Source organism: Emys orbicularis, chromosome 3, assembly GCF_028017835.1.
Source record: "Emys orbicularis isolate rEmyOrb1 chromosome 3, rEmyOrb1.hap1, whole genome shotgun sequence".
Taxonomy (NCBI): domain Eukaryota; kingdom Metazoa; phylum Chordata; order Testudines; family Emydidae; genus Emys; species Emys orbicularis.
The window spans coordinates 28,527,383-29,104,098 of NC_088685.1; the positions used below are offsets into that span (position 1 = coordinate 28,527,383).

At 41.3% G+C, this 576,716-nt stretch overlaps 2 protein-coding genes across 3 annotated transcripts; one reads left to right on the forward strand and one right to left on the reverse strand.

The window, feature by feature from the left end:
• Positions 1 to 12,005: 12,005 nt before the first annotated feature.
• DDX1 (DEAD-box helicase 1) lies at positions 12,006 to 45,887 on the reverse strand. Its single transcript, XM_065402213.1, has 26 exons — positions 45,821 to 45,887; positions 42,383 to 42,434; positions 41,631 to 41,694; positions 39,885 to 39,914; positions 38,886 to 38,982; positions 37,969 to 38,016; positions 34,912 to 34,995; positions 34,503 to 34,586; positions 33,950 to 34,026; positions 32,636 to 32,708; positions 32,458 to 32,534; positions 31,365 to 31,479; positions 30,559 to 30,697; positions 27,984 to 28,044; positions 25,089 to 25,187; positions 23,672 to 23,761; positions 22,258 to 22,446; positions 19,403 to 19,454; positions 18,131 to 18,277; positions 17,438 to 17,529; positions 16,642 to 16,714; positions 15,969 to 16,041; positions 15,828 to 15,870; positions 15,479 to 15,574; positions 13,036 to 13,156; positions 12,006 to 12,365 (listed from the first exon to the last, which is right to left on the reverse strand). Exons 1-26 carry the CDS (start codon positions 45,834 to 45,836, stop codon positions 12,235 to 12,237), a joined length of 2,223 nt encoding a protein of 740 aa, XP_065258285.1. The 5' UTR covers positions 45,837 to 45,887; the 3' UTR covers positions 12,006 to 12,234.
• Positions 45,888 to 50,416: 4,529 nt separating this feature from the next.
• Positions 50,417 to 459,687, forward strand: NBAS (NBAS subunit of NRZ tethering complex). 2 transcript variants are annotated; one of them, XM_065400709.1, is made up of 53 exons: positions 50,417 to 50,477; positions 50,508 to 50,591; positions 58,359 to 58,413; positions 60,393 to 60,429; positions 61,424 to 61,501; positions 62,825 to 62,872; positions 64,053 to 64,096; positions 65,529 to 65,662; positions 67,091 to 67,224; positions 67,325 to 67,423; positions 90,539 to 90,677; positions 91,627 to 91,692; positions 100,245 to 100,373; positions 111,010 to 111,073; positions 113,281 to 113,474; positions 115,209 to 115,463; positions 118,968 to 119,093; positions 120,309 to 120,460; positions 121,943 to 122,080; positions 122,410 to 122,488; positions 123,959 to 124,063; positions 124,451 to 124,587; positions 153,376 to 153,459; positions 153,977 to 154,130; positions 158,042 to 158,227; positions 164,700 to 164,873; positions 169,298 to 169,431; positions 170,486 to 170,548; positions 172,177 to 172,299; positions 173,612 to 173,714; positions 185,178 to 185,407; positions 198,536 to 198,648; positions 203,864 to 203,977; positions 227,284 to 227,397; positions 230,337 to 230,494; positions 234,160 to 234,261; positions 249,166 to 249,333; positions 251,091 to 251,204; positions 252,426 to 252,549; positions 265,878 to 265,954; positions 266,531 to 266,668; positions 309,960 to 310,189; positions 316,503 to 316,613; positions 322,088 to 322,338; positions 331,928 to 332,262; positions 349,052 to 349,270; positions 350,261 to 350,463; positions 365,706 to 365,795; positions 380,305 to 380,500; positions 421,260 to 421,399; positions 436,969 to 437,113; positions 446,602 to 446,730; positions 459,412 to 459,687. In XM_065400709.1, exons 1-53 carry the CDS (start codon positions 50,439 to 50,441, stop codon positions 459,685 to 459,687), a joined length of 7,134 nt encoding a protein of 2,377 aa, XP_065256781.1. In that variant the 5' UTR covers positions 50,417 to 50,438. The 2 variants fall into 2 exon arrangements, with proteins under 2 accessions (XP_065256781.1, XP_065256780.1); XM_065400708.1 differs by having other exon boundaries at positions 50,417 to 50,591.
• The last annotated feature ends 117,029 nt before the right edge of the window (positions 459,688 to 576,716 follow it).

Sequence of the window (576,716 nt, forward strand, 5' to 3'; positions counted from 1 at the left end):
GACTGCTGCGGAGTGTGAAAAGCATCAATAAGTGACAGGGATAGGTTTACCAGAATGCTAATGCCATCAAGAGCATGAATCAGAGTGATCGGGTTTCTCAGCTACAGTTTGCAGTACAGTTGCCTGTGACTTTGTTGTTTTGAACTCTGCTTCAGCCCTTGAGCTGAGACTCATTTCAGTTCAGGGCTAAATGTGCTGTAATTGACGGATTAAATAAAAGATACTTTAAAATTATTGTCTTCAGAATCTATTCTTGAAAATAACGATTGTGTTTCTTCCCTTGAAATCTATGAATTAATCTGCCTTTCCTAACAAAGACAGGGCATGTACATTTAAAAAATAATAAAACAACCCCCAAAACCTCACTCCACTACACACATAATTCTCCCAATTTGGAGAGAATGAGAGAACAAATGATCCACATGTGACCTGATGTTAGTCACACCATTTCATGTACCTCAGGAAGGTGCTCAGACACTATAGTAATGAGGACAATACAAGGACCTATTCTTATGAGATGGGTGAAACCTGGTTATGGATTGAGTTAAAACTCCTTTGAGATTGATAGGTGTGAAGTCACCGTTAAATTAATATAACTGTAAGCATAAATCCCCACCTAAGACAAAAGGGGTGTGTGAAGCCACCCAGGACTTTTTGGGTTAGTATTGTTTTGAGTAGGTGTGTTAGGGGTGGAGAGGGGAAAGACAGCACACAGAAACTGAGGACAGACAAGAACAGAGGCAGATGCAAAAAAGCAAGAAAGCCAAGCAGCAGCCTGTGAGCACAGTGACACCCTGGAAAACCTAGAGAGAGAGAGCTTTTATGTCTGGCGTTGGCTAAAGGGGTTTAGAACTGCTTTCTGTTCTTGATTCCTCCTGCATTTGGAGGAGCAGGACTTTTACGTTGGAAACAAACACAATTGCATCAAAGAAAAAGACCAGAATCCATCAATTCTACATCCAACTAGAATATTGCCTGAGCCCCAAAATTTTACTTGCCGTTCAGGTCAAAAAGGGACAACACTATAAAAAACAGAATTGGCTCCCTGATTCTGACTGCCCACCCCAGCTCCAAGGTGACTTAGAGCAGCCCAGCAGCTATTTTAAATCATACACCTGGCACTGGGTTCTCATTGTGTCCTGCACCAGTGAGGATTAATATAGTAGAGTGCTGCTGTGCCACACCTTCTCTCCGTAGGGTTGCCGAGTATCCGGTTTTTGACTATAAAGTCCTGTCAAAAAGGGGACCTGGCAGTGTCTGGTCAGATGTACTGAGTAGACACTAAAAGTCTGGTTACTGCGGGTGGGGGTGAGGGGGAAAGCGCTGGGTCATCAACCCGCGCCCACCCCTGCTCAGCTGGGGCTGCCTCCTACCGGCATCTCATGGTCAGGCAGGCAGCAGGCTCTGCATTGGGCTGCAGCTCCCATCCCAGCCCTGGAGCAGAGGAAGCCCAGCTTGGGAGGAGGGAAGTGGAAAGCAGCAAGTAATGGCGGGGAGGGGAGGAGAATTGAAGTGAGTGGGAGGTAGGCCTCGGGAGAAGAGGCATAGCAGGGGCAGAGCCTTGTGGGAAGAGGCGGGGCAGGGGGTCCAGTCCTCATAAATTTGGAAGTTGGCCACCCTATCTCTTCACCTCTGCTGTGCTTCCTCCTACCCTCTCTACCATGAAAGGGAGGTAGCAGTGGCACAGTACCAAGCAGCAATACAGCTGAATCAACGGGGGACTGTCCCCTTCGTTGGGGGCAGATTGCAACCCCTTGAGTACACACATTAGAAAAACTTGTCTTAAGAAAAGCATGAAGTAGGTAGGGTCTTTATCTGTGGTGGAATTCAACGGGACAACCATCTGAGCATGGCATACTTGTATGAATAGGACTGAGACCTGAATTTCTCCTTCAGAGCTCAATGCAATGTGTGATTATTTCAGATCACGTTGTTAGACACAATAAGGAACTTTTTCATTCTTGAAACTGAAGCAAAATCTTAATATTGGTTTCATAACTAGTAAGTCTAGATTTTACTTTGTTATACAATGTACTTGTAAAATAAAAGCTTTTTGCAACTGGGTTGCAAACTAACAGCCATTATAAACATTCATGCTGCTACAACAGGAATTTCAAAATAAACCAAAATTAAAAAGGATGGCTCTAAGAAAAGCCATATAATGAGCCCTTGTGATCCTTGAAGTGGTTTCTCACATCAGCAGCACCTCACTAAATGAACTCATTCTTTTCTTCTTAAATGCTCTCTACTAAGCATCGGTTGGAGAGCTGCAGATTCCTCTCTCTGGAGATGTAGCGGCCCTTGCACTCAGGTTAATTAGCTTAATGTAGGACACAGACTAGTGAAGTTTGGGGTTTCTTTTTTAAATAATTAAGATGGAAGTTCTAGATATAGTAAAAATTCTCTGGGAAGATGTGCCACGGCAAAATATCCAATAGGTACAACAGTAATACAAAGCACAGGGCCATCATTCTAAAGAATTGGCACAGGATGAGGGAGAGAACACAACTTTTTGCCACTGTAGGTAGAATGGGTTGATCAGTATCCTATAAACATACGTAACATAGCCCAGTGGGCTAGTTTGCCTTTATTATATTCACTGCTTTGCATTTAATATTTAATTATATTCAACAGTAATGCAAGGACCTACAGGCCTGTATCCTGTAAGACATTAGCTTCAGCAAGTTAGCATAAGGCTTGAGGCCTATGGACTTTGAACAGATAAATGGCCCAGTGGAAAACTCCAAGTATTTGGGGAACTGCAAATAGAGTTAGAGGGGAAGTTCTGACCACAGGTACATGAGTCAACCACAGAATCATCCTGGCAACGAACGGACATACAGAACAGGTACATGAGATATATCTAAGGCTAGCCTGCTTGCTTGCCTCTATATCTTTTCTTATGGGTTTGATTACACTGCTCTACAGCCAAAATGCTTCTGAAATAAATGTAGTCAAACTTTACTAATTCTGGGTCACTGAGAACGAAAATGATGCTTAAAATTGTTGATTGGCTCTAGTTTTCAAGATATGCTATTGGGTCAGTATATACGACCCTTGACTTGGGAATGGCGGAGGATAAGTGAGTTATAAAGGGAAGGGATCTCAATTTAAACCAGAAATGACTAAAATACATCTTTGACTGGATCTATGAATAAATCTATGACTGGGTTTGGACAGTACTTGCTTTTTAGGCAAAACAATGAATGATGCAATCTGAAGCTGGTATTGCGTCATACATTATATGAATTGCATCATGTTATTCCTAGAAGTCATGGATGATGCAATCATAACGAAGCTTACATCACTCTGCTGAACAAATTGCCCTATATCAGCTCTAGAAATCATACAGTGTCGTGCTCTCTTATTTTGTTTTATTAGAATAGGTTTATATTAGAGTATATTTTGGCTGTAACACAAGGGATCTGGAGGCCACATCCTGTATGTTGAACTACGACAAGGTTAGCATACATATGTTTGGGATCTTTCACCTAGATAGATAGTGATGAGCTAAAGCAGAAGGTTCATATATGGTTGCAACCTTTAACATAGAGGATGCATTAAAGCAGGTTGGCATAGGGGCTTTCCTAAGTTCATCTCTTTTTAAACTTAACAGGTACACCGCAACTTGGAAAGAACCAAAATAACCGGTTTGGACAAAATTAACAAATGTGATACCTTCTCACAAAAGGGCCATGGTAACGAATTGATGTATATGATAATAAGTTGGGATCATTGATATAGTAACCTATAGGAAAAAGACACTCCAACATTAGTAAGGTGAGGAAATACAAATAAGGAAAAGTGGAAAAATCTCCTACTGAATATGCATCAAATACAACGGCATCAGCGTAACATATTACAAAAGTGGCATCCCAGCCTAGGGGCAGTAGGAGAGAGAGAGAGAGAGTCCGTCCTTGGGAGGTGCCAGAATGATGGCCACTGGTAATGATGGGGAAGGTGATGGTGATGAGGAAGACGATGGCTAACACTTCAGGTTGTTCTACAAGGGATGGTGTGAGTATATGGGTGTGTAGATGTACATTCTGTAGTATCTCTATCTTACTAAGTTGGGGTGTTTGTGACGGATATATTTACAACTATAGTTTATTAATACATTTAAGAGTTGCTATAGTGTGAGTATTGCAACTGTGCACATCAGGGTTCCCAACTATATAATAATTTGAATAATACTGGGCCTGATCTTGGGGCAAGAACCTGTCAACCCTCAAAATGATAACAGAGGATTCTTAAGTAATCAATATAATTAATACATAATTAATGATCAGGCAACAACAAAAATACAAAATTAGTACTGCCCCATTTGATGTCTCCTATATGAATAGTTGAAGCATGGTGAGGTTCACCGCTGACTTAGGCTCAATGCAGCTTTTGAAAGTTTGGGAAGGCATTTCTCTTAATGCATAAACTATGAAATATGTTTAAAGCCAGATTACAACTAAATCTGGGACTTCAGAATGCTAGACGGTAGGGAGCTTATGTAACTTTTCACTCTGTTTCAGGAAGACAGGCTACCTTTAATATGCAATGTTTAAAGTATGATTCTGCTCTGAAGAGCGACTATAAAAAGATGGCATGTGAGTGGAGGAGAGAGTTCTCTCAGTAGCTAAGATTTTCAAACGTGATTAGTGATTTTAAGACTCCTTGGAAAGGGGCCTGATTTTCAGAGGGTGGGGGCTCAGCATTTTCTGAAAATCAGGACCCTTTAAAAGTATCTTCAGTTGCACACCTAAAATTGAAACACCCGACGCACTGGTCACTTTTGAAAACTTTTACCAATGAGCAGTGTTTACAAGATGTATTGTTTTCTAACTGGCAGCCATGCAAACTGAGCATGGGCTCTGCAAGTTTTTTTTTCAAGTTCCCCTTCTCACACTCATGACAAGTTTTGCAGGCCAAATTAGGCTTTCAATGACCCCTGTGCAAACCCCATGGTCTTAACTGGTTAACAACAGATGTAAACTAACTGGAACCATGCAAACAAATGTGTGGCGAATTAACAATATACAGTTTGCTCTCTTCAGCATGCAGGCTTAACAGGAGTAAAAGGCAACTAACTTGTTTACTTTAGTGACAAAAAGCAGGTATGATTCTGGACACATGCAGTCTGAGTAGGAAAACGGTTTTACAGGGTCTCTCCTCAAAATAAAATAACTTTTTTTAAAAAGGGGGGAATTGCAAAGGCAAGATGAAATTGGAGGATGTGTTCTGATTGCAAACCCATATCCCTGACTGTTTGGGTTATCTTATGTTTAACTTGACAGGTCCTGGGCATTTCTTGCTGTATTCAATAAATTGCAGAACGGTGCATGCTGGGACACCTCTCTGAGTATAGATTGCATGCAAGATCACACACTAAATAAAATGGGTCTAGAATACCCCTTGCAGCCTAGGTAGACGGGGCACCATGGGTCAACCTGGCTTTAACTTATTTTTCATTTTTGGTCAATCATTCAGCTTTACAAAACATATTTACACTTTAAAGTTCATTTGCCAAATGAAAAATAGGAGGTAAAAAATTTATGTTGTGAGATGCAAAGATTGTGTCGTTTAAAGCAGTTAAGGAAGGTTGAAAGCACACGTTTTGTGGGTTTTTTTGTTTAATTTTTTAAACTCAGTAGGATGCTAAGGAGAAAAGTGTGGCTGCTGTATATTTCAAGGTACTATGTGCTTTAGAAAATTGGATTAAATAAAGACACTAGTGAAAAAGTAGCATATTGCACATCAAGCTGTCACAGCAAGATTTTTATGTAATTTGGACTGTTGTCAGAGAACTTTAAGTGGCTTCTGCTCATTTTAAAGCTTTTAGAGACTCTTTTCCTTGAATTTGGAAAAAAGTGTTCTATTCGTTAGTTTGGCACACTAAAAGTACTGGTAGCAGCACTGTAGGTATGGATGAGCTGACAGTTATTGTAAACCCAATTATGAAGGTCTAATATTCTATTTCAAATTGCATTGGGCTGTAACTTACGATACAAGAGGACAATGTGGATACAATTTTTTCTTTTTAATTACAAAAAAAGAACAAAAAACCTAGCCTAGAAGTTTAAATAGCACCAACAAAAACAAAAACAAACCACACACACACGGTCCTATTACCCAGAATTGGGACACACACACACACAGTAAAACTGTAACCTACCATTAAAGAACCTAATGTACACAAATGGCTTAGAATTTTGAAGCAGCTGATTTAAAATATGGCTACTGAGCTGCAGCTAAATTTCATAACCACCGTTTTACAATAATTATTCATTCACTTTCGTAAAGCATGTTTGTCCTTCACAACCATCTCTCAACAAATTTATGAAGACCATGCTGCAGACGCTGCATATATAATATATAGCAGCTGCTAATCGGTCAGCTACTCAAGTATGTAAGTGAGAGTATCTTGGATGTAGTTTACATAATAAGATGAAGCTTCATTAGAAGGTGCTGGTGCTCAAAAGAAGTAGAAAGATAGCTTGTGGGGAGAACAGGTGTTTATAATGGGATTTTACTGATCATTTTGGCCTGTGTTCAGGGTGTGGCTTTTAGCATCAAATGGAGATAATTAGTTTTGTTTCAAGTTAGATGTGATGCTGCTACCTGTTGTGCTTGGACTATCTGCTGGGTTTTCGCCCAGAGCAGACGAGAGTTAATAAAAATCAGGAGGCAAAGGCTGGTGGGCCAGGGTACTTTTATTAGCTTATACATTCTAACGGGTGGGATATTTGCATACATGCCAAATCTGATTGACTTGTTGAACATACACTGTTTCCTCGCTTTAGTTTGCTGCATCACATTAATTTTTCTATAACTGTAGGCAAAATAAGTCTTCAGCCAACTAGAAACAGTATGGCTCACCCGTCTAATGCCCTCTTGGCAGGGCCGGCTCCAGGCACCAGCCCACCAAGCTTGTGCTTGGGGCTGCACCTAGAGGGGGGTGGTGCTCTGGCTCCGGCCGCCGGGGAGAGCGGAGCCCCGGCCGGGCTCACCGCCCTCCCCACGGGGCTCCGGCCGGTCGGGGAGAGCAGCCCGCGGCCAGGCTCGGCACCCTCCCCGCCGCGCTCCGGGGTGGGGTGGGGGGCGGCAAAAAAGCCAGAGCTGGCCCTGCCTCTTGGGTATTGCAGTATAACACCCCAGTTCAGCATAAGTACATACATGTTCTATTAATTAACTCAGTCATAATATAGCACTTTTAATACCTTGCTTTATAATGGTATATCAGCTATGAGCAACAATATTCAAGACTTCAGCAACTAGATATCTTTAATGGGTCATTACAAAGATTACTTTCTTTGGCCCATATGGATAAAATACTTTAGGTAGCACAGTGTGTATCTTTCAAGCATTACTAGGACAAATTCTTGGTAAGATCATCATGTTTAGAGAGGGAGTATGATATACAGGCTTGAGCAGAGGTCTATGAAATCAGGAGACCTAGTCCCTATTCGGTCTCAAGTCTGACTCTTTCTGGCCTTATACTAGCAGACAGTACAGTGGACTCAGGAGATCAGTGTTTTATTCCTGGCTCCGCCACTGGCCTGCTGGGTGATCTTGGGCAAGTCACTTTGCATCTCTGCCTTCATTTCCACATCTGTAAGATGGGAATAATGATACTGACCTTTTTCGTAAAGGGCTTTAAAAATTTTTAGATAAAAGCACTATATGTTGATGAAAAGCACTATACATAAAGAGCTAGGACAGAAATCACACTCATCCACCTTATGAAGCTCTCAGCAAGGTTATGGGAGGAGATCATTCAGCATTATGATTATAAGGAAATACTTTCAAACAGTTATAAAACTTGTCTATAAAGTTAGTGCTGAAATGTCTGGTGAATACAATATATTGAGAACAAACTTTAATTGTCAAGGGGATCCCCTACAATAGGTGCTAATAAGGTCTCTTCCAGGTTTAACTTCCATAATTCATGGTTATTCTTGGTCCACAGGTGACTAGAGGTAGAACTGTGACTGGCTAAGGATTAAAAATCAAAACTAAACAACCCAAACAGCTACCCACCTCACGTCCTTATTTCTCTCCCCTCCCCCCCCCCAACACACACCAAAAATAAAAATCTTAATTTTAAAACATTGCATAATGTATGCATGCAATCCCCAATCAAGAATATAAACTTGTAGCTCTCAGCTCATTTTGTTTCATCCCCAAGTTTGTGTTAGCACTATGTGCCCTAAGCTATTTTGATGACTGATTTAAGTATGAGGGGAAATAAGTTAGATACATAGCATTATATGGATATTCACATATGGAAGTTACCACAGACCAATTACATCTTCAAGTAGACTAGGCACATTTATTTGCATGTGTGGTTCCATAAACATGAGAACATTGAAGCAAAACACAGTATTGCCAGAAGCAATTTTGTCTGCCCTCACAGTAGCAAAATAGAACCATACTTAAAGTGTAAGAGACCACTGAACTCCTGCCTTTGGAGTACACTAAAAAGGGGCCCCAACTAAGCAGTTTGGACAGAGTGGCAAACACCATCTGTATCCTTTTCCCTTCCATAAAAGGAACCTTTATAGTGTAGAAAAGGAAAACAAAGAAAGATTACTACCAGTAGTTATAAATACTCCAATAGTTAATCATCCAATAAGAGCATGAATTCTCATGAGACGTAATAATTCAACAGCTTTGTATTTCTGACTGTTTTATTTCTGACTATACAAAAGTGCCCAATAAGTGGAACTGTGATACACAGTTCCACATTTTACTCCTCCCAATTACACCCATTTTAAGAATATTTTTTCTAAAACAAGAAGTTCAGGAAAAGTGAAAGCTAGTATTCTTTGCTAAATTTTACTATAGTTTTAAAATCCAATATAACAACTCACTTTTGGCCAGGAACAATTAATGTGTACGTGTACTGATTTGCTGGCCAACATTACCACCTCTTCATTCATAGCTCTGAAATTTAAAGACATTTATTAACAGAGCTACTCATACAGGGTTGTACATTTATTATTCCATGCTGATTATTAGAGTTACTGAGAACAGCAATGAACATAAACAGTTTTGACATGTACAGGTGATCTGTTTACAGCAGGAATTCATATTGTACCCAAAACAAGGTACAGACTGTTTAAATAGTTAGTGGTGGATAAAAATATTGACAGTTTAAATTGCATGTTTAATCCTGTTGTAGCAACAAGTCAGCTAATGAAGCAAAGTTTCTTCATTGTGAACACTAAGTTTAGCTCCATACATGAAGATCCAATATTTGATTAAAAAAAAATTTAGCTTGAAGCAATTTCACCATAAAAAAAGGGAAGAAAAAAAACTACATTGACGCCAAGTGGCAGTAACAGACTAGTTTAGATTTTGTGCCCCTTAGGCATCAATGAAACATTAGCACCACCATGAGGCAGTCAACAGATTTTGTTTTTAGCAATGAACTTAAAACAAACACATAAAACAAACTCCCAACCCCAAGACATTCTGACCTCATTTGCACTGATGTGACTACACTTAAAACGAACAGAACTGCTCCAGATTTAGACTGGTGGCAAAAACCCATCTTTATCATCTCTCAGCCATGGATGCAAAAGCAAATCAACACTGCCTGATTCAGAAAGAATCCCTGTTTGAAAAGGGCACTTAATTGGGGCCGTGGCTAGGTAGCTTGCCTATACAGCATCAGTCTTTGCCTATTCCCAAAGACTCCTAACCTACAACCAACATCAAGCACCTGCTCTTATTTGTCAATAGAGCAAGCTAATTTGATTAAAAAAACCCTAAACATCTGAGTTGATTTCAGCTTTCTCAGCTTTATGGACTCACTAGAAAGGTGGTCTTATTTATCTTCTGAGATAGATGATCAGTAAAAAAGTTATAGTAACATTATAAACTACCACTGATGTAGCCGGCAGCCTGATTTAATATAAGCAATACAGTTTAATTCCTTGTAACAGGGAGCACAAACGCCTTGCCAATGTACCACCTCAACAAAACACACAACTGCCCCCAGCAACGATCTACATAAATGCCTACTAAGAAAGCTGTACACCTTGCACTACGTTCTGTTTAGCATAGCCAGGTTCTGAAAGATTACCACAGGGAATAAACTCCATAGTCAGGAATCCTTCACTAAGTCATGTTGCAGTCTTCGAGAGTACATACTTAGAGACTACCAGAAAAAAGCCTCTTAAATATAAGGGAGAGGCTGACACTGGAAAAAGAAAGCCAATGTTTTCCAAACCCGAGTGCCTAAAACCTATGTACTTAAAGCTTTATTTAGCCATCTTCAGTCTTAGGATTGGACTTCAGAATTGTGAATATTTAATGCCTCTCCATTTTTATTTTGGTGCCTAAACAAGGCTCTTGCTTGAGACATCTGGTCTTTTTGCTTGTTCTGTTCAGAAATTTTTTATGCGCTTTACACTTGGATGAATGTTTAGGGAACAACTTTACTGACAAAAAAATCTCCACCCACTGAATGATTCTGATGCTTGTGTGTTTGTATGAAGTGATTTTAGTGTTGCAAAATGAAAATTTCACTTACACCTACAATTTTTGAACTACTTAAGGCACACTGTTCAGTTAAGTGCACCTGCTTTGTGTAGGTCATATTGAGGATGAGGAAGGGGAACCATTATTACCTTTACTGATGTGAAGTCACATGGTGGGCTTCCATTGCCACATGGAAACGCACACTGGTGAGAGCCTGCCTGACTTGTGGCACCTTTGCTTGTATCAAGTACAAGAATACTAGAAAGATTTTCAGAGATAAAAAGAGAACTCATAGGCCATTGCCCAATTCAGTTATGGTATCGAGTTCTAATGAATCTGTAATCAATTTTGCAAGTCAGTTTTAAGTTACTGACAAAATAACTAAGTTCTCTTCCCTCTCCCGGTCCCACTCTCACAACATAGCCTCTATGTTGAAATACTTCATATTTCTCTGTGGGACAACTTGACAAAATCTAGGCTGCTGGGTTCTCATCCCAGTGCACACTGGGCCATTTCCTCCATTCTGGGAAGCAGGCACACTACTCCAATTCTGGAAATTGGTTTTCTGCTCACAAGAATGGAGAAGATATTCAGGGGAACAGGACAATACCACCACTCACACATGCCCCCACACATAAAAATAGCCAAAGCTACAGGAAGTGTCTGATATTGTAAGTGTCAAAGCAGCAATTGCTTTGTTAAGCCGCTGAAAATAATTTTAAAGTAACATTAAGGTTTTTACCTGAAGCCACAAAATTGAAGAAATCCAAACTTTTAAATGGAATGCTATTAGACAGATTTTACCTGAATGTGCGCGCATGCAATTTATAACTACTATAAAAAAAAAGGAGGATATCCACAGGGATATCAGAGGGCTATTGAAAAGCCTCCCTACTAGCCCTTTCAACTATTACCATTTATAAGGTCTGCAGGATGAAGACGGTCACTTTTAATGCTTATGAATGCTGCAGGCTCCTGGTCCCAGGGACTTCCGTTTAGCCAAGTGAATTCAGCGTTCATTTACTTGCCCCAATAAACTGGATTACATATGCTAAATTGCAGAAGACTCAATGTTCTGCAATACTCAAGCAAAGCAGGATGCTTTAAGAGGACCAAAGTTCCATGGTTTTGTAGATAAAAGTCAGAACCTCTAATTTCTAAGATACTTAAAAGAAACTTGATGGATTTTTCCCCACAATATTTATTTTAAAACAATGTACTTTGTGAAAAGTCAAAGTTGTTTGTTATAACATGCATTAAAAATACCTGTATTTTTTTAAAAGAACTAGAACACAAGTGAACAAAAGTTTTAGTCAAGGTTGACTGTGATTGAAAACTGAATTTAATCTGACAAAATAGTACCAGGACAAATCATTTTATATTTACTACAAAGATACTTAACATTCTCACTCAACTGGGTAAATTACATTTGCATTTTTAGTAAATGAAAACGCTACATAACTAGTGATTCTGGAAACTCACTCAAGGGTGAGGGGGAAAAAAAAAAAAAAAAAAAAAAAAGTAAAAAAAAAACCCCACAAGTTTAGATTAGTTCTCTTTTATTAGGCCAACATTTATGACAGCTAAAACATGAGAGTCTACATTCTTGAACAGGGTTGCTTGACATGCAAGAACAGTGTCTTGTTTTTAAGAGTTATTGTAAATACTACTGCCGAGAGGCAGCACAAGATTATAGTATTTTCAATGTGAAGCTTATTTTATTCTTCTTCTTCAAGTCTTGCCTAAAGTGTGGCACATTCAAAACATTCTGAACAGCTGGTTAGGAAGGTAGCCAAGATGTAAGAAAGATGTCTGAGCCTCCTTTTCAAGGGCAGCCAACTCTTGTACTGTAGGTGCCAAAATATCCACATGGCCTTTATAGGTTCCACCTGCCAAAAAAAGAACCACACTCTAAAGGACATGCTTGAAATAACTTGTCAGCAGTACTTATGTTCAGTTGCAATTGTTCAGAAAGTTAGCTATTCCAACCTTACTAACTTGCTACTGGCAAACTTGCAGCCCTCACCACACACAGTAAATCCTATCTGTTGCAACTAAGCTAGAAACAAATGTTAATTATCGAGACAAAAACCAATAAAAATACCTTTAATAAAATCAGAGTTTAGAAGGTCAGTTTATTTAACTAAATTTACGTGATGGTTAAACACATGCTCCCAGCCATAGATAGATACATATCCGCGCTTGCAACTTACTGAAAAGAACCCACGTCCTTATGTGGGAGCAGCCACATTTTTATATAAATTTCTACTTTGAAAAAACAGGATCCGGTATTACCACACAGGGGGACATTACATTTGATGGCCTGCCATGTATCACAGTCAGATAGATATTGGAGGCGGAGTGAAAATAATCATGGATGCTTTGTTTAGCGACATGGGCTCTTCCAAAAGGTTACATAGAGAGTGGTTACATAAAATTACAAGGCTTAGGATAGGGACCATTTTGTCAATTTATTACTGTTATTAAGTCACTCTTTCAAATGTTTCCGCTAATAGACCGAAACTTAACTAGACTACCGAACACTAATTAGTTGCTTACCGCCTGTAGCCCTTCTTTGTCCATATGTAACTTTCCCATCGAAGTCATCCACCGGTACTTTTATATCTGGCTCAACTTGGGAAATAGTACAGTTCAGGTGCTCTTCAATCTCACCCAGCAACTAAGAAAGAAAAAAACAATTCAGTCTTAAAGATTCTTCCATTTCTGAAACAAAAGATATTATATTGTTCTAAACCAGTGATTATGTTCAGTGGTTCCAACAGGAGTGGCATACACCCAAGAACGGAGTTTGCCCTGAAAGGAATAAAGGCCCAGAAGTGTATCCATACTAGCTTGGACTAGATGACCTCTTGAGTTCCCTTCGAGCCCTTCACTTCTGTGATTTTATCTCCTCTTCCGGCAGGATTAAGTCTCTCTCTAGACAATCCCTGACAGCTGTTTGTGTCTAACCTATTCTTAAAAGCCTCCAGTGGCAAAAATTCTACAACCTTTCCAGGTAACTTGTTCTATTGCTTAACAATCTCCCTCCCCCCCCCCCACACACTTTTTAATATCCAACCTAAATTTCCCTTGTTACAAACTAAGCTGATTAGTTCTTGTTCTACTCTCAGTGGACAGAGAACAACTGATCACTGTTCTCTTTAGAGCCAACTTTTACATTATTTGAAGACTTCTGTCCCCCCGCCCCAAAGTCGTGTTTTCTAAACATGGCCTATTCTTTCAACCATTGCTCACAGGTCTGGTTTTCTAAACCTCTTATTTTTGCTGCTCTCTGAACTCTCTCCAGTTTGTCTACATCTTTCTTAAAGGGTGGTGCCCAAAAAGTGGACCCAGTACTCCAGCTGAGGCCCCACCAATGGTGAGGAAAGGGCAATTACTACCACTTGTGTCTTACATATAACACTCCTTTTAATACATCCCAGAATAACCATAACGGTTATAAATCAAGGCACCTTTGAGACTACAAGTAACTCTCTATGGGAAGACCCCTACATCCATACGGTGCCCCTACTGCAGTGGTTTTCAAACATTTTATATTGGTGAGCCCTTTCACACAGCAAGCCTCTGATTGGGACTCCCCCTTATAAATTAAAATGGGGAGGGGAGGTAATTTAATTGGAGCTCGGGGCTATCAGCCCCATGCAGCTGACAGCTTGCAACCCCAAGGGATCATGATGCCCTGTTTGAGAACCCCTTCCCTACTGACTTTAATGGGGCCAACCCACACAGAATAACTTGTAGGCTAAACCTAACTGCTTATTTTATTACATACAAGGTATTTAATTATATTTCACAAGTGCAAGTTGCCATGAATTTCCAGCTATTTCATATTGGATGTATCCCATTCAAAAATCTGTACTTGTATAAAAGTGATATTCTCAGGTTAAGAGGAATGACAGATAAGTAGTCTTAAGAGAGAGTTCATCTTAGTAAATGAAATGAATTGAATGATATCAGATTTTTAATCCCATTTTATAACAGTTCACAGCATGTGGTTAGGAAGGTGATAAAATCCATATCCAGAATAACATGCAGATTCTGAATGCAAGATGAGAATAAAAGATTCTCCTATCAGTCTGTGCAATAGCAGCATAATCAGCTGCACTTTAAGTTATCAAAATCTGATTGGGAATTATTGTATGAAGCGATATTACATTCTTGAAATGGACATGCAAACTAATCGTCACCAATTTATTTGACAAGACCATAAAAGTGAGACATTCTGCTTTCTACTATGTATTAATCATTTTTAAAAAGGACAGTTAAGATGTAATTAAACATTCACTAGCAATATCCTAGCACAATAAAATAACTCTGGTGATTCCATCTGTGAAGACACTGGATGTAAGTCAGTGCCAAAACTAAGAGAATAGAAGAAGGGGAAAAAAAAAAAGTTCTTGGATATCATCATCATCATCATCATCAACAGGATAATATAATAATCAAAATGAATTTCAGAATTTTTAGATTAAAATGAAATACATATTCCCAACCACCACAATTTTCACTTTAAATAAAACTATCTTTAAAGGGTACGTCTATACCCAGCCACTAGTTCGGCGGCTGGCAATCGAACTTCTGGGTTCGACTTATCGCGTCTTGTCTGGACGCGATAAGTCGAACCCGGAAGTGCTCGCCGTCGACTGCGGTACTCCTGCTCGGCGAGAGGAGTACCGTGGAGTCGACGGGGGAGCCTGCCTGCCGCGTCTGGACCGAGGTAAGATCGAACTAAGGTACTTCGAACTTCAGCTATGTTATTCACGTAGCTGAAGTTGCGTACCTTAGTTCGATTTGGGGGGTTAGTGTAGACCAAGCCAAAGTCTTCATCCATGGGATTTTGAAACTAACATGATTTATGCTTCAATTAAACAAGACAAACTATAATGTACATTCCTCTCAATCCTTGAGAAACTAATATCAGCTATTTTTCCTTTTAAATAAAAAGGTGATATTTTTGAATAAAAAACAAACGAAAGATTACCTGCATCTCATTGTACCATATAGTGCAACCTCCATCTTCCTTCAGCCTGGTATTATAGCAACCCTTTCCACGGCTACTACAAACATGATACCACACCTAGACAAGAAGTGAAAAATATGCCACACAAAAAACAATTTAATCACATATATTAATGCATTATTATTTTCATTAAATCCAGTGTAAGAACTACAATACTCAGTTAAAGATGCAGATGCACTAAACCAAAGTTTAGTATACAAACCAACCAGTGTTTTCCAAAGCAAGAGATTAAGTTAGATATCAGCCACAATAAACTTCACCCAAACAACTTTTGTTCTGCCCAGTGCCTCTGCTTTCGGATTAGAATTACCTTCTCTTTTTCTGTTGCCACGAGGGAAATCGCCAGACCCATTCTGAAATGTTTGAAAAAAAAAGTACTTAAATAAATATTTCTAAAGTGCATTTGAAGCATTAAACAAACCCCATAAGACTGATGAAGGTTCCAACATACCTTTCAGCTCTGCCTACTCTCCCAATTCGATGAACGTAGTTTTGCTTTTCATCAGGAAGCGTGACATTGATAACTGCATTTTAAAAAAAAAAAGGTGTGGACGTTATCACATACAGGAGTATGACAATTCATAGCAGGAGCACACAACCCAGGTTGTACTAATTACTTATAGTAATCATACATACTGTTAACTTATTCTGCCTCAACTCTGCTGGAATCCCTTTTTCATGCATATGCAACACACAGTTTTACAGAGTAACAAAACAGTTGACAGGACAAGTTACCTTTAATAAAAAAGATAATTTTTAAAGTATTTTTTTCTTGTTTCAAACCCCTGCCCCCCAAAATTGTAGCCAGCTCAGGTAGCAACACTTATAGTTAAGGTTGCTCAACACTTCACAGTATAAGACTGTTTTCTGGGTCCCCCCCCAGAAAAATATAAGTGATTTCATAGTTAAAGACTGCAACATCACACATACATATACAAGATGGCCAAATTAAGATTGCCTATGCACTTCCTAATATTCAAGTGCTTCATTTTGTAACCTTAAAGTTCTCTTAGTGTAGTTATTATATATTCGGTTTAAATAGTTTGCATATTCACATACTTAAGCAAATCCTTACAGAGTTCCATAGCTAAAATTCATGTGTTAATCATATTTAGACTTCTTACCATAAGGAACACCACGGATATCAATTCCTCTAGCAGCTACATCGGTGCATATCAAGAATCTGACATCTCCTTTCTAAGGAAAAATTGAATTCATAGTTAAATCCACTACAGTTTTTAAAAACAAAAATCCTCCCCTCCCACCTCACAGTCACTGCAATGGCCTTTAAATAGAGTATGCTTTGAGAGTTGGGTTACTTCTTTAGCCTAATGTTAGGTTCCTTAAAAAACAAAACAAAAAAAAAATTGGTCCTAGTCTTTAGAAGCTATACACAATCAATTACACTAACAACATGTCACAAGGGTTTAGACAATAGTGAACAATTACATCCTGGGCCTCTGGCTTGATGAGCCATTTTAATGTGGCTGCTCCTAAAATTGGAGGACTGGCCATACACCTTAAAGCATGGCTTATGTTATTAATAAGACACCACATATGACATTACGAGCCCTATCCCATGGCCCCAAGAGCAAACTATTTCCTTATAACTTCAGGTAAGTAGGCAGGCTACTAAAAGTAGTAATCTTTCCACATTCCATACTGCATTGTGAAGGACTTGTTCACCCCTCTATGAACTCTGAGTAGCATGAAACGGAGAAGTAGTTGGGCAAAATGGCAGGTACACTTCTCATACTGTTCTCTCAATCCAGATATTACAAGGCCCTTTGGCATCAGACATCCTCATATGAAATAAAACACCCTTATTGCAGTCATCTGGGAGTATTGCAGTTCCACATCAAGTCATCCTGGTTCAGATTTTTTGGGGACTAAGAAGCACCGTAACATAGCCTGGTTTACCTTAAATCTTTCCAAGTTTTGTTTTCTTTCATGAGGTTTTCTGTCACCATGCAGACAGACACATGAGAACTGATGTCCTTTCCTATCTGGGCCTGAAAAAAGTTAGATTATTAATATTCTATTAAACAGAGAATAAAATATACAAACCATTCAATAATCACACTGACAGCATACTACAAATGTATAGAAGTTTAAGTCCAAAAGTTATGGGTGACAGTATTCAGATGTTGTACAAACAAAGATGACCTCTATGAGAAGAGGTTTTAAATGTCAGGCAGAAGATACAGTTCAGACATATCACAGTAACATACTATTTTGTTACAGGGCAGTCATTTTAAGCCTTTTTTTGGCAGGTATAAGTGACACAGCAAGTAAGTTTTATCACCATCTAAATACGTTTTACAGTACATGGATCTCAGGTGCCAAGAGGCCAAGAAAAGTTTGGTGATCACAGTATGCCATCAACACAGGTGAGCAACTAGTGGTTAACTGTAATGTTAAAGCTTTCAGAAAATTTTATAATTAAGATCTGAAACACTCTGAAAGAAGAACAAAAAACCATTTGATATAAACATCTTCAAGTGTTAGTATTTCTTTAAAGAAAGCAAAAGTGAAAGACTATTTCAAGCCTAAACAGTCAATTTTGAGACATCAATAAAATGGATTAAATAAGTTTAAGATGAGAAATATTACCTCCTCCTTGTTGCATAAAGTATTGCTCCATGTTATCACAGTCTATTTTAGTTCTGCAGAAAATAATTGCTTGATCCATCTTGTGTTCCTTAATTGCTCGAACAGCATACTCTCCCTTTAGTATTTTAATAGCTTCAGACCACATTTCTGAGTATAACAAGAGAGGTTTCTCACTCAAACCATTTATAAAAATGCTATTTTCCAAGTTTGTTACTATACAGTTTTCTGAAGGCTGCTTTGAACACTTATCACGGAAACCAGGTATATTAGTATGGATGGGTGTAATAGGCCAAGTCTGCAGCACTCACATTCTCCTGCCCCAAAGAAAAAGGGCAAAGAATTCTCTTCCCCCAGCAAGAGTTAAATACCTCTCATGGGGAAGTTAACCTGAGTGGCTGAGAGAAGGTGTCTGCAGACTCAGGCAGACATCCCTGCCTCAGTTATATTCAGATTTCGTTTTCAAGCTTTTCTTTGCAAACTTGAGGACTAGAAACTCAAGCTTTTTTTCCATTTGATTATGACCTAATCACTTGACTCCAGGAGCTGAGATATGCTATACCTTTTTGTAGGGCCTCTCTCTCTCAATGCAGCCCAACTCTGCCTCATGATATCTTCTAAAGCAGGGGTGGGCAAACTTTTTGGCCCAAGGGCCACATCTGGGTAGAGAAATTGTATGTAGGACCATGAATTTAGGGCTGGGGCAGGGGGTTGGGTGCAGGGTACGGCCTGGCGCCGCTTACACTGAGTGGCTCTGGGGTAGCAGCAGCAGCGCGCAATGGGACTAAGGCAGGCTCCATGCCTGCCCTTGCCCCTCACCACTCCCGGAAGTGGCCAACATGTCTGGCAATGGCTCTTGGGGGTGGGGTGGGGCGGGGCGGGGCAGGCAGCTCCGCTGCACGGTGCCCTTGCCTGCAGGTATCATCCCTGAAGCTCTCATTGGCGGTTCCCCATTCCTGGCCAATTGGAACTGCAGGGGACGGTGCCTGCAGGCGAGGGCAACGCACAGAGCCCTCTGCTCCCCCTCCCCCAGTGGCTGCAGAGATGTGGTGCCAAGCGCATCGGGGAGCAGCGCGGGGCCAGGGCAGGTAGGGAGCCTGCCTTAGCCCCTCTGCGCCATGGGGCTGGCAATCCCACAGGCTGGATTGAAAGCCCTAACCGGCTGGATTCAGCCCATGGGTCATAGTTTGCCCTCCCCTGTTCTAAAGAATACTATTTCAAAAGCCATTGCTTGGATACCAAATGTTGTTAAGACCTCAGGGTAAGTTCAATTACCTGAACTGTTAACACCAGGCCTTGTATTATCTTTTGCATGTACCTCATCAGTCTAGAAAGGGGAAAAAAAAAAAAAAAAAAAAAAAGTTAATTATAGCAGTGCCTTCATAACTACGATAGTATACACAAGTAGCATCAATCTCATCAATAGTTTGCTATTTGCATTTAATTTATTAAGCACCAACAATCTACTTGGTGTTCTATGACACAATAAGACAGCCACTGCTCCAAAGGCCTTGTCTAACATTAGCAAGCACCAAAGGTGAAGTTCTCGTCCCAATAGAATCAATGGGAGTATTGCTATTAGACTTGCAAAGCCTCCAGGATTGTGCTGGAATCTCCAGAAATTAAAGATCAATCTTTCATTAAAGATTAGGTCATGTGATGAAACCTCCAGGAATATGCTCAACCAAAATTGGCAACACTAATTGCTATCAACTTAATCTGAAGTGAAATTTTTGCAGAGTTTTCAGATCAATTTTCCTATCTCTAGGCCAAAAGTAGTTTTAATTTGAGGACATTAGTGTTTGTTTTTTTAAGTGTGTAATGCACACAATTACAGAATTTTTCATTCCAAGTTCTCAAAGTCAATGTTTATTTTATAGATATTGCTTTACCTCTATGTTTCAGTTTACCTAGTCCAAAAACATAGAGCAAATCAATTGCATGGCAGGAATTAAAATTCTCATGTTCTTGACTTTCAGTCTCATGCTCCTTTCTCTAACTTAAATTGCTTCTCTGTGACTGCTGAAAGGGAAACTACAGTATTTTGAGGAAGAGAGTTACAAATTTAGCTGATTCAGGATTTAAAGATACACTTTTCTTTGAAGTACTTAAATACAAAAAAGAGTAAAATTCAAAGTCAACAAAAAACACAAGAAAGCTAATGGTCAAAAACAGCTTTGTTTATTTTTAAACCAGAACAAAGCCCATCAGGAGAAAATACTCAACTAGAGAAGTCAGTAATAAGTAGTGAGGTAAGCTAGTCCACATTGGTTACTAAAGCAACTCTCCTGAAAGCTGAATACTGAGAGAGTCACATTAATTCTAGCCAAGGCAGAAAAAAAAAAAAAAAAACCACACCCCATCTCCACCATGACCAGCTACATGAGAGCAACAGGAAAGTTTATATTACCATTGCCAAGTATTTATTTTTACGGAGTGTTAGGCTATAGATATTCAGGCCTGTCTGCAAAGGCCTACACTTTAAGAATTTAGGTGTATTCTTATCACTTAGCTAATTATAGAGGTACAAAACAAGAATCAAAATCACAGTCTGCCTGTTTATAGGCCTTCTCTCACTAGGATAGTCTAAAGCCTTGTTCTTAGGCTAAGGCTTTTGGCTAAACGGCAGGGGCAGCCATAAGCTGGGAAGCGAACGATCACATCCTCACCAGTCACAGTGAAATAAGGCAGTTTTGGGCTGTTAAAAAGGTGATTCGATCTATTGCCTCCAGATAAAGGGAAGAGCCTAGAAGATGTAAAAGGAAGTTTAGTTTGATAAGTGAGTTCTTACCAAACAGAAAACTATCAATAGACACAGCTGGGAAACCCTTATGTCTTTATAGATGTAGTTGTGAAATCCTCACTTCTGTATTGTTTTATTATTATAGTTTCCACTTTGCTATTATTTGCATGGTCTCGGTCTGATTCTGTGATTGTTTCTGTCTGCTGTATAATTAATTTTGTTGGGTGTAAACCAATTAAGGTGGTGGGATATAATTGGTTAGATAATCATGTTACAATATGTTAGGATTGGTTAGTTAAATTTCAGTAAAATGATTGGTTAAGGTATAGCTAAGCAGAACTCAAGTTTGACAGCACACTATATAGTAAATCAGGAAGTGGGGGGTAGGAAATTGGAATCATGTTTTGCTAAGGGGGGGGGAGAATAGGAACAGGGACTGGGAACAGGGACACAGGCAAAGCTCTGTGGTGTCAGAGCTGGGAAGGAGGACACTGAGGAAGGAAACTGGAATCATGCTTGCTGGAAGTTCACCCAAATAAACATTGAATTGTTTGCATCTTTGGATATTGTTGCTCTCTGTTCATGCAAGAAGGACCAGGGAAGTGAGAGGGTGAAGGAATAAGCCCTCTAACATGGAGTTTGTAGAAACCTATTCAAAAAAGTATACAAGTATGCTAGTTATGGAGAAGTGTGTAGGCAAAAGGGAAAATCCTTGTTTTCTAAAAGCATTTTTTTCTGAAAAGAGCCAAACAAGAAGTTGAGGGGAAAAAACCAAAACAAAACAAACAAAAAACCACATACTATGTAAATTTAGGGAATGACCTTTAAAAGCAAGTTTCAGCTACATTGACAAACACATGGCAGTTGCCAATCTCCATCTGTAAAGCCCATTAGGGTAGTTGGACTCAATAAGGGCATGGACCACCACAGCAAGGTCTACATTAGAAAGGCTTATTTACAGACTTCTGACCAGTCACAGATGAAAGATAATATAGGCCACATGTCTGGGGCTATGGAACACACTAGCAAAAAATCAGGTATAATGCTGTCCTCTGCAACTCAAACTCATTAAAGTTTACTGGCAATCAGGTGTCTCATCCAGATTTCTATTTGAGTCAAGCACTGCGATTGCAAGTCTTGCAGAATTGGAGTTTTATTAGATCTACAATATTATGTAGACAACATGGACTTCACACTACAATCAATATGCCAAATTCTATATTCAGATACATGCAGCCATTTCAACAGGCTATAGTGGCAGTTGGTCCCATATGGTTAAGTTCAGGTTCTAGCAGTCACTGTGTAACCTGAAAGCAAGAGTGTTTTTTTTTTTTTTTAAATTAAGTTTCGTCTACTGTGGTCGAATAGGTAATTACAAACCACTTACCCTGATATGATTCTTGCCAAGCCTTTCCCATTGTTTGTCACTTTTGGGATTCACAGGAACAACAACGTGGTGCACAGTTTCTGGGACAGAATCCTCTCCTTTTAAGTCAACCCAAGTGGGGAAATGCATGATCTTCTCAGACAGTTTCTTCACATCAAAAGAATGTAGAGTTGCAGAACACACAATAACCTTAAGAAAAATACAGACACTTTAGGGCAAGAAGTTTTACCAAAGCCACAAACACCATAGCAGGTGACTCTTACTGGTCAAGAGTTTAGGTGGAGAGAATAAAATCCAGAAGGGTCTTGTGGGTTGGTGACAGTAGTGTGGTGTCATGCAGAGAACTTTTTGCCTCCCTACTTCTGACACTACAGAGACCGATGGAAACCAGCCATATGAAGATCTTTCTGGCCAAGTCAAATAATTACTCCATTTTTCTCTAAAAATCAACTGCCCAGTCATTCCTGGTCAAGGAAAGCAGCATTATTTGCAGCTGAAGAAGAGGCAACACAGAGCAGAAATGAAATATAACAATTCCTCAGATCTATACATCACACGGGTACTTTACAATTTTACAGATTTCTGAATGTGGACTTCAGGGTTGTCATGTATCTGTTCCAAGTATAATTTTCATATCAAAATGTCTACAGTAATACTGCAGATTATGAAAGTTGTTTTATCACACTCCTAATTTGAGTTACACCTAGAACCAAGTAGCAGACTATAGTTCTAGTGGGGGGGGGGAGGGAGGGAGGAGGAAGAAGAGAAAAGGGAAAAAGTCATGCTCTTTTTTCATAATGAGGAAGTACACAACTCTTGATGGCATTGTAGGTAGTTTCTAGCCTACAAATGTTTTCTTTTCAAATCGAAAGAAAGCTGTCCTTTAGTAAGAGTATATTAAAAATAAAAATATATGTTTCGCTTTACATTTTTTAGTTCAGTTCAAAACTAGCATCTTAAAATTACTCAAGATAACCAACCATTTCAGCCCATCAATGAAAGCCATGAAGGACCAGCAGATTAAACCCCAGAGGATCTTCTGTAAACACTAAGAAGGAGAAATAGTAATTGCTGACTTTCTAAATAAAATCCCATGTTATACCTTTAATTAGCAGACAGTCATCTATAAAAAAAATGTTAGAAAAATATAAAAGTAGGTAACCACTTATGGTGGAAGGTAGTAGATTCAGAGAGTTGTATGCCAGTATATCACAGGCTATTAAGCAGTACCCAGTTACCCCTGTGTTGAGCCCAACAACTTGCGAACAAACCTTAAACAAATAAAAGAGAAAGTGAACAGAAAAGTATTAACTACCCCATAAAAGAAAAAAGTGCATCACACTGAAACTGTTATATTCAACAGCTTGTAACATGTTAAAAATGATTGCTGATTACAATAGAGAGAGCATTATACCTGCAGTCTTTTTCCATCTGAAGTTATCTGAGGAATCTGACCATGGATTCTGTTTATGAAGTCTGAATAACCTTGGAGAAGGAGGCCATCCTACATTGGGAATCAAAAAGAGAAGCTACAACACCTTTTGCTAATCTACTCAATTAGACAAACAAATATTAGGATATAGACTTTGATGCTCTTTTTAAAACTCTCTTGACTGGCTAGGACAGCATTACCAAAAGGGAAGAATCCTAAAACTCAAATTTATTTAAAGTGGATCTTGACTAAAATGAAAGTGGGTGGACACAAACAAACCCTCCAGACCAGCTGCTGCACTTTAAAGTTTACTCTACTTAAATAAAGTGAACTAGGAAACCTGAAATAGCACCATTGTAGCTTTTTGAGTAGATCAGAAGTTCAGAATAGCCCACACAATTCCAAGAGCTGATAAAAATCAGGTTTTGGGGAAAAACAAAACAAAAAACAAAAAAGAAGCCAATTAGGAAAAACTAGTTTATTTTAATCAATACCTAAAACCCACTTCCAAAAAAAAAAAAAATTTCCTTCAAACCACCCAAATTAGTGTCAAAGCTAGATTTAGAAGATGAACTAAAGTCAGACGTGCGACGCTTGTGACTGAAGTTGTATAAACTCAGCCTAGGTAGTATTTTCAAAGTTAGTAAATTAGGTATTTTTCCATAGTACTTTTTTGGAATTTGGCATTAAATCGTATTACCACATCAAATGTTGTGATACCAGCTTCTACCCAAGGGCTTTGTACGTTCACAAAGCTGCCTTTGAGGCTGCTACTTCCATGCAAGATTCCTCTGTTACAAGGTGAAATGACTTTTTTTTTTTTTTTTTTTTTGGAGGGAGAGTAGCCATTTAAGTTTTTCTGAAGGTGAAGCTTTTTGAAAGCCTTGTGACCACTCATGGTCTCCCCATTTCAGGTAGATGACTAGCTCAGTCCACGCCTTGGATGCAATGCAAGTGCAGGCATTGAGCATGCTGCATTTACAAAACACTAACCAGGATAACTAACCCTGAAACCACAAGGATGTTGAACTGTCACTAATGTATTTAAATACATAATTGCTTTAACTCTAGGGCAACTCTGGCATGCAGCTCGCCGCGGCCAGCACATCCCTCGCCCATGCCGCTTCCCGCCGCCCCCATTGGCCCGGGACGGCGAACCGCAGCCAGTGGGGGCCGCGATCGGCCGAACCTGCCGCGTCAGCAGGTAAATAAACTGGCCCGGCCCGCCAGGGTACTTACCCTGGCAAGCCGCGTGCCAAATGTTGCCGACCCCTGCTCTAGGGCAATGAAAACCTTCATCTAACTTTTAACAGTAAATCAAATTGCCACAGATAAGTTTTGTGCTTACAAACAATACCACAATGTATAAAGCTAAATATTAGTTATTTTCTTTACTTACAGCTTCATCAAGAACCAGGAATCTAACTTGAGATAAGTTAAGCTTTCCAGTTGACACCAAGTCATCCAATCTTCCAGGGGTTCCCACAACTATGTCCACCTATAAAATATAAAAGGGTTTTTAAGTACATTTAGCAAGTCAAAATTTAACATGAATACTAAATTTAGGAAGTTCCATGCAGAGCCAAGTGTAGTGATTAATTAAGGTAGCACAACCCTTCCCACTGAAGGGCCCGGTTTTCAGTTGCTTATAACTTTGCCAAGCTTTAATCATATCAGCTGAAATTTGCCATTCCCACTATCTGGTTCACACGGAATATCTTTGGAAAATTTCAGCTACAATGGTTCAGACAACAAGGTTGATGAACTTAAGAGGTATTGCCCCCCCCCCCCCCACTTTTTTTTTTTTTTTTAAACCACAACTTCCAGTCATTTAACTGAGAAGCTCCAAGTCCTCTATGCATTGATTGGATATTTTACAAGGGGGAGAATCACCTTTGTGATCAGCGACATGATTTTTGCCATTCCTCTAACAATATATCTAAAATTTGGCCAAGCCAAAAAACCACAAAAACACACACAAAAACCAAACCAAACACCCCCCCCCCCAATAAAAACAAAAGCCCCTTAAACAGGGCTTTGGAGCTGTGCTCTGGCTCTGCTCCAGCTCCAGGCAAAAACCTGCAGCTCCACTGCTCCGCGCTCCAGCTCCGGGCTCCGCTCCAAACCCACCTCAGTTAACACATGCTTTGTAGAGACCTGTTAGAGGTTGGCAGCTAACTTCACTGAAGATTCATCTACACACCAAAAAGCTCCTATATACACCAGCCAGACATACTGTATCCATGCTATCCACTAAAGAATGGCTGAACATACTTCATCCAAGCAGGACTTTCCTTACAGTTGCTCCTTGCATCAGCTGGGGCTATTTGGGGCCCTGGGCACAGGAACTGAAAGCAGGGAAACCATCTCTATTGTGCTCTCAATGCTAGTGCACAGGCAGCAAGGAAAAGGAGGTGAAAGCACCTGTTTGAATGCTGATGGGAGAGTAATATGGGGGTGGGGCTTGGATAGGAGTTGAGGGGGATGTGGGGCCAGATGATAGCACTTGGGCAGAATGCTCTATTGGCTATAGAGCACACTCTCCTACAGAGCCAGAATTTGAACCCAAGCATGTTCAGTCTCTACACTCCGTCAGCAAATACCTGTGAAACCCATTCATAAACTGTACATGGCACCCCCCCCAGGGGCTGATCCACTTCTGCTATCAGTTCCTCTGTTTGCTTAAGTGGAGAAGGTCTGCTGTGGCCTAAGGGTTCAAACACTGTTTATAACCTACACAATAGAAATTCCATTTTTTCAGTTTTTTTTATTAATATAAAGATTGCAAAGTCAAGTACCCAAATGCCAGGAAAAGCCAGCATTAAGGGTGCCTGTGCAACCTTATTTGGCCCCCTGGTATGTATGCATTATACAATATAGTATTTAAATTACATGACCACACACTATTTTTTCCCCACAGGATCCTAGCCTTTAGTGAGCAGGATGGATGGTGTTCAGGGAATGAACCAGGGTGGAGTAATGAATGAGGCTGTTCTCTCTATGCACAAAGCCAAATGTATTCCAATGCATTTTACAGATACATATGGGATTTGTTTCCCCCCATCAAGAATTGTAGTCAGTTCTGGGGTCAAACAGTAGCAGGTTAGCACAGACACACAACAAAAGCTTAAGACTGAAAATGAATAATAGACTGCAGGGAACATTTAGGCAAACAAAATGTTAGATACTGTATCTATTAGTATGCACCAGAAAGAGGATTCTAATTTGTAAGTCTCTTGTGTTTGAAGAGGTGGAAACTGTCCTTTTCACTACATCTATAAAGCAGGTAGAGCATAGTAAAAGTTAGAATAGCTTTAGGACACTAATAACGACAGTGCTATAGGACTGTTAATTACTGTATGTGCTTAGGACCTTGGTTTTTACAACTCATCTGAAAGATGGTATTTTCAGCAGCACAATGTTTAACATCATGCTGGGGCTCAGGTTCTGATTCAATTCAGAAAAAAAAAAAAAAAAAATCATCATTTCCTTCAGAACCTGTATTTTCCCTAAGTGTATCCCCGACAAGAATGATGCCACTTAGCTTAGGAGACCTGACAGGATTATGGCTGGAGGCGATACAATTCTGTCTTGGTCTATGAATTACCTTACTCATCAATGCACCAGCTTTTCTTACAGAACGTAAGGTTTGTATTTCCCCCCCACCCGCCAGGTTTAATTCTGCTAGTTTCCAGGCACCCAATTAAGGCTCTAAGTTTTCAGGCCCATGTGTCAATGCCCAAAGCAAAAAACTATTTATTTAGTGTTACAGTAAGCCAGCGTTACCATGGCCTACATGGGTATTACAACAACAGCATTATAGCAAAGCTTATCTAATGAAACCCTTCCTCACATCTCCTCCAAAACAGGGGAAATAGGGAGGAGGAAATGACAAATTGTGATCCTTTTTTGGTGAAAAACCAATAGATGCAGTTTCCAAACTAATCTAGAGACAGAACACAATTCCTGAAAAGCAGTACACATTTAGATATCGGGTACACAGCTACAACTATGAATTTTTAGGTTTTTGGAGAAAAACCTTTTTTCAGAACTGAATGACCAAAGTTAACAGGCTTAATACAAATTAAAAACTATTTGCCTTACCTGGCTTAATTTGATCAATTTCTCTGTCTGAAGGGAAATAAACACTAGAATACCACAGTAGTTGGGCAACATACCACTCATTTCATTTGATCAGATTTACAGAAGCAATATGGAGTGCAACACTGTCAGGGAATTTGGGCTGTGGAACACCACAACTATAAACTAAGTTAGTGATAAGCACACAACTTACACCGTTTTCCAGAACGGAAAGCTGATCTCTTGCAGCAACACCACCAATAATTAGGAGCTCCCTAAACAGAGCAGAACAGAAAATAGGAAACTTAATTTTTTGAAACTTTTATATTTGTATGTTATAGACATCTTATTCTCCAGACTGTAGACCTTTGCATATCCAACAGAGTAACTAACCAGCTGGCTTGGTAGTCTGTACACCATTATCTAGATGTACCTCACGCTAGAGAACTGTGTTTAAAGAGATTATACAGAGCTCTTCTTCACCTCTGTGTGAGCTTGAAAGCTTGTCTCTCTCGCCAAGAGAAGTTGGTCCAATAAAAGATATTGCCTTTCCTACCTTGCCCCTCTAATATCCTGGGACCAAGACAGCTATAACACTGCATACGTTTAAAGAAACTGTTTTTTTTCTTGATGCTTAGTTTAAAACAATTAATAGCACTGGACAAAACTGTGGCCTACAATACATATGCACATATTTAAAGACCAGAATGTGATTCATTTTGTTGAATTCCAGGAGCATGAATGTCAAACAGTAGCAAAAATGTTTCAAAAAAAAAAAAGTGAAATTACAAGAGTGACAAATGCATTAAATATTCCTATCCTTTCAAAAGAGATGTACAAGATAAAACATACACTATATAACTTTTTATAGCATGTTAAATTATGTTCTCAGAAGTTAGGAAACAAATGCATCATTATGAATGCAGTGAGCTATACATACACTAATCATATCTTATAGCTCTACAATTCAGTTCCCTCTTTTTAAATGTAATCTTCAGATTTCTAATGTTTCTTCATTTGATCAAAATATTTTGTAGGTTTAAAAAAAATACAAAAAAAAACAAAAAAAAAAAAACAAACAACTTAAAACCACACCACCACCACCATGAGCATCCACATACAAACCAAGAGACTTTGCTCTGATTGCATTAGAGCAAAAGAAACATAGGTCTATTGTACTAGTTCATTAATAATGGTGCTATAATAACTTGAGAAAGCAAAACAAGGAGAATAATTGATAACATTAAGGCGGCTGAGGTACTTAATGCCTATTTTGCTTTAGTCTTCAGTGAGAAGAAGTATGGTGGCTAGTTACTCTATATAATTAATATTAACAAGGGGGAAGGAACACATGTAAAAATAGGGAAAGGAAAGGTCAAAAGAACATTTAGGTTAATTATATCTACATTTAAGGAGACAGAACCTGATGAAATTCATCCTGTGATACTTAAGGAACTAGCTGAAACAGAGAACTAGAAAAGGGCAAACACAGATAGGTGCTATAAGAAGGGGAACAAAGAGGATCCAAAGAATTATAGACCAGTCAGCCTAACTTCAATACCTGGAAACATACCAAAACAAATTATTAAACATTTTGTAAGCACCTAGATGATAATGGGTTATGAGGAATAATCAGCATGGATTTACTGGAAACAAATCATGCCAACCCAACCTAATTTCCTTCTCTGACAAGGTTACTGGCCTAGTGGATTTATGTTTTGGCTAATGGAGTGGAGAGTCAGCTTATAAAATATGCTTATGACATCAAGCTGGGAGGGGTTGCAAGCACTTTGCAGGACAGGATTAGAATTCAAAACAACCTTGATAACTGGGGAATTGGTCTGAATTCAACAAGTACAAACTACTATACTTGGTGGGGGACGGAAATCAAAAGCACAACTACTACCTGGGGAATAACTGGCTAGGTGGTGGTACTTTAGGAAAGGATCTGGAGGCTAGAGTGGATAAACTGAATGAGTCAACAATGTGATGCAGTTGTGAAAAAAATCTCTTATTCTGGGCTGTATTCATGCAGGAGTGTCATATGTGAGAGGTAGTTGTCCTGCTCTACTTGGCACTAGTGAGGCCTCAGCTGGAGCACTGTGTCCAATTCGGAGCATCACCCCTTAGGAGAGGTGGGGACAAACTGAAGGGAGTCCAGAAGAGATCAACAACTATTAATTGTCAGGGTCCACTGATATTAGGAAAAATAAATAAATGGGCTTAATCTGCAACATCAGAGATTTAGGCTAGGTACTAGGAAAAGTTTCTAAACTATACGGGTAATTAAGTATTGGAACAGGTTATCTAAAAGGTTGTGGAATTCTTATAATTGGGGTTTTTAAAAACAGGCTGAAAACACGCCTCTCAGCGATTGTCTCTAGGTATACTTGGTCCTGCCTCAGAGCAGGAAGTTGGACTTGACCGCGAGGTCCTTTCTAGCCCTACACTTCTATGATACTGTAATTACTTGTTTTCTTTCTTCCATTTTTCAAACTTAAGGGAGCATTAGACATACCTGAGGTTGTCAAATGTAAACCCCCAAAACACACACCACATCAGACAGAGATGGCCTAAACAAATATCAACTGTTTGATGATCTAGCCTTGATGCTGCAACTATCCCCCAAATTTCCTCTACAATCTGTCCGTGTCTCCATCTGCTTCATCTTGGAGGCACAGGAATCTTAAGGCTGACCCTGAAATTATACAACCTATGACATCATCCATACAGACCAAAAGTAACTGGAATGTTACCTGGATTGCAGATAAAATTAGAAGAGCTGTTACCTTAATTTAGGATTATCAACGTTTTTTTTGAATTGTTTTACGTTGTTCAAAGTTTGTTCTGCTAACTCTCTGGATGGTTCCACAATTAATGCTTTTGGAGCATTAGGAAGGTTCTTTGTTTGAGCCACTTGTGCATTTCCTAGAGAAGACGACGACATTTGCAGTTGAGAGAAAAGTTAAATTTCACATCTTTAAATTCATTGTTAGAAATAATTTTCCAGACTTCCCAGTTTTAAAAAAAAAAAAAAAAAAAAAAAAAATCTTGAGAATGCAACTTTTAAAGGCGTTATTTACTACATTAAAAAAAAAACAAAACCATTGCTATGGCCAACAACTTTACTCATTTGCAGCTAGTAGATTTCACCTCCAGATGTACATTTGGAACTGAAAAAAGTGTAATTCCCCACTCAAAAACTAATCAGACCAAGACAAATGTTCATATTACCGATACAGCATGAACCATTCACTGGTCATCCTTTAATGGAAAATTGCTAATTCTTGAAGTGGGTGTCTTTTTATAATTAAGCTGAATTCCCATAAGTTAGGAGTTGGATATGCATAGACTAAATAGCTAAAACATGGCAACTTCACATTAAGTATTAGACTATATATAGAGTTAAGACTTAGGATGAGATTTGCAAGAGTGCTCCATGTTAACCTAATTCTGCTCCAACTGAAGTCAATGATCAAGCATCAAGTGTCTTTAATAGGCACAATTAGGCCAATTCAAAGCCCTTCTGAAAAATCCCACTTAGTCTCCAGACTATCCGTGAGGAATTCTAATATTAATTCCTGCAAAAACATACCTGTGTGCTGCGATTTCAGAACATTTCCATCAGGAGCTTTGCAAAGAGCAATAAATCCATCCTTTGGTGGAAACTTAAAGTCTTCTTCACCAAAATTAAATTTCAATTCAGCATTCTGAAATAAATAAATAAGTTTCACAAAACATTTCAGACATTGATTCTAGATATATATTGTCTTTATCAACACTTCCATAAAAAAATTTCGGTGGGAATCAGCCATAAGCTTATAGTAACACAGTAAAGCTTTTTCATCTTTTAAAAACACATCTCCCCAAAAGTGAGTTGTAAACAAAGTTGAACATAAAATTGTCTGATGGAGAGTTTGGATTCATTTGTTTACTTCCTGCTCTTACTTGTGGGGTGTTTAAGATATTGGTTTTCTGAATCAATGTCTCCAATTTTAACTATGATTTAGGCCCCTTGTGAACTTCAATATTTTAACCATGCCCGACTCATTGAGTAGTACTGCCTTTTAAACTGCATCAATAGATTTAAAGATATGATTCAGTCTTTGGCTGTCCTGAAAGTTCCACTGAAGGGACTTCATACATTAGACAGGCATCATATAAATGCTTTCAATTATTATAACATTTAATAAATCAGTGGAGAATGCTACACTAATGCACTGTTGTAACATTAGGGTTGAAAATTTAAATTGAAAAGTTAAGGTTCTTAAAGTTTTCTCACCATTACACACTAGCATTTCTGGCTATTCTTTTAACTGTTAAGTTACTGAACTGTGTTATAGAGTAGGTGGACAAGACAGTAGTGCTGAGACAATTAAATGTTTAACTTTAACATTGTAAAATGCAAACTTACACTAATTTGTTTACTGAATCTGATAAAAGTTAAAACCCTAACCCTTCTACACAGTACTTCATTTCTGTGAGAGAACAACTTCATCAGCAGATTGCTGATAGAAAAGATGCAAGGGGCAGGGTGGCCAATGAGGTGGAGATAGTAACTGAGGCAAGAATGCACAAGATTTTATATAAAGAGTCATTATGGAATATGATCAATATTTGATATTTAAAACTGGATTGGAACAATTCTCACATGTGATATATATATTTGTGACAGATTCATAAGTTACCTTCAGAACACAGGCTGCAAAGAGTGCTTGGCTCTTTATATGTGGTGGGATTTCAAATGCAACGCCAAGGTCTTTCCCTGGGAACATAATACATTTAAACACAATTAGGGTGAAATGTTCAGTTAGATTGTCAAAAGGAGAAAATAAATAAAATAAATAAATAAAAATCTGAATTTACCATTTTTGGAGAACTTGATTTGCCCTTTGTCTATATCCAGATAGCATCCAACTGTATCATGCATAGTGAATTCCTACAACGGAAGACAGATTGAGAACAGAACAAACTGATTTAGAGTAGTTACATTGTTTAAAATAAATAAATAAATAAAAATAAAAGTGTGCTCAGATTCTATTAATCTTCATAGTTTATCTGACCCAAACAGCTTCAAAAGCAGATACAATTTTAAATTTGAACAAACAAAGCCTCTTCTCTGAAGAGCACACACTTGTCCTGAAAATAAGTGTGTTAGAACAGACAAAATTGACATCTTAACATACTTAACATTACAAGAAAGTTTGATTTTACATAATTAGTTTGTTCATAAAACCAAAAATATATTTTGGATTAGATTCAAGTCTGAGTGGAAGTGCACTAAATATGGATTTATTAGACAAGCAATCTCAGTTTATGCCAAAAATGCAAGCCTATGTTCATGCCAATTTATACAGGTACAAACAAGAGATTGCACTGAACATCTTTCAAAAATATTTTATGTAGCATCACCCTTGGGTTATTATAAAGTACTTCAATGTTAGTAATCAGAAAGTATATATTTTTTTTAAACTGCAAAAGCTGCAATGCATAAGCTTTGGACAGTTCACCAATAATATTAAGGAACTATTAAAATTGGGTTTCTGCTGAACTACTTGGCTTCATATAAATTGTGTCAGAGGAATTCAGATAGGCATGTAAGCTTCTGAAGTTAACTACAATTTCAAGAAGGCTAGAACAGAGACAGGAAAGAGGAAAGACCAGTTTTAAGGGGAAACAAAAATCCAATTCTCAACCGAACAGCTAAGATGTAAAAGGTTTAGGTCTGACTGACTTCATTGTATTGGTATAGTGTGACAAAAAGAGTGCAGTAAGTGAAGCAATAAGGTAATGTGAAACAAATTCCTTAATTACTGCTCAATGCAATACAAGGTCCTCATTGTGGTGGTGGTGAATACCCATAAGTAGGTCAGTTGCATAGAGACCAATGATGACAATGGAAAGAAAAGCCCCAGAAATAAGTCCAGAAGATGAGACTATTTCTTCACTCTATACATAGCTGTAAGTTTTAAGATGTGGGCGTGTTGGGTCAGTATGTTTGTGTAAATAACAAACATAAAAATTCCAGATTTGTGCTAATTCAATGCTTGGTTTTTAAAGCAGCAATCTATATTATACACATGGTACAGTATGTGTATAACACAAATATTTTAATTTCTAAAACAGCTGCTGTTATTTACTAGAAATAACATTTCTAGCCACTTAATGATTGAAACTTACCTCACCATAACTGTCAAACTGTTTGTTGTGCGACTTCTTTCCAGTTCCACCATAGCCAAAGCCAAATTTGTCAGTGCCTAAACTCAAATTAAACAATATCACTGTTACTGTTCAGGTTGCAGATCACAGATCCTTTTTCACTACCATCTCAAACCATGTCAGACTCAACTGTTTGGATTGCCATCATGCAAGGGAACAACACTTGCTCTTAAACAATTTTCATTGCCTTGGTGCACTCTCGAACACCATCTCTAAGATAGCATGCTGACTTTTTCAGTCTCTACTCATCTACATTTTAATAAACTATGAAAATAGAAACAGAAAATTAGAGTGTATCCCCTCTACAGGTAGATCTCTTCCTGCATGCTTAGCAGTGTTTGGATGAAAAGAGCTGCACATCCATGGGCTTGCTCTCCCTCCAATGCAATCCCCACAGATGTCCCCTCTACTTGTTCTCTGGAAGACTGGAGCAGGAGATTATATGCCCTCTGTGACACGAACCCCTGTAGACCAGCTGAACTTCAGAATTTTCTATTTTATGAAGAAAACTCACCCAAATCCAGTGAAGCCTGCATAGTGGACCACCCAATTCTGCACAAGCCCTGGTCATGACAGGATACTTCATAATAGTATTTTCCTAAAACAAAACAAAACCACCACATACAACATTTAAATTTCAGTTTAATCAAAGCAGTTCAGCTTCATTACTTCAAGAGGAAGACTGAAGGATTTTTTTGGTAAGATATTAGTAAAACTGAACTTAAATATGCAAAAGTACATTTCTTCTTAAGGTCTTCAATCTGTGTAAGACTATGAGCCAGTGTACAGCCAGATCCATAGTGACTATTCTGAATGCAACCAACTTAAACGGAGGATAGTCGACAAGGTAGAAAATCAAAGATATTCATGTTTCAGAAACTCAAATTGTTTTCAAAATGCATACTTAATCATTTTATAGCTACCTTTAGTCACTCCTTTAGTTGCTCTGCATCCGTGCCATTCCTTTACCTCTCTGCTTTGGCAACACAGACCATCTGATCCAATTGCTGAACAAGACAAAACGAAGAGAACTTAAACATTTTAGAGTAGCTTTCATAAATGCTTCTTCTCTACAGGCGAGACCATAGATCTGAAAAGCAATTATGCCCCAACTTGAATCTAATTTATTCTTTATTCCTTCCCAAAGAAAAAAAAAAACCCACTATATTTTGATCAGCTTCCTATCCTTTGGAAGACAATCATAGTTCAATGATACTTTGTATTAACTGGCATTTAACCAGCAGACACAGACAGGTTTCAGGTGTGAATAGGTACAGCAAATGTGCACACAACTCCAAGTATGTGGTACAAGAACTGTTAGTGGTTGGACAGTTTTAGCATATCCTCTATTACAATTGTTAAGAAAACAGACAAATTCATCACAACTCATATGATGTTTGTTAACATGGTTCTATCTGCAAGAATTCTCTCGTGCCAGTGTTATTTATGGCTACACGGACAATGCAATCCTTAGCACACAGTACAACAATTATATATTCACTTCACAAAGACACGAATGTTTGCCCTGCAACAAGCATAGCATGAAACTCCACTCCATTTCAACCTAGGTCAAGTTGACATTTGACAACGTCAGTATGGAAGGCAAGTGTCAGACTGTGAAAAGTTTGTATCCTACTTTAATGCTGCTTTATAAAAATACATAGTGCTTAAAAATTGTTCAAACACTGCAGTTTCTTCACATTGCTAATCCACTATTAAAATGGACAGAAACTTGATTCAGCCTTTTACAACGAACTCATGTGGAGAAATGCTATGGCCAGGATTGTATCTGAACATTGCTTTGACACTTCAATTTTCAACAAGAGTAATTTATAGATGGTGCATTCTGCTGTTACAATTATGATCACCTAGTCTGACCTCTGGCATAACAGGCCAGAGAACTTCAGACAGTAATCTCCACATTAAGCCCATAATATGCCATAGTTCAAACAGAAGTTACCTAGAAAGATATCCACGGTATGTCTACTACACTTAAAATGCTACAGAAGCACTGCAGCAGCACAGCTGTGCTGCAGCATAGAGACTACCTATGCCAACAGGAGGGATTTGATTGTTGGTGTAAGTAATCTACCGCCCTCAGAGGTGGAAGTTAGGAAGAATTCTTCCATCCACCTTGTGCTGTTTACACTTGGATTAGGTCAGTCTAGCTATGCTGCTCAGGAGTGGGGATTTTTCACACCCCTGAATGACGCAGTTAAGCCAACTTAAATTTTCTAGTGTAGACCAGGCCCTAATCTTGGCTAAGAGGATTCAAATGCTGGAGAATCCACCATACTCCTAGGCAAGTTGTATCAATGGTTAGTTACTCTTGCTGTTAAAATTTTTCACCTTATTTCTAGTCTGAATGTGTCTAGATTAATCTTCCAAGTACTGCAAGTCATTATGCTGTGCCTTTGTTTTTTTGCCAGATTAAACGGAGAAATATACTATCAGAAATCAGGTACTTATAAACCTTATTGACTAATCACATCTCCTCTTAACCTTCTCTCGGATAAAACTATTTAAAAAAAAAAAAAAAAGTTTCTCACCACAGGCATGATTCCAAACCCTAATAATTCTCATCTCTCTTTGCTGAACCCTTGCCAGCTTTTCCCAACATCATTTTTTGAACTGTGAAAATCAGAACGGGACACAGTATTCCAGTAATGATATCCCTAATGCCATATTCAGAGAAGATATCATCTCCCTATTTTTATGGGACATCCACCTGCTTATGCATCCAAGGATCACGTTCACTACTTATAACTCATCCGTTGGAACTGCCATATGGTAGATCCAATGTGGGCAACCATTCTACTCACATTTCGTAAGCACCATCTGCCTTAAAGCCCTTTGTGCTAAACTCCGCCTCCTTGGTCTTGATAATGAACTTACTACCTTATTAAAAATTAGTTCTCAGCCATCACTATATAAAATTGATATACTGAAGGGATCTACATCATCCTGATTTCAGAGGAAGATTTAACATCTTCCTTAATCATGGAAAAAGTCACCCTCTCAAGGACAGGCAGCCTGAACTTTTAAAAGGTTTTTTTATTTTATTAGTAATACCCCATGACTAGAAAGATAATATTGTTTGTGAAATGTGGACCAACAATACTATCGTATCTTCATTAGTTTCCCCTTAATATACATGGCCAATACAGCAATATTAACTGTTTCTTTTTTGAGAGTCTAAAAATGAAGCACTTCAGATTGAATTATAATTTTGAATGTTTCCTATGGACCATATCCAACCTGCTCTTTCTGTAAATCTGTTTTTGAGAATAAGGAGTCTATATTAAAAGTCAAATTAACGTGTAACATTTAGAGTAACAATAAAATAAATAAATAACTCATACAATACTCAGAAACATGCCACACTCCATCCCAAAACCAAGTCCTGCAGCTGATACCAAACAGCAGTTACAGATTTTAGTCAGAACCCTGGAGCCCTTAAGCAGTCCACTGAAATCAGTAAACTACTTACTCTAGGTTACCTAGGGAGGTGGTGGAATCTCCTTCCTTAGAGGTTTTTAAGGTCAGGCTTGACAAAGCCCTGGCTGGGATGATTTAGTTGGGAATTTCCTGCTTTGAGCAGGGGGTTAGACTAGATGACCTCCTGAGGTCCCTTCCAACCCTGATATTCTATGATTCTAGTGAAAGATGCAGGCCTAGGTCTTTTATTTCCAGTTACATTCAAAATCAGCTTATACTTCTATTTACAGACTGCATTTTACAACTTAATAATACACCGCTACCTCGATATAACGCGACCCGATATAACACGAATTCGGATACAACGCGGTAAAGCAGTGCTCCGGGGGGCGGGACCGCACACTCCGGTGGATCAAAGCAAGTTCAATATAACGCGGTTTCACCTATAATGCGGTAAGATTTTTTGGCTCCCGAGGACAGCATTATATCGAGGTAGAGGTGTATTTGTTACTCACTCTTACAGCATTGAGAAGACAACTTACCAAAAGCTGATCCTCTATCATATGGGTTCATCTGCCATTTGTTGAGCACTAGTTAAAATAAATAAATAAAATAAAATAAAATTAAAAAAACCACCACACCCCACACCAATAAGGTCAGTCAGTACAGTTAGCATTAAAATCTACAAGGTGTAAATATGTAAGTCAATGGTATTTTGGTACATGGTCTTACTGCATTTGAGTTCAGAGAATAAGTTCTTGAACTGTTAGGCCTAGATCTTACAAACCTCCTGGCTTTTTGTCATGGTTTTGGTCATACAGAAAATATTCTAAAAACATAAGAAGGAATTTTGAATGCTGTTGCTGTATATGCGGAGTATTCACTTTTCAGGTATCTTGTATTGGCTAAAGTAAATATTCCAATCAGTGTCATTTTATTTATATTCTAGTGTATCTTTCAGAGACACAGCTGTAACAAGTCAAGTTTCTGATTTCATTCTGCAAACACACAAAGCTATTTGTGAAGAGTTCGTGCACATACTACAATAAAAAGGGGATCTTGTATTTTGCAGGTTTAAGTTGGCCATTAAAAAAAAAGTTTAAAAACAAAATTCCATGGCAATTAGGTCTACAAGTCCTTTCCACATGCATTAAAGTGGTTTGGTTCTCAAGTAGGACCATTCCCCTCCCCCACCGCCCCAAACGCACTTGAACTGTCCCAAGTGCACCTGGGGCTCAAATCGTAATTGGAGATTGAAAACTGTTGCAACATAAACACATTGTGACAGCTCCAAAGTAATCCCTACATTTTGTAGAACATACTATACATAGGACTTAGTTAAATAAAGGCCCAAATTCTTTTTTTATTAAAAAAGAGCTGTACTTTAACTAAAACATGACTTAAGAAATAGAATATTTCAAATGCCACAAGAATTATGTAGTTAAGTGAACGGACTTACCTGCCCCACCAGTTTTGATAGTAGTTTTCCCCTTTTTGCCTTCTTGCTGGTCCTTAAGTGTTTCATAAACAATCTGGATAACTGGGATGCTGAAAGCCTAAAAATACAGAGATCATTTGATGTATTTCTTCAGTATCAAAAGTTAAGCCACAAAAAATAAATTATGCACAAAAGACAAATGTTATCTTCCAATCCTTGTGTTTAAAAATCAAAGCTGTCTAGTCTAGTTGTAAACCATTTTATTTGTTAATAGAAATGTTTAATTCTTAAGTAAACAAACACTGCAACACACCAAAACACACCTCTCACGTCTGAATTGTATTAGTCTACATTAGGGTTGCCACCTTTCTAGTTGCACAAAACCGAACACCCTACCCTCACCCATTCCCCGAGGCCCCGCCCACTACATTCCCCCTCCCTCGGTGGCTCGCTCTCCCCCACCCTCACTCACTTTCACTGGGCTGGGGCAGGGGTTGGAGTGCAGGAGGGGGTGAGGGCTCTACTGGGGGTGCAGGCTCCAGGATGGGGCCAGAAATGAGAGGTTCAGAGTATGGGAGGGGGCTCCAGGCTGGGGCCGAGGGATTTGGAGTGTGGGAGGGGGCTGCGGGTTGAGGCAGGGGGTTGGGGTGCAGGAGGGGGGTGGTGAAGGCTTGGGGTGGGGCTGGGGATGAGGGGTTCAGGGGCACAGAGGGGGGAGGGGGCAGGAGGCTCCACGCACTGCTCTTGCCCGCAGGCACTGTTCCTGGGATTGCAGAGCCAGTGCTCAGGGCGGGGTGGCAGCTTGCAGAGCCCCATGGGCCCCCCCGCCTAGGAGCCAGACCTGCTGGCTGCTTTCGGGGCAAAGTGCGGTGCCAGCCAGGACAGGTAGGGACTAGCCTGCCTTGGTGCTGCAGCACTGCCGACTGGACTTTTAGCGGCCCAGTTGGCGGTGCTGACCGGAGCAGCCAGGGTGCCTTTTCATTTCTCATCTACATACTCAAATTAAGCCTGTTTACTTACACCAGTCTTTCCACTCCCAGTTTCTGCAGCCTGTGTGAGGGGGGGGGGGGGGGGAGGGAGAGAGAAGAGGAGGGGAAAGAAAAAAAAAAAAACCAAGGTTTTCAGAAGCTACATTAAATATTGCTCCATAATACAACTATACCAATTTTTTAAAATTGATAGCACATCCACTTAAAATAAATTGTGAAGGCATAAGTTTAAAGTTTTCTGTAGTACACATCAGTATAGGTTAATGCTTTCCATGTAAGGCAGAGCAAGACAGTAACATTTCCAGCAGACTTTCTGCTCTTCCGTGATTATAGGTGCTACAGACTAGTTTGTTTGTTTGTTTTTAACATAATTTAACTCATTTTTAATGTACTGATCGGGTTATGAGGAAAGGCCCTTCTTTTTGAGAACACTTCCAACACATGATAAATAAGTACTCCATAAGAAGAGATTCCCTCAACTGCAGGTGTTTACGTGCTCCTCTTTCCACTGTAATGTACTATTTTTCAGCTTGTCTGACATTCACTACTCAAGGTGTTGGTTTTTCCAATATTGTTGTACTGCATGCATGTAGTTTGTGAAGTGCTCTGGTGTCCTTTACAATGAAAGCCACTGCATGTGTGTAATGTAACATTACTAAAGGTACCCAAGAGGGACTGCGTAGATGAGCGGGACGAACAACACTACTTGTGAGATAGTCTCATTTAGTTATCCAGAAATTGATTACTAAAGCACTCTGAATTCTTTAGAGATGCATGAATTTAAGCAACATCTTCAAAGCTTGATTTTAATCAATTACAAAAAAATTAAGAGCCCAAGAAAAAAATACCCAAAATAGTGGTGTATTAAAAGAGGACACATTTTAAGTTTTATAATTTTTTATTTCTCTTTAGATTTCTAAAATATAAGGACAAATCCTATATTCTTCGTGCTCCTTTGACAATACAAAATACGATAAAGGATGACTCCATTATTATTGCTTTTGTTTCACCATTTCAGAGCAAGAGCTCTGAAAACATTAGTAAACTAATGCATCATTATGTCTAACATAAATAAGAAGTGGGCAGCAGCATCTCACAAACGTAGACAAACTTGTTTGTCTTAGCTATTGGCTTCTTGAAGTAAGACTGAGTGGACTCGTAGGCTCTAAAGTTTTACATTAAGGTTATGTAAAAAAAATAATTGTACATTTGTAAGTTGCACTTTCACAATAAAGAGATTGCACTACAGTACTTATATGAGGTGAATTAAAAATACAATTTCATCTTTCACAGTGCAAATATTTGTAATGAAAAATATAAAATGAGCACTGAACACTTTGTATTCCATGTTGTAATTTAAATCAATATATTTGAAAATGTAGAAAAACATCCAAGTAAATTAATTTAAATTGATATTCTATTATTAACAGTGTGATTAAAACTCATTAATGCAAAAAATTAACTAGATTAAAAATCATGATCACTTGAGTTAACTGAAATTAATTGACAGCCCTAAATTAAATGCAATTTTACATAAGTGTGTTGCAATACAATCCACAGAACATAAAAAAAGTGAATTTTTGAGTAAATGGACTGTTTGATTATACCTTCTGATAAAGATTAATTGCATACTGTAACTAAGCTTTCACAAAATATGCTCCAAATTCATTTGTCAGTGCTTACTTACCAGATTTAAATAATCCCTCTACGGTACATTTTAGAACTGTAAAACCATTAATTTTATTTCTATGCAAACTGAACAGTTTAACATACATACCATAAGCACATCACCACCTCCTAGAATCAACGGGATAGACTCAGCTTGAATATCTGTGGGAAGACTGCAAAACCCTCAGCGTAAAACACAAGAGCTGACATAGTAAAGTGTCAGTCCTTTTGCATATCAGGTTACTGGAAGATTATAATTGCAAAAGGAGGTCAAATTAACCAATTCAGTCAATGTCATGAAGCGTTCAACCTGCAATGTATGAATTTTGGCCATACAAGCGGAAATGTATTCAAAGAAAACTGAACTAGAAGCTAGAAACAGGGAGAAGCCACAATTATGCAACCATCCAACTTCATTGGCAGCAGAATGAGACAAGCTAGCAAATAAGCTGCCTAACACCTGAAACCCCAGTTTGAAAACCACTAACTTCAGTGATTAAGATATACTAGTTATCTGGTTCAGTAAGCTCACCATAATTACAATGAAAGTAAGGTGAGAAAAAAAGGCTTTTTGCAGAGAAAAAGGCATCATAACATTGGCTGCAATCAATACCTTACTGCTGACTTCCTCAACCTGGCTAACATCAGCTCTGCAATTACATTTATCAGATTTTTCAGTCATTCATGATAAAAGGAATACAAGAGATGCAACTGAAGATACGGATAAAAAGGAAAACATGCATCTTTGCTGTTAAGTGAATAGAGAGACTGGATATTTCAGAAATTAAATTACACATCACTGAGAGACCAAATTTTGATGGAGTTCTCCTGCTTATTAGATATCTAAGCACTCATACTTACAGCCAGTCCATCTCCTCCACAGCTTGAGCTATCTCTGGCATAACACCCATCTCTATCAGAAAACAAACAAACAAAAGCATTAGATCTCTCATCATAAGTCTGATGATCTCTCATCATAAGTCTGATGGCATTATTTTCAAATGCCAACCCTTCATGCAGTTCAAAAAGAAAAAAGGTGTTTATATTTTTGTCAACACAGTACTGTCTCTTCTTTAGCACCAAAATGTTTTGCATGAAAGATGTTACTTGTCCATTTCCTCTGTTATGGCTGACAAGGTAAAGTGAAGATGGCAGGACTCCGAGTTCTTTAGCCCCGCCTTTTTTAGTGCCCAATTTTATCCTTGATGTGCAAGTGTATCTCCACCTTGACATCAATATGAACTACATGTGCATATCAGAGGGTAGAATTTTTCTATGCTCCAAAATCTCAACTCTGACCATGACAGAGATGCAAGTTATTTTCTGACGAGCAAAGCTACCAATATTATATAGGGATTCAGGTTTTTAAGACTTCAGACCTTTACTCTTCCTATAGCAAGCACTAAAAGTGCCAAAACGGAAGAGGCCAGGAGTACTGCCACTGAAGGGAGCTCAGCCATAAAATAGGAAACACCATATATCACATCACTCTACAGTGGCTTTGTCCAACTAAATGTAAACTAACATCAGAGGCTCCATTTAAGTATTTTTACAGTAACACTGCCAAAATGAAAAAAAACATTTCTGCAACACAATGCTTGGTCTGTTTCCTTTCACGTCCCAAACTCATTACTCCAGCATGAAGACAGGAACAGAATTGCAGTGAGTTTAACAATGCTGATAGGTCAGAGTGAAATAAATTCTTTATTAAAAGTTTTTGCCCACATCCAATTCTGCTACAGACGATTTTTAAAAGAAAACTATCAGAATATACACCAACTTCTGTGTCTGGTGGTTATGAATTATGCACAAGCAAACAGGGCAAACTCATACATTGATGGATGGACTCCATTACCTTCCCTCATGCAGTTCAATAAGGTGAATGAGATGCAAAGATCTAACCAAGCCAGTTGATTGCATCATGTTGTCAACCTGATTCTTCAGCTGCTGGCCCACCTCTCTGCGTGCAAGTGCTCTGCGCTTAATTCTATATCTATCTAATCATGGAATGTGCCCAAACTTTCCAAGGCTAAGAACCAGAGGCATAAACAGTCATCTGAAGGGAGGGGCCTGGCTAATTGGGGATTCACAGTAGGCCAGTCTTGACCCATGACATTTAAGCAGCCAAAAAACCTCCCTCCCCTCAACACCAAGTTTTAAAACTATTCTAATCACTGTTGCATCTCAGCACCACTGATATTTGAGTAAGCCACTTTCGTATTTTAGTTCTATGTTTAAGTTGCTAGTGTCCTTTTAAACCAAGGTACTTCTATTTAAGAAAAAACAAATAGAAATATTCTACATTTCTTTTTGAAAAATAAAAGGAATGACCCTAATTTCCTGAACAGTTAAATAAAATGCACTCAATTTGAAATTCTAACTATATTTTCAAGTTGCCTGCTCATAAACTTCTGACTGTTAGTTGCTTCAACACAAAACTTGATGCGAAATTTAAAGAATTCTGAGGCAAACTACAAGACTCAAGAAAGATGTGCAAACTCCTTGCAAGGAATGGCGATGCTTAGCTGTACCAAAGCACTAGAATGATTGTGTCTAGTTCTAGGGGGAGGGATAGCTCAGTGGTTTGAGCACTGGCCTGCTAAACCCAGGGTTGTGACAAGTTCAATCCTTGAGGGGGCCACTTAGGAATCTGGGGCAAAAATCAGTACTTGGTCCTGCTAGTGAAGGCAGGGGGCTGGACTCAATGACCTTTCAGGGTCCCTTCCAGCTCTATGAGATCGTTATATAATAAAAATTAATATATGGAGATATACCTAATCTGAAATTTATAATTGAAGACCACATAAACAACGTGACAGTCTCAAGTAATGAGGTTTCACAACAGCAACGGTAGGTTCCCCCCCCCAAAATAGAAATGATTTTTCAAACTAAACTCTCATCATAAAGTACATTATAGAGCAGGGCTGCCCAGAGGACTCAGGGGGACTGGGGTCTTCGGCGGCAGCAGTCCCCGCCGCCGAATTGCCACCGAAGACCCGGAGTGGAAGAAGCTCCGGGGGCCCGGGCCCCGCGAGAGTTTTCCGGGGCCCCCAGAGCGAGTGAAGGGCCCCAAAAAACTCTCATGGGGGCCCCTGCGAGGCCCGGGGCAAATTGTCCCACTTGCCCCCCCTCTGGGCAGCCCTGTCATAGAGCCATGAAATTTTAGCTTCGTCTTTGTATCATTATGTCTAATTCCTGGATTAAAGTTATGAAAACTTCATGATATGGAGAAGAATTTCTGATTTATTCCATGGTGTCCAAAAATACAGTTAGCATTACAGGAGAGCCCTGAAGGAGTCTATAGTAAATCTCTGCAGTGAAGTAGAGCTAAAGTACTAAATATCAAAAGTCTTCTTGTGAATATGATTTTGTTTATCTTGATAATTTTCATCTGTCAATATAAACACATTTTAAGATTCCATGAAATTATGTATTTTAATTTATTGGAAGGGTGCTCAGACCAGGAGTTGACACCTAATAGTATAAAATAAAAAAATAGCTACAGTCCACTGTAGTGTGGAATTCAGCTATCATGAAACACAGTTTACAGAACATTGAAGTGGGGAAGGGGGGGGGGGGAAGAGAGAGAGGAGGGATATCTGACAAATATTTACATGGTATAACCTTATAGTCAGCACATACTTGAAAAACTCACAGCCCTTCTATGCTATGTGAAAAGCTACCCCCCTAATTTAATTAACACTAATTTGTAACAAGTCAAATTATATAAGGAATATCACACCCAACTGCAGCCAGCCTGGCCTAGGCCCTTAGGACTCCTGTGAGTGAAGAAAACTCGCCATCCTCAACCCAAGGGCAAGGGGCCGCTGTAGCGTAACGCGCAGTGAGGGGCAGCAATTTCCTACACGTAGCTATTACTGCCATCGACTTTTACTGTTTTTCTTACTTCATCACAAGCTGTTACCCCCATAAGTCCCCCTCCCCTCCTCGGAGGTAGCAGCCTGTGAGCTGCACCAGCCCCCCGCGCTAAGAGCGGCGAGGAAGGCGGGCTGCCCTAGGCCCCTGCGCGACGGGCCTGAGCCACAGCAGATCCTGCTTCCTCGGGGGACAGCGACACCTAGGCCCGGCTCCCTTGGGGACCATGTAACAAGGGAGTCTGCGGCTCCTTATCGGCCCCCTCCCCGGCGCGGGCTCTTGCCTTGGCCTCCTGGCTGGGCCCTTGGCTCCGGCTCGCGTTCGGTGAGCCCGCCTCCCCCCGGCCCACTCCCCAAGCAGTAGCCCCTGCCGCACCCGCTGCCTGGGAAACCCCTGGCCGCCCCCTGCCCCGGTGCCACATACCGGAGAAAGCCGCCATCTCGGCGCCACGCAGACTGCTGCGTGAGCGGCCTGCTGCCTAGAGCGTGGAGAGCCGGTCCCCACGCTTTATCCCTCCGGGCTGCTCCGCGGCCAGACCGCACCGGTTCCGGCTGCGGAAATCACCCGGGCCGAGTGAGTCCGACCTGAGTCCCCAAACAACCTGACTGAGTCTGTCCTGAACCGTGACCTGGGGCTCCAGCCGTGACCCAAACCCCGAGCCTAATCCGAGCCGCTCCCTGAGCGAGCCCGTGGCTTGAGTTGTAACCCGGATCGCTGGCTACCGACCAACCCCCAAGCTGAGTTCCTGGTCCGGATCCTCACCCAGTACCCTGTCCTGTCTGACTCTATCCCTCACCCGGACTGGGGCTGGACATGACCCCCCCTGACCAGTCCAAACTATGAACCCTCACCCTGACTAGCCCAGACTGACCCTGATCATGAACCCTGTACCTAATCCAAAACCAAGACCATGACATGGATTTTAAATCGGCTGGTAAGCCTGAGACCATAAACCAAACTGAGCCCAAGTTCTGAACCCTCAGTCAGACTCAGGGTTGCCCACACCAAGAGTTCAAAACTGAAGAGTCAGACTCCCAATCTGAAATTATTAATTTGAAAAACTGGTTCTTTTTGCCACAACTTCAGGGTAACTGCACTCTGTGTTCCAAGTCATCATCTCTCTTGGGCAGAGACTGGTGTCTTGCTCCCTCCTAACAGGGATTTTAAGGCAGTACACATGCTGTACATTGTGATATCTGCTACAAAACAGACTGCCTAAAAAGGGAAGTGCCTGCACTTCACTTTCTTGATAAGGGCTATGGCCTGTAGTTTTCAGTTACCACACAGATTCTTCTAAGCAAGCACATTTATTCTTAAAATAAAAATTTTACAGAGAAAACACATTAAAACAATAATAAAATCTATCTACATGCATGCTATAAAGCTTACTAGTAGTCACCCCTAACTCGAACCTAGGGCTCTGGTAAGTTTTAGTCCTTCAAAACTCACAACTGGGTTTCCCTCTTAGTTATGAGTTCATTAGTCTATGGACTTGTCTACACTGGCACGTTACAGCGCTGCAACTTTCTCGCCCAGGGGTGTGAAAAAACACCCCCCTGAGCGCAGGGGTTAGGGCTCGGGGTTGGGGCGTGGCCTTACCTCGAGTGGCTCCCGGTCAGCAGCACAGTGGGGCTAGGCAGGCTGCCTGCCTGTCCTGGCTCCATGCTGTGCCCTGAAGTGGCCAGCAGGTCTGGCTCCTTGGCAGCGGGGGAAGGAGGCTCTGTGGCACGCGCTGCTCTCACCTGCAGGCACCGCCCCTACCCCCGGGCAATGGGAGTGCGGAGCCGGTACTCGGGCAGTGCATGGAGCCCTGTTTCCTCTCCCGCCTAGGAGCCGGACTGGCTGGCTGCTTCCAGGGCGCAGCGTGGTGCCCCAGGACAGGTATGGGACTAGCATCTGCAGTGCTGACCAGAGCTGCCAGGGTTCCTTTTTGACCGGGTATTCTGGTAAAAAAACGGACACCTGGTCACCCTACTTGTCTGGCATATTTTAAATATAGTCTTTTGAACTCCCAGGTCTCACATCTGTCACATCTCACCTCTGGAGGGGTTACATACAATCGCAGCCCAAAATAATACATAAACCATACATAAAATAATATGGTCTTCCAAAGATATTGCAGGAAGTTGTATTATCTGTCACACTTTTTATTTGCTCTTTGTTTTTTATCTTTTAGTATATATTCATATCAAATTTTCAAACTTTTTTCCATAACCATGAGAGCTAGAATCACACTTTTATCACTCAAATTAAAGCTGAGATTCTCACATAATCACAGGATTCTGGGAGCTAGGGTTTTAAGAAAAAATACCAAATATAATGAGAATTGCAATAAAATTTAGAGAATTAGTAACACTGCTCATCTAACCCAAATCTGAAACTGAACTCTTTACCTGAACCTAAACCCAAACTATCTGTTTACAATGAGTATTTTGTCTTTAAATTATGCAATTATTGTCACCTCTAGACAACTGGACTGGTGTAGTCTGGTTTCATAGTTATTTAATCTTCTATAACAGCATGTTTGTTTGAAAGTATCTTTACTTACACATATGGAATTCTAACATGTTTTTAGTAACATATTACTGAAGAAGTCCTTACTCAACTTTTACACAAATGTACTCAGTTTCTACTCAGTCATTATTCAAGCAAACTCCTGTTGACAAGAGTGAAAACCTCTGGATTTGGCACTGTAAGTATAAGATTAATGCCAGACTGGGAACAAAATAAGTGTAACTCCACTTCACCAGTTTACATTAGTGGTGAATTTGGCCCATTATAAGTTAGTTTATGGAAGAGAGAGTATAGCATCATGGTAATTCCCTACTGTTGTTAAACTGATACACAGAATGTTTAACTTCCATTGGGACTGTCCTCAGAGAGAGGAAAAAGGCACTTTGGTTTAGATCTCATCCGAAGGACAGCACCTGTAACTATGCAGCATCTCCTACTACTGCATTGTATCATGAATGGTGGCTAAACTAATTCCTGTCATGGGAACTGAGTTCAGAGCCTTCTGTCCAAGTGTGTTACCATTTGGGGCATACTGACTATTACTGGCTTATGCTGATGACATACGAGATAGGAAGTATTATATTAGAAATAATGCAATAAGTATATTAGTACCTTAATACCAGATTTCATTTGTGTCATCAATGGTATTATTTTGGGTCCTTTTTGGGAGTTGTCTTTTAATAGTAACCAAAGGCCATGGAATCTAGGTTCAAAGGGGCATCAGTTTCATCTCTGCTATATTTTTGCAGTTATATTCAGATCAGATCAGTTTAATATAGTTCGTTTGTATGATGTTAATTATCTTCTGGTTTCTCTTATTTTAAACATATACATTACAGTGGTTAGTTCATTTTCTATCTAATCTATCTTCTTCATCATCAATATCATGTTCTGCCTTGCTTTTGGATTATAAGATATGATACTAATGCAATTATTTGTTTAAAAGATGCAGTGCCTATGTGAAGCCCTTGCAGAGCTCCTTGACAGATTGGAGCCTATAGCTCTGAAGGAGAAATTTACTGTGAACTTCATATAGTTCCTGTAAACTATGAACATTGGACTGATACACTGCTGATGTTACCATTTTACCTTGCTAAACATAATTCAACTAAAAAATATTCAGCAAAATAAACAATGATTAATCAGTAGTAATTTCTTCTCAAATGGAACTATTTCCTTAATGTTTAACACAAGCTATCTAACAGCACAGAATGCTAGGTCTTGTAATTTCACACTTTTGTCAGTATCTAAAACTAGACCACACAGATAACTAGAAATTAAAAAAAGAGGTTATTAAAATCATGCTAAAATAGAAAATAAGATTAGCAGTGAGGTGTGAGCTCATTTTCGTTCTGTCCTAAGAAGTCTTCATTATCGAAAAATACTATATACACAATTGTTTTTTTAAATTGCCATTTAATTTATTAACTTCTTTGTGTTTTGCTCCTAAATTAATGCTACCTGTCCCAATGATTTTGCATTCTAGGGTGCTGATCCTGTAACATGACCATGGGGGTGGTAGACCTAGGGTTACCATATTTTGAGTGTCCAAAAAGAGGACACTCCACGGGGCCCCCGCCCCCAGCCCCGCCCCAACTCCACCCCTTCCCCAAAGTCCCCGCCCCAACTCCGCCCCCTCCCCTGCTTCCCGCGAACATTTGATTCGCGGGAAGCCTGATGCAGGCAGCAGGCAAGCGGGGGGGGGGGGGGGGGGGAGGAGGCGCGGCCCAGTCTGGCCCCCCCAACCGAGTGGCTCCCTCCGGCGGCCGGCCCTGGCCCCAGCGTCTCCAGCCTGGCTCGGCTCGGGCCCTGGGGTGCTGGCCCCGGGCCAGCCCCCGGCCGAGCACCCACAGGCCAGCACTGCCGGCCCCCGGCCCAGCACCCCCGGCCCCGGCCCGGGCCCCGGCCCAGCACCCCCGGCCCCGGCCCGGGCCCCGGCCCAGCACTGCCGGCCCCGGCCCAGCACCCCCGACCCCGCACCGCCGGCCCCGGGCCAGCCCCCAGCTGAGCACCCCCGGCCCAGCACCGCCGGCCCCGGCCCGGCCCCCGGCCCAGCACCCAGCAGCGCCGGCCCCTCCCTATTTTCCCGGACATGTTCGGCTTTTTGGGATTTCCCCCCGGACGGGGATTTGAGGCCCAAAAAGCCGGACATGTCCAGGAAAATCTGGGCGTATGGTAACCCTAGGTAGACCTCTGTGCCTAAGCAAAGCCCTGCTGATACACTGGGGCCTGAGGCCAAGCTCCTGAAAGGTATTCAGACCCCTAACTCCCAATGCAATTGGAGGTAGGGGCCTAAATACTCAAATAAATATGCTCTCTCTTCCATAAACATGCTGGGACCTTTGCAAAGCATTTTGGCCCCATCTCCTTACAGAGCAAAAGGCTTTTGGGCGAGCCCAACTTGTTCTACGCAGACAGCAGCAGACCGGAAAGGGTTAAACACCTCTCTCTTCCTCCCCCCGCCCGCCGGTTTGTCCGCTGCCGGGCGCCGTAGCGGCTGTAGCAGCGATCCGGGTCCGGGCTGAGCATGGCCGCTGCCTGGGGGAGCTGGGAGGAGGAGGTGGAGGTGGAGGTGGAGGCGGAGGCGGAGGCGGAGGCCGATGTCAGTGGGGAAGAGGAGGAGAACATCCTCTACGACCTGCTCATCAACACCGAGTGGCCGCCGGAGACCGAGGTGCAGGTCAGTCCCGCCGTCCCCCCACGCCGGGTGGGAATGACCGCAGGTGGGGGCGGATGGCCACGTAGAGCCCTGCCAGGCGGGGGGAAGGGAAAAGGGGCGTGTGGATGGCGGGGTCTCCCCACCCCAGCGGTGAGAGGGGGGGGCTCGGGATCACGTTGAGGCATCTTGCACGGATGAAATTTGCAGGCACGCAGCAAAACCTTTCAGCCGGACAAAATGAGACCAAGCCCTAACATTAATCCTGAGTGAGGGGATTCCTTATCTCCAAGCTGCTGAGGCCACCCTTATATGCAGCGGATCATAAATCCATAACGAGCAGCTAGGGCACGTCGGACAAAACACCTGTACCGTACCACTGAATGCTGCTTCCAGTGAGAGGGAGAAGTGAGTTCCCTCCAGTTTGTCATCTCACTTTGGCACGTGTGCTGTTTCAGTCCCAGGTGCAGGAACAAATGTTTATAGTGTGGGTGCTGAAAGCAGTTGAATGCAACTGTAAACCCTGTATATCATAGAATATCAGGGTTGGAAGGGACCTCAGGAGGTCATCCAGTCCAACCTGTTGCTCAAAGCAGGACTAATCCCCAACTAAATTCCCAAATAGTCCCTTCAAGGATTGAACTCACAACCCTGGGTTTAGCAGGCCAATGCTCAAACCACTGAGCTATCCCTCATGGAAACCACTTCAAGCCAGGGGGTGCTACTTCCCCCCAGCACCCTTAGTACTAGCACCTATGGTTTTAGGTATTTTTTAAAAATCTCCTGTCCTTTTTATACCATTAACAAATATTGATTAGGTTTTTACTTCTTAACAAAGTTGTCAGGGAGAAGTATTCATTGTGTAATTTACTTTGGGCATGATCTCCAGAAATATTAAGTGCTCACAGCACCAAAGGACTCAGTGGGAGTTCTTATGAAAACCAGGCCCTCTGTCAAGTAAACAGTGTAAGATGCAAATGAAATTATTTTGTATTAAAGCTCTGGCAGGGTTTGATACATCTGCAATGTGTACTGAGTGGGGAGGGCATAAAATACTTGGTGTGTTTACAGAGCTTGTCATGAGTAGATATCACAGCACAAAGTTTGGCTAAGCATTATTTCAAATTCACAAATTAGAAAATTGTTATGGTTGAAGTTCTGTTTGTTCTGCATGGACCACTAGAGAAACCTTGGCCCTTTTCTATGGTCAGCGAATAGTGGTTTGCTCTTGTATCCTTGGGGACAAATTTTCCATCTCTTCTTTTTCTGTTCTTTCCCTCACTTTGTGCTGTCAGTTGTCCATCTGTCTGTCTTCCATCACAGAGGTTGCACTTCAGCTCTGAAGTTATTTCTTGTATTTATGTTGTGCTTTCAAATCCTGTGTGTGTAAAATTATACATACACACACGTATAAAATCATGCCAATTATTGTAATTCCTTTGCCCCCTGCTTAAAACTGACAACTTGTTGAAAATATTTTCAGCTCAACATAGAATACAGGTAAAACACTTAGTGATTTACTGATACTTCTTGGAAACTTTTTATTTGGGAAATAATTGAGCAAACAGCGGTCTAATTTCTGCTTCTTGGGTCATGGATACTAAGAACATTCCCATGAAAACTGTATTTTTATTTACTAAGAGTTCATTTCCATCTACTGCTTCTTTCAAGACGTCTGTTAAATGAACAGTCACTGGGAATTGTGATATTGCCAATTAAGGACTCAGAGTTCAGGTGGGCAACATGCTGTTGGTGAAGATGAACAGTCAATCACATGCAATGTTAAATTAAAACATCAATAATTAGGGAGGGAAAGAGAAAACAGTACAGATGCTAACTGAGTAACTTCATGCCTAAAAAGCAACAAGTCTGGGGAGGACCTAGATATAATGGCAAATCAGGACCCCAATATAATGGCAAATCAGGATCCCGATCCATTGATTGCCTATGCTTATACAGGGATCCCCACAAATAGAGTTTATTGCAGAATTGGGGCCTAAATGAGCTAATAGTGCAATGTTATTTTTAGGGCTGTCAATTAATCGCAGTTAACTCACACAATTAACTAAAAAAAATAATTGCGATTAATTGCAGTTTTAATCGCACTGTTAAACAATAGAATACCAATTGAAATTTATTAAATATTTTTGGATATTTTTCTACATTTTCAAATATATTGATTTCAATTACAATACAGAATACAAGGTGTACAGTCTTCACTTTATATTACTTGTATTACAAATATTTGCACTGTAATATGATAAATAAAATAAATAATATTTTTCAATTCACCTCACACAAGTAAAGCAATGTCTTTATTGGGAAAGTGCAACTTACAAATGTAGATTTTTATTTTGTTACATAAACAAAAACAAAATAATGCAAAACTTTAAAGTCTACAATTCCACTCAGTCCTACTTCTTGTTCAGCCAATCGCTAAGACAAACAAATTTGTTTACATTTACAGGAGATAATGCTGCTGGTTTCTTATTTATAATGTCACCTGAAAGTGAGAACAGGTGTTCGCATGGCACTTTTGTAGCCGGCATTGCAAGGTATTTATGTGCCAGATATGTTAAACATTTATATGCCCCTTCATCTTTGGCCACCATTCCAGAGGACATGCTTCCATGCTGATGACGCTCGTTAAAAAAATAATGTGTTAATTACATTTTGGACTGAACTCCTTCGGGGAGAATAGTATGTCTCCTGCTCTGTTTTTCCCACATTCTGCCATATATTTCATGTTATGGAGTCTCGGATGATGACCCAGCACATGTTGTTTGTTTTAAGAACACTTTCAGTGCAGATTTGACAAAATGCAAAGAAGGTACCAATGTGAGATTTCCATAGCTACACCACTCAACCCAAGGTTTAAGAATCTGAAGTGCCTTCCAAAATCTGAAAGGGATGAGGTTTGGAACATGCTTTCAGAAATCTTAAAAGAGCAATGCTCCGATGTGGAAACTACAGAACGCTAACCACCAAAAAAGAAAATCAGCCTTCTGCTGGTGGCATCTATCTTAGATGATGAAAATGAACATGTTGGTCCACGCTGCTTTGGCTTGTTATCAAGCAGAACTTGTCATCAGCATGGATGCATGTCCTCTGGAATGGTGGTTGAAGCATGAAGGGATATATGAATCTTTAGCGCATCTGGCATGTAAATATCTTGCGACGCTGGCTACAACCGTGCCATGCAAGCTCCTGTTTTCACTTTCAGGTGACGTAAACAAGATACGGGCAGCGTTATTTCCTGCAAATGCAAACAAACTTGTTTGTCTGAGCGATTGGCTGAACAAGTAGGACTGAGTGGACTTGTAGGCTCTAAAGTTTTACATTGTTTTATTTTTGAATGCAGTTTTTTTGTACATTTGTAAGTTCAACTTTCATGATAAAAAGATTGCATTACAATACTTGTATGAGATGAATTGAAAAATACTATTTCTTTTGTTTTTTACAGCACAAATATTTGTAATCAAAAATAAAGTGCGCACTTTGTGTTCTGTGTTGTAATTGAAATCAATATATTTGAAAATGTAGAAAACATCCAAAAACATTTAAATAAAAGGTATTCTATTATTGTTTAACAGTGTGATTAATTGCACTATTAATTGTGATTAATTTTTTTAATCGCGCAATTAATCAAGCTTCATTTTTTTCATCGCTTGATAGCCCTAGTTATTTTTCATAGCTTCTGACATACAGGGGAAATGCATTAATCGTTAGAAAACATGAATAAAAATCTACCCTGACTGTTGAAATTCATAAAATGTAGTGTTCCTTTGGTCCTTGAGGCTGGGCTATGTTTTTAGATGCAGGATGAGATACAATATATTTTGAGCCAATTAACCTTTATATTTCACCTCTAATTTTGTTAAATTCTTTCTTTGCTTGAAAGTCCAATGGTAAACTGAAACATTTTTATTGATTAGAATTCCTTTTGCAGGTCAGTAAGCATAATTTCTAATCAAATCGGAAAACATTTTTCAAGGTGCACTCCACTTTATTAAAGATTCTAGAAGCAATTGAGGGAAAGGCAATAACTGATCTCAGTGGTCCAGCAAACATTTACACATGGGAATGGTCCCATTTACTTACTGTGAAAGTTTTCAAGATTGGGTCATAAGGACGTCCATAGTGGGTCAGACCAAAGGTCCATCTAGCCCAGTATCTTGTCTTCCGGCAATGGCCATTGTGCAATGTAAAAATGGGAGGCTTTTTGAAAATTTAATTTTTGCAATTTATTTCTTTGGAATTATTTTAGGTCATCTTAAAAAGGGTGTGGAGACTTTCAGGGAAGATAACATGTGGTGCTAGAAATGTGTCCCCAACTTTTAAGGTCTTAGGAGAGACCTTATGTATACTGATTGTTTCTCTGTAAATATTTTCTCAGGGTGATTCTGTTTCTGCCTTAAGATACTTAGACTATCTTTAATTAGATGATCACGTTATTTTTCCCCCACAGGACTCCTGCCTCATTCAGTGCACAGTGGGAATGAATCAGAGTTGTGCCATGAAGAGACTGTTGTCTGTAGGGGACCCCTACTTTATTATTTTTTTTTTGCAAGAGTTGGAAGGTGTATAGTGAAAAAGGCAAGAGGAGAAAGGATGGTCATGTGGTAAAGACAGTGAATGCTGCCCTGGATAATTGGATTCTAGCCTTGCCTTTGCCACAGATGCTGTGCAAGTAATTGAAACAAAACTTCCTAGGTGGCTGCTGTATATTCCAAATTTTTTCGCTGCCTAACTTTAAACATCTGCCATCTGACTTGCAGAGGTGTTGACTGTTCACAATACAATTAAAGTTAATAGGAGCTGTGCTCTGAATGTAGTAAAAACTACAAAATGCTAAGAATTCTGAAAAATTAGGTGTAGGTTTCTCAAAGTGGAAACCAAAAATTAGATGACGTTTTTGGCTTTAATCTCTGTACTTCGCTTCTCCATGTATAAAATGGTGACGATAATAAAAGCACCTCACCTCACAGGGGTGTTGTGAAGATAAACTTATTAGTGTTTGTAAATAACCAAGATACTGTGATGAGAGCTCCACAGAAAAGCCCATGAGAGCTTTCTGTATTCAATGCAGGGTTTGGATAGTGTGTAATAATGCATGAGGCCATACATACGAGGATAAAACAAGAAATATTGAATAGTTAACCATTCACTGAACACTGTTCATTCTGTGCACTGAATGAAGCAGGGGTCCTGTGGGGGGAAAAATGTATTTGATCATGTAATTTAAAGACTGCATGATAATGCTTAAGCATAAGGAGACTGAATTTTATGGTTGCCCAGGTAACCTTAATTCTGGCATTTCCTAACTTTTGAGTGCTTGACTTTTCAACTTTTGTGTTCTTTTAAGGTAATTTTTATGAATGCGTGTTAGGCAGCCAACAAACATCAATGCTAAATGGATATATTGTCACTGCAAAAGTAGATACGACTCATGTATAGATTTGCTCGAACAGAATAAAATTTGAAGCTTGTCCATCAAATATGAATGAATCAGAAAGGAGGTTTCTTAATAGGTTGGAAGATGGGTTTCTCTGTAACTATATGGTGTATGTAATTCCCAGTGGAGCTACGTTAAAGTGAGAGTAAATTCTAGTGTTCCTAATATGAGAGTAAGTTACTTACTTTTAGGAATTAAACAGTTGAAGAACAAGAGTGCATAGTTTAAGTTCAGAAGTGGATGCTGTAAACCTTCAAAAAAGTACTCTAAAAGTAATGGGGGGGGAGACTTTCAAAAGTGCCTGTGGGATTTAGGAACTTTTCATGACTCCTCAGAATTTTCAGTGGGACTTATGCTCTTAAATCCCTTGGGCACACTGGGAAATTTGATGAATAAAAGAAACGAACAAAACTTTGTCACTTATTGTTACTGTAATGCTATGTAGTAGAAGTGGCTACACTTACTGACCCTCCGAGCCGCATACAGTAATCTTCAGAAGTTCGAGAGCTGCAAGACACACACACAGCCTACCCCGTGGGGCGACGCCTGCCAGGGTGCGGGGCTTCTCCCCCGATACCCCCACGCTTGGCTAAAGCCCTTAGCCCCCCCCTTCCTGCTGGGCAGAGCCCCATGTCCTACCACCCCACCGCAGGGCAGAAGCCCCAAGTTCCTTCCTGCCCAGTCTTGTAGGTGGAGGCGGGAGCCCGTGCGGGGGCTCCGGGAGCTGCACTTTAACTGTAAAAGAGCTACATGCGGCTCATGAGCCACAGTTTGACCACCCATGCTATATAGAAACTGCGGCCACATTGCTGCCTGGCTGATCAACCTTTACTGAGCAAATTGTGTATTGGGGCAGCTATGTGTACTCCTCCCTTCAGCTCACCCACACTGAGGCACAACAAACAGGCATTCTAAAGAGTTGTTGACACTGTGAAAGGTATTTCTTTAAAAAGCTTTGCAAACTTTAAATAAAAAGAAACTATATCTTAGGCCAAGATTTTCAAATCGGGAGCCTAGAACTTAGGTGTCTGAATATGGATGCATTTAGACACGTAACAAGTGGCCTGATTTGTCAGAAGTGCTGAATATCCCACAGTTCCCATTGACTTCAAAATATGGACTCGGAAACCTAACTTTGGGCATTCATTTTTGAAAATCATAGCCTTAGGAATTTTTTTTTTTTAAAAATATTCCCACCTTTGTCACTGGCATGATTGTCGTAAAACCATCTGCTCCATTAACCTAATAGCTGACCTAAGAGTAGTTGTACTTCCTTCCTTCACTCTCCTTCAATTTGTGGTGCTGTGAGATTTTGACTAGCGAACGACAACCATATGTGAATGGATATTTATTGACTTTAAGCCAGTGGCTTTCAACCTCTTTTTAATTTGCAGACCCCTAAAAAACTTTAAATGGAGGTGTGGGTCCCTTTGAAATCTTAGACATAATATGCAGATTCCCAGGGGTCTGTGGGACACAGGTTGAAAACCACTGCTTTAAGCTCTGATTGTGATGTCTTCCTTTCCTCTTAATCTGTGTTGTCCCTCTGTTCTCTTACTCCTTTTCATTTCTGGTTTAAATCTCTTCCTCCTTCCTTTTCTTTTTCTTTGAGAAGTAGTCTCATCCTCTTTTTATATGCAAGAGCACTTATCCCAAATTGTGTTATCTCTCCCCTCTCTTTGGATCTCCCTTTTGGTTGTGTGTACTTTTTCCTTTCTTGGTTCTCTCCTGTAATGCTTTCCCTTTTGTCCTGGCTGGTTATATTGCTTCCTCCTCTTGCTATGTAGCTTTCCTGCACTACTCCTTTCTGCATGAGATAGAAACCATGAGTTCTCTGTGTGCCATGCAGTGGATGCAAAATGGGGTGTAGTGGCATTGCTACAGAAGTAGAGTATTAGTGAGATTATGTGAGAGAAGGAAAGGTGGAAGAAGGGAAGTGGGGAGAGAAAATGGTCTCTAAATAGGTGTTTTACTTGGCAGAAATACATATAGAAAGGGACCTGTTGCTATAAAAGTTCTTGCTCTTTCACATAATAAGAATTTTGAGCCAGAGACTTTTTCTCATGCACAATCAGAATGTAGTGCACCAATAATAGCACATTGAACAATTGTATCCTATGATAATGTTCTGTTTTTATTACAATTTGGCACATACTGAATGTTCAGTTATACAGTCTTTTAGCTTATGCAATTTCATATGGAATTGGGAATACTCAAAATTAAATGAGAAGTTTTTAGAGGAGCAGAGGGTTTATCAAGTGCATTATTCACTGAGTATGTACATGAATATTGGATTGTTCAGATGTTGCATGATGAATGTATTGTTGTAATTACAGCCAAGAGGCAACAAAAAACATGGTGCATCCTTTATCATCACTAGAGCAATTACAGGTAAATATGACTTATTTTCATTGAAGGATTGTTGACTGGTTTTATATTTATGGCTTAAATGATTTGTGTGTGGGTTCTGCTTACAGGTTTTGCTATGCCTGGTATTGTGATGGGGCTAGTACAGGGGTTCTCAAAGCGGGGATCGGTACCCCTTAGGGGGTCACGAGTTTATTACATGGGGGGTTGCGAGCTGTCAGCCTCCACCCCAAGCCCCGCTTTGCCTCCAGCATTTATAATGGTGTTAAATATATTTAAAAAGTGGTTTTCATTTATAAGGGGTGTGTGTGTCACATTCAGAGGCTTGCTATGTGAAAGGAGTCACCAGTACAAAAGTTTGAGAACCACTAGGCTAGTATAATGGAACGTATACTATGTATCAATCTGGGAACAGCTTTTTATCATTTTCCCCTTTTTATCTTCTTAGTTGTGAGTTTGTTCTGGCTAGCTCAGGGGTTCTCAGACTTTTGTACTGGTGACCCCTTTCACACAGCAAGCCTCTGAGTGCAACCCCCCCTTATAAATTAAAAACACTTTTTTTGTATATTTAACACCATTATAAATGCTGGAGGCAAAGCACGGTTTGCGGGTGGATGCTGACAGCTCAGCTCGGTAATAACCTCATGACTCCCTGAGGGGTCCCGAACCCCACTTTGAGAACCCCCGGGCTAGATAGTACCCCATTGGGGCACACTAATAAAACATGCATGTGACAAGCATCTGTATTACTGCAGAATGATCTTGAGCTTTTGGCATGTGCCTTTGTCAGACCTAATGTTTTTAGTTAGGATTTCTGGACACTTCTACAGAATGGTTTTTAAAATCATGGCATGCTGCTATTACTATGATTGATGTATGCATGTTAGTAATTTTCACCCCCCAGATACTTTTCATTGAGTTTTCAAAAGTTCATGGGGTTTGAACTCTGTATTTACTTATTTCATAAAATTTGAGTTTCAGTGGTCAAGTAGAAATACGAAGAATATTCATTTTTATGCCAAAAATACTTTTTCTGAGAGTTCCCAGTGTCACAATTCAGGGCAACTGCACCTGTATTCCCCTTCTATAATCAAGCAAGTGCATCCATCCAGGCTTCTGACTCCTCGGCTGTTGCCTCTCTCCCTTCTGACCGGGGTAGTTCCAGGCTGAACAGTTCCCTGCCTAAACTGTGACCGCCCCATCAAAAGACAGGCTGCTTAAGTAGGCTTTTTCGCCTTTTCTTGAGAGAGATGTGTTTACCACAGTTAATCTACTACACAGATCTTCTTAAGCAAGCACATTTTACTCTTAAGGCAAAAGCAATACAGAGAAAACAAGTTACAAACAATAAAAGAACCTACACATGTGCTAATAAATTTACCAGAGATCACCCCAACTCCAACATGGGTTCTGGCTGATGAGCAGTCCGTCATACCCCACACAGGGCTCTTCCTATGGTTTCAAGTTTGTAACACCCTTTTGCTCAGAACAAAAACACAGTCTTAGGGAGTCTCAGTAGGCCAAAGTTCTTCCAACCCCTCCCTAAGGATTGAGGCCTTCGTGGACCAGAGATCCTGTCCATTTACTGAATCAGGAAGAATGCCATGAGTCAGTTTATTTGTCCAAAAATCCTTTCATTGTCTGTTGATCCCTGGATAATCCAGTTTGGATTAGTTTATGTGAATCTTTCCAGGCAATGGTAACTGGAGATATTACAACCGGAGTGACTTTGACTGATCACCGTCCTCTGTTCTCACTTCCTGGAGGTGCTGTATTTTTACCTTTTCCATGGAAATACATACAATCCCTCAATAACCCATTAACAATTGCATTTTTAATAAATGGACCCCAATGGTATTAAACATAATTCAGTAAGGTTTATCCAGGATATTGCAGGAGATTGCCCAATTTGTCACACCCAGTTCTTTTTATTTTCCGCTGTAATTTGAGGACTGATTTTTTTGAAGCAACTGTCTCAATTTATTGCTTTTCTCTTTTCATAGGTCCTGCATTATTTTTGCTTCAGTATATCTGGTACAGGTAGGTTTGTTGAAATTGGAAACAAGAATATTAATTTTTTGCCAAATATTATTCCTCATTATAACATTTTGCTGTAGAAGGTTTTTTTTTTTTTTTTTTTTTTTTTTTTTTTTTGCCATGCCAGTAAAGACACCCCTCCCTCCTCAATCCTGCTTCTCTTGAGAATTACTGTTCCACTGAACCCAGTTTATGGCCACATTGTGCTTGTTAAAGCTGCCAACAGGTATTGGAGGTCAGAATTTGGCCACTAAAGTGAGTTTCTGCACTAAAAAGTGACTCTAAACAACCAAATGGCATTGTAGGGTTCCATGTTTATCTCTGTGACTCCATATCATAGTGCTGAGTCATAATAAACAGTATATGTAGATTTATATTATTGGCCGTGGGGCTCTCTTTCTTGTGTTGACACTGTGCTGAATACACTGGTGCTTATAAAATAAGTAAATGATCAGACAAAACCAGTTCCCCAACTCCTTAAAATGAGACGTACCATTCCTGCTGTGACCCCAAATATAAGGAATTGGAAGGGAAAGTGGATGATCATCTCATTCTTATTGCTAGCAAGTGCAAGATTCTATATAAAGGGGTCCTGTGATCAGAAGCCTAACTATGAATGGCTGCTGCACCCCTGACCCCATGGAATGATAGACTTTTATACTTACTAGTCCCTTGAGACAATTGGGATGAACCTGCTAATCCACCAGATAAGTGACACTGTCAAACATGCTAGTCGTTCTGAGATTTATCAGGACATAGTTTTCATGGATGTGGGAATTTCTGTTTGTCTGGTTTGAACTGTCACATCATTGCTAATCTTAATTTGCAAATCAGTATAATGTGTTTAAAATCAAATGTTCTAGAAAGGTCTCTAGCAGGATATAGCATATGTAAATGACAGTCTTAGACTGTAAGTTTCATTATTTAGATTCAATTCAATATTTAGTCTGTCATTTAGTCAGATTCTAAGTTTTTGATTTTTTACTTGTAATTTCAGTCCTGCAAAGTTTTCCCTCCCTGCTGGGCTTGTTCGTCTGGTTAGTAAGCAGATCAACTGGCATCTAGTGCTTTCAAGGTAAGAGGAGTATCATTTTTCTTTCTGTGTTCTTTGTTAACACACACATTGTTTTATATACATTTATGGGAGGAAAAAAGGCAAGCTCACTCTTTCTAGTAATTTTTGTAATAACAGTTAAGTTGGTTGAGCAAGCATATAAAAAATTCTATTTAGACAGCAATAATTTAGCATTATCAGAGAGACATGGGCTGAAGAAGGAGAAAATAAACTATGGGTCCAGATTTGGTCATGGGTTTAACTTTGGTGGCCTCCCTGTCCCTGAAGCTAGTGGTTTGGCAGTGTTGTCTGAACCAGCTCATTTAGTTTTACCCATCATATCTGCTGTGTATGGAACTGCTTTCAAGCTTCCATCCTCCTCCTCCTGCTCACCCCTGAATGCGAGCTCAATCTGCAAGTAACGATGGTGAGTAGGATAAATCTTTGGCTGAGAATCTACTGGATGACTTGTCAGGGCTTGCTTTACTAAAGTCCTAGAACCTGCAAGGTGCTATGTCATCAAGTTCCATTAAAGTTAGTGGGAGGTGAGTATAATGTAGTTTCCAGGAGTTGCTCAGCACTTTCTAAGTCTGGCCTTTAATGTGTGGAAAAATTCTGGGACTGAAAATAGCTGTTTTGCAATAGTTAAATAAAATAAATGATTTTTTTCTAAAAAATGGAAAATGTATACATAGGAGGATTGCATGACCTGATATTAGTTTGTAATAGCTTTACTCAGAGTGTTTTACTGTGGCTCTCAAACATCGTATGTGTCATATTGGGTTTGAACAAAGATCCAGCAAGTCTGGTATCTGACTGAAGGCAATGGTCTTATGCCTGATGCTTCAGAAGAAGGGAGGACCCCTTCCCTCAATTGTGCAATGCTGTATATTTTGAGGCAGGATGGGAATTTCCTTCCTCGCCCCAGTAGTGATCAGCTGACACCCTGAAACATGATATTTGATTAACTCTTGTCTTAGCAGGCATAATTACAAATATTTCTGGCTTTAAAATTATCCTTCAGCAGTGTTTGACTCTGACCTCCTTTGGATCAACCATTTTAGATTTTTTTAATAGTGCTAATAAAAAGTGAGATATTAATAGTACTGAGTTATATGATGCAGCCAGTGACATATAGAATCTATTAACTGTGCTAATTTTACATAATGGGGACCGGTATCTTCTAATAATTATCATCACCCAATTATTTTCACTTGGAATGTAAGACAGAATTTAAATCTGAGTTTGTAAAGTGATACCTAATTGTGTGACCCATGTTTCACAAAAGCAACTTTTTATTGTAATTTAATTTTAACATGAAATGCTTTTTTTCCCTCCTTTCAGTAATGGTAAACTGTTGGCAGTTGTTCAGGACCAATGTGTAGAAATCAGGTAACTCAGTATTATCTATCATTTCACTACCAATTTCATGGAGTATCTTGAGAAAATGGAGTTAGGGATTTATAAGCTATATTTTTAAAGGTAAAGTTAAATTTTTGTATTTTAAGGCATAATTTGTGAAATGGTCTTAAAACCTATTAACTTTAAAAGCAGCAGCTTTACACCCTTTGCTTTATTCCTGACACTGCCCATAAACACAAAAACTACATTTTAAAAAATGAAGACACATAGAGGCATGAACAAGATGGATGAGCTTCACTAAGCACGTTTCATGATCTTTCATTGCTTTTGTCCTCCTTTGCGTCTCCCTGTCTCCTTTGTATTTCATTTCTTGCTCTGTTAAGTAATCTCTGGCTTTTACCTTCTGAGGTGCTGAGTGCCCTCATCTCCCACTGAAGTCACATTGGGGAAGGAAGAGGAGGTGGTTGGAATCTCACTGGATTGTGGCAAGGAGCTGTCATTTTACTTAGCTGTAAAGTGCCTTGAACACTTATGGTGCTGTACAAATAATACTGATTTGAGTAAAATGATGTAGAGAATTTTACTTTCCTCTCCCCCACAATTGACAACTGACCCACTTTCATTTGCAAGTTCAAAAGCAACCACCACACACTTATCTGCAGAACAAGTCTTGACTGAGTGTATTTGCTTGCTTCACAAAAATCCATTTGCTGGAAGATCAAACCTGCTATTTATATGTAAAAGAAGAAAATGTATGAAAACTGTTTTGATGAAAATAGACAAAAACATCACAAATGTCAAACTTCTAGAATGTAAGGTTGAAGTTTGCATTTTTACTGTGTGGCTGTAACTGGCAGAATTTTTACATTGTTTCTGAAAATACTAGCCTTAAAGGATACTGAGTTTGTGTAGATCCCACATTTACCTGGCTAGTTTGTCAGGTGCTAATATAATCTGGTGGAATGGATGCCTCTGACTCTTTTGAGCAGTTTTGTCCATGGATTGGAAAGAGAGAGATCCTAAATTATGTTTTAAACCACCTTGGCTGTCTGAGGATGGAATCAAATGTCTTAATAGAAATCAAAATTAACTTCGTGCTAATTCTCAAATTATGCATTTTCAGTATTTTCTAATTATTTTATAAATGCTGCAGTAATTGTCAGTTTTCTTCATCAAAATTCAGTTAATTACATGTGTTCATGATTTACAGGTCTGCAAAAGATGACTTTGGATCCATTGTTGGAAAATGTCAAGGTATGCAAAACTTTTTTTATGTCAAGGAGGTTTCTTAAGCAGTATTATTGCTTATTGGGTTTAAAAGATTATTCATATGCTCTTTTAAGGAAATACCTTTTAATAACATTGATACAGTTTGACAGACTGTGTTTTCTCCACTTTTTCCTTTCCTCCACCCTAACTAGGATACTGAGCCTGAATCTCTGATGTGGAGAGGGTAGAGTTAAGGGGGGCATTTTGAGGCAGAAGTAGAGTATTGAATATCAAAAAAGTAGACGGGCTACAAGCATTAATGTGTACAAAAGTATTTTTGTTATGGTGTGACTGCACAGTGGTTCAGCTGTCCTCCACCAAAGCTCAGTTAAAGATCAAATAAATGTTTGTAATAGGAGCTGAAGGGAGTACTTCATTTTTTTTTTTTTTTTAAAGGTACCGTAACTCTAGTACAGAGTCCTTTGCCTTCTCTATCCTATTAATCTGGCAACCTTCTGCCATGCTTGGGGAAAATTTCAAAAGCACTTACGGGCCATAAATCTCATTGACTTTCAGTGAGACTTAGGCTCCTAAATCATTTTGAAACTGAGATTAAGGTGCTTTTGGAAAGGTTACCCATTGTGTTTAAATGACTCCTTCAAATGTGACATCTTTTATGTCTGAGGAAGGGAGCTCTTCCTTTAAAACAGCCATATCAAAGCAGTATGATGGTAGGACAGATGCAATAGTGGTCGTAAAGTAGAATTACAGTAAGCTTCCAAAAAACTTATTACAATAATTTTCAATAGGGTAATACTATAATGCTGGAAATGAAAGGGGCTATATTTGGCTTATACTGTATGTACCAAACAAGTCAGTCTCTCTTTTTCCTTCTGCTATTCTTAATTTTCTGTCTGTTAGATAATGGGATAGGCTGCCTGGAATAGGCTGTCATCTTCTCTTTGCTCATTGATCCCAGTGGATGCTTATTTTCAGGTGGTAAGATGATCAGTTATTGTTGCTGGACAATAATAAGTGCACAGTGCGATGATTGAACTCTTTATGGTCTTTAGAGAATACACTTTACGTAGCACCTATCTACAAAATTATTATGTGTCTGTGTAATAAGGAAATTTGAGGCAGAGTTTCTGTTATATCTCTTCCATTTTTTTACACCACTCTATTTTTAAGCTGTTAAAAAGATTCCCACATATGCAAGCAGTACATTGATGCGTGTTAAGAATGACATTTTTATAGTACAAAAGTTAGGAAATTAAGACTCCTAGTCTCAAGGTTTTCCACTACTGTGAATGAGTTACAGTAAGATTCATTTACGTGATCCAACAAAACTCTGTATTATCCTAATTAAGACTCAGAAAGTTGATAGATGAAAACAGTTGAGTACAGTTTTATAATGTAACCATTGAAACCATGGCCATATTATTTTTATGTCATCTTATGTCTTCCTTCTCTGTAGTGCCGAGGGATCCTAACACACAGTGGAGACGAGTGGCATGGAGTCATGACTGCACACTGCTTGCCTATGCTGAAAGCACTGGAACTGTGAGAGTATTTGACCTGATGGGCAGTGAGCTCTTTGTCATTTCTCCGGTATTTACCCTCTTTATTAAATAAAGTTTCATACAGTGGAACCCTGTGTAACTTGTATGCACACAAATGACTGCTTCTACTCACTCCTCTGTAGAAGTTTAATAACAGTATATTCTAGTGCAAGGACTTACACTACAAAGACTGTTACTTTTACAAATGTGCTATTAGTGTTTAGTAGTATAGTATGAAGTATTTATCATGACTAAATACAATTGAGCTATAAGTGTTAAATGAACAAGTACATTTTCTGCTCACTATTCTCGCTGAAAGTACCAATGGATCTTCAAAGAACACAGTTGACGGGAACTTTATCTTGACTCTCGTCCAAAAATATGGCAGATCCAACAGCTTTTGGTGGCCTCTAACACTTTACTGGGGCATCAGTCTCTGAGGCAATGATACTCAGACTGAGCTCGTGAGCCGCAAGTGCTCTCTAATGTCTCTCCTGCAGCTCTTTGCAGCACGTGATATTAAAACACTGTGTGATTTAATTATTAACCAATCTAAGTTACTAACCAATCATTTTGCTGTGAGAATAATATGTGTGTGTGTGTGTATTATTTGTATACATGCATATAAACGAAGCAATGAATTCACACTGCTGTGGCTCTTTTGGGTAATGTTGATCACTAATTTGGCTCCTGAACCACTGAGGTCTGAGTATCACTGCTCTAAGGGCTGGTCTACTCTAGGGGGGGGATCGATCTAAGATACGCAACTTCAGCTACGAGAATAGCATAGCTGAAGTCGATGTATCTTAGATCGACTTACCTCACGTCCTCATGGCGCGGGATCGATGGCCACGGCTCCCCCGTCGACTCCGCTTCCGCCTCTCGCCCTGGTGGAGTTCTGGAGTCGTCTAGACGAGACGCGATAAATCGATCCCCGATAGATCGATTGCTACCCGCCGATCCGGCGGGTAGTGAAGACGTACCCTCAGGGAACACTGCCAGCACCACTAACCACAATAGCATCTGAACTTCCTTTTTTTTTTTTTTCCTCATGAAAGTACTGATCAGGTCTGAAACTGTGCAGCTTATATTCTGATTTGATCACAATCCAAAGTTGGCATTGCTGCTACAGGGATCTCAACAAAGTAATCTTTTATTTGAGGAAACATAATGCTGTTTGCAGCAAGCTAATAACAATTTCAGAATCAAAATCAATAAATCTTTCATAGCCTGAAGGACAAGTTATTATGAGCTAACATTTTTGGGTATCTTTTAATCACTTTCCCTCAATATATTGTCTAAGCATCTTATGTTCTGTGTTATCATGACTGCTTTTTCCTTAGTATTGTGAAGGGCAAACTAATTTTTCTCTGGAACTAATGCAATATATAAATTATTTCTGTTAGTTCAGCTTAGCCGCTTTCTTGTGTTTTACCTATTCTAAATGTCTGTCTTTTTTTGGGTTGTTTGGTAAAAGGCAACCAGTTTTCCAGGAGATTTGAGCTACGCAATTGCTGGATTGATCTTTCTAGAATATAAAGCAAGTGCCCAATGGTCAGCTGAACTGCTAGTCATCAGTTATCGTGGAGAACTGAAAAGTTACCTTGTAAGGTAAAAATAAACTCGGATGCTTGTGGTACATTTCAGAACAAACTTAAAGAACCTTTTTTTCCCTATAAAATGTAAACTGTATTCATTTTTCCTGGTCTAGTGTTGGAACAAACCAAAGCTTCCAAGAGAGTCATAGTTTCAACTTCAGCAGCCATTATGCCCATGGAATAACTACAGTGGTTTATCATCTTGGGCACAGGTAAGCTTTTGATCAGACTAAATAAAATGTGAATAATGATTGTAGTGATAAATACCTAAGAGTACTGCATATAGTTACACACATTCATGCAGTGGTTCTTAGGAATACCTGTTGCTAATTAGCTGTCTCTAACTGTGAATGGTCTCTGGGTGGATGGTGTCATTTTACTGATAGTTCAGGCTCATGACGTAGAACACAACTGCAAGAATGCAGTTCTCTTTGGAATGTATGGGAAAGTTAGGGGAACTTTATGGTCATTGTGGCTTCCATCGTGCAAACTGGTGAACTCAGTGGAACAGTTTGCATACATATGTGCAGGATCAGGACCTAAATTTGTAATTCTGCTTTATTCGGGCATGATCTAACGCCCATTAAAGTCAACAAGAGTCTTCTCATTAGGATCAGGCTCTTAGATGTCATATTAACTTTTTATTAAAATGGAATTTACTATACAAAGCTATAATTTCCTGCTTTCCCATGCATATAAATTGGATCTACTTTCTCTCCATTCTTCTGTACCTGCAACTGATGATATCTTCTTCCTATGGGATGGTTATTTATTAAGAAATTAAGTATTCAGTGTTACTTCTTTATGTTGTGATTAGAGTATTTTTCACATTATGTTAGAATTTGGCTTCTAAAATATTGTTGCCTCTTTTGACCTGAGTGGCTAGTCAAAGTTTGGGGCCCTGCCAATTGTTAGACCTGGAATTTGAAATTGATGGAGTCTGGTATTTTCTGTGATGCAATCTTGTTTATTTACAAGGAATGTACAAAGTCTTTGGCGTTACTTAATACTTTCAAACCAGTATTGGTTAAATACTCTGTCAGAGAACAGAAACTACAGGCAGGCACCACTCCCACAGACTTATATGAGAAATGTCTTTTTTACTTCAGAATGCTTTAAAGTCACATAGTAGTTGTGAAATGTGTAACTACTTAACTTGACTGATGAAATCCTCCATTATTACATCAAATATCCCTAAATACACAGGTTAGTTATTTACGGTACTGTAACTTTTTTGTTGGTCCTTACCACAGGAATGAAGTAATATGTGTTCGGCTACATAGAGAAACTCACGTTATAGATGTTGAGGAATAGTGAGTCTTATTCTCTTGCTTACACTGGTGTAAATGAGGAATAATCCATAGAAGTCAATGGGGTTACTCCAACATAAAACATCATGGTGTATGATCAGAATTGGGCCTAATAATCCAGCAGTGCCAGTTGTTGTTAATTTTTTGTGATACGTTCTCTGTGTTTAAAAATGACACTCTCTGTGTGTGGTCAGTGATACTGGAGTTTAGTGGCAGTGAAAATGTTAACTCCTTTAACAGTTATCCAGAGTAGTCTTTTTTTGGCTAATCCAGGATGCCAGTCTCTGTTTTGAGAGAGTTTTGTTCATGGGAGGAGATGTAGGGACACTTGCTGATATGACAAACCTGCTTTTCCACAAAATGGAACAATATTATCCCAAATGCCAAAAATGTTCAGAGGAATTTTCTTAAATTCCTTATGTGGCTCTCAATTATCAAATAAAGCACCAGACCTTAGAATGGGGAGATCATGCTGTATCCTTCATTGTTTGAGTAACATCAGATTCATGCAAAATGTACAGAATGTACAGTTTTGAATCACATTTTTTTATTTTCATGCATAGTTTTTCTTTGCATTCGAATTTTTTCAACTACATGAATAGAACTGTCAGGCTTTGATATTCAAAGCTTTTCTATGTTGATTTTTTTGTAATGTGTCAGGCACAGATAGTGGACTTGAAAGATTGGCTAATTGGCTGCTCTTCATTTGGATTTAGATGAGGTTAGGAAGTGGCTTCCATTCCTTTTTTTCCTGATTTTTTTTTTTTCAAAGTGATGTTTAATTATTTAATACACTTGTGTCTCTAAAACAAATATTTCTTTCATGTATTAATCCATTTTTAAAAACCTCACTCTCTTTTCAGTTTTTCTTCAATGGCAGTACGTAAGAGCAAGAGTCTAAACTTTGGTCTTGGAAGGTAGAATTTCTCCTATGAGAACTGATATTGTTGCTGTTTGAGACTGAAAATTGGTGCTATAATTTTCAGAGATGAAGCTAGGCATGTCTTCCGTTGCACCAGCCAAGTTGAAAAAAGTTAAAGGCAACATCACTGTGTTGAGGCGTGGGGAACTTCTGCTCTGATTATGCATACCTAATGAGATAGCCATGCTTACAACTCAACAAACAGTTTTTTCCTTAGCAAGGAGAGCATCAGTCCTGCTTTGCAGTCCTTTTAAGTAGGAGACTTGCATCTTGGAGTTAACTGATTTAGTGGGTTAATCCTGGCTTTGGTCAGAAGTGAAGGAATTTGGTCATCTTCTCCCTCATTTGTTCATATCACGTAACATGGCATAATTCAAATTCAGTACAAGTGACAGCCTCCTCCAGCGTTCCAGGGTATTCTAGGTCAGAGTTAAAATGTTTTGGCAGAGCTGTATGGAGAAACTTATACAGCACCTGGCTGCACTGGGCCTCATTCAGGCCAAGCCTATTAGCTCTTGACATTTACTGTGTTTGCGCCGAGATCTTAAAAACAAGCCATCTTTCCTGCTGCCAGATTTGTGATCAAGACTTGATTAAACCTTCAGAATGAATTTTACTGTACTGTGAAGAATATTGGCTAATACATTACCTCATAGTACATGTGTGTGACTGATCCAGACATTACTTGGATGTTCTTGGCTGTTTCATTCTCTTTGTGGAAAAATTACATCATTATGTGTTTGGGTTTTTTTTCATACTAGGTATATTAGCTGCTATGGAATTTCTAAAAATGGAAAATAAATCAATTGATGTATTTGACAGTTGAGTAATAGAAGCTCTGAATATCATGCAGTTACTTGCACACAAAGCAATCTTGTCAAAACTATTTATGCATGGAAAACTTTGAGATAAATAAAATATTTATTGCATAAAAAGTGTTTCTTATCCCAGTGGATTTGGTCAAAGTCTTTCGTTTGATTGATATTAGTAAGTAAAGTAAACAAAAGCAGCAGACAGTGTTATCAGGTGCCTTTTGTTGTTAGAAATGTTCAGTAGCCAGAGGATTAGCAATTATGGCTGATTTAATAGGAAGCATACAGTTGATAAAAGTTGTTTCCTCATATTTTATGTAAATACCGTCTGTTCTATGAGGATAAGTAACATTCTGGCACGAAAAGAAAGATGTACTGTACCTAGTGCTGGAGGATGGCTTCCATCAAAGCTATCAGCATTCAGATATGGTCCTAGATTCATAATAGTATCATATTAAATCTTGAACAGTTGGAAGAACTTATGTTCAGTAGTGTTTAAAAATCAGTATTCAAAAGATTTTTTTTAATTCTGTGGATGAAGAGAATGAAACAGATGATACTTTGACCCTGTGAGTGGGCAAATCCTCTGTTCCTCTTGATTTTTGCATTCATTTTGCATACAATTCTTGACTTCTGACACCAGAGAGCTCAAGATTCATAAGCAAAGCCTTTTCTTGGAGTTATTCTTATTGTCCAGAAAGTGAGAGAATTTAAAAGGAGACAGCTAGATTAAAAATTGCCTGATTGTGGACCTATGTGAATGCTTTATTGAAATGGTAAGAACTTCAACTGTCTAATTTACATGCCACTGTTTTACTTACTATTTGTTTGCTTTCTCCTTTTCATTTAGCATGTTTGTGTGTGTGTGTGTGTGTGTGTGAGAGAAAAACCAGACTGGTTCATTCATTAGCGTATGTATAATATAATCATGTAGCCCTGTAAAATTGCTACATAACTGAAGTTCACTTTTAAAGTGCCACAGAGTTGTGGTTAAGAGTCTGTGCTTTCATTTTAAAACAATTTTAAGACTCAAGATGCAATAATTGCAAAGTAAATAAATATAAATGATGCAATGCTGTTCAGTTGAGTCTGCAGACAACTTGAAACAATAGCTGTGTGAAAAGTGTAAACTTTAAAGTTTCACTGCTGATAATACTAACAGACATGTTAAACTTGTCTGATGTTGTTTGATATGATGTCAGGATTAGGAGCTGAGTACAGTTATGCATCCTGTTGCCAAAATGGGTTGGAGTACAAGATGAGAAATTTAAATCCATCTCTCAAATTTGAAAGCTACCTCATCAACTTCCCATAGTGGGACGGGACAGAGGAAGTTCAAAAAACCTCAAGTGCTTCTTGGACAGCAAAACCAAAGCCTCCACCTGTGCCTTCCTAGATGTGAGTAATCCTAATTGTCCCCTTTCTCAAAGATTGCCTGAAGCTTCAGGATAGCGATTGGTCAATACCTCCATTCCTCAGTCATAATCGCTGCAAGCGTGAAGCTAGTCTTTGCAGAAGACAGAGCTTTTCTCAGGGGCCAGTGCAAGGCTGCAGAGCCAACTTCCACAGGAGCAGACCTCACCACTTCCCATTCCAAGTGCAAGGCACTGCTTTGATCTTGCTGTCAATAATAAAAGCACATAGTGGGGCTGACATAAAAGAAATCAATAAAACCCTCACAGAATTTTCCTAGAAAATGACAAGTGCTGGTCTCTTTCCGTAATGCACTTTTGGGAGGTGCTCGGACACTACGGTTATGAAGGTGGTATAAGAACGGGTGCCCTGCCAGGGTTCGCCTGCCAGCAAGATAAGCCAGCAGAAAATCCATTCGCCCTTTGCAACCCTTAGCTTTAGATCTGGATGTTCCACTGGTGATCAGATATATTTTTTTTTTTTGGTCAAATCTTGGAGAGAGAGCCAGTGCTTAATTTGTAATGAAAGAGCTGCTGGGGCTCAAGCAATTATTTTACATTCACAATTGATGCAGCAAGCCTAGAGGTGCTGGGGCTATGAGCTGCCAAGCCTAGAGGTGCCGGGACTCAGCCCTGGCACAAATTAAGCACTGGAGACACAGTTCATCGACCCCATACTCATGGCCTAAAGTTGTTCTATATGGCAGAGTGCATAGAGAGAGAGAGAGAGAGACCATGGACGTACAGGGAGACAGTGGTAAAATATGATATATAAAACCATCCAGACAAAACCCCCACAGGCTCAAATGACAGCTCAGAACAGACATGGATGGAATCTGCTCATACCTCGGCCCTACCCCACCTTGGCATTTGATGATGATGGGGAAACTTATACAGTGCAGGTACGAGTTAATGTAAAAATCTTAGCTTACTGAAAATATTTGTTTGTTTAAATAAAACACTACTATTTTTATATTACAATGAATGTCCTACTGAGTGGAGTGGAGGTCAGTGAGGAGAGAGCTTGGGGGAATGTTGCCACTATTTTAGTTCTAATGTGTCACATAGAATATAGGATTTTGTTTTCACGTCTTAGTTTGGTGCACTGACACAGTCCTGTGTTGTTTTGAACTACTAGTTCTACAGAGAGAATATTTAAATAAGTATAGTGAGAGGTTATTGTGACTTATGGAGTCACAATTATGACTTAATGATACTGTGCTTATTATTCTCTCAGCTTTAGAATAAAAAAAAATTGACTACAAATGCAAGCGTAATACAGTCTCTTCTCTTTTCCCTTCCCTTCCTTTGTTCAAAGAGTGGCTTGGTTTGGTTTAATGAATGGGTGTACTCTGAGAACTGTGGTTTGGAATTTGAAGTCCTCACATTTTTAACAGTGAGGGTAATTAACTGTTGAAACATATTAGCAATTCACTGTCACATGGCATCCAGTCTTGATTTAAAGATATGTGCTAATGTCTAGTTCAACCACAAGCTGTTGGGCTAGATGCAGGGATCATTGAGTAAAATTGTATGGCCTTGGGTCATTCCAGTCAAAATAGACCTCTGTCTCTTCTGAATTTATAAACTTTGTTTAGCATGGATTGTATTTGTAGTTGTTTTCGATGAGAGGAGTCTCCAATCCAATTCATGTTGAAAGAATGGGGAAGGAATGGTGGAGTCTGCAATTTGTGTTGGGAGGATAGGAGAGAGAGATTTGGGCACTCTGATTTCTAATGGCATGACGGATGAGGGACTGTTTGTAGAGTGAGAAGAGAAGTCATGCTGGACATTAATCAATGCTCTGGTCTGTATGTGAGGTATATGGGCAAGAAATTACTGGATATGTCTTGTAGCAAGTTGATAGCACTTCTGGCTCTGTGAAGCATGTATGATGGATGGGTGTTTGGTTCGTTGGGTTTGTAGCTCATATTGGAAATGCAGAAATGGAAATGGAGAATGGATGTGAAACGGCTTCTTATCTGAAGGTTAAGTATCAGGGGGTAGCCGTGTTAGTCTGTATCTACAAAAACAACAAGGAGTCTGGTGGCACCTTAAAGACTAACAGATTTATTTGGGCATAAGCTTTCGTGGGTAAAAGTCTGAAGAAGTGAGGTTTTTACCCACGAAAGCTTATGCCCAAATAAATCTGTTAGTCTTTAAGGTGCCACCAGACTCCTTGTTGTTTTTATCTGACGGTTGAGTCTGTGTGAGGATTTGTCTCCAACACTGGGCTTTATTTTTGCAATATCTTACCAGTTTGCTGAATAAATAATGTTTTTGAATCTTACAACCTTACCTCTTTTTCTCTTTGGTCTGGGAAACCATATGCATTTACCTACTGTAGAATTGTGTGTGTCTTCAATACTATATTGGCAGGGAGACTGCTTTGGCGATCCCCAACAGATAATGTGAGAGTGGTGGTGGTGATAAGGGGAATGCAAAACATGCATCTGTAATCTTTTCGTTGACATAGTCTTGGTTTATTCAAATTATGTAAAACTGAGAGAGACAAGATGAGAGGGGAAATAACTTTTATTGAACCAACTTCTGTTGCTGAGACAGACAAGCTTTTGAGCTTACACAGAACTTTGCCTCAGATCACCTGAAGTAGGTAAAAGCATACTTCAGGTGACCTGAAAAAGAGCTCTGTGTAAGCTCAAAAGCTTGTCTGTCTCACCAACAGAAGTTGTTCCGATAAAAGTTATTTCCTCATTCACATTTTCTCTAATATCCTGGGACCAACACGGCTACAACAGCACTGCATCTATAAAGCTAAGCACTTTTGACTCCAAGGATCTGATTGTTGGCAGCCTCAGGCACCTGTCAAGTTTTTTTTTTATTATTTTGAGTCTCCTGTCCAGCTCTGGAAAATAATTAATAATTTGTAAACGGATCTAGGCCTTTTCTGTGGCTCTCGGAAGAGCTTTAAGGTTCTTTTGATAGCAGTGGCTCTATTCATCTTAATAGATTCTGCTCCTGCTGTTGCATTTTGCTGTCTCTATGAAGAGCTTTTTAAAATTTTAAGTATGTGCTGCCATGATGAATTCTTCTTCAGTCCTGGGAGAGAAGGTCTTTTGTCTTGGGAGAAGGTTCTTTGTCTAACTTGATGTGGCAGCTTCATTCCAGCTGTCACTGAATTTAATCTATCCTGAGAAGAGACTTTTAAATTATAAATGTATTGCACTGTATGTGATGATTTTTCCAAAATCCCAGGGAAAAGACTTATTTGGATGGAGTTTTTAAAAGCTAGTTCGGGCAGAGTTGGAGCTTCTGTTGCTGCCACCATTATTGACAACTTTTCCCTTGATCTTCATGCCACTGTTGGGCTATTACTCACCTCTGACAACAGAGTGTAGTCAGTTGTAATCAAATTTCAGGACTCTGACACCATTGAGATGTTTATAGTTTAATTTAGTCTTTTTTTTTTTTTTGGCTTGGTAAATGAGAGCTGATATAAAACTTGTGAAGTGCCTATGGACTGAGTAAATTATATATGGCTGTAAATAGTTTAATCTTGTGTATGTTTGACCCCTATCTTGTGATTATTAGCAAATGACATCTGTGCAGTAGGTCTTTCATGACTTGCTGGCTTCTTTGTGCTGATACATTTCCACTGTTTTATTGCCTGCCTTATGCATTTTGTTGTGGCGCTATCTGAATTTACACTTAGCACCACTTTTTATCACGCAACAGATGGGTACTTGTGTATAACCTACGTGTGAATCTGGCTCTTCAAAATGGGGGAGGGAGGGAAGAAATAAACCACTTACATTTTTGGAGGGCAGTAAAATAACAGTATGCTTACTGTTGATCTTTCAGGCAGTTCTCTGTGTTTGGTACTGAAGCTAGGTCTTCAGTCCTTACATTTATTGAACTCCCATAATAATACCAATATTTTCACAGTCCTTTATATGTTTGTGTCAGGGTGGACTAGGTCTTGAGCCCTCTGCTGGAGGCCTCATGGACCTGCCACACCACGACCCAGAAAAGGGCAGTGGAGAGGGCCTCCAGGCTGCCTAGAGTGGCTCTGTGGGACCCAACCAATCAGGGCCCAGCAGGCTAGTATAAAATGAGCTGCAGGGCTAGCTGCCAGAGTGAGTTCAGTTCCTTGCTGGAGTTGGAGGAGCATAGATGGTGTGCCTGGCTGGCTGAGGGAGCTACAGGACCTTGGACAGAGCAGTGCTGGCCGAGTCAACCAGGACTAGGCCCTGAGGAAAGGGTAAGAATGTGCTTGGGGCTGCAGGGAAGTGGCCCAGAGAATTGTAGCAGCAACACAGTTTATTTAAAGGTATGTGGTGGGCAGCTGCGATCTATAGGGTTTTTGGGCTGGAATCTGGAGCAGTGGATGGTCTGGATTCCTCCACCCCCATATTAGTCACTGGGGAAGAGGCCTGGACTTTGAGGCACCCCTGGAAGGGGAACTGAACTGTAGTGGCCCAGCTGGAGACCTGGGGCCAAAAAGACCCAGAGAGGGCAAAGATATTGCCTCTAGGGAGGGAGTGTTGGGGCACTGCTTTATACCAGAACAGGGACAATTTGAGAGAGTTCAGAAGGGACTGAGAGACAGTTTGAACAAGGGTACTGCTATAGGCCCTGCTGGACTGATTGAGGAGCGAGCCCAAGGATAGGCTGCAGATAGAGACGTTATAGAGGGCACTGAGAGAGGCCCCTGCTGGACTTGTACCCCAGAAGGGGTTTGCTTTTTAATTCACATACAGACTGAGAGAGACTCGACCGGACAGCTGAGTTACTGAAGACTCACTGCAAAGCAGAGAAAAAGTGCAGGCACACACACTCTGCCAAGGCGGCACTCAAGAGAGGTGAATGCTATCCCATAACAATGTTCAATGCATGTACAGACCTTTAATTAATCCTCTCCACAGCCCCTGTGAGGTAGGTGGATAAGCATTGTTATACCTATTTTACAACCGGGGAAACTCAGACATGAATGTGTAAGAGCTGGTCCAAAGTCCACTGTGAGTTAGGGTCAGCACTGGGATTAGAATTTCAGACTTCCTGAGTTCTCAGCCCTGTGTTTGTTCATCCAGATCAGTGCCATTACAATGAATTAGAGATTTGCATGTCGAACATACTGCAGAATCAGATTGTCATGCTTGTTTCTAGTCCAGTTTCTCAGATGATAGAAAAATTATAATTTGTTATTCTAAGAGGGAAATGGTAGTGACCGCTATATTTAGGTTGCCCAACATTTTGTTATAAGTTTATTGAGAACTTTTTTAGACGCTCGAACGCTTCCCTTGTTTGCAGCAGGCCTTTGAAAGTTGACTGGAAACCTGCTTTATGCATGTTCTATGAAATTCCGTTCATGTTTTGCTGAGCTATAAACTTTTGAAAATCACCATTTGCCTTCTCTTGCTTGACTTCCTCCAGGTAGTTTTTTTAGTATGTTTAAAATGAACAAACAAACAAAAAACCCATCCTAAATGTGAGCTTTTTAAGGAGGCGAGCCCCCATCCTCCTGGCTGCAGAAGCACATGCTACATGGGAAACACCTTGTAGCAGCGGGGAAGAGAAAGCAGGATTGCACTTTACTCCATGACCACGGCTTCTTGAGATGCAGCTTTCTCTCTTTCTTTCCAGCTGAATTCATATTCTTTTAAAGTTTTTATATCCTTTATTTATATAATTTCCAGAATTGTGGTAGGTATTTTACATGTGTGAGAAAACAAGTCCAGTTACTATGCCTTGCCCCCATCCTCTTTCTCATCTAACTGATCACTCCCATGTCTGTCCTTCACAGTGCAACTCCCCATCTTTCCTTCAGTGACCTCTCTAGACTTCTTTCCTAATAATCGTTTCCTTCATGAATCAACAGCATCTCACACAAGTAATGTTGGCTGATGTCAGAGGTCAGAGGGAAAGCCATGCTGCTCTGTGCCTTTTAGGGGACCGCTTGCTGGGTAGACTCCTGATCCAAATTGCTCTTTGGGAGGGTGGGTCCATATAGAAGGACTTTGCAAATGCCGTGAAGCAGCTTCAAGACAAAAATGGGGAGTGGGGTGGGGGCACCCTGCCTGGACTGTCCTCTTTCTTCTCCCCCTTTCCCAACCATGCTGCTGCTCTGCCCCATTGACTCCTGAGACTCTGGCTCCTGGAGTCTGGGCCAGCCCTGGCCCGGGGGCTGGAAGAACTGCTGCCTAATATAGATCGTGGGCGTGGGAATTCTGCTTCCATTAGCTGTTGTATTTTTAACTTCCCCTTGAATGTGATGCTGCAAACCATGTTTTTAAACAGTGAGTTCCATTAGGAAAAAGTCCCAATGCTGGCTCTCTTTGCTTGAATATCTTTTGAAGGAGACTTGCTCAGCTTGACTAGAACAAAGTGTGTGTGTGTGTGTGTGTGTGTGTGAATCCCAATGAATTATTGGTGTCAAATTAAAAACAAAATAGTTTAAACTGATTTTAAATTGAGATATTCTATTTCCTATATGTAATCACTGGATAAATGGCTTGTTTCAAGCAGTCTTTGCACATTGCTAGCATCTTATTTGGTGATGGAACCTGCAACCCAAATGTTGTTTGGTATTTATGAACATTGCACAACCATCCTGGATCTATGTGAGGGAATGTTGATCAATAATCTGACAATTCACTGATGAAAATCCCTTCATGTAATTCACTGCAGAATGAAAAGTATTACTTATTTATAGAAAAATCTGTTTCCCAGCACCATTAAAGTAGCAGAGTTTTGCTTAGGCACTGGATTTCATATTAGCTTTGATCCAAGCTTTAGATATTTGTAGTAAGGTAAATTCACAAATGTCATAAGTGTCTTAAAAGGAAAGCAGATGCATTTTTGGAGTCTTGTCAAAATTCTTTTTCTGTTATACTTTTTATACTTTAAGTATTGCACAGCAGATGCTTCTGCTCCATTAAAGAGGCCACTAGGGAGCTACAGTTGGAGCAGAATATGGCTGCTCACTTTCCTGGATGTAGTACCCAGAGATTCACAGATTCTATGGCCATAAGGGACTGTTATGACCATCTAATCCAGGGATCGGCAACCTTTGGCACGCGGTTCACCAGGGTAAGCACCCTGGTGGGCTGGGCAGGTTTGTTTACCTGCCGCGTAGGCAGGTTCGGGCGATCGCGGCTCCCACTGGCCGCAGTTCACTGCTCCAGGCCAATGGGGTCTGCGGGAAGCAGTGCGGGATGAGGGATGTGCTGGCCACCCTTCCTGCAGCCCGCATTGGCCTGGAGCGGCGAACCGCTGTCAGTGGGAGCCGCGATTGGCTAAACCTGCGGATGCGGCAGGTAAACAAACTGGCCCGGCCAGCCAGGGTGCTTACCCTGGTGAACCGCGTGCCAAAGGTTGCCGATCCCTGATCTAATCTGACTTCCGGTATAGCACAGGCCATAGAACTTCCCCAAATTAATTGTTAGGCCATACCTTGATTTAAAAATGGTCAGTGGTGGAGAACCCACCATGACCCTTGGTAAATTGTTCCAATTATTAATTATTATCACCATTAAAAATGTATACCTTATTTCCAGTCTGAATTTGTCTAGCTTCAGTTTCCAGCCATTGGCTTGTGCTATACGTTAATGCCCCTCTGCTATGTACATTGGCCAAACTGCACAGTCACTATGTAAAAGGATAAATGGACACAAGTCAGATATCAGGAATGGCAATATACAAAAACCTGTAGGAGAACACTTCAACCTCCCTGGCCACACAATAGCAGATGTAAAGGTAGCCATCTTACAGCAAAAAAACTTCAGGACCAGACTCCAAAGAGAAACTGCTGAGCTTCAGTTCATTTGCAAATTTGACACCATCAGATCAGGATTAAACAAAGACTGTGAATGGCTAGCCAACTACAGAAGCAGTTTCTCCTCCCTTGGTGTTCACACTTCAACTGCTAGCAGAGGACCTCACCCTCCCTGATTGAACTAACCTCGTTATCTCCAGACTGATTCTTGCCAGCGTATTTATACCTGCCCCTGGAAATTTCCATTACATGCATCCGATGAAGTGGGCATTCACCCACGAAAGCTTATGCTCCAATACATCTGTTAGTCTTAAAGGTGCCACAGGACTCTCTGTTGCTTTTTACAGATCCAGACTAACACGGCTACCCCTCTGATGCTAGATTGAAGAGTCTATTATTAAATATAGACTGTAATCAGGTCATCCTTAACTTTCTCTTTTTGAGACTCAAAGAGCTCAAACTATCTATTTTATCATCATAAGGCATGTTTTCTAATCCTTTAATCATTCTCACGACTCTTTTCTGAGCCCTCTCCAATGTGTCAACATCCTTCTTGAATTGTGGACACACGAGCTGGACACTGTTCCAGCAGCGGTTGCACCAGGGCCAAATGCAGAGGTAAAATAGCCTCCCTGTGCTTACTTGCATTCCAGGATTGCATTAGTTCTTTTGGACACAGTGTCTATCTGGGAGCTCATGTTTAGCTGATTATCCCCCAAATCTTTTTCAGAGTCACTGCTTCCCAGGATAGATCCCCCATCCCATAAGAATGGCTACATCCTTTGTTCCCACATTTACATTTAGCCCAGTGGTACTCAGACCTCTGGTTTAGGAGCCAAATTAGCAGCCACAGTAGTGTGACTTCATTGTTTCATTTACTATAGTACTATATATTCATATTTAAACAGTATGATGGGAAATATTAATTTATATATGATTTTAACAGCAAAATGACTGACCAAGTATTATTATTTTATCAACTACATTTGGTTAATCACATAGTAAAAGTATCCTGATTGGTTAATAACTTAGACTGGTTAATAATTAAATCTCACAGTATTTTAATATCATGTGCTACGAAGAGCCGCAGGAGACCCAGTAAAGAGCCACTTGCAGATCACAAGCCTCAGTCTGAGTATCACTGGTTTAGCCATATTAAAATTCATGTTCTTTACTTATGCCCAGTTTACCAAACAAGCTAGATCACTTTGAATCCGTGACCTGTCCTTTTCATTATTTACTACTCCCCCAATTTTTGTCTCATCTGCAAACCTTATTGGTGAGGATTTTGTTTTCTTCTAGGTCACCAATAAATATATTAAATGGTGTAGGGCATAGGGCTATAAGAGTTTAACCAGTTAACTGATAAGCTTGATGCAGGACTCTGGGCGTGCTGGGCGCTGCAGCAATGGAGCCCTGGGGCCAGCAGCTGGGACCCTGGGTACGCTGGGATGCTGGTGTGGGCGGCAGCAGAGTCCTGGGTGCCGGGGCAGCAGCAGGGATCCCCAGGCAGGGGAGCAGCAGCAGAGCCCCACGTAAAACGTGGGGGTGGTGCAGCACCCATAGTTCCCTGGGTAATCGTTGAACCGTGTAACCAATAGAATTTTAATCGATTACACGGTTATTGTTTTTACACGTTATTTACGTCCTTGGGCATAAGAACGTAAGAATGGCCATAGTGGGTCAGACCAACGGTCCATCCATATTACCACATCTGAGGTAGAAGCCATACTCAACAGCTTAATGGGACTAAATCAGGGGGCCCAGATAATCTTCATCCAAGAATATTAAAGGAACTGGCACATGAAATTGAAAGCCCATTAGCAAGAATTTTAAATGAATCTGTAAACTCAGGGGTTGTCACCGTATGACTGGAGAATTGCTAACATAGTTCTTACTTTTAAGAAAGGAAAAAAACGTGATCCGGGTAACTACAGGCCTGTCAGTTTCACATCCGTAGTATGCAAGGTCTTGGAAAAATTTTTGAAGGAGAAAGTAGTTAAGGACATTGAGGTCAATGGTAATTGGTACAAAATACAAGATGGTTTTACAAAAGGTAAATCATACCAAACCAACCTAATCTCCTTCTTTGAGACAGTAACAGATTTTTTAGATAAAGGAAACGCAGTGGATCTAATTTACCTCAATTTCAGTAAGGCATTTGATTCAGTTCCACATGGGGAATTAATAGTTAAATTGGAAAAGATGGGGATCAATATGAAAATTGAAAGGTGGATAAGGAACTGGTTAAAGGGGAGACTTCATACTGAAATGTGAACTGTCAGGCTGGAGGGAGGTTACTAGTGGAGTTTCTCAGGGATCGGTTTTGGGATCAATCTTAATTAATTTTTTTATTACTGACCTTGGTACTGAAGTTAGGCTTATCAGCCTGTAATTGCCGAGTTCGCCTCTGGAGTCTTTTTAAAAAATTGGTGTCAAATTAGCTATCCTCCTGTCATCTGGTACAGAAACAGATTTAAATGATAGTTTACATAGCAGAGGGCCAAGAATTGATCTCTGCAGGATCCCACTGGAAGCAGACCCTCTCAATGATGATTCCCTGTTTACAGTTACATTTTGATACCCATCAGTTAGCCAATTTTTAATCCACTTAATGTGTGCCATGTAATTTTACATTGTTTTAGTTTTTAATCAAAATGTGGTGCAGCACCAATTCAGACACTTTGCAGAAATCTATTACATCAGCACTATTACCTTTATCAAACTTGTAATCTCATTTTAAACAAAAATCAAGTTTCACAAGATCCATTTTCCATCAACCCATGTTGATTTGCATTAATTACATTACCTTCCTTAGTTCATTATTAATCAAGTCCTGTATCGGCTGCTTCATCATTTTGCCTGTGATTAATGTCAGACTGACAGGCCTTATAATTACCCAGGTTATCCTGTTTACCCTTTTAAAATATTGGAATATTATCTTTCTTCCAGTCTTCTGGAGCTTCCCCGGTGCACCAAGACTTATTGAAAATTAACATTAGTGGTCCAGCAAGCTCCTCAGCCAGCTCTTTTAAAACTCTTGGATGAAAGTTATCTGGACCTGCAGATTTAAAAATGTCTAGCTTTAGTATTCTATTTAACGTCCTCCAGAGATAAAGTGGAATGGAAAGAGTGTTACACCCTATGACAAGACTGCATAATTTATTTTTCCCTAAATACAGAACAGAAATATTTATTGAACACTGCTGCCTTTTTCTGCATCATTATTGATAATTCTACCATTTCCATCTAGTAATGGACCAATACCACTGTCAGAATTCTGTTTGTTCCTAATATATTTTAAAAACTCTTTTTTTATTGTCCTTAACTCTGTTGGCCATAGTTTTCTCCTTGTGTCCCTTTGTTTCCTACATGAATTTTCTACAGTTCTTAACTTCTGATTTATATTCATTCATTTATATTTATATTTACTACTATTACATTACTATTCAACGTCTCTTTTCTTCCATTTGCTATATATATTTTATAGCTGCCTTCATTTGCTCTCTAAATCAAGTTTGTTTTTTAACCAGCACATCTTTCTTCCTTAGTTGTGGGATTGTGGCATTTTGGGCATCTAGTAATAGGGTTTTAAATGATTCCCAATTATCATTCACATTTTTCTGATTAAATTCTTCCTCCCACATGATTTGGCTTATAAGCTTTGTGAAATTGGCCGTGTTAAAGCACCAAGTATGTATCTTACTGGTATGGACTTTATTCTGCTTGCACCGTATAAATGTCATCAAGTCATGACCACTTGTACCTAAGCTACCATCATTTTTAGTTTTGTGATCAGTTCCTCTTTATCTGTGAAGACAATGTCTAATATAGAATTCCCCCATATTGGCTTCAACACTCTTTTGAGTTAGAAAATTGTCCTCTGTAATATTTAGAAATTTCAACTATGTTTTCGTACTGGCAGCATGGGACCTAGCATATCCCACTCAAACTGAATTCCTCCATGATTACGTAGCTTTTTTCCTCTACACATTATAGATAGGGGCATAAGGAGGCGTTCATCCTACTCCCTCGTGATTTGGTGGTCTGTGTAACAGATAGATAAAACATAAGGTGGGATATTAGTTACTGTTAGGACATTGATCCATAAACATTGCACATCATTATCTGTAACTAGAAACAGATAATGCCATTTTTGATGTAGAGTGCTACTCCCATTCCCCTTTTGCTCACCTGATTCTTCCTAAATAGGTTATAACCATAGATTTTTAAAAAGCGAGAAAGAGTCCTGTGGCATATAGACTTGTAGACTAACAGACGTATCGGAGCATAAGCTTTTGTGGGTGAATACCCACTTCGTCAGACGCATGAAATTTCCAGGGGCAGGTATAAATATGCAGGCAAGAATCAGTCTAGAGATAACGAGGTTAGTTCAATCAGGGAGGATGAGGCCCTCTTTTAGCAGTTGAGGTGTGAACACCAAGGGAGGAGAAACTGCTTTTTTGTTTTGTTTAATATTCCAATTTTGCGAGACATCCCACCATGTTTCAGTAGTACCAACTAGATCAAATTTATGCTCATAAATGAGCAGGTCGAATTCCTCTTGTTTGCTACCTAGACTCTTAGCATTAGTGGTATAGGGAAATCAAGAGGTTTTTTTTTTCTCTTCATATCCTTTTCTTCCTTGATTAATTTTGTTCTCAACATCTCGATGTTATGCTGAGTGCTCATATCTTGCCTCTTCTTACTTTTCCCTTGTGCTATTAGTTTAACCTCCCCCTGACTGCTCTAGCTAGCCTGCCTCCAAGGAGATTGGGCCTCCTTCTACTGAGGTGGAGGACATCCAAACTATGTAGCCCCCCACCCCCCGAAGGCCAACCAATGTTGCACAAAACCAAAGTCCTACATCATTTACCTAGCCAGTAATTCACTTCCAGAATCTTCTGCATTCTGTCTTCCTTACTCGTGGGACAGGACGGATCTTTGAGAAGATCAGTTGGACATTCTTCTTCAGCATGCTTCTGAGTTCTTTGAAGTCATCTACTATCTGTGAGATATCCTGCGATACAGTGTCATTAATGCTGACATGAACCATGACCGGTGGATCCTTGCCTGTAGAGTTCTGAAGCCTATCTAATCTTAGAGTGATGTCTCATGTCTTAACTCTGGGAAGGCAGCACACTGTCCTGTTGTCCACCTGTCTCTGTCAGAATGTTCTTTCTATTCTTCTGAGTATTGAATCTTCTGCAAGGATCATCTGTCTTCCTGGGATGGTTGGAGAACTTAGTGTGTAAGCTTGGTTTTCTTACAGGTTGGATCAAGCCACCATCCAGACACGTCCCGAAAATCTCACCGTTCCTTTGGACATGCTGGATCTTGAGAGGTATCTCCCATTCTGTCCATGTTGAGGACCTTGTATCAATTTGAAACTTGTAGCTGTATGGAATTCCTCCTGTTTTTTTTTTTTTTTTTTTTTTTTCTCATTCTGCTGGCCACACTCTGCCTATCCTCACCTATCCCCAACAGCGTAGAATGCTGCTCTGACCTATTGATTAGTAATTATGATCTTCCTGGCCTCCTCTCTGACTGCCTCTCTAACTGATTCCTTTATGGCCAGCTCCATTCTTCCTGAGGCACTGGTGTTTCCCGAATCTGGTTGTCTATGAACTCCTCAGCTTCTCTGATTTTTTAGTAGCATCTCAATTTGTCCCTCCAGTCCAAAAATCTTTTACTCTCGAATAGCCACCTTCTTGCACTTCTTGCACAAGAAATCCTTTCTGTCTTCAGACAGGAAAAAGAACATGGCACATCCGTTGCAGGTCACCACCATTGTTCCATTGCTTATCATCTTGATATCAGTAGTGCTGATTCTGGAAGGAAAGTGTCTCACACTCCCTCGCCAAACCCCTCCCTTGTTCTGTTAGCTGCCTCTGTTCGTGGTTCTCGAGTTCATCTAGCAAGTGACATTTTATACCAAATCTCCCCTGATTAGCTGAGCTCAGCTTTGCCCCTCACCAACAGGGAGTGATTAGCCACTCAGACTTCAAACAGCTGGGCTGATCAAACCTCCCAAGGCTGGAGTCTTGCAGCTTTTAGCAAACCACTGATCAAAGCTCCAAGGGCTTACTCAGGGACCCACAGCCCATCTACACACCCTGTATATAGAGACCAAACAGTCAGACAACCCACAGATGAACCGAATACACCACTCTCCAAGTCTTGTTGCCTCCAAGCACTGAGTCTAGTTGGAGATATTCTCTCTGAAACTCCCCCGTTAGCTAACTCTGTTCACGATTCTGCTCATGATCCATGATGGGGAAGATCATTGCAGTAGTACACAATAGAATTTGTGTTTACATTTTTCCTTAAAGAAACTAGGATATTGCATTCAACCTCCTCCCCAAAGCCCTCAACAGCACCAAAAATAACCCTATCCAAATCTTAAAAAACAAAAAACAAAACAAAAACTACAACAACCCTGTTATAAGAACATTGTACACTAGCAAACTTCTGTGGGATTTCCTTTTTCTTTCTCTTCTGACTCGTTTTTGTGGATGTAGTAGTCCGAGATAATGTAGTTATCCAGGAGCTTCATTTGATTCCAAGTGCTATTCAGGGTGTTGATTTTTTTTATTTAAAATGGCTTGATCAAAATCCTATGGAATTCAAAGGAAGATTTTGCAATGGGTTATTTGGAGGTGGAGAGGGCCCTACATTATTACATGTGACTTGGTGTTGGCTTTCTGAAAAACTGTGTTTCACCCCATGAGCTGCTGCAGCAATGGAGGTCATTTGAACTGCTCAAGCTAACAGGCTCTGTGTGTAAAAGTTAAAGCGATTGTGGCAGGGCATCCTCAAATGAGGGTTAATGACTCTGTAGCATGCTTTCCCCATTGGTCTGACACAGCGAGAAGCTGACTTCAGGGCACAGTGCAAGGTCCTTCTGTTTCCTTCACCATTTTAACCAGTGCTTGTGTTGGTGGGGAGAAGAATGTACCTTCTAGTTGCTTCTTGGAAAGAGGCAAAAATGGTTAAATATTATGTTTCTGTTGCGTGTTGTATAAAAGCCCTATGACATACTGGCGCTCATTTTACAAATAAAAATACTTCATGTTCAAAGTGTTTTTTTTACTTGCATTTATATTAAATTTTTATTTAGGCAGTAAACTCCTAAAATACACCTCTACTCTGATATAACGCTACCCAATATAACATGAATTCGGATATAACGCGGTAAAGCAGCGCTCCGGGGGGGGGGGGGGGGGGGAAGGGGCGCGCTCTGGCGGATCAAAGCAAGTTCGATATAAGGCGGTTTCACTTATAACGCAGTAAGATTTTTTGGCTCCCGAGGACAGCGTTATATTGGGGTAGAGGTGTATGTACAACTATAGACAAAATGTTTGAATAATTTCACTGTTAGCCCAACTATTGAAGCCTCTCAAAGCACAGCAAGGTAGAAAAGAAAGTATATAATGTAAGGAAGAGAATTACCCCTTCAGTGATGAGATTTCAGATTCATGAAGGGTGACTTGTATTAAGACCTGAATTCTTAGACTCTTTTGGGAAATGTGTATAAGTTGGGGCTTCCCATTCTCAACGGTATGTGTTCCTCTCAGTACACATGCACACATTCACATACTCACAGGTCCAAGCAAAGGTCCACTTCAAGTGCCCCATTCTGTTTTTAATGAGGCAGCTCTCATTTCTTTAGTTCCATAATTGACATGACTATTGGCAAAAACAGAAGCAGCACAATACAGCAATAAACAAATAGTCAACATTAAAAATTACTACTACATGCATATTTTTGCAATATAAAATATGTCTGTATTTATTCCAGGCTCCTCACAGTAGGAAAGGAGGGACAGGGCATCCATTGTACTTAGATTCTTGCTGTAATAGCGTGTGAAACAGAAGTATGGTTTATCCATGAAATGAATGGGTCTATAATTAGATATGAATATATATTTAAAAAAAAAGAAGTTTAACGTCCTGAGCAGCCACTAGGTCACATTCCATTTCAGTGCTGTAGGGGATTATCAGTGGTGCTGAATCAGTGAGAGATTTCAGTTAGGCTAGTAGATAGTAATAAAAGTGAAAAGATACTCTTTCTTTTCTGTAATCAAATATTACTCAGTTTATGCTGATTAGCCCAAATTAAATGAGATAATATTTTTAAGTTTTTACAATTAATAAGAATATCCCTTGGACCACATTCAATTTAAGCAGAACATTTCACTTTTAAATATTATTTTGAACTATCCAAGCAAAGTTGAGCATTACCCAGGGTGGTTCCATGTTGCTAGATGCAACCCTGATTTTTAGTTTTTCTATTTTAGTAAATCACCTATCTGGGAATGCATTTTAACCATGAACAAGCTTTATATACATCTCAACCACTAGGTGGCAGAATCTTTCAACAGTAACACATCTTGAACATTGAGGATACACAATTGTTACCCAGCTTGTTAATTTCTTTACTCATTTCTTTCCCAGATTGTTTGTTCCTTCTGTACAAATATTTTTACTTTGACAGCTTGTTTTTCAAAAGTCATATGCACAATACAAAAGACTAGCATAGGGCTATGTTCTAAACATTTTTTTCAAAGTAATTACTAGTTTCTAAAAAACTGAAAGTGCTTGTTTAACAGTAATCATAGGGTCTTAAAGGAAAAAGTGTTGATTTTTTTTCTTTTAGTAGTAATCAGCACTAGTTGTATGTTTTTATAGTTTTTTAAAATGGTGTTTTTCATATCTCGTCATGTTTTCTACTGTGTGTAATTAACAATATTACTAACTGATATACATGCAGTGATGTGTAGGTTATACCGCTATATACTAAGATGCAATTTTATCTATGCTTAGTATAGGTAGTTGTTGATAGAATAAGCTGTTTTGTCCTTCTGTTTTGTGTTTTATATTTTTATTTATAAATAAGCAACTAAATGTTAAAATAGTAGGATGATGTAAACTCTTTTTGCTGACGTTTGTTCCAGCAACATATTTTGAGTATATTTTTGTTCTTGTTAAAGAATCTCAAGTCGTTGAATGTGTTTGGTTTTTTTTAACTTTTTGGGGAAAAATATAATTTACCTATATATTAGCATATCTTATTTGGAACGCAGAGATGGGAAAAATGTAAGTAACTCATACATTGGGCCCAGTTCATCTTTGGTGGGCTTGATTGACCTCATTTGAGATATATCAAGGATGAAGTTGATTTAGCACAGAGAGGAAAAGATGGTTTTGTGGATGTAAGTTGGGCTGAGAGTTGGGACATGTGGTGGCAATGCCCAACTCTGCAGCATATTTTCTGAGATGTAGAAGAAATCAACTAGGTCCTGTTCCTGCAAAGACTTCCTTGAATTAAATGAGAATAATCATAACTTAAAGTTAAGCACATGCTTAAGACAAAATCTGTCTTTCCATTTCCTTTCTGTAAAATGTGGATAATATAGTAATACTTCCTTTTTCTGAATCTGTCTGTTTTGTCTATTTAGATTGCAAACTCTTTGGGAAAATGACCATTTCTTCCTGATTCTAGGTACAGCACCAAACGCAGTGGGATTGCAGTCTTAGGCTATGTCTACACTGCACAGATAACCTCAGTGATTGGCACCTGGGTTTACTTAGCCTGGGTGTGAGTGTCCCAGCTGTATAGCCTTACCTGTTATTGCATTCTCATGGTTTCTGCACTTGCCTGTGTGCCTGGTGTTACCCGCTCAGTTTAGGGCACCCCGCCTATACCCTACCGAGGGCTCAAGGCGTGACCCAATCAATTTAGGCACCCCCCACCCTGTCCTTTCCAAGGGCTCAGGGTGTAAGGCACCTATCCTTATCCACAGGGCTCCAGAAGAAACGTGGTCAGTTTAAGTACCCGCCCTTTCCCTTGGGGCTCAGGGCTTTACAGGTCTGCAGAACCTTTTCCCAGTGCTCTAAACAGCTATGTATTAGCAACACACACAGAATACATATACCAAGCAAATCTCTTATGCTCACCACTCCCAATATACAGACAGATTTCACCCAGGGCCAGTCAGGATTCATTCATCTGGGGGTTCCTGGCGATGCTGCTGCACGTCACGGTCATGCAAAGGGGTCAGAATTCCATCAGCTTGATGTTGAACTGCAGTCCGGAAATGATTCCCAAAGAGTATTGTTTTTCATTTACATTATATAGGTAAAACTAGCTACCTCCTTCAAATTTACTAAACCTATCACATTATCCCACACTCGAAAATAACAAAATTTTAACCAGTTAGGCACTGGCACCTGTGTGTCCTCCTTCCTGCCCAAGTTCTTTACTTTTTATCTTCCATACCCAAATTGTAACTTAATTGTGACCTTCTCTATTTGTACAGATGGTCAGCATTAAATGCTGGTCAGAGCATTTACCATTTGTTGAGTCTCTTTCTGTATCCTCCCTAATTTCCCAGCGTCTTTACAACCTTGGTGGTTATAACTCTCGTTAGGGACATTCCTGACGGTGGGTGCTTTATCAACAGCAGAATGTTCCTTTTTTCAATTTTAGTGGTGAACTCCCTGAGTTTCACCCAAGGCTGGTTTAATATGGGAGGAGGAAGGGGGTTGATGAGGTCTCAGGCCTACACTGGGTCCATATCCCATGGTTCTTTGTGATGAGATGCTTTAGATTTTTTTCCCTATCAATCGAGGGAGAACTTGTCTGTCCTTTGGGGGGAATTGGGGGGCGGGCACTTGAATTAGGGAATTGGGGGTAGGAGGGCTACCAGCACTTGAGTGATTTCGCTTGGGTCCTCACTTCACTCATGTGATTTAGCTTGTGTCATTACTGCAAAATGAGCGGGTTCCAGCCAGAGTTAAAGTGAAACCTAGATTCTAACCCTTACCCCCAGCCAAGTAAGCTGGCCCTGTTTTAAAGTGCCTCCAAACTCAAGTCCGACTTTGGTTTTTTGTGTGCGTGATAGGGGAAGGTTAAGGCTAAAACCTGGGTAAAAGATCCCAGGTTAACTGTGTAGTGTAGGGTTATCCTTAGTTGGGGCTTTTCGATGCTATTTTAATGCATGGTTTTATTCATTTCACGTAAAGCTATTATGCTCCTGTTTAATGGAATTACGAAATATATATTTGGACTCCTGCAGTAGGCAAACCAAAACCAAAACCTGCATTCAATAATAAAAGTATTTGTGTTTATAGGCTTTTGCTTGTGGGTGGCTGTGAAACAGATGAAGGAGGAGTATCTAAAGCAACTAGTCGTGGAATATCTGCTTGGAGAGTTCTTTCCGGATTCCCCCATTATAAACAAGTCACTAGTTATGAAGATGATACTGGGACAGTAAGTAGCTTTGGAGTCCTCGTTTTGCTGTTGGAAGAATATTATAGTTACACTGGTTACATAAAGAGAAACTTTATGTAGTTTGCTCTCTTTTCCCGAACCATAGCATTTTTCCGTATTTGAGATACTGTTGTGCCAGTATTCAATCAGGATGAGTTGGGCAACTGTAGGCTGGTCAGCCTGAAATCAATCCCAAGCAAATAATGGAAAAGCTGACACAGGATTCAGTTGATAAAGAATTAAAAGGCAGGAATATAATTAATGTCAACATGGTTTTATAAAGAATAGTCTCATCAAAGCTTTCACTTGTTGTCTTAAAAGTATTTATTACTGGTATTGCAGAGCAGTTAGGAGCCCAGTCATGGATCAGGTTATTTTTCACCTGTATATTTTGAAAATATTTTAGCCTTTTATAGCCCAGTTTGAAATAAGCCTAATTGTAACCCTCTTTTTAGGGCTGCAGCATACACAAAACTTGCACTGGCATAATAAAACTCTCTGTAGTTATATTGATGTACTCTACATGGGTACACTGAAATTAATTTCTTAATTAGCTTGTAGCAATTTAGCTTAATACAGTAAACCAATTTACATTTTAGCATATGAAAAGTTCTGTGTATACTTGGCAATATGTATTAAATGTTCTAGCATGGAATAATTTAGTGGCAAGCTGGTGGTGCTTTTTCATGGAAACATTCATACATAGTCCAAGTAATTATTAAGCAAATTTAACCTGTTGCTACATTTACATGAAGTGATATTTTAATACATGAATATTAAAATAATTCTTATGAATATTTTAAAGTTTTCATAAAGCTGAGAGAATGTTGCAAAATAATGTATTCTTTCTTGATTGTTTCATTACTCACTGGATTTGACTTAATTTTTACTGCATAAATCAAAGACTGTCTTTAATCTTAAAGTGTGTGATACACTCCTGTTTTAACAGGCAAAGAGAAGCGGATTATTAAGGATTATGAATTTCAGATTTTACAGCAAACAAAGAACAGAACAGGTAATACGTTCCTCCTTAACACTAGATTCACTTGGGTTTATATGAACGAGGAATCTAATTGACTTGAAGTAACTTAATTTAGATAGATTAAAAATTAACCTGTTTAGAATTCTTTGCTGCAAACACTCTCTAATGCAATAGTAGGATTTGGCTTTAAATCAGTTAACTGGCATGAGTTATCAAATTGCTTTCTTGGGGACTTTGTTTTGTTGGCAGACTGTTGCTCTGTCACTGATTTGGTTTCACTTCACTTTATTTACTCATTTCATATATTACCTGGCGTCATCAGTCCTGCTCATAGAGACCTGATGACTTTCAGTATATTTTATGACTGAAACAGATCCAGTGATTTACTGCTTTATCCTAAGTGTAACTTGTTACCCAAGGTGGCAGGTGCAGAAAGTCTTTGCTAATATGTGCAATGTGTAAGTCCCAAGCAGACTGCGAAGAGCTACAAAAGGATCTCACAAAACTGGGTGATTGGGCAACAAAATGGCAGATGAAATTCAGTGTTGATAAATGCAAAGTAATGCACATTGGAAAACATAGTCCCAACTATACATATAAAATAATGAGGTCTAAATTAGCTGTTAACACTCAAGAAAGAGATCTTGGAGTCATTGTGGATAGTTCTCTGGAAACATCCACTCAATGTGCAGCGGCAGTAGAAAAGTTAACAGAATGTTGGGAATCATTAAGAAAGGGAAACATAACACTGCTCTACAGCCAAAATGCTTCTGAAATAAATGTAGTCAAACTTGACTAATTCTGGGTCACTGAGAACGAAAATGACGCTTAAAATTGTTGATTGGCTCTAGTTTTCAAGATATGCTATTGGGTCAGTATATACGACCCTTGACTTGGGAATGGCGGAGGATAAGTGAGTTATAAAGGGAAGGGATCTCAATTTAAACCAGAAATGACTAAAATACATCTTTGACTGGATCTATGAATAAATCTATGACTGGGTTTGGACAGTACTTGCTTTTTAGGCAAAACAATGAATGATGCAATCTGAAGCTGGTATTGCGTCATACATCATATGAATTGCATCATGTTATTCCTAGAAGTCATGGATGATGCAATCATAACGAAGCTTACATCACTCTGCTGAACAAATTGCCCTATATCAGCTCTAGAAATCATACAGTGTCGTGCTCTCTTATTTGTCAGTGTTTGATTTTGCAAAGGGACACATTTCTGTTTAGCCAAAGTGAGCAGAGATGCCTCGTACTTGTGTGAACAGTGCAGATAACTTCTGCTATGTTTGTGGTGAAGTGACTTTTTTGCATCAGAAAAGCACAGTATAACCACTATGGTTAAGAAAGCCTATCACCTTTATTTTGGCTGCAAAACTGGAGATCAGGACAAGAGGTGGGCCCCACACATATGCTGCAACACTTGTGCAACAAATCTTGGCCAGTGGTTGAACAGGAAAAGGAAATCTATGCCTTTTGCAGTGCCAATGATTTGGAGAGAGCCAACAGATCATACCAGCAATTGTTACTTCTGCATGGTGCCTCCAGTTGGGAAAGGTGTGTCAAAGAAGAAAAAGTGGACTGTGCATTATCCAAACATTCCATCAGCTATACGCCCAGTACCCCACGGAGAAGGACTGCCGGTTCCTGATGCACCAGAATCATTCTCACTTGAGTCAGATGAGGAAGAGGAAGAGGATGAAACTTCTGGTCCTGAACCATCAATGCCACAGGACCCACATTTTCTCCCATCCTCCTCCTCTGAACCACACCTCATAAGACAAGGTGAACTGAATGACCTTGTCAGGGATTTGGAACTACCCAAGAGTAAGGCAGAGCTGTTGGGCTCCAGACTACAGCAGTGGAATCTCCTGGCAGGTGATGTTAGGGTTTCCATGTTCCGTGACTGTCAAAAGGATCTTGTCCCATTCTTCTTCATGGAAGGCGATCTTGTAGCCTGCAACAACATCGATGGTGTGATGGCAGCCCTCAACATCATTCACGATCCAGATGAGTGGAGACTGTTGATTGATTCATCGAAGACGAGTCTTAAAGCTGTTTTACTGCATAATGGCCATCAATTCCAGTTGGATTATGCAGTCCATATGAAGGAAAGCTATGACAACATGAAACAACTTTTGAGGTGCATAAACTATGACCAACATCAGTGGCAGCTTTGTGGCGATTTGAAGGTTGTTGCTCTCTTGCTTGGTCTGCAGACTGGATACACAAAGTACTGCTGTTTTCTCTGCGAATGGGATAGTCGTGCAAGAGATTCCCACTACATCAAGAAAGATTGGCCACTCCGACAGTCATTGGAGCCTGGGAGGAAAAGTGTTCAGCATCCACCACTTGTTGAATCAAGGAAGATTTTGTTACCACCCTTACACATCAAGCTGGGTCTGATGAAGAACTTTGACAAAACACAAGCAGCTTTCAAGTACCTCAGTGGAAAATTTCCAAGGTTAAGTGAAGCTAAGATAAAGGAAGGTGTCTTTGTTGGTCCTCAGATTCGTGAACTTCTTCGAGATGATGCATTTGATCATGCACTGCGTGGCAAGGAAAAGAAGGCATGGAAAGCCTTCCAGTTAGTGGCAATAAATTTTCTCGGAAACAACAAGGCAGACAACTACAGGTTGTTGGTGGAAAACCTCCTCAAGGCATACAAAAGCCTTGGTTGCAACATGTCACTAAAGATACATTTTTTGCACTCTCATCTCGATTTTTTTCCACCGAACTGCGGAGCAGTGAGCGACGAGCACGGCGAGCGATTTCACCAGGACATTGCAACAATGGAGAAACGCTATCAGGGCAAATGGAGCCTATCAATGCTTGCAGACTATTGCTGGACAGTGACAAGAGATGCTCCATTTAATGAATACAAGAGACAAGCCAAGAAGCGCCGAGTAGACACTGAATAGGACTAAACTATGTACAGAATCATTTTTTGCCTTTTGTTTCATAATAAATTTTATTTATATAACCCTTTGGCTGATTTTTAAAGTGTTACATAAACAGGACAGGTGAAATATCATGTAAAGCAACCATAAACACATGAAAAGACCTAGGTTTACAATTTATTATTAAAACTCTACTATCTATACAATATACATAGACATAAAATGTAAAAACTTAAATATCTTAGAAACAGTAGCCAATCAGTTGTTTTAATTGTCATATTTGAATTCAGCACATCAAAATACATAATAAATAGCACATTTTATCTCTGAAGCAGACGACTTCTCAAAAATTGTAGACCAGTGTAATAAGACCGAAAATATCATATTGCCTCTATATAAATCCATGGTATGCCCACATCTTGAATACTGCATGCAGATGTGGTCTCCCCATCTCAAAAAACATATATTGGAATTGGAAAAAGTTCAGAACAGGGCAACAAAAATGATTAGGGGTATGGAACGGAATGATTAATAAGACTGGGACTTCTCAGCTTGCAAAAGAGACAACTAAGAGGGGATGTGATTGTAGCCCCTAGGGCTAGCCTGCTTACTCGCTTATATATCTTTTCTTATGGGTTTGATTGTTTGTTTTATTATAATAGATTTATAGATTTGTACTGGAGTATTTTTGGCTGTAACGCAAGGAACCTACAGTCCACATCCTGTATGTTGAACTGTACCGCCTGGGAGTCACCTACAATAGAGATGTGTTGCTAATGTCCATTCCATGACCCACCCTCCTTCCCCACTGTCGGAGTTTCTGGCAAGAAGGAACTGGGGGTGAGGGGAGCCGGCAGCTCCCCTTATACTCTGGCATACACATGCCACTCCAGAGGGTGCCAGGGCCGGTTCCCTACGGATACCACTGAGGGCACCGGTGCATGTGGCGAGCACACACACACCTACAATGGAATGGATATGAGCAACACATCTCTAAGAACACGAGTTACGAAAAAAGGTAACTGTCTTTTCCAGTACTTACACTTTCTAACTATAAAGGACAGTTATCCTGATATCAAACCTAAATCTCCCTTGCTGCAGATTAAGCCAATTACTTCTTGTCCTACCCTCAGTGGACATGGAGAACATTCAGTTTCTGTCCTTTTTATAACAACCCTTAAAATATTGCAATACTACTTTTCTCTAGACTAAATATGCCCTTTTTTCCCTCACAGGTCATGTTTTTCAAATTGCATGCCTTTTTTGTTCCTTTTCTCTGGACTCTTTCCAATTTGTCCACATTTTTCTTAAATGTGGTGCCTAAACTGGGCACAGTACTTCACCTGAGGCCTCACCAGTGCCGAGTAGAGTGAAACAATTACTTTATCTGTCTTACATCCAGCACCCCTGTTAACATATTCCATAATAACATTTGCCTTTTTAGCAACTATCACACTGACTCATATTCAATTTATGATCCCCTATAACTCCGAGATCCTTTTCAGCAGTACTGCTGCCTAATCAGTTATTCTGCATTTTTTATTTATGCATTCAATTGTTTTCTTCCTAAGTGTAGTAGTTTTCATTTGTCTTTATTATATTTCGTCTTGTTGATTTCAAACATTCTCTAATTTATCAAGATCATTTCAAATTCTAATCCTGTCCTTCAAAGTTCTTGTAACCTCTCCAACTGGGTCATATGATATTTAGGGGCAGGCCTCTCTGTCTATAAATACATACTCTTTCTGGCCTAATGAAGATTTAAGAGTGACTCCATATCCCAGTGATGCTCACTAGGGTGGTTGGAGACTCAAGTCCCTTCTCCACATCAGGCGGAGAAGGGATTTGAACCCTCCACATCCTTTTTTGTGTGAAAAAACACTAACCTGCCTTAGGCACCTCCTGTAGAGGGTTTATGGCTGTGAATCCTGAGTATAGAAAGGTGCTTTCTTTTGGCCTGGACTTAAGTGCCTAAGTCCCTTTGAAGGGCAGGATTTAGGCTATTCCCTCCTTGGCATCTCTTATTGGCTAGCTTAGGTGGCTCTCTGCCTAGCATGGTGGCTTTTGTGAATACCATTCTTAAGTGCCTAACTGTCCCCATATCTGGGCACCTTACTCAGGGGTTATGAATTCCATTACATGGTAGGGCACCGAAAAGGTAGACATTATGACATTCTAGTCCACCTTATTAATTTCTCCCCTATTGATTGTTATCAATTTAAGATGGTCCTATATTTACATTCATCTTAAGCTTCCGCCCCCCCATCTTTTAATGCTTCTTCATGGAATTTTCTCTGGCCAACACCTGAAGCTTAGCTGGTCAGTCATTGTCACAGTCAGATTGGCTGAAAGAGCTTGCAAGAGGATGGAAAGGTGTTTGTCTGCCCTGAGGAAAGAAATGCTTGGCTGCTTCCTAGCACTTTCCCCTTGTCTGGGAGTTGGCAAGTTAATACTGACCCCCTGAATAGCAGCATTTCCTGGGCTGGTATTTCAGACTTTAAATTAAGGAATGGAAAATATGAAACAGAAGTAGATTTTATATATATGTAAAAGAAGCTCAAGTAAGATTTTATTGAAAGGCTAGTATTGAATTGAACTAAACTTTAATTTTACTGCTCTTGCCAGCACTAAATTTTAAAAGAGTAAAGGTTACAATTGTTGTTCAGTCATCTTCAAAAGTGTTAATACCATTTCAGGGATTGTATCTTAAATACCTGAGGTATAATTTTATCGTGATTTATGGGGGATAGAAAAAGCTATTTAATACTGTTGCCAAGGCTCAGCGAGGACTTGCCTGTGGAGCCAGCTGTTCTCAACTTAGATGACAAATCTTAAATGTGGTATGCCAGCCTACTGGAGCTTTCTATATTTTGTTCTGAAGTTGCCCTAAGAGTAGTGAAATGTTTACTGGGGCAGCAGAACCTGCTTTGCCTAAGGATACATTAATCTTTTGAGAGGCTAGATTTGGAGGTGTGTGATGTGTATGATGGCCATCCAAAGGAGCAGCAGTTGCACTGATTGCTGAGTTATGTATTGACTTTCAGAGAGGCCTCTCTTAACGTTCGGTCATGATGACATACAAGAAAGGCTTTCAGCCTAGCGGGTAGGGTTTTTTATTTTACAGTTCCATGCAGTTTCATAACCATCTTTCTCTTCTGTGAACAAATCTTGATTTATAAACTAAAAAGGAGAGTGCAATTCATAGCTTTGCAACTTTCAGCAAAGGGAAATAGAAAGCACCAGGCAGTAATATTACTGCTCTCATGCCAATTGTTTCGTAAGAGTGGAAATCTACTATTTAACCAGACACCATCAGGTAGTTTAGGTACAAAATATTTGGTGGTTGTTGTTTGTTATAACTTTTAACAAAAGCTTGCTATCATTTTAGGTTTAAAGAATCCTATTCAATATTTGTAAGCCAAACACATAATGTATAAGAATGGAAAGTAAAACTGATAAGCCAGTTTTCATTGTCTAAGTGAACAAAATGTAAATTTTAAATAGTTTGAGATAAGATGGAAGCTAGTCTAAAATGAAAGGAAACTTTTTTGCATATGAAATTTCAAAATTATAGCTTCTTGACCATCTTTAGAAACTAGACTTAAAATTTCGATCGTATGTAGCCAGTCATGTCCATAGTTTAAGGTTATGAAAGACAATTTCTGCCGTAAGCATGATTTTAAGAATGGCCTTACTTGGTCACACCAATGGTCCTTGTAGCCCACAGTGGCTGGTGCCAGATTCTGCAGATGAAGAGAACAGAACGGCATTTTATCGAGTGATCCATCCCCTGACATTCACTCCCAGCTTCTGGCAGTCAGAGGCTTAGGGACACCCGGACCATAGAGTTGTGTCCCTGGCTAATAGTCATTGATGGACCTCCATGACTTTATCTAATTCTTTTGTGAACCCAGTTACAGTTTTGGCCTTCACAAAATGCCTGGCAATGAGTTTCACAAGTTGACTGTGTGTTGTGTGAAGAAGTACTTCCTTATGTTTGTTTCAAACCTTCCCTGCTACTGGCAGAGTCTGGATGCAGACTGGAACTTCATGGTACCCATGCACTTCTTTCCTTTGGGGCTGCAGACCCAGATCTCCTAAGATCTCCAAGATGCTCCTCAAACTGATCCCCAGATCTCTTCATATCCCAATCACATCTCTTTCAAGCTGTTCCAGTTTATTCTTCCACTATTCAATACACCTACATTTAACACAGTGAATGCAGCTGGAGTGCCTGCAGATAATTCCCAGTGACCATTGCCAGCTTCAGGGTTGTGTTACCTTAACTCTGTATTTTCTGGTTTTGAAAAGTTTGAGTTTTGCTGACCTTGACATTCTGGAAGGGCATGAGCTATAACTGGGCAATCTTAATGAAGTTTTCTGCCGTTTAATCTATACACATTTATTTAAGCAATTATATGGCTTAACATATATTCACATTCTTAATTTTTACAGTTTCATGTTCGAAAATGGTGAATGACACATTACTTATTTACAGGATGATTAACATTAATTTTTTAGTCGTGACTAGTCAAGCTGCATTTGGATGGAAATCAAGTAAAAATGCCCCAAAACAGCATTTTAATTTTTTTAGTTAAAAACACCTAAGTGTGCAGGATATATAAGGAAAAAAAAGTTTATCAAAATGTGTTTTGTATTTAAAATTAACTGATTTATTAAACAAATGGAGTGTTCTCTGTTGTAGTTAGTGAATTGAATTGATGATTTCTGGTAACAATGTCTTTCAAGATTTTAAAACTGGAAGATCACATTCTCTCATACTTCATTTTTATTCATAACTTGGAAGAGAAAAACAAGCTTTCCTCTTTTTCAACTCCTAATTGGTTCTCAGTTTTGAATTAACTTGTCCTTGAACTGAACTAGTTGAATAAACTGAAATGAAGAGAATATTCTCTCTGTACCTGCAGAAAAAGCTACTGCTGTCAAGAGCTGGTTTAGCACTTCAACAAACTCTCTAGTTCAGGGTGCTTAGCCAGCGATTTCCCACTATTTCAGTGGTTTAACTTTGCTCTAACTTCGCCAGCAAACATGTACTGCTTGAATATTATTATTTTTATGTAATTTAAATGATTTTAATAGATTATAGTAGATTTTTAGGTTTTAGCATAGGCTGTCATAATTTCAAATTTAATTTTGAAAAAGTTTTTTTAAAAAGAAAAGTGTATTTAATTTAAATTAAAAAATCTGATAAAATAAGATTATTTTGATTGGGAAAAAAAAGAGTTTTTTATCTACCCTATCCTAGCTCTAATCCACCAAACACCAATCAAAGAACTGTCTGTTCCCCCTCTTGCATGCTCACTGTAGTCAAAAGACTACAATATTTTGACATCTTATTTATTGTATCTTAAGGACCATTTTGGTCCTGAAATTAACAAACGAAGGTGTCCAGTAATACAGGTAGGTAGAATACTTTCTACCTGTATTACTAAACTTTTTATATTCTTTTACTTACATTTAAAAAATGAAATATAGTATATATTTCAATTTTACCGTATGCTAGATATTTGTAATTTAAAACACCCACACAAATAAAAAATTGTGGCCCTAAAATAAAGGGAAAAGTTACTCTGTATTGCTGAACTGAATTTAGCCTATTCTTACTGAGAGTCTTACTTTTCTTTTTACACTCTTTATTAAATTGCTTGGGCAGGATGGAGTTTTCAAGATGAGCCTTTCTCCTGATGGAACTCTTCTGGCAGCTATTCACTTCTCAGGAAAACTGACCATCTGGGGAATCCCATCTCTCAAACAACAAGGAGAATGGGATCAAAGCGACCAGGTACATGAACATTTAAATATAATCAATATTTTAATCATGAGTTTAGCTTTACTAGGGATTGAGAGATGTTCTGGATATCTGTCATTTTAGCTACCAATATTTCTGTCTATTCATCTGTTTGTTTACAAGGTGCCCTGTTTTACTAATGCTCTAATTTTAGTGCCTTCTGGAACTTTGAAGGGGCCTTTCAGATGAAAAACACTGGTGATATTGGAATGAGTTAAAATTTGAAAGTGTTGAAAATAATATGTAGTTGACAAAGCCCTAAGTGTGAAGAGAGTAAAAGAAACAGGTGCAGGTAAATTGAAACATTGTTTCAAAACACAAATCAGTTGAGTATGTAGCCTTTCAAGTTATAGTTCTGGAGGACTATGTGGTGCAGTAGGCTAATGCATTAGTCTTTTACCCTTGTAAAGTGGTACTTCTCTCCTGAACAATGACACTCCAGAAGGACTTGCTTTTCAAATGATGACATCAAAAAGCTATGCTCTACCTAATACAATTTATCTTAGTTTTGTAAGCATTAAATTCAGTGCAATAAAGACAACCATGGTCTTAGCTAATCTTTAAATAAACTCCTTTATTACTTCAACCATACAGTGTGCTGGAGTTGTCAGTTAATGATGAAAAGGCATCTGCTTACCGTTTGAAAAGTGGCAGATCTGGAATCATGAACACTAAGAACTCTGCAACAGAGAGTCCTGTGGCACCTTTAAGACTAACAGATGTATTGGAGCATAAGCTTTCGTGGGTGAATGCCCACTTCGTCGGATGCATGTGGGCATTCTAAGAATTCTGACTTCTCTTGCCTGATTTTGGAAACCATTTCTTAAATATTAGATATTGACATAAGCTTTGTCTCTCTTACTACATGTGGTCTGTAGTGTTCAGTTAATGTCTTTAAAAATCAGGCATGATCCATTTTATAGGATAGAGTGCACTGTCTGTCCATCCAGTACCTGCTTTTGAAAACCAGAGTTCATATCTGAGTCTGCTCTTAATTCTGCCTACTTTCAGGTGCAAGCCTAGGTGGTGGACTTTTTTGGTTAATGGCATGTAGTTGATGCACTGATCTGATTTCATACTGTGTATCTAGGAGGGAAGATTTCATGTTTTAGGCCAGTTTGAAAAAGTACTTTGATATTTTAGCCATGCAAGGGTCTACTTGCATCGACCAGGCTGTGGGACTGAAAACAGATTTTGTAACCAGACAGGATGTTCGGTGTCCAAACGTGTGTTAGAAGAATTATCCTTGCCGTTTTCTACCTACATTTGTATCCATAGAATTTGTTTATATATGTTGTGTATAAATGTCGTTCTTATTTGTTTTAGGGTTGATCAATTCACAGACTCACTGTTCTTTCTTAGTCTACAAAGTCCATATGTTGATGAATGAATTCCCAACCTATGCTGTTACGTAATATCTTCAATTACTGGTTGTTCACTGCGATTTACTGTCACCCAATATCTTTCTGCACAATATACTAGCTACTTTAGGGCTCATGATATAAAATATTTTCTACCATTTACGATCATTTTTGTGAGATGATTTAAATACCTCAGCTTCTCTTTGTTTATATGAAATACATCCAGCTGTTCCCACAATCTGTTGAACTCTTCTGCAGTCCATGAGTTGCACAGCAGACACCACAAGCTCCAACATAGAGCTTTTGTTTTTTTTTAATGATCTGTAGATACAGATTTTCATTGATTTTTTTTTTTAACTGTTTTCATGATTATTTCCATATCTGGGCATTATGAGGAGCATTTGCAATTAAGTCTTCCAGAAAGATAAGTGACCGGAACGCTTACTGGGACTCATTTCATAAGGCGTACTAATATGTGAAGAGGATTGCGGTTCATAAAATATTCTAAAAGATGACACTACACTCCAAATATAGCCTATGGCCATAGCAAGCCAAAAGTTTGGATGTCCACTGTCATCCTGTTGTGTGTGAAATATCTTGGTTCAAGCCTAGGAGACAGCCATGACCAGATCCAGTCTTTGTTTATATTATTGACATTAAGCAGTCATGTCTGGTAACGACATTTAGGCTCCAAGATATAGTTCTAATTTACACAGAGAACAGCACTTCAAAGAATCTGTTGAAATTTTGGGAAAAGAAATGATGTAATTTTTATATTCTTTGCGCTTACAAGATCTACATCTGCATTGAGGTTTTGCCCCAGGATATTTACTACCTATTACTCATTTGCCGGTGAAGCCGTTTTCATTATTTTATGCATTTTCCAGTAGAAGGTGATATAAGAATGTATTGATTAACCTGACTTGCCTAGTGCAGAGCCTGTTTTAAAACTGGTTATATAATCAGTTGGTGTTGAATTATAATGGATATTTCTTCTTCGAGTGCTTGCTCATGTCCATTCCATGTTAGGTGTGTGCGTGCCGCGTGCACAGTCACTGGAGATTTTTCCCTCAGTGGTATCCATCAGGCTGGCTCTAGTGCCCTCTGGTGCCATGTGCTCATGTATTGGTATAAGGGGCTTGGGCAGCCCCGCACCCTCTCAGTTCCTTCTTACTGCCTGTGATGGTCGCTGGAACAACTCTTCTTGCTTTGGCAAGGTGTTCATCTAGTGGTTCTGTTATTTCCTCTTTTCTTTGCTAGTTTAGTTAGTTTCAGTTTATTTTTTTCGTAGTAGTGTATATTGTTAGACCCCCTCCCCCCAGTTGTTTTGAGGAGCATGCTCTTGGCTTCGAACTCTTTGCCTTCTGTGGCAAGCTCATTCTGGTGAGCGACCCGCACTCCAGCTGTCCGAAGTGTCTGGGGGAGGCTCATATGTGAGAGTGTTGCCAGATCTGCTGCTAGTTCAAATGTCATACGAAAAAGAACAGGGAGGCTAGGCTAAGGTCCATCCTGATGGAAGCTGCACTCAGATGGGCTTTGGAGCAAAGCTGGTCAGATTCGGCACTGAATACTACTCTGGCAGCATGGGTTTCTTGGCACCTTTCCCTTTCATTGGTGCCAAGGAAGAAGCACAAAAAGCAACAGTCTGAGAAGGGGCACTTCCCAGAGCCGAGGAAGGATAAACACGGGGAGTGCAGTGGAGTGCAACCTATGTTGGGCCACTCTTCTACCCCCGCTCCACAAGTGGCACCGTTGACTCCGCCTTGCTTGCAGGTGCCATTGAGTCCAGTGTAAGGCCATCCACTGACACCCGGGAGGACATCGTAGCGCCAGTGGGGTTGTGGTGTCATCCACCCTGAAGGCATTTGCAGCGGTCAGGGACTTGATTGCTGTCCCAGTACTGGCAGGGCAAGTTCTGGCACCGGTGAGATCATTGAGCAGAAGGGAGCATGTTGCCCTGAGCTCGTGTCTGACACCGAACCCTCTGGTACCAACTAGAGGGAAACTGACTCTGCTGATGTCAGCAAAGACTTCCCCGCTGTGGCACTGTTCCCCAGACCATCAGCACTGGCCAGCAGAAGCAAGGGGTACCGGTCCCACCCAAACTGACTCGTCCTCAGAGTCGGAGGTGGAGTCGTATACCCAACCAAGGTGCCGTTACCAGTACCCGATCTATGTCCCGTCGGATCCTGGTGCGGGTGCCCTCCCAGGCACCTGGCTAGGTGGTCTGTGCAGGTCCAATGGCCTTTTTGGAATCCCTGGAGTTCCAGCTGTTCATACTTGGGGGGTGTCCAAGAGAAGGGGCCCTCCGCTGCACCATCCGGCACCCGACCTGGACTCTGGTATCGAGCCGGGTACTGATACTCAGGACTTGGAGCTGTGTGATGTGGTTGGTGCAGTAGGGGAGGAGGAAGGCCCCCTGCCAGTGCAGGCCACTGCCATCGCCGCCTCCTCCTCCCCAGACGAAGCTGTGTCGGGGCTGAGCAGCTCGGTGCTGTAGGATGACTTTAGAGCTCACCAGGAGCTATTGAAAAGTGTGACTTCTAACCTAGTGCTGGAAGTGCAGGTGCTTGAAGAGTCCTCACGCAGCTTGAGCAACATCTTGCTCTCAGCAGCCCCATCAAAGGTGGTCCTATCCCCTCAACAAGGCCCTTATGGGTCCAGTCAGGTCCCTGTGGCAGACCATATCTTCTCTGGCCCCCACTTCAAAAAGAGCAGAGAAAAAGTGTGATGTTCCCACCAAGGGGTATAAATACTTCTATTCCCATCCCCTTCCCGGGTCCCTTGTGGTTGGAGCGGCCAACAAAAGAGACAGGCAAGGGCTGCAAGGTGCGTCCCCCAAGCCAAAGGACTCAAAGAAGCTGAATCTGTTTGGTAAAAAGATTTATTCTCCTGGTGGGTTGCAGCCCCGCATCTCCAACCAGCAGGCCTTGCTTGGGAGGCATGACTATAACATCTGGGACTCCATGTCAGAATTCAAGAACTCGCTGCCCCAGGAGTCCAGACAGGAATTCTCTGCTCTGGTGGAGGAAAGAAAGACCATAGCCAGGGCCTCCCTCTAGGCTGCCCTAGATGCCCTGACAAAAGGTTGGCATCAGCGGTGGTCATGAGAAGATACTCCTGGCTCCAATCCTTGAGACTGCCTCTGGAGGTTAAGCAGGTCAATCAGGACCTTCCGTTTGAGGGAATTTCCCTCTTGTCCTACTAGATGGATGCAAAACTACATGGACTGAAAGATTACAGGGCCACCCTCAGGTCCCTGGACCTCTATCAGCTTAACTTCAGTACCCAGAAAGATAATGGAGCAAATAATTAAGCTATCAGTTTGCAAACACCTAGAAGATAATAAAGTGATAAGTAACAGTCATCATGGATTAGTCAGCAACAAATTGTGTCAAACCAACCTAGCAGCTTTCGTTGACAGGGTAACAAGCCTTGTGGATAGAGAGGAAGCAGTAGATGTGGTATATCTTGACTTTAGTAAGGCTTTTAATATTGTCTCGAATGACCGTCTTATAAACAAACTAGGGAAATACAGCCTAGATGGAGCTACTATAAGATGGGTGCGTAACTGATTGAAAAACCATTCCCAGAGAAGGGCATATCAAGTGGGGTCCTGCAGGGATCAGTCCTGCATCCAGCTCTATTCAATGTCTTCATCAATGATTTAGATAATGGCATAGACAGTACATTATAAAGTTTGTGGATGATACCAAGCTGGGAGGGGTTGCAAGTGCTTTGGAGGATAGCATTAAAATTCAAAATCATCTGGAGAAACTGGAGAAATGGTCTGAAGTAAATAGGATGAAATTCAATAAGGACAAATGCAAAATACTCCACTTAGGAAGGAACAATCAGTTCCCATCATACAAAATGGGAAATGACTGCCTAGGAAGGAGTACTGCAGAAAGGAATCTGGGGGCCATAGTGGATCACAAGTTAAATATGAGTCAACAGTGTAACACTGTTGAGAAAACAAACAAACATCATTCTGGGATGTATTAACAGGAGTATTTGTAAGCAAGACACAAGAAGTAATTCTTCTGCTCTACTCCATGTCGATTAAGCCTCAACTGGAGTATTGTGTCCTGTTCTGGGTGCACATTTCAGGAAAGATGTAGACAAATTGGAGAAAGTCCAGAGAAGAGCAAAATAAAAAAAAAAAAATAAAAAAAAAATGAAAGGTCAGGAAACCATGACTTATGAGGGAAGATTGAAAAAATTGCGTTTGTTTAGTCAGAAGAAGACAAGACTGAGAGGGGACATATCAGTTTTCAAGTAAATAAAAGGTTGTTACAAGGAGGATGGAAAAAATTGTTCTCCTTAACCTCTGAGCATAGGACAAGAAGCAATGGGCTTAAATTGCAGCAAGGGCGGTTTAGGTTGGACATTAGGAAAAACTTCCTAACTGTCGGGGGCGGGGGGGGGGGGTAAACACTGGAATAAATTGCCCGGGGAGATTGTGGAATCTCCATCATTGGAGATTTTTACACACCTGTCAGGGATGGTCTAGATAATACTTAGTCCTGCATGAGTGAAGGGGACTGGACTAGATAACCTCTCAAGGTCCCTTCCATTCCTTTGACTCTATGATACCCTCGGACCTTCAAGGAAGCATTTCAGGCCTCAGCAAACTGTCATCTTTTCGTCTCCATCACCATGCCAACACCTGTTTAAGAAATGCAGCAGGGATTATAAGCACAGGCAACCGCCCCCTTCCACCTCAGCCTCATTACTGGGCTTGCACAGATATCTGGCAGGCCCCAAGCAGAACTTTTGAAGGGGCACCTGAGGACATTATATCAGTTTCCAATACTGGATTCTGCCCCCCTTTTTGTTTTCTCAGACCGTCTTTCCTACTTTAGCCTGGCATGGTCCCTCATCACCTCGGACTGTTGGGTGCCGAGTATGGTGGAGGAAAGTTATTCCCTTTAGTTTTCTTCCACCCTTCTCTGCCACCCCCTCCCCGTCCCTCTTCAGTGACCCTTCTCATGAGCAACTTCTAGCCCTGGAGGTGTAAGCCCTCCTTCGGGTAGGGGCTGTGGGGCAGGTGCCTCAGAACTTGAGAGGGATAGGGTTTTACTCCTGCTGATATTTCCTGGTCCCGAAGGCCAAGGGGGATCTTTGACCCATCCTAGACCTGCATCACCTCCACAGTTATCTCAAGAAACTGAGGTTCTGCATGGTCTCCCTGGCCTCCATTATTCCCTCCCTGGATCCAGGAGACGGGTATACTGCCCTCGACTTGAAAGACACCTGTTTCCACATCTCCATTTTCCAGGGCCACAGAAGGTTTCTCGGATCCATTGTAAACCAGACCCACTACCAATTTACTGTCCTCCTGTTTGGCCTGTTGGCAGTGTTTTTACAATATGTATGGCGGTGGCGGCGGCCTTACTCAGAAGGCAAGGTGTTTGAGTCTACCCTTACCTCAATGACTGTCTAATCAAGGGCCAGTCCAAGCCCCAGGTGAGAGCTAGCATTTATCTGGTCCAAGCTACCTTCTGAGCCCTGGTCCTATTGATAAATTAGCAAAAGTCGACTCTCGTTGCTGTGCTTGGTTCTACCTGGGCCAGAGCCTTCCTCCCAGAGGCTCACTTCCTGACAATGTCGGCTGTGATATCGAAGGTCAAGGCCCACATGTCATGACAGTCTGTTTCTGCCTCAAACTTTTAGGTCACATGGCCACATGCACTTATGTGATACAACATGCAAAATTATACCTCGGACCCCTTCAAGGTTGGCTGGCCTTAGTGTACTCACCAAGCCGCCATCACTTGGACTTGGTGCTTACAGTTCCCACCCCGATCCTCATTTCCCTCGACTGATGGAGGCATCCCCGATCGGTGAGGGAGGATATTCCCTTTGTCACACCTCAGCAATCAGTATCCCTAATCTTGGATGCGTTCAGTCTAGTTGGGAGGCTCACCGTGAACACTTCAGGACTCAGGGCCTGTGGTCCTAGGACGAGCTCTCATTGCATATAAAAGTCAATTGCTCAGAGCAGTCCGCCTAGCGTGCAGGTGTTTCTACCCCAGATTGCGGGCAAAGTAGTGCAAGTGCTCATGGACAACGCAGCAGCCATGTTTTACATCAACAGGCAGGGAGGGGCATGCTTGTTCACCCAATGTCAAGAGGCCTGTGGGACTTCTGCACGAAGCACTCCATCCACCTCGAAGCATCTCACCTTCTTGGAACCCAGAACACTCTGGCAGATCATCTCAGCAAGTCTTTCTTCTCTCACCATGAGTGGTCCCTTCACCCTGATGTAGCTAGGTTCATCCTCAAGAGACGGGGTTTCCTCTTGTAGATCTGTTCGGAGTCCAGCAGAACAGGAAATGTCAGCAGTTTTGCTCCCTGCATGGTCACACACCAGGCTCACTTATAGATGCCTTCTTACTTCCATGGACAGAGCTCTTGTTCTATGCATTTCCTTCTGTTCCTTTGATACAAAGGTCCTTCTGAAAGTCAAGTGAGACAAAGCAAGGGTTATTCTTCTAGCTCCTGCTTGGCTGCACCAACACTGGTTTGGCATGCTACTGGATCTGTTAGTAGCAGCCCCGTTGCTGCTCCCTCCCCTCACGGACCTGATATTTGCAAGATCACAACTGTTTGCTCCACCTGAACCTCAAGGCCCTCCACCTGACCACGTGGAAGCTCCATGGTTGAATCTGGCGGATCTGACCTGTTCAGAAGAAGTCTGCCTGGTCTTGCTAGGTAGTATGAAACCATCTACTAGAGTGACTTACCTTGCCAAAGGGAAGTGTTTCTTGGTTTGATCATCCCAACGAGGCCTCTTACCAACTCGGTCACCCCTCCAGTCCGTGCTGGAGTAACTGCTCCATCTGAAATCATAGGGCCTAGCCATTTCATCGTTCAAGGTGCATCTAGCGGCAATCTCAGCCTTCCACCCTCTGATGGACAGTAGGTCAGTCTTCTCATGCAAAATGTCCATTTGCTTCTTCAAGGGATTAGAGAGATTTTACATTGAAATTTGTGAACTCATTCCACTGGGGGCCCTAAACCTGGTCTTGTCAAGACTCGTGGGCCCTCGCTTTGTGTTGCTAGAATCAGGCTCTCTGACATCTGTCTCCTGGAAGGTTGCCTTCCTGGTAATGATTACCTCAGCCAGGAGGGTCTCAGAAATCTTGGCCCTTATTTCAGAATCCCCATATACAGTGTTAAGGAGAAGGCTCAACTGCGCCTCTACCCAGCGTTCCTGCCAAAGGTGGTCTCGCAGTTTCATAGTAATCAGGCTATTTTCCTGCCTGTTTTCTTCCCCAAACTGCACAAAAATACAGAGGAGTGGCATCTCCATACATTGGGTGTTAGATGTGCCCTGGCCTTCTACGTTGAAAGAACCAAGCCATTCTGTAAATCCACACAGCTCTTTGTGGCAGTAGCAGGCAGGATGAAATGCCTACCAGGTTCGGCTTGGAGAATCTCATTCTGGATTGCTTCCTGCATTTGTACGTACTATGAGCAGGGGTGTTCCCCCTCCTGCCATCTTGACAGCCCATTTGACGAGAGCTCAGGCTCCATCTATCCCAGTTCCTGATCCAAAACATCTGCAGAGAAGTGACCTGGTAGTCGGTACATACTGTCTCCTCCCACTATGCCATTACCCAGCAGGCTAGGGATAATGCCAAGTTTGGTAGAACAGTGTTGCAATCTGTATGTCCATGAACTCCGAGCCCACTTCCTTGCGCACCATTTGAAAGTCCTCTAACGTGGAATGGGCTTGAGCAAGCACTTGAAGAAGAAAAAACGGTTACTAACCTTTCCATAGCTGCTGTTCTTTGAGATGTGATGCTCATTTCCATTCCACAACCCATTCTCCTGTCCATCTCTTGGAGTTAGCTGGCAAGCAGGAACTCAGAGGGTGCGGGGCTGGCTGGGGCTCTTATATCAGCGCATGAGTTCTTGGCACCAGAGGGTGCTAGAGCCAGCCTGATGGATACCACTGAGGGAAAAATCTCCGGTGACTGCATGCAGCGTGCGCACACCTAACGTGGAATGGACATGAGCAACACATCACGAAGAACAACAGTTACAGAAAGGTTAGTAACTGTTTTTTATAGGACAAAACATTTCAGAAATATGCAACTTCTACCTGTTTTGCACAGAAACATTTTGGTTTCATAAAATGTGGGGTGAGAACTGGCATGGCAAAAAACAAACAAACAAAAAAAACCAGGTGATACCAGTGTGCTTTTGTTCTCCTTTAAAAAAACCAAACCAAAACAAATCCCAAACTTTCCACTGCACTGAAACTGGACCCAGTCTGGTGTTTCAAGTGTCGAGAGGTGTCCTTTTGGTGTTGTAAATTGCTTGGGGCACGGCCATTATATCCTCTATCTTCACAGTGTCCTGCATCCTGACTGTACTCAGTAAATAATAAAAGCTGTTTTTCTTTCACATACTGTGTGACTTGTGATACCGCACTGTGTGAGATTCAGCATCACTCTCCTACTGTACATCTTTGTATGCTCTTTCCAAGATGAAGAAAAATCTATTCCAGGACTCAAAGGAAGGAGCTGCAGGTGCAGAGGTCACTAAATACTGCTGATTCCTCTGCTACACTAGTCCTACAAGGGAAATGTTACAGAGATAACTGACTATAACACATGCTCCTGGGTTCCTAAGACGCAGGGGAATTTAAGAGTGACACTTGCGTTCTATGATTTATAACAAGTAATTGTTCTCTTAAAACACTTCAGGTTAAACAAATCACATATAGTTTGGGAAAGTGGGCAGCTTAATTGGATATCCTGTATTTGAGAAATTCATGGGCAACCATTGCCATAGAACGCTGACCAGATCAGTGAGTCATTGGGTTATCCTGGTTTCTTATGTAGGACATGGTGCTAGGCAGGATACTGTATTAGATGAAAACAACAAGGAGTCTGGTGGCACCTTAAAGACTAACAGTTTTTGTAGATACAGACTAACACGGCTACCCCTTGATACTTGTATTAGATAGACTATGGGTCTGATCCATTGTGCAGTTCCTATATTTCTAAATTCTGTATTTAAAGAAAGGGTCCAACTTGTACATCTGACCTAGGGAAGGAAGCTTGAATTTCATTCCAATGAGGATTGCATTTACATGGATGTAGTCTCAGTGATAACAGAGCAGTTTAATGGAAAATTGAAGGTGTTACCTTTCGTGAGAAGTAGTTAAATATAAAGGGGGCAAAATGTTTGCTTTTTAAAGATGATTGCTTACTAATATAGTTAATGTAACATTGCAACTTAATTTTTTTTAGCCAGGTTATGATGAGATCAATCCAGATTGGAGGCTTTCTACTGAAAAAAGGAAGAAAATAAAAGGTGGGTGATGTAGTCAAATTATTATGCTAAACATTGATGTTCTGAAAAAAAAATTACATTGATTAAAGAACATAATGGTTTTAATTAAAATCTTGCCTAGGATAGTTGCCAAAATGGTGCATCTTTCTTGAATTTTCAGTTCATCCTAGCTTAATGAGTGTCACAATGCAAACGTTTTAAAATCCGCTGTTAGGCATACTTTGCAGCTGAAATATCCTTTTATTTATGGTTACACATAATATAGGGCTTTTTCATTCATGATAAATCAGAAGGTTGTGGATCCTGGCTCCATGGAATGCTTAACGCTCAGCAAAAATATCTGTCTGTCTTGGAAATACATGAAACAATAAATTGTATGTTGCAGAAATTTGCAGAGTCCACCAGGAGGCCTCTTGGGATATATTGGAGCCTGAGAGCGGGTCCACAGAGCTTGGTTTCTAAAGCCTAGGGAGGTGGGTGGGTGGGCTTTAGAGCCCAAGCTCCAGCCCGAACTGCAACCTCAAAGTGCTGTCTACATAGCTATTTTTAGAGTGGCGTGAGCCCCGCTAGCGAAGATTTGCTCCCGTGGGGTCCAAAATGCTGTGTAGGCATACCTTTGTAGTCCACAATGATAAATACACTTTTCGTATTTAATTCAGTCCTTCCCCTCCACACCAGCATGATGAATTTTAAAAGGCTAGGAACAAGTTAGAATACTACAGGAGGTTGGTCTGCCTGCTTGTCTTCAGTTAATATTTTAGCTGAGAGCATGTTTTAATGTACTTCCATTTATATATGCAGTGTTAATGCCATGCTTGTACATCAGTATATGAACAATGTTTATATAGCCAGTACACACGCTCCCCGACTTACGCAAGTGTTTCATTCCGGAACGCCTTGCGTAAGTTGAATTTTGCGTAAGTCGGGGACGTATACCCAATAATTATGGGGGGGGGAAACGCTTACGAAACTTAGGGAACTTTTTCCGTAAGTGCGGGTTTGTGTAAGTTGGGTTTGCATAACCCGGGGAGCGTCTGTAGTTTCACGGCAAAGAAGCTAATAGCTTCCTGGTTCCACTGATACTTCTTGTTGTTACTTTCTTTGTATTGCTGTAGTACCTCTGGGTCTCAATCACAGATCAGGGCCGCATTTTCCTAAGGTACTTGTGGTGCCAGCCCCTAAGAGTTTACAGTCTAAGTGACCTGGCATGCACAATCAGAGTAAAGATTTGTCTAGGAGAGAAATGGAAAAGTCCAGTTACAAAAAAGTAAAGTTATTGTTGCCCAATTACATGACTTGATTTAAAACAAACAAAACCCTCTTTGACACCATGCCTGCCTGAGATCAGTGAGTGGAAATCTTCTAAGGATCCATACAGGTGGTGTTTCATTATAGTCCCTTTTACCTGCTTAAGTGACTGATTAACTTGATCAGAATAATTGGCAGTAGAAATAACAGCATCTACCTTGTTTTGAGAAGATGGGTTTGGCTAATACAGTTAGTGAGAGGCCAGCATTCTGAACCAGAGAAGAGCCAAAGGAAAATGTGTTGATAAAATATGACTGCAATTTAAAAGCTGCTGTTCAGACACTTCTACAATTTCTGATATATACCCTGGTATTATCTATGTAACAAAATTCAAACAACGATCATTCAAAGTGAAAAGAATGAACTGAATTGAAAGGAGAGAGTGCTGTAATAGTTAGAAAATAAGGTGATGTCTGTCTTCTCTTAAGGGTGATATCTAACTGCATAAGCAAATTGCCCACAAAATGTAAAATTCTAGATTGTAACTATTTTTAAAATGTCATCTTAATAACTATGTTTTCTCCCTGGATGGTCCTCTAAGAGTTCTGTTTTCAGTTGTGATATGTCCTCCAGCTGGCTGCAATTTCTTCTGGATCCCATCCGTAATTCTCTATGCATTTGCTAAAGAAATTCACTCTCAGCTGTCCTGAGGAGTGATGTACCAAATCTTTATTAAATGCTCAAAACCTATCATACTCAGTGCAAGTAAATCAGCTTGCCGTAGATTAGCTTTTTCAAGCAATATTTGAAAAGTAATGCAGTTAAGTCAAAATCTATAATGGTTCAGTTTTACTTTTGTTAATACAGAGTTGAGTGTAATTAAAAATACCATTGCTGTAAAATAGAAACTTAGTGAAGCGAGGCTGTGTGTGATGCTGATGAATATGTTTGTTAGAAATGCTTTTTGTTTTCTCCTTTAGATAAAGAATCATATTACTCACTAATGGATGTAAATTGGTGGGCAGAAAATGCTGTGATCTTGGCTCGCTGCTCTGGAGCTTTGACTGTGTCATCTGTGAAAACATTAAAAAACTTACTGGGGAAATCATGTGAATGGTTTGAAAATTCCCCTCAGGTCACTTCTACTCATGATGGAGGATTTCTAAGCCTGGAGGTAATAAACATATACTAACAATACTAAGAAACCCCCCCCTGTAGTATAATAAAACCTCACTTTTTTTATTTTGCTAATGTGCACAACCCAAAATGTTTATATAAAAGATGGACATCTCTCCCACCCTAATAGTAGATGCTGTAATGAAATCTTGTCTTACTGTGTTTTCATTGCATTTACAAATTGTTTTATCATATGTACTCTGAAGGATTATCCTAAATCATGAAAACAAATGAACAAAATAGTTTGAAATTTTGGCTTTTTCAGTTGCCTTCTTTCTGGCTAATGTTCAGAATTCACTAACTTGCAATATATTTTCTGGTCATAAGTATAAATAAACAAGGCCCCACTCTATTGAGACATTTGCTTAGTTTCAGTATAGATTCTTTGATTTATTTAATTTTGTGCTACTTGGAAAAAATGGGTTTTCTTCAAACTATTTTAATTAGAAGGAAAAATATCTTGTCCACATGTGTGTAATTTTTTTTCATTCTATGATATATACAGTAACCAAGAAAATTTGTATCTACAAATTTGTACAGCAAGAATGGCAATTTGTGTGTATGTTAAAATATATATTTATATCTATATATAATTGTATGAAAAATCCTGCAACCTGAGTCATCCTTCCTCAAGTAAAACTCGCATTGGCTTGAAGTCTCATGGATACTGGGTATGTTTGATTGAAGTGGGGAATACAGTATTTGTCCCTATCCCTTCTTCAGAGAAGAAATGCTATTAAAAACAAACTATGTAAAATGTGTTTTTGTAAATTTTTTCATTTATTTAAATTATGCCAAAAAAGCCTGTTGCCCTCCATAATAATGTATACCTGCAATTTTATTTCAATCCAAGCAATTAAATCTTTGATTTTCCCTGTGAAATTGTTATGACCTGTTGGTCTTACAACATAAGAACAGCCATACTGGATGAGACCAAAGGTCCATCTAGCCCAGTATCCTGGCTTCCCACAGTGACCAATGCCAAGTGCTTCAGCGGGAATGAACAGAACAGGTAAATCATCAAGTGATCCATCCCCTGTTCCCCTTTCCCAGTCAAGACAGATTAAAAACAAAACAAATGAGCACCAAACACCTTTATATCACAGTTGTTGCTAATACTTGTTTCAGAACAGCATGATTGCAATATAAATAAGTTTGTTCATATGTCTATTAAAAGATGCATTACTATGGAAATGACGTTAACTGAAAGACCTGAAAAGCTTCCTATCAGTGGCTTCTTGTTCTTCCTTCAGAATGTTAACATTGACCTAATCAGAGAGAAGCTTAGTACATTGATATAGAATTCCAAATAATTGATTAAATATGTGACTTTTTAGTTTGCATACTGTTTAACTCATGTGTTAGCTAAGTTTTCTGATAACAGAACTGATATGGATTTCCTCTTAGTTCCCCACCCTGTATGGCTTCCTGCCTCTGTTAGAGGACACAGAGTCTGACTGGTAGCCCATTGAGATTTATGGAAGTCTTTCTGTTAACTTCAGTGGGCTTTGGATCAGGTCTGTAGTCCAGGATGGAGAGCCAAGAAGCATCCCTGAAGTACAAATTACAGGTTATGAGCTAATGTTTTAATGTGCGGGAGTGGGAGGAGGCGGGGTTCTTGATCCTGAAGTTGATGTGAATTGTGGATGCTCAGCATTTTCCAGAATCAGGCAGCTTGGGAGCAAACTAACAACAACATATTGCACTGTTTAAGAATTGCCTTTCTGTGTAGTGCGAGATAAAACTGGCTCCAAAGAGATTACGCTTGGAGAGCAGGCCTGGTGAAGAAGATGAAGGAGAAGACTCTGACTCAGATGATGTAACTTCTGCCAAGGCCAGATATTTCAGTTACCTAAAGCAAGGCCTGTATTTTGTGACAGAAATGGAGCGATTTGCTCCTCCACGGAAACGTTCACGCACTATTACAAAGAATTACCGCCTTGTGAGTTTAAGATCTACAACCCCAGAGGAGCTTTACCAGAGAAAGGTGAGATTGAGATCCATACAGCATGAGACTAGGACAACAATAAAGATTAACATAAAATAACTGTTTTTCATTGTTTTAGAAAGATCAGCTTTGATATCTTCCTGTTTTAATTTTTTTTCTTTTTAATACAAGGGTCTAGCCACGTATTTCTAAGGGGTGTATGTGAGTGAGAGAGAAAGAGAGAGAGAGATCAACAATACGCAGTGTGTCCATCAGCTGGAAGGCACATGATTAAAATAGAGAACCTGCATTAGTGTACTTCAAATGACAAGTTATTTAAGGATCATTTGAGCAGAAAGTATAAGATTCATTAGACTGTGGATGGTGGGCTAAGCTACATCACATTAGACATTTAAAATTAGACTAGAGAAAGCCCTGGTAAATATATTCAGTGAAACAATCCTGTATTGGCCAGGGGACAGAATTAATATGCTATTTTATTTCTTTGATTCTGTGGTAATGTCCACTGACATAGATGGTATCATGGTTACAGGGCTAGCTGCACCTCTGTCCCCTCTAGTTTCTCTGAATGCAACCTCCCCTCCCCCCAGATATTTTTATCAAGATTTTCATAATATCTTACCTAATCTCCCTTGCTACAGATTAAGCCATTATTTCTTGTACTACCTTGAGTGGATGCAGAGAACAAGTGACAGAACAAAGATTAATGGTCTCAAGCTGCAGTGGGGGAGATTTAGGTTGGATATTAGGAAAAACTTTTTCACTAGGAGGGTGGTGAAGCACTGGAATGGGTTACCTAGGGAGGTGGTGGAATCTCCAAAGCCCTGGCTGGGATGATTTAGTTGAGAATTGGTCCTGCTTTGAGCAGGGGGTTGCACTAGATGACCTCCTGAGGTCCCTTCCAACCCTGATATTTTATGATTCTATGATCCCTGTCCTCTTTATAACAGCTCTTAATGAATTTGACAACTATCAGGTCCTTGCCCCCCGTCGTCTTTTCTCAAGACTAAACATGCCCAATTTTTAAAACTTTTCCATATAGTTCAGGGTTTAAAATATTTTATCACTTTTGTTGCTCTCTTCTAATCTCTTTCCACGTTTCCCACATCTTTTCTAAAGTGTAGTGCCCAAAGATAGAAACAGTATGCTAGCTGAGGCCTCGTCAGTGCAGAATAGAGCAGGACAATTACCTCCCATGTCTTACCTATGACACTCCTGTTAATACACCCTAGAATGACATTAGCCTTTTATACAATGCATCATGTTCACTCATATTCAATTTATGATTCACTCTAACCCCCAGATCCTTTTCAGCAGTATTAACACCTAGCCATTCCATTTTGTTGTTGTTCATTTGATTTTTTGACTTCCTAAGTGTAGTACTTTGCCCTTAATCTTAATTGCATTTCATCTTATTGATTTCAGACCAGTTCTCCATTTGTCTAGATTATTTTGAATTCTAAGTCTATCCTTCAAAGTGCTTGCAACCCCACCCAGCTTGGTGTCATCTGCAAATTTTGCAAGCATGCTCTCCACCCCATTACCCAAGTCCAAGAAAATATTGAATAGTACCGAACCCAGGACTGATGCCTGTGTGACCCCTCCTAGATACACCCTCCCAGTTTAACAGTGAACCATTGATAACTACTCTGAGTTCGGTCTTCCAACCAGTTGTGCACCCACCTTATTGTAAATTCATGTAGGCCACATTTCCCTATTTTTCTTATGAGTATGTCATGTAGGACTGTATCAAAAGCCTTACTAAAATCAAGAAGTAGAATGTTTACTGGTGCCCCCTCCCCACCCCAATCCACTAGGCCAGTAACCCTGTCAAAAAAGGAAATTAGATTGGTTTGGCATGATTCGTTTTTAACAAATCCATACTGGCTATTCCTTCTAATCCTATTATCTTCTAGGTGCTTATAAATTAATTGTTTAATAGTTTCTTCCAGTATCTTTCCGGGTATTAAAGTTGGTCTGACCAGTGTATAATTTGCTGGCTCCTCTTAGTTCTCTCTTTTAAAGGTAGCTACTATGTTTGCTCTTCTCCAGTCCCCTGGGACTGCACCTATCCTCGGTGTGATCTCAAAGATAAGGCTATTGGGTCTGAGATTGCTTCAGCTAGTTCCTTAAGTACCCTAGAACGAATTTCATCAGGTTCTGCCAATTTGAATACATTTAATGTATCTAAATATTCTTTAACCTGTTCTTTCCTTATTTTGGCTTGCATTCCTTCCCCTTTCTTGTTATAGTAATTGTGTTGAGTATCTCATCACCATTAATCTTTTTTCTGAAGACGGAAGCAAAATAGGCATTAAACCCATCCGCCTTATTGATGTCATCAGTTTTTAAGTCCCCTTTCCCACTAAGTAAAGAACTTACACTTTCCTTTGTTTTTCTCTTGCTCATAATGTATTTAAGGAACCTCTTTTTATTGCCTTTTATGTCCCGTGTTAGGTGTAACTCATTTTGTGCCTTAGCCTTTCTAACGTTATACCTATCTGCTTATGCTATTCTTTTGTATTCCTCTTACAAATTGTCCGTGTTTCCTATTTTTGTAGGATTCCTTTTTGATTTTCAGGTCATTAAAGAGCTCCTGATGGAGTCGTGATGGCCTCTTACTGTCCTTCCTATCTTCCCTTCTCATTGAGGTAGTTTGCAGTTATTCCTTTAATGTTGTCTCCTTGAGAAATTGCCAGCTCTCCTGAACTCATTTTTCCCTTGTTTTTTTTTTTCCCATGGGACCTTACCTCTCAGTTTGTTGAGTCGGTTAAAATCTGCTTTTTTGAAGTTCATTGTCCTTATTCGGCTGCTCTTACTCCTTCCTTTTTTTAGAATCATGACCTCATTTCATGGTCACTTTCACTCAAATTGTCTTCCACCCTCAGGTTTGCTCCTAGGGTGGAATTGCACAGTTCTCCCAATCTTAGACCAAGTCCTGAGCTACAGTACCTTGTGTATCAACTGTGCTTACCATCAGGCCCAGTTCAATTTTGGCAGAGAAGACTGTGACCAGTAGTGAATATAGTGGCCAGATACTACTTTAAACCTAAATATTGGGTGTTTTTTAAAAAAAGGACCAAAACATATACAGAAAAAGGGTTTTAAAATAACACACAGTTGACACACGTCTAAGGCTTCTTGATGGTAACTTATGCTGGTTTAACTTCTTCAGACCCTCCAGTTGGGTGCGAATGTGTCAGACTGTTTCCCCTGAATAACTCCCTCTTCTCTTGAGAAAGGGTTCCTTTTTAAACCTGTCACAGTTCTTAGCTCTCCAGTATGCATGTGCCTTTACCTGTTCTGGGATTGTCTCTTAACAGCCCCGAGTGTTTGTGGAGAATTTGATATCTTGAGACATTATTTTTCTTTCCTGCTTGTTTTTTCCTTTGGGATCCCTATATTTAATTAGACTATTATATTCACTATATATGTGTGTTTGTGTGTGTGTATAGATATAGATAAACACACACAGTATTCACAAATAATTACAGAGCAACTCCATTCTATCAAAGATGTTTACGTTCATGTACTTTGTTTTAGATTGATAATGAAGAATATGGTGAAGCTTTATCTTTGGCTCAAGCATATGGTCTAGATTCTGATCTTGTATATCAAAGACAGTGGAGGAAATCAACTGTTAACATTGCTTCTATTCAAGACTACCTGGTATGTTTTTTAAGTTGAAAGAAATTTCTTAATATCCTCGTAGAAACTGAAATCATGTTCTAATTTATGTAACAAATGTTGGTACCAATTTGAAGAGTTGTCCTTCATGAATTTCACCTAATGCAGAAGGGACTGACCTTGTTAAATTCGCTAGCGGCCGGATCTAAAGCCCATTGAAGTAAATGGAAAGACTCCCATTTTGTTCAGTTGGCTTGGGAAGAAAATAATGCATCAAGCTGGTGTCTTCAGGTTGTCTTAATTATTTAGTTGAAGGTATTGTTGATTTATGAGCCTCGGATAATTTAAAGTTGAAGTTCTGTTGCTAAATTAGCATTATCTCTAAGCCAAATGCTAATTGAAAAAGTGCCCATAGTAATATTGTACTAGCAATTGTTCTCCATATGTTATCTAGAACATGCACTGGAACACCTCATAGTGTAATTTTTCACTTCTAGATCACATAAGCAGCCCTTGCTGAAGGAGATGATGCTGAAAATAGCCATATAGTACACTGAGATGGGAGTAATTGTATGCTGTGATCTGACTGCAGAATTTTCAGTCAGCACAGAGTTGCCATACTGACTAGGGAGAAGAGTTAGAGCCCTGAGATCCAGGATAACTAGGTTCTATTTTTAGTTCTGTGTTTGAGTTGCTGGGTGACCTTTGTCAAGTCACTTGACATCTGTACCTTAGTTTTCTCCTCTATAAATTGGGAAAAACATCTTTTGTACAGTGCTTTGTGATCCTTAAATGGAAGGAGAACAGTATTACTTTATTATTTATTGGTTTCAGGTGTAGTCTATCTTGCTATCAAAAGCAATGATTAGAGATTTAGGAACTCCGAAATTTAAACAAACAGCTTCTGTCCGCTAGTCAGCAAAGATTTATTAGAGTGCTGTAGTGAGGTCTCATTCTACTAATTCATTAATGCTAACCAATACACTGCAGTTCATTTACTGATAGATTAGGAAATGCTATAAATAAAACTAGGCTGTAGTTTTCAAAACAAAATATTTTGATGCATTTTCCTTGCTTTTTTTACTGGTTGATTCTTTTGTTTAATTCACATTGAGTCTCCCAGTCACCAGACTAAATTGACAAGGTTCTAAATGGAAGAGAGGCAGACTGAAAAAATGGAAGACACTGATCTCAGTACTTTGGTTGGCTATAACATATTCCACTATGCTTACTTCTCACTCTTTGTCATTTGATTAGAGTAAAATTAAGAAGCGGTCCTGGGTTCTTCATGAATGCCTAGAAAGAGTTCCTGAGAACGTGGATGCTGCCAAAGAGTTGCTGCAGTATGGTTTAAAGGGCACAGACTTGGAGGCTCTCATAGCTATTGGAAAAGGAGAAGATGGTGGCAGGTTTGTTGGAATAATTTTTGTGTATCCTGTTTCTGTGCTTTGGAATTATGCAGTGAATTTGTCAGTTAACTACAAACTGAAATCTTAACAGATTTTGCAGGACATGGTTTTTAAAATATGTTCCCATAAGAATAGCTGTAACCAATACTAAAGATAGCAGTCAAGTTCTCTCATGAATGAAAATAAATAAAATTGTGACCTCAGAAGTTGATGCAATAGAGAGGAAATGAATATATAGACAATAATATGGAAGTCAGCGCAAAATATTTCCAAAATTCGGCTTCTACTTGGAATAGATTCCTGTGTTGATGTTCTTAGACTAGTTTGAACCACAGTGTTTACTCCTGGGGGAATTCTGCATAAAAAAATTAAAAATTCTGCACTAAAATATTAAAAATTATGTGCACAATATTTTAAAATTCTGTATATTTTATTTGTTAAAATAACACAATATAATCATGCCAGTTTCAATTATTTTGGTAATTTATTTTAAAATACCAGTCAGCAAGTATGCCTGTAACAATACAGACAACAAAAAAGATTCAGGAAATGTTTTTGACAAATAGATTACTTACTATGCATATTAATACAGAATTCTGAGTAATAATTCAGTTAAACTACAATACAGAAATGTATTTTCCACACCCACAGCAGCTTTCTGTGTCCCACACTGTCTGTCCCCTCTGTATCCCATGCCTCCTAACCTGGCCCCACAGGCAGGGCCCTGTGAGGAAGGTGGCCTCTGCTCTCTTCCTATCCGCAGTTGGGACTGTCCCGGGAATGGCTGCTCTCTGTTCTGGTGCCACAGTGGCCCCTGGTGGACGAAAGGCATAACTGCATCACTTTTCTGGCAGGATGTATTTTCTGTGGTGTGTGTGTGTGGGAATTCTGAGTGGCACATGAATTCTCTGTGTGTGCAGTGGCCCAGAATTCCCCCAAGAGTAAGTGCTGAATTAGCCTTTTTTAATAGCTGCTTTTGCCTTAATTCTTAAGCTATGTAGCTAAAATAAAAAAAAAAATGCATCAGGGAAACAAAACATGGTCTGGTTCTGTCTTTTGTACAGAAGGTTGGAGAAAAAACAAATGCAGGTCATTCTGTAACAACTCAATACAGTAGTGATATATAATTGCTTCTTGGGTGTATATGTAATAACTACCACATATAGTAGTATGTGCTGTGGAAATAGTATCAGGAACTCTGTTGCTTGTAGAATTTGTAAACTTTTAACAGATGAAAACCTTGTGTATTTTGTGAAGAAAATGTGAAGAATGCCCTCCCTATAATTACAGATACTGAGAATACATCACTTAAGCTCACAATACCAAAATTGTTTTTCAGATAATTAATTTGTTGTCACCAGTTTCAGTAAAAATCAATTCAGATACAAAAGATACAGATGGAAAGTTGTATAAAATCTGTTGACTGAATAACCAGCTCTTCATATCTTTTTATCAACATTGATTTTTGTTTCTTTCTGCCAGATTTATCTTACCAGGAGAGGTGGACATTGATGAAGTCCCCTATGAAGAATTTTTGTCACCTGGTGAAGAAGCAGAAAATAGAAAGGAAAGGGAGGCTAGGAAGCATCAAGAACTGCTTCTATCAGTGAACTTCTCAAAGTAAATTATATGTCAGGTCTAGTTTTGCTTAAATTCATAGGTTTATAAATACATAATCCCATGGTCATAATTATCTTAATACATTGTATTTCTTCTTTGGACAATGGTTAAAATTTCAATCAGCACTCTATTATGAAAGTTTTCAGTTTATTGAATTTCTTGTTGTGCTTCCAATATATAGATCTGGTAAAACATTTTTTGTCTTGTTGCCTTCGAATAAATCTTTTTTTTTTTTTAAATAGAAGTCTATTTTTGAAAGTTTAGATACTATGCTAATGTACTGAAGCAATCTTGAAAATGTAGTGGTCTCTTTCTCTCTTTCAAAACAGACTAACACTGGAACAAAAGGAACTTTGTCGAAGCAGGCTGAAATTATTAAGTTATTTAGATAGACTTGCAACTTATGAGGTGAGGCGATGGGGTTAAGTCCTTAGATCCTGTCTTGTGAATAGCTTATGTTGTTTCTCTGACTTATTTTGTTCTATTTTCAATCTTCTCTATTAGATACCATTGTTTCATCCTGTATTTGTTTGCAGTAATTAAAAAAAATACCTGTTGTGCTTAGAAACATTGAATGGGTATAATATTACTGAGATCTTTGATTATGAAAATGGGAAACTTAATGTGTCTCTGGGGAAACATAGCTTATGAAGAAAATGGGTTACCACGTATCCCTTGCATCAGTGTTACAGACAACGTAATAGTTAATGTAGAGCCATTCAGATGTACCACTCTACCATGAAAATCTGCTCTAAGCATTTTTCATGAAACACTGTCTGAAATGTCTGAGCCCTGTCTATACTAGCAACTTACAGCAAAAGCCAAGCCACAGTGGCGGAAATACCAATTTACCTTTTCAAATACAGACACGCACGTAGCGGCTATGTTAGATTCTATTAGAAGCAAAACACTTGAAATTTACAGTAAACTTATATGGTAGTAATTTAAGCTTAAAAGTGTTGAGTTGCTACATTCATTTGAGGTTTGAAACTAAACATTCAGTGGATTGTTTTTCCCCCCAATATATGAAATTTCACTTAGTTTGAACAAAGCTAGTGGATTATATGGAATCCAAATTGACTCACAAATTTTAAATTCCCAACTCTCTCTCTCTCTCTCTCTCTCATAAATTTAAATAGTCATTAATGATTTTGTTTACTCTACTTAAACGGACACCATCCACTTGAAATCTAGAGAATAAAAAAAAAAAAAAAATCAGTAAAAAGCTTCAGATAGGACAACTGCTCCTATCATCTTGTTGATTTTGTGTGTGTGTGTGTGTGTGTGTGTGTGTGGTTTTACAGTCACAATAGCTAACTGTTTTTCAATTTTTTTTCTTTCCTTCGTTGCTGTGTGGAAGACCCACAGAAATGGCAGGGAGGGGTAATGACTATTGTGGGGGAACAGAGCAACTGGTTATATACAGAGTACTATGAAATGTACAGAGTAAACTGATGAAACAAAATTTAAGATGACTCTTAACAATTGTAAGCAAAAAAACAAACAAAAAAAAAGTGTCCGTTCTGAAGTTGATAACGTCTCTTTAAAGTTAAGTGTGTGCATATTATATGTCCAGGTATTTATTCCAAAAATATTTAGACTTAAACCTTAATTGCTTATCCAACTACTAAGACTTCAAAGATGAGTGTTGCTGTTAGAATACTTGTATGTACAGCATGACAGTGAAAATGATAGAAATCTACATTAATCATAAATTGCTTCTATAGATAATCATTTTTAGAATAACATACTGAGCTATATTAGTTTTTGGCTAGTGTAAGTGTCCACTCCTTAGGTAATCTAAGATGCAAGAATTTTAATTTGACTTTTATCACATACTTAAATAATTTCTTTATTGAACATTTTTTTTTTTTAAAGGAAATCCTTGGAGGGCCTCATGCAGCTGAGCAGAGATATGATGCTGAATTCTTCAAGAAGTTCCGAAATCAGAATATTGTACTTTCAGCAAGAACTTATGCTCGGGTATCAGTATTTCCCCCCCCCCCCAAACATTTAAATTGCTGTTTTTGTTAACACTAACTAATTCCCCATCACCACATACTGAAATGCATCCAATTTTTTTTTCTGTTTTGAAGCTATGAGTGATTTTAAAAATCGGAATAATATATCTTGAATGTTGTATTTGATTATCTTTGTCTGACTGTAAAATGGGACAAGATTCCTCTGCTCTGTCAAGCTTCCAGATTATGAAAACTTTTAAATGAAATAAATGTTTTAGTCACTCATAGTCTTTAAAAATGCATGATTTTATCAGAATTGTAGTGTTTGCTGAGCAGTAATTGGTAAGCAGAATCATTCTTAAACTGTTTTCATAGTGTAAAACAGAATATTTTATATTTTCTGGTGTAGGAAAGCAATGTGAGAGCCCTAGAGATCTTGTTTACGTACCATGGTTCAGACCTGCTTCCACACCGGCTGGCAGTTCTCTCTAATTTTCCAGAGACCACTTCACCACATGAGTATTCCTTTTTGCTGCCTGAAGCTTGGTAAGAAAGCATTTTCTCAATATCAGTTACTGGACTGCATTTTCTTTTTAGAACATGTTGAGAGATTTTATTCTAAAAGTGTGGCTGTAAACTTAAAAACAATTTGAAAATGAAGTGTGGGTTTGTGTCTGTATATAGCTGTTGACCAGCATCAAAAGAGCACTTTCTACTTAATATAGTTTTCACTTTGTCTTATCAAGTCACTCAGTGTAAATAGATAAGAATCAGTGGCTTTCTACCTCTTGCTTGCAGAGATTTTTCAGGATATATGGTAAATCTTTAGGTGTTGAGATCATTTAAATGTACTTACCTCCTTTTCACATAATAGACCCTGTCAGGGGAAGTGTCCACTCTGACTTCCCTTAAGAAGGCCTGTCTAGCACTCTGTACAGTTTATCAAATGCTGTGCTTCAGTGGGTGCATGTGAGTCTTTCCATAATTTGTTTGTAACTGCATTGAGGTCCTCGGGTGTAAGGCAAAGTAGAAATACAAATTATTATTATACATTCTTTAAATTAAGAAATAACTGAAGTGTGGAAATTTTACCTGTTGCTACTGACTTAAAGTGACTCAAGAAACTTGGCAGACTACCTCAGAGGAAGAGAGAGCATGAGGTCAAAAATCTAAAATTCAGGTTTCACATACAAAATGGTTTTTAAATTAGGTTTTAATTCCTTCATCTTCTGTTTTATGAGAGATCTCCCAGATCCAACATCAGAAATCTTGAAGCTTCTTCAGAATTCCCTAAATGTCCCGTTTCCATCTCTATTGACATCTATAGACGCTGCAGGATGCTGTTACATGTTTTCTCAGTCTGTCATTGATTGTGAAGCTATTACCACAATCTATGAAGATGTGGGGAAATGTACTGATAGGTTCTCTACGACTCCTTGTCTCCCAGGAAAAAGTTCAAGACCACTGATTTCCCTATATAAAAGCTTATGAACAAGGCTATTCTCTTTTCCTGGATTAAATACAGCCAAATACAATATCTCAGTTTCTGAGAAAAGAATGGAAAACCTAATTTCTCTGGTATTATAACAACAGTGTTTTCTAATCATAAAGAAACAATTTTCAACAGACTCCTTCTGAGTGTCTGACTAAAACATATATTTTGCTTTCATGAGTATTTACTGTCCCCTCCCCCCCCCTTTGGAAATTGCCATTATATATACAACATACATAAGGAATAGGTTCTCTAGCATAACTGATCTCAAACCATCAAAGCATTTTGGGCTACACACTGTTTCTACAGGTAACTACTTCAAGATATTTCATACTGTATCTATATGAAACAGAGAAGTCAAATGAGATTTTCTTTGTAACTTTAAGCTTTCAGAACAAAAACAAGAGCAGAAAGCCCTTATGTATAACAATCAATGCTACTGCATCTCAGCTTCTATGGCTATCATCATAGTGGCCTTTGTTAATATTTCCAGATCTCTCAATCTTTTCTGTCAGTGTATGTTGACTTGAAGCATTTATTTCTCACTTGGGAAGAAATTGATTGACTTTTGAAAACTGTGAAATGGGATTTAAGTCTATTTATCCTTCAGTATCCACTGTATTTAAGCAGTTATTAAGAAAAAATGATTATTTAGACAGCAGCATAATACAAATAAAAGAACTAAAAGATATCTGTATAATTGTCTAACTTAGGTCCTTAAAGACCCTTGTAATCTCAATAGCTGAGTGCCCCCAAAATCTTTAATGTATTATCCTCATAACACCCTTGTGAGGAAGGGAAATATTATTAATCCTTTTTTACGGATAAGGAATTAATGCACAGAGTGACTGTGACAGTCCTAAGTCACACAGGGTGTCTGCTTTGAGTCCCAGGCTACCACCCTAATCACTGGACCTCGTTGTTCCTGTCCTGCAACATATTGACAGATTCTGAATTCTAGTTTTGCTGACAGTGTTAAATCATTCCATTTTTAGATGAATTGTTCTACCACTTGCTGTTTAAAACTTGGAACTTTTTAATTTCCAAAACTTTATAGGATACTTTTCATTTAATGGGAAAAATAGTAATATGAATACATTTAAGGTAATACAGAAACAAGCTTTATAATACACAACAAATCTGAGATCAAAAGGGCTTCACTTATCTCTCTGAAATGCATGTGTGTAAGGACTGCATGCCTTGGAATACAAAATATACAAGTCTTAATAATTACACTGAGATTACTGCAGGCTTTACTTGCACACATTTACAGAAATAGCAGTTATAGTATAAAATGGAGGAAAATTTTTGATGTACAGTTTTTGATGTAACAAATGTTACTGATTACACTGGTCTACAATTTTTGAGAAGTCGTCTGCTTCAGAGATAAAATGTGCTATTTATTATGTATTTTGATGTGCTGAATTCAAATATGACAATTAAAACAACTGATTGGCTACTGTTTCTAAGATATTTAAGTTTTTACATTTTATGCCTATGTATATTGTGTAGATAGTAGAGTTTTAATCATAAATTGTAAACCTAGGTCTTTTCATGTGTTTATGGTTGCTTTACATGATAATATTTCACCTGTCCTGTTTATGTAACACTTTAAAAATCAGCAAAAGGGTTATATAAATAAAATTTATTATGAAACAAAAGGCAAAAAACTATTATGTACATAGTTTAGTCCTATTCAGTGTCTACTCGGCGCTTCTTGGCTTGTCTCTTGTATTCATTAAATGGAGCATCTCAATAGTCTGCAAGCATTGATAGGCTCCATTTGCCCTGATAGCGTTTCTCCATTGTTGCAATGTCCTGGTGAAATCGCTCGCCGTGCTCGTCGCTCACTGCTCCGCAGTTCGGTGGAAAAAAATCGAGATGAGAGTGCAAAAAATGTATCTTTAGTGACATGTTGCAACCAAGGCTTTCTTGATGTAGTGGGAATCTCTTGCACGACTATCCCATTCGCAGAGAAAACAGCAGTACTTTGTGTATCCAGTCTGCAGACCAAGCAAGAGAGCAACAACCTTCAAATCGCCACACAGCTGCTACTGATGTTGGTCATAGTTTATGCACCTCAAAAGTTGTTTCATGTTGTCATAGGTTTCCTTCATATGGACTGCATGACCAACTGGAATTGATGGCAAAACATTGCCATTATGCAGTAAAACAGCTTTAAGACTCGTCTTCGATGAATCAATGAACAGTCTCCACTCATCTGGATCGTGAACGATGTTGAGGGCTGCCATCACACCATCGATGTTGTTGCAGGCTACAAGATCACCTTCCATGAAGAAGAATGGGACAAGATCCTTTTGACGGTCACGGAACATGGAAACCCTAACATCACCTGCCAGGAGATTCCACTGCTGTAGTCTGGAGCCCAACAGCTCTGCCTTACTCTTGGGTAGTTCCAAATCCCTGACAAGGTCATTTAGTTCACCTTGTCTTATGAGGTGTGGTTCAGAGGAGGAGGATGGGAGAAAATGTGGGTCCTGTGACATTGATTCAGGACCAGAAGTTTCATCCTCTTCCTCGTCTGACTCAAGTGAGAATGATTCTGGTGCGTCAGGAACCGGCAGTCCTTCTCCGTGGGGTACTGGGCGTATAGCTGATGGAATGTTTGGATAATGCACAGTCCACTTTTTCTTCTTTGACACACCTTTCCCAACTGGAGGCACCATGCAGAAGTAACAATTGCTGGTATGATCTGTTGGCTCTCTCCAAATCATTGGCACTGCAAAAGGCATAGATTTCCTTTTCCTGTTCAACCACTGGCGAAGATTTGTTGCACAAGTGTTGCAGCATATGTGTGGGGCCCACCTCTTGTCCTGATCTCCAATTTTGCAGCCAAAATAAAGGTGATAGGCTTTCTTAACCATAGTGGTTATACTGCGCTTTTGTGATGCAAAAGTCACTTCACCACAAACATAGCAGAAGTTATCTGCACTCTTCACACAAGTACGAGGCATCTCTGCTCACTTTGGCTAAACAGAAATGTGTCCCTTTGCAAAATCAAACACTGATAAATAAGAGAGCACGACACTGTATGATTTCTAGAGCTGATATAGGGCAATTTGTTCAGCAGAGTGATGTAAGCTTCGTTATGATTGCATCATCCATGACTTCTAGGAATAACATGATGCAATTCATATCCTGTATGACGCAATACCAGCTTCAGATTGCATCATTCATTGTTTTGCCTAAAAAGCAAGTACTGTCCAAACCCAGTCATAGATTTATTCATAGATCCAGTCAAAGATGTATTTTAGTCATTTCTGGTTTAAATTGAGATCCCTTCCCTTTATAACTCACTTATCCTCCGCCATTCCCAAGTCAAGGGTCGTATATACTGACCCAATAGCATATCTTGAAAACTAGAGCCAATCAACAATTTTAAGCATCATTTTTGTTCTCAGTGACCCAGAATTAGTAAAGTTTGACTACATTTATTTCAGAAGCATTTTGGCTGTAGAGCAGTATTATCACCTTCTGAATATTGAAACCATCTTGATGGTTTAATTTTCCTTGGAACTTAGTTTTATCAAAGGTTTGAAAATGGATGAAAACACACATTCCAATAAATGTTTACTCAGTTTCATGCTATAAATTTTAGGTTTAAGACTCTTGAATATATTTTATGTATTGATTATCATTTGATTTACACGATGAACCTATATCAGTCATTTGCAGTTTCTACTTTTTGTTGTGTTTTGAACCTTTCTGACTTGAATAAGGGTCTCTGAGGAAAACTTGTAAGGTAGAGGTAACAGAATGGAGCTATGCCTATTAAACCAAAGAACACTTAGGAAGGAAAAATCACTTTCCTTCACTTAGGAAGGAAAAATCAGTTTCACACATACAGAATGGGAAGAGACTGTCTAGGAAGGAGTATGGCAGAAAGGGATCTAGGGGTTATAGTGGACCACAAGCTAAATATGAGTCAACAGTGTGATGCTGTTGCAAAAAAAGCAAACGTGATTCTGGGATGTAGTAACAGGTGTGTTGTGAGCAAGACACGAGAAGTCATTCTTCCGCTCTACTCTGCTTTGGTTAGGCCTCAATTGGAGTATTGTGTCCAGTTCTGGGCACCGCATTTCAAGAAAGATGTGGAGAAATTGGAGAGGGTCCAGAGAAGAGCAACAAGAATGATTAAAGGTCTTCAGAACATGACCTATGAAGGAAGGCTGAAAGAATTGGGTTTTTTTAGTTTGGAAAAGAGAAGACTGAGAGGGGACATGATAGCAGTTTTCAGGTATCTAAAAGGGTGTCATGAGGAGGAGGGAGAAAACTTGTTCACCTTAGCCTCTAAGGATAGAACAAGAAGCAGTGGGCTTAAACTGCAGCAAGGGAGGTTTAGGTTGGACATTAGGAAAAAGTTCCTAACTGCCAGGGTGGTTAAACACTGGAATAAACTGCCTAGGGAGGTTGTGGAATCTCCATCTCTGGAGATATTTAAGAGTAGGTTAGATAAATGTCTATCAGGGATGGTCTAGACAGTATTTGGTCCTGCCATGCGGGCAGGGGACTGGACTCGATGACCTCTCGAGGTCCCTTCCAGTCCTAGAATCTATGAATCTATAAACATATCTTCATGAGATTTTTTGCCTTTGTGTGGGTGACTGAATTTTAATATGATTGCAAAGTAATGACATCATTTTTGTGTGACAAATTCTGTAACTAAATATGAAAACAGCCACTTGGATTTCTTCAGATCTATGCCCTTACACTTTGTGGCACACTTTTCAGATGTGGTTTAGAGACTGGTGTAACTCTGAGAAATATTTAGGTGGCTATGACTAAAAGAACAGTGTGCACTAGAAAGTGAATGAAAGAAAGAACAACTTAGAATGCCACTTCTAGAACTCTTGAATACTGTAGAGTTTCCATAAACTAGAGTAAAATAAATAAAGAGTAATAACTGATATTTGCTGACATATGGGCCATCTAAATGTGTAGCTAGCTAAGCTGCTAATTTATTGAGCCCTCTCCTGAATTGTAACTAAAGGCAGAGGTACAGCTGGTTGAAATTGCAAAGCATGATACTGCTAACTCACTAAATTATTAAAATATGTACCATAGAGCAGGAGTTCTCAAACTGTTTTAGAGTGTGAACCACATCTTAATCTAGAGATCGTTTTATGGACATTTCCACGTCGATTATTAGCAAGCAGACCACCTTCTTCCAAATTGAGGTCCCCTAACATCCCTGTAAAAAATAAAAATAAAAATGCAGCAATAGATTACATTAAAAAAATTAGGGAACTATTTAATGGTGTCTTTCAAGGCAGTTTAGCAGCTAGAAACAAGGAGTCCCAGCACCATGTGAGCAGCTAGCTCCGCAAAGGCCCCTTTTTAAAAACCTTTTCCTCAAATAAGAGTCTGTTACTAAAGATATTCCTGAGCTTTTATCACAATGAAAACAGTACGTTTAAAAGAATAAATGAATTACAAAGGGTAAAATTTTCAAAGGCAGCTAATTCCCATTTTCAGGAGTCAGTCATATGGAAAGTCAATTTGACTAGGCTCCTAAATGCCTAAGTCTTTCTTGAAAATGGGACTTAGGCTCCTAAGTTTAGGTAAAATTGTCAAAAGTGCCTGATAGTTCTGCTGGTGTTTAAGATTGTAGAAAAAAAAGTATAAGATTGTGTCTGAGAAATAGCATTTGATCTTGTAATTAACAATTGTTTTATAATGCACACAAAAGAGCAGAGTTCAGGTTTGTAATTACTGACTTATGGATGCTTAAGAATGCAGTCTTAACGTTTCTTCACACAGTTTTTAAATGGAATATTACAATATATGAGAAGTAAAGTGTGCAAAATGCATATTGCAGTATCTTTGGTACTGCCATGTTAAAAAAAAAAAAAAAGAATGATTCTGCATTTTAGAAAAATAAAAATTTATCGGTGATCCAAAAGATGTATAGAGATCCTGGGAACATATAGAGAATCTGTTTTTCATCCTGAAAATACAGTAGAACCTTAGGGTTACGAATACCTTGGGAATGGAGGTTGTTCATAACTCTGAAATGTTCGAAACTCCGAATAAAACATTCTGGTGGTTGTTTCAAAAGTTTACAACTGAACATTAATTTAATACAGCTTTGAAACTTTACTATGCAGAAGAAAAATGCTGCTTTCCCTTTTTTTTTTTTTTTTTTAAATAGTTTACATTTAACCCAGTACTGTACTGTATTTGCCTTTTTTTGGTCTCTGCTGCTGCCAGATTGTGTACTTCCAGTTCCAAATGAGGTGTGTGGTTAACTGGTCAGTTTGTAACTCTGGTATTCGTAACTGAAGTTCTACTGTAAACTTTTCTGAAAGTTATTTCCTGGATTTGACTCTTTTTACTGTTAAGTTTATGTAGAGTGGATGAGCTTACATGCTTTCACAGTAGATCATCCTTACTTTAAAATCATTACTCTGTCATAATTAGAAGATTTTTTTGCTTTAAATTGTTTCATACTAGTGTTTCAATTATAAAAATAGATTTGAAGTGTAGAGCTCAGAGCTCATAAATCAGAATCGAGTAGACTTCATTATCTAGTAGTTGCAAGGAACATTTTTGAAGTCTTATCTCAGAAAGACAAGTTTCAGAATATCTAATAGAGCCTTTATTTTTCCAGCACTGCAGGTTAAGCTTTTTCTTATGTCAAAGCATACTTTTCCAGGTGGCTTGTTTCCTGCATTGAAGAGGCTTATTAATAAATCAAGCTTTTTTCCCTTTCCCCACTCACAATATTCTTCACCAAAAAAAAAAAAAAAAACCGGGGAGAACTGCTTCTTGAGTAGAAATTGGCCAAGTACTTACTATATCTGATATTTGCAGAATGTCCCCTTTGGCCAACTAGCAAATGTTAAGACATCACTGATTTTTGATGTCTAAATCAATTGTTCTTTCCCATCTATTAAGACAGCAATTAGGACCATAAAAAGAGAGAGGAAAAATGAACAGGGTGTTTAATTGCTAACCATTAACTAATTGCTTTGGTAATTGTATTGTGACAACCTGAGGCAGGAGCAAGAGGAAGGAAAGGTGGTTACCTTTGAAAAGCCTGTTTCTCTTTTTGTTTTGTGTGCACATGTAGTTGTTTCCAGCCTACACTGTTGACTCCCGTATTCCAAAAATGTTCCTTTCCCTGATTAGTAAGTCGGTTTCCCAAGCACTTTTGCTGCCCTATGTATATGATAAAGTACTTAATCTTTGGCCTTAGCAGCAGCTGTGAAGAGTTGTGCAATCATGGGTCAAGATAGTCCTTTTCCTCTACTCATGTTTAAATTTGTGTTAAATTTATGGCCACTCTTCATAGTCCTGGGGTGGATTTGCAGACTCTCTAGCCTGACTGATATATATGGTGATCTTAGCACTAGAAGGTGTGTCCTGGGGAATACTACATATACACATTTTTCCTCCTTAAAGGCTTCCTTTTGGTGCACTCTCTGTAAACTGCGAAGAGGCTGAACGATGCAACTTGGTAACAGATAACTGTCATTGCTTGGACAACTGCAAAATGGAGATGGGATGGGAGGTACTGGGTGTAAATCAATCCCATTCTCAGTACCTTTTACAAAGACATACTTTATATATATATATATATAATATAAAAAAAAAAAAAAACATTCCCTGCTGAGAAGCTAAGGCTCTACACAAATAATTAAAATAGGTTCATAATAGATAACTAGTAATTTGAATTGGAACTCTTCATCTGTAGTACACTAGATCAGATTTGGCCCAGTTCTATATTAACAAAGTTACTACCTCATGCCTGTTCCTCAATCTACTTGTATTTGAGATAGGATGATCGTCTTTGAGTTCCTTGTAGACCTATACTCCAGGTGGACATGGTACCAAATTACCACCAAAAGTAACACCCTTGTTGTTAGTTGTAGCAGAAATCCCAAGGGTGGAATGGGCATGCAGACTGAATTACCTCTTTTTCTGGGGAAACATGCATTGCCACTGGACATGCTATATCCATTCCTAGGGCAAATTACATGACTTTGTTCTTTAACTGGTATCAGTACAGCACATTTCACGAGCTCTACATTCACGTGTACACAAAAATTAAATGTCAATATGATAATTAAAACATCACAAAATATGCATTCTAAGCCCAACAAAATATATTCCATACCAACATTCCCAACAAAAGTGAGCACTCATGCTCTCTCTCTCTCTCTCTCTCTCTCGTGTTAAAATTATTTAGTGCCCTGTGCAACTTTCAGGCCGTGGTTGAATGTATGTAAAAATAACGTATGACCAATTATTCATAGGTAGTTTTTCAAAAATTGGAATTTCATTACTTGTACACTTCATACTCTAAGAGAAACAGATGACCCTATTTATGAGCTACCATTTCTGCTGAAACCAAAGGAGTTCCTCTTTCAAAACCCCATTTCCCCCACAGAAGCACCATCCTATGCTCCCACCAAGAATTTGTAATGTAGCAGATTTTTTTTTTTGTAATGTAACCTCCTTGAAAAAATAGTAATTGCCTATTAAATTAGAATGATATATATATATTTTTTGTTTTGGTTTAGTAAATTTTATACAGCCTATTTCAGTTCATGAATTTTTCTCACCACTTTTGACTCCTGGAAGAACTTTAAAGCAAGGTCCTTTTTTTCCAGCATAACTTTATTTTTGTAATGAAATATTGCCATATATGGAATAGCTAGTGTATTGTAGTGGCTATGGAAACAAGATTAGAGCAGTACATCCCTCTTTGTTATTCTCAGGAGAAGCATAATGAGATTTCATTTTTTCCTATAAAAATGAAAAGCTGATTAGACAACCTAATCAAAATGAAATTAATGAATGTGTGATTCAGTCTTACATTGCTTTTAGGTAGCGAATATTGAACATAAAAGTACTTGGCTTTGTACTTTTGAAATAGGTTTTGTTCTTTTCATTAATAAACTGCTGTGAGAAGGCATCTGCAACATTCATAAAATTTGAAAGCCTCTTTACTGACTCTTACATTGTTGTAACAGTAACTGCTGTGGTCTTGTGGTTGGAGGAGGATGGAGTGTTAAATTATGTTTCTGAACTTGCTATTTACTAGCTGTGGACAACTCATCTGAGGCCTGTGGTGATCAGTAGATTAGGCAATTAGTTTGTTTATCTGTTCCTTAGTGTTACCTCATCTGTAAATAGAGTAATATTTCTCTACCTCACAGAACTGTTTAAGCTTCCATAATATTTGTAATGTGCTGTCCAAGTGCAAATAATCTTTTCTGTGATCTTATTTTGTACTACCATAGCTCCCAAAAGCTCCAGTTGTGGTGAGGGCCTTGTGCTGTATACTCTACCTAGTAGACTGTAAACTCTTCAAGAAGGGACTATTTTTGGTAAAATTAAAACAATGGGGCATTGGCCTCTAGATGCTATCATAATACAAATAATAAATAACATATAGCAAGACTCAGTCACTGCTCTGAAGCATTTACAATCTAATTCTAGCTGTAACAAACGGAGAGGTGGGAGAGAGGGGACATGAAGTATTTTGTTTTTTTGTTTTGTATTCTGGCTAGTAGGCCTGTTTAGTTGGTGCTTTGGATAAATTTTGCAAGTCAAACGTCTGTCTCGGAGAAGTAACGAGGCAGACAGAGGGAAGATAGCTCTTTTCTAATGTCTATTTTAATGGATACAATTAGAGTCCTTAGCTTATTGTTAAAACTATTGCCACTGGGATTTAAGAGATAATCTCAGTGGAAAATAATGCCCTTCCCTGCATTATAAATACATAACCAGAGCTTTTTTTCCTTTACTCTTAATTTCCTTTTCCTTTTTACTGCATTAAACTACCATGTTGCAACATTATAGCTGACACTTTAAACTCACAAAAGTCAGGGAATTCAAATGTATTGTTCCCCCAACAGCCATAATTCAGTTATATTGCACATTATACTGGTAGTAAAAATCTACACTTTAAGATGGTAACTTTTATGTATATTCCTCTGTTTTCGCTCTCAACTTTCCCAAATACTACTACTGGGCTGAAATTGTCCCTACTTGTTTTCAGCTTCAAGATGAATGTTTATTGGATCTTTGAATGAAATCCATTCAGCTGCTTGAGGTGGGGACAGGAATACTTTCTTAATAATTCAAACAACTAAACTTTAAAACTTAAAAATTCCAATGTGGCAAGTTATCAGTGATGGGTAGGTAAATGGTAGGCTTAAATTAAAATAATGTTATAGACAATTACATTTGCCTGTTCAGAATGAAACCATTCTACTTAACCAGTTTTTCAGTTATCACCTGCAGCACTGTAGAGTTTCAAAGCTCTCCTTGCCACGCCATCGTTGTTTTGGTTTTGTGTGTGTGTGTATAATTGGTGCGATTTAAAGCATATAGAGTTTTGCAAAAGGGTTCAGAGTGCCAGAGCTCAGGTTTTTTCTCTTCTTTGTCTCTGTTTCGTCTACTATTTTTTAATAATAAAAAAAGGAAGGAAAAGTGAATGTGTTAAAGTCTTCTCTAGAGATAATATCTTGACATGGTAGAGCTGCTTGAGTGGTCCCATGACGCAGAGAGCTTAGCCAGCAGGGATTTTATTCTCCTGGTAAGGTCACCCAAGCCAGACAGATAGAAGGGTAGAGACCAGACAAAAATCAGTCTCCTGGTCCTCCAACCCATTGGGAGTTGGGCATGATGTTGACAGCCTAATTCCATAGAACAGTTTTATTATGGGAACAGAAGAACAAATAAGACACCAAATACTGATCCTTAACCTCAAATGGACAGCATGATGGATATCGGCCAAACTCTTCTGACAGGATGATGTTATCCTGAAGATCTCACTGCTGCAGGCTCATTCCAAACTTCAGGTTAGTTTTTGAAATGTGAGGACTGTTACAGATTGGGAAGTCAGCCCAAGAAATGGAAAATTACAATTTAGACATCCTTCGTATGAGTGAAGGTGGCAGGTGGCCAGGTGCAGATAAAATGAAAATGAAAAACAGAAATAAATCTGATTCACTCTTGGACACCAGATAGAAGAATAGAAGAAGTTGCATTGATTTTGAAATCTACCACACAAAGAACCATTTTAGACTGGGAACTGGTTAATGGCAGTAATATACAAGATTTCAAACACACTATATACACGTGATAGTTATTCAATGGTATGCCCCAACGAATGTATGTGATGAGGAAGATGAAGATACTTTCAGTAACATTCTTCAGGATCTCATCAACAAAGGCCCACAACATGATTTTTATTGTAGGGTGATACGAATTCTGTAGTTGGAATAGTCAGTCATGGCATGATGGACACAATGAGCACACATGGCTCATTTAACAACATTGGCGAGCATATTCTTGAATTATGTCACTTGACCATTTTGTTGTTGGAGAAACACACTTTTCTCAGAACAAAATTTAAAAAAAAACCATTGATTTTGAGTAATGCAGTCAGGCGATATCTAATAGATCATTTTGGTGTACAAAGATATTTTTAATAGTCACTTCAAGACATCTGCAGATACAGAAGGGCATATGTAGGAAGTGATTATCAATGCATTGCCATCATGAAGTGAAATTTGGGAAATTGCCTCTAAAGATGATCATAAGAAAGATGAATATCTTTAAACCTGAGGATGAACAAATAAGGAATGATTTAGAATTTTACTTTTAAAGAAAGCTGTCAAATGTGGCAGAAGTAGTCTTTGATATAGAAAAAGCATGTAAGCCATTAGTAAACCTTAAATCCACGGACAGTCTCTGCTCTCTTAATATAACAAAGTTAGGAAAGAAGAATGGATTTGCAATGCCATGTGGGACACTATTGCTGTGACGTTATTGACATAAGCTATGACCGTTTAGATCATTGTTGCAACCACTGTTAGATATTTGCAGCAAATATTGTATAAAGGTTGTCGTGTGAGGTGTCTATGGAAAGGTTATGATTTGCTGATTATGATTATGCTATTTGTATGGGTGTATCATTTTGGTAGTGGAAGTTATAAATATTGGCTATGTACTTGTATCTCAGTGTATTTGATTCCAAGTAGTCTCAGTGAAGCATTTGGTCAGCTTCTTGAGAGGGGACTATTCTCAGTAAGTGCCCAATCGAGAAACATTTAACGGACAATGGGCTTTGGAAGACGCCAATCCACCTCTGAGCTTTCCTGGGAACGTTCAAACTAACATGTAAACAATGGTGTCGGCATGTAAAGAATTGAGTCATGCATGGACATGTGGCTTGCTCATGTGACTCCAGGCTCCATCTTGCTGCTGTGATCTTCCAGAGGGCAGAGATTATAAAAGGCTGCAGCATCTCCTACATTTTGTCTTCAATCTTGCTTCTTGCCTCTGTAGGGACTTTGCTACAAACTGAAGCTCTGAACAAAGGACTGGCTGACCCATCCCAGCTATGGAGGTACTCCAGAGGCTGGATTTGAACTTACAGTTTATCCCATCGCTGCCACCATGTCAGGGTTCACCCCCACTCTGAACTCTGGGGTACAGATGTGGAGACCCGCATGAAAGACTTCCTAAGCTTATATTCTACCACCTTAGGTTAAAACTTCCCCAAGGCACAAATTCCTTTCCTTGTCCTTGGACGGTATTGCTGCCACCACCAAGTGATTTACACAAAAATTCAGGGAAGGGTCACTTGGGGGGATACTTTGGGAGGATAGGGATTCCAAGTCCCTTCACCCCCTTTCCTGGGGAGGCTTGAGCATAACTGTCTTGGGGAAGTTTTAACCTAAGCAGGTAGAATATAAGCTCAGGAAGTCTTTCATGTGAGTCCCCACATCTGTACCCCAGAGTTCAGAGTGTGGGGGGCGGGGAACCCTGACAGTTACAGAAAGAAAAACAGGTTAAATCTACTTAATGTCTTAGGAACAGAAGAGGGTAAACAACAAAAGGAGGAATATAGGGATAAAGATAAACCAATAAAAAAAGATCAGCCAGGGAGGATAAAAGAGCATTTATTGATAGGCATTTGGTAACAGGAATGGCAGCAATGAAAGGTTTTTAATCAAACCACTAAATGACTTGTTGGAGATTTTAGCCATAGTAGAGAAGTTCCAGTAAAAGATAAACAAGGGAAAACCCTTTACTACCTTAGAGGAACAAAACAAAAGATGGATAGAGCATTTCCATGATATCCTTAACAGGCCTCCACCAGAGATAGCATTCAGCTTTGATAACGTAGAGAAGATGGCAGAGCTTGATGTTTGCTGTGAAGAAATTACCCTGGATGAATTGAAAGCAGACATTGATGGATTAAGTAACAATAAATCACCAGGTGAAGATCAAATCATAGCAGAACTGCTTAAGGCAAGTGGAGAGGACAACATGAAAATCCTATTATCCCTGATATGGGAGAAGGGACATGGCCCGGAAGAGTGGAAAAGAGGGATTATAATCAGCTCTCAAAAAGGTAGATTTCAGTGATTGTAATAACTAGTGTGGTATTGTGGTGTTTTCAGTCCCAGGGAAGGTCTTCTGTGTAAGCACCCTAAATAGACTTAGAGATGCCATAGGTAGCAGACTTAAAACAACAAGCTGATTTTCATTCCAATCGATATTGTGTGGATCAGGTATTCATCTTCCATAATATCGTGAAAAAAAACAATGAATGGCAAGTGCCAATACTTCTGAATGTTGTTGTTTTTCACAGGACATTAGTGTAGATGGAGAATCTTTGTAGCAGATGATACAAATCTGTGGTATCCCCAACAAAATCATTCAATAAACAGTCAATAAACCAGGAGGTAATGAACTGGTTAATGTTACCAGTCACTAGTAACTTGCATTGGTGTCAGGCAGAGTTGTGTCTTGTCCCCTATATTGTTTGGAGTCACTGTTGACTTTATGTGACAGACTATCAGTAGGTAAAGGGGTATTGTGGGAGTAGTAGGCGAGCTTTGGAGACTTATGTTCTGCAGACAACATCTGTCTTATAAGTAAATCAGTTGAAGATATGCAGAGAAACACAGCTGTTCTTGCAAATTCTCTCAAGCAAATAGGTCTTGTTATCAATAAATCAGACGGAAGTTATGAAAATTTACCTACCAATAACTTTCCTTACGTAGAAGGTGAAGCCTTGAAAACAGTTAATAAATGTACGTATCTGAGTAGTATGATTCATGATACCAGTGCTTACATATTTGATATAAAGTCCAGAATAGGTGAAGCAAGTGCTGTATTTTGAAAACTCAATACAGCATGGAAGTCCAGTGTGATCAGCAAAACCACCAAACTTAAGATCTTTAGAAGCAACATCCCAAGTGTCTGCTTATAGGGATAGAATTTTAGAAAATAAATCCATCCAATGGCAATTGAAAAATTTACAATACATGTACATGGATAAAATATGTAAAATGGACTGATATGATAAATAATTAAGAGGCCTAGAATGGGCACAACTGCCTACAACAAAACAAGCAAGTATGAAAAGATGGATGTATTTGTGATATCTTTTAATAATGTCTTATAGTAGGCTTCCTAAATGAGCATTGCTTAGTGAACCCAGAGAAAAAGGCAGAGAGGCTGACATAGAGGCACACTCCTAGCTGAAGTGGCATTATTACATGTGAATATAAAAGACTTGAAAAAATTAGCTTAGGATCGGGATGGTTGGTGCCATCCGACTTCTGCTTTATGCACCTGATGGTGTGGGAAGGATGATAATGATACATTATAAGAAGTTTTTTCCACTAATACATTTGTCTCCGCTCAGTGATGTCGCAGTCCATTGTCTATGGATTGTGACTCTACTGAGTAGAAAGGGCAGAGCTTTTATTTACACTCAACTTGTTTTCACAATGAAAGGAAAAACAAAGTAGGCAAGTTAAAGGAGTATGTGGAGAGGGGCAGGAGAGGGGGGTGTTCAGAGGAGCTAAATGTAATTAAAAGCATATGTTAAAACACTATTAAGGTTGTAAAAATGAACACATCCAGGAAATGCGAAAGATAAACATCTGATGGGAATGTTAATTTGTCTATATTGCATGTGTAGTCACATTTTCGTTTGCTGGCTAGGCGGTTGTACGTGTAGTCTTTAATATATATGGTGTGCAATATAGTCAGGTTACTTTTCCTATTGCTATCATTATATGGTTGAACTGATGAGAGGATGCAGGGCAAGAGCTATTTGTTTTACGTTTTCTGTGTTCATGTTGTCAGATTTAATACTGCAGTAACACAAGTTGTATGTGTTCGTGTATGTTAATGAAAAAAGCTGAAATCTTACATATACTCGAGGACAAAATTGAAGTTGTTGTGGGAACTGTCACTCTTGAATTTCTTAATTCTTATGCTTTAATATTAACATTGTGAAATTAACACTTTTTCTGTGTGGTAGGGGTGTTGTTATAATGAATCTTCTGGAATGTGTCCTTGCTGTTTTTACATTGTTGCCATTGTGCCTGGATTCCTGCTGTGTCCGTATTGACCAAGCACCACTTCCTCCTCCGTACGCTTAAAATTTGCTACTTAATCAATCCCTCAATTCTTCTCATCAATAATACTGACATTCTCTCCATTTTGAATTGTTGATCTGTCTTATTTGTTTGTCCTTTTTAGACTTCATCCTGTCTGGAACAGAGCAAACGCCTTATATACGTTTATAAAGTACCATATATATGTATGACTGTATATAGATGTTTGATATAGATTTTAAAAATAATTTGAGTGATAGGTACTGGAAAAATACTTTGGATTTTTGTTTTTGTTTTACGTTCAGCGCTGTTTAAACTAGTTTGTGTTAACTCTTAAATTCTTTTAAAATGTTTTTCCTCCTAATTCAGCTTTGCATGCCTATATGGAAAGCATAGGGTCAAAATAATATTGGCTGCTGCTTTTTCTTCCTGATGATTTAGAACCTAACTATAGATTCTTTTATTTTGGTTCCGGTTTGGATGAAAAGATCTTTCTATTTTCTTGTTTAGAGTTATATTAAAGCTTTAAAATCCTCAGTGCTTGAATCCTACAATTAAAAATGCCTTTCTTCTTAAATGCCACATCTGACTTAGTGAGACAAGTGGTGAGGTATTATCTTTTATTGGACCGACTCCTGTGGGTCTAATAAAGAGACAAGTTTTTGAGCTATTCAGAGCTCTTCTTCAGGTCTGGGAAAGGTATTCAGAGTATCACAGCTAAATACAAGGTGGAACAGATTGTCAAGCATAAGTAAGGCTACAAGTTTGTCACAGAGGTCACCGATTCTGTGTTTGTTGTTGTTGTGACCTCTGTGACTTCAGGGCTCGGGCTGCCAGCCCCGGGTGGCGGCGCTTGGGTTGCCGTGAATTCTTGTTTATTGCCTGCTACCTGCCTTTGACTTTTACTAAAAATAACAGTGACAAAATCTTAACCTTAAACATAAGCTGTAAAACTTACTGCGAGAGCAGAGTTATTTTCAAAGAGGCTGTCATTAGTTTCCACAGCAGAAATTTTGAAGCAGCAGTTACACTGAAAGCTGCAAGCAGCTGAGATGCTTTTATTTTCAATGTTGATTATTTTCATTTGGGTTAATCATCCCAAAATGTTTCTTTTTGAGTAGGGTAGTTTAAAGAAGTGGCACTGGCTGTGCTTTAGGATAGTAAGGCACTGGAATGTATTGCCTCCTCTCTCTCTCTCTCTCGCTCTCCCTCTCTAGAAAATTGTGAGTATTGAACACACCACTCTCTTATCTCCTCTCTGGCAACCTTTTTTTTCCCTGTCAGAGTTTATCAAATAAGCTGAAAGTTTATAATGGATGTAGTTACAGTCACACAAAGTGCCTGGCTGTGTCTGTTACTCTTAAAGAAAACCAGATTGCCAGTTATAACTACTGCAAAGCTGGCTGAGGGGAGCTTTTTCCTGAATTAAAAATAAAGCACAAACAACATATACAAATATGATAAATATACACCATGAATTTCTAAAAGACCATTCTTTCCTTATTATGTCCTCTTCTTTGGGAAAAGAAGACCTCACACATAATGAAGCTGTGCTTAGGGCCTAATCCTGAGAACCTGCAAGTGGCACTGACATTGCATCCTGTCCTTTCATTTCATTCTATGGCAGTTACAAGTGCTCAGTATCTTTCTCAGGATTTGATCATAAAAGCAGACATGGAATAATGTAGTTTTGTAATAAAGATAAAAATAATGCCTGACTTAATATTATAGGGTCAGTAAATTGTTTCATCTAGTCTATGATATTTATAATTTATTAGTATTCAAAGAAAAGCATGTGATGAAACAGTAGGAAAATATAGATGTAATACTATATTTTAGATTTGATAACTTTCAGACATTTTAAAATGTAAGACATGGGTATGCATTAAATGTATGTGATTGCAGCAGAACAAATGACTCTCTAAGTACTTCCATTGCAAGTTTTTATATTCTGTCCTCAGTATATGGAATCTTTTCCAAATTACATGCAAGTAAGATGAGAGTCGGAATTCTCACATTAATAGCTTTTTGATGGTATATGGATGGAAGATTTTGTGAGAACTGTACCATATTTTTGCATTCAACATCTTCCATAAATAGCTTTCTCATCTCTAGCATATGGATACCTTGCATTTTTAATCTGTGTTTATTATATCGGATATTCAGAATCAATACTTAGCACAGCAAACCTTCCAGATACAAAAAGCTTTGAAGCAAAACAGTGTTTCAGATGGGTAAGAGGGACTCCGATTAAAAAAAATAAAAAGACAGTGAATATGTGAAAATGACATTGAGAAGTTCCTTGTTTTTTGTGTCTCAGTGTTTCCAGATCAGATGTGCAGAGTTTACAGGGAGAAGGTAGTATTTCCTAACTGTCAGCTCTACAAACTCAACCTGACATTTGTGAGTCATATAGAAACACACACTGCACTTTTTCCCTCAAGTACTGTGTACAGAGTATAAAGTCACCATAGGAAAAAAGAAAGAATTGAACTCTGTCCTTAAAACTGAATAATACCTTACCTTTTAGAAAACATGTCCATGAGAAAAATAAACCCATGGCTTGAATACCTGCAATAAGTAGGTTATGGCACTTACAATAAAACAGGCAGTCTTTTATCAAAGCAGAGAATTATAAGACCAGTTGAACTAGGGTAAACAAAAGAGTGAAAAGGGCTATATTGAGAAAAGTGAAACCCTTTAGAAGAAAAAGATCAGGAGTTGAGTGCCTTCCTAGTCAGTCAATTGATTGGACTCCAGTTGAATTTGGAGTGTATTGAAGGAAGTAGGAGCTTCAATAACATACCAAGGGGAAAAACATCAAAAAGTGTGTTTTGGCTCTTTGGAAGGAGCAGTTTAATTGGTAAGAAGAATATATAAAGTGTTGCAAACAAATTTCAGTGTGTAATAGGTAATGCTTAGCATTTGTATGATTTTAATCTGTAGATTTCATTGTAGGTATTGGGTATACAGTACCACCATTAAGATTTTTCCTTTGTGAGTCAACCTGGCACTATTCCATTGGGACTATTAATGTCTGGTTGCTCCTGGCAGTTGATGATGGCCAAAGAAGAGTACTGATGTGTGCATGATTCTTTTGAAAGCAGAACTTCCTTGTTCTCTGCCAATCTTGACTGCTAAGTTCATTTGGCAGGAGGAGATGGAAGACTTTGTTTAGGTCTTTGGTGTCTGGGTAAAATACGGTCTATATAATTGATTTTCCTTTATAAAAATCTTGGAGACATTTTTTAAAGGGCATTATTTTTCTAAAATGTGTTGGAGCTACACCTCTACCCTTATATAACGTGACCCGATATAACACGAATTTGGATATAATGCGGTAAAGCAGCGCTCTGGGGGGGCGGGGCTGCGCACTCTGGCGGATCAAAGCAAGTTCAATATAACGCGGTTTCACCTATAATGCGGTAAGATTTTTTGGCTCCTGAGGACAGCATTATATCGGGGTAGAGGTGTATTTAATAAAATGACCTCCTTGAGTTTTTTGAGAAGTGTGCTAGTGTTCATAACAATTAAATCCTTACATGTTCCAAATTCAGAATTCTGGACTCTATATCTGTGTTTCGAAACAGCTAGTTGTACTTAATTCACATGTTATTTTTGCATCTCATTTGTTCGTATGGTACCATATGTGTGCATGGTGCTTTACACATAAGACAGGTCCTTTTCTGAGAAACTTGTCTTCTGAATTATACATGGTATAGCCAGGGATAAAAGTAAAAATAGATTCATCCCTGAAATAAATGTTAAAAGAGTGAGGTAAAGTAAAAAGGGAAACTATCCCACTGTTGTCTGGATAAGATTTACCTTCACTGTATCAGAAAGGTCACATATACAGAACTGAAGTACAGGATGTCATGAATGAATTTCCCACTACTAATAGGTATGTACATATCGAGACAGTTAGTTGTGCTGTCCCTCGTTTTTCCAGGTCTCAGTCATAAACTCCTATGATAAAACCAAATACAGAAAATTTTCTGAAGTGGCTCAGTAGGATTACTCTGAGCTGCTTTTAAGGGCACATAAAAATAAAATGGTGCATGCTGTGCAAACTGCATGGGAGTTGCTGTGAATCAATAAGTAGATGGTTTCTGGACTAATATCTCCTTGACGTATTGTAAAAATACAAGTTACTCATTGGGGAAATGGGCCACATCACTGTTCAGAAACTATGGTAAATGACGATATTATTGACTTATTTTTAATATGAAAGCACCCACAGGCCACAATCTTGACTGGGCCCCATTGGTCCTAGGTGCTGTGCAAACAAAGTTCCTTTCCCAAAGACATTACAAACTAAGTTAAAGAAGAGGCAGCACATGGGTGCAATGAGCAGTGGGAAGGGATGGGGGAGAGAATACAAGGGTGATGGGAAAGAGAACATGTATTATGTAGTTCAACTGTGTGCAATGTTTGCAGATTATAGGTATTTTGATATGTCAAACTATTTTGTGAGATTAAAGAGCTAGTTGCTGGAAAAAAAGCAGGCTTTTCTTGTTTTTGGCATCATTATAGATGGAAGTATTGATATGGGAACTCAAAGCTTAGTACTTGGGGTTTTCTGATTGACATTTGTACTTCGTTATATATCTAATATTCAGATTACAACTGACTGGTTAAGCAATAATTTCAGTTTTTCTGTCCATTAAAAGAAATAGGTCAAAAATTATGGCCCTTGGAAGTGATGGAAGTAAAAATAATGACCAGTCTGTGGGATGAGTGCTCCTTGTACATCTTCTGAAGTTTAATGCCATGCTAATGTATTACCTCTGCATTACCCATAGGTTCGCACTTGTGAGCTCTCATGCTGATTCTGTTCCATATCTGGAAGGATATCACATCACTTTGACAGGTCTTTTCTATTACTTCAAATCTATTCCTTAGCATTTTGATTAAAATGAAAGAGGGTTTATTAGATGAGCCGTCGTTAAACCGTAAGGAAATTCATGGGAAGCTCCAGCTGGCAGCATATAGAGCAAAATAAATTGTATTCAGTGCTCTGGACTATAAAATAAGTTATTTTAATAAGCTGTCTGACTCCAAAATCAGTATCACCTCTTTCCCCCAACAGACTTTTTAGGGATGAAATATGTTCTTATAGATGTTTTGATGTTTGTTAGAACTGTGCCATATATTACAATACATGGATGTTGCAATTGCTAATTGCTGTTGGTGGTCTGTGAAGAAAACTAAAATGGCCTGTTTGGATGAGGGCTGCCACACTTGTGCAGAGGGATTGAAGGTTGACCCAGAAACTGATGAAATGTGGACAGAACTCTGCTTTTCAGTGTTAACCATTTCATATAGGGGAAGAAAATTAAGATCTGTAAAACAGATTTTAAATATAGTTAAAATGGAAGCTTAAAACAGATTATCAGAGATTGAAAGTAATGTACTGTGTGCGCATAAGTGTTTGGCGTATAGTCTTGCATCTGGCTCCTATATTGGATTTTTATGGGAACCTGCCACAGTTCTGCAAGTTTCTGAAATTGACTAGGTTCTGATAAATAACATGTTGAGGACAACATAGCAGTAATAAAATATAGTGGCTTTTTTTTTTTTTTTTTTCATTTTTGACCACTGTCTAAATTCTTAGAGACAACCATATGTTGATTACATTTGTGCCTATTATAAGAAAATGTCAACCATTTTCCTTTTCTGATTTAATACTAGCTGGATGTCAGTTTATTTTTATTGTCTAAATATTAAAGGGAATAACTATTACACATGTTAGTGCTGAGTTGGCAGCTCCCTCACCCGTGTCTTAGAACCTCTCACTTCCTGGCTGATCCTAATGTGTGAGCCAAGTTCCTGTCAGCAGATTCTGCTCTCTACTAGCAGCCTATTGCTGTGTGAGGGAGTGGTCACCACAGAGACATCATGGGAGTGGGGGAGGTCAAAACTTAATGGGGCCTTATGAATGTGTGTCTTCTATGTGGTTTTATCCAGGGTGTGTGATACTATGTAATCTAAGCCAGGGTAAAGCACACAAAATATGGAGAAAGGCCCATAAGTGTGTGTTATTCATAGATGGCCTGATTCAGTGCACATTGAAGTCAGTGGGAGTATCTCCATTAACTTCCGTGGACGTTGGATCAGGCCTACAGAGAAAGGTTTGTATAATAAAGATGAATTGGTGAGAGAGGACCATTTCAATATCATGCATTCCTCTGTTAACATCCAACTCATTAGTAAGAACATAATAAAACATTTGAAAAAATGGATTATAGAGAAGTGTACAGAGATTCTACTGCATTTGTCCCATGGTCATTACAACTATGCCAGTTAAAACTTGATACATTGTTGTGATGCTCCATTTGGGCCATTTTGAAAAGCTCTGATAATGCATACAGTAAAAAGTCTGGTTTATCCTTTTTTGGTGTGCAGGTGAAGGCTAGAGAGCTGGTGAGGTGATTGAATTAAGGGAAAGGGTTTCTTTCTGTCTTTAAACATATGTATTTTTGTGTGTGAGTGAGAGATTCTTAAAGTGCTCCTGGCAAGAAAATTCCAGGTTGAGGCTGAAATGCCATATTTACTTATATAACCCAGGCTAGATATTTTTGTGGATACCACCTCTTCTATTTCTATTCCTTTTTGTGGTGGAATTTTCAAACGTGCCAGTCGCCCAACTTCCTTTGACTTTCAATGGGTGTTGGACACCTAGCTCCCATTAGCAATTCTGGAAATCCTCCACCCCCTTAGACCCACTCATCTCTCTAGTAAATGTGTGCTTTCAGAATTGCAAAACAAGTCAGTCAAAACAGAAATTGCAAGGTTTTTGGTATTCATTTTATAGTTTATTCACAAACATACCGTAAAGATATCTCTTTATTTTCTGCTATGGGAAAGGAAAAAGAGAGAAGGGGGAAGGTGGCCCTTTGGGACTTTGGCTACTCCAAATGGCACTGGGGTGGTGTTTCTTTAGCAAGAATGAAGATTCTTTTTTGTAGGCTACGGTGTTCCATACAGAGATGCAATGATTTAATATGAAAAAGGGCTTTTGTCTGTTTTTACCAGGCTCATAATATTACTTAGATGTCAGCTTGTAAGTATGAACAATTGCAGCTGTCATTTCTGCATCATGTGCTAAACTTCTTCACGGGGGCAATGCTGCTTTTCTATTCTTTGTAGAATTAAAGGGGAAAAAAACTGGTTCTCAACCAAGGAAAGAAAAGTCTGGCAAATCTGAATAGAGTGAAATACAGTTTGTCAGTGATCCCCTGAACTGTTCTTATTACAGTTGAAATTACAGGCCATAGTGTGATGTTGGACAAGCTATTCCACATGGGCTCCCTATCTGCACATTTCTTTTCAAGTGCCTATAAATCAGAAAGTGTTGCGTTGCATGGCACATTAGTTTTTAAAAACTTGATGTATACCTAAGGGGGAAAAATGAATTAATGAAGAAAATTCCTGTACATGATGCAATTGTTCAGTATTTAACAGAGCACACAGTGCTTTAAAATGCCCTGAGTACCTTCCCTGTTCCTCTTGTCAGCACTTTAAATTGTCCTACTTAATTTAGACAGCATACATTTCTCCTTTCTTGGAGCAGTGTCAGTATGAATTCCTTGGTGCTGGAAGCAGCAAGATCTCAAGATCAAATCAAATACACTCTAATTTTTAAAGGGAGGGGAAGGAAATATTTATATATTTTTTTCAGCTGGAGAAGCCATGTGGTTTATAAGAGAGGAAAAGTATGGGTCTTGGATGTGTTGATATCAGTCTTCTGAAAGGAAATGCGGAGTACAATAATTCATTGTCTTAGATTGGGTGTGTGCTTGCATGTCCTTGTTAAAATAGAAGAGAATTTTAACAGCTTTTTCCAGTGTATGTTGGGAACCTAAACAGTATTGAAAGTACTTGGAAGAAGGAGGCACATCATTCATGTAGACTCAATAATATGATTGACATTCTGATTAATTAAGAAGAAATTAGCGCAAGTTTTGAGCTATTAATTGCAAACCACTAATACTAATGAAACATTCAAGTTGAGAAACCAAGCACTCAAGACAGAAAATTCCAAAAGTTAAGGTTTGCTTTGCTTTATGTTAGCCATGTTTCATGGCAAATAGACTTTATACCAGTATTTGTTAATAACAAACAATCCATCAAAGTTAACATTTGATAATGCCGACTTTAGATTGTTAGATCCCTCAACCTTAATGCTATGTTAAGAGCAGTATTTTTGTATCCTTTCATTTATTTAACAGACTAAAAGACAATTTCTAAGCTGTTCTACTTCCAGAATGTCTCTCAGTTCCTCCCCACTCTGAGTCCTATAAGCACAGACTGTTCAGAACTGAAGTCGCCATGTTACAGAGATGCATCCTTGCTGGCTTTTAATGACCAATTTTAAATGATCCTAACATATTAAAATGGCAAACAATTTAATACAATGAGATCATCAAAGCAAACCACTTTTGAGGATTCAGCCACATTTCAATTACAGGGGGGGGGGGGGGGGAGAGTGCATCTGTCATCCTATTTACCCACAAACAAAAATGTTCATAGCTCAGACAGCTAAACAAACTTTCCCAAAAGTTCCCACTTGAGCTGAGACCATATGTGGAAAACTTATGAAGCAACTGAAGGTGGACGATTAGAATGTAGTTAAGTTTCAAACTTGGGACTGTAGTAAGAGCAATCTGCTCTAGTCTCATTACTTAATGTAGGTTGTCTATTTGGTGTTTAAATTGACGGTTACACAAAAAAACAAAAGTTATACCTGCCCAATCAAAAAATGATGGTGAAAGGCTTCTGGCAGCATATCCATTGTTTGTCATGAGAGAGAGAGAAATGCTGTCTCCTTAATATAGATTTTTCCATACTGGAACTAATGTTCATGGAGTCTGCAACATCCTCTCATGTTGAATGTTTGCTTAGCATGCTCAGTGTCTGCTTGACATGCTCTGTTCAGTTTCACTATGAAATACCATTTTAAGAAGTTCAGCTCTATTAACAACTAATCTTGGCCTGTGATGAAGAATACAAGTTTTTCAAATTGATGAATAGAAACAAAATTTTAACTGGTAAAATTTTTTTGAGTTGATGTGGTCCAGTATGATATTAAACTCCTAATTGAAAAGGCTTTTATCTTAAACCATAACACAAGTTATTACAGTAAAAATGAGAAGTTTGTTTAGCAGCATTAGAATTCTTGGAGACATCGAGTTAAAACACCGTGTAATTGTTAATGTACTGGGAAAGAAAACAGTCTCCCCACCTCTAATTCTTAAAAAAGCAAAGTGGATTTGTTATGGTCCAGCAATCTTACAGAAATGTTAGACAAGCACTTAACATATCCTCTCAGCCTAATGTTCTAGAAAACACCTCTTGCTTATGTCTCTTAAACACAGGTGGGGTTGAGTAAAACTTGCATTAAGAGGGTGGCCAAAATGAGTGTGGCAACATTTTTGCAGAAATGTATTAAAACAACTCACTAAACATTAAAGGATGCGAAAAGTCCCCAGAGTGGCCAGGGTATATATGTGGGTATGATAGGTTGGTCCAGTATGACTGACAGAAGTATGGGGCAGTCATGGGGCAAAAATCCCAGTGACTTTCATAAGGACAGGATTACACCAAAGGAGTCAGATAGGGCTTAAAAGAAAGGGTAATGACATTGGACTATATTTCTGGTTGATGGAGTGAGATTCTGAAGCCCTTTTCTCATTGTCCCCACCTTTGTTTTTGTTTTTTCTGTTCGGGTGGTATAGGGAAAAGGGAGTGTTTTAATAGTTAATATTTAATATTAAATAGGCAGCAGATTTAATTAATAGGCAGCAGATTTAAAACAAAGGAAGTATTTTTTCACACAACACACAGTCAACCTGTGGAACTCCTTGCCAGTGGATGTTGTGAAGGCCAAGACTATAACAGGGTTCAAAAAAGAACTAGATAAGTTCATGGAGGATAAGTCCATCAATGGCTATTAGCCAGGTGTTCCTAGCCTCCGTTTGCCAGAAGCTGGGAGTGGGTGAGGGGATGGATCACTTGATGATTACCTGTTCTTTCCATTCCCTCTGAGGCACCTGGCATTGGCCACTGTCGGAATACAGGATACTGGGCTAGATGGACCTTTGTTCTGACCCAGTATGGCTGTTCTTATGTTCTTATTCAACCTCTACTACAACTTCCTGGCTGAGTTCTGAAACAAAATGTTTTCCCCCTTTTGGTATAGTTCCTTTCTCCTATACTAACCAGCAACAGCTGTTATGGCTAGCTTTATCCCTCCACCAGTCAAGGAGGAGACAAATTTCGGTCAGTCAGCTAGGCTAGAAATTTGAGCACTGAAGTGAAGGAGAAGGAGCAGCCTTGTTTGGCATCATCATGGAGACTACTGTGTTTTTTTTTTTTTTTAAAGATACATAATATCAGGATTTGATGTTTTAATCTAGGTGGAAGGTGATGCTCATTTTAAAGGTGGGGGAAATGGAAACATAAGGAAGTTGAGACGTACCTAAAGTTGTGCAGACTGGTATAGAACATAGGTCTTACTCCACTTGCTGTGCTCTAATCATTAGAGCTGGTGCTTCCTCCTATATTTTCTTCCTCTTGACCTTTATGACCTGCAGATACTTCCCCAGGGCCGGTGCTACCATTAAGGCAAACTAGGCAGTTGCCTAGGGCGCCAAGATTTGGGGGTGCCAAAAAGCGGTGCCCCCAATTTTTTTTTACAGCGTTCTTACGCCCCCTCCCCGAGCGTGCTGTCGCTGCTCCACTTCTCCTGCCTCCCAGGCTTGCGGCGCCAATCAGCTGTTTGGCGCCACAAGCCTGGGAGGGGAGGAAACTTAGAGCGGGGGCGGCGTGCTCGGGGAGGAGGCGGAGCAGAGGTGAGCTTAGGTGGGGAGCTGGCTGCCGTGGGGGGGAGGCTCTTCAGGGCGGGGGGGGGGGAGCTGCTGCGGGGGGGGGGAGCGCTTCAGGGCGGGGGGGAGCTGCTGCGGGGGGGGAGCGCTTCAGGGCGGGGGGGAGCTGCTGCGGGGGGGGGGAGCGCTTCAGGGCGGGGGGGGGGCGCCTCAGGGTGGGGGGGGGGAGCTGCCGCAGGGCTTGGGCGGGGGGCAAGGTGGAAGTTTCGCCTAGGGCGCGAAACTTCCTTGCACCGGCCCTGTACTTCCCTGACACTTTGTTGCTGATTTTTCCAATGAAGGATATAATTTTGGGTAGTTGTGATTGTCCTTGGTGCCACCAACAGTGTTAGAAGCATCACAGTGGGGAAGGAGGGACATATGGCCTTTCTGGAGAAATGTGCCTGGGTGGTGAAAGTGGGTGAGGGTGCTCCACTTAGATAACATATGTAGTGCCTATTGCTAAACGTGATAGTTAATTAAATTTTCAGATCACCTTTCATCAGTTTATTTGCATTATGCTTTTACAATTGATTTGTGCATCAGAACATATCATATTGCTTTTTAAGCTACTGAGGGCATATCCATTGCTACCGGTTACACTGTTGCTGTCCTCGAAGGGATGAGAAATTTATATTAGCCTTTAATTTGCAATAAAGAGGTCATGCCTGTAAGGCTTGCATCAGTGTTATGGTATTGAATTATCAGGATCATGTTAAAATGAGTAAGGCTTAGTACACTTTATTGCTCCAATTTGTTGAAAATTTAAAACTATGCCTGTGTGCACAGTTTTTCTCGTCTCCTGTGCTTTGATTTCTGTTCGGCATGGCTTAACAAGATTTTCCAGCTTTTTTTGATGTTTAAACCAATACTAGGAAGATGAAGGATAAAAACCATAGTGAATTGTTTTTAGTAATAACGTTTGTTCTTAATCTATATTGTATACAGGAAATGCAAATTCCATTTTTAGATGATTCTCACTAGATCATTTAGTAAATATTCACTATGGATGTTTGTAGGCAGAAACCCATGTCTAACTTAATTGAGAAAATCAATACAGCAGGGTATATTTTATCTCTGTTCAGTACAAGGATTTGTCTACAAGTTTGTAAAGAATCCTATTCTTTTTTTAAGCTAAAGATCCTGTCCCATTCTTTTACTATTCATTTCAAGCTTCTGTGATAGAAATATTCTTGTTAAATATCCTTACTGTGAAAGCAAAGGAAGCCCAGACCTATAGTTTTGCTATTTTTTGACAAATTAGAAAATTCTAAGATATTAAATTGTCAAAAATAACATGAGTAAAATCTATTGTCCATGAAATAGCTCTCAAATATCCTGTAAGTAGCATACAGACTTTCCAAGCTAGGTATGCAAAATTATTCTCATGCCTCTGTATGCCCAATTTATGCAACAGATACCTGTTAGGAATTGATCCTGCCAATTGAATGGTAGCCCATAATATAGACTGAATCCAAATACTTTGCTGTACTATCTATTCAGTTAACAGAATGTTTTTGCCAGTCCGTACTTTTTCAAAATGTTTGTATAAAATTTCCATTGTGTTTTGTAATAGTTGTAGGCAGGATGTGTTGATGATTCTTCCCTGGAATGAACAGAAGCATCGGGAAGAGGACTGGTGTGAAAACCCACAGTGCAAGTAGGTATAGAGAGAGAGCGAGAGAGAGAGAGAGAGAGAGAGTGTGTGTGTGTGTGTGTGTGTGTGTGTGTTAAAAAGAACACTCTGAGAGGTTGCCAAAATAAGGTTGATGGAATGCATGACTAAAATATTTGTCTTTACTATTTATGCCTAAGTTGGTAGACAATTAAAAGCTCATGTAACAAAAATATATTCAAAATAACAGCGCTATGCTAATGCAGTGTTTAAACCTGAAATTTTAATTACATAAAAGTAGAGAAACTATGAGTTCAGGTATCAGAGGGGTAGCCGTGTTTGTTTGGATCTGTAAAAAGCAACAAAGAATCCTGTGGCACCTTATAGGCTAACAGACGTATTGGAGCATAAGTTTTCGTGGGTGAATTTCAGGGACTCATAACAATATTAACTCTTCATCTTTGTGCACATGGATTTTTAAGTAACTTTAATGGTATGTGTCACAGCCTCAGTCTTAGTCCATCTGTATATACCTTTGTAACTTTTTGTCTGCTCTTCTCAGAATGATATTTGAACCAGTTCTTCAAGATGAAGATGAATTCTTGTATGAAGCACAACCTGAGTTATTAAAGTACAGAACTACTAAGCTTTCGATAGACCTGGTTTCTGACTGGTATTGGAATAGGGCACAGGAGATTGAGAACTATGCTATGCAGGTAAGAACAGCAGCACAGAAATAGTCATTGTTGGCATAGATGCAAGCAGTTTATTGCTTTTCGAAGCTAATTAAGCTGTGTCAAAAGTAGGCGATAGCAAACTGTCTGAACTGAGTATTGGTAGTGATTGCAGACAGTGATGTAAAATGCTGGCCTATTGAGGTCATTGGGGCGCTTGCCATGGAATTAAGTATGGGTTCACAGATTTTTATTTTTCATATCTGCACGTAGAGGGAAAGAAAACTATTTTGCTGCCAAATAATAATTTTAGATGACCCCAAATTATTCTCTCAATTTAGAGATTGTTTTAGAGTGTGTTTCCTGAATTCAATCCTGTTTAAGGTTTACTCAGCTGAATTGTGATCAATTCATAGGTGTGAATGGAGGAATCTAGTAAATTTCCTTCGGCCTATCTGTACCTGGGCTCTAGAAAATAGCAAAACTTTCCCAGCTGTGAAGTGCATTTTCCCTTCTGCTACATATTTTATGTTCATGTTATCTAAAGGAAGAAGTGTTGAATAGTGAGTGGCTTAATCAGGGAACTCAGCTGTGATGTCAGGCCAACTTGCTGTGTGAATTTGGGCAAGTCATGCAGCCTGTCTGTGCCCTAGTTTCCCCACCTCTTTAAAATGTGTAAAGCACTTTGAGATCCTTGGATGAATGGTGCCATGAGAATGGAAAGTGTTACTATTAATGTTATGACATGCTCTATCCCTGACTGTAGTTTTGAGAATCCTCTGTGGAATGTCACAGATAATTGCAGTTCACTTATGGTTTAACAACATAGAGATGTTTAAAATACTCCTGTGTCTATTAATTAGTAATTTTAAGTACTTCATTTTACAGATCAACCTGAGCTCTTATTTCTTTATATTCCTGAGTTAATTGATCCTCCTAGTTTCATAGATGTTTCATAAAATGCTTAATCTTTCCAGATACCCTCATTGTAGACCCTTTCTTTTAATGACTAAAATAACAGTAAAAGATAACGTTTCTAGTTGCCTACAGAATTAAAATCCTTAACTAATAAAAAGATTCATCTCCCCTTGCATTTTAAGAAAGATAAAAAATATAGGGAATATTTTTTCTTAGTGCCCAGAAATGCCTTTGGAAATCATTTACATTGGCCTCGAAAGATGTTATGATGGTTAGTTGTATCCAATGAGGTTTTCCTGTAATGTACAGCTCTTTGTGTTACACTGGAGCACAGTTTTTAATTTAATGTGTCAGTAATTTAATTGATTTTTGGAAGTTTGTTTTTAGTTCAGTAAGAATTTGCAAAGGCGACAGATTCACAGATGATACTAGAAAAGACACAGATTAGAATTAATGTTCAGAAAATGTGGGTGTACTATTAAAAACAAAATGCAGCATTATTACTGTTTGTCAAGTTTTTGTCTGATTTTTTTCTGTACTCAACTTCTGTACTTTAACTCATTTACTTGCAGTCATCTGCCATTTAGTAACATTTCATCTGCCTCTGTATCCATCACATTTTGATATCATATGTAGAGTATCAGAGGGGTAGCCGTGTTAGTCTGGATCTGTAAAAAACGACAAAGAGTCCTGTGGCACCTTATAGACTAACAGACATATTGGAGCATAAGCTTTCGTGGGTGAATACCCACTTCGTCAGACGCATCTGTAGAGTGTTTGTACTAATAAATCTCCCGCATCTTTTAATCTCACACCCTCATTTCCAAACACCTCCTTTCAGTATTCGAAAGTTAGTTGACTGTACTTTTTTATTGGCCTTTTCACCATTCTTATCTAAAATATTTACTAGCTGCTGTGCTTATGAGGAATAAGCTAGTTAGCAGAGATGAAGAGCAAATATTTTGTTTCTATGTCATGATCTCTCCACTAGTTGCGCGTGCTGGTTGTCGTCCTTTTGCTAATCCATGTCAGGCAGCTGAAGTCTTGCTGCCATGTAACTCTGTCCACTCAGCAGGAGATGGCTTCTGCAAGACTTGGGGGGAAATTATGGTAGTTTGGTTTGTAGCTTGTTTGGGAATCCTGTAGTTCTTCCATTTCATTTCCCTGCCTTCCACTTTCCCCCTTCTCCTCCCCCCCACCCCCAAATAAAGAAAAATAAAACAAACGACCAGCAATATACGTGCAGTCTCAAACAGTAGCAAAGCCAGGAAATGTGCATCCTATTAAGGACAAAAAGGTGCTCCTTTATGAAGCTTCTCTTCCAGCTTCTGCAGACTGTGTAACCTGCTCACAGCCTACTGAACAATGACTGACTGAAAGGGATTCATTCTCTCAGGCTGGATTGAGCCTCCCACTGTTCCAGGACTCCAGTCCTCTCCCAAGAGCACTGCTATGCTATGCAGATACTTGTCAAAGCAGACAACTGTCAGTTGCAAATGAAATCACTCCCTATTCAAGAATTTCTCTGGGGCCAGCGCAAAAGGGCAAGATCTAGGAAAAGTGCGAGTGTTTCTTTTAATGTGTTTAAACGGGTTGTCATTAACTTGGGGAAACACCCGGTATTCTTTCTGCCTTGCAGGAGGAGTCACTTCCGTTTAGTGGGCATCACTTTTATGGTTGATCCCTACCCCCCAACTTCTCTCAGGTGTGGATTAAAAGCTAGCCTCTCCTATCCTAACTCTTCAAAGACAGAGCAGACCCTTACTCAGATGGGTCAATGGCTCCCTTTAAAAGGTGTGTGTTGGGGATGAGGTGAGAGTGAAATCATTGCTAGCAGTCATCCATCTCCTAAGTTCCTCTTCGATAAGGAGGGAGAATTGTCTGAGTTAGATCGCGAGGAAAAAACCAGAACCTGACCTTTAGGAAATGTATTTTCCACTTTGATCGGATGTGCAGGGCAGTAATCACAATTTAGGTCATGAAACCTATACCAAAGGAAAAGGAAAGGGAAGTATGTACCACCAAAAGGTTAATCGGAAGCTGCTGTATTACTGCCCACATAATTTTAAGATTTTGTGAGGTCCATGCCAGAGCTGGCTGACTAAAATTCAAGAAGCTAAACAAACAGCTTTTTTTAGTTCTGTAAGATTAATGATCTCCAACACTTCCCTAGCTCAAATATCTAATGTGGATGCAGTTGTGGCCTCCCTACCCAAGGATTTCTTTTTTAATATGGAGATATACCTATCTCATAGAGCTGGAAGGGACCTTGAAAGGTCATTGAGTCCAGTCCCCTGCCTTCACTAGCTGGACCAAGTACTGTCCCTGACAGATTTTTGCCCTAGATCCCTACATGGCCCGCTCAAGGATTGAACTCACAACGCTGGGTTTAGCAGGCCAATGCTCAAACCACTGAGCTATCCCTCCCCCCTAAGGATAGGGTAGTTCCCTCGGAGTATTGTCTCCCAAAAGATTATAGGACGGGAAGATACGAGGTACCCACCACAAGGATTCTGAAGCATTAGCAGTAGCCGTGAAAGCTTCTTTAACAACCACATGATTTGTCCAGGTAGCAATGTCCTGATGCAGTGACCTAAAGAATACAGACCAATTAAACAGGGAATATTTTTTCTCTATTTTAAAGAAAATATTCCTAGTTGTACCTTTTATGTCTGATTCCTGTAGTCTCTGAACTTTCTAGTAAGAGCAATGACACGTAATTCAGTGACCATGACACTACTCTGGCTCAGACCCTGGATTGCTGAGACTAATCAAGTCCTTTGTAAGTATGTGTGGGAAAGGACAGGGAACTCTCACTTCCAAACCCTTCAGTAACACAAAAGAGATTTCAAACAACAAAGACAAAGATGATACCATTGTTTTTAAAACCTCATCTGGCTCTTTAGTGACTACTCCTACCTGGAAAAAAATATTGGAAAAACAATATCTGAGGGACCAGTTAGGACTAGTTCAAGTATTGATTACCCAAAAGAAACAATCAAGTAACAACATAAATTTTTTTTTCTTATTTTCAGGTGGACTGTGCTCTGTCCCTGGTTCGACTTGGCATGGAGAGGAACATTCCTGGTCTGCAGGTGCTTTGTGATAACTTGGTTACTCTGGAGATGCTGATTTATGAGACTGGATGTGATCTAACCCTAACCTTGAAAGATCTGCAGGAGATGAAAGATAGTGAAAAACTAAGACTGTTAATGATGAATGTACGTATTTTTGAAAATGCATTACTTAGATTGTTGAGCCTAAATAATTTCCATGCTTATATAGTCTCCTTGCATGTGTAACATAACAGTGCTCTTCAGCCAGAGGTGTTTCCCTGTCACATTTCCATTTATTATCCATCCATATCCCAAACAGCATTGGCACTAGATTTGTTTATTTTTTAATAATGTGGAAATGGTATTTTTGGAAAACCGCGGAACCATTTTGGCTCATTTTAAAAATAAAATGAAAACAACCCCTACCTCTCTTCCCCCCCCCCCCCCCGAGACTAAGTCTGAATAATTTCAGACTGCAAGCCATGATTGACTGAAAACGGGAATAGGATAGAAATGCCTTAAGTATCACTATTGCTACTGCTCAAGTTATAAGAGCACTTTTTTTAGATGGTTTTTGATGTTTATAACTATTAGCAGCTAAATCTCAGCTCATTTCTGTGCAGCAGATAAACTCATCCGAAATCTTCTCTGGTTCTTCAGTCTTCTTTTTCTTGTGCAACATCCATCTTTTTTTATACAATTTATATTGTAGGAGGAAACTGATAGTGAACCCAATATGTAGTTTGCCTAACATTTGCCATTACAAAAAGATTCTTGTGATTTTTTTTTTTTTTTATTATTATTATTTTGAAACACTTCCAATGTGTGCAGCACGCCTTTGAAATTCAGCAGGGGGAATGTCCTTAGGCGAGAGAAGTACCTTTTCTTTGTCCCATGAAATTCTTTTCAAGTTCTGCTGAGACATAGATTCATAGATTCATACACTCTAGGACTGGAAGGGACCTCGAGAGGTCTCATAGACTCATAGACTTTAAGGTCAGAAGGGACCAATATGGTCATCTAGTCTGACCTCCCGCATGATGCAGGCCACAAAAGCTGACCCACCCACAACAGAATTTTCCAGCCTGCGACCCCTGCCCTATGCTGCGGAGGAAGGCGAAAAACCTCCAGGGCCTCTGCCAATCTACCCTGGAGGAAAATTCCTTCCCGACCCCAAATATGGCGATCAGCAGAACCCCGAGCATACAGGCAAGATTCTACAGCCGGACCCTCATTTTACCCGCGATGGCACGTTAATGCCTAATTGACTAAAATCACGTTATCCCTTCAAACCATTCCCTCCATAAACTTATCAAGCCTAATCTTGAAGCCAGAAAGGTCTTTCGCCCCCACCGTTTCCCTCGGAAGGCTGTTCCAAAATTTCACCCCTCTGACGGTTAGAAACCTTCTTCTAATTTCAAGCCTAAACTTCCCCACGGCCAGTTTATATCCATTCGTTCTCGTGTCCACATTACTACTGAGCTGAAATAATTCCTCTCCCTCCTTGGTATTAATCCCTTTGATATATTTAAAGAGAGCAATCATATCCCCCCTCAGCCTTCTTTTGGTTAGGCTAAACAAACCGAGCTCCTCGAGTCTCCTTTCATAGGAAAGGTTTTCCATTCCTCGGATCATCCTAGTGGCCCTTCTCTGTACCCGTTCCAGTTTGAGTTCATCCTTTTTAAACATAGGAGACCAGAACTGCACACAGTACTCCAAATGAGGTCTCACCAGCGCCTTGTATAACGGAAGCAGCACCTCCCTGTCCCTACTAGAAATACCTCGCCTAACGCATCCCAAAATCGCATTAGCTTTTTTCACAGCCACGTCACATTGCCGACTCATAGTCATCCTGCGATCAACCAGGACTCCGAGGTCCTTCTCCTCCTCCGTCACTTCCAACCTATGCGTCCCTAACTTATAACTAAAATTTTTATTAGTCATCCCTAAATGCATCACCTTACACTTCTCACTATTAAATCTCATCCTATTATTGTTACTCCAATTTACAAGGTCATCCAAGTCTCCCTGCAGAATATCCCGATCCTTCTCCGAATTGGCAATATCTCCCAACTTTGTGTCATCCGCAAACTTTATCAGCCCACTCCTACATTCGGTTCCGAGGTCAGTAACGAATAGATTGAATAAAATCGGACCCAAAACCGAACCTTGAGGAACCCCACTGGTGACCTCCGTCCAACCCGACAGTTCACCTTTCAGTACTACCCGCTGCAGTCTCCCCTTTAACCAGTTCTTTATCCACCTCTGGAATTTCATATCGATCCCCATCTTTTCCAATTTAACCAATAATTCCTCGTGCGGCACAGTATCAAACGCTTTACTAAAATCGAGGTAAATTAGATCCACCGCATTTCCTTTATCTAGAAGGTCCGTTACTTTCTCAAAGAAGGAGATCAAGTTGGTTTGGCACGATCTGCCTTTCGTAAACCCATGTTGTAATTTGTCCCAATTGCCATTCACCTCAAGGTCCTTAACTACTTTTTCCTTCAAAAAATTTTCCAAGACCTTGCATACTATAGAAGTTAAACTAACAGGCCTGTAGTTACCCGGGTCACTTTTTTTCCCCTTCTTAAAAATAGGAACCACATTAGCTATTTTCCAGTCCATCGGTACCACCCCCGAGTTTACAGATTTATTAAAAATTATCGCCAAGGGGCTTGCAATTTCTCGCGCCAGCTCCTTCAATATTCTAGGATGGAGATCATCCGGTCCGCCCGATTTAGTCCCATTTAGCTGGTCAAGTTTGGCTTCCACCTCTGATACTGTAATTGCAATCGCCCCTCCTTTATTCCCCTCTGTCCCGCTCCCTCTATTCCTAAGCCCTTCATTAGCCTTATTAAACACCGACGCAAAATATTCATTTAGATATTGTGCCATGCCTAGATTATCCTTAATCTCCACTCCATTTACATGCTTCACCGGTCCCACTTCCTCTTTCTTTGTTTTCTTCCTATTTATATGGCTATAAAACCTCTTACTATTGGATTTAATTTCCCTCGCGAGGTCCAACTCTACACGGCTTTTGGCCTTTCTCACCGCATCCCTACATGCTCTGACCTCAATAAGGTAGGTTTCCTTGCCGATCTGTCCCCTCTTCCATTCTTTGTACGCTTTCTGTTTTTTCTTAATCGCCCCTTTGAGACGCCCGCTCATCCAGCTAGGTCTAATTCTCCTGCCTACTAATCGTTTCCCCTTTCTCGGGATCCAGGCCTCGGACAGCTCGTGCAACTTCAGCTTGAAATAATCCCAGGCCTCATCTGCCTTTAGCTCTCTAAGTATGTTAGCCCAATCCACTTCCCTAAGTAGTTGCCTTAATTTATTAAAGTTGGCCTTTTTGAAATCGTAAACCTTAGTCACAGTTTTATTTCTGTTAATCCTTCCATTTAGTTTAAACCGAATTAGCTCATGGTCACTCGAGCCAAGGTTGTCCCCTACTACCATTTCCTCAACTAGGTCCTCACTACTCACCAGCACCAAATCTAAAATGGCATCCCCCCTCGTCGGTTCAGCTACTACTTGATGAAGGAATTCATCTGCTAGCACGTCTAGGAACATCTGAGCCCTATTATTGTTACTAGCATTTGTTCCCCAATCTATGTCTGGGAAGTTAAAGTCCCCCATGATCACACAGCTCTTATTAGTTTTTACTTCCTTAAAAACATTAAATAGTTCTCTGTCCGCATCCAGGCTAGATCCTGGCGGTCTATAGCACACCCCAAGCAGTATCTCAGGGGAGGCTCTAGTAGTTCTTTTACCCAGTGTAATCATTGCCCAGACAGACTCTGTCTTATCCATTCCATCACTTATTATTTCTTTACATTTTAGCTCATTATTCACATACAGTGCCACACCCCCACCTTTACCTTTTTTCCGGTCATTCCTAAACAGCACATACCCTTCGATACCTGTACTCCAGTCATGACTACAGTTCCACCATGATTCGGTTATTCCTATGATATCAGGTTTCATTTCTTGGACCAGGAGCTCCAATTCCTCCATTTTGTTACCTAGGCTTCTCGCATTGGTGTATAAACATCTTACCGTATGCTGTCTATCCTTTCTCCCATTAGTTATGCACTTTGGTACGGACCCCGTAGTGTCCATCCGCCCCCTCCTTCTAATGTCCAATTCCCTACCCCTATCTATATCTGTGCTTATCTCTTTGCCCTCTTTTTCAGTGTTGGAATCTGGCGTGGAGATTAACTGGACATCTCCCAACCGTCTCCCCCAAGTTCCTAGTTTAAAGCCCTTTTGATGAGATGAGCCAGCCTCCCTCCCAGAAGTCTATTTCCTTCCCTAATCAGGTGAAGTCCATCCCGCGAGAACAGCTGTCTGTCCCCGAAAGCCTCCCAGTGGCCATACATCCCAAAGCCCTCCTTATAGCACCACTCCCTCAGCCAGCTATTTATCCTCACAATTCTGTCTGCCCTTTGCTGTCCTTCTCTAGGAACAGGCAGAATCCCACTGAAGATAATCTGAGCCTCAACTTCCTTTAGCGTCTTCCCCAGCCTGGCATAATCTCCCTTGATTCTCTCTAGCGAGAACCTAGCCGTGTCATTCGTTCCTACGTGAAGGACGATCAAGGGGTTCTTACCTGCTCCTTTTAGGATCCTTTTCAACCGCAGGTCCACATCCCGTATCTTAGCGCCCGGCAGACAGCACACCCTTCTGTTTTCTGGGTCCGCCCTGGTCACAGGCCTATCTAACCTCCTCAGTAAGGAGTCCCCAATCACATAAACCTGCCTTTGCCTAGGGGCAGCGCAATCTACCAATCTATCCCCTGTTCCCTGCGGCTGTAACTCCTGTCTGTCTCCATTTTCCCTTATAGTCCCCCTATTGCCATCCTGTATCCTCCCGGGGCCGAGTATTGATGCCGTCTCCATCAACTCCTCCCCCCTGTCTATTGGACTAGCTGCCCTTCTTTTCTTCCTCTGCCTCCCACCATCAGTTACCACCTGCTGCGTCCCCTCCTCGTTAGCCAAACACCCAAACCTGTTCCTGAGTTCTATTTCCCCCTCACTAGCCCTCCTTTTCCTTGGCCTGCTTCTCACGGTCACATGCTTCCACTGCTCTTGTTCTCCCCCCGACATTCCCCCCTCACAGACCATAGCCCCCGCTTCCACCTGCACCCCCGAGCATTCCCCTACAGTCACCCCTTGCCTTTGCTCCATTAGCTGCTCAAAGCCCCTTCTAAACTCTACCAGGGTCTCTACCTGCATCTCCAACCCCCGAACCTTTTCCTCTAACAGGGCAAGTAGGCGGCATTTCATACAGACATACCTCTGATCAGGTGCACCTGCTAGGACTATATACATACCGCAGCTGCTACATGCTTTCATTTGCATTGTGTCCCCTGCTGCCTGGCTCATGGTTGCCATGGTCTCTGCCTGCAGCCTCTGAGGGAACAAAGCACACCGACCACCGCGCCCTCCTGCCTCCCCTTCCACCTCCCCCTGTAAACTCCCACTTAAACTCCCCTGTTAGCCGCCCTGTTTGCCGACCGCTGCTCGCTGCTTGGCTGGGAGGCCTCTTTTATAGGTCCCCTAATCAGCCAAGCTCCGCCCCCTAATCAGGGCTCGGGGCTCAGCACACTGCCCCTACAGGTCATCAAGTCCAGTCCCCTGCCCTCATGGCAGGACCAAATATTGTCTCGATCATCCCTGATAGACATTTATCTAACCTACTCTTAAATATCTCCAGAGATGGAGATTCCACAACCTCCCTAGGCAGTTTATTCCAATGTTTAACCACCCAGACAGTTAGGAACTTTTTCCTAATGTCCAACCTAAACCTCCCTTGCTGCAGTTTAAGCCCATTGCTTCTTGTTCTATCCTTAGAGGCTAAGATGAACAAGTTTTCTCCCACTTCCTTATGACACCCTTTTAGATACCTGAAAACTGCTATCACGTCCTCTCTGTCTTCTCTTTTCCAAACTAAACAAACCCAATTCTTTCCGCCTTTCTTCATAGGTCATGTTCTCAAGACCTTTAATCATTCTTGTTGCTCTTCTCTGGACCCTCTCCAATTTCTCCACATCTATCTTGAAATGCGATGCCCAGAACTGGACACAATACTCCAGCTGAGGCCTAACCAGCGCAGAGTAGAGTGGAAGAATGACTTCTCGTGACATACACTATTGAAAATCACTATTTATTTTCTCTTGCTTGCATTCCTTGGGAAACTTTTGGCAGCCTGCCAAAATAATTTAATATGAATATGGTAAGGCTGGGCTCATGCCACCACCAAAGCAGCAGTGGGATGGGATGTTGCACTGGGAATGCCTGGTATGACCAGGTCAGCTGTAGTTAAGGGGGCTGAGGAATGAGAAAACTGAGCTTTTCTATAAGACTCCCTTAGACTCAATAGCCTGTCCCTCCCATCTTGGATGACAGTCTTCTCCTGCTGCCAGTTAATTTAATTAATTCTGTAGTTTAAGTGGTAGGAGTCTGTGCTGCAAGCTCAGGGTTCAAACGGTGCTGATGCTGCATGATGAGGGCAGTTTATTACTGTTACACATAATAAAATTTGTTTTTACCTTTTTTCATTTTTAAAAAAAAGGAACTGGTTTTTATCATTCTGTTTTCATTTGTTTTGTTTAACTTCTTACACTTTCTAGTCTTCTGATGAAAGATACGTGAAGAACGTTTATCAGTGGATGGTCCCATTTCTACATCGCTGTGAAAATCAGTCCCCTGGTCTTGCAAACACACTTTTTAGGGAGTATTTAGTAAGCTTAGCAAAGGAAGACCTGAAATTCCCTCTGAAGATCTTTCAAAATTCAAAACCAGATGTAAGTACAGATTCATAGTTGTTTTATTTATTGTCTTATTTGAAAACTATAATTTATCATGCAGAACTGGATTCATAAGTAAGGTTTGTTTGTTTCCCGATCAGTTTTAGAGGTTGACTCTGTCCTTTTTCACTGAACATTTGTCATGCAGATATGAAAATATGTTCCCTCAACAAGGTTAAAACAGAATTTCTAATGTATGGTTAAACCATAGTTCTTGATCAGTATGTCAAAAGATATGTTAATCATTAATCACTAGCAGAAATACCCAGTGGAGTAGAAATTAGTAGGGATTCTTCTGAATGTCATTTTTTGGTAATGCATTGAACTTCATTTTCTGAATATGGCTAAATAGTTTGTTTGTTTGTTTGTTTGAAGCCTCTTAAAATATTTTTCTGAGTACTTCTGTCTGGTGCCTTTCCCTGAAGAATTTTACCAGCTTTCATTTTTCCCCCACTAAAAGTGTTGGTAAGAAGTATTTCTTTGCCTCATTAATGAGGGGAAAAAAGCAGTGATATTGATCACTGTAGATAAAAATGCTGAAATTCATATCTCAGTAAGTTGCTACTATTCTCATAAGAAAGTAGAAGGACCACAATAGAACTTTAATAAAATAAGCTGTATCCCTTTCCATTCATCTTTGCATCCATTATTTAAACTACCTTTTTCCAGTAGCTAGATCGAAATGTGTGTCGTTAGATATTTTAAATTTACATTCACGCACAGCCCTCGTCAGTTCATATAAAGTTCATTTATTTGTGTAATTATTTATTTAGATTTCTAAAACATACATAGCAGAAAGGTGCAGCTTAAATCCTGATATTCCCGTCCTGTGTTTTAAGTGCACAATCAATAACCACACCAGCACACCCACTTCCTGCATAGTCACACTCTGGCTGCCAAGGTAAGTTCTACCTCCTCTACCTCTCCTCGTAGGGTAGAGAAGGACACCTCTACTGCTTCAGAAAATAGAGGACTCTCCCAGCTTCTTTTGGAAGGGGAGAAGACCCCCTGCTGCCCCTATTTGAAATGGATGTTGGGGCATAGGTCCACAGGGGGTAAAACCATGGGAGTCCAATGTCACGCTGTGCCTCAGGGCCTACGTTGCCTTAATCAGGACCTGATTCAAAGTAAACTAATGGAACAAATATTTAGATCAAATAAATCATTAAATATCTAGAGGGCAACAGAACTATGCATAATAAACAGCAAGGTTTTATAAATCTTGTTAGACAAACATGCCTGATAGCTTTTCCACCACAGTAATAGATTTGGACTCTAGTAAAATACTAAATACTGTATTTCATGAAACCTTAATTGGAACCTTGACATTGCCTTGGATGTTTGTGTGTGGATTGACCTTTGTCTAAAAATGGAAAGCAAGAGACAGTGAAAGATAGCAGTGTGCCAAGTTCGAATTGGAAGCCACCAATATTGTTTCTTGGATCAGTGGTATGTGACATCTTCATTAATGATCTAGAAGATGGAAGAAACAGCAAATTAATATAATTGCTATGATAACAAAACATCAATACAGCTAATTCTCACTTCAGATACAGATTTTAAGTTGCTTCTGATGGCTGTAGTCCAGGAGTCGGCACCCTTTCAGAAGGGGTGTGCCGAGTCTTCATTTATTCACTCTAATTTAAGGTTTCGCGTGCCGGTAATACATTTTAACATTTTAGAAGGTCTCTTTCTATCAGTCTGTAATATATAACTAAACTATTGTTGTATGTAAAATAAAGAAGGTTTTTAAAATGTTTAAGAAGCTTCATTTAAAATTAAATTAAAATGAAGAGCCCCCCGGACCAGTGGCCAGGACCCCAGCAGTGTGAGTGCCACTGAAAATCAGCTCGCGTGCCGTGTTCGGCACGCGTGCCATTGGTTGCCTACCCCTGCTGTAGTCCCATATGGATGAGATCAATATTTGAGTTACTTTAAATCTGATCCAAAAACTTGGTACTCTGGTGATTCAATTTATAGTTTATAATGTAATCTTTCAAAAGATGGAATTGCAGCAAAGTTCATGTCCCAGTCCTGAACTGTTATATCAGGGATCGGCAACCTTTGGCACGCGGCTCATCAGGGAAATCCGCTGGCGGGCCGGGACGGTTTGTTTCCCTGCAGCGTCCGCAGGTTGGCTGATTGCAAATCCCACTGGTCGCGGTTCGCCGTTCCAGGCCAATGAGGGCTGCGGGAAGTGGCAGCCAGCACATCCCTCAGCCCACGCCACTTCCCACAGCCCGCATTGGCCTGGAACGGCGAACCGCGACCAGTGGGATTTGCAATCAGCCAACCTGCGGACGCTGCTGGGAAACAAACCATCCCGGCCCGCCAGCGGAGTTCCCTGACGGGCCTCATGCCAAAGCTTGCCGATCCCTGTGTTATATGATTGGTGTTTCATTTGCAGAGCAATAATCTCTTTGCTCAAAAGAGGGTGTCAACAGTCACTTCTTACATCTCACAAAAATGATATTTAGAGAATAGTTCTGCAGATGAATTAACTGCGCATTTAGGAGCCAATCAAAATTGCAAGTGAAATTGTATTTCATATGCTGGCCTAATAAACACAAGTTTTGGCCCTCTCTCCCCCAACTGATCGTTTATCTAACTACCTACTTTTGAAGTGTGGTTCTACTCTGGAAACGTGTTGCTAAAAATGATGACTTCTTACTCAGCAGGTCTGCTCCTTGTGTGTCTTCAGGCATATCTTATTGTTTAACAGACCCAACTAACTTTTTACCGCTTGTCAGTGTCTGCTCTGCAGAGTTAGAAGTGAGAGAGCTAGATGATGTTCCTCCTTGTGCATCATCAATGGAATTGTTTACTCATTTCCACTTGCTTACTCCCACACAGCCTCACTGGAGACATTGGGTTTGCACAGTTCAAGTGAGAGCAGAATTTGGCCTGCAGGAACTTTTGTTATTGGTGGTGGTACATGAGAGAGAAAGAACCAAGAGATATGGGACTTTGAAAATCTTTTTCAGTGTTGGCTGACTCTACTCCTATGGAAGTCAGTGGTAGTTTTACCATTGACTTCAATAGGAGCAGGGTTAGGCTGACACTGAGTATTTTTGAAAATTTCACCCTAAATGCTTAATATTTTATCTATTGTGATGGAAGCACATTCAGTACAATTGTCACCTCTGCCAAGTTATGACTATTCCGATAAAATGATATCAAGAATTTCTCACTACTACATAGTCATCCACTGTGACAGGCTTATGAGCCGTCACTTTCAGAGTAACCTTTCCCCACTATCTCTCTCCTTCCTCATAGTCAAGTAGAAGGACTTAAATACCCACATATGTTGTCCTATATAGATAGGTCCAGGGAATCAATGGGTAACGGGAAGTAGAAGAACTGCGTGGCTTGTACACCTTTTTTTGTGTGTTGTCTGTGCTGAAAACTTTCTCAAATTCTCCTATCACTGCTCTACTAAAAAACGGAGCTGTACCACTGATAGTTTGTAAGTAATTACATCCTTACTGAAAGACACACTATTGCAAAAAAACTTATTTTTCCCATAATACACCCTTGTATCACTCTTCTCCATATCACATCCTGCATATACAGTAGTGTGAGATCTTGTGTAGATTGGCATCCACTGTTACTGATCCAAGCAGCACAAGTTGATATGATGGTAAAAACACTGGCAGTTGATCTACATTGAAGGTACCTACATTGAAGGTACCCGATACAGAGAAAAATAACACAACATTGTTAGTGTGGGAGGGGAGTGCTTTTGCAACAGTGAATAACAGGTCTTTCTACAAGCATGGAAACTTTTAAATGGTTCTTCAGTAAAATATAAAATACTCTGGCAATGTAAGGCTGTACTTCAGCTATTGTATTTGGAGCTATATGAATTATTGTAGTATGTCTATACAGTTTCAAATACAGTTTGAGATTCATGAATCATAAATTGACATAATTGTTAGAAGCACCTCATTTTTCTGCTGCATTCAGTAATGGGTTGTGTGGTGGATGGGCTGTACACAATAACTGCAGCATTTTACAGTATTGATGCTGTTAATGTGCAAATGAAGTAAATTCCTTTGATGTCTGTAAATAATGGTTTCAAGCATCTAACATTTTTTTTAATAATTTGCCTGTTTAAAATATTTGCTTTTTCAAAATTAAATAGGATTCAGTTGCAAGTATCTTGCTCTTTCAGACAGGTTCAGTACACAGAGGATACAGATTAGCTTTTGTTGCATTTTCTGTAATTACAAAAGATATTTCACAGAGAATTATTAAAGATCCAGAGAGCCTCTAATTAAAAAGAAATCACTAAATTGGTTTTATAGTTGTACTTGCACTAGTTAAGATTGTATTTACAGTAACACTGGAATATGGAAAAACTGACTGTAAATGGAAAAAAATGTTTCAACATACAGCAAAATATATTCTGTTTTTGATAGTGTCAGCAAAAAATAATTCCTGATCAGGACCAGCTGATGAGTATGGCACTGGAATGTATCTATAGTTGCGACCGAGATGACCAGCTCTCCCTTTGTTATGATATTTTGGAATGCCTTCCACAAAGAGGATATGGGTGAGCATACATATGTGGTTATATGTAGATGTTTTTAGAACGCATTAAATATAGTTCTGAATTATCTAAAATCTTTCCCTGAGATGACATTCATTTCTCCTGGGGAAATAATTAAAATAAACTAAAAGCTAAAGTATGTAATGTAATTGGTGTAGTACCTATCTTAATTGAACTGTTTGAGCCTATGCTTCATATATGTTAAAAAAAAATGTTTAACAAATTATCTAAATCAAAAGGTCAAAATCAGACGGTCCAGACCACGGCCACTCCGCAGGCCTTTTTGTCAGGCAGAGGTGGGAGGGTCCCTGAGCTCGACATTTGGGCTTGGGCTGCAGCTCTACACTGCTGTTAAACAGCCTCTTAGCTGAAGCCACGCAAGCTCAAGTCAGCTGGCACAGGCCAGCCATGGGTGTCTAATTGTAGTGTAGACATACCCTTGAAGTACATTTCCCAGACCTGAAGAAGAGCTATGTGTAAGCTCGAAAGCTTGTCTCTTTCATCAACAGAAGTTGGTCCAATAAAAGATATTACCTCGCCCATCTTGTCTCTCTAATATATACAGCATTGATGCTCATAAGCATTCATGCCAGCATGAGACAGGCCCTCCTACAGAAAAACTGCACTATGACAAACAACATTTCTGGAGAAAATGGATGAAAGACTGACTATCAGGAGAAGCCCTAGGCTACCTGGTATTCTTCTGGGTCCATTGCCAATCTCCACACTTGGGAAGGTCATGCTTGGAAAAGTGGAGGTGGATGGATGGGAGGGAGTTCAAGGGGAAGGTGTCAGGTAAGAAGCGAGCTGGTATTTCTAGGGGTGGGTTCAATGTTGTCTAGTATTACCCACAAGTTCTTGGCCTTCCTTCTACCAGAAGCCAACAGTTTTAATCCTTTCTGTGCAAGCTGCAGCATCATCTGGGTTTTGAAAGGTTCCAGAATGAATATTCAACTTTTTGGTGTTTATTTCCATGTCGATAATGTGTTATACCAGCAATAACTGGATCATGCATTCAACAGTATTTTTTTTTTTTTTTTAATTAAAACCTTCACAGCCCGGAAACAGACATAACTAAAACTCTTCATGACAAAGTAGATGAACTGGAACAAATTCTCAGGTAAAAACCATTTACCATATCAACAGTTCATTTTGTTTTATTGGAGGAATAGTACAGGAATGTACAGGTTACCATGGCATAGGGTCATAGGTCATATCCAAACCCTTCACTACAAATCTAGAGGAAAAATACTTTCTGAATGTTGAGTTCTTCTACAATATGAGGGTTGTAACTTTCTTCCTACAAAAAATATTTCAACCACTACTGCCCCAAATCAAATATCAAAGCTAGGATTGCAAGGGATGAGAATGGAGTGCTGAACCGCTCCCGTATTTCTGGAACGGCAGTCAGAGTATCTGTAGTGTGTACAAAAGGGTTTAGGCCAAATCTGAGCCTCTAAGCCAGTGGTCCCCAAACTTTTTACCTCGCGCCCCCCATTACTCCTGACCGAGCTGCCCACACCCCTGGGAGCTAGGGCCAGGAGGGGGAGATACAGACAGGGGTAAGGGGGCTGAGGCTGGGGCCATAACTGGGGAAGGAGTGGAGCCTCGGCCGGGAGTGGGATCCCTGGGCGCGGGATCGGTAGCCACCGCTGGAAGTGGAGCCCCGGGCGCGGGGCTGGCGGCTGGGGCCAAGAGTGGAGTGGAGTGGTGCTCCCTTTCTGCCCTCTGTGGGGGCTGGCCCAGGCCCCAGCCGTCCCCCCCCGAATGTTCTAGGGGGCGTGCCCCACTGATTGAGGACCTCTCCTCTAAGCCAAGTTTCAAATGCCTTGAGTATTTATAGGAAGAGAAACATAAAAATGACTAGGAGAGGTTAATCTAAGAAAGGAAGTAATGAGGATGAGGAGGGTTTTTTCTGGTTTCCAATGGTATTGTCGTAATGTCAGCTCCCTGTAGCTTAGGAAAAGTTTGTATGTTCTGATCATCAGAACTTTCAAATTTTATAATGCTTATAGGTTATATAAAATTCAAGAAATGTGAGATGGTTTACAACATTCTTCCTTGAAATAATATTAGACTCTTTGGTTGGTTGGTTTATCATTAAAACAGCTGGTGGTTGGAGAATAACGTTTCTTCCTGAATATGTATAGATTATTTGAATAGTTTGAAATTGAAAATAGAGTTTGTTCATTTCAGAAGGAACTTGATGAAAATATTGCTGTTAGCTGCCAGTGTGGTATATTTACTGAAAGTATTCTTTGTTTGAAGGAGGGACAATACTCAGGTAGTTATGGCACTAGTTTGGGATTTGGGAGATGAGAGTTCAATTTCTGGCTCTGCCACAGACTTTATTTATGACTTTGGCAAAGTCACTTACTCTCTCAACCTCAGTTCAGCTCCTCATCTGTAAGGTCCCTACTAATATTACCTTTCTCCCACCTTCTGTCTAACTTGTCTGTTGAGGTTGTAAGCTCTTTGGGGGAGAGACTCTCATTGTATGTGTATGTGCAGTGCTTTGCACAATGGAACCCTGATCTTGTGTGAAGCCTCTAGGCCATTGTTTCTCAACGACTGGTCCATGGACTGGTGCCGGTCCCTGAGATCTCCCTGACAGTTTAGAAAGCCCTGGTCCCAGGTATCAAAAAGGTTGAGAAACACTACTTTAGGCAATATTATGATACAAATAATGATGATCTAATGCAGGACAAAATGGCAAGATGCTGAATGATTTATACTGTATATTTGTAGTGTATCAGAAATTTTGGAGAAGCATGGACTTCAGAAACCTGTATCATTTGTAAAAGATACGCAGAACAGCCCAGAGCAAGCAGAGAAGCTTATGATTAGGCTGACCAGGCACACAGGACGCAAGTGAGTATTGACAGTGTTGGTCAGCTTAGAATGTTCGTGTTCAGAGAATGTGCGTTTTCACCTTTATACACCAATGTGATGGTACTTTTTTCTCTCAACCTTAACACAATAACCATAAAACAAACTTGTTAACGTGAAATTGAACATTGACTATAAGTGCTTCACTGCTTTTTGTTGTTGTTAAAAATACTACCTCTTGCTAGAATGGTTGCAGACTGATTTCAGTATGGTTGTGTTCTGTTCAGTTAAGCAAGCTTAAAAGGCATATTGGCAGAGAAAATACTTCCAGTCATGTATGTACTTTAAAAATGAACAATAAAACAAATGTACTGGAAATAAAGTCCTTTAAAACTAATTCTGTTTTACTGAAAGCGCAGAATTTATGAAATAGCATCTTTTAGAATTTTTTTTTTTGGCTTCACATGATTTTCTTATGAGCTTTTGTATCAGTAGTTTTAATTCAGGTATTTAGCAATAATTGAATCTGCCATTTCTTCTTTTATTGATTTTTTTATTTGGAAAATACTCTTATTTTTCATGTTCCATCTTGCTGTAGCTGAGTTATTGTACACCCTTCATTGAGAACAGAGAAATCAGATTGCTGAAGTCTTGAGAAAAAGCAGCATTTTGTGTGTGTTGTAATTACTGCTTCTCTTACTAAGAAAAGCTCCATCAGCTTTGATGGGTAGTATATAGCTGGAGCATGCTGAAAGCCCTCTTAAGAGTTTTTAAATAGCTTGGAAAGATCAAATGAGTGTCTCTCCTAAAGTAAGAAGGTGCTGTAGAAGAAAAGTACCTCTCATCTGTATAGATCCTTGGCTCTTGGACCCTCATGTCTTACTACTTTACCTAATAGCGTCAGATGCTCAGTTAAATACTTTAATATCAAGAATATAGAGAAAATGCTAACATAAATGTCAATTCACAATCAAAAAGCAGTCCGGGAGATAGTGACCCAATAGACAGCTTAGTAGAATCCTTTCTAAACTCCTCCCACCAAATTAAAATAAAATTTAAATAAAAACAATAATGTTGTCTCCCCGGGTTGCAGACTTTTTGTATATCAGGCTTTTTGATAACTTGCATTAAATTTACTGCAATAATCCAGAGTTGATGTCTCAAAATTATGATTATCCAACTCTTTTTGGGTGCTGTTAAAAATAGCTCAACAAATAGCTCATCACTGGAGGATTTTGGGAATGCTTACTTTAAAAAAAACCAAAATTGTGGTATGTCAGGTCACAGGTGGAACTCTAGCATCATCTCCCATTAAGGGGGACAATAAATATTGATTTTTTTTCTATTTATTTAGGCAGCCACCAGTCAGTGAGATGCACTGGAAAGGGTTACTGCAGGATATGTTGGATATGCAGCAGAATGTCTACACGTGCTTAGAGCCAGACACTTGCTACGAGGTGATTTCTACCCACTCCTCTATTTTTATTCTACAAACCAATATCAGAATAAATTGTCTCAGTTTGTACTGCTGTTCTCATTTGTGTCACTGAGATTGACACGAGTAAATCTTCTCACGCTGTACTGAAATATTACCCCTTGGCTGTCTGTGAACTCTACCATTGAAACCAGTGTAGTAGAAGTTTCTGTCAGGGGGTTCCTTTGATGCATTTCATCAACAGTCCATGTAGTCTCCTGTCAGTCCCTCAGCATGAGGTTCTATTTATTTAAATCAAAAGACTGAACTACTTGAGGAATATAAGAGTTCTAAGATCTATAGTTTTTGATTCATAGATATCTTAATAAATAGAAGTTTAGGCAAGTGATTACTAATAAAAGTAATTTAAAGATAAATTATATTTTTGTTAAATGTTACGTTTTAATTAAACATGAACTTTGTATTCAGCCAAGCGTTTTAATGTCACCCACAGTACATACAGGACTGTGTGTAGATATTTTCCTCTTTGATTTAAAGTGAAATGTGAAATCCAATTTCGGCAGAAAATAATCTGCATATGTATAAACCCAAGACATGCTGGTCATTAGAGTTTGTGAAGGACTGTTATTATGCTGAAGTGGAATTTATTTTGATATGTGCTGTTTATTTGCATATTCACTTTAATACATTACAGTTCAGCATTTAGATTACACTGTGCATAGGCTTACTTATCTTGAAATCTTGACATCTTTTGAAAGTTTAATATTTGTGTCAGTTTTTTTTTCATTACAGTTTACAGAATTAATTGCATGTAGCTGCCAGTCTCTCCTGCTCTGGGAGAAGTCCTGAAAGCAAATTTGAACAGTTTTGAAGGAATTAAAGAAAAAAAAAGCATATGGGACTTAAAGTAGAAATTGAAATATGTCACTTTTTTCTACAGTTATACATTTTTAAGCCATGTCAAGAAAAACGCTGTATGTCAGAAGACATTCCTCATTTCATAAAATAATGGACTAGATAATTAAAACAGTTGGACTATTAATTTGTCTGATAAGTATGCATATTTTGTTGCAACTAGAACATACAGCAGAACCTCAGAGTTATGAACACCTCGGGAATGGAGGTTGTTTGCAACTCTGAAATGTTCGTAACTCTGAACAAAATGTTATGGTTCTTTCAAAAGTTTTACAACTGAACATTGGCTTAATACAGCTTTGAAACTTTACTGTGCAAAAGAAAAAGGCTGCTTTTCCTTTTTTTTTTTTTTTTGGTAGTTTATGTTTAACACAGTACTGTACTGTATTTGTTTTTTTTTGTTTTTTGGTCTCTGGTGCTGCCTGATTATGTACTTCTGGTCCAAATGAGGTGTGTGGTTGACTGTTCAGTTCATAACTCAAGTGTTTGTAACTCTGAGGTTCTACTGTATTTCTATCTTCCATTAGCACTCAGAACTGGTAAATTAATATCTTTTGTTTGAAAATCATGCATGGCATTAGAAAAAGAATAGGCCTGTAAGGTGGCTTCTGCATCAACATTGGGACGTGTGTTGGGACTCTGTTGTGAAGTGTGTTGTGTTATTTGATTGAAACAAAACCTCCGGGAATCCTTTTGGAGAATGGGACCCGTATCCAACAATCTTCATTTATTTTTCATTTAATTTCAAAAAGGGGAACTATGCAAAAATGAGGGGGTTAGTTAAACAGAAATTAAAAGGTACAGTGACTAAAGTGAAATCCCTGCAAGCTGCATGGACGCTTTTTAAAGACACCATAATAGAGGCCCAACTTAAATGTATTCCCCAAATTAAGAAACACAGTAAAAGAACTAAAAAAGAGCCACCGTGGCTTAACAACCATGTAAAAGAAGCAGTGAGAGATAAAAAGGCATCTTTTTAAAAGTGGAAGTCAAATCCTAGGGTATGTCTACACTACAGGATTAATTCGAATTTATATAATTCGAATTTAGGAAACCGATTTTATAAATTCGAATGTATTCGGCCACACTAGGCACCATTAATTCGGTGGTTTGCGTCCAAGCTACCATAGTAGCATCGATTTCCAGAGCGTTGCATTGTGGGTAGCTTTTACATAGGTATCCCATAGTTCCCGCAGTCTCCACCCCCCTTGGAATTCTGGGTTGAGACCCCAGTGCATGATGGGGCAAAAAACATTGTCGCAGGTAGTTCTGGGTACAGCCTCCCCCTCCCTCCCTGAAAGCAACGGCAGACAACCATTTCGCGCCTTTTTTCCTGAGTGAACTCTGCAGACTCCATTCTGCATCAAGCATGGATCCCGTTGTGCTCCAGAACGCAGTCTCGAACATTATAAACACCTCGCGCTTTCTCGTGGAGTTTATGCTTACACAGGACCAGAAAAAAGAGGCGAGGAGGAGGAGGAGGCGGCGATTGCAGCGCAGCGACCAGCGTGATGAGGACATGGACACGGACACAGAATTCTCTGAGACCGCGGGCCCCGGTGCTTTGGAGATTATGATGTTAATGGGCCAGGTTATAGGCTTTGAACGCCGATTCTGGGCCCGGGAAACAAGCACAGACTGGTGGGACCGCATAGTGTTGCAGGTGTGGGACGATTCCCAGTGGCTGAGAAACTTTCGCATGCGTAAGGGCACTTTCATGGAACTTTGTGACTTGCTTTCCCCTGCCCTGAAGCGCCAGAATACCAAGATGAGAGCAGCCCTCACAGTTGAGAAGCGAGTGGCGATAGCCCTGTGGAAGCTTGCAACGCCAGACAGCTACCGGTCAGTCGGGAATCAATTTGGAGTGGGCAAATCTACTGTGGGGGCTGCTGTGATGCAAGTAGCCAAAGCAATCACGGAGGTGCTGCTACGAAAGGTAGTGACTCTGGGAAATGTGCAGGTCATAGTGGATGGCTTTGCTGCAATGGGATTCCCTAACTGTGGTGGGGCAATAGATGGAACCCATATTCCTATCTTGGCACCGGAGCACCAGGGTACCCAGTACATAAACCGCAAGGGGTACTTCTCAATGGTGCTGCAAGCACTTGTGGATCACAAGGGACGTTTCACCAACATCCATGTGGGCTGGCCGGGAAGGGTTCATGACGCTCGCGTCTTCAGGAACACCAATCTGTTTAAACGGCTGCAGCAAGGGACTTACTTTCCGGACCAGAAAATAACCGTGGGGGATGTTGAAATGCCAATTGTTATTCTTGGGGACCCAGCCTACCCCTTAATGCCATGGCTCATGAAGCCATACACAGGCAGCCTGGACAGGAGTCAGGAGTTGTTCAACTACAGGCTGAGCAAGTGCAGAATGGTGGTAGAATGTGCATTTGGCCGTTTAAAAGGTCGCTGGCGATCCTTATTGACTCGCTCAGACCTCAGCCAAACCAATATCCCCATTGTTATTACTGCTTGCTGTGTGCTTCACAATCTCTGTGAGAGCAAGGGGGAGACCTTTATGGCAGGGTGGGAGGCTGAGGCAAATCGCCTGGCTGCTGATTACTCGCAGCCAGACACCAGGGCGATTAGAAGAGCACACGATGAAGCGCTGCGCATTAGGGAAGCTTTGAAAACCAGTTTCATGACTGGCCAGGCTACAGTGTGAAATTTATGTTTGTTTATCCTTCCTGAAAACCCGCTCCCTTTATTGACTCATTCTCTGTAAGGAACCCACCCTCCCCCTTCCCCCAGCTTGCTTTCAAAGGAAATAAAGTCACCATTGTTTAAAAATCATTTATTCTTTATTAATTGATTATAAAAAGAGGGAGAGAACCTGAGTGGGGTTTGGGAGGAGGATCAGCGGGAAGGAAAAGCCCAGTAAAAAAAGGTTAAGAAAATGGCAGCCTTTTGCTTGGGCTGTCCACTGGGGTGGAATGGGAGGGTGTACGGAGCCTTCCCCCCCGTGTTCTTACACGTCTGGGTGTGGAGGCTATGGAACATGGTGAGGAGGTAGGGGGGTTATACAGGGGCTGTAGCGGCACAGAACCTGAGTGGGGTTTGGGAGGAGGATCTGCGGGAAGGAAAAGCCCAGTAAAAAAAGGTTAAAAAAAAGGCAGCCTTTTGCTTGGGCTGTCCACTGGGGTGGAATGGGAGGGTGTACGGAGCCTTCCCCCCCGTGTTCTTACACGTCTGGGTGTGGAGGCTATGGAACATGGTGAGGAGGTAGGGGGGTTATACAGGGGCTGTAGCGGCACTCGGTTCTCCAGCAGCCGTTCCTGAAGCTCCACCAGACGCCGGAGCATGTCTGTTTGCTCACGCAGCAGCCCCAGCGTTGCTTCCCGACTCCTCTGATCTTCCTGCCGCCACCTCTCATCTCGAGCGTCTCTCCTCTCCTCACGTTGGTCCCTTCTGTCCTCACGTTGGTCCCTCATGTCCTCACGTTGGTCCCTCCTGTCCTCACGGTCACTGGCTTCTTTCCTATACTTGCAAACCGTCTCCTTCCACTCATTCAGATGAGCTCTTTCATTCCTGGTGGATTGCATGATTTCGGAAAACATCTCTTCTCTCGTCTTTTTTTTACGACGCCTTATCTGGGATAGCCTTCGGGAAGGAGGAGGGAGGCTTGAAACATTTGCACCTGCTGGAGGGAGTGAAAAAAGGAGAGAATTTTTTTAAAAGATACATTTTTCAGAACAATGCTTATACTCTTTCACGGTGTATACTATTCACATTACATAGCACATGTGATTTCTGTGCAAGGTCGCATTTTGCCTCTTAATATTGAGTGCCTGTGGCTTTGCTGCTAGAGATCACAGACGCAGGTCGGGGCAACAGAATTCACCTTGCATGCTGCCATGGTAAGCCACTGTCTTTAGGCTTCTGCGCCCTGCTTTCCCACATACCAAGCAAAGCCCGTTGTGCTGCAGTTTTCCTATTAGCTTGTTTTCTGCTGCTGAAGGTTAACACCCCCCCCCCCCATCCAATTCTCTGGGATGATTGCTTTCTCCCTCCCCCCACCGCGTGGCTGGTATCAGGGAAGATCCCTGCAGGAACCAAACTAACACCACCCCCCACCACCCGCCATGAATTCTCTGGGATGATTGCTTTCTCCCTCCCCCCACCGCGTGGCTGGTATCAGGGAAGATCCCTGCAGGAACCAAACTAACACCACCCCCCCCCACCCGCCATGAATTCTCTGGGATGATTGCTTTCTCCCTCCCCCCACCGCGTGGCTGGTATCAGGGAAGATCCCTGCAGGAACCAAACTAACACCACCACCCCCCACCCGCCATGAATTCTCTGGGATGATTGCTTTCTCCCTCCCCCCACCGCGTGGCTGGTATCAGGGAAGATCCCTGCTAGCAAAACGCGAAAAGCTCTGGGCCAATCCTCCCCCCCCCCCCCCTTGCACTTGGCTAAATGCAGGGAAGGATTTCTTTTCAGCCACAGGCAAACAGCCCAGTAGGAACGGCCACCTCAGTCCCCTTAATTAAATTCCCTTATTTCAACCAGGTTACCCTAAGCGATATCACTCTCCTGAGGATTACACAGCAAGATAAAGAACGGATGTTGCTTGAATGCCAGCAAACACCGGGACCATACGCTGCCAGGCTGTGTCCGGCAATGATACCAGATTACTTGCTACTAGCATGGCGTGGTCAAGTGTCCTACCATGGAGGACGGAATAAGGCTGCACTGCCCAGAAACCTTGTGGCAAGGCTTTTGGAGTACCTCCAGGAGAGCTTCATGGAGATGTCCCTGGAGGATTTCCGCTCCATCCCCAGACATGTTAACAGACTTTTCCAGTAGCTGTACTGGCTGCGAATGCATCCCAAGTGCTCAGGGCAAATTAATCATTAAAAATGCTTGCTTTTAAACCATGTTTTCTATTTTAAAAGGTAAACTCACCTGAGGTCCCTTCCATGGGGTCATGGTCTTGGGTGCTGGCTTGGGAGGCTTGGGAGGGTACTTCAGTCAGGGTGAGAAACAGTTCCTGGCTGTTGGGGAGAACGGAGAGCTGGGTGCTCTCTGCCAGCTCGTCCTCCTCCTCCTCCTCCTCTTCCCCTTCCACGGAATCATCAGGTGTACCTGATGAGATTATCCCCAGCTCGGAATCCACAGTCAGAGGTGGGGTAGTGGTGGCGGCCCCCCCTAGAAATGCATTTAGCTCAGCGTAGAAGCGGCATGTCCGCGGCTCTGACCCGGAGCGACCGTTTGCCTCCTTTGCTTTTTGATAGGCTTGTCTGAGCTCCTTGACTTTCACGCGGCACTGATCTGTGTCCCTATTGTGGCCTCTCTCCATCATGCCCTTGGAAATTTTTTCATAAGTTTTGGCATTTCGTCTTTTCGAACGCAGTTCAGCTAGCACTGAATCCTCTCCCCATATAGAGATCAAATCCAGTACCTCCTGTACGGTCCATGCTGGTGCTCTTTTTCGATTATCAGCCTGCATGGTTACCTGTGCTGATGAGCTCTCTGTGGTCACCTGTGCTCTCCACGCTGTGCAAACAGGAAATGAAATTCAAATGTTCCCGGGTCTTTTCCTGTCCACCTGGCCAGTGCATGCGAGTTCAGATTGCTGGCCAGAGCGGTCACAATGGTGCACTGTGGGATAGCTCCTGGAGGCCAATAACATCGAATTGCGGCCACACTAACGCTAATTCGAATTGACAAATTCGATTTTGGCGCTACTCCGCTCGTCGGGGTGGAGTACAGAAATCGAATTAAAGGGCTCTTTAATTCGAATTAAATGGCTTCGTTGTGTGGACGGGTCAAGCGTTAATTCGAATTAAGGCAGCTAAATCCGAATTAAAGTCGTAGTGTAGACCAGGCCCTAGTGAGGTAAATAGAAAGGAGCATAAACACTGCCAAATTAAGTATAAAAATGTAATAAGAAAAGCCAAAGAGGAGTTTGAAGAACGACTAGCCAAAAACTCAAAAGGTAATAACAAAATGTTTTTAAGTACATCAGAAGCAGGAAGCCTGCTAAACAACCAGTGGGGCCCCTAGATGATCGAGATACAAAAGGAGTGCTTAAAGACGATAAAGTCATTGCGGAGAAACTAAATGGATTCTTTGCTTCAGTCTTCACGGCTGAGGATGTTAGGGAGATTCCCAAACCTGAGCCAGCTTTTGTAGGTGACAAATCTGAGGAACTGTCACAGATTGAAGTGTCACTAGAGGAGGTTTTGGAATTAATTGATAAACTTAACATTAACAAGTTACCGGGACCAGATGGCATTCACCCAAGAGTTCTGAAAGAACTCAAATGTAAGTTGTGGAACTATTAACTCTGGTTTGTAACCTGTCCTTTAAATCAGCTTCTGTACCCAATGACTGGAAGATAGCTAATGTAATGCCAATATTTAAAAGGGCCCTAGAGGTGATCCTGGCAATTACAGACCGGTAAGTCTAACGTCAGTACCGGGCAAATTAGTTGAAACAAGAATAAAATTGTCAGACACATAGAAGAAGACAAATGGTTGGGCAAAAGTCAACATGGTTTCTGTAAAGGGAAATCGTGTCTTACTAATCTATTAGAGTTCTTTGAAGGGGTCAACAAATATGTGGACGAGGGGGATCCAGTGGACATAGTATACTTAGATTTCCAGAAAACCTTTGACAAGGTCCCTCACCAAAGGCTCTTACATAAATTAAGTTGTCATGGGATAAAAGGGAAGGTCCTTTTGTGGATTGAGAACTGGTTAAAAGACAGGGAACAAAGGGCAGGAATAAATGGTAAATTCTCAGAATGGAGAGGGGTAACTAGTGGTGTTCCCCAAGGGTCAGTCCTAGGACCAATCCTATTCAACTTACTCATAAATGATCTGGAGAAAGGGGTAAAAAGTGAGGAGGCAAAGTTTGCAGATGATACTAAACTGCTCTAGATAGTTAAGACCAAAGCAGACTGAAAAACTTCAAAAAGATCTCACAAAACTAAGTGATTGGGCAACAAAATGGCAAATGAAAGTTCATGTGGATAAATGTAAAGTAATGCACATTGGAAAAATAACCCCAACTATACATACAATATGATGGGGGCTAATTTAGCTACAACAAATCAGGAAAAAGCTCTTGGAGTCATCGTGGATAGTTCTCTGAAGACGTCCACACAGTGTGCAGAGGCAGTCAAAAAAGCAAACAGGATGTTAGGAATCATTAAAAAGGGGATAGAGAATAAGACGGAGAATATATTATTGTCCTTATATAAATCGATGGTACGCCCACATCTTGAATACTGTGTACAGATGTGGTCTCCTCATCTCAAAAAAGATATACTGGCACTAGAAAAGGTTCAGAGAAGGGCAACTAAAATGATTAGGGGTTTGGAATGGGTTCCATATGAGGAGAGATTAAAGAGGCTAGGACTTTTCAGCTTGGAAAAGAGGAGACTAAGAGGGGATATGATTGAGTTATATAAAATCATGAGTGATGTGGAGAAAGTAGATAAGGAAAAGTTATTTACTTATTCTCATAATACAAGAACCTAGGACCACCAAATGAAATTAATGGGCAGCAGGTTTAAAACAAATAAAAGGAAGTTCTTCTTCACACAGCGCACAGTCAACTTGTGGAACTCCTTGCCTGAGGAGGTTGTGAAGGCTAGGACTATAACAGCGTTTAAAAGAGAGCTGGATAAATTCATGGAGGTTAAGTCCATTAATGGCTATTAGCCAGGATGAGTAAGGAATGGTGTCCCTAGTCTCTGTTTGTCAGAGGGTGGAGATGGATGGCAGGAGAGAGATCATTTGATCATTTCCTGTTAGGTTCACTCCCTCTGGGGCACCTGGCATTGGCCACTGTTGGTAGACAGGATACTGGGCTAGATGGACCTTTGGTCTGACCCAGTACGGCTGTTCTTATATAATCTGCATTTTGGTCTACTCTCTTATTGATAAATCAACAAATACAGACATTTTTTGCCTTAGATCATTATCTACAAATTTCTGTGTTCAAGGAGGTTACACATACATACTAAGAATCGTTTACTGGTCAGATATTCTTATTAAAATGGTTTATTGCCAGCCTTATGGTAGCTACTCTCTGCCTATGTTTCGGCTTTCACTTGAGATATGTTGCATGGTGAGTTGTAAGGCTGCTGCCACATTCAAATGGTTTGGTGCTTTTAAGAACACTAAACCATTAGACCACAAAAGGAAGAAAAATAATGCCATAGATTTCCTATGTGACCTTGGACATAGAACTTAATCCTTTTGTGTCTGGTATGCCTATCCATTAGATGCCATCTACATTTCATGAAGTGAAACTGAAATAATCATTTCTGAAATATAAAGTTCTTTTTTGATTCTTGAATGGAAGGTGTCATGGAATCCAAAGTATTATTTCTTATTTATTTGTTGAACATCTCATTGTGCTTTTTGCTATGAGAGGAAAGAAGAAACTGTCCTGCTTGATGTCTTAATATAAGCTGAATAGAGAGACAACTCAAAAGACCCGTTGAACCACATGAACACCAATTTTGAATATGCATATGTGCTGTACCCTACTGAATGGTTTTAGGTGTAGGAATGAGAGACAGAACTTTGGATATGGTTATCTCACAAGTTATCTCCCACGCAAATTGTTTGACTTGCACGAGAGCAGGGCATATGTAGGAATGTTGCAACCTGTTGTCATGAGGGTGAGGTGCCTCTGGGTCTCTATATAGTCTTGTGTGCTTCCAGTAGAGCTCACTCTGTCCTGACGTATGGATTTGAAAGAATAAAATAAACTATATTTTATTTAAAAAAATTTCTGTTGTGATCATAACCATAGTATGAGAGTGTCTACAAATACAGATGTTGTTTACAGACACACTGTTTTAAATTTAATGATATAAATTTTGGGGCAAAGAAAAAAAATCTTCCTAAGTCAGAAATATTTCTATTTGTTTGTTATGGAATTAAATACTTTTTGATTGATGCAAAGTTATAATATCTAGTATTAAAATATTTTTTTTGTTCTTGTTAATGAGGATTGTACTGGCCTTTTATGTTGTGGAAAAAATATGATTCACCGATTTGAGTTATTCTTAAAGGGAATTTATGCATTTTTAAGTACATTTTAAGTAATCACAGCTTTTTGGCCTAAGGCTAAAACAGTTAAAAGTTTCATGGCAAATATCTTGATATATTAACACTTATACTTTCATATTTTGAAGATTAGTCTTGATTTAAAATTAAAAAAATAAAACACACTGGGAATTTTAATATTATTCTGATGTTCATTATGAACCTAAATGTGTTATGTTTAGAGCCCTGCCAAATTCACGGATTATGAAATCTCCTCTCCCCGTGAAATCCGGCTGTGGTAGTGGGGGCTGCAGTATTGCCACCCTTACTTCTGTGCTGCCTTCAGAATTGGGTGGCTGGAGAGTGGTGGCTGCTGGCTGGGCACCCATCTCTGAAGGCTGCGCTCCTGTAAGTAGCAGCGCAGAAATCAGGGTGGCATGGTATTGGGTGTGTGTGTGTCGTAATAGCCTGCAATATTTTGAGAGGGGGTCCCAGCAAAAAATGTCTAAGAACCCCTGATTTAGCAGACTCCCTTATCCAGGGAGGCTTACAAGCCTAATAGTAGTACAGTACAATACTTGTATATTTACTGTCTGAACACAACCGTAAAATTTGCTGTTTATGCCATGACCAACCTGCGAAAAATGTGTGATTTCTCCGCGATTTAATTAGACCCCTAGTTATGTTTCTTCAGGAGCAGATGATGAGGGAGGAGTCAGTAAAACTGCAGCAAAAGCACAGGGATCAGACTTCAGCATGTGCTTAGCTTTACACACTTCAAGTGGACTTCAATGGGACTGCTTACAGTGTGTAAAATTAAGCACTTATGTAAATCTTGATGGTATCAGGTGTTGGTTTTGTGGTATTGCTTAGCAGCAAACTATTTGTTTTTAATTTCCACCCAAAGCATGTATTTATTCGATTTCAAATTTGCAGCAAACATAATTAATCTATTAGGAGGAAGAAGTGGCCCTTTATGAGGCTTGAGTTTTTAGTTTATAAATGTGCATGCATATTGTTACACAAATGTCTAAATATTATCTATACACAACACTATTAATAAAATATTAATTAAATATTAATTAAGGTATAGAAATTTATCCTTCTAGTTTTTAAGCCCTATCTATAAAAAGAAATAAAAAATAATCACCTCAAAAATTCTGCCTCTAGTGTGGGTCAATGCATAATATTTTGTAATTGCAAAATGCTATCTTTTGAATTTTTTTTAAATTAATCTCCTTGAGTTTCACTAAAGGTTTTATTTTGAAGTTAACAATTAGTGTGATAGCAGAACTAAATTTGTACTGCAATTAAAAAAGAAAAAGAGAAAGATGGGAATAATTGTCCTAATTCTGCTTTTGTGGTTAAAATACTTTTAAAATTATTTATGCAAATATTAATCCTGGAATAATTTTTCAGATACATCTTAAATTCATTTTCTCCCAACATATTACAAAGAACCTTTATGTTCAGATGGCTTGGTCCCACAGAAAACTATACACTTTTTTTTTGGTTGAAGCTACTATAACAAATTTACCCATCTTACTTTGCAGATATTTACAGAAAGCCTTCTGTGTTCAAGCCATCTAGAAAATATACACCTAGCTGGGGAAATGATGCATTGCAGTGTTTGGTCAGTGGATCCACCAGTTGGTGTTGCCTCAAAAGGAAAACCACGGTATAGAGTCAGCTATGAGAAAAGCATCAAACTGGTTTTGGCTGCTGGCAGAGAATACTTCAATTCTTCTACCAGTCTGACTGATAGCTGCATGGATTTGGCCAGGTATAGTAAAACACATTCTCTCTCTCTCTCTCTCTCTTCAATATTCTTTACCTTTTGATTCCTTTATTTTAAATGTAGTAGATGATGAATTTTACTGAAAAAGAGCTTTGGCCAGATTCCCCTCTACATTCTGTCCCCTTGTGCAAAGCAAGTAGGGGATAAAAACGCTGTAACCACAGTTTCTCTGAGTGGGCCCCCCCACTTCCTTTGCAACAACTGGCTTAGTGGAGCATAGCTGAAAGGAAAGGGGTGTTGCTGGAGCATCTCTGCACTCCTACTGTTCCTGGCTGCTAGAATGGCCCCTTGGAACCATGGATTCCTATGTGACATCTAGCATTTCAAGAGATTCCATAAGTAAGATGGTAATGGAGAGAGTTTGTGGAGAAGAATAATGCAATACCATTAAATGTTTGTGTGACGAACTGGTCTTTGTTCTTGTTTAATGTGGTCTTTGCTGAGTGGGGAGTGTTGGCTGGGAATGCAGGGGAGTGTGGCTAGGATGGTCTGCATTGGGGGATGGGAGACTGGCCTTGAGGGAGAATACCTGAGCATGTAACATGAGAACCCAGGAAGGGGTTAGAGGCCAGGTGACACCTTTGCCCAGGAAACTGAACAAAGTCTGGGGAGAGAGTTTCAGGAGCTGGCTGGTAATGGACGGAGCCCAGATGGGGCTCTGACCTCCCAAGAGGGGCTGTGGTGCCCTGGGACCCCAAGATGCACCTAATTGGGGGGGAGGTCCTGTTGTCTGTGCCTGCAAGACCTGTCTTGAACTGTAGTCCTGTCGTCTAAATAAACCTTCTGCTTTACTGGCTGGCTGAGAGTCATGGTGAATCGCAGGAAGCCGGGGGTGCAGGGCCTTGTGACCCCCCACACTCCGTGACAACTGGTGGCAGCTGTGGGATCTACTGCACCCTGTGGACGGCGCTTCGTGCAGTAAGTGACTGGGGAGCAGTAAAACGAAGGGAGATCAACGGGGACCAGGTGGGCTGAAGAGTCAGAGAGAGACGGTTTCAGGGGGCGATTAACCCCTGGGAGTGTGTGACCAGAGAGAAGAACTTTTGCAGTAACAGGGTCCCCCCAGGGGATCGCAGCGAGCGGTCCCAGGGGCGGAGGAGTCTGCAGCTCGACCCTGGCAGAGAGGTGGTGACCTGCAGAAGGGCTGGCACACTAGGGGTCTCCCTGGAATGGTGGAAAGCAGAGAGCACAGGCCGGCAAGTGGCCAGCAGGAGGATATATGCTAAACGCCTTAAGAGCGACCTGGTGGAGCTGTGCAGGCAGAGGGGGCTGCGCATTGGGAGGTCCACCAAAGAACAGCTAATTGCCCAGCTGGAGGAGAAGGATCGCTTGGATGAACTGAGCCCTGTCCCTGAGGGAAGCCGCCCGGCGGATGCAGCAGGGGCCCCGGGGCCTGACATGGCTGCGAGGGGTCAGACTGCTGCCGAAGACATCCCGAGATCCTGCCTACCTATGCCTAGGGGAGGGGTTGGGGGAAGCCCAGCGAATACCGTGGGGACACCGACCCCGGCGGCCAGCAGGGGATCGTCCCGACGGAGCTTCCCATCCCTGGAACGGATTAAGGAGGGGGAGGACATGGATACCTTCCTGACGGCCTTTGAGAATACCTGCGAGCTGCACCGGGTTGACCCTGCAGACAGGCTCCAGTTTCTCATTCCCTCACTGGACTCCGCAGCCGTGGAGGTGTACAGCCGACTGAAAGGGGCGGAGACAGGGGACTACTAACTGTTCAAAAAGGCCCTGCTCTGCGAGTTTGGGCTGACTCCTGAGATGTACCGGAAAAGGTTCCGGAGTCAGCGTAAAACCCGTGAGGTCACATACCTACAACTGGCCAACCGGGCGCAGGGGTATGCCTGCAAGTGGACAGCTGGGGCCCAAATTAAGAAGACCTGCTTGACCTATTCATACTGGAGCACCTGTATGTGCAGTGCCCATCCGACCTGAGGCGACAGTTGATGGACCAAAAACCAGAGAACCCGCAGCACGCAGGTCAGCTGGCCGATGAGTTTGTGAACAGCCGGGCAGGGGATAACGGAGGAGTCCCAAAGGAACAGTCCCACCACAATGCAGAGAGAGAGTCACCATGAGACCTCCCAGCGGGGAAATATGGAGAACCCCCACCAAAGGGGATCATCCAGCGTCAGGTCCATCCGACCCGCTCGAGGGGACCCACGGGATATGGGCTGCTATCACTGTGGCCAAAGAGTCCAGATACGGGCCCAGTGCCTCAGGCTCAGGGACAGACTGAGGGGACCCAACCCACAGAGGGTTGACTGGGTACAGACCCAGCCGGACGAGGGGCAGCGTTCCCAGGCAAGGGGGGCTGGCAGCGTACCACCTGCTAAGGAGGGAGGAGAGCTCCAGGCCAGTTCCTCTGGGGGGCTGGATGCTCCAGACTCAGGGTTTTTGGTTTACAGGGTGGGTGCGGGGCTGTCCCTCCGGAGAGAGTACCTTGTTCCCCTGGAGGTGTATGGGAGGGAAGGTCAATGGATACTGGGATACGGGCGCAGAGGTGATGCTGGCCCGGCCCGAGGTGGTGGCCCCAGATCGGGTGGTGCCCAACATCTACCTGACCCTGACGGGGGTGGGCGGGACCCCAGTCAAGGTGCCCGTGGTGAGGGTACACCTGAAGTGGGGGGCCAAGGAGAGTCCCAAGGACGTGGGGGTACACCCGTATTTGCCCACTGAGGTGTTGATGGGGGGGGGACCTGGAGGACTGGCCAAGCAAACCCCAGGGTGCCCTGGTCGTGACCCGTAGTCAAAACCGGTGAGGGGCACTGCGCCCTGACCTTGGGGAGGGTGCCTTGCCCGAGGCGCAGGACCCTAATCTAGTGGGGAGGGAACGCCCAGGGACACGGCTCAGGGAGACTGCGGCTTCAGACCCAGCCGGCGAGTGAGAGCAGGTGCCCATCCCTGTCCCAGCTGCTGAGTTCCAGACTGAGTTGCAGAAAGATTCCTCCTTGCAGAAGATAAGGGACCTGGCCGACCTCAGTGCGGTACAGACCATGGGGAGAGGTTGCTGGAAGGGGTTCCTGTGGGAGAAGGGGTTCCTGTACTGAGAATGGGCTCCCCCAGGGAAAATGGAGTCAGGGGGCATCAGGAGGCAGCTGGTGGTACCCCAGAAGTATTGCCGCCAGCTGCTGTACCGGGCCCATGACATTCCCCTCTCAGGGCACCAGGGAACCTGGCGTACCCAGCAGAGGCTGCTACGAAACTTTTACTGGCCTGGGGTCTTTGTTACTGTCCGACAGTACTGCCGATCCTGTGACCCCTGTCAGAGGGGGAGGAAGGCCTGGGACAAGGGGAAAACGGCCTTAGGACCCTTGCCCATCATAGAGGAGCCTTTCCAGAGGGTGGCCAGGGTAAAAAGGGGGGGCTCTGAACCAAGAGAGCCCGAATCATAGACCTCCAGACTGGAACGCTGGGGGAAGACCCCTGCCCAGTTGGAACCCCAGGTGTATTGGGGTGGGAAAAGGGCACGGGCCGCATAAACCTTCCCACATGCGAACTACGAGTGCCATCGAGCACACCCGACCTAAGGGGGGGGCGTGAAACTGGAAGGGCCTGGTGTAATTCTCACCAAGGAATGGGAGGGATATTGGAGCATCCACGGGAACGTGGGTAGGTTCGAACTTCCCCAGGTCACTGGCTGAAGTGACCCCGCTCATTTTGGTCTCGAAGGGGGGAGAGATGTGACGAACTGGGACTGTTCTTAATGTGGTCTTTGAATGCTGAGTGGGGAGTATTGGCTGGGAAGGCAGGGGGGTGTGACTAGGATGGTCTGAATTGAGGGATGGGAGACTGGCCTTGAGGGAGAATACCTGAGCATGTAACATGAGAACCCAGGAAGGGGTTAGAGGCCAGGTGACACCTTTGCCCAGGAAACTGAACAAAGTCTGGGGAGAGAGTTTCAGGAGCTGGCTGGTAATGGAGGGAGCCCAGACGGGGCTCTGACCTCCCAAGGGGGGCTGTGGTGCCCTGGGACCCCAAGATGCACCTAATTGGGGGGGAGGTCCTGTTGTCTGTGCCTGCAAGACCTGTCTTGGACTGTAGTCCTGTCGTCTAAATAAACCCTCTGCTTTACTGGCTGGCTGAGAGTCATGGTGAATCGCAGGAAGCCGGGGGTGCAGGGCCTTGTGACCCCCCACACTGCGTGACAGTTTGGATTTTTTTTTTTTAATGTGAGTTTCTCCAGGATGAGATGGAGATGCGTGTACTTTCTTCTGATTCAGCTTTGAAGACGTGAAAGTACAGGAGGCTGTCTGGCTGGGATAAGTTGCTTTCTGTTGCACAGCTTCTCACCTCATTGATTCCTAATGGGCTAATCCTCCCCACCTATGGAATTTGGAGGCGGTTCAATGTTGTTGCAGGAGGCTCCACTCTCTCACTGCCCTTCACCTCAGCCTACCAGCTTTTCTGCCTCTGGCAGTGAAACAAGGTGGCAGTTCATTTCTCTTGACCATTTTATTTTAAACTTTATTTTTATTCGTTTTTGTGCAGTTGCAACTTATGATACTCCTCCTCCCCTACATTGGGTAAATAACAGTATGGCGGTTTCAACCACCTGGATCTGCTGTTGCAGCGCCCCTCTGCCAGATCCCTCTGACCCCACTAGGGCATGGAAGAGCTGTCCCACAAACATCTAAGCCATGCTCTCTATGTGAGGCAGCACTTACAGGCTCTACGAAGGGGGAATAATACCCTGCCTGTTCGCAGATGGCCAGACCTTGCACTGCCAGGGCACAGGGCTCAGAGTTGGACTGACATGTCGGGTCCCCACCCTGCTCCAATGAACTGTGGCTCCAACACAGAAAAGCCCAATCAGGAGCTTCTGAGTATATGGGGAGAAAGTCTGAGGAGGAGGGGGAAACTATCCAGCCAGCTCAGGGGGTAAGTCCTGCAACAGAGCTGGGCAGGAAGGGGGAAAAGCCTGAAAGGATCCAAAGTCCCCCCATCCCAGATACTGAAGTGGGTCCTCTGCTCCCTGGGGAAAGAAGCTCCCATTCCTCCCACTGTGAACTGGGGGATTCTCATGATGTTCCGGGGTAAGTCCTATAAATCCCAGAGACTTGAGTCCCAAAGATGCAAAAGCAAGTATCCTTTGCAAGGCAGAGATTAGTATTGTTAATGAACAAGGGGTGTGAAAATCCTTCTCCCCCTGAGGAAGTGCTTGCTGGGGCTTTTCTCCTACACAGTCTCTCACAGTGCTCTGTATCATGGACGCTGCCCCTCCCCCACTAGCAGCATGTCTGGGGATGCAGAAGAGCCTGTTCCTCCTGTGCATCCCTGCCTCATGCTGCAGCCTACTGCTTGTGGAGCCCATCCAGGACACTGGCTCTGCAAGGGAAAGAGGCTCAGAATTCAGGCAGCAGCAGAATGGGAATTGAGCATTTTGATCATCAGCCATAGCTCCTTGATGTGCCACGGAAAGGGGCGCAGACTCTGGAAGGTGGGGAGGTTTTTCTCTCTCTCTCTCTCTCCACACCCTTCCACAGGTTCCACATGAAAGCCTCAGGAGCACTTCAGGCAGTCTGTGACCAGAACAGAGGCACATGAGGATTCCACTCTACACAAAGCTGCACCATCATGGGATTACTGGGTGGTAAATGAGAAATATCTTCCTATGTTCAAACTGATCCTGATGGATCCAGTTAAATCCTGAGGGGTACTGGTTTACTCCTGCAGTACTTACTTGGGTGCTAGCCAGCCTGGGGCAGCAGGCAGGCTGCCTTTTAGGCTCCTGGGGACAGCTAACAAGCTTCTTCCACAGTCAAGGTATGTGTACCAGTACCCCTCTCTGTTACATGATTGCCATGCCAGGATGTATAGTGTACTGCCTCTCCCCTACAAACAGCCTGGGAAGAAATACCAGACATGCATCAAAAGCAAAACCAAAAAACGACAGGACTCTTACAGGACAGCATGTCAGTGGCTTGCAAGGAAATTACTAATATTAATACAGTATTATCCCTTTCAAGAATTATTAGATTGGTATTTCCTATTAATGCCTCCTTTGAGAGCATCATAATATCCAGATGAGGACATCCAGTTCAACCAAATGTTAAACCAAAATGTTTATATAAAAATGAAAGAAATTTCATACACTTTGGGAGCCTGAGGTTGGTACAGCTGTAGGATCACCAGTGAAAGACCGATGCACCTTCAGAAGGGGACTTCCTTCCAAATGACCCCATAGACCATAGGATTCATGACACACTGCACAACAATTTAAAAGCCTCACCTATAGCCATTCAAACCAAAAGGTTTTCATGTATTTGGTAAGGAAAGCTTACTTAGCGGCAGGCAAGTGGATCATCATCTAGGGATATGATCCTTGCTTGGAATGAGCTGTCTCAGGTTCTTCTGTCTTGGTCAAATTCTTGATGTGATTTGTGATGAGCAATGGATTCTATGTTGGTGCTAAAAGGAAGTCATGTAATACCTGTGAATGGTCATCACTCATCCTAAACAGATAGCTTGTGCTTCCAAATGAAGAACTGTCAGGGGAAACATTAGAGAAATTAGTAGCTGACATTGCAGAGGCACCCCAACCCTTATTGTTGAAGCCAGCAGAGCAATGCATTGGTTGCTACTGAAACCAAGAGTACCAAAGAAGGGATTATTACCCTGGCAGAGGGAAAATCTGGAGCAGAAGTTTCCAAAGAAACCTAGTTAAATTTTCCTCCAACCCAACAAAAGCCTTAGCATGACAAAGACAAAAAGCATTTTGTGTACAAGAGCACACAACTCCTGTGCAAGAGTCTTCCTTCTGGTTCACCCTCTGCTCCCAGAATCTTGAATGGCTTGTGGTAGTCACAGCAAGACACAGGTTGCATGTTGTACACTTATTCCCATTCATAGACAACATTCCAGTTAGTATCCCATCCAGAGAAACAGACTAGTTCCTTAATGAACAGCTGCTGGAAAGGATTCATGGCTACCAATTCTTCAAAATCAAGAGTTTTTGATCCCAGTGCAGAGAATTGCTCACCCAGAGATCAAAACAGACATGGCTCTGGCCATAATTTTACCACAGTGGAAAATATTGTAGAGATTCAGAACTTGATTACATCAGTCATTTCCTGAGGAGTCACCCAATGGCTAGAATTGCTAATGTTAGAGGTATCACAGCTTCATCCCCTGAGTGGGTTTCTCAAAATGCACCTCCTGAAATTCCTTCTGAAGACATAGAACCATGCACTTGACGTAATGCAAAATTAGGCATCATTCTGAGATCACATCCAAATGCCCCTTTCTGGGCAGGTAAGCACAAACATGCTGCAAGACAAAAAAGGTCGCTCTAGACTTTTGCATACAAGTATATATGGAACACAAATTTTCTAAAATCTTATGGTACACATTCTTTAGTTCATTTCAACCCTCATAAACGTGTCAATCTTTAAAAAGCCACATCAAATTGGACCAGTGCTCCATCATCTCTGGTATCCTGTCTGTGATAGTGACTGGTACCAGCTGCTTCAATAGAAGGTTCAAGAAACCATGTAGTGGGTTATTATGATACTCACAGAGGAAGTCTCTTCCTACCTCCCATTAGAGGTTGGCTTATGATTGAGGCATGAGTGTTTATATCCATTCCAAAATCAAGGAATAGCAAGACGTCAAAGCTTCTCCGTTACGATGGAAAAAAATGTCCTGGACAGTGAAGAATCTGTTGCCTTTCAAGACAGTTCACCTAAAGGATACAAAAGGGGAAAGTTGAAGTCATCCTAGTCCTCCACTGGACTTACTAGGTATCTAAGGACTTCACATTGCACCTGAAGAAAATACCTGACCTCTTAACGCTGGGGGATGCATCTTTCATCTGGACCTGAAACACCTACAGTTAACACCCTGGCCATCAGAAAAGAAGTGTAGTTCAGTATGGATTGTCCATTAACTTCTGATACAATTTGATATCCAGACAGAACTCAACCAGGGTATTTCATTTATTGATCTGGTCAAATTTATGTTTCTGGTGTGAGGGAAAATGGAAACCTCTTTGTTTGTGCAGTGCCCAGCACAATTGGACCCTGACCTTTAGATGCTGTTATAATAATCATAATAATACAAATAACCAGAATAATTACTTCAGTTTCAGTCACATCAACATACATTTAAAAATGTAAAAAACAAAACAAAACCCAAATAACAAAAAAACACAACTTGTGCTTAAAATTAGGCCTATGTTCAGCATCTTGCAGTTCCGATGTGACCAAGTCACTTGTCCTCTCCATGTAACCTGCACAATTTGGGGCTCCCACCCCCATCCCAGGGCCCAGTGGCCCTCTGCGGGCTAACGGGACCTTGTCCCAGTGACAGAGCCTTTGTCACACGGTAAATATTCTTAAACATGTACATGTATTTATTAGCAATTAACAATCAACAGAATACACATGCCAAGCATCTAATGTTCAACTCTCCCAATAAAGCAGACAGAGTCTCCCGATGGCCAGTCAGGATCCGATCTCGTCCGTGGCTCCAGCTTCTACACAACCTAGTCATGCAGGGGTTAAAAAATCCTAGCAGCTTTGGTCTTGAGCTGTATCCCAGAGTTAAGTTCCAATGAGCTTGTTCTCTGACCCTCATTATATAGTTAAAATGAGGATTTCTTTTATCTACGCCTTAACCAGTTATTTTACTTAAATTGTAGTTATGCAAAAAAAAAAAAAACTACTAACTATACAGAGGTCTACATGCTTAAGACCACCTACTCATTAGCTTTTGTATTTTTCACAGTTAGTAATAACTTCTCAAGAACTACGTATCTTTATGCTTCATTAGTGGGATACACTTGCAACAGCAAAACCTCCTGTTTTTTATTATCAGGAAGAAGCTACAGAAACTCAAGGTTAGCTTGTCCATTCGCTCCCTATTCTCAGGACTTTGTGAATATATAGCTATCCCTGTTAGAAAAGTATCAGCTGCACCATTACTATCTGCCTACGTCAAGGTTGAATTCTCCTGACTATAGTTTTTTGTTTTCAACTTATGGTGGCTGCCGGTTATGCTAAGTCCATACACAAGATGGCTGTGAGTCAAGTCCAGGCTCTCATTACATTCTGTGCTTCAGTTTCTGATCTATAAAGGGGGAGTAGTTATCCAACCTCTACTATTGGGTGTTCTGAGGTTTACCTCAGTAATTTTTGGAAAGTGCTGTGAGAGTCTTAAACAGAGGATATAAAAGTGTGTATACCTGTTTTGTTTTGGTCAAGTAGCCATAACTGCTGCTTATCATCCTGATCGACATTCTCTCATTGTTTCCTTGTACTCCTCCTGTCCATATGTCTGTCTGTCTCTCTCTCTGGTCTCATATCTGTAAACTCTTTGTGGTGGGATCCATCTCTTTGTTCTGTAGTGGTAAAGCTCCTAGCACAGTGGAGCCCTGATCGTCTGCAAATATGTTATTTGCATATTTACCACAATGCAAATAACAAGTAATAATTTTCTCTTCAGTATTTCAGTCCCATTTCCTTTTCTTTCCTTCTTTATTTCCCTTTTTTTTTTTTTCTTTTTTCTTTTTTTTCAATGCAGCTGCCTCACTGCACTTCATCCCTTTCTTTTTAGGAACATTTTTTTTTCTCTGAAAGAAAGAGAGATGTCCCCTTCATCACAAGATAATTATATCTAACGTGGGAGATTATTTCACTGAAATGTTAAATATAATAGTGTTTTAATGGTTCTCATCTATGAGGTCCATGTAGATAGGTAAAGGAACCTGATGTCTCCTACTTTGAAAACAAATAATAGAATCATTAAAGATTAGGGTTGGAAGACCTTAGGAGGTCATCTAGTCCAACTCCCTGCACAAACCAGGACCAACCCCAACTATGGTTTATGGTTTGGCTTATCCTGAATATAAATTTTATATAAAAATGACTTCATTTATCTGGTGTTTCCTTATTATTTAAGAATTTTCTATTCCATTTAAGTTATTATGTAAGTATACATTAATTCAAACTAATTTCCTTCTTCCTCCATAAGATAGAATCAACAGAACTTTTTTTTTTTTTTTTTTTACTTAATTACATCTGAGTGGATAAACCAAATTATGAGGAAACATATTAAATAAGTTAGTTTTTTTTCAAAGGCACAGAATTCATGTTGGCCTATAAAAATAATTCTTTGTGTTCCTTATCAGTTTTTGCAGAGATCTCCAAAAAACAACTTCTAATTGCATAATTCAGGTGCTACAGTTGAACAGTTAATAACTGATTCACTTTCTTGATATTAAGAAGTTTTATTCTTTTTAGTGGAACATTTGCTATTACTGAACTGTATAGCTCGGCAAACCATGCATTTATTCTCTTGAATAATTAGGGCCACCGCTAACTAATTGGGTTTCTCCATGACTGAACTGGAAAAAAGTGGTAAAAGTGACTGAAAATGCAGTTCTGATTCCCCAACCCACTTTTTTTCTATTTTAGAAGTGGTAGACAGATGTTCATTCAGACTAACTTAGAAGTTAAATTCTCAAATATGGCATAAAACCCAGAATCTTGTCTGGTCTTTATATACAAGTACAGTCAAATAACCACAACAAAGAGTGGGCCTAAGGTATGCTTCTCTCTGTCTTTTCCTAACCCAATCAGAGACCGCTGATGGCATTCTAGGGAAGGACTTCTAGGGGGAGGCATTGTCTCTACATTTTAGTATGTGTGAGGCGCTCTCTCCAATCCCATACAGATTTTTTCTGTTACCCATGTGAGCGAGGAGGTGAACTTCTACATGTGGGGTGAAGACTGCCAGATGTTTTGGTTTATGTTAATTTAGCTTTGGTTGTGTTCATATTCACCTATTTGAGGGCAATTATACTTCTATGTTTGCAGCCATACTTTGATCGTAAATATAGATTTTTGTATAAATTTGGATTATTTAAAACTAAAAAAAGCATGCAGAGGAGACATTTCATAGATACATTGATTCCCTTCAGTAATGTGAGCCTTGAGCATCTATTTTGTCTGTTTGTCCCACTAAGATCTCTACACTTTCTTCAGCACTGCCTTGTATACATGGAGTATATGCTTTGATTTAATCCTTAAGGCCATTGCCCTCCTTCTTCAAATCCCTCCTCCAGACCCACTTTGGTTGTGTCCCTTACATGAAACAGCTCAGCAACTATGGCTAAATTGTGTAGCAGTTGAAGACATCAGATTTTATTTACTAGACAATGACTTGGAATAGTTGGGAGCCATCAAATTGTGCAGTGCCTAGCCTGCGTAATATTGAGTTAGCTGCCCCTCCCCCCCCTTTTGACCACATTAATATTGAACTTTGTATTCGATTATAAACTCTTTGGGGCAGGGCCCATGTCGGTCTATTTTGAAGACTTTAAATTGAACCATAGGCTTTGTGCTGACTTTTGCACCCCACACCATAATGATCAGACTGGTGCATTCTTAAAATCGATTGATTGCTTGTCACATTTCTGAGATACCAAGGTTACTAGATACACTGCAGAAATATTGATGGATTCATGCTAAAACATATATATAAACATTTGTCATTTACATATGCATTCAGTAATCTAAATGCACATGCTGTATCTAATTATTAAAATCTCCTCAATGGGGATTTATGTGCCTGTAGAGAGGGCAGAATGTTGCAGATTAAACCTGCCATGTGTGTATGACAGTGACTGTTCCCCATGCTAACTAGTCATGGATTTTTAAGCAGTATTTTCCTCCTCAGAAAGTAGTAATGATGATCAGACTTACGCTATGGCTACACTTTAACTGCTACAGCGGCACATCCACATCACTGTAGCACTTTAGATGGGAGGGTTCTCCTGTCACTGTCGTTCATCCACCTCCCCAAGAGGCAGTAGCTAGGTCAATGGAAGAATTCTTCTGTTGACCTAGCACTGTCTACACTGGAGTTAGTAACTACGTTGCTCAGGGGTATGGATTTTTCACATACTTGAGCGATGCAGCTGGGTCGACTTAACTCTTTACTGTAGATCTAAGTCACAATTGAAAGGGTTTGTTCCAATTAAATTCTAAATGGTTATGCTTGTAGTCTGAATAGTTACATAGGTGGACACAAACATGTGACTTGGACCAGATTTTCAGAAGTGTTCAACACACAACAGCTCCTATTAGGCACCTAAATAAGGAGGTAAGATTTTCAAAAGTGCCCAGCTCTCTTTGAGAACAGAGGGAGCTAAAGGGTGGCAAGCACTTCAGAAAATCTAGGCCCACTTGTATGTGCTGAATCTTCTTGAAAATCTGACTCTTCAGTTATTAACAAAGCTAGCTCACATCTATCACAATTGCATCCTTTTAACTTGATACCTTCTTTCCCTCTCAGATGATATTACCAAATATTCCATATATATGAAGATGTCCACATGGCAAATTGCATAGGCATGTGATAGAATACACAGGTTCTTGATGACTCCTTCACTGTGCACGATATAAGATGAAAGGTTGTTTTAAAGACGATAATAATTTTTTGATGCATTTTACTACTTGAGAAATAGTATGTAGTCATGCATTAAACACTTATTCGTACTTGGTACAATGTCAGCAATTTTAATCTATCATTTCTGATTATTCAGGGTTTTTTGTTTTGTTTTTTTAACACAGAACATTGCTAGATTAACTTCCTGGAGTCCCTGGAAGGGTTGTGTTTGTGTAATTTTTCCTCAAGCTTTTTGACATTGTGTGCTATTTTTGGCAAAGCTTAAAAGCAGCAGCGGTGCACGGAAGTGTGCCCCTAAATACTGCATTAAATGTTTCAATAAATTTAAATGTCTCAATTTCTATGTTTCATTAAATGTGCTCAAGTCCTAAGTTTTTTCCCCTAATTTAGGTGTTTAGTGTCTTAATTTAGGTCATTAGTATCACGGGTCACCCAGCTAAGATATTTGGTAACTAGTATGTGCTTCTGGGTATCCCAGACCATTGGTCAGCTAACGGTGAAATCATGTAAAACTCTTTGTCACATGATGCAGTTTCTGTTAAAAGTTTGACAATCCAAAAGTATAATAAATCACTGTTGTATTGCACTTGACTTTTCTGTCAAATATAAAAAGTTTTATATATATATATATATAAAGTAACTTGTCTGAATTTTTTACAGAAGTTTGTAATGTTCTTTTTTCTGTTTATTTAGGTGCTGTTTACAACTTATTGTCGACTGCCCCAGTGCTATCCAAGAGGAGCTAGATCTCATTCGTGCTCTTAGCTATCTTGAAGAATTTGGTCTGACAATCTTGCCATTACAAGGTACAATGTATTACTTATGTCCCTTACATAATGGCTTGGTGGAACATGACCCACAGTTCATGAGCTGAAATTGTGCATAACTTTAACATGAGTAATCCCAGTGAAGTTAATAAGACTCCATTTGTACATATATTTTACTCTTGTGCATAAGTGCTTTGCTGCGTAAGAGTCTTAATATGCTTTCAGTTTGTAAAAGCACTTTGGGAATCCTTTGAGAGGGAAAGACACTGTTTAAATGTAATCTGTTTTCATGAAACTATTTTGAAAAAGTGAGGGGCTTGATCATCATTCCACTGACTGCAGTGGAAAGTACACCTCTGAAATGATGCCCAGAATATTCATACAACATTAATTACCTTGAAAACAACTTTTGAGAGAGTCCTTTTTTTTATATATATATATATTCTGCAGGGAGTTGCTGTTGAAAAAAGAATAATTTTCTTTCTTAAGCAGATTGCTGTATGGTTTCATATATTCCTATAAAACAAAGTGACAGTCAAGGTCAACATTTGCAGTAGATTTCCTTTGGAGAACTCTTGATTTAAAATTGTAAATAGTTTTTTTGTGTTTCCCATTTTTTTTAAAGTGGTGTGGAGTTTGCTTTTGTTTTTCCATTGCAAATATTTTTTTAAAAGCTAAATGAAACGGATATGTTTCCATAGGAAAAGCATAAGAACTTCCTATGGCACAGGGTTGAAGGATAAAAAGGCTAGTTGCTAAACATTTCTGTATTCTGCAGTTGAATTCTTCTTCTTCTTCAAGGTGAATTTATTTATTTCGTTCAGATTATAAATGACCTTTCAGTGATATGCACAGTTCTCTTATGCCTGTTTCACTTACTAAAACAGAGTAATTTAAAAAAATTGTATTGGAATATAGTTTTAATATCACCTGTAACATATCCAATTTGCCGTAATTACTGTATGTGAAATGAAGCCTGTCATTTGTAATGGTACTGCTTTATCCTTCTCTCTTCAAAATCTTTCGGATAAATTAATCTAGTAAAGGAATAAAAATCTGTTTTAAAGTTTTCATACAGCTGCAAGAAGTTTATCCAAGCTAGATGTTATCGTACAGTAATTGAAATATTTTAAAGATGACATTAAAATAGCATTAAGAGTGAGACAGTATTTAGTGCATAAAAGGAAGGAAAGAATTAAAGTTGTGGGTTTACATTCTTAGTGTACTCCGTGCTTGGGAATTGCAGTACACTTTATCAGAACTTCTCAGAACAGTGGAGAGAGGAACACACACACACACACACACACACACACACACACACACACACACACACACACACACACACACACACACACACACACACACACACACACACACACACACACACACACACACACACACACACACACACACACACACACACACACCCCACATCTCCCTCCTCCTTTCCCACCCAATCCTGTGCAGTATCATCTTGCTCAGTAGGATGTTAGTATGCTCTCACAACCTTTCTCAGAATTTCTCTGTGGCTATGAGCCTAACCTTTAGAGTTATTTTACTTATACCGTTTTGTCTTTTAATTTCATTAGCTTGGCTTTTTTTTTATACTAACTCCGGCTCTTGTGTTCCCCCGTCCCAACTGAACAGTCATCTCTAGTTAATTGCCAAAATGGGTATGAGTCTCGCAGTATATTTTATATATATTAAAATAGTTGATCATATCTGTACTTCTGGATGTCATCTTCCTCCTCAAATAATCTTACCAAATTTCATTTCCTCTCTCTATATCAGATCTTCTTGAGACAATGGCTCCTGACTCTGCTTTCATCCATAAAGATTTAATTTTTCACCTCTTTTTTTCTTTTTCTGCTGTGCCTCTTTTAGTTTAGTTTCTTTTCCATGTTTTCATTATTAGTTTCCCAATCATCTCTTTCAGTTTGTTTTTCTCTAGCTTTTGTTACATCTTCTTTTCTTTTAATACCTTTCTCAGTCTTTGTCTTCTGTTCCCACTAATCATTCATGTCCACCTTTGCTTGCCCATACTCTTTAAACTGAGTTTAGGTGACCTTGAACTAATGAAAACTAACTAAATTGATCAAGTCCCCAAAGGTCACATTTGGGACCATCTTAGCCCTTCAAGAGTTTGACAGGAGATTTTTAGTGTTGCATGATGCCATTGATTGAAAAAAGTCTATCTTAAATGCAAGACCCTGCGTCTAATACTAGCTTGCAAAATACTCATGATACTTTACCATCCCAGCTAAAAAATATTAGTTGCCTGATTTTTTTTATTATTTTGTTTTGTTTTGTTTTTTAAATACTGGGGTAAGTGAGCTAGTAGAATTTTGCAAAGCTCTATTAAAGCAATGTTAAGGTATCCCAAAGGAAACATACTGGTAGTAAATGATTTTGTAGTGTAGAAGCTGCCTGAACAGCATTCTATCATCGTGTGCCAAGAAACACTCTTTCCAGCCTACCTGCCCTGGAGGGTGGTTCAAATGTTTAAAAACATTTACAGATATCCTTGTTGTGGATCTAAAATGCTAACTTTAAGACATTATTTAGTTTGATTATCCATCCATCTGGCTGTACCACAAATTTGGACCAAATAAAAGTTTTTTTTTTTTTTTTTTTTTATCCCACCTGTCCTTTGTTAGAATATTCATCCACCACCTATTGCTGTAGTAGTTGAGTGCATCTTATGAAACACAGAATCATAGAAGATTACGGTTGGAAGAGACCTCAGGAGGTCATCTAGTCCAACCCCCTGCTCAAAGCAGGACCAACTCCAACTAAATCATCCCAGCCAGGGCTTTGTCAAGCCGGGCCTTAAAAACCTCTAAGGATGAAGATTCCACCACCTCCCTAGGTAACCCATTCCAGTGCTTCACCAACCTCCTAGTGAAATAGTGTTTCCTAATATCCAACCTAGACCACCCCCACTGCAACTTGAGAACATTGCTCCTTGTTCTGTCATCTCCCACCACTGAGAACAGCCTAGCTCCATCCTCTTTGACCTCCTGAGGTCTCTTCCAACCCTAATCTTCTATGATTCTTTGGACCCCCCACCCTTCAGGTATAGAATCATATAATATCAGGGTTGGAAGGGACCTCAGGAGGTCATCTAGTCCAACCCCCTGCTCAAAGCAGGACCAATCCCAGGTACTTGAAGGCTGCTATCAAATCCCCCCTCATTCTTCTCTTCTGCAGACTAAATAAGCCCAGTTCCCTCAACCTCTCCTCATAAGTCATGTGCCCCAGCCCCCTAATCATTTTCGTTGCCTTCCGCTGGATTCTCTCCAATTTGTCCACATCTTTTCTGTAGTGGTGGGCCCAAAACTGAACACAATACTCCAGATGAGTTTGCTTTAAAGAAGAAAAAAAAAAATCCCTCCTATCTTCCTTCCCTGCCAACAAGAAGTAGGATTGGGGCCCTCGTCTGTTCTCCCTTTCCCTTTAATGAATCCATTTCTACATTATTTGAATATGACTATGCAGTAAGGATTGAGAGCCACTGAGAGGAGGATTGAGAGCTTCCAAAGTTCCTGCCTTGACTCTTGTGCTGATCTGGCCAGTATTAACAGTTGTTCACTTTAACGAGCTATACAATTCACCCTTGTTTTTTATCTTCTCAGTCTCAAGAAGACTGACATATTTTACAGATGCAGTCTTGTGTTCAGCTCTTGAGTCCCTGCTATATACATAAAACATAAAAATAACCTTGTTGAATGTATTTGTATGAGAAACAAAATTGGCCTTCTGAATTAATGGCTTTAAAAATTAATGACATGATTATAAAGCTTTTAGGACTTTTAAATATTGTATGTGAAAATTGCTTAAAAACTTTTTTACACTTTTAGGGTAGAGGGCCAAGTTCAAACATTAAGTTCTGAATTTTGTATTTTTTTTTTTTTTTTTTAACTCGGAAGGGGTGCTGTTTACTGTGTTTCAATCTTAAAATGGGATTCCTTGTATCTTTTAAACTTTATTTGGTAGTTCCATTTAGTTTAAGGATGTGATCCTTCTTTCAGTTATACTGTTGTACATCAAGGCTAATTATTGAAGTGAGTAGGGTTACACCAGTGTAGAACTGGTGTAAATTATTGCCTATTCAGGCCCATAAATCCATTAGTTTTTACCTCTAAGTTCTGGGCTAAATTCTGTTCAGTTATGTCAGTGTAATATTTTAATGCAAGTCGAGTTAGTTACAATTTGTACTGGTGTATAGGCAGTTCAATTAAAATCTTGGGGTGTGATTTTACCAAAATGGTCAGCGTTGACCAAATTGCACTTAAGTAAGTGGTAGAACTCCAAAGTTAGGCCAATAATGAATACATCTGAAAGTCCCCATCTTTGATATTTATGAAACTGCAATATTGGCTTGGTGTGTGGTATTACTTTTAATTAGAATGAGAAATACTCTGACAAATTTAACTGGTGCAATCAGTAAATGCAAAGATTTTAATGGTGCCCACTAATGTGTTGTGTTACAGAACCTACAAAAAAAATCTGTACTTTTGTTATGTTTCTTGTCTGAAATCTTTACTCTGCTTGACTTTTAGAAGCTTACCATTTGATTTCCAGAGTCCCCTTATGAAATTTGCAATACATGGCTGCTTTTATGTTGTTCTTATTGATATGTCTGTCTGATGGAGATTTTTCTAATATAAATATAATATGCTAATATTGATTTTTTTCCCTGCATAGATTAATTTCCTGCTCATTTAATTTAGAATTAAGTAGGGAGGTTTGATGGCTAGTACTCTGTATGTTCTCTTCATAGCTTGTCCAGTAATATGAAACAGACTCATTTTTTAGAGTGGGAAGCTTGCTCAAAACAATTTTGAAGGTCAATACTGCTATAAAAATATAAATTTTAGTTTTATATTACAGTGTATAGTTTTATATAAACTATAAACTTTCATTGTGTTAAACACTTTATAGACTATCAGCATTAAAATATGCAATGTAGTAATTGTTTGTGATTCCTGTTAAAATGTGCCTCTGAAGTCCTAATGTAAATTGCAAGCTTTTCAGGACAGGGGAGATGTATTTTATGTGTTTGTGAAGGACCTTCTGCACAGATAGTCCTCATTAAATTAAAACAAATAATTATACTACCTTAGAAAATGGGGTGTTTTGTTTATGCAGCATGAGTAAGTGTGCCTGCATTTAAAAAAAAGTTATACATATAAATTAGAGAAAGTTTGCGCATATAATCTCCCTTTAACATATTGTATTTTCTTTTAAACAGTGCGATTATGTTCTGATCGACTCAGCCTCATCAAGGACTGTATTGCTCAGTTGCCCACAAACTACAAACAGTCTGCCAAGCTCCTGGGACTTGCAGATTTACTGAGAGTTGCAGGTAAACTGTTGTAAATGTTAAACTGCAATGCAAGATATGTGTTATGCTCAAGGGCATTTGAGTTAATCATCAGGATGTACTCAAGGATGTCACTAAAGTGTCCTCTGGAGGAGCAGTCTTCAAGGAAGACTGACCTATTTTACAGGTGATCTTGTATTCAGCTGTTGCGACCTTCTTTAATACATAAAATAAGAACAGCCTTGTTTAATTTAGATTTTGAGCCAAAGATCATGTCAAATTTGGATTTACAGGTGAGAATATTTTATGATCCTGAATCAATTAGTATTAAAATTCCAGTAATTTTCTTATCCCTGTCAAGTATGCTAGTTTGATTTAACAACAGTCCTGTTCATGTAAGAGAAGAAAAGTTGTGTGTCACATAAACTTCAGTGTAACAACGTGATTTATCTACAGTTGATTTAGCATATTTTTATGCTGAAGGTAATGTGTTAGGGCTGAATGCTTATTTAAGGTGTTGAACGTCTTGCAGGATTGGACCTGCAGTACAATAGCTGTTCCATATTGAATTTTCTGCTTTTTCAGAAAAGGAAGGCAGTGAATTTGGCATGTTCCCCCAGACTTCTCTGCTGAAGTGTTTTCAACACTCTAATTATGTTTAATGCTAATAATACCTAGAACTTCTATATAACTCTTTTCACGCATAGCTCAATATAGGTGTTGCTATTGGTATTTTGGAGGCATCACTAGAGATTCTATGGTTAGAACTGTGTTGAAGTTTTGGGTGTTGGTTGGGAAAACTAATCTTCCTCCCTGGCTACCCTATACATCTTGCCTCCCACCACCTAGACCAAATCACTGATTTTCCTTTTTCATGTCAGTATTACCTCTTGCATATAGTTTATGCTAAATACTTGTTTAGTTTCTGTTTATGTTTACAAGGGTATTGGTGTGCATAAAACATATTTTCTCCAGACTTTGAATGTGAGGCGTGTGACCAGCATGTGTTCTGAGGTGGCTTACATAAAGTCTCATGCATCTTGTTGACTTTCTTTATCACTAATGTCTGTATACTAATGCGAGAAGTATGGGGAATAAGTAGAATGAACTTGAAATGCTAGTAAATGAACACAGCTGTGACCTAGTTGGTATCACGGAGACTTGTGGGATAATACACATGACTGGAATATTGGCATAGAAGGGTACAGCTTGCTCAGGAAGGGCAGGCAGGGAAAAAAGGGAGGAGGTGTTGCCTTATATATTAAAAATGTGTACACTTGGACTGAGGTTGAGATAGAAATAAGAGACAGACTTGTTGAAAGTTTCTGGGTAAGGATAAAAGGGGTAAAAAACAAGGGTGATATCATGGTAGAGGTCTACTACAGACCACCAAACCAGGAAGAAGAGGTGGATGAGGGGTTTTTTTAAGCAACTAAAAATCATCCAAAGCACAGGACTTGGTGGTGATGGGGGACTTCAGCTACTCATACATCTGTTGGGAAAATAACGCAGCAAGGCACAGATTATCCAACAAGTTCTTGGAATTTATTGGAGACAATTTTTTATTTCAGAAGGTGGACAAAGCTACTATAGGGGAGGCTGTTCTAGATTTGATTTTTACAAATAGGGAAGAACTGGTTGAGAATTTGAAAGTGGAATGCAACTTGGGTGAAAGTGATCATGAAATGGTAGAGTTCACGATTCTAAGGAATGGTAGGCGGGAGAACAGCACAATAAAGACAATGGATTTCAAGAAGGCAGACTTTAGCAAACTCAGGGACTTGGTAGGTAAAATCCCGTGGGAACCAAGTCTAAGGGGAAAAACAATTGAAGACAATTGGCCGTTTTTCAAAGAGAGATATTAAGGGCACAAGAGCAAACTATCCCACTGTGTAGGAAAGATAGGAAGTATGGCAAGAGACCACACAGGCTTAACCAGGAGATCTTCAATGATCTAAAATTCAAAAAAGAGTCCTACAAAAAGTGGGAACTTGGTCAAACTACAAAGGATGAATATAAACAAATAACACAAGTATGTAGGGACAAAATTAGAAAAGCCAAGGCACAAAATGAGATCAAACTAGCTAGAGACATAAAAGGAAACAAGAAAACATTCTACAAATACATGAGAAGCAAGAGGAAGACCAAGGACAGAGTAGGCCCGTTACTCAATGAGGAGGGGAAAGACGACAACAGAAAATGTGGAAATGGCAGAGGTGCTTAATGCCTTCTTTGGTTTTTACCAAGAAGGTTGGTGGCGATGGGACTTCTAAAATAGTGAATACCGGTGAAAATGAGGTAGGATCAGAGTCTAAAATAGGGAAAGAACAAGTTAAAAATTACTTAAACAAGTTAGATGTCTTCAGATCGCCAGGGCCTGATGAAATGCATCCTAGAATACTCAAGGAGCTGACTGAGGAGATATCTGAGCCATTAGAAATTTATCTTTGAAAGGTCATGGAAGATGGGAGACATTCCAGAAGACTGGAAAAGGGAAAATATAGTGCCCATCTATAAAAAGGGAAATCAGGACAACCTGGGGAATTACAGACCAGTAGCGTAGCTGGGGGGGTGGGGAAGCGGGGCAGCGGCCGCTCCCTCACTGAGCACAAGTGGTGCCTTGTCAATTTCTTGGTGCCTTTTTAATTTTTACTCACCCAGAGGGAACAGGGGTAGCGATTAAAAAAAAAAAGGCGCCACCCGCTGCGGCGCTTTTACTCACCCGGCGGCGCTCTGGGTCTTCGGCGGCACTTCGCCGGCGGGACCTTCACTCGCTCCGCGGGTCTTCGACGGCATTTTGGTGGTGGGTCCTTCAGTGCCGCCGAAGACACCTGGAGCAAGTGAAGGGCCCGCTGCCGAAGACCCGGAGCGCCACCGGGTGAGTAAAAGCGCCGCAGCGGGTGGCGTCTTTTTTTTTTTTGGATCGCTCCCCCAGTTCCCTCCACCTGGCTACGCCACTGTTACAGACCAGTCAGCTTAACTTCTGAACCCGGAAAGATAATGGAGCAAATAATTAAGCAATCAATTTGCAAACATCTAGAAGATAATAAGGCGATAAGTAACAGTCAGTATGGATTTGTCAAGAACAAATTGTATCAAACCAATCTGGTAGCTTTCTTTGACTGGGTAACCAGCCTTCTGGTTACGGGGGAAGCGGTAGATGTGCTATATCTTGACTTTAGTAAGGCTTTTGATACTGTCTTGCATAACCTTTTCATAAACAAACTAGGGAAATACAACAAAATGATCTGGACAAATTGGAGAAATGGGCTGAAGTAAATAGGATGAAATTCAATAAGGACAAATGCAAAGTATTCCACTTAGAAAGGAACAATCAGTTGCACACATACAAAATGGGAAATGACTGCCTAAGAAGGAGTACTGAGGAAAGGGATCTGGGGGTCATAGTGGATCATAAGCTAAATATGAGTCAACAGTGTAACGGTGTTGCTAGAAAGCAAACATCATTCTGGGATGTATTAGCAGGAGTATTGTAAACAAGACACAAGAAGTAATTCTTCCTCTCTACTCCGCGCTGATTAGGCCTCAACTGGAGTATTGTGTCCAGTTCTGGGCGCCACATTTCAGGAAAGTTGTAGACAAATTGGAGAACGTCCAGAGAAGAGCAACAAAAATGATTAAAGGTCTAGAAAACATGACCTGTGAGGGAAGATTGAAAAAAATGGGTGGTTTAGTCTGGAGAAGAGGGGACATGAAAACAGTACCTAAAAGGTTGTTACAAGGAGGAGGGAGAAAAATTGTTCTTCTTATCCTCCGAGGATAGAGGACAAGAAACAATGGGCTTAAATTGCAGCAAAGGTGATTTAGGTTGGATATTAGGAAAAACTTCCTAACTGTCAGAGTGGTTAAGCACTGGAATAAATTGCCTAGGGAGGTTGTGGAATCTCCATCATTGGGGATTTTTCAGAGCAGGTTGGACGAACACCTTTCAGGGATAGTCAAGATCAGGGGTCGGAAACCTTTCAGAAGTGGTGTGCCGAGTCTTCATTTATTCACTCTAATTTAAGGTTTTGCGTGCCAATAATACATTTTAACGTTTTTAGAAGGTCTCTTTCTATAAGTCTATAATATATAACTAAACTATTGCTGTATGTAAAATAAATAAGGTTTTTAAAATGTTTAAGAAGCTTCGTTTAAAATTAAATTAAAATGCAGATCTTGTCAGTTTAGTGTGATCCTTGCCCTTGCTTTTCCTTGCTGAGTTTCCCAATGTCTGGCACGTATTTGGATACGTTAAGCTGCACACAGGCTTCTGAGTGATCTGTTAACCGACTCCGAGAGGGACAGAGGACAGATTTCATGTGTGAAAATACCTGTTCACACAGGTATGTGGATCCAAATGCTGAAAGCACTGCAAACGCAATTTTCTTCAAACAGTTAAATTTCACTGGCAGGGACGTCCAGCAGGTCAAAATAGAGGCGCCATGATCTCTCTCGGTAGCTTCAAGTGCACTCCGCAGATCTCCAAACTTTGATACCCACAATTCTGAGCTTTTTAACTGATGAGTTGCATTTTGAAATCTTTAACACCCATCCACTGAAATACAGACAAATCCAAGTCGCTTTCGTTGAACTTTTCAGGTTTAATTAGAAAAGAAAGCATTGGGCCAAATTGCTGGAAATCTTGAAATGTGTCAGAAAATTCTGATTCCAGTTCTTGCATGTACATTCCAATCTCATAAAGATCCAGAACCATTTGCCCTGCACCCTGGAGACAGAGGTTGAGTTCGTTTAGGTGAGCGGTGATGTCATTTAGAAACATGAGTTTACACAGACATTTGTCATCATCCAGTTCAGGGTAGTTTTGTCCTTTTTCCGACAAAAAGGCCTTGATTGCATCAAAACAGTTTACAACGCGCATCAAAACCTTGCCACGACTTAGCCACTGAATGTTGCTGTGACATGGAATGTCATTATAAGCACTGTCCATATCTTCTAGCAGTGCTTGAAACGGTCTCTGAGTCAAAGCAGACCAAGCAACAAGGAAATTCACAATTCGCACCATTCATCACACTATTTACACTGTATTCATCACATTATTAAGCTCTGAATTAGAAATTTTAGCACAAAGGTTTTCTTGATGGATGATACAGTGAAATTTGACTGTCGGGTGGCCAATTTGATCTTCAAGTAACTTTACAAATCCCTTCTGTTTTCCGACCATGGCAGGAACACCATCTGTTGTCACACAAAATAATTTTCTGATGTCAACTCCTCGTTCTTCAAAATGGTTTACAAAACTTTCCACTATATCTTCCCGCTTTGTTGTGCCATGCAGGGTTTTTAGGCAACAAAGTTCCTCTTGGATTTCATCGGAAGCACAATAATTTGCAACAACTGCCAAACGTGGAACATTGTTTATATCCATGCTCTCATCAACTGCACTGCTGTGTCCTTCAATGCAGTCGTCTGCTTTTCGTTAATGTTTTCTGCCATTTTGCTTACGCGTCGCTCAACTGTTCTGGTAGAGACAGACAGTTCTTTTATTCTAGATAAAGATAAAATCCTATTTGGCAAATCATGGAACAAAACCGCCGAACTGTTGAGAAAAACTTCTTTTATATATTCCCCACCTGTAAATGGCTTTCCATTTTTTGCAATGTACTGTGCAATCTTGTAACTTCCTTCTGTGGCTTGATTTTTACTTACACTTTAGCATTTAAAAACACTGCTTTGCTTCTCATATCCTGCTACTGCCTTTTTGATCGATTCAGTCTTGTCTGCTTCGTCAAGAAAGGTTTTCTCGTGCTTTGTTTGAAAATGTCCTCGAACACTTGATGTGCGACAAACAACACGTTCACAACAGAAAGCACAGACAGCACGGTCCTTCTTTTGAATAAATCCAAGTGTGTCTGTCCAAGAAGGCTGAAATGAACGGACATCTAACTTTGACAAAATGTCAGCTCCTAAGAAAGCACATGTACCCCTCAACTTACAGTGGGGGAAAAAATCGCGACAGACGGCACGCTCAACGTCAAACGCGGTGCGCTGTTCCATGTGGCGTGATAGTGATGTAAGCAGCAAATCAGGACTGAAAAATATCCAGTACAGTGGCGCTGGAACAATTTTTAAGGTGGGGGTGCAGAGCTGTGGGCCACAGCTGGGGGCAGCTGCAGAGCTCCGGGCTGACGGCCAGGACCCCAGGCCGGCAGCGGAGCCCCTGAACCGGTGGCCAGTACCCGGGCAGTGTGAGTGACACTGAAAATCCGCTCGCATGCTGCCTTTGGCACACGTACCATAGGTTGCCTATCCCTGATCTAGATAATACTTAGTCCTGCCTTGAGTGCGGGGGCCTGGACTGGATGACCTCTCGAGGTCCCTTCCAGTTCTGTGATTCTATGATCACCTTTTCAAAGAATACCTCATGATGCAAATGAAAATAAAATACTACATTTTATCAGTTAAATTAATAGAAATGCATCAGTCGTGAAGCATGCCATGTGATAGCACCAACCCTATTGCCCATTGTCTTGTAACATGCTCCTCCTGCCCCTTTCTCTGTTGCACTTTTAAACATTTATAATTCAAAATAATTTCTTGAATATTTACAAGTGCAGTGAGGAGCAGGGGGCATTGCATGGTGTCAGGGAAAAGATTGTGGGTGACTGAGAGTTATGGATGGCTGAATTGGATTGTGGATCCTAGGGGAGGTATAGAAGGGGTAACAGGAAGTACCATCCTGCTTTTTCAGTTTTCCTAACAATAATGTCATATAATGATAAGTTAGGGTAACCTAAACTGTATGTATTTAAAATAATTGTATGCATATGACTTTGTGAGAGTATATATGCATAGATGCACTCTCACACATATAAATAAGTAATAACCATTCCCTAGCTCATTCCAATAAATGACGTGTAGATAAAATTAAATCTCTCCCTCTCCCCCTCTTTCTCCCCCCCCCCCCCAACAGCACTTTTTTTTTGTTTTAACTGTATCACGTTGCTTTTTCTATTGTCTACTCACTCACCTAAATGATAAGAGGAAGGAGAAGTACAACCAAAGGAATTTAGATAAAGATAAAAAAGAACATAGTGGATATTTCAGCCATTAGTAGGATTCTTTGTGCATTAATAAATGTTTTCACAGCACACCAGGCAACTCTCAGTGACTTTAGAGATAAAATCTCAAGTATAATAGTGATAGTCACTCCCAAGATAAATATGGAATTTCATGGAAATGAGTTTATTTCAAGAGGCTATCTCACTGAGCAAAACACTGTGCTTTAACAGTTGCTGTGTCTCCTGGCTGAATAAATGTACAGAACTGTGTGTTCCCATGTTGTCATTAATAGGTTCCACTTTGTAATAGCAACAAAACGCTTCAAGTGGATTATTTTGTATATAAAATCACTCTGCATTTGGCTTTATACTTTTATGTCACTGGAGGTTTACAGCATTCCAGTTTGTTTGGTCTTATTGCAATAATGGAGGTCTTTACCGTAGACCTCAGGTATGTTTTTCTAATGAATCCATGCCTACAATTAATACCTTAATTATTAATTTATCCACACTCATTTCTCATCAGCGTTGGAACTTGGTAACGTGCTCCAAAACACAACACTTGATTTTTAAGAAAAATCAGGATTAAGAACTTTTGTCTCTTGGGGAGCTACTCATTAGAAAGGAGGCTTAATTGTAGTAAAAAAAAAAAAAAAAAAAAAAAAAAAAAAGACTTGAACAGGCTTTACATTCTGTACAGCAGAGGATAACAGTATGTGTTAGCAAGTATGAAGTATTCCGGTGCATTACATTCTGAGTTTAAACATTAGTACTGTTTCAGATGGTTTTGTTATGCTATTTATACCTTTAAACACTCAGAAAAGTTGTTAGAATTTGGAAACTGTTATAAACTAAGGTCTGGATGACTCACAAAGAATGGGCTATTCACAGGATCGTATAAATTACCATAGCATATGAAACCCGTGATCCGTCTTGTCCAATCTCCTGTCAGGAACCAGCACAAACTGATTCAGAACAAGGTACAAGAAAATAGGCAGATGTAAAAAATATCTGCCTCCCTACCAAGGTCTCATCCTAATCCCTAATAGTTAGACAATGGTTTAAGGTTGAAATCTTGAGACTTTAATTAAGTTATTTTATATCCCTTCAGGATTTTTGTTAATATTATCTGTCGTAACTGGATATTATCCATACAATGTCCAATCCTTCTTTTTTTTTAAAATCTTGCTAAATTCTTGACCTTGATAACATCATGTGGTAATGAGTTTCACAGTCTGATTATTCAAAGCTTGGGTTTAAATCTGCCATTCACTAACTCTGACGTGCCTAGATATTGCAGCATTGACTTGAATGAAAGTTGTATGTCCTTGGATTGGGCTCTGCATCTCTTTTTAAAAATATGACAGGGCAAACAAGCTTTCGGCAATTCCATATAATTTTTACATGATCACAACAGCTTTAAAAACAACTAAAATTTGCTCTTTCGCCAGGACCTCACATCAAGTTTAAAGTCAGTTGATTTTTATGATCAAATTAATAAACCCTTGCAAAACAGAGATTTAAATAGAAATACGGATGCAGCCTTAACTATAGTGTGTAAATAGAGCCTCTCATGAACGTATCAATTAGGTTGTAAAAGCAAGACATATAGAGCACTTTTGCATTTATCCTCTCTTTATTATTTTATTAGGTTGCCGCGTATCATTAATATGATGAATAGTTACTATAGATCTTTGTAGCTATAACAATATTAACAATGTTATTAGTCTCCTTCAAGTTATGCATTGTAACCTAAAGAGCAGCCCATGCATTCATATTATTTTAAGATATACTAAAACTCAAAACCTATTATTTGAATAATTTTCAGCTTGAAATAAAATGTAGTCTTCCAAATTAATAGGTTTGGTTCTATGGTTCATTAACATTTTAAATAGCATCTATGAACCAAAGCTTTTATTCTGCACAGTAGGGTAAATAGTATGTGCTGTCTATGTTCCACCATTAAAAGAGAATGATTTGGGGAAGGATAGACACTAAGCCAGGGGTGGCATAAGATTCCCTGTACTGGCGTGTGGCAATGTTATGGGAACACACCACTCCAAGAGTAGCAATCCACTGAGGAGTATGTTTTCAGAGAACAAGAGTTACAGGCAAGTCATGTATTCCTCATACTTCCTTTGGGCACTCTTATGGTCTTTCATCAGGTATCTTAAATCAATTAGTAAATCCTAATTAGGCTCACAACACCACCTCAGTAAAATAGGTAGGTAAGCAATATCTCCATTTCACAGGTGGGCAAAGTAAGGGAGTCATGGTGGGGTTTACAAGATGTCACTAATAAATCAGTGGCAAACTTGGGAATTGGAACCGGAGTCCTCAATAGAATGATCTATTTTAGGTAATTATTTAGCCTTAAATTGTTGTATTTGATTGCACACTGGAACAAAAAAAGATTCAAAATACAAAATCAATCTTGGATAATTGCTTTTAATTACTGTTTGTTTACTGTTACTGAATGTTGTAAAAGCCTGTCTAGACATTGTTTTGTTCTGTCACATGTTGCAGGAGTTGCGTGATGAGACATTAATTTAAAAACAAAACAAAAACATTTTCCATTTAGTTTCTCATTAAGTTGACAGTAAAGTTTTTGGAAAAATGTAATTCTGGGAATGGGTGAACTTTTTCTAATTAAAAAATGTTCTGAACCCTTATCCAGAAGTCATACCTATTTTTGAAGATTACCAAGTTCCTCAACTTTCTCATGTTGTTGCCCTTCCCAGTTTCAGCCAAAAGAATATATATCAAAATAGTGCACAGCTGTTCTTGCTGTATATGAAAGAGACACTGTTGTCTAGTTGTCTGAGCATGGGACATGTGACTATTTTATTGAGGAACACCTTTGATCTAAACCCAGGTCTGACATTCTGGGAATTTGGGTGGGTCTGTGCCTCCGTTTCCCTCATCAGAAGACAATTCTGGCTAACTTAGCCAAAATTAATTTCTGGCACTGGAATTATCCTTTATTAGTTAATAATAATTTGGTGACAATATATACCTCCAGACCAGTGGCACCGCTATGGGCACCCGCATGGCCCCACAATATGCCAACATCTTTATGGCTGACCTGGAACAACGCTTCCTCAGCTCTCGTCCACTCACGCCCCTTCTCTACCTACGCTACATTGATGACATCTTCATCATCTGGACCCATGGGAAGGAGACCCTGGAAGAATTCCACCATGATTTCAACAGCTTCCACCCCACCATCAACCTCAGCCTGGACCAATCTACACGGGAGGTCCACTTCCTGGACACCACAGTACAAATAAGCAATGGCCACGTTAACACCACCCTATACCGAAAACCCACCGACCGCTATGCCTACCTTCATGCCTCCAGCTTCCACCCTGGACACACCACACGATCCATCGTCTACAGCCAAGCACTGAGGTACAACCGCATCTGCTCCAACCCCTCAGACAGAGACCAACACCTGCAAGATCTTCACCAAGCATTCTCAAAACTACGATACCCACACAAGGAAATAAAGGAACAAATCAACAGAGCCAGACGTGTACCCAGAAGCCTCCTGCTACAAGACAGGCCCAAAAAAGAAACCAACAGAACTCCACTGGCCATCACCTACAGCCCTCAGCTTAAACCTCTCCAACGCATCATCAGTGATCTACAACCCATCCTGGACAATGACCCCTCACTTTCACAGACCTTGGGAGGCAGGCCAGTCCTCGCCCACAGACAACCCGCCAACCTTAAGCATATTCTCACCAGCAACCACGCACCGCACCATAACAACTCTAACTCAGGAACCAACCCATGCAACAAACCTCGATGCCAGCTCTGCCCACATATCTACACCAGCAGCACTATCACAGGACCTAACCAGATCAGCTACAACATCACCGGCTCATTCACCTGCACGTCCACCAATGTTATATATGCCATCATGTGCCAGCAATGCCCCTCTGCTATGTACATTGGCCAAACTGGACAGTCACTACGCAAGAGGATAAATGGACACAAGTCAGATATCAGGAATGGCAATATACAAAAACCTGTAGGAGAACACTTTAACCTCCCTGGCCACACAATAGCAGATGTTAAGGTAGCCATCTTACAGCAAAAAAACTTCAGGACCAGACTCCAAAGAGAAACTGCTGAGCTCCAGTTCATTTGCAAATTTGACACCATCAGATCAGGATTAAACAAAGACTGTGAATGGCTATCCAACTACAGAAGCAGTTTCTCCTCCCTTGGTGTTCACACGTCTACTGCTAGCAGAGCACCTCACCCTCCCTGATTGAACTAACCTCGTTATCTCCACACTGATTTATACCTGCCTCTGGAGATTTCCATTACTTGCATCTGAAGAAGTGAGGTTCTTACCCACGAAAGCTTATGCTCCCAATACTTCTGTTAGTCTTAAAGGTGCCACAGGACCCTCTGTTGCTTTTTACAGATTCAGACTAACACGGCTACCCCTCTGATACTTGACACCATGCAAGGCACTGCATTTAGCCGTATGGAATGGAAATCTATCAACCTCATGAAGAAACTTGCACAAATACAGACCGATATCATCTTCCTTTCCAAATGCAAACGGATGGACATCATACCAAATGGACTGAAGGTGAAAAATCCATTGCTATCTACATACTGCACAGACCACAGTGAGAGATTATGCCATACACTATCAAAGAAACTGAGGAACCATCTGATCAGCATCCTATACAGCAAACAGGTAAACATCAAGAAAGAGCTCTCCAACCTGGAGACTTTCATAAATAACCAACCCTCCACACAAATGGACTTTATTAAAATAAGACAGGAGATCTACATTACACACTTCACCTCTCTACAAAGGAAAAAGGACCGTAAGCTGTCTAAAATCCTACCTGGCACATGGGGCCACAACAGGGGTACCCCTAACTCACCCAGCAATATCGTCAATTTATCCAGCTACACACTCAACCCAGCAGAGGAGTCTGTCCTATCTCGAGGACTCTCTTTTTGCCCCAGCACCCCCACGAACATGATACAGTTCTGCGGTGATCTGGAAGCCTACTTTCGCCGCCTCCGACTCAAAGAATACTTTCAAGATAACACTGAACAGCGCACTGATACACAGATACCCTCCCACCAACAACACAGGAAGAAGAACTCCACATGGACTCCTCCTGAGGGTCGAAATGACAGTCTGGACCTATACATAGAATGCTTCCGCCGACGTGCACAGGCAGAAATTGTGGAAAAACAACATCGCTTGCCTCATAACCTAAGTCGTGCAGAACGCAATGCCATCCACAGCCTCAGAAACCACCCTGACATTATCATCAAAGAGGCTGATAAAGGAGGTGCTGTTGTCATCATGAACAGGTCTGACTACCAGAAGGAGGCCGCCAGACAACTCTCCAATACCAAATTCTACAGGCCACTTTCCTCAGATCCCACTGAGGAATACACTAAGAAACTGCACCATCTACTCAGGACACTCCCTACACTAACACAGGAACAAATCAACATACCCTTAGAGCCCCGACCGGGGTTATTCTATCTACTACCCAAGATCCACAAACCTGGAAATCCTGGACGCCCCATCATCTCGGGCATTGGCACTCTCACTGAAGGACTGTCTGGATATGTGGACTCCCTACTCAGACCCTACGCCACCAGCACTCCCAGCTATCTCCGTGACACCACAGATTTCCTGAGAAAACTACAATGCATTGGTGACCTCCCAGAAAACACCATCCTAGCCACCATGGATGTAGAGGCTCTCTACACAAACATCCCACACACAGATGGAATACAAGCTGTCAGGAACAGTATCCCTGATGATGACACAGCACAACTTATTGCTGAGCTCTGTGACTTTATCCTCACGCACAATTATTTCAAATTTGGTGACAATATATACCTCCAGACCAGTGGCACCGCTATGGGCACCCGCATGGCCCCACAATATGCCAACATCTTTATGGCTGACCTGGAACAACGCTTCCTCAGCTCTCGTCCACTCACGCCCCTTCTCTACCTACGCTACATTGATGACATCTTCATCATCTGGACCCATGGGAAGGAGACCCTGGAAGAATTCCACCATGATTTCAACAGCTTCCACCCCACCATCAACCTCAGCCTGGACCAATCTACACGGGAGGTCCACTTCCTGGACACCACAGTACAAATAAGCAATGGCCACGTTAACACCACCCTATACCGAAAACCCACCGACCGCTATGCCTACCTTCATGCCTCCAGCTTCCACCCTGGACACACCACACGATCCATCGTCTACAGCCAAGCACTGAGGTACAACCGCATCTGCTCCAACCCCTCAGACAGAGACCAACACCTGCAAGATCTTCACCAAGCATTCTCAAAACTACGATACCCACACAAGGAAATAAAGGAACAAATCAACAGAGCCAGACGTGTACCCAGAAGCCTCCTGCTACAAGACAGGCCCAAAAAAGAAACCAACAGAACTCCACTGGCCATCACCTACAGCCCTCAGCTTAAACCTCTCCAACGCATCATCAGTGATCTACAACCCATCCTGGACAATGACCCCTCACTTTCACAGACCTTGGGAGGCAGGCCAGTCCTCGCCCACAGACAACCCGCCAACCTTAAGCATATTCTCACCAGCAACCACGCACCGCACCATAACAACTCTAACTCAGGAACCAACCCATGCAACAAACCTCGATGCCAGCTCTGCCCACATATCTACACCAGCAGCACTATCACAGGACCTAACCAGATCAGCTACAACATCACCGGCTCATTCACCTGCACGTCCACCAATGTTATATATGCCATCATGTGCCAGCAATGCCCCTCTGCTATGTACATTGGCCAAACTGGACAGTCACTACGCAAGAGGATAAATGGACACAAGTCAGATATCAGGAATGGCAATATACAAAAACCTGTAGGAGAACACTTTAACCTCCCTGGCCACACAATAGCAGATGTTAAGGTAGCCATCTTACAGCAAAAAAACTTCAGGACCAGACTCCAAAGAGAAACTGCTGAGCTCCAGTTCATTTGCAAATTTGACACCATCAGATCAGGATTAAACAAAGACTGTGAATGGCTATCCAACTACAGAAGCAGTTTCTCCTCCCTTGGTGTTCACACGTCTACTGCTAGCAGAGCACCTCACCCTCCCTGATTGAACTAACCTCGTTATCTCCACACTGATTTATACCTGCCTCTGGAGATTTCCATTACTTGCATCTGAAGAAGTGAGGTTCTTACCCACGAAAGCTTATGCTCCCAATACTTCTGTTAGTCTTAAAGGTGCCACAGGACCCTCTGTTGCTTTTTACAGATTCAGACTAACACGGCTACCCCTCTGATACTTGACACCATGCAAGGCACTGCATTTAGCCGTATGGAATGGAAATCTATCAACCTCATGAAGAAACTTGCACAAATACAGACCGATATCATCTTCCTTTCCAAATGCAAACGGATGGACATCATACCAAATGGACTGAAGGTGAAAAATCCATTGCTATCTACATACTGCACAGACCACAGTGAGAGATTATGCCATACACTATCAAAGAAACTGAGGAACCATCTGATCAGCATCCTATACAGCAAACAGGTAAACATCAAGAAAGAGCTCTCCAACCTGGAGACTTTCATAAATAACCAACCCTCCACACAAATGGACTTTATTAAAATAAGACAGGAGATCTACATTACACACTTCACCTCTCTACAAAGGAAAAAGGACCGTAAGCTGTCTAAAATCCTACCTGGCACATGGGGCCACAACAGGGGTACCCCTAACTCACCCAGCAATATCGTCAATTTATCCAGCTACACACTCAACCCAGCAGAGGAGTCTGTCCTATCTCGAGGACTCTCTTTTTGCCCCAGCACCCCCACGAACATGATACAGTTCTGCGGTGATCTGGAAGCCTACTTTCGCCGCCTCCGACTCAAAGAATACTTTCAAGATAACACTGAACAGCGCACTGATACACAGATACCCTCCCACCAACAACACAGGAAGAAGAACTCCACATGGACTCCTCCTGAGGGTCGAAATGACAGTCTGGACCTATACATAGAATGCTTCCGCCGACGTGCACAGGCAGAAATTGTGGAAAAACAACATCGCTTGCCTCATAACCTAAGTCGTGCAGAACGCAATGCCATCCACAGCCTCAGAAACCACCCTGACATTATCATCAAAGAGGCTGATAAAGGAGGTGCTGTTGTCATCATGAACAGGTCTGACTACCAGAAGGAGGCCGCCAGACAACTCTCCAATACCAAATTCTACAGGCCACTTTCCTCAGATCCCACTGAGGAATACACTAAGAAACTGCACCATCTACTCAGGACACTCCCTACACTAACACAGGAACAAATCAACATACCCTTAGAGCCCCGACCGGGGTTATTCTATCTACTACCCAAGATCCACAAACCTGGAAATCCTGGACGCCCCATCATCTCGGGCATTGGCACTCTCACTGAAGGACTGTCTGGATATGTGGACTCCCTACTCAGACCCTACGCCACCAGCACTCCCAGCTATCTCCGTGACACCACAGATTTCCTGAGAAAACTACAATGCATTGGTGACCTCCCAGAAAACACCATCCTAGCCACCATGGATGTAGAGGCTCTCTACACAAACATCCCACACACAGATGGAATACAAGCTGTCAGGAACAGTATCCCTGATGATGACACAGCACAACTTATTGCTGAGCTCTGTGACTTTATCCTCACGCACAATTATTTCAAATTTGGTGACAATATATACCTCCAGACCAGTGGCACCGCTATGGGCACCCGCATGGCCCCACAATATGCCAACATCTTTATGGCTGACCTGGAACAACGCTTCCTCAGCTCTCGTCCACTCACGCCCCTTCTCTACCTACGCTACATTGATGACATCTTCATCATCTGGACCCATGGGAAGGAGACCCTGGAAGAATTCCACCATGATTTCAACAGCTTCCACCCCACCATCAACCTCAGCCTGGACCAATCTACACGGGAGGTCCACTTCCTGGACACCACAGTACAAATAAGCAATGGCCACGTTAACACCACCCTATACCGAAAACCCACCGACCGCTATGCCTACCTTCATGCCTCCAGCTTCCACCCTGGACACACCACACGATCCATCGTCTACAGCCAAGCACTGAGGTACAACCGCATCTGCTCCAACCCCTCAGACAGAGACCAACACCTGCAAGATCTTCACCAAGCATTCTCAAAACTACGATACCCACACAAGGAAATAAAGGAACAAATCAACAGAGCCAGACGTGTACCCAGAAGCCTCCTGCTACAAGACAGGCCCAAAAAAGAAACCAACAGAACTCCACTGGCCATCACCTACAGCCCTCAGCTTAAACCTCTCCAACGCATCATCAGTGATCTACAACCCATCCTGGACAATGACCCCTCACTTTCACAGACCTTGGGAGGCAGGCCAGTCCTCGCCCACAGACAACCCGCCAACCTTAAGCATATTCTCACCAGCAACCACGCACCGCACCATAACAACTCTAACTCAGGAACCAACCCATGCAACAAACCTCGATGCCAGCTCTGCCCACATATCTACACCAGCAGCACTATCACAGGACCTAACCAGATCAGCTACAACATCACCGGCTCATTCACCTGCACGTCCACCAATGTTATATATGCCATCATGTGCCAGCAATGCCCCTCTGCTATGTACATTGGCCAAACTGGACAGTCACTACGCAAGAGGATAAATGGACACAAGTCAGATATCAGGAATGGCAATATACAAAAACCTGTAGGAGAACACTTTAACCTCCCTGGCCACACAATAGCAGATGTTAAGGTAGCCATCTTACAGCAAAAAAACTTCAGGACCAGACTCCAAAGAGAAACTGCTGAGCTCCAGTTCATTTGCAAATTTGACACCATCAGATCAGGATTAAACAAAGACTGTGAATGGCTATCCAACTACAGAAGCAGTTTCTCCTCCCTTGGTGTTCACACGTCTACTGCTAGCAGAGCACCTCACCCTCCCTGATTGAACTAACCTCGTTATCTCCACACTGATTTATACCTGCCTCTGGAGATTTCCATTACTTGCATCTGAAGAAGTGAGGTTCTTACCCACGAAAGCTTATGCTCCCAATACTTCTGTTAGTCTTAAAGGTGCCACAGGACCCTCTGTTGCTTTTTACAGATTCAGACTAACACGGCTACCCCTCTGATACTTGACACCATGCAAGGCACTGCATTTAGCCGTATGGAATGGAAATCTATCAACCTCATGAAGAAACTTGCACAAATACAGACCGATATCATCTTCCTTTCCAAATGCAAACGGATGGACATCATACCAAATGGACTGAAGGTGAAAAATCCATTGCTATCTACATACTGCACAGACCACAGTGAGAGATTATGCCATACACTATCAAAGAAACTGAGGAACCATCTGATCAGCATCCTATACAGCAAACAGGTAAACATCAAGAAAGAGCTCTCCAACCTGGAGACTTTCATAAATAACCAACCCTCCACACAAATGGACTTTATTAAAATAAGACAGGAGATCTACATTACACACTTCACCTCTCTACAAAGGAAAAAGGACCGTAAGCTGTCTAAAATCCTACCTGGCACATGGGGCCACAACAGGGGTACCCCTAACTCACCCAGCAATATCGTCAATTTATCCAGCTACACACTCAACCCAGCAGAGGAGTCTGTCCTATCTCGAGGACTCTCTTTTTGCCCCAGCACCCCCACGAACATGATACAGTTCTGCGGTGATCTGGAAGCCTACTTTCGCCGCCTCCGACTCAAAGAATACTTTCAAGATAACACTGAACAGCGCACTGATACACAGATACCCTCCCACCAACAACACAGGAAGAAGAACTCCACATGGACTCCTCCTGAGGGTCGAAATGACAGTCTGGACCTATACATAGAATGCTTCCGCCGACGTGCACAGGCAGAAATTGTGGAAAAACAACATCGCTTGCCTCATAACCTAAGTCGTGCAGAACGCAATGCCATCCACAGCCTCAGAAACCACCCTGACATTATCATCAAAGAGGCTGATAAAGGAGGTGCTGTTGTCATCATGAACAGGTCTGACTACCAGAAGGAGGCCGCCAGACAACTCTCCAATACCAAATTCTACAGGCCACTTTCCTCAGATCCCACTGAGGAATACACTAAGAAACTGCACCATCTACTCAGGACACTCCCTACACTAACACAGGAACAAATCAACATACCCTTAGAGCCCCGACCGGGGTTATTCTATCTACTACCCAAGATCCACAAACCTGGAAATCCTGGACGCCCCATCATCTCGGGCATTGGCACTCTCACTGAAGGACTGTCTGGATATGTGGACTCCCTACTCAGACCCTACGCCACCAGCACTCCCAGCTATCTCCGTGACACCACAGATTTCCTGAGAAAACTACAATGCATTGGTGACCTCCCAGAAAACACCATCCTAGCCACCATGGATGTAGAGGCTCTCTACACAAACATCCCACACACAGATGGAATACAAGCTGTCAGGAACAGTATCCCTGATGATGACACAGCACAACTTATTGCTGAGCTCTGTGACTTTATCCTCACGCACAATTATTTCAAATTTGGTGACAATATATACCTCCAGACCAGTGGCACCGCTATGGGCACCCGCATGGCCCCACAATATGCCAACATCTTTATGGCTGACCTGGAACAACGCTTCCTCAGCTCTCGTCCACTCACGCCCCTTCTCTACCTACGCTACATTGATGACATCTTCATCATCTGGACCCATGGGAAGGAGACCCTGGAAGAATTCCACCATGATTTCAACAGCTTCCACCCCACCATCAACCTCAGCCTGGACCAATCTACACGGGAGGTCCACTTCCTGGACACCACAGTACAAATAAGCAATGGCCACGTTAACACCACCCTATACCGAAAACCCACCGACCGCTATGCCTACCTTCATGCCTCCAGCTTCCACCCTGGACACACCACACGATCCATCGTCTACAGCCAAGCACTGAGGTACAACCGCATCTGCTCCAACCCCTCAGACAGAGACCAACACCTGCAAGATCTTCACCAAGCATTCTCAAAACTACGATACCCACACAAGGAAATAAAGGAACAAATCAACAGAGCCAGACGTGTACCCAGAAGCCTCCTGCTACAAGACAGGCCCAAAAAAGAAACCAACAGAACTCCACTGGCCATCACCTACAGCCCTCAGCTTAAACCTCTCCAACGCATCATCAGTGATCTACAACCCATCCTGGACAATGACCCCTCACTTTCACAGACCTTGGGAGGCAGGCCAGTCCTCGCCCACAGACAACCCGCCAACCTTAAGCATATTCTCACCAGCAACCACGCACCGCACCATAACAACTCTAACTCAGGAACCAACCCATGCAACAAACCTCGATGCCAGCTCTGCCCACATATCTACACCAGCAGCACTATCACAGGACCTAACCAGATCAGCTACAACATCACCGGCTCATTCACCTGCACGTCCACCAATGTTATATATGCCATCATGTGCCAGCAATGCCCCTCTGCTATGTACATTGGCCAAACTGGACAGTCACTACGCAAGAGGATAAATGGACACAAGTCAGATATCAGGAATGGCAATATACAAAAACCTGTAGGAGAACACTTTAACCTCCCTGGCCACACAATAGCAGATGTTAAGGTAGCCATCTTACAGCAAAAAAACTTCAGGACCAGACTCCAAAGAGAAACTGCTGAGCTCCAGTTCATTTGCAAATTTGACACCATCAGATCAGGATTAAACAAAGACTGTGAATGGCTATCCAACTACAGAAGCAGTTTCTCCTCCCTTGGTGTTCACACGTCTACTGCTAGCAGAGCACCTCACCCTCCCTGATTGAACTAACCTCGTTATCTCCACACTGATTTATACCTGCCTCTGGAGATTTCCATTACTTGCATCTGAAGAAGTGAGGTTCTTACCCACGAAAGCTTATGCTCCCAATACTTCTGTTAGTCTTAAAGGTGCCACAGGACCCTCTGTTCCTTTATTAGTTGCAATTCAAATGGTCTTGCTTGCTGGATGACCCAGGCTGCCTGAAATGGAGAAGATGTTTTCTTTATATTTCTCAAGTGCTGATGGTTTCCTTCCTTGCCACGAAATCTGTCATCTGCCTGTCATTATGACAATTTGCCTTGAGATGAGATGAGATGCATGACATCCTTTAAGTATTCTGTAAATGCTTCTCAGTAGATTGACCCTCAGTAGTCATGAAGTCAGAGCATACAAGTCCTTATGCTAGGGAGTAGTCCTGAGGAAGTTTCTAAACTCATCTTGTATACACAGGCCGTGCTATAGAAATAATAAGTGATACAACATTTCCAGTTCCTGAATTTTAAATGTCTTTGCTATTCAGTCTGCTGGATTTCAAACAACACTAACAGATAGGAATAATAGAGTAAAATAAGACACTCATTTTATGATGGCATTTCTCTTACCAACTGTTTTAAAGAAAAATCTTGAATGTTTCATGTCAATATTGCAAGAGATGGGGGACGGTGGGGCTAGACATTAAAAGCTGCTTCATTTCTTTAAGACTTAATCTTAACTTCCAAGTCAGGAACTGTGAAGCAATGGCAGTGAGTTTCTAGGTCTAAATAGAAGAATAAGAGAAGATACTGGAAATCCTGCAGGGGGTAGGATTTTAATTGGCTTCACTGAGTCAGCAAAAGCCATGTGAACAACGTTCTAGCTGTGCATTGCAGGGGATTTACTAGTCATGTTGGAGTTGTAACCCTTTGGTATAACAGTGTGCATCAAGATAATGGGAGTTTAAATAGGAGGCAAATTGATACAGGGTACTAAGTACTGTAAGAGAATAGAGAATGATGCTAACGTACATTTGCACTCTTGTAAAACACGCAGAAGGAGAGCCTATTGCTTCAAAATAAATTAGTCAGGCCCCCTGCCCCCCGAAAAAACCCTCTAAACCAATAAGACCACTCAAGATCAATTAAGAAAAGAACAGCTCCAATCGTGCCCCTACTGATTTTAAATAGTAATAAATTGCAGTTGATAATTGGTCATGGCAATTTCTGAATAACAACAAAGATCCATTTACTGCACTATTGTTACCCCTTCCTTGGGTCTAATGCTGACACACAAATCTCACAATATAAGTGTAATACATTATAAAGCTGCCAAGGGTATGGGGCAAGCACTGGCTGCCTGACAGGTATCTAGGAACATTTCACCGCTAGGACACTGGTTCAAATTTATCCTAGGTAAAAATGACTAAAAGTTGTTTCCATTTAATTGCTGGGCAGTGGCCTGGATGAAAGGAGTTTCGTAGCAGTCCAGCTCCCAGTGGGCAAAAATTCACATCACAAAAAACATGATGGTGACTAATTGGCAACAATGTATGGCAGTCTGTCTTAGTGGAGAGGCTAAGGAATAAATGAATATTGAGGTGATGCTACCCTCCAGACCCCAGAGGTGGTCCCTCTGCATCCGGAGCAGAGGCATCTTGGTTGGACAGCTCTGTAAATAGAGTTATAGAGTTTTAGGCCAAAAGGGACCACCAGATTATCTGGTCTGACCTCCTGTATATCACAGGCCACCAACACTACCTCCCACCTGCACACTAAAATTACTGTTTTACTATTTCACTAACTTAAATTAGCCTGAAGTATTAACAAGGAATTGAGTCTCCATGGTTGTCAATCTAGCACAATCAGTACATTTATCTTTATGGGTGTGATTAAAAATAAATAAAAAAGACTAGACAAGCAATGTGCTTTACCTCTGTTGTTGGAGCCACAGAGTGGAGGGAAAAAATAACCATGGACTTTTTAGTTGTTTTCATAGTCTTAAGTCTACAAATTAGATAAATTTAACTTTTTAAAATATTTGAAGTTAAATTATTCCAGGGAGGATATGTTAACACAGTGTCTCATAATTCAACTTCAAATATTTAAAAAAAGTTCAGATAGCTGCATCAGCACTGAATCCTTCAAATCCTCTGATAACCGGTGAGAGGAAGTAAAGATACAAAACTTGCATTGAAAGAAGCATTTTTTTTTCCTGATCAGTCCATCCCTGTAGATCTCACATAAGTTTAAAATATATAGATCTAGATCTTACTCGTGTGTGTGTGTGTGTGTGTGTGTGTGTGTGTGTGAGAGAGAGAGAGACTGCACTTTCATGTACAGTTATGGACATATGCTGTGTTCATTACAACTTGCCAAGTGAGGTGAGAAATAGAGGGCCAAAAAAAAAAAAAAAAAAAGTGGAAGGAGGGAAGATTATATGCATGGAATATAACTGTGGTTTGGAAAAGGAAATTAGGAATCCTCATATTCCTGATTCCCTTTCCATTTCATGCTCCACCTAGAACATATAGGTAAATTTTCACCAGAACATATGTATGTGGAACGGGTTTTATCTCCAGGACAAGATTTTATAGACACATTACTCTCCCCCTCCCCCCAAAGTCAAATTTTGTTAATCCTGCACTGGCCATGTTTTATTTTACATTTATTGTGTTGCATGGGGACATGCACAATAATCTCTGGTTGCCTAGGGGTGAACAATTGAACAAATTGCAGGACTCAAAGACTTCAGTGAAAAGTTAAACCTTGGACTGTGCAAGTCGTTAATGGAGAGCAAGAGTTCACTGACAGCAATGCAAGCAAGCAGAATCCAGGTCATAAAGAATGAATTAGAGCTTCTATTTCATTTTGGAGTCATAAGGGATCTTACAGGTGTTAACATTAAAATGATACAGAGAAAAATCAGTCATGCTGTATTGGACACACACATATAGGGCCCTAACATACCTAAAATTAACATTGAAGCACACAGCAGCTCTCTTTGAAAATAAATCCGTATTTAGAGACCTAATTGGTGATTTAAAGACCCTAATTTTAAGCCTCCATTTTTGAAGATCTTTTGTGACCTATAAAATGTTAATTAACTAGACGGTATTTATTTTTTTCAACAAGTGTTTTCCACCTTGTGATATACTTAATACATACTGATGTGAGTTCCTCTAGCAATATATGAATACATGGTTTGGGCACACAATTACCTGTTTCACTAAATAAATAAGTTATGTCTTAGTTTCATCAGGAAGAGGTAGATGTATACTGCATATTTGTAGCATCCAAACCATCATCAGCTTGGAAAGAGAGCCATTTTCATCCACAATATACAGAAACATTCTTGTGAAATGCTGTGCTAATAATTAATTGACTATTGACCTTTGAAATAATTGGTAACAACTTTTCTGACTTTACTTACAGGAGATGACCAGACAGAGAGAAAAGGCCAGGTTTTGATCCTTTTAGTGGAACAAGCTCTCCATTTCCAGGACTACAAAGCTGCTAGTATGCACTGCCAAGAGCTTATAGCCACAGGTGAAGTTTACCACTTTAATAAAAAAAAAAAAAAAAGAAAAAAAAAAGTCCTCTCCTGAATTTTCTGACATGTAAAATATGTGACTTCAGACTGACTAACTTAACTGGTAGGTCAACCACACTTTGTCTGTGGAAATTAGAATATAGTTATTTAGAATACAGCAAGTGTAGAATGCTATGTTACCTACATAAATCACATGGACTACAGAACATTTAAACAACAGTCACCTCTGGAAGAATGCAGATTTTCAGTTAGATTAATTCTGTGTGATCAGTCTGCGAGAATTATGTATTTTAATTTAGATATCCTTTATTTTCATGGTAGTGTCTCATAAATCTGTCCCAGCAGGGATTTAGTTTTAATTGTTTCCACAGTGGTTTATTTCCAAATTATTCTTGTGGCGGGAGGAGAAAAGAAATTGTTTTTCATTTATCTCATATGAATCCCCATGTGTGATACATTTGAAATCTTGTTCATTAATGAATATTCATTGAAATACTATTAAAATCCAAAGACCCCTATAGATTTTAGTGGTAAATGCATCAATTTCCATTTTGTGAAGACCTACTGGGCCCATTCATTCTTTAATCCTTTTCTATATAAATTCTCCGTCAAAACATTAGCACATTACTTCATGAAGCTATGCTAGGATCTGGTTTCAACCTAAAAAAGTTAAATCAATTTAGAAACTTCACAGTATAATGAAAGGCCTATTTATCATATCAAGTGATTGGTTTACTTATAGAAATAATTAAATAGTGAGGAAAGCAGTTATTAGTTATACAGTTGCTCAGGGGTCCTGTTGTATTACCCTGAGAACGTTAGGGACTATATTCATAAGGGGAACTTTTAGGCATCTGGCCGCCTAGTGTAATTCACAACCCCAGGTTAGTCACCCAGGCTCCTTATACAATGTGTGGGTAGAGTTAGGCACGTTAAAAAAAGGATTCACAGAAGCCAGCACCCTAATAGGGATCCAGCCTCCACCCTTGATTTGGTGGAGTTAGGTGCTGAACTCCAGGCTGGAGGATAGTGCTTCCCTCGGCTCAGGATTCATAGTTGTGAACCCTTTTCTGGAGTTAGGTGCCTAATCCAGGTCAGCCCTTTCTTAAGGGAGGTGGTGGTGGTCCCTTCCTTAAATTATACTCAATAGGCCAGTGGTTCAAGTGCTCGCTTGGGGTGTAGGAGAGCTGGGATCAAATCTCCAGTCTGCTTCTACCCAGGTCTCCTACCTCTCATGTGAATGCCCTAACCATCAGGCTGTGGAGTGTTCTTGGATGAGTCCTTCAATCTTTCCTATTGAAGCTGTTCCACTTTGTATGAAATACTTAAATATTCATTCGGACAGAGGGTGAGCGTTAATTCATAGGCCAGTGGTTAGGGCGGGCGCTTGCCTGGAAGGTGAAAGCAAGACCCTGCTCTGAATCAGGTACAGTGGGGATTTGAAGCTGGGTCTCCCAGATTCTAGGTAAGAGCTTTATCCACTTGGCAATTGTGCAGAAGGCATGACACCAACACAACCTCCTCCACACTGTCTTTTGTGTGGGTTAGGTCTGCTAAAAGCATACCTACCAGGGCAGGCTCTGCAGATGAGAGAGACAACGGCCCACCTTGTTTGTGAATCCTACCCGGCTTAGGTGTGAGCTAGGTGCCTATCAGTTTGGTGGCATCTGGACTTAAGTGGCTTTGCTCATGCCCACGTGTGGAGATTTAGATGCCTGGGAATTCTAGGCACCTGCAGGGCTAGGCAGCACTGGAGCAAGAATTTTGTGAATGTCTATGGTGCCTAAAGGTGCTGTTAGGTGCCTTAGTCACTTTTGTTAATCTGGCCCCAGGTAATTTAGTAATAGGTACTGTACTGTTCTTACTTTTTCCATAAACGCACACACTGTGGAACTAAGAGCTCAGTCCTTTTGTGTTGTTTAGGGCAGGTCACATGTGGCCTTTTCATTTTTGAATGCTCTTCCACGATTAAGATCTTCCCCCTGTCAGTTATGCACAGAGCAAGTCCAAGGATTTGGCTGAGGGGTTTGTAAGATCTCTGCCATCTTCAAACTTAACTAATTTTAAGTAAAGTGTGTGTTTGGTGGTGGGGGAGGTTGACGTGTCCCCATAATCCCGCCTACAATACGAGAAGTGGATCCCAGTTATTTGTGCTGTTTGTACATATTTGCAAACATTTAAACAATGTTCTATGTTTCCCATATGATCTGGGGCCACTAGACTCTCAGCCACTGGAAGTGATTGTGTGCACTTTGGAGGAGTGTGATTCCTCTTCTGGTCCTACCACCCACATCCCATCCATCCAGAAGATAGCTAGTAGAAATGATGGGGCTTCGCGTTTCTCCTTGTCTGCCCAAATCCTATTTTAATTCTTGCAAGTCTAATATGGCTTATGGGAGGGGCAAGGTATAAGTGGAGATCGGGGAATGGGATAACAGAAGATAATCTGCTCCTGTGCTTCTCCTCTGTATTCTCCCATGGTCCTAACACAGAGGAGTTAAATTATGTTATTTTAAAAGACAACACTGATCTTTTGCAGCAGCTGATCTATTCTAAATATGTTCAGTTTATGCTGAAGCAGTCTGGTCTGATTTTTCTTAACATGGTGTCACTAAGGACAAATACACATGTATGGACACACACACATGACCATGCACCATATTGGTACCTAGAGTATATATAATGTTAGGTAGCTGAATTCCAGGGTTTTTTCCTTACTACTAAGTGTCTGTCTGTCTGTGTGTGTCTCTCTCTCTCTCTCTCTCATGAAATGTTGAGAATTCAACAAGCGAGGCTATACTATCATCTGATTATTGATGATGATGTAACCTTTGGCCATTGGAGAAGGTTGATTTTTTTTTTTCCTCAGCACCCCCACAATTAGATTATTGATTTTATGTGACTTTGCTTGGCAATCTTTTTGTTCCCTTTGCAGGCTATTCTAAAAGTTGGGAGGTATGCAGCCAATTAGGGCAATCAGAAGGCTACCACGACTTGAGTACTCGGCAGGAGCTCATGGCTTTTGCTCTGACACATTGCCCTCCAGGTGCCATAGAGTCACTGCTGGCAGCAAACAGCTCTTTGCAGACTCAGGTAGGATCCATTTCTGTAAACTTTTCCTACATACGCTGTGAATACTTATTTTCTGAAATAGGGGTAACTATTTTGTGTTTCTCTCCCCCAATCTTCCTACAATATGTCTTATCAATTTTCTGTATTTTTTCTACCTTACATTTTATATCTGAACAGTTAAATATTGCTTTTATAATACATTTTCTATAATCAATAGATAAGAATGCAGTTTCTTTTTTGTTATAACTAGTACTGTTGGATGGGTACTATAGCCTCAGAGGTTTCTAAAATGCAGCACTGTCTGGCATATTGTTGACAGAATACTCTGTTCCAACTCTGTAGTACATTTGATTGGGATGTACAAATGCATAATTCTTCTCTATCAGTTCTTCAGCTTCTATAAGGATTTTGTGCATTGTACACAGCCTCATTTGTACACATTCTCTTTAGGTGGTAAGGTGATAGGGAACAGCCAGCATGGATTTGTAAAGAACAAATCATGTCAAACCAATCTGATAGCTTTCTTTGATAGGATAACGAGCCTTGTGGATAAGGGAGAAGCTGTGGATGTGGTATACCTAGACTTTAGTAAGGCATTTGATACGGTCTCGCATGATATTCTTATCGACAAACTAGGCAAATACAATTTAGATGGGGCTACTATAAGGTGGGTGCATAACTGGCTGGATAACCGTACTCAGAGAGTTGTTATTAATGGTTCCCAATCCTGCTGGAAAGGCATAACGAGTGGGGTTCCGCAGGGGTCTGTTTTGGGACCGGCTCTGTTCAATATCTTCATTAACGACTTAGATATTGGCATAGAAAGTACGCTTATTAAGTTTGCGGATGATACCAAACTGGGAGGGATTGCAACTGCTTTGGAGGACAGGGTCATAATTCAAAATGATCTGGACAAATTGGAGAAATGGTCTGAGTTAAACAGGATGAAGTTTAACAAAGACAAATGCAAAGTGCTCCACTTAGGAAGAAAAAATCAGTTTCACACATACAGAATGGGAAGAGACTGTCCAGGAAGGAGTACGGCAGAAAGGGATCTAGGGGTTATAGTGGACCACAAGCTAAATATGAGTCAACAGTGTGATGCTGTTGCAAAAAAAGCAAACATGATTCTGGGATGTATTAACAGGTGTGTTGTGAGCAAGACACGAGAAGTCATTCTTCCGCTCTACTCTGCTCTGGTTAGGCCTCAGCTGGAGTATTGTGTCCAGTGCTGGGCACCGCATTTCAAGAAAGATGTGGAGAAATTGGAGAGGGTCCAGAGAAGAGCAACAAGAATGATTAAAGGTCTTGAGAACATGACCTATGAAGGAAGGCTGAAAGAATTGGGTTTGTTTAGTTTGGAAAAGAGAAGACTGAGAGGGGACATGATAGCAGTTTTCAGGTATCTAAAAGGGTGTCGTAAGGAGGAGGGAGAAAACTTGTTCACCTTAGCCTCTGAGGATAGAACAAGAAGCAATGGGCTTAAACTGCAGCAAGGGAGGTCTAGGTTGGACATTAGGAAAAAGTTCCTAACTGTCAGGGTGGTTAAACACTGGAATAAATTGCCTAGGGAGGTTGTGGAATCTCCATCTCTGGAGATATTTAAGAGTAGGTTAGATAAATGTCTATCAGGGATGGTCTAGACAGTATTTGGTCCTGCCATGCGAGCAGGGGACTGGACTCGATGACCTCTCGAGGTCCCTTCCAGTCCTAGAATCTATGAATCTATGAATAAATGCCCACTGCCTGTTCCAATGTTTTCTGCAAGTTCTGCCAAACATACAGTGAAATCCTGGCTCAATTGAAATAAATAACAAAATTCCCATTGACTTCAGTGAGGCCATGATTTCACCCAGAATGATTTTAATTATTTATAATGAGGATTTAAGTCTTGATCCTGCTATTAGCTCTTCACAGGATCAGGGCCCTGAATATCAATTTCATTATGTATGTAAAATCTGTAACTATCAGATATCTCATTATATGTATTTGAGAAGATTACTAATGTATGTATTTGAGAAGATTAGCATAAATGCTGTGCAGTGGTTGAGTAAGTTGAGTAAGTCAAAACGTTTAATTTCCATTGAGGTTGACCCTAGTTTTGCCAATGTGCACAGAGTTTTTCTGAATTGTTTCATATAGGGTACATAAGGGGAAATTGAATTTTGTACTCTGAAAAGTAACTTCTTACAAATTACATTGTATAGATTCCATTTATTCATCTGTCCCCGTTCCATACTGTCTTGCAGTCAGCAGAAGGGCTTAAGCTGGATCTCCCTTGTTAAAAAACCAGAGGGGAAGCCAGCGGGACATTCTCTGTGAAGGCTCAGACTCTGGAATTTGTATCCCTCTGGAGTCTGAAATAATCCAAAATTGGTAACCTTCCAGGAACAGTGCAAAAATAGGGATTGGATAGGGTTATTGGAGAGGGCTGTGGGTTTTTTGTAGGTGGCTGACTGGCTGGCAGAGTTCCTGTTTGAATGATCATTTCTGTGCTGCTAATTATTATTATTATGTATTATTATTAATGTGTTATGGTGCATAGAGCCTTGCATAAGTGTCATTTTATTATTGTAGTCTAAATTAATTAAATACAGTAATTTATTAATAGTAATTCATATTGGGCTCCAAAGTCCCACTCAAAATTGTGTTGGTGCAGTACTATAACACAGGAAGGCATTGTATTTGTTCTTAAGAGCTAAGAATGTAAAAAATAGGGGGGGAAAAAAACCCCAGGTACAACACAAAAGTAATGTGGTTAGGCTGATTACAAGCACATCTCATTTTCCTTTCTGAAAATTGTTTGTATATTTGTCTTATTTATATTACAAGAATGTATTTTTAAGTGTTTTGGAGGGTGGCAGCACATGATTGAAATTGGGGAGAGAAAGTGATTGTTGAAGTAGGAGAAAAGTAAGTAAAAGAAAGGGTAGAAGCATGATCGGTTGAGGGAGAGTTTGTTCAGCTGAAGGGTGCAGAAGGAAGGATCAGAGTAAAGGGGATCAGCAACTGATAGAAATACTGCAAATCATGGGTGAATGTGGTGGAAAGTTTGTCTGCCAGTAACTTCCATACTAAGGCCAACCCACTTACACACTTTCTTAACTGTATTACCATGGGTGGCCCCATTGATTAGTGGGACTTGCCACAGTAGTAAAGAGAAGCACAAGTATATACATTTGCAAGATTGGGGCCTGAATATTTAGTTTATAAGTAAAACAGTGCTATCCACCTGGAATTGGAACTTATTTCAAACTATTTTTAGATAATATACAAACCAGATAATAATCCTATTCACTCTCCCATTACTGCAGTAGCTCTACATTACCAAGAAGAATGAAAAGCAGTAAAAACTTCTGTCAATACAGTGAATATATGAGGAGATCTGCCAGTGAATATATGAGGTAGATCTGTTGAGTAAGAAGATGCCATTTTCATGTAGTTACTTTAAAAAAACAGCAGCAGCAACAGTACTTCATGGAAAATGCATATACAGTACTGAGAGAAGGTGGTTTTGTGTAGACATTTATATCAGTGGTTCAGCAGGATGCCATGATTATTTTTTTTATTCTCCTGGAAGTTTTACCACCTGAGGTCCTTGCTTTCTCGTGACACTAGGTAGCTTGAATAATTGTGTATTATTAGTTTGCATGATAGCAGAAATAATGTATACCCCTTCTTTTCAGATTCTTTATCAAGCAGTGAATTACCAGTTACGCCCTTCAGAAGGAGGGGAGAATATAAATATCCCAGGACCTTCTTCGCTGGTCACTGAGGAGACTCCTCAGGTAAGTTTTGAAGTGAGAGTGTAAAATGACCACCATTACATTCTGTTTTATTCTGTATCATAAGGAGAGACAGATTTCAAAGATTTCACCTAGCACAGCGTAGAGAACTTGAGATATTTTTCTGCTTTAGGCTTTGTGCTTAGCACTATCAAATAACCTAAGGAAACAAACAACAGATGATTTGTAATGAAGTTTTCTTGCTAATATATACTCCAAATGTGGTCTTGAACATCCTTGTCCAGTGGGGTCTCAGCACTGTAAACAAAATAATGGAGAACATAAATAAATACAAAGGCAGAAGAAGTGGAAGACAAGACAAAAACCTAACATAAAATAAAGGAATAATTATTAATGTTGATGGTAGCCTTGCAGTATGGCACATATCAACATTGGTAAATAAACCATATGATGTTTGAATTTAGCCTTTTTTCTGTCTGCATATTATTCACATATGGACATTTTATCTTTTACAAATTCATAATTTCTCAAACACTTTGTATGTACATACTTTCATAGTTTTTTTTTTTTTTTTTTAATGAGGCTTGAAGGCACCATTATGATCATCTAGTCTGACCTCATGCTTAATGCAGGCTGTAGAATTTCACCAAGCCATTTGTGTATTAAGCCCGTAACATCTGGTTGATGTAGTATATATCTTTCAGAAATACACATTCGATCTTCATTTAAAGCCCTATAGTAATGGAGAATGCTCTGTGTTTTAGCTTATGTGTTGCTTGTAATCTATTAGTTTTGACTGTTTGATTCATTGGTGTAGTTTGTCACCTAAATAATATGACATTATTTTTTTCTTCTAATTGGATGACTGAAGGTTTCTAAACAGGGTAAAAAGCAACAAAGAGTCCTGTGGCACCTTATAGACTAACAGATGTATTGGAGCATAAGCTTTCGTGGGTGAATTTTGGGGGGAGCAGCAATATAAAATCACAATTTTTTTTCCACTCCTGGTCTTTCAAGATTATTTGTAGAGACTGTAGACTCCAACCTCTCTACTTAGTACTATTAGTACTAAAGGATTTTAAGTTGTCGCTCTTACTTAAGAGTCAGTGAGTTATTACTGTTGTTATATGGGATCATTTATATTTGCTTAAATATTTGATATCATGTTTTTTTGTAGATCATAATCTGTTGAGGTTTACTATGACTTAAGCTTTTGCACTTAATTCCTTTTCTCTAAATGACATTTTTATGTGTTAACCTCCTTTTTCATTTTCATGCTTACAGCTTCAACATAACTTATAATAATAATAATAATAATAATTAATGGAGATATCCCATCTCCTAGAACTGGAAGGGACCTTGAAAGGTCATCGAGTCCAGCCCCCTGCCTTCACTAGCAGGACCAAGTACTGATTTTTGCCCCAGATCCCTAAGCGGCCCCCTCAAGGATTGAACTCACAACCCTGGGTTTAGCAGGCCAAAGCTCAAACCACTGAGCTATCCCTCCCCCAACTTCAATAATAGCACAATAGAATGTGAGCACCTGGTCTCCTATAATGAAGGAATAGGAACCACCTAAATAGCAAGGAAGTGAAAATGCCGTTGTTAGAGTTTTTTGGAGAGCTGGGAGTTAGAAGTTTGGTTAATCTCCTTCTTTTGGAAGAATAGGTTTTTGCTAACTTGGATTTCATTGGTTTTCCGTTTCATACAGTATATTGGTGGTAATCTTATTAAAAAAAAAAGTAAAGAGAAAAGTCTGTAGTTCAGATTCTACTGTCTAAGGCTTATTCAGGCAAAATCCAATTGATTTAAGAGATCAGCCCATGTATATGTGGGTATGTATCAACTATATATTTGTTGGGGAGACCATCGGGGGGCGGGGAGGGTTTACCATTGATTGCTAAAACATATTAGCTAGGGTTGCCAGATGTCTGGTTTTCAACTGGAATGCCCAGTCGAAAAGGGATCTGGTGGCTCCGGTCAGTGCACACCCCCAGCTGGAGTCCCAACCCCCTGCTCTTAGCCCAGTGAAAATGAGAGAGTGAGCGAGGGTGGGGGAGAGCGAGTGACTCAGGGAAGGGAATGGAGTGAGCGGGGCCTTGGAGAAAGGGTGGGGCAGAGGCGGGGTAAGGGTGTTCAGTTTTCTGCAATCAGAAAGTTGGCAACCCTAATATTAGCTAACACTATTTGATTTAACTAATATTATATGGATAAAGCTTATAAAACTAGTACTAGATGGGCATAGCTCCCTCAGCACATCATGTTTCACTCTCTCTAGGACTCCAATAAAAGATTTTTCACTTGTTTTGCTAATTTTAACTTTTTATCCTCCCACAGTGAATTGAAATGAGGAGGCCTAGGGTGTGTTGGGATGACATAGGTGGGAACATAACCATCCGGCTCCTCTGCAAACCCCATTGTTTAGACATTTTAAAATAGGACTAGACAAAGCATTAAAATAAATACTGTAGGGAACAATCCTTCACTGGCAGGAGGCTGGACTAGATCACCTAATTGGCCTAGTCAGTCTTCAGCTCATGTAATTCTTTGAAGAACTATGTTCAGGAAGGGAAAGGAATTCCTCCGTAATGATTGCCTCTTTCTTATTAAGCTCCTTTTCCCCTTTGCACTCTTGTTGTATGCTGTAATTACCTCAATTACTAATCTAGTGGTGCTCAAAGAAAAAAATCTCAATGCGCAAATTAGGACCTTGATTCATGAAGAATATTTCAGAATATTATAGCTAACATTATTAGAGTATATAAGTATAGTGCTTAGCCACAAGATGCTGTGTTATGTGTTAACAGGAGAAATAATAACCACAGTAAATTATGCCTCATAAATGAGGGCTGACTTTATACTTAATCTGCTTAATATTTAAAACCTACGTTATATCTGCTGTAAAAATGATTTTATTTATATATCTAAGTAATGTGAAAATGTAATTACTGCGCATAGCACTTTGGCACGAGAGAAGCTTGCAATTTCAAGAATATTCGTACTGTCCTTGGAAACAAGGTGTTTATTGATATTGCGGAGGATGCATAATTTGAAAACATCCTTCTGTAAAAATTACAGATCTGCTTTTTGTATAAATGCTGTTTAAAGGACTCAAAGTTTCTACTAGTTGCAGTTTAGTATTCTCTTTTGCTAGAGTTAGTTATGCAACTTAGCCTATGCTTTAACCTGAAAATCTATTTAGATTTGAAAAATTTGCTGCACCTGAGGTCTCGTATTAAAAACCACACTTATTAGCTTGTGACATGCATTGTACTTACCCTTTTACTGAGCATCAAATACTTTTCAAATGAGCTACAAATGTATGCATTATGTTTAGTGAAAGGCTCATCTAATTGAACACATTTAATGAAGAATTTGTATATGTAGGGCCTGAGCAGTGATAATGTATGTTCTCAGTGATTTAGGTGGAAGTCAGAATTAAATTTTTTCTGTACATGGAAATGCTTACTTAATGATAGTGTCATTAGTTAAGACAATGAAGGGCAAATTCTCATCTCACTTATACCTGTGCAGATTCAGAGTTCAGTCCATTGAAGAATCTGGTTCTCAATGACATGACTTAGTAAATGTCTGTTGTAAGTAGCTTCTAAGAGGAATATAGTAAATTCTGGGATCTGAACTCCAGTATTTTATAGCTGATTAAAAAGTTACATGAATGCATACTGTGTAAGATTTGTGTAGAAGTATGCACAGCATTTTTTGGAAGAATTAATGGGTTAGCTCCTATATCACAGAACCTGCGAGAGAGATTTTTTTTAATGTCTGTATGCTTAGAACTAGCAGGTAATCAGACTGATTTTCCCTCTGTTGATATTCACCCCTTCTTGTCAACTGTTGAGAATAGGCTACTTCCACCTTAATTGAATTGGACTCGTTAGCACTGACCCCCCACTTGGTAAGGCAACTCTCATCTTTTCATGTGCTGTAATATATATACTGCTTACTGTATTTTTCACTCCATGTATCTGTTTAAGTGGGTTTTAGCCCACAAAAGCTTATGCCCAAATAAATTTGTTAGTCTTTAAGCTGCCACAAGGACTCCTCATTGTTTTTTATGATACAGACTAACACAGCAACCACTCTGAAACCTAACACTTCCCAGGCATTGTATAGGGAGCCTGGGTGCCTAACTGAGGGCTGAGGATTGCACTGAATGGCAGGGTGCCTAAAAGTTCGGCATTGTGGTGCTCAGCATTGCAACACCTAACTCCCTTTGTAGATCTGGCCTTCTAAGTTCTTGTGGCATGAGTTAAGAATTCTTTGTAATGTGTAAGCATTGGCACCCAGGAGCAGAAGATATAGCTTCAGACACTAGTTTAACTCTCAAGAATCAGCTCAGTTAATGCTTCACCAATATCCAGCAGAAAAGTAAAGGTCAGACCTGTGGAGGGAGGAGAGAGATGCAGCTTCAACTGCCCAGCCTTAACTCACGAAGAGCCAGCCTGCTACACCCTTCTTCAGAAGCCTGTTAAGGGGGCAAATAAAGGGAAGTGCAGTTCTAGACTTAAGTAACTTGAATAAATGGTATCATGGGATTCCATGTTCATTGGACTTCCAATGTCATCTAAGAAGGAATAGACCACATTCTCTTAGCTATGTTGGGTCTGCAGAGCTAACAGGCAGGCAAAATAGTAGAAAATCATTTTAGTCGCTAATGTCAGCAGATCTGCTATGACACTGAAAGCACACAAGGAGCAGGTCTCATGAGTAAAAAAAAAAAGCCATTTTACATATTCATTTTTCAGCGTATGACCACATTTCAAGATAAAAGAGGAGCAGGTTTTGATGGGAGAGAGAAGGAAAAACATTGTCCATGCTTGCTTGAAAGGTTGAGCAGCAAATGTGAAAGAGAGGAGACCAGATTAGAGATGGAAAATGACCAGGCTCCTACCGCAGTGTTTTCCAGGGGAAAGCTATTCTGTGTAAATAAACAGGATTGCAGCAAAGAAACACCTTACTCTATCACCAGTTTCTCCTCCTAACTGGAACAACTTGCAAGACTCCAAATTTTTGGCTAATCGCTTGGGTAAAAATTACAGATTTAGAAACAAAGGAGATGGACCTATTAAACAGATAAATTAGTAGTATATTTACTTACTCTTGGTCAAGGAGAGGAAGTAGATCTTTATTCTTAGTCTTAAAAGACTTTAAATGAACAAAGATTGCTACAATGAACTATAAATTCTGGAAGCTAGACACTTTATCTTGTTTCACCAGTTGGTACACTATACAAATTGTTTGGTTAGGATAATAAACATTTCTTAAATAAAATAACTCTCTCATCCATCTAGGGTAATTTTTTTTGCAGAAAACTCCAAACGCTAAATGTGAACTGAGATGTTCCATGGAGAATTATTCACTACTTGTGTATTGCTATAAATGTGCTCACTAGGTAAATAAAATATGTTCCTTTTCGAGTGATTGCTCATGTGTATTCCACTATAGGTGTGCGTACTCGCCACGTGCACCGGTGCTGGAAGTTTTCCCCTTAGCAGTATCCGTAGAGGGGGAGCACCGCTGTGACCCCTGGAGTGGCTCCGACATATCGTGCCATAAAGGGGGCTGCGTGCTCCCCCCACCCTCAGTTCCTTCTTGCCGCCAGTGAAGGTAGTCGGAACTTGCTCCAGCTTAGCTTAGCTGCAGCGTCTCTAGCTTAGTGGTATCCAGTTTCACTGATCTCTTCACTTACTGAACTTTATTTCGTGAGTGCCTGGCTCGGGGCATGCCCCCTGGCCCAGGCTTCAAGTCGTGCGACTCTTGTTGCAACTCCATGCCCAGAAGCGATCCACACAATCAGTGTCTTCGCTGTCTGGGCGAGTCTCACGTTAGTGACAAGTGCAAGATCTGCCGCTCCTTTAAGCCCCGGACGAAGAAGGAGCGTGAGATCTGGCTCCGAGCTCTTTTAATGGAGTCGGCATTGGCCCCGGCACCGGTGCGTCGAGCCAACACCGCGCCGGGCTCCGCGTCTTCGGCACGTGGCGAAGCGCCTCCGGTGCGCCGTTCCGAATCGGCACCCGGTACCGCATCCTCGGTGCGAGGCGCCGTCGACGTCCCGGCCTCGCTCCCCAGCTAAGAAGCAAGGGAAGTCTCAGCGGTGCCAAGAGAAGGACAGGGGTGAGGCCAGACCCGAGTTGGGCAGCCCGCGATCCCCATCGGGACGGAGACCTCCGACTCGAGTTGAGCGGAGTAGTCCAGTCCCGTCCGTGCGAGCCTCACCAGAGGTATGCATGCCTTCAACGCCAGAGGCAGCTCAGGCCGCGCGTGACATCTTGGCGCTTCCGGTGCTGGGAGCGCCGCCTCAGTCGGGCCCCCGGTCCCGTGGGAAGCCACCCTTGGGTGCCCATCAGCCCTCCCCGGAGGTGTCGGAGGTTCGAGGCACCATCCCGGGTTGAGGTGCTGAGCAGAGCCCCAAGACGCACGTCGACTCCACGTCTGGACTCTTCGATGAGCAGTTCCCACTCCTCCGCTCTTGGACGCCGTCGCGGAGGCGACAAGAGACGGTGCCGTTCCTCTTCCAGCCGCTCTGAGAGGAACAGGTCTCGACGCTGTCGGCACCGGCGCTCGTACTCAAGAGCCCGCCATCGCAGAGGCCATGCCCAGAGCATGTCTCGAGAGTCCGCGGCACCGTGGCCACAGGTGCCGCAGGGAGTCCAGAGACAGTTCCTCGGACATCTACCTGTCAACATCATCCAGGTTGAAGTCTCAGGGTAGGAGCCGTCACAACAGAGACCGCTCCAGTCGTTCCCACGGCACCGTGCGCTCTTCCAGGACTTCGGCTTCAGTACGCAGCCATCTCTCCCTGCGTCTTGGGCCACACTGCGCCGCAAGAACAACCAGTCCTGCCGCCCGATGCGCCTCAGTTCCAGGCCATGCCCTGGCAGGGACAATGGTGCCAGTGGGCACCGTGGCCTCAGGCACCTGCGCAGCCAGGACCTCGCTCCGTGGCGGGAGCCTCTCAGGGCCGACCCGCGTCGCCTCCCCGGCACCGACTCCGGCACCGAACCCGGACGTGGAGCCCACGATGCCGTTGGCCACCGAAGGCACCGCACCGTCCACCTCTTCGGCACAGGGCTGTTCGGTTGTGGTACCGCCTCCCTCTTCCCAAGAGGACTTTAAAGCACATCAAGAGCTGCTTCGGAGGGTGGCAGCCAACCTCGAGCTCCGGGCCGAGGAGATGGAGGAGTCCTCCAATACTCTCTTCAATGTCCTCGCCTCCTCGGTACTGGGGCGTGTGGCGCTCCCTTTCCACCAAGGAGTCGCCAATATCACCACAGGCCTTTGGCAGACCCCGGCCTCTCTTGGGCCTATTTCTAAGAAGGCCGAGAGGAAGTACTTCGTCCCCGTGAGGGGTCTCGAGTACCTTTACACCCACCCAACTCCAAACTCCCTGGTGGTAGAGTCGGTCCACCACCGCGAGCGGAATGGTCAGCCCACGCCCACGCCAAAGGACAGAGATACCTTTGGAAAAAAGGTTTATTCATCAGCGAGTTTCCAGCTCAGAGTGGCCAACCATCAGGCGCTTCTGAGCCGGTACGAGTTTAATCTCTGGGGATCCCTCCCCAAGTTTGAGCCCCTCATTCCTGACAAGGATGCGTAGGAGTTTCGGGCGCTGATTGAGGAGGGTGCGACCGCCGCCAAAGCGGCTGTCCAGGTGGCTTCGGATGCGGCAGACACAGCCACTCGTTCGATGGATTCCGCGGTCTCTATGTGACAGGCGTCGTGGCTCTCGCTTTCGGGACTGTCGTCAGAATCCCAGTCCATAGTGCAGGACCTGCCGTTTGATGGCAAGGCCCTTTTCGCGGACCAGACAGACACCCGTCTGCACGGGATGAAGGACTCCCACACCACCCTGCAGACGCTAGGCCTGTACGTCCCGCCTGCCAAGGACAAGCCCAGGCCTCAACCCTCTGCTCCGCAAGCTAGGGGCAGATATGAACCCCCACCTAAGCGGCAGAGGGATCAAAGACGCCGGTCCCAACGCCAATCCCGCTCGGCCCCATGGCTTGGGGCCTTGAAGGCCAAACAGCCAGGAAAACAGCGTTTTTGACTCGTTGAGGGGGTCACCGGGCCTGTTGCCAGTGTACCCCCCACCCAGTTAATAAAGTTACCTTTTCTAAACCGTTTATCGGACTTCCGACTGCAGTGGTCCCATATAACGTCGGACCAATGGGTCCTCAGCACCATCTCCCAAGGGTACAGGTTGCAGTTTGTTTCAACCCCTCTCAACTGTCCCCCGTCCGGGCAGCCGGACAGGGCCCCGGAGCATGCCCTCCTTCTCGGCCGGGAGGTAGAGCGCCTTCTCTCTCTGGTAGCGGTGGAAAGGGTACCACAGGAATACCAGAGCAGGGGCTTTTACTCCAGGTATTTCCTCATCCCCAAGGCGAAGGGCAGGCTTCGGCCCATCCTCGACCTGCGGAATCTCAACCAGTTTCTGGTGCGTTGCAAATTCTGCATGGTGTCTCTGGCCTCTATTATTCCATCTCTAGACCAGGGGGATTGGTTTACGGCGCTGGACCTCCAGGATGCGTACTTTCACATCCACATTTTCGAGGGTCACAGGCGCTTCCTCCGTTTCCTGGTGGGTCAGGACCACTTCCAATTTACGGTCATCCCCTTTGGCCTTTCTACTGCCCCCAGGGTATTTACAAAATGTATGGCGGTGGTGGCAGCCCACCTCAGAAAAGGGCTGCAGATCTTCCCCTACCTTGACGACTGGCTGCTCAAGGGCCGGTCTCGCACTCTGATGCAGCAGCAGACGAGCTTCCTGCTAGACACCTGCGGGGCTCTAGGCCTACTGGTAAACGAGGAGAAATCCACGTTAATTCTGGTTCAGTGTATAAGCTTTATAGGGGCGCTGTTAGATTCCTGGGTAGCCATGGCCTCCCTCCCACGGGACAGATTCGAGACGCTCAAAGCGCTCATCTCGGTCACGGCCTTTCTGGTAACCACGGCACGGGTATGCCTCCAAATCCTGGGCCACATGGCAGCTTGCACCTATGTGGTGAGATATGCCAGACTTCGGATGCAGCCCCTTCAGCTCTGGCTGGCCTCCCGGTATTCCCAGGCCAGGGACGGCCTGGACAAGGTGGTCACGGTGCCGCCCAAGGTGGTGGCAGACCTCCAGTGGTGGTCCCTCCCGAGCAACATGCTTCAGGGTATTCCCTTCCGATAGCCCCCTCCCTCACTAGATCTAGTGTCGGATGCCTCGGACCTGGGCTGGGGAGCCCACGTGCGGGATTTCAGGACCCAGGGTATGTGGCCACCAGAGGAACTAACCCTGCACATAAATGTCAGGGAGCTCAGGGCCGTACGCCTGGCGTACGCATTTCGCCAGCACATACAAGGGAGGGTGGTCAGAGTCCTCACGGACAACACGACCGCCATGTATTACGTCAACAAACAAGGGGGCACGCGTTCCCGGGCCTTATGCCAGGAAGCCCAGCTCCTGTGGGAGTTCTGTATAGCCCACAATATACTCCTGCGGGCTTTTTACCTGCCCGGCAAGAGCAACACGCTCGCGGACTTCCTGAGCAGGGTATTCTCCCAACTGCACGAGTGGTCCCTGTACAAGGAGGTGGCCAGGTGGATCTTCCTACAGTGGGGTGCTCCCCAGGTAGACCTGTTCGCCACCGCCCAGAATCGACAGTGTCCTCGATTCTGCTCCAGAGCGGGAGAGGGTGACGGGGCGCTATCGGATGCGTTCCTGCTCCCATGGTCGGGGCCCCTGTTGTACGCCTTCCCGCCCTTCCCCTTAATAGACAGGGTCCTACAGAAGGTGAAGTCAGACGGGGCGAGGATTATCCTCATAGCCCCGGATTGGGCCCGTCAGCATTGGTACGGGTCCCTGCTGCAACTCTTAGCGGCCCCTCCTCGCAGGCTGCCGCTACACCCGGACCTCCTCTCTCAGGAGGAAGGTCGTCTCCTCCATCCCAACCTAGCCGTGCTCCACCTGACAGCGTGGCTGCTTCATGGTTAAATGAGGAGGAAGGGAGGTGTTCTGAGGATGTAAGAAGGGTCCTGCTGGAAAGTAGGAAACCCTCCACGCGGCGAACCTACCTGGCTAAGTGGTATAGGTTCTCTATGTGGGTGAGGGATAGAGATTCCTCTCCCTCTTCCGCGTCTATCCAGCTTGTCCTCGATTACCTCCTGCCCCTTAGGACCCAAGGCCTGGCGCCCTCCTCCATCAGGGTGCACCTGGCGGCCATTTCGGCTTTCCATCCCCCGGTGCAGGGCCTGTCTGTGTTTTCACATCACATGACAGCCCGGTTTCTGAAAGGGTTAGATCGGGCATTCCCTTACGCCAGTCCCCCGGTCCCGCTCTGGGACCTAAACCTGGTACTCTCCCGCCTCACAGGGCCTCCCTTTGAGCCTTAGCCACGTGTTCGTGGTTCCACCTGTCGTGGAAGGTGGCGTTCTTAGTGGCTATCACCTCAGCCCACCGGGTCTCCAAGCTCAGGGCCCTGACCTCTGAACCGCCGTATACGGTCTTTCATAAGGACAAGGTTCAGCTCCGCCCTCACCCTGCCTTTTTGCCGAAGGTAGTCTCGGCTTTCCACATGGATCAGGATATTTTCCTCCCGATCCTCTGTCCTAAGCCCCATTCCTCTAATGAGGAACGCCGCCTGCACATGTTAGACGTGCACAGAGCACTGGCCTTTTACTTAGACAGAACCAGGCCATTTAGGAAGTTCCCCCAGCTTTTTATTGCTTCGGCAGAACGCATGAGGGGGTGACCGGTCTCTACCCAGCGGATCTCCCGCTGGATCACCTCGTGCATTCACACCTGTTACGACCTAGCAGGGGTTCCCCCGCGTCCTATTGTCAAGGCCCATTCGATGAGAGCCCAGGCCTCGTCAGCGGCCTATGTGGCTCATGTCCCTATTCAGGACATCTGTAGGGCTGCTCCGTGGTCCTCTGTCCACACTTTTTCATCACACTATGCAATCGTCTCCCAAGTAAGGGATGACGCCGGGTTTGGTAGAGTGGTGCTCCGCCCGGGTAACCCTTGAATCTTTACGCTTAAACTCCTACCCGTCTCCATCCCGGATAGCTTCGAGTCACCTATAGTGGAATACACATGAGCAATCACTCGAAGAAGAAAGGACAGTTACCTGTTCCGTAACTGGTGTTCTTCGAGATGTGTTGTTCAGGTGGATTCCATGTCCCGCCCTCCTTCCCCTCTGTCGGAGTTGTGTGGCAAGAAGGAAGTGAGAGTGGGGGGAGCACGCAGCCCCCTTTATGGCATGATATGTTGGCGCCACTCCAGGGGTCGCAGCGGTGCTCCCCCTCTACGGATACTGCTAAGGGAAAAACTTCCGGCACCGGTGCACGTGGCGAGCACGCACACCTATAGTGGAATACACCTGAGCAACACATCTTGAAGAACGCCAGTTACGGAACAGGTAGCTGTCCTTTCCTGACTCAAAGAGTTTATAATCTAAGGACCAAATCTGTGGCATACTAACCACCTTCACGTTCTACAGCAGTCAATGGGCATTGAAGGTGCTCAACATCCTGCAGATTGGGTCTTCCATCTGTGGGTTTTCTATAGCACTCATGTCCATGCTCTCAAAGTGCAGCACAGGTTAATTCAATCTTAGTTCCAAAATTCATAGTGGATGTCATAGAAGGCTCTATCTTATAGGAATTTCTGTTGGGGTACATGTTTAGGGATAAAAATTCTCCCTGTTACAGAGAGCTTTACTTTGAACAAAAAAAGAGGACCCTGCAGTATGTTATAAAAATTATTAGACTTTGATTCCAAATGGAACAACACAGCTAACTAAGCCAAGGACAAAACACATGAAAGCTACAATTTAAAACATTCCACAGCCAAACTGCCTTGACCTGGAATGCTTTATCTCTGGCTCTCACAAGCTTTGTCCTGGCTTTAGTGAAGTGTATTGTTCTAGGAAAGGATTGGGAGCATGGTGGAGGTATCTGAAATCTGACTGGGTCATTTTAGTCATTAAAAATTGCTTAGGGAAATTTTTTTTCCTCCTATAAAATTCAAATCTACACAGTTTTCTTTGACTGCTATTGGTAGCTATATATTTAAGTTTGTTAAATGGTAAATTATTTTACAAACAGTGAGTAGTTTGATACCCTGGGATGTAAAGTTCTCTGTAAGTTCAAAGTATTGGTTTCAAATTTATTTTCTCTAAAATATATATTAAAATACGACTTACCAAAGTCACTAGGGGAAACTAGGAATTGAAACTAAGGACTCCCAATATTCTGCTCAGATTGCTAGACTGTGCTTCTGGTGTCTTCAAGAATTAACCTCGTAAGTGCCCCAGTTCAGGAAAACATTTAAGAACATTCCTATTCAGCCAGTCACTTAAGCATATGAATTCACTGTGGATTTAGGCACATGCTTAAGGCCTTAGCTGAATAGGCATGGTCTTCTGAATTGGGCCAGGATTATATTTCTAGGGTACAGTCTTTTTTAAAATAACAAAAATACTTTCACTTTCTGATGGCCCAGACATTTTCACACAGTTTTTAAAAAAGTATTTAGTTCAAATTTAATTGAGAAGTTGGTTAGTTGTTTCTTGCTCTTATTTTCTTAGAAACTTGCATTATTTGGTCAAGTTTCATGAAGCATCCTCTTGGAAATAGTATAATGCCTTACAAAAGAAGAAACTAATTTTCTCTCTCTTTTTTTTTTAACTTTCAAAAGAGGTACTATTTTTCTTTAAACACAATCTAAATAAATCCTGTTCCCATTTATTTTTCAGGAAGAGTAAAGATTCTGGCATATTTCGCTCAGCATGCAGTCACTTTCATCTGGTCAAGTGGGAATTGAAATTTACAATTGATTGTTCAGAGGTTGGCAGGAGGTCCCCTCTTTAGATCATCTTATTACTGTTAATAATCAGGGAGTGCTCACTTTTACAGGTTTTGTTGCAGGCAGAATGTTGTTGATGTCTTTTTAATGACGATGATAGATTTGGTGATAAGTGTCTTCCTTGTTTTTGTACATTTAAAAAAAAATCTAAAATAATGGGACGTGTCAGACTAGGACAAAGTAAAAAATAATTTGCTGTTCTCAATTAATCTTTTAGAACTGCTAAGAGAAGACAATCCTTGTAAAATGGACTTCATAAAACAGCCATAAAATAATACCTGAAAAATGTTGTCACATGATCTCTTAAGTAGATGATCTCTTAACTACTTCACCCACAATATGTGACTGCAGCTCTGATAGCTAGATATTCAATTGCTACCATTTGTGGGCACAGAATTGCAACTGAAAAATTAAAGAAAATCCAAAACCCATGGTGGAAATTGGTCCCTAACTGGGGGGAAAAGTCTATTATGTCACCTTGATTATCAGTTTGTCAGTTTGAAGTATACAGTACTACATTAAAGGTGCTAGAGAATAAAGTAGATTAGAGGTGAAATCCTTCCCCATTGAAGTATTAACTTCAGTGGGGCAAGATTTCACCTAAGTCATTTTGGCCACCAGTCCCTGTTTAGTGTGTAAAATTTTGTCTCAAGTTGTTGAGTTGAAAACTGGTAGTTCATATCCTCCTGCCAGTGTAACTGTAGAAAAGTGATTTTCTTTTGATTCAGTATCTTGTGTGGGGAAACTAACCATTATAACTTACTGGCTATTAAAACATCAACAATATGTATGTATATAAGTGACTGTATTGTAAATATTACCCTCCTGTACATTTGTGTGATTATCGTCAGTGGAATATAATTACATAATTTACAGCATACTGAAATCTGTTTGTTTTAATATGTAAGTTGTGTAAAACATGGAGAGAATAGTCACAGACCTCTCGGGAGTGTAACAATTAGTGACACAGAAATCACTGCAGATGTATCAAGTATTAATTTAAACCCTTTATTTGAGGTAGGCCTGACCCAGCAACCCAAATTTGCAAAACCCAGACCCTAAATTTTGAAAGACCTGACCTGAACCTGCCCTTATTGAGTTTGAATCCAGGTGTCTGCCGAAACATGTGTCTGTGTGGGAAGGGTGGCAAATCAGAATAGGCAGAAATCTCACAAGATCTGTTTGCAGCCTGTGAGAATTGCTATATTTGGTTAATGTGTCACAAAGCACCAGAATTTCAGAATCTATGAACATACACCTCTATCCCGATATAACACGATCCGATATAACACAAATTCGGATATAACGCGGTAAAGCAGTGCTCCGGGGGGGCGGGGCTGCGCACTCCGGTGGATTAAAGCAAGTTCGATATAACGCGGTTTCACCTATAATGTGGTAAGATTTTTTGGCTCCCAAGGACAGCATTATATCGAGGTAGAGGTGTACATACAGCTGCCGTATTTTCACATCAGTGCAGGTCACACAGACCCACAACATCAAATGGAGGAGCTGGAGAGAACCCTATTTTGGGAAGCTCTGATATGAAAGATTAAAGTTTTTCACCAGAAAAGGGTCTAAAGACAAGAGTCCCCTGCTGAGAATCTGGATGACTTAGTTGTGCTCTTTGGAAATCCACACAATCCTGGCTTTGTATGTTAAGACTGTTCATAAGATGTTGAAGAATCAATCCAGTGGCCAGTATGCCCAACCTCCCCTTTTCTATAAACTTCAGTATATCAGCAGAACAGTGGGACTAGTTAAGCAAAAAACCTTCAAAAATGTAAATGGCTGGTGTCCACAATATCATGAGATTAGAATTTAATGAGAAAAAAGAATGTTCTGCTAATCAAGAAATCAGCTATGAGATTAAAAAAGTGCAACATTGTAACTCCGCTTGTGTTTAGCTTGCTGCTAAATGAGACTGATAATTGAAATAACTTATTAACCAAACTGTTATCAGTATGTCTTGATGCCATTGTGTGTTTATTCTAGGCATTTGGCCTTATTAACTCATGGTGGTGATAATGCTGAGGTTATTTCTAACATTTGTTGTTGTGTGTTGCATAAACTCACAGGAAGAAATCAGCATTCCTTCTAGCCAGTCTGCTGACTTGTTGTATTGGACCACCGCTAAAACCATGAAAGTTCTGTCTAATACAACTACAACGACAAAAGCCATGCTGCATGCAGTCAGTGATGGACAATGGTGGAAGAGGTCATTAACTTATCTTCGGCCATTACATGTAAGAAGTCACTAAAATCTCTCCTACTGACTATGGTCTCACGAATGGATAAGCGTATAGGCCATATTCCTTCACAAGGAACTGCTAGTCCTGCTTCTGGAACCACTGGCAGTCACATTGACATCAAGGGGCCATGAATGACTTTTAATGTTTCCTTATATTTTGTTAGTCTTTCTTTTCCAAAATGAATAATACACACTCTTGTTTGTTTGTTTGTGTGTTTGTTTGTTTGTTTGTTTGTTTTTGTTTGTTTGTTAGCGTTAGCTTTTCTCATCAAAGAAGAGCAACCCGCCAGTGCTAGTAAAATTTCATGGTGTTTGGGGTGGGAACTATAAGCAGTTGAAGCACCATTAAAGCAAAGTGTCACACTTTCTATTAACATTTAGAAAATCTCTTTACCTTCCTATTCGTTTCAGGTCCTATTCTTCACTTTTCTTTCCATATATATGTGCATTTTCACTAGTCTTTTTTTTATGGTGTCTGTGATTCTCTGACTACTTTTGCTAATTTTTCTTTGTTTTTAATAATTGATGAATAGATGAAACATGGGTCCTTATCTTGTAGTTTGTCATATGTAGTTAGCATACTCCTCTATTAAGCCCCATTGACTTCAGTGGAGTTCTGCATGGGTTCCATGTATGGAGTTCATTGCAGGATCTCCTCCCATCTGAATATATCACTGCTTAATGGACTTTAAAGCAAGATTTCATTATTACTAGGTGTCACGCTATCTGGAATGGCTCACGACCATGAGTGCATATCTCAGGGCAGACTGTCATAAAACAGGCAGATACCCCAAACTGGTGGCAAAATCTAATTATAGAACACAACAACCCAGTGACAAATGTGAACTCCTGGATTAGTATGCAAGTCTTATCATGGGGGGACACACATTCCCCTTAGACTAGAGAGTCTATCTTGCCACTCAGGCAAACTGGACTTTGTGATAAAAGGTCACTTATACCCCAAATCATATCACATTTAGGTTGCTTCCAGTCCAAGAGACCAGTCACTTACCCTAAATCTTACACCAAAGACAACACGGGGAGCCAATGATATAGTAAACTAACTAAAGGTTTATTAGCTAAGAAAAGGAAATGAGAGTTATTGAGAGATTAAAGCAGGTAAAATATATGTACAGGTGAGTCACAGTTTGCAGTTCCAAATGGCGACAGTGATGTAATAAATTGCCAGTTTCCCAAGTCTTTTCAGGGTACTCAGATTGTCTCTGAGGATCTCCACTTTGCATCTGGTACACTTCCCTGTAAGAATCCAAACAGTCCAGAGATGAAGGATCTTTCCTTGAATCCATACGTATAGCCTCTGAAAACAAACTGACAGTGTCACTGCCTGGGTAGGCTTTTCTTTTGATGACCGAGAGTGAAGAATGAATTTTGAGTCTTTGACCTCCGATCATCACACGCAATGACCACTGGCTTTGAAATTAGCACTTTTCTGTTAAAGTTCTTCATTTGCATGCCATAAGGCTTCTTTCTCATTTAATGGGTTATTAGTTACAGGGGTATACACAATGTAAATGTTTGTTACTACTTTATAAGGGGATACAGATAAGTAAAAACAATGCATGTAACATCTCATAAGTTTTCATGAAGTTTAAACTCCAGATACACTCTTATGCAATTAACAATGACTTTGATCTATACTAGTACACAAATGAATTGGCCTGGGTCTCTGACATGAGCTGGCACCTGGTCAACTAGCACTACACCGGGCTTAATTCTGCTTATTCCTTTCAGGGCCAAGAATTTGGAGATGTATTAAAAAGCAGTTCTGGAGCCAATGCTGCAGTGGAAAAGCAGAGCTGTCATCCCTTTTATGAATCTCTCATTGTTGATCCCTATGTTGCAGAAGTAAGTTTAAGATGCATTAAGAGTTAAAATACACTTCTAGAAGCATTGAAAGAAGACTGTGCACTTGTTTGAGGAGCTCAAAACTATGGGTGACCTTGTAACTCTCCCCCACCTCAGCGAGAGAGATATTGGCTGGTGCTAAACTTGGTGATAACTGCTTCACACCCCAATCTGTTAGCAATCACAGACAAACTTCTCGGGATTATGCCGGCCCTTACTTTACCTTGCAGGTAACACTTAGTGCACCCCAGTTCCCAAGCCCCCTGGAAGAGCGTTCCCATGTGGTATCCAGCACCTGTCACTGGAACCTCACAGTAATTACCAAGTCTGCTGTCTCCAAAGAAACAGTGTACACACCAGCTTGTTTGATACAACTAAGAATTCATATTTTGCTTACTATTACAGTACAGAAATCTACTTATGATAAAACAAAGAAGTTTATTAGCAAAGATAGAGTTTTAACTCATATTGACTAAAGGTAGTAGAATCAGAATTGATTACAAATAAAACAAAAGTATAACATGCTTTTAAGAGACTAAACATAACTAGCAAGCTACAGTTCTTTGTCTAAAGCAGTTTTCTCACCCTCAAAGCCCTTTTGCACAATTCACTGATTCAAATCAGGATCCAGATTTTTCATGAATCACTCCCCTCTGCCACTAGTGTTCCTCAGTGAAATGGATCACCAAGGGTTCCCTTTCATCCTCCTCATAGTCCAGAAAAAAACTTTTGAAATGTATCCCTTTGAAGTGTACCCCCAGACAAAATTCTTCTTCCCTGCTATTTGTTCTTTTGTGTGCTGATGCCATATTGTGTCTCTTATTCCTGTGTTGACTTAACATGCAAATGAAGCTTGCTTGGTGTTGACTTACACAATGCGTGCTTTACATAGGAGAGCTAGGCAGACAGGTAAATCAACATTCATTTGTTTTGGAAAAACTTCATTATCTACGCTGTCTGTTTACATTTCACAATGCTTATCATAACCAGTATGATAGGTTTCATTTGACATATTAAGTCAACAGGAAAAAGCAAGTTAGGAGAATTATTAGGTTTTCTATTGCTGCATAAGATCTCTATCTAGAATTTTAAAAAAGGAACTAAATTATATAATTGAATCTAATGTAACATATTACAAAACATTAGGTTTTTTTTGTTTTGTTTTTTGTTTTGTTAAAAAGAGGATATTTAAACAATGCAACTGTGATTATTTTCTATTAGTCTGAAGTAGCCTATGCTGGATTCCAACATAATTCTTCAGAAAGTTTTGCAGAAGTATTGCTGAGAACAGGAAAAATAGCAGAAACTAAAAGTGAAGGAGAGGACCTATTTCCAGCTACAGAAGGTACATTGTTTTTTTGTATGTGGTGTGTTATTTATAATATAATGTGTGTGTATATACTGTACATTTTCATATATTCAGTATAGTGTTCGAAAGTGATATTTTAGTATTTTCTACAAAGTTCATCATGGTTTAATTTCTAACAAAGAAAAAAATCTATCAAAAGAGGCAAATCCTTGAAAGGTGCAAAAAAAAAAAAAAAAGGGTTGGTTTTTTTTGGGTAGTAGGTCAGCAAGTCTCTGGAAATCTCAAGAGAGTTCTAGATTGACAGTAATCAGGAAGTGTCACTTTTAGAAGGCTCACGGTGCTTGGCCATTGTGACAGAAATAGCCACGCGCTTCCAGTGGTCCACAATACAGTTTGAGAAGCAGTGGAGTGCAATAAAGTGTCCATCAGCTAATCTGCAGATAGGTGTGTTCATTTGTTGCAATTACAGTTCATATCTTTGCCACTTTGCTAAAATGATCTTTGAATTATAGGTTTTCCCCCCCATCACTATTTTATTTAGTGCATAGTTTGTATTTAAAATTCCTGGATTCCCTAGAACTTCTCTTTACCAACATTAAAATTTATATAGGGACTATACTGAGAGTAATTCAAACATGCTTAAAACTGTCTTCACTAAAAAAGGACACTTCACCAGGGAAATAGATTGCATCACGGAACGGGACACCCAGATACCCCCGGAGAACCTGTTCCAATACTGGGGGGGGGGGGGGGGAAACAATGACCACATACTCCTAATTGTCATCTACCACCCTACACTGGAACCCAAATGGGTATCATCATACAATTACAAGCCATACAGGACCACATCCTGAAATTAATCTTTCCCAAACCCCCTCTTCTGGCCTTCAAACAACCCTCCAACCTCGCCAAGCTCATCAGAAGCAATCTCCCCACAGACCAGGACACACCAGCTCAAAGTGGCACCAGACTCTGCCAGAACAACAGATGAAAAACCTGCAGACATATCTCCACTGCTATGATGATCGTTATCCCCCACAAAACACCTTTCAATATCCATGATCCTACATATGCCTATCCCAACATATGGTGTACCTCATCCAGTGCATCAAATGCCCCAACACCAACTAGATAAGTGAAGCCATACAAACATTACACTCTCAGATAAACTCTTACAGAAAAATAAGACAAAAACACCCTGTCACCCCTGGGTGAACATTTTTCACAAAGCGATCACCCCATATCTGACCTCTCAGTCCTCGTCCTCAAAGGAAATGTGCACAACACTTTCAAAAGACAAACCTGGGAACTTAAATCCATAGCTGTGCTAGACACTAAAAGCTGTGGACTTAAGAGACTGGTTTTAAGGCTCATTAAAACAGTTTGTAGCACACTTTACTGCCTGCTAACCCTTAATTGCCCACTTAAGTGGTGCGCTACAGTATGTGTGAACCCCATATATTTAACAGTCCTGTCCCAACTTTTGTTTAGCGTAGACGCTCTGGTTACCTTCCCCAGACCAGAAGAAGAATTCTGTGAAGCTCAAAAGCTTGTCCCTTCCTGCACCCTCACCTACCTTGGGTGTGTCATTAAAAGTGAAACATTCTCATGTTAGTCTTGCATTTTCCCCCCCCTAGCTATGATTATATATCTTTTTCCCTTTAGCTGCCTCCTGCTGGTTTAAGAAATGAACTGTTTAAATATTTACATGCTGTTAGTGTCCTTTGAAGGCAGATGTCTGTCTAATGCTTTACTCTGTGAGGAGTTCTGGCATGAAAAATTAGTGTATTAGATCCCATGAAATGTGAGTAAAGTCTTAAAGTGAAGTTCTCTCCATAAGCCATACATTTTTAACTGCAAAATGGAACTATCATGCAGTTAAAAGGCACATGCATGGGTGTGTAAAGGGTATACAATTGGCTAGCTCTGGATGTGTGATTTATTTCCATGAGTTATAACAGCTTAATATATGAAGCAAAGCAATGAGTTATGAAAAGTCATTAACAATGATCATACTATGAGGATGTTAGGTTGGTTCCCTTCATGCTGTCTTACTGCAACATCAGTTTTAGATTTAGTCCTTACTGTTGACCTACCTGTTTTATCTTACATGCTTCAACAGCACTAGTTTCCAGATGTTGTGCCAGGGTTATTTGTATTGAAAGAGGAACAATCTGAGATTGGAAAGTATTTATTCCTGTGTTTATAGCAAGGCTTTATTAGCAAGGCTGGTGTTTATTTAAACAAGCCTCTGTGTGACCCAGAGTACTTGCTGACATCTAGTTATAGACTTCAGTCTGGCTCTCTCTAACTCACTGGATACTTTTAGAATGAAATTTTAAGATTATGAGCTTTCCCAGGGTTTTATTTATGTATTTTGGACATCAGTGGAATTGGAATGGTTCTTCATAGGCCCCACCTTCACTCTTTGGCTCCAGAGGGCAGAGCCCTTTAGATATTGTCTTTGTTAGTCATTTACATTTAAATGAAATAATGGAGCTGAATGTGTTGTAAGTTGTGAATCCCCTCGAAACTGTTTGAAAAATGTGTTGAGTAAGGTAATGTCAAAAGAAGAGTTGTATCTTTCCTTCCTTTTTATCCTATTGTCACTTTCCCCCATATTCATGCCTTAGTCCACATGAATTTGCTTTTATTTTTCTTTCCACTTCCAAATGCTTCACCTAGCTTCCAGATAAACAATGCTTCCTCTCTGGACGTGACAGCATTTCTATGTTGTAACTTCTGTACTGCTCCTCTATGCTGTGGCACTACTCCTCTGCTATAGTCCTGGAGCCAGCTAAATTCTCTGTTCTGCAAACCTTCCACTTGGCACTCAGTGCGCTCCATCAGACCTTTCGCTTTCAGTAGCAAGACTCAGCTGCAACCTCATTTCCTGTAATCAGTGAATTTACAGTTTTGCCAACTCTCACAATTTAATCATGAGTCTCACACAATATTTCATTTTTTTTCATAAAGCTCTAGCTTCTAGAGTCTAGTGATTGAGAAACTCTGCTTTATTTTATTAGGCTTCTAGCCCTTATGGTTCTGGATAAAAGCTTGAAAATGTGGATTCTAAAGATTAAAAAATCAAAAGGCAAATAAGAACCACAATGCAACCTTAACTCTGTCCCTCTCTAGCTGGCAATAGCTACTGGGAATAGTTCAATAAGGGTGATGCCATAGTCAGTAGGCATGAAGTGCCGTGAGACGGTGTCATTGTTCATGTTGTGTTCCACAAATTTTAATTGCAGCATGTCTCTGCATGCAGTCTAGCTGCATTCATTGTGTTAGGTGTAGCTGTATTGGAGGGTGGAGGGACTGGTTGGAGCAAGTTAGAAGAATTGTCACTGTGATATGAGGAGAGGTGCATGTGAACCTTCAGGGATCAGATATGTCTCATTTCAGTGCTGAGTTCTGTAGGCTGTATCGGTAGGCAGGATTTATGAATTATGTGTCTTACCATGAGTCAGTATTAAAACACACATTAAATATAGTAATAACATTTGCTATAAACCTGGGTCTGGTGCTACATGTTTTAGAAAAGAGGTTCTCAACCTTTTCCATTCTGAGGCCTACCCAACATGCTATACAAACTTCAGATCCCAGTGGAGGGGGAGGGGGGGCCTTGGGGCTCTGGCTGCCGGGTGGGGGTGGGGGCCTGGGGCATAGGTGTAGTTTGACTTCTGTTGTGGGGGTGGGGGTGGGGGGCGGGCAGCGCTCGGTGGGGCTTGGTTCAGCTCTGCACGGTGGGGCCCAGGAAGGGAGCGCCACCTTCACTCCCTGACTCACCTGAGGAGGCCACCCAGCCTGTCTGGGTTTGGGGGAGCGGGGGAGACAACTAAAAATTATAACTCAAAGGAGGGGGGGCTGCTCTGCTCCGAGAGCTCTGCTGGCCCCAGGTGGCTCTTACTGGCTGCCCGAGCAGTCAAAGGGGGCTGGGAGCTGAGGAGGAGCTGCAGCCCCAGGCACCAGAATCAGGAGGAGGAGGAGATGGGAAGTGCCGCAACTGCCCACTCCATGGCATCAGCCAAGGTAGCAGCCGCCTTGCACCACCTGGCTCTGGCTTCCCACCTCTTACCTGGCCAGGGGGTGGGAACTGGGGTGGAGATGGTGGGGAGAAGTTAAAGGTGTGTGTGGCGCTGCCTCCGGGACTGTCTCACTCTGGTTAAGTTTGGAGGGGCAATGCCTCCCCCCCCGTATCTCCAAAACTCTTCCCATGGGCTCGGGGTTTCTGTCCCATGGGGTGCTGGGGCTTGGGGTTTTGCGGACCTCCTGAAACCAGCCGTTGACCCTTGGTTTGAGGACATTACTACAGGATAATTATTTGAGAAGCTATCTATGCAGAAACCGACAGACTTCATTGCAGTTCACACCATCTAAACAATGGGTGCAATGACATGGGCCTTTCAATTTACCTTGAATTTTTATTTAGAGGATGTCCCCCCTTCTTTCTTGGGAGGGGTAGGGTGCATCTGACATGCTCACAGCCTTTGGCTGCATCCTTCTCCTTTTCCACGTGTGGCTGGGAGGTAGAGGCAGCTGGTTTGGTGGGGCTGGGCTTTGCATGGCACCCATCATGCTGTGATTAGCCAGTTCACGTGAGGCAGAGGGAATGGATTGGATCCCCTACCATTCCACTGAAGAATATAAGGCCTCTCTTGGATGTGGACAGTATTCTGCACCTGTGTTGCTCCCACACATCTTTGGTTAATTGTAGTGTTACTGGTTCTCCTGGTATGCTATGGGCCTGTCCAGATTGTCTTTTTGGCATCAAGAAGGGATTTTCCTGCTAGCCAAGACTGGCCATGTGTCTACACTTTTTTTTTGTTTTTGTTTTTTTACCTTTCCCCATACAAACCTGGAATTTTGGTGATGAAGTAGGAGATGGGGTAGAATTAGAAATTTGTTGCAGCTTATGGCCAGTATCAGTGCCAGTAGGCTGCTAGTGAAGTCAGCTCCTGAGGCAAGCCTGAGCATAGTCCCAGATCACTGTCATTGATCCCCAGTGGTTTCCGGGCAGGGGATGGCTTAAAGTTCAGGTTGATCTTCATTTGCTTGAACATGTAGCAGGTCCATTGAGTTCAGTAGACATTGGATCTGTTTCTAAGTGAATAGTAAACAGTTTAGGTCCTGAGGTTTCCTTAGCATTTTCAGTAATCACCATGAAAAATGAATTGAAATTTTCCAGATTTTCATAGATATGCTCTGAGTACTACACAAACACAGTAATTTTTCCACAGAGTTTTCTACCTAAGAACATAAGACCAGCCATACTGGGTCCATCTAGCCCAGTATCCTGTCTTCCGACAATAGCCAATGCCAGGTGCTTCAGAACAGGGCAATCATTGAGTGATCCATCCCCTGTTGTTCACTCCTAGCTTCTTTTGCGGAGTGCAACCTTTTCCTAGTGAAACTGACTATAATTATGCTTCCTTTTTTTTTTTTTATTGACACTTGGACCTTTCTAATGTTTAACAATGTTTGTTAAAATGCAAACTGTATTATGCATCCAAGAGCTGTTCCAGAACAAAAGAAAAATACACAATTAATAAATAAAGGAAGTTTGGCAAATCCATCAGTGACTCTCTAATATTTTATAGTCACAAATTCTTTAGTTTCTTCAATTGGGCATTGACTTTCCAAAATACCCAGTTTGCACTGACAGGATTACAATTTAATTTATTGGAATGTGGATAGAAAAGTAAATGCTGCACATATTGTGAGTATCTGTCAGTTTTGTGAGCATCACCTAGAATGATGGGTAAATGGCAGTCTCCTTTTAAGATGGTATGAGTTTTCTCAGGAGATCTCAGATTGGGTCACAGGACCATAAGCCGTTATTTTTTCCTCTTCATTATTATAGGCTTTGCAGTTTTAAGATATGAGTTTCGGTAAAACTCCTTCTTCAATGATTAGCAATGAAGGCATTCAACCAAAATACTTGTCTCCTGAATTTATTCCTTTAGTTTTTATCAGATCTACAGGTTGCTTTTTTTTTTTTTTTAAAGGGAACCCGACAAGGCTGGGAACTCTAAAATGAGACCAGTCGGCTTCATTTTGGTTTGCAAGTAGTAGAGTGCAAGTAATACAAGTTGTGTGTACATGGCATACCAACCCCTCTTCCCCATATGCCTGAACCATATTGCAAGGTATCTGAAACTAATAAGAATATTTTATATGCTTCAGATACAAGATTTCCATACATTTCAATACCTTGCACATTTACAGGAACAAAGGGACACCACAGCATGTGTATTTGTGTTTGTATCATGTGCGTAAGACACAAAGAAACTCAATACTCTGGGTTTGTACACAGCATGTTGTCCAGGTGAGAAGCTGAGATGTCGATTAATATTGTTCTTGGGTGAGATTGCAGATTTGGTTGATATAGGTAACTTCGTTGACATGATCTACTTTGGCTTTTGAAAGGCATTTAGCTTGGTTCCACATGACATTCTGATTGAATGGTGGGTTTTTTTGTACAAAATAAATTTAGCTCATATGAAATAGTTACAAAAACTGGCTGATTGACCTCATATTTTTGTTATTAATGGGGCATCATCCGTAGCATGGATGTGTTTCTAGTGGAGTTCCACAGTTATTACTCGTAGGCCAAACACTATTCTATGGTTTTATCAGTGATTTGGAAGAAAATACCAACTCATTGCTGTAAAAGTTTGCAGATGACACAGAGATTGGTGGAATGGTAAATAATGACAGATCACTCGTACAGAGCAATATGAATTGCTTGTTAAGCTGAGTACAATCAAACATATTTTAATACAGTTGAATATCAGCTCATATAGCTAGGAATAAAGAATGTAGGCCATATTTACAGGATGTGGCACTGTATCATGTTAAAGCAGTGACTCTGAAAAGGAATTAGGGTAATGGTAGATAACTAGCTAATTATGTGTGTGACAAGGTAGCATAGCAATCTGGAAAGAATTAAGGGCTCCTGGCCTGTCATATAATTCAGCAGGGGAATATAAGGAGGAGGAAGCTGAGTACAGAGACAAGAAGTGAAAGGTATGCCCTAGCTCCCCTGCTAAGTAGAGGCAAGGGAAATCCAGTGTAGGCCAATTTAATTGCTTTATTTTTTGTAGTGTTTATGGTTTTGTGTTTGACTACTAAACTGAGGCAAGCGCCTTAAACGGACATGGGTTTAGCTTGGCATTGCTTCCCTTCCTCAGCTGGTGACATAGCCTGCTAGCCTACAATGAGTTTCCAGTACACTTCTGTAGCTACAAAGTCTACTGCACAGCAATATCAGCAGTGGTTGCAGTATAACAACACAGTGGGTGAAAGATGCTTGTCTCTTATGTAAAAATGATGCCTTTGATGCCCTATATGTCTGTTTGCCTGCACAAATAAATATGGGCAGGCAAACAGACAGTCATGCACATTACTTTTGGTAAAAGTCTTAAGTTAGCAATTGTTAACATAAGTAGAACAGAGTAGTAATTTAATCAGCACCATTAAAACATAATTATATATATAAATTCAAAGATTATTGAAAAAAATATATGTTCTATGTCTCTGGTCCATCAATAGGTCACTGAATAGATTTGAACTCTGCAACTCTTCAGATGTTTTTTTTATTCTTATTATTATTCTTATTATTATTTAAAACTTGTAGGAGGTGAAGGATAGGAATCTTGTCAGTTCAGGGGAAGGAGTAGATATCTCGATAGATCTGTAGATAGATGTTATACACAGAGTGGCAAAGATAAGGGTATTTATTTATCCAGTCTCTTTTATGGGCATTGATTTCTATATCAATAATATGGACAGCTTTCCCTCTGTGAATGTTGCTTTGAAATTAAACTTCTCATGTTGTGGTTTCCAGAGAGGCATTTGGTTTGCATGGTGCTCATGCTTGCCTTACACAATACTTTTTTGCAGTGATCTTGGGTTTCACCCATTCCAATTCTTGCTGTTTTGACTGCAGAAAAGTTACATTGTTCTCTAAGTTTAAATTAATTCCCCTTGAAGTCTATAGCAAAATGCCCACTGACTTCAATAGGATCTTCAAGGGTGTTCTGAGGTAGGGTTGGATACCACAGTGATATGAGCCCTTTGCAGATAATGAGAGTTAATATTAGGAGTTGATATAAGGGATCAGAGTCTCACGGATGTACAGCCTTGACTATTGTGTGATGTGCCTCAAACAGTGCTAATGTTGGCTTGGTGAAGAGCTGCTCTTAGATGACACTGAACAATCCTGGAAGCAGAGCCTGGAAGCATTCCAAGCTTTCCCCTATACCTCCTCTATTTTTCTGAAGGCTTCCACTTTGAGACCCAGAGTTGAGAGCCTCAGCTGGTTATTAAAATGGCATCAGCATTGTGCAGAATGGCTCAGATAGGATAAAGATACTGTGTTTGGAGCTATTGTCTGTCTCTGCATTCAGAGAGAGCAAGTGAAAAAACACCATCAAAGATGTACATGAAGGTCAGGATCTCTTTTTGCACAGAAGCCTAAGAGTTCCTACGACAGTTTTTTTGTCCCTAATAAGAAAAAAGCTTACATTTTATAAGAGCTCTGGAGCAAGTTTCAAGGCTTACAGCATATTTGGAGGAGAATCTATCTTTTAAAGAGAAACTATAGACTTTTTATCCCTGATGACTTCAAATTATTTTGACAACAGATGTCTTCAGAATTATCAAAAGAGACGGAAGATCCACTTCAGAGGAAATCCACCAAACTGCTCCTCTCAAATGCACTCAACAACCAACAATTCAGGAAATTCATTGTCTTATGAAGAACATCACTCAGACATTGCCAGTGGGTGCAAAAGGGAAGAGGTTTAGCTCCAGTTACTTTCAGATGACCCAGAAAATAGTTATAGCCCAATTCTGTACTTCTGATTGGGTTACATCTTTACTGGGTTACAGAAAAATTCATAGTGAAGTGTTTGGAAGCAATCATGGTAGTTTGAAGAAGGCTACTTATTATGTATACTGGACTATGAAGATGCTTAAATTCACATCTGGTGGTGATATATCCATATGTATCTCAGATTTCCAGTAAGGGAGCAGATTAGTTTATTCTCAGGAGCTAGTCTAAGATTGCAGATCCAACTCCTTAAGAGTTAAGAACAACCACAGTCCTCACCACTTTCCAGTCCAAGTTCAAGGCAAGCTTCTTTGACCTTGCCTTCACTAATAAAAATATATAGCACAATATGTATAACAATATATTGTATACTATAATGTATTTTTTTGTAAATCCACAAGCAACTTTTCCATTAGGAAAAGGAAGGGAAAAAGAAGGAAAAAACGGTATATGACTGCCATTAGTCATACTGCTTAATGCAGTCTTGGAAAGCACCTGGGCACCATGCTGATGGGCATGGTACAGGAACCTGAATAGAATAAAAGATTGCCTTTTGGCCTGGTCTTGGTGCCATGGTTGTTCACACAATGCTTGGGAGTACTGAGTGGCTAACTACGTAGGAGTATGGTATTTGTGTACCTGGACAATTGGCTCATTAAGGACAATATTTTGTAAAAGATCCAAAGATTAGTCATGCAGGTTCTGGGTTCATTAGGGTTCTCAAGAAAAAAAAATACCCAGAATACCAGCCTCTCTACAGCTAGAGAACATCAATAAAATGTTAACAAATTCCTATGCATGTTATTAGCCGTACCATTGTATTTCCTGCCCTGAACATAGGGAACATCGCAAATAACCTTAGTTGCAAAAACAACAACATTCAGATTTTAATAGTAACTATGTTAGGAGATCTGTTAGATATCTTGACTCAGACAGGATCCAGGACATGTTGAGTTTAGCCAAAATAATTTGCCAGAGCTAGAAGCTTTTGTCAGAAGCCAAGTTACCAGCATAGGTAGTGATGACCACATCGGTAGTCTTAGTACCTGTGGCCTGGTGCCACCTGAGCAACCTCTGTGGTCACGTGGCATCCAAAGACTTGCTTATTGCATATGGCTGAGGGAGAACATCCCAACCACCACAGTGATAACCTGCAATTATAAATAGTCCTCCAAACTTCCTTTACAATGAAAAAGTAACCACATAAGCAATCCCGCTCCCCTGGGATGAGGAGCTCACAAGAAGAGGCTGAAATACACAGGCCTCTTGGTAGGGAGCCCACAGGAGTGGTTCTTGGATCAGGGAGTATCAGAGTGTATCAAATATCCTTTTAGGCCATGTGTATACTACATGGACTATAGCAGCATAGGTATGGTGCTATAGCTATGTCAGCATAACCTTGTAGTGTAGATGCAGATGTCAGAGATGGAGAGGTTTTTCCGTCATTGTAGGAACTCCACCTCCCGAAGCAGTGGTAACTAGATTGATGGAAGCATTGTTCTGTCGACCGAACTGCAACTACAATGGGTGTTAGGTAGACATAGCTACAGCACTCAGGAGTATGCCTTTTTCACACCCCTGAGAGACGTAGCTATGTTGACCTAAATTTTAAGTGTCGACAAGGCTGTTAAAAGGGGCAGGGTGCTAGGCATGCAGGAGTTGTCACTATTATATATTTTGGTGAAATCATACTCCTGCTCTGCAAATAATTGAGAAAGTAAATGTGGTTTTGGCAGATTAATAATTCCTCATTGCAGTGTTTGATCCATGTTTTATAAAAGTGCGTTTACAAAAGGTTGCACGTGATTCTTGGAACTGAGACTGGGTTTTAAAAATTTAATATTTAGGTTGGGTGGGTTGAATATTGGTTTTGAGGAGATTACAAACATCTAAGCAGACACTAGAGAATTCATCAGGGGCACAATGAGTGGGAAGAAAGTACAAGTACACATGATGTCACTGTGATCTAGTGGATTAAGCATTCCACCAGGAGTCAGGAGACCTGGGTTCTGTTTCCGACTCTGCCTCTGGTTTGCTGGGTGACCTTAGGCAAGTCACTGCACCTCTTTGCCTCAGTAGCCCATCTGTAAAATGGGGATAATGATACTGACCTCTTTGTAAAGTGTGTTGAGATCTACTGATGGAAGAATTATTACATCTTCCCGAAGTGAGCAGTGAACTACAGAATAACTGCTGGTGATATTTTTTGTGTCTGGCATAGTGCATTCAAAGAAGATATACAGTAAAACCAAAACACCTTATCCTTTAGTGCTGCTTACATATAGCTGGTGTCCAAATGCTGCCTTTTCTATTTGAAATTTATAGGTCCAGAGAAAGTTCCTTCTTTGTAGGATTCACTTCTACATAGAATAGACAAGACCCTTTGTCCCCTGCATGCCTCAAAACCATGGGTTTTCCAGTTTCTCTTAAATGACTGGAGGCAGGTGGAACCTTTTGTCCTGTCTGGGGCATAGGTCTACCCTCTCTGCTTTTCCCAGATTTATATTACATGTAAGACTTATTTTTTATGGGATTTATTAATTTCATTTTGTCGGTTTATTTTTAGCAATATTTGAGTTTTTTGCAGATGACAGAAAATCAGAGGTTTGGGGGGCTTTTGTAAATGGCTTTTATATATACTGTAATTAATAATATAGTATGCATTACTCATTGCAGTAGTATTTATTCTGATTAATCTCTTTTGTAATGTTTCAAACAGCACTAGGTTAAAGTGCAATAGGGAACCTTTCGTACACACGGGCAGGATCTGCACAAACCAGATATGTTCAACACTTTACTGCACTTGAGAAATCACACCCCTGTAGTCTGCATGACAGCTCCAGTTAAACAAGCCATTCAGGGACTGCACAAGGGGAGGGGGCTAAGCAGGGGCATGAGCTGCCCCAATAATTGGCCGTGGCACAGAACTTTGTGGGGCAGGGGCACAGAACATGCCCCTCCAAAAGCAATGAAGTTTAAATTCCTGTGCATGCCCCTGAAGCCCTTAGGTACAAGTAACCATTTCTGGTGTATTTTCTGATGTTTTATTGGTTAAACATTGATTTATTTTTGTATTGGTGTGTTTTATTGATGTTTATCAAATAACACCTAAGATCAGAAGCCCTAATTATATGCTTCCAAAAAAGTGCAGACCTTCATTGGTGACATTTTTTGGACATCTTGACCCTTCCTTTTTTCCCCCTCAGCCAGTTTAATTTGAAATGTAAATGCCCTGAAAGGGAACCAGCAAATTTGGTTTTGGAGTGTTGAACTCAAGGTTTTCCTCAGGCACTCTCCTGTCCCCAGTCACCTGCCTGGCAGGGAAGGAGAAGTGGAAAGCCAAGGTCAGGAAATGTGCTGTGGACTTAGAGGCAGAGAGGGTTTGGCTTGTCCTGCCTGGAGACTCCCACAGTTTGTCAGATGAAGTTCGTTCATAACAATACTTATTGCTCATTCTCCCATTGCCCTCTAGGATCTCTGTGATTCTTCTTCTCTTCTGATAGGAAAGCACTGTCCAGGAAAGTTCTGTCTTTTATTTGAAAATCAGTACTACATTAGGGGCTAATATAAAGCCCATTGACTTCAGTGGACTTTGGATCACAACCACAATTTCTCTGCAGTCTTTTGGTATCTCATCAGTTGGCAAACAGCTTTCAGAAATAATTGTTAGTGAAACAGTTAGCTAATTTTCTTAATTTTTTAGAATATGTATCATCTGGACCAGCTGCTTTGCTTGTTCTTTATCAATACTTAATTGTACAGGTCTTCCTTTAAAATAACACAATACTATGTTGCTTTTTTATTTAAAGTCGAAAAGTTGATTAATATTTGAGATTTTTGTTGTGTGCAGCTTACAAGTAAATTTGATGCTCTAGCTTCAGAAAACAATGTATTTTACAATATTCATAAAATCATAGAATATCAGGGTTGGAAGGGACCTATGGAGATCATCTAGTCCAACCCCCTGCTCAAAGCAAGACCAGTCCCCAACTAAATCATCCCAGCCAGGGACCTTAAAAACCTCTAAGGAAGGAGATTCCACCACCTCCCTAGGTAACCCATTCCAGTGCTTCACCACCTTCCTAGTGAAAAAGTTTTCCCTAATATCCAACCTAAACCTCTCCCGCTGCAACTTGAGACCATTATTCTTCTGCTTGGTTTTCTTTAATGCTCATAACTTTATACTACTGCCTTGATTTTACAACCAACAGATTTAGTTGTTGTAAATCAGCGCAGAAAATGTTTCAGCAGTTTGTTTTGGGGTCTGATACTGCAGTGTTTCACCTTTTTTGCTTAATGTATAAATGCTTTGCCTGGAAGTTAAGGTAAATCGGGATTGCAGTTTAACTACACATTATCTTTTCCTGGATTGCACTCATTAATGTTTAATTTAACATATATAGAATGCTTCAAGCTAGAGTCTAAAAATATGGTTACATGGTAAATATTTCACTTGCTAACTGTGAAGGACAGATGGGTCAGTAATCAAACCTTTATTTCCCCTCTCCCCCCCCCTCCTGTATTTCAGTTCTGTTACAACTGGCTAGTGATGCTTTACCAAATGATATGACCTTATCCCTTGCCTACCTACTTGCATTACCACAGGTAAGTTTACCTTTGTGTGTGTGTGTGTGTGCGCGCGCGCAAACGTTAGCCTCTTATATATTTGCTTGCTTATAATTTTGGAAACCTGTTTCTTTGGGCTTAAAATTCATATCCTTGATCTCTACAAAATCCAGCTTTGGGCTGATAACATTGAAGAAAATCTGAACAGATGTTACTGAATTGTTGTGTCGTGAGTGGTGGTGGGAGCCATACATCCTGATATTAAAATTAACTTGTCGAGCCTTTTTGCACACCAATAACTCAAATGCGGCTGACAAATTTGGAAGGTAGCATTTTAATAAAGAGGGATCAGAATTGTATTTAATGTAGCTGAGTGATATTTTGCGGTAGCCTCAAGACAGCAGCTAGTGTAATACAGGTGGTCTTTTGTGATGTATTTTGATGCAGTTATGTCCATTTTTGCTCTGTATTAAATCCCTTTTAGGGGGGAGAAAAACGCATGTAGCCAGTTCTACTTCTAAACCATGGTTCAAGACTAGCTTCTAGAAAGCTTGTGCACTTACAATTATAAACTTGTTAATTCTTTCATCTAAGTTAATGTCCTTTTTCTCTTAGGTGGTAGATGCCAACAAGTGCTTTGAAAAGCAATCACATTCTGCTTTATCTCTCCAGCTGGCAAGTTATTACTATAGCCTGCAGATCTATGCTCATTTGGCACCATGTTTCAAGGACAAATGCCATCCCCTCTACAGGGTTAGTTCTCTTTTTTCCCGATATTCATTAATATGCAATATAAAATCTATTCTAAAAAGCCTGTATTAAGCCTGTTAAGGAGCAGCTCTGACTTGCACTTTGGACAGTCAGCCAGGTTGTATATAATTATTTCTTCTACTGTTCTGTAAACAGAGAAGTACTTAACATATGTTTCAAAAAAGTATAGTACATGTTTTTGATATGTTAAGCTATTTAGGATTTCTATACAGTAGCGCTGTCCATTTCCAAAGCACTTTACAAACATTCATCATATACTGAATAGATCATCTGCCAGCATGGATATTACACTTCTGGGGAAGACTAAACTGTCTGTCTAAACAAGAACTGTGTTGTTCCAAAAGGTTTCTTTTACGTGTTTTGAGACAGTGTATTGTTGCACTGTACCTTAGGTCAAAAATACTGCATAGCAAATTGATTACCAAATGATAATTACTCACTGATTTGATCAATTTCTTTCTGTTGTACAGATTCTCTCCCTATTCATCACTAATAGAATTTTGGAGGTGGTCCAGTGTTGTTTCTTGGAGGCTCAGGGACTAAATCCAATCCTTCATCTCGGGCCACTAGATGTTCTGCCTCCAGCAGCTGAACAAGTTGATGGTTCAGTTTCTCCTGATCATTTTATCTTATCATTTTTAATTTGTATTTGTTTTATTGGAATAGAGACTTACAATATTTCTTACTTCTCTTCCCCAAGATCAGGTATCTGGCAGAGTGGTGGGTTCAATCACTTGGTTCTGCAGCTAGCAGTACCTCCTTTCTGGGACTCCTCTGCCTCCATTCACTCATGGTAGAGCTGTCCAGCCAGCATAGGGAGAAGCAGTGAGGCAGCTCTAGAGAGGGCAAATTAAACTCTGCCTGTTCATAGTTAAGGCTACGGTTTTGTCACAGAGGTCGCAGAAGTCACAGAATCCGTGACTTCCAAAGACCTCCATGACTTCAGCTCCGGCAGCTGGGAGCTGCAGGATCCTGCCGCCTCCTGCACTGGCAGGGAGCGGTAATGTACCCCTGCTGCCTGAGGCAGCGGCTCTCCACGCTTTCAGCCACAGCGGAGGTACCCCGCAGCTCCCAGACACTGCCGACAGGGGGACCCCTGCCAGCTCCCTGCCTGCCTCTGCGGGCATGGGGGTCCCCCACCAGCTCCCCACCCGCCACCGCCATGGGGCAGAGGTACTCAATGATTTTTTTGCCTCTGTCTTCACGAACAAGGTCAGCTCCCAGACTGCTGCGCTGGGCAGCACAGTATGGGGAGAAGGTGACCAGCCCTCTGTGGAGAAAGAAGTGGTTCGGGACTATTTAGAAAAACTGGACGAGCACAAGTCCATGGGGCCAGATGCGCTGCATCCGAGAGTGCTAAAGGAGTTGGCGGATGTGATTGCAGAGCCATTGGCCATTATCTTTGAAAACTCATGGCGATCGGGGGAGGTCCCGGATGACTGGAAAAAGGCTAAAGTAGTGCCCATCTTTAAAAAAGGGAAGAAGGAGGATCCGGGGAACTACAGGCCAGTCAGCCTCACCTCAATTCCTGGAAAAATGGAGCAGGTCCTCAAGGAATCAATTCTGAAGCACTTAGAGGAGACGAAAATGATCAGGAACAGTCAGCATGGATTCACCAAGGGCAAGTCATGCCTGACTAACCTAATTGACTTCTATGAGGAGATAACTGGGTCTGTGGATGAGGGGAAAGCAGTGGATATGTTATTCCTTGACTTTAGCAAAGCTTTTGATACGGTCTCCCACAGTATTCTTGCCAGCAAGTTAAAGAAGTATGGGCTGGATGAATGGACTATAAGGTGGATAGAAAGCTGGCTAGATCGTCGGGCTCAATGGGTAGTGATCAATGGCTCCATGTCTAGTTGGCAGCCAGTTTCAAGCGGAGTGCCCCAAGTGTCGGTCCTGGGGCCAGTTTTGTTCAATATTTTCATTAATGATCTGGAGAATGGCGTGGACTGCACTCTCAGCAAGTTTGCAGATGACACTAAACTGGGAGGAGTGGTAGATACGCTGGAGGGTAGGGATAGGATACAGAGGGACCGAGACAAATTAGACGATTGGGCCAAAAGAAACCTGATGAGGTTCAACAAGGACAAGTGCAGAGTCCTGCACTTAGGACAGAAGAATCCCATTCACTGTTACAGACTAGGGACCGAATGGCTAGGAAGCAGTTCTGCAGGAAAGGACCTAGGGGTTACAGTGGACGAGAAGCTGGATATGAGTCAACGGTGTGCTCTTGTTGCCAAGAAGGCTAACGGCATTTTGGGCTGTATAAGTAGAGGCATTGCCAGCAGATCGAGGAACGTGATCGTTCCCATTTATTCGACATTGGTGAGGCCTCATCTGGAGTACTGTGTCCAGTTTTGGGCCCCACACTACAAGAAGGATGTGGAAAAATTGGAAAGAGTCCAGCAGAGGGCAACAAAAATTATTAGGGGTCTGGAGCACATGACTTATGAGGAGAGGCTGAGGGAACTGGGATTGTTTAGTCTGCAGAAGAGAAGAATGAGGGGGGATTTGATAGCTGCTTTCAACTACCTGAAAGGGGGTTCCAAAGAAGATGGATCTAGACTGTTCTCAGTGGTACCAGATGACAGAACAAGGAGTAATGGTCTCAAGTTGCAGTGGGGGAGGTTTAGGTTGGATATTAGGAAAGACTTTTTCACTAGGAGGGTGGTGAAGCACTGAAATGGGTTACCTAGGGAGGTGGTGGAATCTCCTTCCTTACAGGTTTTTAAGGTCAGGCTTGACAAAGCCCTGGCTGGGATTGTTCCCTGGTTTGAGGAGTTGTTAAACTAATGTAAGATGTGATTCAGTGAAAGGAATAACAGACGTTAAGGAAGGATAAGAGAGCAAAGACATGGATTACATTTTTAAAGGTTGCAGGCTTAGGGCTTAACCGTATAAACACTTTGTTCATATGGCAACTTGAAAAACAATGTTAAAGTTAGGTATCCAAGTTTGTCATCCACTCTACAGCTCCCGGCTGTCCTTCTGGAGAAATTGAAAAACTTACACACATACTTAACTTTACACACTGTGAGTAATCCCATAGTAGCGAATGGGACTACTCGCAGTGCATGAAGTTAAGCATCTGCATAAATCTTTGTACGGTCAGGGCTTTACTCAGTGAAGGCTAGTGCACAGAATGAGGGACTGACGTGTATTTTTTTTTTTTTTTTAAGATAGATTAAATGAGTAGGTGATGTAGTCAGCCATTTTCTTATAGACATCCTGGGGGAAAAAATGGGTCTTCAAGAGGAATTTAATTGAGGAGAAGGTAGGTCTTATTTAAACAGTATTAAATCCTGGGACTACATCAGTGCATTCTGGTGTGCCCTAAAATATACAGCCCATCTGGTGTGCACTAACACACCATAAAGACAACCCTGTGGTGGCTTTGTGGACCAGCTCAGGAAGGAATTATTTACTAAGATCACTTCTGGAGGACATTTCTGTTCTCCAAGCCTACATTTCTTATTTTCATCAAAAGATAAATTTTGTAGGTCTTCTTCCTATTGATAGAACAGATAAGAGGATAACTGTTTTACTGATCTACAAGGAAAGCATACTATCTTCCAGAGTGTGGGGGTCCTCCAGGATGCCATATTCTGAACTCTCAGGGTGTTCACAGGCAAACAGAAAAGATAGATAGGACCTACTTTGAGTTCCATATCAATAATACACATTTGTAGCGTTTATTTTATCTTGTCATGAAATTTTTTTACTTGAGGAATTTAAGAATTACTAAACTTGACTGAAGAATTGCAGTTTGGATGTTCCAGCAGCTCACCCCAAAATTATTTACTCTGATTAGATTTTCTTCTCAAACAGACCTTTTTCTTACTTCTCAGGCAAAGTCTTGAAAACTGTAATTATTCCTATTAGAATCTTGTTATACATAGCCAAGAAAAAAATGTAATAAATTGTAGTGTGAGTATGTGATGTACTTCCCCGGGCTGCAATCTGGAACTGGGATACCTCTCTGGCATACCAGTCTGGGCCCCCTCTCACTCTGTGAGGCTGTGACAAACTGCAGTCCTCTCCAGATCTTGCACTTACGCAGCCATACACACACAGGGACACACCCAGCTGCAGTTACCTGAATGCTTTCTCTAGCCACTCATGAACCAACAATAGAGAGGTTTCAGCCACTTCCTCTCAGCTCCCCAGCCTAGCACCCCAGAGCTGTACCGTCTTGCCCTGGTCAAAAGCGTGATCAATGTAAGTTTATTACCCAGTCCACCCGTCCCTCAGTGTGGAGAGGACAATGCACCAGCCCCTGTTCCTGAGCAGATTTCCCTTTACACTTCAAACAACACACTGTTTTAGGTGAAAAATATAAAACTGATTTATTAACTACAGAAAGATAGATTTTAAGTGATTGTAAGTAATAGCATAGAGATCAAAGTTGGTTACCTTAGAACTTAGATTGCGATTTTGTTTTATTTCTTGACATTAGACAGGATTTGAATCAAGCAGTGTCTCACCCTGATGGTACAAACAGTTCACCAATCTGCCATGTACAGGCTAGAAATCCTTTCAGCCTGGGACCACATCCCCAGTTCAGTCTTTGTTCCTAAGGTGTTTCCAGGTGTTGAGTCGTGGGGGAGGTGGGGAGGGAGGCCAAGTGATGAGGTCACTTCCCCTTTTTATAGTTTCTTCCATGTGGCGGGAACTTCATTGTTCCAAGCAAACTCCCCAGCACAGTTTGTGGAAAAGGCACGAGATGGAGTCCCGTGTCACATGATGTAGTCACCTGCCCTTGCATGCTTCAATGAGTCATAACTGCCATTATCCATATACTGGCTGAAGTGTCCACAGGAAAATCCATCAGGTGGGGATAAGCTTCTTCCATGGCCCATTGTGTTCATTGATGGGCCATTAACTTGAATGGTTCATCCACAATGTGCTGGCTAAACTGGATGTAAAGTACCTTGTGGGTGTCACCCCAGTAGCAAACACATTTGAAATACTGGTACATAGTCAATATTCATAACTTCAGATACAATGACAGCACATGCAATCCAGCAGGATATTAATATTCAACAGATCAAGACTTTTAGAATGATACCTCACAAGGCATACTTTGCATAAAACATATAATTATATTACCATGGTAAATATGGGGATGTCAGAGTGTTGATTTGTGGTGCAGAATGTCACATAGTATTAGAAAAGATCACTTTTAAAATGAAGGTCTGAAGTGTAGTCCTCTTTGAATGCATACCCTTTAATTAAGGGGAATGATGATAGTATCAGTAAGTGACCTTTTAGAATATGTCTACACTGCAATTAAAAACATATGGCTGGCCCGTGTCAGCTGACCCAGGCTAAGGGCTCAGGCTAAGGGGCTGTTTAATGTTTGGGCTTGGGCAGGAGTACAGGGTCTGGGATCCCACAAATGGGTAGAGCCCCAGAGCTAAGGCTCTAGCCAGAGTCCAAATGGCTCATTGCAGTTAAATAGCCACTTAGACCGAGCCGAAGTCAGCTGATATGGACAAGCTGCGAGCGTTTAATTGCAGTTTACACATACCCTTAGATCAGGGGTCGACAACCTTCAGCATGTGGCCCATCAGGGTAATCCGTTGGTGGGCCGCGAGACATATTGTTTACGTTGACCGTCCGCAGGCATGGCCCCCCGCAGTTCCCAGTGGCCACGGTTCGACGTTCCCTTAGATGCAACATCTTCAAATATTTGTTGATTTCTCCTTTAAAGGAAAATCTGTAATTGCAAGCTCATATTAGAAATTGCGGGTATTCTTCATTTGAGTGAACAAGGTTATTCTCTAACTGCATAGATTTTTGCCTGTTCTGTTGTTTAGTTTTTTTACTCTGTGCACATCACTGGCAATGACATGAGGGACCAATAATCTGTGTGCAGAATTAGTGTGCGTCAACCCAGCTGCTACTAAGAATGTCACCAAAATTCCATTTTCATCTGCCTTGCAAATAGTGTATTGCATGAGTTTTAAGTTCTCATTCATAACTTCCCAAACTCTTCACACTTTAATTTCCCTGAGTAGCTAGGCTTTCTCAATTAATAAAGGAGTTTTAAATTGCTAGGTATTGGAACAAGGGGAAACAAGCAAACTTGTTCTGAAAGCTCAAAAAGTATTGCTCTTCTGCTAAGGCCATGTGAAACCCACATTCTCCTGATCTTGCAGTCAATAATGTCATGGCTTTTGACCATTGTTCAAAGTGATTCCTGAAGTTGTTATAACTCAGCCACTTGTGGCCTTGAATTCAGCTTGTGATGAGCATGTTGCTACAGCTAAGGTTCTATATGGTCCAGATAGATCACAGCTTAAAGCTTTCTTGTATTCCTTTGTGTTTAAACAGCACATACCATAATGGAGCCTCAACCCTTCCTGAAGCCTCTTGTCACTACCACAAGAGAAGTAATTAATAATTGTTTCTTTATGTCATTCCCTTAGGCTAAGGCTTTGGTTTAAGTGATTGCTCTGCAGCAAAGTCCCCTTGTTTGGCTAATCCAAAAAAATAAACTGTGCTGAAAGGACAAAGACCTTCATAATGTTTCTCAGTTCCACTAGTCCCAGGGCAAACTGGACTCTTCTGTTTCCTCCTCCCCCAAATATAAGGTAATAAGTGGGTGTAATAGGGATAACTGCCTCTAGCACACCCCCTTATGGCTCGGGGAGCCCTGTAGTACCCTGCTTTTGTTTTCGCCTTCTTCAGGGCTTAAACTCCACACAGTCCAAAGGAAATTCAGCCTTCTTCTTTGGGTGCTGCTCCCTATGTGTTCCACTGTGGGTGACTCATTCAATCCATGTGCTGGACCCAGAGAATTTTGAAAGCAGTGTCCATTGATACATGCATGCGCCCTTGCTCTCCTTGTGCCTCCAACCAAGGAGATAAATTTTGGGGCAGACCAACTGCCTCTCCTGTTCCTTCTTACCATTGCATTGCCTTGATCAGAACCTCTAGGGTCCAGAGCTTTGTCATCTTTATCTGTTTGTCTGTAAAACATATTTGTAAATAGTTTTTAGAAATTTTAGTTTTAGCCGATAGTTTTATTTGGAGTATAGTTAGATAGTTAGCTTCTCTGTTCTGGGGATCTCTCACCCTCCACCATATCCTGTTACGGGTACTGGACTATACCTAGGACTTCAGCCTTCAAAATTTGTGTTTCCTGTCTTCACTCCTTCTTGATCAGCAATGACCATCAATATTGCCTGTATTGCCTCGGGGAAGCCCACATTACGACAAGGTGCCGTACACTCGTTCCCCAGTTGTACTCATGAAGGGTGAGAACTTGGTCTTAAGAAGCACCTAATGGAAAAGGTGTGAGGTCGCAGTTGGACCCAGGTGGGGAGACTTCCTGATGTATATCAGCAAGGTGTGTGCCTCCTGCCTTGAGGTGTAAATCAAGAGCGAGGGATTCTACCCCCACAAATCCCTCATCAGGGTCTTGTCGAGAGGACCTGGGGCATTCTCATAAATATGAGAGTAAATCCTCCTGCAAATCCACTTTGAAGCAGTTGGATACAGCCCTTCCTAAATCAAGCAAGTCTTCTAGCTTGACCCAAGAGAGAAATGGAAACATTCTAAGTCTCAGGGGCATGAGAAGAAAGCCTACAAACCTAGGGCTTATCCGTACTGGATCACTATTCGAGGACAACGGTGCTTCCGGTATCATCCAAGCATAATATCCAAGATCCTCCTGCACCGATAAAAGTCAATCATCGAACACCTCAGCTACCAACTGTACTGAATCTATCGGGAACCTTCACGCTCTGGGAAGAGTTGAATCTTACACTTCTCCTTAGGACATTTTTGCTCTCTTGGGTGCAAGGTCTCCTTCTCCCTCATCTGGGAGGTCCTGACTCCACTGGGAGATGTGACTTTTTGGAGGAGCCTGTCTTCCATTCCATCCTCCAGTTAAGACTTTCTTCCAGTGGGACTTTCAGTGCCACCCATGGATCTGGAATTGGCTTTTTCTTCCTTGGGAGACTCTGAATCACCCAATGAACCAATGTTTCCTCTTTCAAGGCATACCTTCCCGGATAAGGTAGCTGGACCAGTTTGGGACCAACCTCACCTAAACCTGTATCTCAGAGTTGTTGGTACTCTATGCCATGGGGACCTCCACACCTCTATTTGGCCCATCTTAATGATCATACTGGGTCCGTGAGACCAGTACCATCCTGCAATGTCAGTTTGATCTGCTAGGGAGTCAGTCCACCCCTCTCGCCCCCCGCCCTCCCAAAAGGATAACCAGAGCTTCCTCCTGATCTGTTCAATAGGAGGAGTATGCACTGGATCCAGTGGTTCTGCCAATACTGACAAATTTGTTGTTGTCTTGTCCAGATGAAGCAGTGGCTCCTGATGACCATAAGCAGTTCCAGGAACTGTTACATGGAATTGCAGGGGAGCTACAGATTTCTCTTCAGGAAGTTCAGTATCTTCAACAGAAGCTCCTGGACACCCTTCAATCCTCCAGTTCCTGCTGAATACCGCTTTCTATTAACAGAATCATCCTGGAGTCAGCTAGAGCAGTCTGGTATACCCAAGGGCAGAAAACCATTATTTTGTTCCAACCAAAGGGGTGGAATTTCTCTTTACCCATCCTGCTCTTAACACTTTGAATAACTCTCACAGTGAGGAGCAATAAAGTGGTTATCTGTTCAAAACCAAGGGAAAGGTTTTTACTCAATATACTTCCCAGTACCGAAGAAGAAGCGTAGCTGCAGACCCATTCTTGATCTCTGCCATCTAAACTGTTTTATTTGCAAACTCAAGTGTCACATGGTCACACTGGCATCTTTAATCCCTTTAAAAGGATGTGTTCATAGCTTTTGACATGAACAAAGCATACTTTCATGTAGACATTCAACCTGCTCACAGACTTTTTCTCAGATTCATGGTAGGCTCTGACCACTCCTATTCAAACTTGCTACCACCCCCAGGATCTTTACCAAGATTTTCTCTGTAGTAGCAGCCCATGTGAGGCATTCTTCACCATCCTTCCCTATCCTGGCTGGCTTCTCATTGCCAAGACATGTCAAGAAGCTTAAAGGTCAACTTTGGCAATGCTTCAACTCCTCTCTTCCTTAGAGGTTAACATAAACTTGGAAAAATCCATCCTCGCTCCAGTGCAGACTTTAGATTTCATTGAAGCATCCCTAAATTAATTTGCGGCAAGAGATTATCTGCTGATTGACAGGTTCCAGGTGATGAACAACCTCATAGACCAAGTCATAAGCAACCCTTGAGCACCTATGAGAATCTTAACTTTCTGTCCTGGGTCATATAGCTTCATGCTATACCCCACAGGCTTAACCAGGAGATTTCCAATGATCTAAAAATCAAAAAAGAGTCCTACAAAAAGTGGAAACTCGGTCAAACTACAAAGGATGAATGTAAACAAATAACACAAGTACGTAGGGACAAAATTAGAAAGGCCAAGGCACAAAACAATCTCAAACTAGCTAGAGATATAAAGGGTAACAAGAAAACATTCTACAAATATATTGGAAGCAAGAGGAAGACCAAGGACAGGGTAGGCCCGTTACTCAATGAAGGTGAATAAACAATAACAGGAAATGTGGAAATGGCAGAGGTGCTTAATGACTTCTTTGTTTCAGTTTTCACCAAGAAGGTTGGTGGTGATTGGACATCTAACACAGTGAATGCCACTGGAAATGAGGTAGGATCAGAGGCTAAAATAGGGAAAGAACAAGTTAAAAATTACTTTGACAAGTTAGATATCTTTAAGTCACCAGGGCCTGATGAAATGCACCCTAGAATACTCAAGGAGCTGACTGAGGAGATATCTGAGCTATTAGCAATTATCTTTGAAAAGTCATGGAAGACGAGAGAGATTCCAGAAGACTGGAAAAGGGCAAATATAGTGCCAATCTATAAAAAGGGAATTAAGGACAACCTGGGGAACTACAGGCCAGTCAGTTTAACTTCTGTACCCATAAAGACAATGGAACAAATAATTAAGCAATCAGTTTTCAAACATCTAGAAGATAATAAAGTGATAAGTAACAGCATGAATTTGTCAAGAATAAATTGTGTCAAACCAACCTGATGGCGTGTTACCCTGTCAAAAAAGCTTTGTGGATAAGGGGAAAGCGGTAGACGTGGTATATCTTGATTTTAGTAAAGCTTTTGATACTGTCTCACATGACCTTCTCATAAACAACCTAGATGGAGGTACTATAAGGTGAGTGCATAACTGGTTGGAAAACTGTTCCCAGAGAGTAATTATCAGTGCTTCACAGTGATGCTGGAAGGGCATAATGAGTGGGGTTCTGCGGGATCGGTTCTGGTTCCGGTTCTGTTCAATATCTTCATCAATGAATTAGATAATGGCATAGAGAGTACACTTAGAATGTTTGTGGACAATACCAAGCTGGCAGGGGTTGCAAACTGTGTTCCCTGTAAGCTGTGCTCTTGGACAGCCGTGCAGGAGAGATTCAAGTGCCGTGCAGCTGATTATCAGAAGCGTATACAGCCAGCAGCATGTGTTCAGGTGCCCCTCCTCCCATGTTGCTCCATCCTGCAGTTGCTCCTGGGACCCTCCTGCTGGATGTGCAGAGCAGGGGGTGGGTGGGAGGAGGGTGCTGATGTCAGGGTGTCTCCCTCCCCCCGCCCCTGTACGCCATCTCTGCAGAGGTAGGCAGAGGGGACAGCCTGACTCAGGAGGACTCGGAGCTGCTGCGGTCTGAGGTCTGAATGGTGAGTGGCTGCGTGCCTTTCTTAAAGAGACAGTGCACTGTTTCTGAGATTTCCCCAGCAGCCCCCCCCTCTTGCCCCCTCCCCCTCCCTCCTTGCCCATGTACCCCATCTCCGCAGAGAGGAGACACAGAGCTCAGGACATTGCAGGAGAGCTTTGTTAGTGTCTTAAAGAGACAATGCATGGCTTTTCCCAGCAACACACACACACACACACACAGTGTCTGTGTCTCTTTCACACTCATCTCCCAACACATACTTGTATTACTGTGGTACTTCTTTCAATGCACATATATTCTCTGTAATTTTATTCTTATTTTAGTGTTTTGACTGGTCTATGCATTTCATAATTTTTATTTCTCTTACACTTACATTTAATTCTTTGAGTAGTGAGTTCTAAAATGCCTAATCTGTCCTGGCTGGAGTATTTATCCCTATGGTAACTTTTTAAAATATATATATTATAGCTAGGTTTTTTGTTTCTACTGGTGGCACACATCCGCACATACCTCGGTGCACATAACAAAATGTATTCTGCACATGGATGGAAAAAATTAGGGGGAACATTGGTTGCAAGTGCTTTGGAGTATAGGATCATAATTAAAAATGATCTGGACAAACTGGAGAAATGGTCTGAAGTAAATAGAATTAAATTCAGTAAGGACAAATGCAAAGTTCTCCACTTAGGAAGGAACACATACAAAATGGGAAACGACTGCCTAGGAAGGAGTACTGCAGAAAGGGATCTGGGGGCCATAGTGGATCACAAGCTAAATATGAGTCAACAGTGTAACACTGTTGCAAAAAAAGTGAACAACATTCTAGGATGTATTAGCAGGAGTGTTGTAAGCAAGACACAAGAAGTAATTCTTCTGCTCTACTCTGCGCCGATTAGGCCTCAACTGGAGTATTGTATCAAAGTCTGGGTGCCACATTTCAGGAAGGATGTGGACAAATTGGAGAGTGTCCAGAGAAGAGCAACAAAAATGATTAAAGGTCTATAAAACATGACCTATGAGGGAACATTGAAAAAAATTGGGTTTGTTTAGTCTGGAAAAGAGAAGACTGAGAGGGGACATAACAGTTTTCAAGTACATAAAAGGTTGTTTCAAGGAGGAGGGAGACAAATTGTTCTTAACCTCTGAGAATAGGACAATGGGCTTAAATTGCAGCAAGGGAGGTTTAGGTTGGACATGAGGAAAAACTTCCTGTCAGGTGGTTAAGCACTGGAATAAATTGCCTAGGGAGGTTGTGGAAATTCCATCACTGAAGATTTTTATGAGCAGGTTAGACAAACACCTGTCAGGGATGGTCTAGATAATACTTAGTCCTGCCATGAGTGCAGGGAACTGGACTAGATGACCTCTCGAGGTCCCTTTAAGTCCTGTGATTCTATGCACTTATGTCATGCCATTTGCCAGACTCCATCTTTGTTGCCTGCAAGTGTGGCTTCAAGCAGTGTATTCACCAAACCAGCAGTCCATGAATGCCATAGTTACCATCAAGGTCTCTGCTATGATGGAAGAATCCCCGTAAGGTGTAAGAGGGTGTTTCCATACTTTCCTCCTCACTGCACAGGTCAATCATTACAGATGCCTCCCTATTAGGTTGGGGAGCTCATATGCACATCCGCGTAGCACAGGGCACTTGGACATTTCCAGGGTCCAGGATTTTGGAATTGTGGACAGTCCAAAAGGCTTGCAAGGCCTTTCTGTTTATTGAAGGTCACTATACCCTTATAATGTCAGAAAATGACAATTGTCTTTTACAATAACAACTAGGGAAGAGCGAGATCCATCCCCCTGTGCACAGAAGCGGTCACCCTGTGGAACTGGTGCATTAGCAAGCACATCATCCTGTTGGCATATTACTCTCCAGAATGTGCTAGGAGATTCCCTCAGCAGATAGTTTGGTGTCGACCATGAGCATGAGTTTCATGTCTCTATGGGGGATTTTGCGGATGAACAAAAATGCAGCATATACTGCTCCAGATGAGCCCTAGGACACCATTCTCAGTGCAATGCTCTACTTCCATGGTCAGACTATCTAAACTATGTCTTGCCTCCATTAGCACTCCTATGGGTCGTACAGAACAGTTGTCAGAACAGGGCGTAATTCATCCTTGTTGCCCCAAACTCGCCCAGGCAATTTTGGTTCCCAAGACTCCTATGCATGTCGTCTCGATCAACATTCAGTCCTTTTCCGATCTCCTGACTCAGGGGAAAGGTAAAATCAAGCCCCAAACTCCAATCACACCATCTCAAAGCATGGTTTTTGGATGGGTGTCAACTTCTGAAGCTGTACTAAGCAGCCTTATCAATAGTAGAAAGGATTCCATTAGAAGATGTTATTTAGCCAAGTGGAAGCATTTCTGTATCTGGGCGTGGCAAAGTTGTATGTCCCCAAAAGCTGTGGCTATTTCATTTATTTTGGACCATCTTCTTTCCCTAAAAATAGCATGTCTTTCAAACAGTTCTTTACGGTTCCAGTTGGCAGCAGTGAGTATGTACCAGCCACCTTCACAGGTTTATTTGATCTTCACTCACCCATGGACTAACAAATTCTGGAAAAGCCTCCAGAAACTTTCTGCCAGTAAAAAACCCTACTTCTCAATGGGACCTGAACCTTGTTCTCCTGATGCTCACTAGCTACATGATCCATCTCTCTCTCCTATCCATGAAGGTTTCATTCCTGGTAGCCATCACCTCAGCCGGGAGAGTGGGTGAACCTGGAGTGCTGATGGTGAATCCACAACCATGGCCTTTTGCACTAAATGTGATAATTGCTATGGGGTTTTCCCTTTCCATGGAGGATTTTGCCTATCTCCAAGATCATATAGACAAAGTACTGTCAGCCTTTTCTAGTGGTCTTATGAATTTCCCTACACTCCATTGGTCTTTATCTACTTTTGAGTGCTTTTAGAACTGTTTTCTCCATCCAGCAAATCTCAACTGAAAGAATTCCAAGGATTTTTCCAATTTGCTTAAAAGTTTCAGAATTTACACTTGCAACAGCTTCATCTCTGAGAACTTCATGTGATTCTCTGATTGTGCTGATAGCTCTGAGCAAGTCCAGTTTAAATTTCACAGTAGAAGTGAACCGTGGCTCTCCACTGTTCTGGCAGGAAAATCTTTGGAGATCCCTCACCCAGAACTTTAAGAACGTAGCTGAGAACAAAATTTCTAAGCTTTTCACCCTGCTACCTACGTAAGCCTTCTGCCACTCTTGTATGTCTTTGTCCTTTTAATTTTAGTACCTAGGAAGAAGAAATTAATTTATTCCTAAGTAGTACATCAGCCAAAGGTAGGGGAAGTTGCATTCACATCTCTCTCATACAGAAAACCTTTCAGAATATACCCTTTTCCTTCTCCCATCCCTTTTTTATCTTCTTCTGCTTTTCTGGTAATTATGTAGATTGTAAGCTCCTCTGGGCAGGGAATCCATCCATGTGTATTCTGTGAAGTGAAATGCACATACAGCTCATCCAAAAAGTGGTCTATAATTTTCAGTGGAAGAGAGCAGGGTTTTTTTCCCTAAATGAATTTTTTTATACAAAATTTTTAATTTCAATTAAAAAGAGAAAAAATATTTTTAGTGTTGTGCTCTTCCCCTTTTTTCAGTGGCAAAACCTGAAAACTTTTCAAGTTTCACACTTTCATTTAAGTGGGAATTTTTAAAAGTTTTTTTTTTTTTTAATTTCTTGCATAAAACAACCATGTAAAATCAGATCTATGTACACATCTGTGGAGCTATGATGTAATGATAATACAGCCATGCCCTTAGGACTCTCCTGATAAGTTCCTGAGATAATGCCTGGAAAGCTTCCACCTTCGGCATTGTGCTCTAGAGGGTCTCTGAGACAATAACTCAAATTAACCAAGCTCTTCCACTTCTGTTTGTTCTTAAGAGTAGGGGACCATGTTTTATTTCTGATTTCCTCCTTGAGTTTTTCTAATGGGGAAATCACCTCACAAAACAGGACTTCTTAAAACCAGGTTAACTTTCCTCTTTGCTATTCTTTTGGAAATGTTTTCTGAAATTGATTCAGGTTAGATTTCTATTACCAGAATGATTTAGGATGTTTAGAAGTATGAGAAATTGGAAGTATGTATCAGAAATGTTAATACTGGGAAAACTTAATGCCCTCTGGATGACTTGTACATTTCAGTTTACTGGTGGTATGGTTATGTATGATGATAGGTCTTGGAAGGCGAAATGCTTAATTTTATTTACTTAAAATGAATGAGAAATATAATAGTCTATAGTAATTTTGCAACACAGAAATAGACTGTAGAATGAATGCATCAGTGATGTTCCTTTTATTATAGAATTCAATTCTACTGTCATTTGCTACTCTGAACAAACACTATACTGCTTTCTTGTCTATATCTTAATTTAGAGCTGTGAGCTGTATTGATCTTACAGACAACATGATTTAGACTGAGTATCTACAACGCAGATCAGCTCAGGCAAGATAATGTTTTAGCAGAAGGTTATCCATCTGAGTTGCAGATACACATATCTCCTCATGAAGTCTCTATTAAAGTGGATTTACACATTGAATAAGATTGTTTGCCCTTTTCTTCTTTTTTTTTTTCCCCCTGTCTCAGAGTTGGGATAGATGAGTTTTCCCATACTGCTTCAGACATGTTTCACTTAAGTGTTGCAGGAAGTTCTGTTGGTCATTCAGAAGGTCGCACTCCTCTCTCTGAGTCAGTATGATAGCGATGCCCCTGGCTGGGATCAGAGGACAAAGTAATATTGGAGACTCTTTATTTTAGAAGAACAATTCTCATATAGGCGAAAAAGACCACTCTTTCCTCTCCTATATCCGATTGGAATTCTGGGTTTTCAGGCTTTGAAATGGTACAGTATAAAGCATTTGCATTTAGCTAGTCAGGTATGACATTGCACTTTACAACAACACCATGCTGTACAGAAAAAACCCCCTATTTAATAACCTTTAAAATTATTTAATATTTTCTTTTCTGTCTAGGTACTCCAAGGCCTATATGTGGAGTACAGCTAGGGCAGTGTGAGTTATTCAAAGGCCTTTGCCTACCTGTACAACTAAGGCAATGTGAGTTCAGGGGTGGAGATTATTTTATACGGATATAGTACTAATAAAATATTTTATCGTCTTAATTGTTTAAAATAACTTTTCTCCAGAGGTGGAATAAGTAAAACAGAGTGGTTCCATGGTGACATTTTAAATTGACATGACTTTGACATGAACTGCTTGAATTGTAGCTTTGTCTCTTGTGAATAATGTAGTCGTATTTATGTGTAAGGTTTTTATACTACGGCACACAACATCTTATTATAATCTCCAAAGTTTTAAAAAATGTATCAGATCCGTTAGCATGAAAATTGATGCTATTAAAACCTCAACATTTCCTGCTCCACAGCAAAAATGATGCTGGGATGTTGAATGACCTTCAATGCTGAGTGAAAGTGTGCAATTATTATTATAGATTTTCTGGCCTTCCTTCCCAGTTTACCATTTTTTTGAAAGTAGCAGCTTCAGTCAAAACTTTTATATATTGTTACCTGCTGGTTCTTTCAATGCCATTTTTGATGGCTATCTGCAAGGTCCGCTTTGCATTTGATTCTTTATGCTTTCATGTATCTTGTGTTAATTCCACTGAAATACCTTGCAGTTTCAATAGAAACAAAGTGATGAGATTGTTTCCTGCCTGAAGGTGATTCTTTAATATCTGACCTCAGGGGGAACCAAACGGAAAATAAATAAATTAAATAAAAATAAAACCTTTGCATGGGGAGTAAATTATTCCCCCATTTTTGCTTGAAGGACTGGTTTCAAACAAAGAAACGAGCAAAAAAGCTTTTAAAATCCAGCACTTGGACAAGTCATTCAACTCTACAGGCACAAGTCATTTAATGTAACAGTGGTAGCAACTGGTTTTTTGTTTTCTGTTTTTTTGGCCAGCAGCAATATCTTAAATACTGTTTTCAGCCACACTGGCCTCCATGTTGGAAGCTGTGTTGATTTAAACTTCAACACCTGGGGTTTTCTGCTGGCACCGACAGCCCGTCTGATATTAAATTTAACTCCTTAGACTGGCTCCTAAAAGGAGTACACCTTCCTTTGCTAGCTAGATTTAATCTTTTAACTCCACTGGGAGCTTAACAGTGTAAAGTATTTTCAGTCACAAATACAGGACACATTATTAGAATGGTGTATAGAGACCAATGATGGGCATCCTCGAAATACTTTGGATAGTTTGTTACTGTCAGTTTCTCTGTCCAGTACTTAGATTTCATTCTGTGATAGCTGCTCAGACTTGAAAGCAGAATATGGTCTTTACGTTTTATTAAATGCATTCCCCTTCCCACCCTCTGCCCCGGGTATTGCAATAGGCCCAATATCTGAGGTTGCTACTTTTGAAAGATTTAAATTAGTTTGTAAATTCTTTATGACCTGGACCATGTTTTTCTGTATTGTGTTTGTACAGTGCCTAGCACAATCTTGATCGATCCCTTTGGGCTCTAACACAATACAAATAGCAGCTAATAGCTTTCTCTGTAACTCTGTGTTTTAACTTTCAAAGGTTTGTTCTCACATCAAAAGTAAACAGCCTAACTCTCTGGCATCAACACCTGGGGCAGCATTTTTGGTTTATTTAATGGAAAAGAGGCTCTTAGGATCCTATTTATTTTATCCTTTCTTTACTTGCACAAAATCCTCCAGGCATCACATCATAGCACTGCTCTCTCTCAGTCTATTTCAGTCCGTGATGATCCAGTTAATTGCCCATACTGAGATCTCTACGTGTTTGTGCAGTGTGCAGTCTCTGGACTGTCAGCCTGGTCCATTCTTAGAGAATTTGAATAAGAATTTCGTATTAGGAATACACAACATTTCTTCATTCCCAAATAGATTAAATCAACTCTTTTTTAGACTTAAGAGTTTTGAAATGATTATATAATCTCTCAACCATTCTAGGGTTCATCACACAGTTCATTTCCTCTGGTGAGAATGTGAGTGTTTGGTCGTTTTATGAGTAAGGTATCATCTTGAAGAGAGATAAATTCAAACTGGAAATAAGGTGTAAATTTTTGACAGTGAGGATAAACCACCTTTGGAACAAATTACCAAAGATCATATTGGATCCCCCACCACTGACAATTTTTTAAAACAAGATTGGATGTTTTTTCTAACGTTTATGCTCTGGAGATTATTTTGAGGAAGTTCTATGCCCTTTTGTACACAAGAGGTCAGATGAAATGATCACAGTGGCCTTGGAATCTATGAATCTATCCAGTCATTTTGATATGCTTCATTGAAAAACTATTGTTGGGGGTCACCCATTCTGGCTTGGAAGGGAGCAGGTCTTCTGAGCTAAAATTTACTTGTTTTCATGTGAATGAAGTTATATACAGTGTACAGTTTGCATCAGATGGCATATGTTTTGGGTCCTGGCTTTTGGATTTTAGCTAGAGATGTGTCACATTTGCTAATATTGGAAAGCTAATGGACGAATTTGAGTTCTGAACTTGCATAAGGTTTCCACTGAGCACTTGAGTAGTTATTTAGGTTCATGGTGTTGGTTTTGGTCTTTAAAAGAATGGGTTAGATCTGTGCTACAGTCACAGTCAACCTAATGCCTTATGACCTACCACAACTACTGCAATCTGAAAGAAAATAAGAATGGGCATACTGGGTCAGACCAATGGTTCATCTAGTTCAGTATCCTGTCTCTGACAGTGACCAGTAACAAATGCTTCTGAGGGAATGAACAGGCAGAGTTGTTTCGAGTGATCTAGCCCCTTATGTCCAATCCCAGCTTCTGGCTGTTGGAAGTTTAGGGACATACGGAGTATGGAGCTGCTTACCTGACCAACTTGGCTAAAGCCATTAATGGACGTGTCCTCCATGAACTTATCTACTTCCTTTTTGAACCCAGTTATACTTTTGGCTTTCACAACGTCCCCTAACATGTTCCACAGGTTGACTCTGTTATGTTCCTTTTGTTTCAAACCTGCTGCCTATTAATTTCTTTGGGTGACTCCTAGTTGTCTAATGTGAAAGGGTAAATAACACTTCCCTATCCATTTTCTCCATACTATTCATGACTTTTAAGATCTCTATTATGTCCCCTTTAGTCATCACTTTTCTAAGCTGAACAGTCCCAGTCTTTTTAATGTCTCATATGGAAATTGTTAAATTATTTTTGCTGCCCTTCTCTGAATCTTTACCAATTCTAATATATCTTTTTTTGAGATGGGGCAACCAGAACTGCTCACAGTAGTCAGGTGTGGGCGTACCAGGGATTGATATAGTGGCATTATATTTTCTGTCTTATTATTTATCCCTTCCTTAATGGTTCCTAACATTCTGTTAGCTTTTTTTGGCTGCCGCTGCACATTGAACAGATGTTTCCAGAGAACTATCTACAATGACTCCAAGATCTTTCTTGAGTGATGAGAGCTAATTTAGACCACATCATTTTGTATGTATAGTTATGATTATATTTTCCAATATGCATTACTTTGCATTTATCAACACTGAATTTCATCTTCCATTTTGTTGCCCCATCCCCCAGTTTAGTGAGATCCCTTTGTAACTCTTCATGGTCAGCTTTGGACTTAACTATCTTGAGTAATTTTGTATAGTCTGCAGATTTTGCCACTTCGCTATTCCCCACCTCCTCTTCCAGGTCATTTATGAATATGTTGAACGGCATAGGTCCTAGCACAGATCCTTGTGGGGACTCGACCTATTACCTCTCTCCATTGTGAAAACTGACCATTTATTCCTATCTTTTAACCAGTTACTGATCCATGAGAGGACCTTCCTTCTTATCCAATGACTGCTTACTTTGCTTAAGGGCCTTTAGTGAGGGGCTTGTCACAGGCTTTCTGAAAGTACAGCTATATCAACTGGATCACCCTTTTCCACATGTTTGTATATACCCTCAAAGAATTCTAATAGCTCAGTGAGGCATGATTACCCTTTACAAACACTGTGCTGACTCTTCCCAAATATATTGCGTTTATCTCTGTCTGTCTGATAATTCTGTTCTTTACTATAGTTTCAACTAATTTGTAGGGTACTGGTGTTAGGCATACTCGCCTGAAATTTCCTGGATTGTCTCTAGAGCCTTTTTAAAATATTGGTGTTACATTAGCTATCCTCGAGGCATCTGGTACAGAGGCTGATTTAAGTGATAGGTTACATACCACAGTTAGTATTTCTAAAATTTCATATATGAATTCCTTAAGAACTCTTGGGTGATACCATCTGGTCCTGGTGACTTATTTCTGTTCAGTTTATTACAAAACCTCCTCTATTGACCCTGCACCTTGAACATTTCCTCAGATTTGTCCCCTAAAAATAATGGCTTGGGTGTGGGGATCTCCCCCACATCCTCTTCAGTGAAGACCAATGCAAAGATTTCATTTAGCTTCTCTGCAACAGCCTTGATACTTTCTAGGGCAGGACTCAGGTTACTGGTAGGTCATTCCTGATGTGGTCACTGAACTGCACAATCACCTGCTCATTTGAAGATTAGGATGAGTTAATCTTGTTAGTTTTAAATCACAGCACAAGACCCTTCTCTTTGCACAGGACTTCCCCTAGTAATGGGATTAGAGAAGGGCCAGTTAATTTCTCGTAAAGCAAGAGTGGTTGAAATCAAGTTGGTGGTGAAGGTGGGGAGGGGAGTATGTAGAAGTGGAGAGTCTAGGTGCCATGTTAGGGTAGAATATGCAATGATTTGTTCATGGAATCTTTGTACAGCACCTGGTGATGGGCCTGTTAGGGATGATAGATTTAGAGATCATTATAGTTTCTAAAATTGTACTTCAGAAGTTGGAATTAAATATGACAAAAGTTCAGAATGGACTATCTGAAGGTAGAAAATTGAAATAGAAAATAGCTTCAACTGTTTGAATGCATCACTATACTTAAAGGTTTGGATTTGACTTGACTATCAATTGTTCACCTCGTTTCTAATCTACAATCTTTGTGCATTTCTCAGTACCTCCGTCTGCAGTTATGAGAAACAGGAAAAAATAATTCAGGCAGATTACTGTGTTTTTATAGACTGTACAACTGCCATATCTTGAAACCTACTTTTAGCTTCTGCAAGAACTCTGTCTGATGTTTTGCCACAAAATAAAGAACTTTTGAAAAGCTAGTGATGAATGGAAATTCAGGTGGTTATAACAAAATGCACAATGTGGTATGGTGGAGCTATCTGCAGTTGGATAAACCTTTTTAAAAAAAAAAATACAGGGACTTCATTTAATGTAAAGAGTATTTTTTAAGAGTTAAAAGGGGTTTTGATATTTTTTTTAAGATGGGGGTGATATATAAAGATAATTTCCTTTTTGTGATTACAAAGATCAAATGCAGCATGTAAAGTGACAAAATTCTGGTAAAATCACCCATTGACGAATTGTGTTTAGCTTGAAAAATTAACCCTGCCACACGCCCATTATTGGTCAGATGCCTCCGAATCTCTTAAAAAAAAAATTAGAAGCCTCTGCACCTTCACTTTTTTTCAACTCCCTCTCTTTGCCATCCTTCTGGTACTCTCTTCCCCCATTTTTCCCTATTGCTCTTCCAGTCCTCTGATATACCTCCTTCTTCGAGTACTGTTCTCCATCTTGATATGGAGCAACCATAGGCACACACATCTCAAAGAATTCCATTTACAAGGTAAGTAACCCCTCCATCTTTTTCTTTCTGCATTAGATCTCCCCTTCATGTTTCTGTTCCTCTGACCTCAGTCTCCATAATACTTCCTCCCATTTACTCCACTTTTGTCAGGCTTGGAACAACTCCCTTTTAACTGAGGACAGATATGTGCTGATTGCTGTGGAGCCAGTAAGAGTTATTCCAGCATCAATAAGTGGGATTCTTGTAAAGCAGAATGTGGTGCTTATTCTTGTATGATGGATGAGCATGTGTCCTTGAGAACATGCCCCACCTGTGTCTGACCAATCAAAGCTGAATCTTACATTGTCTTCCCAAGTATTGTATTTCTCCTTTCCGACCAGCATCATTTGCCTGGGTTCAGTATGGGCCAGCAGCTTTTCGTCAAAGGGTTTGCAGGATTCTGACATTTTTGTAATGGCAGTGGGTTCATCAGTTGAAAATGAGTAAGGCTAAGATTTTGTCCCAGATATTTTTCGTAAAAGTCACGGACAGGTCACGGGCAATAAAGAAAAATTCACGGAAGCCCATTACCTGTCCATGACTTTAACTAAAAATATCCATGATAAAATGGGGAGCTCAGCTGTGGGGTCCCCACAACCCCCACATGGCTAGGCAGCTGCGGGAGCCTGCTTGGAGCTGCCTGTGGTGGCTCGGTGCTCTGGGGTCCTCCCGCTGCCGCGGTGGCCTGGGAGCTCCTGGGGACCCCCACTGCTCCCGGCCACCATGGGCTGAAGTCATGGAGGTCACTGGTAGTCATGGATTCCATGACTTCTGTGACCTCCATGAAAAAATCGTAGCCTTAAGAATGCGACACATAGGTGCCTCCTTGTGTACCATCTTTATCAAGAGTGACTGCAAACATTGCTTTTGAGCAATTTATATGTTACTGGCATTAAATATAAATATTCTGATATGTCAGAGAAAACAGAAGCATCCACAGTAATGTATGGACAAGATAACTCAGACATTGTAGTTTTTAATCTTGACATTTGCTGTTAACTTAATCTTCAGTGAGAGCAAGTGTTATTGACATAGTTAATGAAAATTTGTGCCAAAAGTTTGAGCCTCAGTTCTGGAAAGCATTTAATTCTAAATCCATCCCTCTTCAGGACAGCACTTAAGTACATGCTTAAAGACAAACATTCATATTGAGAATGACTAAACTGTTTCTTTCCTGAATTGGGACCTGAGGAAAAGCTATAAATGGTTCTTTCTCTTTAATACTTTTATTTTTATCTTTGTCCTATTATTGGCTGCCCATCACCTTAGAAACTGAGGAACATTTTCAAAAATTAAAATACATATTATCATTTGTAAAATGGTAGTGAATGGATACTGTCCAATGCTGGGATCTTCATAATCCTCTTTAGTCTTGATTTAGCTGAATAAGTTTGACATCCACAAATTTTGTATCCTCACTATTCACACCATTATCTTGATCACTAATCTGCTTAGACCCCTGACCCTCCAATCCAGGCTGCAAATCTCTCCAGGCCAGGCAAACTGACCAACATTTTCATCTTATGTTAGTTATATATAAGGCTATGTTTTAGTCACGGGTATTTTTAGTAAAAGTCATGGACAGATCACTGGCAGTAAACAAAAGTTCATTGTACTTGTACTGTATACCCCTAACTAAAACTTGGGCTGGTGGGGGGGGCGTGGGTGCTTGGAGGGGGGCAGTCTGGGGGCGCCGCAGGTGCTGAGGGGTAGCCCGGGACCCTTGCTGGTGTTGGGGGAGGGGGAGGGTGGGCGGTGGTGGGCAGCTCGGGACTCCGCTGGCACTGGTGGGAGGGGCGGGTGGGAGGCGGCACGCAGAACGGGACCCGTGTTGGTGCTGGGGAAGGGGTTGAAGGGGCTGGCAGGCTCCTTAGCCGGCTCTGCGCAGCTCCCTGGAAGTGGCTGGCATGTCAGTGCAGCCCCTAGGGGGAGGGAAGGCCAGGGGGGCTCCACATGCTGCCCCCACCACGAGCTCCAGCTCTGCAGCTCCCATTGGCCAGGAAACGCAGCCAATGGGAGCTGCGGGGACATTGTCTGCAAGCAGGGGCAGCGCACAGAGCCCCCTGGCCCCTCCACCTAAGAGCTGTAGGGACATGCCGGCCACTTCCGAGGACCCCCCTCCAGGTAAGCGCCACTCCATACCCCAACCTCCTGACCCAGCCCTAAGCCCCCTCCCACACCTAAACTACTGCTAGTGCTGCTGGCCCAGGGGCTGCCGGAGTGTTCAGGCAGCCCCTGAGCCAGCCACACTGACCGCTGCAAAAGTCAGGAAGGTCACGGAAAATCACAAAATCCGTTACTTCCGTGACCTCCGTGACAGACACGCAGTCTTAGTTATGTAGCACTGTGTGAACAATACTTTGCAGGTAGTTAAAATCATTGGATGTCACTGACGGCTAGAATTTAGCAAAATTCAAAGAGGAATTGGTTACCAAGAATAACCAGTTATAATAATTAATGCTAACAAATTTGGAAAGATGTGAAACATCTCTGGGTTTTAAACTAATCTCTAACTGTTAGGGATTAGGATGAGAGAGTCAGATTATTCCATATCTGTCTGTCTGTGGGGTTTTTTGCACTTTTCTGTGATTCATCTGATGCTGGCTATTGTCAGAGATAATTTAGCTAAATGTTATAATTAGTTTCCCTGTCCCGGGAAACTACCCCCTCCTCCTCACCCCATTATCGTTATAGGCATTAGACTATGTCCGGAACTTCAGGCTCCGGTATCTGTGCTTCTTGCCCCCTCTACTTCTTGGTCAGCAGTGATCATCAGTGTTGCCTGTACTGCCTCAGGAAAGGTCATGTCACTGCAAGTTGCTGTCTCTGCTGCTCTTTCCCTAGTCAGACCCAAGAACATCAGCCTGACTCAGCAAGGAGTGCGCTTTCTGACATGAGGTTCAATTTATGAGCAAGGGAATCTACTCCCATAGATCCCCCATTGAGGTCTTGTCAGGAAGGTAGGGAACATTCTCATAAACACAAGAGCGAATCCTCTTCTAAGTTCATTTCAAAGAAGTTGGATACAACCCTGCCTAAGGCAAGCAAGTATTCCTGCTCAGCCCATTAGGATTTAGAACACCTAAGACTCAGAGTCATGACAAAAAAGCCAGCAAGTCCAGGACTCTGTCAGTACCAGACCGCACTCTTGGTGGCAACAGTACTTCTGGTACCATCTAAGCCTAAACACTGGGAACCGATGGCACCAATAAAAGGCATAACCACTGGGAGCCTCAGCCACAAACTGTAAGTGCTCACTTTCTATCAGTGTAGATGGACAGGACCCATGCACTTCAGGGAGAGCAGAGACTTGTGTTACACCTGATGACATTTTTGCTCTCCCTTACCACAATCACTGTTGCTATCAGGTCCTTCCCTCATGAGAGAAATCCTGACTCCACCAGGAGATGCAAATTATTGGAGGAGTCTGTCCCCCATCCCATCATCCAACCATGGTTTCCCTCCAGCAGAACCGTTGGTGCCACCGTTAAACCCAGAATAGGCCTTTTCTTTCTTGGGAGGCTCTGAATCACCGAGGAACTGATGTATCCTGAGAAATATATTCTTAGACAAGGGACTCGGACCTGTCTAGAACTAACCTCCCATCTCAGCATCTGTATCGGAACCGGTGGTACCCCATGGTTTCAGTGGAGCTCCACAACCACCCTTTGACCCATCTTACTTACCATATTGGGGACTGTGGTACCCATACCTCCACCCTTCAGCGTCGACGTGATCCACTAGGAAGTCAGTCCACCACTCCCTGCAAGAGGACAACCAGAGTTTCCTTCTGATACCATAGAAGAGGAAGATTATGAACTGGCTCTGTCAGTTCTGCTGGTACCAATGAGACAGCCTTCATCTTCAGATGAAGCAGACACTTCAATATTTTCCCCTGTGTGCTGAAGTGGTCACCTTATAGAATTTGTGCATCAGCAATCGAACCACCTTGTCACAAGTTTACCTTCTAGGGAATCAAAATGTGTTGTTGGGCACCTTCAGCAGGCACTTCGGTATTGACCACAAGTGAGTGTTACATGATAAGTGGTGAACAGTATTTTTGTTCTATGGGAAACCCCACAAGGGATCTGTTCACCTCTCAAACAAACCTATACTGTTCCAGGGGAGCCCGAAGACATCACTTTCAAGGTGACGCACTCTTTCTTTCATGGTCAGACTATCAGAACTATGCCTTCCCTCCCTTGCCACTCCTATCTTGGATCTTATGGAAGATTCATCAGGACAGGGCTTGAGTCATCCTCATCAACCCAGTTGGCCCAGACAGTTTTGGTCCCCAAGTTTCCTACACACATCATCCCAGTTGCTGATTAACCTGTAATCCTTTTCCTTGACCAAGAGCAAGGGCAGAATCAAGCGTCACAAACCCCAAGCACTCCATCTCAGGGCGTGATTTTTGGATGAGGTGGCAGCTCTAGAATATTCACGCTCTGAAGCCGTACAAAGTGTCCTTACTAAAAAAAAAAGAATAAATTCCACTAGGAAATCTACTTAGCCAAGTGGAAGAGTTTCTCTATCTGTACACCACAAAAACTTGTGTCCCTGGAAGCAACAGATATTCCCTTTATTCTGGACTATCTTTCCCTCAAATCAGCTGGTATTTCCATCAGCTGTATGTGGGTCTACGTGGCAGCAAGCAATGCATATTACCCACATTCACATGGTTACTCCATTTTCATTCATCCACTGATTACCAGATTCTGGAAAGGTCTAATCAGAACTTTTTCGCCAGTAAGGAATTCACTCCTCAGTGGAACTTAAAGCTTGTGCTTTCGGTGCTTACTAAGCCTGCCTTCAAACCACTAGCTACATGTTCCATGTCTCTCTTCTTTATGAAGGTTGCATTCTTTGTGGCCGCCAACTCAGTCAGGAGGGCAAATGAGCTTTGAACACTGATGGCGGATCCACCTTACACCATATTCCATAAAGACAGTTTCATTGTGTTCACATCCTAAGTTCACCTGAACCAGTCAATCAATCCACCTATCTGTGTTTTTTCCCAAAACCACACTCATCTGAAGAGAAGAGACTATATTCCCTCAACATGCAATGAGCCTTAACCTTTTACCAACAAAGGAGAAAGCCAATCAGAAAATCATCCAGACTGTTTATTGCTGTAGCAGAAAGAGTCCAAGGTCAAGGTGTATTCTCTGAGAAGATCTCTAAATGGATCTTGGGCTGTATCTTACCCTGCGGTCAGTGGTTACATCTTCCTCCCCCTCATGTGGTGAGGGCTCATTCTACAAGAGCACAAGCGGCATCAATGGTATTGCTTCAAGAAGTACCTCTACTTGACATTTGCAAAGCAGCTACATGGAGTTCCATCAGACATTCACTAGTACAGGATGCTGATGCATCCTTTGGGACAGTGGCCCTTCAAACAGCTCACTGCCTGCATCCTCGCACCCTTTTCCTACTTGATTACTTCTTGTCAGTCACCCCCAGTGGAATACACATAGGGACCAGCACTTGATGTAGAAGAGAAAAGTATTAACTTTATGACAACTGGAGGTTCTTTGAGATGTGTAGTCCCTGTCTGCATTCCAGTACCCATCCTCCTTCCCCTTTGCTTTGGATCATTCTTGGATTCATGATAGAGAAGGAACTAGAGGCATGGTCGGTCTGCTCTGCTCTTTATCTCCTCAGCTGGAGGCACAAGGAGAGTGAGGGTGCATGTGCAGTCCAAAGGATACTGCCCTCAAAGAATTTTCCAAATCCGGGTGCCTGGTGCACATGTGTACCCACAGTGGAATACAGATTGGCAATTATTTGAGATGTATGGTCCCTGTTACTCTAGGGTAAATAACTTTATATTCCTCAATGAGTTTAGTCTAAAATGCAAATATATTTTTTTTTGTATGGAATTAGATGACCCATTTCACACAGCTCTTTGGATGATCCACACACATCTATCTTGCATCTGTCACTCATCTCTTTATTCCATCTGGACTGAAATTCCTGTTCACCCCTCTACTCAATAACTGCAGTCATTCCTTAACATCTACTGTGTAATACAGAAGTTGTTCTGTACTGCAGGACTAGTTTCCTTCCTGATTCCTCCCAGTTACAGTTATACAGTGTATATTTTAGCTATTCTATATTCAGATTGTTAGATTTCATTATCTTGTTTCTACACAGCTCTTGCAGCTAATTTTGTTCAAAATAACATATTTCATCTTGCTTATTAAGTGTCTTTAAAAATAATCTTTTTACTTAATAGGTAAGATCTAATATGTTACTTTGAACAAACTTAGCTGCAACAGCTGTATAGAAACAGGATAATAAAGTCTAGCAGCCTGAAAATATATATAATATGGAACAAAGCAAAACAGATTTTCTCTCTCTCTACCTCTTTCCACTATAGCTATTTTGGGAGTTGCTGCCACCTCATGTAACAAGGCATAGTACTCTTCAGTTTGTTAATCTTTCCCCATGCCACTTTGGTCCACAATATTGTGATATTGTTTGTAGTTACAGATATCTTCTGCTTTTGACTGGGTATTCAGGCAACAGCCCAAATTCTGACTGCTTGCACTGAGGTCAGAGTTTAGTTCTCATCTCTCCAAGTTTCCTCAATAGGAATTTTCCCCATCTTAAAACTCTGCATCTAAATCAGTGGGGGGGTTTTGAGCAAATTATTGAAAGATAAAATCACAAAATATAAGGTATCTGTAAATAAATGCCTATAGTTGCATACTATGGAAAACATAATTAGGCAGGCACAAAGCTACTGTTATGAATATTAGCTACATATCCAAAGAGAGTCTGGGTCAGGCTAAGTGGCTTTCTCTCAGCCTATTTTGTGAGTTTCTTGAACTTCAACATGGCTCGAGAAAGTGGGTTTGCCAAGGGGTAGATGTCTGTGGGCTGGTCCACACTAAGCCCCCAGTTCGAACTAAGATACGCAACTTCAGCTACGTTATTCACGTAGCTGAAGTCGAAGTATCTTAGTTCGAATGTAAAGGTACTTACCGCAGGTCCACACGCGGCAGGCAGGCTCCCCCGTCGACTCCGCCTACTCCTCTCGCGGAGCAGGATTACCGGCGTCGACGGCGAGCACTTCCGGGATCGATTTATCGCGTCTAGACAAGACGTGATAAATCGATCCCAGAAGATCGATTGCTTGCCGCCGAACCAGCGGGTAAGTATAGACGTACCCTGTGTTTCAGAAAACACCCCCTCTTTGTTTTCCCTAATAATCTACCATTTGGTAACCAAGGACGCAGGCTATCTATTGCATCATTTCCATGAACCAGACCTAACTTCTATTCAGAAATCTCCCCATAACCTAAACCTTGCTTCATCTATATAGCTGTTGGTTTCTAAAGTAAATATAACCTTCCTTTCAAAATGACATAGGAGCTACTAATCTTTGTTCACTTGTATGGCAGAGTAAGGGCTACCCAAACCACAACCCCAATGCTTGAGAGTTCAGAGTGCGCATACAGTTTTTGTTTCCTCCACTTTCCTTTCTTGGAACATCTGGATAGGTTGTGGACAGAGCTATAGCTTGCCCTACATGCCTGCCTCGCTCATCCATTCTCCAGTCAGCGGAAGTATTTTGCACTTCATAAAGGTGTGTGAGAAATGCAACTGGGAGCCGTTTACTATGGGCTGCATGCAAATAGCCCATAGCACTCCTATGGAATGTTACAAGTCTAACCGCAAACTATATGTCACATAGTACTTTTCCATCAATCAATTAAATAGAAACAAACACAAAATTGCACAGGCTTTTCCAAAATCAAATCCAAATTTATATTAAAAATAAATACATAGTTCATTTTTTTATTATTTTTATCTGAAAGCAATTTGGTGTATATTCTTTCCACTATTGGAAAAAAGTTTATTCACAATATGAACTTCACTTTGTGTCAAAGTAAATCATTCAGTTGTCATATCTTTTCTTTTAGCGATATTGTAGAATTTTTTTTTGTTCTCCTTTCCCCAACTTACAACTATTAGAGTTGGTAATTACAGGGGTTGGCATCTACAGTTTCCATCTGCATTTCCAGGAGCTCTATGCTATTAAGGCACAAAGAAAACTGTGGTAGAGCTGTCAGTTGAAAGTACAGAAATTAAGTCAAACGTACCAGTTGACTGTGTAAACCATGATTTGATGCATATCTAAGTTTCACAAATCGTGAGAATTGCAAGCTCTTTGTTCAGGCCTGTATATGCAGAGATGTATTTCTTTATGATACGCTCATCCTAATATCATAGAATAACCTTCCACCCTTTTGTGCTGTGAATATGTACTGCTTGAATAAACACCAAAGTGAGAATGATGCAGAAACAGAAAAGCTTTCCATTTATTTTAAGTTCTTTAAAATGAGGAGCTAATGAAATATTATACAACATTCCATTATCTTGATGTCCTGTTAATAGAGCTCTGGGAAATACATCTGAAAATGTCTGCCTGCTGAGCACCATGCACTGTCATTGTGTCTTTAAAACATGTCTTACTTAAAATACTTTTGTGAAGGCCAAATATTATACCTGTGTCAATTACTTCTAAGGGTGTATACGTACAAATATGTGCACATAACTTACCTCCTTTTCTCTTTGACACATTTAATTTCAGCTAAGCTCATAATTTGTATGTTCATGTATCTTGTTTTAGATTTATTTTTTGAATTTATAAAATGTTTGCAAATTGTTTGTGAGATTTACTTTAAAAGATATAATTAACAATTAAGGAAACAAATATAAGTGAGATTTGAGGGTAATATAAATTGCTAAAACAAGTTAGGAGAAACATGGTATTAAGGCCAGCATGTCTCAACAGAAGTAGAAAGAGGCCAAATGACTTTCTCATGATCTAATATTGTCAATGACTTATTTCGTACTGGGACACAGGATTCTAACAGTTAATAGTTCTATTGTTTTTGTATTGAGTTGTATGTTGCATAACTGGATAATTGTGATCCAAAAGTCCAATTGTGTCCATGTAAAACAAAAAAGCACTGTTGAATACTCAAGCCCACCTGCTCTAGTGGGCATTTCTTGCCATCAAATAACATTAAGTTCCTATGAGTGAAAAATGCACTCCCTGTCTAGAGGACTCATTGGACTTGAAGGTCCTATGACTGCACGGGGTAAGTGACTTACTATTTTTACAACCTAGATTGACTGCACTGAATTGAATAAATTCAGCATATTTATAAAAAAAAATAATTCTTAAACATAATTGCTCACTTAAAAAGAGATTAGCATAAAGTAGCAATGTTTCATAATTTTAAATAAAAAAAATATCAGTCACATTGGGATTTGTGACAGGTGGAAAAAGTCAGCGAACAAGGAAATGCAAGATTAGTTTCAGTAACTTACTATAATTATCTTAATAGCCATTGTTTTCAAGCCCTGTGACATTAGTGAGAACTAATATGTCCATGTGGGGGCTATTTCAATATCTGAGGAGTCAAGAATCGTATGTGTAAAGGAGAAGAAACACCTTTTAATACACAGGTTTGTCTGAAGTTGAACTATTTGGGTGAAGAAAGAATACAGTATTGTCATTCAAATATTAGAGAGAGAATGTTAAGGAGGTGCTTCTGTATAGTAAAATATTCATGCCAAAAAAGAAGAAACATCACAGATTACTAAAACTCAATCTGCAGTTCATAACTCAGTCACCTAATACTGACTCAAGTGTGGATATTTAAATATAGGAAAACGTGACTTTCCCTGCTCCTTGTATTTAGAGTACAATGTATTTTATTGTAATTAAGGACCATCACTGGGCTAAGTGATTTGGGGGAAAGGGCAGGAAAACAATAGAGAGAGTTGGGTCTCAAAAACCAATGGGGGATGAAAATAAGGACATGTAGTTATTCATTTTTGGTATATGCAAATCTTGACAGTTCCATTAACTGAATTATATGTATAGGTTAACTGTCGGTTGTGCTGCTAAGATGATTGTTTAGGAGTGATTTGAATGAGAAGAGGGTGATTGCTTAGTAAACAAAATTTTGGAGATTACCTTATGGATAAGGGGCGGACAAACCTAGTAGGCCCAAAATCAAAATTTTTCTCTTTAGTCTCAAACCGTAATCCATTTTATCACAAGGGCTTTGCAAGCACATAAGAACATAAGAATGGCCATACTGGGTCAGACCAAAGGTCCATCCAGCCCAGTAGCCTGTCTGCCGACAGTGGCCAATGCCAGGTGCCCCAGAGGGAGTGAACCTAACAGGTAATGATCAAGTGATCTCTCTCCTGCCATCCATCTCCACCCTCTCACAAACAGAGGCTAGGGACACCATTCCTTACCCATCCTGGCTAATAGCCATTAATGGACTTAACCTCCATTAATTTATCTAGTTCTCTTTTAAACCCTGTTATAGTCCTAGCTTTCACAACCTCCTCAGGTAAGGAGTTCCACAGGTTGACTCTGTGCTGTGTGAAGAAGAACTTCCTTTTATTTGTTTTAAACCTTCTGCCCATTAATTTCATTTGGTGGCCCATAGTTCTTATATTATGGGAACAAGTAAATAACTTTTCCTTATTTACTTTCTCCACACCACTCATGATTTTATATACCTCTATCATATCCCCCCTTAGTCTCCCCTTTTCCAAGTTGAAAAAGTCCTATCCTCTTTAATCTCTCCTCATATGGGACCCGTTGCAAACCCCTAATCATTTTAGTTGTCCTTCTCTGAACCTTTTCTAATGCCAGTTGTCAGGGTTCCTTCCCCACTCTAAAGTCTAGGGTACAGATGTGGGGACCTGCATGAAAGACCCCCTAAGCTTATTTTTACCAACTTAGGTTAAAAATTTTCCCAAGGCACAAATTCCACCTTGTCCTTGAACAGTATGCTGCCGCCACCAAGTGAGTTAGACGAAGATTCAGGAAAAGGACCACTTGGAGTTCCTGTTTCCCCAAAATATCCCCCCAGGCCCTTCACCCCCTTTCCTGGGGAGGCTTGAGAATACTCTACCAACCAGATAGGTAACCAGGTGAGCACAGACCAGACCCTTGGGTTTTAGGACACTAAAACCAAATCAGATTCTAAAAAAAAACCAACCCCAGACTTTATTATAAAGAAAGAAAAAGTAAAAGAATCACCTCTGTAAAATCAGGATGGTAAGTACTTTACAGAATAACAAAAGATTCAAAAACACAGAGGATTTCCCCTCTAGGCAAAACTTTAAAGTTACAAAAGCAGGGATAAACCTCCCTCTTAGCACAGGGAAAATTCACAAGCTAAAACAAAAGATAATCTAATGCATTTCTTTGCTATTACTTACTATTTCTGCAATGCTAGATGCTTAGTCCAGACATGCTTAAGGAGATGTATTTTTCCTGCCCTGGTTCCTTGCTGCCTCAAAGAGAACAAAACAAAGACACAAACAAAAACCTTCCCCCACAGATTTGAAAGTATCTTCTCCCCTTATTGGTCCTTTTGGTCAGGTGCCAACCAGCTTATCTGAGCTTCTTAACCCTTTACAGGTAAAAGAGGAATTAACCCTTTACAGAGTAAAGAGGATGTTATGCTACCCTTAGCTGTATGTTTATGACACCAGTATATCTTTTTTGAGATGAGGAGACCACATCTGTACGCAGTATTCAAAATGTGGGCGTACCATCGATTTATATAAGGGCAATAAGGTATTCTCCGTCTTATTCTCTATCCATTTTTGAATGATTCCTAACATCCTGTTTACTTTTTTGACGGCCGCTGCACACTGCATGGACGTCTTCAGAGAACTATCTACGATGACTCCAAGATCTCTTTCCTGATTAGTTGTAGCTAAATTAGCCCCCATCATATTGTATGTATAGTTGGGGTTATTTTTTCCAATGTGCATTACTTTACATTTATTCACATTAAATTTCATTTGCCATTTTGTTGCCCAATCACTTAGTTTTGTGAGATCTTTTTGAAGTTCTTCACAGTCTGCTTTGGTCATAACTATCTTGAGCAGTTTAGTATCATCTGCAAACTTTGCCACCTCACTGTTTACCCCTTTCTCCAGAGCATTTATGAATAAGTTGAATAGGATTGGAACTAGGACGGACCCTTAGGGAACACCACTAGTTACCCCTCTCCTTTCTGAAAATTTACCATTTATTCGTACCCTTTGTTCCCTGTCTTTTAACCAGTTCTCAATCCATGAAAGGATCTTCCCTCTTATCCCGTGACAACTTAATTTACTTAAGAGCCTTTGGTGAGGGACCTTGTCAAAGGCTTTCTGGAAATCTAAGTACACTATGTCCACTGGATCCCTCTTGTTCACATGTTTGTTGACCCCTTCAAAGAACTCTAATAGATTAGTAAGACACGTTTTCCCTTTACAGAAACCATGTTGACTTTTGCCCAACAATTTATCTTTTTCTATGTGTCTGACAATTTTATTCTTTACTATTGTTTCAACTAATTTGCCCGGTACTGACGTTAGACTTATCGGTCTGTAATTGCTGGGATCACCTCTAGAGCCCTTTTTAAATATTGGCGTTACATTAGCTATTTTCCAGTCATTGGGTACAGAAGCTGATTTAAAGGACAGATTACAAATCAGAGTTAATAGTTCCGCAGTGTCACATTTGAGTTCTTTCAGAACTCTTGGGTGAATGCCATCTGCTCGCGGTGATTTGTTACTGTTAAATTTATCAATTAATTCCAAAATCTCCTTTAGTGACAGTTCAATCTGTGACAATTCCTCAGATTTGTCACCTACAAAGGACGGCTCAGGTTTGGGAATCTCCCTAACATCCTCAGCTGTGAAGACTGAAGCACAGAATTCATTTAGTTTCTCCGCAATGACTTTATGGTCTTTAAGTGCTCCTTTTGTATCTTGATCGTCCAGGGGCCCCACTGGTTGTTTAGCAGGTTTCCTGCTTCTGATGTGCTTAAAAAACATTTTGTTATTTCCTTTTGAGTTTTGGCTAGCTGTTCTTCAAACTCCTTTTTGGCTTTTCTTGTTACATGTTTACACTTAATTTGGCATTGTTTATGCTCCTTTCTATTTACCTCACTAGGATTTGACTTCCACTTTTAAAAAGATGCTTTTTTATCTCTCACTGCTTCTTTTACATGGTTGTTAAGCCATGGTGGCTCTTTTTTAGTTCTTTTACTGTGTTTTTTAATTTGGGGTATACATCTAAGTTTGGCCTCTATTATGGTGTTTTTGAAAAGTGTCCATGCAGCTTGCAGGGATTTCACTCTAGTCACTGTACCTTTTAATTTCTGTTTAACTAACCTCCTCATTTTTTTCATAGTTCCCCTTTCTGAAATTAAATGCCACAGTGTTGGGCTGTTGAGGTGTTCTTCCCACCACAGGAATGTTAAATGTTACTATATTATGGTCACTATTTCCAGGCGGTCCTGTTATAGTTACCTCTTGGACCAGATCCTGCGCTCCACTCAGGACTAAATCGAGAATTGTCTCTCCCCTTGTGGGTTCCTGTACCAGCTGCTCCAAGAAGCAGTCATTTAAAGTATCGAGAAATTTTGTCTCTATATTTTGTCCTGAGGGGACATGTACCCAGTCAATATGGGGATAATTGAAATCCCCCACTATTAGTGAGTTCTTTATTTTGATAGCCTCTCTAATCTCCTTTAGCATTTCATAGTCACTATCACTGTCCTGGTCAGGTGGTCGATAATAGATCCCTACTGTTATATTCTTATTAGAGCATGGACATACTATCCATATAGATTCTATGGAACATGTGGATTCATTTAAGATTTTTACTTCATTTGATTCTACATTTTCTTTCACATATAGTGCCACTCCCCTCCCCCCCCGCACGATCTGTTCCGTCCTTCCGATATAATGTGTCCCATTGATTGTCACCACTCCACCAGGTTTCTGTGATGCCTATTATATCAATATCCTCCTTTATCACAAGGCACTCTAGTTCACCCATCTTATTATTTAGACTTCTAGCATTTGTGTACAAGCACTTTAAAAACTTGTCACTGTTTATTTGTCTGCCCTTTTCTGATGTGTCAGATTCTTTATGTGAATGTTTCTCATCTGATCTGGCCCATAATTTATCCTCTTCCGTCCTCTGCTCCTGACTATAACCTGGAGATTCTCTATCAATAGACTCTCCTCTAAGAGAAGTCTCTGTCCGATCCACGTGCTCCTCTGCAGCAGTCAGCTTTCTCCCATCTCTTAGTTTAAAAACTGCTCTGCAACCTTTTTAATGTTAAGTGCCAGCAGTCTGGTTCCACCTTGGTTTAGGTGGAGCCCATCCTTCCTGTATAGGCTCCCCCTATCCCAAAAGTTTCCCAAATTCCTAATGAATCTAAACCCCTCCTCTCTACACCATCGTCTCATCCACGCATTGAGACTCTGAAGCTCTGCTTGCCTACCTGGCCCTGTGCGTGGAACTGGGAGCATTTCTGAGAATGCCACCATAGAGGTCCTGGATTTCAGTCTCTTCCCTAGCAGCCTAAATTTGGCCTCCAGGACGTCTCTCCTACCCTTCCTCCCGATGTCATTGGTACCTACGTGTACCACGACCACCACACTACACATAAGTCTATCTAGATGCCTCGAGAAATCCGCAACCTTCGCACCAGGCAGGCAAGTCACCATACAGTTCTCCCGGTCATCACAACCCAGCTATCTATGTTTCTAATGATCGAATCTCCCATTACTAACACCTGCCTTTTCCTAATGGAGAGGTAACCTCAGTGCGAGAGGATACTCCAACATCATCTGGAAGGAGGGTCCCAACTATGGAAAGGTTTCCCTGTGATCCCGTTGACTGCTCTCCTTCCCTGAGCCTTTCATCCTCCTTAACAGCGCAGGGGCTGTCTGACCGGAGGTGGGAGAAATCTACAATGTCCTGGAAAGCCTCATCAACATACCTCTCTGCCTCCCTTGGCTCCCCCAGTTCCGCCACCCTGGCCTCCAAAGCCCGTACGCGGTCTCTGAGGGCCAGGAGCTCCTTGCACCAAATGCACACATACGCCACCCGCCCACAGGGCAGGTAATCATACATGCTTCACTGAGTGCAATAAACAGGATAGCCCCCACTCTGCTGCTGGGCTTCCGCCTGCATTCTCTCCTACAGCTACAGCACACTTGAAATATAGCTCATCTACTGTGTTACTCTTATATGGAAAAGATAGCAAATGCTTAGGTTAGAAACATTATTGGAGAGAAGGAGACAGTGCTGTCAGAAATCAGCAGGTGGAAATATATAAATTTTGGTCACATTGGGCATAGAAATGGAAGTAACCTTGAGAAGGTTATTGTGGAAGGAATGGTGGTTAGTTGTAGTAGGGGATGACCAGTAAGGAGACGGATAGAAAGTGTGCAGCAGATCACTGGGAGGTCAGCTGCTGAGTGCTTGAAGCTAGTGAAGAATCAAGAAGGCTTCTGAAAATTCCATGTTGAAGTCACCAATAGTCATCCATGAATAAGTGGATTTTACTTACTGTGTTAAGGAGAAATATCACTAAAGACACCTAGTACAGTGTGGTCCTCATCTCTGAGTGGAGATTGTAGGTGCTACTGCAGCATTGTTTTTGATGATAACTAATGACAGGTAGCTGACACAGTGCTGAGCCCAGTCTGCACTGACTGCCAAGTCGCAGTTAACACTGTGGCATCGAACTTGATTGTTTCCTGTTGTGTTTAAATGATATAGAATTTTGTAAATTAGACAAGCCCATGGTGGAGCATCAGGGAGAAAAGCTATATTATTCAAGCACCTGTCTTAAAGTATCAGGAAAGATTTACCTAATAAAAGGAAGCAGGGGAATTGGGCTTGTAGCCACATTTTCTCAGTGTCTGAGAGAATTTGAAAAGCCAACAGATTGTCATGTACTTGTCTTTTTTTTTTTTTTTAACACATAGCATTAGAAAGAACAAACTGATTCTAACTTCTTATCTAGCCTATTGACTGTTTAAAAATATTGAGGAGCCTATGAACTACATAAGTATGGTGGTAAGCAATCTGCTCTGTAGCCTTTTTTGCTGGTTTCATTTATAATTAATGATCTTATTAGTGTTTGTATTTACACTTCCCACATCCCCATATTTTAATGAAGACGGGTTTTATGTGAATGTAGAAATATTAGTATATTCTAAAAGGATACTGTGAAAATGTATTTCATAATTTTAAATTGCTTTTTATTCATTCTTTAAGCCCTACACAGCTTTGACGCTGAAATGTTTCTTTTACATTTTATTATCCATCACTGGGTTCTTCTTCTTGTTGAAAATCCAATAAATATCACACTAGTAGGATCAGTGTTATTTAAAAAGTCATTTTAGGGGGTGTAAAAGAAGACTGAGTGCACAGAAAGAGAAGGAATAAAACATGTAATAATTAAATGGACTATGCAAACAGACACAGTTGAGAAAAGTATTTTCCTGTATTCATAGATTTTAAGGCCAGTAGTGATCATTGTGGTAATCTGTTCTGACCACCTGCATAACACAGGCCATGAGACTTCCTTGGATTAATTCCTGCTTCACTTTCAATAGCTGTGGCTGATCTAGAGCATAGCTTTTAAGAAAAAAGAATCCAATCTTTAAATGAAGATTTACAGTGATCAAAAATCTATCACAACCCATGGTAAGTTGTTCCAGCACTCAAAACCACAGTTAAAAATGTGCACCTTATTTCTAGACTAAATGTGTCTAGCTTCAACCTCCAGCCATAGGATCTCATTGAAAAAATTGAAGAGCCTTTGTTATCAAATTTCCTTATGTAAATACTTATAGATTGTGACCACATCACCCCTGGGCCTTCTCTTTGGTAAAATAAATAGATTGAGATCCTTGAATCTCTTACTATAAAGCACATTTCCTCAGTCCTTTAATCATTTTCATGACTCTTCACTGAACTCTCTCCAGTTTCTCAACATCCCTCTTGAATTGTGGACACCAGACCGGGACACACTATTCCAGTAGCTGTTCCATCCATGCCACGTACATAGATAATAGAATCTCTCTACTCCTAAGGAGATCCCCCGTTTATAGGTCTAAGAATTGCATTAGCTCTTTTAGCCACCGCATCCATTTTATTTATCATTATTTATTATTTATATTGTGATAGTCCCAGACCAAAGAGTTTATAATCTTTTATAAAAAAAGAGACAAGTGGGTATATACAGACAGATGGGGGAGAAAAAGGAAACAGGGAGACAATACTGCTCAGCATGAAAAGCAGTGGTTTCAGCACACTGCTGTGAAGGCCAAGACTGATGTTGTGAAGGCCAACACTATAACAGGGTTTAAAAAAGAATTAGATAAATTCATGGAGGATAGGTCCATCAATGGCTATTAGCCAGGCTGGGCAGGGATGGTGTCCCTAGCCTCTGTTTGCCAAAAGCTGGGAATGAGCAACAGGGGATGGATCACTTGATTACCTGTTCTGTTCATTCCCTCTGGGGCACCTGGCATTGGCCTCTGTTGGAAGACAGGATACTGGGCTAGATGGACCTTTGGTCTGACCCAGTATGGCCGTTCTTATGTTGCATACTTGCTGCCTACCCGTTGTCAAGTTTTTGTAATCATCTTGGCAAAGGAGAGTGTTATGGATGGATTTGAAGGAGGAGGCGCTTTGCAGATATTACGGGAGTTCCTCCCAAGTATGATAGGCAGCATGGAAAAAAGCACAGATGTGCTTGTTTGAAAATTCAACAAGAGAACAATGAAGGCTGGCTTTTTTGGCAGAGTGGAGGCGAGTCAATCTTGATAGTGTATTAGATATAGTCAATGTAGGGCCTTGAAAGTGAAGATCAGTAGTTGGCTTGTAGTGAAGAAGGGGAAGTGAAAAGTAGGTCAGATTTTGGACTTACCAGCCTTTGCAATGTATTTTAAGTAGTTTTGGTGTGTATAAAATGTGTATAATGCTTTTTTGCAAGAATGTAATTATTTATGTTTTTTTGTGCACTACAAAGTAAATTACTCTGCCGCCCACTAGGAAAAGTTCTGGCACACTTACATTAAATTATTTTCTGCCAATTTCAGTGATATATTTATTATTTATATAAGCATTGTCAGTGAGCTTAGTGCTGTACAAGGCACACAATGAGTCCTTGCTATGAGGCGCTTAAAATCTAAAAGACAAAATATAGCACTTGGAAGGTCAAGGAAAGGATTAATTGAGTTTTTGTTGTAGGTAGGTAGTTGCCTAATATTGTCTTTTATAACCCTCTGCTTTTGGTTTGTCATAACTTTGCCAAATTTTAACTGATTGGTCTGAAATTTTCGAAGGTTGGTCTGTGCCTCAGGTTGAACTCTTTCTGGGAAATTTCAGCAAAAGGCTGCATCCATTTCCAAGATGAAATGTAGATAGTTTTGCCAACATTAACACATTTTTGACTTTTCATGATTTTTCCTACATCTTAATGCATATATAAAGGAGGGAAGAATTAAGGTTGTCTGGGCAGCCTTTACTTCTGGCATTTCATTAGCTTTCAAATGCTTGTTTTTACAACTGTAGCTTTCTTTTCATATAGGGTTCTTTGCATTTTGTGTGTGAGTACATAATATGTGTGCACACCACATATGTGGAGGCAGTACTCTACCCACAAATCTATCTCGGTGAGAACTTATTGCAACATACCAGTCTCCTCAGCACCTTCAAAGAACTGCCATTTATAAAATCAACATATTCTAGGATTTTTCGTAATGATGATGGATGATGTCAGGCTAGAAAAACATGCCAAGAGTAATTTAAATAGTTGAACAGGATATCAACCTGTTATGGTGATGGGAGAGAAAAAAGGCTTCTAGAGAATTAATGCCCACTTCATCAGACGCAAGATGAAGTGGGCATTCACCCACGAAAGCTTATGCTCCAATACTTCTGTTAGTCTTAAAGGTGCCACAGGACCCTCTGTTGCTTTTTACAGATTCAGACTAACACGGCTACCCCTCTGATACTAGAGAATTAAAAGATTTCTTAATGAATTTTTTTCCCCAATGTTCAAACATTTTATTGTGTACAGAAACGCATAGTGCTGTTGTAGTTTTACATAGGTCATTTAAAAAAGCTTGCAATTTTTAATATCCTTGATTGCTAAGATGTTTTTTAAAAAAGTATCTAATTGTAATGGAAATAAATATAAACTCATCCAACATACTGCACTGCTACTTAATGTATTCATTGTGCTTAGATGATTTGTCTTTTTCAGAAAATATCACAGCTGTGCCTGGCATCTGTATCTTCTTGTGTTTTGATCTTGTTAGCTCATGCAACCTGATCAGAACTTAGACTTGCAAGGTATGACATTTCGCAAATCTCCCAGACCAGTAAGGGGTTCTGTCACCACCTGCCTTAGTAATGCCGTTCTGGTATGGCTCAGAGCTCTGACACCAGTAGCCAGCCTACAAGCAGAAAGGTCTCAATCTGGTTTCCACCAGCCTAGTTATTCCTTGCACCATACCTGCACAATCCCTTCCGGTCCCGAGTCTCCCCAAATCTATCTCCCCAAGTGCTTAACTACCAGACATCTACACTTTCCACCTCTGGTTCCTCATCCCCAAAGAAGTGAAATCTGCTCCCAATTATCAGTTCTCTTTAGAGGACACATGCCACACAGTTTGCACAACAGAGACATGCTTGGGTTAAAAATAAAGTGTATTTAATTAAAAAAATAGATTCAAAGATGAAATAGTAAGGGAAAGCAAACACATACAAGTTACACAGAAAATAAGCAATCTCAGGCTTTACATTTCTATACTGTATTAGCTAAATTCCCTTCTCTAATACAAGTTACCAATTTTCCAGCTTGTCCTCTGTCCTAGAAGGGATTCAGTGTTTCACGGAGAGCACCCTGTTTAGATGCTGGCCCGCAGTTTCTAGATAGCCTTCTCTTCAAACCCCTTTTCCTTTTAACCAGGTTTCCAGGTTTTTTTCCTCTTTCTCTCAGGCTATGCCTACACTAAAGACCTTACAGCCAACAGGAGAGAGCTCTCCCACCAACATAATTAGACCACCTACAATGACTGGCAGTAGCTATGTAAGCAAGAGAAGCTCTCTCGCTGACACAGCACTGTGCACACTACCACTTATGCCGCGCAGCAGGGTGTTTTTTCCACACCCCAAAGTGACGTAAGTTTTGCTGCCGACATAAGTGGTAGTGTTGACATGGGCTCAGACTATGGTACACAGAGCAAGAGTAACTCTCTCCTTCCTTTAGTTTTCCAAGACTGGGTGGTTGTTTTTTCAGTTTCAGTGTCTTTCCATTAACTTTAATGTTCCACCGTTTTCTTTCCCTAGGTTGTACAATGTTAGGTACCGGCAGTTAATTTCATGTGAACAACTAGCCTGAGAGATGATCCTCCCTGCCTGATTGCTTCACCCCCTGTTGTGAGGTGATGCTGTAGTTGCACCACAGTTACAATTACCATTCTCTACACATATATACATGCCTACATTCATAACGATAACCTGAACAAATATTTCCTAATGACCACCAAGTTCAGAACATTATAAGCTTTCATAAAAGACCTTAATTGACATATATTTTTACACAATAACATTGTATACAACCAGTTGATTCAGTTTCTTATTCTTTGGGGTTCAGGACCCCGGTTCTCCCTTTGGGGTGTCTGGACCCTGCTTGTCACACAAGGATAAACAAGATGATACAGGAATAAGTGTTGGTGATCCTGTAGGTGGCACTCTTCCCTCAGAGCCCGTAATAAAGTCACAGTATTGTGTTGGGGGTATTATATTGCTAACGGTGTCATTTTTCAGATAAGCGGTAAAGTCAAGGTGTTGATCACACTCTGCTATTATAGATCACATGCAACTTTTCTTAAGAGAACATGACTAAACACAGTGCACTGTCAACATTCCTAGGTAATTGCATTTTCCTGCTGTGTATACATTCCTCTGCCATTTCAAATAGATACCATATTCATTTCCTGTCCTAAAAAGTAGGGTCGTTTTGCTACATTCTGTTTGACCACAGAGTTTGCTATGTTTCAGTGGCTGAGTAAGTGGATCACTGTGTAGCTTCTATCATGGTTAAGATAGTCTGTGAATTACTTTGGCATGAATATCGCTGTATAAATGGAAGATACCGTATTCATAATACACACAATACAAAATTATTTGTGGCCAGATTTTCAAAAGTGTATCTGTCTCTGTGTGCCATGGATTTATGAATGTGGAAACTATAATGCACATTCAAAGATCTCATTTCTGTGTGCAGTTTTGAGCTAGATACTACAGCCATTGTGCACTTTAAATACATAACACAGATGATTTTTAAACCTCTAAACAACTCTTTATCCTGTTATGGATATGCTGTTACATTTGTATGTTATTTCTCTCGGTGCATTGGAAACAGTCATTGATTCAGAAGAATTATTTTAATATTTGTAGTATGTTCCCCTGTTTGACTGTAGGATGGCCGTTAGCTAATTTGTAATCAGGTAACTTATATTTTATACAGATAGTTTAGGGTCTGCTAATTAATCTTTCAGCTCAATGGATCAATAAATGCAGGATTTTAGTAGTAAATAGACTTTCCTCTTATTTTTGTGCTTTTACTACTATTACAAAATGTGCACTATAATATTACTTCCACTAATCAAAAAGAAAATTTGTTTCCTTTATTTATCTCCTCCAGTACAAATACAAGTTTGACAGCTGTGCAGATTTGATTTGCATCAATTATATAAATGTGTTCAGGTTATTTAGCATTCAGTGGTCACACTTACATTTCTACAAGGTTCTACAAGTTTCTGAGAGGTTCCTATGTTTAAAATGTGGAATACCGCAAGATCTGATCATCTCTCTCAGGATGGAAGAAATATTTCATGGTTGATTAATGAAAACACCATCAGATGGATCTTAGAATGGCAACTTTGTTTTAGAGTTTTAAAATAAAGGCTTTTTTTTTTTCTTTTTCTTTTTTTTAATTGATTTCACAGGCTGACCCAAAAGAGCTGATTAAGATGGTCACAAAGCACGTTTCTCAGTGTGGCTATGAAGACTGGCCTGAAGAAATAGCAACTTTGATTAAGCAGTTGTACTACTACAATGAACGACTACTGGACTTCACTCAGGCTCAAATCCTTCAAGGCATTGGCAAAGGAGTGGATGTGCAGAGGTTTACAGCAGATGGCCAGTACAAGAGAGAAACTATACTGGGGTTGGCGGAGTAAGTAATGTCTGTTGTGTGGTTTCTGTTTTGTTCAAGTGGAAGGATTTAAAATTCAAAACAGGAAAGTAAATTTTCAGCAGCACTGACCTTTAGAAGGACTCATTTTGCAGGTTTATTTTGCCGTGTTGCTATAAATGGAACCTTTTTTCTCCAACCACTCTAGTCAGATGAAGTGATGTTTGTCCAACCAAATGGATCAATAAGTGCAGGATTCTAATAGTAAAGATACACTTTCCACTCCCTCCCACCCCCCTTATCTTTGTGCTTTAGCTACTACTATTACAGTCTATTAAAACAGATGCCCTAAAAGGGGGGAATTTTTCTGAACCACACTAAAAAATATCGTGTCTTCCACATTTGAATTTGAATACATTATAGATAAACCCTCTGTTTTAATGTTGATAATTTAGTTATAGTAGACTTACATTGCAAAAATGTATACACTCCCCTTCCCCCCCCCCCCCAAATCTGGTAGATTGTACATCAGTCTCATAGCATTGACTAGAGACCCAGCTCTATTGGATTCCCCATTCAATTTTTCTATTGAATTGTAATCCTAATTTCCAGAATCCCTTTATTCTAGTCTTGGGGTTCTCGAGAATAGGCTGCAGAGTGCCTCCTAAAGGCTTGATTCACAAAGAAATGACAATGCTGAGCATCAAAATACCTTACTTCTAGGTACCTAGAAAATCACTGGGATTCCCAAAGTCTGAGTTAGGTGCCTAGGCTCCCTATACAATAAATGGGGAAAGATAGGCACCTTAGAAAGAAATTGACAAAATCGAACAAGTGAGGCTGCTTCTCACCTAAACTAGACAATGGGAGATGCCAAGCTAAGGAGTGTTTTGCTAAGGCCCTCCCCTCTCTCGGAAGCAAGTGCCTAAATACAGACTGCAGGAAGGTTCCTCCTTCTGCTCGGGATTTTCAGCTGCAAACCTTGTCTTGGCATTAGGCACCTACGCCATTTTAGCAAGGAGCATGGTATGGGGGAAGAACCTCATTCATAATTTTTAACCCAGTGGTTAATGTACTGACCTGAGATGTGAGAGACCTACTCTTCAAGAACCTGTTCTACCCGAGAGGAGAAGGAATTTGAACTGGAACCTGCCACCTCTCAGGTGAGTGCTCTCACAACTGGGCTATGGGATATTCTGCTATGGGGCCTTCCTCAGTCTTTCCTGTTGAAGCTGTTCCACGGTGGATCTTTTTTTTTTTTTTTTTCAAATGGAGCAAGTGGCTGGGCTCTGGGTCTCCCACCTCCCAGGGCAGTGGTCTAACCACCACGCCACAGAATTATTTTTCATGCTTGTTCGCTCAATGTTGAAGGTGTTCCACTGTGGATAAATTAATGAAAGAATCATTGGGGCCAAAGAGTGCAGGGGAAGAGATAAATTGAGAATATTATTCTGTAGCCTGGTGATTAGAGCACCCTCTTGGGAGGTGGAGGATCCAGACCCCCTGTGCCAATGACTTTTTAAAATATTATTTATCCATAATGGAACTTCAACAGGAGAAACTGAAGGAGCCCCCATGTCAGAATATCCCAGAGCCCAGTAGCTAGGACATTTATCTGGGAGGTGGCAGATTCCTGTTCAAATCCCTTCTCCCTGCTCAAGTGAAGAAGGGGGACTTGAACTGTGGGTCTCCAACATCCCAGGTAAGTACCCTGACCACTGGGCTAAAAGTTATGAAGTTGCTACTCCCTCCCTCCTGGTCCATTTTGTGTAAGCTCATATAGAGGGACCTGATCCGGTAGGTGAACTCTGAGCATGCTTATCAAATTGGTTCCCACAGGCAAGTTAGGTGGAGGAATGCCTAGCTTTCTCCAGTTTGTGTGGTGCTTAGGCGTTCGGACGACTGGCGTGGGGCTGCAGTGTACATGCTCACAAGCAGAAATATAGGCACCTATGGAACTTTTTCTGCAGAAATGTAGACGCAAAGCAATTTTAGAGGCCTGCAGGGCTTGGGGACAGCAGAGTGGGGGATTTGGGAATTCCAGTGGGGCCTGGGGGATTTAGGCACCTAAGGTGCCAGGGAGGCACTTAAGTCCTTTTGTGAATCCAGCCCTAGGGATTTTCAGTTGTGTATACTGCACCTGCATCCTTTTTTGATATCTTCTACATAAGAGAAGTTTAGTGTTCCAGAAACTATTTGATTCTTCCTAGCACCCTGTAAAAACATGTCACCTTTGCCTGCAAATGCTCCTTATAGTGTACGTGTTTGTCAAATATTGTTTGGAGTTAAACAGCCATTCCTGCTGCTATAAGTTAACAGAATTTCAGCAGATTTATACCAGACTTGAATACCAGCTAACACAGAGGGTCAGTGAAAACCCCCTGCCACCCTGTAACAGTCACATTGCATCATATTTTCCACGTTTAACCATCTTGTGCATAAGTTGTTGAAGAGAATGTATGGATGCTATCACTCTTCCATCCCGATAGTAGTTCATAGCTAATTTTTTTATATTATAGGGTCACAAAGAAACACTAATACAAAGTACTTGATTAAGCATAATATCAAAACCAAAGTGTCTCATGCAATAGCTTTTGCCCTACATTTACTATACTGAAGGTGATAGGATTTTTTTCTGCATAGGGATTGCATGATTAGGCCCTACGTTCACTAAAGTTGCTCCAAGCACCTTTTAATTTTTCTATTCGAGTTGTCTTTTCTTATTGCAGGTTAACTTAAAAAAAATAATCATAGGGGTCAGCTTCTTCCTGACCCGTACACTGTGGTTTACTGGAGGGCAGAAAGGATTCCAATAGTCTCTTCCCACACATGAATAAAAGTATTGAGCCTAGTTTTTCCTTGTGGAGTATGGAGACAGGAAGCCTTGCTGCAGTGGAAGGGTAGAAAGTGGTGGTACTGTCATGAGCAGAAAAGACACCTATCAAAAAGAGAAGAAAAGAGATAATAGATAAACATCTGTGGTCTAACATTATTTTTTTATTCTAACTTTTTTTTTAACCGCCTTTTAATTTGCACAATATATTAATCAATGCAAAATGTTTTTTTTCCCAAATCTTTGCCATCAGTGATTTGATAATTGCAGAAAGGCACAGACATCACAGGGAGTCTGTTTTGCTATGATATTGTCATTGTTTGGGTAAATACTCATAAACCAAAGGCCATTAACGTATCAAAGGTGTGGTGATATCCCAGCATGATATTGTTCCCTGCTCATATATATTGTCCGTTATCTTGTTTTAGTTCTTCCATATTTTATGGAGAATAGTGCAGTGGGATGTCATGATGAATTTTATGGGAAGTGTGGGAACCCGGATAAAAATACATTAATGTGTGCACTAGGAATCAGAAGGGAAGGAAATTGGAGTGGACCCAACATTCTAAATCTAAAACTTGGTCAGTATAGAGCAAGGCTTTAAATAACCCCCAAAATAGTAGAGGCAACCTCCTCTCTGCCTTTTTTTTTTTTTTTTTTTTTCTTCCCAGTTGCCCTTTTATTGCTCTGGTGGTCCAGTGACAGTGATGTAAGAAATGTTGCATAGATTCTTGCAGTTCTGTTGCCAATACACTGTTCACTAGCCTCCTGTGCAACTATTCTTCGATCATGGGCAAAATAATGGACCAGCTGTTATGGGACTCAATTACTAAAGAATTGGGATAATATTAATGCCAATCAACATGATTTTATAGAAAATGGACCTTGTCAAACTAACTTGATATCATTCTTGGATGAGATCACAAGTTTGGTTGAGAAAGGTAATAGTGTTGATGTTGTATGCTTTGGCACCCATAAGGCATTTGACATCTTGATTAAGAAACTGGAATGATACAAAAGCAACACGGCACACTTATTGGGATTAAAACCAGGGTAACTGGTAGTTCTCAAAATGTAATTGTAAACACAGAATAATGACCAAAAGGGTATGTTTCTAGTGGGGTTCTACTTTATTTAATATTTTAATCAATGCTCTGGAAAAACACCATAAAATCATTCTTATTATTTGTATTTCCATAGTACATAGGAGCTATAGTCATGGACCAGGGCCCCATTGTGCTAGGTGCTGTACAAACAGAATAAAAAGCCCCAAAGAGTAGCAATCTATTGTCTCTTGCGTTATACCTAGATGGATTCAGATAGACAGGGAACTACAAGGAAACATTGGGACAATATTGGTCACCACGGTAGGCTATGGCATCAACGCATCAGTTTCCTAACTGTTGTCAAGTTTATTGTATGCATCATGGCAAAGGAACGTTTTAAGAAGGACAATGAGGTCACTTTACAGACGATAGGGAGCAAATGTGAGGGGTAGCATGGGAGAAAGCATAAAAGTGCTTGTTTTAAAATTTAACAAGTGGTCGAGGGTGGCATCATTGGCCAATCAGAGAAAGGAGTCCACACTTTGATTGTGAGTGAGAGATGATAGGTAAAATGGGGATAAGCCATGAAGGGCTTGAAAGTGAAGACAAGCAGCTTATATTTTATATGGTAGAGAAGGGGAACCCAGTTGAAGAGATGGAAGGAGAGAAGTGACATCATCTAAGTGATGGGCTAGGAGAATGATCTTTGCAGCGGCATTCTGAATGAATATGAGTGGGGCAAGATTGCATTTGTCATGGCCAGAGAGAAGGGTATTGCAGTAATTGAGATGTGAGATGCTGAGAGCCTAGCTTTATGGGTGGTTAGGAAAGGCTGTATCATAGAGATGTAGTGCACAAAGAATATGCAAGATTTAGACACAGCCTAGATGTGTATACCTAGAGAGAGGTTCAAGTTGAAGATGACACTCAGGTTATGGGCCTTAGTGATTTGATATATCCCTACATAGGGAACAAATCTGAAACGGGGTTATCAGTCTTGCTGACAAAGGTATAACAAGATCCAATGGCTGGAATTTGAAACTAGACAAATTTATAAGGCACAAGTTTTTAACAGTGAGGGTAATTATCAAAAAAACTAACCAAGGGTTGTGGTCGATTCTCATCACTGGAAATCTTTAAGGATCTTTTTCTAAAAGATATACTCATCTTCAGACACAACTATTGGATTTGAAGCAGAAATTAATTCAAGAAAGTCCTGTGTTATGCCGGAGGTCAAACTAGATGATCACAACTGTTCCTTCCCAGTGCTATCTTTTTCCCACCCCGGCTCTTCCTCCCAGTCCCATTCTCCTCACCTAATCAGTCCATTTCCACTTCTCAGGATTCTTGTCCCAGTCCCTGTTCCAAAGCATGGGGACACTAGAGCTGTTCAGAAAGGGTCACCAGTATTGATTAATATGGAGAAAATGTATTTTTCCCTAGCCTTGTTCTCCAAAATGGCTGAACCATTTTGGCTGAAATTTTCCAAAATAATCTCAGCCTGAGGCAGACAACTAGCATAGAAAATTTCACCCCAAACTTTAAAGCTTAGCAAACCTATAAGCAACTGAGAAAATGGGAAGTGTCAGGTGATCTTAATAGACAGATCTATCAGTCCCTGTCTCTATTATATCCCTCGAATCAGGGTTAAGCCCCCAAAAACCCCCAAAGAACCTGCACCTGAATGAAACTATGTATATAGTAAGGGCTGTCAGTTAATCGCAGTTAACTCACACAATTAACTCAAAAAAAAAAAATAATCACAACTAATCGTGGTTTTAATCACACTATTAAACAATAGAATACCAATTGAAATTTATTAAATATTTTGGATGTTTTTCTACATTTTCAAATATTTGATTTTAATTACAACACAGAATACAAAGTGTATAGTGCTCGCTTTATATTATTATTTTTATTACAAATATTTTCACTGTAAAAATGATAAATAAAAGAATAGTATTTTTCAATTTACCTCATACAAGTACTGTAGTGCAATCTCTATCGTGAAAGTGCAATTTACAAATCTAGATTTTTTTTTGTTACATAACTGTACTCAAAAACAAAACAATGTAAAACTTTAGATCCTACAAGTCCAGTCAGTCCTACTTCTTGTTTAGCCAATCACTAAGATAAACAAGTTTGTTTACATTTACATAACTTCTATTTGTGCCTTTGAAAAATCTATCCCTAATATTTTGATACCTATACCTATAGGAATTTTTATTTATCCCATACAAGCAATTCCAGAATGATAGATTTCTAATCTGTTTTACTTTTGAGAATAAAACAAAGAAATAAAACTAATTTGAATTGTTGTTTCTCAGTTTGTGCATGGGGTTGGGGGGGGAGGTATGCAGAGCAACAATGCCTTTTCTAGCTTAAGTGTTTTTCTTTGACTTTTTTTTCTGAGCATTTTAGAGTGACCAGTTATTTTGTTTTCTCTTGCTGTGTTTTATGGTTCTCCCCTAACAAGAACACTTGAAGAAAATGTGTACAAGATCGCTCTTTCCTTGGCTCAACGTTACAGTGTTCCACTTTGGGAAGTTTATATGACACATCTTGAGTTTCTGTTCACTGATAGTGGGTAAGTGTTGAGGCTCATCTGAATTAATTTACAGTTCTGTTCCATTGAGGTATGACCCATTCCAAGAGAATTCTCATGGCAGAAAGAAGCAGCTTTTGTTTACTACATTTGCTTTACTTTCACATAGCATGCTTCACATTTTCCATACATTTACATTTTAATCAGGCCTTCCTTAACAACCCATAAAAGGATTAATGGAGGAAGGGTTAAATGGCTCTTCAAGGCTTCATGAGCTCCCATCTGTACCTCCCTTGTTGTTCTTATTCAACCTTTTGGGCTTTGAATCAATGTACGAGTTCCTATGGATTCTTCAGTGTTTAGGCCTCTGTTTTCACTAAGCCCTGACCAGGGCCGGCTCTAGGCACCAGCAAAACAAGCTGGTGCTTGGGGCGGCACATTTTTAGGGGCGGCATGGCCGGCGCCAGAATGCCGCCCCTGCCGCCCCTAAAAATGTGCCCCAGCCGCCCTAGCTCACCTCCGCTGCTGCCGCTCGCACGCCACGGCGCGCGAAACAGCTGATTCGCGCGCCGCTGCTCGCCCTCCCTCCCAGGCTCTCAAATCTGGAGGGAGGGGGAGCTCCCGAGTGGCCGCGGCGCGCGTGCCGCTTCTCCCCCTCCCTCCCTACCTCCCTCCCTCCTAGGCTTGAGAGCCTGGGGGGAGGAGGCAGGGCTGGGGATTTGGGGAAGGGGCGGAGTTGAGGCGGGGCCGGGGGTGGGGTAAGAAAAAAACGGGGGGGGCGGCCAAAATTGTTTTTGCTTGGGGCGGCAAAAATCCTAGAGCCGGCCCTGGCCCTGACCTCACTAAACACAAACCATTTCTTCTCATTCCTTAGCTTCTTAAAATCTTCTTAGGATATGGAATTACTTTTTTCCAAATGAGTGTCAACTCACTAATGACTGAGGCATTAAATATTTTATAGAATTTTGAAAACAATGTTATATTCTTCAAGCAGTTCTAGAAGGTTCTTGCGCTTCTCAAAATCCATGCATGCAGGGGGATGCAGTTGGCCTGTTTAAATGACACAGAAATGTATATGCTTCATTCCTGAGGATTTCATGATGGTCATTCAATTACCATATTTATTTCATGTATTGTTAACAGTAGAAAAAAGTTTTATTTTTTTTTTTTAATGAAAAGGAGAAAATGTAACATAAAAGAATGTCGCTATCACGTCTTTGTATCTAACACTACTAAATGCAAATTGTCTGAATTTTGTTGGAGAAACAGGTGATGTGCTAAAAACAATTAAAATGTGTGTGAATTTTAGAATATTTAAGTTAAAGAGGTCATACTTTTGTATATCTACCGACATTGTCATTATATATGAAATATAAGATTGCATTGGGGAATACATTTGGCTGATGCCAAGTTATTTATAATTAAGGATACGATTTTGTCACTGAGGTCGTGGATTCCGTGACTTTAAAGGACCTCCATGACTTCTTTGGCTTCAGCCTGTACCAGAGCAGCAGGGCTGGAACAGCTGTCTAGCCCCACGGATGGAGCAACGCGGGCTGGAGCAGCAGTCAGTTGAGAAGGTTGGAGCAGCCGCAGCAGCAGCCACCCAGAGGCTGAAGCTGCAGCCAGGCTCTGGGTTTGGGTCTGGAGCAGCAGCCGAGGGCAGCCCAGCCTTGGACCAGCGTTCAGCGCTCCTGACCACAGACTTTCATTAATTTTTGTTTATTGCCCATGACCTGTCTGTGATTTTTACTAACAATACCCGTGACAAAATCTTAACCTTAGTTATAATTTATCACCATGCACAGGAATTACACTTCTATTACATAAGCTTCACTTCTTCATATAGGGCTTGATCCTCTTTGCATTAAAGTCAATAGTATTAATACCTCTCATCTCCATAATGATATTCACGTGAGGTTCTGATTTTTTACAGGAACACCTTTCATCTTTGTAGCAGTTTTACCGAATTGGGTCCAGTTTAGGAGATTATGTCCAACGCTTGGTTATATTGATTTAAAAAAGGATACTTTTGTTTCTCATTCTAATTGGTTCTAATTAATCACATATGCGTAACAACAACCTTGTGAGGCAGGCAAATACTACATACCCCTTTTTAAGAATGGGTAAGATGGAACAATAAGAGGCTATGCCAACTGTCCTTATAGCAGGTTCAGATGGCAGTGCTTCATGCTCTCGGTATAAATACAGAACAAAAGCAATGAACCAGGGCAATTCTTATCTGTTGTTTTGAAAGTCACAACTAAACCAGTTTCAGTAAAAAAAAAAATGAAGATGTTGGCTTTAAATTTGAAATAATTCATGTATCCACACCTTTCAGTACCACTTGCACCCCTTTTAACATTAACTATTAATTAAAATGCATGAAAAAGTTATCGTATTTTATAAAACATGAGACGTAAGAGATAAAACTACTTATGTATGGAGTGAAGAGGTCTGAAGATGGAGGAGCAGTCTGAATTTTTCTGTCTTAAAAAAAGTAAGAGAAAAAAAGCTACAGCCCTTAAATTCGAACATGTTCCTATACTATTTATTTCATTAAAAGAAATTACACACAAGGGGTGAAATCCTGGGCCCACTGAAGTAAATGGCAAAGCTTCCACTGAATTCAGTGGGGCCGGGATATCACCTAAGGCTTTTGCCATTTTATTCATTCTCTCATCTATGAATTAGTATTTGTGGAAGACTATAATAAGTGAAATACAAAATAAAGGTCCTTTTTCCAAATGAAATTTAAAAAAGTATCTTAAAAAAATTGATGTATAATAATATAAGATACTGCAGAACATTCTTTACTTTACAATAATCTCATTTTAAGGGTGATTGAAAGCATGTGGCCATTACAGTATAATTCACTCTAGGGATTATTGTATTAATAATGCATGCCTTCTTACGCATTAATGTTGAAATGAAAACAAGTTTATTCTAAGAGTTACTCATTGTTAGACAAATATGCAGTATTTATATAAGCCACTTTATGGACAGTTTCTGAAAAAAGAGACACACATTTTATACTAGTAATCATTTATTTTTATTAGGTGATGACAGTAATGATCATATGATATTGCATCGTGCAATGAATCAGAATTTGTGGTGATTATTATCTAAGGCCTGGTCTACACTAACCCCCAAATTCGAACTAAGGTACGCAACTTCAGCTACGTGAATAACGTAGCTGAAGTCGACATACCTTAGTTCAAACTTACCGCGGTTCAGACGCGGTCCACACGTGGCAGGCAGGCTCCCCGTCGACTGCGCAGTACTCCTCTCGCCGAGCTGGAGTACCGCAGTCGACGGCGAGCGCTTCCGGGATCGATCTATCGCGTCCAGACCAGACGCGATAAATCGAACCCGGAAGTTCGATTGCCAGCTGTCGAACTACCGCGGTAGTGTAGACCTGGCCTAAGTTAAAAATACATTTTATGTTCTAAAGGAAAATATAACTGCTTCTTCCTATAGAAGCTATTGAAAAGGACTATTGATCACAGAAGTCTATAAAACATGTTGGCACATTGTAATTTAGTTAACAGGGAGGTTTCAATATTTATCATGTGTCAGTAAATGTATTCTAATATCTGTCTTGACAAGGTAATTAAACAAAAAGTGCAGATTTGGGAAGATTTAACTGTGGGTCCAAACTGAGCAAATAGCTTAAACTTTGGCTACGGTCAGAAAGGAAAAAAACAGAATTTTATTTCGTTAGCACTGCAGAGCCAATACAGCTATGAAGGAACAAGGTAGTAGCATTGTCTTCAGCATCATTATCGAAATTTTTAATTGTTCTATATGTAGAATCTTTATTACAGTAAAAGGTAGGACCTTAATTCCAACTGAAACAAGATTGAGTTTGCAGTTCTTACAATGACAAAAATCATCTTTAGGGTTGGAAACTGAGCATATTCTGTTTGGAAATCACAGGTAAATATAAAATGTCTCAATGTTGCTTCTACCGAGGCAGTATTCAGAATATATAACTCCCTTTAATAAACAAGAAGAGAGCAGAAAACATCTGACTTATTGGAAATGTACTGTGGGTTAAATTCTTCAGATTTGAGCTGGTCAACTTTACATTTTCAGCATATTCTAGACATTTTCATTTGTGGCTTTAATTCTGCCTGCATTTGTATTTAACCTTGTTTTTTAGTTGTTCTTATCTGTACTAAGCTATTTCAAGAAATCTCTGGCCTTCCTGCTATTCTAAGTGTCATTTTCATGTTCAGTTAAATTTAATGACTATCACTGGTAGATTGACAGACGTGGAAAGTGGTTCTACAGAAAGTAGGTACAGAATGGGCAGTAATACTGCAGGTTTCTTCGTCCTACCTATAGATGTTTCTCAAAGCTGTTGCACAGGGCTCAGCCCCAGGCATGAGAGAATAGCTGAATCTTCATCTGCATTAAATCTATGGGGAAATGCTTCAATCTGCTAGCAAAATGCCAATTTTAGTGACTGAATGTATTTGAGAGATTAGGCTGTCTGAAGGTACCCTCTGTATGAGTACTATATGCTGTACTTGCAGGGGAATGGATACTATGATCTAAGCATTATCTATCAACAACATCTATTGCTAGTATAAGCTAGTATAAAATCAACAAAGCCCCAGTCTAGCACAGTTATTCCACATGGAGAACCTTTCAGCATCCTGGCCCAAGTCATTTGCCATGTCACCAACAGTCCAGCCGATATTAACTTTCTGGTCGTTACTGAATCAAACAAATGACCGAAAGATATGCCATTACCTTTTCCCTTTACTGACCACGTCCTCTGACTATATTGAACATCTAAAGCATTAATATATCGTGCTTGAAGTGCATATGTACAGTGTAGCTATTGAATATCCTAATTCTGCTGCTGCTTGTTCCCATGCACGTGCACATTCCTTTTTTATAATGTGAAGGTTTTTGCCGTTAAAAAAAAAATGTGGATAGCAAAATCAGGCAATTCATAATATAGAATAATTACTTTTTTAAATGAATAATTTAAAGAAAATTTGAACTGTAAAAGCTCTATTTTCTTACCCTTTTAAAACTTAAACCAGCCAAAATCTTGCTCCATGATGGAGAATCCAGCTGCCAAGTTTCATCTTAAAGCTGAATTTTTGCAGCAAACTATAAAACCTGAAAATAGATGTTTATTATAGAAATGGTGATCCAATACCATTTGATGACTTTGGAATGTGAAAGTATGAAATATTCTGATGTGACTGATATGACTCTCTATATACATGTCTAAATAAGTAGTTTATTACGCAGCCTCTTTTCCTCTTGTTAAAGAGCATGAATTATTTAAGAATTTCTTAAATATTTGGGATCACTTTTTACACGTCAGACATATGTACATGAAGTAGTATTCACACTTCAAAATCTGTTACAAAATTGAACCTTTTTGCTTAAGGAAAAAAATTAGTTATCATGTCACCTCTTGTATTTGAATGAATATGTATTTAATTTACTTGAGTGTCCAACCTTTAAAGCAATATTTGTTTTACACACAGCTTATCTACTGGAGAAATAGAAGACAGAGCACAAAGTCTTGGTCTCTTTGAGACTTTGAAAACCAACCCTGAAGCCCTACATCAACACATGGCCAAATATGTTTACCCGGGTATTGAAGGCATAGATCACCAGCGGTTGCTTTATTATTTTACTCTCCTTGAAAATTGCGGTTGTTCAGAATTTGTAAAGCATGCTATCAAACCTGAAACTCACATACGACTGCTGAAAAAATTCAAGGCCGTTGCACCAGGTACGAGATTTATTGGTTTTGTACTTTATAGTTACTTACCACATTTATTCAGTTTTCTGAGTATTGACAAGGTCACACTTTCTAATTTCAAATTATCAGGTGCTCTTTTATAAGCAAATCAGATAGATGCAGGGAGCTCAATAGGTTTCTTATGCCTCAGAGGAAAATTAACCTAGTCTTTGGATTTATTGCATGTTTAGATTAGTCTTTCATAGCAAGCTACAGCAAAATGCATTGCTGAAAAAAAATTAAACAGTATTTTGATATTTCTAGTCTAGTAAATGTTAAATATTTTAGCTTCTAAAAATGTTATGTAAATATTAAATGTATCTTTGTATAATTAAAATGAAATTCTCCATTCTGCAAAAATATGGGTTACAGTGTATGAAGAGGCTTAAAAAACAAAAACAAGCACTTGAATAACATACTGTGGGCAGAAATGCAGTTCATGTAAAATCTGCTCCTCTTAAACTACCTAAAATGCATTCTGTGTATTGGTGTGCCTATCAAAAATCTTAATTACATAATACATAATTTCATAGATGTTAAGCATTTTTCTTTCAAAAGTTCATATTTTTTTTAAATAATGTTGTTTGATATTACTTTATTCTGCAGAAAGGGATACATTTTTAACTACTATTTTTCACCCGGCCTGGCAACAGGCATTTATGTAATTATATTTTTAAGCAGGGCTAATAGTGTCCCCATTATTAAAGTTGCCTGACACTACCCATTATAAGACCCTCTTTTCAGTTGTGTAGAACTTTGCCAAATTGTAATTGTTTGGTTTGAAACTTGACATGATAGGGGGTGTCTGCCTCAAGCTGAATGTTTTTAGAAAACATTTCAATACACTGGATGGCTCTGCTCTGGGGATGAATGAGGGTTGCATTGTAAATGAAGGACTGTCTTAGCAACCCCGTCTCATGCTGCAGAGATTGGAAGGTGTGTTGTGAATAATACAGGGGATTGCAGGAAGAGAAAGGACTGTCTTATGGCTAAATCAGTCAAATGCAGCATTGGATAATTGGATTCTATCCCGGCCAGTGCCAGAGAGTTCCTATGTGAAGCTAAGCAAGTCACTTAAAGTAAACTTTTCAGAGGTTCCCACTAATTGTTTGTGTTCCTCATTTTTTCAGTGCTCAACTTGGTCACCTGAGGTCTGATTTGTAGAAGCGCTTAGTCTTTGCAGCTACAACTGAAGTCAATGTTTTAAATGTACAAAGTGCTTTATAACGCTAAGAACTCTTTAAAAAAAAAAAATCAAGTCTTCAAGGCTTCTCAAGTTGAGCACCCAAAATTAGTGTACTGTTTGACCTTAATCTCTGTGCCTCAACCCCCCCAGTGGTAATGTAGAGATAATAATACTCCCTTATCGCACAGGGGTGTTGTGAAGATGGATTGATTAATTAAGCACTGAGATGCTATAGTAATGAAGGCCATAGGAAAGACCATAAGGATATTAATAATTCTGTCTTTATAGCAGGATTTGAACAGTGTGCTGTAAATTAAGGCCTGAGGCTAACATTTAACTATGAGGATAAAACAGAATATTGAATATTACTCATTCAGTAAGCACAGTTTGTCTGTGCACTGAATGAGGCAGGGGTCCTTTGGAAAAAATAGCATGTAATCATGAAATTAAAAACTGTCATAACAAATACACACAAAGGGGCCAAATTAAGGTTGTACAAATAGCTTTGTGGTATTTCCTGACTTTTGAGTATTTGACTTTGCAGCCTTAATAATGGTCTTGTACTATAGTTTTATGTGCAATATGTATATAAAATACATATGTACACACATGTTTACTTCACACGTGGTACTTGCAGCTCACACTCCCCTTTTCAGTTGCTCACATCTTCCACAATAAAATTTAAGCCAAATTTTCATTTTTTATAAGTCCAAATGTGATTTTTTGAAAGTTTGAGCAATTTTTTCTCTGTTATTCTCAATTAAATGCGCATTTAAAAAAATCATTATCAAAATTTTGCTTTTGGTTGATTTACTTGGCTAAGCCTAGAAACATCAAAATGTGATTGATTTCCAGACATATATTGCATTTAAAAAACTAAGCCACGTCTGAAAAAATGTTATGAATCTTTTCAAAAATAGCACTTTTTTTGTTTGTCTCTCCTTTGCTTTTTTTGTCATTAAGTACATCCAGCTCCATTAGTAGCAGAATTGAGGCTGGAAACTTGCAGAACTTATAAACTTCACAGAAGAGACAGCTATTAAAAGCCATTAGCATAGGCCCAAGATTGAAGAATTTAAAAGTTCCAAAGCTGAACATATGTGGATTTCTTTATTTCCGTGTGTGTGTGTGTGTGTGTGTGTGTGTGTGTGTGTGTTCTAAATTGGGAAATTAAATATAAAACCAAGTGTTATAACACTGCTGCTGTAATAATAAGCATTCAGAAGTCAGGAAATTATAGAAATTAAGGGTTTCAGAGTAGCAGGAAATTAAGGTTGTTCCAGCAACGTTATCTTGTCATGGTGTAAATAATATTCGAATCTGTCATCTTTTTACGTAAATTTTTAATATATTATTGATTTGTTGTCAATGTATACCATTGTGGGAGCAGTCTTAACATTTGCATTTCTTGGCTGCTGTTTACTTGCATCTTTAATCTTGATCTTGCCCAGTTGCTAGGGTGTTCTTTTTTTCTCATTTATCCACAGTCATAGCATTATTATTTGTACAGCATCATAAATGTGCATAGAATTGTAAAGACAAAAGACGAAGTCCCTGCCCTGAGGAGCTTACAGTCTGAGGCTTTGTCTACACTACTGGGGTAAGTCAACCTAAGTTACACTATTCCAGCTACATGAATACCGTATCTGGAGTCAACGTAGCTTAGGTCGACTTAGGCCTAGTCTACACTACGAGTTTAGGTCGACTTTAGCAGTGTTAAATCGAATTAAGCCTGGACACGTTCACACGACGAAGCACTTTCTTTCGACTTAAAGGGCCCTTTAAACCGGTTTCTTTACTCCACCTCCGACGAGGGGATTAGCGATAAAATCGGCCTTAGCGGGTCGGAATTGGGGTAGTGTGGACGGAATTCGACGTTATTGGCCTCCGGGAGCTATCCCACAGTGCTTCATTGTGACTGCTCTGGACAGCACTCTCAACTCAGATGCACTGACCAGGTAGACAGGAAAAGCCCCGCGAACGTTTGAATTTCATTTCCTGTTTGCTCAGCGTGGAGAGCACAGGTGACCACGCAGAGCTCATCAGCACAGGTAACCGTGATGGAGTCCCAGGATCGCAAAAGAGCTCCAGCATGGACAGAACGGGAGGTACGGGATCTGCTCGCCATATGAGGAGATGAATCAGTGCTACCTGAACTCCGTAGCAGTAAACGAAATGGCAAAATATTAGAAAAGGTCTCCAAGGCCGTGAAGGACAGAGGCCATAACAGGGACGCACAGCAGTGCCGCGTGAAAATTAAGGAGCTACGACAAGCCTACCACAAAGCCAGAGAAGCAAACGGAAGGTCCGGGGCAGAGACGCAAACATGCCGCTTCTACGCGGAGCTGCATGCCATTCTAGGGGGTGCAGCCACCACTACCCCAACCGTGTGCTATGACTCCCTCACTGGAGAAACACACAGGGAAGTGGGTTCGGGGTACGAGGAAGATGAGGATGTAGATAGCTCACAGCAGCAAGGAAGCGGAGAAACCGGTTTCCCCAACAGCCAGGATATGTTTATCACCCTGGACCTGGAACCAGTAACCCCCGAACTCACCCAAGGCGTGCTCCCACACCCTGAGGGCGCACAGGGGACCTCTGGTGAGTGTACCTTTGTAAATATTACACATGGTTTAAAAGCAAGCGTGTTTAATGATTAATGATTAATTTGCCCTGGCAATCGCGGCCAGTACAGCTACTGGAAAAGTCTGTTAACGTGTATGGGGATGGAGCGGAAATCCTCCAGGGACATCTCCAGAAAACTCTCCTTCATGTACTCCCAAAGCCTTTGCAAAAGGTTTCTGGGGAGGGCTGCCTTATCCCATCCGCCATGGTAGGACATTTTACCACGCCAGGCCAGTAGCACGTAGTCTGGAATCATTGCATAACAAAGCATGGCAGCGTATGGTCCCGGTGTTTGCTGGCATGCAGACAACATCCATTCCTTATCGCTCTTTGTTATCCTCAGAAGAGTGATATCATTCACGGTCACCTGGTTGAAATGGGGCGATTTTATTAAGGGGGGACATTCAGAGGTGCCCGTTCTTGCTCTGCTGAACAGAAATATTCCCCGCTGTTAGCCACGCGGTGGGGGGGAGGGGTGAAGTGATCATCCCAGAGAATTGGGTGTGGGGGGGGGAGGGGAGTTAGTTGGGTTTGTGCTGCATGTTAACCCGGAAACCGCAGCCCCTCCTTTTACATTGCAAACCCATTTTAAATGGCCAACCCAACGGGTGCTTGGTATGGGAAATGAGAGCGCTACTGTTTGAAACCATTCCCACATGTTAAGAAGGTTAAAAAAGCCAAAAGACTGTGTCTTACCATGGCTGCCTGCAAGCCGAAATCTGTTGCCTGGCACTGCGTGAGTGATCTCTCACACCAAACCGGCAGGCCCTCAATATAAGAGGAAAAATGCGACCTTGTAACGAAAGCACATGTGCTGTGTAATGTGAACAGCAAAATTTAACGTGAAAGAGTGTACCCATTGTTCTCTAAAATGTGTCTTTTTTAACCACCTCTCCCTTCTCCTCCACCAGCTGCAAATGTTTCTCCTTCACAGAGGCTAGTGAAGATTAGAAGGAGAAAACGGAGGACGCGGGATGATATGTTCACGGAGCTCCAGATGTCCTCCCACGCTGACAGAGCACAGCAGAATGCGTGGACGCAGTCAATGTCAGACTACAGAAAAGCACAATATGAACGAGAGGAGAGGTGGCGGACTGAATCGCGGGATGAACAGAGCAAGTGGCGGGCTGAAGATGATAGGTGGCATCAGCTTGCAGACAGAAGGCAAGAGTCGATGCTCTGGCTGCTGGAGCATCAAACTGATATGCTCCAGCGTATGGTTGAGCTGCAGGAAAGGCAGCAGGAGCAGAGACCGCCGCTACAGCCCCTGTGTAACCAACAGCCCTCCTCCCCAAGTTCCATAGCCTCCTCACCCAGACGCCCAAGAACACGGTGGGGGGGCCTCCGGCCACCCAGTCACTCCAGCCCAGATGATTGCCCGAGCATCAGAAGGCTGGCCTTCAATAAGAGTTAAAGTTTTAAACTGCAGTGTGTCCTTTTCCTTCCCTCCTCCCCCACCCATCCCGGGCTACCTTGGCAATTATCCCCCTAGTTGTGTGATGAATTAATAAAGAATGCATGAATGTGAAGTAACAATGACTTTATTGCCTCTGCAAGCGGTGCTCGAAGGGGGGAGGGGAGGGGGAGGTGGTTGGTTTACAGGGAAGTAGAGTGAACCGGGTCGGGGGGGGGAGGCGGAGGGTTCATCAAGGAGAAACAAACAGAAGTTTCACACCGTAGCCTGGCCAGTCACAAAACTTGTTTTCAAAGCTTCTCTGATGCGCACCGCGCCCTGCTGTGCTCCGCTAACCGCCCTGGTGTCTGGCTGCGCGTAATCAGCGGCCAGGCGATTTGCCTCAACCTCCCACCCCGCCATAAATGTCTCCCCCTTACTCTCACAGATATTGTGGAGCGCACAGCAAGCAGCAATAACAATGGGGATATTCTTTTCGCTGAGGTCTGAGCGAGTCAGTAAGCTGCGCCAGCGCGCTTTTAAACATCCAAATGCACATTCCACCACCATTCGGCACTTGCTCAGCCTGAGTTGAACAGCTCCTGACTCCTGTCCAGGCTGCCTGTGTACGGCTTCATGAGCCATGGCATTAAGGGGTAGGCTGGGTCCCCAAGGATCACGATAGGCATTTCAACATCCCCAACGGTTACTTTCTGGTCCGGGAAGAAAGTCCCTTCCTCCAGCTTTCGAAACAGAGCAGAGTGCCTGAAGACGCGAGCATCATGTACCTTTCCCGGCCATCCCACGTTGATGTTGGTGAAACGTCCGTTGTGATCCACCAGGGCTTGCAGCAGCATTGAAAAGTACCCCTTGCGGTTTATGTACTCGGTGGCTTGGTGCTCCGGTGCCAAGATAGGGATATGGGTTCCGTCTATAGCCCCACCACAGTTTGGGAATCCCATTGCAGCAAAGCCATCCGCTATGGCCTGCACGTTTCCCAGAGTCACTACCCTTGATATCACCAGGTCTTTCATTGCCCTGGCAACTTGGATCACAGCAGCCCCCACAGTAGATTTGCCCACTCCAAATTGATTCCCGAATGACCGGTAGCTGTCTGGCATTGCAAGCTTCCACAGGGCTATCGCCACTCGCTTCTCAACTATGAGGGCTGCTCTCATCCTGGTATTCTGGCGCTTCAGGGCAGGGGAAAGCAAGTCACAAAGTTCCATGAAAGTGCCCTTACGCATGTGAAAGTTTCGCAGCCACTGGGAATCGTCCCACACCTGCAGCACGATGCGGTCCCACCAGTCTGTGCTTGTTTCCCGGGCCCAGAATCGGCGTTCCACGGCATGAACCTGCCCCAGTAACACCATGATTTCCACATTGCTGGGGCCTGTGCCTTGTGAGAGGTCTATGTCCATGTCAATTTCCTCATCACTCTCGCCGCTGCGCTGCAATCGCCTCCTCGGCTGGTCCTAGTTTTGCTTTGGCATGTCCAGGCTCTGCATATACTCCAGGACAATGCGCGTGGTGTTCATAGTGCTCATAATTGCCGCGGTGATCTGAGCGGGCTCCATGATCCCAGTGCTAGCTATGGCGTCTGGTTTGAAAAAAGGCGCGAAACTAGTATCTGACGGACCAGGGGAAGGAGGGAGGGAGGGAGGGGCGAGTGACGACATGGCGTACAGGTACAGGGAATTAAAATCAACAAAGGTGGCTGTGCATCAGGGAGAAACACAAACAACTGTCACACAGAATGGCCCCCCCCAAAGATTGAACTCAAAACCCTGGGTTTAGCAGGCCGTTGATTTCACGGAGGGAGGGGGAAGCAAATGAATACAGAACAAATCTATTTTTTACATCTTAAGCTGGCAGACGACGGTGCAGCATGACTGATAGCCCTCGGCATCTTCTGGGTGCTTGGCAGAAAATGCTGGGTGCTTGGCAGAAAATAGCATACTACGACTGATAGCCATCATCATCAAGACAGTTCGATAGGACTGAGCATGTCTGCCCAGGTGCCCATGATTGACAGCCACTGCAGTACGGTGACGACGGATACCAGTCGTAATATACCATCTTCTACCAAAAGGCAAGGGGCTGCTGCTGTGTAGCAATGTAGCCCCACGTCTGCCAGCACCCAGATCGCCCTCGGCCTCTTCTGGGTGCTTAGCAGAAAATACTGGGCGCTTGGCAGAAAATAGCATACTACGACTGATAGCCATCATCGTCAAGACAGTTCGATAGGACTGAGCATGTCTGCCCAGGTGACCATGATTGACAGCCACTGCAGTACGACGACGATGGATACCAGTCGTAATATACCATCTACTGCCAAAAGGCAAAAGGCAAGGGGCTGGTGCAGTGCAGCCCTACGGCTGCCAGCCCCCAGATCGCCGATGAAGGCTACCAGTCATGCTGCACCGTCTACCACCAAAAGGCAGTTAGCTGCTGCTGCTTGTAGCAATGCAGTACCACGTCTGCCGGCACCCAGATGACATATGGTGACGCTGAGCTGAGCGGGCTCCATGCTTGCCGTGATATGTTGTCTGCACAGGTAACCCAGGTAAAAAGGCGCAAATCTATTGTCTGCCGTTGCTCTGACGGAGGGGGAGGGGCCTGATGACATGTACCCAGAACCCCCCGCGACACTGTTTTGCATCATTCAGGCATTGGGATCTCAACCCAGAATTCCAATGGGCGGCGGAGACTGCGGGAACTGTGGGATAGCTACCCATAGTGCAATGCTCCGGAAGTTGACGCTAGCCTCGGTACTGTGGACGCGGTCCGCCGACTAGAGCACTTAGAGCATTTTATGTGGGGACACACACAATCGGCTGTATACAACCGATTTCTATAAAACCGGCTTCTATAAATTCGACCTAATTTCGTAGTGTAGACATACCCTTACTGCAGTGTCTGCCCTGCGTCGATGGGAGAAACTCTCCCGTCGACTTACCTTACTCCTCTCGTTCCGGTGGAGTACTGGAGTCGACAGGAGAGTGCTCTGCAGTCGATTTAGCATCAATAGGGGGAGGGATAGCTCAGTGGTTTGAGCATTGGCCTGTTAAACCCAGGGTTGTGAGTTCAGTCCTTGAGGGGGCCACTTAGGGATCTGGGGCAAAATCAGTACTTGGTCCTGCTAGTGAAGGCAGGGGGCTGGACTCGATGACCTGTCAGGGTCCCTTCCAGTTCTAGGAGATGGTATATCTCCATTTAAAAAAAAAAAAAATTGCAGCAGCGCCTGTCCCCAGTAAGTGTAAACATGGCCTGAGGCTCCCTGAGCTCAAGGAGACTACTGAAAGTTAAGCATGTATAAGAATTTCCAGAAGGGCCCAAGTGAAAGCAAAATGTTTGAAGGATGTAGATAAACCTATCTGGCAAGAGAGAGTATGGGGCTGAGTGGAAGGGCTATAGCGTAAAGTAATGCTACTGAAGATGTTCCACCAATCTCTCAGGGTTAAGGGTTTGTACGGAGCAGGGCTTGTTTACTTTTCTTCACAGACAGGCACACTATGTCTTTGTCTTCACTGACACACAGTGTTTTTACAGCAAGATGACTAACATGATTGTTATCTCACCGTAAAATCCTAAATGGAGACAAGGCATTCTTTTCATGAGGTAGCTAGAGAAGGTCAGTACTACCCCCTGGCAATGGGTGACCTTGCCTAGTTTATGTCTCTGTAAAACTAGTGTTTTGTCTCCACTATGTTTTTACAGCGAGATAGCTCATGCACGTTAGTTTTCCCATGGTAAAAGCATACTTTTTGTCAGTGAAGGCAGAGGGGCAGAATCAAGTTTTGTAGGCTTTACAGGAATTTATTTATATTTGTAGCCATAGATGTTTCTGTATATGCACTTGCTTCTCTATGGATAAACACATACACCTCTACCCCGATATAACGCGACCCAATATAACACAAATTCGGATATAACGCGGTAACGGGAGGGGCGGGGCTGCACACTCCGGTGGATCAAAGCCAGTTCGATACAACGCGGTTTCACCTATAACGTGGTAAGATTTTTTGGCTCCCGAGGACAGCGTTATATCGAGGTAGAGGTGTATATGTACTTGGTATGGGACTTGAATAATTTAAAAAAAATGCTAATGTTTCTTGACAGACTGTTATCACTAGGAGTTAAACCTGTTGATTATCAGCAAATAGAGGCATCAACAGCCCTTTCTACATTACAGTCTGTCAACATGCATCAACCCTAAGTTAGAATGGACTTTGTCTGTGGAGATGATAGTTCTGTCAGTGCTCTTTCAGTCCTTGGTTGGGTTTTTTTTTGTACATAGAATGCCAAATACAGTACTACCTGTTGAATAGATGCAACTTTAATAACTACTTTTGTTTTTCTCTTTCTGCCAATAGATCTCAATTACAAAAAACTAACAGATGAAAATGTGAGCCCTCTGGGAGTATTGCAGCCCATCCTTACAAGTCAGAACATCTTATCCATTTCCAAACTCGCTCCCAAAATCCCTGAGAAAGATGGTAGTATGCTCTCTCCAAGCTCTGTTTACACCATCTGGTTACAAAAACTCTTCTGGAATGGTGATCACAAGCTCATTAAAAAAGCACCAGAAACAATACCAGAGTGGTTAAGTGCATATGATACATGTGCAAAGTACTTTAATAGACTCTACCCAGGAGATATTGTCACTTTCATTGATGACATTACCTTTTCTTCAAAGGCTGTCACCAAGGTAAATATAATCCCTTTTACAAAAAAATTGCAAGTATGGTTAAGCTGCTTAGATAATAAGTTTCATACAGATAGTCCATATCTCATTTTTATCACTTTTTCTTCTAGGGAAATGTTGAATTAAAGCACTATATTAAAAAACAAAAACAAACAAACAACATCCCAAACGTTAATTTTCATGTCTAAAATTGCTACTGTGGAAAGAAAATTTGTGTTTTAATTTTACATTTTTATCAACCTAAATTGATGATAGGTTCATCCTCCCAGTGAAAGAAATACTTTCATGGTCCTCCAAAGTCTCCATGATCCAGGCCTAGCAGAGAAATAGGAAAATGTTTTTCACTGGTGCAAATCTGAAAATCTAAATTTGCTCCAAGTTTCCATTAACTCCAAACCCAAGGATAATGGTCTGCATTTCTTGGATTAGTTAGAGATCTAATTTACTATTAGGACATGAGAACTCAATATAGAATGAATGTCTGATGCCCTTTTCATGGCCTACAGTTACAATATAAAAGGGTCCAAAAGATACCTGATGCCACAATTTCCATATGGCTGAAAGCCTGCTATTACAGTGTCTTATAAGAAGATGCTGCCTTCAGGGCCCAAGCTCATTCTGCTGAATCCGTAGTAACTTCTTCCACAAGGGCTTCTTATGAGGAGGTCTGTAAAGTAAAATCACCTGGGCCTTGTTTCACACCTTTGCTACCCCGCACTATGCCAACTAAGGTAAAAGCCTCACATATTACCTTTGATTCCAGAATCCTGAATGCTGTTGTCTCTAACCCTATATCTTAAAAAAGGATGATGAGAATTCTTCCTCCTCTTCCTCCTTATTTCCTGTAGTTATTCATTCTGGTTAATCAGTTTTCATTCCCTCCTTTTTTTTTTTTGGATATTACTATTTACTATTTCCCAGCAGCTCATTCCGACTGGCTTATGACCCCTCTGCTTTTTTCTACATTAGTATTTGCTTGCTCAAAATTTTCACTTTCTGTAGCACAATTGGAGCACTAGTGTAGACTAGGTGCTACCAGCGTTGAAATAACTGTCATCTAGACCAACTGATTTCTACATCTCTAGCTATGTTCTTCAAGTCTGTCTTCTCATAAGAACATAAGAATGGCCATGCTGGATCAGACCACTGGTCCAACTAGCCCAGTATCCTTTCTTTCGACAGTGGCCAGTGCTAGATACTTCAGAGAGAATGAACAGAACAGGTAATCATCAAGTGATCCATCCCCTGTCATCCAGTCCCAGCTTCTGGCAGTCAGAGGTTTAGGGAAACCAGAGGATGGGGTTGTGTCCCTGACTATCTTGGCTAACAGTCATTGATGGACCTATCCTATCGGGGTAACTGGTTTGATGGATGGGGGAATGTGTTGGACATAATATGGACATATACCTGGACTTCAGTAGGCGTTTAACACAGTCATGACATTCTGATAAGTAAGCTGGAGAAATGTGGGCTTGGCAGAACTACCATTAAGTGGATACATAATTGATTAAACAACCGCAAACAAAGAGTAACTATTGTGTTGTTTAACATCTTTATTAGTGACCTGGGTCTCGGAATATAGAGCATACTATCAAATTTGCAAATGACACAGTCTAGGGGGGTTGCCAACACTTTGGAAGATAGTACTAAAATTCAAAGGGATCTTGATAAATTGGAGAACTAGGCTATAGTCAACAAAATGAAATTCAACAAAGACAAATGTAAGGTGCTACACTTAGGGAAGAAAAAATAAATTGAGAATAACGTAAGAACGGCCATACTGGGTCAGCTCAAATCTCCATCAAACCCAGTATCCTGTCTTTTGACAGTGGCCAATGCCAGGTGCCCCAGAGGGAATGAACAGAACAGGTAATCATCAAGTGATCCATCCCCTGCAGCCCATTCCCAGCTTCTGGCAAACAGAGGCTAGGTGCACCATCCCTGCCCATCCTGGCTAATAGCCATTGATGGATCTATCCTCCATGAATTTATCTAGTTCTTTTTTGAACCCTGTTATAGTCTTGGCCTTCGCAACATCCTCTGGCAAGGAGTTACACAGGTTGACTGTGTATTGTGTGAAAAAATACTTCCTTTTGTTTTGTTTTTTAAAAAAAAACCTGTTGCCTATTAATTTCATTTGCTGACCCCTAGTTCTTGTGTTATGAGATGGAGTAAATAACACTTCCTCATTTACTTTCTCCACACCAGTCATGATTTTATAGACCTCTATCATATCCTCCCCTAGTCATCTTTTTTTCCAAGTTGAAAAGTCTCAGTCTTATTAGTCTCTCCTCATATGGCAGATGCTCCATACATACTTATTTTTGTTGCCCTTTTCTGAACCTTTTCCAAGTCCAATATATCTTTTTTTGAGATGGGGCAACCACATCTGCATGCAGTATTCAAGATGTGGACGAACTGTGGATTTATATAGAGGTAATATGATATTTTCTGTCTTATTATCTATCCCTTTCTTAATGATTCCCAACAAACTGTTCACATTTTTGATGGCTTCTGCGCATTGAGTGGATATTTACAGAGAACTATCCACAATGACTCCAAGATCTCTTTCTTGAATGGTAACAGCTAAGTTAGACCCCGTCATTTTTTACGTATAGTTGGGATTATGTTTTCCAGTGTGTATTACTTTTATTTACATTTATCAACATTGAATTTCATCTGCCATTTTGTTGCCCAGTCATCCAGGTTTGAGAGATCTTTTTGTAGCTTTTCGCAGTCTGCCTGGGACTTAACTATCTTGAGTAGTTTTGTATTATCTGCAAATTTTGCCACCTCACTGTTTACCCCTTTTTCTAGATCATTTATGAATATGTTGAATAGGACTAGGCCCAGTACAGACTCATGGGGGACACCACTATTTACCTCTCTCCATTCTGAAAACTGACAATTTATTCCTACTCTTTGTTTCCTATCTTTTAACCGGTTATCAATCTATGAGAGGACCTTCCCTCTTACCCCATGACTTTGCTTACCAAGCTTACTTTGCTTAATAGCCTTTGGTGAGGGACCTTGTCAAAGCCTTGCTGAAAATCTAAATACACTGGATACTAAATAACTGGCTTGGCAGCAGCATTGCTGAGAAGGATCTGGGAGTTGTAGTGGATCACAACTTCAGCACAAGTCAGCAATGCCAATGCTGTTGCAAAAAGCAAATGCAGTTTTAGGTTGCATTAACAGAGGCATAGAATGGAAGTCATGGGAAGTGATAGTATCGCTCTACTCGGCGGTGGTTAGGTCTCAGCTGGAGTATTGTGTTCAGTTTGTCACCAATGTATAGAAAGGATGTAGAGAAACTGGAGAGGATCAACAAAGATGGCAAGCAACAAAGATGATCAAAGGGATGGCATACAAGCCATATGAGCAAAGGCTGAAGGAACTGGGTATGTTTAGTTTGGAAAGAGGAGATGTGGGGGTGGGACGGGGGCATGATAGCAGATTTCAAACACTTGAAAGGCTGCCATAGAAAAAATGGAGAAAAGTTATTCTCTCTTGCCACAGAGGGCAGGACAAGAGGCCGTGGGTTTAAACTACAGCATAGCAGATTTAAATTAAATATCAGAAAAATCTTCCTAACTGTAAAAACAGTAGGACAATGGTACAGACTGCTTAGGGAGGTTGTGAAAGATCCTTCGGTGGAGGTTTTCAAAAAAAAGGCTGGATAGCCATCTGTCTTGGATGGTTTAGACAGAACTAATCCTGCATCTTGGCAGGGGGGTTAGACTAGGTGACCCTTGCTGTCCCTTCTAACCCTATGGTTCTATGATTCTGTGATGCTCCATGAACTTATCCAATTCTTTTTTGAACCCAGTTTTAGTTTTCGCCTTCACAACATTTCCTGGCAACAAGTTCCAGAGGTTGATGCTACATTGTGTGAAGTACTTCCCTCATGTTAGTTTTAAACCTGCTGCCTTTTAATTTCATTTGGTGACCCCTGGTTCATGTGTTATGTGAATGAGTAAATAACACTTCCTTATTCACTTTCTCCACACCATTCATGATTTTATAGACCTCTATTATATACCCTTGTAGTCGTCTCTTCTCTAATCTTTTCTCTATCTCTGGCCAGCCAGGCCACCCAACACCGTGTTTATCTCTCTTCCCCTCGCCAACATGTCAGCTGGTCGCCGCACCATGTTCATCTATAGCCCTTTCCTCTTCCCCTCTCAATACACCTAATGGAAATGTATTATGAAAATATTACTGACCGGTATTTTCTGAAAACTTCTATCACTCTTATTTTTAGCTCTGTTTGTTCCCCTCACTTTTAATTTATCAGCATTAAAATACTACTTTACTGCATATCAGCTATCTTTAGATTCTAACTTTTTATAGCCTTATAATTATAATAATAATAATTATAATAATAATAATATTATTATTCCCCGTCCACCCCTCACTTCAAACCATATCCCATTTAGAATCTGTATTAGTCATGTAATGATCTTCCACATCCACTTACTCCTTTAGCCTTCAGCTCTCTGATCTTTTAGCAGCTTTGAAACAAATCTAATGTATCCTTTTTCTCTATAGCTGTCTTTAAAATATTGGTTCTATTTGGAATTAAAATAGGGATGTGATTCTAAATGCATTGAAAACCAGTGAATGGATAAATTGAAGTCCTGAAATTTTTTAAAGAAATTACCCTACAAATTTCAAAAATAGGAGTCAGCTCTGATTAGGTTAGGAAGAGAGGTTAAACCAATAGTTCTTTGTTACATTATTTATAAGTGACACTATCAACCTGTTTAGAGACATATTTATCCATATTAAAGATATAAATCCCAAACCAGGGATGCTGCATGAAATATAAGTTTCTTAAAGAAAGCCACGGTATGTGGCCTAAATAAGATGAGTCACTTCTTACATACCTTTTATCATGGATTTTACCTGAAAGATACCTGACTATAATTCATAGCTGCCAAGTTTCTGCAGCTGCATGTGAGACATTTATCTACCCCCTCCGGGTGCCCTCTGCTCCTAAGTGGTAGGACCAGACCATGCCTGAGTGTCCACATCTCTCATATACACACAGGGCCACACTTACTCATGTTACTGTGAGAGAGGTGATTAGAGACACTCTCACTGGCAAATGTCACACATGGAGCTGCACGATGCCAACACGGGGCAGGCCTGCCAACAGAAATAGGAAGACTTTTGAGGGGTCTTGGAAGGTGAAGCAACAAAACAATTGTATGGGGGGAGCCCATAGTCCTCCATGACAAAATTGTGAAATGTCCTCTTCCACACCACAATAAGTTTATTGCTGCTACCCCTTTCTCCTCTAAAATCAACTCCCTATCTTTGTATAGGCCCCTGCTTCTCCCAGCATTTCTCAGGATCCTCCCTGGTCCAGCTGGATCTTTCCTTTCCTTAACTGAGAGGAACAGCGGAGGAATGGGAGCCCTAGGGAGGGGTAGGGTTGCCAGCTGTCTAATGGCACAAACCCAAAAACTCTTGCCTCTCCCCTGCCCCTTACCCGAGGCCATGCCTCCGCCCCACCCCTTCTCTGAGTCCCTGTCCCCCACTCACTCCATCCCCCCTCTCTCCCTCACTTGCTCTACCCCACCCTCACTCACTTTCACCAGGCTGGGGCTGGGGGTACGGGCAGAGACCCTCAGGCCGCTGCTGTGTCTAGAAGCCTTACGGATGTGCCGGTCACTTCCGGGAACCGTGCGGAGCCAGGGCAGGTAGGGAGCCTGTCTTAGCCCCACTGTGCCACCAACCTGACTTTTAGCAGCCTATTCAAATCTCCCAGATGGCTTTCAATAGCCACCGGGAAATTGAGGCTGATTTCGGGAGACTCCCGGCCAATCCGGGAGAGTTGGCAACCCTAGGAAGGGGTATGTAACAGAGGCCCATTTCTGCTCCTGTCCTCTTCCTTGCAGAAACCACATGGCCTCCACTCGGTGTGCTCTCATTGAAACTTTATTTCAATCCCCTTTCACCAACGTAACCACAGTTCCCAGTGCTCCGCCTAGTTACAATATTTGCTGAGCATTAGGTCCACTCAACAGGACCTGAGGGGAACAGGCCCTGGCTAGCCCTGTTGCTCCCTCTTTACCATGCATTTCCTTCCTGTGCTTCTTTTAATCAGTCCTAGGTTGATGGGACCAATTAAGTTTTTACCCCACCCAGCCCACTCACCTGGTCAGATAATTGCCCCCAATTAGCTTCTCCTGGGGCACTAATTAGCTCACCTACCCACTCCCTGCATTCTCTTACTGGGTGAAATAGGCAGATGGGATGGGGAGGTTGAGCACGAGGATTCAGAGTGATTTCCCATAGCAGCATTACAGAAAGACTTGTACACTGCTCTTCTGACAAAAAAAGACAATACATGCCTGTTGGAGAGGCGGTGTCTTCAGATGCCTCTCTATAGCAACAGGGGTGGGAAGAAGACAATGAAATGGGGGAGACGCACGACAACCCAAAACAGTAGAAAGACTTCACTGAATTGGAAAGTGTCCCTCTGAAACAGGAGGGACAGCTTTGGGTCATGGAGACTTAATCCTTTCTCCATCATGGAGAAGAGAGTTGAGAGACACAGGGACTCAGTGCTGATCTCAGACAGGGAGGGAGAGATTTGGTAGGAAGGACTCCACACCTCCCCATGTGTAATGGGAAAGAGGGAGCAAAGAGGTGGGTAGTTGATAGGCAGGCCTCTTTTCGTCCCCTCCAATTCATCCCCTTAAAGGGACAGCACTATTTCACTTTGGCATGAGGGTCTCCCTTAGCTGTGTGGCATCACAACTATTCTAGCAGAGAATATAAAATAAAAACGAAATGCATGACTGACATGAGGCATGACACTTGGGTATACGTCATGCATACACATGCATGCAGAGATAACAGTAAACGTGAACTGTATGTGAAGGATGCTGCAGCTGCTGGGTAGTATGATACTACTGCTGATTTTTCACTGTTGGTGTGAATGTATTGGAAGTGGGGGAGGAGCAAGAAGAAAGAAGGAATAATTGGGTGGTGGTGGAGAGGGGAAGAGAATTAATAAATTTCGGAGGGAAGAAAATTGATACATTGCAGGGGGCAAGTGGTTGAATGGAAAGGTGGATGGATGAATGAGGAGAGATGAGTGAGTGAGTGGCTGGGTGGTGTGGTCTTCTAGTGCATATGAGAAATAGAGGTGAGGTGTGTGTGAGACAGAGAGCAACTGATCTGAGGGATGCTCATGAAAGGAAGAATTTGCTGTACAGTGTGAACACGTGTACGTTGGTGTGTGCAAGAGAATGTGTTCTGTGTACATATGTGCAGATTGTGTACAAGAAAATGTGTTTTTAAAAGCTTTGCACGATTGGTATAAAGTATTACATTAATTTCTAATTATAGCAGTTTTTGTGAAACTCTACTTCTAAAATCATGTGTGACTGGCAGTGGGGAGTAAAAAGCAAGATGTTCTTGCGAATGTCATGATATTTAAAGATGCAACATATCTTGACCTGACAGGGCTTAAAACATTCTGCAGACAGACTCAAATGGGAAATATTCAAACTTCTGCACCGCTTTTTGTATGGTGTTTTGCTATTCATTCATCTATATACCTCAGATCAGAATTAATCTTATGCTATACTAGTATTTTATATTGCAAAATTATCTACCTGAATGTAACAATACCCCTAGCTGGACTGTCTGCAGGGATTGATCTAAATCATGGGTGGTCAAACTTTTTGGTCCGAGGGCCACATCTGGGTGGGGAAATTGTATTCAGGGCCGGGCCAGGTGGTTGGGGTGCGGGCAGGAGTGTGGGGTGTGGGAGTGGGGGCTGTGTGCAGGAAGGGGCTCAGGGCCAGGGATTAGGGCAGAGGAGGGGTGTGGGGCGTATGAGGGGGCTCAGGGAAGGGGGTTGAGGTGCAGGAGGGGTGCAGAGTGCAGGAGGGGGCTCAGAGCAGAGGTGCAGGAGGGGTGCGGACTGCGGGAGGGGGCTCAGGGCAGGGGGTTGGGGTGCAGGGTGCAGCAGGGGGCTCAGGGCAGGGGTTGGGGTGCAGGAGGGGTACAGGGTGCAGCAGGGGGCTCAGGGCAGGGGTTGGGGTGCAGAGGGGTGCGGGGCATACGAGGGAGCTCAGGTCAGGGAGTTGGGGTGCAGGAGGGGTGCGCAGTGCAGGCAGGGGGCTTAGGGCAGGGAGTTGGGGGCGGTGGGGTGCAGGAGGGGTTCGGGCTCCGGGGTGGCAGCGGCACACACTGGGGCCAGGACAGGCTCCCTGCACATCTGCCCTGTCCCCGGCCCCGCGCTGCTCCAGAAAGCGCTGCGGCCCCTGCGGGAGGGCGGGTGGAGGGCTCTGCATGTGCTGCCCTTGCCGTGCCTCCAGGCACTTCCCCCGAAGCTCCCATTGGTCGCGGTTCCCCTTTCCCAGCCAATGGGAGCTGCGGGGGGCGGTGCCTGGAGGCAAGGGCCCGGGGGTCGCAGGGATGTTGGGCCGGCCGCTGCTGAAAGCGGCGCAGGGCCTGCGGCGCCACGGGGGGCAATCCCGCGGGCTGGATCCAAAGCCTCGAGGGGCCAGATCCAGCCCGCGGGCTGTAGTTTGCCCACCCCTGATCTAAATGCATAAACCTCTACTGCTGCAGATAAAAGACCAGATCCATTAGCTTAGAGACAATAGCAGACCCATTTGGCACAGACTATCATGTATTATGTTTGTACAGTGCCTAGCATTACTGAAATATAAATGTTAAAGAAAAATAATAGGGTGTAGCCACAAAAGAGGGTTAAAGAGCCACTCTGCAACAGTGTGAGTTACATAAAAAGGGATTCCCCCCCCCCCCCCCCCACTTCAGGTTTTCTAATTGTTCTCTGAAATTGTTGCCTCTGTTTATACATGTGATTTGAGTCTGTCACCTTTTCTCATGGCAGATGCCTTTTGCTTTTAAGAAATGCTGTCAAGGTTCCTTCCCCACTCTGAACTTTAGGGTACAGATGTGTAGGGACCTGCATGAAAACCTCTAAGCTTCTCTACCAGCTTAGATCTGCTTTTGCTGCCACCACTCCCAATATGCTAAGTCCCTTCCCTGGGTAGCCTTGAGAGAGACTTCCACCAATTCCTTGGTGAACACTGATCCAAAACCCCTTGGATCTTAAAACAAGGAGGAATTAATCATTCCTCCCACCCTTCCCTTTCCCCCCACCAGTTCCTGGTGAGTCCAGATCAATCCCCTTGGATCTTAGAACAAGGAAAAATCAATCAGGTTCTTAAAAAGAAGGCTTTTAATTAAAGAAAGAAAGGTAAAATCATCTCTGTAAAATGAAAATAACTTTACAGGGTAATCAAACTTAAAGAGCCCAGAGGAACCCCCTCTAGCCTTAGGTTCAAAGTTACAGCAAACAGAGGTAAGCACTCTAGCAAAAGGTACATTTACAAGTTGAGAAAACAAAGATAAAACTAACACGCCTTGCCTGGCTGTACTTACAAGTTTGAAATATTAGAGACTTGTTCAGAAAGATTTGGAGAGCATGGATTGATGTCTGGTCCCTCTTAGTCCCAAGAGCGAACAACCACCAAAACAAAGAGCACAAACAAAAGCCTTCGCCCCCCTCTCCCCCCCAAGATTTTAAAGTATCTTGTCCCTTTATTGGCCCTTTGAATCAGGTGTCAGCCAGGTTACCTGAGCTTCTTAACCCTTTACAGGTAAAAGGATTTTGGTGTCTCTGTCCAGGAGGGATTATAGTATGGTACACAGGAGGGCTGTTACCCTTAACCTTTATAGTTATGACAAATGCTCATATCATAGATTCTCCATTACAGTAGTGATCACGTCAAACTTTTCAATCTTCTTGACGGCTTCCTATGTATCCTTCTTGACAATCTGCACAAAGTTCTTAATTTTTTTTTTAATTATTTTATTGATAATATAGCCTTTTGTTTGGTTGGTTTTGTTTGTGCCTTCAAAACAAAGCTGTTTCAGTGCTCAGAGTCTGTTGTCCTGATTCTTTGTGGAAAAAATACTAAATATCCTTTTGACAAATAAAATACCAAAGCAGTTGAGAGACATGAAAATAATTGTGTCCCCCCCCCATCCCCCTTCTTTGCTACATTGTCGTTACCAAGGACATACTATAAATAGGGACAGGCACAGGATGTTAATAAGCTGCAACTTTAGTCAACAAAAGTAAAACATAAATCAATGGCATAATCAGTAGAGCTGCTTGGGAAGCTTTGGACGAAACATTTTTGCATCAGGAAATGCCTAATCACAAAATCTTTTTTGTGGAAAAATATCACTTTTGAGAAAACTGTCTCGGGTCCAGAATAGAATTTCTGGTCAAACCATAGAGACACTCACTCCATAGTAGCCAGTAGCCCAATGGTTACACCATTCACCAGGGACGGAGGAGACCCAGGATCTAGTCTCTGCTCTGCCTGATTCAGAGCAGGGACTAGAACTTAGGTCTCCCACATCCTCGGTGAATAGAGTATTTTTGGAATAGAAAACCAGGGTATAGAGTCTCTTAATGTCTCTCATTAAACCTGTTCCTGGAATAGCTTCTCTTGAAGCTCCAGAAAAGGGACGCAGAGTTAGCTCTGCTTAGCTGAAAGTCCATGTTTCATTTTATCATTTTTTTAGAATTATATATTGCATTTGTGTTAAATGGAATTACAAAAAGAATCCCGTTTGAGATCTTTTACTAACTTTGGACCCAGTTCTACCACCCTACCTTCCAATGAGTAGTAGCTTAGTCCCCAATTCAGGAAACCCTGTCAGCACATGTTTGAGTCAACTCATATTTAGAAAAGCACTTAACTACATACTTAAGTGCTTTCCTCAATCAGGACCATATACCATAAATAGCCCTCCCCCTGCCTATCTGCAGTGTTGCATACTGTTCAATGATAGTAAAGTTGCGGAATCAGGGTCATGTAGAAGTTAATGCTATTAGTAGGGAATACACTTTTTCTTAGTAAATAAATTTACATATTCTGCCAGGAATTTGCCTCTGATATAAATGTACATTTCACAATAAATGTGAAATTTCCCTCAAGGAATTAAATCTCTAGAGCTAACATTATATATGATGTTACATGGTTTGTAAATGAAATGAAACAGGCTTTTAGGATTTTTTTCATTACAGATTATTGGCTATAAAATTAAACAGTTTTATCTTCATAAAAGATGCTTTTAACAATATTCTTTATTTTCTTCACATGCAAACTAAGATTGAAGTAGCCCCCAAGCTATTCTAAAGCACTGTGCATGATAGCAAATCTCATTACTGAAACTGACTAGAAATAAATAAGATAGCCACTCACATTTTGAATGAAATAAGAAGAAAATGATAATAAATTAGTAGTGCTGCATTTTATCACTGTGCAGAGATGAAAACAAAATTAAAATGCCATTGGATAGCCCAGTATTTTTTTATGGTCCAATCTATATATGCTTATGGCATCATGACTTCTAAGCCTAAAAAACATTTGGATAGTTCTCCAGATATTAATAAAACAAGGTAGAATGTATGCATAATTCTGCTTTCTGCATCTTTGTAACCATAGTTCGGACATCAGAATGCACTAAAAGGGGAAAGAAGAAGATATGATGTTGGTTCAATCTTTTCCATTATCTTTTTAGTTTTAGGAAATAAATATACAAATCTAGTTGTTGAGCCAATTCAATATGATTTGGTATAAAAAATGTTGATTGCCACTGGTCTCATGCTTATACTAACATTGTATTAAAACCTTATTTTCTTAGTTGACTACAATATTTCTTTACTTTTCACAGCAATGGAACAGTTCACAAAATTATTTGACTTCTTAGAGTTTAATAGTAAAATATCAGTTAGCCGATTAAACAAGTGATATCTCTTTAATCCTTTAGCACACACAAAAAAAAAAAAAAGGAGAGAGAGAGGGAGGGAGAGGATGTGATAGTAAATTCAGTTTTCATTAAAAGTGCCCGTTGGAGCATTTCCTGTAGTTCAGAGCAATAGCCCTGAAAAACTGGGGTAACCTCTGTCTATCATTAAAGAGTTTTATGGGAACAGTCTTATGGTGCATAAGTTTTAACACTGATATAGGACATCATTGAGTTTCCAAGCTCTGTCCCCTGTGATAGTAAAACTAAATGGACCTTATTCAAACTCTAAAGATGAATTTAACTTTTTTATACAGAATGTTATCTGTTACCTTTCCTTTAAAAACAAATAAGATTCTTGAAATATTGGTTCTACTGCAGTTGTCAATGAAGACAACTGGAGTCAACTGAGTAAAACTTCTCATTCTGACACTTCATTCTAGGTACAGGAAAACACCACAATAAGTAGTGACAAAACCAATATTGCTTTTTTTTTTTTTTTTTTTTTTTAATGTTTACCACTATAGAAATGCAGGTCTGAAAGACAAAAACAGGTACTTTTTTTGTCCAAGTACCTCCAGTGTCAGGGTTTTATATTGAAAGAATACACCTCTATAGCATCTAAATCTTGCAAGTATTACCCTGGTTATGCAAAATATGAAACGGACTGTACAAATAACTGTAAAAAGAAATGGTCCAACCATCAGAAATATTGTTTCTAAAGTGAACCAACAGACTTCTATTCAAAAGCAGCAGAGAGTGGCTTTAACTTGTATTTGCACTATTTCCCATTGGAACAATAATAATTTTTCTACGTTCAAAATCAGTATATATATCAAGCTATGTGTAGTTACATCTAGAATGTTCCCGACAGATTGCAGCTAATTTAGAGTGAGTCAATATGCATACGTTAAAATTGTCCCTCCCATTATTGATATTGTTGATTATGATAATGACATTACAGTAGCAACTAAGAAGCCCCAACCAAGAGTGGGGCCCCATTGTGCTAGGCACTGTACAAACAAATTGCAAGAGACAAGTGCCTGCCCTGAAGCACTTGCAGTCCAAAGAGAGAAAACTAAAGTAACCCTTTTCCCGAGGCACAGATATTAAATGATGTAGTCATACAGGGAATCTATGGCAAAGTAAGGAGATGAAGTCACATTTCCTGAGTCCATTGCTTTAGCTGCAAGACCTGCCTTCCTCTCGTGAGCATAAGGTCAATAGTTCACACGATGGACCTTCAGACGACTTTCCAAATCGGTGGACCTTACTATTTGCAGAAATTTTTTTTAGGTTAATGTTATATAAAGGTTCAGTTCTGTTATTAAAGAAAGTCATATAACCAGGCATAAACAATATTAATCAAAGATTAATCAACGCACTACAAAATACAGAAAGGAACATTATACAATACCAAAATGATCTGGGAAAGTGGGCCTGCATCTTGATTCCCTGTCAACTACCTTTCAGAAATTCACCTCTGTTTATATTGTTCTTGAGACAAAGAAATTCCATTCCCATAATTTACTTGTCTGTGGGGTTTCTTGCCCATGGTATCTCAGCTTAGGTGCTCAGTAAGCTAAAGACATCTATAATCAAGTCATTATATCAGAAAACACCTGTGGCAACAAGTAGATCCTGATGAGCTAAACACATCTTTCAATAATCATTATGCCATCAGTCACAGAAGACATCTGCAATAACAAGTATTCCCTCATCAACCACAAGTAATCCCTTTCTGGACACATTTCCTAAAGGCCAAAAGGTAGGCAACAGGTAGCTGTGGTAGGCAACCTATGGCATGCGTGCCAAGGGCGGCATGCGAGCTGATTTTCAGTGGCACTCACACTGCCCGGGTCCTGGCCACCAGTCCGGGAAGCTCTCCATTTTAATTTAATTTTAAATGAAGGTTTTTAAAATGTTTAAGAAGCTTATTTACTTTACATACAACAATAGTTTAGTTATATATTATAGACTTTTAGAAAGAGACCTTCTAAAAACTGTAAAATGTATTACTGGCACGCGAAACCTTAAATTAGAGTGAATAAATGAAGACTCGGCATACCACTTCTGAAAGGTTGCCGACCCCTGGGTTAGAGTAAAGAAATTACATACAATCCATCATTTGGTAACACACAAAAGTTCAGTATAAGTTCAACCACCTAGCATATAGATACAGAGCTGAATAATCTGAATAATCATTAGTTCAGATACAAATGATTATGGGATTCTGGTTTGTAATCCTAAGAGTAAATGTGTCTAAATTTTCCTGTTTCCCTCTAGGGAATTCCCTTCCACTTTCTCATGCAAACTCCTTCTGGAGTTCTCCACAAGTTACTGCAGTTTTTACAAACATAACTATTATTCTCTCAGTACTCCTCTATTAGCCGCTTCTCTATTCAAGATTTGGGCATGTGACTCAATTTGTTTCGTACCTCCTGTGTGTCAGGACTTTGAAACTTGAAATTATATTCACCTGTTGCCCTTTATTCACTATTTTGGTAATTTTCTCAAAGCATGCTGACAACATAACCTTTGTAAAACTAATTAATCCTACAGTGTTAAGCACATTTAAAATATTGGTCTCATCCCAGACTTAAAAAAGCCTTTTTGCTAAAACCCTAATTGTGAATTTTAAATAGGAGAAGGGGGGGTGGGGGAATCAAGTATATTATTTTGAGATCCTATTTGAATCTTTGAAGCAAGGGCTGGGAGATGGCTGCTATGATGTTGGGAAACAGATAAGGGGGCTCAGTGAACTGACTGTATCTTTGCTGCCCTTCTTGAGACACTGTCTTTGCTAAGAGTATTTCTGCCCATTTCCTTTCCCTGTAGACCTTAGCTTTGAGGGAGCTGTGGCGGCGTATGCACACCCCGTCTCCCTTTGGGGTAGATCAGGGTTGCGCTGATACCACAGATACCGTCTACGAGACTGTGCTGGGTCTCACCATGGTGCGGCCCAATGGCCAGAGTCAGAGCGGTGGCCCTTGGGTTCTGGGCTGCAAGGCCTAATGGCCCAAGACAATATGGCCACCCACAAGCACAGGACAATGTGGCCTAGTGGCTGGGATCAATATATAATCCCTCGAGTGCAGGGCAGCATGGCATAATGGCCAAATCCGGAGGCTGTCACCAAAGAGGATGATGGCCAGGGTAGGGGGGTCCGGGCTCACCCAACTCCACCGAGTCCCAGCCCAGGGCCCCAACAGTGGCAGAGTGGTTCACCACTGGGTCAGCGGGGAATCCAACCACAACACGCTGACCACACATGGATGGAAGATACCACTCCCTCCAGCTCCCTGCACCTCCTACCGGGCTTCCTGAAGCTGCAGTCTGTAGGACACTGGGGTCTTTGGGCTCCTTGGCGCAGGTAACTCCCTAGGACTCTGACTCAAGCCAGTCAGCTGTAGGCAACAGGTCTCTGGTCTATGTCTCGGGATGTCTGGCTCCCGCAGGCAAGGACTGTAACAACTCTTGGGTTGGAGCCTCCACCAAGCGTCCTTCTTCCTAGGCAGTCAGCCCAGACTGAGCTGGGCTGCTCTCCTTTATATTAGCACAGCAGTTGGAACATTAGCAGCACTGTCTGCGGGGCAGGACTTCCTCCACCCATAGTGTGCGATTAACCCTTTCCAGGCTAGTGTGGGGTATGCATACCCTGTCGCAGGAGCTCAAAAACTATGGCTCCTTAGCAGCCCTGAAATCTGTTGCCACCACCTGCAACCCAGGACCATAGGCACTAGAACAACTGAGAGTGAGAAACACCTTATCACACTAACTTCTTTAAAAAAAAACATGTCTAGCTGAGAACAGCCTTTTATCAATGTATAGTATGTACAAGTCTCTACATGGAAGTCCAAGAATAAAAGTACCTTCTAGCGGAAAAAATTCCTCATTTCAGACTGCTGTTTAATGTACTTCAAGGAGACCGTTTTTGAACACTTAAATTTTAGTTGAATTTATTTAGACTGCTTGATGTGTGTTAATAAATATAAAATGGTCTGAAGGAAGTATATGTTGTTGATATGAGTGTTGCTAGGATTATGAGATCTCTCAAAGTAAGAATAGCTTGTTTACTAGTGCTGTTTATATGACTCAAGCATTTGATAGAATGGAATTCACTTATCTATAACCTTTCTAGTTAAGCTTGCACCTTCTTTAAATAATGTCTGTAGTTGCAATCAATGCCTTGTGTAAAGTACTGTAAGGTACAACTATAGTACATTCTTGATTAGAAAAATAGCACTCTGTTTATTGTCTGCATCAGCATCCCATCAGCTGAATATAAAGAGTTACAATGAATGCATGGATGGTTGGAATCAAATGTGGCTTATGTGGCTTATAAACTAGAAATATGTAAATTTGTAGTCCTCCCACTGTTCTAAGTTAAGTATAGATTTAAACAGTGACCTAATATGAATCAAAATAGCTTATCAAAAACTGGACTGTTGACAACTTCAAAGAAATTTGACAGGCAATTTGAAGTATATGAATTAAAATGTGGACTTCAAACTTGTCCCTAAGTATATCCTCATAAATATCTTGTGTGAAACAACATTTTAAAAATGAAGACTTTCAAAGTTCCATTCTATGGAACATTCAGTCCAGAAGTTGGGGGGATAAAAGGACACTATCAGAGGTTTTTTTCTTTTTCGTTTTCTTTCTCTTTTCTTTTCAGCTGTTATTCTTGCTGCTTCTGGTTCATAAGGAAAATGCAGGGAAATATATAGAACATGTGATGGTTTTCAAATAAATGACTGGGTTAGAGAAATAAGAATGTTGCCATTTAGTGTTTCACTTAATGTTTTAATTAACTCTTTGGGGCAAGAACTGTCTATTACTCTGTGGTTATACAGTGCTTAATGCAATAGAGTCATGATCCTGGTTGTGGCCTCGGAGCAATATTGTAATACAAAGAATAATAAATGAATAATAACGATAAAGATCAAATAAGTCATAATCTCCTTTTCAGCTGTCAGTAGATGCCCGGCTAGAGATGACTAATAAGGCTATTAAAGCAATGCAACAGATCATTGAGAAATCAAGAAAAAAGAACTCTGAAGATGGTATGGACGGTGCTGGAAGCACGCCTGTCACTTATGAGAAAGCTCTGAATCATCTGCAGCAGTCTCTTGCTCATCTGGAAACGCTCAATCATAGGTTTATCACTTATCTGAAAAACAGTGACCAGGTAATGAGAAATTACACACAACAAACAAAATCAAGTATATTCCAGCAGCAGCATATATTTGCTTTCTATCTCTATTCACTTTCAAATTACTACAATTGATGTTAGAGGTTTGGACTCGATAGGATTTCTAAATTGCTGAATATGCCTTCTTTCTAAATTTCTAAATATGCCTTCTTATTGTAGATCCGTGATTAACTCTGAGACTTGAATATGTTTCAACATAAATTGTAATAATTTAATACAAAAGGAGCAGTTCTCTTTTGCCAGAACAAAAGGGCAGGGTGGGGGTTCAGTGTAAAGTTCATAGGTGGAACAAGATTTCAGAGTTTATATTGATATAAAATGCAGTGAGACATATCTGTATCAATTAATTGGTAAGCTTTATTGAGCTACTGTACTATTACAGGTATGTCCCTGGAAAAAAAATAATTCACTGGACTGCTTTATCTTTCATACATACATCACTGTGTTCAGGGACACCCCCCCACCCCCCCCCACCCCCGCATTTTTATAAAGTAATATGCACCAAGTCAGCATTGTTTTGAGGAGCATGAATCAAATTAAAATCTCTATTCTTTTATGAAGTCTTCAATTTTCCACAATGCAATACATGGTTTAGTTTTACATACATTTTTGCTTGTAAAATAAAACACACTTGAGAAAATAAGTTGCTATTTCTAGTAAAGTTCCTCTACACAAGTGTGAGATTATCAATGATACTCATAAAAAGTATTTTGAGTTATAAGGAAGCCTGGTTACTAATCAGTTATTTGTCTTAAACGTTACCATGAGCAATAATGGTGGAAAGAATTACTTCTGTCATATTTTATTATGATATATTTTGGTTTTGTTGACTTGTTCTTTGAAGGTGTTCAGAAATTTCCCTTTGCCAGTCTTTTCTGTTTCACGGTAAATTTTGAGATACTGAGCCATACATATCTGTAAGTAAAGATCACCCTATCTCATGAGTTTTAAAATGTCTATTTTCAGGAAATGCTACAGAAGTACGGCCACTTATATGATTTATCCAGGTCAGAGAAGGAAAAAATCCATGACCAGGCAGTAGCTATGTGTATAGATGGTCAGCCTCTAGACATGATACAGCAGTTGTTGGAAGTGGCTGTCGGAGATCTGGAACTCTCCCCCAGAGATATAGTACAATGCGCTATAAACAAAATTGTATTTGCATTAAGGTAAGTTAAATTTCTACGATTATTAAAAGTAAAAATCTCTTTATTTCTTTGTGTTCCAGGATGCTTGGAATTCTGCAGGGCCTGAAGAAATAGCAGATATTAGAGAAGTTTATGTTGATGTTTATATTTACTTTATAATTCCATGCTTGTAGAATTCATTGTGGTATACAGGAGACTGAGCATGGACTTAACCTTTTTTCGTAAATTTGCTCTTATGCCATGGGTCCAGTTTTTGGAAATGTGCTTATAAGATATACCCACTATATACACCTGCTGTGTGTCTTTGGAGTTATTACAATGAATTGTGCCTTTGTTAAATAAAGAGAGAATGGAAAGTTCCCTTACATAGAATGGATGTTGGGAGCAGGTTGTGGGGTCCAAAAGGAGGAATTTCCTGTGTTATAGGGATGTTTTACATATGGATTGGGCTATGTGGACCTGGGAGCTCTTTCGTGCTGGAACTGCAGAACCTGTAGGTACCAAATTAAGGCCTATGTTTTCAAAATGACTGATTTAGGGTTCCTCAATTTTTGGGTGTCCAACTTTAAAGGAGCCTTATTTCCTGATGGTGGATGGATGCTCATCACTGTGTGAAAATCAGACCCTATGGTTATGTCTAGTCGGATATCCCATATTATTAGTTACTTTTGAAAATTTAGGCTTTCAAGATTTATTTTTTGTCTTTTATGTAGTGTTGGTCTGTTTGATTGTACTGAATTGAAAAGTAATTGTCCTCAGTGTCCTAATCTGAATGGAGGGACCTTGAGTTGAATGCACAATGAGTAGTTGGGTGAGCAGTTACCTTTTTTTGAAGGGCATACATTATTACACTTTATCATTTATTTGCAGGGAGTAGAAATGGACTGTTGTAAGAAAGAAATTGAGTAAAGGAAGAAGGAAACTGATAGGGAGGGAGGGAGGTAGAAAGGAGAAGAATAAGAATGGGAAAAACATAATGTGTTGGAACAATGAAGTTCAGTAGCTGATAAGTTGTTAGGGGTAGGTGAGCAATGGGATTATCAGGAAACAACCACAAGTGACCAAGTTTCAGAGGTCTGTAAATGATGTTAGAGGCTGTGAACGCTTCTCCTGGCTGATGTCCCTAAGCAGAAGGGAGAGTGGGAGCTAATGAACACAGTTCTCCAGATGAGTCCATTCAGTTCCCGGGAACTGAAAGACCTTGATTTAACCCTGCAAACCTTGCTATAGCTAGCGTTGGCTGATTTGGGAAAGGAGCCTCAAAGGTTTGGGGTATTTCCTTCTTGGAGATCATCCTAGCTGTTGCTTCTACTCCCATTTGGCAGGAGGGAAGAAAAGGCAACTTTAGTGCCCACATCAGAAAATCTGGGCCCATATGTCCCTAGATTGCGATATGTAAAAAGACAGGTGAAAAAGCTGTGAAGTGCATCCTTGTGCAACATAGAATGTGCATATCGACCTAAGTACTGAAGAGGGTTACAAGTGTATAAATAGCTTCTCTCTAAACATAGAGAGCATTTTAAAGAAAGGTTGTTGCCTGGCATCTTTTTAGCCTGCTGACATTGGTGTCATTGAAGTGAGTGAAATTGGATGTATCTCAGTCATGCACCATTAACATTCAAGCTAGTGCATGACACAAATCGAAACTTACTAACCACAACATTTTCTGTGACTCCTGTGCATTTCAAGGTTCAGTGGGGAAAAAGTATAATTATAAAAAAAAATCCTTGCTTCCTGCAAGGACTGCCAAGTTAAGGAACTCAATAAGTGTAACTTGCTTAAAAAAAAACTCGGAAGGTTTTTTTGTATTGAAACTTCTTGGGCTGATTAGGGATTGTAAATTTGAATTCATAGAAATCATAGAAATGTAGGACTGGAAGGGACCTTGATAGGTCATCTAGTCCAGTCCCCTGAACTGAGACAGGACTAAGTATTATCTAGGCCATCCCTGACAGGTATTTGTCTAACCTATTCCTAAAAGCCTCCAATGACAAAGATTCCACAACCTCCCTAGAGAATTTGTTCCAATGCTTAACTACACTTACAGTTAGGAACGTTTTCCTAATGTTTAACCTAAATTTTCCTTGCTGCAATTTTAACTCATTGCTTTTTGTCCTGTCCTCAGTGGTTAAGGAGAACAATTTATCACCCTCATGCTTGTAACAAGCTTTTATATACTTGATGACTGTTACCATAGATTCATAGATTCTAGGACTGGAAGGGACCTCGAGAGGTCATCGAGTCCAGTCCCCTGCCCTCATGGCAGGACCAAATACTGTCTAGACCATCCCTGATAGACATTTATCTAACCTACTCTTAAATATTTCCAGAGATGGAGATTCCACAACCTCCCTAGGCAGTTTATTCCAGCGTTTAACCACCCTGACAGTTAGGAACTTTTTCCTAATGTCCAACCTAAACCTCCCTTGCTGCAGTTTAAGCCCATTGCTTCTTGTTCTATCCTTAGAGTCTAAGGTGAACAAGTTTTCTCCCTCCTCCTTATGACACCCTTTTAGATACCTGAAAACTGCTATCATGTCCCCTCTCAGTCTTCTCTTTTCCAAACTAAACAAACCCAATTCTTTCAGCCTTCCTTCATAGGTCATGTTCTCTAGACCTTTAATCATTCTTGTTGCTCTTCTCTGGACCCTCTCCAATTTCTCCACATCTTTCTTGAAATGCGGTGCCCAGCACTGGACACAATACTCCAGTTGAGGCCTAACCAGCGCAGAGTAGAGCGGAAGAATGACTTCTCGTGTCTTGCTCACAACACACCTGTTAATACATCCCAGAATCATGTTTGCTTTTTTTGCAACAGCATCACACTGTTGACTCATATTTAGCTTGTGGTCAACTATAACCCCTAGATCCCTTTCTGCCGTACTCCTTCCTAGACAGTCTCTTCCCATTCTGTATGTGTGAAACTGATTGTTCCTTCCTAAGTGGAGCACTTTGCATTTGTCTTTGTTAAACTTCATCCTGTTTACCTCAGACCATTTCTCCAATTTGTCCAGATCATTTTGAATTATGACCCTGTCCTCCAAAGCAGTTGCAATCCCTCCCAGTTTGGTATCATCTGCAAACTTAATAAGCATACTTTCTATGCCAATATCTAAGTCGTTAATGAAGATATTGAACAGAGCCGGTCCCAAAACAGACCCCTGCGGAACCCCACTTGTTATGCCTTTCCAGCAGGATTGGGAACCATTAATAACAACTCTCTGAGTACGGTTATCCAGCCAGTTATGCACCCACCTTATAGTAGTCCCATCTAAATTGTATTTGCCTAGTTTATCGATAAGAATATCATGCGAGACCGTATCAAATGCCTTACTAAAGTCTAGGTATACCACATCCAGAGCTTCTCCCTTATCCACAAGGCTCGTTATCTTATCAAAGAAAGCTATCAGATTGGTTTGACACGATTTGTTCTTTACAAATCCATGCTGGCTATTCCCTATCACCTTACCACCTTCCAAGTGTTTGCAGATGATTTCCTTAATTACTTGCTCCATTATCTTCCCTGGCACAGAAGTTAAACTAACTGGTCTGTAGTTTCCTGGGTTGTTTTTATTTCCCTTTTTATAGATGGGCACTATATTTGCCCTTTTCCAGTCTTCTGGAATCTCTCCCGTCTCCCATGATTTTCCAAAGATAATAGCTAGAGGCTCAGATACCTCCTCTATTAGCTCCTTGAGAATTCTAGGATGCATTTCATCAGGCCCTGGTGACTTGCAGGCATCTAACTTTTCTAAGTGATTTTTAACTTGTTCTTTTTTTATTTTATCTGCTAAACCTACCCCCTTCCCATTAGCATTCACTATGCTAGGCATTCCTTCAGACTTCTCGGTGAAGACCGAAACAAAGAAGTGATTAAGCATCTCTGCCATTTTCAAGTTTCCTGTTACTGTTTCTCCCTCTTCACTGAGCAATGGGCCTACCCTGTCTTTGGTCTTCCTCTTGCTTCTAATGTATTGATAAAAAGTCTTCTTGTTTCCCTTTATTCCCGTAGCTAATTTGAGCTCATTTTGTGCCTTTGCCTTTCTAATCTTGCCCCTGCATTCCTGTGTTGTTTGCCTATATTCATCCTTTGTAATCTGTCCTAGTTTCCATTTTTTATATGACTCCTTTTTATTTTTTAGATCATGCAAGATCTCGTGGTTGAGCCAAGGTGGTCTTTTGCCACATTTTCTATCTTTCCTAACCAGCGGAATAGCTTGCTTTTGGGCCCTTAATAGTGTCCCTTTGAAAAACTGCCAACTCTCCTCAGTTGTTTTTCCCCTCAGTCTTGATTCCCATGGGACCTTACCTATCAGCTCTCTGAGCTTACCAAAATCCGCCTTCCTGAAATCCATTGTCTCTATTTTGCTGTACTCCCTTCTACCCTTCCTTAGAATTGCAAACTCTATGATTTCATGATCACTTTCACCCAAGCTGCCTTCTACTTTCAAATTCTCAACGAGTTCCTCCCATACCATATAACTCCTTACCATATAACCCATAATATGGGTTAGGCTCTTTTCAGCCTACCCGCCCAGAGCTCAGCTCTTTGAGTTCTAGCAGCCTGTCCCCACAACTGGGACAAAGGGAGCAGGAGGGTGCAGACCTCGGCATGCAAGATTTCACCCTATCACATGAGCCTAAATCCATCCCCAAAATCCCAAGTCTTTGACCTCTGGGAACCGTTCATTTTATTCTCTTAACTGCACTGGAAACTGGTCTCAAGTTCTGACAACTGCATTCCAGTACCTCAATTAGCTAGAATCATAGAATTATAGAATATCAGGGTTGGAAGGGACCTCAGAAGGTCATCTAGTCCAACCCCCTGCTCAAAGCAGGACCAATTCCCAACTAAATCATCCCAGCCAGGGCTTTGTCAAGCCTGACCTTAAAAACCTCTAAGGAAGGGGACTTGATTAATAAAGAATTAAAGGTAGTAAGCACGTTCCTGTTTAACCCACTGTGGCTTGAAGGTGCTGTGAGGAAGACCATTAAAAAAAACCCTCCTTGGTCCTGTGGGACCAAAAACTCCTTTCTGACTCCCTAAACAGGTGATCAGCTAGACCTGCAGCATCTGTCAGACTGGGTTGCCATTTCTAGTTCAGGTTGTAGGATGGGCTGCTGGAAAAGAGCCAAAAGAGGCTCCACATGGCCCCCACTTGGGGTTAATCCTGGGATCTGGGGAATGCTGGCCAGTCAGCACCCTTCTCTCTCAGCAAGCCAGTGGGTGCTAGAGACTCCAGGGGGAGGAGCTACCTATCGTCCCTTGGCGAGTGTCTCCTTCCCTTGCGGCTGGGACTGTCTCCCATGCACTGTCAGCCCCATCAAGTTCCCCTACCCATTGATGCAGGTGATAGCATTTGAAAATCAACATTAATGGTCCAGTGAGCTCCTCAACCAAAAAAAACTTTTGGATGCAAGTTATCTGGACCTGCTAATTTTAAAATGTCTAGTGGAATGGAAAGGGTATTATCATCACCATGTCATGAGACTATATCATCTGTTTTTCCCCAAATACAGAACAGAAATATTTATTGAACACTTCTACCTTTTTGGTGTTGTTACTGATAATTCTACCATTTCCATCTAGTAATGGACCAATACCATTGTCAGGATTCTTTTTGTTCCTAGTATATTTAAAAAACCTCCTTTTTATTATCCTTAACTCTGCTGGCCATAGATTTCTCTTCATGTCCCTTGCCTCCGTTATCAATTTTCTGTAATTCCTAACTCCTGATTTGTATTCATTACTATCAACTTCCCCTTTCTTCCATTTGTTGTATATTATTTACTATTATTATTATTTACAGTTTCAAAAGACAACAGAATTCTGTGTATTTTCATAGTAAACAATTTACTAACTTTTTGCACGGAGCCATCTAAAAATATTCTCTTTGAAATTCCCCCTCCCCCCTTTTTTCATATTTCTTTGGATTATTCTAGCTAACCAACCCGCTCCAAACTTATCTCACACAAGCCTTCTTAGAAACAGATCAGTTTTAGATGGAACACATAGTTATTCCCCTAATTCTAGATGCATAATTTTGAGCTAAGTCAAGAGTATTTAACAAAATTGTCAAGTTCTGTCAGCTACTTCCATTTTCCTACACTGTCAACCTGCCTTGCTGACTCTTCAGCTCCACTTCTCCAAATTTAGGATGGAAACTCTTCCACTATAAGTGTAGTATCTCCATGAGAAGCTTATTTGCATATTCCAATTAAGCTCTGTCATTGGCAGTTTCTTTGGTTTTGCTACAGAAATCACTGCTAACAATGGAAATTGGTTGATGCTCTTTTTCTGTCATTCACCCCTCATGTGCTCACAAAGGTTTTGGTAATGATTTTAGCCTTTCTGAGGGCATGGCTACACTTGCAGATGTAGAGCGCTTTGAGTTAAACCAGCCTTCGTAGAGCGCAGTAGGGAAAGCGCTGCAGTCTGTCCACACTGACAGCTTCAAGCGCACTGGCTCAGCCACATTTACGTCACTTGCAGCGGCATTGGGAGCTGTGCATTATGGACAGCTATCCCAGCATGCAAGTGACTGCAACGTGCTTTTCAAATGGGGAAGGAGGGTGGAGTGTAACAGGGAGTGTGTTGTGTGTATGTGGGGGGAGAGAGAGTGGGTTTTTTGTGGACTGAGAGCATGTCAGCATGCTGTCTTGTAAGTTCAGACAGCAGCAGACCCCCCACCCACCCCCTGCCTCTCTCTCACACACACAGCATTCCACACTAATGGTTGCTTTCTCTCGGAGCAGATAAGCAGCCGGCTGTCAGAAACGGAGCTTTCAAACAGCATATCCACATTCCTACAGCGAGTTCAAAACAATGAGAAGAGTTGCTACTTGACTTTAAGGGGATTATGGGACGTTTCTGGAGGCTGATCAGAGCGCAGTAATGCAACACCTCGTCCACACTGGCGCCGCAGTGCTCCAGTGGGGGTGCAGCAAATGTTATTCCACTCACTGAGGTGGAGTACCAGGAGCGCTGTAGCCGCAGAGTCAGAGCGCTCTATGTGCTTTGCCAGTGTGGATGGGTAGTGAGCTAGTGCGCTCAGGGCTCCTTTATTGCGCTGTAACTCGCAAGTGTAGCCAAGCCCTGAGTCATCTGGGGTATAATCTATACCTGTTTTTAGATGACATACTGAGAGTATTGTCCACAGAAATCTCCCAGGAAGAAATGGAGAAGAGGCAGAAGACCTTTTCCATGCTTCACGCACACGCATATTTGTGATACATTTAAAGAAGAGGTTTCTAATCCCATCTCAGAGGATCTACTACCTGGGAGTCAAGAGACTCTGAGATATCATGGAACTGAATATCATTAATCCACTTCATTGTCAGCTCCTGGGTCTTCTGATCTCTTGTGTGCATCATACAGCATTGGAATACTCATCTGTCTTTACCAGACTCTGGGGTCTTGTTGACAACTCTGAATGAAGTAACAGAGAGTCCTGTGGCACCTTTAAAACTAACGGATGTATTGGAGCATAAGCTTTCGTGAGTGAATACCCACTTCGTCAGACAGCTTATGCTCCAATACATCTGTTAGTCTTAAAGGTGCCACAGGACTCTCAGTCTGAATTTGTAAAAAGTAACAAAGACGGCTACCCCTCTGATATCTGAATGAAGTACTTCTCTTACTTGCAGGGAGAGATGTAGCCCAGTGCTTTTTGGACATGGGAAACAATCAGTTCAAGAAAGGAAATACAGTTAATTTTCCATTGCCCCATTGTCTTATTGGAGAACAGTCAGGGAAGCAGAGGTTTAATAACTTAGGAATGTACATAATTGTATGGCGTTTCTTATAGAAATCACAATTGTGTGACATTGTGACTCATGATTTCCCAGTGGGATGTGCTAATGCCCCAAATATTAACACCAGTGCAGAAGTTTCTGATTTCCTACCACCGAAAGGCTGCACAAATATAACAGGATAGAAAGTTAGGCTAAGGAAACAACAAGGCATCAGGCATTTTCAGTGAATAATGTAATTAGGCAAAAAGATTTAGCTGTATTTAATTTATTCGCCTTTTAAGCATTCTTTGTAATTTTTTTATTGCTCTTGAGGACCTTTTTGATTAAATTCATGTAGTTTTTCTGTAGCTGAACTGAAAACAAAATGAGCCTTTATCAGTTTAATTACACTAGACTCATGCAGTCTTCACCTTAAAGCTTCTAGGTATCCTGGGGGGCGGGGCATACGAGAGGGAGAGAGAGAAAAATGCACACAAAATACCATATAATCTGTGTGAAGGACTAATGTTTCATTAATTATGTTTGCTTTTGTCAGTAGCTTCTGATGATTTTACTGTTAATTAGGAGGAAAATAAAAAACTGTATTCCTTGTGAAAATTTAGCGGATGATTGTCATGTAAAAGTCTTTTGAACTGTAATTCTTTTTCATTGTCCTAACCAATTTTAAGCAGCTCAGATAATATCGGGTTTTTAAGAAGAAAATTACTTGCTTCCAACCATATATTTATTTTAGAAATGAACTTTATTTGATTACAGTTAATTGAGTTCATTTCTATTTTATTTTAAAATACATCCTTACCATGGATATCTAGACTTTCTACCTTAGGAAAAAGGGCCAATTTACCAATTTTCTGGTAAAATAACACTTGCCCTACTACAGCACCTTCCATGTGATTATCTCAAATCACTTTGTAAACATTAATGAATTAACATTATCCTGGGAAAGTAAATATTGTCCCTGCTTCACATATGTGATAATTAAAACACAGAGAAGTTAAGGCCTCAGTTTTCAGAAATCTCCTTTAATTTCTGTTGTTTCAGTAGAGCCCAGTTTGAGGTACATAGCATGATTTCCAGAGGTGCATTTGCACTTCCCAGTGAAGCCACCCAGAGCTTTTTAAAAAATCAAGTCCTGGAGGTGTTTCAGGTTTTTGTACCATCCAAAACCTGAGGAACCCAAAATTAGTGAACACACTTTCTCCTAGGGCATAAAATTTGGTTATCCATAGAAAGGGTGTATCTTAAATGACTGGAAAACTAAATCACAGAAAGTCCTGTTGCAGAGCTGAAAATAGGTCTCATATCGCCTCATTCCTAGTCCTGTGCTTTAACCACAAAACCATCCTCATTCCCTCTGTACCTCAGAGAGCCATATTTCTCTGTTTGGATTGTGGTTTTTAAATCACTCTTAGAGTTCTTTGGATATTTGATGATATATATGAAAAACAAATTCCCTTATTGCACAAGCTAGTCCAAAAAAACCTCTCAGGCCCAACAAGACAAGATGGGAAATTTCAAGTCAGTCTATAGAAAAATCTCTAATAATGTAAGTTTAAATATCAAAGGGGTACCCGTGTTAGTCTGGATCTGTAAAAGCAGCAAAGAGTCCTGTGGCACCTTATAGACTAACAGACGTATAGGAGCATGAGCTTTCGTGGGTGAATACCCACTTCTTCGGATGCATGTGAGTTTAAATGTTATAGCTCTCTTGATTCTATGCCAGTGTTTGAAATTTTCTTTTTGTTTCCTTCTAGTTATTTTTTTAAACAGATTGGAACCATCTCATTGTGCATATAGCTGTGTTGTGTCCTTATTACAAGTTCCCTTTTTCAGCATCCCCATTCTTTCATATGGTTTATTACTTCTGCAAGTTTCTAGGTGGATGTGGGTTTGTTTTTTGTTTTGTTTTTTGGTTGTTTTTTTCCCCCCAAAGAGCTAGAGATCAAACTATTGATGTGATGTTGGTCAAAATGGTCTCACTCTGTTGAGTTTTACCCAAGGTAGTGCATGGCACCCCTAAATATTTGGAGGACCCAAATTGACAATGGTATTTAAGAAAATGTAATTTTTATGTCCATTTACCAATACAGAAAAATGACGGGAGGGTTTCCATTCTCGCCATTTTATATGCATTAAAGTTCGACTCTTTTAAGTGCTGTAAAATAGAAATGGTTACTTGGAGTGCTTTGAAATATGATGTGCCTCATAGAGTTGCAGGTCAGCATTAGTGATCCAAATTTGGGGTCATTTAACTGAGGATTTCCTGAGTTACAGGCCCTACAGAAAATGGTTTCTGTGTGCTGCCTTATACTGTTAAACTGACGGTACTCATGACTAGATGAATCACAGATGTGGTTGAGTTTGATGGCTGTGAACTCATCCATCAATTAACATAACTAAGGATAAGTTAATTACAAGTCCCCACCTAAGGGGAAAAAGTTTTGGACTGAATGACTGCAGGTTGCCGCAATTTGTGAGTCATGGGTGGCAATTTTATTTTTGAGGACTATAATCAAAGTATTGAGGGAAATTGGACACGTGAATGCTCCCTGGGAGGGGGGAGGTGTATTAGGTGCAGAGATATTTAGGGCTGCAGCAAGTCAATTTTGACCGAAAGTAGTGTGCATGGCACCGATTACATCTTTGGGGAACCCAAATTGTGAACGATATTTAAGAAAATGTTCACTTCTTAGCTTGTGTAGATGGGTACTATGGAAGGATTATAGTGCACGTGTGCCACTACAGAAAAACAGAATGAGATGTTTTCTTTGCAGCCAACTTATGCTTGCCTGGGCAGTTTGGGGGAATGTGCCCATGTCACTGTTCCTGGTGAACACCCCTCCACTGATGTTTCTACTCCAGAACTTTGTACTCCTGTGCAATACAAATTTAATAACTCGTATAACTTGCTACATGTCGTATCTGTTACAATGTGTATTTATTTTAGGGGAGGCTTACTGTGAACACAGCAGAATAGTCAGCAGCCAGTTTTATCAACATTTTTGTTATATGTAGGGAGGAGCTGGAGACAGAGGACTTTGCGGGAGGGACAGAGACAAGGAGAGGAGTTGCAGCTGCAGAGGGGGCAGGAAATGAGGATGGGTGGTAGGCAAGTGTTGGATTGGTTATTTGAGAAAATCTATATTTTACTGGTCCCAAGGCAGGGCAAGTGGCTGCTTCCAGATCTTGGAGCAATTAATGTGTTTCCCAAGACACAAAGTGGTCGTTTGCAGCTGATAGTCCAGGTACTTTGACTACCAAGGGAAAAGAAATGTGTGTGCTGCCAGAGTTGCCAGCATGTGGATTCTGGGAGATTCCATGTTTTGCCCGCATTGCAGCATCTAACCAGTGACCTAAGAAGTTGTGATCTTCAGGTGGAGATGATCTGGGCCTTATCCCTAGGGTACACGATACAATGTATGAGAGCAGATCTGGATCTCATCAGAGATTTGTGTGCAGGAGCTGTTTTCTCAGATTTCGCTGAGAGTCTGAATAATTGCTACAGCCACAATATGAAAGTGATTAAGTATTGGAAGAACATTAATCAGGAAATTGGAAATGGGCTGACCAGACAATGTGCACTATATGGCATAGAAACATTACCCGCTCTGACATCTCACTGTTTCTTGGAGATGGGGTACATCTACTGGATAGGGATTAGGGGATCTTTCTCTCAAACATAAAACGCTCAGTATTTTGGAACAGAAATCCTGTCTCAGTTCTTCCACCAGCCCTATCACAAACTCCACCCTCGAACCATTTTGAAACATGACCAGGAGCCCCATTCCACTGTAACATGGTTGTCCTTCGCTCTAGGCACTGCATATGAGTCAGTTACAGAAGGGAGGTAGTAACAGCAATAGAGATGTTTCAATACCAGGAAGTAAAGACTTCCTGGAAATGCATTCCCTGCTTGTGATGTGGGGGTGGAGAGCACCTGGGTACAGTAGTGGGGAGGGAGCCAGGTTGGAGGGGGAATACAGTTGAATGGCTCAGGGGCATGGCTAGCAAGGTGTGCCAAAACCAGCTGATGTGTTGGGAGGGAAGGCCAGCTGGTTCAATAACAAACTTGTGGGACAACTGCCAAAATGACAACTAATTCCTACCAACAGTGTATCTTTTTCTGTTGGATAAAAAAATATATGAAAAAACCTGGAAAATTCAATGGCAAAAAAACCTATGTTCATTCAAAGTTAAGGTATATCGTCCCCTTGCAGAACGCTGGGTTGAACAAGACTCAAACTTCTGAACATCAGGATATCTAGAGTTAAGGTTGCAAAAGCAACCTTAACTCTGTCCTCTTTCAGCAGTTACACTCTGTTAACACACATACCTTTACTCTGCCAAGCCCACAGTTGCTGAAATGTACAAGCTCTTCACCTCCCTTTACAAGCCATTCACTCTTACCCACAGGATTCCATCAACCACTATTATAGAACAAAAAGAAAAACAAAACTGGTTGCCTTTCTTCTGTTCCCCTGGAATAGGCAGTAGCCAATGGGAATTACTTGCATACACTCAAGGTGCAGTCAGCATGTTCGGTGTACCTAAAAGTACTGATGGAGGCAATAGTTGCGCCTGCTTGATAAAGGTGTGTTTGTGATGTAAGGAGCTGTAAGTGTGAGATGAGATCTGTGTTTTGCACCCTCTGATGTGTGAGAGCAAAAAGAAAGGACTGCAGGTGTACCTTCAGGTTCTAGTATGCATCATTTCATTGCTGAATTGTGAACATTTAGGGCTTCTGATTTTAGGTTATAACTGATACTCTAATAAAACACCCCGGTTATGAGAAAAATGAAATGAGCAATTATCCAATAAACACAAGAAATGGTTACTCAATTCATGTTGACTTCATCCCTTTCACAGTGCAGTTTGTTTATATAGGTAAATGTCACTGCTGCCTGGCTTATATCTAAGGGATTGTCTACCCAGAGCAGTAATGTGGACTATGGGGATGTGATTTCTAAAGCACACTAACATGTTACAATGTAACTGGTCCATGTAGATCCTGCTTTTATGCACTAAAGATTCCCTGGAGTGCTTTAACATAGTTCCATAAGACATATGAAATAGCACTATGTTAAAGCGCAGTAGGGACAAATACACCAACCAGGGGTTCAATAACAAGGATGTGAAGCTTAAACTAATCATGTAGGGCATTTTTTATACCTGTAATAAAAAATTAAGTAGACAAGAATTTTGGGAAGTACCTGGAAAAAAAAATCTTCTCATTACAGTATACAAGAGATCCTTGAAACCCTCAGACTTCTGAACATCTACATAGAACTCAAAAATTGCTAAAAATAAGCCTAGAAAATGAAATTAACAAACCCTGAGAAACAGAAGCTCTACATACATTATGTAATTAGCAGGACCTGGGGGGGTTATTACTAAGGGTATTGTCAGTAGTGAGCTGGGATATGAGAGCAGAGTAAGCATTTATTATCCACATGGACTCAAGTGTGGTCAGTGTCGGGTGTAGCTGGATTGATTGGTCGAGGCACTAGTTAGCTCTGTTTTGTAGAGATGTGTTTGTAAGATCTGTGGATTACTCTGAGGTGTGTGACAGAGCTGTGATTGTGATATGAGGAGATGGATGCTTCTCACGTGAGGAAAGGAAAGAGCTGCATGTGTACCTTTAGGATGCAGTATCCGTCATTTCTTTGCAGAATTGTTATGTCAGTATCAGGACATAGGGCTTTTATTACAAAGGACATTGTCAGCAGTGAACTAGAATATGAGAGGACTAATACTTTAATGATGGTTAAATGAAAGTGTAGGTTAAGATGTTATGCTCTAAGTATAAGGGAGTTTTAAAAGGCTGTGAAGTGATTCTTCAATTGTATACTTGTGATATTCTTTCTGGGCAGTTGGCTAAGTGTGTGAATGTATTCCAGGATCTGGAACCTCCTGAATCTTACAGTACCAAGGGCCAGTGTCGTATGTGTGTATCAGATGGAATCCTGTGGGTGAGAGTGAATGAGTGGTAAAAGGAGGTGAAAAGTTTGTACATTTCAGCACCTGTGGGCTTGGCAGTGTAAAGGTATGTGTATTAACAGGGTGTAATTGGGGCATTGCTGATAGAGGGCAACCTTACCTCTGCATTTCCTGATTTTCAGATGCTTAACTCATCATTCTGCAGGGGGACGGCATGCCACCAAACAACTTTAACTCTTTGTTAAAGTAGTTTTTTTGCCATTCAGTCATTTTTAATCTACTGATCCAATGCTACTGACATAGACCCTGACTACTAATCAACATTAAAGAAGAAAATCTGCTAAGGTTTCAAAACCTGCATGTCAATACTTTCCTCAAGGGTCACCTGTGTAGAGTAGTTATTTTCTTAGCTAGGGCAAATATTGTCCCACTGCAGTTGCATAAATTACAATGTTGTAGAAACTACCGTAACTCTAAGGGTAAATGTGAAAAGCACTGTAATTATTCCTCTGCATATTGCAATACCTGATACCTTTTGGGTTATCTCATCTTTGGCAGAGCAGTCATTGATGCCTTTGACATTTTTCGAATTAGTAGGAAGCCATAGTTCTCAGGTATAGAAAAAGGCTGCCACTTACTCTAATGATACAATAACTGTATTGTCCTGATGAATTGAAGGGAGGGTATAATCTATCTCTGGTGGTTGAGTTGTTCTTAGCAAACCAATTTTGGAAACATTTGTCTAGCATCCTTAGTTCTTAAAAACTAAAATGAACCACCCTAAAATAGACAGGTCAGCTTAACCATCAGTGCCCTTATAACAATTTGTATGAAAAGACACTTGAGGCATAAAGTGCTACTGTAATTCAGTTTCCCCTTAAGTATTCAGTCATTTTTCATGTTTATTTCTCTAGACTTCATATGAAAAAATTTGAAATTTCATTCCATAAGACAAATGTTTAAACAGCACTGCAACTGTTATCTTTATATAAGTAGCTAACAACAGGCACTCCAACTTTTATCATTTTCTGACATGTGGAGAGGTGTGTGTCCCAACTGTGGAAATTCCCTGACTGGATACTTGATTCATAATTATTGTATTTAATCCTAGGCAGACTGATTATTGAAGAGAAAGTATGCTGATACAATTTGTGCATAGCCTTTAGTCTATTAATAATCAGTGGTAGGAAAATACCCACACTGAATTATGTTACCCTGCAGATTTTGCCAACGCATTTCGATAGTTTTTCACATGGACCAGGTTTGAGATGGGCATTCTGAAGAATACCAAATGTTCCAGGCCATTTTAACTCTCCAGGTTTTTTTCTTAAAGTGCATTTGAGTGCTGTTATTTTCTCCTGTTGTTTATTTCCATTTTTGCTCCTCATATTACATATGACACAGAGATAAAAGCTACTAATCAAGTAAGGAAACTGAAAGTTGTCACATTTACTGAATATTCATAAATGACCTTCAGGTGTACAGACAAAATTAGATATTGTGTCCAGAAACCTTTATTTTAAAATAATCATGTTTTTGTATAAACTGGTTTTGTTTGATTCTTTTAACAGTGATAATGGTGCTGAATTTACTTTGATAAAAGACCCGCTTCAGATCCTAGAAGAGATTGTTTCTGCAGTCCACGCAAGTGCTGAAAAGGGGTAAGAATGTATATGGATACTGTTAACCTGATTTTTAGTGGGTTGTATATTATTATAGGCTCGCCCATGATCTGATCATAAGATAATCAGGTTCTCGTCCTGAAATCAGGCTACAGAGAATTGAATGTAGAGAGTTCAGTATTTTGCAAGGACCCTCAGGGTGTGTGGCTAGAATGCTCACGCTGAGGTCAAAGCTGAGCTTTGGAGATTTTTATTAAAATAAAGGAAAAAGTGATCAAAGCTCGAAACCACAGAATCAAAAAGAAATAATAGAGTTCTGTGGATACCTGTGGTATCATTCCTTACAAAAGCTGCTTAGACTTGCACATTCACACCCTTCCTTAGCGGATCTGGTGATGGGAGACAGAGGACCAGCCTTGTCTCTGATATGCCAAATGAGTCCGATGCTTCATGTTCCTCAGTATCCGAGATGGTGGAGAGAAGGGTCAAATGTTGAGTAGCTGTTGTATTGAAAAAGCTAAGCTAAAAGCTAAAGACAAAAAGAACAAAAGGGAACTAAACTAGTTGGATAGAGCACCCCTTCACATGGTGGTTTTGCCCTTTTATAGGGTCTTGGTACCCTTCTAAATATTCATGTCAGTGCCCAATGTTCCATGCCCAAATCTTATTTCCTCACCCATATAAGCTTAGGGCACACTTACTCTAGAGGTTAGCGTATTCATACATATTAACAGCATAGCCATACATACTAATGCCAGTTGTCTCATTCTTGAAACCCGTTACCTTTGGCCTGGACCGTTACTTCCATGTCCTTGTGGTGTACCTCGTGGTTACCGATAGGTCCCAAAAATCTTTGGTAAACACATTCAATTCCCTAAAATCTAAAGAGCAACTGGTAGGCCATTTATCTATGCCAAAGGTTACAAATACTCATGCTAACTTGCTTTAGCTAATCGTACAGAATACAGGCCTTTAGGTTCCTTGCGTATGAGCTGTAATACGTCATACGAATCCTTTTGCTAACACTGTCAGATTTTTTTAGTCACAATGCTATGACAAGGTACAGTATTGAATGTGGATACTTTCCTGCAAGGGAGTATATGATGAATTTATTTCTCACATGCATTATAAGACACCCATCAGTAGTACTTGACTTTTGCATAATTTAAAAGAAAAAGCATACTATATCCTACAACCCCTTGCAATTATCAAACTGAAAGGACTAGAGCCAAGAGCCTAATTACCAGTGGGGATTGCAACATTTTGTTGGAAAACATCCGAACAAAAAGGTCTATTTTGCATCCTGCTGTAAAAGTGACAGAATCCCACGGGGAATTAATTCCAAACCCTAGGGCCTGCCACCAAGAATGCCTTGATTCTAGCTCCTGGAAATTCATCCCCTGAACGACTTTCACAATCCATTAGTTACATTAAAAAGAAAGCTCTCCCACCCGTCCAGTTCCTTGTTAATAACTCCCACTCTAGGAAAAAATAAGGCTTTACTTAATTATGAATCGATCCTCATCAGTTTGCTGTACAACACTCATTACCATTATACCTATTTTTGACTAAGCCATAACCAGAAGCAGCAGGCATGAAGCAGGGAGGAAGGTAAGGTCTGTACACTGAATCATTGTTCAAACTTCTAGTGCTTTAGTGTCCTGCCAATGTTATTTATCATTTTATTGGTTCTCTTAGCATTGCTACTCTTATGGTCGTGTCAGCACTTTCATGATAACTCAGCCTTAAAATTTATTCTGGACTGAAACATGGCATACAAATCACAGTTTGAGAGAGAAAATGTAGTATACCAAACAAAACAAAACAAAACAAAAAATGGTCTTATAGAGTTAAACAAAAAAGAAACTTAAGTCAGATATGTGTTTGTGAGCTTTTATAACTCAATGTGATGGGGGCTTTTCATTGACTTTGTGGTAGGGGGAATCTCGCATCTTTTCATTGGTCTCCATAATTTCACTTCTTAGCTGAAAGAACTGATCCCTGGAAGAAGTTCTGAGCCAGGGCTTTTGCAAATTGCTTATCTGAAGTAACACTGTGCGTGGGGAAGAGGCAGAACTCCCTCCTCCTCCCCCCACACACATTAAGGTATGTCTGCACAGCAGCTGAGAGATGTGATTTCTAGCAGAGGTGAATATAAACTTGTTTCAGAGTAGCAGCCATGTTAGTCCGTATCCACAAAAAGAACTTGTGGCACCTTAGAGACTAACAAATGTATTTGAGCATAAGCTTTTGTGGGCTACAGCCCACTTCATCGGATGCATAGAATGGAGCATATAGTAAGGTAATATATATGCACATACAGAGAACGTGAAAAGGTGGGAGTTGTCCTACCAACTCTAAGAGGCTAATTAATTAAGAGAAAAAACTTTTTCGTGATAATCAAGATAGCCCATTACAGACAGTTTGACAAGAGGTGTGAGAATACTTAACATGGGGAAATAGATTCAATGTGTGTAATGGCTCAGCCATTCCCAGTCTCTATTCAAGCCTAAGTTGATGGTGTCTAATTTGCATATTAATTCAAGTTCAGCAGTTTCTTGTTGGAGTCTGTTTTTGAAGCTTTTCTGTTGCAAAACTTGTTAGTTCTCTTTGAGCTAGTGTCTAAAACTAGCAGTGTGGCCATGGTAGCACAGGCTGCAGCTTGGGCTAGCTGCCCCAGTACATATCTCGGGGGTCAGGCAGGACTGTATTTGAGTGCCTAGCCCTAGCCGCAGCCCATGTCACCACAGCCACACTACTATTTGTAGGTGCTAGTATTGGCTCTGGGAATCACACCTCCCTTCTGCTTTGTAGACATACCCATACTTAAGTACCATTGTCGAGCAACTCTATATAAGGGCAGGTTGGGGCATGCTGAGCAGGGAACATTAGCTGCGCCCCAGCTCAGCTTAGTTGTAGAAGATCTGAACTGAGAAATGAGTGACTTTAGACCCTGTCCTTGGCAGACAGCAGCAAATCACTTCCACCTCTGTTTAGCACCTCAACAAATAAGGTGAGCAGTGTGTGTGTGCAGGTGTCCAGATTAGAGGTGAGAATTGGCTAGTCTAAAAATGGCTAGATAAATTAGACTATTGCCAGTTTTTTCTTCCATAACCTATAACAACTTTGTTTGTTTTTAACCCCAAACAGCCTAATAGGAAACTGCAGTTTAAAGATGATCCGCTGTGCATTATTTCTTTCCGCGTGTTTTAGTAAGCATTTTTACTATGGCTCATACACATCTTTGATATAGAAGCCATCTCATTGTGTACTTGATAACCATGTAATGGGGGGGGGAAATCCAAATATTACAGTAACCAGACAGACCAAAACTGTATAATAAATGCTTTAAAACCTGCATAATCCTGTATTTCTCTTTCAGTTCATATTATAGGAAACTCCAAAACACACATGATTTTCAGAAGCAATTCCAGAGAACCTGGTAATAGCACTGAGGTATATACCTACTCCTCCCATTTAAGATAGTGGAAAAATTCTCATTAACTTGAGTTAGAGCAGGATTGAGTGCTTCAAGTAATAGTCCATCACAAATAGCCACACTTATAGGTGAGTTTAGGAATACACAATACAAAAGAGAGACCAATATAATCTGTGTCCTGAATGTTAGGAAAACTCACTGACTCTCCATGCATTTCTTGGCTTTCACTTCTTGTTCATAAGTGTTTGTATAGAGAACTTGAGGTCAAGAGAATGGTGCATGACTGATCTTGGCTTCTCCTCAGTAGTTAGCGCTAGGGTCTGAGAGTCAGCCAGTCCACCCTTAGCACAGAATGGAATTTAAATTTCAATCCCATAAATACCAGGTCTATTAGGTCTTGAATACTTCAAGAAATTACTGATATAAATGTACCACTGTAATTATACCTGTACAGCTCCCCATGTGGACACTCTTATTTGAGAGTGAGTTGCCTTTTTCTAGTTTAGCTTATGTAGCTTTCATTTAATTTTGTTCAGCAAACTCCTTCCCAGTCTGTCTCCACCTCCTCCCCCTCCCATCCCCCAGAATATTTATTTGATTCCAGTTAGAAGGCAGAATTGCCAGTTTTTTGTCTCAATAACACACAAATTGGCCTCCTCATATGGTTGGGCCTGTTGTGTGGGGGGCTGTAGAAATGGTCCAGGTTCCTGTTCTTTCTCCCATTTTTTAACATCAATGCTACCCCACTTGAGTCCTTAGTTGCAGCAACACTTCTGGTCAAAAGAGGCTTCATCCCCTTTCCCATTGCTTCACAGACATATCACTGTAATGGGTGGAATGGTTCACTGTGTAGTTAAGCTTCAAATGCAATTTCCATAATAACACTCTCCATGTCCAACCTATTTGGGGATTGCTCTTTTTAAAATTCATTTGTGGGTGAAATTTTCAATTTTTATTAGTCCAGAGATTATTTTGATTTAAATTTGGAGCAAAAAAAAAATGGTTATAACACATATTGTGACAAACCACCCTATTCAGTGCTAATTTGAACTGTTTTCTTTTGAAAGGAGCTGTCTGAAGTCTCTCAGTTTGTGTACACTGCTAACACTGTGGCATTTAAACACTAATCAAGTGTGAAGATCAATGTGACTATGGAAAAGATTACTCAGATTCATTTAAACATACTTGCTTACCTCCATATACTTCAACTATTAAGACAGCAAAGTATAAAGCTTCTGCTTCAAGAAAGTCATAAAAAATTGAGACGTGAGCTTGCCTAACTTTTGAGAAATGTTCCAACAGTTACTTTTAATTTTCACAGTTTTAATTTACGGTTTGAATGCCACTCGTTCAGCAGAGTAATTTCTAATTTAGCTCAAGTTCTGAGATGGATAAGATAATAATAGAGGCTAAATAATATTGAAATCCTCACAACTGAAAACTTAAACTGTCAATGTTTATTACTTCAGACCTTCAAGATAGGCTAAATTGGTGTTTTCTGACTAATACTACTTTGCCATCTGTCTTGTTAGGACAAATAAAGGAACATTAGTTATAAATTACATTTCACGTGGAGCCACTTTCTTTAAAAAAAAAAACAACCCAATGATAGTTTGAAATATTACCAAAGAATAGCAGAACATTGTTTACAGATTTATTACATGATAGTTTGGAGTCTGTATAGGACTGTGGATTCTTGCCTACAACTATTCGCTGATGTTACTAATCTGTACACTGTAAATACAGTTTAATAATCAGAATGCATTTATTCTAATGTACTTCATTATATGATATGATCTATTCATATTAATTTATTTTCATTATCTGCAGTCCCAACCCCCCCTAATTTAATTATAAAACACCTCTTTTTCTTCAGGCAGTGTCCCTATGGGTGCTCCACTTCAGGCGCCTCTCGCGCTCTTCATCGGAGATTTTCAGTTAGCATTGTCCATTCAGCCTACACATGCACCCTGTGCCTCCTCACACCAAATACTGAGGCTATGGGAGTGTGAGGGCAAACCACTCTCAGGTACTTCTCAACTGCCTCAGCCTTAGACACAGCACTAGTCTGGATTTACAACTGTGCCAGTTTGCCCACATCCTGTCCTTTGGAGACCCCATTGCCTATTTCCAGCATGCTTGGAGGCAGATCACTACAGACAAGTGGATCATACAGGTCATAACATAGGACTATGCCATCCATTTTACATCACTCCCTCCCTTCCACCCCCCTTCCCTGTCCCTCTTCAGGGACTTCTCTCTCAAGCTTTTATTGAGACAAAATTGAACTCTCTCCTTCGATTAGGAGCAATACTGCTGGTTTCTCCTCCTCACGAGGGCAAGGGATTTTACTCAAAGTATTTCCTTGTGCCAAAGAAGGATGGAGGTTGGAGACCGATCTTATATCTAAGATTTCTACACAAGTTTGTAAAGTTTCAAAAGTTTAAAACAGTGACTCTGGCAGCTATAATTCCTTCACTAGAGAAAGGGTGTTGATTTTCAGTCCTCAGCCTACAAGATGCCTATTTCCATATAATGATATACCAATTGCACAGGAATTACCTATGCTTCACTGTAGGTCAGGATCATTTTCAACAACAAGTGCTTCCTTTTGGCCTTTCCTTGGCCCCAAGGTTGTTCTCAAAAGTCCTGGCAGTAGTGGCTGCTTACCTCAAACAAGAAGCGATCCTTGTCTTCCCAGACCTCCACAACTAGCTGCTCAAGGGCTGTTCTGACACAGCCAGAATTATCCTTATAGTGCCTAAGGGACAAGCTTGGCACCCTTAACTGCTTCACCTGTGTATTCAACTGTTGTTCTAGCTCCCAGCCATTTCTCATCTCCTGTAACGGGATGCAGATCATGTGGTTCTTCCCAGCCTAGTGGTTCTCCACCTCAGGGTATGACTCCTCAATGGTTCACAGGGCTAGAATCCTCCTGTTCTACTGAAGTTCAACAGTATGACTGAATAGCCCAAAGAAGTCAACCAGTACTACTTTCTGCAGAAATGGAAGAGATCCTTCCATTGTTGTTGTCATCGCTGCCTCCTGCCTGATTTGGTGCCACTTTACCATTTTGGATTATCTGTTGCATCTAAAGAAATCAGGGTTATCTATTAGTTTGACTAAGATCCATTTGGCCACAGAATCAGCCTTTCATCCTCCATTAGAAGGATTCTCCATATTTGCTCATCCAGTATCATCTAGGTTTATTAAAGATTTGGGGAATTTCTGTCTGCAGATTAGAAAACCTAGTCTCTGTTGCATTTATCTATGAAGATGGCCTTTTTAGTAGCCATCATGTCAGCCCATAAGATCAGGGAGATTGGAGTTGGCAGATCCCCCCTTTACAGGATTCTTTAAGTACAAGGTCTCTTTACATCTACACCCTAAAGTCTTACCTAAGGTTCTATCAGAGCTCCATTTTAACCAATACATTCATCTTACCAGTGTTTTTTTCCTGAGGTGACATAGTTCTCTACAGCAATCCTGTTTATATACAGTGGGTGTTAGAAGGGCATTTGGCTTTCATTTGAGATAGGACTAAGCAATTTAGAAAGTCACTTAGGTTCTTCATTTCCTTCATGGATATATCTACAAGGTCTTCAAGCTCTACTCAGAGACTATCAAGATGGATATCTGAATGTATTGTCACTTGTTATGCTACAGGCATTCATCCCATCCTCTCCTCCCCACAAAGGGTGATAGCACATTCAACCATATCACAGGCAACATCTATGGTGTTACTGAAGAATGTACTAGTATCTGAAATATGTAGGGCCAATACATGGGCTTCAGTGCACATTTTCAAAATATTATACCCTGATCCATGCTGTCAGATTTAATCTGGCACTTGGTTCTGCTATACCACCTTCAGTTCTGGACTCTATTCTGAAGCTGCTTCCTCCATTTGGGAGTACTGCTTGGAAACCACCAGAAGTGGGACACTACTCGAAGGAGGCAAAAAGGTTACTCACTTTGTGCAGTAACTGCAGTTCTTTCAGTTGTGTATCCCTATGGATGCTTTACTACCCGCCCTCATTCCCTTTTGCATTGGACTGATCCTCAGGGGACATTTGAGTGGAGAAGGAAATGAGGGTGGTTCACCCGTGTACCCCATATAGCTTCAGTATCTGGTATGAGGCGGCATAGGGTACATGCATGAGCTAAACGGACACTAACTGAAATCTCCAATCAAGAGCTCCAGTGGAGCATGTGAACTGTAGTGGAACACCCATAGGGGGACACATCTCGAAGAACCGTAGTTACTGTACAAAGTGGTTAACCTCTTCTTCTCCCTTGCTGATAAACATGGTTGTTTTGTAATCATTAATAACTATAATAGGACATTATAAAGTAATTAAATTGGAAAGGGTGCTATTCAGAAGGAGAGAAGATGGAAGATCAACAATGATATACATTTGTAAAGAAAAGAAAAAGTTTCACATGCTTTTAAAAGTAGGAAATAATGATTTTGGGGGGGGGAGGAGTGAGCAAAAGCACAGCAAAAGCAAATTACGTACTGACCAAGTTTAACTCATTTTTATAGGCAGATGATGCACTAGTACAGACACCCATTGGAACTAGGCCTGATCAGAAGGTCTAGTATCTTACTCCATTAGGATGTAATCCACTCGATTGAGCCAATACCTTGGGCTAATAACACACACTGATACATAGTCCTTATATGATAAATTACCTCAAATTATTTGTCCAAATGTAAATGTTAAAAAATTAGTTATCTGGTCTGTATTACCTATTGCCAGACAGAGTTTGAGTCATTTAAATGAATGCTGAATGCCCTTCTAAGATTCCTGTTTCCATTCCAATACCTCCAATAGCAGTTTTCTATGTCTGTACTCAAACATTTCCAGATTTATTTTGAGGGGGATGAGGGAGAGCAGAATGAAATATAAACTTCTGCAGGATAGGACAGAAACCAGGGAACTGGTCCTCGGGAATTTCCCTGAAAGTGATTGGGGAGAGGAGCCCACCCAGAATATCTGGTTGGAGTTCGGACATGGTTATAAATAGAGCAGCCATCCTAACCTACTGTTCCATTGAGGTCAGTCCCCTTTACAACTTCAACAAAGGCCAAATCCTGTACGCCACTGAGGGTTTTTTTTTTTTTTTTTTAATAAAGGTACCCAATTCCGTTGAAAACTTTTGCAAATCTTGACTACAAGGGTTGAAAATATGCTTTAATTTCTTAATTGCTTCCAAACAGAGACATCAAAATCTCCTGTCCTAACAACCTATCCGAGAGTTAGTGTGCAGCAAGCTGGGGGTCTGAATCAGTGTGCCCTGGAACTCCTAGGGCATGGCAGCAGGGCCACTCTGCCAATTAGTGTGCAACAAGGTTGTGCACTGTAGATTCACACCCTGGCTTGCATTGCACTAAGTCTCCATGTAGATAAGCCCCTAGGTTATCAATACTGTGCCCTTGGTCATACTCTCATGGCCCTGTGGGGAAGAATAGTATTTTTTCCTCACATAGAGCTATTCTCAGGCTTGAAATCATTAAAGCAATTGAGACCTCAATATAAACAAAACCAGGTGTTTAGATACTCTTACAGTTACAACACTGTTGTCTCCACACTAGAGTAGGAAGATCTGGAGCAAATATTGCCCACCTTTAAGATGTGCATAAGACGCAGACAAGCAGGCAGATCTAAGGGTATGTCTACACTACCGCGGTAGTTCGACGGCTGGCAATCGAAGTTCCGGGTTCGATTTATCGCGTCTGGTGTGGACGCGATAAATCGAACCAGGAAGGGCTCGCCGTCGACTGCGGTACTCCAGCTAGACGAGAGGAGTACCGCGGAGTCGACGGGGGAGCCTGCCTGCCGCGTGTGGACCGCGTCTGAACCGCGGTAAGTTCGAAGTAAGGTATGTCGAATTCAGCTACGTTATTCACGTAGCTGAATTTGCGTACCTTACTTCGACTTGGGGGGTAAGTGTAGACCAAGCCTTAAGGACTAATTGCCAAATTGTACAGTAGTGGATGACACTAAAATAGATGAGTCACAATATATAAAAGAATTTCAGGAAGCCACAGAGAATAGTACTTTGGCTGGTGTCCTCCAGTATGCCAGAAAATACCACCTCGTCATTGATGAGTGAATTCCAATGGAAAGTGCTTGTGTGCTTCCTCTATATCCTGGAGATGGCAACAGAATGAACCGAAACCGCCTGAATTCCTGTGTTAGAAGTTGTGGACAGTTCACCCGCTATGCACATTACATCCCTTTTGGGTTTCTCCAGAGATCCAAACATGAAAGTTGAAAGAAAACATTTGATAATTGTTTAATAAAAACCTTACCTACCGTGGACAATAGTATGGTTTTTTTTTTACCGGTAGGTAAAACATTACCTCTCTTGGCTTATATTCCTTGTGCTGTTCTTAGTGCATAATGAAGGATACTGCTTGAACTCATATTTAAAAAGGTAAAAGAAATCTGTGCAATTGTATACCACTGTATTGTTTTCCAGAGGGCACTCCCTCAAACCTTTCCAACAAAGAATAAACACTGTGCACAATATTAACAACTGCAAGAAAATGCATCACTATGCCAGTGCTCATTTAAGAAAACCTTGCATCTGAGGCGCAACTAGAATACAAGAAACTAGAAAGTCTGAAAGCAATATTCTAGCCAAAGGGGGAAAAAAAAATCCAACAAATGAGAAATGGTACTAATCACAGCTGGATTTTTACAGTCCCAATTTCTATTTGAGGATTGCTGGGCTCTTGCCAATATTTACACAGGTCAACCACAATGGCCCAAAGCTAAAATCAGCTCTGCACCCAAACATGATGCCAACTTGTTATCTAGTTACTGATATTTATATAGAATGATTCTGCCCCAACCATCCATTTCCCTAGCTGTGGAATATTAAACCATCCCTACAATATCTGCCATTTACAGACTCTTGGATGACAATGCCACAACAAACACTTATCTATATACATTTGTCTAGAGATTATATGCTACAGCAAATTATTTATATTCTGCATGGATAGAGCATTGTGACGCTAACTGTGCACCGAACTCTGCATAACAATCTTGTGACAAAACAAATCGTATCATAGTACTTGCCTGTGCATCTATGATATTACCATATGTTTTTAACCTAGGTACCTATCTGTAAATGTTTTTTTAAGATACAAAGATCATATTAAAAGAAGGGGAAAGTTTGATGCCAAGCTAATTACCTTACAGGGAAGATCCAGTCTTCAGAAACTATGCAAATGACATTAGTGTTTCTTTTCAAGCATTAAAAAAGTGACAGGATATTTCTACAACCTTAATTTTGAATTGTGGTGCAATTGAAGGGAACAGAGTACTGTAGATGTGATATGTGTTGGATTTATTAAAGTAAATGACAGTGTCTCAATCTTGTTTGAAAGATTAATTCAAATTAACTTGAGTATGAACGCTGTCAAATGAACTGAAAACTAGCTAAAAGCATAAATGGATAGATAACAGAATTTGATCATTTTAGATTCAAGTTCTGTAAAAAAGTTGTGCTGTGTCTCTCCTACATATACATTTTTAGCATCCTCTTCCTCTCCCACTAGGAACAGACATTGGTGCTCATTGACAGCCATTCATTTGTTAGACTAAAATAATCCATAGATTCTCATGGAAGAATATTTAATTGGCTCTTTGCTAACTGTAATAACATTAGCTAATTTAAATATTTCAGAATGAAAGGATTACAAAAATGTCATCTAATATAATTTAGAGTAGAAATGCATGAGAAGAATCCATTACTGCTTAGTAAACAGCAGAAGCATTAATACAAGCCATGCTCAGATGAATAAGAATCATGTTAAAACCATTTTGCAATGCACATGGATGTCTGTATCAGGGCAGCTGAGGTCAACAGAAAAGAGGGGAAGCTTTTATGTAAATACCTTTAGGAATAATGAACCTAGAAAAATACCAAAAATATGTTTAAAAGAACTAGGATTATTTTCTCCAATTTAATTGTTATATGATGCTTCAGCTGCTTTTTTAAAATGTAATGAATTCAGTCACTGCTGCTATATCTTATCTTCAGTATTTGAAATGAATGTTTCTGTAGTTTTTGTGCCATATCAATGATTTAATTATCCACAATGACAAAATGCACTACTTTGTTCTAAAATACAGCTTAGCCCTTAATTTTCACCTGTAAAACCCTAAAGCGTTTGGGGACTGGCCTACCTAAAAGAGTCTCTCTCTTCTTGTGTGATGATGGGATAGTTGAGATCCCCCAAAGCACTCAACCTGCCTGCCCCTTGTATGCCAGTGGGAGCTGGCGATGTAGTATTTTGGTTGGGAAGGGCAGAGATAGCAATGCCCCCATCCCCCCAAACTTTCCATAAGATTCCTGATTGTTTAAGGTAATTACAAAATTATTAAATCAGGCTTAATTCTACTAATTTTGCAATTACATTTTAAAACTGGGAAGATTGTGTGTGTTACTAACCACTTGGGTCTGATAAATACAGTCCCATGGCCATGCGAGGATGTTTTTGACCACTGCTGAGGGTCCCTGTGCAAGGGCACTCACAGCCCAGCAGTATGCATGTCGTGCAGACCATTTTTGATGGCCAGACTGGGGGAGACGTTGCATTGGTGAGATCTCCTGATAAGATGAGCCCATCCCAAGCCGATGTACCTTCATGGGGCATGAATGCATGGCTGCTGCCAGCACCATCATTGCAGAGAGCAGAGGGCTGGACTGAGAGCACTAGCTCGGGCAACGTACTTCCCCCCCCCTATCCACAAGGCTTGTTACCCTTTCAAAGAAAGGTATTAGACTGGTTTGACATGATTTGTTCTTGACAAATCCATGTTGAATGTTACTTATCACCTTATTATCTTCTAGTTGTAATTCCTCCATAATTTTTTTTTTTCATAAACATTCCTACAAGTCTCAGAACAAGGTTTTCATTTCTGGAAGGGTCATGACTGGAACTCCTTTCCCACTTGCTTCACCAGTGCCATGGTTTGATGACTTTTGGAGGACATGTGAGATGAGCCTGTGTTCTCAGGCCTTTCCTGGAGGGTTTTGCTGGCGTTGAGTGATGAATGGGAGATGATTGTGATAGGCTGGTTGGAGGGGAGGCAATGAACAGGTATCTAATGGAAGCCATTTGGGGTGACACTGGTATAGTAGATAAGTTGGGGTTTCCAAGGATTCAAAGATTAGTTTTTTAAGATTCCTTTAGGAATCTGTTAAAATATGGATGTTTGTTTTAAGTATACAATGCGCATAGAGTCAGTAGGAGTGCAGTATATTTATTTAGATAAATAAATACAATTTAGACATAATTATTTAAATTATTCCAACTACTCAATAGCATTGTTTAGACCTAAAATGTAGTTTAGAAAAACAATATCCAAGAACTGCATCTTTAGAAGCAGTGGCAATACTTCCCCGCCTGCCACCCCTTTTGGCATCCTTCTCAGAAAATATCACAAAAGAAACAGTACAGTATATTGATTTGTGAATATACTTTTTAAAAAAATTGTATGTAATTTCACACCTGTACCTGTCACATACGTTAGTATATCTTGAATGCTTATAACTATTCATCATATTGCATATTTAACAGATACTTCCTTGTATACTGTGTGAATTCAAAATAAGCATCCTTATGCGTATATACTTTAGCTCAGTTCATAGCTGTGCAACCTGGCTAACATCCTATGGACAAAGTAGAGAATATACTTCTTGGAGTTAAAGGAACCATCAAGTCTTTAATGTTGGTTTTATTATTACATTTATTTAAAATACAATTATTTTAATATCATAAAATCCCCAAATTATCAAAATTATTAGAAATTGTGTTCATAGACTCTGACCATTAATGTTCAAAGTATTATGTGTCCCCTTTTATCTGTTTACTTTTACATTTTGTATTACAACTATTGGAATGACCTCATTTGGAATGGAATCATGAAAAAACAATTCCTTCATGAGATTAGTAAATGCTTGAGAAGTTTTATTTCTCTGTAGTTCATGTTATGTTAAATATTGAAATGTGTTTTGCTTTCTGTGTGCTAGGAAGACATAATATTCCCTGATTAAACTCTTACAGTTTAGAACAGGGATAGGCAACCTATGGCATGCGTGCCGAAGGCGGCACACGAGCTGATTTTCAGTGGCACTCACATTGCCCGGGTTCTGGCCACCGGTCCGGGGGGCTCTGCATTTTAATTTAATTTTAAATGAAACTTCTTAAACATTTTGAAACCTTATTTACTTTACATACGACAATAGTTTAGTTATATATTATAGACTTATAGAAAGAGACCTTCTAAAAACGTTAAAATGTATTACTGGCACGCGAAACCTCCAATTAGAGTGAATAAATTAAGACTCGGCACACCACTTCTGAAAGGTTGCCGACCCCTGGTTTAGAAAATAGTGTTTTTAAGTATAGCTGGTTTTTCATGATTCCTGTGTGATGACACTTAAAATTGATTAGTGTAGGAAAATTTAAAGAACTTAGAATGGATTTTTAACTGAGGGTGTATCTATTTAAATTTAGTAGATGTTTGTTTCATTTGATGTTTGCAGGATGGATGTATATGAATTCTCTTCCCAACAAGTTTCATTTTTGAACATGATCATTTCTTCTCCGAATCCATGATCATCTATATTGTCACTTATCCTAGATCAGTCCTTTTGGTTGATCTTGAAGTGCTAGTTCTTAAAATCAGAATGGCATGATAGTGAAGTCGACATGCAATTAATTTAATTTGAGAACTCCTTTATTTATTTTCATGTTCATAAAACAGCAGAGTGGGTTAAGTTCCACAGGTTAACAGTCTCTATTTCAAGGTAGCCAAATATGTAACCAAGTAACATAATCAATAATACAGAAGACAATGCAATTCAGAGGCACTGAATCTCTGTGGTTGTGTTCAGGTAAGTCTAACTCACAGCTGCTTATGCCACAATCAGAATTAGAAGAGTTTACAATGTCCCATTAAAGTTGTTCACAACTAAACACAGGACATATTTGTTATGTGGCTATCAGTGATAATGTCTTTAGAAATTGGATTAAAATGATTAAGTATTAATTAAAGCTGAACCATTTTATTTGGATTACAGGGAGAAACTAGTTTCGTCAGATGATCTATTGGAGTGGTTGAGACCTTTCTGTGGTGATGACTCCTTGCCAGTGAAGCCCCGCATTAAGGTGCTGCAGATTATGGAGCAAGCATTTCATCTCAGTGATGAGGATAGCAGGCTACTTGTGTTCTTCAGAACTCAAGCTGTTCTCAAAGCCTGTTGGCCTGAGACAAAGGTATTATTATTTACCCTAACATTAAGTGATAGTGTATTACCGTGTTTCTCTTTTAAAAACTTTATGATGGAACTTTGTCAGTTTTGTAGTATGAACCATATAGGCAGTTACATATGCATGCTATCAACAAATGAAGTGGCCCTTTTTCTATCCTCATACCAACCCAGGATTGTAACAAATTGTGACTTTAATTAAAAAAAAAAGTAAAGGAGTAGTTAAATACTGCCTCACTTATGGGCTGAGCATCCTCAACTCCCACTCCCTTTAGTGGGGACCAAGGACACTTGATACCAAACAGAAGCATGCCCCGGTGCCTTTTTTTCTTTCTTCTCTATCCCCCCTCCCACCCTTTATATACCCCTCTGGTATTTGCCATTTTTTCTTCCCCCTCCACAGTTTATCTTCTGCCACTTTCCCCTGTCCCCTCTGTGGTGTACTCTGGTGTGCATTCTAGTGGTTAGAGCAGGGATTGTAAATGTGACATTAAGGCCAGGTCTACACTACCCGCGGTAGTTCGACAGCTGGCAATCGAACTTCCGGGTTCGATTTATCGCGTCTGGTCTGGACGCGATAAATCGATCCCGGAAGCGCTCGCCGTTGACTGCGGTACTCCAGCTCGGCGAGAGGAGTACCGCGGAGTCGACGGGGAGCCTGCCTGCCACGTGTGGACCGCGTCTGAACCGCGGTAAGTTTGAACTAAGGTATGTCGACTTCAGCTACGTTATTCACGTAGCTGAAGTTGCGTACCTTAGTTCGAATTTGGGGGTTAGTGTAGACCAGGCCTTAGATTCTCTTCCAGACCCTTTGACCTTAGATATGAAATTTATCTTGTCTGTGATTCATGTTAACTGTCTTTAAAATAGAGCTAGTAAGTGTAACCTCACAAAGGTGTAATGCAAGCATTAATTAATATTGAGTTTATACATGACTTTGAGATCCTCAGATGGAAGGAGTTGTTAAAGTACTTTGTCATAATCACAGGGCTGCTTGAACCTATGTCCCCTTTCTGGTCTCCCTAAGTGCACAGCCTCAGCTATTGGCCCACATGCCCTTTACCTGACTTGGGGGTGGAATTTTGCAGTTCTGTTCTTAGACTAGGATGTGGGTGCAACATACCCCATGTATACCAGCCATTTATTGCTGTGCAGGTTTGATTGGGCACCTGTGTTTCGTCCCTTTGGGAGCCTGTGACTAGTGTTATACAGTGACAAACAGCCTTCTTAGAACTAGTAGGTTTATTTAGCAAATGGAAACAAAGCAATTGGGAAAATGATTTTCAAATAACAAGTACCCTATTTACATTTTTACTCATTTAATTCTACTCTTCCCTACAAGCTAACTTAGATAGTTTTCTGTCTTGAGTTAAAGGAACAGAACAGGCCCAACTTCCATCCTTTTAGCAAACCCAAGAGTTCTTGGGACCCAGCCTGGACTCAGTTTTCCTTCTAGAGAGAGTGTCACCTTGTATGTTTTCCCCCTAAGGAAAATTCCCTTTTCTCAAAGCCCCACCCTCACTGTGTGTGCTTGAGCCACATTATCATAATGCTCAATGCCTTTTTGTTACAGAGCTTAGGTGTGAAGTTATCCTTTTGCCTGTCTACACTAGAAAATTATGTTGGTTTAATTACACTGGTCAGGTGTGTGAAAAATTGTTAAGCCAACCTAAGTCCCTGTTTAGACAGTGCTAGGTTGATAGAAGAATTCTGTTGTCATAGCTACTGCCTTTCGGGGAAGTGAAGTACCTAAGCTGACAGGGAGAATCCCTCCCATCAGCTTAAGTAGTGTCTACACTGAAGCACTACAGCGGTGCAGCTGCGTGTCTGTAGCATTTTATGTGTAGACAAGCCTTGGGTCTCTGCAGAAACTGTCTTCTCTCCCTAGCATTCCAACACACCATCTCAGACTATGTTTTCACTAAAAAAGCTGCAGCAGTGCAGTGCGGCTGCAGCATTTCAGTGTAGACACTCATGACAGTGACAGGAGGGGTTCTCCCATCGCTGTAGTTAATCCATCTCTCCAGCAGGCAGTAGCTAGGTCAATAGGAGGAGGTAGGTCAGCTTAACTATGTTGCTCAGTGGTGTGGATTTTTCACAACCCTGAGCAATGTAGCTGGGTCATCCTAACCTCCTTCTTCGAGTTATGGTCCCTATATGTGTATATATATTCCATGCACTGGAGCCAGAAGTTTTTCAGCAGCAGTGTATGTTGACCCTCATGTAGGGTGACCAGATGTCCTGATTTTATAGGGACAGTCCCAATATTTGGGGCTTTGTCTTATATAGGTGCCTATAAACCCCCCACCCCTTGTCCAAATTTTTCACACTTGCTGTCTGGTCACGCTACCCACACGGCCGCCTTACGTCACCACATGCTCCATGCGAGGTTATAAGAGGCTGTGCAGGGCAACGTGCCCTCAGTTCCCTCTTACCACGTGGTCGGAGTCGGAATCTTCTCTTCGCGCTCATATGCTTTACGAGAACAACAGTCCATTATAGATAGTTCGGTTTCCTTTCTCTTCATACTTCTGTAAATATGTTAGTTTAGTTAATTAGTGTTTGTAGTAGCCCTTTATGGGGGATTATGCTCCGCATTCCATGGTTCAAGAACTGTGCCTTGTGCCCTCTCTCTTCTCCATGAATGATAAGCACATGCGCTGCCTCTACTGCATGGATGAGGCACACCTTGTTGCCCACTGCAATATCTGCAAGTCCTTCATGTCAAGGAGTCGCGTTGCTCAACTTCTGCACCTCACGTGGAGCATGTGGTGACATAAGGCGACCATGCTGGTCAATGGACACTGCTGCTGAAAAACTTCTGGCTCCGGCACATGGCTCACATGTGCACCCGCGTTTGGAATACAAATAGGGGACCACACATCTTGGAGAGCCTCCAGTTACAGGTAAGTAACCTCCTCTTTTAGTGTAGACCTAGTCTCAGGAATCCTATACATGAAACACATTTTGGGGTACAGATCCATATTCATCACTAAGCACCCACACATTTTTAACATATTATATAAAGAAGACAGGAATTAATATAAGAATTGAAAGGTAGATAAGGAACTGGTTAAAGGGGAGACTACAACATGTCATGCTGTAAGATGAACTCTCAGGCTGGAGGGAGGTTACCAGTGGAGTTCCTCAGGGATCGGTCTTGGGACCAATCTTACTTAACACTTTTATTACTGACCTTGGCACAAAAAGTGAGAGTGTGCTAATAAAATTTGTGCATGACACAAAGTTGGGTGGTATTGCCAATACCGAGGCGGGCTAGACTATCATACAAGATGATCTGGATCATAGAATCATAGAATATCAGGGTTGGAAGGGACCTCAGGAGGTCATCTAGTCCAACCCCCTGCCCAAAGCAGGACCAATCCCCAACTAAATTTTCCCAGCCAGGGCTTTGTCAAGCCTGACCTTAAAAACCTCTAAGGAAGGAGATTCCACCACCTCCCTAGGTAAAGCATTCCAGTGCTTCACCACCCTCTTAGTGAAAAAGTTTTTCCTAATATCCAACCTAAATCTCCCCCACTGCAACTTGAGACCATTACTCCTTGTTCTGTCATCTGCCACCACTGAGAACAGTCTAGATCCATCCTCTTTGGAACCCCCTTTCAGGTATTTGAAAGCAGCTATCAAATCCCCCCTCGTTCTTCTCTTCTGCAGACTAAAGAATCACAGTTCCCTCAGCCTCTCCTCATAAGTCATGTGCTCCAGCCTCCTAATTATTTTTGTTGTCCTCTGCTGGACTCAAAAATGGATGACCTTGTAAACTAGAGTAATAGAAATGGGATGAAATTTAATAGTGCAAGGTCATGCATTTGGGGACTAACAAGAATTTTTGACAGAGGAGGCGAAAGACAAGGATGTATTGATTAATCACAGGATGACTATGAGCTGCCAAAGTGATGCGACTGTGAAAAAGGCTAATGTGGCCCTAGGATGCATCAGGCGAGGTATTTTCAGTAGAGACAGGGAACTGTTAGTACCATTATACAAGGCACTGGTGAGACCTCATCTGGAATACTGTGTGCAATTCTGGTCTCCCATGTTTAAGAAAGATGAATTCAAACTCGAACAAGTGCAGAGAACGGCTACTAGGATGATCAGAGGAATGGAAAACCTACCTTATGTAAGGAGATTCAAAGAGCTTGGCTTGTTTAGCCTAACCAAAAGAAGGCTTAGGGGTGATATGATTGCGCTCTATAAATACATTAGAGGGATAAATATCAGGGAGGGAGAGGAGTTATTTAAGTTAAGCGCCAATGTGGACACAAAAACAAATTAATATAAACTGGCCATCAACAAATTTAGGCTTGAAATTAAACAAAGGTTTCTAACCATCAGAGGAGTGAAGTTCTGGAACAGCCTTCTAAGGGGAGCAGGGGAGCAAAAAACCTAACTGGCTTCAAGACTGCGCTTGATTCGCTTATGGAGGGGATGGTATGATGAGACTGCCTACAATGGCATGTAGCCGATCTGCAACTGCTAGCAGCAAATATCTCCAGCAGCCGGTGATGAGATGCTAATAGGGTTCAAAAAAGAACATAAGTTCATGGAGGATAACTTGGATAAATCCATCAATGGCTATTAGCTGGGATGGGCAGGGATGCAAAACCGTGGTCTGAAGTGTCCCTAGCCTCTGTTGGCCAGAAACTGGGAATGGATGACATGGGATAGATCACTTGATGATTACCTGTTCTGTTCATTCCCTCTGAAGCACCGGGCATTGGCCATTGTTGAAAGACCAGGATACTGGGCTAGATGGACCACTGGTCTGACCCAGTATGGCCATTTGTATGGAAAGGGCTCTGAGTTACTACAGAGAATTCTTTCCCAGATGTCTGGCTGAGTATCTTGCCAGAATGCTCAGGGTCTCAAATGATTGCCATATTTGGGGTTAGGAATTTTGTCTGGATCAGAGACCCTGGGGTATTTTTGCCTTCTTCTGCAGCATGGGGCATGGGTCACTTGCAGGTTTAAACAAGTGTAAATGGTGGATTTGCTGTAATTTGAAGTCTTTAAGTCATGACTTGAAGACTTCAGTAATTCAGCCAGAGGTTAAGGGTCTATTACAAAAGTGGGTGGGTGAGGTTCTGTGGCCTGCAATGTGCAGAAGGTCAGACTAGATGATCATGATGGTCCCTTCTGACCTGAAAGTCTTTGAGTCTATAAGAAAAAATGTTGGTTAAATGTGGTCAACATAAAACTTAATGCAATAAACATCCCGATAGAAAGATCTCTTTAAAAGGGAAGCATCAGAGTGGACCAACAGGAGTAGTTGTAAACAATTGAAGACCACCTACAGCACAGTACCTAAATGCCTGTATATCTGTGACACTTCTGAGGTTTTTATGACTGTGATATCGAAAAACATAGGGACAGCATAATCAACAGACACGGTGTTACTCCATTCTTGCTCCTTTGGTCTGACTTGTTTTGCTGCTCCATTTTGATGGTGTTGCCCTTTCACAATTGGCTACGATCCACTAACCTTTCATTTTGACTACTGTGTTTTTGCAATGGCAGGACAGTGTCCAAATTAACCTATCTGAATTAAATTGTATAAATATAAATATTTACATTCCTTACCCTGACCCTTCATCTATTGGTGTCTTCTTTTTTTATTTAATTAGGTTTTGTTCTATCATTCTTTAAATGTAAGCTCCTTGGGGCAGTGACTGTTTCTTCATATCTGCTGGGAAAACATCTGTTGCATTTGGGCTCAATCTCAATTTAAATAGTAATTAATGTTTAGTTCATAGGTCTGTGTGAGCATGCAGATGTACATATATGTATGTGTGCATATATAGGATTTCCTCAACCATATGAAATCCTCTTAAAATCCTATTTCTCTACTTGTAGCAAACTGTTCTTTGTAAGTTAAAAATCTTTGCCTTAGTTGAAGCCTACTAATGTCAAATATTCTTGTTTATGAATTATTATTGGAAAGCATTCTGCTTTAATGGTGGCATTTCTCAGCACATGTATGTAAGCTTTCCCATCCCATCCTGGTGATGTCCGTCAGATGGATTCTCACCAATTCAAAATAATCAAGCATGGAGTTCAGTCAATTTGAAGGTCTTTTGCATTTCAGTTATTTGTCCTACGCTGCCCTTTCCCCGTGTAAAATCCCAACTTTCTACTGTTGAGTCAGTCCCAGTTGCACTGTTGTCCACTGAGCAGACTAGAGAGATTCATGGCCACCATCAAAGCAGCAATATCCTCTTATGGCTACCCACATACATGTTCTTGAAAACAATGCAGCATGCAGTCTTAGTTCTTGCAAGTATGATCTCTAAAATGCTTCCATTCCCATCTGGCTCATGTTTTGCCTTGGACCCTGGTGTTCTAGGCAGTGGTAGCATTTTGCACTACTAGCCACATATGGATAGACTAGAGTAACTCCCAGGGACTGCACGGTGATTACAGATAGAGATGCTGGACTACAGTCATATGAAAGCTGTGTCTTTATTTCCCTGAAACTTTACAATACCTGCTATGTGGCACCAGTCTGTTCTAGTTTTTAGCCCATGAATAAGGTTTTAGTTGGTTATCTATGTTAAAAAACTAGACTTTAAAATAAGCTCATTTTATCAGTGACTATCCGTATTTGAAGTGTTTAGTACCAAGGCATTTCTCTTAGAGGTTCATGTTTTTAATCTGCAAGGTTTAGAGGGAAAATATCCTTAACAACAAGAAACTTCCTCCTTTTTACATCTCAGCTCTGTCTTTGGACATTCTCTTGTTTTGAAACCCGTAAGCATCATTTGCTACAAGACAGAATCATTCAGCAGCAAAGAGCTACTATTCACCCATCTTATGACTCTCACCTTTCCATTGTCCCCTTCTATGAATTACCATCAAGTCCTCATGTAAGCAGCATAGAACATGTTCACCTACTTGCTAGAAAATTTTAATTTATTAAAAATAATTGCTGATAATGTAAAACAAATAGCAGTATCTTTAGTTCTGAACCAGTTAGCTAAAGATGGATGGGTTTTCTTTGTTTGTTTGTTTTAACTGCTTTGGGTTATCACTCAACTCCTTAAAATAGACCCGTCCACTGAATTTGCGGTACCTCTGGCACTTAACACTTCAATCATTCTTTAAACATGTGCTATACATGAAGGTTCTTGACCCTCAGCTGTTTTTTTTTTTTTTCTTTTTAGCACTAAATACCCCTTGGCACCATTTCTCTTCTTTTTACCTGTACAGTAACTCCTCACTTAATGTTGTAGTTCCTGAAAAATGCGACCATAAGCGAAACGATGTTAAATGAATCCAATTTCCCCATAAGAATTAATGTAAATAGGGGGGGTTAGGTTCCAGGGAAATTTGTTTTTGCCCAGACAAAAGGCATTATATACATTTTAAACAAGCAATTTAATACAAGTATAAGTTGTAAACAATTTTTAAAAAACAATTTAATACAGTAACTCCCCACTTAATGTCCTCTTGCTTAACCTCCACCCCCAAACCTCCACCCTTAACCCGCCTCTTCTCCCCCCCGTTCCACCTCCTCCCCATTTACTCCGCACACCTCGTCCTCGCTCCTCCCCCCAGCTTCCTGCCCGCAGCAATCAACTGGTTTGCGGCGTTCAGGAGGCTGGGGGGAGGAGTGAGGACGCAGCGCGCAGCCTCCCCCCTCCCTCCCCAGCCTCCTGAATGCCACAGACCAGCTGATTGCCATGGGCAGGAGGCAGGGAAGGGAGGGCGGAGGCTGCGCGCCACGTCCTCGCTCCTCCCCCCAGCCTCCTGAATGCCTGATTGCCGCGGGCAGGAGTCAGGGGTAGCAGGGGGAAGGCACTGATCCGTGGGGTCTGCCAGCGGGCGGGAAGCGCTGGGGGAGGATAGGGGAGCTGATAGGGGGGCTGCCAGCTGTGGACAAAGCAGGCAGCCAAACGACGTTCTAGGGGAGCATTGCACAACTTTAAACAAGCATGTTCTGCAATGGGGCAGGGACGTAACATCGAAACAACGTTAAGCGAGAGGACGTTAAGTGGGGAGTTACAGTATTTCTAATAGCGTGCTTTCCAGCCTCAAAGACATTACAATTCTGATATGTCCAGCACGAGGTCTTTAAAAATATATGATGAATCACATGTAAATAATCCCTGGCAGTCATGGCTGTAGAAGAAAAACACACAGGAAACTGTATTTGACAGAAGCCTTCACAATTTTGATTTGGTGTTAGGAGAATTACTAGAAGATATCTCCTATCAACCTAATAATCCTGACTGTATATAGCTTCACAGTTTAACCAAATTGTATCCATATTTTCATGATGTTTTGGGGAGGAATCTAATATAGTAACTCTTCGTTTAAAGTTGTAGTCATGTTCCTGAAAAATGCCAATTTAAGCGAAATGATGTTAAGCGAATCCAATTTCCCCATAAGAATGAATGTAAAGGGGGGAGGGGGGGTTAGATTCCAGGGAAGTTATTTTTGCCAGACAAAAGGCTCTGTGTGTGTGTGTGTATATTTATTTATTTATTTATTAATTATATATATATATATACACACACACACACAGTATAAGTTTTAAACAATTTAATACTGTACACAGCAATGATGATTGTGAAGCTTGGTTGAGGTGGTGAAGTCAGAGGGTGGAAGAGGGTGGGATATTTCCCAGGGAATGCCTTACTGCTAAATGATGAACTAGCACTCGGCTGAGCCCTCAAGGGTTAACACATTGTTGTTAATGTAGCCTCACATTCTACAAGGCAGCACGAATGGAGGGAGGGGAGGGGAGGGGAGACAGCATGGCAGACAGATACAGAGACATGCACCGTGCATGTGAGAGAGAGACGTGCATTGCCCCTTTAAGTACGCTGACCTCACTCTAAGTACATTGCCTTTTAAAGTAAATCAGCAAGTTGAGACAGCAGCTGCTGCCAGCAAGCTCCCTCGGTCCTGAGCCCTGTAGTGTCTCACCCCTGTTCTTTGGAGATGGGGTAAAGGAGTGGGGGGCAGGAGAAGGGGGGAGGGAGACACCTTGACATTAGTCCCCCTCTTTTCCCCCTCCCCCTGCACAACAAGCAGGAGGCTCCCGGGAGCAGCTCTAAGGCAGAGGGCAGGAGCAGCACACGGCAGTGGGGGGAGGGACAGCTGAACTGCCCGGCAATTGATAGCCTGCTGGGCAGCTGCCTTACAGGGAATTTAGGGGAGTGGGCAGCTGATATTGGGGCTGCCAGCCCACCCTGGTTCCAAGCCCCCACCACTAGCTCCAATGGGCTGCTCTTTCTGCAAGCAGTGGACAAAGCAGGCGGCTGCCAAACAACATTATAAGGGAGCATTGTGCAACTTTAAACGAGCATGTTCCCTAATTAATCCGCAACATAACAATGAAACAACGTTAACCGGGACAACTTTAAGTGAGGAGTTACTGTATAATTCAATACTGGCTCTAAGGTAACGGGTGTCTTCAAGTAATAATAAGCTATGTTGTCTGAGCTTGAATAATAATAGCGTCCCCCCTATTTCAAATTATCTTAAAGAGATTTAGAAATTTAACAAGTTGATATACATGCTGTGGCTAGATTCAGTGCGGAATTATGGGGGAGGGGCATTCACTAGTGTAAACCATGGCACAGGGCTTTAAATGACCAAGAAGCTGCTGTGGCAGGGAAGGATGTTCTGGTGCGAAGAAACCAAAACTTTCCCACTATTGGGAAAGGCTGTAAGAGGGCTACACTTCAGGGGTGGGAGTGAAGTGAGGCCAGACTGGCTCATGATTGCTGCTGGCAGAAATTGTAGCTGCCACCTCTTGGGGAGGAGGGGCGGGAGGCTGTGCCTTATGGGCCCTCCCTGATACGGGAAGATCCAGTTTATGCATCCCTGCATCAGCTTTAGTGAGTGTTGCCCTAAATACTATATGTATGATTCACTCTCACACAGTACTGAAACTGATCAATATCTGTGGTGAAATACAGTAACACTATAACAACACATACTTATGCTACACGTCAGCCAAGGAAAGGCTGTGTAGAAAAAGTAAGTATCCCTATGATACTGCACGAGGAATTTTAGTACCCAGGAAAGATTTTAGTTGTGTGTCAGAGTTAACATTCCTGCTCCCACAGAAAGTGGTCATTTGTCTGTCTTGAGACTCTTGCTGGTGTTGCTCTTCTCAGATGAAAGAGACCACCTCTGGCAGTATATTGCCCTCTAACATCTTTGAGCAGGGGGTTGGACTAGATGACCTCCTGAGGTCTCCTAATCTTCTATGATTCTATGTTGTGTTTGGATATTGGTTAGCTACTTCCTTCCCGTACCTCTAATTGCATGTCTTAGCGGTCTCCCATCCAAATAGCGACCTATGCCAACCCTGCTGAGTTTGTGAGATCCAACAGGATGTTAGCTGTATGGCTGAAGACAACACCCCAGCTTTCATAAGAACTGTGTAACACAAGTATACAAGACCCAGGTAGGAGATGGAACTGCCTGTAGTTCCTTCCCTTTTACAAAACTGAATGTACTTTTTTTTTCTTGGAAGAGAGAGAAATGTGTGCCATTCTTGTTCTCATCACAGAAAGGTCAAATTCAGATAGCAGCAAGAAGAAATAGATAAATATAGTGTATGTTCTTTAAAATATTGTGCTTTGTAGAGGGAACTGTTCTAGCTATTATTAGTATGGGGAAGGGAAGGCATAGAAAATTATCTTGCAAAAATGCTGCTACAGGTCAGATACCCCTAATAGCACAAAGCAATTCATCTATCCCGTCAATGTTTTACTCTTCAGTTGCTAAGCAAACAAGGCATAAATAAGAAAGAGTCTAGTAATATCTTGTAACAAACAGCCAAGTGTGTACTCTGTACCCAGTAAGCTCAAATCCTTCAGAACTAATAAGCTATGGGTTTTGTTTCTTAAAGTTTTAAAAACAGTTTGTATATTTGACATAAGCAATAGCTGTTCTTTAGGCTTTTCCTGATACAGAGTATGTCAAAGGACACCTCTTAGTATAATTTTTAACAAGTTTCAGTATTCATATCATTGCAGTGCAGATGCAATAATGTACACATTTGGATCATCCAGCAGGCTCAAAGCTTTGGTTCTGGTGAATTTTGGGGTGCTTTACCCTGAACAACTAGTGAAATGATTCAGAAGTGACAGGCTGGTATGTCTAGCAGGTACCAGTTGAAGGTTTTTTTTGTTTGTTTGTTTTTTACCATTTCTAAAGAAAACAATTTAATGAACTTCCTTTTTGTGTGCATGTAATATCATGGGTTGGTGAGTAACCCAGAATATGGTACTGAGTGAGCTGTTGTATTTGAAAAAGGAAATGGAGACACCATGAGGATAAATAAGCCTGGTTTTTAGTTCCTGAGCCTTCACAAATTAACACATCCACACTGATAGTGGGATATCTCTCGAGTCATCAAATTTTGCAGATTAGCAAGTTAGTGACCACATATAGTAAAAAGCAAAGATAGTTTATCACACACTGTATTGCATCTCTTTATATGGCAAATGTCCTATTAGTTACTTGTCACAGTGTTTCATGGTAAACTAGTAAAATACAATCTTAGAAATACAAAAGTCCAAACTACAGTGCTCAAGCAGTTACATCTTTTGCTGAAAACTGAGAGGAAAGCAGTTGGTTTGTACATGTGGAAGGAGTGTGCAGATAAGCAAAGCATCAATTAACAAGTTTCTATTGCACTGTGTTAATACTTCTCGCTTATATTTTATTCAAATATCCCAAAGTACTTTACAGAATTACTGTCCCAACTTTACAGATGGAGAAACTGAGGCACAGAGCTAAAGTGACTTATCCAAGGTCATATAATGAACTGGTTGCAGAGTTAGGAATAGAACTCAGGACTTCCGAGTTCCAGACTTATGCCCAAACTGCTAGACTATGCTGTTTTGTTACCTCCTTTAAACTATTTGTACTTCTTATTTAACAAGACTGCCCCTCTCATTTACAAGGTGACCCTTTCTCAGAATAGAGTGAACAAAATAGTGCCCTTTGAGATGTCAGTGAAAAATTACTATCCCAATTTCACCTTGGGACTTACAGATAGAAATGTATTTCTGAGACTTCTGTAATAGTTGACATTTAAATCATTGCAGACGTGGGGTGCCTGCTCTTTCAATAGTTACAAAATATCTTAATTTTATTTCGGTGTCACATTATTTCCAAAATTGTTTATCCTTCTTTGATAATTGTTTCATTCCTTTATAATATCCCCTCTTTTCCCCAATCCCTCTCCAATACCTAAAGGGACGCCAGATATTGCAAAGGATGGATGTGGATTCTTATTGAGTAAAGATAAGTTTAATGATATTGCAATGTTCAATTACCAGAAAATGTGTGAAAGCCACCCTCAGTATGTCTAGTAATCCTCTTAGTCGGGCTTTGCACACATCAAAGAAGGATTTGATATTTAATTATGCTCTAGGTGCTATAAGTAGTGGTCCTACAAATCAATATGCTGCTGGGAAACAGGCCAGCTCGTGCAAAATTAAAAATGTACTTTATGCAGGCAGCTACCTATCTAACAGTCAGAAACACAGCAATTTCCAGTTCTCTAATGATTAGTTAACAAAATTAAAAATTCAGAGGTCCTCATTTTTCAAAGGCTTCAGAGTCCTTAATTCACATTCCAGTAGCATCCCACAGCTACTGGCGGGAGGAGGCATGTGTTGTTTTAATCCCCTTGATACATTTTATCTGAGCTTTTCAGGTTCTGTAATTTTCTAGTTAACTGGTGCATGAAAAATATGGGTCAAAATACTGACATTTTCTTTAAATATATATATTTTTTGGGGGGGGTAAGAGAAAATGGGTACCTTAGAATTTTCATGTTTTAAATTTTAGCTTATCCATTAAGTATAGATAACTCATTCCCTGTCATTATAAATGAGAAATAATAGAGTTTATAAGGACTTCCAAAAACATGACTAATGTATGTATTATGTCTACTTACAGCACATGTGTGAACGTATTAGTCATTCAATTTGGTCACCAATTCTACATAATTTACAGTAATAAAAAGTTAGAGCTTTACCCTGGCAAGCAGAAGCTACTGTAGGAATATAAGAGCTTTAGCAAAGGTTCTGTATATAAACCAATATTTATTGGTTAGCAAGTAGGATTGTTTAATTATTATAAGAATAACATTGTCATTTGTGTTTGTGTGTGACTCGAATCCAAATAGCATGCGTAGTTTTGAGAAGGTAATCTTATATAGAGTTTCCTTTAATTTTGGTATATCATACATTGTCATGCTGTTGAGGCCATTTTGGAAAATCAGGAAATTAACTAAATATGAATTTGGAGCCTAACTTTAGGCTCCTGTTTTTTTAAATTATAGCCTTGAAAAGTGGCATGAAGTGTGTGTGTGTGTGTGTGTGTATAATAAAAAGAACTGAGGGATCTTTTAAATAACTGCATTAATGTACATGTTAATTTAATGCTTTTCCTGGAATTTCATTATGGAAGCTGTCCGTCTTTTCCCCCAGCCATCCAGAAAAGAATGTAGAGGAAAAAGGCAGTGTATGTTGATCTCAACACCTAATTAGAAAGAACATACTGAATTATTGTCCAGTCTCTCTTGAGTGACGGAGGTCTTTGATGTGAACACCATCAGACAGTAGTGGCCTTTGGCTGTTACTACCCTTGACTGAATCCGTACTGGCAAAATAGTAGCAAAGGTGCTATATCAGTTGTCCCTGAGTCGTCTTGTTCAGTGGCTGAGTGGTTAAGGCGCTCAACTACAGTTGTGAATGTCCTGGGTTAAAGTTTTGCTCAATCTCACACTGAAAGGCCAATTCACCCAGCTGCAGAGTGGCCTTATCCATCTGGTTAGGGCAGTCAAAGACCATCAGACATCATTCTGGCTACATCACTCCCTTGTGTAACATTGGCTATGGAACTGATGTGCCTTAACCGCATCAGCCTGATGAGCCATTCACTCGGGATAAACTTTTGACATCTTGTAACCTCTGAAACCTTCTTAATACATAAGAATTAATGACCATATCTATTTTTAGTGAATGAATTAATTAGAAATTGCTTATCATTGCTTTGAATCAGGTGTTTATAGTGTATGTGGATTTACCGAAGGAAAAACGAATCAAATGAGAAACGTGCAGATTTTTAATGTTAAACTGTAAAAAAAATAAAAATAAAAAAATAAAAATAAATAAACTCAATTTGCTGATTATGCAGTTTCTCCATGTGAAAAAGTGCAGCATGCTTAGCTTCCGAGAACATCATATTCAACTATGTGATTCATTAAGCAGTTCCTATAACATGCAAATGGAAAATTTATCAGTATGCACTCAAGCAAAACAAAGAAAACATCAGATGAAATGAGCAGAAAGATACAGGACAGTTTGACTGCACAATATATGCATGTTAGTTTGAAATATGGATGTAGATATAGATAATTTACAAATGCCTTTCCCATTCTATTAGGGGATGGGAGTATCTTATCTAGTATTTTGTGGCCAGCACCAGATATGTCAAAGGAAGATGAAAGAACCCCCAGTAAGCAGATGTGGGATAATCTAGTCTCCACATTAGGTCACCTCCTTATCCTTTATTTCTGGAGATTGATTTAAAACCTGAAGCATGAGATTTCATATCAGTTTTATTTTTTTGTAAACAATAGCTGTTTTAACTGTGGATATTCTTGTAATCCATATATTGTAAATCGCTTTTGGAATCTTGCTAAATTCTTGGCCTCAACAACACCCGGTGACAATAAATTCCATAGTCTATTTATATGTGTGAAAAAGTATTTCCTGTTTTGCATTTTCCACCTGTTAATTTCAATGAATGTGCCCCTTTGTTCTTGTGTTATGGAACAGAGAGAATAGAAGCTCACTATCTACCTTCTCTGTAAGATTCATTACCATTCTTTATATCATTTGTTAATTTATGTATTTTATCATGTTGTCATTATTGTCTTGTTCCTAAAGCGAACAATTCTAATATTTTCATCTCTTCATATGAGCGTTTTTCTATGCCCATAACCATTGTTATCGCCTATCGCTGAACCCACTCTGATTCTGCAATATATCTTTTGAGATGAGGTGACTAGTATTCCAGATGAGGCTGCTGTATTTATTTATATAATGACAAAATATATTCTGTATTATTCACAATCTTATTCCTTATGCAACCTAACATCTTGTTTGCTTTTTTTTTGACTGCACCTGCACATTGAGTAGAGGTCTTCATTGAACTGTCCACAGTGACTCCCAGGTCACTTTCTTGAGTTGATACAATTAATTTAGAACCTTGTAAGATATGAGTTGTTTAATTTTTTCCTTCCAATATGCATTACTTTACATTTATCAGCATGGGATTTCATCTTCTGTCAAATAACCCATTCACTGAGCTTAGTTTAGGTCCCTTTGAAGTTCTTCATGGTCCTCTGTGATCTTTACCAACCTTAATGAGTTTGTGTTATCTGCAACTTGATACTTCATTGCTTACCCCCATCTAGAAAATTAATAAATATATGAAATAACACTCAATAAAATAAACTCAATTTACTGATTATGCAGTTTCTCCATGTGAAAAAGTGCAGCATGCATTGCTTCCAAGAACATCACATTCAACTATGTGATTCATTAAGCAGTTCCTATAACATGCAGATGGAAAAGTTATCAGTATGCACTCAAGCAAAACAAAGAAAACATCAGATGAAATGAGCAGAAAAAGATACAGTACAGAGATACAGTACAGACCTATAACAGAACCTTGAACCTATTAACCTTTTGCCATTTCAACTGACAATTCAATCCTAACTTTTTTTGTCTCCTAGACCTTTTTTGGTCCATGACAGTACTTTGCCTTCACGCCATAATCTAATTTCTTGAGAAGCTTCTTGTGAGGAATCTTGTGAAAGACCTTTTGAAAGTCAAAATTGTCAGATGGTTTTCCTTTATCCCCAACTTTACTGATGTGTGCAAAGAATTCTAATAGATTAATTGGACACAGTTTTCCCTTGCAGAAAGCATACTGGTTAGCCTCTATTATATCATGGTCTTCTAAATTTTTGTCATTCTATTTTTAATAATCGTTTAAGCCAGTGTGCCAGCTACACATGTATGGCTTATTAGTCATAATGTCTCTGTAATTAGTCTGTAATTTCCTCTGTAACTTTAGAGCCTTTTCTAAATATAGGTACAATATTCACTATCCTCCAGTCCTGTGGAATTGTAGCAGGTGTTAATGAGATCACATATTTTTGTTAGCAACTCAGCTACTTTATAATTAAGTTCCGTCAAAACTCATATATGTATACCATCTGTGCCTGTTGACTTAGTGCTTTTTAAATTATCCATTTGTTCCATGCACTTGATGCAATGCAGATTTAGGTATCATTCTGGCATAACAGCGGTGTGCCTTTGTGAGCTGGTAAGTTCAAACAACATGCTGAAAGCCAACCCAACTTTCATTCGAAACCCTTGCATACTCCTGATTGAAACAAACATATATGGAAGACAAATTTCCAAAATCTCTTAGTACACATCCCTTCAGTTCATTTAGACACCTCTATCTGCATGTGTTTAAAAAAAGAAAAATCCACAAACATGACCATATGGGATCAGACCAGTGGTCCATCAAGTCCAGTATCCTAGCTGTGACAGTGACCTGTAACAGCTGCATCAGTGGAAGGTGAAAGACACAACATTGCAGGCAAATATTGTACTCTCAGAGAGTCTCCTCCTACTTCCCATGAAGGATTGACTTATGATTGAGGCATGAGTATTTATTATCCCTTCTGAAATCAGGGAGTAAACAGAGGTCAAAGCTCTATGGCAATGGAAATAAAGCCCTGGATAGAGAAGAATATGCTGTCTTTAAGACACTTCACATAAGGCAGGCCTGCACAACATGCAGCCTGCGTGGGCTCACTGTGCGGCCCGCGGGGGTTGAGTAGATGGGCTCCCTATGCGGCCCATGGGGGGGTGAGTAGGCAAGCGGCGGGTGAGGGAGGGGGGCTGAGTAGGCGAGCCGGGCGGGTGGAGGGCTGAGGGGGTGAGTAGGCAGGCAGTGGCAGGGGGGGCAGATGAGCCGGTGGCGGGGGAGGGGGCGGCTGAGGAGGTGAGCTGGCGGGCAGTGGCGGGGGGTAAGTAGGCGAGCCGGCGGGGGTGGGGGGCTGAGAAGGCGAGCGAGCAGGCAGTGGCGGGGGGTGAGTAGGCGAGCTGGGGGAGGGGGACTGAGGAGGCGAGTGGTGAGTTGGTGGCTGACCTGTTTTACTGATCTGGTCTGGCTCCCATCCCCTCTTGGAGAGCCGGCTCCAGGCACCAGCAAAACAAGCAGGTGCTTGGGGCGGCACATTTCTAGGGGTGGCATTCTGGTGCCGGCCATCATAGGTGCCGACTCCGGGGCATGGAGAAAAAGTGCCCTCGCCGCCCCAGCTCGCCTCCGCCTGCTCCCCTGAGCGCGCTGCCGCCGCTCCGCTTCTCTCCACTCCCGCCCAGGCTTGCCACGTGCGAAACCGCTATTTCGCACAGCAAGGCTGGGAGGGAGGAGAAACCTAGCGGCGGGCGCTTGGGGGAGGCGGTGGTGGTGGAGAGGAGGTGAGCTGGAGCGGGGAGCGGTTCCTCTACCCCCCCCCCGTTACTTCCTGCGCCCCCCCACCCTAGCTCACCTCTGCTCCGCCTGCTCCCCTGAACGCGCCGCTGCTCCGCTTCTCCGCCCTCCCTCACCTGAGAGGGAGGGGGGAGAAGCGGAGTGGCAGCACGCCCGCGGGAGCAGGTGGAGCAGAGGTGAGCTAGGGCGGGAGGTCACAGGGGGCCCGCAGGAAGCAATGGGGGGGAGAAATGCGGCACGCTGGGGGAGGAGGCGGTGCTGGGGATTTGGGGAAGGGGTTTGGAAGGGGTGGTGGGGCCGGGGGCAGAGGGGCACGAAAAAGAAAGGGGAGGCGGCCAAAAATTTTTTTGCTTGGGGCTGCAAAAATCCTAGAGCTGGCCCTGCCCTCTCCAAGGGTTGCAGCTGTCTGGAGGTGCCTGCCTTCCACGCCTTCCTCATTCACACCTCATTCATTCAACAGGGCAATTGATTACAAAGTGGGGGGAAGATCTTATTCTACTTCTAGCAAAAAGACATTTTTCTTTTACCTTAATTATACTACCTTAGGGGCCCGCTATAATATATTACCGAGGTTCAATACTGCTGTTTCAGTGGGGCGGCGCTGGGGAAGGAGGGTTTTTTCCCACGGGGCAGGTGGCGCGGGGAGCGGTGGGGTGTTTCGGCGGCGCTGGGCGGGGGGGTTGTTTCCATGGGGCGGGCGGCGCTGGGGGGGGTGTTGTGTTTTGGGGGGGCTGTGGGTGGCGCTGGGGGGGGTGGGGTTGTCGGCGCTCGGAGGGTTTCAGCCCTCAGCTGTTTTATTTGGAGTAATATGGCCCTCGCCGCTTTACGAGTTGTGCAGGCCTGACATAAGGGATACAGAAAAGAGGAAAAGGGAGGGTTGAGGTCCTCTTAGTCCTGACCCAGAAGGCTCTTTGGGCTTGCCAGATAGCCAACGACCCCACATTCTGTCTGCAGAAAACACCAAACCTCTTGAAGCAGAGACTCCTTCATTCAGCTTGAGAACATCTATAGTTAAGAACTTGGGCATCAGAAGAGACGTGTAGTTCAAAATGGCTTCTCCATTAACCTCTGATACAGTTTGATATTGAGACAGAACTCAACCAGGATATTTCATTAATTGATGTGGTCAAATTTATGTTTCTAGTTTGAGGGGAAACAGAATGCTCTGTGGGGTAGGGACTGCCTTTGTGTTTATGCACTGCTCAGCACGGTGGTGTCTTGACCTCTAAATACTATTGTCATAGGAATATAACAATAATCCCAAAGTTCTGGTGATATCAGCTACACTAGAGTTTCTCCAAGAGGTTTGGTTGGAGTCCATTGTAGCATATTTCTCTTCTATAGTAATCAAATTCTGCTTATCTTTTCCCTCCCCACTTCTGCAATTCATTGCCCATTATATCCCATGAATGATGAAAGAAGCTGTGCAACAGAATAAGAAATTATTTACCTGATCATTTTCTTTCTATTAACAGCTTCTCTCTGAATTCAACCCATCCTGGTATTCTGGTAAATGACCAGAATACATATTGAACGTTTTTTCTAAAGGGAGACTTAGACATGTGTTGTCTCAATGTTAATTTAATACATTATATCAAGTTGCTGTAGCTGATTGCTGGAGTGTTTCTATAGCTGTGGAACCTCCCTTCTGATGGCCTCAGCTGAAGGGCGGAAATTAGTCCTGGAGCCTCCAGCAACACCGTTCGGCCATCTTTGAATTCCACAGGTGGGGGGGCATTAGCCCATGAGTAACGAATTTAGAAAGATGCTGCTAACAGAAAAAAAAAGCAGGTAAGAAATTTCTCATTCCTCTCTTCCAGATTGCCTGCTGTAAATTATGCTTCTGTTTTTGTTGCCCTTCACTAGGGTCAGATTTCCAAATTTTGAAGAATTGATTTGGCTAAAATATAAAACATTACCATTTAGCCATATTGGTGCATTCCTTGCCTTCCTGTTTCTCTTTTTGTTCGGCAGTGCATATTCCTTCTGAAACTATTATCATTCCCTTAAGTAGTATCTAAGCCACCTCTGAGGATTCTACTTACTGTCATTTGGACTTTAGGGTCTTTTTGACCAAAGTTCTCATTTTATTAAAATCTCCCTTTTAAAGTTTAATGTCTTTGTCCTGTTTTGGTATCTTACTTCTCCCTTGCATGTTGAACCTAATTATACTGTGGTCATTATTACTTAGTGGCTCAGCTACTGTTACTTTTTGAGTTAACTCTACTTAAGACCAAGTCAGGCGTAACCCCTCATTTTGTGTGCTCCAGAACTAGCAGTTCCAAGAAGGAATCACGTACATTGTCCACACATTTTCTCACTAAACCATGTTCCATTATGTTATTTAACCAGGTTATACGTGGGTTGGAGGGTTGTGTGCCCTCTGACACCAGGGGTGCCCTCCTATTTAATATTCTCCTTTCCATAGTGCATGTGAGGATCATGTGGGAGCTGGAGCTGAGGAATGTGGAACAGAGCTCCACATTGCCTAGTCACTCATTGACCAGTTAAGGGGGGGGGGGTGAGGGAGATGATTGGCTGCAGTAAACTCCACTTCCTGTCCCTGTCTCCCTGTAGATGATGTAGTTGTCAGAACGAGGTTTCAAGGCTCACTGTAGGTCTAACTCAAGCACCGTTTGGGGTCAAGAAGGAATTTTTCCTCTGGGCAACATTGGGGAGATGTCCAATTTTCACCTTCCTCATAGCATTCTGGAGGCCAAATAGATGGAGATAATAAGGATAAAAGAGACAATTTTAAACAAACAAAACAAAAAGTGGAAGATATGGAGGGGGACTGTAGGAATATTGTCACAACTTGTATCCAGTTCAGGAGGTAAGAGGCTTCAAGGGTCCAGCTACTAGAGTAAACTAGATCATGGGTCTCAGTAGGGAATTGGTGGGCCCTATTAACTTGAGGCAAACGAAAGTCTTAAATCTAGGCAGACTGAGCTCCCCTTCACAGTACCCTATTTCATGCTTGCTGGAGGGAAGGAGGGATTCAGTACTGGGCTGAATTATGAATTGAGCAGTGGAGGTTTGCTAAGATAGCCAGCCCTCATTCCTTGGTTATATGGTGTGAGGTCATTTATCTCTGAACTGAACCCAGTTAATGCCTCATGGATTGTGGGGGATGGAGTGGGATGATCATCTTCCCTTTAATTTTAAAGTTAAGAAAGTTGCAGCCTGTCATATCTCTGTCCTCATTTTCCTTTGTATCCTGATGTAATATACAAGTACGGAAGCTAAGTTTGTGTAGGGGTTAATTTTTACTTTCTGTTCATATGGATTTCATTCGATGAGTTACCATTTGCTTAAAAAAAAGTTAATTGGTTGCCATAGCTGTGCAATAACATATACTGTGTTATCTGAAGGAGTGCTGAGTAGCTTTTTTATCTATGAATATAATCAGAATTTTAAACTCACTATATTATTATAACTGTCTTCCTTGAGTAGTTCTGTGTTTATCAGCTTCATACCAAAGTGCTCTTGTTAAGAATCACAAATGCATTTAAAAATTGGAGGAGTGTTAAATTGAAATATACTTTCAAATTACTAATGTGATACTGGAATAAGAATCTCCATTTGGATCAGTAGCATGAAAAACTTTAAGATTATTCACAGAAAGTGTTTTTTTTTTAACACAGTATAAAAATGCATAAGCATTTTACCTTACCCAGGTTATCATATTGGCACACTTGCAGGATGTCATTATGATAGAAAATTTAATTTTGACAAATATTCATTTGCACAAACACAATTTAAAAAAAATATTTTTAATCTGTTAGCAAAAATAGATTAGAAAAAATTGGACTTTATGTAATTATTGTGTTGATAGTCACAGGGTTGAATACTGGGATCGTGCACATACTAATGTTAGTATTACTCATAACCAAATGCCTAAAGAGAAAAAGTATGGACTTGAAGGGAGAAATGCATGACACTAATATAAGAGTTTAAAATTAAAGGGCATCTTTTTTAATCTTGGGTGCCAAAAAGTAGGTACATAGATCCATATTTAGGAACTTCAATACATGGGCTGATTTTCAAAGTTTGTGGTCACCCAGAGTTTCTGCTGACTTTAGTTGGAATTGTGGCTACTTAGCACCTCTGAAAATGAAGCCTAACTTTAGGTGCCTAACTTGAAATCTTTGACCTCAGTGCCTTCTCGAATATAACATCTGTCAAGGTTCCTTTCCCACTCTGAACTTTAGAGTACAGATATGGGGACCTGCATGTGAATCCCTAAACTGAATTACCAGCTTAGATCTGGTTTTGCTGCCACCACTCCCAAGTAATAACTCCCTTCCCTGGGTAGCCTTGAGAGACTTCTCCACCAATTTCCTGGTGAACACCGATCCAAACCCTTGGATCTTAAAACAAGGAGAAATTAACTATTCCCCCTCCTTTCCCCCCCACCAATTCCTGGTGAGTCCAGATCCAACCCCCTTGGATCTTAAAACAAGGAAAAATCAATCAGGTTCTTAAAAAGAAGGCTTTTAATTAAAGAAAGAAAGGTAAAAATCATCTCTGTAAAATCAGGATGGAAAATAACTTTACAGGGTAATCAGATTCAAAGAGCCCAGAGGAACCCCCTCTAGCCTTAAGTTCAAAGTTACAGCAAACAGAGGTAAACCCTCTAGCAAAAGGAACATATACAAGTTGAGAAAACAAAGATAAACCTAACACGCCTTGCCTGGCTGTTACTTACAAGTTTGAAATATGAGAGACTTGTTCAGAAGATTTGGAGAGCATGGATTGATGTCTGGTCCCTCTTAGTCCCAAGAGCAAACAACCCCCAAAACAAAGAGCACAAACAAAAGCCTTCCCCCCACCAAGATTTGAAAGTATCTTGTCCCCTTATTGGTCTTTTGGGTCAGGTGTCAGCCAGGTTACCTGAGCTTCTTAACCCTTTACAGGTAAAAGGATTTTGGAGTCTCTGGCCAGGAGGGATTTTATAGTATTGTACACAGGAGGGCTGTTACCCTTCCCTTTATAGTTATGACAACATCCTACTATGAAAGTGATCAAATAAATTATTTATTCTTTAGAACAGCACTGATAGAGCAGTTTATATTCTCTCTCACTCCCATTATTTTTCATTCTTCCTATGCAAAAAAGGAGTGGGGGGAGAGGCTTGAATCTCTGTACCTAGAACTTAGCGGTATGAGAGAAGTACTTTTTATATGGAAAAAGGTTGTGAGTCTATATAGGGTTTTCAGCCCCACTTAATGTTTTAAATAAGGATAGGGGAGAGGGATAGCTCAGTGGTTTGAGCATTGGCCTGCTAAACCCAGGGTTGTGAGTTCAGTCCTTGAGGGGGCCACTTAGGTATCTGGGGCAAAATCAGTACTTGATCCTGCTAGTCAGGGCAGGGGGCTGGACTCAATGACCTTTCGGGGTCCCTTCCAGTTCTATGATATAGGTATATCTCCATATATTATTATATTATATATACTTGTATAAATAGTTTATAAAGGGTTAATAAATGATTAACAGCTGTTAGATATGAGTAACATGTCCTTATAGATGTTTAAATCTCACATCAGTAGAAGGCATTGATGGTTGTAAGTGATGGCTTAAAGCAGCCTATTTACCTGTCAATTGACACTCAGTTGATATAGGTTTTTAAATTATTAATTAAATTATCTATTAATGATATTAAAGTCTTTTTAAACTACTTATAAATATACCCTTAATATAAAGTCTTACATATATTAAATTACTTCTTTGCCAAGATTGCAGACTGGAAAACATGGATGGCCTCTTACAGAATACAGATAAATATATTTTACATTCTGCCCACATTTAATCAGTTTTATGCATTAGACCATGCATGCACGTTTACTGAATCTATATACATTCCCCAGTTAAGGTTTGGTTGTGTGCTGCATATCAAACAGATTATGTATTAAACTATACACAAATGAGTTCAAAGAAAACCGTTCTTGGCTAACTTCACAAAGAAAGGCACCTTATGATATGACTGAGGCTCTCTTTAACACCTCACTGTTAGGTTCTTTTTAGCACAAATAGTGCTAGCTCTTGTTTGCCTTACTCACTGATTTTAGTGTCAGCAGGCTTTGGTCTGTGGTTTGTAAGATCATGGAAACCTTTGCAATATCTATATACAGTTGAATAAGGGCCTGATTTTCTGAAGTAGTGAGCACCTGTGACTATGGAGCTTCAGTAGGATCAGAAGAATTACACCAGATCAGACCTGTGGTCTGTCTAGTGCACTATCCAGTGTCTGGTACCGGGTGCTTCAGAGGAAAGTGCAAGAAAACCTGCCCTTAAGGAACTTTTCTCCTTATTCCTAGTAGCTAGAATCTGATTTATGTCCTGGAGATTAAGTTTAGAGCCCTTCCAAACGTTTCTTTTTTAAAAAAAATATTTATATTTATAATTGAATATCTTTGTTATGTATTTTTGATAGTAGACACTTCCTGTTGGCCTGAAGGTCCTTTCAAAAATCCTGATTATGATAGCCTAAGTGCTTAGGGCATTTACATCTGTTCCTTCCTTTGCATGTTACTTCATGCCCCATCTTTCCAATAAGTGGAATATTCTACCCAAAGAACTCTAGCCTGCATGCCTGCAGTTTCATTAGAAGTGAAGTTTAAAGAAGAAGAAAAAAAAAATCTCAAATTAGCAGCTCAAGTTGTCATTCATCTGATAGTGGACATGACCAATCTACGGGACAGAGTTTTCTGACTAGGGGCAAGTTTGGCTGAATTCAGTGATCTGTATCAGCGGTATCAATTGACTAATGTTCACATAATCAAGCTGCCTGCAGTTGTTGGTTCTCATGCCTATGGATAACCCCATGGGCACCTCTGTGTATACGATGTTTTGAGAAGTTTCCCCTTCAAATAGGACACTTAACTCACAAAAAATGATAAAGTTGTTCAAAGCTCCCAAGCAGATCATGTCATAGAATCATTGGGTTAGAAGGGACTGCAAGGGCCATCCAGTCTAATCCCCTGCCAAGATGCAGGATTTGTTCTGGCTAAATCATCCAAGACAGATGGCTATCTGGCCTCCTTTTGAAAATCTCCAATGAAGGAGGTTTCACAATCTCTGTTCGCAGTCTGTTCCATTGTCCTACTGTTCTCAGAGTTAGGAAGTTTTTTTCTGAGATTTAATCTAAATCTGCTATGCTGTAGTTTGAACCCATTACCTCTTGTGCTGCCCTCTGTGTCAAGAGAGAACAACTTTTCTCCGCTTTTTCTATGGCAGCCTATCAAGAATTTGAAGACAGTTATCATGTCCCCGCCCTCAATCTCCTCTTTTCCAAACTAAACATACCCAGTTCCTTCAGACTTTGCTCATATGGTTTGCATTCCATCCCATTGATCATCGTTGTCGCTCGCCTATAGATCCTTCCCAGTTTCTCTGCAACCTTTCTATACATATGTCAAGGCTGTATCCCCACTTTGAAATTTAGGGTACAAGAGTGGGGGCCTGCATGAGGACTTCTAAGCTTAACTACCAGCTTAGTTCTGGTCCGCTGCCACCATTCCCTACCCTGGGAAGCTTTTAGAAACCTCTCACCAATTCCCTGGTGAATACAGATCCAAACTCCTTGGATCTTAAACAAGGAGAAATTGACCCTTCCCCCCTCCTTCCTTTCACCAACTCCTGGTGAATACAGATCCAAACCCCCTTGGATCTTAAAACAAGGAGAAATTGACCCTTCCCCCCTCCTTCCTTTCACCAACTCCTGGTGAATACAGATCCAAACCCCCTTGGATCTTAAAACAAGGAGAAATCAATCAGGTTCTTAAAAAGAAGGCTTTTAATTAAAGAAAAAGGTAAAAATCATCTCTGTAAAATCAGTATGGAAAATAACTTTACAGGGTAATCAAACTTAAAGAGCTCAGAGGACCCCTCTCTGTCTTAGGTTCAAAGTACAGCAAACAAAGATAAACACTCTAGTAAAAGGTACATTTACAAGTTGAGAAAATAAAGTAAAACTAAGACGCCTTGCCTGGCTTTTTACTTACAAGTCTGAAATAAGAGAGACTTGTTTAGAAAGATGGGGAGAACCTGGATTGATGTCTGGTCCCTCTCAGTCCCAAGAGCGAACAACCCCTTCAAACAAAGAGCACACACAAAAGCCTTCCCCCCCCCCCCCCCCAAGATTTGAAAGTATCTTGTCCCCTTATTGGTCCTTTGGGTCAGGTGTCAGCCAGGTTACCCGAGCTTCTTAACCCTTTACAGGTAAAAGGATTTTGGAGTCTCTGGCCAGGAGGGATTTTAGTACTGTACACAGGAGAGCTGTTACCCTTCCCTTTATAGTTATGACAACATAGGTGACCAAAATTGGAATATTTAAACTGATCTACATTAGTTAAACAAGTTTATCCAAAAACTAAAATTCCACATGATATCTTTGGCCTCAATAATTCCCTCATTAGAGGAAGTCATGTCATTCGCAGCTCTAGACCATGTTTTCATATAGATATCCATCCAGCCCGCAGGAGGATCCTCAGGTTCCACTTCGACCAAGATAATTGCTAAGTCAGAGTCCTTCCCTTTGATGTGGCTACAGCACACGGTGTTTACAAAAGTTTCTTCAGAGGTGGCTGCTTGGATGAGAAGGGAAGGATTCACAGTCTTTCCATACCTTGATGTCTGGATTCTCACAGGCCCCTCCTACGAGGATGTCCACAGGTCAACCCATGTTCTGCGTCAGTCATAAAAAATCCACATTGACCCCCATGGAGTGCATAGACTTCATAGGGGAGACATTAGACTCAAATACAGCAAGAGGGCATTGAAGGGTTTCAGGTCATGAGTGCTGTCATCCACCAGGTCACTATTAGACCCAGGAAGTCAGTCAGAACTTTTCTTTTCCCTCCTTGGCCACATGGCTTCATGCACACACATGACCACCATTCATCAGGCTACATCTATGAGCCTACAAGCCTGGCTTCTCTTGGTGTTCTCACCAGAAAAGGGTACCATAAAGGCCAAGGTCACAATTCCACCCAAGGTATTAGCCTCTCTTGTCCAGCGGACAAAATCAGAGAAGTTTTGGTAGGAGTCCCTTTCCTCACACCAACACCTCAGGCAACCATCATTACCAATGCCTCCCTCCTGGGTTTGGGTGCACACATGGGTGATCATATGGCACAGGGCATCTGGACCTACCAGAAGCCCAAAATACACATCCGCTTATTAGAACTCATGGTGGTCTGTTGGGCCTGCAATGCCTTCCTGCCACTCATCCAATCCAAATATGTTTAGATAACATTAGACAACATCACAGTATTTTATATAAACAAGCAAGGGAGAATGAGAGCTTTCTCTTTGTGCATAGAGGTAGTCATCTTGTGAAACTGGTGCATCAAACATCACATAACTCTATCAGCAGCATACTTACTGGGGTTTCCAAATTCCCTAGCAGACTGCCTGAGGAGACATGTTTCTGTGAATTACAAATGGGAGATTCATGATTCATTTTTCAGCAACATCTTTGTTCCATAAGGAAAGCCATCCTGGGACCTTTTTGCCTCAAAGGTGAACCGAACCGGAAGCTTCCTTGGTACTGCACCAAAGCAGCCCTAGGGAAGAACTCTTTGGGAGATGCCCTCCTGAGGTCATGGAAGGTTCACCTGAGATATTCTTTCCTTCCAGTTCCTTTGATGCCACAGGTTTTATGACAGCAGCCCATAGCGTGGCAACCTCAGCAATGGGTGCCCCCACCATGGTTCTCCCACCAGACTGGCCATATTGGGACCCATGGGCGTTATACAGAACCCAGAACATGCAGCCCTCCAACTCATCCAGGTCCAGAATACCAAGATCACAGGGATCACCTTCACCTTCTGAACAGCCCACAAACATCTGCCAGAATGTGTCTACAACTCCTAGGGCACATGTCGGTCACCATGTTTGTTGTGAAGCACTCCAGGCTTCGTATGAGGTGTCTACAAACCTGGCTTCGTACTGTCTATACTCCTCACAAGCACTCGATCCACAGACGACTGACAGTGCCCAGCAGGGTAATAGACTCACTCACGTAGTGGACAAAACAAATGAACGTTTGCATAGGTGTTCCGTTCCAACGAGACACCCCATTGGTAACGATCACCACAGATGCCTCCCTAGTGGGATGGGGAGCACACTTGTCCGAGAATGCCATCCACGGCCAGTGGTCCCTTGCGGAATCCACCCTCCACATAAATCTATTGGAACTCAGGGCAGTTCGAAATGCATGCCACCACTTTCTGCCCCGATATGCAACAAGACTGTCCAGATCCTCACTGACAACTTGGCCACTATGTTTTACATAAATCGCCAAGGAGGGGCCCAATCTTACCTGCTCTGCCCAGAAGCAGTTCACCTTTGGGAATGGTGCATCTCCAACAACATAGATCTTATCGCAGCCTACTTACAGGGAAGTCACAGAATGTCACAGCAGACTACCTAAGCTGAAACTTCTCGCAAATGCACGAATGGGAGCTGGACCCAGGAATCCTGAAAACTGTATTCCAACAGTGGGGTTTTCCCTCAATAGACCTTTTTGCAACGTCCCACAACACCAGATGCCCAACACTATTGCTCCTGGGCAGGACTTCGACAAAATTCCCTGGGGGACACCATCCTCATGAAATGGGAAGCCCCCTTGATGTATGCCTTCCCCCCAACTCCACTATTGAGCTGCGTACTTCTCAAGATCAAGAAGGACAAATCCAGAGTAATCCTAATTTCACCAATATGGCCCAGACAAACGTGGTTCCCATACCTGAATCAGATGGCCACAAGGCCGCCACAGACCCTTTCCCTTGTGCCTTACCTGCTGACACAGGACACTCTGCCACCCCAACATTCCGATTTTCCGTCTCAAGGCGTGGCTAATCCATGGATGACAAATCTAGAGGCATGCTGTTCCAGGGAAGTACAGGATATCTTCCTGAACAGCCGACGACTTACTAGGAGAAAAACATACACGCACAAGAGGTTAATGCTTTTCCATATGGTGCAGAGACATATAAGTTACCCCACAATCGGCACCACTACCCACAATACTTGAATACATGCTGATGCTCAAAAAATTGGGCCTTTCCATTAGTTCACTCAGAGTGCACTTATCTGCCATTGCCACTTACCACTCTACGGTAGATGGACTCACTGTCTTCGCCAACCCTCTAACTAAATGCTTTCTCAAAGGCATACAGAATACTTATCCCACACTGAGAGACCCAACCCCTATGTGGGACCTCAGACTTGTTCTGCGTACTCTCATGGGCAAACCCTTCGAGCCACTAGCTACCTGCTCACTGTTACACTTTTCCATGAAAGTGGCGATCACATTGGCAACAAGGGTGGGAGACCTGGGTGCCCTAATGGTAAACCCACCCTAAACCATATTCCTCAAGGACAAGATAATCCTGTGTCCACATCCCAAATTTATACCCAAGGTTGCCTTCTTCTTCCATCTCAACCAAACCATCTACTTACCTGTATTCTTCCCTAAGTCAACAGCAGGGAAGTGTCCCTTCACACACTGGATGTTTGTAGAATGCTTGCGTTCTATATAGAAAGAACAGACATTCAGAAAATCATTCCAATTATTCATATCCACAACAGAACATTCCCAAGGCCAACCCATTTCCAAACAGCAACTCTCGAAATGGATCTGTAACTGTATCCATTTACCCTATCAAAAACACGATCTGGAACCTCCTTCCAGACTTCGCACGCACTCTACCAGAGCCATATCCACATCAATAGCTTTTCTCAAAGACGTACCTATCATTGACATTTCCATTGTTACCTTTACCAAACATTATGCCTTAAAGCAACGTTCAGCTGTTGACGCTCCCTTCGGACAATCGGTGCTATCCACCATGCATTAAGTAACTCCAAAGCCCCTTCCCTCCAAAGAGGGACACTGCTCTACGTCACCTAAAGTGGAGCACCCACAGGGACACTCCTCGAAGAAGAAGAAGAAGAAGAAGAAGAAGAGAAGGTTACTCTCCTTGTGCAGTAACTGAGGTTCTTCGAGATGGTTGTCTATGTGGGTGCTCCACTATTCCCCTCCTCCCCCCTGCTTTGGAGTTTCTCTTTGATCCTCTGGGGTGGAGAAGGAACTGGGGGACGGTTGGCTGCGTGCGTTGGGTAGCCGCTCGGAACGGCGCAGCCAACCAGGGCACTGCTACTGCAAATCTCTGACTAGAAGCGCAGGGGCGCACAAACACCTAAAGTGGAGCACCCACAGGGACAACCATCTCGAAGAATCTCAGTTACTGCACAAGGTGAATAAGCTTCTCATATACTTACCTGTAAGTCTTCAGGTCTTGCGTTCAGTTCCCTATGGCTGCATTTAGCAGCAATAAGCACTTTCCATCCTACAGTGGATAACAATACAGTCTTCATCTAGTCTTCAACTAGATTTTTGAAGGGGATTCTCAGATCCTTTTCAGTGGTGAAGTTTGCACCTCAGTGGGACCTCAATTTTGTTATATTGTCTCTCGCTAGGATTCCTTTTGAGCCTCTGGCCACATACTCTATGACCCGTCTGTCCATGAAGATGGCCTTTCTAATAGATATAACATCGGCCAGAAGAGTCAGTGAACTGGGCGCGCTTATGGAGGGCCCACCATATACTGTTTTTAAATAGAGAAAATGTCTTGCTACACCCTCACCTCATATTTATACCCAAGGTAGTTTCCGAGTTCCATATGATTCAGGTCATCCACCTACCTGTATAGTTTCCTAAACCACATGCCTCGGAAAGGAGAAAAGACTGCATTCGCTGGATGTCCAGAGGGCTTTGGCTTTTTATCTGCAAAGAACAAAGGATGTTAGAAAGACACCTAAACTATTTGTTTACATAGCAGACCTATCAAGAGGTCAACCTATATCAGTGCAGAGACTTTCAAAATGGATCTTGGGTTATATTAACCTTTCTTACCAACTAGCTGACATTCTTCCCTCTCCCCCGTTCCCCGGAAGGGGTAAAGGCTCATTCTGCCGAGGGCAAGCTACTTCAGCTGCATCTCTGAGAGACATACCCAAAGAGATATGTAGGGCAACTACTTGGAGTTCTTTGCATATCTTCAGAAGACATTACACCCTGGTACAGATGTCAACTGTAGATATGGCTGTGAGGACGGCAGTACTACAGTCAGCTATCACTTCTGCATCCTCTCACCTGCCATCTTTTTGACTGCTGCTTGTTAATTTCCCATGCATCACTTGTGTTCTCATATGGAGCTCAACTTCTCCCTTCTGCAAGTTCCCTCCGAATGGAGCTATCCTGCAGGACCTACGTTCCCCAGGGCTGGGCTCTTCCAGCCCCAGAATCAGATGAACACACACACATTAACAGAGCACATCTGTCCCTGGACTCAGTAGGGTGGGTCGAGCAGCACTTCCAAGCTGCCACCCTTATATGCCCCAGGTTTAGGACGTCCCTATCCGCACTTTCACGTTACAATTGTTCTAGTAGTAACCCACTTGATGAGCAAACCCCATAGAATTTTTGGGCGCTGCAGGGATCTTTAGCTTAGGTACGAGGAGCGTTGCTGCAGAGCGAATGGGGAAGCCAAAAAACACCCACGAGGGGTGGGTGGAAGGAGAGAGGGTTGGGTTCTCACCACTCCGTGAAGCTTGAATCGATTGGGGTTCACAGGTGGTGGTGGTAACTGAGGGTCCGGAGTGCTGGAGACAGGCATGATCAGTCAGGAGAAGATGGAGTCCCAATGAAACTGATGCAGATGTTGGATACAAGCATCAGAACACTTACTTGAACGTGGGTAAGAGTTTTTGTAGAGAAAGAACAGTGGTTCAAGGGAAAACACTAGATTTGTTTATGGGTAAACAGATGGCTTGAGGGAGTATACCAAAGTTGTTTTGTTCAGGCTACACAATTGGAGCTGATCATTCCTGGCTATGGGTGGTGTTCTTTCGAGGGAGTTCACAATGCAGTTAGGCAGCTTCAGTATTTTGGATACCAATAAAGGATTTATTACTAGAATTGGTCTGATAACTACTGAGCTGGGTGTGTGCAGGCATGGGTTCATTAACATCTGGAGCAGAGATTTCCCATCATGCTGTGCTTCCCTGCTTTTCTGGTCCCAGAGTTCAGTGCAGTTCTTGCCTTGGAATCTCTGTTCTCCATTCTGTATGCTAATGGAGATGCCTCCTTATCCCATCTTTGATGCAAATGAGACTACGGGAGTTTCCTTAATCCTGTCAACCTTGTCCAGAGGTGTTTAGCTGTGTCTCCCACTGCCTTTTCATTGCTTTTTGTAAGTCTTTCTTCTGATTGGCTTTGGTTCAAGCAGAGACTGGGGGGCACGGGGGGAAGGTCTTTCGTGAGTCAGACAGGCTAGGTACTGTGCCCTGGTTCCCCAAGAACACAGAGCTGATGGGTAACATCCATTACCCACCTTCCCTTCTTCTGCAAATTCGTTACACTGCAGTATGAATGGGAAACTAGAGACGCATTGGCCCACACTGCCCTTTATGTCCTCAGTTGGGAGCACAAGTCTAGGTATGGTGCATGTGCGGACCAACGGACACTGTTCACATGAAATTCCAGGCTCAGGGATATGTTGCGCATGCGTATCTCGTATGTGGAATATAAATAGGCACCGCACATCTCTAAGAACCTCCAGTTACAGGGAAGTAACTTCCATTTCTGGCCTTAAAATCTGCAAATGGAGATGTGAAAGACATTTAGTATGGCAAGGAGCAAAAGGTCTTGGCTCTCCATCCTATTGTTTCGGTAGACTGGGTGCTCTCTAGCTCCATCTGATATTTTGGGAGATGGACAACAGATCCACTGTCTCTTCTGGCCCATTCTGTGAGAGGATATTTCTTAGCCAAGTATCTGTAAATGCCCATGTTCAGGTTTGCAATCCCTATTCCCTATCTCACCCTGTCCTAAGGAATGTCCTACTCCTCTCAATTCCCTCATTCAGCCATCTTTGGCAGTCCCCTCTTTCTACCCTGAATGGATGGGTTATCCCTTGGTTTAGACTCCCCATTCTCCTTGACCTTTCTTGGTGTGGGTGTCCCCTCTATATCCTATCAACACAAGTACTTCAGTTTAACATTCCCAGTTTGGTGGAGTAGTTTCTTTATAGGGTCCTCGACTCTGTAACTTGCTCCCAGCCTGGGGCCAACAGAGTGAATTCATTTGCTTTTAGAGTGTGCTACAAATCTCTATTTTCTCTGGGTTTTGCTGAGGAAACAGGTTGCAGTATGTGACTTATATGTGGTAATTAATTATTATTTTGGGCATCTGAGTTGTTTTCTTCATGGGAAGTTACTTATGTAAGATTTGAATTTTTACATCCAGTGTCTTTCTATATATTATAAATGTTTTCAGAAGCACCCAGTGTCTTAGGCTGATTTAAAGAAAAATAAATAACTGAAAAAAAGAAAAGGTTTTACTTTTGTTAGTTCTGTAGGGTCAGTAATAGCTATATGTATTTCACTGGCCAAATGGCCAGCTAAATTCCAATTACAAAATCGTTATTGTTGATTTTCACACTGAGTTAGCAGTGTCAACAGTTACTTTGTAAAAGTTCTGTTTGACTTGCATACTTACAGATTTTGTATGGAAGTAATGGTGAATAAAGATGTAACAGTTGGATATTATTTTGACTTTTTGCTCACCAGTCCCGTGTTTTAAAGCCTTCCTCTCCTCCCATAATTCACCCTGTTTTGTTCATGCATTTTAATGCCCACATAGGACATTAATTAATTAATTGCAACAAGCTTTTTAACCATGTGACTCTATGCAATAGGTGGCTTGCATAGTGACTTATCTTATGCATATAATCGAGAATGTACCCCAAGTGCGTAATGTAAGGAATGATGATCTAGTGGTTGAAGCATAGGACTGGGACTAAATTAAGTTAAATTTCTGGCTGTGCCAAAGACTTCCCGTGCAACCATATCTGTGACTCAGTTCCCCAATTGTAAAGTAAGGATACTACTTCCTTTGTCAGCTTGATCTATTTAAATTGTAAGTTCTTCACGGCAGGCATTGGCCGTTATTGTGTTTACATGGTATTTAGCAGGATGGAGTCTTTAAGTATTATCATAATACAAATAATTGTTTCCACTATAGCTCTTAGAACCCTGCAATACCTAAGCACAGTGTTCCACTTCTTGAGTGGAAGCTTTAGCTTCTGAATTCTTCCTTTGCTTTTTCTAGGGCTAAAGAAAAATATTTTGTGTTATTTTAGCTTAGTATTTTAAAATATAGCCCATATAACATCCACACTGTTTTGAAAGCCAAGCAGCTGAGAATAAATATGAATGTAATGCATTTTAGCAGGGTTCAGGGTGACTTACAATGTATTGTAGCAATACTGCTCAAATTCTTGCTCAGCAATTCTGTTCTTAATGCCATATTAATTCAAATTTACGTTGCAGCCAAGGATATGCGAATATTTTGAGATGTTTACATTTACAATCTGGTAAAAGTAATAAAATGGAACTTACAAACATGTAAATCAGTAAGTTGTTGGTTGAAACTCCAAGACAGTAAGAGCAGAAGCATTTGTGTTTTATGTATCAGGCATTGATTTTAAGCAAAAATATATCTTTTTGTAACATCCAGGCAATTATAATAAAGGAAAACATTTGTCTGAGTTCTGAATCTTCTTCCCCTGCCAACGCTCACCAATGTTTGTCTCAGAACATTAGTAGTATCCAAACAATGTCCACTAAAACCAAGAGTTTTCCTTTTCTTAGAAGAATAAAAATGTATTGAGCTGAACACATTTCAATACAAAAAAGCTCTACTTTACTTTGCTGCTCACCAACTCTGTTGATAAGTGTAGTGCAAAGTAGACTGCATTTTTTTTTTTGGCCTGTCTGACTGAATCATCTCCTTTTCACTGTAACTTTTCAATCATTCTATTTTATGGCAAAAGATATCTCCAGGTTACCAGCTTCAAGTTCTTCAATTATATGACTTAGGCAATACAGCATTTACAACTCTAGCAGATGTTTCCATATTTTAGGAACGATGAAACTTTATATAATGGATTTCTGTGCCTCAAGGGCACATTTTAAAATAAGCACCATACAGTGTTGGCTAAAATTAAAAAAAAAAAAAAAGAAAGAAAGATGTAACAAACTAGAGGGAGTGACGCAGTACAATACCATGCCACAATCTTTGTCACCTCTGCCTTTGCCATCTTTGCCTCAGTCAAAAACTATTTGCTCATGATTTTTTTAAAAGTTTATAATCGTATAATTTATATAGCATAGTATTTCCTTTAAAAGCTACAGTGTCAACAGCTTTTTACAGATTCCATCTATAAGGAACTGTTCACATATTGACTCATCTTCAGGAGTGTCATAATATGATGAACACACATAAAGCAATAGCAACACTATGAGAAAAAGGAAAAAGATCAAACTTTTGAGTCATTGAAATTGGATAACAGATATCTTGGAGGATTTCAGTGCTTTGAAGTCTTATGGCTTCTAACACCTTTAATCTATAGGTGACAGAGAAAAATGTACACTTTTTTTTTTAAAAAAAGTGTGCTTTACATGAAGTGCTGAGCATTTAATGCATAAAGATCTTCTTTTTATCCCTGTCCTGCAGCAAAGAACATGCACTCAGAGTATCCAGTAAGCGGTAGAATTTCAGATAAATCTGTGCTCAGATACCATAAAGCTGAGCGGGTTAGAAAAGCCCGAGACACATGCTAAATTGCTTTTATTATTTATAACATTACAAAAAAAAATCTGAAACTCCTATATTTCATGTTTTTGCACATGAAGCCAATATTTGTTGTTGCTGAAAATTTGAAGTAAACGCCCCTGAAAACTCATGTGATGCAATTGAGCATTAGTAGTAAAATTGGAGAACTGCAGTAGGTTGTTTGATAAAACATTGGACTCCAATGGTAGCTTTTTTATATTCAGGTAATTATTTCAGTTTTCAATAGATATGCAAGAAGCCAGCAAGGTCAAGATTATTTCTGTATATGAGTAGATGATTGAACGTGCTGTGTCAAATCCAATGAATCTGTTACTGATAAGCAGACTGTAAGTATTAAAGAAATATAGCTGTTGTGATGGCTAAAGTCACCTAATTCAATGAGGTGCTGTGTGGTTATGCTCCACGACAACAGACATGAAATATCAGAGATAAAAGGAAAATTAAATTCTGGCTTCTGAAATGGTGTAGCGGTTGCAGAATACAACTGAAATAATCGGTACACTTATGAATTCCCAAAACATGTTTGGGTAACTGGATTGATTAATGCTGGGAAAAAGTGGGTCAATTTATTCGCCAAAGTGAACTTTTTGGGATAGGGCCAGTATTATATTTGGGATAGGGCCAGGACATCATAAGCAGTCATGGCCACCGACTCATGAAACCTTGAGAATAGATAAAAGTGAAAGCAGTCAGAAGGAGAAGAAAATATTCTTCATTGTGCTGTTTCCTCAAGCCACCTTGATTCAAGCACCTGGTATGTAGTGTTTATTGCAAGTTGATCAACCATTGCACACACTTTTGTATATGTCTAGGTGTGTTCTTGTCTAGATGGGATGATCAAGTTATTTTTTGAAGATCACCAGTAATTTTCAAACACTTACACATGCTTTTAATTTTAAGTATGGGTGTAGTCCCTTGAAAGCAATGGAATTTACTCACATACTTACCATTTAGCAACTGGGTAAATGTTCTGCAAAATAAAGTGTAAAATACTTTCACATTAGAGTAGAGCTGGGGGGGAATCAGTTTTCTGATCTGGCAAAACTTTTTGAGACTGCAAAATGTTCCTGTTACGTATCAGGATGAACCCCTACCTTTTTGAAGGGTTTTTCCAGGGGTGAGAGGGGAGGGAAAAAATAGACAAATAGCTGGACGGTCAGGGTACTCACTTGGGATGCGGGAGACCAGGTTCAAATCCCTTCTCTGCCATTCTCCCATTCATAGAATCATAGAAGATTAGGGTTAGAAGGGACTTCAGGAGGTCATCTAGTCCAACCCCAACTAAATCATCCCAGCCAGGGCTTTGTCAAGCTGGGCCTTAAAAACCTCTAAGGAAGGAGATTCCACCACATCCCTAGGTAACCCATTCCAGTGCCTCACCACCCTCCTAGTGAAATAGTTTATTCCTATTGATCTTCCCATAAACTTTCATGAGTACCACTTTTTAATTCCTTTCACAAGCCATCTTGCACCCATTGTGTTTAATATTTGTATAGGTAGGAGTAAAACTTGAACACAAAATTGTTTTTTTGTTGCTTAAAAAAATGATCATATTAATGAGGAATTTGGGCAAACCGAGCTGGATCTCTCATGTTTATCAAAAACTAAAATCTCACTTCTGAGGATAATAAAGCATCTGCCATGAAACAAATGTTCATGGAAATGTTTGTCTGTTACTACATCTACAGCTTAAGTTTGTCTTGATAATGCTGCATTATTTTGTGGCGCTGAGAGAAGGACACTTATCTCTATGGTAGACTGCACTCAGAAATGCTGTGGGTACACTATCATTTGATACCTTGGCACACTACCTTTTTCTTATCGTGTAATATTAGATGTCACTGTGAATAGATTGTGGTTTGGTTTAGTTTGGCGGTGGTTGTGGTTTCAGAAGCCTCTTGAGCAAGGAGTTTTAAAGAGTGTGGCAGAAAAACTTGTCACTGTGTAACTGAGAAGGGATCTCAAGGTTTTACCTTCAACTTATTTGTCTTTATGTATCCTTTTTTGTGTGTATTAGTATTTATGTGTAGTAACTTCTTCCCTTAGTAGGTATGTTTTACCATTTATTTTTGTGCTGTGTAGTGTCAGGAAAACATTTTAAAAAATCAGTCTTTCCACACCTGTCTTTTTTTACAACGCCCACTTCTTTTGTAGGCTTTTTCTTTTTTCTGCTGCTAGGAAAGATTTATCTTCTTACAATACAGTGGGCTATATTATCTGCAGATTTTTCATGACTTGATGCCACAAAAGTTATACACACATTAAACTGTCAGGTGCTCCACAGAATGTGAAAATTTACACTCTGAATAGTCTCACTAAAATCAGTGGGACTTCTCATAGTGTGTAATGTGAAGCATGTACCTAAATCTTTGCAGGATTGAGGCTTAATGCATTTTTAATATTGCAGTCATCCAGGAATACTTTTAAGAAATGTGCATAACATGGCATATATATGTGGCCATCCTGGGTGGATTATGGCATAAGCACTATAGGCCCTAAACCTCTAGAGTCATGTGATTACATGAGAACATCAGCTTTTATTTTTTTTAAGTGAGTTTTTAGCCCTTACTGTTACACAGAAAAGCTTAAAAACATGAACCGAGCATAATCAATGCAATGTGATGTCTAGTGGCATGTCTAGGTTCTGCCATTGAATATTGTGTACAGGAGAAAAGTTCATGTCAAGATCTCATCCCACCTTTGAAGACCTTACTTCAAATAAAAAAAGCAAGGAAGGTGAAAGTAGCCATAGTGGTGATTACAGCCATTGTAATGCAATTTTGCTTTTTCATTATACTTAGGATTGAGCTTTATTTCAAACTACCATCCTGTAACAATGCACTAGCAATAGGAGATGATTGGAAGAGGAAGAAGCATATGATAGATTGAAGAAGACAAAATTGTGTGTGGGGGGGTTCTCTGATGTGGAAAAAATATTTTTTTATTCAGTGAGTCTAGACAAAACTAGTAATTCAACAGAGGCAAGCATGCCTTTCATCTGCCTCTTACCTTCACACTACACCACCTTTCTTTCACCATTCCTCTACCACGCTGTTCATTGCTTTTACCGTTAATCACTCTCTTCTGGCTCCTCAGACATCTACAAATATATCCTTTCATTTCCTCTTAGAGCTGTGTGAATAACTGATTTTGTTGTTGTTTACTGACAGTTTTAAAAAAATCATCTCGGGTCAAACCAAAACTACAATTTTTTTGGTGCATCGAACAAATCTTAAAAAATTCATTTCATTCTAACTGTTCAACCCAGAATGAAATGTTTTGTTTTGATTTTGGCCACTGTTAACCTTTTGTTTTAGTAAAAATAAAGGAAATAAAGGGCTAGAGTCACAAAATAATGGAGTTTGTACTACTCTGCTCTGCTTGCTGATACCCAATAGCCCAGTACTTAGGGTGCTTAGCTGGGATGTTGGAGACTCTGTTTCAAATCCCCACTCTGGATTAGAGAACCCCCAGGTGAATACCCTAATCCTGAGGTTATTGGTTTTTTTGGGCGGTGAAGCTCTCTGTTTCTCCAGTTGAAGCTATTCCACTTTATGTTAAATACTTGACTAGTTATTGGGCCAAAGGGAGAGAATGTGTGACTCTATAGACTAGTGGTTAGGGCATGCAGCAGGAGTCAGGGTCAAATCCCTGCTCCAGACGGGGAATTTGAACCTGGGTCTCCCACATCCGGTTTGGGTGCCCTAAACACTGGGCTATTCAATGTAAGTGAGGGGCACCACCGCTTCACTGGCACCCAAATCCCCTTGCAAATCTGGCCAAAAAAGTTGAAAACTTTTGTGTTGACATTATCAAAATGAACCATTTTGATGTTTCCTAAATATTTTTCTATTTATCATTTCAACCAAAACAATTTGCCGAAATCGACATAAATTTGCAAAATGTCAAAATGTTTCTCAACCAAAATCTACTTTTTCAGGCAACAAAAAAAAGTTTGGATGAAAAATTTCCCCATCTCTCTTTCTTTTCTTGAAAACCCACTTGTTTCTCTAATAAATGGTGGTGACATTCATATTATGGTACCATATAAGTAGTGAACTTGAAATCTTAGACTAACATTTCTAGGCAGATAGTAGGCATGTTTATATTATTTAATGTGGCCGATTACCTGTACTAAATATTTTAAATATCCAGTATTTTAAAATAATACTTCTTCAGATATTATTTTTATTTATGAGACATTTTCAGATGCACCCTGGGGCTGGAAGCAAACTGTCAACATTGAATATATTAAAGCCACAAATTTGTGAAGGCATTTCAACAAATTAATAGGCAATCTGTATTTTCCAACCTCATTTGAAAATATTGCCCTTGTTTGAGTCACTCAAACTATGGGAACATGAGTTTTAGTCTTTTAAAGTTGCTATAGAACTGAGGAAATCTTTTTGGTCCAATTGATGTTTTAGAACCACTTTTGCACTGAAAAAATATAACTTTTAATGTTGTGTATCGTAACTGAGCTGAGGGTAATATTTGATGATTTAGAACTTTTCCAGGTTTTTAGGAAAATATTTTTCAATACAAAAATGTTCTAATGTTAGAGAGGAAGAATTTGTATTTATATATTAAAGCTATCTCAGTGCTAGGGAACAAATTATTTTTTAAACTGGCAAAAATTTAACAGGTTGACAGTAATTAGATACATCATTTGAGAAGTCCTGTTTGTGTGATAGCCAAACTTTTAAAAAGAATCTTCTTCTCATTTAATAGCAGCCTCCATTTAATAGCCAGACCTTTTTACCTTGCACTTTTACCATGAGAGCTGCAGAAAGTAATTATATTTAATAGAACCTGTCCTCAATTGAAAGCCTCAGGGGAAACTAAGTAAATTCTAGAAGAAGCCTTGTTTTCTGAGTAAAGATGCATGGTGTACAGAGATGGAGAGGATTTTTTTTTTTAATTTATAGTACATATGGAGAGAAATATGTGCTAGTCGACAGCTGTTCTGTGTGGCAAACGTGAGTTAAAAATCAGCATCCAAATTTCCTTCTCCAGCGAATGAAGATTAGATGCCAATTTAGATAGAACAATGGTAGTTTTTACTCTGTGTGTTTTGTGTATGGGGGAGAGGGTCATTTTTTAAATAAAGTAATTTTACACAGTAATATATGTTGGGAAAATATCAGAGGAACTTTTTTTTTAAAGGGCTAGGGAATTTTTAACTGATGATGTGAAAAGTTGGAGGTGGAGGGATCACTTGAACTAATCCATTGATCTACTTGTATGGGTTTCATGTTAATTTAGGAACCTCATTCTAAGTAATTTCCCATCATCTATGTGCTTCCTAGTTTCAAATGCATATAACTGAAGATTAAGAGAAAATTGCTTGGGCTGTGTTTCTGCCTTGTTTTACAGTAGTGATGTCCTTTACGGATCGAACACATCATATTTATTGTTACATAGGTATGGCGGAGTTAGCTGATTTAGATCCTGTTCTTATATGGCTTTATTTTTCTTGCAGGTAGAGATCACTGATATTGAAAATGAAGAAAAAAGATATTCTCTCTTCCTGGAACTCCTGCACTCTAGTAACAGTCAGTCTGAGTTTCAGCACTTGGTTTTACTCCTGCAAGCTTGGCCACCTATGAAAAATGCAAGCATGTAAGTATTCCTTCAAAGAGAAACCTGGCAGAACAGCATGCTCTCTCCTACTTTGATTTTGAAATTACTGAACCTTTCATGCAGCCTCGGTCAGTGAATTCAAACAAACTGTTACATAAAGAAGTATAACCATCTTAAATATGCCCTTTTGGAAGGCACACAGAAGACAATTGCATATGTAGGACAAGAAGTTTCTTCTGAAAAGCATCTTCGAGGAGGCACACATTTAATTTTGCTGATCTCCATGTTTCTTATTAAACTTCAAACTGCCTAGTCCAAATAAAGACTTTATAAACACTTGCTTGATTTGCAAATCAAAGCCTAGCTATCAGCACCCAGTGGAAAACCTGCAGAGAGGAGGGGAGGGAGTGTGTGATTGAAGATTTTCACTCCAGTTCTGGCTCCCTCAAAACTCTTTCTGAAGCTGCTCTTTTGGGCAACGACTGCAGAGACACATTCCAGGGAAGGGCCAAGAGTGGAGGGAACATTCCAGACTTTTGTAGGTGACCAGGCAATGGTACGTTTCTCTTCTACACCTGCTACCAAGTTGCCCCATCCCAGAGTAAACTACAGGGAAAGGAGGAATGTATTTTAGGGCCACTGATGTGCAGAAAATAAACACACGATTATTTTTGCAGCATTGTGCACATTCTGAAGCCATTTATATGGCAGGCCATAATTTGCCAATATTTTTGTATCAGTCTTTTGTCTTCCTGTCTACCTGTAGTGCTTCTATACATTCCATTTGTTCAATACTTTGATCATGGCTTCTAAGATTTAAAGAGTCTCTTTGTCTCTACATTATGCTGTCAGCAGTCATCCATCCTTCTATTCATCCTTCCAGGAGAGCAATAAAATTAACTTTTTATGGGCTAGCCAGCACAGAGTACCATCTTTCATCTGTCAGCAGTTAAGTGAGAAAGGCTGGTTACTTAACTTTGAGTTCCAGGTGCCATTGATCACATTCTGTTTGAATATAGAGAAGACTTCCAAAAAGGCTTGTTTGAAAAATTAAGGTATATTTTTATTTTCCCGAAAACTAATACTTTTGTGTGCATTTAAGGTACTGGTATGTTAGGGACCAATCTGCAGTGATTATTCAGCTTGAAGCCTTTATCGGTGTGTTTGGGATTTGTGGACTAAGAACTGAACTCATTCTTTACTGCCTTTTCATGAACAAAGAAAGCATTTCTCAGGCATTAAAACATTATAGGGTGTTCGCTGTCTGACTTGTCCTATATTCACATTGTCATTTCCCTACATATTTTCGTTTTACAAACCTTTAATGCAGTCGAAATGGATCAAAATACAATGTAGAAAACACCACAACTTTGGAACAAAGATTAAAGTTATGGACTTTCACAACATGATTTTTTTTCCCCCAAGGAGTAGAATTCTACTAAATTTTATGTTTATAGCCTTTGTGAACAATAAACCTGCCAACTAAATAGTGATTTTATTGTCATCATTTTCATATAATTTTATAACGTTGACAATCTAATTGAAATTTCAGTCCATTATAGTGAAACAGATGTTATTGTTACTATTAGCTATTCTTTCTTTATGAAGGAGGATTAGACTTAGACCTTGGGACTCTTCTCAAGCTCTTCTTTCACCAGCAAAAGGGTGTGTGTATTTATATCTCCTAAAATGACATCTCCAAATAATTGTTCATTGTTATAAGGCTTTTCAAAAACAAATCACTTTGGAGGTCAGTGGTTTGCAGAAAAGCCCTGCTGAAATACACACATTCCCCAAGCCAATTTTCGGAAAGGACTCCCTATGCACCTCTTTGGTCTTCTGATCTCAGGATCAGTGGCAACACAGCTAGCTCAGCAGCCATATTGAGACTGGTTCCAGGCCAGCACCTGGTCTCTGCATGACTCTTCCACAAGGAAACAGCATTATTGAATCTTTCATCTTTATTCATAATTTAGACCTTGCTATAGAGGGAAGTGACCCTCCCCTGATTTGACAGAGATGCTAAAGATGACTACAGGGACGGAGAAATATTCCACATTGCCATCCAGTGCTTTTTCCTGTTATTTTGCTTCACAATGCACAGCAGAGGCGAAAAGTGTCAGGACCCTTAGTTCATTCATAGTGTGTGTTCTATTCATTTTATCCTCTATTCTTGACGAGCAACTTCCCAATCTTATTTCCCACCTGTTAATAACGTGATTCAGTACAGCAGCAAAATTTGCTCCATGTTTGTTATACTCATTCCTCTCTTTAATAATGCAGATTGGCCCAGAAAAAGAGAGGAGGAAAAACAAAATGCAGGTTAAATTGTATTCTCTTCCCAACTAGTGATCAACCAAACCCCAGTGGTTTGGAGGTTTGTCTTAGTCCCAGTTAGGGCCGGAGAATAGAGACCTGCATGAATTATGCAGATATTTTAAGTCTAAATAAGTTAGGACTTGAAAACAACTGATAACTGGTATTTTGACAAAGAAATCAGCAGCATTGTGAAAGAATGGGGAAGGGGGCAGACTAAATTAACTATCAGCCTCACATTTAATTTGAATGAATGGAAATGTCAGAATGATTGAAGTTTATGTATTCATGCTAGGAATGAGCCTGCCCAGGGTTTGTAATAGAAAATTGGAAACTTTTTCCAAAGGCCTACTTCAGCTCCCATTGAGGTCTTTTTTTGAATACCAGTTGATTCAGAGTCCTATAGCCTGATTTTCAGAGGTGCCAAACTCCTGCAGTTCCCATTGACTTCAAAGAGAGTTTGAGTTTACTTTATATATTATTAGGGATGGAATGTAACAGGAGAGAGCAAAAGCAGAAATTGCAATTGCACTGGCGACAGAAATCAATGGTCCGTGAATACCACACTATGAACAGAAATATACAGCTGTATGCAGTTTTCCAACAGTCACCTACAAGCATAGAAAGAGCTGCCAACAAGCACTGTGCAATCTTCTAAGATAGATAGTTACAAACCTTTCCAAAATTTCTGCAGGCTAGTTACCAGGAGACTTGTGACGTATGAGTGATCGTTAGCCAGCTGACCAGTAAATTAAAACCCCTCCTGTGCATCACAGATTTTCTGTTATGAACTTCATGGTTTATCCTATGATTAGATTTTTTAAATGATTCCCCAGATATGGTCAAATATAAGTCCGAAATAACTATTTCTTTTATGAAACAAGTTCTTTTAAAGAAAAATAACAAAAATTGCTAGACTTGTTACCCTAAAGAGTTTTCGTCTCCTAAAAATCAAAAACAAATCATAATTATTATATCTCTACACTTAGTCCATTAAACATGTGAAAAGAACTTACTCTCTTTATTTTTTTTCACAGGATGAATATGTTTGATACTTAAGGATGAACTCACTAGTCCTGGTTTTTGTCATTTTACACTCAGCAAATTGTCATTTTCTCATTAAATTTTATTTAAAATTAGATTTAAATAATACAGAGTATTTTTTTAAAAATCACAGTTCTTAACTATTAACATTAATAACTCTCCTGAATTAAAGCGCCTCCCATTAAGAATATAAGAACGACCATACTGGGTCAGACCAAAGTTCCATCTAGCCCAGGATCCTCTTTTCCGTCAGTGGCTAAAGCCAGGTGCCCCAGAGGGAATGAACAGAACAGGAATCATCAACTGATCCATCCCGTCACCCAATCCCAGCTTCTGGCAAACACATCATCCCTGCCCATCCTGGCTAATAGCCATTGATGGACATATCCTCCATGAATTTATCTAGTTCTTTTTTGAACCCTGTTATAGTCTTGGCATTCACAACATCCTCTGGCAAGGAGTTCCACAGGTTGACTGTGTATTGTCTGAAAAAATACTTCCTTTTGTTTTTGTTTTTAAACCTGCTGCCTATTAATTTCATTTGCTGGCCCCGAGTTCTTGTGTTATGAGGAGTAAATAATACTTCCTTATTTACTTTCTCCACAACAGTCATGATTTTGTAGACCTCTATCATATCGCTCCTTAGTCATCTCTTTTCCAAGCTGAAAAGTCCCCGCCTTATTAGACTGTCCTAATACGGTAGCCGTTCCATACCCCTAATCATTTTTGTTGCCCTTCTTTAAACCTTTTCCAAGTCTAATATATCTTGAATACTGCATGCAGATGTGGGCGAACCATGGATTTATAGAGGCAATACGATATTTTCTGTCTTATTATCTATCCCTTTCTTAATGATTCCCAACATTCTGTTTGATTTTTTGATTGCCGCTGCACATTGAATGAATGTTTTCAGAGAACTATCCACAATGACTCCAAGATCTCTTTCTTGAGTGGTAACAGCTAATTTAGACCCCATTGTTTTATATGTATAGTTGGGATTATGTTTTCCAATGTGCATTGCTTTGCATTTATCAACATTGAATTGCATCTGCCATTTTGTTGCCCATTCACCCATTTTGAGAGATCCTTTTGTAGTTCTTCGCAGTCTGCCTGGGACTTACCTATCTTGAGTAGTTTTGTTTCATCTGCAAATTTTGCCACCTCACTGTTTACCCCTTTTTCCAGATCATTTATGAATATCTTGAATAGGACTGGGCCCCGTACAGACCCCTGGGGGACACCACTATTTACTTCTTTCCATTCTGAAAACTAACCATTTATTCCTACCCTTTGTTTCCTATCTTTTAACCAATTACCAATCCATAAGAGAACCTTCCCTCTTATCCCATGACTGCTTACTTTGCGTAAGAGCCTTTGGTGAGGGACCTTGTCAAAGGCTTTCTGAAAATCTAAACACACTATACCCACTGGATCCCCCTTGTCCACATGCTTGTTAACCCCCTGAAATAATTCTAGTAGATTGGTGAAGCATGATTTCCCTTTACTAAAACCATGTTGACTATTCCCCAACAAATTATGTTCATCTATGTGTCTGACAATTTTGTTCTTAGTTCTATAGTTTCAACCAGTTTTCCCGGTACTTGAAGTCAGTCTTACCAGCCTATCAATTTGTTCCCAAACCTCCTCTAATGGCACCTCAATCTGGGACAGTTCCTCAGATTTGTCAACTAAAAAAGAATATGGCTCAGGTTTGGGAATCTCCCTCACATCCTCAGCCATGAAGACCGATGCAAAGAATTCATTTAGTTTCTCTGCAATGGCTTTATCGTCCTTGAGTGCTCCTTTAGCATCTTGATCGTCCAGTGGCCCCACTGGTTTTTAAGCAGGCTTCCTGCTTCTGATGTACTTAAAAAATGTTTTGCTATTACTTTTAGAGTCTTTGGCTAGCTGTTCTTCAAATTCTGTTTTGGCTTTCCTAATTATATTTTTACACTTCATTTGTTAGAGTTTATGCTCCTTTCTATTTTCCTCATTAGGATTTAACTTCCACTTTTTAAAGGATGCCTTTTTGCCTCTCACTGCTTCTTTTACTTTGTTGTGTAGCCATGGTGGATCTTTTTTGGTTCTCTTACTATGTTTTTTAATTTGGGGTATACATTTAAGTTGAGCCTCTATTATGGTGTCTTTAAAAAATTTCCATGTGGCTTGCAAGGATTTTGCTTTTGGTGCTGTACCTTTTAATTTCTGCTTAACTAACCTGCTCATTTTTGTGTAGTTCCCCTTTCTGAAATTAAATGCTACAGTGTTGGGACACTGTGGTGTTTTCTCCACCACAGGGATGTTAGATTTAATTATGTTATGGTCACTATTACCCAGCAGTCCAGCTATATCCATCTCTTGGACCTGATCCTGTGCTTCACTTAGGACTAAATCAAGAATTGCCTCTCCTCTGGTGGGTTCCAGGACTAGCTGCTCCAAGAAGCAGTCATTTAAGGTGTCAAGAAACTTTATCTCTGCATCCCTTCCTGAGGTGATATGTACCCAGTCAATATGGGGATAGTTGAAATCCCCCATTATTATTGAGTTTTTTATTTTAATAGACTTTCTAATCTCCCTGGGCATTTCACAGTCTCTCCCCAAATATCCAAACCAGTATTGACTTTCAGTTGAAAGCTGTAATGCGAGGCAGGATTCTCTTCAGAAAGTATTAATGATAAAGACTCTGAGGGTTTTTTTACTCCTTTTTATGGCAATCTGTTGCAGAGCCTTAAATTTCAAAGGAGTACATGAATTATTATTTTACTTTGTAAATCCTCTGAAATTCTTCATGTGGCAAATGAGCCAGCTGGCAAGTAGAGTTCTTCTCGAGTGCTTGCTCATGTCAATTCCATTTCAGGTGTGTGCATGCCCATGTGCACGGCTGAGAGAGATTTTTTCCCCTAGTGGTATCTGTAGAGCCAGCTCTGGTGCCCCCTAGAGCCCTGCACTCATTCACCAGGATATGAGACTCCACTGGCCCTGCGCCCTCTCCAAAGTGCTCTCCGTGGTTTCCCTTTCATAGTTTTTGTATATAGTTGTATATACTTATCTTAAGTAGAGTTAATTAGATGAGTACTTAAGTTAGTATAGTCAGTGGTCCCCTTAGGGACTTCGTCCCTAGGATAGGGCATGCTCCGGTCCCCGGGATTCAAACTGTGTGCCGTTTGTCACAAACCCATGCCGGCCAGTGACCCCCACACAAGCTGTCTGAAGTGTCTGGAGGAATCGTGTGTTAAAGAAAAATGCAAAATTTGTAAGGGCTTTACAGCACACACTCAAAAAGACAGAGACATTTATCTCAAAGCCCTTCTGATGGAGGCGGCACTTAGACCAGACTCAGAACCTTCCCACTCCAACTCGCGCAGAGTACCTCAGCCTCGGCACGGCGCGCCCCACCGGCACTCTGTTCGCCTCGGTACCACTCACCATCGCCAGTGCCGTGGAAGCAACACACGAAACAGTGCGCAAAACATGGGTACTCTCGGCCTCAAAGAAGGATGGGAGAGGGCAGCAGGCAAAGGGCCCAGGTCAGGTCATCTGCCTTCATCAGGATTGCAAGGTGCAGCCTCTCCACCCAGGGCTCCGAGCCCAGTATGGGAACTGCCTCCGACTCCAGGGAGCAGCAGGGGTCCCATAAACCTTATGGTGCCCTCAGTCTTTTCAAGCGGCTAGGGACCTGATGGCCCTAGTGGTGCCGCCTACACCACGGGACCTCCCTCCATCGATGGAGCCAGTGAAGGCCCCCCCTACCCTCCTATAGGCCCCCCTTAGTGGTTGCTTGGTCATCACCATTTGCTGAAGAAGTCCTGACATCGATCCACAACTCCATGATCCCGGTCTCCGGCACCATGTCCGTGGTCTCCTACCCCGCGTCCCACATTCCCGGTACCCGGCTCCATGACCTGGATCACCCACCTCACAGTGTCGGTCCTGGTCTCCCCAGTACCAGCCGCCTTCCTCACCACCACCACGCTGCTGGTCACCGATGCGCCAGCCTATTCCTGGTCTCTGATGTCTCTGTCTCTGTCTCCACGTCTCTCACCTCCAACTAGACACTCTGATGTGGCACCAAACTCCAGATCCCCGCCACTGGTCACCTTCCCCTCGGCACCACTCAGCCCCGCACCATAGCCATCAGTGAGAGGCATTGTCAGTGCCAGTGTTGTACCCGAGAGAGGAGTCGTCCTTGGAGTTGGAAGGGGATGTCAGTTCCCAATCCCAAAGGCACTGGTCAGCCCAGGTGTTGGACTGTGGTACTGACCCTGCAGCAGGTGTCTGGCCGCAAGAGATTTGGCAACTACATTGGCCATACTGGAGCCCATGGGGGCTCCCTACAATGCCAGGACCATACTCCTAGCAGTCATCCACAGCCACATCGGTAAAGTGGACTGCGACGCCTCCTGCCTCGGCAGAGGAACTGGATTGAAGTTCCAATGCAGGTACCAGGGTAGTTGTATTCCCACCCACCCCCCAGGTCTCTTGTGTTGAATTCTGCCAATGAGCAAGATAGGCAGGGCCAGGCAAATGCCACACCTAAAAATAAGGACACAAGGAAACTCAACTTGTTTGGAAGAAAAATGTATTGCACGGCCAGTCTCCATGAGTGTTGCTGGGGGGAGATAATTATAATATCTGGGACCCCCTGCAACAGGAGTTCAGACAAGAGTTTCTGTCCATCTTTGAGGAGGGCAAGACAGTGGCTAGAGCCTCTCTCCAAACTGCATTGGATGTGACTAATTTGGTGGCCAAGTCTATGGCCTCTGTTGTATCCACGTTGCAGGGTTCATGGCTGCAATCTTTGGGGCTGTCTCAAGAGGTGCAGCAGTCCATTCAGGACCTCCCCTTTGAGGGCACTGCTCCATTTTCGGAGCAGACGGATGCCAGGCTGCACAGCCTGCAAGATTCTTGTGCCACGCTTTGCTCCTTGGGCCTGTACACGCCTGAGGCCTCGAGGAAACACTTCTGGCCGTCATCTCTGCCCAGATTCTCAGGTCCGCAATGGCAGAGCTCCTACAAGAAAAAAGACGGGCTTTAACCCCCAGCAATCCACTCTGTCCCCCTCAGCTGCCCAGTTGGGCCCTGCACGTCACTCAGATGGCCATCGGCAGGCATTTTGAGGGTGTGCCCGAGGACAGAGTTCCAGTCTTGCCCCAGAATCCATCCCCCCATTTTTTTTTTTGAACAATCTATTTCCCTTCCTTGCTGCATGGGCCAAGCTCACCTTGGACTCCTGGATGCTCAATACCATAGCACTTGGCTAGACCCTGCAGTTTTTATCCATCTCTCCCTACTATCCCCCTTCCCCGTCTCTCTTTAGGGACCCTTTTCACAAGCATCTTCTTGTCCAGGAGGCGGAATCCCTCCTATGTCTGGGGTCCATGGAGGAGATTCCTCAAGTTGTGAGGGGGAAAGGGTTTTACTTCTGGTAATCCCGAAGGCCAAGGGGGACCCCAGACACATGCTAGACCTATGTTGCCTCAACAAATATCTCAAGAAGTTGAAGTTCTGCATGGTCTCCCAGGCCTCAATCATCCCCTCTCTGGATCCAGGAGACTGGTATGCCACCCTTGACTTAAAGGACACCTAATTCCATATTTCTGTCTTAGAATCGTAGAAGATTAGAGTTGGAAGAGACCTCAGGAGATCATCTAGTCCAACCCCCTGCTCAAAGCAGGACCAACCCCAACTAAATCATCCCAACCAGGGCTTTGTCAAGCTGGGCCTTAAAAACCTCTAGGTAACCCATTCCAGTGCTTCACCACCCTCCTAGTGAAATAGTTTTTCCTAATATCCAACCTAGACCTCCCCCACTGCAACTTGAGACCGTTGTTCCTTGTTCTATCATCTGCCACCACTGAGAACAGCCTAGCTCCATCCTCTTTGGAACCCCGCTTCAAGTAGCTGAAGGATGCCATCAAATACCCCCTCACTCTTCTCTTCTGCAGACTAAATAAGCCCAGTTCCCTCAGCCTCTCCTCATAAGTCATATGTCCCAACCCCCTAATCATTTTCATTGTCCTCCGCTGGACTCTCTCCAATTTGTCCACATCCTTTCTGAAGCGGAGGGCCCAAAACTGGACACAATACTCCAGTTGTGGCCTCACCAGTGCCAAATCGAGGGGAATAATCACTTCCCTCGATCTGCTGGCAATGCTCCTACTAGTGCAGCTCAATATGCCATTAGCCTTCTTGGCAACAAGGTTATATTGTTGATTTATATCCATCTTCTCATCCACTGTAATCCCCAGGTCCTTTTCTGCAGAAATGCCACTTAGCCAGTCGATCCCCAGCCTGTAGCAGTGCATGGGATTCTTCCATCCTAAGTGCAGGACTCTGCACTTGTCCTTGTTGAACCTCATCAGATTTATTTTGGCCCAATCCTCCAATTTGTCTAGGTCACTCTGGACCATATCCCTACCCTCCAGCATATCTACCTCTCCCCCCAGCTTAGAGTCATCTGTGAACATGCTGAGAGTGCAATCCATCCCATCATCCAGATCATTAATGAAGATGTTGAACAAAACCGGCCCCAGAACTGATCCCTGGGGCACTCCGCTTGATACTGGCTGCCAAGTAGATATCGAGCCGTTGATCACTACCCTTTGAACCCGATGATGTAGCCAGCTTTCTATCCTCCTTATAGTCCCTTCATCCAATTAATACTTTTTAAACTTGCTGACAAGAATACTGTGGGAGTCCGTATCAAAAGCTTTGCTAAAGTCAAGGTTTATCACGTCGACCACTTTCCCCATTTCCACAGAGCCAGTTATTTCATCATAGCAGGCAATCCGGTAAGTCAGGCATGACTTGCCCTTGGTGAATCCATGTTGACTGTTCCTGATCACCTTCCTCTCCTCCAAGCGGATTCGTTGAGGATCTGCTCCATGATTTTTCTGGGGACTGAGGTGAGGCTGACCGGTCTGTAGTTCCCTGGATTCTCCTTCTTCCCTTTTTTAAAAATGAGCACTATATTTGCCTTTTTTCAATCGTCCGGGACCTCCCCCATCGCCACAAGTTTTCAGAGATAATGGTCTTCCATGGCCACAGGAGATTCCTCCATTTTGTTGTGGGGCAGTGCCACTACCAATTCACATCACTGTCCTTCATCCTATCATCTGCTTTGAGGGTCTTCATGAAGTGCATGGCGGTGGTGACCGCTTACCTGAGATGCAGATGTGTTCAAATCTATTTCTGCCTTGATGACTGGCTTGTCAGAGGCAGGTCACAGGCCCAGCAGCACAGCCTTTCTTTGGTGGAAGACACATCGGGATCTAGGCCTGCTTATCAATAAATGAAAATCAACTCTGACCACAGTTGAAAGAATAGAGTTTATAAGAGCAGTACTTGACTCCACCCACGCCAGAGCCTACCTGCCAGAGCCCCGATTTCCGGCTATGTTGGATCTCATCAAGCAAGTTAGAGCCCACCCACGCATGACTGCCCAGGTATGCCTCAAGCTGCTGGGTCACAAGGCAATGTGTACCTATGCAGTTTGACACACGCAGCTACAGCTCAGACCTCTACAGACATGGCTGGCATTGGTCTTCTCTCCCAGGAGACATGAGTTGGACTTAGTGGTCGCAGTTCCATCAAACATCCTGTGATCTCTGGCTTGGTGGAGAGAACCACAAGCTGTTTTGGAAGGGGTCCCATTTGTAGCTCCGCTCCCATGAGTAACATTGGTCTCTGACGCATTGGAGCCTTTCACCCTCCGGTCCACGGCAGATTAGTCTTTGCTCACGACATGACAATCAAGTTCCTGAAAGGTCTGGAGAGACTATACCCACAGGTTCATGATCCCATTCCTCATTGGGACCTAAACCTGGTGCTATCGAGGCTCACAAGTCCTCCTTTCAAGCTGCTGGCTTAGTGTTCTCTGCTGCTCCTCTTGTGGAAGGTTTCCTTCCCGGCTATCACTTTGACCCATAGGTCTCCAAGGTTAGAGCATTGACATCTGAACCCCCTTATATGGTGTTCTGCAAAGACAAAGTCCAGCTGCGCCCCACTCAGCCTTCTTACCTAAGGTGGTGTCACAGTTCCACAATAATAATGACATCTTCCTGCCAGTTTTCTTTCCGAAGCCTCACAAGATGAACAAGGAGTGTTGGTTACACTCTTTGGATGTTAGGCGGGCCTTAGCCTTCTACATCGAGAGAACCAGACTCTTCCATAAGTCAAAGCAGCTCTTTGTCACAGTGGCAGACAGGATGAAAGGTCTGCCTGTGTCCGCTCGGAGAATCTCCTCGTGGATAACTGCCTGTATCAGATTCTGCTATGAACAAGCAGGGGTGTTGCTTCCAGCCATCATGACTGCCCATTCCACCAGAGCGCAAGTATTGTCAGCAGCCTTCCTCACGCAGGTACCAATCCAGGATATCTGTAGAGCCACCACCTGGTCTGTGGTTCATACCTTTGCGTCCCACTGCGCCATCACCCAGCAGGCCTGGGATGATGCCAGCTTCAGCAGAGCAGTGTTGCAAGCAGCATGATGGTGAACTCTGAACCCACCTCCAGGGATACTGCTTGTGAATCACCTAACATGAAATTGACATGAGCAAGCATTCGAAGAATTAAAAATGGTTACCTATCTTTCGTAACAGTTGTTCTTCGAGATGTGTTGCTCATGTCCATTCCATGATCCACACTCCTTCCCCACTGTCAGAATCATCAGCAAGCAGGAACTGAGAGGGTGCAGGGCCGGCGGTGGCTCATATACCGGCACATGAGCACGAGGCTCCAGGGGGCGCCAGAGCCAGCCCTACGGATACCACTAAGGGAAAAATCTCTGGCAGCCATGCACATGGGCGCGCACACACCTAACATGGAATGGACATGAGCAACCAGTTATGAAAGATAGGTAACTGGTTTTTGTGTGCTCTAGGTTCACAGATGATCAGAAAATATATCATCATCTCTGCTTCCTTCAGATCTGTCAGTCTGCACTTTCTCTCATCTCTCCCCAAGTGGTCACTGACAGCAGTGCTCAGAGTTCCTCTCAAAGCATCTCTGGAAAGGCTGCAGGCATTTATTCCTGCAGGCATTTATTCCTGCTTTTTTCTGGTCTGTCCTCCTTTCCTTACAACCATTGGGACTTCATTTCTCTGCCTCTTTTCATACTCACATACCAGTTAATCCTGCAATCCAGCTTTGTATCACATTTGTTCCTGAAATGTTACTTCTAGAAAACCTAAGCTACGCTGGTAATTCCACAGGCAGTGAGTATCTGCTTCACTCCTTTTGGACGGAGCTGTTAATAGTTTCTTTCGAGTGGTGAAACTAGTAAAAACAAAATTTTGACTGGGTCAAAAAGGAAAACTGATCACTCAAATCTAGCAAACACTCCTTGTCGCGCAGTTTGCCTATTCCGGAACTCCCGAACATTTGGTTCAGGCTGCCTACATGTAGCTCCTGTCTCTTGCATACTGTGTCACATTCAGATCTCCCAGTTACAGTTCACTGTTCAGCAAATTTTTCTTTGCAATTGCTTAGCACTCTCCAGCAGGATTTTGTCACTGTGTTTTATTTTATTTCTGGTTCAGTTTTACCCCTACTCTTTTATTACAGGGACAATACAGTGTTACCAAATCTCAGGATTTTATCACAAACTTTGTGATACGTGGTGTTTTTCCTCTAAGCCCCAGCTGTTGGAATCATGAAAATCACAGTTTTTCATTTTAAAAGCAGTATCTTTCTAGCCCTTCTAATTCAGTAGGAAACCTTGAAAATGTGACCCGAGTATGCCCTAAAGACTCCCAAACCAGTAGACAAATAAAAGAAACTCACCACTTATTTATTTTTTTAAATATCATGATTAAGCCAATTTCATGTTTTGTGAGGACCTGACTCATGTTTGTACACTTGTGTTTGGAAAGATTACAATGGCAGTTTTTTGTTCCTCATTTTCTTAAACAGGCAAATTAAATGTTTCCTTTCTCTTTACATCCTTATGTGACATGTTAAATAATTATTTAGAAGATGTGATTGTATATGACATGTTAAATATTTATTTAGTAGATTTGACTGTACGTGCATATTGCTGCTACCGGCTGCATTGCAAAACAAAACTTTTTTTTTTTTAATTTATCCAGGCATCTTGCTCTCTGGAGAAAATTTTAAGAAGCTTCATGAGTTTTTTTGCAGGGTTGGCTATATCATAGGAGTTATTTTTTGTGATATTTTGGCACTTCTTTCTGAATTCAAGGCATTCGGTCTTTTTTTAATCCATACCAAAGTGAACAAAACTTTTTGGAATTTGCAACAAGATATGGTTTGAGGGATCAGAAGATTAGATCACGTTTTATTTTTTAACAAAGTAGGTCATCCATCCCCAATTACAATCCATCACTTGAAAATCAAACACCTGGGAAGGTATATCTGATTAACACCGTCATCATAGAAAAAACTGATGATGCTGTGCAAAGAAGTGTCACATTCAGGGCCCAAGCAATGAAATGTTAACCTCTTTCACGTTAAAAAAAAAAAAAAGAGAGAGAGACACACATATTTTTCCCTATTTGAATTTGAAACTGATTATACTTATCCATCATGCAACAGAGGGAAGATGAAAGTCAAATGATAAATTCTGTTTAGTAATGTCAAATTCTTGCTAACTGAATAATGCCTTTGTGATCCTCCAACTCTGAACAGGCTTTTAATACAAAACTGGACAAAGTATTTGAGAATATGCTAGAGAGAACAATGGGTCTATATGTCCTTATAGGTCTATTACATCTGTAACCTAATGAGTTCTATAATATTGGGAAGAGTTTAGCACAGAACTAGACATGTATCTTAGCAGCAAGGCTTTACAAAGACATGGGGAAATTTACAGTCCTAGTTCTGGTTTCTGTTCATTTCTTGTTTTAAATTCTTCCACACATTGAAGGGTGACTTTTTTTTCCCCATTAGAAGAAGGAAACAAGATTGAGTTTTTCTTCATTTACTAAGGAGACCACACCTATAAAGATTAAAAAAACCATTAGGGACAGAGAGAATCATAAGCAGGAGACGGATCAGGCAGCAGAAGCTGGTTGTTGCTGATCCCTCGATTCGAGGGTGATCTCTACCACAGATTTACATATGGGTCCTGAGATGACCCAGGAGTCTGATCCTGGAACCACAGCATAAGCTATTAATTTAGCCAGTGACAATGATGGAGCTGCAGCATTCTTCCTCTGTCTCTCTTGTGGGTTATGCAGCAGCTGCACCACACATTCTGGCATCGTGGTTTTCTATATTAACTACTATGCCTAGGTTTGACCCAGGAGGTTGGAAGAAGAGGAAGGGAGGGACTGTACTGATAGCAGCAAGGCTTGCAGCAGTGAGTGCTCATAGACTATGACTGATTAAAATACTTTAATTAAGTTGTCAAGAAAGAATAAAGAATAATGGCTTTTAGTCATTTCTCACTCAAATGTAACTACTACTAGTATCTCTCTATCTATTACACAGATCAGGATAGAATAGCCTCTTCACCTGAAGCCAGTATTGCTCATCTTTCACTAGACATTGTGAGTAGGTAAGGGGAAGCATAGGTTAATGGGCATTGACAGTTGTCCTCCCCAGGTCTATTGCTCGGGCTGTGTTTCTGCCCAATTCTTTTGATATGAGCTGTTTGGTTCTTTCAGTAGTAACTGGAGCTGTACAATATTCACTGCTTATGGTCCATGATTGTATTTTTTACCAATTGCCACTCAGTAGCAACATTAACAAATAATTGGGTTTGCAACCACAAAGGGTGCATCTTTGTTTTTAACTATGTATTTGTTCCTCTTGTGTTTAAATATTTGGATCTTGGTGTTGATTTTTGTCAGTGATTTTGAGGTGAAGGTTTTTCATTGAGAAACCAGGAGCTGGATTCGCTGATCACCTGAGAGGGACTAAGAGGTCAGAATCTTGCTGAAGCTACCGAGTTAAGAATCCCACTTCCAATGAAAGGAAATTTTCAGCTGCTATAAAGCCAGAAGTACCCACTCCTGTGCCAAGCATTCTTCATGTTAGGTTTGGGAGAGAGAGCTCCCTTATGCTAATTCACAGCTGCAACATGGTGCCTTAGGGACCACAACAGTTGTAATATAGAGTAGTCCAAAGGCTGCTCTAAATTACATGGGGCAGTTTTAGAATCAGAAGTCCCTACTTGGCCCCAGGTCTTTTCACTTTTTCATACTATTATACCATGCTTTTATTCGCAATTTTTTAAAATACAGTTTTCTGAATTTTGTTTTCTTGTTTGTTTGTTTGTTTTTTAGCACATACACGAGTAATAATCCATGGGTGAAACTAGGGACAATCATGCTATCGAGATGCCCAACTGGGCAAAAAGAGAATATGGGAAATGAAATTTTGAAGATCTGTCGTTCTTTGTATGAGACTAAGCACATGCTGCCCGTAGAGGTGAGTTGTAACTTCAAGTACCTTGTAGATATACCTGCACCTTGTACAGTGGATGCTGTATCACTATTAAAGCTCCTAGCTTTACTGGCCACACTTGAGTACTATTTAGCAAAAACTATTCAAGATAAGCACCAGTAACTTTCCACTTACTAAACATAGAAAGTTGTCTGTAAGGAAGTGCTGAAATATTTGGGCTTTAATTAGCTTTTATTTTACAAGCAGTTCTTCTTTACAAGTACTCTAGTATTCCCTCTTCCTAAATTAATTATGTATACTCTCTTCCATACAAGCATCTCTTATGTCCCAAAGTGCCACAGCATCCCATACTCATACGTCATAGCCTAACCATATCAGATTTAAAAAATGATTAAAAATCTTTGCACTTCTCTGGAATTATTCCCAGGCATCTTCTTTTATTATCCTGATTCATCCTTTACAGTGAGATTCACATATCCACAGTCTTTGTTCCTGAAAATAGCCAACACGAAGATTATGGGCAGTGTAATGGAAACTGATCAAATGATTCTTTTCACTTTAATACAAAACCAGGAAATCTCTTGTAGAAATTGAAGGGCAATACATTTTAAAACAAATGGGACACTTGTATTTTTGCCGCTTAAAGCCCACTTCTGGGACTTGCTGCCAAAAGAAGTCAGTAAGGCAGAGTGCCAGATATATTTTGTGGAGAGAGCCAAATTTAATTTTTAATTATAGTGCATGGGATAGACCTACAAAGGGCCCGATGCTTTCTCCTCACTCGTCATGAGTAATACTTTACACCACAAGTAGTTCTGATCAAAACCAGTGGGACTACTTCTACAGGAAGGTTCTATTCATCCTGATTAAGGGTGGCCAAACCAAAGTTAAGGTCCGAGAGTAGAATTTTCTAAAACATCTAAGTGACTTACAAACACAAATGTAATTGAAAATCAGTGTTCTACCACAGCAGATCTCCTCCTGATAGGAGGGTTACACCAAGGTCAAACATCGATCATCTCTTTTTAATTAATAAAGTTACTGTTGAATTCAGCATCAGTAAGGCCTGGTCTGTGCACAGTTTTTATACTGGTATGACTGTTTCAGTTAGAGGTGCAATTTTTTACCAATATAATTTTACCAGTACAACCCTTAGTATGAGCATGTTATACCTTGTATAAAGGTGCCTTTATATTAGTGTAGGTTATTCTCCTCATATGGAAATAAAGTGCCTTTACACTGATATAATACACTAGGAGGCTGTACTGCTTTAACTGTACCAGCATAGTTAAAAACAGTATAACTTTTGTGCATAGCAGCTAAAGCAGTACAACTTTTGTGTAGACAAACCTTTACTGAGGAAAAAGTAATGTTGGGTAATTTAAGAATCATTGCTAAAACTATTTGATCAAAACTTGCATTTTGCAGAATCTGTCATTGGAGCCTATTAAATACTTTGAGTGGGGAGAGAAGCATAGATCAGCTGCTTTTTAAAAAAAAAGACTGGATAACTTTCTGACCACTAGTAGCATTTGTGGTTCTGAAGTCTAAAGGCAATAATAGAAAAGGCGTTTAAACTTTATGATACAGGATGTTCACTGATGGCCAGGATGTTCACTGAGGTCAGGAAGAAATCTTTCCCTAAAGACACCATCATTCCAGGAGGAACCAACTAGGGGCCGTGCTCCTCTTGACCTGCTGCTCACAAACAGGGAAGAATTGGTAGGGGAAGTAGAAGTGGGTGGCCACCTGGGCAGCAGTGACCATGAGATGGTTGAGTTCAGGATCCTGAAAAAAGGAAGAAAGGAGAGCAGCAGAATACAGACCCTGGATTTCAGAAAAGCAGACTTTGACTCCCTCAGGGAACTGATGGGCAGGATCCCCTGGGAGGCTTATATGAGGGGGAAAGGAGTCCAGGAGACCTGGCTGTATTTTAAAGAAGTCTTATTGAGGGTGCAGGAACAGACTATCCTGAGGTGCAGAAAGAATAGCAAATATGGCAGGTAACCAGCTTGGCTTAACAGAGAAATCTTCGGTGAGCTTAAACACAAAAAGGAAGCTTTCAAGAAATGGAAACTTGGACAGATGACTAGGGAGGAGTATAAAATCATTGCTCGAGCATGCGGAGGTGTACTCAGGAAGGCCAAAGCACAATTGGAGTTGAAGCTAGCAAGGGATGTGAAGGGTAACAAGAAGGGTTTCTGCAGGTATGTTAGCAACAAGAAGTTGGTCAGGGAAAGTGTGGGACCCTTACTGAGTGGGGGAGGCAACCTAATGACTGATGATGCGGAAAAAGCTGAAGTACTCCATGTTTTTTTTGCCTCGGTCTTCACAGACCGGGTCAGCTCCCAGACTGCTGCACTGGGCAGCACAGTATGGGGAGGAGGTGAGTAGCCCTCCGTGGTGAAAGAATAGGTTAAGGACTGTTTAGAAAAGCTGGACATGCACAATTCCATGGGCCGGATCTAATGCATCCGAGGGTGCTGAGGGAGTTGGCTGATGTGATTGCTGAGCCATTGGCCATTATCTTTGAAAACTCGTGGCGATGGGGGGGAAGGGTCCTGGATGATTGGAAAAAGGCAAATATAGTGTCCATCTTTTAAAAAGGGAAGAAGGAGAATCCGGGGAACTTACCTCAGTCCCTGGAAAAATCATGGAGCAGGTCCTCAACGAATCCATTTTGAAGCACTTGGAGGAGAGGAAGGTGATCAGGAACAGTCAACATTGATTCACCAAGGGCAAGTCATGCCTGACTTACCCGATTGTCTACTATGATGAGATAACTGGCTCTGTGGATATGGAGAAAGTGGTGGATGTGATATATTTTGAATTTAGCAAAGCTTTTGACACAGTCTCCCACAGTATTCTTGCCAGCAAGTTAAAAAAGTATGAATTGGATGAATGGACGATAACGGATCAGCAACCTACGGCACGTGTGCCGATTTTGAATGGCATGCGGCTGCCTGCCGCGGTTCCGACCCCCAGCCACACTCAGCCCCCGCGCCCACCACTCTCCCTTGCTGGGGCAGGAGGCAGAAGCTTCGTCCTGCAGCAGCCAAGCTCCCCCCTCCCCCGCTTCTTCCCCCAGCCGTGGTGCAGCCTACTTTCCTGCCCCTCCTCCTCTCCTTCCCTGCGCCGGCCCTTGCAAAGGGAGGGGAGAGGAGTGGCAGCGTGCTTGCTGCTCCGCAAAAGCCCCGCGGCCCCGCTCTCCCAGACGGAGCTCCAGCCGGCGCGCGGCAAGCCCGCGGCCCCTTACTAAAGCCGGCCCTGGGTAAAGGAGACAGAGAAGAGGTAGGGATGGGGCCTTGGGGAGGGGGGTGGAACAGGACATATCCCTTCCAGCCCCCTGTCATGAGCGGCTCAGGGCAGGGGGCTGGGAGCACCCCCACGAGCCGAGCACCCCAGCCTTCTGCCCTGCACCCCCCCACACCCCCAGCCCTCTGCCCTGACCTCTGAAGCCCCCCAAACCCCCAGCCTTCTGCCCTGCACCTCCACACACACCCAGCCCTCTGCCCTGACCTCTGAAGCCCCCTACACCCCCAGCCTTCTGCCCTGCACCCCCACACCCCTCCAGCCCTCTGCCCTGACCTCTGAAGCCCCCCACACCCTCAGCCTTCTGCCCTGCACCCCCCACACCACTCCAGCCCTCTGCCCTGACCTCTGAAGCCCCCCACACCTCCAGCCTTCTGCCCTGCATCTCCACACACCCCCAGCCTTCTGCCCTGCACCCCCCAAACCCCTCCAGACCTCTGCCCTGACCTCTGAAGCCCCCCACACCCCCAGCCTTCTGCCCTGCACCCCCCACACCCCTCCAGCCCTCTTCCCTGACCTCTGAAGCCCCCCACACCTCCAGCCTTCTGCCGTGCACCTCCACACACCCCCAGCCCTCTGCCCTGACCTCTGAAGCCCCCCACACCGCCAGCCTTCTGCCCTGCACCTCCACACACCCTCTGCCCTGACCTCTGAAGCCCCCCATACCACCAGCCTTCTGCCCTGCACCTCCACACACCCCCAGCCCTCTGCCCTGACCTCTGAAGCCCCCCACACCGCCAGCCTTCTGCCCTGCACCTCCACACACACCCAGCCCTCTGCCCTGACCTCTGAAGCCCCCCACACCCACCCTTCTGGGGGTGTGGGGGGCTTCAGAGGTCAGGCCCCACTCAGCCCGCTGCCGGCCTAGGTGAACAGAATGCCAGGCTGGCAGCGAGCTGAGCAGGCTGGTGGCGTAAGATCAGCATTTTAATTTAATTTTAAATGAAGCTTCTTAAATATTTTGAAAACCTTGTTTACTTTACATACAACAATAGTTTAGTTACATCATATATAGACTTATAGAGAGAGACCTTCTAAAAAACGTTAAAATGTATTACCAGCACGCGAAACCTTAAATTAAAGTAAATAAATGAAGACTCGGCACACCGCTTCTGAAAGGTTGCCTACCCCTGGACTATAAGGTGGATAGAAAGCTGGCTAGATCGTCGGGCTCAACAGGTAGTGATCAATGGCTCAATGTCTACTTGGCAGCCTGTATCAAGCGGAGTGCCCCAGCGGTCTTTCCTGGGGCCAGTTTTGTTCATCATCTTCATTAATGATCTGGATGATGGGATGGATTGCACCCTCAGTAAGTTCACGGATGACACTAAGCTGGGGGGAGAGGTAGATATGCTGGAGGGTAGGGATATGGTCCAGAGTGACCTAGACAAATTGGAGGATTGGGCCAAAAGAAATCTGATGAGTTTCAACAAGGACAAGTGCAGAGACCTGCACTTAGGATGGAAGAATCCCATGCACTGCTACAGGCTGGGACCAACTGGCTAAGCAGCAGTTCTACAGAAAAGGACCCTGGGGATTACAGTGGATGAGAAGATGGATATAAGTCAACAGTGTGCCCTGGTTGCCAAAAAGGCTAACCAGCAGATCGAGGGAAGTGATTATTTCCCTCTATTCGGCACTGGTGAGGCCATATCTGGAGGGCAACCAAAATGATTAGGGGGCTAGGGCACATGACTTATGAGGAGAGGCTGAGGGGACTGGGCTTATTTAGTCTGCAGAAGAGAAGAGTGAGGGGAGATTTGATAGCAGCCTTCAACTACTTGAAGTGGGGTTCCAAAGAGGATGGAGGTAGGCTGTTCTCAGGTGGTGGCAGATGACAGAACAATGGTCCCAAGTTGCAGTGGGGGAGGTCCAGGTTGGATATTAGGAAACACTATTTCACTAGGAGGGTGGTGAAGCACTGGAATGGGTTACCTAGGGAGCTGGTGGAATCTCCATCCTTAGAGGTTTTTAAAACCCGGCTTGACAAAGCCTTGGCTGGGATGATTTAGTTGGGGTTCGTCCTGCTTTGAGCAGGAGGTTGGCCTAGATGACCTCTTGAGGTCTCTTCCAACCCTAATTTCCTATGATTCTATGATGGACACTTCTGAGTCTTATGCCTCCAGGAGTGAAGATCTTAAGACAGGGATGGACAAACTATGGCCCACGGGCCGGATCCGGCCCCTCAGGGCTTTGGATCCGTCCTGCGGGATTGCCGCTCCGGGAAGCGGACGGCACCACGTCCCTGCGGCCCCTGGGGGAGGAGGGGCAAAGGGCTGCCCTTGCTTGTGGGTGCCTCCCCCGAAGCTCCCATTGGCTGGGAACAGGGAACCGCAGCCAGTGGGAGCTGTGGGAGAGACAGTACCTGCTCACGAGGACAGCGCCCGGAGCTGTCTGCTCCCCCACCATGGGCCGCAGGGACGTGGTGCCAGCCGCTTCTCGGAGCAGCGCGGGGCCACACCCTGCACACCTCCTGCCACACCCTGCACACCTGCACCCCAATCCCCTGCCCTGAGTCCCCTCCTGCACTCTGCACCCCTCCTCTGCCCCAACCCCTTTCCATGAGCCCCTTCCTGCACACCGCACCCCTTCCCGCACCCCGCACTCCCTCCCGCACCCCAACCCCCTGCCCCAGCCCTACATTCATTGCCCTGCATGCAATTTCCCCACCCAGATGTGGCCCTTGGGCCAAAAGGTTTGCCCACCCCTATCTTAAGAGCTAGTGGACTTTCTTGCATGGCTCATGCTGAATGCAGAAGATCAGGGAGTGAGAATTCTATGTGAAATCACAGTAGCCAAATTTACAAAGTGATTTTCCCTTCCCTCTGCACCAGTGCATATACAGTACAGCGTTGATCAAATTGGCCAAGTGGATTAAAAAAAGTGCTGACTTTCACTGATGGCAACAACTAGTGCCAGAAGCATATACTAAATTTAGAAGGCCTAGTAATGGCAATTTATAGTTTTAAATCAAATATGGCACTAGCATTTCATTCAGAAATCCAGCTAAGGTTGTGTCTGTGTTTTCCTTTTGTATTTCAACTATAAGTGTTTGCCCTGGGCTAAACCTCAGAATGCAAGGTCAGTAGTTCAAGAGCAATCTTCTTATACAAATTATCATAAAATGTGTGTGGATGTTCTTGAATTATGTTTAAAAAAACTCAAACATGTGTCTTTAAACATAAAATGTTCCAGGTTATGGAATGGCTGTGTCTAATGTAGCATAAACTTCTTTAGAACCCACTTCAGCCAACCACGGAACCACGTACTTAACTTAAAGCATTTGAGTATTCCCATTGGGATATAAACATGGTCTTAACATTAAGCATTTGCTTTAGTACTTTGCTGAATTGGGACCTTAATTTTTAAGAAGGGTGTATTATTATTCCTGTCTAAAATACATAAATAATATTTTAAAAATTTGTTTAATATGTATATTTGACTTACCAATATTAATACTCCCAATGATTAAGGTACTAAATATGGCTTTACATTAAAGACTAACTATAAGGAATTATTGGGGCCTATATGTAATTCTTATCAGCACTATGTGGTGTTCTTAGTAAAATTTTGCAAAGGATGCAAGTTGATAATAAACATTTTTGTAGAAGGGCTAAAATACCTGTTTGACCTGAAATTTATTTGTTGCAAAAATAGTAATGTTAATATCTACATTAACTGCATTTGCAAATTGACATAATCTAATTACATTTTTCTGTAATATTTTAAATCACTTCAGTGAGAAAGCAAATTGTAATTCAGCAGTTCAGCAGTGTTTTAAAAACACCTTTTCATTTTCCTAGTCATTGGCTTTAGAACTGCTCACTGTACCTAATTATGTTTAGCAGTGTGCTTAAATCATCTGCCTTTCCTTTTCTTCTCCCACCACCTTAAGGTACAAAAATGTGATTTTGGGGGGGGATTCTTTTGAAAGCTTTTTTTATAGTTATATGTTGTTCCCTATGGCACTGCTTCTTCTCTTACGGTTTTGATGGGTTTTCAGATATAAAATGTTACCAGCACTATAAACTTGCTGTTACACTCAGGTTGTGCATCCTACAACCCTCAACATTTATTTTTCCTAACATAAAGGTGTATCCATGGTGATAAATTGTGCTTTTCAGACACAAAGGGACTTGTAGAATCATAAATTGCTAAGTTTGCATTCTGTAACCTCCTTAGTATGTTGCTGTTTGGCAGAAATGAAGGCGAAAATCAAAATATCAAAGGCTTAATGGGTGTAATATTTTTAATTTGCCCCACCCTTTATAGTCTTCAATAAGGCTCTTCACCTGTTCCTGTAATGTTAGTTCTCAATGAAAGCAAAGCCTGTCAACTGCAGACTTAGCCGTTGCTTAATTTTATAAAAACTTATGACACACTTCTGTCTATTCTTTGGCAACAAAAGACAAAATCTCCTCAGTGTATTACAAACCTTTTGTTTTCTCCTTAGGCTCACCAACCTCTGCCAAGCTGCAATAATAAAAAAATGTGTTACTTGATATCCTAGGGAGAAGTTTAGATGATAGCAAAGTGTACCAGGTTCTCAATTTTTGTCTGCTGAACTGCAATGCAGGCAACTGGTGAATGCATTTGGAAGATGTTTTGCTAGTAGTCCTGTGTGTGCTGTTTTTGTGTGTAAACTCTTTCCTGATTGGAGCTTTGCTAGTGATGTGCTAGTGTAGACAAGACAAAGACATTTTTACTACTGTGTCGTTTAGACTGGCTCTGAGCAATGGAAGTTTGAAAGGTTTTTTTGTAACTACCGTGAACTGTTACCAAGCACAATGTAATTTGTAGTTATGTTGCATTCTGAGGTATGCATCACAATTAAATTAATATTTTGCTGTCGGAAATGCAGTTGAGGGGGGTAACTGAAGAGTGGCTGCATTATCTGAAAATAAATTGGTTGTGAAAAAAGATGTCAGTAGATACCCTACTTTAAGATCTCAATCCGTAACAGCAATCTCATGTATGTAATACACCAATTTATCATTTTCCATTTTTTTAAGTTAAAGGAGATATAACTACCCCAAGGGTGTGACTACATTTAGCATCACCTTTGGGCACCAGATTAATCAAATTTGACCCTAAGTGGTAAAAATTAAACATTTGAGTTCCCTTTTCAGATTGTAAACTCTTTGGGGCAGGTGCAGTGTCTTCCAGTGTTTTTCTGAAGCATAGAGCTTGTCTTTGGATGTCTAAAATGATATTGTAATAATATCTATGTTATATAATACACAGGCTGACCAGATGGAGTACTATTGTTGTGTGATTTCCCTCATTGGTCTCACTAGAAACAAAGTATTGTAGGGAGGAATCAGAGTAAACTATATCTTTGAACCTGGTCACTCTGGACAAGTTAGGTTGTTATTCATAAAGGAAAAGTTATAATTTGATTTTTGAGGTAAAGTAATCCCTTTTTAAAATTGGTCAGTATTTCATTTATACACGATAGTAGATGAAATGAAATAATTCTACATGTATAAGATAAAGACTAATAAATGTTCACTTTGTTACTAACCACAGTAGACCTAAATAAGGGTTTGGAAGTAATCCTACTCAGTGCTTTATTTTTTTAAGCTTCACTTTCTGTTGCCAGCCTTTGTATGAGGACACACTGTACCAAAATTGTAATGCCAAATAGTTCATGCTGGATAATAAAACATGGACACTCATGTTAAAATGGAGACACTAGTATACTGCATCAGAGCTCTGTAAAAGTCATTTGACAAGATTTTTGGGACAGCTTTATGATGCTGGACTCGCTGTTATATTCCTTCTTTATTTTATTCCACCTTTATGACTATATAACTGTGTTAAAGAAATGTCACAGATGTCTTACCTTAAGTCTTACAGTTTGCAGTGTTTCAGTGACCACAGCAAAAGTATTAGTCCCACAGAAATCAGTGATTGCTCCATTCTTCTTTCAGTAAAACTCTGTGTGGATTGTAATAAGTATTCAGTGCTTGCCTTGTTTCTCGTATAGCAAACATTCTACTTACAACCTTATACCACGCCCTTTTTTAATTTGTGCTTTCAAGTTTCCAAACAGGCTTATTTCCACTGGGAAATTCATTTGTTTTAAAAGTTTGATTTCCATTTTGCATTTGATACAAGGTTTTCATAAAATTTTGTGTGGATAATGTTACCAAGTGTCTCCTGAGTTCTGACAGTCTGGGGTTACTTTTTGTTTTCAGTGTACAAAGGAATTATGTTTGCTGCTGCTTAACCAGTCCCTCCTGCTGCCATCCCTGAAACTGCTAGTAGAAAGCAAAGACCAAGATCTTCATGCATTGGCACTGGAGCAGATAACAGCTATTGCTAAGGTATGAGCAGTTGAATTAACCATCCTTCATACTTTCAGGTAATAAAGTAGCTCTTTTATCTTCACGTAGGAAGTAGAGTCTCTTGAGTACATTGTTATTATTAAGATTTTCTAAAGTTATTTTGTCTTCAGCCATAGGGCTGATAAAAATCCTTTATATATTCAAAAGAACCCACAAATGCTGTTAGTTTTAATTATCTGGCTACCCAGCTGTAAGTTAATGTGGTGGAACAGAAACTACTATGTTATACAAAGTAGATTTTTTGTAGGTCTTCATGTTTTAGTTCTTTTAAAATAACTTAATCCATAATATTGCATAAAACTTGGCAATAGCCCACTGCTGTAGACTCTTCCATACACATGGTGGGATTGTTTATTCCTGTGCAGGTTTTTTTTGCAAATAGTCGAATTTATATTAACAGATTCACTTCTTACTTTCTGGAAAATTCAATCTTGTTGATGCTGATGTGCATTTTTCACACACAACACAGGGATTTAATTTCACTCTAAGTGCAAATTTCAGTGCAACATAAACTATAGCATTGACAAACACATCAATAATGCCTCTAAACCACCAAATTTTGTTTCCGTTTAATTCCTATTGAGAATTTGGGATGGTGACATATCTTACATATCTTAATGTTTAACTCTTTTTGCTATCCCCAAAGTAAGTGTATGTCTGTCAATCATATGTATATATCTGAAAGGTAAGCAACTGTGTGATACAAAGCAGAAATTTAATCGAGGAGTTCTTGTAAACTCTTAATCTGGCAAACTCATGAGACTGACATACTAGAAGAAGCTTTGTCATCAGATCCCAAGATTAATTTTCGTAGCATATTATTTTTGCTTAACTTTCTTTTTTGTAACATCAGGTTACACCTAAAGACAGACAAAAACCAAAACCATGAATCTGACAATGCTCAAATTTGTTTTTGTGAGGAAAAAGGTTGGTTGAGAATCAAAAACCTATATCCTATCATTGTCATTTTCAGCTCAGTCTCTTCTTGCTTTCAATCCATTTTTGGTTTAAATCCATTTTTGAGTTCTTGTTTAAAGGTAGCTAAAGTTTCCAAGGTCAGTTAATAAAATTTCAGCAACAAAATCCTTGTAAGATTTCCACACAAAATCCTACCAAAAACCTAATCTGACTGTAAACACCATCTCCTCAGCCCTTTACTACATAGAAAGTTTCTTTGTGACATGTTTGTAGTCTATGAACCCATACGTAGACAATGACTGACTTGCTTTTGTTAAAATCACTAATATATGTTTTTAAAAAAAACCTGTAATCTTCATTTCAAAGATGCAAAACCCATTGATGTACTTGAGAAAATACTTCTTTAGTTGCTGTGTATGTCCTTCAGGTTATTAGTGAGAGTATAACAGAATGATGTAGAATCCAGTACTCACAATACCTCCTTGTAACGGGATAGAAATTGCCGGGGCATGTGCTGGAACATGATGAGAAGCTGCAGTTAGAAAATTTAGCCTTTTTTACTTCTATGCCACATGTGACAAAAATCTGCCTGCCACGGAAAATATAATAAAGAATAACAATTTGTTCACAATTTCCATTGTCACCATCACCTGCAGAAACCAGGACTTACTGTTATGTAGATCCGATAGGTCTTATGGAAAACTGGCTATTGGAACTTTCAAAATACATCATACAATAAGGTTCTCGTGGAATTAACTTTCTGCATGCTTTTAAGGAAAGCTAACCATAGCTTCTCTGCATTTACTTATTAATCTACAAAATTTTCAATAAAGAGTCAGAATTATACAGTCTACAAAGAATTTTTTTAAAGTTCCATTAGGAATCAACAATTGATCAATCATTGGATGAACACAGTCAAGATTCAGCATATGAAGTTAACACAACACATGATTAATTCTTTCAAATACTAGTCCTGGAATGTGAATGGGAGTATAGTTTATTTCTCAGCCCTTTGAAGATTCTCCTTCAAGATTTTCATTTTCTGAGTGAATTATACATTTGGCTTTCCTTCTGCCTACCTTATCCACCTTGATACAGCAAGTCTTAACTTCCTTTGTTAGAAGAGAGTGGTTTGCATAGATAGAGCCATGTAAATCCGCAGATAAATCTGCGGACCATTTTTGCAGATCGTGGATTGGATGCGGATACAAATTTTGTATCCATGCAGTGCTCTGTGCATAGACACACTTTTAGAAGAGAGAGTTCACAAAGTTATTTGAGATAGGACTCATGTTGAATTTGGATATGCACACACTATTACTTACCAAACCCATGTGTACACTCATTCACACCTTAAGAAGTGTTAGAGAATAATCAAGAATACAGTGGACATCACCAGTATAAAAAGAGATAACAATTACTTAGAAAGAAAAAGGCTTAACTCTTTAGCTTGTGTTGGTCTTCAGAGCATCAGAGTCAAGACTGCAATTCATGTGACCAATAGATGTTGTCTCTGGTCAGTACCTCACGTTGGTTGGCAGGCTTCCTTTGACACTCAGCTGGTCAAAAACTGGGATGGCCTATGGAATCCTGGTCTTCCCTTCAGTTTAGTCTAGGGAGAGCAGGGGCACTGACCTTCCTTAGTGTTATGGCGGCCTGAGAGGATCACATCTGCTTCTGTGTTTTCTTTGACCTTTAGGGTTGCAATTCTAGCTTGTTCCACCCCATGGCACTCCCCAGAGATCTTCTGAGCAAATCAAGGAATCACAGTGTGACGGGTGCCCCCCCCCCCCCCCGGGTGGCCACCTGATGTACTGGGGTACAACTGAGCCCGCCTGTTCCACCAGCCTGGGCTCCCTTACACTATCTTGCTGAGCCAGGCCCTCAAGCCTCCTCCAGCACACACATAGCTAGGGACATACCCAGCTGCAGAAAGACATAGGCACTGAAATCAGCACTGCAGGGGTAGGCTTCAGCTACAGAATTGCCAAGCACTCAAATGCTCATCTCCTCTGGAGTGTAATCCCAAAATTGTATTGTCTTGCGCTGAGCAGAGAACTATGCAGCATAAGCTCATTGAAATTCGCCTCCTCCTTCGATGGAGGAAGATATGCACAGCTTCTTCCCCCCCGCCCCACTCCCCCACACACACCGTTATGAATTCCACAAACTGGTTTTAGAGAAAACAAAAACAAGTTTATTAACTACAAAATATAGATTTTAAGTGATTATAAGGGATAGCAAACAGATCAAAGCAAATAAAACAAAAAATGCAATGTAAGCTTAAAATACTAAAGGAACTGGTTACAAGTAGTAATTTCTCACCTTAAAGGTTGTTTTAGGCAGATTGTAGAGGTTCTTGAAGACAAGCTGCTCTTGCTTGCAGCTTAAAACTCCAGGTATTTCTTTCACAGACCAGGCAGCTTCCCAGCTTGGGCTCAGTCCTTCTCCCCCACTTTGACTTTGTTTCTTAGATGTTCACAGCAGTCATCCTGGGCGGGGATTCGGTGAAGAACGAACACTGATTATGTCACTCTCCTGCCTTAAGTAGGTTTTACATATGGCAGGAATCCTGTGTTTTCCAGTGTGGCTTCTCCCCTCACAGTGGAAAAATACTGGTATTCTATCATGGAGTCCAGTACCAGATAACTTGATCACATGATCCTGCAGTGTCAAAGCAGCCATGAGTCAGAGGTTGTTTGTAGCATCCCAGGAAAGCTTTTCAGGAAGGTAGGAGATTAGCATCTTCAAAGACCTATTGTTCTCCCTAATGGTTCAGACTGATTGCAGTCTGTCTGGTGGGCATTCCCCAGGTACAAACACTTTTGTAGTACAGATGTATAGTCAATGTTCCTAATTTTAGATACAAAAATGATACATACATACAAATAGGATAATCATATTCAGCAAATCATAACCTTTCCAATGATATCTCACATGCCTTATCTTGAACAAAACATATAGTTATGCTATAATCATATTATAACAATATTTCTATGAAGAATATGGGGTGTAGTGTCACACACAGGTCTTGTACCCCAATAATGTGGTCCAATCTGGGTCAAGGGTGGGCAACCTTGATCTTTGGAAAGCTTCCCACCCGCCACTTTTAAGAGTGGTTCTTTGACCATATCGGTCACTAAACCACAAGCCAGATATACTTCCAAAATATAAAAAGCATGGGATTAATGGGAGATTACTTCATGGATGCAGCTTCAACCCCCACTCCTTTGAGCTGAATTGGAGGGAGCAGAAAGTGCCAGATTCCTCAAAGTCTCCACACATTCTGGATGTGATTTGTGACATAATTTGCTCTCAGCAACAAGGCGAGGAGACAGAGTTGCCTTAGATCTTGTTAATATAAGTCCCACTTAAGATAAAAAAGTATTAAAATTTATATTCACAAAAAAAACGGAAGTTTATATACTAGGCCAGAGGTTCTCAAAATGTGGTCCTGGACCACTAGTGGTCCGCGAGTTCCATTCAGGTGGTCCGCGGATAGTTCCCTCTAAGGTGCGCGCCTGGGCGACTGCACATAAGAGAATGAAGGGCCACCCACCTAATTAGTGGAGCCGCACAGGTGTGGCTCCACTATTTAGGTGCCTGGACCCTGGAGAAGGTGAGGTGGTGGCCTTGGGCGGAATAGAGGGTAGATTGGAGGGGGCAGTGGGGTGAGAAGAGGGGGTGGGAGGAATTTGGGATGTGCAGTGCTGCAGCAGCCAGAGAAAGAGGCGACTTTCCCCAGCTCTGGCTGCTGTGGCGGGAGAGAGACCCCCCCCTCCTTCCCAGCCCCAGTTCAGGGGCTGCCACGGTGGGGGAGAGAGGGCACCTCCATCGCATTAGAAAGGTAAGAGTACTGATATTAAAATATGAGTTGTGTGGTTTATTTGTAGAACAAAAAAATGTTAATTATTAAGTTTTTTTACATATAGCGTTTTTATCCAGATTGCTTTACAGTAGTTAGCTAACGGTACAAACAACATTTGCAAAGATCATTAAGTGGTCCGCCGAGACCCTCAGCAATTTTCAAGTGGTCCACACAAAAAAAAGTTTGAGAACCACTGCACTAGGCCTCTCATATAGGCTCATTTCTTTCACACATTGAAGTCAATGGGTGTTTTACTATTGACTTCACTTCAACTGGAGTAGAGTTTGGTCAGTGACTGAAAGGTTGAATTTATAAGAGCTTTTAGGCAATATTTGAAAAGCAGGCAATACAGAAGAGGTTACCATTATTCTCTGTAAATCTTGTAGTGTTTGGAAGTGTTTTTGTTGCATTCCAGAAAGCATGCCTCTTGCTAGTTATTTTTCACTCTCATAATTACTTCAGGTGGAATTTTAGTAAAAGATTGTGTCAGCCAACGTATATGCTGTGTATTAGAATCATTACATTAATATTGTACACAGTATAATAAGTGATACAGTTGCAAATTGTATTGTGCTTTTCCCAAAATGCTTTTCACTCATGCTAAGGAATATCCTGTAACACTTTTCAATAGCTAACCTTTGCTCTTGGCAAGAGCAAATACAGCACCTGTCATAGTACAAACACTATGCCCTGGTACAGTTAGAGGATGCCTGCACTGACACCTGGAATGTGATGGTCAAAACAAAGATAAGAGACAGGTACAGGATAGCACAGAGAAACAAGATAAGAAGCTGGTATTGACTGGTCTCTTAAAGCTTGGGTGATGTACAGAATGCTCACTACCTTGTAAAAAGGGCTACTATTAATATAGATAATCTCAAATGCATATATTTGAAGCTGCAAGATTGCTTTTTGTTATGCCGTTTTGTCTTTGACTAATAACCTGGCTAAACTTAGGCTACTTGGTTTCTTGAATATTTTTAATAATGAACCACAGGTGTAGTCAAACAATTGGCTTTGGCTATACTTAGTTTTCAGATTTGTTGTAGAAGGCCAATTCCCATTTATATTAAACAGGGAAAGGAAATATGCCATCTGGCAAAGTGAAATAGTCAGAATCCCTGACATACTGCTAGCACAGCTCACAAACATGGCTGTGAAAAAAATACAGCAGTTGCTTGCTGGTACGATGTATTATTTAGCCATTTGTTGTATGATGCTGACAGCTTTATGGATGTTTACAGTTAAAAGGATGATGCTGAAGTGCTGATACTAGGATTGTACAGCCTTTGCCGACAATAAAACAGCCAGTTTTTTTAAGCTTTTCTGAAACTGCAGACCTCTATTATTATGTAACCTTTTGCAAACTGCCAGTTCCATCTTTCACATACCAGAAATAACTACACTACCCCCTCGCAGTGAATATGGTGTATGAATAATTTAAAAAACTTTATCTTAGTATAGCCAGTTAAGTAGTTTATGAATGTCAATAGGATTCAGAGCTTCTCTTTAAGAGTTGCTTATTTCTGAGAACACTTTCAGTGTTGTCTTCTTTCTTTCTTATGTCAGCATGCAAAGGTTAAGACTGATTGTTTATAATACAATAATTCTATAGACTGTTTGCAGTTATACTATTAAAGCAGCCATAGATTGAGAGCCTATGTAGTCAGCAAAAAATGCTGCCTGTACCCAACGGACTTGAGTTGAAAGTGGGACTTGAACATAACTTTTTTTCTAGTTAGTCTAAAATAATTGTTGATATTTAGCCTACTTACATATTTTATATTCATTTTTGATGTACTGGGATACATCCTTATACTTCAAAACAATTTATTCCTTTTGTAACATAAAAATTTACAAAGAGTGAAGCTTGGAAAATGAAATTAAATTTACAGTTATTTGTTTTTGACTAATTCTGGGTGATTATGCCAAAATAATCAGCTCCATATTCCTTGAGATCCTCTTCAACTGTGTAACTAGCCTCTTTCTTCATTAATGACTGTTGACTTGCAACCTAGTTTATCAGTTTCTTCTTGTTGGAATCTTTTTAAACAGATTCCAGTGCACACAGTGTGTGTCTGGCCAGAAAAGTGACTGCAAAAATATCACCAACTTACTCCAGAGATCTAATCCCTGTGTGTCCTTGAGCCATACCTGTTCAGTTCAGGAACAAAACCAACTTTTAACCTCTGCTAACAGTGCAAAACTAATACTTACATGGAAGAACAAACTCAATTCTGTTCTGTCTGATGCATCATTGGCAATAGTTCGTTGCCACTAGCATGGTTAGATGTTATTAATCAACAGGCTATATGGTGTTTTTCTCTCTTCCTATTTTCCTTTGTGAGCTCATTCAAGAGCGTAGTGATTGTCTGGTTTCACCCACATATTTGCTATTGGGACATTTAGTGCACTGGATAAGGTACGTCGCATGTTGTGATAGTTATGTGCAAGATCCAGGGATCTTGTAAGGTATGTTTGGGGGGGGGGTATTTATCATGTAGCAGTGGAGATATCATCTGTTGTTCTGGCAGGGTCTGGCGTCACTTTGAGTTGGTGTTTCCTGGTCTGTGGGGAACTTGCTTCTGATGATGAGCTTGGAGAGGTTGTGGGGTTGTTTGAAGGCCAGAAGAGGGGGTTCAGGAAAATTTCTTTCAGGATGGAGTCCCCATCGAGTATGGGTTATAGTTGTTAGATGATAATCCGTATGGGTTCCAGTGTGGGCTGGTAGGTGTATTTTAGCAGTTGCCTTGAAGGTGTTTACAAGACTATGTGATTGCTGTGAGTTTTGTGGGTATTTTTCATGTGTATATGTGTTCCATAAAATGTTGACAATATAAATGTATTTGAGGTGTCTGTGTGTATTGCATATGGAGTATTTGTCTCATATTTAAATTGTAAGCTTTTTGGGGCAGGGACAGTCTTTTTGTTTTGTGTTTGTACAGTGCCTAGCACAATGTAGTCCCGGTCCGTGACTAGGGCTACTATACGCTACAATAATACAAATTATAATTAATAATTCATGCTTTACATGTCTATAATGTATCTGTGCACTACCAGCCAAAATGTCTTTAAAACCTGAAGCTGACAAGCTGACATGTTGTGAGCCACACAGCACAAAACTAAAATCCAGCTATAACCCATGATGGTAACTCCATCTGATTTTTTTAGTGTTCTTAGAATTGTTCCTCCAGAGAGTAAGACAAGAACTACTGTTCACTGAAATAATTAGCTTTGCATCCCTGGAGATAATTTCATGCAACAGATTGATAATGTGCCAAGGATTTTAAAAAAGTTCTTAATCAAGAAATGTATTTTAAAGATGCCAGCGTGAAGAAGATTGTCAGTGAGAAGTACAACATGTATCTAAATGAAATAAAAGGGAAATGCAGGGTCGGGGATTTGTACCACATAGACTTGAACGCCAGAAGGGACCATCATGATGATCTAGTCTGACCTCTTGCATGTTGTAGGCCACAGAACCTTGCCCACACACTCCTGTAGTAGACCCATAACCTCTGAAGTCCCCTATCTTGACGTAAAGACTTCAAGTTACAGAGAATCCACCATTTTAGTTCAAACTAATGCTGTCAAGCCATTAAAAAAATTAATCGTGATTAATCGCAGTTTTAATCACACTGTTAATAATAGAATACCATTTATTTAAATATTTTGGATGTTTTCTACACTTTCAAATATATTGATTTAAATTACAACACAATACAAAGTGTACAATGCTCACTTTATATAATTTTTATTACAAATATTTAAACTGTAAAAAAGATAAAATGAATAGTATTTCAGTTCAACTCATACAAGTACTGTAGTGCAATCTCTTTTATCATGAAAGTTAAACTTATAAATGTGGAATTATTATTTTTTTACATAACTGCACTCTAAAATAAAACAAGATACAACTTTAGAGCCTACCAGTGCACTTAGTCCTACTTTTTCTTCTCCTTTAGAGGAGTCTCAGCTTACTGAGGGGTAAGATTTTTTTATCTCAGAAAGTCAGTATTCTGGAGATGGGAGGGGTGTGAGTTGTGCAGGAGAAGGGTGAATTCTTCGTGCTGCTCCTGTTTGGTTGGGTTTTTGAGCTCACCAGGCTCACCTCCTATCCAAAGAGGAAGAAAGTTTCATCTTAGAAATCTGCATTCAGTGTTTGGGGAGGCTGGGGTAGGGAGCAAGCAATGACTTGTGCAGGAGGAGGGTGAGAGAGAGCCTTGCTGCTGCTTCTGGAATGGTAGTTACTGGGGCTTGCTTCCTTTTACTGAGCTAGGTGGGCTCCCTTTAACTGGGCAAACCCTTGTTTGCAAGGGAGGATATGGATTTTACCTCAGGAATTCGGCATGTGGCGGGGAGGAGAGGTTGGTGGCGAGAGGCTGAGCTTGCCATGCACCTGTTCTCTATGGGGGTACCCCCCAGAGCGAGGGGCTGGCCAGGGGCAATGGGGCACAGCATGGGAGGTGTTGGTCCTTGGAGCAAGATGCCGGCTGGGGACAAGGGGGCACAGCACGGGGCGGGGGTGGGGGGGGGATGTCAGTCCCTGTAGCAAAGGGCCAGCTGGGCGCAATGGGGCACGGTGTGGGGGAGGTCGGTCCCCGGAATAAGAGGCCAGCTGGGGGCATGGTGGGGAGGTGGGGGCTGGGCGAGGGGCCTGCCAGGGGGGCACGGTGCATGAGGAGGCAGGGGGGAGTCGGTTCCCGGAGCAAGAGGCCGGCCGGGGGCAGTGGGACACAGAATGTGGGGGGGCAGGCCGGGGGCATTGGGGCATGGCAGGTCAGGATCTCTACCTCTCAGCCACAGCTGGGATAGGAACCACTTCCTCTTTTCTCCTCTCCTCTTCTTTTCCCACCCTCTGGAAGGGGATTGGGTTACTGCACCTGACTGGACACTGTCAGGTCCCTCCACAGCCGATCCACAGGGATGGAGACCATCCCTGCCCAAAGATATGGGATTAACACCATTAAAAAAATTAATGTGTTAATTTTGTTTTCAGTTAATCATAGGTGTTAACTGCAATAAATTGACAGCCCTAGTTTAAACTAATGAGTGACCCATGCTGAACAGGAAAATCACCAGGGTCTCTGCCAATCTGACTTGGGGGGAAATTCCTTCCCAACTAGATATGGTGGTCAGTTAGACCCTGAGCTAATAGTAGTCACAGATGGGCCATATGCATTGTTTGTGATCTGATCATACAATCCCCTCAATAAATTTATCAAGTTCAGTCTTAAAAAGAAGTTAGGGCTTTTGCTCCCCTGCTTCCCTTGGAAAGCTATTCCAGATCTTCGCTCCTCTGCTGGTTAGAAATCTTTGTCTATCAGGGCTCCTGTCTTTCATTTTACCTTGAAAAATCCATCATTTCCCCTACAAGAGTCTTTAAAGTCCCTAAGGGAGGGAAGTTAATTAATAAACCAGTAATAATAAAGGGTAATTTTTAAGGCAAATTCAAAGAAAGAAGGTAGTTGTAGCTGGAGCCTATTATCTAAGGAGTATGGTTCATTAAATGAACATTCTTGGCATGCTGACATGTTTCCATATTTTGTCTCTCTTCCTGTGTTTTAAAAAAAGAAAGAGAGGTTGGGAAAAGTGTTCTACTTTTAAAAAAGGAGCAACAAATTATTCTTGCACGTTTTTCTGTATCATACATAAAGATAAAGCATCATGCTGACTTCTCCCATCATCTCTTTAACAAGAGAGAGATGCTTACATTCATAAGGGTGAAAGGATCTAAAGATAATAAAGTTCTTCATTCTAAAATAACTTGTGTGGTTTCTTCAGTTAGGGCTCAGTCTCATCCCTGTTGAGTCAATGGCAGCTGTCCCACTGACTTCAAGAGCAGCAGGATCCAGCATAGGCTTCTTTTGAATTCTTCATGTTCCTCTGCATATGGAGTGAACATCTCAATGTAGCCTCTGTGGTTTGAGAAACAGCGATGTCTAAGGGCAGGTCTACACTAGAAGTGCTACTTGCAGCTGCACCACTTTTGTGCATTTGGTGAAGATGCTCTATGCCAGAGGTCCCCAAACTGGCAGGGAGGAATGTTTGGGTGAGGGCAGCTGGGGCCCGGGCAGGGCTACCAGCCTGTCCATGTCCTCCCCTTCCCCTCCCAGAGCCGCGGCCCCACTCCCAGCTCCAGGGGGGGCATGGAGAGGGGCAAGGTGAGGCCCGAAGTAAAAAGTTTTGGCACCACTGCTCTATGCAGACAGGAGAACGCTCTCCCATCAGCATAATTACTCCACCTCCACGAGAGACAGAAGCTATGTTGGTGGGAGAGCATCTTCTGCTAACATAGTGCCAGTGTGGACAGGACTTAGGTCACTGTAACTTGCGTCGCTCAGGAGGATGTCTTTTTCATACCCCTGAGCAATGCAAGTTAGATTGACTTAAGTGGTAGTATAGACCTGTCCTTAGTCACTAAGTTTGGTTTGCTGGCTCACTGGACCTGAGGCATATTTAATCTCCCAGACAAAGGCACAGAGCTGGTAATTCCCCCTATTGTCTGAGAAATGGAAGTGAAATGATGAAATAGGAAATTGGGATCTAACCAAGAAATGTCCATCCTGATGCTTTAGAGGGGCGAGGGGGAATTCAACCTGCCAGTTTAACAAAAACACTGAGAAGCTAAGCCCTACACTGCTTTAGCTGTATAGCTAGAGACAAAAAAGACAATCAGAAATGATAGGCAAGAAAATGTTGGATGTTGTCCTGAAAAATCAGGATGAAATGATTTATGATTCTGGTTGAGTCAAAAATTGCCTAGGAATAAGTTGTCAAATGTCTCCAAGATGTCATAGTCACTTCACCGTTGAGATGTCATAGATTCAGCTACATATGCTAGAAGTGGGAGAGCTGTGCTGCTGTACCAAATCACTTCAGATAACAATACGAGTGCCATTAACACTGCCTGCTCTACCAGCCATCAAAATGTAGTGGGCAGTTATTCTGGAAAATGGGACCAATGTTGAGTAGAAGGGACATGGAATTTAAATTTAAAAAAAATATCTGGTCAGGAAATCACTCATTATTTATTAAACAGTTTAATTGGTTTGTTCATATTTTATCTGATGGGTTGCATTGAAAGAAAGGCGGTTTCTGCATACTTCTTACAACGTTCTTTTCTGTTGCTTGTTAGTTTTTTTTCTGGACATTGGAGACGTAAGATGCTTTATGCCATTAAAGCAGTGTTGTCTTTCTAGGAACTTAGATCTGATTTATCTGCTAAATTCACTAAAATTGAATTTAAAAACTTAATCCTGTAGCATTGTCCATACAGATATAGACCCAATTTTCAAAAGAACTCCGTACCCATTGTATGCCACAATGGGAGCTGCTGGGTGCTTTGGACTTTGAAAATCTGAGCCTGGTTATGGGTTCTGGTCCTGAGCTCTGTTCAAACACTTGCCTGTATAGTGCACAGAATTCAGTGTGTCAGAAAATATAGTTTTACCTTATGATCTCCCATATGAATCTCTGTTAATCCTTCTATTAACGTAAAGATAGAAAGGGAATTTTCTAGTATATAGAGAAGATACTGGGAATCTATTCCAAACTCTGCACTACCTTCTATTTAGTTTCTTTGTTCCTTAGTTTGAAATGGGTATATCTGTAAGACTCATGTGAGGTTTTATTAATAAAATAAATGATGACTGTTAAAGGTTTGCCTTGGACGTGTAAAGTATATATCACTATTGCTATTACGCTATGCAGGACATCCTACCATTGCTACTTCACAAGTAAAAAGCATATTGGAGGAGGTCATAGTTGATGATTATAATGGTCATGGTCCCTTGTGGCCTTAAAAAAAAAAAAATCTATGGATGTAACCAATAACTCAGTCTTCATTTTTGTGTATTTTTCTTTCTTTGCAGATTGATGATTCCAGCTGCGATTCTGAAATTCTTTCCTTGCTCCTGAATGCGAAATTAGTGGTAAAGTGCATATCAACCGTGTTCTACCCTCACCTTATCAACCACTTACTGGCCAACCAGGAAGAGGGGCATTGGGATATAGAGGAAATAGCAAAACAACTGCAGGAAGCAGGCTTCAGTGCAGAGGCAGGGTCTCTTATGATGTGTTACAAAGGGACTCATCCTGCCCTCAGAACCTACAGTACTGCCCTCAGTGCTGTTCAGCATTGGATCTGAGTGGCAAAACAAACTGAATTTCTTTTGACAAAACAGCTGCCTGAATAATGTGTTTGTTTCAATGGCCTGCTTTTCAGATGGAGATCTTCTACATGAGAGACACATTGTTCTTCTAATGAAGTGATATATTTAGAGTTGATCATCACTACTTACGATTTGTGGAAAATGCTAACAATATTCATACATTTACATACTTTCAGTTATTTTGAAACTTTTTACCCGTTCTAAAAGTATCTCTCTCAATATAGATATAGTAAATCTCTCAAACTGGTAAAAACTTTCAAATTGGCAAAAACATTTGAAATACAACCACATTAATATGTAAATTATAAACTAGGAAAGTAACTTGTAATGCTGCGGGGTTATACAATGTGTCACACAATTCTTGTAAGTCATTTACATCCTGGTCACAATGTAAAACAATAGTTATCAATAAAGGTGTTTAGAACAATGTGTCATCACCATGAAGAGAAATAACTAATGAGAAGTTCTGAAATCTTAAAATTTGATATTTTTCAATGTTGTTTTGGACATCTTATTACAATAGTTTTATTTGCAATAAGTGAAGTACTTTTCATTTATTAAACCTTTTCTTTTCCCCCCCTCCTTTTGACTGAACTGAGTATTCTTCAGGGGGAAGCAAGCTGATAATTTTTTTCACGCGTACTATAGTTTGGTCTTTTTTACTCTCCATCCAATTTCAGAAAACTTGGCTCAGATCTCCAGAAGATTTTGTTCACCGTTTTGTCTTTCCTTCCCGATGTCTTCTCCTATTTGCTATGGACATGAATAGCAGATCCATTTCAGTTTTGTTCAGTAAGGGAAATGGTGCACATGGATTTATTCTATGTAGCCTGTTTTACCAGAAGCATTTGGTGTTCATATGTGTTTATATGATTATGGCTTTGTGTTCAAATTACCTTCTCAATTTCACTCTTGCCTAGTTCTATATTGAGATCAGTCTTCAAAGGAATTTTGCGAGAACCTGAAAAAAAAAATAACATTTCTGTTTCATTCTACAAAAATGGATATTAAGACAATAGTTTCTAATCTTTATTTAGGGCGGATGTCCAGTGCAGGTACTCCATAGGAAAGGTATACAACCAGATAAATGGCTTAGAAAAGAACTTAAAAGGAGGTGTTTGGTAAAGGAGCAAATAGGGGGCGGTTGAGGACTCTTATGATTGGTGTGGCAGGGAGCCAACCCCCATTATTATAGCCCACCTTAATCCTCCTACGAGGGGGGGTAGTGGATAAGGTAAGGTAAGGTCCTGGCAATGGATTTGCTGGAGGGACGTGGATGGAAAAAAAGGGGGAGCTGGTAAAAATCCCCATGGTAATTGTGGAATAAACATGGGGTTACCTGCACTGTACACTTTTATCTGTCGGGTAGTCCCAGACATCTAATAATAGTGTTGCAACTTGATTAAATCCATGTCAAATGTCTTCTGTCCTTCTTTGGTATTGCCAGACAACCACTGTTGGGTTAATTTCCTATAAGTATCATCTGTGGCTTTGAATCAATATATTATTTTATTTTACTTACACTTTGTCCTAAAAAAAGTTGCTTGGAATTCTTTAAGAAGATTGTAACAATGTATTGAATCCTTCAGGTGGTTTGGTCCTTTTTGGTTCACACCTTTTCAACAATGTTTGAGGAAGGGACTTCCAGCTTCCTTCATTCATGACCATCATTTTCATTCATCAACCTCAGGGATTAGAATTGAGGTCTTTTTCATTTAAGTTCCCCAAATTAATTTTTGCCGCAGGTTCCAAATACTGTATCTTAAATAAAATCAAAGCTCATTGGCATAGCACAGGAAAAATCACAAACCCAAAGATAAATGGAAATAAATAAATGCATTGGAACACTGAACAATGCTATTAGCCAGACACACAGGTTGTTTTATAAAGTATTGAAATAGCACCTACAGCATGGCATAAAAATGCACATCACGTTTCTCAGCCTGTTAGCTCAGGATCATGTTTCCAGGGAGTCCATGTGTTTGTGTCACTTCAGAGCTAGTGCAGTAGATAAAACCCAGCAGTGTTAGCAGTTCAGAGAGCCACTGACATCCTGGCATTACATCACACCAAACCTAACCCAGGATAGATAACAGTGGTTGGTATCAGTTGGTATGGTTCCTGTGTGGTTCTAGCCCAAAAACTTGCAGAGATTAAACAATTTTCAACATCTCCATCCAAAATCACATGCTTAGCCTTAATTGTTCTCCAGTAACACTTTCCAAATGACATTATCAACCACTTTTTTCTGGATGAAATAGAAGAGTTCGTTTCCCCCACCCTCATCAATAAACAGCTTATGCTGACAGGAACTCGGAGATGATTAACTTTATTTAAACATTTTCTAAAAGACACAGTGATGGGTTATACTGGACAACTGGACATAATTTCTCACTAGGGCCAATATGCAATGAACTATCATAATCTTCCTAATGCAAAGTAGGCTGTGAAGCAGTGTAAGTGGTACTTGTTTAAGAAAGACAATTCGTGGTAGCTGCTTGTCTTTTGGGGCTGTATTTCCCCCTCTTGACTCTCAGTGAATTGTGTTTGTGACCTTATCTGTCCTGCCATATGGACGTAGTCAGTCAGTTGGCTGTCATACAGCAATGACATTAGATAGAGGTATTACATGGTTGTAGGTGTCTCACCAGCCTGCAGCAATGTAGCTTCCACCACATGCAGGCATCTGTTCACGAAAAGAGAAGGCACATTCTGAGTTATATGTGTATCAAAATGTGTGTTTGTGAATTTCTTCCATGAGATTGATTTCAGATTTGGAGTTATGACAATTGTTATTAAGATATGTTAGCAAATGGGATAACAATGAGAGTTGTTCCATAAGACTCTCTCATCATCTGTTACTTATTAAGACAATAAAAAGGTACTGAAGAGCTGAATTGACACTTGTGCCTACTTGGATTTTGTCAATTTAATTGAATTACAATTGGAAACTGTTCATAATATTACTTTCAGTGAATAGAGCATGAGCTGGATCTCTCCTTTGGAGATAACTCATCTTAGTCGTTTGTTCATTTCCTTATAAAGAAACAGGCCAGAATTTAGGCTCTTACATTCAGATTCAATCACCTAAATAGAAATGGGCTGATTTTTCAAAGGTGCTGAGCACCCTAGCTCATAATGATGATCATGGCAGCTGCAGGTGCTCAACACCTTTGATAATCAAGCTCTTCCAGGTATTGTCTATGGCTGAGATCTGGAGCCTAATTCCTAGGGCTACATGGGTTGAAAATGTTAGCAAGTTCATAGTTTATTAGCTGTCTGTAGTCGTGAACAGGGTAGTATTTGGTAGTTAAAGTTGTCGAGACCAAAACACACGATGGCCTGATTCATTTGTCATTTACATTGGTTTGAAATCAAGAGCAACTCAGATAAAGTCAGGAGAGTCTTCATATGAACCATCATTAATAGACCACCTGGATTAAGCTCATGTTACCCAGGATGAGGAACAGGCGCATCCCTGAAGCTATCCAGCAATTGTGTGGTGAAGAGAAGGAGAATTTCACAAGGTTGGCTTCCCGAAGCTATGTCCTGTCTATTGGATTCAAGGTCAGCATTTTTTGCTCCTTGACAGGGTGGATAAAAATGAATGATTTAAAAAACAGATTTTTTTTTTATTTAAATTAAATTCTGGTTTATTTTTTAAAATAAACCTATTAAAATTACATTTGAAACTATGACAATCTATGTTAAGGCCCAAACTTACTATAATCTATTAAAATCATGTAAATTAAATTAAAAATAATATTAAGCAGTACATATTTGCTGTTGACATTTTGAAGAAAGTCAAACCACTGAACTGGAGGAAGTCACTGGCTAAAGACGTAGAACCAGAGTTTGTTGAAGTGTTAAATGAGTTTTTGACAGTGGTAACCTCTTTTGCAAGTGCAGAGAGAATATTTTCTTCATTTCAGTTTATTCAGCTAGTTCAGTTCAATGAGTTCAAAGTTTAAAGAGACCAACTGAGAGTTGAAAATGCAGGAAAGCTTGTTTTTCCTTTCCAATCTATGAATTAAAAATTAGATGCGAGAGGATGAGATCCACTATTCTAAAATATTGAAGGGCAGTGGTGACCATAAATAATTAGTTCAATTCACTAATTACATATGATACATCGTTTAATAAATCATTTTAAAATGCAGAACATGTTTTGATCAACTTTTTATACATTTACTCTTAGGTATCCAGCATATTCATTTTATTTAACCAATGAAACAAATTTAAAATGTTTTTGTGCATGGTTAATTAAATTCAAATTTCCACCCAAGCAGAGCTTGACATAAATCACAAATTAAAAAAAATCATCATCTAGTAAGTAAGAAATGCATCATTCGCCATTTTCTAACATCATAAAAATCATAAAAAAATAGGAATCTGAATAAGTATAAGTAAAGCTATATAAGTACTTATATGTGTATACATATAATGTATCCTTCTGGTTAGCAAACAGAAGCACCAAATTTAAGGTAAAGGGCTATATTTAATTGCAAATCAACATATTTTAATGGTTACCAATCAATGCGAATCAACCTTTTTTTAGGAAAATATCAAAAGTACGAATGGAAACAAGATTAAAATTATTTAAATCAAAAATTTGCTCATTCAAAAGCTTGTCTCTCTCACCAACAGAAGTTGGTCCAGTGAAAGATATTACTTCACCCACCTTGCCTCCCTAATATCCTGGGACTGACTCAGCTACAACAACACTGCATACAATGATGAAGAATAGAGGCAAAACAGCCAAAATGGTCATTGGTACATAGCTTTAATACCATCTAATAGAAAATATCATTCACAGGAGGATGGTTAGCAATAATAAAGGGATCATAGTATTAGTTTTCTTAAGACTTGCTAGAATTATATTTACTATTTCACAAAACATATTGTTAACTGAGTAATCATGAAATAAGATGTATAAAATACTAAACTACATCTGGTCTAACCAATATGAATTTAGCAAAGGAAAATTGAGTCTCAGTAGTGTCTTAGAATTGTTTAATGTGTCAATATACTAATAGAGAAAGCTTTTGACAAGAAATAAGAGGCAAAGTATTGCCTTGGATCAAAAACTGGCTAGGAAAGAGAAACCAGATTAGGATTCAATGGTCAATTTTCACGATGGCAAAATCAGATCCTGTATCAGATCCTGTGTTATTTAATATATTATTTATCTGGAAAGTGGAGGGATACATAGCAAGATATCTGCAAATTTTGCAACAAAGTTATTTAGGTTAGTGACAACCAGAGAGGACTGAGGAACTTCAGAGAGAAGTAAACAAGGTAGACGAATGGGCAACACAATGGCAAATGAAATTTAATTAAATGTTGACAAATACAAAAGTTATGCATATTGAAGGGGAAAAAATCAAACTATTGTACATCTGATAGGTTTCTAAATTAAATGTAGCAACCCCAGAATGGGACCCGAGCATCATTGTAGAGCGCTCAGTGGAGACTTGCGCAATGTGCAGCTGCAGTCCAAAAAGCAAGACATTAGGATGAATAAAGAAATAGCTGGAGAATAATATTGAAAATATGATTATGACTATATATAAATAAATGGTGTGACCTCACCTGGAATAACAGTAGTCACCCCATCTCAAAAAGAATATTTCAGAACTAGAGAAGGTTCATAGAAGAGTGATGAGATTGATCAAAGCCTGGAGAACTCTCATGAAGAGAGATTGAAAAGACTGGAATTGTTTAGCTTAGAAAGGAGACAAATAAAACATAACAAACGTATTTAGAAAAATTAATAGTCTAGAGAAGGTAGATTGGGAGCTTCTGTTCTCCCTATGTCTTAATACAAAAACAAGGGGACATTCAGTTAAATTAAAAGGTAAAATTGATAAGAGGAAATACTTTTTCACACACTATGTAGTTGAACCATGGAACTCATTGACACAGGAAGTCATTGAGGTCAAGAACTTAACATTAAGAGAGTGGATATTAATATGGATATAAGGAACATCCAGCATTGTTATAATTAATGACAACACAAATTTTGGAAGGAGTATTAAATCTTGTGCTTCAGTCTTAAGCCAATCTGTGATTAGTAGAGATCAGGATGAGGCCTATTTGGGCCCACACCAATTGAAATAAATGGGATCGTTAGTATGTTCAGTGTTCACACTGCAGTATTGAAGTTGTGTTTTTAGTATAAACTACAGAATATGTCAGCAGGTGCTTCAGGGCTAAGAATTATATAACTTTGCCTCTTCAATCTGTAAACATGGAGGATGGGATTTTTAGAAATAGAAGAGTTCGTTTCCCCCACAGATTGTCATAGTTGAATTTCAATACCATGTGAAGTTTTCTAAAACTGTATTGTGACCTGTCTCTTTTTGGAACCAAAACTATCAGGCTTGCCCGTTCACTTGTAGACGGCTCAATCACCCCATCTCCAATATTGTTTCCACTTCTTCTTATAGAGTTGTGATCAATTTCTCTAGTACTCCATTATGTCATTGGTGGATTGGGATGGTAAATTAGGTGGCAGCTAGGAGGGGTTTTGTGGATCAAAGTAACACCAAAATATGGGATTAAGGTGCCTAAATACCTTCGTGGATCTGGGTCTGAGTGCTTGTGAAAATCCCCAGACAGTAGCTTTCTTCCTTATTGCCTCTGTAGAAATGTGGAAGAAGTGTTTGTTGCATTTACCTGTCTATCGTCTTATATTTAGATTGTAAGCAGTTAAAGGCAGGGACCATCTCTTTGTGAAATGTTTGTATTGGTAGAATTCCTAGCACAATGTGGCTCTGGCCTTTGAGCTGTACCATAATAAGTTTTGGAGGGAAAAAGAAGAGGGAAGGCAGGTGGGCAAGATATTGGGAGGAATTTGGCAGGGTATTAATGTTAGTCCTGTCTTAGTTGACAGCTGGAAAACATTACATTTTAAAGACCTTCTTCACAGGTCTGCAGGAGACCATAAATGTGTAGATTCTATATTATGAGGAGTAGTGAATACCAATCAGGACAATGAAGCAAAACAGAGAACTGGAGACATTAAAGACAGGGATAAAAAGAGAGAGATTTGACTTGGGAAAAAGCAGTCTATTTAGGGGGAAAGGATGAAGCACAGACTATGCCATGGCATGGAGAAACCTGGGAAAAAGCAATGCTGAATGAGACTTCCTCACACAGCAAACTAGACAAGATTTTGCAATGCAATATAGCAGAAGAAAGCAAGCCACTTTTGTTTTTCCTTTCCAATTTAAGGGTAAAGTTAATTAAGTGTCTGCAGCTTACCTCAGGGTAAATGCACCTCAGATAAAGTTGGGAAGAGAGACTCCCAGTTGACAGAAGAAAGCCCAAATTTACTTTTTCTCTCATTAGTGTAAAGGCTCTTACCAAGTTTTTAAATGGCCTCCTTTACTCCAAAATAATCCAGAAATTGAATCTGCCAGCTACAGGCAACTGACTACCATCAGGCACTAGCCAGCTCATCTTCACTATGATAGGATGTAGGTAAGAACCAAGGCAAGTCGGGTGAGTAAACCTGCTAGAAAATCCCAGAAGCAGGACCCTGCTTCTCGTTTCAATCTACTTATATTGCCTCTGAGATCTTAGTATCTGAGCAATTCACAATCTTTAATATATTTATCCTATCAACAACCCTGTGAATTAGTGAAGTGCTAGTATCCCCATTTTACAGGTGGGGAACTGAGGCACAGAAAGACTAAGTAACTTGCTCAGGGTCACTTAGGAAGTCTGTGGCAGAGCTGGAATTGAACTCAGGTCTCCTGTTAGTGGCTTAACCACTTGACCATCTCTTTCTTCAGGTAGGAGCTTCCAGTAGGCACAATGATGAAGACAAAGTTCTATTAAAAACTTATGAAGCAGAAATCTCCTGGATGTGCTCTGAAATTTGGGAAACTGAAACCCAGCTCAATTCTGCTTGCTCTGAGCCATCTCTTTGCAAGATGCCCTCGCCACATGGCCAGTGACTACACGATTTGAACAGAATAAAAGATTATTATTCTTTTCTGTCTGAGCCTTCACATTGTACTCAGCATTGGGCAATAGCAGATACACTTAAAGATCTTATAGTGGAGCCATGGCTAGCCCTGATATCCTGGCCAGCATTCCCTAGCTCAAAATAGGAGTTGTATTTTCCAAAGCTGAGTAGTCGTGGAGCATCTAAGAGTATCTCTATTTGCCCACACAGTCACCTTGCTACCCACACCCAACTCATTACATTGTAAAGCATTTTGCGATACCTTAGGGGTGAAAATCACTATGTAAAACCAATTTTTATTTGGTGGATGTTGAAGGAGCCCTGGAAACTGAAGCCTCCTATTTGTTCTCTGACCTAGATACTGTGGTTCAGTATATTAAACTGAGATGCATCTGTGACAGAATGTACCCCGTGTCCACACCCTACAGCATATGCACTTTGTGCAAAGTATACCTTGTGAGGGATCATTTGAAAACTCCTAATTTGATGGTCATTATTGCCCTGGTAAAATATGTGTGGCAACATTGTATGTGAAGTTATAAGATTCCCCTGCATGGTGTTGATAATGCATGTTCCAAACCACAGCCCTCCCAGCAGAAGTTGGCAAACAGGTCTATTCTAAACAAAGGAATGTGTGCTCGGCTTGATTTGCATTTAAGCAGTAAACAGAGTCATCAAGCAGGAAAGGGAGACAAAGGAAGCTCAAACAGGTGAGAAAAAAGCATCAGGGAACATCCTTCAACATAGACCTTTTGTCTCCTGGTACTAAGCTGGAAATGTCTTTCAAGAGGGGGACTGACACTATAAAAAAGGAGGGACAAATGCCCTCAAGGCACCCCTTTCTCTCTCCCTGCCCATCACATTCATGGCACGTGAGGTGAGAAAGGAAGCATTCATTGGATTCTGGGGAGAGAGGTCCTGACCTAAGAAGTTTGGTCTGTGAGACTGCTGAAAGCACGTGGTGAGAAAACTTTGCTTTGAATTTAATATAGTTGGTTAAGTTAGCTACCAGTTGCCTTTTATCTTTATTTTTCTTGTAATCATCTCTGACCTTTATGCCTCATTACTTGTACTCATTTAAAATCTATCTTTGTAGGTAATAGACTTGTTTTATTGTTTTCTCTAATCCAGTGTGTTTAAAGTGAAGTGTAAACGCTCCATTTGGGGTGGCAAGTTGTGTGCATATTGATTCTATTAAAGATATAACTGACTTTATAAAAACTTGTATTGTCCAGGAGTGGACTTGGCAATACAGGACACACATTTCTGAGGGAAAATATAAAGCTGGGAGCGTGTCTGGGTCACCCTTCAGTATAACCAAGGCTTGTAAGAGCCAAGCTGTGGCTGGCTGGCTGTAGCACACACACGGGTATCAATGGGGATGACTTGCATGCTGGAGGCTGTTTGTGAACAGTCCAGGCTGGAGGCTACAGCAGCAAATCATTGTAAAGAACTACTAGAGCCTCCCCTGAGATACTGCTTGGGGTGTGCTATAGACCGCCGGGATCTAGCCTGGATGCGGACAGAGAACTATTTAATGTTTTTAAGGAAGTAAAAACTAATAAGAGCTGTGTGATCATGGGGGACTTTAACTTCCCAGACATAGATTGGGGAACGAATGCTAGTAACAATAATAGGGCTCAGATGTTTCTAGACGTGCTAGCAGATGAATTCCTTCATCAAGTAGTAGCTGAACCGACGAGAGGGGATGCCATTTTAGATTTGGTGCTGGTGAGTAGTGAGGACCTCGTTGAGGAAATGGTTGTAGGGGACAACCTTGGCTCGAGTGACCATGAGCTAATTTGGTTTAAACTAAATGGAAGGGTTAACAGAAATAAAACTATGACTGTGACTAAGGTTTACGATTTCAAAAAGGCCAACTTTAATAAATTAAGGCAACTACTTAGGGAAGTGGATTGGGCTAACATACTTAGAGAGCTAAAGGCAGATGAGGCCTGGGATTATTTCAAGCTGAAGTTGCAGGAGCTGTCCGAGGCCTGTATCCCGAGAAAGGGGAAACGGTCAGTAGGCAGGGGAATTAGACCCAGCTGGATGAGCGGGCGTCTCAAAGGGGCGATTAAGAAAAAACAGAAAGCGTACAAAGAATGGAAGAGAGGAGAGATCGGCAAAGAAACCTACCTTATTGAGGTCAGAGCATGTAGGGATGCGGTGAGAAAGGCCAAAAGCCGTGTAGAGTTGGACCTCGCGAGGGGAATTAAATCCAATAGTAAGAGGTTTTATAGCCATATAAATAGGAAGAAAACAAAGAAAGAGGAAGTGGGGCCACTGAAGCTTGCAGATGGAGTGGAGATTAAGGACAATCTAAGCATGGCACAATATCTAAATGAATATTTTGCGTCGGTGTTTAATAAGGCTAATGAAGGGCTTAGTAATAGAGGGAGCGGGACAGAGGGGAATAAAGGAGGGGCGATTGACATTAAAGTATCAGAGGTGGAAGCCAAACTTGACCAGCTAAATGGGACTAAATCGGGTGGACCGGATGATCTTCATCCTAGAATATTGAAGGAGCTGGCGCGAGAAATTGCAAGCCCCTTGGCGATAATTTTTAATAAATCTGTAAACTCGGGGGAGGTACCGATGGACTGGAAAATAGCTAATGTGGTTCCTATTTTCAAGAAGGGGATAAAAAGTGACCCGGGTAACTACAGGCCTGTTAGTTTAACTTCTGTAGTATGCAAGGTCTTGGAAAAAATTTTGAAGGAAAAAGTAGTTAAGGACCTTGAGGTGAATGGCAATTGGGACAAATTACAACATGGGTTTACGAAAGGAAGATCGTGCCAAACCAACTTGATCTCCTTTTTTGAGAAAGTAACAGACCTTCTAGATAAAGGAAATGCGGTGGATCTAATTTACCTAGATTTTAGTAAAGCGTTTGATACTGTGCCGCACGAGGAATTACTGGTTAAATTAGAAAAGATGGGGATCGATATGAAAATCCAGAGGTGGATAAAGAACTGGTTAAAGGGGAGACTGCAGCGGGTAGTACTGAAAGGGGAACTGTCGGGTTGGAGGGAGGTCACCAGTGGGGTTCCTCAAGGTTCGGTTTTGGGTCCGATTTTATTTAATCTATTCGTTACTGACCTCGGAACCGAATGTAGGAGTGGGCTGATAAAGTTTGCGGATGACACAAAGTTGGGAGGTATTGCCAATTCGGAGAAGGATCGGGATATTTTGCAGGGAGACTTGGATGACCTTGTAAATTGGAGTAACAATAATAGGATGAGATTTAATAGTGGGAAGTGTAAGGTGATGCATTTAGGGATGACTAACAAGAATTTTAGTTATAAGTTAGGGACGCATAGGTTGGAAGTGACGGAGGAGGAGAAGGACCTCGGAGTCCTGGTTGATCGCAGGATGACTATGAGTCGGCAATGTGACGTGGCTGTGAAAAAAGCTAATGCGATCTTGGGATGCGTTAGGCGAGGTATTTCTAGTAGGGACAGGGAGGTGCTGCTTCCGTTATACAAGGCGCTGGTGAGACCTCATTTGGAGTACTGTGTGCAGTTCTGGTCTCCTATGTTTAAAAAGGATGAACTCAAACTGGAACGGGTACAGAGAAGGGCCACTAGGATGATCCGAGGAATGGAAAACCTTTCCTATGAAAGGAGACTCGAGGAGCTCGGTTTGTTTAGCCTAACCAAAAGAAGGCTGAGGGGGGATATGATTGCTCTCTTTAAATATATCAAAGGGATTAATACCAAGGAGGGAGAGGAATTATTTCAGCTTAGTAGTAATGTGGATACGAGAACGAATGGATATAAACTGGCCGTGGGGAAGTTTAGGCTTGAAATTAGACGAAGGTTTCTGACCGTCAGAGGGGTAAAATTTTGGAACAGCCTTCCGAGGGAAACGGTGGGGGCAAAGGACCTCTCTGGCTTCAAGATTAGGCTTGATAAGTTTATGGAGGGAATGGTTTGATGGGATAATGTGATTTTAGTCAAATAGGCATTAACGGGCCATCGTGGGTAAAATGAGGGTCCGGCTGTAGAATCTTGCCTGTATGCTCGGGGTTCTGCTGATCGCCATATTTGGGGTCGGGAAGGAATTTTCCTCCAGGGTAGATTGGCAGAGGCCCTGGAGGTTTTTCGCCTTCCTCCGCAGCATAGGGCAGGGGTCGCAGGCTGGAAGATTCTGTTGTGGGTGAGTTAGCTTTTGTGGCCTGCATCATGCGGGAGGTCAGACTAGATGACCATATTGGTCCCTTCTGACCTTAAAGTCTATGAGTCTATGAGTCTATGAGTCTATAACTGACTTTATAAAAACTTGTATTGTCCAGGAGTGGACTTGGCAATACAGGACACACATTTCTGAGGGAAAATATAAAGCTGGGAGCGTGTCTGGGTCACCCTTCAGTATAACCAAGGCTTGTAAGAGCCAAGCTGTGGCTGGCTGGCTGTAGCACACACACGGGTATCAATGGGGATGACTTGCATGCTGGAGGCTGTTTGTGAACAGTCCAGGCTGGAGGCTACAGCAGCAAATCATTGTAAAGAGCATCATAGGTTAGAGGGCGCAGATGACACAGCTGTTCCTTAGTCCAGATTGTATGCTGGTATGTCATAGCATCTTTCTGGAGATGTGACATGCTGAGCAGCTTCTTTAGGGTGCTCAGATCTGTTGGTGAATAGTTTTTTAAAACGTGAGAAGTTATAAGAAGAAAATGCACCAAGCCTAATATTCATAAAGAAAATAGGAAAACCCTTTGTGCTGATTTCCGAGGACTCAGGAAATAGGACTTTTTGAGGGTGATCAATATAGTTTTTATATTATGCATAGTACAGTCTCTGTTGCAATTGGTTTGTTCTACAGAACTTCCCTCTCTGGATTAGTTTCCTCCTCAATTTCACTCCCTATCATCCCCATCTCTCTTGGTCTGGTCCTACAGATTTCTGTTGTCACAAGATAAAACAAGTTTCATTTAGTCTAACTCCACATACTGATTTAGTGGCCAAAGCCTTTTGCAATGTATAGATAGACAGAAAATTGTATGAAAGTCCTTTTCTGCAATGTGTGAATCTTTTATCTACCTAATGTGCATATAAAATATTTAATGTAACGAGTAAAGCAGATGTATACTGTTTAAAAATAAAAAAGTAACACTGAAAACAAATAAGCAGAAGGAGTTTAGTCTAAATGGGAGAACAATGCAGAACACAAACTGCAAATTAAACCTGGGGGTGATTTTAATTAATCTGGTTGTACCATCTGTGCTGTGTTTGGCAGTACAGGAAAAAAGGCATAGTAATGTCTGTATTCATCTTTCAAGAGGATATAATTGATAGATAGGCACTATGCTGATTCATGTGCCAACTAAAAAGGCAATAATGGTGCAATTTAAAGCCCTGATCCTGCAAATGCTTACACGTGCATTTCAATTTTTGCAGTCAGTCGGGGGAAAAGGAAGAAAATGCCAAGCAGCTGTTGGACATAATAACTAGGTCAAAAACGAAAGGTTATCTGGAGTTGAGGCTTCTGATGTGAAATAATATAACATTAAGATGCCGGAGGAAATGGCTCCATGATTTAAGCAACAGGCTTCCCTGAAAGTCCACATTTGATTTAGTTACCGATTCATAGTGTTGAAAAGACCACCATGATATAACTTTAAGAATAATCCTGAGCTCTTCTATAGCACTTGGCACGTTCAGAGCATGAAACATCAAGCTTACAAATGCACCTGAAGGAAAGTAGCATCCTCACTTAGAGATCAGGAAGCTGAGGCAGAGAAAGACGAAGTGACTTGCCCAGGCCACACGGCCAGCCAGTGGAAGGCTAGCATTGGAACTCTGGACTTGACTCCAAGGCCTTCTACTGAAGCATGCTGCCTCCTGTTACCCAGGGTTCTTTCAACCCAAAGCTCTTGGTAGCATTACTCTGTGCGAGGAGGTGTCAGGAAATAAATCAGGGGAGACACGGCCGTCCGACCGATAGATGGCGGGCACAAACAGGACAACACAAGAGTGCTTGCACTTAAAGCTAAACTTTACTAGTCTCAAGCACTTACACACGTCCGCAACAAGATTAGTAAAACACCTCCAACCCTTGATAATTACCAAAGCTGAGTGTGGCTTTCGAGTGACACAGCAGCAGGCTTCCGGTGGCCAAATCTTCCGTCTGCCGGTGGGGACTGCAAGATGTATCCAGAAGGAGAGTCCAAAAGAGTCCCCAAATGATTCCCCTTATTTATACATTAGTAATAGAATGACATGTCCCTTAAAGAAACCTTGTTAAGTAAGCAGTTTCAAGCAAGAGGTTCCTTCTGATTATTGATTAACCAGGTGTGGGTTTTTCCAGAACTTGCAGCCTTGAGACCTCAATAGACATTCCTGGGGCATGTCCTACTCTTTTAAAATGCACTTTACTGGTTTGCCAAAGTCTCCCCATACACCTCCCAATGCATTCTGTATTATTATTACTACTGTGGTATAATCGTAGTACCTGGAGGCCCAGATAAGGGATTCTCATCTCATTGTGGTAGGTATATAGTTAAAAAGTCAGTCCCTGGACCCAAAGACAAAACATGCAGGTGGAGAAAATAAAGGGTTGGGGGTTGGTGTCAGTGAGGACAAGGTAACAATAACACAAGCATGTATTCATGTAGACCAGCAGGGCACCCAGTCCAGCTCAGCACCCACTGACAATACATGTTGACTTAAATTTACATTCCTCTATCACTTGGTTTCCCCTGCTTTGGGATCATTCCTCTTCACTGCCTTTGAGTGATCTGCAATTTAAATGACAGTGGGATCTGAGTCTGATAATCAGCAGGGAAAGAGATTGCAAGCCAAGGAAGCCAAGCTGCAGCTGATTAAATAAATGCAAAGTGCTCCCTACCATGCACTGGACTGTAGCAGGTCTGCTGAGGAGAGCCCAACTTGATTCCAATTCATGCTTCTTCAGCACTAATCAAAGCACACCAAATACATCTCCTTGGAAATGGACAGAAAACTCTTTCAAGAGCTTTGTCCAAAGACATGGAAGACCTTTGTGCCAGAGAAGACACTTGTAGAGTGTCCCCTTCTGAGATTTCTACATATGTCAAGTAGCATTCTGTCATGCACTGATTTTTTTGATATTTTACTGTATTACTCATTGGTCTTGAGTAGAAATAGCTACTGAACTGGCTTAAATAAGATGGAGGAAAAAAGGGTACATTTAGATCTCAGGCAAATACAGTCCATGGAAGTTGAGTTAAAATCATTCAGTTCCTGCCTACTGCCAGAAGGAATTTATTTATTTATCACTCTCTACATCCATATTTATGTATGAACTTGGCAATGTTAAATACAGGATTTGGAAAGAAAAAAATATCATCATTGTATTCAGAACTTAGCACATTGTTAGTTGTGAGAATTGTTTAATGAGACATTTTCTGCCTAATTCAATGAAATGTCAAAAAAAAAATACTTTTTAGTTGCTCAGATGATGCATTTAAGAATAATTTCATGTTATTATAGGTGAATTATATTTACTGCAGAGCTCTGCCTTGGATGTACTGTGCTGTAATTTACTTTGAAACCATCAAAGAACTCAAGTAGAAAATACGTTTGTTTTCAAAATCTGGTTTGAAAGTCAAAAAAGTATTCCTTAGGCAGAGAGGATAGCTATGGCTGTTCTGCTTGTGCCAATGTCTTGGCTACAACTTTAATGTAAATCAACAGCCCTGAAGCCTGAAATCCTCCTTTTTATGTACAGGCAGCAGTGATTCAGTCTTCCCCACACTGTCCCATTGTGCTTCAGTTCTGACTTGGAGGGGTCAGATGGCAGTTCAGACTCCATGTCCATTCAGAGTCTCATTGACTTCAACAGGTGCTGGAGGAGGCTTACAACTGTTGGCTACCCTCTTGAGATTGCTAACAGGGCTCCTATGGAGGTGGATATGAAATGCACATAACCACCCAAGAGGATATAGATTCAGACCATCAATTTATTAGGGAGGAAAGGGTGGTCTTGTGGTTAAAGGCACCTGACTGGGAGATCTGGGTTCTTTGCAGGCACTGCCACAGGTGCCATATGTGAACTTGGACATGTCTTTATGTCTCAGTTTCCCAGTCTATAATACTTCATGTAAACTGGTGAAAAGATTTGTCAGAAAACAAACAGTTGAAGCTGGCAAGCTCTCCTTCCCTTATGTTAGTATTTATAACAAGAAGGGAGAATAATTTAACTACAGTAATAAGAGACACTCCCCAACATAGAACCCCTGCATTCTCTGCGTGTGAAGCCTGACCAGCTCTGAGACATTCTCCCATCTCGGCTCCCAAGAAGTCACTGTTATCCCTTCTACTGTGCATATTGGAAGCCCTTTGGTAACTCCCAACAGGGAAAGCGGGCGTTGTGAGGTAGAATTCATTAATATTTGTGGGATGCTCTGAACACCATACATATCCCTATAAATAAATAAAATGTCACCGAGGGCACCAAGTGGCTGACAGATGTCAGTGAGTTCTGATCACTATGGACCCTTTAATTGGATTGCAAGTGGCAACCCTACAATGAAAAGCTTCATAGCCAATTACTAATCTCAGAGACATTCAGTCCCTGTTTCCCCTCCTGCTCCGTGTATAATTGTCCAGGATGGTCTTTGTCAACCTTCTCTTCCACCTGGGACAGACATGGTAACCTTTGTGAAGACAATGATTTGTCATGATTGTAAACCCTCATTACTTCTCTTTGGAGTTCAGATAGATCTAGTGGATAAAGCTTTCTGCTGAAATCATCTGCATTCAGGGCAATTGTTGACTTTATACTGTTGCTGCTCAGCTCAGTGTTTTATAATGGTTGGATTGCCCCCCTCTCCTGACAGTTTGAGCTTCCCCAGATTGGTCTGTTCACAGCTGTCACGTTGGAAGTTTAAACTGCCAGGACCTTCCTGAAAGGCTGCAGAATTTCTTCTATTTTACCACTCCTCCACCATAGCCCCTTCCAAAGGATCCTGACAGGTCTGTACAAGTATCTGTATGTCTCCTGTAGGGACACTATAAGCTTCTGGAATGATCTCTGGTTTCTAACTCTCAGACCTGAACTCGGGACCAAGATGTTCACAGGTGACTAGTGATTCCGAATGCCTCCATTTTGGGTTTCTAACTTGAAACCCTTTTAAAAGAGTCTCATATTCACAGGAACAACAAGGAGTCTGGTGGCACCTTAAAGACTAACAGATTTATTTGGGCATAAGCTTTCGTGGGTAAAAACCTCACTTCTTCTGAACGGTGTATCGGGTTGAATGCCTAAGATCACTGGTTACTTTTGAAAATCTGAGCTTCTAGGATTCTAGGGTGTAGGATTTGCTACAGCTAAAGTAGATAGCAACAAACCTATGTCTTTAAATATTTAAGATGTATTTGTGCATCTGCTTTAATTCCAGGTACAGATTTGGAGGGCAGTCCCAGCTCAGACAATGCCAGAACTTAAGGAAATAACACATTGGTAGAGCAAGGGGTGAAAGAAACAGTAAGTGGTTCCTGTACTGCTGCTTATCTCAGAAGACCAAGTAGCATGGTGAGAGTCAAAACAGTTCTGTTTGCATAGCTACTATGCCTTTAAGCACCACTGATACTTAGGAAGTGTTGACCTTTCATATCATCATGCATATGATCCCATCATCCCTCCAATGTCGCTCTGCCACAGCGGTGGGTAGCTAGTGCTGTAGCAAACACAATGCAGTTTAAGGGGGAAAGAGTAAAGTTTATCAATAAAATCTGTATAGAGAGGGAGCATACTCTAGTGATTAGAACATGAGACTGGAAACCTTTGTGTCTCTTGCTTTGCATTCCTGGTCCTACCACTCTTTTCTTGCCATCTTAAGCAAGTGACCTAACCTGTCTGTGCCTCAGGTTCCCCGCCTGTTACTTGGAGATAACATCTTTATGGGGATGTTGTGAGGCTTAAGAAATTTATCTGTATTACAATAGAGCCTAGCAATCCCAAGTGAGATCAACGGTCCCCTTGTGCTAAGCACTGTGTAGACATGTAGTGACAGACCCCTGAAGAGGTTACTGTTTAACTTGGATTGTTTTCAGTCATCTGGAGGATAAGGCTGAGTTCCATGTTTTGTTATGATCTGTGGGCTGTGGTACGAATTCAGAACTGCATTTTTCCCACAACGCACAGCGGATCTCTCATTGACATAAGTAGGAGGCTTTCACAGAGATCAAGGAACTTTAAGGAGTAACTAAACATTTAGCTTTTGTTTGTACTGTGTCTTTTCATCTCTTGGGGAGAGAATACACTCCCCTGCAAGTTGTCATTATTTTTGCCCTTTGTTTCTCTTCCTCTCCCATCCTCCTTTCTCTGTTTCTCATCCCCTTCCTGGTCCTTGTGAATCTCCTCTGTTCTCTCTGCATTTCCCTGGAAAACCCTACCCCATGTGCTTCACTCCCACCTCCTTCCCCACTGCATTTGCTAAAATGATCAGCTATGAACTAGTTAATGTTGATGCTGAAGTGGCATCACTGGGCTTTGGAGTTAACACTCATGTAAGCAGAGTCTGAATGAGCTCTCCTCTGCCCTGACATTTAGAGGTGAGCTGTGGAAAAAGACTTCAGAAGCTGTTCTCGTTTGCATGGACACACCCAGCCTGCGTAGGTGCTCAGCATGATGGGATTGTTTGCCCAAATGATCACTTGTGGCTGGTGTTGGATCCCCAGTCTCCTTGTTATTAGGGCAGGAGTAATAAAGGGTTGTTATCCTTGTGTGAGCCAAGGGCAGCAGAACTGTACCTGGCACACCCCAATGGAGGGACTCACCCTCAACTGAACAGCACTCGCTAGGCAGGGGACATGGGTTCCAAAGCCCAATGAGTTGAGAGAGGGTGGGGACAGGTACTTGTACCTGGTGGTGTGGGCTCTGTTTAGGGTCCTAGACACCATTTGACCCTTCCTCTCTCCATGGTATAATAAAAGAGCTAATTTAGATTCAATTGAGAGCTGAAATCACTGATACCTAGGTGATTATTAGACCTACTTTGAGACAGTGTCTCTATTGCAAGAGACTGCCGAGTGTGCACCAGCAGTGAGGCTCCCCCACTAACAGCTGAAATCACTGAGAGCTGTGTTAAGTGTGTGTGTGGGGGGACCCTGAAGACATCTTGGCGAGTGGCCAGCCGGGCAGCTGGTGGAGAGAAGCGGCCACCCGGGAGGCTGGTGGAGAGGTGCCTCCTTACCCCCCCACACACATGGTGGGAGGTGAACTCTATGGATGAACCTCTGAACTCTGGGGCTGCACTGGCCAAGGACAGCAACTGTGAGTGAGGTACAGAGAAGGGATGGGCACGTTAAAGGGACTTTTGGGTTGCTGGACTTAAGAACCTGAGGGGAAAAGGACACTGCCCAACTTACTTGGGGATGGGTCTTTTGCTCATGGTTTATATTTATGAACCCTAGTTGTGGTGTTTTCCCAAATTAAAGCTGAGTTACTTCCCTCCTTTTATTAAACGTTTTTGCTACACTCAGACTCTGTGCTTGTGAATGGGGAAGTATTGCCTCTTAGAGGCACCCAGGGGATGGTGTGTAATTGTCCCAGGTTACTGGGTGGGGGCTCAAGCTGGTTTTGTGTTTTGTATTGTTGAAAAGGAACCCCTAGATACTGACTCCATGTCAGTACCCTTGCTGCTGCTCCTTCTGCTGCTGGCAGAAGGGTTACATTATTAGATTAATATGGGACAAGGAAATTCATTCCTTTGAGTCATTGCTTCAGGCTGAGCAGGCTCAAGCAGCCATTATTGCATCAGTTACACTGGAAAAATGCAGCTCGTGGGCTGGGTCTGGCCATTTGTTTGACATCCCTGTCTAAACAAACAGGAGGTGAGAGGGGAATTAGTCATAGAGTGGGGAAGTGACTTTCCTGATTCCCAGCTCTGTGCCCAGTTCATTGGAGCATTGTTAGCATTTCCTAGTCTTCAAATGCTCTACAACTGTACTATTCTACTGTAGTCATCGTGAAATGGCCATCAGTTACCAACACAGAGCACACAATGGTATCTGTGTCACCATAATTATTTCCTGCTCTATGTGTTGTGTGTTGATAAATGATGTCTTGTCTGTGATATGTTTAATTCAGTGGTTACTATGGAAAGGTTGTTTGAATAATACCCTTTACTCACTCAACACATGATGTACTTGCATCTGAAGAAGTGAGGTTCTCACCCACGAAAGCTTATGCTCCCAATACTTCTGTTAGTCTTAAAGGTGCCACAGGACCCTCTGTTGCTTTTCACTCAACACAGCTTCTCCCATTCTTCAGTCTGGCAAAAACATTGTACTCCTGGGCTTATTACATTGCTCTGTTGCTCTGAAGATGATTGTGATAGCAAAAATTCAGCCTTATGACAACAGCAGGATCAAGGAGGTCTGGACAGGCTGTAAGGGGAAAGACAGTTACATTTGATCATAAGCAAAAGTACAAGGAAAATTGTGACTAGGGATTGGGCAATTAATGGATTTATGTTGCTATATATAATTGTGATGATAATGATTTGTATTTGTAGCATGTAGAAATCCTGGTCATGGAGCCCCATTTGTGCTCAGTGCTGTACAAACAGAGAACAAAAAGACAGGCCCTGTCCCAGGAGCTCATTTTGAACTTACATAGAGACTAACACAGAAGATATCAAAATGCTTTACTAACAGTAAGTAGGCCTCATTTCACAATGGCAAAGTATATGGGTATTAGCCCTATTTTCCTGATGGGGAAACTGAGGTGCGGAGAGAGAAAGTATATGCCTAATGTCACATGGTGAGCTGGTGGCCAATGTAGGAGTAGGTTTCTGACTCACATACCTTTAGTGTAATCCCTGGATATGCACCTTCTCCATGTTAGTTCCATCTATAAGTCACCAGGGCTGCTTTTCATCACATATGGCTGTTAAGGTTTGAGGTGACTGGAGCCCAATGTGGCAAAGCCCCACTTCACTGATGAGATTTTCTTAACCCCAGACCCTGAAATTGTCCCCTCTATTAGAGATGCAGGTTAGCATTGTTCCCAAGAGGAACTGTTCTTGCACCCAGAGTATGTCTACACTGGCAGAGTTACAGCACCGCTTAGAGAGCACTGAAGGGAAACCACTGCTATGTGTTCACACTGTCAGCTGCCTGCGCAATAGCGTGTTCACATTTGCAGCACTTGCAGCAGTATTCGGAGTGGTGCACTCTGGGCAGCTATCCCACAGAGCATCTCTTCCGCTTCTGCCGCTAAGACTTGTGGGAAGGCGGAAGGGGTCACGGGGCATCCTGTATCCTGTCCCAATGCCCCGCATCCCAGCAATCCCTGTGCTTCCATCCGCATTTGGTGCCATCATTCAATGGTTTGTGTATTGCGCACCCTGCCTCTTGGGCTGCAGGAATGGATCCCGCACTGTTGACCAGTAAGCTGCTTGCTCTGACTAACACATCACGAGTGGCAGTGGAGTTATTCCTTAAACTACATAGGCAAGGGGAGTGTGACATTGATCTTGCCACGCGTAGTAGCTACGACATGAGATTGCTTGTGCCATTCAGAGAGGTGCTGACCAAAGTGGAACGCCGCTTTTGGGCTTGGGAAACAAGCACTGAGTGGTGGGATCATATCGTCATGCACATCTGGGATGACAAGCAGTGGCAGCAGAACTTTCGGATGAGGAAAGCCACATTCATGGGATTGTGTGATGAGCTCGCCCCAGCCCTGCAGTGCAAGGACACGAGAGTGAGAGCTGCCCTGCCATTGGAGAAGTGCGTGGCGATTGCACTGTGGAAGCTGGTTACTCCAGACTGCTACCGATTGGTCACTAACCAGTTCGGAGTGGGAAAGTCAACCATTGGACTCGTGTTGACAGAAGTGTGCAGGGCCATTAATCGCATCCTGCTCCGAAAGACCATGACTTTGGGCAACGTACGTGACATTGTGGACGGCTTTGCACAAATGGGCTTCCCTAACTGCAGAGGGGTGTTAGATGGCACGCACATTCCAATTCTGGCACCAGACCACCTATCTACCAAGTACATTAATCGGAAGGAGTATTTCTTTATGGTTCTCCAGGTGCTTGTGGATCACCATGGGCGTTTCATAGACATTAACGGAGGCTGGTCTGGAAAGGTGCATGATGCACACATCTTTTGGAACACTGGCCTATTCAGGAAGCTGCAAGGAGGGACTTTCTTCCCGGACCAGAAGATCACTGTAGGGGAAGTCAAAATGCCCATTGTGATCCTGGGAGACCTTGCCTACCCCTTAATGCCATGGCTTATGAAGCCATACACGGGGCATCTTGACAGCAGAAAGGAGTGGTTCAACAACAGGCTGAGCAAGTGCAGAATGACTGTTGAGTATGTTTTTGGCCATTTAAAGACCCGCTGGCGCTGCCAATATGGGAAGCTCGACCTGGCCGATTACAATATTCCTATGCTTATAGCCACGTGCTGTACACTCCATAATATTTGTGAAGGGAAGGGTGAAAGCTTCACTCAGGGCTGGACCATTGAGTCCCAGTGCCTGGAGGCTGAATTTGAACAGCCAGAGACCAGGGCTATTAGAGGGGCGCAGCGCAGGGCCATAAGGATCAGGGATGCCTTGAGGCAACAATTTGAAGCTAAAAGCCATTACTATTTGTTGCTATGCTTGGGAGGGCAGAGCTTGTAATTCCAGGAGGTGATTGTGATTGGTGCAGACGATGCACTATGAAGGTTTAAGAAAATTGCCTGTTGCTTTGGAGGGCTCTGTTTGCTTTCAATTAATAGAATAAAGATTGCTTTCAAACCAACATAATTATTTTATTAAAAAACAACAACCAGAGGAGAGAGACAAACAAAAAACACACCAGCACTGAGGGGGATGGGGGAAAAGAGGGTCCCAGGAGGAGGTGGGGTCCCAGGACAGTTAAAGATTTGTGTATGTCCAGGGATCATATCCAACCTTCTCCTTTGGAGTACAGTGCAGTGGGTACTGTACTTCAGCAGGGCTAAACTGCAGAGGGATGGGTGTTGAGTGCAGTGGGTAGTGGGAATCTGCAGTGCTGGACTGTGATGGGGAAGAGTTGAATGCCGCAGGTACAGACTGGAGCCAGGAAGTTGATAAGAGTGTGTTGGCGGTGTATGGGGGCTCATGGGAAAGAGTTTTGCGACAGCAGCTGCAGGGGAGAGTGGGTGCGGAGCTGCTCGGCTTGCAGTGCTAATAGTGGCATTAGCATGTCCGCTTGGCGCTCCATAACGTTTAAGAGCCGCTCCCTGGCTGTGGTCTGGTGTGCCGTGTTCTCCTTTCAGTCCCTCTTCTCGCTGTCCTGCCACTCCTTCAATTCTTGTTTTCCGGCTGCGGAGTACATCATGATCTCACGCAGAAAGTCCTCCTTAGTTCTTCGTGGCCGCTTTCTAATTCTGCGCAGCCGTTCAGCCGGCGATAACAAAGGGGGAGGCTGGGCTCTCAAGGTCATCTCTGTGAAGCCAAAATGCAACATTTTACAGAAGCAGTATTGTTTGCAACACACAGACCACTGATTCAGTGATTTAAAACACAGCCACTATTCAAATATTTGTCACTAACTGGCTGACCCCAGGCAAGCACACATGAGCCACAAGACCCCCAAAATGGTGAGTAACCGCAGGGGCAGGGAAATCAGTGTTCCAGGACTGTACTGTACACTGGGCACATGGCTCTTGGGGAGGGCCATTATAGGGGGGGGCCTTATAATCATTCCTGTCCTCACATTTTCCACAGACTGTGTTCATATCTTCTATAATGTTGCTGCTGAGGGTGAGCAGGGAATCAAGGGAGCGTCTTCTCCAAGACTACGGCTTCCACCCTGGCCCTTATGCAGCTCACCTGTGTGCAGCAATGCCTCCCCCCCCCCCCCCCAGTGATGTCAGAGTGGCGTGGGAAAGTTACCCTTAATGAAGCAAGAAACCAAGCAGCTCTGCCAAAGAACCTGCGGCAGCGGATTGCCCAGTACCTCCATGACAGTTTCCTGGAGATCTCGGAGGCAGATTCCCATGAAGTGAGGGAGTCAATCAACACCCTGTTCCACCACTCAGACTAGGCATGTGGTGGTACGCTCATCATACAGACACAAGCCTGCTTTCTGCAATCTCCGAGTCATCCTCTGCCTCTGGGTCCCCCTCCCCCTCCACATCCTCATCCAAGATTTCTTCCTCCTGGCTCAGTCCACTCTCGATTGGCATGCGAGCCACCGAAGTATGCACAATGGATTTCGCAGTGGAGGTGGGGTCGCCACAGAGTATCACGTCCAGCTCTTTGTAGAACTGGCAGCTCGTGGGCGCAGCACTGGAGTGATGGTTTGCCTCCCGTGCCTTGTGGAAGGCGTTCCGCAGCTCATTCACTTTGACCCTGCACCGCAATGTGTCCCGGTCATGGCCCCTTTCTGTCATACATCGTGAAATCTGTCCGTAGGTATCATAGTTCCTATGGCTGGAGCACAGCTGGGATTGGAGAGCATCCTCTCCCCAAATGCTGATTTTGTCCAGCAGCTTGGCATTGCTCCAAGCGGGGGATCGCCTGGTGTGTGGAGCAGGCATGCTCACCTGGAAAGATGCACTGAGACCACTGCACGTGTCACCAAGCAAACAGGAAGGGGACTTTCAAAATTCCCAAGGAATTTAAGGGGTGGGGATGACGGTTGGACACCTGAGGGCAGCGCAGTAGAGTTCAAACCGATGACCAGCGAGGCGAGAACAGGCATTGTGGGACACCTCCTGGAGGCCAGTCGCAGTGCTGTAATCGACCAGGATGTCTACACTGGCACCGCGGCACTGTACCCCTGGCACAGAAGGCTCTATGCCTCTCGTTGAGGTGTTTTTTGTTTTTTTTTACAGCGCTGCAACTGCACAGTTTCTGCGCACTAAGTGGCTTGGCAGTGTGTGCACCTCTAGAGTTACAGTGCAGAAAGCTGCTTTCCGGCACAGAAACTTGCCAGTGTAGACAAGGCCCCAGAGTGTTAGCACTGGATTCTGAGAGCTGGCAGTTATTCCTACTATTTGGGTTCCAAATCAGTTTTTATTGTATAATGTACATATAACTTTCTGACATTCACCTTTTGGGCTGAAATTTTCCATGCTGGTTTTCTGCCAAGTGGCGATGGGTGCAAAGTCTGTGTTACGAAGTCTAACACACTGTGTACAATGCAGCTGAGGGAAGTTTCTCTCTGTCTCAGACTAATAACTGTCAAGCCTTATCCTCACTTGTCGGCTGTGAGGACTGTAACATTTGGAAAGAGCTCAGGAAGGTTGGTTGAAGAGCAGGCAGAGCTTTTTAATTATGCAAGCACTCAATTCGGACTGAGATTGCTCAGGCTTCTGGGAGCCTATAGGACATGATTTACAAAAGTGTTCAACGTTGGCCTCATTTTGCTGCAACTGAAGTAATGATAAAACCCCCATTCATTGCACTGGGAGCCGAGTTAGGCCAAAGCTGTGTGCTCTGAAAATCCCACATCGAGTTCACACTGGGTAGGCTCAGGAGTTTAACATGGACACTAGTATAATCACTCCTGTACGAACTTTACATCATCTCACTTGCTTTGTCATAGGCCTTGTCTACACACACAAGCTGTACTGCTTTAACTGTAACTGTATCCTCCCTTGGGGCTGTACCGGTATATCTATATTGGCGTTAAAAAAAAATCACCCCTACTTGAAATAGTTATACAGAGGCAAAATCCATATGTAGACCTTCGTCACTCCCAGATCAGTAATAGAATACCTACCCTTACAACCATGACTGCAAACGCCTTTGTCATTGTCCCGTAATGAAAGAAATGTCTCCCATAACTGTAGTTTCCCCTTCCCCGCTTTTACAGCATCAGGAGAGCCCAGATTGATACAGTGTGTAGGCAGCCATGTTTTCTTTTGATGTGCACACAAAATTCAATACATCCTCTGAGTAACAATATGCAATAAAACACCTTTTCTTCCTCTTGCACAATTGAACTGTTGATATAACTGGGGTTCTCTATCATATACCCTCTCATGTTCCTTCTTTTTTTTTTTTTTTTTACTGTTTACTGAGCTACTGATAGTCTATCCCCCCCCCCCCCAAGTCTAACTCTCAGATATTAGGCATCAAAATTCATTAGTGTGTTGGTTTCCTTCAAGTCGCTTAGAACATGCTTCATTACCATGCAAACAGAAATAGTCCATGAGTCCAAGTGAGCTGTCAAACAGCGTAACATAAAATATTAAATTCCCCAAGGTTTCTAGCGAGTACAATTTATATTCCACAGAGACAAATCAATCCACAACATAAAATCATCACCGATAAAGTTTGCAGAGGACACAAAAATTGGGGGAATGGTAAATAACAAAGAGGGCAGATTACTGATACAGAGCAATATGGATCAATTGATAAGCTGGGCACAAGCAAGCAATATGCATTTTAATATGGCTAAATGTAAACGTATACACCTAGGAACAAAGAATGTAGGCTGTACTGACAGGATGGGGGGACTTTATTTTGAGAAGCAGTGATTCTGAAAAAGATTTGAAGGTAGGCCTGAATAATCAGTTGAATACGAGCTCCTAGTGCGACTCTGTGGCCCAAAGGGCTAATGTGATCCTTGGATGCATAAGCAGAGGAATCTGGAGTAGGAGTAGAGAGGTTATGTTAAGTCTGTTTTTGGCACTGGTGCAAGCACAGCTGGACTGCTGTGTCCAGTTCTGGTGTCCACAATTGAAGAAGGATGTTGATAAATTGGAGAGGCTTCAGAGAAGAGCCATGAGAATGTTTAAAGGGTAGAAAATCTGCCTTATAGTGTTAGAATCAAGGAGTTCTATCTGTTTATCTTAATAGATTAAAGGGCGACTTGATTACAGTCTACAACTACCTATATGGGCAAGATATATTTGATAATGGTCTCCTCAATCTAGCAGAGAAAGGTCTAACATGATCCAGTGGCTGGAAGCTGAAGCTAGACACATTCAGAATGGAAATAAGGAGTAAATGTTTAACAGCGAGGGTAATTTACCACTGGAACAATTTACCAAGGGTGAAGTGGATTCTCCATCACTGTGATACTCCCCAGAGGTACCCAGGGTTGTGAGGTACCTCGCTACCACCTGCTCTTAGGTGCCTGGAATCAGCTCCCTGACTCTCCCAGCCAGAGGGCAATGAAAGCACTCCCCTCTCAGCCCAAGAGGGCTCTGCTGTCCCTCATGCAGGCTAGCAATAGGCACACTCCAACCCCTGAGTCCTCTGAGCATCTCCCTGCAGAGTTCAGCTTCTTATCCACTGGACACACATAGGTTTACCAGATCCACTGTTCTCTAAGGAACAGTCCCTTAGCCAACTAGTTACACCTTAGAACACAGCTCGTCTTAACACACAGCATTGAGTTTTGTCTACAGATAAAGCAAGTATCCATTTATTTAACAAAGGACAGAGATTCAAATGATAGCAAGCAGAAATATTGGAAACAAAAGGTTACATATAAAATAAAATTATAACACGCATACTAGTGCCTGAATTCAGCTAAAATGCCTTTTTGTTTAACAAACTACGGCTTACCCCCAAAGACCTTCTCAGAGTTTTTCAACCAACTCTTCTTTCATGAGCTCAAACCCACTTGCAGCTTGTCTCCCCTAGATGAAAGATGATAGTTCTTCTTCCTGCACCCCTAGATATATTAGACAAGCCCTTTGCTATTCACAACTCCTCCCCTCACCTGTCTTCCTGTTAATATTTCCTTCTGAAGTCCCCTCAATCTCTTCATTAGCATTTGATTTTGTATGGAAATCAACTTCCATTGTAAGACACACAATACACAATAGTCAGCTAGATCTTCCACCTTCCCTCTGGTGGAACCTGATCTAAGGCCTACTACCTCTGGGTGACCTGCCTTTAATTACAAGGTCTTAAGAACATAATTTCCAATATATATATATAGAGATAGATAGATATAGATATACGTATCTCCTTACAGTATTATCTGCACATACATTTTGCACAGCTTGTGATGACCAGTGTGACACAGGGTTTCAGTAGAAACCTTACGTGACACTCTTTGGTGAAATAAAATGTAAATACCAGATCCAGGGAATCCCTGTAACCTTTATGCACCCCCAGTACCCTCTGTCAATTGGCATAAAGAGGTTGTTGCATCACAGTGACTGGCAATTTTAAATCAAGATTGGATCCTCTTCTAAAAGATACGCTCTAGGAATTATTGGGGGGAGGGGGGTGATTTCTATGGCCGGTGATCTTGCAGGCTCAATTACATACAGAGGCATGTTCCAATAGTAACAGAAGTGAAGTCAGTTTGTGGCTAACTAGTGCCTAGGTACCAAATCTACAACTGTATGTTTTATTAATAAATGTTGGTAGGCACTTGCTAACTGGTATCTGCTATTTATAAACCTAGGGTCTTTTCTTAATCCTATATTGTTTACTCAATTAATCTCTCAAAAATCAGGACAAGCTAAAGGGAACACATATGCTTGCTAACTCTGTCCCTTATGACTATGCTTTGGGATACTATATCAGATTTTGAGGTCACAGTATATTTTAGGGGTGAAATCTCAACCCTGCGTGTGTGTGTTGGAGGGGTTGTAAAGTGGTTTTGCATCTTCACTGTTCTGAGGCCTGGAGAGGCCTCAGCACAATTTAGACAGCCCTAGGGGCCTGGTTAAATTACGGCAGCCTGCCCAACAAGTTGTAGGACTGCTTAGAATTTCTGCAATGCTGTGGCCCCTGTCCCCAGCATAGCTCTGTTGACCCTAGCCCCACCCCTGGCATGACCCTTAGGGTGAGGCTTATGATGGGGTTCTCAGGAGGCAGCCTATGGCTGTCTTTGTTTTGCCGCTCTGGGGGAATCATTCCCTCTCCATAGCAGAAGCTTTTAGGACCCCTCTATGCCATTCCAGCCCTTATACATGGTGTAACAAGGCTAGAGCAGGGGTGAGGATCTCATCTCTGGTATTTAAGGTTTTAAAATAGGTGTTTGAGGACTAGTAGGTGAGCACATAATTACATTGTAATGCACCTTCACAAGGGAGCTGGGGTAAGGCTGTGAATTGAAGCTGAATGTATACATTTCCTTGCCACTGAGTGCTTAACCATGCAGCTGGACTTGCAACATAACTTTTTATTTTACATTAACATTTAAACGTTATTTTCTTTCATTATTAAGGAGGTATGAAATGGGTTTCCTCCACTCCTGAAAAACACGCTAGAAAAGAGCTTCACTCAGGAAAGAACCCAACAGTGAAACTGCAAAATCTTGTTTAAAAAGAATACAGTATTCTGTGCTAATGATTCCAATGGGTTTTGTGATTGTGTTTGGGGCACTGGTTGTACAGTACTATAGGGATTTTTGCCTCCTCTCAGAGCAGACGTGTTTTCTCCTGGGTCTCATACAGTACTAAGCACAAGATTAGTGGTTAAAAATAATTTTCCCTCATTGTCCTCAGGCACCCACAAGGAGCTGTGGAGAGATCACAGGGCCGCCTGCGTCACCAAGAGGGCTTCCTCCTTGGTGCACCTGGGCGATGCATTCTGGTGCGTCCCTTGGAGAGGGTGAAGCTAAATGCCGGGCAAACCCTGCCATTTCCTATGCTTGTTAAGGCAATTATGAAGAAACAGGACCTGGGCTCCCAGCCGTATTGTGGCTGACACCACCATAGGTGTGCAAGCGGGAGGAATTAGGCTCTTTGAGTGAGATTTTGTGCTGAGCCTCTAAGACATTCATCTCAAAACTTGCAGTCCCTCCCAGGAAGAAGGGGTGCAAGTGGTGGGATGGGATGAGGTAGCTTTAAGCCATCTTTGTGGTCTCCCAATCCTTAGCTGTGGAATGGATGCCTAAGTTATAGCTGCTTGGATGTGTTACAGCTACATCTCTCCCAGGGGTTTCATAGTGTAGAATAAACTTCCCTGAACAAAGTCTGTGCCAGAAGGAATTCTCCCCTGACCAGATCCAGGGTGCAATGGTTCTTTTTAGCTGCTATAGCAGTGTAAGAGAGCCATAGTGGGAGAAGAATCATTCCCTTGCTATCCACCTCCTCTTGCACATTGGCACTGCCCTTAAAATGTAATAGCCAATCTGTCCATCCATTCCTTATTGAGATTTTAACCCTTCTCTTAGAAACACTGAATTGTTATAGAGATGCTCTAGATCTATTGATATAGATATGCTTTGAAACACATAGCAGCAAAGCCACTCTCCTTCACTTTACTTTGTTTTGTTGGAAGTGTACCCTGTGGTTCTCAAAATGATGGAATGATTTTGCCCTATTTAGAGCTAAGCAAACTATTTGCAGCAGAAAATTAACCTGACAAATATAGCTTCTTTTTCCCATCTGCGTTATTGGCGAACACACACAGCTTTCTACAAATGACAGTTCTTTGAAATAATTTAATGACTGTTTCATGAAAAAAACATTTCAGCCCATGCATTGCTCACAAACCGTTAGTGGCGGGCGTTGCTTTGAGTGTCTTGTTGCTTGTGATTCACAAGTCACTGTGTGTGATGGTTCTCCTACAGTGAGCCATGTGGCATTGTTTCTGCTCTGTGACTGAGCCTTTTTCAAATGGGAGGAGAGCTTAAATAAGTCTCTTGTGGTGCAGACTTTTATTCAAACACATTTGCATGAGTATTTGGGATACTTTAATACCACAAACATCCTCGGGAACCAAAAAAATCTCTTGTTTACATGCTTGGTAAAGATGAACGAAAGGGGTGGAGAATCCCACAGTGTGAATCCTTTTGTTCTAAGGTCAGTTTGTGAATACTTTATTTCACTGTAGTTTCCTAGCTGTAGTAATAATCTAGCTGGCAATACTTAGATGACGTTGCACAGATGTATCAGCTCTGTGCTTTGATTTGGCAGTTCTCCTCGTTCCATATGATGCTTTCTCTTAACTCCGCTCAAAAGGGCTCACCCAGCTCACTACATGCAGCTTGCCATTCTGAGAAGATTTGAATGTGTGATGCTCCAGTTGTGGGCTCAGCTTTGCTGGCTTCTGCCCACAGGTTTTGCTCAGCACAGTAGAGGAGTTCCTGGATAACCAGCCACATGATAGCAGAAACCATTATTTACCTTTCCTATAAAGAGGAGAAATTTGTGAGTCTCACTAAGGGTTTGGGGTGACACTTGAGAATCAAGGAGTGCATACAGAGATTGAGCACAAGAAGATAGTCTTATATGCTGTCATCCTCTAGTGCGCTCATATACAAAGAATTGGAGGTGTGCCATTATTGCTTGTGAAAGTGGTTTGGCTTGAGCTCACGTGGTAGAAGTTTCTTTTTGGAGCTGAGAAACCAGTATTCACCTCCTGGCTCCCCATGCAAATGTGGTTTGTATAATGATTATCTCTTTTGTTCACTCCATTAATTTGTTATTCTTGTGTAGTGCCTCAAATCTTCCCATCTGAAAAAAAGACTGGTATCTGAAATGAGAAGCCAATTTCCCAAGAAGAGGCTACAAAAGGTAAGTTTGTTTAGCTTCTACATGTTGCATCACTTTATGTTCTGACAATAAACATGTAAGTTGGTACAATATATATTGTAATAGGAGAGACTGAAGGTTCACTTATTTGCAAGGGTCCTAGACCAAACTTGTTCCGCCGCTTGTGCAGGGAAAGCCCCTGGCGGGCTGGGCCGGTTTGTGTACCTGCCGCATCCGCAGGTTCGGCCGATCGCAGCTCCCAGTGGCCGTGGTTCACTGCTCCAGGCCAATGGGAGCTGCTGGAAGCGGTTGCTGGTACGTCCCTTGGCCTGCTCCACTTCCCGCAGCTCCCATTGGCCTGGAGCAGCAAACCGTGGCCACTGGGAGCCGCGATCGGCCAAACCTGCGGACATGGCAGTTACACAAAAAGGCCTGTCCTGCGGTGGAACAAGTTTGGGAACCACTGTCCTAGACACTGGGTAGGAAAATCTCGACAAGATACTCCTTTGAACTCTAGTTTACCTTCTGCACCCTGTGGCATATAATTGGATGTTTCTATCTACAATGACTATTTGGCCAAGTGAGAGAAGATTTTTTTCCTAAGCTGTGACACCTGGATACAACCTTTGATCCATTCATGCGCTCTATGTAGATCTGCCTCTCGTGCCTTACATTCAGACTGTAAGAGATACTACTTGTTTTCATTCTTCCCCTTCACTTTGAGAGCATTACCCCCTTTGGCCCAAATCCAAGCCCTCTTGGAGATACTATCATGTCCAGTGCAGTGTGTTCCTGCTGAGCTATTGGGATTGCCCAGTTTGATTACAAATCCAGGAAAAATAAAACTTTTAAATTCTGGAATAATGAAAATGACCCCATGACACCCTATCCTGGTGAAATACATCATGACCCTGTATGCTACTTTAAAAGCTACCTGTGAGCAATTCAAAGTGTGTGGAATTTAACCATTCTATTTCCAGTACTTAAAGGGAATTATTTAAAAATCTTTAATCATATACAGTCAGCTCTGATAATTCTAAACAACTATACAGATGTGGAACAAATAAAGTCAATGTGAATTTCCTACAAATATCCATCATTCCTTTATTAGTACAGTCATTACCATATCTTGATTAAGGAGCTGCATGGTATAGCTTCGGCACTGGCAAAGCTCACCTGCTGTTACAGACACATTGAGCTAGAGTCTGCACTGTCGGGTATGTGCATTTGCTCTGCCAATCAGTTTTGAGCTGTCATCTGACAGTGATAGTAATGACCAAATTAACAGCTCCTTCACACTCCATGATGCAGACTTCAGCAGTGTGTAATGCCAAAGGTTGGATAACTTCTTCGGATTTTGACAGCTGCATCTGCCATAAAGAGCTCTGCTCTGGTCACTTCCCAATGATGCTAGCAATGAAAATTGTGAGCTGCATATTAATGAGAAAGGGGCTCCTGAAGAACTGACCCTTTAGCACTGGAGGATATGAGGAGAAGAAGGGGGGTTGTTTTAAGAAATGTTTTGTGCAGCAGGAGACGTTTGCATTTTCACTTTATTGGCTGCATTCTTTTTCATGTATTTTGTGGAGATTTAAAGACTGGGAAACATGATGGATTGACAGCCCCAGAGACTGAAGTTCTGTATGTCTCTACAGAATATGTACAGCACAAACAGGAGCAATACAAGCTCTCCAACATGACCCTATCTAACCTGGAAGGATCCTGTTCTGCTTAGGTTTTCTTCCATGCCATCACTGTGGTATCTGACTGCCTGTAAGAGTGAGAGGCTAATTCAGCATAGATACCCATTCAAGGTGTCACTGTCTGAGAATGCTAACAGGGGTGCTAATTATGGTAGTGGTTTTTGTGAAATGACAGGTTTCAGAGTAGCAGCCGTGTTAGTCTGTATCAGCAAAAATAACAGGAGTACTTGTGGCACCTTAGAGACTAACAAATTTATTAGAGCATAAGCTTGGCCTCTCAGAGTTGGTAAGACAACTCCCACCTGTTCATGCTCTCTGTATGTGTGTATATATATCTCCTCAATATATGTTTCACTCTATATGCATCCGAAGAAGTGGGTTGTAGCCCACGAAAGCTTATGCTCTAATAAATTTGTTAGTCTCTAAGGTGCCACAAGTACTCCTGTTATTTTTGTGAAATGTTTCTCTCTCCACTGGGAACAGGACTTATTTCATAAAAGTCACTAATTAGACATCAGATGGTGATAATTTACAGCTTGTGCCAGATTTGAACCAGCAGTCTAGAAGGTATTGAATGTTTGGGGTTTTTTTCCTAATGAGAATAGTTCTGCTATTTGGTTTCTTTTGCTGTACTCCTACATCCTGAAGTTTGCACCTGAGCATAAGAATGCATCAGTAATTCTATTGCACCTTTTTGGTCTGAATGTTTAGTCAATACTCTGGGCCTCACAGGTTGTGTTTGTTAGGAGAAGAAATTGATGATGGAGTCAGATATTTTATTGTATGTAATCATGTTTATTTGCAAAGAATGTACGCAAAGTCCTGTTTCCCTGAATAGCGTAGGAATTAAACAACAGGAGTCGGCAGCTTCACTCATAATTTCAAGAGTTTTTCTTGCCCGCACTCTGCCCAAAAAGCCCTCTCTTGGCTTTTTCTCAATGCCACACTCCCAATTCTTCTCTTGTTATCTCCTTCATGTTCTGCTTCTCTGTACCTGCTTTCTGGCTGCTCCCCTCACACATGCGCACTCACACTCACTCATCTCCCTGCAATCAAATCAGTCACCAGCCCCTGCATTTACATTCCATCAAATCTTATGTGGTGGCTTCCACTGTTTCAGCTATCACTAAAAAGGAGGCATTTAATTATTCCCTCATCGGGTCTGAATGGCAGCCAGTATGCTCAACCTCTTCAGTGGAGGTCATGTGGTAGCCTATCGCACAAAGCCAAGCTTATTAGGTGCTACTCAACCTCCAGCATAACAATATTCTGTGCAAAATACAATGGAAATATAGTTTAGCATATGTTTTGTTTTAATATTTAGGATGCAAATGTCTGAGAAAGTAAACCAATAAATGCAGATTGGCAAAGTAGGTGGGTGCCTTTCAGCATACCTGAAAAATGTGACATTCAATTGCAAGAAATTGTCACTAGAGAAAGTAGCACGTGTGGTAGCAAATAGCTGGCCTACTTGTTACCTCTCATATGACTTTGTAATATGTAATGTAAAAAACGGATACTCCTAATCAGTTTATTCTAAGGTTTTTATGCCTTGATCTAAATTTAAGCAACTTGGTTCAGAAAAATAAAATCTGGTGTCTACAGTAGGCATTGGTGCCAAAAAAAATTGTTGTTTGTTTTTATAGTGTGAAAACTCTGGCTATTTTTTTCCAGAATATGTAATATAGTAAGGAAATCTCAGAGTTTGGCCATTTTTGGTTAGCTTTTGAAAGAGGACACAAATATACTATGTAATGCAGTTTGTGATGGAGGCACTGCTTTCATTACTCATCTTAGAGACAGTCCATATTATTTGAGGCTCTATGTGGGAGGTGAGGAAGAAATGCAAGACCAACAGGACAGTTTGACTCATTCTGTAAAAGATTCCCTAAACCAGTGGCATGGGAAAACATTCTGAACATTCATGGCCAAGTCTAGTTTTGTCAAATAAATGAGTTTGTGAGCCAAACTTTGTTCTCTGTGACTTTACTGTAGATGGAGTGGGACAGATCCGCAGTGAATATAAATCACCATATGCTGATTTAAACCAGCAGAGGATCTGGCTCTGAAATGAGAAAGTTCAAACTTCAATTCAGCTTCATTGTATGGTTACAATTTAAAGCATCCCAGCCTCTCCTATAGACCTGCTGAGCACCACAGCCAGGCTTCCTCCTCAATTTTAGTTGGTTGAGAAGCCCTGGAGTTCAAAGAAAACAGCTGCTGTCTTCCTTCAGATCATAGACTCATAGGACGGGAAGGGATCTCGAGAGGTCATCTAGTCCCGTCCCCTGCACTCATGGCAGCACTAAGTATTATTTAGACCATCCCTGACAGGTGTTTGTCTAACATGCTCTTAAAAACTTCCAACAATGGAGATTCTACAACCTCCCTAGGCAATTTATTCCAGTGCTTAACAACCCTGAACGTTAGAAAGTTTTTCCTAATGTCCAACCTAAAATGACCTTGCTTCAATTTAACTAGATCAATTTAACTAGATCAACTATAACCTTTATGAAGAGCCCCCTGCATATATTTAATTTCACTTAGTACAGTCTATAGCACAGCCTTAATTGATGATGATGAATACATAGGATTTAGTCTTACAAAGGTAGTTAGGCACTTAGTGGGATTTTTAAGGTGCCTAGCTCCTGTTGAAATCAAAGGGAGTTAGACACCTAACCTGCTTAGACACATTTGAAAATCCCCACTAGATGCCTATGTGCATCTTTAGGCACCTTTTAAAATCTGTCCCTAAGTCACACTATGGGACTTGGGTGCCTAACCTGCTTAGGTGCTTTTATAAATTCCACTAGGAATCTAGCTGCATCTGTAGGTGCCTTAATACTTTTGTAAATCTGGCGCTTAGTGATGTACAGTCATGATCTAATCCTCATACTATTTGAGAAGTAGGATCCCCGTACTACAGGTAGGGACACTGAGGGCTGAAGATAGATTAGGGAATCTAGGAGTTCCTGATTCCTAATCCTGTCTCCAAACCATTCCTCTTCCCTCTCTTGACTGTTCTGAACTCAGTGAGCTGTACTAGATTTTCTTTCTGTGCCAATGCCCTCTTGTTCTCCCCCATTCTTCCCCCACAGCATATCTATACTCTAAGGCTTGGTCTACACTTACCCCCCAATTCGAACTAAGGTACGCAACTTCAGCTACGTGAATAACGTAGCTGAAGTTCGAAGTACCTTAGTTCGAACTTACCTCGGTCCACACGCAGCAGGCAGGCTCCCCCGTCGACGCCGCGGTTCCCCCGTCGATGCCACGGTACTCCTCTCGTCTAGCTGGAGTACCGCAGTCGACGGCGATCACTTCCTGGTTCGACTTATCGCGTCCAGACAAGACGCGATAAGTCAAACCCAGAACTTCGATTCCCAGCCGCCGAACTAGCGGCTGGGTGTAGACATACCCTGAGACATCTTCCACCTATATCCCTTTGTCCCCTGATACGTTCTGGCAGATCAAGTTTAGCAATGCTATTCTGTGCTCTTGTCAGAACTGTTTTCACTGCCCTTAGTTGACGATATTTATTTCATTCTGTGTCCTCTCTTCCTTTTTTTTAATATACTCTAAAAATCTGGTTTTATTATTCCTTGGACTACACACCTGCAGTGGTTTCCATAGCAACGGAATTCTGCAGCCCCCAGCTGTTTTGTTACTGACTTTTATTAGCAGTTTGCTAGCTGCTGGTAAAAATGCTGCTAGTTTTGAGAAGCAACCTGACAACTGAAATATTTAATTACTTTGCAACTACTTACCATGTGGCAAGTCTGGTCCCATTGACAAACATGAAAACAAAAGTTACCTAGGATTGTTTAATCATCTCGTTGCCTTAGGGACCTGAAAGTGATGCATTCCCACTGCCTTCCCCTTTACATTCTCGAGCTGGTAGCACCCAGCCAAAGCTAGATATTTCTTGTGATCAAAACAAATCTGGGGGTTTGTGTTTTTGTTTTCCTCCTGGTATATAACAATGCTCATTTAAATGAGATTTCAATACCATTGGCTAGAGCCAGGCAGATTGTGGAGTCATTCTGTGTTAAGCTTCCTCAAATAGCTCAACCCAAATACCTCCATCTTCTCCCTGAAAGTCAATTGCCAACTATTCCGAGATGGGTTTGTGAGCAGAGATTGTACTGAAATAATGTTGTAGTCTGCCTACTCCGGCTGTGGTGTTTTTATGCCCCTCTCGTCACCATGGAGTCTGAGTGCTTGATGAGAAAAAATGACCACGGGAGACTCCAGGAGACTATCAGTCCTATTTCACTTCTGTCCTAATAGGAGTCCCTTCTAGTTTTCAGAGGCAAAAGTCTAGAGGATTAACTCCCACAATGCCATGGCCAATTTGGAGCACTATTTTTGAAATACTATATTTTCATACTTAGCAGTTAATGGTTCTCATGTTAATAATCCCCCAGGAATAAACAAAGGTGAGCACTGTTAAGTGTATAAAGCAACTGTTACATATTAAATGTGTATACAATTATGTATGTACATCTTGTGTGCAGAGGCACTGGGCACAATTTCAGGAAAAAAATACTGGTCACAGGAAGAATATTATTGACAGACTAGCAATGGGCACAAAATATGGTGCCAGGTCTTAAATAATAAATAACTTATAAGGATAGGCCAAATAAGTGGAACTCATTCTCACTGGAAAAGAGGAAACTTTGAGATGGCTTAATAGAAATTTTTAAAATCCTGAAAAGGACTTGAGGTAAAGTTGACAAGGAAGGATAAGCTATGGACAACGTCAAAAGGGTTTTTTGTTCTGTTTGGAATAAATCTCCTAAATTTGATTTCTTATCTGAACTTTAAGGTTGTGTGTGTGTGTGTGTGTGTGTGTGTGTGTGTGTGTGTGTGTGTGTGTGTGTGTGTGTGTGTGAAATAAATAATTTATAGTTTTATATATATTGATATATATATTTTATGTGATTTAGATTTCCTGTGTTGGAAAGGTGAATGAGAGTCTGCAGGTAAACTCTTCTCTATTTCTAATGTACGGCAGGGCTTGGCAAACTCTGGCTTTCCCTCATTTTCTCCTCCCTGGCAGCTGGAGTAATGGGATAATTTGACTTAATAATACTTTATTTCCCAGCACTGACTTCCTTGGTAGCAATCCAAAAGGGTTTGAAGATCTATTAGGCAGAATAAAAAAATCAGTGTGCTCCTCAATATCAATGTATGGTTCAGTATTCAGCAAACTTTGCGCAAATTTCTATTGACATTAACAGCAAGCCTCTCATTGACTTGAGTGGGGGTCTGGCCCTTTCTGAACATGTGTTGTCATGTAGTAGTTTGTTCAAAGTTTTCAGTGGAAATAATTTTTCAAAGGAAAAATGGCTTTTTTGACAAAAAAACCAAACAAAACTAAAAACACATTTTTTTTTGTTTTCAGCAAACGAGAATCCAAAATTTTCAGTTTTAAATTGAAATGTTCATTTTTTATGAAGAATTCAGAAACATTTTAAGGAAATTTTGTTGATAGAAAAATGTCATTTCCTGCCAGCTATGTTTCAAGTAAATGTGTGAGAGAAAGCATGACCTGCTTGACTCTCTTGATCCAAGGTTGAGTTTTCAGGGCTGGCAGCTAGAGAATATGTCACCATCAAGAAATGGTAGCTATGGAGCTCCACAATTGCACTTTTACAATATCACATTTCAGCCTAGATTAACATTTTCATAATGGATTAAATGGTTAAATCTTAAATTGGCCGATGGAATCGGTTTTTGGTTTATCTTAAATACAGTGGTGATGTCATAAAATTGTGGTAAATCCTTTCTTTTTCAAATCTCTTTCTCTCACTACTATAATTAGGGCATGGCAGTTTTTATCAATAATCACGGAGAAGTGATTTAGTAGAATTTAGTAGAAGTCACGGGTTTTGTGATTTTTCTTTTTTATTTAAACATGGGAAAATGTGGAGACTAATGAAAACGAGGGGAGGCTGGAGACCAACCCTGCACCACATTCACCCTGCAGCAGCGGCTCCTTCAGTTCCTGTCCTGCAGGGCTGGGCCCGGCTTTCTGCTCTGGGTGTTGTGACCTGGCACATGGGATCACAGCACCATCCAGGTTTGGCCTGGCTGCTTCTCCATCATGACGGGGGGCAGCTGGGTCAAATTTGAGTGAGTGGCATTGTGACCTGGCTCATTTTTCCAAGCCTCAGTCATGCTATCGTCCTGTGCACCAGGCCGCAATGCCACTCACGCAAATTTATTCTAGCCGCCCCCTGTCATGACGGAGGGGCAGCTGGGTCAAACCTGAGTGGCACTGAGACCCCATGCGCAAGGTTGCAATGCACAGAGTGGGAAACTGGGCCCAGCACCGTATACTTAAACGACAGAAGTTGAGAGTTGATTTTGGACAAAGTCTGATCTTTCATAGAATGATTAAAGGGCTATAAAGTCCTCCTTGTCAGTGTCAGTGATGTCAGATGGGAGATGTCTGTCGCAGAAGTGAGAGGCTACTGTGGTGTTCTTTCTAACGACTCAACATATCAGTCATGTTTTTATCTTAGCTGGTCAAAGACAGTGTTGAGGATATAGTCCTAGAAAGTGCAAAGAGCACAGGTCTAAGAATAGGCACAGCTCTGCCGCTAATCACAAGTAATAATGGTGCTAGCTGGAATCATCAAAAACAGGAGCAGAGAAAACATGACTTTTAAGGGTTAGGAGTAAGGACCTGGTGGTATTTGTGTCACCATAGGGTTTCCTCAGTGCTCCTTTGAACAGCATTTTGTATGGAAGGTGGTAGCTGCATATTACTCTGGGTGGATGGATATGGCTGACTTCTTTTCAAATCAGTATTTATTCACTGAACTCTATTTTTTTTTAAAGCTACAGTATGTGGCATGTTTCCCTGTGAAGATCTGGCTAATCAGTGTCCATTTGTCTCAGCTCCGGCGTTCACTGCTTTTAGTGTGACAGTTGGTGAAAAATTAGAGAAGCAGCAGCATCTAATAGACCGAGTATGGGGCTCCTGAGTTCTAATCCTAGCGCTGCTACTCAGTTGCTGTGTGGCCTTGAGACAAATCATTTAACCTCTCTGTGCATCAGTTTCCCTATGTGTAAAGTAGGCTAGCTGGGGTGCATTGAAGTTAAATTATGTAATGTTTGTAGAACACTTTGAAGCCAGATTGTGAACTCCTTACTCTCAGTGGTGAGCAGTTACTTGCACAAGTAATTGAACGAGAGTAGCTCAGCACAGCATGGTGAGTAAGCAGTTGACAATCTAGCCCTAAATTAGCAATAAATATAATTTGTTCTAATCCTTTGCCTTACTTTTGGATCTCTTGTTTAGATTGCAAGAGAGAGAAAAGCATCTCCTCTTAAATATCCACTTCTCCATCCTGCACGGGCGAAGTAGGTTAGTAGATTTCTTCTCTTTTGCAGGTGAATTTCACATTGTAATTTTTAAAAAATATTGGAAAGAATCAGAAGAAAATAAGGATGATGATTTTGTTAGATTAGCAGTAACCACGTGCTCATAAATATCATTGCTTCCTCCACCCTGCAACCTCAACCTGCTGCTGCGGGAACAATGAGTTGTGCCTTCCAAGAGCGAGGGGTCAGCACCCATCAGGCATGCCGACGGGAGGGAGGGGGGGGCAAAGGTGGCAATTGCCCAGGGGCCTGGGCGATTTAAAAGGGCCCGGGGGACCCTGACCGCTGCCACCGCTGTGGTAGCGGCGGCGGCCAGGAGCCCCAGGCCCTTTTAAATCTCCCGGGTGGGCCTCAGGGCTCCTAGGTGTGCATGGAGTGGTACTGGCACCAGCGAAGGCAGCTGGGCGGCCATGTGGAAGCCCTGGCCATGATAGAAGAGTGCGCCCATCAGCGCAGCCGTCAGCAGCTCACGGGCACCAGCCAGCGCAGGCGCAGCACCACCCAAATGTCAACTGGATCGCGTCCACAGTTTGTGCGTGTGTGCACCAGCCGCCGCACGTGGTCCAGCTCTGAACCCATGTGGTGATGCCGGGCCAGCAGCAGCATTGGGCCTGGCTCCAGCAGTGTCGTAAACCTCAGCCATCCCTTTCTAGGGGACCCATTGACTGTTCTGCCCTGGGGCCCGGAATTGCTGTCGGCGGGCCTGGCACCCATGTAGTGAACTAGAAGTACCATTTACCATTTGACTTCCTAACAGCATCCAAATGTAGACCTCACAGTTTTTATTGTCATAAAAACAGTTAAAAGGGGGAAAATCCATTTTGGGAGATGTCAGGGTTCGTATTTTCTATTAGGGCTGGGAGAACTAGTTCTGTCAAATGTAGAACCACTTTTATTAGCTTTTACTATTATTATTATTATCCTACTTTATCTCTGAGTGAATGTATCCCTGGAAAAATTTGTTAAAATATGAATTAATGACACATGAGAAACCAGGGCAAGTAGGACTTTGGACCTGAGTTTGTATGAGATGAAAACAGCCAGAGGACCAATGCTGAGACAGCACCACAAGCACCTTTCAAGCAAATTTGGGGACAAAATAAAATACCTGCTTACACACTCTGGAATATTTATTCAGATACACTATAAACTTCCTTGTGGCTATTCTTTATTAGAATGCAATGAATGCAGCCTGCTGAATGCACAACGCGTTTGGACTTGCCTGACACAGGATTATTGTGATATGCACTCCACGCAATATCAAAAGCATGTGTGTCGAGCATTCTTTCCACTGATGGGTCTTTCATAAGTGATAGAAAAACAATCTGTGAAGGAATAGTAAAAAAAACCCTGCAGAGACTCACTGAAGAGTGCTGAATGGTTGTGCGGCCATATATATGTGGGGGGATGGGGAAGAGGAAAAGCAGTTACCAGTTGATTCCTTGGGTAGAATAGGGAAGGACATGCTGAGTATTGTGAAAGGATATGCTAAGTGACTTACACTAATGCCTGTGCATGTGGGGGATGGCTTCTGCTGGTCAAAGATCATTGGCCACCTTGGAGTGACACATGCTTGCTTTTCCACTCAGTGAGCTGGAGCACAATAGCTAATTCAGCTCATGCATTAACTTTGACGGTGAATACTTTTTAAATCTTCCATCCGAGTTTCGCAAAGTGCTGTACAAATATTAATGAATGAAAGAACACGATGGCCCTGTGATGTAGCTATTGTTCCCATTTTTGTATATTAGGAAACTGAGGTACAAAGAGATTGTGACTTGTGCATGGAAGTCTAGACAAAGACAGGAATAAAAGAACCCAGACTTCTTGGCTCAAGTCCTGTGTTTTTTTTTTCCCATCAGAATATCCACCTCCATACTTTTACTTTGCACTTACAGTATAAACTGTTTTTCTTCAGAACATATTTCAAAGTATTAGACTAAGCAGATTATCCCTAGTTTTACAGACTTCAATGGAACTTAAGCTCATGCCAAATTACTGTCCTGAATAGGGATGCCTTTCTGAATCAGGGCTTCAGTCAGTATAAAAGTAGAAACTGAATCCAGATCTCCTGACTCTTCATGCTGGAACCTATATGGGGGACCAGGTTGCCTTAGTCCTTGAATAGAGCATTACTAGCTCTGCCCATCATGTACTATTCCATTATACCACCTGAGGCGGGGTGGTCACCCCGCTCCTGCCCTAAGGGGGTTAAAGCAGCCCTGGAGAGGGCTGTTGCGGAGAAATGCTAGGCTGATTGGGGGAAGCAACCACAGGTGAGGCCATGCCCCAATCAGGCCACAGCTGACCCTATAAAAGGGCTGCGAGCCAGGAGCTCAAGAAGACACACTCTGTCTCTAGCTCCCTAGAGAGGGAAGGACCTGGCTGCCTGGGAAGCTGAGGAGGGTCCCTAGGGTGGAGCAGTGTTGGGGAAGGGCAGAGGGAGCTGGGGAGCAGCTCCAGGCTGCAGGCCGAGTTAAGGACCCACAAAAAGGTACTAGGGCTGCAGAGGGGCAGCCCAGGAATAGGCAGAGGCAGCTGGTCCTACATCCCTTGCTGATAATGAGTGGTTTACAGACTGCAGTCTGCCCCAGTAAGCAAGGGCTAAATGGAGACTGGCAGTAGCCACTGAGGCAAGGTGGGGATAGGGGGTTGGGGGTTCCCCAGGGAGGGGAGACCCAGAGTGAGGGGGTACTGCAATGGGCAGAACCCCTGGGCAAAGGGCACCGGGGTCTGGGAGGGACACGGGGGCCAGCAGCAGGTGAGACATCAGCCGGCAGAGGGCGCTCCAGAGCTGGAAAAGAGCTAATTCCCTGGATGACCAGCAGGAGGCGCCGCGCTGGTGAGTCATTGCCCCGCCACACCACCTCTCAAGAAAATCACTGTGACCCTGACTTGCATGAATTTGGGCCAGTCACCAAGTTGCTATGGAAGTCAAAGATGGCCACGCTTTATAAGTGGGAATGTTTAGTTTAAACAAAGTCCTAGAACTGCTGACATTTCAGGAAACAAGTGCCCTTTTTATTGTCTGCCAAATGCCTAGAGAGATTTAGGGGAACAGCCACCATTGTGAAGGAGAATATGAAATAAAAGAAGCTTTTATTACCCAAGATACAGCCTTATTCTCAATACTTACCTTTCCATAGTGGCACATAAACCTTCTGTATGTTTTGGCACCAAAATCATATAACAATAAGTTGTTGTTGTGTTTTTGCACAGACCATCTGTGCAATGAAACTCAGATCTGTAGGAATGCTTACACTGTAAAAATGGAATTGGGAAACAGAGTTAAAATTTCCAAACAGTCGGTTGTAATCTGTGTACTGCAATTACTTTTGCTGTCAGCAGGAGTTAAATTTACCACCATGGAAAAGTGTAAGAGTCAGATGGCTTCCTGCAAAATAGATTGTAAGCTACATGTAAATAATTCTATACCTCCTGAATGCCTGTCTTCTGTCTACCACAGGATAAGACAGGTGCTCAGTTTTAATTAGCAATAGTATTTATTACTTGTATTGTGGTTGTGCCAGGAGGTGCCAACTGAGATTGGAGGCCCGTTGTGCTTACTATATGAACATATGTCTAGTAAGAGACTGTTCTTGCCCAGAAGTGCTGACAGTCAAAATAGACAAGAAAGACAAAGAGCTTGGAGAAAAGAAGTAATTCTGAAATGTGTTGGTTTGCAGCAGTTGGAAATCTCTAACTGGGAAAGAAAGAAGTGAACTTTTACACTCTTTATGTTCATTTATGTTCTTTATTTGTATTTATTTTCTGGTGGCACCAAAAATCTGCTAGACATTAACCAAACATAAAGAAGGCATGCTTTCTGTGCATAAAAGCTTACAAGGCAAAAGACAGACAGCTATACAGACAAAGAGAAGGGGTAGAGGTGCAATGTTTGAGCAAACTAGTCGAGATGGTAACTGGCCAAGTTAATGTTTCAATAGTACAATGTTGATTTTTTTTTGTTTATTTGTTTTTGGTTAAGTATATAGCTACATTTCCCTTGGGTAAAGATGATCTCATTAGGAAAACAGAACACAATTTGCAGCATGCACAGTGTTCTTCATTAAAAAGTCAACAGTTGTCAACAGTTACCACACAGTGGTATTTGAGATACCAGGTTTTCCAGGGTATTTAGAATAGGAATGTAACTTTATAATATACATAATATATATAATAAAATATTGACTGGTTAATGGCAACCACTGTGCAACCACTCAAACCTTCAGGTCAGTTTAGTTGGATTGAAAGAGCTTCTATCCTTTCTGTATATATTGGGGCAGTCATAATCTGCTTAAATTTAGCTGTGCTTGACAGGCAGGAAGGGATTTGTATTAATTTAAATGGAATGTATGGGCCAAAGGTGTTAATGTATGCCGTCACTTTCCAACATTAAACAGTGTTAAATAAGGTCTGGGGTTTGGTATACAGAGACCTCAGCCTGTTTAATACAGCAAACACACCATTAAAAATCCTTTAAACTTTTTATTAAAGGAACAGAAAAGAAGGAAAAAAAGTTAAAACATTTGATATGTAAAGTATAAAGTAAGGCTATTTTAACATTTTTTGTTCCCTTTTCCTTTAGCTGGAGAGAGTTTTAGAAGGAAAAATCCCCTTGTTTGACAGTATCTGAGATGGTATCAAAGATGGTAAGAACTGAACTTTCCGTTAAAATAAATTGTTAGTTGAGGTGGGCTGGAGCTGTTGTTCTATAAAATCATGACTGGTGTGGATAAAGTAAATAAGGAAGTGTTATTTACTCCTTCTTGTAACACAAGAACTAAGGGCCACCAAATGAAATTAATAGGCAGCACGTTTAAAACAAACAAAAGGAAGTATTTTTTCACACAATGCACAGTCAACCTGTGGAACTCCTTGCCAAAGGATGTTGTGAAGGCCAAAACTATAACAGGGTTCAAAAAAGAACTAGATAAGTTCATGGAGGATAGGTCCATCAATGGCTATTAGCTAGCATGGGCAGGGATGGTGTCCCTAGCCTCTGTTTGCCAGAAGCTGGGAATGGGCAACAGGGGATGGATCACTTGATGATTACCTGTTCTGTTCATTCCCTCTGGGACACCTGGCATTGGCCACTGTCAGAAGACAGGATGCTGGGCTAGATGGACCTTTGTTCTGACCCAGTATGGCTGTTCTTATGTTGTTGTTGCTACTGTTGTCAAAGTCCAATCCCAGTTTCATTTCAGGTGGTGTTTGGGATTCAGCTGGAACTGGTGGGGGTAGTGATGTCATCCGGATCCCTCTCTCTGGCCCAAACTGGTCGGGACATCCCACAGAATTAGGACAAAGAAAGTCTGGGGTCCCGGGAGATGGTGGGGATGGCAGCCATGATAGTGAAGCTTGTTTCAGTAGCCTCTCTCTGTTCTTCCATCTTTATTTTGTCTGTTCTATAAGGACCCAAAAAGGGAGTAATGTGTAGAATAGCCCATCCCTCATTATTTTGTCCACCAATTAGACTGTGACAGGGCAAGGCCAGATGGCTATAGTAAAGTAATGGGAGAGAGATATATTAGCCCCAGGCTAAACAAAGCCCTGTTACTAGAATAAGCAAATGGCAGCTGCTCCAGGTCAATTAAGACACCTAGAACCAATTAAGATCTTTCCAGAAGGCAGGGAAGACAGCTAGGTTGATTGGGACATCTGAAGCCAATCAGGGGCTGGCTGAAACTAGTTAAAAGCCTCCCAGTTAGTCAGATGGGCGTGTGTGTCAGGAGCTGTAGGAGGAAGCCGTGCTGTTGGAGAAACTGAGCAGTACAAACCATATCAGGCACAAGGAAGGAGGCTCTGAGGTAAGGGTGAAGTAGATATTGAGGAAGTGGGGGCTGCTGTGTGGAAGTGGCCCAGGGAATTGTACGTGTCCCGTTTCCAAAAAGTCAGCTACCATAGCTGCTACTAATAGGGTCCCTGGGTTGGAGCCCAGAGTAGAGGGTGGGCCCAGGCTTCCCCCTCCCTTCCCCGATTAATCAGTGAGACTGGGAGACAACAGAGACTGTGCGAGGGAGGGTAGCTTCTTCCCACCTCCCTTGCTGGCTTATGATGAAAATGGCTCAGTAGGCTGTGACCCTTGCCTCTAGAGAGAGAGAGGCTATGTGGAGGGTCACAGTGAGCCTCTAAGGCTAGCGAAATCTTCCAGGAAGCGTGGGACGCACAGAGACAAGGTCAGAGCTTTGTCACAAGACCTAATATCTGACATACCAATTTTACTTCATTAATTTCTGGTTCCATATCTTCTGTTTTTACCAAGCATTATTTCAACATAGTCCTGCAATCATATCAATGTGGCCATTTTTGTTTGCATTGGTTTATATAGTCTCTCTGTCTGGTTCTCTTGCACATGTTTATAACACTTATTATTGAAAACAACTTGACCTACTTTCCATCAACATTTGTTATTATAGGACAGGCTATTGTAACATATTATGAACTTTCATATATGTTTTACAATTGATCTTACAACTACGGTAAGTTCATAGGCCCAACTGAGTGCTGATGCCCTATACAAGGAACATGCTTGCAAATTACCAGTACTTAGAAATGAAAACTAAAGGCATTTTGCATGATGTTGGGTGAGCAATTCAATGAGGAAGAGGGTAATGTTGGTGCACAATAAACTTTTTAAACAAATCAATATTTGATATATGTACAAGAAACCAGTGGTTAAAGGGAAAGATCCAATACCACAGTAGAGAATTGGTAAGGCTCCTTAAGGTAATTCTGGACTTAACCCATCTCTCCCAGCAGGGGTGATGAGCACTCTGGAGATGGGGTAGTCAGGACAAAAGAGTTGCAGATACATGAAAAAGGAAGGCTATTAGTTTCACTGCACTATGACCTCTTGGCTGTGTGACTGGTGTGAAGCTGAAGGTTTGGGTTTTGTGGAACACTGAGCTACATTCCAGTGGGAGAGGGGGACTGCATCTCACAAGTAGTGGGGTAATCTCTGTTGGAGACTAGCTGGATCAGTTAAACTAGTAATTTAAGGGAAGGCTGCTAAGACAGAAAATGCAGTATAAACTCAATTCAGTGTAGTGTGAACAAATTGAACCTATATGACAAAGAAGGTGAAGAGAAGAAATTTGTCAGTTGCTTATATACTAATGCTAGGAGGCTGGGTAACAAGCAAGGGGAAATGGAAATTCTCATTGATGAGAAGAAATTTGATATAATTGGTATATCTTGAAATATTGGTGGGACCAGGGCCGGCTCTGGCTTTTTGGCCGCCCCAAGCAAAAAAAAAAACGGGGCGGCCAGAACGGCAAAGCAAAAAAAAAAAAAAAAAACCTGTGGCGCGGCCGGAGCGCGAGTGCAGGGGGACCGGCTGGGGGGGGGAGGGAGAGGGAGCAGGCGGGAGAGAGAGAGAAGGGGGCGGCCAGGGCTACAGCAGGGGCGCTGCCACGCGGCCCCTCCCGCTGCGCCGCCTCCTGCTGCCTGCCGCGAGGGCTCCGCTCCGGTCAGCGGGGAGGGAAGGAAGATGACTGCCCTGCAGGGCGCTCTGGTTCTCCACGCCGACGCCCCCTATAGGGCGGCCGGAGCGGAACAAGAACAACAACAACAACAAAAAAGTGGCCGTGCCGCCCTAGGATTGGGCAGAATGCCGCCTCGAACAGTCTGCTGCCCCAAGCACCAGCTTGCTCAGCTGGTTCCTGGAGCCGGCTCTGGGTGGGACGATATGCATGATTGGAATGTTACAAAAGTCACTGATTATAACTTGTTTCAGAAGGACAGAGTGGGTAAAAGAGATGATGGGGGTAGGTGGCACTCTACATTAGACACCATTATCTGTTTTAGAGTTATCAATAATTCAGAACTTAAATACAAATGTGCTAAATTACAAAGTCCAGGGCTGGAGGGCGGGGGCGGGAGAGGGGATTACTCTTGGAGGTCTGTTACAGACCACTGAATCAAACTGCATTAGTGAGACAGATACTAAGAATATTGCATACAGTTCTGGTGTTTACATTTTAAACCAGATGCTGAAAAATTTGAGACAATTTTTGTGCCTCTTTTCTACACTATCTGAAGGCTGGAGAAAATGTCTTATAGTGAGACTTGGAATTCAATCTGTTCAGTTCTTCAAAAAGAATATTGAGAGATGACTTCATTAGAAGGTATAAGAACCTTAATGGGGAGAAAATACTGGGCATTAAAGGAGGGCTCTTTAAACTAGCAGAGAAAGGCATAACAAGAACTGATAGTTGGAAGCTGAAGCCAGACAATCTTCAGATTAGAAATAAGGCACATATTTTTAACAGTGAGGGTGATTAACCATTGGAACAAACTCCAATTAAAGTGGTAGATTCTCCATCTCTTGATGTCTTCAAATCAAGACCGAATACCTTCTAGGAGCATATGCTTTAGTCAAACTCACGTTTTATTGTACTCTCTCCAGGGGTACCTGGGTGAAATGTAATGGCCTGTGATGTACAGGAGGTCAGACTAGATCAGGGATAATTAGTTATTTTTGTCAATGTCCACATTTCTTGGTCAAGATACAGTCAAGATCCAGACTCCCAAGAAAATAATTTAAAAAATGATAATAAGTAAATAAGATTTCGGGGTCTGTTCAAAAGCATCTGGTAGTCTGGATTTGGCCCGCAGTCTGCGTATTGACTACCCCTGGACTAGATGATCTAATTGTCATTCTATAAATCTATATCAGAAAACTGATTTCACGTCTTCTCTCTCTCTCTTCATGTAGGTATAATTGTATGCATATACACTGAATCTATATGTATATACATACTCCATTCTGCACCCTTCTGTATTGTCACTCCACTTTAATGACAGACATTGATGGAAGACGATCATTATTCAGGGACAATATTTCTCGTATCTTATTTCATATGGACAGTTCACAAAACTAGTACTCCAGTTATTTTGTCGTCTTGGTATGAATTTATCTGGTGAAATAAAATTCATTTTGCTCTCAGATTATATTACCTGTACTCATGTACTTTGTTTGCATACTTGCTCCTGTTTAGAGGTTTTATTGCTCACTAAAATCAAGACTGTATTATTACACCTTTGTTACTGAGCAATTCACAGAATTTAAGATTTATTTCTGAGCTAAGGTGCAAAAAAAACCCTACTTCTTGCTGAGCAATGGCTGTAGATCCCAAAGGTAACAGAAAAGTAAGAAATACTGTATAGTGCCTTTACTTTTTAAATTACTATTTAGTAAATATATACTTTCTTTGATACTCCAATAATCCAGTAGTTAGATGCTAACTCCATTAACGCTGGCCACAGCGAGTCCTGAGTATTTACTATGGGTATTTGATCAAGGACTATTCAGACATCCAGGGCTGGATTATTCTTTTGCCCTTCAGCAGTGTAGGGTCTGGTCTACACTATGGGGTTAGATCGAATTTAGCTGTGTTAGGTCGATTTAAAAATGAATGCGTCCACACAACCAACCCCGTTCCATCGACCTAAAGGGCTCTTAAAATAGTCTTCTGTACTCCTCCCTGGCGAGGGAAGTAGCGCTAAAATTGACTTTGCTGGGTCGAATTTGGGGTAGTGCAGACACAAATTGGCAGTATTGGCCTCTGGGAGCTATCCCAGAGTGCTCTATTTTGACTGCTCTGGACAGCACTTTGAACTCCGATGCACTAGCCAGGTACACAGGAAAAGCCCCAGGAACTTTTGAATTTCATTTCCTGTTTGGTCAGCATGGGGAACTCAGCAGCACAGGTGACCATGCAGTTCCCTCAGCATCGTAGAGCGTAGAATGTTTCTATGCTCCCCCTATCATTTCTGTCCCTGAGGTTATTGCAGATTAGAAGGCGAAAAAAATGCACTTGCGATGTCATGTTTTCCGAGCTCATGCAGTCCTCCCACACTGATAGGGCACAGCTTAATGCATGGAGGCATTCAGTGGCAGAGGCCAGGAAAGAATTAAGTGAGCGCGAAGAGTGGAGGCAGGACACGATGCTGAGGGTAATGGGGGAGCAAACGGATATGATGAAGTGTCTGTTGGGGGAGCAAACAGACACGATGAAGCATCGGTTGGAGCTGCAGGAAAGCCAACAAGAGCACAGACCCCCGCTGCATCCACTGTATAACTACCTACCCTCCTCCCCATGTTCCATAGCCTCCTCACCCAGATGCCCAAGAACAGGAGGCTGCGTGCACCCAGCCACTCTACTCCAGAGGATGGCCCAAGCAACAGAAGGCTGTCATTCAAACAGTTTGATTTTTAGTGTGGCCACAATAAGCAATGTGGCCTTGTCCTTCCGTCCTCCCCCACCCCACCTAGGGAGGGTGGTTGGATTACAGGGAATTAAAATCAACAAAGGGGGCAGGTTTGCATTGTTGGAGAATAGCTTCCACAGCATCAAGGAGAAACACACACAACTGTCACACCGAAGCCTGGCCAGTCATGAAACTGGTTTTCAAAGCCTCTCTGATGCGCAGCACATCCTGCTGTGCTCTTCTAATCGCCCTGGTGTCTGGTGCGAAACGATTGTCTGCCGTTGCTTTCACGGAGGGAGGGGTGACTGACGACGTACCCAAAACCACCCGCGACAACGTTTTTGCCCGATCAGGCATTGGGAGCTCAACCCAGAATTCCAGTGGGCAGCAGAGACTGCGGGAAAGCTAGCTACAGTGCACCGCTCCGGAAGTCGATGCTAGCCATGGTAGTGAGGACGCACTCCGCTGACTTAATGCGCTTAGTGTGACCATACGCAATCAACTGTATAAAATCGATTTGTATAAAATTGAGCTAATTTCGTAGTATAGACATACCCTAGGAGAGTAAGGCCCCCTGTATGGCCTTATAGGATGCTCCTGGATTATAATGCTGGGCACGGGGGAGAGAGAAGGGCTGCATGCCCAATATGGGGGGAAGCAGGTGGGGGAAGAACCAGGGAATGGGAAAAGTCCTGGCTCCACCCATTCCATACACTTGAGATCAGGCCCCATTGAGCTAGGCACTGTATATAGCCAGAAACAGTCTGTGCCCCACAGGTTACACTCTAACTAGACAGGAGGCATTGGGAGAAAGGGATAGGAATATTTCCTAATTTACAGATGGGGAATTGAGGCATGGAGGGATTAAGTGATTTACCTAAAGTCACACAATCTCCTTAATTCCTCATGCCTCAGTTTGACAGTTTACAGTTTATTTACACTAGTTATTATCTCAGCTCTACTCCACATCTTCTTAGTTCAAGGCCATCGCCTAAACCACAAGACCGTTAGAGGAGCGATGAATCTTGTCCCTTTGTGTGTGTTTTCAGTCCTGAGGTAGGGAATATAGGCAGACTGCCTTTAAAAACTGTTTTGTTGTTTTAAAAGTTTGATGTACTGTAGAAAAACATTTAAAAAAGAAAAGCATTAAGATTTCCTTCTTGGCAGTTTGTTGTTTGGCTGAAGGGGAAACTTTTTTTACATTGTATATTTGTCTAATTACGTGAAAAGTCTGTGCTAATTAAGCAAAATGTCCATTTTCTGTATTAATTCTACATTAGTACAAGCACCTAGTGACAAGTCCTTGTGGTTTATACTTTGATTAAAATGGATTTTTTCCCCCAAGAGAAATGGTTTTGACAATATCTTAGCAAATGACTGTGGAACGAATGTTTAAAATACAATTTAACAGGAGACAAGAGTTTGCAGGAGAAAACAGTTCAGTGGTCTCTTCATTCCCTTTGCTTGATTAGTGCCACTATAGTGCAAATCATAAGTGTTAATAAATGTTGGATCTGTGCTGCTAAAGATGACAATATTCAATTTTACAGCTCAATAATAAACAAGATGATGATACATCTAATTGGGCTGTAGCATGTATCTGTAGATATTGCTATTCAACTAACTTAAATTCTCAGTACTGTCACTTTAGATGAGTCACTTCATCTCTCTGTGCCTCTGGTTTCCCCATCTCTAAAAAGGCAATAACCTTTGCAAAGTGCTTTAAGAACTGTGGATGAAAAGTGTTATGTAATTATTAAACATTACTTTAATTATTACCTTTCCTGGGTGAGTTATGAGAGTAGAACTGAGAGAAATAACTAGTAATGAATAATTTATTCAATAATCGGTTTATATTTATATCAATTGTCATTTCATGAATTCTGCAGACAGGTCATACTTTTCTTGAATTTAATCACTATTCAGAATTATCTGCTGAACAATTTCGGTGAACAGTTCTCAGTCTACACATTATTTCAGAGCAGTTTGTTGGAGGATTCAACACTCTGTATCTGAGATGTTACCTGATTGGATTAATGTAATTGTTAGAATTTTTTTTTCTGGTTTGAGTTCAAAATTCACTTTCTGGAAATAATTCTCTGCTTAAAATGTACTTTCTCTACAAACCTGCCTGCTAGTACAATAGTTACCTAGATTAATCATGTAATGTGAATACCAAAGAGGCACGGATATAAAGGAAGCCAAACGAATTTTGTTTTTAAATCAGAGCAAATATTCACAGAGAATGTTAGTATTGGGGGTCTATCTTGTTAGAACATATGAGCCAGAATTTGATCCGTCGTTCATACCTACAAGTGCAACACTGCTATGTATTCTATGTTCAACTTCCATTTGAAATATTTCTAGTGACTCAGCACCAGTGCTACAGCCTATTCAGATAAGGGAAGCTTTTGAGCACAGGGGTCTAATGTGTTGGGACCCAAACACGCCAGCCTGGCAAGTGTCCAGTTGAGGGAGCTGTACCTAGACTGTGGCAGCCTCCTCTACATCTAACTGAGAGGTCAGAATGAACTTCCCTAGCTAGCTCCAAGTGTTTTAGAAACAGGCCCTATGAAAAGAAGTTACAGAACTTAATCAGACTCATGTCTATGCTTTTGACAGACACACACTACTGTAAAACAGGGAGCATGCCAGCAAAAATGGAAAGAATTGGAAAAAGGTAGGTGGCCAATGCACTCAGAAGATGTTTCATTCTGTGCCTTTCAGGAGTTCTTTTTATATCTTAAGTAACTGCATGATTCTGTGACAGCAGGAATCCTGCATGACAGAGACCTGCATTATACTGCACAACAAATACAGCTTGTGTTTAAACTATGCATAGGTGTAGTTTATGAAGTATAATCATTTATTTATATTTCATCCACAGCTGTAACACTTTACTTCCAAGGCAGCAGTCTGAAGCAGAGTATTGAATATCTCTGTTGTCTCATACCGCCTCTTCTTCAACTGTGTCTTTCTGTGTGTTTCAAACAGAGATTTTGGGCCCCATCTTGCTGCCAATTAAGTTAATGGCAAAGCACCCACTGTCTTAAAACAGAACAAGACTGGGCACACATTTAATTAGTACATTATGGTTGCATGTCGAAAGGCCATAAACAATGAAATCTGTGATAGTAGTATTCCTATTTCAGAGCTAGGGTTGATGTTGATTTTCAGGATGCACAGTCTGAGTTCACTCATCCAACTGGAAGCATCCATAGCAAACGCCCAAGATAATTACCATAGGAGAAGACAATAGATACTGAAACTATTATCAAACAATGAAACTAGGGTTGCCAGGCGGCCGGTTTTCGATTGGAATGCCCAGTCGAAAAAGGACCCTGGTGGCAGCACTGCTGACCAGGCCTTTAAAAGTCTAGTTGGCCGCCCACAATGGGGCAGGCAGGGTGCCTGCCCGGCTCCATGCGGCTCCCGGAAGTGGCCGGCATGTCCCTCCTCTGGCTCCTAGGCATAGGGGCAGCCATGGGGGCTCCATGTCCTTCCCCCACCTGAGCGCCGGCTCTGCAGCTCCCATTGGCCAGGAACCGCAGCCAATGGGAGCTGTGGGGTTGTCATCTGCAAGCAGGGAGGGCATGCAGAGCCACCTGGCTCCTCCGCCTAGGAGCCAGAGAAGGGTCATGCCGGCCGCTTCCTGGAAGCCGCCTGAGGTAAGCGCCTCCCGGAGCCCATGCCCCAACCTCCTCCTGTGCCCCAATGCCCTGCCCCAGCCCTGAGCTCCCTCTCGCACCCAAACTCCCTCCCAGTCCGCACCCCCTCACTCACTGCAACCCCCTGCCCCAACCCGGAGCCCCCTCCTGCACCCCAAACCCTTCATCCTCACCCCCCCAGCACCCCAACCCCTTGCCCCAGCCCAGTGAAAATGAGTGAGTGAGGGTGGGGTAGAGCGAGTGGGGATGGAGTGAGCAGAGATGGGGCCTCGGGGCAGGGGCGGGGTAAGGATGTTCTGTTTTTTGCAATTATAAAGTTGGCAACCCTAAATGAAACAATGACCTGGAAGTGTAAACATTAAGGCTTCACCAACTACCTTGAAGGCTCTTACCTATGTCAATAACCACAATACCAATTTAGGGTTTGTCTAGTTTACAAAATGTCACTGTGTTCGAACATGGTTGTAATGAGTAAAGTTAGCTGACTTGAAGCTGACTGTGACTGACCAGTTAATGGAGACCAGGGTAAACAGTGTTTTGGCATTGTGTTTAGACATTTAATTGTGATTAGCTGGCATGATGCTAAAAACAGTTTTCAGTGCTGTGCTCTGACCAATAAGTATATAGAATCATAGGACTGGAAGGGACCTCGAGAGGTCATCTAGTCCAGTCCCCTGTATTCAAGGCAGGACAAAGTATTATCTAGACCATCCCTGACAGGTGTTTGTCCAACCTGCTCTTAAAAAAATCTCCAATGACAGAGATTACACCCCCTCCCTGGGCAATTTATTTCAGTGCTTCACCACCGCACTGGAAGTTTTTCCTAATGTCCAACCTAAGCTGCCCTTGCTGCAATTTAAGCCCATCGTGTCAGTTAACTTGATGTTCACAACTGTGTTTGTGAAAATTTTTTTGTCATGTAGACAAGTCCCATAGTTACATGGAAGCACTGATAATGTCAGTACCACCTTCATTTATTTTTTCCTTTACAGTTATAAAAGTGTCTGTTCAGAGCTCTCAGCAGCAGGCTATGTACGGTCACAGAACACGGCTAAAATGAGACCATCCCATATACCAGAATAAACAGTCTCCTTTCCGACATGTGTTCAACCTCCCTGCTAGTGACTGTGGAAAACACTGCGAAACAGAGGAGCCCGATAACCTCCCCTAAATGTCACCAACTTTGTGTTTTGTCAGAATAGGAGAGTGGGGGTAAATTCTTGAGAGCTTTTGTAATTTAAAACTCTTGTAATAACCTCAGACTGTTGGGAAAAGCTGGCATCCTTGCAATCCTTGATAACAATGGAGAGGCAGGCAGTATAATATTGAATCTAACATACTCTATATTACTTTTGAGATTGTTATTTCTCCTATGACAAGGTAATATAATTGGAATGTTTCTTTATTCTCAGGGCTATCATTTGCCTATAGTAATTACTTAGGAGCTATGGTCATTGCTTGTCATCTTGTGGAAATCATTTTATTGTCACAGCTTCTGAGCTATCAGGAAAGATTTGGACTCTGGAAATGAATTATTTCCTTAGTAGGAGAGATGTGTGTGCGCACACACAGGATATTCATGCCAGTTATTGCTTTGAGCAGAAATGGATATTAAACAGCAAAAACAGCAGCCAAGTTCACAGCGTTCTGATTCCAGAAATCAACCATGTCTCACACATTGTCCCAATGGCACTTGGTCACTGACTGCCACAACTGCTTTCCAAATACGGGTTTGAAAGAAGACACCAAGATGCTGGTAAGATCAGGTTAAAGGATGTCTTTCAATGGAGGGCTTTCGTACAGACAGCAGAACATTGCAGAATTCTAGGGGTATATCTATTTTAATCCTATAGTTTGATTCACTTCTCATTTACGCTGGTGTAAATCAGGAGTAACCAAACTGAAGTTGAAGAGTAAAAAAACTAAGTGAGAAGAGAATCAGGCCTCTTAGGTTTAGAAAACCCCTGGCTCCCCAATTTCCAAGTGCTATGTTTGGAAACAGGAATGTCTGACCATGACCTTGCAGGAGCACAGCAAATCTTCTAATGTGTCTGCACCCTAAGAAGCCAATTCTTATCAACTGTGCAAAGACTGAGTAAACAGATTTTATGCTGCGGAGCTATGGAAGGAGTGTAGGTGTTTGGGGGAACTCCACCTTCTCTCCTCTCTGACTTAGGGTTAGAAGGGGGCACAGCTCTATAATAACTTGTTGGATATTTCTGTACCTCCTGGCTATAGCAGGAGCTGCAGGATGCTAAGTGTCCATACATTTTGGTGACAGGTTTCAGAGTGGTAGCCGTGTTAGTCTGTGTCAGCTAAAAGAACGAGGAGTACTTGTGGCACCTTGTGACTAGTCTCTAAGGTGCAACAAGTACTCCTCGTTCTTTTTACATTTTGGTGAGTGCATCTGAAAACTTTGCAGAACCAGCTGGCCTATTCCCTGCTCTACTTTGCCATGACATTCACTATGGAACACAGCACTGCAATGTTCAAATTATGGAATTCCACTATACAACTTCTCTCCGTGAACTAGAATCGTGATAGCTTGAGTGCCTTTTTCAATTTGGTGGGGGCAATATTTTTTCATTTAGTGCAAAAAAGGCTCATTAATCTGATACAATTTGCCTTGGTTTGAATTGGGGGAAAATTTATTTAGACTGTAAGCTCTGAGGCAGAGTCTGCCTCTAGCTATGTTTTTGTATACATAATGAAGCCCCAATTTCATAATGTAAATTAGTGTGTAGAGACTCTTCCCTCTTGTTCCTTTGAAGTTTTCTACTTTTGCAAGATGTTAACTTTAAAAAAGGAGCCTGACTATGGTTTCTATTGATGAAATTAACAATAAAAAAATTAAATGGAAAACTGTATTAGGAAGGCATTGTTCAAATCTATCCCACACAATCAGCAGGCATGCCTCATTATTTCCTCTGCTTTTTGAAAGCTCCTTCACATAGGAGTATTCAAGCAAACATATTATTTTGCTTGAAGAAAAAAATAAAAACAAATAAAAAATCAGCTGAAAAAATCGAGAAGTGACAAATGAGCCTGACACTAGGAAATAAAGGAGGAAAACAAAAGTCTTTTTCAAAATACAAGAGAGATTTTTGGTATTTCCTTTTCTTCATGGGTTCAACAGATGCATCTTTATACTCTATAAATCAACATTTACCATTCATACCTCTCAGTCAAAGGTATTTCCAGGAACATCATTCATTTTAGAACCATTACCTCTGTTCCTCACAAATTTGGTGTCTCCTTTTTTGTTGTTGAAAATTATTTAGATTGGAAAGAACTGTGAATGTGACGTGGCCGTGAAAAAAGCTAATGTGGTCTTGGGATGCATTAGGCGAGGTATTTCTAGTAGGGATAAGGAGGTGCTGGTTCTGTTATACAAGGCACTGGTGAGACCTCATGTGGAGTACTGTGTGCAGTTCTGGTCTCCCATGTTTAAAAAGGATGAACTCAAACTGGAACGGGTACAGAGAAGGGCCACTAGGATGATCCGAGGAATGGAAAACCTGTCGTATGAAAGGAGACTCGAGGAGCTCGGTTTGTTTACCTTAACCAAAAGAAGGCTGAGGGGTGATATGATTGCTCTCTTTAAATATATCAGAGGGATAAATACCAGGGAGGGAGAGGAATTATTTCAGCTCAGTACTAATGTGGACACGAGAACAAATGGATATAAACTGGCCGTCGGGAAGTTTAGGCTTGAAATTAGACGAAGGTTTCTAACCATCAGAGGGGTGAAGTTCTGGAACAGCCTTCCGAGGGAAATAGTGGGGGCGAAAGACCTCTCTGGCTTTAAGATTAAGCTTGATAAGTTTATGGAGGGGATGGTTTGATGGGATAACGTGATTTTAGTCAATAGGTCAATAACGTGCCATCGCTGGTAATTAGTAACAATGGTCAATGATGGGATATTAAAAGTTACTACAGAGAACTTTTTCCGGAGGGTCTGGCTGGAGAATCTTGCCCGCATGCTTGGGGTTCAGCTGATTGCCATATTTGGGGTCGGGAAGGAATTTTCCTCCAGGGTAGATTGGCAGAGGCCCTGGAGGTTTTTTGCCTTCCTCCGCAGCATGGGGCAGGGGTCGCTTGCTGGAGGATTCTCTGCGACTTGAAGTCTTTAAATCACGATTTGGGGACTTCAACAGCTGAGTCAAGGGAGAGAATTATTCCAGGAGTGGGTGGGTCAGCTTTTGTGGCCTGCATCATGCGGGAGGTCAGACTAGATGATCATAATGGTCCCTTCTGACCTTAAAGTCTATGAGTCTATGAAGCTTGAGGTTATAGAGAACATTGTTCACAATAAAGGAATCAATCCCATTACATTTTAAGTTTCCTTTCTTTGTAACTTTCTTTGTGTGCCTCATTTTTGGTCTTTATCACACATTGAATCCTACATTTGGGCCTTGGCAGGTTGAGAGATACTGTTTATGGTTATAATAATGATTTGTTCAGTTGTGTTATAATTTTATTTGGTTAAACAGTTAGAATAAATGTGAACTCAAAGCAGTAGCAATGGAGAAGTAAGATGATGCTAAGTTATGTCTCAAGAAATGTCCCTTCCTCTGCTAATTATTTTTCTCTAGACGATTGTTGGTACTTGGACCAATTCAGGAGAAAATATCTACACAACTTTCCGAGATGCACAAGTCCTGGAGCACAATAGCTGCTGTCTGAGCAGCAGGCCAACCTATCCAGGGGCAAAGTTAACATGCCGCAGAAGGGGAAAAATTCTCCCTAAGCCCTACAGCTCCAAGTCATGCCGCTGTGGATCTTGGCTGTGAAGCAGGAAAACTCATGTAGCATAAATAACCTCCCTACCTCTCAGCAAAATCTGCCATTCCTGATATCAGACGCTGTTCAGAACTGTCTGATAAGTATTCACTGCAATGGGAAAATCACCTGCTTTGTCATAAACTTGTAACACTCACTAGGTTCACAGAACATTTCCTGGACATTGAGCGAATCTGGGCAGATTTCTAGTTTTGACATAGAACCAGATGAAACCAGATTTTCCCAATCAGTAGTCTTGGGGAGATAGGATCTCTTGCCCTCCACTGATCATTGATTTAACAGGTTGGATTGGGGATGCTGGAAGCCAGATAACCTCTTTTCCCCTCTTTGTCTGACAGAGCCACTTCAAAGCTCAGCCGGAAGGAGTGACTTGTGCTATTTCCCCTCTTCAATTTCTTCCTTTCCTGACCACAAATTAATCTCCCAGGGAAGCCCCTCACATTCCTTTCCAGTGCTAAGATTTCAAGGGATGCTCAGTGAATATGAGACTCATAAGACTTCTGAGAGGAGCTGGGTGAGTCTACTCTAGGGGTGAAATCCTGGCCCCACTGAATTCAATGGCAAATATCCCATTGTCTTCAAAGAGGCCAAGATATCACCTTAGATGAAAAGTGGAGGGTGGGGGAGACAACTTTCTCCCAATGTGTGAAGGGATGTTGTGAAGAGGACACATACAAGTTCTCATCATTCAATGTGGTTAGAAAGTGTGGTTAAATATTAGGAACAGCTTTAAAAAATCATGTATGCAATGAAATAAGCTGCCAAATAAGATTGTGGAATTTACATCATTGGGGATATTCATGGCTAGTCTAAAAATCCATCTGTTAAAGATAGTTAAGGACTAGTTACACCTATCCTACCATAATGCAGGAGAATGCAAGAAGATCCACCAGACCCAGCCAGTCACTTCACTTACATAATGGTTGCAAACCCCAAATTCAAGCTGAAACTTGTTCCTTTTATCATTGCTTCAACCTCAAACTTGGGAGAATGAAGTTGAGATGGCAGACTTTCCCTTTGAGATTCTGATTGACTGGTTGAACATATACAGTCGGCAAACCTGAAAGGATCTTAAAATCAAATAAAATATAAAACCCCTACACACCAAACCCAATTCATTTGATGCAGCCCTAATTTCAAAACAAAGTCCAATTCACCACTGGTGTAACCAATTACATTTTTTTGACATCAGTGGAATTGCATCCAATCTTTGCAGCAGTGAATTTGACTCATGGAGTATGATTACATAAATTATCTTATATAAAGTACATATGGAAAGGTACAGCATTTGCAGAGAAAAGGAGGTCTTTCATTTAAAGAAGTTTTGATATTTATCTTATAAAATATCACTTGGATCATAACATGTTCTGACATTCCCTCCCCCTTTTTTTAAAAAAAGTAAAGATAATGCAATAAAGTTGCTAACTTTTGAAGTGACACCGTAAGAATGAGATCATTATCAGAGCTGCTTATTGAGATCTCTTTTATGATTGCTTTATGCTGACAACAGTTTTAAATTAGAGGGTGCAGTTGATTGAAATGAACTGATCCAATTTATAAATGCAGATTGTTGAAAAGAAATGGCTTATTTCAGGTCCAAAATGCATTTCATCCTACCTTAATTAGAAGAATATGTAAAGTAAATGTGGGGAAAACAGCTTCCAATTTACCATAAAAAGTAACACTAGTAGTTTGTAAGATCACTCTTAAAAACAAGAAATGGACCATTAAAGGATTTCATACATTATTCAATACTTCTGTTATTATATGTATCATGCAAATTCTCTGAAATTAGATTTAGAAAGAACTGTTCATTTTCAAGCCCTAGAGCAGCAGAAAAAGAGCATGTATATACTGTACATGACATAGACAGGAACGGTTCTGGTATAGTTAAGAGTATTGATCCTCTAGGCAAAGTATGGTCCAGAGGATGAAGAACTAGCACAACAATCTTTTTGTTATTCTTTCTGAATGGAAACCAAAAATCAAACATATAAAAGAAACATTAGATCCATCTAAACAATAACAAGAGACATCACTTATGGGACGTCCGCCATCCTGGCTAACATTAGAGGTTGAACCAGAGATCTTCAAAGTAGAAAACATGAATAGCTTGAGCTGCAGTCAGGTTCTATAAGTGGGGGCTGTAATGTAGTCACATTTGCTGTGGATTGGGCATGGAGGGGGATGAGTATCACACACTGACCAGTGGGTTACACATGGTCCTTGACATGGCTATGTTACAATTTATTTCATTTATAACAAGAAGGCTATGACAAGCGGGATACCAATTGTAATTGACATCCAAACACATATTCTTCTTTGAGTATATGCAGCCGTGTATTCCATGTGTGTGCGCGCCCTGTGCACTGGAGTTGGAAAACTTTGCCTAGCACTGCCTGTAGCAGTGGTGCTCATGGCCTGTAGTTGTAGCTCTTCCCCTGGCCATATAAGGTCAGCACTGCTCTGACCTGATTAGTTCCTTCTTACCGCCCTGTGTCTTCACCGCACAGATTCAGACTCAGTTTTCTGAAAACTTTTCTTCTATATAGTAGTAGTACCACCTTAGGTTTAGTTTAAGGGTTAGTTTAGTGTTAGGAGAGCACTTGGCTTCCCTCTGCATTCAACAGGGTTCAAGCATTGTCCATTGTGTAGAGGGGCCCATCCTCAACAATGACCCACCACAAGAGATGCTTGTGTCACGGCAAGGGAGACACTAAATAGAGATGCTCCATCTGCAAGTCATTCACAAAAAGGAGTTAGGTGGAAAGAGACTTGCGGTTGAAACAGCATCTTCTGGAGCAGGCCATGAGGCCCGCTTTGGCACCTAAGCCCTTGTCTGATCAGCGGCAGTCACCTTTGGCTCCTACAAGTGATGCCAACCAGTGCTTGGGCTCTGGCATTTCCCCCAAGAGGAAAAGGGTCATTCACTCTTCTCTGGTGTGGTGAGGAAGGGGTCCCATAAAATGAATTGGGACCATTCCAGGGTTGGAGAGACTCCGCCTCCCTCCACTTTTAGGGAGAATGCTGACCTGCACTGTACTACCTCCAGTGCACAAGATGGAGCTGATCCATCCAACTGCTCCCTGGTATCACACTGAGAGCAGCTCGGGCCCATACCATCAACCCCAGTTACAGCTGTGGTGTGTCTGTTGAGTCCAGTACCAACAATGTTGGCACCAGCGCCGACCATCTCCATGCTGACAGCATACCAGGCAGCCTCACACTTGCTTTACCTCTCAATCTCAGACTCTTTTCTGGTTCAGGAGTTTTCTGGTACTATTGCTTCTACTGGCTCATCCTCTGTTGTGCCTTTGGCACCTTCTGGCTGTGTTGCAGAGTTGCTGGGACCATCGGCACTGCAGCTCACACCATCGGGGCTGCAGACTATGGAGTCAAACCGGGCCCAGAACCGAAGGCCCCCTTGATGCTGGTGCATCCTTCAGCACTGTCATTGTCTTGATGGCTGATCCCATCATCAAGTTCACTACCAGCCTCAGTGCTGATGCCTCTCTCGGTACCAGTGAAAGCGTCTCTCATTTGGTGCTACCAGTGCTGATTCCCCACTTATTGGACCTCAGATGTGTCCAATTGGTTGTTTGCCCCCATTGGGGCTGGATCCCAGGTTGTCATCACAGAACTTCTGATATTCCTCAAGACCCAGGTACCGGTCGTCATCCTGGCCTCATCAGAAAGGTGCCAGAGATCACCCTCAGATCTCTATTGGTACCAAGAAAGGCATCTGTCCTGCAGTTTGGACAGGAATGCTTGGCCTGGAGCCTACTGGCCACCAATGCCTTATCCATATGGCCAGTGGCCTCCTGGGTATCCCTGGGATGCTTCTCGGTCCTTGAGATCCTGCTCCTCAACCCTGATCCAGAACAAGATCACCAGTCCTGATGGTAGTACCAAAACAGGATCCATCACTGCTGTAGCAAACCACCTCCTCATCCTCCCTGGCTGACTCTACCAAGATGGAATCTTCCTCTCCCCTTGGTGCCTGAGGACTTTAAAGTGTATCAGGACCTCTTGAGTCACTACCTTTGGTATCCAGGTGGAATTACTGAAGGAGAATACACATAAGTTGCTGAATATTTTCCAACCATCAGCTCCAGGGAGAGTAGCCCTTCTGATAAATGAAGCTCTCCAGCAGCCCGCAAAGGCCCTCTGGAATACCCCAGCTTCATTGCCCTTATAGTGAAGCATTCAGCAAAATGGTACTTCATTGCCATGCAAGGGTTTGAGGGTTTCTAGTCCCACCTAGCCCCTAACTCCCTGGTGGTGACTGCAGCAAATGACTGGGTTCAGCAGGGAAGATATAAATCTAGAGACAAGAATAGAAAGTCCAAGAGGATGCACTTAATTGGCAAAAAGATGTATACATCCTCTTCCCTGCAGATGTACATTGTGAACAGCAGCCGTTGGTCTCTAAATATGACTTAGTTAATTGGGCAGCCATGTCTAAGTGTGTGGACAAGTTGCCTGAAGCCTCGAGGGAAGAGTTTAAGGCATTCATTGCAGAAGGCCATTTGGTCATTGTAGGCAGCTCTGGCTCTGGCTGCTATTTCCTGGTTCCACAAGCCCAGTGGAGGGTTGACTTATCCTCAACCTCCACAATCTCAACAGATGCATCAGATATGTGAGATTCTGTATGGTCACCCTAGAAGCTATCCTCCCTGTCTTGAATCACAATAACTGGTTTGCTGCTCTGTGTGACACTGCACCCCATATTCATCATAGTGATACGATTATGACAAAATTATGATACATCTTGTACAAAACGTCATGAGGTGTCTATGAAAAAGTTATGCTTTGCTGAATATGATTATCCTATTTGTGTGCATGTATCATTTTTGTATCTTAAGTTATGAATATTGACTATCTCTCTGTATTTCAAATGTGTTTACGCTGGGTAACACCCACTGGGTAACTAGCCTTTCAGGTAGAACAATGAAGAAGCTAGTCAGTGCTAATGGCCCATCAACAAAGACAATGGCCATGGAAAAGTTTTGTCCACATCAGGGAATGCTTCACAGCCTATTTATAATGGCTGCTATGACTCATCAGGAGCATGCAAGGGCATGTGACAAGATTACATCATACTAGACTCCATTTTTGTACATGTATTTTCCCACAAACTGGGCTGGGAACTCAGCTTAAAAGAAAGCGGTTCCCAACATACGGAAAGGCTATAAAAGAGGGGGAGTGACATCATTTCTTGGCTTCATTCCACACACAAAAGAACACCTGATGAACAAAGACTGAACTGGGGGGCATGTTGGTCCCAGGGTAAAGGGATTTCTAGCCTATGTATGGAAACTTCGTGGACTGCTTCTATCATCAGTCAGGGTGAGATACTGCTGATTCAAATCCTATCTAGTTTGTATGAAACTTAGATTGCGTTTTTATTTAATTTCCTAGGTAACCTGCTTTGATATGTTTGCTATCACTTATAATCACTTAAAATCTATCTTTCTGTAGTTAATGAACTTGTTTTACGTTTTATCTTAACCAGTGTGTTTTTGAGTGAAGTGCTTGGGAAAATCTCAGCTCAGTTGACAAGGGCTGGTGTGCATGGTCCTCTCCACATCGAGGGAAGGGTGAACTGGGTAATAAATTCATACTGGTTGGGCTTTTGACCAGGGAAGGACAGTACCGCTCTGAGGTCCTAGGCTGGGGGTCTGGGAGAATTTTGGCTGTAGCCTCTCTATTGCTTGTTCATGCAGTGGTTGGCCAGAGCCTGCATGTAACTGCAGCTGGGTGTATCCCTACCTGTGTGAATGCTGGTGGGAGTGTAGGACCAGGAGCTGTCTACAGCTTGTCACAGCAGCACAATGTGAGAGTGAGCCCAGGCTGGTGAGTCAGAGGGCTCAGTGGTACCCCAGTTCCAGGTTGCACCCTGGGGGGTGTGACTCGTTACACCCTGGACCTGCAGGATGTTTATTTCTACACAGCAATCCTCCCAAGCCACAGGAGGTTCCTCATATTTGTCATGGCTGGCTGGTACTGCCAGTACATTGTGCTGCCTTTTGGCTTGTTTTCTACTCCCCAGATTTTTACCAGGTGTATGATTGTGGTAACAGGGTACCTTAGGAAGAAGGGAATTCATATTTTCTCGTATCTGGATGATTGGTTACTGAGAGGCAAGGCCAAAGGGGAAGTCCTCTCTCATGTTCACTTCACATTATGCCTACTTGATTGTCTATGTCTCATTCTAAACAGTGGCAAGTCAACATTAGTTCCAATTCAGAGTTACGTTCATTGGGTGCTGATAGATTCTATGAATTTGGGAGCATTTCTACTGACTGAGTGATTCCAGGTGATCCACCACCTATGTCTGGACTTGCAATCTGAACCCTTATCCACAGCCTGAATATGTCTAAGGTTGCTAGGCCATATGACTGCATGCACACTGGTAGTCCAATACGTCGGGCTGTGCCTGCGTCCTCTTCAGATCTGGCTGAAGTCAGTCTATCATCTGAATTGGTGGTTTTGACTCCCCACGCTGACCTTGGGCACCTTACAGTGGTGGACCATTCAGGACTATGTGTGCCAGGGTGTTCCTCCATTAACTAGAACTACAGTCACTGATGCCTCCTTAATAGGTTGGGCAGTGCTTCTGGAATCATTGGAAGTTCAAGGTCTGTGATCAAAATGAGAAGCTTCTCTACACATAGGCACCGACTGCATGGGTACTCCGGGGGTGGAGCACCCCCGGGGAAAAATTAGCGGATGCTCCGCACCCACCGGCAGCCAAGCTCCCCTCCCCTCCCCTCTTCCCCACCTCCTCCCTTGAGTGTGCCGTGTTCCTGCTCCTCCCGCTCCCTCCCAGCACTTCTGCCCGCCGCCAAACAGCTGTTTGGCAGTGCTCCAGGAGGGAGGGGAGGAGCGGGGACACAGCGCGCTCGGGGGGAAGAGATGGGGGGATGGGGACTTGGGGAAGAGGGTGGAATGGGGGCGGGGTGGAGGCAGAGCAGGGGTGGGAAGAGGCAGGTTGGGGACTTGGAGGAAGGGGTGGAGTGGGGGTGGAGTGGGGGTGGGGCCGGAGGCAGAGGGGGGTCGAGCACCCACCGGCGGGAGCAGAAGTTGGCACCTATGTCTCTACATATCAACGTCCTGGAACTTCGTGCCATCTACAATGCCTGTCAGACCTTTCAGGATTATATCAGGGGCTCAGTGGTTCTCATACTCACCAACAATACCACTGCGATGCATTATATAAACAGGCAGGGGGGAGCACACTCCAATGTGCTTTGTCAGGAGGCAATCAGGCTCTGGCAGTTTTGCATAAGGGAACACATTATCCCCCATGGCTGATCACTTACTTGGGACCCACATTCCCCTGGAGGATCACCTCAGCAGGAATTTCTCCCTGAATCACAAGTGGTCTCTGAAGCCCAGTGTCCTGTGGTCTGTCTTTGCAGTTTGGGGCATCCTGATGATTGACCTGTTTGCCACAAGACAAAACAAGAAATGCCATCTGTTCTGCTCCTGAGGAGGTCTCAGTCTGGGCTCCTTGATGGATGCTTTTCACTTGAGCTGGGAATTGGGACTCCTGTATGCCTTTCTTCCAATTCCAATCCTCTTGCAAGTCATTCTCAACTCAACTGAAATTGGAACATTCCAAGCTCATTCTCATTGCTCCAGTGTGGCTGAGACAATGTTGGTTCTCCTATCTCCTCACATTATCAGTTTGGCCTACCATAGACCTTACTCTTCATCCCAACCTCCTGACTCAGCATTAAAGTCAGGTTTTACATCCAGCACTCAGCTCTCTGCATCTCACAGCATGGATACTGCATGGTTAGAAGATGAGACGGAATGAAGCTCAGAAGTGGTCTGGCAGGTCTTGCTTAACAGTAGAAAGCCCTCCACCTGGGCAGCCTATTTGGCCAGGTGGAAGTGATTCTTGGTATGCTTGTTAGCCTGGAGTTCAACTGATGCTGGCTTGTATCCAGGAAATCTTGGAGTACCTGTTACACCTTCAATCTTCTGGTCATGCACTTAGTTCATTGAGAGTCCACCTTGTGATGTTTTTGGCATTTCATCCACCTATCCATAGGAAGCCAGTGTTTTCAAACTCTATGGCAGTGAGGTTCTTGAAACAAGTCACTCATCTCCACCCACAAGTTAGGAGTCAGTTCCTTTGTAAAACCTTCATACTGTTTTGGCAGCTCTTATGGAACCTTGGTTCAAGCCTTTGGTAACTTCTTTCTCCCTTCTTTGTCAGAAAACTGCCTTCCTCATGGTAATAACATCTGTAAGAATAGTGTGCAAGTTATAGGCTTTGATTGCAGAGTATCCTTACATGCAATGTTCCAAAGACAATGTAACCCTGCTTATTATCAAAGGTGGTTTCCCATTTTCACTTGAACGAAGTTATATATCCACTAGTGTTGTTTTCGAAGCCACAATGAAACCCAGAGGAGCAGCGTCTTCACACATTCTTTGTCAGACAATGTCTAACTTTTTATCTGGATAGAACTGAATCTTTCTGTTCCTTCCTGCCTCTGTTTGTTTCATATGTGGACCCAGTGAAGGGTCAAGCAGTCTCTTCACAGACAGTCTTCAGCATATGAAATAGCCCAGGTTACACTACCTCAAGGGGTATTAACTTATTGTACAAGACCTTAAGTGACATCAATGGCATTTCTAAATGAAATTCCTATATTGGATTTTTTCAGGGCAGCCATGTGGTCCTCTGTGCATACTTTTGCAAACCACTGTGCCCCCATGGCTGCATCCAGATCAGAGGCAAACTGAAGTCCACCAAGCTTTATCTCCTGTAAGTACTGCTTGTGAATCACCCACATGGAATACGTGTCTGCAGCTACTTGAAGAAGAAAAAACGGTTACCTATCTATAACTGTTGTTCTTTGAGATGAGATGCAGATGTGTATTCTATGACCTGCACTCTGTCCTCTCTGCATCGGAGCCTGTACTTCTGATGTTCAGTACCAACAAACTGATGAGTTGGGGTGGTGCCGTCCTTATATGGGCAAGAAGGGGCTCTGGTCACAGGGCATGAATGCCACTGCTACAGATACTGCTAAGCAAAGTTTTTTCCAGCTCTGGTGTTTGAGGCACATCCTCCCATATGGAATACATGTCTACATTACATCTTGAAGAACAACAATTACAGGTAGGTATGAACTTTTAAGAAGTTATTTCTAGCAAGAAGGGCTTCCTAATTTTTGAACTTTCAGTTCGCTGAGCAAAATGTATGTTTGTTAAAGGAAAAATGGAGATTTATGTGGTGGTTGGAACTGACAGAACTACTCAAATACAATAATTTTCATTGAATAGTTGCTCTGGTTGAGCTTTTTGGATAAAACTGACTATCCTACGTAAAATTAGTCATGTTTAATGTTTGTGCATATAAGAGAGTACTAGTCCATTCCTAACTGACAGCAGTGTAGCCTGAAATCTTAGTTATCCCCAAAGCAACCTGGTTACCCATGCTGCCCCCACCAATGTGCCTTAATACTGACTAGAAGGAGCCAACTTTTAGGTGTGAGAGAGTCGTGCTATTTTCAGGCTCATCCAACTATGACTCTTGCAAAGATTAAGCAGTAATTAGTGCTGGGGGAGGTGTTTGCCATGTGGACATCTGTCCAACTGAGACCACTACACTTATTTCATATAGACCTCTGAATACAGTGGGGTGGAAGCATCCTGTCAAAATTTATATCAAAGTGTTTAAGATACTGAAAGAGTCTGAAGGCTTTAGGAATTAATGGTAAAAATAAACATATCAATCACGGGACTTACTGCTAGTAAGGGTCTTCCATTGGATCTTTGATTACCTCCTGTCCATCAGGGTGAGTGTCCTGTCCCTGTTTCCATTCCCCTCCGTCCCCTCTCCACTGTTAACTGATTTATTGATTCCCTCCACCCCACCTCCCACTGAACTCAGACTCACCTCCCCCATAGAAACTGAGAAGTTAGAAAAGGAGTGGTGTTAGTGAGGACAAGAGAGTGAAGCAAGTTATCATTTTGGTGAGTGGGAGAGTTGATTGCAGTGATCAAACTAGGAGTTGAGGGAAAGGAGAGGGGCAGCCAATCGGACAGATCACACATTCATTTGAAAGTTGAAGTTGCTGAAGATGAGGCTGGGAGGAGGGGAGGAAAAGGTATAGTTATGAGTCAAAGTCTGAAAGGAAGGAAGTTGGGGAAGAGATGGGGTTATATTAATAACTCCATAACAATTTACAGCATCAGGAATTGGACACTGCCAACAGTGGAATACTCTATAGGGGATGTGGTTTCACCTGTTATGGCAAATCCTATATCCATAAATATTAGAAGCACAGGAGGAAATGGGTAAGTAATCTTAAAAGAAACAAGACCAGAAAGAATAGTGAAACCATTTATTCTGCTTAAGTGTGTGACTTTGATTTTCTGATTCCGCCAAAGCAGAGAAATAAAGATTCCCCATTGTGTAGACGTGCCCATAATATTCCAAATGTTTGGAATAAGACAGGATGTTCCTTCCCTAAAGTGATGTCAAGAAAATATTAGACTGAAAGTGGGAAGACAGTCCTACTTTGAAATCCTTCTGAAGCAGCATCTGCTGAAATGCAGTTTTCAATATGCCTGTGATGTGATGTGTGGTGGTTCTGTGCTTAGTAAATTCAACAAGGCAGTTTGAAACCAGGACTGCTCAGCTAAAGGATGTTCAAAGAGGATAATTTATAAAACCTAACATGCAGGCACATTAAAGGGTTTAATTGAAGTTTAAATAATTAAGCATCTCTGGGTATATTAAAAGAGAAATAAAAGCTAGAGATGCTTTGCATGACAATGTGGATTTAGCATTCACCCAAAGGTGCCAAAATGGAATATAATCTGGGAGAAAGAGTCCCAAAATAATGGTGCAAAAACAAGCAAATGTCATGGAAAAACCTACAAATGATGTGGCTTTTATTGCTTTTATTACAGTGCTTCCAATAACTTCAATTTCATTATTTTTTCTTTTATTTACAGTAATAAAAAGTGTGATAACAGTAGGATTGTGAGGCAAGGATAAATAGGGCTATATTTGGGCCTAAAATGAGGGACAACCTAATAATGAAGGAAAAATGAGAGAGAAATCTAATATGAATATCATTTCTCAGACCAAATACCATAAACCGGTTTCCCAGCTATGCTTCTGTGGCTTCCAGATCAGTTTCTTGGATTTATTGCAGGCCATTAACTGCTGTGTGGCAGAACAGTAAGAAAGTGACAAGATTAAAGTACCAGCTTAGGCAGTTGAAAAATAATTTAGGTTCCATATAACTGAGAGTCCATTGTTAAACTGTTCTCACCTGTTTATTCTCATAGTAAACTTAGTTAGTGAATTTATAATTGGAGGCCTGGTGATCATTCAACTGAGTGCTTACCAACTGTCAGCAAGAGGTTAAAAATTTGAAAAATATTTGTTTCTTAATCGGAGCACAATACACTCTTTTTAAAAATGTAAACATTATTTTGTGTCATTTCCCTTATGCAATTGTAGAAAATCTAGATGAATAGATAGTACAGAAGGAGGTGAGATATCTAGTGCTGCTTAAGTTAGCTATTTTGTATTTTTATATAATCTCTGTGTACTTTTATATATTTTGGGCGTTCATACAAATTGGTTTCTCCACTAAAAATTCAGTCAAAGTTCTTAGTCTTACACACAAATGACTCCATATTCCCCCTTTCACAACATTTATTTCCCTAGAATTTCCATTATATATAACTTTTAGGCAGGATAATAATTTGCTGAGGTTTTTTAAACAATTACATTCGGGTTCTTAAGCATAGAGACATATCTTCCATTACCACCTGTAAAGTCATTAAGCAGATTAGATTTAAAAGCCCCACACCATAGTCTCAGAGCTCTGGATTGAATAAATGGTGGGGGTAGCTTTCTTCTGTGATGAATCATCATCATCCTAGCTTACTTCAAATAATTGATTATTAATTTAATTATGGTTTTATAAACTTAAAGCAGTAATAAGTTTTCTTCTAGCCTTGCATTTGGAGTCTAAAATGTCTTGAAATAAATTGCAGTTTTTATCAAACGTTGTTCCATAGAAATTTATTAACAACAGCTCTAAAATTTAATACAAATTTCACATTGTGTACAAGGGTTTATATTTCTGATCTTTTGCACTAAGGTGTACAAAATGAAGTTTACGTAACCCATTACTTGGAGGGCTCAATCACAGAGTTATTGTTCCGTCATGACTCAAGTAAGCCCATGTTCAACTTCTATATTAAAATTGTCCCGGTTCAACTTTAATTTAAGTTGTTCTATTTTCTTTTCTTAAAGGAAATTGTCTACACATGAAATTTCCCTGATTTGCAGTTGTGGAGACAAAAGCCTTGCATTTATTTATCCATGGAACAACACTCTACCACCTCTAGGCCAAGAGGGTAATGTAGTCCTTGGCATTTTTTAAGATTTCCATTGAAGGCCTTTGTTGTAAGAATATCAGAGTTGGATATTTAACCATTAGGGACTGTTAACCTCTTTCATATAAAATGCCAAACAGCCACAATATACTGATGTGACCTTGGAGTTGCAGCTAGCAAGAGATGTTAAGAGTAACAAGAAGGGTTTCTTCAGGTATGATAGCAACAAGAAGAAAGTCAAGGAAAGTGTGGGCCTCTTACTGAATGAGGGAGGCAACCTAGTGACAGAGGATGTGGAAAAAGCTAATGTACTCAATGCTTTTTTTTCCTTCTGTCTTCACGAGCAAGGTCGGCTCCCAGACTGCTGCACTGGGCAGCACAGCATGGGGAGGAAGTGACCAGCCCTCTGTGGAGAAAGAAGTGGTTTGGGACTATTTAGAAAAACTGGATGAGCACAAGTCCATGGAGCCGGATGCACTGCATCCGAGGGTGCTAAAGGAGTTGGCGGATGTGATTGCAGAGCCATTGGCCATTATCTTTGAAAACTCATGGCGATCAGGGGAGGTCCCAGATGACTGGAAAAAGGCTAATGTAGTGCCTATCTTTAAAAAAGGGAAGAAGGAGGATCCGGGGAACTACAGGCCAGTCAGCCTCACCTCAATCCCTGGAAAAATCATGGAGCAGGTCCTCAAGAAATCAATTCTGAAGCACTTAGAGGAGAGGAAAGTGATCAGGAATAGTCAGCATGGATTCACCGAGGGCAAGTCATACCTGACTAACCTAATTGCCTTCTATGAGGAGATAACTGGGTCTGTGGATGAGGGGAAAGCAGTGGACATGTTATTCCTTGACTTTAGCAAAGCTTTTGATATTGTCTCCCACAGTATTCTTGCCAGCAAGTTAAAGAAGTAGGGACTGTATGAATGAACTATAAGGTGGATAGAAAGCTGGCTAGATAGTTGGGCTCAACGGGTAGTGATCAATGGCTTCATGTCTAGTTGACAGCCGGTATCAACTGGAGTGCCCCAAGGGTCGGTCCTGGGGCCAGTTTTGTTCAATATCTTCGTTAATGATCTGGACGAGGCGTGGATTGCACCCTCATCAAGTTTGCAGATGACACTAAACTGGGAGGAGTGGTAGATACGCTGGAGGGTAGGGATAGGATACAGAGGGACCTAGACAAATTTGTATAGACAAGCCCTGAGAAGACAGGGCATTCTCTGCATTACTTTAGCAGGGACAAACAAACATAGACTTGTCTCTTAGAAAGCCAAGACATTTTCTAGGAAAGTCAGGATAGGACCAAAGTCTACTGTTCATTTATTTCATATCAAACTGTAGGGGTAGAATCTAAAAGCTTTATACATATATATGTTTGTTTGTCCCTGCTAAAGTAATGCAGAGAATGCCCTGTCTTCTCAGGGCTTGTCTATACAAATTTGTTGCAAGCTGGGGTGTAGCCATGTACTGAGTGTCTATGCTGACGCGCACTAAAAATTCTGTAGTGATGCTTTAATCTACTCCACTTTCTAAGTTGTTATGAAGGTGTTATCAAATACACACAGGAGTTTTGTTCAGTCTAGTATAATTGCCAAATATAGAAAAGCATTATTATTTATTTCATTGTTTTTAAAAGTATAATTTCTTTTCTTTCTTTGTATTTGTAAACAACTTGTCCTGACTATTTTTCACTAGCTGGTCTGCAGAATAAACCAACTTTTCACATACTTATCCACTATCTTGCCATTTGTTATACCTGCAGGTGCCCTCTGTTCAAAGGTAAATTGCAATTTCACACTAGTGCCCTCTTTGTGGTCTGCGGGAAAAGGAATGAATACAGGTTTTGGATTAAAAGATGAAAAATACCAGCCCTGCAGCCCAGCTGGTTCCATGCTCAAAGGAGTTGGTACTGCTAAGGATGGTGGAGAGAAGAGTCCATGCTCCAGTCAATGGAGGCAGAGACCGCCAAAGCAGGGACTGTGACACTGGAATGAGGGAGTAAAATGGGGCCCAACCAGTGCCACCAATGGACCCAGAACTGTGCAGGGGAGACTCCCCTACTCTCTGGGCACTCAGATCCAGGTGATGCTTCCCTCCACATGTAGGCTGCTGAGAGGGGCCAACCAGAGACTCCAGCCAGTAGGAGCAGAAGCAGCCAAAGCAGGGACCTTAGACCTCTTCAGAGAAATTTCTGCAGTTTTGACTGGACTTTCTCTGCCCTTTGCTGACTAGCTGTTTGCTTTAGCCCTCCTGCTCCTCCTCCCTCAGATTCTTCACCTGAGCTTCACTCCACATCTCTCTTGGTACCCTTTTCTCCCTTGCCCTGTCCCCCTCACTCCCTTCCATTTTCTTTCCATTTAGCTGATCCCCTCTAATTAGAGCCTCACTACAGCTCTGCACACTGCCCCCACCCCGACCCAAGCGCTAGCTTCGCAGCTTCCATTGGCTGGGAACCGCGACCAATGGGAGCTGCGGGGGCGGTGCCTGTGGGTGGGGGCAGCACTGAGAGCCACTTCTGCGCCTCCACCTAGGAGCAGTTGGGACAAGTCGCCGCTTGTGGGGAGCTGCCCGAGGTGAGCGCCCCCTGGATCTGGCACCCCGCACCTCCTCCCATGCCCCAACCCACTGCCCTGAGCCCTCTCCCACACCCCAAATCCCTCCCAGAGCCCACGCTCCACATCGCCTCCCACACCCCAACCCCCTGCCGGCCCCATGCCAACCAGACTATAAACCAGAATTTCAATGAAAATCAGAAATGCCAGTTTATAAAGCTTTCTGGTTGGTGAAGTGCCAGATAAAACAGCTTTTACTGTATAATTATATAATGGACCTAACTTGACATTTGCTGTGATCCCATTGTTTCTGCTTGTGTGTTATACCTCTTTCCTCAGCCTGCATCTGTCTGGTCTGTTTAGATTGTAAGCTCTTTGGGACAGGAACATAAGAACGGCCATATTGGGTCAGACCAAAGGTCCATCTAGACCAGTATCCTTCTTCTGACAGTGGCCAATACCAGGTGCTCCAGAGGGAATGAACAGAACAGGTAATCATCAAGTGATCCATCCCCTGTCACCCATTCCCAGCTTCTGGCAAACAGAGGCTAGTGACACTATCCCTGCCCATCCTGGCTAATAGCCATTGATGGACCGATCCTCCATGAACTTATCTAGTTCTTTTTTTAACTGTCTTCTGCTCTGTGTTTGTACAGTGCCTAGCACTATGGGGCCCCACTCTTGGTTGGCCCTTAGGCCCTAACATTATACACATTAAATAATTATTATGAAATATTTCTCTTACCCTTTAACATTTGCAGTATGTCCCAGTATGGAATATATATAGACACTCTGTCTGTGAGTGTATTAAAGCAGCTGCATTGCAAAGGAGTAGATAACTAGGCCTATGTGTATGCAATGTAGCTTACATATAATCTCACTTTGGGATCCTCCAGTATGCCAAGTGCCCAATAAGCATAAGATATCATTTTTTATTATGTCTCCATGTGCATGCCATCCTCATTTACAGCTAGAAAGGATAAACTGAAAGGGAGAAAATTAAAGAAAAAACATCTTTGGCTTTAATATTACTTGCTACACGTCACACACATCTTGATGCTTAAATATTAATAAAGCCAATTCTCCATGTATAAATTATTAAAGCCTTAAAACCCAGTCAGAACCACGAAATGTCAATTTTGGACACAAGGTTAGCTCTTAATTTCAAGTTCTGTCAGGCTTGGAGCATTGGAGCTTTGCTGTATTTCATCTCAGTCAATTTTAGCTTCAGTGTTTCTTGAAAAATTCATTGGTGTTACCTGCCTACTGTAAAACATATTATTTGTCTCGCTCCCAACTGGGTAGGATAAAGCTGAAAGGTATCTGTCTTCTTGTAACGGCATCAGTACCCACCTCTTGCAGGCGCCCCCTTTCTGGTCAGGTGTGAGCCTGCTTTTCTTTCAGTTCTTACTATACGGTGGCATCCACCTCTTTTGAGTGCTCCCCTAGTCAATGGTTGTTCGGCAGGTCTTCAGCAACTCAGCCCTCCGGCTGAGCCACATGCATTGTCCCTCCTTCTGGGGTATACAGTTTCTAGTTCTTTCTCACAACCCTGGTATGGGGCTGTAGCACTAAGGCTTCCTCTTCGGAGGCACTGCTTTCTTTAACAGCTCAACAGAGGTCCATCTTGGTACTCTCAATTGGTATCCTTTCAGCAGCCCTCCCTAGGCTCAGTCTTCAACCAGATCAGCAGGGCCCATCACAGTACCCTTGCCTGGCTAGGTTCTGGGCTCAGTCCCCTGGGCTCAGCCTGCCTGCAGTGAGCTGTCCACGGTCCTGCTGCTGTTCCAGTCAGCCAGGCACCAGGCAGCAATTGACTGATCTTCCTCTGCTGTTCCCTTATATGTGGTCCTTCTGGCCCCTGATTAGCTGCTTCAGCAGCCTCTCTGATTGGTTGATTCTCTGCAGCCACTCTAGGTTGCCTGGATGGCTCCTCCTCTGCTCTTTTCTGGGGTGGAATGAGGCAGGGCTGCTAGGCCTCCAGCAGGGGGCCTCTGGACCTAGTCCACTCTGTCACACTGCTAAATACAAGGAGGCTATTTTTATGAGCAGCTGAGGTTTTCATTTAAGTAGAACCATCACACTGGATCCCTAGCTTCCAAAATAATAATCCAGAATAATTCTGAGTGTTGTGGCTTTGATATAGAACAAATCTTGCAGTTCCCAATTCACCTGAGATTTCCCTCTGTGCCTCTGAGCCTCAGAAAATTATGGAATCAGCCATAGTCTATGCATTCTGATTACTCACTTAGCTCCTTGCAGCGTTTTGTGTGCCCTTTATATATTCTGGGATAGCCAAGCAGGGAATCTATTTCCCAATAACACACATCTGAGCCTCCCCCAATCCTTTTTGTATATAATACCAAGTAACCACTTGTAAGCTCCTTTCTGATTTTCTAGCCCTTTGTATTGCTTTGCAAAAGCTTGCTCTCCAAAAAAAAAATTTTTCGGGACATCTTGTCTTACTGTGTTTTCTCACAGCTGTGTTTTTCAAGCGTTACCTCTGTCTGCAAAACTTTGTTCTTTGTATTTCCCACAGTCTATATTATTAACTCACAGGGGGAGCTGATCAAATTTGGTTTGAAGATTCTGAGCTGAGGAGTCATCTGGAGTCAGTGTCTTTCTTTCTCTCTCTCTTTCCTGCTGCTGGAGGTGAAAGCTAGGGCAGGGAAAAATACTTCCCAGGATGCATTATTTTTACTTTTCAGCCTTATTTGCTTTTGTGTCAGCAAGACTAATTCTCTGGAATTGCTCATGAAGACCATGAAAGGAAAACCAAGAATGCCTCTGAACAATAGAAAACTACCTCGTCTCAAAGAAAACATGTTCAAGCTGTTACGGTACCATTCTGTTCTCTGTCATTAGTAGTTAGGGCTTGTCTACACAAGGAAATTATACTGCGAATTAGGATATATCACACTCCCTAATATGTAACATGGTAGGAAAGTTGCACACCTTGTCCCGATAAGGTGAACTCTCAGTTGGACCTTGGAAATCCTAAACCTGAATTATGCAGCCACTCCCGTGGGAGGAGTTTCTCTTCGGAAGAGGTTGCAGTCTTGGTGGCAGTATCACCACTGATGGTTACATCACTTTTGTAATGCCTTGCGCCTGGGTGCATTGTTGGCAGTGGAAATTGATCCCAGGGCCTCAGGATTAAAAAGCTAAAAGTGCTACTATGCTAACTCAGAGCCTGTAGCAGATTCTTAAGCCTCTAGGTACTGCAGCCACGAAAGGGGAACAGAGAAACACTGTGTATCGAATATGTCTTCACTAGTCAACAATTCCAGATGAAGTTTAGGATGAATCAAGCCCATAACTATGAATAGAGCTGATTAAAAATGAAACAGTGTTTCTGTGAACAGTTCCTTTAGTTCTTATAATCAAAATTCATTTTTATTTTTTGCCATCTTTCGCCCAGGAAATAGTCACCAGAATTTGTATGTTGAGCCAGCTAGCTGTATCTGGATCGATAGCTAAAAGTGATCTGCAGTCTTGTCATTAAATCAGTGATCTTTCAGCTAGACTGATGGAACTCTCTCAACCAGCATGTAAATCCCTGAACGAATAATGTCAAAGGCCTGCATGAGGCTTATGCACCACTTACCTATCCTGAGGACTTACATGGCATGTAAATGGTTATTAGGACCCTGTGCTGGCCTCCTGCACAGGAATGAATTTCATTCCAAGGGCTGATTCTGTCACACTTTCTCAAGTTGAGTAGCAGTGTACTCATGCAAGTAGTTCCATTGACTTCAAAGGGACTGCTCATGTCAGTCAGGCCATACTCAGATTGTGTAAGGGTGGCAAAATCAGGCTCTTAGAGATAAATAATAGTGTGCATAAGTGAAATTTTCGATGGGAATCATGACTTTGCATTTGTTGAGTTTATTTCAACTATGGAGCCATAAGTTTGCATGAATGTAGCTTTTTGTATGTGTTTTCCTTTGCCGGGTGTTCCCTTGCACTTTTATGGGCAGAACGACCCTATATACAGAAGAGACTGGTTTGCAATAGGTCCAATGTATTTCCCCTCCAAGCATGTTTAAGCTGTTTCACGGGCACTTTGTGTGCATGGGGATTTAGACACTGGGAAGAAGCCTATTGTGTGACAGTTTGGTGAAGGTTACACAGCTCACTCCCATTGCCTTGCTACTGCAGACTGTACAGTCAAATACTTGGGATTGGATCTTCAGCTGGTCCAAATCAGTGATTTATGTTGATTGAGGATCTGGCCCTGTGTTTCTGTTGCATGCTGATTAGCAGGGAGTTGAATACTAATAGCCTTTTCTTTGTTCATATTGTAGTGTCATTGCCTATCAAACACTATATTCCACAATAGAGCCTTTTTATCATTTCTTTGTAGACTGGAAATAACTGTGTCTTAATATTGTCTGTAGAGAGCAAGAGTAAATTTTCATATTACTTACAGTGCACATGAATTTAATAGTGCCATTTTAATCTCTTGACTTAAAGTTTTTACTGCTTCACTGGAGCAAGGAGAGAATAAAATGAAGAAATAAAGAATGAAGAAAGGAAGAAATACAACTTAAAAGTAAGACAATAAAGAGGACAGAGCAGAGGTTACATGGAATGAGACAGATCTGCTTATTCAAAGAATTATAACTTATTTGTTGGCATGCCTGTTAGTATTCACTTGCTTATCATGGCACCCTTATTGCCATTTCCACTTGCATTTCTCAGAACATTTTGTGCAGCCTGACAAAATAACTAAACACACAAATGTTTTCAGGCTGATGACACACCACAGCCAAAGCAGTAGACTCCTGCACTGGGAACACCTGGGAGTTCTAAAAGCGGTAAGTATAAAGTGATAGTGTAATGGAAAAAACACAAATTTATAACTGCCATTATATGCTTTTAAATACAAATTCCACTAAGGTATAGCCCAAACTATAATACATTTGCTCGCCATTGAACCTCTTAAGTAAATAAGTCATGGTACACAATAAGGAATGGAGGTAAAATGATAGTAGAGTGTTATGCTAAAATGAAAATGTCTTTTTCCTCTAGCATGATTATTGTCTTGAAGGACAATTTTCAAGATATGAAAAAGGAATAGTATAGATTAGTCCTGAGAAACTCACATGCACTGTAAATGATAATGTTTGTCATTTTAAGAGCATAACGGAATCCTTACGTATAACCAAAATATCCTTGAGGCATAATGCTGTATTCCACTTTCTCTACATAGCACAGAGGCAATTGCCTGTAGCAGATTATATGTTAGTAAGCAGTAATTATCCATGAATTGGACCCGTTAGTGAAGTTGTGGCATCATTTGATGTTGGAACACAATAAACTAGCTTTGTAGAAAGCATAACTAATATTGTGAAAATATGAATTTTTAAACTTCATAGCAGTATAGCCAGGACAAAACCAAAGAATTGTAATATATTTGTTGAACAAAATGAAAAGCATAGCTTTTTTGAGTCATTTATTAATTACAAATTTCTGCCTTGAATCATACAAATCCTCCTGTCTTTGTTCTAGGTCCAGCATTTCTGACATTTCTTATACCTAATTAATTGCAACATGCATTTTCCTCCTTAACCAATGATGCATAATTTATTATGTCATGCTTATAAAACCACTTTAGGTGTGTTTATTGAAATATATTCAAAGTACCTTGCTATAAGATATATTATTCAGGCTTCAATGATACACACTTACATGGACTTCAGATAGAAATGTTTGAAAGCTGAATTGCCCTGTTAATTGTCTTTGTCATTTGTATTTGTAGGCCTCAAATGCAAATCATAAAGAGAAAGGGTTTTTAAAAAATACAATATTAATGAAAAGAGTCTGTGTAAAAGTGGCATCACTTACTCAACTGATCTGTTCCTTGGGATGCATTCAGAGACACAGATCTTCTGACTTTGTGACAAAAAATACATTTTTGTACTGTTTTTCACTCATTAGTACTGTTGACCCAACACAGCTAAGAAAGGGTGGGTTAGGTTCTATTCTGGCCTCACACATAAACAGAATTATTAGCTACGTACTAATGCCAGGGCCACTCTCTCGTATTATAGCTGTTCCACTTTGCATGAACTACTTCAATGTTCATTGGAGCAGGGCCTGGAACCTGGGTCTCCCAGGTCATTGCCCGAACCACTGGGCTATAGAATCATTCTCACTCTCTCTGGCCCAGTGAATATGTAAGTATTTCATATAAAGTGGAATGGTTTCTGTCATTCTGTCTGGAGTGGCTCACAACTGTGAATGCCTACCTCAGGGCAGACTGTCAGAAAACAGGGGCAGACACGTCAACCTGGTGGTATGTTCTACAATTAGATTTCACCAAGCCAGTAACAAATGTGAACTCCTGGATCACTATACCAGTCTTACCATGGAGTCACAGACAGTCCCCTTAGACTCTCCAGCCTATTTTGCCATCCAGACAAACTGGACATTGTGATGAAAGATCACTTAAACCCAAAATCACACCATATCAGGTTTTTCCCAGTCTCAAGAGACCAGTCATTTACCCCAGATCAATTGGTACTCCAGCTTTTACACCAAAGACAACTTTGGCAGACAATTCTATAGTGAACTAACTAAAAGTTTATTAGCTAAGAAAAAAGAATGAGCGTTATTGAGAGGTTAAAACAGGTAAAATATATGTACAGGTGAATCACCGCTTGTAATTCCCAAAGGTGGCAGTGATGTAATAAACTGCCAGTTTCCCAAAAATCTTTCAGGGAACCCAGATTGTCTTTGGGGATTTCCACTTTGCATTTGGCACACTTCCCTGTAAGAGTCCAAACCAGAGGTGGGCAAACTACAGCCCGGGGGCCACATCCAGTCCGCGGGATCATCCTGCCCGGCCCTTGAGCTCCCGGCCGGGGAGGCTAGCCTCTGGCCCCTCCCCTGCTGTCCCCCCTCCTGCGCAGCCTCTGCTCGCCATGCCGCCAGCGCTCTGGGCAGCGGGACTGCGAGTTCCTGCCAGGCAGCGCGGCTGTGAGAGCTGCTGGGTGTAGTGTATTTAATCGCGCCCTGTAGGAATGTGCTACTTATGGAGCACCAGGACTGGCAGGCAGCAGTAAGTAGTACACCGTAAATAGCATATTCCTACGGGGAGCAATTTAATACACTACACCCAGGTAGGGAAGGCTGTGCCTCCCCAAACAGCCTGGCATCCACCTCCTTCCACTTCCCACCCCCTGACTGTCCCCCTCAGAACCTCCAACCCATCCAGTCCCCCCTGCTCCTTGTCCCCTGACCCCCCCCTCCGGGGACCCTCCACCCCTAACCTCTCCCCCGCTCCCTGTCCCCTGACCCCTATCCACACCCCCGCCCCCTGACAGGCTCCCCGGGACTCCCACGCCTATCCAACTGCCCCCTGCTCCCTATTCCCCTGACTCCCCCCCTGGATCTCCTGCCCCTTATCCAACCCCCCCCCATGCTCCCCGCCCCCTTACCATGCCGCTCAGAGCACCAGGACTGGCAGCCATAAGTAGTACACCGTAAATAGCACATTCCTACGGGGAGCAATTTAATACACTACACCCGGCCCTCCATACAGTTTCGGAACCCCGATGTGGCCCTCAGGCCAAAAAATTTGCCCACCTCAGTCCAAATAGTCAGAGATAAAGGATCATTCTTTGAATCCATATTTATATCTTCTTCTCACAGAAGACAAACTGACAGTCTCTCTACCCATGTAGGCTTTTCCTTTGATGATGATGAGTGTGGAATGCACTTTGAGACTCTGAACTCATGTCATCACCACAATCACCATTTGCTTTGGAATTAGCACCTTTTCTGATAAAGTCCCTCATTAGCATTTCACAAGGCTTCTTTGATGTCTGGTGAGTTATTTAGTTACAGGGGTATTTATAATATATGGAGATATACCTATCTCATAGAGCTGGAAGGGACCCTGAAAGATCATCAAGTCCAGCCCCTGCCTTCACTAGCAGGACCGAGTACTGATTTTTGCCCCGATCCCTAAGTGGCCCCCTCAAGGATTGAACTCACAACCCTGGGTTTAGTAGGCCAATGCTCAAACCACTGAGCTATCCCTCCCCCAAGATAGATGTTTGCTATTACATTATGATGGGAATAGATAAGTGAAAATAATGCAAAGAACATCTCATTAATTTTCATGAAGTTTAAACATCCAATACACTCATATACATCTAACCATTACTTTGATCTGAATACATGCTTGCATGACCTGGTCAGCCAGCATCACAGCTTCAACAGGAGAGAATGAGAGAAACTCACAATAGAATACCCAGGAAGGTGGGAGATCGCACCAAATCAGACAGTGGGGATATTTGAATCTGGGTCTTACACAGCCTGGGTGAGTGCTCTAACCATTGGGATACCATTGGGATATTGGGTATAAAGATACTGCTCGGGGGGGGGGGGGGGGGAGAATGCCACCTGTGTTTTGTGCAGGGCACAATATTGCAGGCATGCTTGAAATGAGGCCAGAGGGGGAATGCCATCTGAGGATCTCACTGGGGCTTTAGACTTGTGGTAGGCACCAGGCATCATGACGGAGGTGATTTACACATGCCTACCAGCAGAAATTTCAGTGCCAGGGGCCTTACCAGTGGAAAGTGAAGTTATGTCTATACTGCAATAAAAACCCCACAGCACCTAGTCTCAGAGCCTGGGTCAACTGACAGGCTGCAGGGCTAAAAACAGTTGTGTAGAAGTTCAGGCTCAAGCTGGAACCCAGGCTCTGAGACCCTCCCAGCTCATGGGATTCTGATTTTTTTAAGCCCCGCAGCCTGAGCCCCATGAGGCTGAGTCAGTTGACCAGGGCTGAGACTCAGTGCTGTGGATTTTTATTGCAGCAGAGACATTCCCGTAGGCACCTAGGGGATTTAGGTGCCTACAGGCTTGGGCAGCAGCTGAGTGGGTGTTTTCAGAATGTAAATTTTGGATTTGGGTGCCTATAGGGGCAGTTAGGCACCTAAATCTCATTGTGGATCTAGTCCTAAGTGCCCAAGTCACTTTGGAAAGTGGGACTTAGCAATCTAAGTCACTTAGGGGCAGATTTTAAAAGGTCTTTAGGCACCTACCAATACAGATTGGTGCCAAGTGCAATTTTCAAAAGTGCCTGAGCACCCAATGTCTTTATCGGAGAAAGCTGAGTCCATCTGGAGGGAAGCTGCAGAACTAAGAGAAACTGACAGTCCAATATATATTGAACTAGAGAGGAATAAAGATTTGGACCTGGAGAAGAAAGCAAAGCATAGCTCAGTTTTTCAACAGGGGGAAATTGCCTGCATTTGCCTAGAGTGTTTCGTAGGGAAAATAGCTTTCAGTGAGAGTTGGGCACGTAGGGGCTTTTGAATATCCCACTAGGCACCTATCTGCATCTGTAGGTAACTAAGGCCATGGCTACACTTGCAGATGTACAGCGCTGTGAGTTAAACCTGCCTTCGTACAGCTGAGAAGGGAAAGCGCTGCAGTCTGTCCACACTGACAGCTGACAGCGCACTGTCATGGCCACATTTGCGGCACTTGCAGCAGCATTGGGAGCGGTGCATTATGGGCAGCTATCCCTCAGCTATCCCACAGAGCACCTCTTCCCAGTCTGGCACCGTGGGTTGTGGGAAGAAGGCATGGGTGTGGGGCATTCTGGGTCCTGTCCCAACGTCCCGTGATGCATCGTTTCGCATCCCAGCAATCCCTGTGTTTCTGTCCACATTTGGCACCATCTTTCAATGCCATCTTTCAACGGTTTCTGTGCAGTGCGATCTGTGTTCCGTTTTGGTCAGCAGGAAATGGAGCCCGAACTGCTGAGGAGTATGCTGGCGAGTCTCGTCAGCACATCACGTTTGGCAGTCGAGCTATTCCTTAAGATCCAAAGTGACAGTGAGGAGTCCGACGATGATAGCGAGTCGCGTAACGTGTACAACACGAAATTGCTTGTGGCATTCACGAACATGCTCAGCACCGTGGAATGCTATTTTGGGGCTCGGGAAACAAGCACTGAGTGGTGGGATCACATCGTCATGCAAGTCTGGGATGATGAGCAGTGGCTGCAGAACTTTCGGATGAGAAAACCACTTTCATGGGACTGTGTGAGGAGCTCGCCCCCGCCCTGCGGTGCAAGGACATGAAATTGAGAGCTGCCCTGCCGGTGGAGAAGTGGGTGGCTATTGCAATCAGGAAGCTGGCAACTCCAGACAGCTACCGATCGGTCATGAACCAGTTTGGAGTGGGAAAGTCGACCGTTGGAATCGTGTTGATGCAAGTTTGCAAGGCCATTAATCGCATCCTGCTCAGAAGAACCATGACTCTGGGTAACGTGCAGGACATTGTGGATGGCTTTGCACAAATGGGTTTCCCTAACTGTGGAGGCACGATAGATGGGACGCATATTCCTATTCTGGCACCACCCCACCTAGCATCCGAGTATGTTAATCGGAAGGGGTATTTTTCTATGGCTCTCCAGGCGCTTGTGGATCACCATGGGTATTTCATTGACATTAACGCAGGCTGGCCCAGAAAGGTGCATGACGCACGCATCTTTCAGAACACTGGCCTGTTCAGGAAGCTGCAGGCCGGGACTTTTTTCCCAGAGTGGAAGATCACAGTAGGGGAAGTTGAAATGACCATTGTGATCCTTGGAGACCCCACTTACCCGTTAATGCCATGGCTCATGAAACCCTACACAGGGAGCCTTGATAGCAGTCAGGAATGGTTCAACTATAGGCTGAGCCAGTGCCGAATGACTGTGGAATGTGCTTTTGGCCGTTTAAAGGGCCGCTGGCGATCTCTGTATGGGAAGCTGGACTTGGCCGAACACAGCATCCCCGCGGTTATATCCGCGTGCTGTACCCTCCATAATATTTGTGAAGGGAAGGGTGAAAGCTTCACTCAGGCATGGACCTCCGAGGTTCAACACCTGGAGGCTGAATTTGCACAGCCAGAGAGCAGGGCTATTAGAGGGGCCCAGTGCTGGACTGCATGGATTAGGGATGCCTTGAGGGAGCAATATGAGGCTGAAAACCAGCAGTAATGTCTGGTGCCCTGCACGGGAGTGAAGTGCAGTGGTTCCAATGTTAGTAGGAATCTGTGTTTGCTAAGCTGACTTGTAGTGCCTGTTTCTTTCCTGGGCTAAGGTATCTTTTACTTTATGCAATAATAAAGAATGTTTTCAAAGCCAAAAAATCCATTTATTGAAAATAAAATTAATTTATTGAAAAGAAACACAACTGCTTGGGAATCAGAAAGGGCAAGGGGGTGGGGTGGGGAATGGTACAATCACAGATTTGCGTATGTCCTGTCTGGAGTGCCGTGCAATGAGTGCTGCACTTCAGGATGGCTATACTGCATTGTGATGGGGGTTGAGTGCAGAGGGTAAGGGTCGTAGTTTTCAGGGCTCGGTGGTGAAGATACAGGTGTTGGAGGCAGCTGGTGGCAGTAAGAACCCGGATGTTGGGGAAAGTGGGCTGGAGGTGAGATGGGGGCACAAGGGAAAGAGTTTTGGGACAAGGGCTGCGGGGATGGGGGGAGGGGCGGGGGCGGTAGTGCTCTGTCTGCATGGCTACGAGCAACTGGATAGAGTCCGCTTGGCGCTCCATGATGCTTATCAGCTGATCCGTGCTTTGCTGCCGGTGCTCCATACTTCACCGCCGGTGCGCTGCGTTTTCCTGGCGGATCCTGCTTTCGCTCTCCCTCCACTCCTGCGCTTTTTGATTCTCTTTAAGAGATTGTTGCATCACTTCATGCAGCATGTCTTCTTTGCTTTTTCACGGCCTCTTCCTGAGTCTTTGCAGTCTCTCAGACGGCGATAACACGGACGGCTGAGATCTCAAGGTTGCATCTGTAAAGGCAAAATGCAACACTTAACAGAGGCAGCATTGTTTATACCAGACAGAGTAATGATTCCCCCGCACTTAAGGAAGGCACACACAGTCTACACAATAGCATAATTTTCCTGTCCCAAAGAGAGCGCACATAACCCACGGGAGCCCCAAAATGGTGAGTAAGGGGGATTGATTGTTTCATGGCTGTATAGGTGGATAGAAAGCTGGCTAGATTGTCAGGCTCAACGGGTAGTGATCAATGGCTCCATGTCTAGTTGGCAGCTGGTTTCAAGCGGAGTGCCCCAAGGGTCGGTCCTGGGGCCGGTTTTGTTTAATATCTTTATTGATGATCTGGAGGATGGTGTGGACTGCACTCTCAGCAAGTTTGCAGATGACACTAAACTGGGAGGCATGGTGGATACACTGGAGGGTAGGGATCAGATACAGAGGGACCTAGACAAATTAGAGGATTGGGCCAAAAAAAAATGTGATGAGGTTCAACAAGGACAAGTGCAGAGTCCTGCACTTAGGACGGAAGAATCCTATGCACTGCTACAGACTAGGGACCGAATGGCTAGGTAGCAGTTCTGCAGAAAAGAACCTAGGGGTCACAGTGGACGAGAAGCTGGATATGAGTCAACAGTGTGCTCTTGTTGCCAAGAAGGATAACGGCATTTTGGGCTGTATAAGTAGGGGCATTGCCAGCAGATCGAGGAACGTGATCGTTCCCCTTTATTTGACATTGGTGAGGCCTCATCTGGAGTACTGTGCCCAGTTTTGGGCCCCACACTACAAGAAGGATGTGGAAAAATTGGAAAGAGTCCAGCGGAGGGCAACAAAAATGATTAGGGGTCTGGAGCACATGACTTATGAGGAGAGGCTGAGGGAACTGGGATTGTTTAGTCTCCAGAAGAGAAGAAGGAGGGGGTATTTGATAGCTGCTTTCAACTACCTGAAGGGGGGTTCCAAAGAGGATGGAGCTCGGCTGTTCTCAGTGGTGGCAGATGACAGAACAAGGAGCAATGGTCTGAAGTTGCAGTGGGGGAGGTCTAGGTTGGATATTAGGAAACACTATTTCACTAGGAGGGTGGTGAAGCACTGGAATGCGTTACCTAGGGAGGTGGTGGAATCTCCTTCCTTGGAGGTTTTTAAGGCCCGGCTTGACAAAGCCCTGGCTGGGATGATTTAGTTGGGAATTGGTCCTGCTTTGAGCAGGGGGTTGGACTAAGTGACCTCCTGAGGTCCCTTCCAACCCTGATATTCTATTCTATGATTCTATGTACTGTCCTTTGGGTTTCTCTGCCTTGGGGAGAGCCAACAGCTGCAGGGGGCACCTACACTGAACACTGTCCCAACATTTTCCACAGGAGTTTGTCCTGGAAGATATCTCGCTGCTGAGGGTGACCTGGGAAGCAAGGGAGGGTCTTCTACTGCAATGCGGCTTCCGCCCTGGCCCATATGCAGCTTGCCTGTGTGCCTCAATGGTCCCCCCGCCCCTTGCGGCACAGTGGCACGGACACGTTAGCCTGACTGGGACAAGGACCACGGTGGCTCTCCCAATAAACCTGCGCAAGCGTATTGCCCAGGTTCTGGATGAGACTTTCGAAGAGATTACCGAGGCCGATTACTGCGATGTGATAGACCACATAAATGCGCTATTCCGCATCTAGGCATGCATGCAGCCCTAACCCTCCTCTCCCAAAGAGCCCGCACCGAAAAAATTCCTTCCCGAAAAAAAAGCTGCTTACCGGGAACCTGCTCTTCTGTTTGTCCAAGTACCGGCCGCTGCGACTGGCTACCTTCCTCCTGGCTCGAGAAGAGCTCCTGGATTCCGGGGTGTCTCCCCCCGCCCCAGCACCCTCACTCCCGCTTTCCTCCTCCTTCTCCTCCTGTTCTGTCCATGGTGGTGCTCGGAGTGGAGGTGGAGTCATCCCCAAGTATCGCATCCAGCTCTTTGTAGAATCGGTAGGTCGGGGGGGAGCACCCAAGCGGCCATTTGCCTCGCGGGCTTTGCGGTAGGCAGTCTGCAGCTCCTTCACTTTAACCCTGCACTGCAGTGCGTCCCAGTCATGGCCCCTTTCCATCATGTCCCTTGATATCTGCCCGAAGGTATCGTAATTCCTACGGCTGCAGCGCAGCTGGGACTGGACAGCTTCCTCCCCCCAAACACTGATGAGGTCCAGCAACTCGCTCCATACTGGGTCTCGCTTGGCACGTGGAGACATGGTCACCTGGAAAGATTCGCTGCTAGCACTCCATGCCTGGCTGAGCAAACAGGAAGGGGATTTTTAAAATTCCTGGGGAATATAAAGGGCGGGTCTGATGGTTGGTCACCTGAGGCCAGGGCAGTAGAGTTCGAACTGATGACCAGAGTGGCTAGAACAGGCATTGTGGGATACTGCCAAATACTTCTGGAGGCCAATCAGAGCGCATTGGGCGGCCACACTGGCACCACAGCGCAGCAGCGGCGGCACAATAAACTTTATTCCTCACGGGGAGGTGGAGTACCAGCAGCGCTGTAGCCACGGAGACACAGCGCTGTACGTGCCTTGCCAGTGTGGACGGGGAGTGAGGTAAGCGCTCTGGGCAGCTTTATTGCATTGTAACTCGCAAGTGTAGCCAAGGCCTAAATGCCTTAAAAAGAAACTCTCCCCAAGACCTTGCAATGCTGAGCAGAGCAACACCTATATACTTGTAAAGTTCTGGGATTTCATTCCCCATCTGTAACATGGAGATAATACTGCTCTTCCACTTAGGGGTGCTGTGAGGATAAGTTCCAAAGTACTGAGGGCCATGTAAATACCAGGGATAATTAGACAGCAGCTCCCTCTGTAATAAACCAAGGCCCCCATCCCACAGTGAACCCTATGCAATTTGACCCCTGTAACTTCTCTCTAAAGTCACTGCGGCTTCACATGGAAGCAGGTGTCCGCCTGTACAGAGTTCATTGCAGGACTGAGGCCTGAGTGAGATCTGAGTCAGGCATCTCCCCTGATCTCAGCTATTGCAGTGGGAAATAGGGGGAGAGTTGATCTCATAGGTAGGCAGATCCAAGCCATATGAAAAGTTAACATCCTGAATGCTCTACCTATTGCTGCCATTTCTTTGGAGTAATCTTGGCTGAATAGAAGTGCACTGTTGAATTGGGGCTCATCAGGAACCCATGAGCTAGCTGATTCCCTTGCCTTATGTAGGAAAATGATGTTTAATAGGGGTATCACCTTGTCAGGAGCCTTGCTTTATCTCCTCTAATCTAGCTGTTTAAATAAGAAATTTCTCCAATCATTTTGACACTTATTTTAAATTCTCCAACATGCAAGCAGTAGTCTTTTTTTTTAATAGAATGAGTTTTCACTGCAATTATAATTGTTAAACATGCTTCCAAATTCTTGTAATTGTCAGTAGTCAGGCCCTTAATAGCATGTTTCTTAACACCTGTTTCTTGAGGCCAAATTATTTCAAATGTAGTTCCATTTTCTTAATCAGAAACTTTTCCTCCACTAGCTAGTTCATTGACCTCACTTCCTATTTGAATTGAAGTAGGCTCAAACTTAATTTCTGGCAATGAACAAGCAAATCTTGTTCTTTCTAATTCTGCCCTATTCTCACATACTGCCAACAATTACTTTATATATAGTTATAATATAATTCCCAGAAGCCATTTTCCTGCTCGCTTCTCAAGCAAATGAATTTACTAATATAATTCTATAAATGCCAATTCAAAATTACTTAGCTCAAATCTCTGCTCATGTGCCAAACTTCTCTGATTGATTGGTCTTTTTAATTTCTTTTTATTGTAATTATTTGTTATTTCAGTGCCAGATAGTTTAAAGGAAACTATCAATTTTCTGACTTCCAAGAATATTTGTGCTGTCACTAGCACCCTAATCAGAAAAGCTCTACTTTTGTTTTGCTGAGCCCTCAGCTGCCAGAAATAATTTTTTTAGTCCTTTCTGTCCTTTCCAGAATATGCCAGAGCTCCAGGAGATTAAGTATATCAAATAAATATGAGTGAAAGTTTAACTTTAACCTAAGCTTCGAAGCTGTATGAGATTGCTCTTTTTCTACTCTCTTTTATGCTATGAAAAAGCTTTCCAGACATGGAAAGAATTTACATGAGATAAGTATGTCAAGTGTTCCCTTTTACATGCCACAAATTTCAACTTTCAACATTATTAGAGAAACTGAAATATAAAGATAATAAGATTAGCAGGTTAACTTCTCATTTCTAATTAATGCACTTCTCCAAAGCTACATATTCAATAACAAATTATTTTCCTTTTACAAGGCCGGCAGGTATATGAATACAGAAGGGTTATTATTTGCTTCACCTCTATTCCCAATAAAATTCTTCAACTTATTAATAAACTTTTCCCATCAAGAAGGCCTTCTAGATACAATGTCATTAAATTTCATTCTCTTTCAGGACTGAAAGTGTAGGCTCCTACTGTACTGAAAGCCTGATTCAATGGTTCAGATTTAGGTTGTCTGTTTAGTCTCTTCCTGTCCACTCCTCTGTAGTTGTATCCCTATGGCCCTTTCTTCTCTGATGCTCTTTAATACAATTCCAGAACTACTTCTGTGGAACACACTGGTCCTCTGGAGGCTAGGATTATGATCTGAGTCAGCATGCAGCACTCCTATCTGCAGGAGTGCTGGAACAAATTGTATAGTGGGGGTGCTAAGAGCCATTGAACCAAATGTAAACCCTGTATGTGATGGAAACCACTTCAAGCCAGGAAACCACTTCAACATAGCACCCCTAGTTGTAGTGCCAATGCCTGTCTGTCTTCCTCAGATCCAGGGTTTGCCTGGTTGGTTTTTGCCTGGCTGGTTTTTGCAACCTATTTTTCCTACCAAATGTTCTAGGCAATTGCAGGCAGTTTCCCTCCTTTGAAAAATGGAGATATGTGTTGCTTTCTTCTGCAGGAAGAGTTCTTTATTCCTCCCCAGTTTCATGGTTTTTTGGATGGTGGGTTACTCTTAGCTCTGCAGCTTTCTCAAGATAGTTCCAGCTTTCACTGACAAAGACATTCTGAACTGTGATATTCAGACTTCCTCAGACACAGTAATTTGCATTTTCCACCCACAATTAAATCTGCTTGATTGTGATTAGGAGGTCTAAGCACCAACTACTCCTACTGGTCAATTGACATATTGCTTTTTATTCTTCTAATTATTACAACAACAAAAAGAAACAAAAAACGAAATTGTAAAACATAAGACACCTACAATTGTGTGTCTTTCTTAATGTCCTGTCCTCTCTCCGACCTGATCTGACTGTAGGAGTGTTTAAATGAACAGACTATGATCCTTTCTGGGAGTGAGTAAACTATTAACTCTGTTAATAAAATTATGACACGAATATCTATAGTCTTAATCAGCACAATAGTTTCCACTTCTACCATATCTTTTTTTTATTGGAGGATCTCAAGGCAACTTATAAATATTACAGCTCGCAACTCGCAATATTAATACTCGCAACAACCTTTTGGGGTAAGTCAATGTACAGAGAATTGTTGCACATACACTAAAATGCAGAAGTACAACACAATAGCTATTCAAAACCAAACTAAACAAACAAAAAATCAGACCCTTTACCCAAATAATAAAATCTATAGATTGGCCCCTGAAGTAACTGCTTGCCAGGTGCTTTGGTTGTTACCAAATACTCTGAAAGCATTAAAAAAAAAAGGAGTGACTCTGCCAAAGGTGGTGATGTTTTCTTCTTCTTACTTTAGCAATTGCTAATCATTTGTTTTATCAGTGTGTTTGGGCTATGCTAAGCTAGGGTAGGCTATATTGCCCAGCATAACTGTCTGAGGTGATGTGGCCTTCCACACAAGCATGTTTGTTCTCTGGTCCTGCTTAGCTCACACTACATGCAGAACATTCTGGGGACATTTTGTGCCATAGGAAACACAATTTCAAAGGTGAAATAGACCATCTACTCACTCAACTTTGATTGAATCTATTCCATCCAAAGAGAGAGTCAGTCAGCCTTTCTCCCTTTTTATCATTCTCTGGTGAGGCCTCCCTACAGTTCCCTATCTGGATCTTTTTGGGCCAAATGTTGGGTCTCTGGCAAACAGCTTGTGCAGGTCGAATAATAACTTACCTAGGAATTGTGCCAGTTGCCACCCATATTAGGAGGAGTGCTAGGAATTGTTTAATACTTCTTTGCCTATGACATAAACCTGTTGCTCTAATAACTTTTCTTTCCTTGAGACCTCCAAGAGATAACCACATGTTGAAAGCAGTAGGGTAGAAGAGATTTTGGAGGGACATTGATGTTTGTTTGATAATGTGCAGTTCTATTTGACTAGTTAGAAAACTGGCTTCAGCACCACTTTAACTGTGTTGTTTTTTATTGCACCTCAGTATGCTATGCTGATAGACAACTGTCTGATTCTGCTGTATAGAATGTTTGCCAGGGATAAGAACAGCTGGGAACATTAACCTTGTGGACCTTATTTTGTGAAACAATCACACACTTTATTATGCCAAAACAGCCTATTTCTCCTCCAGATTGTAGTATTTTATATTAAAACTTTGCAAATTAGCTGCTCTGATGTTAGCAGTGCACTCCATCTTGCATATTAATATACACAAAGGACCAGACCGAGTAATGTTTCATGGAACAAGAACAGAAAATAATGATGATTATTTTAAATAGTCATTTTAAAACAATGAATAAAAATCTTTGCAAGTGTTTGCTTTGAATCTGAAGCAAGACTGGATTTACCTGAACTCATCTCTGAATAAAACAAATGCCAAAAAGCCAACCCCAATCTACAATATTTATTAACTGTGTGAATACTCGGTGCTCACAATTTTTCACTTTTAAGTATTTTATTAAATTATATGACAATAACTTTAATCAAGGGGGATGATAGACTTTTTAACAATTTAAATTTGAAAAGAAAAAGATGGAGAACAGGCTACAGCAGTAAGAGACAGAATAGTGTTTAATAAGTGAATAAAAAAATGAGAATACAATAAATATTTTAATGTCATCTGAACAGCATTTCCAGCTAGAGAGTTACTGTGATCCATTTATTTGTTCATTTGGATTTTATTGCTCTAGGCAACATTACAATAACTCTTAAGACACTAATACTAAATAATGATATATTTGCAAATCCATCTTCTTGTACTCCTCTCTACTTTGTCCAATACCTGGATATTCTTTATATAACAGAATGCAATATGCCAGCCTTTCCAACCCTTTCTACAGAGTAGTATTCCTTCCTTTTGAAACATAGGAACATATATTTGTTATACTGGATGCAGTCCAGTGCCCTGTCTCTGACAGTGGCTACTACCAGGTGCTTTTGAGGACAGTGCAAGAAAGCCCCAAATACACAATTATGCAAGAACCTGCTCAGATGGAACATTTCTTTCTAACACTATCAGTGGGAGGTTAGCTTATAACCTGAAGCATGAGGGTTTATATGTCTTATATGTGTATTTTTCCTATTCAGTTGTACTAGGGCTGTTTTCATTATCCATGTAAATGGCTGTTTTTAAAATCTTACTAATGGCCTTAATGATAATGTGATCCTCACTGCCACAAGCTAATTATGTGCTCTGTTTATCTGAAAAAAAGAAAAGAAAAAAATTCTTTTAATCAACTTTAAATGTTTTGCCTTTAAGGCCTCTTGTTCTCATAGGAAGAGTAACAGGGTAAATTGGAGCATCCATTTTACCTTCTCTGTACGATTCATTATTTTTATATCTCCATGATGTTGCCTCCTATTTATTTCCTCTCTAAATCAAAAGAGCCTGGGATGAGATCTTGGCCCCATTGTAGCCAATGGGAGTTTGGCTGTTGACTTCATGGGGATCAGGATTTCACCCTTTAATCCTTTCAATCTCTGTTCTTTCTGCTATATCTTTTTTTCAGTCCCTCTGAACTTTCTCACAGTCTTCTGTGATCTTGACAAACATGAATAATTGTGACCTGTGTAGATTTTACCACCACATTGCCCACCTCCTTTTCCAGATCATTAACACATTTGTTCAACAGCACATGTTCTAGTACAGAACCTTGTGCCCTCCCACTGGTAACCTATTGGCTATGTTGACTGTTGATCATTTATTCCCACTCTTTGTTTTCTGTCTTTTAACCAGTTTCTAATTCACAACAATTCTTTCCCCATAACTCCAGGAATACAGTGAAGAACTTTGGCAATGGCTTAATCACAGAAATGTAGGGCTGGAAGGGACCTTCAGAAGTCAAGTTCAACCCCCTGCGCTGAGGCAGGACCAAGCATGTTGAGACCATCCCTGACACAAGTCTGCTAATCTGCTCTTAACAAATTCCAGTGATGAGGATTCCATAACCTCCCTCGGAATCCTATTCTAGAACGTAACTACCATTATAGTTAGAAAGCTTTTCCTAATATCTAATCTAAATCTTCCTTGCTGCAGAATGAGACCATTACTTTTTGTTCTATCTTCAGTGGGCATGGAGAACTTTTTGGCACCCTCACCCTAGACTGGGGAGTCCAATCCTTTGGAACCCTAACCTTGCCCAGAGAACACTTACCAGCTCAAGGTCTAGACCTAGCCTGGGGAGCCATAGCAGCCTATCTCTGTCCCTGGTAGCCCTACCCTTTGGAACCCTATCTGTAGCCTTGGGAACCCTGCCCTTTGGAATCCTAACACAAGATTAGGTAACCTTATCCGCTCATGGCCTATTTCTATCCTGGTGCACCCTACCCTTTGAAACCCTAACCATAGTCTGGGTAGCCCTACCAGCTCCAGGCCTATCTTTGGCTCCGTAGCCTTATCCTTGGGAACCCGAACCCTAGCCTGGGGAACCTTACAATTCACCACCATCCTCTTTATAATAGCCCTTTACATACTGAAGACTACTATTGGGCCCCTCTTCAGTCTTCTTTTCTCGAACTAAACATGCTCCATTTTTTAACCTTTCCTCAGAGATCAGGTTTTATAAAACTTTTATCATTTTTCTTGCTCTCTTCTGGACTCCCTCTAATTTGTCCACAGCTTTCCTAAAGTGTGGTTTTCAGAATTGGACACAATACTCCAGCTTAGGCCTTACCAGCGCCAAGTAGAGCAAGACAACTATCTTCCATGACTTGCATATCACACACCTATTAATACACCCCAGAATGAAATTTGCTTTTTTTTGCAATGGCATCACATTGTTTACTCATACTCAATTTATGATCCACTATAATCCCCAGATTTTTTTTAGCAGTCATACCACCTAGCCAGGTAGTCCCCATTTTGTAGTTGTGCATTTGACTATTCTTTCTTAAATGCAATATTTTGCATACTTAGCATTTGACTTTGTTCAATTGACTTTGTTTTGAATTCTAATCCCGTCCTCTAAAGTGCTTGCAACCATCCCAGCTTGGTGTCAGCTGCAACTTTTATAAGCATACTTTCTACTCCATTATCCAAGTCATTAATGAAGATATAGAATAGTACTGGACCTAGGACTGGCCCTTGCGCAACCCTACTAGATACATCCTACCAATTTGACAGCAAACCTTTTATAACTACTCTGAGTACAATCTTTCAACCAGTTGTGCACTCACCTTATAGTAATTTCATTTAGGCCACATATCTCTAGTTTGCCTATGAGAATGTCATGTGCCTTACTAAGTGAAAGTTTAAATAAGTAATATCTGAAAGTTTAAATACTTTCTCCTTTACCCACTCTTTGGTAGGCACATGCAGAAAATTGTATAATATTACAGAGACATGATTTTCCATTACAGAATCCATGCTGGGTTTGTCCCTATTATATCGTGTTCAGTTAGGAGTCTTTCTATTTTTTAATGATCATTTCCATCTATTTTTCTGGCACTGAAATATGGCTCAGTGGGATATAATGCTGAAGACTACCAATCTACCATCTTTTAAAAAGAATAGTAGAACACAAATCTCGGCCTTTATTTAAGATATTTTTTCTAGTGTCTGTAGCCATGAACTACTGTTAGATCCTTCCCTTATGCTTCTGCTTGTGACCACCTGAAGTCTTCCCCCTCCTAAAAAAACTGCTCTTCTACTCCGCCCTGTATTGAAAGGCAGAGTTTATTTAGATTGTATGCTCTTTAGGGCAGGGACCATATTTTGGTCTGTGTTTGTAGAGTACCTAGCACAATGGGTCTTGGTCCATGACTGTGGCTGTGTGACCCAGGAACCTCTTGTTGCTACTGACAGCGGGCACACTCTGGCTTCATTCCCTGGCAGTGCAGTCTTGGCCACTGCTGCTCTGGGACCCACTTTACAGGCAGCTCCTTGCCATGGACTAGGGACCATGAAAAAAGACCCATCTCTGGACTGCCCACTTCTCCCTGACACTCCCACAGCCTGTTCATACTCCCTAATATGGATACTTGCTTTGATTTGTGCTCAATCCAGGAATAGGGGAGGGATGCTGCCACTCAGTCAGCTGATCCCTCCTTTCATGAATGATAGGGACGGTTCAAACAGGACTATGTTAATGTGAACTAGATACCTTTTTAATTTGCGCTAGCAGGGTCTACACGGGGCAGTTATAGTGCAAGACTTCAGTGCACGTGGCAGCTCACATTTCTGTAGTCGCACTGTGGGGCTGTGTAGACAAGCGCTTAGTTCCATTTTTGAAAGAGATTTAGGCACTTAAGGGCTAGATTCACAAAGATGCCAAACTGCCTAATCATATAGGTGTAGTTAAAGAGATACAGCCCCCTAGTGGGGATGCAGTTATACCATATAATAGTGCTTATAATGCTATAGCTTCTTCCCATATGGGAAGAAGAATAAGCTATACTGTTATAAGTACTTTTATACCAGTATAACTGCATCCTCTCTAGGGTGAATACAGTGTAGAAATAATATAACTATTTCAGTAAAAATAAATCACACCATTAACAGAAGTAGTTGCACCAGTACAAAACTTGCATGTAAGTCAGGCCTAAGTTCCAGTGACTTTCAGGCTTAAGCCACATCAATTTTCAATGAGACTCAAGTCTTGTCTACACGATGAGTTAATGCACCCCACTGGGGGTGTGATTTCTGAAGTGTACTAACATGTTACACATTAATTGAGGTTGTTTCAAACAGCACTACATCAAAGCACACAAGGGAACCCTGAGTGTGCACCAGCAGGGTCTACACAGACCACATGATGAGCAACACATTAATGCATTCTAAAAAATTCACACCCCGTAGTGCACATTGCTGCTCCGTGCAGACAAGCCCATAAGCTCTTAAGAGCTCATTTTAGAAATTCTGACTTATGCTCCTAAATTGCGTAGATATATTTGAAAATGTTACCCAGAGTGCTTGTTTTTCTTTCCCTGTTAGAGATTATAATAAGAAGTATTATTAAATACAGCTGTGAGTGAACAATTTTCAAGAAGTTATACACACCTGGAATCTTTTTTCATTTAAAATCTCCCACATTTTAAAAGCATAATGTCTGGCGTGTTCTTTCTTTCTCTCTCTCATGCTTTCTTTTTTGCTGTTTCATTTCCTTATCCATTTCCCGTTCATCTTGACTGAAACTGTGATAAGACATTTGGTTTTGGCAATGAACCATAGCTCCCAAGTGCAGTGATCTGAAAGATGGAGATTTCTCAAAAAAGAAGTGTATTAATATGAAGCAAGAGATTTGTGTAACGTAATCTTTTTATGATGAAGAAACAGGCAAAAAAAAGTAAATACTTTACACAGGACTGAAGAAGCCTCTTTCTAATGTGGGTGATTTGGCAGATTTGGATTAACTATTACTGCCAACGATTGTAATTGTAAGCTATTTTATGGAATCCACCATATTCTACTGCAAATGCTTTGACAAATTAAATGTATAAATAAACTCATTCTGACTGTTCCAATACCTTGTCCTCTATGGTAAATAAAGAACCTGCTTTGCATATCAGTGACAACGTTATACATTGAGTGGATACTGATGTAATGCTATATGATTTAACCTAAAATTGCAAGAGAGGAAAACATTATGATAAGCAACATTTCATAGATAGGTTTATGAATTGTCAAATGCTTTAGAAGGTAGCAATTTCACAACTGTATTGGCTCCAGCAACAGAAATTGGACATAAATGTTTCCAGAGGCTGGAAATGTAAATTTTAAAAATTTAATTAAGAAGCACATTTTGTCCCAGCCTCAGTAATTCCTGCACTAGTAATTATAAACTAATCATAGAGATTTGGTTTATTCCACTTATTAAAAAAATCATTAATACATTAAGTACAATTGTAATCCTGTGGCTGAGAACATTTCTAAATGGTTGGTCAATTTTGGTACATTACTTCATGATAATTACACATATAATGTTCATGCTCTGCTGTATGCCATACAAGAAACAATACAGAAATTACAAATCTATTTTCTCAAGTACTGTGTAACCATCCTAACGCATCTGTTGTCATTGCCTAATAGTGCAGTAATCTAGCCTTTTGTTTTGCTTTGTTTTTTCTTATTGTCCTTGACTGAAAGACTGAATTCCCCATTACATGTTAGGTTATCATTAGATGCTATTGAGTCAAAGTAAGTGCTAGGACAGAATATCTGATATTATGTTTTTGTTCTCCATCTAGTTGTACCCAGTTACTTGCAATAGCTGACAGGCTAGCAAGGGGAAAATGCTATTCTATACTCAACAATCACTTTGGAGCTTGGTATGGCTTTATTATTATTTTATTTTAGTAATTCTCAGTGCTATGAATCTTTTCATTAATATACTTTGTTATAAGAAGAAGGAACACTGGAGCCTTTAAGCAAAATAGTGAAATGAATGGGTATTTTGAAGATATACAAGCTAATGCAATCCATTGAAGCCACCCACAGAGTTTATTAGAAAATAAAAACCTTTGTTCCTCTCGTTAAGAAGAAAATATCAATTAGTACCAGACTAATGGTGTTAATTGAAACGCCTGTGCAGAATAACTGCTATTTTTATGTAGTAGTGATTAGTCTTACCCTGATATTAATTTGTCTGGTTAATGAGGATTGTGGTTTATTTTCATTGCTGGACTTGGTACAGGCTAGTGCTGAGGGCAAGCACAACTCTTTATGTGCTATTGATGTGCATGGTCCTGTAGTGGTGTAAAAATTCATAGTCCCTGTCTCAAAGATGCAACAGTTTGAGTAAGACAATATACAGACTACCCTTGCCCACCCCCCAAAAAAAAGATAAGGGGAAAGAGTAAGATAAGACACACACACAGTGATCTAAACTGCATTGTTCCAGTGAGTCACACTTCTTTATGGTTCTGCATATATTAATATAATTAGTACAATACAATTTGTGGAACTCATTTGGTTCATTTGAAATTTTTTGATGGATTTTTTTCAGTTTTTTGATTACAAGAAAGTGAAAATAAAAACAGTTTTGGGAGAGAAAAGAGACAAAGTGAGAGAAAAAGGGAAGGTTGGATGACGGAGGATCTCCAAAATATGAAAACAATATTTTTTGTGGGTTTTTTGGGTTGAAAATCTGGAAAATGTTGATCAAATATTTTAGTCAAAAATCTTGTTTTTGTCAAACATATTTTGATAATATTTGATTAGCTAAACTGTATTATTATTTTAATTACATTGAGATAGCACCAGAAATCAATAGCTTATTATATGTAAAATGTGGCTGGTTCCTTGTCTTCCTTTTTTCTGTTCTATTTTCGTGTACTGAGTCACAATTTTTGGAGAAGTTTTAAATGGATGATTTAACATTTATATTATGATAGCACCTAAGAGACCCAATCAGGTTGGGTGCCATTGTGCTAAACACTCTGCAAACACATGTAGATCAGGGGATAGAGATGGTGGGAGGTGGAGGAGAACTAATGGGAGCAGTACGAGTGACCATGAAGAGGAGGTGGAGATGGTGTTTGGGGAAGGAGGGCAGGAGAGCAAGGCCAAGGAGCAGGGCATCATGAGCAGGTGAATCTGGTAAGTAAGCAGTGAAACGAGTGAGTGGAAGTGGTGATGAGACACAAGATAGTATTGATTGTGAAAGTCATATCACATCAGATCTGTCTAAAAGCAATCCTGACCCAGTCCCAAAGCATAATTAATTCAATCCATGCAGTGCTGACTCTGCCGTGTAGAGGAAGGAAGTCAGTGGTAATGAAGATGGTCAGCTAGAAAGTGTGCAGAGCTGGAATGTGGCTATGAATTTTGTGAGCCTTCTCTGGATGCTGGTGCAGCTGGTGGCTGGAGCTCCTACTCAGCAACCTGGAGGGTTGGGAATGGGGTGAAGCTGCAGGGACCAGATGTGCCTGAGCAGCTCCCTAGTGATTCAGAGGAGAGAAGACAGGTTCTGTTCCCATCTCCTACTGACTGGATAGGGGTGGTGAGTAGTGCCAGGTGATGAAGCTTTTGATAAGTTACCTTGAATGCTGGTGTTGCTGCTGATTAGCCGCAAGGATTGCTGAAGAGGAGGCCAGGCCACTAGGATCTAATATTTGTATAAGGTCGCATAATGGGGGTTTTGGGCTGGGGGTATGACATGGAGAAATCCAGTGGAAGATGGGATGCCAGTGCTTAAATGGGCTAGGTTCCAAGTCCAGCCAAAAATGAGCTACTGTGGCTGCACTTTTCAGTAACCTACCTTATCTCTCAAATCCAGAAACCTGGAAATTATCTCAGTCCTATCACCTTCTTTCTCCTCCATCTTCCATGTCTGTACACCTCCCTACTGCCACATCTGGCACATCGCCTCAACTAACCATTACCTTAATGAAGTCATAAACACATCCCAGCATGTCAGGGGTTTATGTAGCTATGTAATAGCCATGACTGTTTTCACTTTCCTGCCTTCCAGCCACAGCATCCTCCAGAAGCTCAACCAAGCCCATGGGACACTGGCTGGCGTGTTAAAGCATGTCAGGGCAGCCAGTATACTAAGGTATAAACATTTGATGATATTTTTGGCACTTTCTGTGTCTGTTCCCCATGATAACAATAAGGGGCTGACATTTCATTTCTGCTTTATCACCTATCCAGAATGCTCATTCTGACCTAGTCATTTTCTCTCTTTACTATGAAGTTTGCTAATAAAGATTGATTTTTATATAGATCATTGGATTAGAAATGGTTGCTTAATTCAAAGGTCATTTGGCTGACTGTCCTAGCAGTCCAGATGCTATATGCATGCCCCAAGTCTACACAAAGCCATTAGAGATTTTACTTAAGCAAAATGACTGTGTGTGCATAGTAGCTGATGTCTGAGTAACTAGTCACAACAATTTCCCCCTTGCATTAGCTGAAGTACATTACTGAATTCAATGTGGCAACTGATGAGTTATTCTAATTAGTATTCTAATTAATATTTTGTTTTATAAACAAAATTGTACCTGCTGTTCATTCTGAACAACCCTACTTTTAGCAACTGTAAAGTGAAATATGCTGACGAACTCCACTCTCATACAGTCAGTGGCTGTTGCCTGGATGGGAAAAAGAGGCAGGCATTGAAATGAAGGTGCATCAGTGATCTAATAGAAGAAGCTAAAAGTTAGAAAAGCTGGCATTACAGGCCTTTGCTAAGACTATGGGGAAACATGTAGCTATCTTTCACATATGGTAGATTGTGCTAAAGCCATAAGTGTCATAGACCCTTTAAGAACAAGATGGCATGGGAGATCATTAGAAGGTGAAAGAACCCATTTATTTACTCATCTTTCAAATAGTTTCTCTGCTATTGAGATTGTTAACAGGGAAGCATTTCTTAGCTGAATGCTACTTCATCTTCTTAAAATGAAATTTTAAATTAGTTCCTGACACAAAGAAAAAGTGATAGTATGTCAAATGATTTGTGTCAATTCACTGGTAGAGGGGATAGGAATATGTGCAGTGATTACCATTAAAGAGTCAACATTTGTCAACCTATTCTAATTGAAAAATAGCTATTTTATCTCGTATCCAAGGGTAGGGACCTTTTGGTAAATGCAGACTTTCAATGGAGACTAGATTAGCAGCCAAAATCAATTTCCCTCTGCCTCCATGTGCAGTTTACTATTTCTGCCTGGCTTATTTACCTTCCTCTCTCCTATCACAAGATGACTCCAGCACTCAGTAGCACTTCATGGCTGGCTGAAACATTTCAACCTTTTACTTTCAGGGGTACTATCGAATCCAATTTATATATAAAAATGGAGAGAAATGTGACCCGCCAGCCAGATAAATTTTGTTGAATGTTGTTGTTAGACAGAAGTTGATATGAGTGGAATGGTGAAATTCAAACAAGAAGACGTGTCCTATCAATAAACTACTCAGGGAGAGATTTTCAAAGCTATAATGAATAGCTAGGCACCCAACTTCTATTGAAAGTTAATGACTGTTGGGTACTAAACTCCCATTTATATCTTTGAAAATCTCCCTCTGCAATATTAATAGTGGGTGAACTTAATGATTTAGGTTTTGTTTGGTTTTGTTTGGTTACATCCCAGGGAGCTGGGGCGCTCCGGCCTGGAAACCCCCAGGCTGTGGCCTAGTATAAGGCCAAATAGGTACTGGGGTTGTATGGGACAGCCCAAGGCTAGGCTGAGGCAGCAGGTCCAAACCTCTCCTTGCCTGTGATGAGTGGCTTATACTGCAGTCTGCCCCAGAGAGCGGGGGCTAGTTGGTGATTGGCAGTAGCCTATGACTGAGGCAAGGTGGGGATAGGGGGTGGGGGCTCCCCGGGGAGGGGAGACCCAGTGAGATGGCAGGGTACTGCAGGGGGCAGCATCCCAGTCTGAAAGGGGCACCGGGGTCCAAGAGGGACTCGGGACCCAGCGGGAAGCGGGACACCGGCCTTCAGAGGGCGCTCCTGCGTTGAAGAGCTAATTCCCAAGATGACTGACAGGAGGCTCCGCAGGGGTGAGTCCTGCACCGTTACAGTCCTTAATACTGTTGGCCACTGATTTCTCCTTGTATCCCTTTGCTTCTTATGAGTTTTCTACAATTCCTATCATCTGATTATAGACCCTACTATCAACTTCTTCTTTTTCCATTTGTTTTATATATATATCTATATAAAATGTATGTTATAGCTACCATTTACTTCCCTTCTAAACCAGTAACCAATATGACCTTCTTCCTCAATTGTGGCTTTTAGGGCATTTATTGGGGGTGTTCTTAAACTATTTCCAATTATCATTCACATTTTTCTGATTAAATTCTTCCTCCCAGCTGAACTGGCTCAGAATTATATTCAGCTTTATGAAATTGGCCCTAAGAGAGCACAAAGTGTATATAACTGATCTGGGCTTTATTCTGTTTGTACATTATAAATGTGATCAAGTTATGTACCTAAGTCACCATTAATTTTTAGTTCTCTGATCAGTTCTTTTTGTATCTGTCAAGATAGGTCTAATACAGAATTTCTCTGTGTTGAATGTAACTCCTTTTGAAATTGCAATGTATAATATTTAGAAATTCTTTGGATGTTTTATACTGGAGAGCTCAGGATGCTAGTACTATGTCACTCAAACTGAAGCTGTCCATGATCACCCAGCTTTTTTTATGACACATTATAGATAGGTGCTTAAGGAGCCAGTTATCCTGTTCCCTAATGTGATTTGGAGGTCTGTAGCAGATGCCAACTAGTAGCCCGTCTTGCGCTTTTATCTTTTAGGACATTGATCCATAAGTATTCAGAATCATTTTCTTCCATGTTATCAGTGACTTGGAAACAGGCAATGCCATTTTGGACCTAGAGTGATACTCCCCCTCCCTTTTTGCCCATTCCTACATAGCTTATAACTATTGATTTTAACATTCTACTCATGGGAATCATCCCACCAAGATTCAGTAATACTAACTAGTTCGAATTTATGTTCATGAATGAGCAATTCCAATTCCTCTTGTTTGATTACCCAGATTCCTAGCATTGGTGCATAGGCATCAAAGATTTTCTTCTCTTTTTGTCCTTTGGTTTCCTGATTAATTTTATTCTCAATATCTTGATTTTGTGCTAACTGAGTGCTCATAGCTTCCCTCTTTTTACCTTCCCCTTTTGTTATTAGTTTAATGCACAAACAGTGTCAACATAGTAATGATTTTGGTAGGCAACAATAAGTGAAATAAAGACTGTATTGTAATGCATACACAGAAAACAGCTGAATTAAGAATGCACGCGCAATCTTAAGTCTGGCATTTCCTAACTCCTAAGTCCTTGATTTTGTAACCTTAGCGTTCTTTTAATTTTGTTGTTTGTGATTTCCATTTTTTTTTAAAGAAAAGCAGATTGTAACAATAGACATTCTTTCATGTGGCACCATAGTACATCAGACACCCACTTAAGTTATCAACAGAGTTGGAACCTCTAGATTAACAGCACAGACCTCTGCTACTTGAACTAACAGATACCAACAGTAGGTTGTTATCTTCTACATGGACCATCCAATGAAGGAGGACCTGCTTTGCCAGTGGATTTCACAGATATTTGCTGACCACATAGGAATGGTGCTAAGTCACAGAGCCTTCTGCTCCTATTATCCCCAAGTCTGTCCCCTTCTGCCACTTTCACTTCCAGCCTGTCCCTGTCATAGTGTTCCTCATCTCTTCTTTTCCCAGTTTCCATCCTCCCCAGGATCTTCATTATATTCCCAGTCTTCCACTCCGGGCTCCCTGTCGAAGTCCCAGACTTCTTTCCCATCCTGGGCTCCTGATCCCAGTATCCCATCCCTGAGCTACTTGCCCCCCGTCTCCTTGCTTAGCCAGTCCCAGTCTCTCCTCTACACCAAGGCTCCCAATCTATTTCTTAAGTTGGTGCCCATCTCCCCCAGGTCCAGCTTTTGTCTTCTCTGTATTATAATCAAGCTGTTTCTCCTCCACTCTGCCTGGGCACCAGCAGGAGAAACATTAAGAGCATTAAGAACTGACAGTATCCCTGCTTTTAGTTCCTGTGCCTGGCCCCAAAGTGGCCCACAACAGCTGGGAGGAGCAATTCCAAGGAAAGTCCTGCTCAGAACAAGGAGTGTGCTCATTGCAATCTGAATCTTTGGAGAATTTGATGAGAAAACTCCAAGAAGTCTCTACTGACCATGTGCAAACTAAGATTTTTTCAAAGGCTTATAACTTGACCAATTTTAAGCACATTTTCACGGATACAGAAAGAACATCCCTGACATCAGGGTTACCCACCTATGAAATTTCCAGTCCATGCTCCTATGCCTGGAGGTGCTGGAATGTCTCAAAGAAAAGGTCACCTGAATTTTGCATATCAATGTATTTTCCCGTAATCTTAAATTCAGAAAAAGCCAAACTGTTTTTGATGAAACTAAAAAAACGCCCAAAACGAACAAAAAGCCCGAGGAAAACACCCAGCATGGAAGATTTTACCCTGAATAATTAAAATTTGGCAAAGATATAATAAATTTAAAACAGGGTCTTACAACAGGAAGTGTGGAGCAATTAGATCTGCATATAATACCTTAGGTAAGTAAAGTCAAAGGAAGGACATAATGGGTTACACATATTTGAAGGGTGTAAACACCAAAAATGAAAATGAATGATTTCATCTGATGCATGAGGATATAAGTAAGACTAATGAGATGAATATAAGAAATAGAATGTTTAGGTTGATTGTCTGGGAAATATTTTCTGACAGTGAGATTTATTAGAATGTGAAATTGTCTCACTAGGGAAGTAGTTGAAGCCTAATTACTTGAGGTATTTAAAACTAGAATAGCCGAAACCCTAAAAATGTACGGTTTGAATCAATCCTGCAAAAGCAGGAATATGGATGGATGATCTAAGAATTCCTTTTCTTTAAATTCCATGAATCTATGATCAAATGCTATTTAACCTACAAATATGATCAGTGCCTTACATGGAAGATTTGGCATTATTGATGACAGAGACCAACACAAATGAGAAAAGGAAGTGATAAGAAAAAAAGCTATGAAAAGAAAAATCTTAACAAGTTGCTAATGAATCACGTTGTGCACTTTCCTCCAATGGAGTCTTCTTTCCAACAGCTGGCCTATGGTGCACTGACAGCAGATTGATTTACAGTGTCACATCTAGAGACAGGTGTTTGACTTTTGTTAGCCGGGTGCCAGGATCATCTGAGAGGATGGCTGCGATGAGGAAAGTCACCCACAGCTACCGCACAGATTTAAGGGGGAGGGAGTTAGTAGTTCACTTAATCTTCCCTGTTCATCATCAGTCAGTTATGTGCAAGATTCAGAGGCAGATGTGCAATCTGGGAAGTTTTCCAACTTCATTTTTGTGAACATCAGGTGTCCTCAACATTAGCTGTACTAAACAGAGTCCTCTTTATAACAATTGTGCCACCAGCACTGAAGAAGTGCTGTGCTGAGTACAAATATGGATGGCTGACATTTGGGCCAAACCAAGCAATTTTAGATAAAATTACTCTTAGCTAACAGTTGAGCTGGGTTTCACACTTTCTCCGTGCTTTCTCATCACCATAGCATCTGAGTACCTATAGAACGAGCATCTTTATTTTCCTTTTGTCCCCAAAGTATTCATACATGGCTATGTAAAATCCTTGTGAATATTTCTGTTTTACTGGACAATGAATCACCCACTCCAATTTATCTGTTTGATCAGTGAGATTGGATTGCATAAGAATCACACTTTGTTTGCTGCTGCTGGTAAACTGGCTGGTTGCTCTTTATTGGGTGTCTTTTGCTGTTCATCATATTCAAGGAAGAGGTTATCCTTTATGGAATGTGCCTACCTGAGGAAGAGGAGTTGGGAAGAGTAAGAAGAAGATAATCTATTCTATTTTGTTGGCTGTCCTCAATTTTAGCCTTGCTCACTCTGACCGATTCCAGTGGGAGTTTGAACTGGCCTATTGAAATTTATGATTCTTGCTACAAAGAGTGCTTAACTGTGGAATGGACTCCTCTTTGTTTGCAGTGTCCCAGATTTCTCCACCTTCAGAAAATGCTGCTGGGCTCATCTATTTTCCTGTGTTTTGATTATAGCTGAGAGGCATGAAGTGGGCACAGTCTTCAGTGGAGTTTCGTTGCTTCCGTTGTGCTATTTTGCCCCACTGGTTGATGAGTATTCTGTGTCTAGAAGTTTCTGGGAGGGGATGTGTGATTTGGCTTGAGCTAGCTTGTTTAACTATTAATTTTTATTACTTGTGTTTTTATTTTAAATGAGATGGTTTCACCTAGAGGTCCCAGTGAGGGACTTGTGTTATATGTTAAAATAAAGCAGAAATGTAAAGAAAAAATATTGATTGATATTTTTAAAGCAAGTTTTGATGTTAGGGCTCTCAAAGTTTCAGAGTAACTGCACCTGTATTCTCCCTCTCTGGTCCACCAAGGGCACCCATCTTGAGCTCTTGACTCCCAGGCGTCATCTCTCTTGGGTGATGAGCCACATCTCTCTCCCTCCTGAGTTGGGTTTTAAGGCTGCACAGTTCCCTGAGTTCCACTGCAATATCCCCAGCTAACCAGTCTGCCTAAACAGGCCAGTGCCTGCACTTTGCTTTCTCTCCGAAGGTTATGACCACTGTATTGCCTGCAGTTACAAGTTACCACACAGCTCCTTCTGAGCAAGCCCCTTTATTCTTAACATAAAAGCATTACAGAGAAAACATTAGAACAATAGAAGAACCCCCACACATGCTTTAAAAGCTTACCAGAGATCACGCCCAACTCCAACCTAGGGCTCTGGTAGGTTTCTGTCTGTCAAAACCCACAACTGGGATTTCCCTATGGTCATAAGTTCATTTCTGTCTTAGATCCAGAACCCAAACAACAACAACTAGGCAGAGCAGCCATTTTTTTATACAGCTCCGGCCTTTGACCTTGGCTTTCTGTAACAGCTAATCAGCAGAAAAGACCCTCTCCACAAGGCATAGCTTCTAAAGGCTGGGTTTTTACATTAACCTCTTCCTAAAGATTCCTTAGGAACTCCTCTTAGCATTTATTCTCCCCAAAATCCATGCTTGTCTGACACATTTTCAATATAGTCTTTTGAACTCTCAGGTCTTACATTTGTCAGATCTTCCCCCTACAGAGGTTACATATAATCCTGGTCCACAGTAATACACAAACTTGATTCAATAAGGTCTTTCAGAATATTGTAGGGAATTGCCATGTATGTCACAAGGGCCAGATCCACAGCCCATTAAAATCAATGGAAACTTTCTACTGACTTCCATGGGTGTTAGATCAGTCTCCTAAGGAGCACAAACAGAGTTTTATCCCTCCTGTCTCCAATTATATACAGTGGAGACTGAGATGCTTAAACCTCGTATAACTCTTTGAAAACACTTTCCTAGGACTAGAGAAAATTACCTACAAGAGGGTTAGATGCTAGTATATATCCTCCAACTTTTGAGGCAAAAAAATAAATTCAACACACCTCTTTTCTCAGGTTCTACTTTTTCTCTTTATTGTAGTTCCATTGAAAGGTTACAGCATAGTTTGTGCCATGAAAAATCACACCCTTATACTATAGTAATGGTGAATCCTTAACACCTCTCATCCTGACAGATTCAGTTTATGAACAGGCAGTGCTGAATTTGTAATGAAAGAGGTGCTAGAGCTCAAGCAATTAGGTGTGGGGGCTCAAGCAATTTTTTTTATTTTCATAGCTAATGTGGCAAGTCCAGAGGTTCTGGGGCTATGAACTGCCAAGCCTAGAGGTGCTGGGGCTCAGCCCTGGAAAAAAATAAGGTCTATGAACAGGGAAGCACAACTTTTACAGGACTGTTAGTGGGAGATACTTTGTTTTGTTGCTTGCTGTCTTCATTCTCTGCTGAGGAACCAATCAATTGGCACCAACCAATATTGCTGTAGCAGTCCAACTGTTTTGTTGATGCCTATACATAGAGTGGTATGAAGTTCCTGCTTGGCTCAGTGGCCCAGTTTTCAGGTTTTGTTCCTTTCTCCTGCTTTTTGGTTATCTCCTTCCAAGAAAGAGTTAAATGGCTATTATTCATGCTCATGATTGGCATTTGCTGAACTTGTTGCAGTGATCAGATTATGTATTTGCTGTGGTCTTCGCACCCTTGTTCAACAATTATCCATGAACAAATTGATTGGTTATTATAAATGTGTATGTTACGTGAAATTATATTCTGGATAGTTACAACAAATCCATTTCAATTTTTGCTTGCTCAAAAAAGTATTCGCTGTGATTATTGCGATTATATGCTTTCTCTTTCCATAATTTTTTGTGCAAACAAAATGATCTTGTACCAATGTTGGTGGAAAGTGAATGAAAGAAGTAATGGCTACATATGATGTGAATTCATGGACTTTTATTCTAACAGTTCACAAATAAAATTTTTTTTCAATAGTTGCTCAGCTCCATTCATGATACACAATTACCTTATTAAAATATATTAGAATCCATTGATATTCTACATGTGCCAACCTCGGACATATTTGTGAACCATTACAAAAAGCACAGGCACCTCCTATTTTAGAGGTTCTCAAATTATGGTTCATTGACCACTGGTAGTCTGCAAAGAACTTGTAGGTGGTCTGCAGATAGCTGGCTGGTCGCATGATGCTAGCTCCTCTTCTAAAGGTGTCCTGGGATGGAGCCCTGTAGAGGCAGTTGATAACACAGAGGATGAGCCAGACTAACTGCCTGGACTAGGGGGCGCTGTCACAAAATGGAAGAGGAGAGGTGACTTAATAGTAAAAGAAGACAGTGTGGTTAATGGCTAAATAGTTATCTCATTAAAGACAATTACAATTACCTAAATACTTCCTTATTGTTTCTTTTCCACATAAGCAATTGCTATAGTGGTCACAGGACTGTTGCAAAGTCATGGATAAGGGGGGAAATGGTTTGTAGAATTGCCTGTGGAATGGGAGATTATCCATGAGACAATCTTTCTATTAAAATGAGTCCCACATTATAAAAATATTTTGAGAACCCCTCCCCTATTGTAGGCCTCAGTTTAGCAAGCCACTTAAGCATGTGCTTAAGTCAGTGACTTCAGTGGGACCCAGCCATGTGCTTTACAGTTAACTACTTGACTGCATGGTTTGTTGATACACAGCCTTATTCAGCATAGGAAAGAATGGTGGTAAGCTTAGATAGTACTCCATGGTAATTCTTAGCCAGTGCTGACTTTTTAATGCTGACCAATGTACGGCTCAGAGTGTAATGAAGAGATGATTCAGGAGAAGTCTCAACTCTAATGAAAAAGGTTATAAATATGTTATAAAGGTTTGCGTTAATTATTAGTGCAAACAACATTGTAGTGTACCTCACAGTAGAGAAGAGCTATGACTGTTCTAATAACTACACAGTAGGGAATTCTATATTTATACCACTGGGCACACACACATAGTAGTCTTCTCAGGCTTTCCAGCTCCTAAACTAATTAAACATAGTCTCTGCTGCTTCTGTCAAACAAATGGTTTACCTTGCTCCCGGTGTGGACTAAGCAGCCATGAAAAGGACTTCTGATTGCACTACTAGATTCACACAGAACTATGACAAAGTTATACTATGCCATTGTGGTATCCACATGGTTATATGCTTCTGAAGCTTGGTAAACATTGGAAACCTCCATCAGAGATGATTGCAAAGAATAGTTGGTGTCAGCTGGTGAGATAAAGTAACTAATGATGACGAGTTACAAAGGACTGGCCAGAAGACTTTAGAGACAGTGATTTGAGAAAGAAGGCTGAAGTGGTTTGGATGTGTTGTACTGATGTCAAAAACTGTATTCCTAGATAAGCCCTTGACTGGATACCACCTGGTGGAAACAGAAAAGAGGAAGACAATAGATGAGATATAAGAAAACCACTGAGAAGATGTTGTTATGGAAACAGAATATAATGGAGCAAGAAATGTGGCATTAGACAGATGGGTGGAAAGACTGGGTTGCCTCATGAGTCACAACGTATGAGAGCATTTAATAAATAGATAATAATCTGACCACCAAAAACTTCAGGAGGAGCACCATGGCTCACAACTTTGCTGCTAAGGCATAATTGAGCTGTTCACTACAAGGTAAAGCTAATTTGTGCAGGAGATAAAACTTTCTCAGGGACCAGCTCAAGACTGTATAATGAACTCCAACAGGATCTAACAACTGCCTCAAAGCTCATCACCTTCTGCTTTAAGCAGGGGCAGCCCATCCATATAGGTGAACTAGGCGGTCGCCTAGGGTGCCAAGTTAAATGGAGTGCCAAATTCGAGGAAAAAAATCAAATTAAAAATAAAATAAAATGAAAAAGATGAAAAAAATACAAATAAAATAACGAAGATGTCATTATTATAACGAAGATGTCATTATGTCATAATTCCTGTGCGTGTACAGAGGGAATATGAATTATAATTCATTTCTCTACATATCTGAGAATTTATTAATATGTCAAATCTTTTATTTACTGCAAAAATAAATATTTTAGTTATTTTTTTTTCAATTTGCGACATAGGGTCAAGATGACCCACTCCGCAATTTTGATAAGCAATAACTCAGCCACAATTAAACACATCCACCAGCGGCAAGAGCTGCAATGCTAGTGACACCTAACTCGAATATACATCAAGGTTGCATAGCCGGAAATTCATGTAGAGCAGAGAGATTGTGAGTTGATACATGTCAAACTGTCATTTTAACACATGTCGCAGGTAGATGGTTAAAAATCGAGTGAATACTGTGGAAAATTGTGTTTCTTGGTGCTAAAGAATAACATATAAGGGGGGAGGGATAGCTCAGTGGTTTGAGCATTGGCCTGCTAAACCCAGTGTTGTGAGTTCAATCCTTGAGGGGGCCACTTAGGGATCAGGGGCAAAATCAGTACTTGGTTCTGCTAGTGAAGGCAGGGGGCTGGACTTGATGACCTTTCAAGGTCCCTTCCAGTTCTAGGAAATAGGATATCTCCATTAATTTAAAAAAAATTATTTAATTTATTTTATTTAAAAAATGTCTTTCAGCATTATAAATCCAAAATGTGAGTATCTTTAAGTGTTATTAAACCTTAGCGTTCTTATTGGGCTGTATAATCATGAACTTTTCTTTGCTATAACTGGCTCACATGTAATAAATAAGGTCCATAAAAGAAAAGTAACAGTGTTAACACTTAATAGACTACGAAAGTGATGACGTCACACTCCAAGTGGGTAACCGTGAGGAAGGGGGTTACTTTCCAAACAGCCGGTGTCAGGTTATAACATCAAAAAGGGTCATTTTGTTTCTGTGTAAACACTGTAACTAACTGTTTTAATAGGTAAGTGAGCGTATGTTACTAATCATTGAACCTTTAAGTGGTGAAAAGTTGTGTTGGGATGGCTGCAATGTGGTTTAAATCGCCAACCATGTGGTGGGTGTGTCAGCCATCCTTAATGCTATAATGCTTGCAGTTGGGAGCACAGTACATAACAATATTCAAATGCCCCATGGCAGAAAGGGGAAAAAGAAAACCTTCAGGAGCTGAGTATCGTAAACGAAAGGCTGAGAAGGAAAAGGACCAAGCAAAACAGCAGGGATCCTTCCTGAAATATCTTCTCTTTAATCCAAATAAAGATGGAAGCAGTTCACAGCATCCAGAAGAAGGAATTTTATTTGGAGAGGAGGTTAGCTCACATTCGCATGGAAGCAGTCTGGAACATCAAGATGAAGGTATACTACTTCGAGATGAGGGTAGCTCAGATCCACAAAAAAGCAGTTTGGAAACTCAAGATGATGGAAACTTACGTCTAGATGAAGGCAGCTCACAGTATCAGACTGATATGGAAGTGGAGAAAATTTATTCACCTTCAGAGAGACATGCAGAAATTGAAGTAAATGAAGTAGAAAGAAGAAAGGATGAGGAAGTTACAAACAAGTTACAGTATGGGGACCCAGCTTCATGGCCCAGATGTGATGACAGTGTGCAGCAAATTCTTGTGGAACATGGACCAGAACAAGTTCATGAATTTCCCTTCCCTAAGGATGGAAATAAAAGAAAATTCTCTGCCCAGCATTACAAGAGGAAACTCATTAATGGGGAAGAAATTCATCAAAACTGGTTACAGTATTTAGTGTCAAAGGACTCTGTTTTGCTTTTGCTGCAAGTTGTTTAGAAATCAAGCAATTGGTACATCACTTACTGAAAATGGTTCGAAGGACTGGAAAAACATATCTTCAATTCTCTCTTCACATGAAAGAAGTACAGAACATTTGGAATGTTTTCAAAATGGGAAAGAACTTGAATTATGATTGAAAAAAGGAAAAACTATCGATTCAAGAAAATGTACATGTGATCAAGGAAAAAGAAGAATATTGGCAACATATATTAGATGGTCTGATTGCTTTCATGAGAGTTCTCAGTGGGCAAAATTTAGTATTCTGTGGCCACGGTAGAAATGAAAAATTATACACTACAGGTAATGGAAACTTTTTAAAATTTGTTGACGATCTAGCTTTGTTTGATCCAGTCATGAAGGAGCATCTACGTAAAATAACTGATCATGAAACACAGGATCATTACTTAGGAAAAAATATGCAGAATGAACTGATTCAAATCCTAGCAAATGCCATTAAAAAGAAAATTGTAGAAGCTGCCCATTCTGCAAAATACTTCTCAATAATACTGGACTGTACACCAGATGTGAGTCATGTTGAACAAATGACGATGATCATTCATTTTGTGGATATGGAAAAGTCTGCAGATGAAGAGAATGTTGAAGTGCTCATAAAGGAACATTTTTGGGGTTTTGTACCACTGAAAGAGATGACTGGAGCATTTATGACTGAAACTATTCTACAAGAGCTTGAAACAATGTCATTATTTGTTGAAAACTTACGTGGCCAAGGCTATGATAATGGGAGTAATATGAAGGGTAAAGACAATGGTGTGCAAGGAAGAATGATGGAAATCAATCCTAGGACCTTTTTCGTTCCTTGCAGTGTGCATTCTCTGAATTTGGTTGTCAATGATGTTGCTAGATGCTGTTTGGAGGCAAACAGTTTCTTTGACCTGGTGCAACATGTTTGTGTGTTTTTTCTCAGGCTCAACAGGCCATTGGGAGATTCTGACTCGCCACGTGAATTCTCTAACTGTGAAACCACTTAGTCAGACAAGATGGGAGAGTCGCATTGATGCCTTGAAGCCTCTTCGCTATGAACTTGGAAACATTTATGATGCCCTAATTGAAATTTCTGATAATACTATCTTTATTGGATCGTCTGGCAATACGGAACATTCAGATGCAGAAGCTCTTGCAAATGGCCTTTCCAAGTTCAAATTTGTGACTTCACTCATTTTGTGGTATAATATCCTTTTCAAGATTAACCTCACTAGTAAGCAGCTTCAGGAAAAGAACTTGAACATACATTCTGCTATTCAAAAACTGCAGCAAACTAAAAATATTCTGGAGGAATTCAGATGTGATGAAGGGTTCGAAAGAACACTGGTAGATTCTCTTGAGCTTGCTGAAGAAATAGACTTCCCGACAGAATTTGAACCAGAGCCAGTTCACATTCGGCAAAAGAAACAGCAGTTTTTGTATGAAGGATGAGACACACCAATTCAGAACCCAAAACAAAGGTTCAAAGTGAATTTCTACTTTGCAGTCCTTGATACTGCTATTCACTCGGTTGACGAAAGCTAGAGTCAGTATTTGGCTTTCCATATGATATCCACAGCTTGCAAAAGAAAACAGCAAAACAGATAAGAGAATTTTGTATAAAACTGGAGTCAGCATTGACTCATGAAAATTCAAAAGACATTGATGCTACAGATTTGTGTAGTGAGCTTCAGGCTTTTTCAAGACGACTTAAGAAACATGCCACTCCTGAAGAAGTACTGAAGTTTGTTTGTGAAAATAAACTCTCAGTTTTTTTCCAAACATTTTTATAGCTCTATGCATTCTTTTAACTTTGCCAGTTTCCATAGCTAGTGGGGAGCGTAGCTTCTCTATGTTAAAATTGATAAAAACATATCTGCGTTCAACAATGGTGCAAGAGAGACTTGTTGGACTTGCCACAATGTCAATAGAGCATGAAATATCTGGAAAACGGGATCTAAAAGAACTAGTGACTGAATTTTCAAAACTTAAAGCAAGAAAAGTCATGTTTTAAGAGCACAGTGTGTTTTTTATTCGGAGTGTTTTGTAAATACAGGTTAAAGTTCATTGAAGAGTTTTCTATATTGGATGTGGTGGTAATGACAGTTAAAGCAGGACAGCATAATGGATGATTTCGGATTTGTAATAAAAATTATAATTAACATTTTTAATGCATTTTTATTTGAAATCGGACTGAAATATCATCTAGCTGTTGTGTACTAATCTATTCTGAAAATTTGGTGTCTCTATTTTATCTGATCTCAGAAACATTGGGGTTGGACAGATGGATGGATGGACAAACTGAATAATTAAGTCTCTGTTTAAAAAAAATAGCTTAAAAAACATTAAAAGGAAAAAAAGGGGCAAAATGTTTCCCAGTTTACCAAAAACCTCAGCCTAGATTTGCCCTTGCGGGTGGGGGCGCTGATTGCATGGTTTGCCTTGGACGCCAGTTGCTGGCAGCTAGTCTAGGGCCGCCCCTGGCTTCAAGTGCAAGGCATGTTTCTTTGACCTTGTCTTTTCTAATATAAATGCATAGCAATGTGTACATGGAATTTATAAAAACAAACAAAAACTCAAACACCACAATACAATTTTCCTCTGGGGAAAAGATGAAAGAAGGAATGACCCACGCATGATAAATGATGGGCATGTCACCTTACTGTACTACTTAAAACCACACAAATTTCATGGTGATGAGGGCAGAATAAGAACCTGTACAGAAAAGAATATCTGTGGGCCCAATAAGCACTTGCCAGTCTTTACTGTCAAGTATCAGGGGGTAGCTGTGTTAGTCTGTATCCACAAAAACAACAAGGAGTCCGGTGGCACCATAAGACTAACAGATGTATATGGGCATAAACTTTCGTGGGTAAAAAAACCACTTCTAATGCATCTGAAGAAGTGGGGTTTTTTACCCACGAAAGCTTATGCCCAAATAAATCTGTTAGTCTTTAAGGTGCCACCAGACTCCTGGTAGTCTTTACTGTATTTATCTTCATAGCAAACCTGTGATGCTGGGAGGTACAACTACAGCTACAGAAGGGGAAATGAGGCCTGGAGAAAGTAATTGACTGACCTATGGTCACAATGAAAGTCTGTGGTAGAGCTGGGAACTGAACCTCAGTCTCCCTAGTCAGCACATCAACTACTGAACCATCCTTCCGGAGGATGTTTTGCCTTCATTACTATGTATGTGGCTTTGAATTAGAAACCTAAAATACAAACATTGTATGTAATAACAGGGATAAAATATGAACACTTGTGAAATGTCACAGTACAAATCATACAACAAAATGACAGATTTGTTACAGTACTAATCACCAAGGCACAATAATTAAGCTTTTATGATCATGGCAGAAATGTTACACTAAAAACACTTTCTAGTCTTCGTCTCTCAGTATTTTTATTAGATATGATTTATTATTAACCAAGCTGCCTTTTTGCAAGACAGATTCACATTCTTTTCATCTTCTAAAAATTAATTTAAATAGAAATCAAAATAAAAGTACTTTTGCTATTAAAAAAATGAAGTGAAAAAATCATTATATTGCTGGTTCTATGTTATCTTTGCTTTTTTGTTATTCCTTTTACTTTAGCGAGGATTTTGCAAATATTTCAGGATAAAACTCCCTGGGAGCCTGGAGCAAAAATTAAATGTTAACATTTGTATGTTTATGCTTCTAAGTGGGGACCCAAAAACAGATGTAATAATAATTCTCATATGATTATCCTTTTAAAAGCGATTTCTTTTTTTAATTAGTTACAAGCACACAATTTGTTTTTTGTTTTGCTTTTTAAAAAACTGACTTTTTCATTAAATTATGTTAGGTATAAAAGAATTTCGGAAGCACATTTTAATGACATGATTTGTAGCAATTATAATGACTGATTTGAAACAATAAAAAAAACCTTGAATTATTATATAACAGTGCATTACTCTCCAAGCCAGGAAAGAGAATAACCTGAATCTTTAGAGAACAGGCAGGTTGAACAGACAGAAATGGATGTACTCTGTAATTTTAAGCAGCTGAAAAACAAGGTTAGATTTTTGGGAGTTTGTTTCCTTTAAATTTTTGTCCCAAACTCCATTCTTTGTGGAAGCTGAAGGAGACAAGGAAAGGAAGTTCAGTCAATAAATCTACCCAATTT

Bases quoted from the DNA above. Each gene is read 5' to 3' on its own strand.
- NBAS (XM_065400708.1), top strand. From the start codon at position 50,439: ATGGCCGCTGCCTGGGGGAGCTGGGAGGAGGAGGTGGAGGTGGAGGTG. The intron at 164,874-169,297 runs GTAAGTACAGAT...TGTTTTTGATAG, and splicing joins TTCAAAATTCAAAACCAGAT to TGTCAGCAAAAAATAATTCC. The intron at 421,400-436,968 runs GTAAGTATTCCT...TTTGTTTTTTAG, and splicing joins CCTATGAAAAATGCAAGCAT to CACATACACGAGTAATAATC.
- DDX1 (XM_065402213.1), bottom strand. The intron at 23,762-25,088 runs GTAAGTAAAGAA...TTCCCAATGTAG, and splicing joins TCCTGGTTCTTGATGAAGCT to GATGGCCTCCTTCTCCAAGG. The intron at 19,455-22,257 runs GTAAGTGGTTTG...TCCCCTTTCTAG, and splicing joins TTGGCAAGAATCATATCAGG to ACTGATGAGGTACATGCAAA.